The following is a 571,815-nucleotide window of genomic DNA, read 5'->3' as shown; positions in this document are numbered from 1 at the left end:
GGAGAAGCGCCTGATATGGTAGCCCCTGCCTCCTTTAGTAATAGCTTTATTCATTTGGCTCACTTATACATATGTCATAGGTTTGTCAACCTTAGCTGCCAGTGGAGTAGGCATGGTGGAAGCCTCCAGAAACTTCAGTAAGAGAACTCACTGTGAATATCAGCATACTGATAGCATTTCCCTTTTCCCACTAAACTCATTTTACCTTCCAAAGCTTTCATCAGAAATTAATGCAAATATGGATTTTGAGAGTGACCAGTATGAGCCCTGCTTCTTTGCATATGATATTGGCAAAATAGAAACTCATTTCTTGAATGTTAAGACACACCAGGCAGATTGCCACATGATTATTGCAGAATATTTGTGTACATTGTGAAGTTATGTCTTTGCCGAGGCACCTTCTGATTGAATGGCCAGTAGCTAGGTCGGAGAGGATAGGCAGAGAGAGGAAAGAAGGAGGGAGAATCTAGACGCAGGGATTTTGCCAGCAGACTTGGAGCAAGTCAGGCATGCTGCCCAGAGGAGAGGTAACGGAGTCACGTGACAGAACGTTGATCTATGAGTTAATTAAGTTCTCAGAACTAATTGAAGACGAGCCTAAGCTAAGGCCGAGCTTTCATAAGTCTCCATGTTGTTATTTGTGAACTTGTGGTCCCAAAAGAAAGTCAAACAACACCTGATCTCACAGGAGTCCTGCGCCACGGGACTGTTAGGAGTCAGACTGGCTGTGGACAGAGCAGTAGCCTTAGGAACTCAGAAGAGCAACCCTGAGTCAGAGCCGCACTCTGCGGGGTGGTAAATGTATGCAGAATGGGGAGGGGCTTCTGGGTTTTTTTTCCCCCTTTGTGTTTTTTAAAAGCTTGTTCTAATTCACCAACATCAGGCAGTGACTCCTTTGACTCAGAGTCTGAGGCTTATTACATGTTTGAAGCTAATCCTCACTTGAAATCTCTCTCTCCCTAGTTTGATGAGAAAATCCACCTCGTTCATCCGTAGGGCAGCCTTTGAGGACCTCACCCAAATCCAAGACTTGAGAGACTGCTTGCCAGCTGTCGGGATTGCGTTTCTGCACTGGGGCCACTTTGGATGGGATGACTAATCTTGATTGTCAGTTTTAGATTAAGGAATGCCTAGGGAATTAGCAATGCTCACTGCTGGGTGTGCCAGTGAGGTCATTTCTCAGACAGTAAGTAAGAAAAGAGTGTCTGCCCTGATATGGCAGCACTGTCCTATAGCCTAGGACCTCAGGTGGGGCATAGGGAAGGTAAGGGGCACCCAAGACCCCATGTGTACTCCAGGCCCTAACTACCATGACAACAGCCCTGCCCATCAGCCTATGTAATTGGAGACAGAGCCTTTCTTTTGTCCCACTGTGCCAGTCCTGAATAAACACACGGAAGCTTATATTAACTACAGAAGGTTTTGTTTGCTCTTGTTTTGTTTTTTTCTTGAAATGGAGTCTCACTGTGTCACTCTAGGTGACCTGACACTCAGTAGGTAGACCAGATTGTCCTGTCCCTTGCATGTTTCTCTCTGCATCCCTAGTGCTGGGACTAGAGACACACACCATACGTGCAAACTACATCCCTAGTTCTGGGTCTAGAGACACATACCATATGTACATACATACATCCATAGTGCTGGGACTAGAGACAATACCATACATGTAAACATACATACATGCACACATCCCTAGTTCTGGCTCTAGAGACACATACCATATGTACATACATACATCCGTAGTGCTGGGACTAGAGACAATACCATACATGTAAACATACATACATGCACACATCCCTAGTTCTGGGTCTAGAGACACATACCATATGTACATACATACATCTGTAGTGCTGGGACTAGAGACACGCATCATACATGCAAACATACATACATGAATACATCCCTAGTTCTGGGTCTAGAGACACATACCATATGTACATACATACATCTGTAGTGCTGGGACTAGAGACGCACACCATACATGCATACATACATGGCAGCTAAAGTTGGCAAGCCTGTGGCACATGTGTAAGTTAGCCAAATGAATAAAGCTATTACTAAAGGAGGCAGGGTCTACCATATCAGGCGCTTCTCCTTCAAGTGTCTTTTATAAAACAGGGTCTCAGGTATCCTGGCTGCAACTCACAACATAGCTGGGTGTGACCTTGGACTTCCTCCTGCCTCACCTAGGATAAAGGTGTGTCCTTAGCCTAATACAAAACTATATACAATAAGAACAAATATAAATTATTGTCCATGGAAAAAAGAGGCAAAAACATACATAAAAATTAGAATTACAACCAGCATGAACAACACCAAACAAGAAATATATGCTAAATGTTTCAATCGTTATCCTATCCTAAGAAGTCTAAGTCTTATATTTAAAAATGGCTTGGCTAAGTCATGACAGGAAAGTAACTATGACTTTCTAGTCTTCAACCCTATTAAAGAAATGAGAAGGGAAATTAATATTACTTGAGTAAACAGGAAATTCAATCAAGCAACTTCCAAAAGGTACAAGAAATGACAGACAACCGGCTACCTGGGTAATTACCCAAAGTCTCACTTGTAACATTGGGGCAATCAATTTTTCACAGCCAGCTTCATACAACTCTGGTGTGGATGTGTATGGATGGCTGGGAGATGAGGGCTTTATGATAAGGGCTGAGGGTATGGGGGTGTAGAGTTGGTTCTATGCTTCCACTATGGATTCTGGGTGATGAAGTTTGCATGGGAACCCCGAGGGTTAAGAGAATTTTAGGTTATATGAAAGTCAGTTCTCTCCATGATCCCAGACCATTAGGTGATGCAATATTTCCAGAATAACTTCGAGAGATGAAGTTTCATGTTGAAACATAACTGCTTCTCCAATAAGCAGGTCCAAAGGGCACATACTGCTGGGTTCCCTGACCTGTGCTCAGCTTCTGTTAGAAGCTGGCCTCGTTTCAAAAACCAAAGGTGTATCTATCTGATTTGTCAGGGGCGGGAGGCAAAGGCTGCCTCACCTCCTGCAGCCTGTCATACCCAACAGGGCTCTCTGTGGAGTTCTGTGCAGAGGTGTCTGTTTCCAGAAAGCAGCTGAAGGGAGAGCGTGGTGCAGAGCCATGCACATCATCCTAGATCTTCTCCTGCTGGTGGCCATCATTCTCTACTCCTACTTGGAGTCGCTGGTAAAGTTCTTTATTCCCCAGAGAAGAAAATCTGTGGCTGGACAGATTGTTCTCATCACCGGGGCTGGACACGGAATAGGCAGGCTGACGGCTCATGAATTTGCAAAGCGGAAAAGCAGATTGGTCCTGTGGGACATCAATAAGGTAACACGTGTTTTTGTCAACCTTCAAAGTCACAAAATAATAAGGCAAAATTTAATAAGAAGAAATACACAATAATAATGTATTTCTTTGGTTATTTGATTTAGCACTTCTTTTTGTTTTCCTTTTACAAAGTTTTAATAAATCCTCCGGAGCCTTGCATGTTCTCTGTGACAGGTTGACTGGATGGAGAGAAGAAGCTGGAGGACTAAGCCATGAGGTTTTTTGTTTTGTTTTGTTTTGTTTGTTTGTTTCTATCACTGTACCCAATGTGATACCAAAGCTGCAGGAGCCGGGAAGCTCCCAAGCTGCTGGAACTAAGCAAGCCACATCACTTACCTCAACTTCATTTTTTTTTTAAATCTCTACAATTGGGATGAAACTTCAGAGGGCAAAACTGGAAGTGATAAATGTCAGGTGAAACAAGCCAGGCTAACAGAGGGAAGGATCTGCCAGGCATGGTCGCTCTGCTGTGGCCCCAGCACTGGAGGAGCCAAGCAAGAGCATTGCTGAGAGCTGGAAGCCAGTCTTGGCTACAGATAGAATGATAACCAAAGCCAAAGAGGGAGGCTGCCGGAGACTAGGGGAGAACAGCAATCATGGGGGCTGCTAAACATCACATGTGTGAGCGTGGAAATGCCATCCCGAAGCATACTATTTTGTACACTACTAAAGAAAGAACACTGAGGTTAGCAAAGCGCAGGACACAGGGGAGTTGACCCTACCGCAGGTCTTCCATGAGCAAAACTGACAAAGAGTTACATTCTGCCAGGTTCCAAATCAATGCTAAGAATGGAGGGCTTTCGTAAGCTCTTATGAGCAAATCTTGTCATATGTGATCATGGGTTTCATCATAAAAAACGTTTATTTTGATCATAGTCAGTCCTCAGCCCCATTTTTATTTCTTGCCCCCTCACACTTGCTGACCCCCATTTTAACAGCCCCCCACTTCCATGTCTTCTGTATGTGTGCGAGCTCTCGAGTTTAATTAGAATTGCTTCCACGAGCTGCGCGGATGAGCCTTCACTGCAGGAGCAGGGATAGCTTGCCAACGGCTGTGCTGCTGAAGCAGGCGACAGTGGTGAATCCTTCTTCTTCAGTCAAAGCACCTGCTTGAAGCTCTGGTTGCTGCTACTCTCTCCAGACCTCAGATCTAGACAAAATGGAGTGTGTGTGTGTGTGTGGGGGGGGGGGGGGTTGGAGGCAGCTGGGCCTTCGGGAAGTAAGCAGGCTTCCAGCAGAAGCCAAAGTCAGTGGAAATTCTCCTACCCAGACTGCTGCTCTATGCTGCCGCCCACCCCAAGGCTATCTGAAGGGACAGTTGGTTTTGTAGTGACATTCTAATCCTTGTTAAAGTGTGAGGGTTTTTGTTTGTTTGTTTGTTTGTTTTTTGTTTTGTTTTGTTTTTTTTGAGACTTCAGTTACTGCTCTGTGCACAGTTTAGCCCAAGATGGGGAAATGCAAAGGGGACCCAAGGGAGGCCGTCAGCCTATGCCAAACCCACCCATCCACTGAGGGATGCCTCACGAGATGGTGACACTACTTCCGTCCCGGTGTGCACAGGAAAGGGTTTCCGGGCATCCCCACTCTCCACCACAGAGAAGTGGGGACAGCCAGGAGAGGGAAATGTATAATTTTTAAAAATTACTTTAAGCTGGGCAGCCGTGGCACATGTCTTTAATCCCAGCACTCGGGAAGCAGAGACAGGTGGATCTCTGTGAGTTCGAGGCCAGCCTGGTCTACAAAGTGAGTCCCAGGACAGCCAGAGCTGTTACACAAAGAGACCCTGTCTCGAAAAACAAATTAAAACAAACAATTATTTTAAACCTCATAATATTCCCTATGAAATCATCAGATGCCAAAACTTGGAAAGAATTCATATTTCCTCGAAATGGAGGTCAAAAATTAAAATTAAAGCCTCCTGGGGTGTTGACTCAGCAGGATGAGGCAGAGACACTGGCTGGAGCTGGAGACCCTCTTGGGGTACACACAGTAAACAAGGGGTAGAGAGTGACAACTGGTCTAAAACAACAGGAGAGAAAACACACACACATGCACACATGTGCACACAGCACACACACACACACGTATACACACACACACGTATACACACACACACACACACACACACACACACGGCATTAGGACAATTCATCTCAAGTAAGAGAGAGGCCTCTGAATTTAGGCTAAAAATAAGCTGTCTCCACTTCCGGGACTCGTGGGCAATTTCAACCATTGGCTCTTGGCCTTGATCCACTCAAAGCACCAGAAAAATAAATGCCCGATAGGTCATCTGGTGTAGTAACCAGTTTTCCATGGAAGCTTCCCTCAGATAAGAATCTCCTCTCGCACCAGGGGAATGAGTCTGAGTTGTCGAGGCCAGTCAGTAGAAACGTACCTAGTCTAGAATCACTGCTAGTTAGACGCTGCTCAGCCCTTTCCTGCCAGCTTTGGCCCTCCATGCTCAGACATCTTCCCTGGCATTGAGAGGAGCATAAGGTACCTTCTAGCACATCAAGGATGCCCTTTGCACTATGACGGCATCTCTCTACTCTACGTGCAAGCCCCAGTCAGGATGAAAAGCTGCAAAAGCCCTAAATGCAACGACTGTTTCTCTTCCTTGCTGGTGCTGGTTCGCGGGTAAACTCAGTGTAGTTAGTTCACGGAACTCCCTTACACTTAAGAAGAGACAAGGATTTTAGAGTCTTTCTTCTCTGTTGCTTATTTTTCCTTGAATTTGCCTCCCACCCCCGCCCCAACACACAGCGCGGTGTTGAAGAAACTGCAGCCGAATGCCGGAAACTGGGGGCCACTGTGCACGTGTTTGTGGTGGACTGCAGCAACCGGATGGAGATTTACAACTCTGTGGATCAGGTGAGAACCAGGGTGCATCAGCTGAGAAGGGGAAAGTTTCTCTGGGGCTGCCCAGACACCAGCCGCTAAGTGAAGATGCTGTGTGACCAAAGGAAAGCATAAACAGAACTTTATTGGTATTAAAATCCTCAGCTCTGGCCTCTGCGAATGTTTCATATTCTCAATCAAATTTGCTCTGTTCAGAAATTTGAGCAATGGCCCATAGGAAATAAATGACAGATTCATGATTCATTCTCTCTCTCTCTCTCTCTCTCTCTCTCTCTCTCTCTTTCTCTCTGTTTTGTTGATTCTTCGAGACAGGCTTTCTCTGTTTAACAGTCCTGGCTGGCCTGGAGCTTTCTCAGTACACCATGCTGGCCTCCAACTCACAGAGATCCACCTGCCTCTGTCTCCCGAGTGCTGGGATTGAAGGTGTGCGCCACCACTACCCAGCTATGATGGAAAATTTATCTGCAGAATATTTTCCTAACTATTTTCTGAGTTACATTTGTTCTACTAGTTTACTACTAGTTACTTATTTCTTTTCTGAGATTTATTGGTTTGTGTACAATGTAGCCTTTTATGGAAAACATACAGTTAATGACAGTTAAACATTTTATTTATTTAGTGTGTATGTGTGCATTGTGTGCCTGAGTGTACGTTGTGTGTGCATACATGCACACACACGCGTGTGCATGTGGGGGTGTATGTGAATTCAGAGGACAACTTTTGGGAGCAGGTTCTCTCCTTCCATAGTGTGGGTCCTGGGCTTGTCCAGTCTGGAAAAAATTGTCTTTCCCTGCTAAGCCCTCTCACAGCCTCTCTAGCCAGATTTTAGAAAAAGCACACATGGAGTGCTTTCAGTGAACCAAGCCATCTGATTCTGATGAGCCGCCACCTTCCTAAGTCAGTTTTCAAATGCCATCAGCTTCTCTATAGATGAGTAAACAAATGCTCGGAAGGTTTGGCCCAGACAAAGGCCATGAGGCCAGTGGGTAGTGGAACCAAGATTAATTACTTAACACTCCAGAAATATTTCATCAGAACTTAAGTATTAGTTTACCAGTACAAAGATTAATTCTTGTTTATTTAAATTCTTAAATTCCTAAGCCTTCACACGACCCGTGCCACACTGAGCACAAAATTAAAGGTTCTCACCAATAGTTGAGCCTCCCTAGTGACAGACAGGTTCCTTTTGTGCTGCCAGAGCAGCCAGTTCTTTCCTGTCTGAACTCTGAGAGACCTTAGCAGTGGAATTGAAAAAAAAATCCCCGGATGGCTTTGTGACCCAGCTAGCTATCCCGAAGCCAGTGAGCACGGAAGGAATTGCATCTTAAATCTGTTCTTTACTCACAGAACCGGCCACCTGAGAAGATGGCAGGTTGCTATCCTACCTATCAGCCTTCCCTGTCGTCCCCAGCCGGCGAATTACACAGGCTGTGGACAACGGCACTGTCTCTGACACTCAGTCTTGCCTCTCGATGGTCAACCACGGTTTTGTGACTTGGGATGTCTGTGTGTCTCTCATTATCATCCCTGTAGTGTGTTATTGGGCTCAGGTGTTTCTTAAAATGTCAAATCGACTTAGTTTCTGCTGGTATCAACCTGGTACTCCTTCGGAGGCTTCTGGGCTAGGGGTAGGGAGTGGAGCGGTTAGCACAGAACACAGAGCCCATTAGCAGCATGTAAACTGCCATGCTGCGGATAATATGTGTGTTCTGGTTCCTTTTCACAAAGCAGTGTGTATGTCCTTATAATATAGAACATGAAAATACCTCTGCCCATCCGACCCCTATCAACATCAACCCCACGACCTCGCGAGAGTAACCCGTCCTGTGTTCATTTTCGCGTCTTTAAGGTGAAGAAAGAAGTGGGTGACGTAGAAATCGTGATAAATAACGCAGGGGCGATATATCCAGCTGACCTTCTTAGCACCAAGGACGAGGAGATCACCAAAACTTTTGAGGTCAACATCCTAGGACATTTTTGGGTGAGTGGGTTGGAAATATTTCTGGCTGGTGTATGTCTGGTATCTCCTTGGTTCTGAGAACTCATTGAGTTCACAATATTTTGGGGTGGGAAAATGTGAAGTTTTATTTAACTTGGGAATCGTGTGCTGTGTTTGAGTAGAAAAGCCACGTTGTCTCTGGCCGCAGGAATCAGAGCTCAAGCGGACACAGCTCCCCCAAATGAAAGCCGTCTGGTTTGTTTTGTCAAACGGAACGTACCATAGAGCCTGGCATGTGCTGGGTCCACAAGAGCTTCTGTGGACGTCAGCTCACAGCTGTCTCTGTGCGTCTTTCCAGCGTTTTAGAGGAAATGCATCTGTTTGTAGCCTCCTTTCATAGACGTTAGGAGCTGAAAGGACATAGAAGTCACTAAACAGGTGTGTGCAGGAGCTGGGGACACTTTGAGTGAAGTTCTGAGATAAGTTGACATTTGGATATAACATTTTCATCTATAAAGTTCATGGCTGAGGAGTTCACAGTCGAGTTACCAAGAAGAAAAAAAATCTCAAAATGGTCCAACAAGTTCACAGCTTTGTGCTGGTCTGCGTTCAGAGCTGATCTAAGCCATATGCAGCCTGTGGGCTCCGGGTGGAACAGCCTGTTAGGTCCACGGAATGTTGGCACGTAGAAAGACAGGTCAGGAGGTTTCTTACTATCGGTTGTTTGCGAGAAGCTGAAGTGTGACTCTCGGCCCTTTAGAGAGAGCGTGGGGCCTCCATATTGGTGTAGCCCTTGGAGCTAATGTGGATCCAAAGATCATCCGTGCTCAGCCCTGAGTCTATAAAATCTCATAAAATGTTATTGATATTTTTCACTATACAGTGAGGACTCTTTTGGAAACAAAAAAAAAAATCTTTGTTTCCCATCACACGGTGTATAATATATACTGTTACTAGAAAGAGATTTGGGTCTGCTCACACTCTGCATGGTGGCTGTGGACCAGAAGAGAACTCAGTGTATGTTTTTCAATTGCCTTTATACAAGTAGATTCCCAACCTTCTCATTGAAACCAAAAACTTGTAAAAAGCCAAATTACCCTTCAGGTCTGACATTTGAGGATTTATCCTTTGACAATATTGCTCAGAGCTCAGCAATACCCTGGTTGTCTAGCACGCACAGAGCCCTCTGGTTAATCCCTAGCCCTATAGAGAAATGACAATCATGTTGCTTAGATGGCATATCCGGGAAGGAGCTGCTTAATTCCTTCTGAAGGGAAAAGGGACACATAATACAGGTTCTCGGCATATGAGCTAAAGGACACAGCTCTTGGAGCTGCCCCAAACCATCATGTTTACACTCCCTTTCTATCATTGGTACAGAGGGACCACAGAGTCTTGCATGTATTTTATTTCTAATGCCTCCACCTTGGCAGAAGTGAAATGTCCTGATTTGGGATCTGCCTAATGCCTTTGGTATTATTTCTTTTCTTTCTACGTGGACCTTAAGATCATCAAAGCACTTCTCCCGTCGATGCTAAGAAGAAACTCTGGCCACATTGTCACAGTGGCTTCAGTGTGTGGCCACGGAGTGATCCCCTACCTCATCCCCTACTGGTAAGTACTGCGCAATGTCATTAGTGCGAGGCGCTTTTGGATTTCTGAGGGATTATTAGTCTTCAGGCCCACAGCTTGGGAATTTGGATGTAGGGAGTTTACATGGGAGGTTGGGCTATCTTTTTAATGACTATAAAATAAAAAAAACTGGTTCTAATTTTATTTTAAAAATTTTAGAGCCGGGCGGTGGTGGCGCACGCCTTTAATCCCAGCACTCGGGAGGCAGAGGCAGGCAGATCTCTGTAAGTTCGAGACCAGCCTGGTCTACAAGAGATAGTTCCAGGACAGGCTCCAAAAACCACAGAGAAACCCTGTCTCGAAAAACCAAAAAAAAAAAAAAAATTTAGACTTCTGAAAGCTCCCCCATTGTATTTCCATTGTGTTTCCATTGTATCCTGCAATGTGTGGGTGTTGAGACAAGAAACACAACAGACTAGGAAACAGAACATCAGAAGCTACTGTGACCTAGGTGCATGCGTGTGTGAGAGAAAGAATATGGAACGGCTCTACCTCCCAAGGAGATGCAGACACGGCACATCAAGTCCTAGGGACACACTGTCTGCAGCGTGTCCCCTGTGAACTTTGTGGCATAATAATCCCAGAAACGAATTTGTCAAGGTAGTTGAATGCAGTGGATGCAAATGTTGTTCAATTTGTTATATCTTTATATGCACATTGATACTGATTTTTCATCACCTGGGTCAAAACAGAAATTACCACTTGTATAGCTCCTTGTGCTTAATAAGTTACTATTTCTATCCTATTTTATTGAATCCCCAAAACAGTCTTATATTTCATTATCAACATTTTATAATCAGAGAAACAAAGGAACATAGAATCTGGTGTTAAAGATTGCAAATACGAATCACCCACACCATCTGGAGTCCTTCAACTCCAAATACTCAGTGAAATTAAGAAGCCAATAAGACCACCGATGTCAAGAGAGAAGCTATCAGCCCACTAATCAAGAAAGGAGAAGTGTTCGAAGTCTCACAGTAGTTTGTCCGTATTGGTCTCCCCCACTAATCAAGAAAGGAGAAATTGTTCAGAGTCCCACAAAAGTTTGTCAGTATTGGTTCCAGAGTGTTTTCAATGTCTTTTCCCAATTCATATTTTTAAAGACAAAGACAGAAATAAAACCAGATTAAGAAGCATTTGTGAGGCTGACTGGACCATAGAAAAGATCACATGTAGAATGGAAAACATTAAGCCTGTCTGTAAAGTGGTTATTTTGTTATCTTTGCTAGTTAGAAATCAGGAACATGGCCCTGGGGTGTAGCAATGGTTGAATACATGCTTAGCGTGGACAGACCCCTTCGTTCAATCCTCAGCACCCCAAAAGGAAAAAGGTACTGGGCATGTTCAGAACTCTGCTTAATCACACAAGATAATAAAAACAAATGGTCATTTACCCTCTCAGCAGAGCTGGAGGTAGCAGGCCGGGGTCTTCTTGGCCTAAACAAATCAATCTATCTTCTCACAGGTGGCTGAGAATGTCCCCCAACTTTGCTAATGGCTGCCTTTCTCTCATAGCTCCAGCAAGTTTGCTGCTGTTGGCTTCCACAGAGCACTGACTGCAGAACTGGAAACCTTGGGGAAAACTGGTATCAGAACCTCATGCCTGTGCCCTGTGTTCGTGAATACTGGCTTCACCAAAAACCCAAGTACAAGGTGAGGTGGTACTCGGCCGTGCTGACCTTTAAGCTGGAGCCCTCCCAGACAATGGCATCTTGAGTAGCTCATAGGTACTTAACAAGTATGTGACCTTTATTTAAGTAAATCCCGTGGCACCACCTCAACCCCTAGTGGCTAACTAACGTGGTAGAGTGGGTCCCCTAAAAATCCTGGCAAGGGCTGATCTTAGAGTCTGATATGCTTTGCCGGGAGTTCCCTGCCACTCTAGGGGAGGATGCAATAGGGAAGAAAAGTAAGAACTCTGTTAGATTGGTTGTAGTCCTGGAGCAGCCCTAACTGCAGACACAGCAAGGCCCAGGACAAGGGAATGTTCTCACTCAGGCTAAACCCTGATTTTTTCCCACTGAGGCTACATTAAGGTGCTTGTGTCAAACAGGATTCTGAGTCTGGGTTGAAGACTCTATTGCAAAATTAGGGAAGAGACAGAGCACCAATAATCTAAAAAGTATTGATTTCTGTTTCCATATGATGGTTTGTTAGTCTGCAACTGGAATCCCAATCACACACGAGTTTTCAGAAACCACAGACTGTCTCAAAGAATTAAGTTCTAACATTCATTGTAGACGCAAGTTTCTGTCCTGTCCAGTCCTGTAGCCATTCAGTCCCAAAGAAACACACAGAGGCTTATATTACTTATAAACTGTTTGGCCTATTAGCTCAGGCTTATTAATAAGTAGCTCTTACAACTTAAATTAACCTATAATTCTTGTCTGTGTTTAGCCGTGGCTTGGTACCTTTTCTCAATAAGGCCTTCTCATCTTGCTTCTTCTCTCAGCCGCCCCTACTCTTGCTAACCTTGGTGTGACATATTAAACCCATGTTCATGCTTTGATTTTTCTCTCATCATCTTCACTAATGGCACAGATTCCGAGCATTTCTCAATGATACATGTGCACAACCTTTGGATCAAGGAAGGCCATGCCACCAGATGTGGCACATACATATATATCTATGTGGCACCACCTACACAAAAAAGCTACGACATATACAAATATTCAGTTTCCATAAAACTGCAGGAGAAGCAAATCTTAAGCACTAAATGCCTTGAAACATTACAGCTCTATGAAACAGCCATACACAGCGGGGGTGGACTCAGCTGTAGAATATTCTCTTTACATTGAACAGGCCTGGAAACACCACGTGACTCACCCTATGCACCTTCTGTTCCCATTCCCCCCTCCTGTTGCTTCCCATCTTGTACCTTGTCGTGATTTACTTATTTTGATCTGGTGCTCTAACACACATACACACTGGACCCGAAAGTCTAAGAATGTGCTACAAGATACCAGAATGGGATGTGCAGAGGTGACATTCATGTCTAACACACATACACACTGGACCCGAAAGTCTAAGAATGTGCTACAAGATACCAGAATGGGATATGGGGGAGGTGACATTCATGCAGGGAATCCTGAGACATTTTAAATCCTAATTCTAAATTTGGTGAGGAGATGGGTTCATTTGCTTCATTCATTAACTAAAAACAATAAATATGGAGGGACTGGGGTTCTCTCTCAGTGGTAGAGTGCAGTCTCGGTATGTGTGAAGTTCTGGGTCCAATCACAGCACCCAAATGAAGAAATACAGTATAAATGGACATCAACTCTTTGCCCCACTTTCCACCAGGTTGTGGCCTGTATTGGAGACCAGTGAAGTCGCAAGAAGTCTGCTGGATGGAATACTGACCAACAAGAAGATGATCTTCGTCCCATCCTATATCGGCATTTCTCTAGTCCTGGAAAAGTAAGTATAGAATAGAACCCTGAAATACTAAACCACAAACAGAAATGTTATAGACAGATGTTCAGATGGGAAGATCGCTATGGAAACTCTCCGCGTCTGGAGTGAAAATTTAGTTTCCCATATTACTGCCTTACTCATTCCAGAGGGAGGAAAATAAGTCCTGGATTCCCTGATCCCCTTCGTCTAATACATCTACTGTCTCTGCCCAGACGTTGCTCACGACTATTCAAACTGAAGGAAAGGCAGTTTAAGAAGGACAGGTTATGGGACATCTATTGTAAAGGCTCTGTGTGTGTATTCATGTGTTTGTGTGTGATGCGTGTGGGGGCAGGTGAAGCAGGATTTCTCTCTCCATCCCTCCCTCACCCTGTCCCCCTCCCTCCATCCCTACCTCCCCAGGGTCTTTCACTGAGACCTATACTCACCAATCCAATCGGGCTAGGGTCGATGTCACTGGGTTTACATGCACACCACTGTGCCCAGCTTTTTATGTAGTTTCTTGTGACTAAACTCAGGCTCCCGCATTTGTGTGATCATCTCTCAGGCCCTCAGGTGTTCAGATTTTGCAGTTCTTTGTGAGAGTGTACATCCTAAATGTCTCACAACCCACCTGCACGGGATTTCATACCACTTCATTTTCAATCCAAGGACCTTAGCGTGGAGTCATTTCTTTGCTTCCCAGGCTCATGAGCTCTAAAGACTGCAAAATCCCATGAAGCAAGTTTTCTCAGCACAGCCCCAAATAGATCTCATTAGAGTAGGAAAATCCCCAAATCAGACCAGACATGTATATGACCATGATATAAATATGATTGGTTGTTCTGCCTGGGGTGTGAGCAGCGACCCTGCCCCTGCGTAGGGAGGCATCTCAAAGCCTTTGCCTCATTGTGGAGTTTTCCATGTGATTTGTTTCTCTGGCAACGGGTTTTTTGTTGTTCTTTGCATTTAACTCCTTTTGTGACCAGAGGCAATCGCTAGTCGTTGGGTGGGCTAGCTGGGCCAGGAAGGCCTGCAGAAGCCCTCTTCTTACCCTTGACCTCACAGACCCTTCGTTTCTTCCCCTATCTTCCCCTCCTCTACCCAGGGGCTGACAGGGAAGTAAATCTTAGCAAACAATCCCAGTGTGATTTGAAATATGACTTTCTTTGTAGAGGGTGCTCTTTCTGCCTCCTCCAGTTCGCTTATGCTCGTCCGTCAGCTGTCAGCTCAGGTTGACTAACTAACCCTCCGACGAGCTTAAATATTCAGCCCGCGTGAATCCTGGACATTTTATTATAGACATCTGATGGCTTCCAGCTGGCTGTGTTAGCTGCTTGGCACAGCGCTATGCTCAAAGGCATTGGCTTTTTAAAAAGGCTCCTTAGCCTTTCTTTTTACAGAGTAATAGTTATCCTGAACATAGGAGGAGGGGAAGGGTGTGTCCCATGGATTCTGAGTCCTTGACACCAGAATTCACCGGCTCAGCCGTGAGCTTCAGTTTTAGATCATTGTTGGTATAAGATCTCATACAATTTTACTATTGTGAAAGAGCAATGCTATACTATAGATCGGTGCAGATGGGGGTGGAGGGTGGGAGAGACTAAGGAAGAAACAGAGAATAGAGGAAAACTTAGTGTGGTTCAGGTAACACAGCAAAAATAAAATAAGATAGCAAAAAAGCCACTAGTATTAAAACTTAAAATTGAAGTTTCTTATCGTTTTTTCTTAATGTAGGTTTCTTCCTGAACGTGCCTTAAAAGCTCTACGTCATATGCAGGATATTCAATTCGAAGCAATTGTGGGCCACAAAATCAAAATGAAGTAATGTATGCCGAGATGTGTATACACCAATGACAAGAACCTAAGCTCAGAGTCGGCGTGGTAAAGCTTCCTTTCGTGTGTTGAAAGAGCTGCTGATGTTTAGAATGTAATCTTGGCACTAGCCGTCTAATGAACAAGACTGATTAGCAGCCCTTCTAGCCTGCTTGTAGATATCTCAACTTACAGTATTTGGTTATGGCAATGGGAATATAGTAAGATAATATTTGTTCAACAAAGGAACATTAAGATAATCAGTGTGGTTTTTATAGATAACTAAATATCAAAATGTAGGCCAAGTGGTAAGATAATAAAGTCTTGAACGAATGCTGGCAAGTTGTAGTGATCTCCGTTTCGATGGGCGGTTGGTAGTGTCTGCAATCTGCTCTTGGTGACAAGAAGAACACTTCCTTCTTTCCTTGCCTCGTGAGTTAGAAAGGAGTGTTCTTGTTTTGCTTGGTTTCACAACTCTTCTTAGTGTGCAGATTTCCTTACACCACGTGAATGAACAGTGAAGCAGTTTTATTTGCCTAACTTGGTGAAGCAAATATTTATCTAGATTTGCAACTGTGAAGCCTCAACACCTTGTTCTTTACTTTAGAAAGACCTTGAACACATTTGTTTCTCTTTTAACTCTATTAGGCAACCACTAAAAAAAGTAGTCAACTGTTTATGTAAAAACAGCAGCACAATCCCCCCCTCCAAAAAAACTCCCATTATGAAGTGCAAACCCTTCCTGGATTGTTTATATAGATTTATATATTGATTGGTTGGTTGGTTGGTTGGTTGATTGGTTGGTTGGTTGGTTGGTTGGTTGGTTGGTTGGTTCGTCTTTTGTTTTTACTGCAGGAGACTGAACCTACAGCCTTGCATGGGTTAAGGTACTCTGCTCTGACTTCCTAGCCATGAACTTCCACCATTATTTCCACATTTTGTTTTAATCCTTCTGAACTGAAGCTCAGCAGATGCCTGGGGCCACAGTAATGAGATCTCCTGCCCACTTCCACACATTTTCAGTGTAGATATCTTCCTTACAAATACCAGGTGCAGTTCTAAATACTTTTATACTATATATTTTTTATTTTATTTTTTAAAACAACTTTTTATTTTGCATACCAATCCCATCTCCCTCTCCCTCCCCTTCTTCTGCTCCCTTTACCCCATCCCCTATCTACTCCTCAGAGAGGGTGAGGTCTCCCATGGGGAGTCAGCAAAGTCTAGCACATCACATTGAAGCAGGACCAAACCCCTCCCCACTGTATCTAGGCTGAGGAAGGTCTCCCTCCATAGGGAATGGTCTCTAAAAAGTCAGTCACGCACTAGGGACACATACTGGTCCCACTGCCAGTGGCCCCACAAACTGCCCAAGCCACACAACTGTCACCCACATTTGTGGGGTCTAGTTCGGTTCTATGCACGTTTCCCAGCTGTCAGTCTGGAGTCAGTGAGCTCCCACTAGCTCAGGTCAGCTGATTCTGTGGGTTTCTCCATCATGATCTTAACCCCTTTGTTCATATAATCCCTCTACCCTTTCTTCAACTGGACTCCAGGAGCTTGGCCCAGGGCTTAGCTGTGGATCTCTGCATCTACTTCCATCAGTTACTAGATGAAGGTTCTATCATGAGTCTAAATGTTTTTCTATGACAACCTTTGCATTCATAATTCTCACTCTTGCCAACTTTGCAGCTCCTTGGGCTACCACCAGGGTGCACAGATCCCCACATAAGACTCCATCCATATAAACCTTTTACTTAGAGATATGTCATAGAATTCTTAGGTCCCTGTCATGGTTCATTGAGGAGTATATAGGATTTGTATGACTGTTTATTGTCCACTCAGTTCATATGAACATTTTTTTGGTAACCAGGGAGCATCTCCTCCTACTTGGTCCTGCATCATTAGTTCCTTCATGATCCAATCTCATACCTTTTGCCACATGAAATGGAAGCCATTTGTTCCAGCAGTGTGGTTCTTTGAGATTTGTGTTGAATCTCCTCTGTTTGCAGTTCCTTACTTAATAATGCTTTCATTTGTACTTTGGAAATTGAATCATACATTATTCTTTGTGTGTTTGGGGGTTTCCCCTCTCTCAAGGATTATTACTAATTTTATTTCTTTGATGATAAGCACAGATTAATCACTTATCCAGAGTGCATCATGAATGATGAATTTGATTGAGGTCATATTAAATTATTATTGAGAATTTTATAGCACAACATAGAATCATTATCTTCCCATTGTCTTATCTTGAACTCTTTGGGCTTTAACCATTGTGTTCCTAGAATAATTGGTCTCTGTTTTCTGTCTGTCTGTCTGTCTCGGTGTGTGTGTATGTAGTGTGTGTGTGTGTGTGTGTGTGTGTGTGTGTGTGTGTGTTTCTTTCTTTTGTGATGAGATCTCAAGTAGCCCAGACTGGCCCTGAACTCTCTTGTACCCAATGATGACCTTAAACTTCTGATCATACAGCCTCTACTTCCTTAGTGCTGCGGTTACAGATATGTGCCACTATACTGGGAGCCACTATATCTGCTCTCTTTCATGTTAACTGCTTCCTGCCTCCCGCATACCATCTCCAGAGACGGGGTTCATAGGTAGAACAAAATGGACAGTTCTGTTTGTGGAGGAGACAAATGTCACCTCCTCTCTCACCTTAACATAGTCTACTAGAGCAATCGAATGATCTGTTGTTATAGAGAAACAATTTATCTTGAAAACTTTCAGAGGAGATGGGTAGAGCCATACCCAGGGAACTATGACATTATTCTTAACGGTATTTTGGTGATGACCCTGGGTACCAGTAGTAGGGTGCCTGTTAACGTCTGACGCCACTTCTGCAACTCTTGGATGCTACAGATCAAAAATGGCATCGTGTTCAGAACACAACTAGTGGGAGTGGGTGCGTGGATACACACATGTGGATTGAACCTTAGTGGGAGTGGGTGTGTGGATGCACACATGTGGCTTGAACCTTACTGGGAGTGGGTGTGTGTATACACACATGTGGCTTGAACCTTAGTGGGAGTGGGTGTATGGATACACACATGTGGATTGAACCTTAGTGGGAGTGGGTGTATGGATACACACATGTGGATTGAACCTTAGTGGGAGTGGGTGTGTGGATACACACATGTGGCTTGAACCTTAGTGGGAGTGGGTGTATGGATACACACATGTGGCTTGACCCATAGTGGGAGTGGGTGTGTGGATGCACACATGCTGCTTGAACCTTAGTGGGAGTGGATGTATGGATGCACACTTGTGGATTGAACCTTAGTGGGAGTGGGTGTGTGGATATACACATGTGGCTTGAACCTTAGTGAGAGTGGGTGTGCGGATACACACATGTGGCTTGAACCATGCATCTTCAGTAATCCAGAGCCAAAAGAGAATCAGGGGCCCAACAACAACACTCTCCAGACTGCTGACACGTTGGTTTCCTCCCTGCAATGCTGAGCAAGTCCTGGTGTCTGCACTTACTCTAGAAAACCATTTAAGCTAGGGGGCTGGAGAGAAGGCTCGGCAGTTAAAAAGCATGTCTTGATCTTCCAGAGGACCTGAATTCAGTTCTCAGCACCCACATAGCAGCTCACAAAGGTCTGTAACTCCAATTCCAGGGCATTTGACAGGCTCTTTTGGCCTTCTCAGACACCAGGAACTCATGGGTACCCATACATTATGCAGGCAAACACCCATATTTTTAAATGAGCTAATAGTACTGAGGTTTTACGCCAACAAGTATGTGATATTTTAACAGCAATAGAATATTTGTATATAACATCATCATGATAACACGCCTTACTCTGAATAAACACCAAATGAATTTCACTTCATCTCCTTCTTCCCAAAGTATACAATACTTAAGAAAAAATAATGGCATCTTGAAATTTGCAGGCAAATTGATGGATCTAGAAAACATCATATTGAGTGGGGTAACACAGATGCAGAAAGACAAATATCATATGTACTCACTCATAAGTGACTTTTAGACATAAAGCAAAGAAAAACCAGCCTACAATTCACAACCCCTGAGAACTTAGACAACAAAGAGAACCCTAAGAGAGACATACATGGATCTAATCTACATGGGAAGTAGAAAAAGAAAAGAGCTCCTGAGTAAATTGGGTTGTGGGGATCATGGGAGAAGGTAGAAGGGGAGGGAGGAGGAAGGAAGGGGAGTGGAGACAAATATATAGCTCAATAAAAACAATAAAAAATGAAAACTGAAAAGCATATTTTTATTTTTTAAGCATAAAGCATATGAGACAGTTGTATCCTTTCAGATAAAAAATGTTTTGTCTGGCTTGTGAGTTGGCTCAGTGAGCAGACACTTGCTACTGAGCCTGACAACGCAAGGGCAACCTCCAGAACCCACATAATGGAAGGAGAGATGGAACTCAGGCAAAATGTTCTCTGGTCATCAAACCCATGACTTGGCACATGAGCACGTTACATTTCCCTTAACACATTTCTCACTCTTCTGTCTGTCTTTTGGAGTAAATGCATGTGCAAACTAGTCTCACGTCAAAACAAGCAAGACTTACCTGAGGGGAGGAAACCTCAATTGAGAAGATGTCTCTATGAGAGCCAGCTGGGGGGCATTTTCTAATTAGTGATGCGGGGAAGGGCCCGGCCCATGGTGGGTAATGCCATTCCTGGACTGGTGGTTCTGGACTCTATAGGAAGGCAGAGTGAGCAAGTCAGTAAGCAGCACCCTTCCATGACATCTGCATCAGCGCCTTCCTCCAAGTTCCTGCCCTCCTTTAATTCCTGTCCTGCTTCTTTTGATGAACAGTGTAAGACAAATAAACCCTTTCCTCCCCTCCAACTTGCTTTTTAGGCATGGTGTTCATCCCAGCAATTGAAATCCCAATGAAGACCCTGAACTCATACAGAAATCAATGATACCTAAAACCGATGCATCAAAGGAGTCATGCTCCCCCCCCCCCCAGTTCTCTCTCTCTCTTCTCCCGCTTATGCCTCTTGCTTAAAATGTCTATGGAAGAACCAGACCACAAGAAGAGAGGTGAGCGTGGTACAGGGGCCCCACTCCTCCTGTAGTTTTTAATACTACCTCATTTTTTTGTTGTTGTTTTGTTTTTGTTTTTCTGTTTTTGAGACAGGGTTTCTCTGTAGCTTTTGGAGCCTGTCCTGGGACTCTGTCTTGTAGACCAGACTGGCCTCAGAGATCCACCTGCCTCTGCCTCCAGAGTACTGGGATTAAAGGCGTGTGCCACCACCGTCCAGCATAGATAACTATGTTAAAGTAAATTGTTTAAATGGAAAATCGACACCTTAGACAGCGGCTGCTTTAAATAATTCGAGGAAAACTGGTGGTTGTCTAAATATGAGCATCTGTGTTTCTGGCAGACCTAGAGAATACACCTTTCTCTTTGTGCAACAAGCCAACTCATAGACCTTCTTGCATACAGCGCCCCCCAGAGGGGGTGAAAGATTCTGTCACCTAAACTTTACCAACAAAGCTTTTGGCTGCTTTGTGTTAGTATTTATAGATGAATAATTGTAGTAATGTTATTTGCTCCCCTCTCTTCTCATCACAAGTACACAAGCCCTTACCTTGCTTGGAAGATTTTTGCAAATGTTTTTAAATGATCTAAATCATATATAGTGTCTCTGGTATTGTTTAAGAGAACCCAGGGCATTTGCAGCAAATGTTTTGTCTGCTGCTGAAGGAGCAGAACAAACTCCATTTTGAGAAAGAACTCTATTTTATACAGGACCTAACTAGGGGGGTGAATGCAGCCCAGCAAAGTCATAAACATTCTCAGGAAACTGTGCCAGCCCTGGTCAGAGTGACCTTCCAGGGTGTCCAAACACCTGCTTGCTTCAGACTGATTAGCTGCTGTTTTGACTGTTTTGAAATTCCCCTATTCCCAACCAGTGAATTCAAAAGTTGTATACTTTTGCCCAATCCTGAAATGCCAAGGCTTGTGCCACCCTGCTTGCAGTTTTTCCCTGTAAAAACCCATTACCCTGAGAGTTCAGGGCCGTTCTCCCTCACCCGCTGTGGTGATGTGTTGGATTATGGTCCGAGTTAGCTAACTCGTAATCATAAACACAGTGTGTTTGCATTGGATACTGGCTCTGTGGCAGTCTTGTTTTGGGGTCCCATGATGTGGCACATTGCTGCAACAGTTTTTGAGATGTATTTGATCGTCGAATGGAAACTGGGCCTTCTATCTACTTGTAATAGTTGAGGCATATTTTCCATGATGTGTATAAATCCTTGTAAAGATGGTATCCAGTCCTAAGTCCTTTAAATGGCTCCCTAAAGTACAGTGAGCAATTCTTGCTAAATTGAAAGATTAAAATGTACACATATCACGGTATTCTCTCACAAATGACAGCTGCTTAGAAGTTAAGTACTGGGATAAAAACTGAAAGACTTCAGCAGAGAACAGAATAGAGCAAGCAGATGTTTGCACAGGATGTAAGTTAGCTGCATAAACAGTTCCCCAGTGCCAAGAGGCCATTCCTGAAATCAGCTGCACAGACGCAAAACTAAATGGCAAAGCAGGCGTGTGTGTGTGTGTATGGTATGTGTCTGTGTGTGTATGTAGAGTGTGTGTGTCTGTGTGTCTGTATCTCTGTGTGTGTATGTAGAGTGTGTGTGTCTGTGTGTCTGTATCTCTGTGTGTGTGTGTGTGTGTGTATGGTATGTGTCTGTGTGTATGTATGTGTGGTGAGTGTGTGTCAGTGTGTGGTGTGTGTGTATGTGTGCATGGTATGTATCTGTGTGTGTATGTAGAGTGTGTGTGTCTGTGTGTCTGTATCTGTGTGTGTGTGTGTGTATGGTATGTGTCTGTGTGTATGTGTGTGTGTGTCTGTATCTCTGTGTGTGTGTGTGTGTGTATGGTATGTGTCTGTGTGTGTATGTGTGTGTGTCTGTGTGTCTGTATCTCTGTGTGTGTCTATGTGTGTGGTGTGTGTGTCTGTGTGTATGTGTCTGTGTGTGGCATGTGTGTGTGTCTGTGTGTATGTATGTGTGGTGTGTGTGTGTCAGTGTGTGGTGTGTGTGTCTATGTCTGTGTGTATATGTCTGTGTCTGTATGTATCTGTGTCTGTGTGTGTATGTGTGTGTGTCTGTATGTATCTGTGTCTGTGTGTTTGTGTGGTGTGTAATAATAACAAGTAAAGAAAAAGAGTCCATGAATTTAAAAGCCAGACATGGGAGGGGTTGGAGGGTGGGAAATTATGTATTTATATTTTAGTTGTCTCCTCCCATTTTCCTGAGAGCTTTTGGGGTCAAACCCGGGTCATAGGGCTTGAGCTGTTTCCGGGTTTAGTTGATGACCCCTTGTGTTCTCTCATTTGGGGATTTTAGTTGCTTGGTTTGGTTTCTTTGTTGTTTTGTTTATTTGAAATTTTTGGTTTGGTTTTATTTGAAGACAAGATCTTTCTATGTAGACCAGGCTAGCCTCAACCCTGCAGTTCTCCTGTCTTCTCAGTAGGAGGATTCAAGCGTTCTTACCCTTTGGGTCCCAGTGGTTCTAACCAGCTGACCTGGCTTTATGAGGGAATATGATTGCCTGATAAGTTTTATCTCGGCCACCTCCAATGGAACCAAAAAAGGCAAGTATGTTTTTAAAATTTTAGATTTATTCTTATTCTGGAAGAACTTATTTGGTTATGATCTTTTCACAATAACTTTACCTCTTTATTGAGAATGTATATAACATTTTGTTGAAGATTATTATTTTAAGGTGTGTTACTTCTGTTTATGCTCTGCAGCATTTGTGTAATGATGCAAAGATGTGTTTGATGAAATAAAATTCACCTGCAGTCAGGAGGCTGAGTCAGCATCTAGCTGGCAGGAAGTTGTAGGGAGGAGCCAGATGGAGAAGGGTTCATAAGGAGAGGTCGGAGAAGCAGCGGGGCTTCTGGGGAGGCTTGTGGAGTCTGGGTGAGTTACTTGCTCTTCAGCCTCTCTGAGGAGCACGATTCCACCTCAGCCTTTGAATCTTGAGTTCTCTAGAGAGGCAGAGATTTAAATAAGTTCCCTTATAGCTTTGAAAGAGTCGGTGCCTGAACAGAATTCCCTCGGGTTACAGCTCTTGCGACCTAACAACGTGGAGTTGCAGTTGCTGATTCAGACAGCCGTGGCTTAAAAGGCAGCAATGATTAAAGAAGAGGACAACACATTGAAATTTTTTTTTATTTTATGTGCATATGTATTTGGTCTGCATATGTGTCTGTGTACCGTGAGCGTGTCTGGTACCACAGAGGTCAGCAGATGCCATCAGATCCCCTGAGACTAGAGTTACAGACAGTAAGCTACCATGCAAGTGCTGAGAATTGAACGTGGGTACACTGGAGCGGTAGAACGCTCTTAACCACTGAGCCATCTCTGCATCCATAACAAAACATTTTTTAAGAGCTTACTTACTTTATTTATTTATTTTGATTTTTGAGACAGGGTTTCTCCGTAGCTTTTTGGTTCCTGTCCTGGAACTAGCTCTTCTAGACCAGGCTGGCCTCGAACTCACAGAGATCCACCTGCCTCTGCCTCCCGAGTGCTGGGATTAAAGGCGTGCACCACCACCGCCTGGCTTTTATTTTTAATTATGTGTCCATGTGCTTGGGCAGGGGGTGGTATGGGCAATTGAGCACAGGCGCCCTTGGCACTGACAAGAGCGTGTTGGTTCTCCCAGAGCTGGAGTTACAGGCAATTGTGAACCCCATGACCTGAGTGCAGGGAACCAAACTAGAGTCCTCTGCCAAAGCAGTACTGCCCTCTCCCACTAAGTTATCTTGCTGGTCCCTTTGCTAAAAAAAAAAAATGATAGGAACCTGCTCCCCAGTGGATGGTTTGGCTGTACCACGACGCTAACCCTAAAGCTTTTATTCATCCATTCTTCTCAGTCCTCCTTAATTCTCTAAGTTTTCCTCAGCGCCCTTCCAGCCCCCCCCCCCCATGCTTAGGATTATTTTTTAACACTAAGAAATGGGCTTTTTAAAGTCCCGGAGCATGCCTTTACTTTTGTAAGCGCTGGGCTGGGAAATAAAAGAGCTGCTTACATGAATTTCTTCAAGACCATGGTCTTGCTGCCCTGGAAATAGAAAGCAGTGAGGTTTATACTGGGTACTAGGGTACAGCTCAGTGGTGGAGTCGGGGAGGGGCGCTAGCATTTGGGAAGCCCCATATTCTGTCTCTAGCACAGTAAGAAGAGAGAGAAAGAGAGACAGAGAAAGATGGAGACAGAGGCCCAGAGAGACACAGAGAGAAAGAGCGAATATGAGTTTGGGGAGGAAGCATTAGGTTAGAACAGGCTGGATTTTATGAACCAAGATAGTACTGATTAGACAAGAGATGAAAGGGCCATCTTTGTTCTTGGTAGAGTTAAGAAACTAAAAGTTAATTCAGGGAACAGGAGAAAACCTTGTTGCTTACATGGGTAGGACCTTCTCAGTGCTCCGCCTGCAGTCTCAAGCCACACCTCAGACACCCTCCGACCAATGCTCCTTCATCTTGCATGGCAGCTTGAATCGCCAGCTCTGCCCTCTCCGAGCAGGATGTTTGTCCGTGCCATAAAACAATAGTCGCAGCCCACCACAGGCCAGCGGTAAACAAAACCAAGGTACGTTTCGCCCTCATCTGCACAGGCACCATCTGTCTTCTGCGTGACTCTCTAAACACGCAGCGTTACTGGGGCTCCAGCTCATGCCAGGTTCAAGTGTTTAATGGGTGACAAAATTAAACAAAAACAAAAGAGCAGTCCACAAGCTGCAAATTGAGGCAACCGTGAACCCCCTGCTTGTTTAAAAGTCCTGGGCCGCTTTGCCAAGACGCTAATTCATATAATAAAAAGCACAGAGCGAGATCTTGCTGGAAATTAATGGTGCGGACTGCCCACGGCTTGCTGCCCACTCCCTGAAGCCAGCATCTGCGGAGACTGTGACCAATTGTCTCCTTGGGTGGCTAAAGGAAGGGAACAAAAGTGCTTTGGCACAGAGACCAACAGCTAATGATGCCGCTTTGAAAAACAGAAATTTTGTTCTGTTTCTGACGCCAGCGTCAAGTGTATGAGTCTCAGCCGAAAGCAGGACAGAGCCGGAGCAAATGAGGGTGCATGCCGCTGCTCACACCAACAAAAGGACCAGAGAAAACCAGTGCTGCCATGTCGTAGCCTTAGCTGGCTTTCACTGCTCTCTGTCCTACAACAGGGCTTGTCGCATACTAGGTACTTGATAAATATTGTTTAATGATGCTGGTCCAAAGCTCCCACGCATGGGCTGGGATGCTGTTCAGAGGTACAGGACTTGCCTTGCAAGAATAAGACACTGGATTAGAGCCCCAGCTCCCCAGAAGAAAACACCACAGACTCACTGGCCTTTCGCTGGTGGTGTGGGTGTTAGAGAGAGCCCATGTTAGTTATTTATGTTGGTTTTAAGTCACCCAGGTTGATATATACCACCATGCCTAGCTCAATGTTAGGTTGGGGAGGTGGGGGCAGGGTCTGACGAATTGAAGCCTCTCCCTCAACTCTCTACACTACCAGGGATGACCTTGAACTTCTGATCCTCCCGCCTCTACCTCCTGGGCAGTAGGATTACCAGTGTGCACCAGCCATAACCAGTTCACACAGTGCTGGAGACTGAACCCAGGGCTTTGGGCAGGCACTCCACGAAATGAATCCATCCACAGGCCTTCCGCATTAGGCCTTGAGGACTAAACCCTGAGGTCAGTTATCTTTTGCTGGTTTAGGTTTAATAAGCAACATTTAAAAAAAGATTTTTCTCATGGTGAGGGGGCAGCAAGTGAATGCAGGTACCAGCAGTGGCCAGAAGGGGGCGTCAGATCCTCTGGAACTGGAGTTGCAGGCAGTCGTTAGATGCCTGATGTGGGTTCTGGGAGCTGGACTGGGGGGGTCTCTGCAAGAGCGCAAGCACTCCTGACCACCAGCCCATCTCTCAAGTCCTAGTAAACAACATTGTTTGCCATGTGCTTTATAGTTTGGTCTACCAGAAAAGATTCAGAGATATAAGAAGAAAGAAAGAAAGAAAGAAAGAAAGAAAGAAAGAAAGAAAGAAAGAGGGAGGGAGGGAGGGAGGGAGGGAGGGGAAGAAACTGGAAGACTAGGGACAGGAATCATTGGTTTTTATGGTCATTCATCAGATGCATAACTTATTTGCAGGTAAAGCTTTGTGGGTTTCTTTTTAATTTGCTAACGGACACATTCTGTCTGCTCCTTTCGAGGCTCCGATGTTATAATGGGATCCGTGCACACGTGTGTAATTATCAGGTTGGGGCAGGTAGCATTTCTAGCTCATCAGTCATCATTTCTATGTGTTGAGAGCCTTCAATCCCTTCCCAAGTAGTTTGAAATGTCTAATTGATTGTTCTTAGACTATCGTCAGCCTGCTGTGCACTTAAATGTTAAATATTAAAACTGCCTCCATTCTCCAACTATCTTGATCTTTTCTCTGTGCCTCCTCTAGTGAATCATTCTAGTGACCTACTTCACTAATTACTTCTGTGTAATTAAATTTTTTTGCTCCACAATGAGCAAGAATATGTTTTTTTTACCTTGAGCAAGAATATTTTTTTTTACCTTCCTGGGCCTGGCCTGTATTATTTGACATAACATCTTCCAATTTCATTCATATTTCTACAGATGACAGATTTTTTTCCCTCCTTATTAGAGTTCAGTAATATTCCACTGTACATATATAACAAGCATTTTTATCATGTTTCTAGATAAACAATGAAAGACACTATGTATTAAGTAAGCATGCTGTGTGGTTGATATTGTAGGGCATTAATAAACAAAGCTTCCCTTACTGACACCTTTGAATATTAGCTTTTTTTTTTTTGGTTTTTCGAGACAGGATTTCTCTGTGGTTTTAGCCGGGTGGTGGTGGCGCATGCCTTTAATCCCAGCACTCGGGAGGCAGAGGCAGGTGAATATTAGCTTTTATAAACCCTAGTTTTCCAGAAGAGAAAACTCAGAGAATTTGCCCAAGAAGAGGTTATGTCAGGGTCCAGTGCTAGCACCAACATAAATTATTTTTCCCTCTCTGGACCAGCGTGGAAGCACGGGAATAAAGACACAACTCACATGGCTTTATCTGGAGGGAGATTCTCCATGATCCCTCATGAAATCCTGGGTTCATATGCTGAAGAATTCCTCTTGCTTTATTCTCCAAACAGTCTTATATATCAAAGCATAAACTGAGGGGGAAATTCATTAGCATTCTGTTTCCTAGGTAACCAGGTGAATGGCTTTAGTCACATCCACATCTACCTATATCTCCTCTGTCTTCCTGGTCTGTATGCTACCTCAGTCACGTAGGCTTGAATTAGCATCTCTATTCAGGCATCCTCCAAATTACAGAGAAGGAGCAAAACAACATCCTGACCCTTTGTTAGGTATCAACAGCCTGTCTGGAAGGGTATGTGACCACTTCAGGTGTGGCCAATGGCTTTAGAGCCTGCTGCCATACCATGTAGAAATATGGGCCTACAAGGTTAGAATGTTAGAAGTCTGACTTCAAAGGCTATGCTCTTTAAGGTGTTAGAAACAGGGCCAGGTGTGGTGCACATCTTTGATTCCTGCACTTGGGAAGTAGAGAAAAGTTGATCTCTGTGAGTATGAGGCCAGCCTGGTCTACATCCTGAGTTCCAGGGTAGCCGGCACTGCATAGTGAAATCCTGTCTCGATGATGATGATGATGATGATAGTGGTGGTGGTGGTGATAGAAACAGTATCTGTAACTTTGGAGATCCCTAATGCATGCTTTTGCCCTGTCTCACAGCAATACAAATGGTTATGATTTGCATATGGTTGGTTCCTCTGAAGTTGATCTCCAGAGTCATCTGGCAATTATATGAAGAGGGCAGCAGCTTCAACCAGCTGTGGTGTTGAGAGACTTGACCTCCGGAAAATGACTGGTAGTCAGGGTGGAGGCCCTGTGGTTGGGAACAGCAGGCTTCCTTGGACTGCAGCTCCCAAACCATGACATGGAGACTTGGTATTAACTATGAATGCTCGACTTTAGCTTAGGCTTGTTTCCAACTAGGTTTTTTTAAACTTAAGCCATTTCTACTAATTTTCGTGCTTCCCCAAGCCACATGCTCCCCTGCCTCCTCCCTGTCTGGCCGACTGACGCCCAGCTGGATGGCCACTGGCAGGCTAGTCGGCTCCCCTTTCCTCTCTGCCCACCAGCCCTCCTATCCCTCTTCTGCCTAGCTATTGACAGTTTATTAGACCAGTTAAACAAATGCAGCATAAACAAAAACAACACATCTTTTCACAAACAATTATTCAATCCCACAACAGTTGGGTGAAGGTGGCTTCATAAGAAGAGAGAAAAAGTCACCTGAAGATGTGTGCCTTCCCCGTTGCTCACTCTGTGATGCCCTGCCCTACCTGCCTTGCCCTGCCCTGCCCAGCCCTGCCCTAGGACTTGCCTTGGGAGAGAACTATTGCCAGGTGAGGATCTTGGTCCTTCACTTCCAAATAAACCTGTCTCCTCTAGCAAGCAACTTGCACTAGATAAAGCGTTAGAGTAACAAAAGTAGAACCATGGCAGAGATGTTTGGGGGATGGAGCTTAGATCCTGAAATTTTGCAATTGCTTGGACAATTGGCACCTGAAGTAGCAAGGAGAGAGAGAGAGAGAGAGAGAGAGAGAGAGAGAGAGAGAGAGAGAACCTGAATCGCAGGAGGCTTCTAAACTCACAGTCCATCTCCACTGACATAGTTCTTCCAACAAGGCCATGCCCCCAATCCTCCTCAAGCAGTGCCGCCAATGGAGGCCAAGAATGCAAACCTTGGGGCCTGTGGGGGCCATTCCCCTTCTAACAACCACAATTTCATGTTTGAAGCAATCCATTTATGTATTTTCCCACCTTTCTATTTTTTAAACATTTATTTATTACTTTGTGTTTTGTGTTTGTGAGCATGGTATGTACACGTGGGTATATCCAGTGAACAAGTGTTTAAATCTATAATTTTCTTCTGTGGGATGCTATGGATGCTTGTGTTAGCTGAAATATTATTACTGAGTTGATAAGTCATCATAACCTACCATTAGCAAGTTCTGACTGCATCACTCCCAGAGACTTCACTGTCTTTGCCCTATGAACCTGTGGGCAGTTGGTTTTACTTTCAGACTTTCAGCTAATTCTCATGGACTTCTCTACTTTACTGAAAACCTTGCTAGATTTTCAACCAACATTGGCAAAGAAAACAAACGAATACTTTTAAAACACAAAATACAATTGAGGGCTTGGAGCTAGTGTTCAGAGCCAAGGACAGGACGCTTATCTCAACCACAACTAGCCTAGGAAACTCTATGATTGTAGTATCTGGGGCTCTTCATGAGACTTGTAGAAATAACTAACTTGGATAGAAGGCTCAGCTGGGCTAACAGCTAGTGAGGCGAGATGCTTGTTTTCATTTCTTTCGGCTTCTCTATGGCTCTCTTTTGCCTCTGTCCGCACAGTAGAGGGCTAAGCACTCCTGTGCACCTCCGTTACCGTCTGCTCACACATTGCTGACTTATGTCGAAGACAGGAAAACACTCTACGAAGTCGTAGCTGAAGGGCAGAAGATTTAAGGACGTGCTGGGATGGTGGTGGTGACCTTGACTCCACCTGACGGCCTGTTCGTGCTTCACCAGGATCTGTTTTGATACTGTGGAGAAGGGGAAGGAGGTCGGGAAATAGAGAGGACACGATAGTGTGGCTTCCCATTGCACACCAAATACAAATCCCTGAAGATGGTATGAGTCTCCGGGGGACCCGACCCCCGTGTATACGGCTGATGGACTCTGCAGCTTCTCTTCTAGCAAAAACTGCCATCTGTGTCTCCACACGCTCTCTACTTCCTCCAGCAGGGCCACGCGTGTCCTGGTAGTGCCACTCCCTGGGAGATTATGGGGCCAATTACATCCAAACCACCACGTTATGCTTAGCGGAAGAAGTCAGAAACAAAGTGCCCAACGTTCCATTATTCCATTTGAGTTGCTGTGATGTCCAGAACAGGTAGACCCAGAGAAACTGAGACGGGAACAACTGGGAGCGGCCACCGATGCCTGCATGGCTTTTCTGTTTTTCACAGTGCTGACACCGTCGTGAGTTAAAATACTGGTGAATAGCTGCACAACCCTGTGAATATTCCCTGCTATGGTTTGATTTGAAATGGCGCACTCATGCCTTGTTGGCTTAGTTGCCAATGGGGAGCTTTTGGGAGTGACGGTGTCCTATGGGCTCTGACCTGTTAAATGATTTGATCCCTGGATGGAGTCATAACATGATAACATTATAGGCAGAGAGTGTGAAGGTGGGGCCCAGTTGGAGGGAGGAGGTCCCTGGGGCACGCCCTGGAGAGTTGTGTCTTGTTCCCTTCCTTTTCTCTGTCTGTGCTCCTGGCTGCCATGAAGTAGCAACTTCTGCCGCATTTGTCTGCTGCCAGAAAGCAATGTCAGATTTTCAGTCATCCAGGCCTTCGGACAAGCCCAGGACATAGCCGTAATCCCACCGGCAGTGTTTAGAAGATGAATTCAAAGTTGCAGAAATAAGAAGGGGGAAGAGTAGGCACTAACACAAAGGGTCTGATGGGAAGCCTGTCAATCACGATAGTATTTTGCTTGTCATCATGACTGCAATGAAGGCCAGTAGAAAGGCAACAGAAAATAACCTTTCTGGAAGTATTCGGGACATTGTAAGTTATTGTACTAAAATGCCCATCTTCTTAAACAGAACAGAAACAATTTATTATTGCTAACTACCTCTGTTTACGGGAGGTCCCTTGCTGGCTTTTACATTTACGAAACCTCAAACCTCCCATACTATTTTCCTTGGAAAAGTGTGTCTTATTAAATCTTTGCGTCCTATTTTCAGTGCTTGGTAGTATCAGAAATTTCCACTTTATTTTGAAGGAAGCTGGAAACACGGGATGGAGAACTTGGCTCTCCATGCTGCCAACCCAAGCGAGCCCAGTGAGGCTTGCGCTATACACAGTGGGGTTCAGTTCACACTGCCTGCCAGCCAGGCCAGAGTCGACTTTGTCTCCTCTCCGAGGGGGGCACTTGAGACCAGGGGCCTCTGCCACGCTGAGATCAGTCTGCCAGAGGCTTGCTCATGTCCCTCTCTGGACTACTGAAAGAAAGGAAGGCCATTTGTTCACCCGGCAGAGAGCCGCTTGGCAGCAAGCGTGTGAGCTCCCACTGCGGAGAAGGATCCTCTTCAGCCTGAAAAACGGTGCCCTGAAGTCTTGTCTGAGCAGCGCAAGGTTAAGGCCAGTGGTCAATGTGCTGGGAGCAGAACAGCTGCCAGTTTCCACTCTATGCCAGTGGAATCACAGTGATACTAGGTGTCATGGTGGGCCCCGTGGCCAAAGAAGCTGAGGCAGGAGGACAGCTCAAACTCACCAATTTGAGGTCAGCCTGATTTTCAAAATAGAACTGGCAGTGTTGCTCAGTGGTAGCATCTGCCTAACAGGCACAAGTCCATGGGTTCTAATCTCAGCACTCATGGAACAAGGGCGGACGACAGAATGGATAAAAGGCAAATCATAATCAAATCAAATAATTTGGATTGCGTCCTATGAGTGACTGGAAATCCTTAAATATTTTAAACAGTGGAAGAGTCAAATCTGTGTGTAAGAAAGTTCCTTCTAGCTTCACCATGGGACATAAAAGACAAATATACCTAAATATTATAGGATTCTTGGTATAGATAGAAGATTGAATTACAGTGAACATCAAGGGCTGGGGATTGGAGTTCACCAGGAGAGCTCTTGCCCAGCACACACAAACTCTGGGGTTCAATCACAGCACTGTAAATAAAGAAAATGAGACAAACAACGTTTTAAATGGTATGTTTGCGGGGCGGGGGTTGGCCTGGAGGGGTGGCTCAGCAGTTAAGGGTGCTTGCTGCTCTTCCAGAGGACCAGGGTTCCTAGCACCCACATGGGTCTCACAAGCACCTGTCACTCCAGTCCCAGGGATCTGATACTCTCTTCTGGCCTCTGTGGCATTGATGAAGGTTGTGCACAGACATACATGCAGGCAAAACATTCACACACGCAAAATTAATTTAATTTAATTTTAAAAAATAGTATGTGGTTAAAGAATGTCTCATGGGATGGATTAGACCTGCTCTTGAGGTTGGGGTTCAGTAGTTGGGGTACAGTAGTAGGGAAAATGGGGATATATCTCAGCATCGCTCCCACAAAGGGCATGTTTTGTGATTGGAAACAAGCATTACAAAAAGTTGCTTCATAAGAAATCTCTGAAAGTGAAAAATAGGCATGGAAGGGAAGCACAAGAGCCAAGGTTCAAGCCCCATTTACACACACCAGACACGCACACCACACACACTTGCACACACACACCACACACACACACCACACACACTTGCACACACACACCACACACACACACCACACACTCCACACACACACACATACACACACACACCACACACACACCACACACACACCACACACCACACCACACACACACACACCACACACATCCAGACACACACACTCCACACACCACACCACACACACACGCACACCACACGCACACATGCAAACCCCCCCCCACATGCACACCACGCCAACCCCTCCATCCCCCTACCCACCCCCACACAGCAGGGCAAGAATAGGGGTGATTTCAGTTGTCTTACATCTTGTTTATGTTTGTGCTGGGGCAACACAGAAGCCTCTCACATCCTAAGCAAACATCATCCTACTGACACCACCCTCACTGGGGCCTCATGGTGGCTCTGACTCAGACCTGGGCTCACCTGGGAACATGGGATTCTGGGATGTTTAGGAAGAAGGACAGTTGTTTCGTGTCATATCTTACCAAAGAGCTTAAGGCTGGAGGTGGGGGTGGGTGTGTGGACCAGAGATCAACCTTGAACACTTGTGGTTTTGATTGTTTGTTCGTTTAAGACTTTTTTTTATGTGTATGAGTGTTTCATCTCCACATATGTTTGTGCACGGTGTGAATACCTGGTGTCTGTGGAGGCTAGAGGACACGGATCCCCTGGAACTCGAGTCATAGATGGTTGTGAATTGCCAAATGGTTGCTGGGGACTGAGCTGGGTCCTCTAAAAGAACAGCAAATGCTCTTAATCCCTGAGCCATCTCTCTAGTCCTTGCCACGTTTTTGGAGACAGGATTTCACTGAGACCTGGGGCTTGCTAGTTAGTCATGGGAGCGGGCCAGCAAGCCATGGGCATCTGCCTGTCTCCCCACCCACATCGGCCTGTCTCCTCCTGGGGGTCGGGTGGGGGCGGGGGAAAGGGAGTTGCAAGAACGCACCACGTGACTGGCTGGGGCTCAGGCTCAGGTCCTCACGCCAGTGTGGCAAGCACTCTGATTTAGCGGTCTTCCTGACATAGTTGTTGTTGGTTTTATTTAAAACGAAGCACCATACAGAGAAGTAAACAACACTGTAAAAGTTACACAATAAACTCCGGGATGTAAATTCATTGTTCAGCAGTCAGCATTCTGAGGTGAGGTTATGGCTTTCACTGAAGCTACCCCTGTTAATGTGCAGGCTCAGAAATCAAAATATTATCTTTTCCTACTACAAGTCAAATATTCCAGTAAAGCTGGAGGGGAAGTGATAGAAATTACGTAAGGCCTTAAAGCCTACTTACTGCTCTTTTAAACTTTCCTTCTGAGCCAGATTCAGCCTCGCTTCATTGGGTATGGCTCCCTTACCAACATATTCCAGCAGAGGGCGCTCCAAGCGTTTTACAATTATTTCTGCGGCGCCCTCATCTTTTGCCCACTACCTAATTCCTTCCAACGGTAAATTTGGACTCAGTTCTTCTTGGGGTGGTTATTCAGCTGGTTTTGTTTCCCCCAAGAATACATTAGGAGCTGGGAGGCTCTGAGCAACTTGGGCAGAGTTCACTTTCCAGAGTCTGTCTTTGTGTAAGTAGGTCATATTTAAATATACATTATGAAATATTGCCTCTCTTTCCCCCCTTCTTCTCCACCCACACTTTCTCCCTTCCTCCCGTCACCGTATCCCAGGTATTCAGGGTGATGTGATTTTCACGCTTGGTTTGCTCTAGAGCCCACACTGGGTGATAATCTTTTGATAATGATGAGTCTCCCAAATGTAGCTTTTCCAGTTCATCTCAAATGATAGCCTAGGATATTTTTATACCTTCATCTGGCGGTCTAAATACATCACAGTGTTTCTATATCTACAGTGCAGACCCTCAAGACAGAGATGGACTGCTGACTGTGGCGAGTAGCTGGGTTGCCTGGGTTTTTGCAGCTTATGTGACATCCAAACCATGATGAAGACATCTTGGGGACCCTTGAAAAGAAGCAATTATCATGAAATCATATTTAAAATGTTCATTTAAAATAATAAATAAGCAATGGTCAGCAAGACAGCTCAGAGGGTAAAGGCACTTTCCAACAAGACTGACGAGCTGGGTTCTAGCTCAGGAACCCATGTGATAGAGGGAAAGAACTGACCGCACAAGTTGTCCTCCGACCGCAATGATCACATGCATGTACCCTACCTCTTGCAACACGGAAAAATGCAATTTTAAAATTTAAACTAAAAACAGTAATAAATCGGGGCTGGCGAGCTAGCTCAGCAGGGAAAAGCCCTTGCTATTCTTGCAGAAACTTGGGTTGAGTTCCTAATACCCACAGCTAATTCCACGGGTCTAATGCCCTCTTCTGGTCTCTTCAGGTACTGCATGCATATGATAAGCATGCAAACTCTCAGAAACACATATATAAATAAATCTTAAAAAGTAATAACTAAAACAAAAAGGGACCGGAATGTGGTTTAGTAGTGGAGTTCCCTGCCTAACAGGTACAAGGCCTTAGTTCAGGTCCCCTGGCACCACAAAAGGAAGAAAAGAAGTTGAAAAATGTTGACTTTCTCCTAAGACAAAGGCATAGATGATAACACAATAAAAATTTATATATTAAGGTCTATTTTAGAAAAAATACACTTAAATATAAGCTATGTAAAAGTAGAAACTTTAAAAAATATTCTCATGTCCCACAGACAGGATTCTGTTTCTCCTTTTATTGGGACAAAAGATCTCACTGTGGTGCCCAAGTTGATCTCAACCTTCCGAGTTCAGATTAGCCAACCAAGTAGTTGATTACAAGCACATACCACCCTGATAGGTTAGGGTTGTTTTTTTCTTTTTCTTTCCTTTTGAGACAGGATCTTACTATGCAGCCCTGGTTGGCCTGGAACATGCACAGTGTAGACCAAAGTGGTCTTGAACTCACAGAGATCTGCCTGTTTTTGCCTCCCAAGTGTTGGCATTAAAGGTCTCTGCCACCCCGCCCACCCCCACCCCCACTTAGAACCTCTTAAAGAAGATAGAAAAAGTTCAGCCTACTAAGTAAAGATTGATCAGTTCCATTATTGCCCATTCAAAAGACACCACTAGAAAGCAGGAATGTTCAAGATAACTTTTAACAGGCTACCACCAATGTGGCTGCTCCCCAGAGCTAGGTGGTGAAACCATATTGCTGAAGACGCTGTGTGCTCCAAATGCAGGACATAGAAGATTCAAGCGAGACCTCCCTGCTTCTGCACAGCCTTTGTAGGGAAATAAGTGGGCATCGTGCTATGAAGAATAAGGCAGGCTAAGAAAGGTGAATCCAAGCCAGGTATAATGGTGCATGCCTTTAATCTCAGCCCTTGGGAGGCAGAGACAGACAGATCTCTGTGAGTTCAGGGCCAGCCTGGTCTACAGAGTGAATTGCAGGACAGGCTTCAAAGCTACACAGAGAAACCCTGACTTGAAGAAAAAAAGAGAAAAAAAGAAAATGTCATAATGAAATCCATCACCTTGTGCTAACTTTAAGACTGAATTTGTAATTATGTAACATGAGGAGCTGATTGCTGTCACACAGCCACATTAGACATGCCGGAACTCACCTTCTAGTTGAATCTAGATGATCACAGATAATAAATAAAACACCCAACATTTTAGAACATGCTTAATGTGATGGCTAATCTTGGTTGTCATCTGAAATCAACTAAAACCCAACAACCGGGCACACCTGTGAGAGATGTAATCTGGGCCACACCGTCTGGTGGCAGCCTTTAGAAAGGGACATGGCAGAAGGGATCTTACTTACTCTTTGCCTGCTTGCCCTCACTCTCGCTGCTGAGTCCATCTATGCTACAGCTCAGGCATTCCTTCACTGGTGTAGGAATCCACTTCTTCAGGATTCCAATATGGATTGAAAACGGGCAGCTCTCTAGGACTTCCGCAGGACCTCAGCACCAGATTAGGGCTGCTGAGACACCCAGCCTTGCAGGCTAAACACCTACTGGATCCTTAACCCTCCTGGCAGGAGACTGCTATTGATGGGCTACTCAGACCACAGCCAGTAAGTCACTCTATCAAAGCCCATATCTACCATATCTATCTATCTATCTATCTATCTATCTATCTATCTATCTATCACCTATCATCTATCTATCTATCTATCTGGCTATCATCTATCTATCTACCTATCATCTATCTACCTATCATCTATCTACCTATCATCTATCTATCATCTATCTACCTATCATCTATCTGTCTACCATCTATCTAATCCATCTACCTATCATCTATCTTTCTAATCTATTATCTATCTACCTACCTATCTATCATCGATCTCTCTAATCTATTTAATTATCATTTATCTCTCTATCATCCATCTAATCTATCTATCATCTATCTATCATCTATTTCTCTAATCTATTTATCTATCATCTCTCTCTAATATATCTATCATCTATCTATCTAATCAATCTATTATCTATCTATCATCTATCTCTCCTATCCTATTTGTCCTTTAGAGAACCCTGATTAATACAAACATATAAACATACACATATTTCATTTTCTTTTCTCTTTTTCCAGTTAAGAAGCACTGGTGAAGGAAAGGAGCCAAGCAAGGAACTAAGTGTGAATAATGATTGCTTGGTCATTCGAGGTCTGTTCAGGACTGGGTTTAGCTCCCGACATACTCTGGAAAAGAGTCTAGAAAGTACCTTGACGTCACACACACACACCCCACCCAGTAAGTGAGGAGACAGTGACTCAAGTCACCAGCATCCTCTGCCCCCTGGTTGAAAGAGTCTTTGGGCAAAGGAGAGCAGAGATGTCCCAGCATTCCTCGCCCCCTTGCTGCTATGCCAGTTTGCAGATGGGAAATGCCTTGGGTAGAGTTGCCATGCCTGCTGGGTGGGTGTTTAGTTTCCACTGGAGTGTTCTGCCCCACCCCACACTGCAGCCATGCCTGTAGAGCTACAAACAAATCCTAACCCACCCGCTTGTTCTTTCTAGTACCCCCAGAAGCTGATTGCCCCATAGTATTCTAAACGTCTATTCAGAGCAGGTAGGGAGTGGGGTAAAGAGGGCAGGGTGGGAATCTAAACAATCACAGTTGAGTTTAACCGGTTTGACCCAAGTTAATGTGTGGAGGTAGAAACTATGCCTAACTCTGAAATTGTGGCCCCTGGATATTAAACATAAATGGACTACTTTGCCCAACTGAAAGTCTAGAGAACAAGAGATCTCTTAGATAAATGGGTTTATTGAGGCGTTAGAGACACTGACCAGAAAGAAAAAGAACTGGTCCTGTAGCAGGGCCCAAAGCCCAGTGACCAGGAGAGGGGCATTTGGAAAACTCTGAATACCTCAAAATGAGATGTTTTATAAAGCAACTGTGGGCAGGCCACCTCTCTGGAGGGAGGAGAGCTAGCACAAGGAGACAATCGCTGCCTTTAGATTGGGGCGGCAAGCTGTGTGGTGGCATGTATAAGATCAGATAGGATTTTAATTAGGGGTTAACATACATTAAAGAACAATTCTTAGTTGTGTTCTCTTTCCGCCCTGCCCCCAGCCTGTAGCTTGCTCCTGATTACCTGTTTCACATATTCCTGGTCCTCCGTGGTTACAGTCAGGACATCTCAGCAAGAGATGAATTCCTAAAGACATGTGCATGCAGAAACATTTGAATAGCAGTAAAGACATAGTCTGTAATCGAGGATCCCACATCTAGATTCAATTGCGAATAAAAACAATTCAGAAAAATGGGCTGGAACGATGGTTTACATGGTAAAGAGCGTGGCACCCGAGCATGAGGGCCTCAGGTCCACCCAACACCCACGTTAAAAAGCTGGGTGCAGTCTACTAGGCCTGTACCCTCAGAGCTGGGAGGCCGGGACAGGGTGTAGTAGGAATGCTCTTTGGGCATGGAGCTCATTATTATTATTAATTATGAATGCTTAGCTTAGGCTTGTTCCACAGCTCTTTTAACATAACCTGTTTCTAGTCCTCTACGTTTTGTCTCAGGGCTTTTACCTTCCTCTCTTCCCACATGTCCTACCTCCTCTGTCTGGCCCCTGGCATCTCCCTGTTGTCTCGTTTTCTGTCTTTTCTGAGTCCAAATTCCTCCTCCAGTTTAATCTCCTTGCCCAGAAGTCCCACCTATACCTCCTCCCTCACTATTGGCCATCAGCATTTTCCTAGATCAATCAGGTGTCTTAGGCAGGCGAGGTAAAACAGCAGCACATTTTACAAAATTAAACAAATGCAGCACATCTTCGCATGGTTGAACAAATATTCTGCAACATCAGGAGGGTCCTGGGGGTTCACTGGCAGGAACCCCAGAACCCTCCTGTTGTTGCGGACCCAAATCCGCGAGCTCCACGCTCATTCTCAAAGATGAAGGTGGACGCGGTAAGGTAGGCCACCCAATGCCAATTTCTGACCTCTGACCTCCATCTAGAACTCTTTTCCTCGCCCCTGCATGCAGACCCTCAGAAAAACTTCCGAGAAGTTCTGAAGCCCCAAGCCTACTCTCACTGCGCGCTAGACACCACACTGAAACCACCAGAAGAATGTATGTAGATACAATCGGCCGTAGCTTCCCGCCTGTCGCAAATCCTCAGGGCCGCTGAACAGGACTCTCCTGATCTTTATCGCCGAAGCCAGGCAACAACACCCAGACTACTGTTCGCATGTCATCTAGACTGTATTAGATGTTAGAGAAATGTCGGAACAATTGAGAGTGGACAGATGCATACTTGGGTTTATGCAAATTTATAGCATTTCACCCTGAGCCTTTGGCATTGGTTGGGTTTGGTATTCGAGATCTTTTGGAAACAAACCCTGTGCAGCCAGGCAAGGCTGGGTGCCCATGTGGTACAGCATCAGGGAAAGTGAGACAGAAAACTCTAACGGAAGTGCTAACCGGGGAGCCGCTGGTCCTTGTTTTAAAGTAGGTCATCGGCTGACTCCTGGGCCAGCCCAGAGGATTATGTGACAGTTGGAAATGAAGGTGCTCTAAATGATCATCCGACCTTTGAGAAAAATGTAAAACAGCTGCCGAGCTACATTCCTCCAGGCAGACCGTTGCAAACCTTTCTCCAGCCTGCTCAGTGTGGGAAGATTCCCACACCTCCTCTGAGCTGGGGGCGCTCCCTGAGGGCGGTGTGTCTCCTGAGGATGTTGTGCACCTGAGAGTCAGGAGGCTCTCTGCAGTGTTTTCTCCCGCCTCGGGTTCCGGTGCGCTCCTGCCACATCAGCTCTTTCTTTCCAACTTCCCCTAGACCCCACCTGCATCTTTACTAATATGTCTGATACCACCGGAGTGTGAAAGCAGCTTCCTAGCAACTCCCAGGTAGCGTGAGCACAGGCAATGAGAGAACCCAACCCTAGGTAGCTGCAGCTCCTTGGGGAAAGGATCAGGTTGCAAAAGAGGGCAGATGTGTGTGTTTGGGGGAGGGGTGTGCCAAATGGACACTTATTTACAATCCAGGGTTGTTGTTTTTTTTTTTTTTCCTAATGAAAAACAGCATTTTGAGCTGGGCGTAGAGGTGTAAACCTGTAATCCCAAACTTTAGGAAGTGGATGTAGGAGGGTCAGGAGCTTGAGATTTGAGGCCAGCCTGGGCTACGTGAGACCCTAGATCAGGAACTTGAAGTTTGAAGCCAACGAGGCTACATGAGATCCTGGGATCAGGAGCTTGAGGTATGAGACCAACCTGGACTGTTTTAGAAGAAATAGAAAAAAGAAAGAAGAAAACGAGTATTTCATATTAGAGGAAACTGTTGTGGGTAGTTTTCAAAAGTCATTCCTGGAGTGGACTGAGGATCATAGCTCGTTCGAGCATTTACTCCCTCGTACAGGACCCTGGGTTCGATCCCTTCATCCCCACCACACACACGCACGCACAACTACACACACCTACACCACACAGCCCTAATTTCCTCAGTGTGTAAATGGCTGCTTGCAGTAGGCTTGCAGCAAGGGTGATTACCTATCTTCTGCCCTGAGCTCCCTGAGCCTTATTCCTTCCTGGTCTGACAGTTGTGTGGGGCTCCTCTAGCTGGGCACACATCCAGTCACCCTCTGTGCTTGTATAACTCAAGCCTCTGCTGGTGGCTAAGGGAGCAACTGAACCCTTTCAAACAGGCTGAACAACAGGCTGTTTTCTTCTAGGAGGCTGCCTTTGCCTCTGAGGAAACGAGCTGAAATATTTCCTCCTGGCTCTGCTTCCTTGAAAAAAAGAAATATAAAATTATAGCCTTTTTTCCTTTTTCAATACTGGTGTCTAAGTCTGCACAGGGAATTCCTCAGAGGATGTGAGTACTTTCTCTATCCCTGTGAGCAAGGATTATGGTGGTGTGGCTTTAGTGTGTCTTCAAACCGCTCCAAACTTGATTAAAGGGAAACAATCACCTCATCTACAAAGATGGCAACGTGACAACCCTGGAGTGCTCACGTGCAGAATGATGGAACACATGGACTTGATACATATTGCTATGAAAACATATTGCCAGTTTCAACCAAAAGTATGAATAAGCTGGGCATGGTGGTGCCTGCCTCTAATGCTAGTACCTGGAAGGCAGAGGCAGGTGGATTTCTGAGTTCAAGGTCAGCCTGGTCTACGTGTGAGTTCCAGGTCAACCAAAGCTAAATAATGAGACCCTGTCTCAAAAAAAGTATAAATGAAATTTTGTTTTGAAGCATGTTACAAACATTTTAAAAATAAGTTTTTCTTTGTGTGTACCTGTATTCGTGTGTGTGTGTGTATGTATGTATGTACTGATAAACAAACCTGGGGCTTCGCACATACTAAGAAAATGTTCTACCACTGAATTACACCCCTTGTTCAAGTCCCAGTTGTTCATTTTTGATGTTGCTGTTTTGAATGGGGGCAAATTTCTCTTATCCTCACATTTCAGGAATTGCTCCAAAAAGATTTCCACTTCCCTGTACGTGGAACCTGAGAAGTCAGATGGTAGGCAGGGTCAAGGCAAGTGGAAAGTCAGTTGACCTGGGCATGGCGGAGTAGCAAAACTGAAACTCTAAAATTGAAACAAAATAATGATGGAAGCAGTGGCAAATTAGTAACAAGCTAAGCAGCCTTCCCAACAGTGGGAACACATTAGTAACAAGCTAAACAGCCTTCCCAACAGTGGGAACAGCAAGGAAGGCAACTCAAGTCCCAGTGGCCATCTCAGGATGCCTCCATCAACAAACCCATCCCCAAATACATCGTCCGTGGAAATAAGAACAGGGAGCCTCTGGGGTGAATACAGCCCCCTCATTCAGAGCTGAACCCTTACACCTTTCATGCAAACTTTTGCCTCACTCAGATATTTGAGCCATGGTGAGAGCTACCCACGGTCATTTAGAAAGCAGGGTTGAGGAGCTGGGACAGAGTTTACAGGGACAAAACTTTACTGGAATTACTACCTGGCCCTTGCTGGGGATACGTATGTACAAACCCGTTTATTACACAAAGTTGGCATTCATCCCCTTATTATTTATTAAAACATACTCTACATCAAGTATGATATGCTTTTCTGTCTTGGAAAATTTTTAAACAAATGAAAAAGACAGATAACCTATTAAGAGGCTTGCAGGTTAGTAGTTAGTGCTACTGTGAGGATAAAAATAAGTCTCTGTGTGTAGAGGGACTGTGGGGTGGGAGAAGTCTTCCTGGTTAAAAAGCTAAGTGAGCCAGACAGTGGTGGTGCACGTCTTTAATCCCAGCATTCAGGAGGCAGAGGCAGGCAGATCTCCGTGAGTTAGAGGCCAGCCCAGTCTATAGTTCGGGACAGGCCCCAAAGCTACAGAGAAACCCTGTCTTGAAAAACAAAAACAAAAAATCTAAAACTCTGAGTGATGTTGGATAGTTGTCAGAGTTATGCAGCAAAGTGGTAAAAGAGGAAGTTTATCAGGCTCTTTCTCTGGGACACCAGCTCACAGATAATGATGTGGAGACTTATTAATTATGAAAGCTCAGCCTTAGCTTAGGCTTGTTCCTAATTAGATTTTATAACTTAAATTAACCCTTGTTTTTAAACCTACATTCTTTGCTGTGGCTCGGTTACTCTGTGCTGCCCATCCTGTCTCTTCTGGCTGCCTTTCCTCTTTTCTGGGCTCTCTGTTCAGAAGACCTGCCTTTACCTCCTGCCTAGCTATTGGCCGTTTAGCTTTTTATTAAACCAACTGCAGGGACATATCTCTGCACAGCATAATCAAATATCTTGTAACAAAGCAGAAATGATAAAAAGCTCAACCAGAAATGAGGGAACTTCAAATATTTCAGAGATAAGTGAAAGATTACCAGAGATTTATTGATTTGGAGATTTTATTTTTATTCTACACGTATGGGTGTTTTATCTGTATATCCCTCTGGGCACTGTGTGTTGGCTCCTGCAGAACTGAGTTCCATACAGCTTTATTAGCCACCATGGTGGTCTGGGAACAGAACCAGGGTCCTCTGGATGAGCACCCAGTGCCCTTAAGCATTGAGCCATCTCTCCAGTTTGATCCCCAGAGGTTTAAAGATATCTTTATTAGATTTGTTTCATGGGCACTGGACGCAAAACCTACCATTAACTTATTAGCGTAAAATGAGCCAGTGAGCCACAGCCAGGAAGGGAGTCACCAGCATGTCTGGGATGTTGAACATAGGAAGTAATTGCTTTGTTTCCAGTTTTGGCTTTTTGAGACAAGCTTTCATACTGTAGCCCAGGTTAGCCTAAGGCTATCATTGCGTAGCCCAAGCTGGTCTGGAACTCTTGCTCTGCCTCCTGGATGCTGGGATTCCATAACTCCTGGTTACAGTAGCAATTATTCAGGGAAGCTTAAGCATGCTGGTAAGGACTGGCATGGAGAAGGGTGATGGTAGGAGTTGGTGGGTGGCAGGAAGGGACATGAGCCATGGCTGTGGCCACGGTAGGGAGGTGATGGTCTTCGTGGTCAGAACTTGCCCGCTGCCTACAAGCTTTATCTCCACTGCATGCGAAGATAAAATTGCCTTGTGATTAAGCGTTCCAGATCCATTTGCAGACCTCATCAGAAAGGCCTGTGGAGGGTTAAAAGCCGTTTATTCCAGGGTCAGAGGTAAGGACTTAAATATGATGTGCAAATGCTGGCTGGGGTTTAACTGATGATAAACCACTTATTCCCACTAAGTACAGTCAGAAAATTACCCAGAAGGCATGATGCCATCCATTTTTCCGAGTTTTAGTGTTTAGAGCTAGGGGGAGGGGGGAGCCTGAGATCCTTCTCATAGACCAAATGTGGAGGAAGGGAGAAAGGGAGGGAGGGAGGAAAGTGAATGGAGTGAGTGGAAAAGAAGCTGAGAAAATACTCCAGATTTAGAAAACTACGCGATTCATTTCGTTTCAGTTTATCTTGTTTTATAAAACCTAGACGTTTAAAATAATTAGGTGAAGTCATTGTTTTGGATATATCACTTTTTAGGGGACAGCCTTTTCCAGGTTAAGCCTTCCCCTCTTTACTGACATTTGGTATAAATATTTTACTAATATATATATATATATTATATAATATATATATATATTTGACTGACCCTACTATGCCAACTGGAATTCCTCTCTATGCCCAGAGTTGTAGCACTTTCTTCTCCCTGGGGACTTGAGTTCCTCGTGGAAGAGGCTCGAAGGCAGCAGTTCCCACCTGGGGGTGATGTTTGAGCGAGCCTTGCTTGCATAAGTAGACCAGTGAGATCCGGCCCTTGACTACACTTATCTCCCTTTCAGGTTCAGCTTGAGTCTCTCCAGCTCACCTGGGCTGGATCCAATTTGTACCTCCGTGCTCCGCCTCGCTAACAGCTGAGCTAACCTTTCTACAAGAAGACTGCCACCCAGTCTATGGCTCCATTTCTTCTAAGTTTTGAAGATTCTGAAACTTTGGGATGCATTAGATAAAAAGAGCTCAGGGGAATATCTTAAAATGTTCCCTTGTTCTCTTTTTCTACGTTTCCAAGACTTTATTGAGAATTTGGCTTATCTCACCATTTTTTACTATGTTTTACTGATGTTTATGTAGCACGCGGTACTTGGTCAATTACTTCTTTAGTTTGCAGACACAAGCTGTTTTGTGCACATTTTGCATACAGAGCGAAACTGATTAAGAATAGATAGAAAATCCGGGTTATGGATGGACACTGCTCAAGGGAAGCGGAGCAGGGCAGGAGCGCGTGCCCGCGGGCGCGCTCCCCTAGGAGGAGCTCGAAAAACTACATTTCCCAGAGTGCCGCGCCACGCCGCCCCCGCGGCTCTCCGGCGCGCTCCGGCGGGCCGGGCACGAGCGGGCGAGCGCGCGCATCCGCGGGGTGTCCGAGCGAGCGGGGCTGGCGCTGCGCCGGCGCCGAGCGGGTGTGGCGGCTCGGCCTGCGAGGCGAGCGCGGACACCGAGGTAATCCCCGCGTCGTCATCCCACCCGCGCTCGCGTCGGCGAAGGGCGGTCTCGTGGCGCCGTCCCCCAGGGCAGCGAGAGGACCCGGACGGGCCTCGCGGGCCGCGCTGTCCCAGGTGCTCGGGGTCCCGGGCGGGCGGGCGGCCTGCGGGGCGTCCCCGCGGCGGGGCTCCCGGGGCTCCAACTGTCACCGCACCCGCCGAGGAGGCGAGCGCTCCGGGCTGAGCTCGCAGCTTGCTCCAGGGAGGGCGCCCGATGTGCGGACTCACTTTGGGGTTCCTAGCTGGCTCTCGGGTTTGCACGGTCCTTCCTGACGAAGAGGTTCACAGTGGGAAGCTTGTCACATTCCTTTTCCTGCTGGCTGTGTTGACTCTCATGCTCTTTCGTGGAAATCTTCGCAGTTTTGAATAGTCCTGTTAACCTGCTGCGATTGCCTACCTTGGTTTATTTTGCTGCTCCTTACTTTAAGCTATTGTTAGCGTGGGCGGATACTTGGGGAAAAGGTCTCACTTAGAACCTTGAGTTGCCACAAGTAATTAACCTGCTAGGTGCACGTGAGGGTTTTTTTTTTTTTTAAATACTGGTTTTCTCTTACATAAGTTAATTGTTTTCACTCCTGTTTCTGCATGTCCGGAGAGCCCTGGCCGGCTTAAGGGGCGGGTGGTATACTCTTGGCTAAGCAGACGCCTTCTGCTGATGGTGCCCGAGACTGTAAATGCATGCAGGTAGCTTTGCCATTAGTAGTTGCTTTTCTGCCGGCTTCCTCCTGGCACCTTCGTCAGTCAAACTGACTGACCTACTTAAAACTTTAGTCGTGTTGCCTTTAAAATACCAACCAGTGGAGACACAGATATAGAAAAGAAATCACAAGATGCTGTATTGAGCTGTATGCACTTGGTTTCATATTTATTCTTCTTGGTTCTCCCCCTCACACTCACCCCGTGCGCCCTCTGGACCTTGTGCATGCTCGCAAGTTCACTACCACTGAGTACGTCCCAGTCTGCATTTTTACACTTCAAGCTGCGATTTCAGCATTTGATGCCGCCAGTGTTAATGATTTGTAACGTCCTGTCTTCCGTAATAATTCCAAATCCTAACTTAAAATCACAGTGAACAGTTAAGCAGAGAGTATCGTTTTCCTGTCGCTACAGAAACTCAACCTCCCAGCTGTCAAATCACATGCAGGGTCAGAACCTACAGAGACATTCCTCTTTCACTCAAAAATCCGTCCTTTCCTTAAGGGTCAGATGGCGTTAGGAGTGGAGGCAGTAACTCAGTTGATGGTCTGCACAAACTGGGCTTGGTGGTGCGAGCCTCCACCCTCGGCAGCACTTGGGAGAGCCAGCAGTTCAAGGTCATCCTCGGCAACACTGAGTTTGAGCCAGCCTGGGCCACATGAGATCCAGTCTCAAAACAACAGCAGCAAAATCTAAACAGAAAACCAAAAGTAAATACGTTTTCCATTCCTTATATTTGAATCCTCAACAAAGAGTTTATTTTTGTATATGAGGAACTAAAGACACGAGCAAGAACAGATGTTTCATAAAACAACAAAATGCCATGGTTTTCAGCTGTAGGGTCTTTGGTGTTAGCCATTTCTTTTTCTGAAAAAAGTTTTAAGTAGTGAAGCAAGAGGAAATTGGTATTTAAAATTTTTAAATTTTTTTGCAGTGCTGGAGATCAAACTCAGTTGACTATTTAAAATAGACTAATTATTGTTTACTGCTTCCCCGCCGACATTTTCCGTGTGGTCTGTTGGTCTGTTTTCTGTTCTGAGGAGGATATAATAGCGGGCTGAGCTCACTTCTGCAATTAGTTCTGGGTTAAAATCCCTGCTCTCTCTCTACCCATTGGCTGTTTCATCCTGGCAAGTTGTTATCTGAACCTCCGTTTCCTTCGCTGTGGAAGAGGGATAAAAATACTGTCTGCCTCTGCAGTCTTCCTGGAATCGTAAGGATTAGTGGGTTTTATATGCGGGGCATTTTATACTCCATAATCTTCAATCATAGCTCCAGTCACATGCTGTGTTTTAAAATGCTGCCAGTACGGCTTGCTCTCTGGTGACCAGAGTATTGGAAACACCTTTGTTTCGTCTTAGAAGGGTTGCTTATACGAGTGTTATTGTTTGATTGCTTCTCTGCTTTGTTATTTGTTTATGATTTGTTTTGTTGGTTCCTGTAAATCAGGTAGAATTACGAAGGATTGGAGACATCTTGGAAACTTTATTCCTGTCTCTGTGATTCTTTGTCAGAATCTGTGGCATGCCTACAGATAGTCTTCCAGGAGCGTAAGAATTCCGTGTGTATTTGTGCTTCCTGGACCGTAGACCAGATTTAACAGATGCTCAAAGGGGTTCAGGGCCCTTTTCCCGAACTCAACCATTCTTTTCTTTCTTTTTTTTTCTTTTTTCTTTGTTTATTTTCTTTGTTTATTTTTTAAGACAACATTTTGCCATGTAGCTTGGACTGACTCTGAACTTCATATCCTTCTGTCTCAATTTCCCAAGTCCCTGGGGTTGCAGGTATTCACAACCACACTTCATACGGGACTGGGGGAGGACATTGAATGTTGAATTTGAGGCTTTTCGAATCATAGGCAAGGGTTCTTACTGCCAAGCTACACACACACACAATTCCAAGAACCATTGGCTTCAACTGTCTCCAAGTTTTCTAGAAAACTTGCAGTTTTTTTGAAATGGGAGGGGGGTGGTAGGACGGAGCCCTCACTTTTGCTCCAAAAGTGGAAGATGATGTTTCTAGCACAGCCTTCCTTCTTCAGGAGGCAAGGCCAGCCATTGACTGTTATCACTAGTAGACACTGTCAGCGTGGACGGGCATTAGAGTTGGTGATTCAGTACTGTTACAGCCCAGCATGTTTGAATATTATTTTAAATGCTAAATGATAACCTGATTTATTCTGAAATTTAGACAGTCCTATTCCCAGTAGAATACCAAATGATAAGAAAAATTATTTTACCTTTCAAAGTAGATATTTATACTTGTAATTATATATTTTTGTATATAGAAAAGTAAAGTTAAATCCTAACTGGTGATTATTTTGGCAGTCAGTATTGTTTGTTTAGAAGGAATGTATTAGGTATAATTTACAGAAAATTTTAACTGTCTTACGTAGATCTATTACTAGATTGTAATTTATGGTTTTAATTTGTTACACCTTAAATTAATCTTGAGGAGTTCAACATCGAGTCTATTTCTAAGTTTGAATTCACTCTTAGAATAGAATTTGGAAGCACCTACATGTCAACACACCATTTTCCCTGTGCAGCGATAGACTGCTGGGCTACAGAAGGCTTTCCAGTGTGAAGCCAGCTCCTGTTTCTCACTCCTGGCAGCACCCACAGTGCCTCAGCATTGTGGAGGGAGTGGATGAGGGGATCCGCGGTGCTAGACAAACCCTCCGCTGAGCAACATCCTTTCCCTTGGACACTGGGCAGAAATTTTGTTTGAAATGCGGAGGCTTTACAAAGTTAAAGGTTTATAATCTCTTAAATACTTGGGGATTTGTGGAATATTGAGCACAGCTGTGGCTGTCCACAGCTGCTTTGTGTAACTATCATCCCAGCACAAAAGTCACATGAGAGGATGCTGCTGGTGTTTGTGGGGAGAATGTGTTCTATATAACGCCACTGCTCCATATTTACTTCAGGTGTGAGTTTGTGTTAACTGAATAAAAAGCAAATGGTAATTTAAAAAAAACAAACACATAGATGGGAATACTGCTTTTTTAAGATCAGTGATTTTTATGGTAGTCTACTTTAGAACTCTAAGAAGGTGGAAAATAACGTGTGTGGAAAGAAGATTATTTTAGTGCTCACTCAGACACCACACACACACAGAGCTAGGACCGAGGCCGTGTTTGGACTGATGGTGAGGTTTGGGCTCACCAGAGTTGACTCCTCAGTGCCCTGCTTTACACCTGTGTGATGTTGGGTGGGCTCTCACCATCTCTGAGCCCCTCTCCACTACAGTTAAAAGCAGTTCGTCTTTGGGTAGGATTGAGATGAATACATATAAATTTTTTAAGTCATCTTAAGTATATGCATGCACACACACACTGTGTGTGTGTGTGTGTGTGTGTGTGTAAGTGTAAGAAAAGGACACTGGTGATCTAGGTCTTTGCTAATGAGAATTCTCAGCATTTCCAACCTAATGTCAGTCATTATAAAGCACATTTTACTTCTTTGCTGTAAAAAACCATTCATATGTTCCTCGACAAAAACGTCTGAGTTAATACCTTATCAAGGTAAGAACATTCATTTATTAGATGCCTACTGTATACTAGATTCAGAGCCAAGTGCTTTATATCATGTTTCTTCGTTTGAATTTCACAACCACCTTAAAGGAAAGCCAAAGTTCAGAGTAATTTGTGTGATTCGCCCAGTCCTTCACAGCCTGAGAATACCAGACTGTCTGAAGCCCTAGTCTCTGCTATGAGCCATTACTCTATATGCCTGTGTTAGACATAGCTAACTTATTTCTCCAAAGGATAGAATGCAGCAGCTTTCTGTTACGCTGCAGTAGTTTAGAACTCGAAGCAAACTGACTTCAACCCAGGGTCAAACCGTTGGCTGTAGACCAAAGCCCGCTCGCTGCCTGCTTCTGTGACCGTGGATGTCTTAGACACATGTCCTCCCTCGTGTCTGGATTGTCCACGGCGAATGGTTTTCACAGAGGCTGCATTGCCCACGGAGGCTAGTTTCCTGTCTAGCTGTTACACCCTAAGGATTGCTGGCTCCCGAGCTAGACCAGTCCTGTTCCCTTTATAAACGAATGACCCACGAGAGGATGTAACATCTCAGGGATAAACTTCACCACTGTCAGTTTTTACTATTCCGTCACACTTCCTTGAAGGACTGTAAAATTAAGAGAGGTGATCCTTCTACACGGGATTTTGAAATATAACAGGATATGATAAGGAAATATAACAGGGTATCTTAAGCCATTTAAAATCCCAGCTGTAATAATAATATTAGGTCATTCTCCCTTAAAATTAATTTGAAGTGCTTTGGGAAGATTGTTCCTGTGACCCATGCCTAAAGATCTTTGGCCCGGTTTGAAGTTCCCCTACCTAGTTCTCTGTAGTCAACAGCTTTTGGAATCAGTTCATTGTGTGAGTCCAAAAGAGTGAATGTATAAAGCAGCCACAAGTAGAGCGTATATAGTTTGCATGCAGGTTCTCAAGCAGTGACTTGGTGCTGAGGGATTTAGTGTAGGAGTGATAGTAGTAAGGAGGACGGATGTGTGAGGGGAGCCTTTGTTAAGGGATATCTGATGGGCGTTAGCCAGAGAAGCGAGACCAACAGAGGAGAATGTAGGAAGTTGGACGTCAAAGACTTGGCTGTGCCTGGGTAGAATGGGAGCTTTGAGGATGCGTGGGCTGAGATACCACAGTTAGCAGCCTTACTTGCCATCCAGGCTACAGTTGCTGCTCTTGCGCCAGCCTGCACGTCGCTGTCGTTGCCTTGACCACATAGTTCTTGCTGCTGTCCGTCTGTGCCCCTCTCTGCATGATCAAGCTTCGCAATAGCAGGGTTATTACCATTTGGGGGCTTTTCTTAGTTTTTAAGTAAGATTACTTTGTACATGTTGGGGGGGTGATTTTGAAGCAAGGTGTCTCTATGTAACAGCTTTGGTAGTCCTGGAATTATCTTTGTAGATCAAGTGTTCTCGAACTCACAGAGATACGCCTGCCTCTGCTTCCTGAATGTTGAGATTAAAGGCGTGTGCTACCATGCCTGACTTGTGCATACATTTTCTAAAAGGAAAATATGAGATAAGGTAGTTGAATATGATTAAGATGGTTGAAAATTTTCCTCACAATTAGAATCTGACTTTCTTTTTTGAGTCAGGGTCTCTCTGTGTAGCCCAGATCTGGAATTTTCTGTATAGCAAAGGCTGACCTTGAACTGGTGATTCTCCTATTGTAGCCTCCCAAGTGCTAGAATATAAGCCTGAATATAATATAGAATACATGCTACTATGCCTGACTTTGACTCTTCTGAAGCAGGTTTTGTGTGTGTGTGTTATTTGTTTTCCTGTGTATTGGAACTTCTGAGTCTGTCTAGAGACTCCGTGGTACAGACGTTCCTAAGTGAGCTTTATCATTGAGTGATATGCTTGTGGGATTGGATGGTTGGCAGATGCTGCTCTGGGCATGTCTGAGAGGTCAAGTGGAACAGTGTCCGTCATGGCGTCTTCCTTTCTGGCGCACCACGGATTGGAGCTTCTCAAATTCTTTGTGGTCAAAGACTAGTTTATGGAACAGTATTTTCACAAAAGACTGAAAATGAAATGAAAAGGGAATAAAGTTTATAATTGATGATTCAGGAGAAGGGAAACTGCTCTTTTGAGTATCGCTATGCTTTGTGGATTTGTTGAGGCTCCATTTTTTCAGCTTCATCACTTATGTCATGACCAGGTGCAGACTCCGTCTTCTATATCCGTTCTTGCCTCCTCAGAATCTGCAGTAGAGCCTGTGACAGCTTCTGCCATGAAGTGTGTGGTTATAAACCTGTACGACTACTTTTGAGCACCATATGTTTTGTGTGTGTGTGTGTGTGTGTGTACATGTGTGTACTGTAAAAATTAGAATGCTTTCAGACTCCTAGGAAAATCCTGATTCTTTGTTGGCCACATGTTCCTCAGCTTTCTACCTCAGCTTTCTGTCTATTATGAAGATAGACAGTTATAGAAAGAAAAGATTAATTTAGGCTCACAATTTTGGAGGTTCTAGTTCATGATTAATTTCATGACTCATTGCTTTCGGCCTGTGGTAAGACCAAAGACCATGGCAGAGGGTGTGTGTCCTGGAGCAAAACAAACAAGAAGTGCAGCATGGCATAGCCTCTCTAAGAGCATTGTCTCTGGTAAAACAGAGGGTCTCAACCTGTGGGTCACGACCCCTGTCGTCTGAAGTTTTGTCCTGCCCAGTTCTGCAGTCGTTAAGTCCCAAAGAAAACACACAGAGGTCTACATTAACTATAAACTTATTGGCCCATTAACTCAGGCTTCTTATTAACTCTTATAACTTATATTAGTCCATTATTCTTGTCTCTGCTAGCCATGTGGCTCAGTACCTTATTCAGCGGGGCAGTCACATCTTGCTTCTTCTGTGGTCGGGTCAGGACTGCAGAGGAATGGGCTTCCTTCTTCCCAGAATTCTGCTGTTCTCATTGACCCACCTGTAGTTCCTGTCTGGTTGTCCTGCCTATACTTCCTGGCTGGCTACTGGCCAATCAGTGTTTATTTAAAATATAATTGACAGAATACAGACCATTCTCCCACACCAGACCCCTCTGGGGTTGAATGACCCTTTCACAAGGGTCGCCTAAAACCATTGGAAAACACAGATATTTACACTACAATTCATGTCAGTAGCAAAATCATAGTTATTAAATAGCAACAAAAATAATTTTATTGTTGTGAGGTCACCACCACATGAGGAACTATATTGAAAGGTTGCAGCTTTAGGAAGGTTGAGAACCACTGCTCTAAGACTTCCTACTCATCCCTACCCCTTAAAGTTGCTACCACCTCCCAACAGTGCCTCCTGAGGGAAGGAACAGGCCTTCAAGATCCGAGCTTCAGTCACTAGCAAACCTGCTTACTCTAAATGGCAGCTCATGCAGATTGATTTTAAACCAATGCAGTTTGGGGTTTTGTTTTGTTTTTTCTTTCTTTTACATGATCAGCTTATTCTTTGATACTTGGCCACAAATGATGATACATTTATTTTTGCTTGACTTTATGTTCAAATAATAATCATTTGCTATCCTCCCAGCTTTACGGCATTCTCAAAAGCAATGAGCAATGGAGGTTTCCTCTGAAAACCATATAATGCACATATTTAGGTAAAACGCATGCCCTGTTGGTTCTGTGTACTAGACTTTCAGAGCATCATGACTAGAATGCCCCAGGGATTCAGTTCAAGCAATGAAATGATTTGAATGCCTTCTTAATAAACTAGTCCGAGTTGAACTATCATATAAGCATTTGTTACTATAGTAATATTACCATCATTATTAAGATGATAACAGTATTAGTATCCAATATATATCCTCATGCTGTGCTGTTCTGTAGAAGTTCATGGAACCAATAAATCATGGGCTATAGCCTCTGAACTATTAGCCAATATACATAACCCTTTTCTGCTTACGTTATTATGGCAGGTTATTGCCACCGCTCCTAGAGAAGCATCTCATCCAGTTACTGCGGATACGTAAATGTGGCTGGAAAGCTGTGTATAACATGACCTACTTTATGATGAATGTAATGAAATAAGATTACACTACTTGCAGTCCACAGCCCCAGAGAGGCTAGTTATCAAGGAGGGCCCACAGAGGGATGCATGGATTTCCCTAGGAAGGGGTTAAATGGGATCAGGGGATGGAGGCAGGTTGGAGCTAGGATGGAGGGGGATAGTAACAAAAGAGACATCTTGGTGGGGAGCCCATTTAGGGCTTAGGGAGAAACCTAGTGCCAGGGAAACCCCCAGGAATCCCAACTCAGACTCCTAGCAATAGTGGAGAGGGTGACCATTTACTGTAAGCAGATTGGTGACTTCCCTACTTGCCACCAGAGATTCTCTATCCAGTAACTGATGGAAGCAGAGACAGAGATCCACAGACAAGCACCATGCTGAGCTTCGAGAGTCTTGAGGAAGAAAGGGAGGAGAGATTGTACACGCCTTAGTACTTAGTACATCTCACTTGTAAGAGCTGCAATGACATGTCTTAGAAGTATACATCACGCTGTCACATGCCTTAGTAGTTAGTACATCACACTATGTAAGAGCCGCATGCGATGTCACACACATTAGTAATATACATCATGTTATGTAAACACGTATGTGATGTCGCATGCCTTAGTAGTTAGTACATCACGCTATGTAAGAGCTGCAGGTGATGTCACACACATTAGTAATATACATCATGTTATGTAAACACGTATGTGATGTCACATGCCTTAGTAGTTAGTCAGCACACTATGTAAGAGCCGCATGCGATGTCACACACATTAGTAATATACATCATGTTATGTAAACACGTATGTGATGTCACATGCCTTAGTAGTTAGTCAGCACACTATGTAAGAGCCGCATGCGATGTCACACACATTAGTAATATACATCATGTTATGTAAACACGTATGTGATGTCGCATGCCTTAGCAGTTAGTACATCACACTATGTAAGAGCTGCAGGTGATGTCACACACATTAGTAATATACATCATGTTATGTAAACATGTATGTGATGTCGCATGCCTTAGTAGTTAGTACATCACGCTATGTAAGAGCTGCAGGTGATGTCACACACATTAGTAATTTACATCATGTTATGTAAACACGTATGTGATGTCGCATGCCTTAGTAGTTAGTACATCACGCTATGTAAGAGCCGCAGGTGATGTCACACACATTAGTAATATACATCATGTTATGTAAACACGTATGTGATGTCGCATGCCTTAGTAGTTAGTACATCACGCTATGTAAGCATGCATGCGATGTCACACACCTTAGTAGTATACATCACGCTATGTCACATGCCTTAGTAGTTAGTACAACATGTTATGTAAGAGTTGAATGTGAGAGGGCTGGAGAGATGGCTCAGCGGTTAAGAGCATTGCCTGCTCTTCCAAAGGTCCTGAGTTCAATTCCCAGCAACCACATGGTGGCTCACAACCATCTGAAATGAGATCTGGTGCCCTCTTCTGGCCTGCAGGCAGACACACAGACAGAACATTGTATACATAATAAATAAATAAATATTTAAAAAAAGAGTTGAATGTGATGTCACACACATTAGTATACATCATATTATGTAAGCACACATGCATTGTCACATGCATTGGTGGTTAGTACATCACACTATGTAAGCACGCATGTGATGTCACACACCTTAGTGGTTAGTACATCACACTATGTAAGCACGCATGTGATGTCACACACCTTAGTGGTTAGCACATCACACTGTGTAAGCACCCACACCCTAGTAGCATCACACTATGTAAGCACGCATGCGATGTCACACACCTTAGTGGTTAGTACATCACACTGTGTAAGCACCCACACCCTAGTAGCATCACGCTATGTCCCAAAGTGCCGCTGGGATGTCACATGCTGGAAGGAGACAGTAAAGGGAGTTAGAACAAGCTAGATTGTTCTAGTGTTGTGATCTCTGCCTTGTTGTTGGTCTTGTTTTCTGTACTTCTTTATACATCTTATTTGCATGTTAAAAACATAAATTTGGAAGGGTGGAGAGACGGCTCAGTGGTTAAGAGCACTGACTGCTCTTCCAGAGGACCTGGGTTCAATTCCCAGCACCCACAGGACAGACAACTCAGAGCTGTCTGTAACTCCAATTACAGGGGATTTTATACCTTTACATAAACACACACAAAAAATAAGAATTATTTTTAAAAAATCAGTTTGTTACACAGTGTCTACATCAAGTCGTTGGAACCTGTGGCCTCTGTGGAGTACATTTTGTTCAGCCCTGCATGTTTTGTTGGTCGATATTGGCATACAGGGGAGTGGAGGGTCCAGTCATGTTTCCTTATCTTAGTGTTTCAGAGCATCTTGGGATGGACTCACAGGATCGTTTCAAGCAGCTTCTTCCTTTTAAATCAGTTCAGTGTACTCTGAGAAATGGGAGTTGTTCTAACTCACTCCTTATGGGGCAAGAATCTTAGATGTGGTTGAAAAACAATCCTGCTGTCTCTTAAGTTTTGGAGCGTAGGTTTAATTGCATTGTTACTGAATATGAACACACAATCCTGTGTGTTGCACAGGCGTCTGTGTGTGAAGATGCATGTACATGTACATACGTGTGCTTGTGGGGGACAGGTCTTCCTCAGGTGCTGATGCACCTTGTTTGTTTAAGACAGAATTTCTCACTAAGCCCTGGAGCTAGGGACTCAGCTAGGCTGGCCATCCAGAACCTCAGGGTTCCCTTCTTCCTGCTTCATCTCATTTCCAGCTTTTATGAGTGTTGGGGAACCAGCTTAGGGCCCCATGGTCAGGCACTTTCCTACTGGGCTATCTCCGCAGCCCTTAGTACACAGTCTTTATAAGTTCCGTATTACATTGTATTTAAGAGAATGTTATTTTCCTACCTTTGCCTTCCTGAGACAAACCAAGAAACCCATTTTTTCTAGAGAGCAGGACGGGGTGGGGCATTGTTAAAGCTCAACTGAATATGGTTAAAGTTAGTGTTGGTTGTCATAGGTTCTTGCTGTACACAACCCCTCCGTTGACTGTTAGACATGTTTATGGGAGAGTGAATTACATGTGTATGTGTCCATGTTTATGGGGAGAGTGAATTACATGTGTATGTGTCCATGTTTATGGGGAGAGTGAATTACATGTGTATGTATCCATGTTTATGGGGAGAGTGAATTACATGTGTATGTGTCCATGTTTATGGGGAGAGTGAATTACATGTGTATGTGTCCATGTTTATGGGGAGAGTGAATTACATGTGTATGTGTCCATGGAAGCCAAAAGTCCTTCCATGGGAGTCTTCCTCATCTGTCTCTGACATGGGGTGTCTCACTGGTGCCTGTGGTTGGCAGGTAAGCTCCAGGGATCCACATCTGTGCTCCCAGCACTGCGATTACACATCTGCACCGTCAGAATCAGCTATGTGGGTGTTGTATACACACGTGTCCCTGTGTGTGAAAGCCAGAGTCAATGTTGGCTTCCTCAATTATGGTCCACCTTATTTTCTTCTGGAACTGTCTCACCTTGAATCTGGAGCTTGCCAATTTGAGTTGACTGGCGGCAGAGCTGATTTTTTATATGGAGATTAAGCTTGCTCCTCTTGTACAGCAAGCAGTTTACAGATTGGCTTGCTTCTCCACTCTTATGTAGGCATGTTTGAGTTCTTGGGTCTGGCCCAAATCTAACTTCAAATTTAAAAATAATATTAGAATAATGAATATTCTAAGACTAGAGGGGGGCAGTGCATGAATTTATACATAAAGATGGGGTGGTGATCCCTACTATCCTAATATTCAGATTCTAAGCAATATCTATATTTATCTATCTCTCTGCAATTGATATCATCTATCTGTATCTATATATCTCTATTATCCACCTATATCTGTCATCTGTATATCTCTGTCCATCATCTGTACCATCCTTCCTATCTATTTATCATTTATCTATGATTTTGCTGATCTAATCATTTTATGAGTTTAAGAGTTGGCCGAGATTTTATGTGGTAACCCAGCCCACAAAAGTCAATGTTAGTTAATCATTCATGACCCAGCATAAATGTTGTTAAAATATAATCTTTTGGGGCTGAGTATATAGCATAGTAGGTACATACAAGCACAAGACCTTGGATTAAATCCTCACCTTTACCCCTGAAAAAATATACCACGTTGTCTTTAAGAATGTTAATGTGTACCAGGTGATGGTGGCGCACACCTTTAATCCCTGCACTCTGGAGGCAGAGGCAGGTTCAAGACCAGCCTGGTCTAAAGAGCGAGTTCCAGGACAGCCAGGGCTAAACAGAGAAACTTGTCTTGAAAAACAAGGGGAAAAAAGGTTAATGTGCATTATTTAAGATTATTCAGGTAAACCTAAAACACAAATAAAAGAACAAGTCAGAGATGTGCTGTCTCAGAGTGAAGCGATCAGACAGCCCTGGGAGAATTAGAGAAGGGTTCTTAAGAGGCACATTAGTTAAGCCGGGCCTTGACATTGGTCCCTCATAACAAATGGCTCAAGCCAGCAATCAGCAGGATTCCTCTGACTCCCACCTTTTTCTAGAAGGATGACCTCAGGCAGGGCAGGGGTGTGGACCAGGAGGCCCGTAGTGATTTAGCCAGGGCTCTTTGTGTCTTTTGTTTCCTCCCACTTTATGTTAAGAACTGATGGAAGAAAAAAGAGAGATTAGAGGAGGGGCAAGGAAGGTAATTATAAACTGAGCTGCACACACGAGGCAGTTAGGAAATGACAGCGCTAGATAAATATGGCAGCATTGCCCTTAGATGCTGGGTGGGTAGGAGGGCCATGGTGAGGTAGTCCAGGTAAGATATGATGTGGATTAGACTAGCGTACTGATCAGTGAAGTAGGAGAAAAGTGTAAGAAATTTTCAGTCAGGGCCGGGCGGTGGTGGCGCACGCCTTTAATCCCAGCACTCGGGAGGCAGAGGCAGGCGGATCTCTGTGAGTTCGAGACCAGCCTGGTCTACAAGAGCTAGTTCCAGGACAGGCTCCAAAACCACAGAGAAACCCTGTCTCGAAAAAAAAAAAAAATTTCAGTCAGAATCCAGAGAAGTTGAAACTTATATATTGCAAAAATTGGAAATCAAACCTAGCTCAGCTTTTGAATTGGAACTGGGAAACTGGTGCTGCCCCTGGGAAGCCGAGGAGCAGAAAGTGACGGGCTTTGGAAGGGAAGGTGGGGTCTTATGGTTTGCTCTGCTGTTCCCTTCCTTGCAGTGGTCAGAACCGGAGTGTGGTGGTAAACGGTGCAGTCCGCAGAGCTCTGCTGCATGATCCGAGTCCTGTCTCCACCATGGAGCTGGGTTCTCCTGTGTCCTCTCTTCATCTGTAAAAAGGGCAAAAGCTCCCTCATAGCAGAGCGCTTGTGATGTGCACGGGTGATGTGTATGTGTATTGTCCCCTGAACTGTATGATAAATATGTCAGACTGCTACTGTCTGGCTTCTGGTTTAGTTTTTATCCTATAGTCAAGCTGACGTTTTTGGTGTGTAAATCTATACATTTGTAACAGGCTACATGACAGTCTGTCTTTAAAACCACCTTGTGACCCTTGACCCTTTAGTCCCCCTCTACGTACCTCTAATTTTAGCAGCTCCTCAGCTGGTGGTGGCCACTGGCTGTGTTCTTTTAAGGATATACAAGTGAGCTGATAGAGTCTTTTATTCCCTCTTATTGCAGACTAGTGTTCCATCGTGTAGGGTGTCACCATAACTTCATCCGCTCAGCTGGGATCATTTAGCTTGTTTCTGGGTTTTTAGATGTTCGTAGAGCAGCTATCAAATTTTATAGAAAGTTCTTAAATAAATGCGAATTTTCCTTCCTTATGGATAGGCTGTCAAGAGTCAGATTGTTCATATAGAAAAACTTGTTATGTATGTGTATAGAAAAACTTGTTAAAATGTATTTTAGGATATCTTACCTGTCTTGTATTCCCAGCAGTAATATTTAAAAGGTTCAGGCATTTCTTTATCAGAACTTGCTAATTCTTAAAATAGTTTTTGCTAACATAGATAAGTGGATTTCATCATGACATTTCATGCATCTGTACCATCATACAGTTCTTATTCACAGCCCTGCCCTCTCCTCTCCCCCTCACTTCTCCGTTTCTCCCTCAAATAGTCTTCCTTCATGACACATACAGACGACATACAGTCCACATACAGTCCGCTGCCTCTTCCTCCTTCCCTCCCTTCTCCCTGCAGACCTCATTGTCTGCTCCCAGGAACCCTTTCCACTGCCACCCCCACCACACACACAGAGGCATGTGCTCATGCACACATTTAAATCTAGATCTCTCGTCTGAGAGAAAGCATACTTATCTTCCCGAGTCTGTCTTATTTCACATAATGACTTCCAGCTCACCCATATTGTTAGTGTGACAGCTTCACTCCTCTTTGCAGCTGAACAGAACTCTGTTGTGTGTGAGTACCGTATTTCATTAGCCTTGCATTTGTTGACCGGTCTGTAGGTGGCTCCGTGTCTTGGCTACTGTGAAACAATGTAGCCATGAACCTGCAAGTGCAAATATCTCTGGGAGGCGGATTCAGAGTCCTCGTGTTACCGGGGTGGCATAGCTGGATGATGCAGTAGCTCTGGCTTAGAGTTGACACTCCACCCATGTCCCACTAAAGGTTTCTTTGCCCGCATCCTCACCTGCACAGGTTGCCTGATGTTTTCATACTAATGGTCCTTCTGAGAGGTGAGATGGCTCTCAAGGCACTTTTACCTTTGGTTTCCTGGTGGTCAAGAAGGACTTGAAGATGTGTCAAGTGTGTATTGACCATGTGTACTTTTTCCTTTGGGAACTGTTCATTCAGCTTGTCGACCCCTTTATCGATTGAATTACTAGGGGTTTTGGTATTTAGAGTTCTTTATAGATTCTAGATAATAATCATTTACCAGGTTATAGTTGGCAGATTTTCTCCAATTCTTCTTTTTTTTTTTTTTTTTTTTTTTTTTGGTTTTTCGAGACAGGGTTTCTCTGTGGTTTTGGAGCCTGTCCTGGAACTAGCTCTTGTAGACCAGGCTGGTCTCGAACTTTCTCCAATTCTTAACGCTGCCTCTTCATTCCGACATTTCCTTTGCGTTGCAGAAGCTGTTTAATTTTGTGCCACCTCAGTTGCTGGTTCCTGGGATTGTTTTCTGATTTTTTGGAATGTTCTTAACTATGTTAATATTTTTATCTTAGCAATTCTGATAGGTGTGTGATGGCATTTTTCTCATGGCTTAAATCTATTCCTCTAATAGAAGTGATGCTGAATATCTTTTCCTGAGGTGTTTGCCATCTTCACTGGTGATATTTTCTGAGTCCATGTTTTAATTTGAGGTTTTTGGGTTTTTTTTATTGAACTTGCAAATTCTTTACGTATCTGGAACATGTGTTTCTGAAGTGATTCACAGATGTTTTTCATGCTTAAGTGTGTCTTAAGTTTTCTTACTGTTTTGCTTTCATAGCGCAAGGTTTATGATTGTTGTTGCCATGCCCCAAACACGAATGTCTCCAGGGCCTTCTACATGTAGGAAAGCACTTGACCCCTGAGCCACACTCCTGATCTACAGGTTCTCTCTAACTTTTAATAGATCACCTCAGCAATTTTTCTTTTGTATATCTAAGAAATTTCTTTTTAATCTCAGAACTGTAACTTGAGGTTATATAGTCATGAAGCTTTTCTCCTAGGTTTTCTTCTGAAAGTTTGATAAATTTAATTGTAATTACATTTATGTAGTATATAAGATAGCTCATGACTTTTTAAAGCTATATATTTATGTGGTATATAATGTGCAGTGGTTTGTTTAGTTTCATAATAATCTTTGACCCATTGTTAATGTTTATATTAAGATGAGCTTTAGTCAAGATTTATTTAGTTTTTGTTTGTATGATTATATTGTTTTATCATCATTTATTGGAAAGATTTCTTTCTCTATCGAACTGTTCTTGTGCTTCTTTGACATTCACTTGGCTGTGTTTGTGTAAGTCAGTTTCTGAGTCTCGTGTGGTGTTGATGTCTCTGCATTTGCTTTTACCATCTTGTCATTTCTGGTTTAGGGTGGTTTGAGAACTACAGTAACATTATTAAGGTATTGGAAGTGCCATAGACCCCTTAGGCAATCTCTTCTGTTACTGATATGTTAGTTTGATCTGATTGCTTCAATTAATCAATACACCTTATTATTGCATATTTATTAACTAAGGTTGTCCTAGTTCGGTTTTTTGTTGCTGTTGTTGCTATGGTAACACGATGACCAAAAGCACACTGGGAAGACGAAGGTTTTCACGTCTTAGAGATGTAGTCCATCATGTAGGGCAGCTGAGGCAGGAGGCTGAAGAGAAACCGTGAGGAATGCTGCTTTCTGTATACTTCCTCTGGCTTGTTACACGACTTCTCACACAGCCCAGGCTCACCCTCCTGTATCAATTGGCAATTAAGGCAGTGCCCCATATTAATATGATGGTGGCAGTTTCTCAGTTGAGGGTCTGTATCCCCAGGTGACTGAGTAAGAAACCTAACCAGCACAAAGGCCAACACTCTGCTCCAATTGCCTGCTCTTTATGCTTCTTTCCCATTCCAGGACCCCATTCAGGATGCTGCAGTAAATTCAGTATCTGTGTCTCCTTGGTCTCCTGCTGCCATGGTAACCAGATTTCCCTTGTTTCTGCCAACTTTGATGAGTATTGGTCAGATGTCTTGTGGAGTGTCTCATTTGGTGTCTGTCTGATGCTTGTCTCATGGGCATACTGAGGTTGTGGGCTCTGAGAAGCAGACAACGGACGTGAGTGTGTCCCCACGGCAGCATGTTGAGATCCACAGTCACTGCTCCCCTTGATCGCCTGGCTGAAGTGAAGCCACTTCGCCATTGTGAGCTTCGTCTCTGCTTTCGCCTGTTTCATGCTGTGCTCGTTAGAGTGAGGTCACTGTGCTGCTACACACACACCACACCTCAGCAGTAAGGCATCTGAAGGCTGGGCAGGTGGTTCAGTCTAGGAAAGCATTTGCCTCAAAAGCATGAGAACCTAGCTCACAGTCCCAGCACTCACATAAAAACCCGGTGTGGAGACATGTACACAATTCCAACAGTGATGGTGAGCTCAGGGATAGAGGTAGGCAGGTTCCTGAAACCACTGGCCAGTTAGCCCAGCCCACTTGGCAAAGTTCCAGCGCAATGAGAGATCTGTCTCAAAAGGTAGAAGGCACCTGAAGACTCACACCCAGACTTCCTTTGACCACCACACGCATGCCATGCACACACGTGTGTGTGCACACGTTGGGGAAGACTGCTTGTTTTTTTCCTGGCTGCCCAAACTCCCAAAATAATCACATAGAAACTATATTATTTGAATCATTGCTTGACCAATCACTTAAGCGTATTGCTAGCTAGCTCTTATATCTTTGGTTAACCTATTTCTATTATTTTATATTTTACCATGAGACTCATGGCCTACCGGCAAGGTTCCAACATATCTGTCTCCTGTGGCTACTGTACATTGCTTCTCCCTGACCTTGTCTACTTTCTCCCAGCATTCCGTTTAGTTTTCCTGCCTAGCTCTATTCTGTTAAGTCATTGGCTGAAAGCAGCTTCTTTATTAACCAATGGCAATAAAACATATTCACATCCTACAGAGGGGAATCCCACATCACCTCTCCTTTTCTGTTTAAATAAAAAGGAAGATTTTAACTTTAAAAGTAAAATTGCATATAACAGGTATTAAGCAAGAATTAGTTACAATATTTATATCTACTTTATCTTTTATCATAACTAAGGAAAACTATAATAATAACTATCTATTCATCAACTCCATCAAAGACTCCAGAAGGATATATTACCTAAGTAAACAGGAAGTGCATTGTAATCAGCTTCTAAAACTCTAGAATTGACAGAGACATCTCGCTGCCTGAACAGTCACCCAAAATTCTTCTGTAACATTGGAGCATCCATCTTCAGCCTACAGGCTGAAGTATCTGAAAGTATCTGGCAGACTTTCCTATGAAGCAGGAAATCTCAAAGACATTTCCGCCTATATTGGCAGTTTGTCAGTCACTTTCTTCTGGGTCCTACAGAATGTCTGGCAGTCTCTTTCATAAAGTAGGAACCTTGAAGGACTGTCTCACCTTTAGGCAAGTTCAGCAGTCATTTTTCTGTGGGTGCTGCAAGTCAAACAGTTTAGGCAAGAGCAGTTTCTTGATGCTCCATGAGGAGCCTCTTTGATGCCCATCATCCACTGGAAGTAATTGGTACTGCCAGGAGTAGATATGTCTCATTGTCATGAAAAGTCCTAAGCTCTAGAAACATTTTAAATGACATATTCTGTAGTCTCTGAAAGATTTGAAAAATTCCTATCTAACTGAAATATATCTCTGTGTATCTTGAAAACCTAACGTGACTACAGCTTTACTATTATAGATGATTATTTATTAACCTATATTTCTTAATTATATATTACATTTATAAGTAAGCTTCACAAATACAATACCTTAATCAAGAGCAGAAATATACATACAACAAAATTGACCTTAAATTTGTATCAATAAACCAAGATCCATATCAATGCAAATCTCTATAACATATTCCCCTTTAAATGTAAATAAACATTTATAAACAATATTTGGTAATTTGGGGATAGTTCTCTTCAAAATGATTCCTGCTTTTTGTTGGGTGAAGTAATTTTCAGGAGTGTTCTTGGCGACCTTTCAGGGGGGATCTTGGTCCATCAAACCTCATTAGTCTGGAAGGATTCCACAGGTTCCTTGTCCTCTGTGGAAACAAAAGAAGAACTTTTCCAAAGCAACAAATCCTTAGCCCCAAATTGTGAAGTCAAGATACCTTTGAGCTGGGCAGTGGTGGATCATGCCTTTAATTCTTGCACTTAGGAGGCAGAGGCAGGCGGATCTCTGTGAGTTCGAGACCAGCCTGGTCTACAAAGCTAGTTGTAGGACAGGCTCCAAAGCTACAGAGAAACCTGTCTCGAAAAAACAAAAACAAAACAAAACAAAACAAAAAAACAAGATACCTTTGAAATATGTATGCTGGTTTAGCTTAGCAGCCCATACAGTGAAATATTTCTCTGTACTTAACTCCTTCATAGTCAAAAAATTTAAAGAAAACACAATAATACACATAATCGAGACTCTCTGTGAATTTTCCATCTTTTATGGCTTGTTTTTACTTTTTCTACAAGTTTAATATTTATTTTATAATCTTTACTCCTTTAATTTATGACTGTACTCTTTTATATTACATTTACTGTCTCTTTACTCTTTTTCTTCTCTCTCAAGACTATGTACATTTTTAAAACACACTGTGTCTCATTTAGAGGCCTTTTATGTATGAATTTGTGTATCTGAAATCCTTTTCTGTCCAGGAACACTTCTTGAAATGCTAAGCAGTCTTCCTAGGACTAAGGCTGCTTTTCCTTTTGGCTACACCCAATCCAACATGGCAGAGTCATATTCACTGCCTCTGCAAGCTGGGCACACTGCCCCAGTTCCAGGTATGCAGCAGGTCTATGTCACACCATTAAGCAGAATGTAACACGGTGTTCACAAACTTCATTCAAGTTCTCAGCCTCCTGAAAGAGCCAGAGCTCGTGCCGGCAGTACGGCCCAGAAAGCCACTGTTTTGAAAGCGCATGTATATTTTTTCTGCTACTGCTGAATCAGGAAGACTCCTCTTAAAGGAATCCTACCTCTGCTTCCTTCTAGCAAACAGAGCCAACCAGAGAAAATGCTGCTACCAAAAGGTCATGCTTAACTCTGTTCTTTTGTGTCTAGGATTCCTTTTTAAGCTTTCTTGGGTTTTACATGGATATAGTTGACCACGTTGGGAGAGGTTACTGCTTCATTTCCCACTGTTCAGCCCTGACATAATCATACAGAAACCATATTATTTGCAATACTGTTTGGCCAATAGCTTAAGCGTATTTCTAGCTTGCTCTTATATCCTAAATTAACCCATCTCCATTAATCTGTGAATCACCATGTGGTGGCAGCTACATGGCATCTCTCTGACTCCGCCCACTCTCTGTATCTCTCTTTCAGCCTGGCTTTACTCTGCCCTGCCATTGGCCAAAAACAGCTTCTTTATTAACCAATGGCAATAAAACATATTTTCATAATACAGAGGGGAATCCCACATCACTCGCACATGGGCGCGCATGCGCGCACACACACACACACACGCACACACACGCACACACACACACACACACACACTCTCACGCATATGTGAGAGAAAAGTCTCCATAATTTATCTGGAAATTTTCTATCTCCACACTTACCCCCGTCCTCTTTCTGGATTGAACCAAAGGCCTGCTTACATTAGGCTCATGGTAGGCTTATGGTAGACTCACAGTAGGCTGTCATTGTCCCCCGAACCTATCCTTCTGCAGCTTGAAATCATCGTTCCTGTTTGTGTGTTCTACTCCATCTATTTACTGATTCTGTGGTTTGTAAACCAGCAAGGCATGGACTGGAGTTATTTCTCTTATGCTTGGGGTTATGCAACCTACACTACTACTGAAGGCATGCAATATTGTTTTACATTGAATATGGTGGTTCCTCAAACCTTATTTCAAAATGCTTATGTATTCTGGTTCCTTCACCTTCCCATTAGAAAATTTAGACTCAGTTTGTCATATTCTTTATTATAAAAACTTCTTATTGACTTGATTGGAATTGATTGAAATTGGAACCAGTCATGTTTACTAAGTTGAGTCTTCTAGCCTAGAAACGGTGGGATCTCTCCATTGCTTTAGGTTTTCTTGAAGTATTTCAGTGTATAAGTTCTATATGTTTTACTGGTCCTATACCTGAGCATCTCCCTTTCCTGGAAGCAATAAACATTTCAAATTTCTGTTTCCCTTGTGCATTGCTAATACATAAAAATAGAGCTGACCTTTGTGTATTTACCTTGTATTTTGTGACCTTGTAAACTTAGTTGTGTTAGGTGTTTCTGCTCCTTAAAAATGTTTTACATTGGAAATGTCTGCTAATGGACTATAAAGGGACCTCCCTGGGGACAAAGGGCATGTGCAGATCTCAAGCCTCGTCCCAGAACCCTAGCCATTGAAGTGGGATGTGTTCTCTCTCCTATCCTATTCCACCTTTTGAGTTTATCAATCAGCCTTAATATCAGATGTGCCATAAAACCTAGGCTATCTCCACCACAATGTGTCTACTGTTAAAATAGGGAGGGACGGAGGGACTGAGGGACTGACTAATGAAGATCCTGAAGATCCTACAGGGAACAAACTCTGGCATTGTCTCTTCTTAAATGCAAATGTATATGCTTTTGTCACTCTTTTCTATGTATTGACCACAACGGTGCAATGGTAGCCCATTGTTATCACACAGCAGATTGTCTATACGGTGTAAGATGCCCGCAGGAAGAACACAGCAGCTCCTGCATAAGCTCACTGATTTCTTCCTCAAGGCCACGAGAACATAGAGAACATGTCTTCTGATACATGCCCATCATAGTGAAAGACACACAGTCTCCTCCTGTAAACCCTGCAGGAGAATAAGAACACTGAGCTTCCTGTCTACTGGTCCAACCTGATTTTTTGCAGCCAGAGTTGTTCCTGTCTCCCTTTCCTTCCCTTCAGTAAAATTTGCACACATTTTAAGGCTCTGGTTCAGTGTGGTTTGGTATTTGAGCCAGGAGATTGCACATATTCAGTTACACTAATATCAGCCGTTCTGTCTCCTTTCAAGTTGTGCTTTTTTGTTTCCCCTTTATTGTGTCAGAGAGAACTTACGTTTCTTACATGTTTTTCTGTACCAGGCCTTTTCTTTCAGGCCACCAAACAGCTCCCATATCATGACACAGAGATGTATTAGTTTTGAATCAGTCTAGCTTAGGCACATTTTTGCTAGCTCTTTTAACTTAACCTGTTTCTCTTTATCTATCTTTGCCTTGGGGCTTTTACTTTTCTTTCCTTCTGTATGTGTTACTTTCGCTGCTTCTCTTGTCTGTCTGCCTGACTTCTGGCCCCCAGGCATGTCTCCCCTCCTATTTATTCTCTCTGCTCAGTAACCCCACCTATCCCTCTCCTGCCTCGCTGCTGACCATTCAGCTTCTTAAGCAGGCAAGGTGAAACAGATGCAACACATCTTTACATAGTTAAACACATACTCTTACATCGTTAAACAAATACAGCATAAACAGATGTAGCACACCTTCACACAGTTAAAGCAATATTCCACAGCATAAACAAATGTAACACACCTTCACACAGTTAAAGCAATATTCCACAGCATAAACAGATGTAACACACCTTCACACAGTTAAAGCAATATTCCACAGCATAAATAGATGTAACACACCTTCACACAGTTAAAGCAATATTCCACAGATAAATAAATGTTGCACACCTTCACACAGTTAAAGCAATATTATATAGCATAAACAGATGCATCTTTGCCCAGTTAAAGTAACATTCCCCAGCATTTTTCCTTCTCCTCTGCACTGCTCCCTTCCTCTTCCAAGTTCTAGGATCACAGCATGCCCCATCCCTAGTAGTCTACCATGACAGGGCTTATATTCAGACCCTTACTCCACTTTTAATTAATGGTTGTCAGTAGCAGAAGGTAAAGGACCAGCTTCATTCTTTTGCATTTGATATCCAGGCTTTTTGTTTATTTGGTTGGTAGTTACTTTGTTGTTGCTTTTTTTTTTCTTGTGGGGACTGAACACGTGCTAGGCAAGTGCCCTGCTACTAGCCAGTGGCCCTTGTTTTTATTATGATCAGGTCTTGCTATGTAGTGCAGGCTGGTTTTAAACTTGCAGTGAAGCCAAGGCTGTTCTCAAATTCATAATGCTTCTGCCTACACTCCTGGGTCTTGGGTTCATATGTTACCACTATACCCTGCTGGTGTCCTCTCTGCACCATCTCCTTTTGTGTTAATAATCTAGCTGTTTCCATGCGTTTTACTTATTTTTTTATATTGTTAGTCTGGTTAGATCTTATTTGTGTTTGTTGTATTTGCGTCTTGAGACTTAAATGTTTTTTTCTCTTGTATGCATCTTGTACTTGGAGTCTGCGTTTCCATGCAGTCTAGAAATGTGTGTGCAATTTGAAGGCACTGTGTAAGATACTCGCAGACTTGTAAGTCCCATGTACTCGTTTCCCACAGTGGGGACATCGCGTGTGGCTTGAGCACGAGGGGTTTACAATGATGAGCACATTTCACCTGTCTTTTGCACTAGCTAGTGTGTATGTTATCATGTGCAGGTTCGTGTGAGGGCGCCCTACACACAGTTCCATCAGTACCTTTGGATCTCCTCTGTTCCTTATTTAAAGCCATAGCCCCCCTCTCTTGCCCTCCCTTTCCTTCAGAACCCCCATCTCTGTAGTCCTGTCATCTGAGACTTTCACAGACAGTGGTGCTCTGGGTAATGTCTCAGGACTTCCAGTAGAAACCTGAGACTATAGATTGCACACCTCCAGACAGTTTTACATGCACACAGATATTTGGAAAGACAAGTTGTCCTCTACTCTCTACATGTGTGTCATAACACATGTGCCCCCACTCCTGTACCATACACACCATCATCATCCATGAAATTTAACTTGTAACTTAAGCTCAGTAATAAATTAGTAGCATTTAATGAGACAGAATAATTATGTGAACATACTATAATAAAAGTGCATGAATGCAATCCCCTCCTTTCTCTCAAAATGTCTTACTATACCATACTCCTCTCGTGTTGACAATACTACAGTATGTAGACAGTGAGATGAAGGATGGTGGTTCTGGATGCAGCATTAGGCTACTATGTATGGGTTACCTGAGATATACACACTGCAATACTGTTGGAGAAGGGGCCGCTTGTTGGTTCCCAGCCACCCGGCTAGCTTAGACCCAAAATAATCACACAGAAACTGTATTAATTAAATTGCTGCTTGGCCCATTAGCTCTAGCGTTTTATTGGCTAACTCTTACATATTAATTTAACCTGTTTCTATTAATCTCTGTATCACCACGTGGCTGTGGCTTACCAGCAGAGTTTCAGCATGTCTGACTCTGGTGCCAGCTCCATGGCGTCTCTCTCTCCACCTTTTTTCTTCCACCATTCAGTCCCGTTTCCCCGCCTACCTAAGTTCTGCCCTATCAACAGTCCAAGGCAATTTCTTTATTCAGTAATCAATAAAAACAACACATAAACAGAAGGACTTCCCACACCATTTCCTCTCTTCTGTTTAAGTAAAAAGGAAGGCTTTAACATAGTAAAATCACATATAACAAAATAGTTATCAAGCAAGAATTACAGTTATAATGTTTAAATTTACTTTTATCTTTTATTATAACTAAGGAAAACTATATCTTTCTTCAACTCCATCAAAGACTTCAGAAGGATATAATATTATCTAAGTAAACAGGAAGTGCATTCCAAGCAACTTCTAAAATTCCAGAATTGACAGAGATATCTAGAATTGTCAGAGACCGACCTGGACAGTCACCCAAAGTTCTTCTGTAACATTAGGGGATCCATCTTCAGCCTACAAGCCCATAGTATCCCACAGACTTTTCCACAAAGCAGGAAATTTCAAAGATAGTTCCACCTATATTGGCAGTTTGTCAGTCACTTTCTTCTGTATCCTGCAGAAAGTCTCGCAGATTCTTTCATGAAGCAGAAACCCAGAAGGATCACAATACCAACCACAGCAGCTACTAAGTACTAATGGGTGGATTACGTCTACAGATTGGAGATACTAAGCAAGCACATCATTTGCCTCCTGAGCAGGGTGGACAGGACTGGACAAGAACTTGCCTGCCCCAGGGCGGGAGAGATGGCTCAGAGGTTAAGAACAGTGGCTGCTCTACCAGAGGACCTGGGTTCTTTCCTAACACCCACATATCAGCTCATGACTATCTATAAATCCAGTTCCAGGGGACCTGGCACCCTCACGCAGACATGCATGTAGGCAAAACACCAATGCACATAAAATAAAAATAAATAAAAAAGGAGTTAGCCTGTTTTTTTTTTTTTAAAAAAAAAAAAAGGAGCTTACCTGCTCCCTAGAATCACCAGTTTCTGTTCAGAACCTTTCAATTATTTGTTTCTACTGAGTTTCTTTTAATTTTTTTAGACCAGGGTTGATTGCATTTAAATTAAAGATGGTTATGCAAAGTCTCTACAGACTATGCCTCACCCTGATTGTACCCACCAGTTCAAAAGCTTTGAGACTTCTGGGAACACAGCTGTGCCCCTGCATATTCTCACTGGGGCCACTCTTACTACCGAGGAAGAGCTGAGCTGTTGTGATGGGGTACAAATGACCCTCAGAGCCAAAGTTACTTACTTGTTGACTCTGAGAAAATGGTTTTGATTGTACTACTTGCTTTCTATTGGCTCTGATTTGGTTTCTGCTTCTTATGACGGGGCTTCACAGTGTCGCTTGAGCTCAGGATGGTCTCCCAAGCGCTAGGATCATAGGTGTGCACTACCACGCCTGGCTCTAAAGTAGGGCTGTGAGCTTCAAAGAGCTGCTGTGGGGGCTGGGAGCTGGGGAGCTGGGTTGGTAACATGTTGTACAAGCATGAGGGCCCAAGCTCTCTTCCTCAGCCCCCTCTTCCTCAGCCCTCATGTAAAGGCCAGGTGCTGTGGTGCCAAGGACGGAGACAGCCTAGTTAACCCTGTGGACTTGAGGTTCTTTGAGAATCCTGCCTCGGCAATGAAGTGGCAGACATTGATGTACCTGATGTAGACCTCCAGTCTCCACACACAGTGCTACTTCTTCATACGCATACACAAGACGTTGTCATGGTGTTGGTAGCTACCAGAATACTTACAGATGCTTCCCTCAGGTGAAATTCTAAGCCTGACAAAGTTTCTATGGTAACTTTTGGTGTGAACAAACCCCCCGAGACAATCATCTTTCAGGAGGAAATATGAATTTTGGTTTATGGTTTCAGAGATTTCAGTCCACACTTGTTCTGTCCGAGCACCTTTGGGTCTGTGATGAGGTCAGTGTACCATGGTGGATGTGTGTATAGAGGAAACTGCGCACCTTACAGTGGTCAGGAAACGGGAGGGAAGTGAGCGGGGTTCTGGTAACCCAGCATCACATTCTGGGGCATGCCCTCCCTAATCTGATCCCCCTACCAGGCCCTACCTCTTTTAAAAGGCTTCATCACCTCCCAATAGTGTCGCAAGTCTGGCAGCAAGACCATTTGGCACATGGACTGCTGCGGGCCTTGGGGATCCAAACTCTAGATGTGCCTGTTGTATATAACGAATTATAGAAACTCTAGTGACTTAAAATAGCATACTTCTCATCTCAGTTTGTGTGGAGCAGAAGTCTGTCCTTGGCTGTATTAAAAGCGGTCAGGCTCCATTCTCACATGTCTCTGCCATGGAAAATTCTTGCTTCTATGGTTTATTTCTTCTCAGTGTATGGCTGAGGGTCCTAGGTTTTTACTGTCAGGTAGAGGCCTCCCTCAAGTCCCAGGGGTTGCTTTACATGGCGACTCCATGGACTGCAGAGAGCCTTTCTCTTCAGTCTCCTTATACGGCTCTGTGTAGTCTAACGTAATCAAGAGTGTGGCACCCCACCCTCTTCCCACATTCTGTAGCTTACAGGTTGGTTGTAGACAGATGTGACCTGTTAGGGACCACCATCATGCATCTGCCACGGAAACTTCAAGAACGTATTAGTAACTACAGTCCCTAAGTTTGCAGCACACATTTTGCTTCCTGACGAAAGCTGAGAGGTGATGTAAAGAACCCCTAGACCTAACTTTCTGGCTAAGGCATTTGTAATTCTCAAAAACTGCATACCATTGCAAGCCTCCATCCTAACACAGACATCTGCAGCAATGTTCACAGTTCTCTAAGTGCCCTGGTGTCAACTGCACATCTGGGACCCTCAGGATAGCCCTGTTTATAGAGAAAACCTCCAAGAAAGATCACAGTCAGTATGTGGTAGCAGATGGTTAAACTTAAAACCCTTCGTTTCTATCAGGTAGGCAGAATTGTAGCATATATCTGTTAATGATAAGAATATTCATCAGATATGCGTATTAATGATGTAAGTGTGATTTTGTATGTATAAGTTGTATATGGAAATGCAGATACAGTGAGGTTTGTACACTACCGATCAGCTCTCCCTGTTTCTGGTTGTATATATTTAACTCTTGAAATATTCCTGTGAGTGATGAACCCATTTCCCAGAAGAGATAACTAAGGTGGAGGCAGTGTCTAACTGGTGGAATCAGTCTGACATAGAATCTAAGAAGAACCTAATTCAATACAAATAACCTTTGAACTTTGCTTTGTATCCTCAAACAACGCTTCTGAACTTAAGCTTTTGAGTTCACAGCTTCTGCTTTTGAAGCAGTGCAGCCGTGTTTATGTCCTTTAATTATTCTTGTATTGAATCTTAAAGATGTTCTTCTGCTGATGTAGTTAGCTGAAGTGAGTCATGTGACATTCAGTGTCAAGTTGCAGGGCGTTCAGCATGACCAATGTGGTTGCATGTATCATATTGATAAATTATAATCATAATGCCTTTTAGTTTATCTTTGTGTTTCATTGTTTTTTAACGTTTCAGAAAACTATGACAATTGAAGGAACTTTGAAAGATGTCTGAAGTTTAGTGGCTACCTCTGCCTTCTGTCTTCTCACCCCTAAAAGGGAAAAAGGAATAAATGGGATGTTTCATAACAGAGCTACATAAAAAGAGCTTTGCAAATGGCTTCAGAATCTACCAATGGGAAGCCAGCTAGGAGTCACGTGACAAAGGGGAGGCGCCAGCACCAGCCAGCGAGAAACAGGTCCTCTGTCAGCGAGTGCGACAGCGATGACTCCTTCACCTTTGAAGCCAACGAGGCGTGGAAAGACTTCCATAGCTCTCTCCTCCGGTTCTACGAGAATGGGGAGCTCTGTGACGTCACTCTAAAGGTGAGGTCTTTCCTTTCCCCAGCTTCTTTGGTACAGCACGGAAAATGAGAGTTCTGTTCTTACAAAAATTAGGTGTCATACGGTTCCGTCATTACCTTAGTCTCAGTTCTTTGTGAATCAGTGTCTCCTGGGTAGCTCACGATAGCCTCGAACTGACGATCTTTCTGAGTGTGGGATTACAGGTGTGTGCTACACTGTGCCTGCAAATAGGCACGCTTTTATGCTAATTCATTTTATTGGAATTTTTCATATAATATATTCTGCTCACACTTTCCCCTCCCTCACTTCCGCCATATCTCCCTACAATCCACGCACCCAGCTACACACACACACACACACACACAAGCACATGCACGCACGTGCATGCTTTATAAAATAAACAAACAAAAATACAAACAACCTAAGGAGGGAGACAAGAAACACACACACACAAAATCCACAAAATCAGAAACTAAAATACTCAAGCAAAAGACGAGTAAGACAAAAAACTGCCCCAATAAAGCACATGAGACAAAAGTCTCCACAGTACCACTGAGGTCATTTGTCCTGGGCATGGAGCCTGCCCTTAAGTGTGATTCCATTGGGGAAAACTAACGTTTCCTTTTTAAGTGGTTATCAAATGGAGACAGCTCCTTGGATGGGAGCAAGCCCACTTCCCCCTCATCACTGGGACCCCGTCTGGCTTGGATCTGTACAGGCCCTGTGCGTGCTGCCACAGGCTCTGTGAGGTCATGTGTGTCAGTCCTGCTGTGTCTGCAGAGCCCTCTGGCTTCCTGCAGGCCTTCTGCCTCCTCTGCACGGCTCCCTGAGCCCGGAGGGGAGGAGTTTGGTGAAGACGCCTCGTTTAGGGCTGAGTGCTCCAGAGTGTCTCTCTCTCTCTCTGCACACTGTCCAGTTGTGGGTCTCTGCAGGAGAAAAGTGTCTCTGATGGCTGAGTGAGGCACCCATCTGTGGACGTAGTAGAACATCATTAGGAGTCATTTTATCGCTGCTTCTTCAGCAGCACCATGGTATTTGGTACCACCTGAGCAATGCCAGTATGGGTTCCGTCTCCTGGAGAGGCCTTAATTCCAATCAGAGGCTGATTGGCTGCCCCCATAGTGTTTGTGCCAGTGTTTCACCAGCATGTCTTACAGACCGGTCAATGTCATCGATCACCAGGTTTGTAGCTGAGCTGGTGGTTACCTTTCTTCCCTGGTAGCATGCAGTGTCCCTCCCAGTGCCATGAACACTAGCCAGTAGCGGTGAAGACTCGTTAGCAGCAGCTCAGCTTCTCCGTCATCAGTGAGATCTCTTTAACAATTGGGCCTTTCCCTCAATTTGTGGAGAATAAGCAATTTTTTTTGGCAATAGCCTGAGATGTTTGGAAGTTCCTAGAAGGCCTTTGGGCCAACAACTCTGCTGACATCAATTCCTGACCCTGGAGGTTTCACTTGGTTTTGAGAGATGTCTAGTTGGAACATCGTCTCTATGGTTGTTGGTGCCTCCATTTAGATTTCTTTCATATATGTATTATATATTTAGGATGCTTCTATAGTAATAGGCTTTAGGACCCCATAAATGGCCCTCAGTGTTAGTTGTCCCTCTCCATATTTCTCCTCTTGCTTTTCTCATCCCATCCCTCTTTCCATTTAATCAGCCCACCCCAGTTCTCCCAACCACCCCAATTTCTCCATAGCTGTCTATTCTAGTTCCCCTTCTTAGGAGTCCCGTACTGGGTACCTAGCCTTGGTGTAGCAAGCACATCAAAGGCTTCAAGGCTGACATCCACATGTATGAGAAAACATACAATATTTGCCTTTTGGGGGCTGGGTTACCTCAGGATGATTTTTTTCTAGCTCCTTCTATTTACCTGCAGATTTCATAATTTCGTCTTTTTAACATGAATAATATTCCGTCGTGGAACTGCACCACGCTGTTATTACCCATCCATCAGTTAATGGGTATCTAGGCTGCTTCCAGTTCCTAACTATTGTGGATAGGCACAATGATGATGACTTGGTATCCCTACAGTAGGAGGCAGAGTTCATCGGGTGTAATTTGAGGTAGATATACTCCCAGGTTCCTGAGGGACCGCCATGCTGATTTTCATAGTGACTGCACAAGTTTGCACTCCCACCAGCAACGGATGAGTGTCCCACTCTCCCCACATTTCACCTGCTTGAGCTATCAGTTGTTTTATTGCTCTTGGCTATTCTGACTGGTGTAAGATGAAATCTCAAAGTAGTTTTGCATTTCCATGATGACTAACGATGTTGAATATTTAAGTGCTTCTCAGCCATTGGTTTTTCATCTTTTGAGAACTCCCTGCTTAGTTCTGTTAAATAGGGGTATTTGTTTTCTTGATGTCCAGTTCTTTATAAATTTTAGATAATAACCCTTTATCATAAGTGTAATTGCAAAAGAACTGTTCTCATTCTGTGGCCAGTCTCTTTGCTCAAATAGAAGCTTTTCAGTTTGATGAGGTCCCATTTATTAATTGTTGGTCTTAGTGTCTCTGCTAATGGTGTTCTGTTCAGAAAGTCTTTTCCTGTGTAAGTGACTTCAAGACTATTTTAACTTTCTCTTCTATCAGCCTCAGTGAATCAGGTCTTATGTTGAAGTCCTTGATCAGGTGGGAGTTTAATTTTGTGCAGGGTAAAGGTATGGATCTGTTTACATTCTCCTACTGAAGCTATCTGGGTTCACCAGTACCATTTGTTGAAGATGCTCTTTGTTTTCCCGTGTGTAATTCTGACTTCTTTGTCAGAAATCAGGTATCCAAAGGTGTGTGTGCTTATGTCCGACTCTTTGGGTTCCATTAATCAACATATCTGTTATTATCCCGGTACCATGCTGTTTTATTACTGTAGCTCTGTACTGCAACTTGAGATTGGTGGTGGCAACACCTCCAGCAGCTCTTTTATTATTCAGGATAGTTTTCATTATCCTGGGGTTTTGATGTGTGTGTGTGTGTGTGTGTGTGTGTGTGTGTGTGTGTGTGTGTGTTTGTGTGCGTGTGTGTGTGATGGAACTGGGAAGAGAAGAAGGAGGGGAAACTGTATTCAGATTATATTGTTTGAGAAAAGAATCTATGTTTAATGAAAGGAGAGGAAAACCCCACTCAAGTGGAAATTTAAAAATTAATTTAAAATAAAAAATTTCTGTGAAGAATTGTGTTGGAATTTTGGTGGAGATTTCACTGAGTCCGTAGATTGATTTTGTCAGGATGGCCATTTTCACTATATTAATCCTACAGATCCAGGAGCATAGGAGTGCTTTCCATTTTCTTATATTTCTTCAATTTCATTTTTTCGATGTCTTAAAGTTTTTATTATACAAATATTTCACTTCCTTGGTTAGAGTTACTCCAAGATATTTTTTGAAGTTATTGTAAAGGGTACAATTTCTTTCTGAGTCCATTTGTCATTTATAAGAAGGCTATTGATGGCCTCGGGAGGCAGAGGCAGGCGGATCTCTGTGAGTTTGAGGCCAGCTTGGTCTGCAAGAGCTAGTTCCAGGACAGGCTCCAAAGCTACAGAGAAACCCTGTCTCAAAAAACAGAAAAAAAAAAAAAAGAAAAAGTTATTGTTTCACAAAATGATCCTTAAATATGAGATAATATAGAAAACATTAGTTTAGTGTGGCAGATTTGGGAGATGAAAATTATGTTCTTTAAGCAACTGGCCTAGATTGAAGCTAAGGATTGCATTATTCAAATAAGTCCTCTAGTCTAAGCTGCCTAGAATGTGGTCCTTGTCCACAGTGTGTGTCCTCTGCTGCCCTGAGGGAGTGTGCTAGAACTGCCTTCTCCCCGTGTGTGGTTTTGAGCAGGTTGGCTCGAAGCTGATCTCCTGTCACAAACTGGTGCTGGCTTGCGTCATTCCCTACTTCAGAGCCATGTTCCTTTCTGAAATGGCTGAAGCCAAGCAGGCGCTGATCGAGATTCGGGACTTCGACGGCGATGCGGTGGAAGACCTGGTGAAGTTCGTGTACTCCTCCCGGCTCACTCTGACTGTGGACAATGTCCAGCCACTCCTGTATGCGGCGTGCATCCTGCAGGTTGAACTGGTGGCCAGGGCTTGCTGCGAATACATGAAGCTGCATTTTCACCCCTCCAACTGCCTGGCAGTACGAGCCTTCGCCGAGAGCCACAACCGGATCGACCTCATGGACATGGCGGACCAATACGCCTGCGAGCACTTCACTGAAGTGGTGGGATGTGAAGACTTCGTGAGCGTGTCACCCCAGCACCTCCACAAGCTGCTGTCCTCCAGCGATCTCAACATCGACAGCGAAAAGCAGGTCTACAGTGCGGCCATCAAGTGGCTCCTAGCCAATCCCCAGCACCATTCCAAGTGGCTGGACGAGACCCTCGCACAGGTAGGGCTGCAGAGGGCTGTGTGCAGGTGAGGCTGCGTGGAAGCGGATCTGCGCTGTGCCGTTTCTGTGTGCTGTCATTTACAGAGTGTAGTGCTCTGGAGTTAACTCTTCATGGCCTGTGCAGTTTCTACACTATGGCAATCTGCACTTGTTGTTCTTGAATGATTCCTAGTTCAAGTATTTAAAATATCGATATGAAATAGTCATGGATACAGTGTTAGGACACAGTTCTACCCATAACATACCTTACTTTATAATGAAGTTTCTAAGTTTTAATGACTCATTTTCCTAATGAAAGTGTAGTTATTCCTAATGATTGTAGATGTATTCTGGAAAAAACCCACATATTATCACTTTGGGTGCTAAAGTTTCAAACCTCAGAAATGTGTTTGCTATGATTGTTGATGTTTTTGACTGTACTGTGGGTGCCTTGATAAGGAACTAACAATAAGCCTTCCAGGGTCTGTACTCCATGTTCCCCTTTCCTTCCCTGTTATCTTCTTTTGCTCTCCCTCCACCTCTCCCTCCTTTTGTTTATTTTGTTTACTGAGAAGTGAAACAAGACTACTTAGAAGAGAAATGGTTTCCTTTACTTACCCTTTTCTGAAATTAATGCTTTGTTACAACTTTGGAATTGATAAACATGCTGATCGATTAGGGAGGAAACTCAGTGGACAGCTTGCTTGCCTACCGCGAATAAAGCCCTGGGTTTGATCCTCCGCACGGCACAAGTCAGGCATGATAGTGCATGCCTGGAACCACAGTACAGAGGAGATAAAGGCCGGAGGATAAGAGTCAGAAAGCATCCTTGGCTCACATTTGAGACCAGCTTGGGCTGCCTTCAAATCTGTCTGAAAATGAAACAAAACGACAAAACAAAACCAACTAAAAACACCGGGTACTTGATTCAATTTATTGTTTCTTGGAGACAGAGACAATGTAGCCCAGACTAGCCTGGTACTCTCACTGAGAGGCCCCAAGTTCAGGCTCCTCCTCTCTTGGCCTCCCATACTCTGGGAGTACAGATATGATTAACCATGCTCAGTGATACTTGGATTTAATAAAACATTTTAATGTTGTTATCAAAATCTTAGCATATTAAGAACAAATTTATATTTTTACTCAGAAGAAGAAAACATATCAAAGTGTGATTATAGTTGTTTTTTAAAAGCATGTCTAACAATTATTTTCAACTTTTACTTCACATGTAACTTGTCAATGATTTTAGGTTCGTCTGCCGTTGCTGCCGGTTGATTTTCTTATGGGTGTGGTGGCAAAAGAGCAGATTGTCAAGCAGAACCTAAAGTGTAGAGATCTGCTGGATGAAGCAAGAAACTACCACCTTCATTTGAGCAGCAAACCCGTCCCTGACTTTGAGTACACGGTCCGCACTACCCCAAGGAAGCATACAGCCGGTCAGTGAATTATTCCTCGTCTCAGCAGCTTGCCAGAAAGGGTTTGACGTAGTTGAGGGCTATTGGTTATGTGTGCCTACACTTGATAGCCAGATAATTCGGGTCTGAGTGTCTTAAGGGAGTAATTAGTCAGTAGGGGTGTGTGTGTGGGTGTGTGTGTGTGTGTGTGTGTATGTGTATTCATGATTCTTAATGTACATCATTTAGAATACTAACATGGCAGTTTTTTGGTTTTGAGTTTGGTTTTATTAGACAAAATCTCATTGTAGCCCAGGCTGTCCTCAGACCCACAGCCCTGCCTCTGACTCCTGAATACTTGATCGCTGTCATGCACTACTGGGCCTGCCTACAATAAGCCAATTTTTATAAAAGACTGTAAATCCTACAAAATCTGAGGCAAAGGCTTTTCCTCTGAGGTCTTCCCTGGTTCTTTGGGCAGATTAGACACTACTGGGGCCTTTAGAAAACTTTGTTGGAACTTGTTTGACTGTGTTGTATTGTAATTTGTTTATTGACATGTCTCGAGACTGACCTATTCTTCAGAAGTGGCTGAAGATCTTTAAGGCTTGTATCGATAGTGCCAGACGTTGAGCTTGGCACACGTCACATATTTCAGTACTTGTCATTGTATTTTACAGAGTCCAAAGAAAAGCATAAAAACATACCTAACGGGGCTGGAGAGATGGCTCAGAGGTTAAGAGCATTGCCTGCTCTTCCAAATGTCCTGAGTTCAAGTCCCAGCAACCACATGGTGGCTCACAGGCATCTGTAATGGGGTCTGGTGCCCTCTTCTGGCCTGCAGGCATACACATAGACAGACTATTGTATACATAATAAATAAATAAATATTAAAAAACATACCTAATGTTTGTGTGAAAGGCTGTGTTAAACCCTTAGAATTTAAAACTCCTATACTTTAAGAAGCACATACTTTCCTATTAGTTATACTATTTTCCACTTTATATTTCCCCAAGAAAAGTGTGTGTGTGTGTGTGTGTGTGTGTGTGTGTGTGTTGTTTTGAGATGGGGTTTTATACATCCCAGGCCAACCTGAAAGTCCACACATAAACCAGGCTGAGATTCAAGGTATGTATCACCATGTCCTGATCACTTTTATTTCATATTTGGGGGATGAGAGAATACAAGTGAAGTGCAGGAGCTCAGCCAACAGAATCCTGTACATCAGTTCCCTCGCATTGTTACCAGATAGCGATGTGGGGAGAGGCCCTGACAGCCGTAGAGTCAGCCTGAGTACGAGTTACCTGCTTCTGAGGATGTTCTTCCAGATAATTAGTAGTGTGAGAAAGACTGTTATTTCTTCTTCTTTAATGTCAGTAAATAGAGTTAAAGTTTCTATTTCAGTTATGCCTTTAATCCCAGCACTTTTGAGGGAGAGGCAGGTAGACTTTTATCTTGTGACTTTTATCTAGTCTAGACAGTGACTATGTAGACTTCCAGGCCAACCCTGTTTCCCCATCACAGAACTCTGTTTTTGTGAATCCTGTCTCATATAGTTAAAATGTTTAATTAAATTCTCTAAGTTCACCATTTTCTCTGCTTGTTTGCTGTGGGGATGAAGCCTGGGGCTTTGTACGTGCTTGGCAAGTGTTCTGCAAACCAGATTTGAATTCAGCCTTGGCTCATGCCAGAATATACCAGACTTTCGTGTGTGTGGTCTCACATGTCAGAAGATTGTTACAGAACAGGGTTTCACAGAGGACCCAGCCTTCGGTCAGAGAGATGGTGGTCCTCCATTCAGGGACGTGGTCTTCCATTTAGGGATGGTGGTTCTCCATTTAGAGAAGAGACAACTAAGAATTAGGCTGAAGTTTTCCAAACTCTACAGAAACAACATTTGTATTCTGATAGCTTTGCCTCCTTTTTATTTCTGTTTGTTTGTTTCATAACATGTTCAAAGATCACCTATGTAGTTTAGAGAAAATGTCATCTAAGAATAAGTTTACATTCTGGGATTATAGTCCCGCCACTGCCGTTATATTGGACCAATTCCTTAATCTTCCAAGACCTTGGTCTATTATAAGATTGACTGCATGATCTTTCTGATCTCCTCTTACTTGGGTTTCTCCGACTCAGAGTGTGAATTCGTGGAAAGGGGAGCGCGAATGGGTAAACGCATTCATCTTCGTAATGACTCATTAAATAACATTAAATGCCTGTTCTTGCAGGCTCTGGGCTGTCTGTACGTGCAGACAGACAGCCTGTGTTGGGGAATTTGGTCTGGTGCAGGGAAAAGACAATTGAACAGATAAATTCAGTAGAGCATTGCAGGTGCTGTGGCCACCCAGTGAGGTGACCACCCAGTGTGATGACCACCCAGTGTGGTGACCACCCAACGTGGGGTGCAGAGGATGATGGAAGCTGCTTTGTAAGGGACAGGAAAAGTTTCCAAGAGAGAATAAAGCTCAGCCTTTTCTTCAAAAATCTTCAGGATGCCTTTTAGGAGGAAAATGGCTCCCTTTATCTCCCCAGAGTGCTGAGGACATGCCAGACACTGTCTGCTTAGTGTGTGATGCTCACTCCCACAGTTGTCCTCTAGTTATGACAGTCACCACAAGCGCTATAGGAGTCCCACAGTGGGTGCTGGATGCGCTGGATACGTGCGCTGGAGCTTGGCTACTGCTGGGGCTGACTGGAGGGCATGTATGCTGTGCTGAAGGTGTAATGTTTTCTTGCAGATCTGGGGACGAACCCTGGCCTTCAGTCAAGCGTTCTAACCCTGAGCACACACATCTCTAGCCCCAAGACTTTACCATGACAGCACTCAGTGTTTCTCAGAGTGTGGTGACAATGGCCACCCCAGGAGCCTGTTAGAAATTCAGTCCTTAAACCTTTCCCCAGTGACTGAGTCAGAGAATCTAAGGATCAGCCCCCAGATCTGTGCTCTACACCTTAGATGGTTCTGAGTCACACTGAAGTCTCTGTCTTCCAATTGTGGTGAGTAGATATGGAATATGGCACCTTAACCATCTTTACAATCCAGGGCATTTGCTGAAGCTTTTTGGATAGAGGTTATGGGAGCCCATTGAAACAGCTTTTTATTAGATTGTCCTTGTCTTAGTTAGGGTTTTATTGCTGTGAAGAAATGCCATGACCATGGCAACTCTTATAAAGGAAAACATTTTGTTGGGGCTGACCTACAGTTCAGAGGTTTAGTCCATTATTGTCACATCAGAAAGCATGACAGGCAGCGCACAGGCAGACATGGTGCTGGAGGAGTAGCTGAGATCCACAGGCAGCAGGAAGAATGGCATGCTGGGCCTGGCTTGAGTGTTTGAAACTTTAAACCCCACCCCCAGGGACACACTTCCTCCAACAAGGCCACACCTCCTGGTAGTGCTGCTCCCTGTGGGCTGTGGGGCCGTTGTCATTTAATCAGCCCAGTTCTGTTGGCTGACTGGAAGGGCTGGGATCTTGTAACTGAGTCATAGCCGGTGATATCTGCACCCACATAGTGGCAGCTTGATAGGGACAGGTGGGACATGTCGGGAAAGGAAGGAAGACAATGCTCTGGACACAGGCTGTCTGGGCTCTGTAGGCCTCTAGTGGCTGTGTGGCTCGGCGTGTTCACTGAAGATGCTGAGATACAGGCAGTGTAACACAAAGATGAACCTTTCCTCAGAGCATAGAAAGTGGAGAGTGGCCAGTGGGCGGAGCATGGAAACAGGATGGAGACCTAGAAGGAGGCTTCCAGACAGGTAGAGTGTGTTTAACTCTGTCTTGTGTTGAGAGGGAAACATGGGATGTTGATTGAAGCAGATAGCTGTGCAGAGGTTCTCTTTGCAGTATAGGAATACATTTGTCCTTTTTCCTAAATAAAATCAGTTCCATTATGACTTTAGCAAGGACACTTGTAATGAGTGAGGATATAAGAAAGGATAGATAACCGATGAATCATAGTCTTTGAAAAGTTCAAGGAAAGGGGGGAAAATTAGATTTTATAACTCATCCTTTAAAAAAAAACATTACTCAGAATTTGGCAATTGTTTTCCAACAGATAAAAAAATAAAGTTTTCAAAGCCATGATATTGACCTGTGTCTTGTGCTCTGCCTCTAGGTGTGCTGTTCTGTGTGGGTGGCCGAGGAGGCTCTGGTGACCCCTTCCGTAGTATTGAATGCTATTCTATCAGCAAGAACAGCTGGTTCTTTGGACCAGAAATGAATAGCCGGAGGCGACACGTGGGTGTGATCTCTGTGGAAGGTGAGCCCGCTGTTGCTGAAGTGACATCATTAAACTATGGTGCTCTTCTTCATTACATGAGCTTTGAGATTTTCTCTTTATAAGGAAAAATATTAATTGTAATATATTGATGAAATGTTTGAGTGGTGGTCATTTGCCTGCCTCTGTCCACAGATGTTTGGCATGTTGGTGTGATTAGCATATTGGCATATAAATTAGCACATTGCTATGTAAATTAGCAGGTTGGTGTATAAATTTGCATGTTGGTATATAAATTATCATGTTGGTGTATACCTTTAAAACTGAGCAACTGGGAAAGCAAAATTCTTGTGACTGGGTAGCACATACTTATAATCCCAGCATTTGGAGACTGAGGCAGGAGGATTTTAATTCCAGGCCAGCCTGAGCTACATGGCAAGACCCTGTTTCAAATTGCCAAAGGCTGAGAATGTGTCTCAAAAGTAGAACACTTGGCTTACATATAAAATGTCCTAAGATCAATTATAGTAAATCTTTTGGTTCTAAATCAGTTTTAGTTTTTATTAAATTTTTTTCAAGAGAAGGTCCCTTGTGTTTTGGAACTCGCTGTGTACCTGAGACTGACCTTGACCTTCTGATCCTCCTGCTTCTTCCCTCTCAGGCTGGGATCACAGGTGTGCACCCCACATCTAGTTTACAGTGTTGGGAACTGACCTGAAGCTTCCTGTGTGATAGGCAAGAACTCTGCCTCCTGAGCTACATTCCCAACTCCTAACTTATTTTTTATGTATTTCAAGAGGATTTTTGTTTTGTTTTGTTTTTTTGAGAAACGGTTTCTGTGTGTCATAGTCTTAGCTGTTCTGGGACTAGCTCTCGTAGACCAGGTTGTCCTTGAACTTACAGAGATCCACCTGCCTCTGCCTCCCAAGTGCTGGGATTAAAAGCATGTGCCACCACTGTCTGGCTGAATTTTTTTATTATTTATTCTATTGTTTATTTACTCAGTTTCGGTTTTCCGAGACAGGGTTTCTCTGTGTAGCCCTTATTGTCCTGGAACCTGTCCTATAGACCAGGCTGGCCTTGAAGTCAGATCTTCCTGCCTGTGCCTCCCAAGTGTTGAGATTAAAGCTACTTTCGTTTTGTGTTTGACTATGTGTCTGCCTGTGTGTACCTGGTGCAAGAAGAGGCCAGCAGAGGGCATCAGATCGCCCTGGAACTGGAGCTCCAGACAGTTCAGAGCCTCAGTGTGCTGCTAGTGGATCATGTGCAAGAGCACCCAGCACGTCCCACTGCTGAGCTGTCTCCCAGCCTGTGTTTTCAGGAACGTTTGTCCTCTTGTAACATGAGGAAGAGGTGGTTCTTAAAAGCTTCCTAACAATTTTCTATGGTTCTTCAGTTAATTAATTTTTAGTAATGATTTCACATGTGATTTCTGTAAGTGTACAGTGCAGGAAACTGCTGGGGTGGCTGAGGCTATAGCTCGGTCCTAGACCACAGTCTTCTCGCTTTCTTCAAGAGAGGATGATCGCTTTATATTAACAGTTTTACATTTTCCTTATAACTTGTTATTAGCCTTTTTTTATTTATTGACCTGCTTTAAAAGCAGAATTAATGATTTCACTTGCTATTTAATAAAAAGTGATGAAACCCAAGAATGGCGTTTGAAGGCTTACAGCTTTACACACGTTTAGTGAAAGCTTACACTGATTGTCACTTTCTCCTGATGACATCAATTCCATGTTGAACAGAAAAAAAGTTAAAAGTTAATTTATTATGACATTCTGCTTATGTATTGCTTGCATGTAAATAACATTAATATCACTTGGGACTCAAATGAAAATACTTGTTTTGACAGGTAAAGTGTATGCAGTGGGTGGCCATGATGGGAATGAACACTTAGGTAGCATGGAGATGTTTGATCCTCTCACTAATAAATGGATGATGAAGGCATCAATGAATACCAAGAGGTAGGTACCATGCAGCTCCCTTTTGAACTAATAGTATAAAGTCAAAAGGACAAATATGGAAGTCTTATCTTGGAGGTTTTTTTCCTACCTTTAGAACCTTATCCTCTCAAGCCCATTTTGTCAACGCACCCAAAGCAATGCTTTGTCACAACTTTTATATTTAAGAATAGAATTGTAGGGAGCTAGAGAGATGGCTCAGTGGTTAAGAGCACTGGCTGCTCTTCCAGAGGACCCAGGTTCAACTCCCGGCACCCACGCGGCAGCTCACGACTGTCTGTAACTCTGGTTCAAGAGGATTCAACACCCTCACACAGACATAACACACAAGCAAAACACCAATGCACATATAAATAAATCTTAAAAAAAAAAAAGAATGGAATCGAAAGGGTATGGAGAGATGGCTCAGCAGTTAGATTCTGCTGCTCCTCCAGAGGACCCCAGTTCTGTTACCAGCACCCACAGTGAGCAGCTCACAACCACCTGTAACTCCAGCTTCGGGGGGTCTGACACTTCTTGTGAACTCCAGCACCTGTACACACTTGTGCATGTATACGTGCGCGCATGCACACACACACACACACACACACACACACACACACACACACATTCAAGCTTGTTTGAATGGATTTGCCTCTTAGTTCCCATCATGATAGCCAGAGTCTTCTGTAGGAAGCCTTGTTGATCTTTTTGAAACTTTTTGTTTGAAATGACTTTAGATTTTTTTTTTCAGAAAAGTTGCAAATACGGTAGCATTCCTTTTTTTTGTTCATTTTGTTTAATTTTATTTAAAATTCTCTTTGCGCTCATTTATTTATTTTGGTGGAGAAGGGATGTGCGTGCCTGCAGCAGGAGTGCAATGTGAGGTCAGGGAGAGCTCACAGGAATCAGTTCTCTCCTTCCATCCTGGGTCCTGGGGGCCAAACGCAGGTCCCCAAGCTCAGTGGCGAGTGCTTTTACCTGCAGCCACCTCCACGACCCGTGGTGCTTTGCTTTGTTTCTTTTTCTGTTGTGTCGAGACAGGATCTCCTATCATGCAGGCGGGCCTCACACTTGCTGTTCAAGGGAATGTAGAGTTACAGGTATCAGGTCTTCTCAGCTGAAGATCATCTTATCTCCTCCTCAGCCAGACAGTACCTGCTAGTAGTATCTCCTAGGACGCGGTCAGGGATGCTGCTAAAAAGCCTCCGATGCTGGAGGGCAGCCAGCCCTCTAGAGCAAAGAGTCACCTGGCTTGCAGCTGAGACACGCTAGGTATATCCGTTTATCTTTTGACCCGGCTTCTGTTCTTAACATCTCACAGCTATATCACAGCTTCAGAAATAATCATCGACGCAGCACTGTCCACTCTTGCCGGTTTCCCAGTACATTTTCCTTTACAGATGTGTGTGTGTGTGTGTGTGTGTGTGTGTGCGCGTGCGTGCGTGCGTGCGTGCGTGTGTGTGCGCGTGCACGCGCGCGCGCGCGTGCCCACTGAGGCCAGAGAGGGCGTCAAATCCCCTGGAGTTAGAGTCAGAGTTGTCAGAAACAGCAAGTGCTCTTGGCCACTGAGACATCCCTCAGCCCCTCCTCATACACTCTTAGGTTTCTAATTTCTTTTGCATACTGCCTTTATTGACTGACAAGTTATTACCATATGAATAGAAATTGAAATAGGTATTTTTTTTCTTGTTCCTGACCTTAAGGAAAATGTATGCAGTGTTTCTCTTAAATATGATAGTAACTAGGAGTAAAGCTTATTGTTAAGAAAATATTTTCTTGTTAAGAAAATAGCTCTATTGATTTGTTTACTGATTTTAAGATATATTAAATTCTCATCTATAATAAGTTGAACTATATTTTGATTATTAGAGCTTGTCTAAAGGGGAGATTGCTAATTACATAATTCAGTAATTTAGCTGCTTATAAATTTTTATTAATTATTTGAATAGTAACTTCCAACATCCTGAGATAAAAGAGCAACTAAAATCATGTCACCAAAGCAGGATTTGGACAGGCAGTAGGCTTGGGGCTACAGCTCTGCAGCACAGGGTTTACCTAGAATGCTTCAGGTCCCCAGCACCACAAAGTAACAGCCAGCAGCAGCAGCCCCCAAAACAAGCAGACCAGATATTCTAGAGACAGACCCTCTAACAGGTGTCAAACAAGGGTATGTACTAAAGCCTAAGGCATCAGTTAGAACAGGACTACATGGTGGGAGATGGGGTGTGCAGGTGTTTGGTGCAGAGTAAAGTAGTTGTCTTGTGCAAGTGTGAAATATAGTCCTTAAAGGAAAGGGATAGCGTGTTCACGGTACAGTCGTCTACATAGAGGAGAGGGCTAGTGTGTTCACAGTACAGTCGTCTACATATGGGAAAGAGATAGCGTGTTCAATGTCTACACAGTACAGTCGTCTACATAGAGAGAGGGCTAGCGTGTTCACAGTACAGTCTACATAGAGGAGAGGGCTAGCGTGTTCACAGTACAGTCTACATAGAGGAGAGGGCTAGTGTGTTCACAGTACAGTCGTCTACATAGAGGAGAGAGTTTACAGTCGTCTGCATTCAAAGAGTGAAGAGCTCTCAGGGAGATTATAATCACAGTGCTCCTATGTTGTGCTCTCTGTAGGATGATCGTTGTGCGGTTTTATGCTTTAAATCTTTGGTTCAGGTGCATCTTTTGCAATTCATGTAATCTGTTTATACAGAATTTTTTGTTTATAATTTGAAAATGAGGTGTATGCAGGGATGCACAAAGAGTTGAATGATGTAAACACAGGGATAATAGCCTAGGCTACATTAAGAAGAGACAGCCAGGTTAGGAATACACCTGGTACCGTGCTGTGTGACAGCAGTTGAGTGTTGCGTACCCCCTGGGACTAGAGCACTCCGTGCCTTTCACCAAGAAGCTTAAGGAAGGGGCAAAGCTGGTGTTCACTTCTCTAATGTTACCAGGGACCATTTATCCTCAAGGCCTCTATGTCTACTGCAGCGGTTTAGAATAGCTCAACTTTTGGTGGCTATAATTTGTCCTTTTTTATTGTCCTTATAACAGTGAGTTAACTTTCAGTAGGGGCTGAGTCATCCTTTCAAAAAAATTAATAAATTCTTTTCAGAAATAAAGCAGTGTCTACACAGCATGTGATAGAAACATGAATGTTCTTTTTTGTGTGGTGTTTTAGTGAAACCCTGCAACTAAACAAACCTATTGGTTCAGAACTGGTTTGCTTTTTGAATCCATAGAAGACTGTTCTCTTATCAGCCCAATTAGCTCCTCAGTTATGTAACTGTCTGCTTGGTAATTGAACACTTTGGATTTCTTTATTCTGTTTTGTTGGGTTTTGCATCATTAGTTCTGATTTAGGGTTAGAATGTAGCTCAGAGGTAAAATGCATTTCTGATAGATGCAAGGTCCTGGACTCAACCCCCAGAAAAAATAAAGAAAAAAGAACCAGAGCTTGACCCAAGTTTCCCGTAGCCTGTGCAGGCCATGCACCATACAGGCCAAAGGACCCCGCACCTACTCAGAAACAATACATTTTAAAACACTGGAAGAGAACCACACAGTCTGATGAGCATCCTCAGAAGTGGTTTGCATAGGTAAAAATGTCTTCTTTTTTCCTGAAACAGGCTTTACTGTTTTTTTGCAGGCGAGGAATTGCTTTGGCCTCCTTGGGGGGCCCGATATATGCAATTGGAGGGTTAGATGACAATACTTGCTTCAGTGATGTGGAGAGATATGACATCGAATCTGACCAGTGGAGCGCAGTGGCACCAATGAACACTCCCCGTGGAGGCGTTGGCTCTGTGGCTTTAGTAGTAAGTTACACAGCCACTTCCCATGGGGACATACCAGCCACATCCATGGCCACACCCGACGTGATCTAATTCACGCCAGCAGCTACAGGGCTGACTCCATTCTGCTCGCCTGTTAGGACTGTGGGTAAATTCATTTATCCAGTGCCTGTTTCCTTCCTCTAGAACCATGTTTATGCAGTGGGCGGCAATGATGGAGTGGCCTCCTTGTCCAGTGTGGAAAGGTACCACCCTCACCTGGATAAGTGGATAGAAGTCAAAGAGATGGGCCAGCGGAGAGCCGGCAATGGCGTTAGTGAACTCCACGGTTGTTTATATGTTGTTGGTGAGTACATGTCATCTCTCTAATATATCATGGCATATGATGACGAGAGCCATAAAATAACACAGTAACACACCATCAGATTTAATCTTTAAGAACCAGCCTGGAGGTGTGCTTTTGAATTCTTAAAGTTGACATTAGTGCTTCTTGATTAAAATCTTCATACTTAAAACTTCTGCCAGGTGTGGTACAGCACACTTTTGATCCCAGCGCTCAGGTGGGTCTCTGTGAGTTTGAGATCAGCCTGCTCTACATAGGGAGGTCCAGGACAGCCAGGGCTGCATAGCAAGACCCTGTCTCAAACAAACAAACAAAAATGCAAACAGCAAAACTTAGATTACATCTAAAGTAGGGGTTGCATTTGATGAAATATATATTTGCAAACATAGAAACAGAATGTGCTTTGTTCAAACCAGTCCTCCAAAGCCTGGAGACCTGCTTTCCTTCCGCTTCATTTCAAAGCAAAAGTACAGTTTCCAGAACCTCAATGGCTTTTCCGTGTGAAGCCTGTGTGAGTATTTCTGTTGCTTTTTGACCTTTTGAAGTGCTGACCTAGAAGGACGTGTACAGCCCTGCTTTCTCTGATTCTTACATGTGGGGAACAGTCTGCCCTGGATGAAGAGGAGACAGAGTCTGCATCGTTTTGCTCCTAAAGACGGGCTGCAGTGCTGCCTCCAAGGGGCCTTTCATGACTGTGAGCGGGCTGGGAATGCCCTGTCAGAACTGTCCTGGGAGTCAGAGACAGTGCACATCTGCAGCTGTGCTCAGCACAGACACTTTTGTAGTTAGTAACCCTCCTTACAAAGAAGGAGCTCTGCTCAGAAAGGCTGGCTAGCACGTTACATCCTGCTATACACCAAAGTGTGCTGTTAGGGTTATGCCATTTATAGTTCTTAGGAGAAGAGTGGGTTGTTGTTTTTAGTTTAACATTTGCAAGTCAAAGAAAGCAATGCTGAGTCTGTGCCCTTGCTGGAGAAGCAAGGACAACGGCACAGTTGACCTCAGCCTCCTTTGCAGAGACCGCCGCGCGCCTGCACAAGTGATAGAGAAGAGATTGAGTTTGAGTGTGTAGAGACTGAAGTTCTTACAGCGTATGGTTGCAGCCTTTCACACGTCCAGACAAACCATGGACAGGTCACCACCATGTGTCACATGGCCACAGGAGTGTCTTGTCTTTGAACAGATGTTCAAACTTAGATTGAACATTAAAGCAACCACTTTGGGATCTGGGACAGCACAGTGGCAAAGTTCTCAACTAGATGCAGGAGGCGCTGGCTTCAACTCTGAGCACTGAGAACTACAGAAAACAACCTCTGGACCTCAGATCTGACCTGAAATGGGTTCAGCCATCTGAATAACAGCAGTGTGAGGTGCAGGCAGGAGTAACAGCCTGACTGCACCTGCATCCTCTCTGCCTTGGCCTTGATGCTTCCTTCCCTGTAGGGATTGAACCCAGCTCCTTGTGTGCTAGGCAAGGACTTTACTGTTGAGCTAAGTCCCTAGCGCTGATTCTTTCCTATTATCTAGGGAGATTACATGGAGCCAGTGAAAAAGACGGCTATAGAAAATGTCACTCCAAAGCCCTGGTCTTCCACATGGACATGAGCAGTAGTGAGGCTGATTACAAGGAAAAGAGTTACAGTTGTGATGAGACTGGAATGCCAAAAATCCATCTGGTTATACACATTGTATTTATTTCATTTCAATTGATATAATAAAATTAACCCATTAGAAGAGATTTATTCAGCTGGGCTGGGGTGGTGCATGCCTTTAATCCCAGCACTCAGGAGGAAGAGGTAGGCAGATCTCTTGAGTTTGAGATCAGCCTGGTTAGCAGAGCAGGTTCCAGGACAGCCAGGACTGTTACACCGAGAAACCCTATCTCAGAAAACAAAAAAAAAAAAACAAAAAAAACAAAAAAAACAAAAAAACAAAAAAAACAAACAAAGAACCCAAAAATATTAAAAAGAAAATTTAGAAAATAGCTTGAGGGTTGGTTTTGTTTTGTTTTGTTTTGTTTGAGACAAGGCCTTGGCTGTCCTGGAACTTGCTATGTAGACCAGGCTGGGCTCAAACTCAGGGATCTGCAGAGCCTGCCTCTGCCTCTCAAGTGCTGGGATTAAAGGCGTGTACCACCAGGCCCAGGAAAAGCTTGAGTTCTGTGAGATGTTGAGTTGAGATTTAGTTGTAAGTTATTATGAACTGCAATTCTGTTTTTAAATGTTTCTCTCGTAGGTGGTTTTGATGATAACTCGCCCTTGAGTTCAGTTGAGCGTTATGACCCTCGAAGCAACAAGTGGGATTACGTGGCGGCACTTACAACTCCCAGGGGTGGAGTAGGGATCGCCACGGTGATGGGCAAAATCTTCGCCGTTGGCGGCCACAATGGCAATGCGTACCTCAACACAGTGGAAGCCTTCGATCCCGTGCTGAATAAGTAAGTAACGTACCGTCTCTTTAGTGGAGTGTGATCACTCCACGGTATTAAGGCTCAGCTCTCTGATTATCCTCTGGGGCCACCCTCCCTCGGTGGGTGCCTGAGACACAGGTAGACTCAAACTCTACAAGTATAGCTCTGCTTCCCCTGTCCATACGTGCCTAAGATAAATCAGTGCATAAATTAGGCTTGGTTAAAGGCTGACAGTTGCTCACCAAATGGAGCGTGTTCAGCAGTGTGCTGAGATAAACTTGCCAAAAGAACTTACTACCTTGATGGTTGGTCCAGCTCCTCAGTGACCAATGAGCAGATAGCATCTATAGAAATGACACACCAAATCAGGGGCTATCCTAGGCAAGGCAGAACAGCTCAGCATTTAAAGCGTATAGCATTGCTGATTTCCAAAATTTTCCACTTACTGTGGTGTATTGTAGATAACGGAAGCTGTGGGAAGCAGGCCTGAGATGGTGGAGGAATGCTTGTTACTAATGTAACCTTTGGAAATACCTTTCCCTCTGGAAACTTGCTGTCATTTAACACAGTCCCCCAGTTGGGACCCCTGTGCTCTTGGTGTCAGTCCCGTCTTGTCTTTCCAGGTGGGAGCTGGTTGGACCTGTGTCTCACTGCAGAGCTGGTGCCGGTGTAGCCGTGTGTGACTGCTTAACTAGCCAGATCCGAGACATCGGCCATGGGTCCACTAACGTGGTTGACTGTATGTGACTTAGGTCCCAGCAGCAGCAGCAATGCAATCACAGCGGATGAATGGGACTACAGCCAGCATTTTCTGTGGCCCCCTTTGTGACTGCAGCTACTCTCCTGTTGAATGCCAGCTGTTGTGAGTACTCTCACCTTGTGGCCCTAGCGCTGGAGAACTGTACGTCACCAGGTTAAGTGTGGTATTTCCTGCTCTAGCAAATAGCAAAGGAGGCAGGAAGCAGTCTATCTCTGAACCCGTACTTGTTCTGAGAAGTGTTTCATGTAGTGCCAAACCTTAAAATAGCTCTTTATTTTGATGAATAAAATGTAATTTATTGAGTTGTATCTGTTCTTTCTCCTGAAGATACTAACTGCAAGCAGTAGATTTTTCGCAGAGGAGAATTAAGTCTGCTCACAAACATAAGGACTTGAGGCCTGCTCCCTTGAGGGTCATTCTACATGGTGCTGATGAATTTATGTTTTGCTTTTTGTCTGTAGGTGGTGATGTTCAGTTCTTGGGTATTTACAAAGTAGGGAAATGTGTGTTTCTGAGGCACTCTTGAACCCGTCCTAGTGTCTGTAAGAAGCCTTTTGTTTCTGTTTGGAGTTTTAGAACTACAGGTGCCCATGCTGGCTCCTCACCCTCCAAGAACACTGCTCCTGGTTAGGGCTATTGTGTTTATTTTTCCCATCTCATGCAAAATGTGCAACTGGGAATGTCTTAGTGACGGCTCTGGATTGGCTCAGTCCATTGCCCAGGGCAGAGATGTGGAGAGGAACTGTTTGCAGCACGTGACCCTAGGAAGGAAAACCAAGGTTCCTTTAGCTTTGTTCCTTGGTTTAGTCATTGGATTTGGGACCCAGGATCCATTTTCTTATTTTGTTATTTGTCACTGTCTTGGTTTTGATAATTGTACAAAACTGAATTTATTTATTATCAGGAAATGAATGCATTTTTCAAAAGCCCTTTGTGCAGTATAGTTTGATGATTAGTTCAAGTTTGTCATTAATAAATAAAATATATTGTTGGTAAAAACAGAGAAAATGAAAACTACCAGTTCCTTTTCATTATTTAATGTCCTGCAGTGTATTTATTGGAACCTAACTGAATATTTCTGCAAATAATCTGAAGCCCAGCATATTGATAATCCCACTGTGATATAACAGCCCTTTATTGTTTGTATGTATGTATGTGTGGTACACTGTGCACGTGTGCTCACATTCATGTGTGGGTACAGGATTAACATCAAAGACTAAGACTTTCTAGATTGCTGTCATCTTACTCACTGGGGTAGACTCTCTCAGTTGAACTCAGAGTTCATTTATACATCTAGCTTGTCCCAGGCATCCCCTTCCCTATTTCCAGAGTGCAGCTCACTTCACCTACCTGGCATTCATGTGGATTCCAGCCATCTGACCTCTGGCCCAGTGCCTCCCAAACAGATCACACAAAAAAACAGCCCAAGTGCTCAAATCAGCATCATCTTTCAACAGAAAATATTTTTATTAAATATTCTCATTTATTTTACATACCAGCCAGTTTCCCCTCTGTCCTCTCCTCCCTATCCCCCTCCCCACCATCCACCCCTCCTCTGTCTCTGTTCAAGCTCCTCCCCCTGCATCAAGGCTAGGTGAGGCATCTCAACATGGGGAATGGGTTCCCAAAAACCAGCTCAAGCACTGGGGACAGGTCCTGATCCCATTGCTAGGAGCCCCACAAACAGACAAAGCTACAAAAACCGTGGCCCACATGCAGGAGGCCGAGGTCAGTCCCATGCAGGCTCCCCGACTGTTAGTCCAGAGTTTGTGAGTTCCCACAAGCCCAGGTCAGCTATCTCTGCGGGTTCCCTTGACCCAGGACTCCCGGCTCTTGGCCCAGTGCTTGGCTGTAGATCTCTGCATCTGTTTCCATCAGTTACTGGATGAAGGCTCTCTTTAGCCAACAAATTTTAAAGTCCCCATATTGGGCTATTTTTTTCTGGTGTCAGATTTTTTTTTTGTATGGAGAATGATCCATGGTAGCCGTGAGTTCTGTTTCAGATGAGGGAGTTTAAATGTACAGCAAGTGGGAATCAAAGGCTAAACAGCAAGCAGCAGAAAGACAGGAGAACATCACAGCAGTCTCTCACCACCCAGCAGAAACCCCGGACAGCCATAAGGTAGGTCCCAGGCCTTCTCCTCGGTTGTTCCCACCACAGGCATTTTAGATCACAGATAAGCAGTAGCTGAGGCTCATTCATTAGGACGATGTCTGACATGAGGTTACTCCCCATTCAGGACAGCACAGCATCTGCACTCACGGCCTGTTCTGCTGTCCTCCCTTTCCCAGGGGGTCAAGGAGCACGGGGGCAGCCTGTCCCTGAACAAGGGGTCTTGGAGGGCTCTGAGTATGAGGGAATGGCAGCCCAAGTTCCAGAGCCAGATTCTCAGGGAGTGGGGTTAAGCAGCGCATACCGGCTTGCTAGTGTAATGTGTGTGATGTAAGCCTCGGAGCTGGTTCTGCTGGGTCAGTGTGCTCTGGTGTAGCTGGCTGTACTCCAGCCAACCCTGCAAGCACTTAACCCCAACACTTGGCAGACCAGCTGCATCTAGCTGAGCGAGGATGACCTGAAACGTGGCTGCTGTCAGCTTCTCGTCTCATAGGTGGCTGGACACCTGTGGTTACTGCCATGCCTGTTGTTTTTATTGTCCAAGCTAAGGATCTTAATATCTCATTTGTTTATTTAAAATAATTTTCTGTTGGGTGTACTCCATTTCTGATTTTTACTAGACAGTGGTCAGCTAACATGCTAAGCCTGTGCCCTTGTACCTGTGAATGTTGGTGGGCCTGACAACAGCAGAAGGGAATAAATAGAGGAGTAAGTGGTCTCTTTACAGGTTAAACAAAGACAGCTTTGAGGTATGACTGCGGGCAGAGGAAGAGTGTGCTCAGATGGTGAGTGCACAGAACGAGGCGTGAAGCATCCAGAGGGGCCTCCCAGGGCTCCTCACGTTCACACCAGGATGTGCTGTAAACAACTGAAATTATGAGTGGAAAATACATTTTTTCAAGACAGGCTTCTCTATGACTGTCCTGGAACTCACTCTGTAAACCAGGCTGGCCTCAGACTCCCAGAGATCTGCCTGCCTCTGCCTCCCGAGTGCTGGGATTAAAGGTGCGCCCCACCGTTACCTGGCTAAAATTTTTAAAATGAGGTCTCTCTCTATGTCACGTAGGCTGACATTGAAAACCAGGGCTCAGGGGATGCACTTGCCACCACTTGCCATCAAGCTGGGACTGTCACTGCACTGGGACTGTCACTGCACTGGGACTGTCACTGCACTGGGACTATCACTGCACTGAACTCAGCCTCTTGTGCATTAATTCAAGACACATTTTGGGGCTCCTTGTGTGGTTCCCCCATTTAGTGATTTAAAGTCATACTTTACTATACTGACACTCGGACTTTCTAAACAAATTGCCATTGTCTTTCACTGTTTTGTGCAATTAATTGCTTTTTTGATGTTTGAGTAAATGTTTTACTCCTATAGAGTATAACTCATTTCCTTGATCCCCAAGTGAACTATGACCTTACAGTGCTGTTAAATGTCTATGTAAGAGACTGTTGCAGCCGCACAAAATGCTTTTATAAGTGATAAAATTGAGAATTTTCTTTGTTGCTTTTGTTTCTCTATGACTGATTTAAAAAAGTATTTAGTATCTAATTCATGCTGTATTGGTAAGGGATGTTTCAGGGGTTTCCTACCAGGCTTGGGGGGATAGGCGATTACAGGCCATCTGTTTAAGCTGGGGAGGGGCACACAGAGATGGAAGACATTGGAGTGAGGGAAAGCCAGCCCAGTGGAAGGGTGTGTGAAGAGCCTGTGCAAGCCTACCATCTCAAAGTCCAATTGCAAACTCTAAGTGGAGGGATAGTAGACTACAGGAAATACGAAAGAGAGAAGTGTACTGGAGGCTAATAGACTAAGTGGAGATTGGAGAGCATGGGGAGGGGAGGAGGGGGCAGGAGTAGTGGGTGAATGATGGGGAGGGGAGGAGGCAGGAGCAGTGAGTGGGTGAATGATGGGGAGGGGAGAAGGCAGGAGCAGGGGGTGAATGATGGGGAGGGGAGGAGGGGGTAGGAGCAGTGGGTGAATGATGGGGAGGAGGGGGCAGGAGCAGTGGGTGAATGATGGGGAGGAGGGGGCAGGAGCAGTGGGTGAATGATGGGGAGGAGAGGAGGGGGCAGGAGCAGTGGGTGAATGATGGGGAGGGGAGGAGGGGGCAGGAGCAGTGGGTGAATGATGGGAAGGGGAGGAGGGGGCAGGAGCAGTGGGTGAATGATGGGAAGGGGAGGAGGGGGCAGGAGCAGTGGGTGAATGATGGGGAGGGGAGGAGGGGGCAGGAGCAGTGGGTGAATGATGGGGAGGAGGGGGCAGGAGCAGTGGGTGAATGATGGGGAGGAGGGGGCAGGAGTGAATTAAGCCAAACTAAAGCTGTATGAAAAGGCCTTATAGAAACGCACTACGCAGCTAATTTTAAAATATAACTTAAAATGTTTGAGTGGAATTACCCTGCATAGGTGGACGATTCAGCTCCAAAAAGAAAACCACAGTGCAAGGCACAAGATACTCCCACTGAGTCACTGTCAGGGCATTGGAGGCTCCCAAACAGAGCAGGTAGTGGCCATGCCCTCTGGCTACCCACCGTTTGCTTTTCCTTTACTTAGCCTGTGCACATGCATGTGTTGCTTGGTGGGGCATTTACCATAGTAACGGGAAACAAAACAAACTTAATTTGTTGACACCAGTTTTACATATAAAATATTTTTCCTTGGTCTCTGAGTTTAAAATGTGTGTGTGTGTGTATTTCTGGAGAGTCTAATGTTTCATGTAATTTTTTGTATAGCAAACTAGGGACTTATTCTCTTTGGCTGTTTGAAATTTCATATTCCTTTTCCGTGTGTATGTATGTTGTATATATATACACTGAAGTTTGACTGTTGTCCATTTGAAGCAGTATATTTTGAAATGCCTGCCTGCTATAGCAGTTCTGTTGCCTGGGACTTTGTTGAGCTGGGTTTTGTCTATTTGCAATTCTGGGAATCAGACCTAGGACCCTGCTTCCTCTCCTAGTGAGCCTCATCTTCACCCTTGGGTTCTGAGACAAGAACTCTGTACTGCAGGCTGACCTGGACTGTGGGATGCCACCTCAGCCTCTCGGGAGCTGAGTTGGTGTTCACACCATGCCCAGCTCGGAACGGTCTTGGGCTCCACAGATTTGTAGCTGTTTCAGATACTGCCTTAGTTCCCTCGTTCTCCCCTGCTGTTGAAGTAGGCAGAACTGTACCAGTTGTAGCTGGTTCCTCAGGGAGCACCTAGGACTCTAGTTCCCCTTCCTGCTGAGTCAGCCGACTATGTACATTGAACGGGTTTTATGCCTTGGTTGCTTGGGCAGTGTGGGGGAGGGTACTGATGGAATTCAGAAATGTTACCAGTATTATCTCCCAGAACCTTCTGTTTTAGTTTTTTGGCTTTTGAGACGGCAAAAATTTCTCTCAGGTTAGTCTTGAGTTTATTACATAGCTCAGGGCAGCCTTGAACCTGCCACAGTCCTGCCTCCGCATTCCCAGGACTTAGAGGTGGGTACCATCACATAGAACTGTTAATAGCCCTGACCTGTAAGGTGGTCTCAGCAGTGTGGCTATCCCCCCCGGAATCCAGAATGAAAAGCACTCTTGCCTTGAGTGAAGACTCACCGTTCTCGCGCTCAGCACCACATTCTCGTGAGGTCTGCTGACTGTCCTAGAATGAGCATCTTCAGATGCAGGCTCTCACTGTAGCCCTGGCTGGTCTGGAACGCACTCTTCAGACCAAGCAATCCTCGAACTCACCTGTATGCCTCCCGAGGCCTGAGATTTAAGTTGTGTGCCATCACCCCCACCTTGAGTGAACTTTGGTCAAATACTTATCACCCTTACAGTTTCTTGAGTGAATTTGATGATTAAAAAAAAAAAAAAATTAGACCCAGTCTGGTGACTTGGTGCAGATAACCTGTCACTGCACGAGGTTTTCTTTCCCTTGAATGTGTCCTTTGTAAAATGTTACATTGCACCTTAGGGTTAGGAAGCTAACAGTATTCATTTTAAGTAGCAGCGGGTGCACTGAGGTGCAGTGAGTCATCAGAAGTGCCTCTGGCAGACCAGGAAGGAATTCTGACTGGAACTTTATAACTGTTTCAGAATGAGTGGTACTAATAACAAACAGCAAAGCCTTTCCCCTGGAGCCCTCTCTCCCCACCCGGCTGCTCGGCTGCTGGCCACCAGCAGTGGAACCAGAGGCAGGACCGACGGGGTCACTTGGGTCCTAGCAACAGCACCGTTTGTCTCCTCTCGTTTCCTAGTCCCTGGTCTAGTGCAGGGCTTTGAGGTCAGCTCTCCCACACTTTCGTAACTGTGTGCTGACTTGGTGACACTACAGAATTGAGCCAGTTCTTCCTAATTCAGACTTGAAACACTTCATCACCTCCCCGAGTTACCCCAAGCCTTCCCTTTTCTGGGCAGTGGCCACAGATCTGTTGGTCATCTATAAATATGTCACATTAATGCAGTATGGTCTTGACTCATGTTTATGAGGTCTGCCTCATGCACAGTCACAACGTGTTCCAAACGGTCTTCCATTACATGCACACAGCACATCTCACTGGCACCATGGCGGCTCTCTGAGCAGTGCCATTGTGTGGGTGAATGCCGTGATGAACTGTGTTTTCTTACCTGTGCTTCTACAAGTAGAATTGCTGGGGTTTGAGTAACTTGTTTTTAACTTTTTAAAACCCTGATACACTGCTGTGTCAAGTGGTTATGCCATATTCCACCAGAAAAAAAATTCTCAGTTCTCTTATCTCCCCCCCCCCCCCCCCCCCCCCCGCGTTGTTACTTTTGATTATTTCATTCTACAAGCTGTGAAATGTCATTGTGGTTAAAGCCAAAGGAAACATTTGCCATCTAGTGGCCAATTCTGCACATTACATCTGGGAAACTGGCCCTAGTGAGAAGCCTAACTTCAGAACGGGCTTGTTAAAATTTGTATTTATTTTGTGGTTTTCTTTCTGTTAGCATACTAAGAACAACCTGAGCCCTTGTTTAAAATGGTCCCTTCTTTTCCACTATTGACAACTCAGATGATAGACTGGTAGCTTTTTATGTAAAATTAAACTCATAATTGGTTCTTCTTAGGGGCAGCCCAGGAACAGGGAAGGGGGTTTAAAGCGTTTATCCAGAGGAGCCACGTGGCCTTTACAGCTAAACTAGAACTGTCTGGGAATGTGTTTCCAGGCCCACACTCCCGTCTGTCAGAAGGGCAAAGGCCTCCATTATGAGAGCCTTGGTGTCTCTCCTGAGTCTCAGCTTCAGCAAAGTGTGGTCTGCCGGGAAACCACACCTGCTCAGAGCCCTGCTCCTAAAACCAAACAGCTGGAACATAGACCTCCAATGAACCTGAGCACTGAAATCGCTCTGGTGGGCCCTAGACAGAGGTCTCTGCAGGTAACGCAAACTCCCACAGCATCTAAATGCTCACCAAGACAGCGCCAAGGGTGGTGTAGTGCCAGAGCATTGCCTGGGCCATGCCCCTCACCGTACTCGGACACAACGGCCACAGAAAATGCACAGTATGGTTGCAGCCATGCTTAAAAACCTACTCACGCCCTGGAGGGCAGCGGGGGACTTCTGCAGTGGCGCCGTGGTTGCACTGCAGGTGCAACTCTGAGATGTGTGCCGCTTACCTACACTTGCACGCAGAATGGTCAGTATGGGGGACACTGCACTGTTTGTTCTGTTTCCTGTATGGACCGGGGACGGACACATCTTTGCACTCCGTAATCCACTTCGAGAATTTACCCAACAAGTAGTCTGACGTTTCCTCATGTGCTTTGTTGCAGGGCTATTCACGGACGTTTCCTTTATACCAGTCGTTCTCAGCCTTCCTGATGCTGTCTCTCTCTCTCTCACACACACACACCCCGGCCACAAAGTCCTTTTCATTGCTACTTCATAACTATAATTTTGCTACTGTCATGGATCGTAATACAAATACTTCGAGAGATACAGGTTTGGCAAAGGGTCACTACCCACAGGTTGAGAGTCATTGCTTTGTGAGTCTCGGCACCTAACAGACGGCTGGTGAAAGTACAGCCACTGCCGACATCTAAGGTCGTACAAGTCTCTGTGATATAAATATCACACGGAGGACTGTCTTTGATGGCTCATCTCTCAAGGCCCGCTTCAGCTGAGATCACCACTTCCCACACCAACGCTACTCACCTTGCTTGCTCCATGGGTCTGTGTCATCAAGACGAAGAGGAGGAAAATTGAAAATGGGTTTAAACCAATCTCCATGGCCTTCTTAGTCTGATGGAGTAGAAAGCACATGAACGACAACACCAGAGAGGTTAAGTCACACATCCAAAGCCACAGAGCTAGAGAGCTGAGGTTCAAATCCAAGAAGTCAGAGCCGGAGTCTTGGTGCGGTGTTACCTTAGGGCCAGACGGCCTCCAGTCCTTCAGCGCTGGCTGAGGACTCCACAAGCTTGTCTGTTACAACAGCAAACTGAAGCATGTGACATGGCATTCTTTCCTCCTTTCCTCATATCAACAATCTGAACGCACCGTGGATGCAGCGGAAGTCGTGGGAGCGTGAGAGACAACGCTGACTGGAGCTGGCAGATTTGCAGGCTGCCTGGTGTGGCCATTTGTGGCAGCAGTGGGAAGGCAAGGCAGGAGGACCTGTGAGCCCGAGCTTGGCCTTGGTGTCAGACAGGCCCTGGCCCAAGAAACAAACAAGCATCACCATATTTGAGCAAAATAAAAACCACAGTTTCAACTCCAATGATTTCTCTAAATTTTTATTAAATATTTTTTCTACAGTTTGATCTTGTGGAAAGACTGTGAAGATGAACAAGTCAATTACATTTAAAATAGCATTTAATCCTCAATACAGAGAAGAACAAAAGATCTGTGGCACATTATCTTTGGAAAGATCTTTTGCAGATTTTCTTTTAAAAAAATTCTCACAGATCATGTCTGCCTCTTTCAAAGGATTCTACAAGGCAGCTAAATTTTATTCACAAAAGCCCCAAGTTTGCAGTCTCATTGCTGAAGCTGATAAAAATGTGGTGTTTCCCATTGTTGCTCTCCATCTTCACTGGGAGCAGAGGCTCCCCAGCCTGCACAGACCCATCGTGTCGGTGACGGCTGGCACAGTATTCCATGGCAATCAAAGGAAAACAAACCAGTGATTTGCAGTATCACCTGGGCAACCTATTCCTTTTTAAAGCAATTTTAATAATACCAAGATTTGACTTTCCTCTAACATTATAAGAAAGAAAATATATAATATATAATATAATATATAATGGTAATAAATAAAAAAGGCAACCCTGCTCAGGTATCATCCAAAACATGATCACATTCAGAAAAAATTAAAACAAGATTCGGAACAGACATGCACATACCCCAGCATGAGATTGTGAGGGTGTGCAGTATTAGCAATACACATCGTGGCCTGAACAAAAGGCAAACTTAATACTGCCTGTATTGAGTACTGCTAAAACACCTAGGCAAAGCGAGTTCATCTTCCTCAGGTCAACCACGGTGCGGCCCAGCAATGCAGCGTGGCCTGCGTGTCAGTGGCCTTATTCCAGTGTCCGTCCTATGGACAGATGTAGGGAGTTCGAGGCTTCCTTCCCGTCCTCTGGCTCCCTCTTAGGTAGGGAAAGAGGCACTTCGGTCATCACAGTGACTGCAATGTGGGACGCACAGTGGAGCAGAATATAGTGTGTCATTCACCCCTAGGAAACTCACAGCCGCCTGAAGAAATGTGCTTGTCAATCATCATTAGAAGGGCATGGCCACAGGTGACTGTTCTCAGTGGGAAGCCAGCATGACTGGACTGCACACTGGAGGACCACCTGGCAGAAATACCACTTACAGAATTTGAAGGAAAACCCCAACATCATGCCCTTCTGCCCTTTAACATCCCTTAAGGCACAGGAAACATCCTCACACCCATTATTTCCAAATAGACCAAAACCAACAGAAGGAGGCAGGGAGAAGTAGGCATCCAAATGGAACCTACCCTCCCCACAGCTGCAGAGCAGTTGGCTCATTCTCAGAAAAACCTACACTTCTGTGTCTCTAAAGGAGCCTGGAATATTCTCAGGAGATTTAAATACTTCTAAGCAGCGGGAAAGAATGAACAACGAAGTGGTGCATTGGTAGTGTTGGGAAAGGTAGATCACCAAGAGGAGGGATTTGCAGGGGGCATGGAAAGAGTTTAGATATTTTTGTAAAGCCCAACTCATTTACCTTAAGATGCACAGACCTCAGACTTGACAAAGCAGCAAAGTAAACATCAGCCCTTGAAGCCGTGGCAAAATAAAGAGCATCACTTGAGAAGCTGTTTGGTCAACAAAGGCACAAATACGTCTAGACAAATCTCATCCTCTGCATCGGGACCGTAGCTGTGCAGCACACAGCACTTTCTAAGCAGGAATACTAAGGTTGAGGTCCTGTCCCTAACATGAATACATAAGGTGTCAGTTAAGGCACATTTTCAATCAAGACGGGGAAGAGCCCACTCTAAACGTCCTAAGACCTAGAATTAGAGTGCACAGAGGGGTGGGTGGGGTCCTTTCTGTCCAGAGGATACACTTGCCGTGCAATCCTTGCTCCCTTTTCCTTGAAGGAAAGCGACAGGATTTTTTATGATCTAGAAGGGCTTCTACATGTATGGCCATCCACACCCATTGTAAGGCAAAGGCAAGACTGCCCTTCACTCTCCAACACGCTGCTTCCCTCACCAGCAAGTATATACTCTTCTATGGTTATAGCATCACACATTCAAGGGGTTCATTTTATAGTCCTTCCGGATGAATCGCCTTGGGAAAGTGCTGCCCTGGGGAATTGTAAGCATATAGTGAAATGTGCGAATTGTTTACATGATCTTCAGGTTTCTACAGTGAGCAGCAGCAGCACTCATCGGCCACTGTGTTCCCTCTCTTTCTCATCTACACACCAAATTGCTACAAACAGGTCTGTCCAAATTCATTAGTTTTCAAGGTACAAATGAAACTGGAGTATAGAGAATTGAGAAAACACATCCAGTACAAAGGACGAGGTGGCCCGTTCTTCCTGCACTGGCTAAGCGTGTTCAGTCAAGGGGCACAGTGGGCCACTGGCAGGACACACATGCTTTGGCAAAATCTGTCTAGACTAGAACCGGTCACAACTGACGGGCAGCTCGTTTCCACGGTACAGCAAGGGATACAGACCGCCATGGGAGAAGGGAAAAGAGCCGTATGAGACTACACAAGCCAGACTCTGCTCGAGAGGTGACGGGGACAACTGACCACGTGCTCAGTGAACAAGAACTTTACAGGAAACATTAATAAAAAACTGCTCCATTGGTCTCAGCCTGTGCTCAGAGACGCACAAGGTAGCCATTTCTCTGGCTCCATCCAAAGCTGAGAAGCCGAGGAGTGTCGCACCAACACCTGGCACCATACCCACCTGCAGCCCCTGTGTGGATTTACCAAGGTAAGAAAGTTGTCCCCCACCCCAGGGACCTTAGGCACCCTCACTAAGATGGGTCTTCCATCTCCACTCATCTCTAGATACAAACACACAGCAAGGCTGGTAGCAAGTGGAGATGGGTGGGAAGGGAGAGAGGGAGGGGAAAAACAGTCATAACACGTGCAAATTCTACTTTCTGCAGGGATAGAGAATTGGCTTTTAGCATTCCAGTACTCACTTGTGACTCTCAGTGAAAGGCCTGTGCTTATGGGCAGGTGTGAAGTCCGTGTGTGCTCTCACTCTGTGGACGTGGACTTGATTAATGGGGGTGGGTATGGCTGGGGAAGGTCACAGGTCTTCAGTATCCAATCACCGTACCTGAGAAGTCTGGACTGAGGGTGTGTGGTAGTGGATTCCCAAACCCCAAATCTCCATATCCTTTTGGGGAGGCAGTATCCCCTGGATAATCAAAGGGCTTTGGAAGGTTGAGTTTTGCTATAAATATAAAATAATTTGTAGCAGAAAAATACAGCTTCTGTAGGAAGACCTCACTTTCGTTGACTGAGGACGAGTTGCCACGGCACTGTCAGCACCGGGAACTCTGACAGATGAGGAAGTCCGTCCGCCTCCCACCCAAGGCAAACAACAGTGGCTCCCTTTGCCCACATGCACCACGGGTGCTGCTTAGCCAGTCACTTTCCAGGAGTGTGGTGGCGGGAGGCAGGGAGTGCAGGACTACCTGGGATGTGGGGAAGACCATAAGATGGATCCTGGATCTAGACGCTGCCACTCCTCTAGGACAGACCCGAGGAAGCCAGAGCTAGACAGTGCAGGACTCTAGGCACTGGGGACGGGGGGGCGGCGGGGGAGGGCGGCCCCTTCAGTTCTCTAAATGATGACAGTCACCAGAACCACTGTTCACTGCAGGAAGTAGCACAGTGGAGCTTCACGACTTCTGCTTTACAGGTGGCCATCACAATTTATTAAACAATATTTTCTTTAAAACTTGAAAAGAAAAAATATATCCATAAAACCCTTCACCAAAAATTATTATTTGAAAAAAAATTCCTTCTGGAAGTGAACTTATGTGGCCACTGAGATGACAGGAATCTGCCGTGGACCAGAAACTGCTTCTCGTCCTTTCCTCTGCAAATTGTATCCTATTGTTCAAACAAACAGAAAAACAAACAAACAAACAAACAGAAATGTTGCTAGACCATCCATGTGCCAGCTAGGCTCCATTGCACTTCTGTCCTTCCGTTAGGAAAGGCAGATCATTTCCCACCGTCCGCTCTGCTAACCAGCGTCCAACCGATGGCCACACAGCTCTTGTGAGTTTGAGCGGGCAAGCATTCTGGCCATCTCATGGTGTTTCACTTCTTGAGTGTGCCATCCCAGTCGGACAGCTGTCTACACTGATCAAGGCTTCCAATTGTGCAAAGACATTCCAAGGCATCGAGTAATCCCAGCCTGTACTAGGGAGTTTTGGGAGCTTGTCTCAGCCGCTGCAGACCTTGTCTTGTGTAGTGCACCAGGTCCACCAGGCTGCTGTTGAGGGCCAAGATACGCACCTTTGTGCTGAGCTGAGCAAAGAAGTCTGCAATCAAATCCAAATCCAACATGAGTAAATACTTGTACAGATCAAATTACAATAAAAACAAAGTCTGGAGGTCATATACCCACAGCATCCTGTGGCTTGCCTAGCATGAATCTGTGAGTGGCTAATTCTTGACAGCCCTCCCTTCTGAGTAAAACCCGGAACTCACTCCTAAAACAGTGGTTCATGTGTCCGACTGGTGAGCCGTGAGCAACGGGTGCATGAGAGGAGAGGGGACAGTTTGCCAAGAAGGCAAAGAGGCTGTGGGGAAATCGAGAGCTCCGGCGCCGGCCATCTTCTTCCACTGGGCACTTGTATATTCACTTTCCCTGACTCAAGCCTGGATGGAGTTCCTGGCCCTTCCCAATTAGGTCTCAGTGATGTTTGCTATGCTGTATGTCTTCGATTGTAGCTAGCCATCTTAATGAATGCTGGAAACACACAAACTCAGCCCTGGGGCCGTGCCGCTCCATCCCAAGTGTGCTGAGACATGGGACAGCCGGAGCACAGCTCGCTCCGCTCTGCTCTTTCGCTAACATTTCAGTTCAGGCTGAAACAACGATGCCAACATCCGTGAGGAGGCAGAGTGCTAAAGGCAGAGATCTAGCCTCAGGAATCTAGCTCACACCACAGACCTCAAGGAAGATCTGGAACTTGGTTATGAAGCAGAGCAGAGGGACTAGGAAAAGAGACTGCCCGTCTCTTTTGCTTCGTGAGAGAGAATGTAAAGCTGGGCCGAAACATCTCCCACCCGCATGCCATACTGGCTGCCGCCACAGAGCCCCTTACCTTTATTCTTCTTTGTAAGGGCCTCTGCCTGATCCCACAGATCAAAGGCCTTAAGGACGTGGGCTGTGAAGTTGACATAGGCGGAGGTCATGTTCTGGATGGTGACTGGGGTACTGATGGTGGCCGTCACCCCACTGCTCCCCATGCTGCCAACACTTGACTGGGACCCCACAGAGCTGGCAGGAGAAGGCATTGGGGAGAGGGGAGACGGAACGCCTGTGCTCCTGCAAGGATGGAGAGAGAGAGACTTGGTTAATTGCACAAACGTGCAGATCACAGACTCTAGACTGCAGTCTAAATTTCAGGGTGTGTGCCCCAAAACAGTAATCACTGCTAAAGTCACTCCTACAAGATCAAAGGCACATCTGGAAGACTGACCTGGGTTGCCACCATGCTCTTGTGGATTCAGACTTCATCTTCCGTGACTCCCTCCCTCATCCCTCTGCCGAGCTAGACACTAAATCGAGGCCTCACACATGGTAGGCAGGAGCCTCTGAGCTCAGACCTGACTCTCAGACCTGTGGAGCCACACAGAGCCACCGCCTGAATCACTTACTATACCTTTCTCTTTCTTCCCTGGGTCACAGCACCATAAAGGTGAAGTGCATGCCTGGTTCCTAAAACAACTCCTGGGTCAGTAACACAGATCAAACAGACCAGCAGCAGGCTGGGCACAGTGACTGGGGTTCAGGAGCCCCACGACCTCTCCTCCTGGTCCTACAAGTTTACATGCTTCAGTTGGGTCAGAGGACGGAAAAGCTCCATCACGTAAGCATGACAAAAGATGGAAAGACGGGTCAGGCAGACGCTGCCATGCGGTCAGAGCTGCCCAGAGCGGCGGTCACTGCTGCATCCTGGCAGTGCGAGGGTTATTATGAAGCCACCCTAGCTAATGACTGACAGCATATGCCCTTGGTCTAGGCTCCGTTACGATTTTTTTTAATGGAACATTTCACAAACGTGTGTGCCATCCTCGCAAAGGGGCTGTGCTAATCTTCTCTGTATTGTTCCGACTTTAGTATATGTGCTGCCCAAAAGAGCAAAGGACATTCTGTAAGAGGCCGTTTGAAGACCCTCCCTTTCTGATTGCTACAAATGGGTCTGTATTATATTTAATGCTCTCTAAAAGCAAGGCCCAGAAGAAACAGGACTCCGTGACGGACAAGAAACCAAACACGGATACAGTGCTATATGCACTTGGGCGGTGGGACAGAAAGAGCACAAATTTGGGGGCCAGCCTGGGTTATAGAGTGAGTTCCTGTCTTAGACAACAAATTGCACTGGGCAGGACCATGAGAGACACATTCCAACACTCACCTGACAGCACAAGCGAGCGGTTTCTGTTCACAGAGTATGTGCTGGCAGCAGTAGGGAAATCTTGCGTAGAAAAAAACACGTGTGGGGGATCCTCAGAAGGCCAGTACTGGCTGTAATTTTAGGCAACCCACTGGGAATCTTGGGACTTACTCTGTACCGTGTATGTTATCACTTTAGCCTAAACGGCTTCGGTTTAGGGAGCCAGTGCACATGAGGGCCAACTACATGATTTCTGAAGAACCCGAAGTCACATGGACATAAAGCGTCACATAAGCAAGAGGTGAATGACACGGCTGGGCATTGTTTAGCCATACTTAACACTTGCCTTGCCATGCACGGAGAAGGTGCCTGGGCCACTTTGGAAGAACTCTTGAAGTGGTCACTAAGCGTGCGAGAATACTTCATTACTACATCCTTTTTACAGCGAAACATCGCCATGTTCACCAGGGACTGGCAACGCAAACTGCGAACAAAACCAGAGGTTACTCTGAACTGCGGTGACCTCAAGGCCAGAGCTCCTGCCTTGAGAGACTCTGCCAAGCGGCGCTTGTGAGCACACTGGGTTCTCCCCTCGGGCACAACACTGCACATTGCCACGCTGGCAACAAGAGCACAAACATCGCTTGAGTCCTGAGACCAGAGCAGCCCCCCAGGGGGCAGAAGAGCACGGCAGACACCATTTCCTGATGACCATGGTCACGTTCACCTGCCTCCTTAAAATTTCATTTTAAGAAAATAAATTTAGAGCCAGTTGTGGTGGCATACCTTTAATCCCAGCACTGGCAAGGCAGAGGCAGGTGGATCTCAAACTCAAGGGTTCCAGGACAGTCAGAGTTATATAGAGACCTTGTCTCAAAAAAAATTTTTATATAAAGTTTAATCAAAGGAAAGTGCTATTTATATAACGAATCAAATTTTACACACCATAAAACAGCAAATATCTTTTCTTGTGCTGGCGCCGTGGTATCTGAGAAGGGTTTTAGTGACATTGTGAACCTGCAGGGAGACAAAAGTGTCTGAGATTAAACAGATCGGGTACAGGAGCCTAGGTGTGCTGACCATCCTAGCTCCCTCTCCGGTTTCCAGAGGAAATGAAGATGTGTTATGTGCGGCACAGAAGCGCAGGGGTTAAGAGCAACCACAAGCCGCTCAGAAGACCTGGCCTGCTCTCTCCTGCAACCAAGCTTGACCACATCCTCACTAAACCTCCATGACATGCAGGGAGCATGGACTGGAGGAGACATCTGATAGGAAACCTAAGCTGGGAAAAGCACCCTCCTGAGACTCGGTGTTCTCTTCAGAGCACTCGCCAAAATGGCCTTGTTGCACCCAGTTATGCTGTGTTCCCTGGTCTACAACACACTTTAATTCGGAAAAAAGTAACAGAGCCTGGGTCGCAACAGGCAGGTACTGTCCTCACACCCAGCAAGGAGAGAGGCAGGCCTGGAGGACGCTCAACACCCCAGTACTTACCTAATGAGGTCTATGGTTTCTGAGTAGACAGCGTACGCCGCCTTTGCTGAGCTTTCTGACTCCGTAGCCATCCCACACTCAATAAAAGACAGGACGGCTTCCAAATACTTGAAGGCCTTTCCAGTCTTGTCCGCCTGTGGGGGAAGACACAGGCTCTGTGAGACCACAGGGAGTGCCCGCTCAGTTTCTTACCCACACATTCTGCCCTGGAACTTCTTTATGTACTCCTGATTAGAGAGACATGAGAAAGAACAAACAGAGCAGATGAATAGCCATAGTGGTCAGCTCTGACCTATGGAAAGAGTCTTCTAGCAAAAATTCACAAGGAAAAAGAAAGAAATCCTATATTAATATGACTCTTGGAACTTCACCAAACAAAAGGGCACAGCCCCATTAGTGGCTGTGATCCAGTCACTCACAGGCTACCTTCGAGAAGCAGGCGAGCCAACATCCAGAGCAGACATGGGTTTCCTTGTGGAGGTTGAGGCTTATCATCTTGTATAAAATATCTCACTGATCACTTGATGACTTGGAGCCCGACAGACTATTAATATCCTTTGGCATGTTGGTGTTTTTGTACAAGGACATGCCCTGGGCCAACAAGGACAAACTCTCGAAACCCCCTCAAGGAAATGTGTGAATATGAACACACTTGATACTGGTGGTCTGCCACCATCCTGAAGACACAGTGGGTCACTTGATCTTGCTGAGTGGCGTGGCCAGTTCAGCTGAGCGGTAACGTGGCAAACGGTCCATTTCCCTGCACGTGGCATAAGTAACACACACTGAGCGCATCTGGCTAACCTGGGTCAGCTTGTAGGTGTTGCTAATGCTCCCATCTGCTGTGTTCCAAAGGGGAGAAAACAGCAAAGATGCACGTGGCAAACAGGCTGATCCCTCTGAGGCTGCTCTGCCGCTGTGTGCCAGGGGCAGGGAAACGGCTCTCCCCTGCTACTGCGATCCACATCTTACCACCACTAGAGGAATAAACTGGCGTGTCACACGCACATCCGTGCACATACACAAGCATGTGCCTGCATTTCAGACACTTCAAAGCTCTTCTGAATACCCACGCAGTCCAAAGCTAATGGTGTCTAAGGTCAGGTAATCTTTTGGTATCTGCCTATGGTGCACAGTAGTCGCCCCCAACGGAAAGAGTTGTGCAGCTCCTGCAGCAGCCTGGCACTGGAAAAGAGGCAGCAGAGAACACAGCGCTGCTTGGCACGGGATGAGCTGTCACACAGCCCACGTATGGGGTAGCGGCAGTGCTAGGGCCAAAAGGGGATTGCGGAGATCCCTCACAGCACAAGGACCATTTTATCAGGGAACCCACAACCTGGGGTAGAAAGGCATAGGCCAAAGTTACAATGGGCAAAAGGGGACAAAGTCACAAAAAGTCAACAGGTTTGCACATGGCTCCAGAGGCAGTCTGTCCAGAGAACCTTCCAGGAGGCTAATGACATGGCCCAGTGGGCAAAAATGCTTGCTCCCAAGCCTGACGACATGGTCTGACCCCTGAGACCCCCACGGTGGACAGAGAGAACTGACTTCAGAGAGCTGTTGCTGACTGTGGCACAACCCTCACCCCAATAAATGTAAGACTCAGGGCACATGTGACCCCACTAAATTGCTGCACAGACATAAGACCACACTTGATGTCTGATGGAGGAAGGTCATTGGCTAATAAAGGAACTGCCCTGGCCCATTTTATTGGTTAGAAGATAGGTGGGAGGAGTAAAAACAGAACAGAATGCTGGGAGGAACAGGAAGTGAGGTCAGAGTCTCGACAGCTCTGCTCTTGGGAGCAGACGCCTGAGAGAGACGCCATGCCCTGCTCCCGGGATGAAGCTCCGACCCAGGATGGACATAGGCTAGAATCTTCCCGGTAAGCGCACCTTGGGGTGCTACACACAGATGATTAGAAATGGGCTAAATTAATATGTGAGAATTAGCCTAGAAGAGAATGGGCCAAGCAGTGATTAAAAGGATACAAGGTCCGTGCAATTATTTTGGGGCATAAGCTAGCCGGGCAGGCGGCTGGGGTGTTGGGGACGCAGCCCCGACACCGCCCTTATTACTTCAGATGTCTACAGTTAACAGCAAACCATCCCCCTTGCAGAAGTTCAGAGGCTCACAGGTTAGGAGAGTTGCTGCAAGTGAGGACATGTTTATAGCCTGCACTGGCCACTGCCTTCCCATGGCCAACTATCATGCAAAAGATCACCGTGGGGTGCAAACAGGCTTCCTCACCTTGTACAGTGCTGAGGGTGGAGACAGACTGATTTAATAATAATTCATTTTGTGCATCTCAAGGATGAATGTAGTGAATTGGGGGAAAAAGCATGAAACCAACATCCCATAGACCAACTTCCATTCAGTTTGTAAGTCTGTATACAGTCAGACTGCACACTGTCCCCCTAAACGACCTGGGGGACAGTCATGAAGACCCTGATTATCCTGCTCACATTACACTGTGGCTAACAGCAGCCATACCCCACCCCAGAACCCACTGTCACATGGTCCTCCCACCTGCTGCCCCATCCATATACGCCATGGTGGGGAACATGGCAGAACGGAGGCCCCAGTTTAACCAAGGACATAAAACCAAGACTGACCATTGCCTCTGCTTTGGACTTCAATTTTTTAGCCTCCTTCATATGAAAATCAGCTTGATGTCTGCAAAAATAAGGAAGAAAGGCAGGTGTGAGTCATACAAACCGAAAATGTCTACCTGGGGCAAGAAAAGATGAAAAAGGAGAAAGGGGGGGCAGGGAGAAACAAAGCGGGGAGGGGAAATAAAGGGAGTGAAGCAGGAGAAAAGGGGGTGGGGTGAAATAAAGGCAGTAGTGTTGGACTGGGGAAGAAGGGGTGGGGGAAGCAGTAAAGGAAATAGGGGAGGAGGAAAGGGGGCGCTTACCTGTCAGGCTTCGTTTGTGGCTTCCCTGGTTTACAGTTACCATTTGGCAAAGAAGGCACTGGGAACGGGTTTGCGAGTTCTCCAGAAGACCCCTTGAAAACACATGCACATCACCCCTCAGCAGAGAGGATCACTGCCCCAGCAGCAATCACAGTGTGCCCAGTAAGTCAGACGGTGGTTGAGCTAGGGATTTAACTGGAGCTACAGGGGAAGAGCAGGGAACACCCAGCGAAGCAGTCTCCCAGCCCCCAGCACGCCCCAGGCTAACTGGAAGCCAGGTCTCCTGACTTATTTCCCATTACGATCAATAACTGAAGTATCCAAGAAGAACTGAACTAACCCATTTCTCAAGCCAAGCATCTGAACCTGCGGTAGAAATGCATTATGAAGGCGAGTCTGATTTTTCCTATGGTTTGCTTTAATAAAGGGCCCCTACCCCATTTGCTCTTTAAACCCAGCTCGAGGTTGTCAAACTAAAACAGACCAATGTCCTGGCCACCCTTGTTCTGCCTCGCCCATCGCTGCTGCTTACTTTGTGCTCCGAGCCCCTGGCCTGCACTTTTCTGTGCTTGGGAACGGAGGAGTCCTTATTGCCCTTGGTACTGCTGGCACTTTTGGGAGGATCCTGACCACAGGCTTCTGCATCCGGCTTTGACCTCTTGTGTGCAGTTTTGGTTGACTTCTGGGAGGAGGAAGACGACGAGGAGGAGGAAGAGGATGACACAGGTGGAGGAGGAAGCATTTCCTTTCTTGAGGACTCCGAGGGGGGCCTGGGAGTCCTGGGGAGCAAGGGCAGTCAAAGCAGAACACACATCACATTCTGTCCTTTGATTGCGCTGCAGAAGGGTCAGGTTTGAGGGTTGCTGCCCTGTAAGGTCTCACAACCTGGAGTTTTCACTAAGCTGGAAGTCTCTGGCCACCCCATCTCTCATCTATCTGCGCTTTACCCTGACAAACAGGCAGGCTGGGCTACTGATGCCACCCCCGTCACGCTCCTGCGTCTGCTGCTATGCTTCCCCTGCCCACCCCCACCCCCGAAAATGCCCTTGAGTTTGCCAAGTCTCTTGTGAGGAAATTTCTTGAATAAGCCTGAGAGAGAAAGTTTAAGTTACTGTTTATGGTCACACCGCCTTGACACCACTCTGACATCTGCCATGTCTCTTGCACTCACGCACAAAAGCCGCGTAGCTCTTGTCTCTAAGGCAGGCACTGAGCCTGAGCTACCCCAAGTCCAAGCAACACCCAGTAGGAGGAACCCAGGGCTTTGAGCAGATTTTCCCCATTTTCTATCCTGCTAAAATAGCAATAGTGTTTTCTTCTCTGTCCCTATGCCTACACAGTAGTAGGGATTAAATCAGTCTAGGACCTCATTGCCTACTATAAGTGCTCCTCCACTGGCAAGAGAAATCTAGCAAGAGACAGCTGGGAGGCAGAGCACCGTGCTTAGCTAGTCCCTGAGCTCACCCTCAATGCCACTATAAAGAGTAATCCTCGGAAATGCTCCTTAGTGGAAATGTTTTCGCTAAATCTAGGTTTGCTGATAGGAGTGCCAGTTCTCACGAGGCCTCTGTGGACGAGACCTACACGAATGAACTCACAAGTCAGCAGTGCCAGGGCAGGTTCTGGTGCAGGAGAAAGCTCTCTGTCCTGTCACCCCCAAGGCCAATGAGCTGCCCCGGTTGATCCCACCTGCCTTACTCACTTCGTCTTGGAAGACTCAGTGTGGGAAGACGAAGACGAAGCACAGTGTGAGGGGACATCCTTCTGCAATCTGATTTTCTTGCTGTCACGGTCTGTTTCTGGGTCGCCCTGTTATTGTAAGGGAATAAGTACAGTTGCCTGTTAGAAGCCACCATACAAAGGGAGAAGAAGTACAGAAGTGGCCACAGTGACCTAAAGTGACTATGGGGACATCTGTGCAGACGGTGCCCTCACCCACACTTGTGAGGCGGTGGAGAAAGCAATCTAACAAAGTAATGGGCTTGGGTGTGATGCGGTCAATGTGCACATAATACTTTGATCAGTACCTTCTCCTGGCCGCCCTTGATGCTTGTGGGTTCCTTTTCTACTCTATGACCATATGGATCCATAGAGATGATCAGATAGACCCCATCATGTGTGTATATATTTATCTCCTGCTTTGTAATTCATGTGTGTGTCCGTGTGTGTCCCCTCTTGTTGTAATAGGAGCGGCGGGGCTGTGTCCCCAGTACCCCGGCCGCCTGCTAGCTTAATGTACATGCATGAGGACAACAGTTCAAATCTCTAGAGCCCGCATAAAAAGCTGGCATGATTGTTGCACATGCCCCATGGAACCCCAGTGTTCTAGGGAAGGGGAGGAGGGGGAGGAGGCAGGAGGATTTCTGGGGCTGGGTGGCTGCCAGAACTGATTCCAGTGAGAGACCTCGTCTAGGGACTAGGCGGTGGCGGGGAAGAAACAGAAATCTTTAATAAATAAATAAATAAATAACAAAAAAAAAAGAAAGTAATACAACAGGATATTCAACGTCCTCTTCTGGCCTCTGTACAGATGTATACATCTCTATATAAATGTGTGCACAACATACACACACCATTCCCACCTACACACACATACACAGAATTTTAACCATTGTTATGGAAGACTGCAAAACGCATCGTGATAGACCTAATAACAAAATCTGGTGTATGAGGTAAGAAAGGCCTAAAGCCATGACTACAATGCTTTAAGTTCCTTACCACTGTGAGCATAAGCCAGCAGCAGACTCTTACAGTGAGACCTAGAAGTGAGGGGTGCTGGTGTGCACAAGAGACTTCAGCGTCATTGTGACAGGGCTGGTTCTCTGCTCAGAACGAGGGTAGCACCCAACACATCTTTTGGTTGAGAGGCAGACATTTATGAATGAGAAACTAGAACAGACTTCCTGCCACAGGTACACTAAACCCTTAAGGAACCTACCTACTTGTTCCTAAACAACCTGCTGCCTTGCTGTGGGAACTCCTTCAGCCAATTGCCTTTAAGATACCGGCCCACTTTGGGCGTGGTTTCATGTACTATAAATGCAGATGAAAAGCATTGCAAGGACCTCTTGAATGGTGGATTAAGTTCCAGTTTCCAGCACTCTAGATTGCTACTCTTTCTGTGAGTTATCCCCAAATAAATAAACATTTGTTACACTCCATTCCAGGCTACTGTGGAACTCCTTTGTATGTCAAAAACCACCTGAAGGCTGATACCATAACAAGCTGCACAGACACCTGTCTGGAAAGGCCCAGCTTCCTTCTCCAGAGCAGCAGTGGTGTCTGTCAACTGGGATGTAAACTAAGAATGGCAGCCAAGCGATGCAGCAGCCATCCTGGGAACAGAAACGAGAGGCTAGTCAGAAAGAGGGTCACCAAAGTGATGACACAGAGCAGTAGGTGTTGGGAGTAAAGAGGGTCACCAAAGTGATGACACAGAGCAGTAGGTGTTGGGAGTAAAGAGGGTCACCAAAGTGATGACACAGAGCAGTAGGTGTTGGGAGTTCTACGAGCAAGACCTACTAAGTTATAGTGTGTGTGTGTGTGTGTGTGTGTGAGAGAGAGAGAGAGAGAGAGAGAGAGAGAGAGAGAGAGAGAGAATGGAGTATTTAGCTTTTTCTGGGTTACACTATTCTTTAAGAAGAAAGAAGTACATCTCTCTGTTGGGAGTTCTACAAGCAAGACCTACTAAGTTATAGTGTGTGTGTGTGTGTGTGTGTGTGTGTGTGTGTGTGTGTGAGAGAGAGAGAGAGAGAGAGAGAGAGAGAGAGAGAGAGAGAGAATGGCGTATTTAGCTTTTTCTGGGTTACACTATTCTTTAAGAAGAAGTACTTCTCTCTGCCAGTCACACCACTTTAAGGAATGAGGTCAAAGGTCTAGAATTTCTCTTCTAGGAGGACAAGCTTTCAGTGGTGCCTGTGCCCTCCAAAGGGGCCTACAGCTGCCTGTCAAACTCAGTGTGCTGCTGGCTTCTCTCAGCCTGTGGGTGATAAGCCAACTGCTGCTCCACCTACAGAGTGGGACCAAAGGGCAAGAAGACCATCAAAGGAAGAGCTGGGCTGTGCAAGGAGGGCCTGCCTCCAGGGTGGGCACTTGCTTTGCACCGGCTTGCCATGCCGGTGTAGTCACTTAGGGCCACAGGTTCTGACACATGGAGAGATACTGGGATCTTGGCAATGATTGTGAAGCAAGGGGGTCTGGGGACCCAAGACCTGGAGAAGGGGTGTGCATGGACATTGGGGTGGCAGCATCGGGCAGTGGAGGCGTGAAGCCAGAAGAACATTGCCCTAGTGAGTCAGAATATTGAACTGGGATCCTGTGCCTCTTTTGAGGATCTTACCAGGTGTACACAGAAGAATGAGCAAGGGAGAGGACAGACCAGGAAACTGGGAGGAGTGAGCACACATCTACCAAGCAGCCCATGAGACTCTGAGCCCATCAGGATCTCGAGAAGCACTACAGGAGAGGAAAATGAACTGCTGTGGGAAAATCCTTCTGTATGCTGTGAATGAGTATTGCTCTCGCTGGTTAATAATAAAGCTGACTGGGCGTATAGCAAGGCAGAATAAGGCTAGCTAGGTAGGAAAACCAAACTTAGGAAGAAGGGAGAGCTCAAGAGAGAGATGCGAGCCAGCCAGCAGAAAAGCAAGATCCTAGCAGACAGGTAAAGTGGCTAGCCATGTGGCAAATAGAGATGAATAAAAATGGGTTATGCTGTAAGAGCTAGTTAGTAATAAGCCCAAGCTATAGGCTATACATTTTGCAATTAATATTAAGCTTCTGTGTGATTGTTTGGGACCTGGCAGTCAGGACAAAAGAAAAGCTGCCTCCATTTACAGTGGATGGGGCTTTACTTCTCCCTGGCTAGGCAGACACGGGCAATGACGTGATGACTTCAGACAGCCTTTACTGCCACATGGCTGCCACCCTCTCCAACCAACAACATGGCAGCAAGAAAGGAAACCTAGAAGACGCTAATAAATTCTATGGAATCAGACTTTACCCTTAATTTGTAAGGACAAAATCTGGGGTTACTAACCTGGGGAAGGCGAGGGCAAGAAAGGACAAATGGACTTTGGGTAGAAGCCAAAGGCAGAAGTAACCATCCCAAGCACAAGAAACACACCTTTTCCTGTCATACGCCATGACTTCCCTTTCTCTGTGGCCATAAAGGAGGATATACATACACTGATCCCCTCACCAGAGGTGATGGTGTCCTGCTTTCAGTCATGTTAGAGCAAGGCTACAGTGAACTCCTTCATTTCGTTATTCGTTGAAATGACCAGTAAGAAAGTCTGCCTGCTTATCTAAGCATACAACTGCAATCCCAACACGTGGGAGGCTGTAGCAGAAGGATCTTGGCTTCTGGGCCAGCCTGGGCCAGCCTGGGCCAGCCTGGGCCAGCCTGGGCTATATGGTGAGAACACCACAATGACAGATCAACAGAGCCCCCACGTATGTGGATGGATGGAATAAACCATCATCTGCACAAGAGACAAGCACATAGTGGGACTCCATGAGGAGCTCGGTGTCTGCTAGGGTGCTTTTGAAATGCTTCTAACTTCAGGTTTCTTTCAAATCAGAGAGGCATACTCCTAGCTTAAGAAAAGAAAGTGGATATTAGTACTTTAATGTCTAAACTGCAGCCAATAGCTTGGTGAGTACTCTCAGTTCAAGATGGCGAACAATGAGGGCTGATGAGAAGCCAAGGACAATGGCACGGGGTTTTGATCCTACTTAATGTTCTGGCTTTGTGGGAGCCTAGCCAGTTTGGATGTTCACCTTCCTAGATATGGACGGAGGGGGGAGGACCTAGGACTTTCCACAGAGCAGAGAACCCTGACTGCTCTTTGGACTGGAGAGGGAGGGGGAGAGGAGTGGGGGGAGGGGGAGAAGGGTGGGAGGAGGGGGAGGGAAATGGGAGGCTGGGAGGAGGCGGAAACTTGTTTTTTTTTTCTTTTCTCAATAAAAAAAAATGCTAAGCAGATCGTAAAAAAAAAAAAAAGAGTATTTACCCAGTTTCTCTGTCGTGCCTCGTGAGCTGTTCCTAACCTAGTCCCCTCGGGGGCCACATCTGATGGCTGCATCACAGCCGTTAGCACCACGGCCCTTTCCTGTTGCCTGGCTTTTAGTTTGTGTGGCTAGGGATTGAATCCAGAGCCTTAATAAATACTAGGGAAGTCATCAAACCCTGAACCCCAGTCCTGCCCTGCCATGTGTTCTCAGACACTCTCATGAGTACTAAGTCTAAAAACACGTGTGAGTCATTTGAGAATTTTTGCTAAATCTCATAAGAGGAGAGGGATAAGTTCTGTTAAACAAACTGCATGAGTGTGAGGACTTGGAACGCTCTCCAGTGTCCCCGACTGCATCTCCAGAACCCTTTCTAACAGTCACACTGAAAATGAGGTCTTCACAATCTAAATTTGGGAAGAAGAAGTCCCAAGTTAAAAAGAAGTCAGTATGACCTCTGCCCCCAGAGTCAGGGTCCCAGGTTTGCATAACAAGTGACCCACTGGAGCCAGGGAGGCTTGAAGGGTAGTCACTGTGCGGTGCTGATGCACAGAATGACTGACTTACGCAATTCCTCCCCCATGGTGTCCAGGAAGTAACACACCTAAGGACAAACGACTCTGGGGGGTAAACACACAACAGCTGGCTTTTTATTCACACCAGTCTGAAGGCTTCTCAGGCAAGCTGCTAATTAATGACATACTTCAGGCAAGGATTCCTGGCTGCCTTATCCATGCTAGCCACACTCGGGGCACACCTCAACAGTTCCTCTACCCAGGCACCAGTTTTCCTGAGCAGAGCCCATGTAAGGCTGTGCTCCACTGCTCCCAATCCTGGGAGCATCACCATTGTCTAGGAATTTCAAAGCACCAGAGTTCGGGAGGGCTACCTACTGTCACCTGGGGAGGGGGGGGGGACAACTATAATGTAGTCAGGCTTGGGAGGTCGTTATTACAGCCAGGATTGAAACCAGTGGGTCCCATCTGGACCTTTCTCAGACAGTCAGACCCCCAAGCCATATCTCTGGGTGCTTACCAGAGCTTTGTGTATAGCGTGAGGACATGACATCTCCAAAGGAGCTGAAGGGAAGGTGTCTATTGCAGATACGGAGAGAACAGCTAGAGGCACTGGAAGAGTCCAGAGCAGGGAAAGAAAGCAGGAGACTGAACCAGACCGTGGGAGGGCAGAGAGTGAGAGGAAGGGAAGCCACAGAGAGCAAAAAGGAAAGGGAGCTAAGAGGAGGGGACCAAGGGCCTAAGAGTGCATGGCCCAAATGGCAGGGTTCTATAGGAATCAGAAGCTGGGGACAGAGTAGTAGACAGGAGAGAGCTGCGAGGAACCAGGATGTCCTGACGCTGAGCGCCTGGTGGCCAGCATACTAACGGACGCAACAGTTAGCGTTTGTTCTGCGTTTCTTTTGGATCAGGCACTTTGAAAAACTCAATTAAGTGAACCTAATTGAGCTCAGTTAAAATGAAGAAATCATAACTTCTCCATTTGCTGAACAAAATGATTCCCTGGGCCTGACCTAAAAAAGCTTCCCTTGAGCCACGTCTGGAGGCTCGCCTTCCAAAGGGCAGGAACTGTTCTCAGAGATGAGGAGAGGAGCTAGCCTAGACCCCACTGAAGTCTGGGTCTCTAACAAGGTAGCACAGGGAGAATACTCCCCTCTGCTCCAGGGAATAGCAAAAGAAAGGCAGATGGTTACTGCCCGAGACCAGGGAAGCTAAGAGGGGGAGATGATGGGAGGCTTGCCGGCAGGAGGGGGTACATTAGTACATCCTTGACACCCACTCTAAGATGCAGGGTCACGTTTTCCTAAACAGGCCCACCACAAGTTCCCCGAGAACATTTTGTCCCAGACAGACAGACAGACAGACAGACATGCACGCACGCACGCAAGCATGCAAACAGAGACAGACATAGACACGACCTACAGTACGTCTCATTCTGAAAGCTCTAAAATCTTTCTGGCTAGGTGGTTCCGGTCTTTAATTGGTAGGCAGGAAGAGGCTGGTGATTTCTGTGAGTCTGAGGTCAGCCTGCTCTACATGGTATGTTCCCGGACAGGCAGGGGCTACACTATCTCTCACCGCCCCCCCCCCCAAAAAAAAAGACTTTCTGGCATGCAAATCCACCCTCTTCTGGCTCAAACAGCATCTCCGGCAAGCACCTGAGTCACCCCAAAGATGCGGTGGTCACATGCACTCTCACGTCACCCTTTTCAGTTTGCTAGAGCCCTGCCGTGTCTCCAGGGGACAGCAAGCTCCATGGCCCTTCCTGTGCTCATGTTCCACAGGTGAGCGAGACATGTTGCCTATGCTCGAGAGGGCTAAATCCTACCCTCATCAGCGAGACAGTTTCATATGCTCGAGAGGGCTAAATCCTGCCCCTCAACAGCGAGACATGTTTCCTATGCTCGAGAGGGCTAAATCCTGCCCCTCATCAGCGAGACAGTTTCATATGCTCTAGAGGGCTAAATCCTGCCCCTCATCAGCGAGACAGTTGGCCCCTTTTGTGCCTTTGTGCCAGATCTAGGCAGACAGTCAGAGAGCCCCCGGGGAAACGCTCCCCAGTCTTCCCTCATCACAAAAAAGCAAAAGAAGAGAGCCAAGCTCAACAATTAGAATAAGGCAGGTGCTGTCCAAACTGGCAGCATGTCTAATACAAAGTCTCAAATAAGGCGAGTTTTCCGTGAAAATCCGTACTAAACACAGACGTCCAGTGGTCTGCAGCTCAACCCTACCAGTTCCCTCTACTCAAGACCTCCTGCCCACGTGTCAATAAACAGTTCCAGTAACACACCACGCGTCATGAGTGAGAGCAATTCTTTCAAACATTCACAATACTAATTCTCATTCCAGTTCATGGAAGACCTTAATTTCCCAGGACAAAACATCATGTCAGAGAATATCTCTGCATACACAAAAATGTGCCCTTGGAGAGCTGCAGGGTGCGGAGAAAGCGAGCTCGGGGTCCCTGCCACAAACAAGAACCGGCAGAGTGGGAAGTGGGTGCAGGCCAGCAGAACCCTGGCCCTGGCACACACCGCCAGGCGCGTCTCTGTACTCACCTTTCTCTTCTTGGTTACTCTGCTGGAGCCGTCGCTGGTTCTCTTCTCAGAGTCCTGCTTCTTTGCCGCCAGCAGCTGCTTGTCTTCCGCTTTCCTGGGGTGACCGCCCTTCCCCAGGGGCTGGGGAATCCGAGTGAGAAGGTCTAGGGTTATCTTCACCACCAAGCTTGTTGGTGGTTGAGTGTCCTTGAGCGGTGAGAGCAATTTGGTGTCTCTCAAGGGTACCAGGAGTCTGTCTTTTTGGCCGTCCTCCTGGACAATCACCGCCTGTCGGCAGCGGCTAGTCCTGATGCCGCTGACACCACTGCAGCCCCTGCCACTGTGGGGTGGACCCTGGCTCTCAGTCAAGGAGACAAGAGCAAAGTGCTCAGAGTTCCTGTTCCCAGCATTGTCCTTTGGAGGCTGAGGGCCTGAGGGGGCCTTGGAGGGGGCCGGGGAACCCTTGTGCTTCCTCCTCTCATTAGGGGTGGGCACAGCTGCCTGTGGCTTGGGCACAGTTGCCTGTGGTTTAGGCATGGGCCCTTCAGGCTTAGGCTCCCTGCTGCCCACAGAGCGTGGCCTGCCTTTCGTCTTTACCTTGGGTTTGTCTTTGGAAGTCTGTTCTTTTGAGCCATAGGGAAGGGGCCCTGGGTCACTTTCGGCAGGCCCGCTGCCCTGGGGCTCTGCCTGGCCAGAGCCCTTGGCAGGTTTTCTGGGTTGTTTGGTTCCGACAGTTTGCCGAGGTGGGGGCTCCTGCTGGGCAGGGGATTTCTGGCAGCTCCTCTTCCCAGGCTGGGGCCCCTCAGTGGGACCTCGGAGGGTTTTGCTGGAGCTCTTAGGGGGAGGGTCTTTGGACTCAGGGTGCGGCTGCTCAGTGCTGCGGTCTCCATCCTTACTCTCCTGGCGCCAGCGTGGAGACTCAGTGCTTGCGCGACCCTCGAGGGGCACTGGGGGCTGGCTGACCTTGGTCAACCAGTTGTCCAGCTGCCACCTGTTGGTTGTCGGAGGCTCGGGCTAGAAACCGAGACGGAGAAAAGTGTTATTAACTCTTCTTCTGTGTTAGCAGTCCCGTCATACAGGACTGTCCCCAGGAGAACTGCTCATTCTGAGCCTAGGAATTTACCTTCTACTCATCCCCTTCAAATTATAAATCACAGTCTTTAATGGTTTAGAATAATCTTAAGCAATTTTGCAATTTGAGAACTTTGGTCAGTAGGTATTAATTAATAAGCTATTGGCAACTTCTGAGATGTCTTTGTAGTATGTCTTTCGTCCTGATGTCACAACTTGAACAGAATGAATGAACATGTATTGACCTGTAATGCAGGGGACAAGGAATAAAAACCCCTTTTTCAATTGATAAAGATCCTTGCCTAACACTTGATTTCTCTTAGTTACTTAAAAACAGTAATATATATGTGATGGGATCACCACTAATATAACAGATCTGATTTCCGAACTACAGAGAGCTATGGTGAAGGCACGTCAGCAGGACACAGCATCTTTCACTACAGGCAGCCAGGTCTGAAGCTGCACTTGCTGCCAAGCACAAAGACAAGATCCGCAGCAGACAGACAGACAGCAGTACCCATTTTTACCCAAACAATTGATAGGGCAGATGGACAGAAGTTCTTAAAACATCCTGTGATTAAAACTGTTGCTGCTAAATTAACTATGGATGCATGCCATGCCAGGAGATATTTGGTCATTTTTTTGCGTGTATATATATATGCATATGTATATATATATGCATATGTGTATATGTGTGTATATGTGTATGTATATATATATATATATATATGGTGACTTACTTTCATATATTTTTAATATTTTATTTTGTAATTTTTTCATTTAAAATGTTTTTATTCTGATACATTTATAGCATGTATATTAATTATATTAATGGGGGTGGGTAATACTGAATACAGATGGCCAGAAGAGGGTGTAAGATTCCCTCACAGTGGGAGCTGCGAACAGCCTGCTACTAACTGCTGAAAACCCAAGTCTGGTCCTCGACAAGACCATCTCTATCACTACATGAATTACAGAACATATGGGAAATGCCAGTGTTGACAGAGTGATAATTATATCTTAGAAGGCACCATATATCACTCACTTGCTCTGTTTCCCCTTCCCCGAGATCCACTCTTATTGAAGTGAACAGTTAAACCACATACAGGCCACCAGCGCTAACTGAAAGGTCTGACACATGAGACTTAACTGATTAGATCACGGATAAGAGCCATCCAGCCGGTTGAACCAAATATAATCTTCTTAATTTTGTTTAACTTGCTGGGGAACAAACGGAAAGCCTGTGCCTGGCAGGCTGGTGCTCTATCACTGACCTTTACCCTCAGCCTCAGAGTGGAAGTTTTTCAAAGGGAAGATGGCTTGACAGTATACCAGATAATCCAACTCTCCAAAAACATGCTGTATGGATGCCATTTTGGTCAGGATGGGCCAGAAGTAAGATGGTGTAGCTTCTTGTGCTCACAGTGGGATAACACCACCAACAAGAAGCCAGCAGAGAAGCCAGGAGGGTTCCCGTAGGCAGAAAGGGGCTGGGCTCTTTTCTGTTTACACTATACTGCTCCTAGGGCAACAGATCTCTTGTCCAGCCTCCAACTTACACCAGCTCACCCAGGTGTTCATTTAAATTTCAGCAAGAGGGGAAAATGACTTCTATAATGTACAGAGCATGCTATCACATGGAAACACAGTGTTATTCTAACGCAACAAGGTGGTTAAGCGTGTGCAGAGAAGAGAGCAGCAGAGTGGCTGCTTGCCACGATTTCCTACTTAGACTCATGGCTTTTGGTAGCACAGTGGCTCAGTGAGCTGATAAAGCTGTGTGGCAGAGTGCCCTGAAACCAAATCCTTCCCACCACTCCTTAGGAAAGGCTGGGACAGGACAATACCTCCTGTTACAGCTGCAGCCCTACCAATTACTGACGGGCTGCTCCGAATGTATTCACGTGTGGACGCAAAGGAAGAGTTGTTCCTGCAACCCCACCCCTAAGAGAGTCCCTGAAGGGGTGTCCTGGTTACAGAAATAGCATACATTGACTTCCACTGTGGTCTTGAAGGTCCAGAAGGGAGTCCTATGGCCCACTTTTTTACACAGTAAGCCCGAGTGGTATGCCCAACTAGGAGAAAAACTAGAAGCTCTTCCTCCAGACACTAATGGATTTGCAAACGTGGCTGCTAAAGGGGCTAGGAATTATTTAGGTTGAGATGTTTGGATAAAAGATTTGGCTAAAGCAGACTATAACTTTCTAACAGATAAAATCAAAGTTTGGCTTTTCATTTTTCTCTTCCTCATGTACCCTCTCAAAGGTGGTCAACCTAAATGATGAGAATGCTTCACGAATAAAAGGTACCAAGCTACGTGGCTGACACAGGCAAAAATTATGGGTTAATGCAAGATATAAGGGTTAATAAGAAGCCTGAGCTAATAGGCCAACCAGTTTATAATTAATGTAGACCTCTGTGTGTTTCTTTGGGACTGAATGGCTGCCCAACCAGGTAGGACAGAAACCTCTGGCAACAAATGGTACCAACATGGACAACTAAATCCACTTAAAACCTGAGAGAGCGCTTGAGAAGTAATTCTAAGACACATACACACACACACAAAAAGTTTAGCGAGTTTAAGAGAGGTCTTCCTGACTCAGCAAAAATCACATGGCTCCTTTAAGAAGGTTTCCTGGTTTGTGTTAGTTGCGCAAACAGCTCTGGCTCTTTCAGGAGACCAAGCATTTAAATGGTGTTTCTAAGAAGTGTGTTACAAACTGCTTAATCGTGTGACATAGACCTGTTGTATACTTGGAACTCAGGTGATGTGCACAGCTCGCAGAGGTCGTGAACAAGTCTCTACCATGTTAGACTGGGTGGAGCCAAAAGGCAAAGCACCTTAGTCCTAGCCACACCCCCTTAGCATTTAAAATAACTGGCCAGAAAATAATTACAGATACACAATAACGACAGATTCAGATAAAAAGACCTCTAAATGGGTCACAGTGTTGGATAAATGTATCTAGACATGAGAGAGAAGAAAAAGTGTATAGACAGTTATAAAAAAGAAAGTTCTAAAAAATAAAGTCTTTAAAGAGACAGTCACAGACTTAAGGAGAAAAGATAATAAAATAAATATTAAAAAGAGAGTAAAAACAAATAAGCCATGTAAAAATGAAATATACACAGAGAGTCTAAATTATGTATATTTTTGTGTTTTCTTTGATTTTTTTTTTTACTGTGAAGAAGCTAAGTACAGAGAGACATTTCATTGTATGGGCTGCTAAGTTAAACCAACATACATATTTAAAATATATCTTGACTTCAAAATTTGGGTTTAGGATATATTGCTTTGGAAAAGAGGTTTTGCTTTTGTTTCCACAGAAGATGAGAATCTGTGGACTGCTTCCAGACTAATGTGGTCTAAAGGTAAGAGAAGGCACGGCGTGCAGTCTGAGCACGTCTAAACACCCTCTTGGTTCTCCTAACCTCTAAAAGTAACGGATGTGTGTGTGTTTTAGAATGAATTATGGTTCAAAACAAAGTTCTGAGGTATACATAACAAATAAATACTTAAATTGTACTAACCTGATAACCTGATGCCTGGGACCCAGGCAAAGGTTTCAGAGACATGAGCTTCTGAGAGGAGTCCTCTGTTCACCCCCAAGGTGCCTCACACAAGTGTGCCCACACAAACACAGATTAAATAAAGAAATTTATACATGGTGGTGTATGCCTTTAACCCTAGCATTTAAGAGGCAAAGGCAGGCAGATCCCTTCCAAGCTAGTCTATGGAATGAGTTCCTGGCCACCTAGCGCTACTTAGTGAGACATTGTCTCAAAGCTAATTAGTAATTAAAAATACAAGTGGGTGAGAGAGTGTATACAGTTGATTATGTAATCCATGTTCCCCTCAACCAAAAGGGAAAACTTCGTAGATATTCACTTCAAAGGGGATAAAAAGCAATTAAATAGCTAAGGGAAAGTGAAAGTAATTCAAGACAAGATATTCCCCAAAGAGAGCCTCAGCACAGAGCCCAGAGCACAGACCCCACACGCAGAGACGCAGCCTGCTCACTGAAGCGAGTTTAAGAGGCAGTGAGGCAGGAACATTATTCTGCACCTAGGAAGTTCCAATCTGCCTTGCTGGACTTGTGGGAGCTAGGGCATACTATGTAACCCAGGCTGCCCCCGAGCCTCAGGATCCTCAGTTTGAAGTTTATAGGTGATCCTACCACAGCAAGCTTTATTTCAGTTATTTTGTGATGACTGAGCCAAGATTAAATCATTTTCTAGTGTTCTTTTTACTCTTGGAGGCACTAGGGATGACCCAAGGGCCCCAGTGCTACAACACCAGCAAGGAATGTTTTGTTTTGGTTTTTGGAGACAGGGTTTCTGTGTAGCCCTGGCTGTCCTGCTGACCATGAACTCAGAGATCCTTTGGCTTCTGCCTCCCAAGTGCTGGAGGTTAAAGGTGTGCACCATCACCACCCAGCCAAACTTCATTGTTTTATTGAACATTTTCTATTAATAATGTAATAAGCACGCACATTTTTCTTACTGAAGATGAAGCACAGTGCTAAGAATTCAGCTCAGTGGCAGAATGCATGCTAAGTATGCTCTACACTCATGTTCTGGCACCTAAAACAACAAAGCACCTCACACAAAGCTCTTGTAGGGACCAGCACAGAACATGTTTGTCACCCCTCCCTCCCAAAATCCATGTGAATCACTTCATATAGTCAGTGCCACATGAGGAACAGGGGGACCCATGAGCTGCTTTAAACTCTAAAAGGCACTTCAAATGCATTTAACACTGACCCACGCCCATGCACTGTAAAAACCTCAAAAAACTAAAACAAGGACAGCTCTTGGCATTGTTGTATGCCAGGCAGAGCCCCGCCTACCAGCATAGGACTCACTTCCTCAATCTCAGATGCCCTCATCCAGCCCCTGAGCTCACAGTCCGCTCTCCAGCCGAGTTCAGCTGCTGTTCTAGATGACCTAACATCTGTGGAGATGCATACAGAAAACTAATGTTGTCTTATCAAAAAAGCCTCATGTCTTGGCATTCTAATCTTAAATACAGAAGCAGTGTTCTCCATAAGGGCTGGTCTCATCTCATAAAACAGAAAGAAGCCTTCCTTTTTCATGAGCTCAGTTTTTATGCTGCTGCCTGGGTTCTAAGGCCATGCAGGCAACCTTGTTAGCTATTACAGACGGGTTCTAGTGGGTGACCCACCAGGACATGGTGTGAATTCTCTAGGGAAACATAGTTCTCGTGACTTCCAGGCTTACTGTTTGTCCATCGTTACAGTACTTCCAAAGTGGGCATCAACACACTCAGTTGTCCTTATGCTACCTGGGACAGGAAGGAGCAAGAACCAGATTCCTGGCAAATCACTCTGCCATCAGTTTTACTGCATGGCATTTAGTGATTCAAACACAGAATGATGACCTGCTCCTAGCTCACATCTCTTTCCTTTTCTTTCAGTCGCCGATTCTTGAATTCCTCAAAGACCCTTCCACTGACACTAATGCAGTAGCCTACTTAGGACAAGTTTCCTTTCTAAAAGAGGACGGAGCGCAACCACTCTTGGGAAGCAGCACTAAGCTGCTGCAGAGGAAGCTGTCGTGCCCGTGTGTCCACTGCCAAGCACTAGCCAAGCAGCACAAGGTTCCGGACCTTGGGAATGGTCGCCCACCCCAAAGCCAGCATGCTGTCATCTTGGATTGCCTTTGAAGGGGCCGTGCTACCTCGGGAGCCGGGGTTTCGAGGGGCTCGTTCTCCTCGGTGTCACTGGAGCTGCTCTCAGTCTCGGAGTCCGAGGAGCTGTCAGACGCGCTGCTCTCTGACTCTGCACTACTGGAATGTGCTGACACCACTGGTTCGGAAAGCGGCTGTGGGGCGCTGCAAAGCAAGCAGAGGTGCAATCAGAGGCTCCCCCTTGCCTCTGCCCATCCACCTGCTCCTAGAAAGCAAAAGCACCAACGCTGGCTTAGCATCCGGTGGTCGCAAACTGTGTTAAGAGGAGTGGCATCAAGCCGGCCTATCATCTGCTGGATGATAGAAACAATACCTATGCATACAACAGGGGCCAAGTCTGGTAAACCAGAACCTGGACAGCTGAAGACGTTTTCTAAATAAAGTTTTATTAGAGCGCGCCATCTACTGCGGTCTCCGAGGCCATCTGTGCTGGCTTTTGTGCTGTGACAGCACAGTTAAGCAATTACAAACAGAGTTACATGTCCCACAGAGGCTAAAATATTCACTATGTGGCTCATACTACATACAGCTCAAAAGAAGTAAAGGAAAGGCTAATGTGTAAGCCGCCCTGTTTTCTCTACACAGGACCAGACACCGCTGAACACAGAGAGTTCCTGGGCAGGGTGAGCTCAGAAGCGGCCCAGGCACTTCCTGGTGGAGTTAGACAATGGGCCATTCTTTATGGCTAGCTGGGCAAGAACAACTCCAAGTCGTACGAGTTGGCCATTAACTGTAGGTCCATGAGAAAACATACAGATCAGGGCTAGGCATAGAGTTTCAAACCCTATGCAGTCTTAGCTGCCCTAAATGGCAGTAGCTAAAGCAGACATCTTTAACGTTTTGAAACCTCCCGACAATATTCTCAAAACAAACCCTTATTAAATAATAAATAGTGTAATAAAAATCCACGGGCTGGGCTTGTCACAGGGACTCCATCAGTGCTGAGTCAGCGGGAGGGGGGGAGTGGGGTGCACCAGTGACAGCGGAAGGCACCCCTGGGAGGGAGCTCCTGCTCCGGCCTTTCCGGCATCTGGGTTCACTGCTGCCTTTTCCTTGGCTTTTATAATAAATAGACCAGTTTGTCATGTTTTCTGAGTCAACATGAGCTACTCGAGATGTTAACAAGATTGGATATAAATAAATGGGCCGGGTTACGAACCGTGAGCTGTATGGTGAATGCTTCCTTTACTATTACATCACTGCTACTGACACCAGGTCCTTTCTGGTGACCTTCTCTCTAGGTGGCTGGGCGCCCTGCAATTCTGTGAGGGACAGGTCGTTTTCACCTTACATCATCTTATTTAGTACCAGGGGGGAAATACGACAAAACTAGTTCAAAAAAATAGCTTCCAATTCCCAAACACAGAACATTACTTTTCTAAACAGGGCCTGCTCATTTGAAGGTGAAATTAATGAGGCTCCCCTCACATTAAATGTCCTGGGAGTCACATTTTAAAGCAGCCAGATGAAGAAAAGAGAAACCCCGGGAACAATTCTCTTTGTCAATCAATTTCCAGTTTTGAGACACTCACAGATGAGGCCGCTGGGACGGCAGCTCCAGGGACTCTGTTTCCACACCCCAGCACCCGGACCATGCAGCCACACCTGACTCTCAGGCGGGGGCTGAGTCAAGAGCTTGTGCTTGGAAGGCAAAGACTTTACCAACTCTTGACGCCTTCCACGTTCCCAAGGTTAATGACCTCCCCCTCCAGTTCTCAGCAGCTGACTTGGGTTTTGGCTACAGAGGAAATGAGTCCGCCTTTACTCTCATTTGGTTTAGGTGTGTGGCAGGGGAGCAGCAGTTCTGGGGTCGGCAGGGAGGGCCGTGCACACAGTACCTTGGAGGTGCAGATGGGGACGGAGGTTTCTCTGCAGCCTGGACATTAAGAACAGAAACACTGGTTAGGACAAGCAGCCAGGGTGCATTCGGTGGACTCAGAAGAGTTCTTGGTCTCTGAGTTCAACACTCACTTGTTCCGTATCGCTGTCTTCACTGTCGCTGAGCTGCAGGTCATCCTCAAGCATGCTGGGAAAAACAGATAGAGGAAAATTGAGAGAACCCCTAATAACTTGGGGGGGCATTTAAATAGTACATGTGCTTAAAGACACTGAAGAGGGACAGGGCAGGGATAAACTGGAGGCTTGCTTTGCTTGCTTATTCAGATCAATTTTCTAAAACTCAAGCTATACCATTTTAACACTGAAAGCAGATCAGCCAAACTACAGAACTTCTGGCAGCCATGTCTAATCCACCCTGAGACTGTGCCCTCAACTCCTTCAGTGAGAGCATCCACACAAACAGAAAAGACAGAGAAGATACATGAAGACACACACACAAACAGCTTTCTCCCGTGGCCGCTAAGAAAGTTATTAATAATAAATGATTATCATAACATGCTGATGCTGAACTAATGGAGAGTATTTATTTTTTATTCATTTTTTTTTGAGATAGGATTTCTCTGTAGCTTTGGAGTCTATCCTGGCTCTAGCTCTGTAGACCAGGCTGGTCTCAAACTCACAGAGATCCACCTGCCTCTGCCTCCCAAGTGTAGTAATTAAAGGCGTGCGCCACCACTGCCCAGTTGAATGTAAGTATTTAAACAATGTTAAGCACACAAAGCCCCAAGACGACCAAATGATTCTTTTCATTTTTGTCCAGAGGGCACTGTTAATACTGAGCACTGTTTTTCACAGGCAAAAAAAAAAAAAAAAAAAAAAAAAAAAAATCATTCTCTTTTGTCTACTTGGATACAAACCCATATCAATGTTCTGTTAATTTAATTAGTAACATAAATGGCCCTGTTGCTGGTAAGATACTTTAATCTTACAGCTACTGATTCTGGCAGGGAAAATAAAGTCAGCTCATTCCCTGACACTTCTCTGCTGCACACTGCTAGGCACACTTTCTCCAGGGGACCTCAAATATCGAAGGCAACAATCACTCACTGTTCTCCACAGCTCTCTCCAAGTTTATAGGCGAAACCATTTTTTTAAAGGAGGGAGAAAAATTGGGGGGGGAGGGGGAATCTGGCATTTTTAGTGTCCCAGAAAACAAATTAAAAATCCTTTGATAGCTCTCAAAACACCTCTTCAGTAACCTGGGCTTAAGTTCCTACTGCAGCACCAGGAAGGAGGAAGGCATGGCTCCTTCAGGAAGCCCTGGTAAAACGCACTACATTTTCTAATGGGAGAAATGACAGAACTTCATGAATGACCACATGCATGTGACTTGCTAATTCCACCAAGGAACTGTTTCAGCAGCGAATGCGCTAAAGCTGTCTGTGTACGATTTCTATAAGGAGAACTGAGGCTGGGTGCACTGTGCAGGCTCACGCGTCTACCCAAGCACTCGGGAGGCAGAGGCAGACCCATCTCTGAGTTCAAGCAAGGCCAATCTGGTCTACAGTGTCAGAACAGGTAGTAGGGCTACACAAAGAATACCTGTCAAAAAAAAGAGGAGGAGGAGAACGAGGAGGAAAGAGAGAAAAGAAAAATTTTAGGTACTTATAAGTTGAAGATCTCACTCAATGTTTATCAAATAGAAACTGAATTCTTATTTTACCACGGCTAGAAAACACGTCCTTCAGTCATGGGACTTGGCAGTTGGCCATCAGAAGGGTATAACAAATAAAGTTATGTAACAGGTTTGCCACTAAGCTGGCTGGGCTAGGGGACACAGCAAAAGGTATTATATTTGCAGGAAAAAACTCACAAGGTATAACACAACAGGGAGGGGGAATCCTGGCCAAGTTGGCCATGTGTCGTCAGGATTAACCACAAACAACAGACCTACAGGAAGAAACCATGCCCCTTAGCTACTGGGTTTCTTTTGTACGAAACTAGAAACTAATCTTTCTTAATTTTCGGTACCACAAAAGATCCTGTAACCCTACCGCACTCCCATCCACAGCAGAGAATTAAAAAGTTCATTTATGTTTCCCCCTTGCTACGGAATAACACCTAACTTCTGTGCATATAGTCTCCTTAAGTCAGTAAAGGTGCACGCAGGGAGTTCGAGCTCATCTAGAAACACCAGGCACCACGGGAGTTCTCCTTCCAGAAGTTCTAGAGGATGACAACATGTCCGCTGGTATAAAATCTATTCAAGTCTCAAAAAGTGGGCCAGGTCTCGGGGAAAGAAGACTGACTGCATAAACACGGACCTTAAGTAATCATTTTAATCACTTATGTAAGCTATTAGTGCAATATATACTCTCAGTGTTTCCTATGGCCTAAATCTGTGAGTATAATTTATTTAATAAAGAACTGAAAAAGCTGGCTAGAGCTGGGGTGGTGGTGCACACCTTTAATCCCAGTGCTCAGGAGGCAGAAGCAGGATCTGAGTTCAAGGCCAACTACAAAAGGTGTACACAAACAAAATATCAGTGAAATGGTTCAGAGGGGAGAGGTAGCTGCTTGCCAAGCAGGTTGACTGGAGTTGGACCCCGCCCCCTGTCCCACGTGGTAGAAAAGGGGACCCATGTCCGGACTCCACACTATCACCACTCTGTGCACAGTGGGTAAGTAGGCGGGCAGACAGAAAAATGTTTTGAAGAAGAAGAGGAGGAGCAGGGAGAGGAGAAGGGGAAGATGAAGAGGAGGAGGAGGAGGAGGAGGAGGCATGTGCCGTTAGGTGGGAAGGTCGGGGCAGGAGGCAGAAATTGAAGCTCAACTTCAGAGAAGAGCAAGTTCAAATTCCAGGCCAATCTGGACTACATGAAAGTTCTCAAAAAAACAAAAACAAAGACCTAATGTAGCTCATATGATAATCAGCAGACAGAAGCACACCATCAGAGTCTGCTGATCCAGCCGTAAGGAACCACAACCCTTCCGGAACACAGTTTAGGACAGATGTGGGTGACTCAGCACACGTCAGGATGCTGCCAGGAGGCAGGCAGTGGGGAGTCGTTTCAAACTTTTAATAAGAAACGTGTATAAACACCCAGTTTGCTTAAAAATCATAATAAAACCTTGCTTAATAGGGGAAATTCATGAGTGCCATTATGATTTTCCAGAAGGAGAATCTCTACAGTTGCAGAAAATGGAGCTTGGGCACAAGAGAGGAGTCAGCTGCTCTGTCTCCTGGTTGTTTCATCAGCAACTGGGTTTGTGTGCTATCTGTGAGGGAACTGGTCCCTGAACACGTAGGGTGAGACAAAGCACACCTGGGTAAGGACCTCTAAATGAGAACTGAGATCTCCCTGAGCCAGTCCTGCTCCTGTGCCTAAAACCTAGGTCAAGAGAGCAGCAGCCCCCAGGGATGGGCCCCTCCTTATCCATCATGAACCCCAGGGATGGGCCCCCCTCCTCTTGTCCATCATGAACCCCAGGGATGAGCCCCTCTCCTCAACCATCATGAACCCCAGGAATGGTTCCCCCTCTCCATGTCTATCGTGAACCCCAAAGATGGGCCCCTCTCCTCGACTATCATGAACCCCAGGAATGGTCCTCCCTCCTCATCCATCATGAACCTCAGGAATGAGCCCCCTCTCCTTGTTTATCATGAACCTCAGGATGTGCCCCCTCTCTTTTTCGGTCATGAACCCCAGGGATGGGCTCCCTCTCCTCATCAGTCACGAACCCCAGGGATGGGCTCCCTCTCCTTGACCACTGTGAATTCTTCTGAGGCAAAGTCGAAGACATTTCCACCTTCATGTTCCTGAACCGAGAACACGGCACCCTAGAGTGCCGGCCCAAGGGCTACTGCTGTAGTTTGGTGAGAGAACTCTTACTTAGCGTTCATGAGGCTTTCCCTGGGCTCAATCCCCGGAAAAGACGGACAAGAGGTGAGAGTCTGGGAAGATGGGGAGAGGAGAGGAAAAGGCAGGAATAAAGAGGTAGCCGTATCACAGAGTTATGCCCACAGACCGTGTGGTGGTTGAGAGGCAGAAATGGCCACTCTACAACCCGGACCTGAGATGAGAGAGGGTCCATCCCATGGCCTGAGATTCCCTTCGCTCTGGCCAATCTATTTGACATGACAATCAGAGGACCTGAGATCTATGGGAAATGAAAAAAGACCTCAATTTAGCATAAATCAGTAACTACTAGGGTGAGTGTGCTGGTCCCCCAGAAAATAGAGTAATTTAACCCTTCAGCACTGATCCGATGCTGCCTCCAAGCTCCCAGGTAAAGCACTCAGCACCAAATGTCCCACACCCATGCTACTCAGAAGGAGCCCAAATGCTGCAGAAAAGCATCTCTGGACCAGAACCTACGGTAGGCACATTGATAGGACAGGTGAGGTGACCTGGGATGTCAAAGGGTCAGACACCCCTGGAGCCTCTGTGCAGATGCCTTCTGCATTCCCGTCCTCCAGCAGAATGCATGGCTGCGGGCAGGCTCTGGCAGGCATGCTTCCGTGAGTCAGCCCAATGTTACTGTGCAAAGACTCAGAGACAAGCCTTGCTTTCTTGTCCATTTCCTATAACTGGGCTTCTCCAAGGCTTACTCTGCAAATAGCCAACACCAAAGAACCCCAAACTATTTAAATAAACTCAATTTCTGGCTTAGCTTTTAGTACCATTTTACTTGAGAAAGAGCAAGCTAAGAGCAGCAATCTGTAACCGGTAAGTCCTGATGGTGACAGTGGCTATGTTAAAATGGTAGGGACAGAAGTGACAGCCAGTGAACATGTGAGGATATGTGTCATTACTCAGCTCCCAAACGACCTGGGGACAGTGGAGGCGGAACTCCAAGACACCTGAAGTTCCACAAGTTGACAATTTACTCTGACTTCTGTTCCCTTGTTTGTTTTTCAGACAGGTTCTCACTATGTAGCCTGGGCTGGCACAGAACCCACTGGCATTTGCTTTTACCTTTTGGAGACAGGTTCTCACAATATAGAACGAACTATCATCAACCCCCTAATGCTCCTCACCTCAGCCTTCCGGGTACTAGGATTACAGAACCACCAACTCTGACTTCTGGTTCCTTTTTGAAATAGGCCAGAAATATGGGCAATAATCGCCTTATGGGAAGAGTGGGAAGTTGCAGATTCTCAAGAAGAGGGTAGCACATATCATAAAAACAACAACAACAACAAAATAGGATCTTAAGCCATTATAACAAATGCTGGAAGAAGGAAAAGAAATGAGGGAGGGGAAATGGAGGGAGAGAAGGAAAGAGAAATGGAGGGGGGAGGGAGAAGTGGAAGAGAGGAGGGAGATGGGAGGAGAATAAAGGAGAGGAAGGAGAAGTGGAGGAGAGGAGGGAGAAGGGAGGAGAATAAAGGAGAGGAAGGAGAAGTGGAGGAGAGGAGGGAGAAGGGAGGAGAAATGGAGGGGAGGAGGGAGAAGGGAGGAGAATAAAGGAGAGGAAGGAGAAGTGGAGGAGAGGAGGGAGAAGTGGAGGAGAGGAGGGAGAAGGGAGGAGAAATGGAGGGGAGGAGGGAGAAGGGAGGAGAATAAAGGAGAGGAAGGAGAAGTGGAGGAGAGGAGGGAGAAGGGAGGAGAATAAAGGAGAGGAAGGAGAAGTGGAGGAGAGGAGGGAGAAGGGAGGAGAAATGGAGGGGAAGCGGCAGCAGGAGGAGAAATGCTAGGATCCTTACTGCCCTTCAGTGTAAAGCTCTGGTTTCCTCCTGGAACACGTAAGATGCTCCCTTCTATATGCAAGTTAACAGTCACTGTGAACACCATAACCCTAGGTTCTCAATCACTTGACCCAGTGTCCCAGGAGCCAGGTGCAGAGTGCTCAGCAGTGATGGCAGCTGCAAAAGTCGACCTGCAAACCTACAAACGAGAGCACAGGTGTGTGCACCTGTGGTCCTGAAGCAGAGGGGCAACACCTCAACAACAGTAACATAAACTCCCACCTGACATAGTTTCCACAGTTTGTTTTTGATGATAATTGTCCACCAACAACACATTCAGTTAGAGCTGCCAGTGAGAATCCAGGTAAAACATCTCCAACAGTATGTGCTAACTTTTTATGAAATGGGAAGAGAAAATTTATTGTCTCACGTCGATCTGATTTAAGTTAACCGGGACAAACAAACTGTGTCGTCAGACCTCATTATAAAGGACACATTTGGGGACTGGGTGTAAGTGTCCAGACGTTTGGACAAGGCCCACAATTCAATCTCCTGTACGACAGTAAAACAACACACAAGAAACAAGGAAAGGCAGGAAGGCTGGAAGGCCTAGAGCCCTTCGGCCGACAGAAGTCCCACTCTGGGGGTTAGAATACACACACACACAGCACACAGTACTCCCGTTTGGACCAACATAATAAAAAACTAGCACTACTGAGATAACCTGAATACTCAAGTTTATCTACGAGAATGTCTGCCTTTCCCTGGCTATCACTAATGCCGCCGCCTCCTCCTCCTCCTGAATCCCAGGTTTCCCTCTCCTGAACATAAATTTCCAGGGAAGTCAAGCTTCAAATGGGAGACTGACTTCTGTCCTTTATTCCTTTATCCAAAGTAGGGGTTGAGTTCAGAGCCAATAAATAAATAAGTGAGGGAAAAAAACTCTCAGTTGGGGGGGGGGGGGGACAGGACGCCACAGCACCACAGTAACAGTGAGCGAAGGTATGGGCACAGCAGCACCCCACGGGCCTGCCAACTGCCCTGGACTCCAGAAAGGAACCGTACAAAGGACACGATAACCTCGGGAAGAGGAAACACTCGGTGTGCTGTCCTGCAGCTGCTTCACATCTTGGAAAGGAAGTGGACTGCAAAGCCGGCACCAATGAGTACACAAACCCTCCCTGAACGTGGAGGCAGACAACAGGACTGATACCTTACGGGATACCGCCGGGGCTCTGCTGAGAAAGGGTCCCTGAAGAGAGTAACTAAAGCTCAAGACGGGCGCACACAGAGCAGTGTTCAAACACACACTCCGTGTGGGCAGACGTTCTAGTAGGGTGCACCTGCACTCTCAGCTGGGCAGACGCGAGAGTTACCACCTTGCTTTCATTCTCTGTTTTTATGTCCGCTCTTCTTTTAACGAGCTGCTTCTAGATCTAGCAGGATGAAAACTGATTTTTTAAAGTCACAGTATGAACAACCCTGTAATTATCAATTCTGATGTGCAAGGGACAGCAGACTATTACAACACTCCACCTGCCACCCCAGCAGCCCGAACACCCAAGTGAGCCTGGATGCTGTCACGGGGTCAAATTCGTCACTAGCTTGACTAAATTGTGGCATAAATTAATTCTCTTCTGAGAATGCCTCAAGTACTTGTTTCAAATATCAATTAGCACTTTCTATTTAGAAAATTCCGTCACAGGATTATAAGTTCATTTGCAATGGACTTTCGAGCTTCTCTTGAGTTCCGTGGTTGCTAGGCAGTTACTAGGACACTAGGCTGAGTGTGATGGGCTGGGAGGAAGTGACTTCCGCCTACTGCCAGGCAGCTTCTAGGGTGCAGCACCCAGTCAGCTTTGATGCTTCACCCACAGACCAGGAAGAGTTACTTCCTGCCCTCGGTGCCACTGCTCTGCCCATTCTGCCCCCTGCGGAAGGGAACGCCGGGTGAATCCTGAGTTTCAGTTTTCCCTCCTGGATGCCCCAAAGACAATGGCCAGGCCCTTCTCTGGTGACCAGGGCTGAATGCCCAGCATCCAACCATCACAAACAGAGCGGAGTCTGATGGCCTAGGACATCTCAGAGACACTCATAGCACTGATCCTTGGCCCAGGCTCCTCCTCCTTTCTTGCCATAGTCTAAGGCGGTGATTCAAAACTGCCAGCAAAATTCCCCAAAGTGAAAAAACAAAACAGAAAGGGGAAACACGAGGGACATGGGTCTGTTTGCGGTCGAGGACTCTCAGAAGCAGAAGCGCCTCATGCACCAGACCATAATAAAATCTGTTCTGACCAAGACCCCATCCTTCAGACAATGACATTTTATCTATCAAAACTCTTACGTTACTGTTCATTTTTCTATGTTGAAATGAAAAATCACTCCACCAAGGAGCTGGTCTTTGGTTACAATAACTTAGCCTTGTCTTCTCATTCAGTCACAGCGACATGCAATAATCTCTTCCACTCTATTCGGATCTTAGCAATGCCTATCCTCCAAAACACGGAACAAAAAGAGAAGAAACGGGCTGCAGAGATGGCTCGGCTGTTTTTCCCTGAGGACCACAGTTCAATTCCCAACACCCACATGGTTCACAACCATCTACAGCTTCAGTTCCAGGGTATCTGACGCCCTCTCCTGGCCTCCTCGGGCACCAGGCATGAAGACGATGACTCTGGACTCTGAACTGAGAGCACCTGACAAGCCAGTGGCAACTGAGACACGGAGGGAGGGAGGGAAGCCTGAGCAGGTCACCTCACTGGGTTCCAAGCAATGACTTCTGGGGGAGAGGGGGGCGGGGTAAAGAAATAGTAATTTGATACTTTGAAAAAATAAATTGGGTCAAAACGTTGAATTAAACATCTACAACGTGAGATTAAAGTGTTCCAAAAACCCAGAATACATTTAGATGTGCCTGGCCTGGATAAGAACATCTGGGTGGCAGAACAAGCTCCTGCTATTAAATAGGCCAGAAAATAGCAGAAAACCTCATTCCACACATCCCCCAAATCCAATTCCCAAAGCTAAAACTACTTAAGTCTGAATTTTTAAAAGCCAAAGCCTTCTGAGTTCCACAGTCAATGCATAAATAATAGCTCAAAACGTTTCTTTCCAGAAAACCCCTGGGCACATTCTCCTGTAGTACATAAACCTTGATCCAGATGCAAGCATGGGTCGTTTCCTCCCTCGACAATGCAGCCGTATTTTATGGGCGCCATTAACTGAAAACGGGAGGGGGCATCTATATAATGGACATACACAGGAAGTTTCAATGTCATATTATCAAATTTTAATAAATGAAGTTGGTTTTCCCTTTTTTACTTACGATGTTCCTTGCTGGGAACTGGGATGGGTTTTGCACGGTGAGTCATATTGTTCTGTGGGGAGAAGACACAGTCAGAGCGGCACAAACAAATTTATAAAGCCATGAACTGGTGGTTCCCTCTTCTCTGCTTCCTCCCTCTACCCAGACACAGTACAAACTCTGTACTGGCCGCTGCAATGGGCACGGTCCCCTAAGACAGCATTTATGGCCCTGTGATGGAGAAAGCTTGTTCAGAAACAACATGTTAGCAGCAATTCTTACTAGGCCAGAGCTACCGTGAAGACAGGGCTTGAGGGCCACCCCAACTGCTGGTAACTTTTGAACGGTGGCGGACAGTTTTTGTTCTTGATGACAGTTGACTGGGCTCTGTGACAATGCTGTTTTCACCTCTCCCTCCTGCAGTCAATGTCCCATAGCCTAACGTGTTCACTCAGCACCTAGTATAGACTGCCTCGTAGAAACCAATGTGTAAAAACATCTGGCTCAGTCTTCAAATGTGCTTAAATAAGTTGCCCGAGGGACACGAACCAGGTCCACAAATACCCAGTGTGCCGTAAGTACACATGGCAATCATGTCAATTTAATGACCAGATTCATTAGTAATGACCAAAGATGGTAAATTCTACATGTGTGAGATGGCTGAATCACGTAGAATTCGTGGGATTCTGCCAGTGTGGCTGCAAGAAGACCTTCAGGAGGAAGGAGAGCTGCTGTGGAGAAGTGGAGGAGTCAAGCCTAGGTCTGTCCCAGGTGAGGATGGGTGTGGAGTGCAGTGACCAGCAGGAGCAGGGGTCAGAGAGAGCCAGGTTCACGGAACTCTGGATCCAGGACAGAAAGTTTCACAGCACAGGGGTGCCTCAGAAGGATTGGTCCCTAAGTCATACCCTGGTGAACCCTAAGGTCGTGTGTCAGATAGGCAGCATCAGGGGAGTCAGAAAAAACTCTCCCACCCTTGCGTACTTGCAGTTCCCACTCTCTCCTCATGGTGGCACCAGCCCTCATATTTTAAACTCAGGCCTAGCCAGCTAGAGCTCTGTAGGAGAGCCATTCTCAAGGACTCCCTAAAGAGGTCATCCAGGGCTGTAAACTGGAAAACCTTAGGAACCATGTTGTGTGAGCTCAGACATAAACAGCAGCAAGCTTGTGGGAAAGTCCTGCACTTCTCTCTAGACTTCAAAACCTAAGTACCAGCACCCATAAACCCAGTGTTTTAAAAAAAGGAGGGGGGGGGGTAATAATTCCAAGGCCAGTCTGGAATATATGGTATATAGAGTGAGTTCCAGAACAGCTAGGGCTACATAGAGAAACCCTGTCATCAAAAACAAAGCAAAACAAAAACAAAAAAACGCAAGCAAACAAACAAATAGTGGCATTCTTTGACTAATGTCTGTCGTCATTAGTGTTTCTGTGGCTGAGATAAAACATCAGGACCAAAAGCAGCTTCGACAGGAAAGGATTTGTTTGATCTTAGCTGTTGTATCCATGACCCAGGGAAACCAGGGTAGAAGTTCACAGCAGGCACTGGAGGTAAGAACCGCAGCAGAGACCATGGAGGAAGGCGGCTGCTTGGGCTTGCTCTCCTCATGGCTTGCTCTTACACTCAGGACCCCAGCCCGCAGGTGACAGCCCACAGTGAAATGGGGCTTCCCACGTCAATTAGCAATCATGAAGACGCACCACACACAGGCTTGCCCACAGGCCAACCTGGCAGGGGCCTCTTCACAATGGAGGCTCCCTCTTCCAAAGTGACTCTAGCTTGTATTGAGTTAACCTAAAACTAGCTAGTACAATACATTATTCAATGGACGCCGCTTTTATCTCTACCTCTCTCCTTCCCCGGCTAACAATCAGGTAGGTCTCTCTTTCAGGCCACATTCTCATTAGCATAAAATTCTCCAAATACCGAGAGGGAAAGCGAGAGCCCTTGGGATGACCTGAAGTAAGCATCCATTGAAGCAGGAGAACCAGAATCTGGCAGCCCAAAGCTGCATGGGGCAAGGGGTGCTTCATCTTCCATCAGCTCAACGGTGGGCTGGACAGGGTAAGGGTTGTCCTTCTACAGCTAGAAAGAGCAGCCACACAGCCATGGCCCACGGGCAGAACAACAGCAGACAGGCAGAGAGAGCAGGAAAGGAAGAGGCATACACAATCCCCATCCCTAGCTGGGCTGGCACTCGGCTCTCAAGGCTACCACTGAACGGGTCCTGTAGCCTCGGATTGGCTGCGCAAGTGTTGGCTCCAGACAGAGTCACCCATCTTAGTCCGTTAATTTTGCAACTTACACAACACTGTGGCCACATAATCAGGGCATGGTGTGGAGAGGCCGTGTGGTTCTGACTTCTCTTTTCGTTTTTCGTGACAGGGTTTCTCTGTGCAGCCCTGACTGTCTTGGAACTCACTCTGCAGACCAGGCTGACCTCGAACTCAGAGATCCGCCCACCTCTGCCTCCCAAGTGCTGGGATCAAAGGCGTGCGCCATCATTGCCCAGTGGTTCTGACTTCTTTATAAGACGGCATTCCATGCGTTGTTATTTAGCTTCTCTAGGAACATGAATTATAAGCTCAATGTCCTCTCAAGAACAATCGCAGTGGGTTTTTGATCCTACTGCACGTACTGGCTTTGGTGGAGCCTAGGCAGTTTGGATGCTCACCTTACGAGACCTGGATAGAGGTGGGCGGCCCTTGGACTTCCCACAGGTCAGGGAACCCTGATTGCTCTTCGAGCAGATGAGGGAGGGGGACTTGATCGGGAGAGGGTGAGGGAAATGGGAAGCGGTTGCGGGGAGGAGGCAGAAATCCTTAATAAATAAATAAAAAAAAAAAGACAGCATTCCATCTTTCTGACAGAGAACAGCATCAGACAGCAAAGGGGGTCAAGTTTCATGTGTGTGCTTGGAAAAAGGAAAAGGCTGAGGCTCTGGCCCAGTCAAAGTTGTCTGACAGAAAGAGTACCAGAAAAGGCATGATCTCAGACTGCAACCCATTCAACACCTCGTCTAGAGGGCGCTACTCGGCTTCTGGCTCTTCTCATCTCTTCCCTAGCTTCAAATCTTAGAAATTCAAGCAAGAAAAAAAAAGGAGGAAAAGAGGAAGTAGGGGGTGATTTAATGCACACACCTCTGTGGGCATTTATTAAACTCCCCTCCCCGAAGCCTCACGCACACAGCACAGACCCTGCTGTGGAGGTCTTCTATCGCAGACTAATACTTCATTCATTAGCCATCATTCACTGCCTGGCATCGTCACTTGGGTCACTGTCTCTTCCCCTTAACTTGTCCTGACGAACTGAATGATTACAAATATCCCCGAGGCCCTGGGAAGGCTTGGCATGCAAATAAAACATCAGGACGGGGGGACACCTCACTGCGAGTGGTTACTGCTGAAGAAGGCTGGATCCCGACAGTTTCCAAGGCTGTACAGAATTTACAGCCCTTGAGAAAGGGACCAAGAATCCCTCAGATGCAGACAGAGGAACACTGAGCTGCACTCAACGTAACATGTCAGCAGATGTAGTGGCACACACCTTTAATCCAGCAGAGACAGGCAGATCTCTGAGTCCAGGCCAGCCTGGTCTAGAGCTAGCTCCAGGACAGCCAGGGCTACACAGAGAAACCTGGCTCAAAAAGCAAAGCAACAACAACAGAACTATGGGTCATGCCATACTAACTTGTATCTGTTTAGAATTTCATGAAAACCGCTTACATCAAATGGTACCTACAGAAAAGAAATGACCTGCGCTTGCTTTCTTTCCTATTCTCTTGTGGGCATTTGTTACAAAAGTTTCATCATTAAATCTGTTAACATTTACTTTAAAAAAAAAAAGCATGCTTTGTTTTATAGCATAATACTCAACTCCAGATATTCACTTACTTTGGCTTTGGGCTGCAGAACTGATGTGCAGAGGATCCTAGAAAGAGAAGTTAAATGAAGTTCATCGTTAGACATGTGGGGCCTATACAGGGCAAACCATTCAGGTTTACACAAACGACAGCTTCATGAAACTCAGATATGGAGAGATGAAGTGATGGTGGACGGCATTCACCTCCTACACTTCACTGAAGACTCAGAGCACCAAACAGACAAGATGGAAAGATCTGACTTCTGCATGCAATCGCTTTCCTCACTTTCTACGAATTCACTTTTCCTTCGGTGTTAAGCAACTGTATCTGCATAGTGTAAGGCTTTAGTTTAAAACCATTACTAATGGACCTTCTGCTTACAACAGTATAGTCATAAACTGGGAAGAATGACAACAGTAAATTTGGGCTTTGGCAGGTATAACTTCTGAAAACAGTATCCTGGAAGGATTGCCTATAAATATGAATGTATGTTATGGGACCAGACAGAATGCAGTGTTTGGGATACACCTGAAGGTTATTTAAAAGTATACGCTGATGACAGAGAGATAGCTGAGGGGTCAGGAGCACTTCCTGCTCTTCCAGAGACCAAACACCAACAATCTAAAACACCAGTGCCAGGAGACATAGCCCTCTTCTGGCCTCTGTGGACACTGCAAACATGGGGTGCACAGTCATACATGCAAGCAAAATAGCAATATACTTGAAATTAAATTACATTTCTTAAAGTAAAAGAAAGAAAATAATGGCTGTGTCAAGACACCGCTTAAAAATAGGTCAGTGTCTCCTTCATTTGTTATGGCAACCAGGATTGGTGTCAGTGTAAAGGAAGTTTAGGAACTATGAGACATGAGAGCTTTGCTCGTGTATATTCACACAGATAGTTTAGGAACTCGGAGACCTGAGAGCCTTGCTCGTGTATATTCACACAGATAACTGAGCCTGGAAACCCAAACTAGCAGTAGCCAATCAACCTCAGTTCATTTCCCTCTCCCGGTTTTTCCATCTCTACAAGAAAAATTCTCAAGTGAGACACTGGATTGAGAAGTTCTGAATGCTGTAAGATCTAAAAAAGCTTTGTACAATCCTAAGACCTTCTTACCAACATGAGATGGAGAACTAGAGTTCTAGAGTTCTGAACTAGCCTACTAGAGTTCTGTAAAGGCTAAATTGTGACCTTTAGCCCAGTCTCCAAAGATTCCAGTTAACAAGACTCTCACAGCAGCGTCTCGGACTTCTCACTCGTGTGGACACGGGTCTGTCCTACACCCCGACCTCCACATCTGGGGATGCTGGATCTGTCCCACACCCCGACTTCCACATCTGGGGATGCTGGGTCTGTCCCACACCCCGACTTCCACATCTGGGGATGCTGGGTCTGTCCCACACCCCGACCTCCACATCTGGGGATGCTGGGTCTGTCCTACACCCCGACCTCCACATCTGGGGATGCTGGGTCTGTCCCACACCCCAACCTCTCATTGCTGGGGATGCTGTGTCTGTCCTACACCTCGACCTCTCAGTGCTGGGGATGCTGTGTCTGTCCTACACCCCGACCTCTCAGTGCTGGGGATGCTGTGTCTGTCCTACACCCCGACCTCTCAGTGCTGGGGATGCTGTGTCTGTCCTACACCCCGACCTCTCAGTGCTGGGGATGCTGTGTCTGTCCTACACCCCGACCTCTCAGTGCTGGGGACAATGTGTCTGTCCCACACCCCGACCTCCCAATGCTGGGCACACTGTGCCTGTTGTGATTGATGGAATTCATTACCTTTGTAGGGAAAGGAAATCTGGAGGGCTCGGCGGTACTGGGTGTGTGTATGGCTGTCAGAGGAGGTGGCCACGAATGGGTCATTTCCTAGAAAAAAATTTGGGAAAAGAAAAGGCAAGCGTAAGTGGACATCCATCGCCAGTTGGTTCAGAACTTCAAATGCGGACGGGTGGGTGATCCACAGACAGTGCAGTCTCATGGGACAGCTCATCCCGTGTAGAACAACACCTGCACCGAGCTACAGTGAACACTGAACAGACAAAACTGACAAAAGGCAGATCAAGGACTGAATGGGCCCAGCACTGAACATCGCGGTACACGAGAGCATCAGTAGGTGCTGCCACGCATGGGCAGCCCTGAGCCCTGGCAGCGGCTGGTGGAGCAGGGCAGGTGGGGCTGGGAAAGGCCACGGGGCTCAGCACATTCTTCCACCCAGCGTCTTCACTGCACTTCCGGGAATTATTGAGGTTCAAAGGAAGACCTTTCCTGCCTGACTTAAACAAACAAGTCATACAGGCCCCTGGCTTCACTGGGAGGGTTCTAATAGATTTGACACTTCCCTGGCACAGCTAGCAGATTGCCAGAAGCAGGGAGCTTTACTTTCTCAGAGCAAAATTTTCATCCTTAGTCCCTATTTTCTCGGTTAAAAGCAAGATTTCTAGGACTTAACAAATGAATAAACTTGTCAGCACCATTGTATTTATGTTGCTTTGCTCAAAAACTCAAGGGGTCAGGGAGGTGGCGGTGCACGCCTTTGATCCCAGCACTCAGGAGGCAAAGAGAGGCAGGTGGATCTGTGAGCTCAAGGCCAGGCTGGTATACAGAGGACAGTCAGGCTACACAGAGAACCACACACACACACACACACACAACAAAAAAACAAACAAAAAACACTTTAAGGGGAAAGAGTTAAGGCAGACTATACCTCTTTATAATCATGAACATACATCTGTGTGCGCACACATGCATGTGCGCGTGCACACACTCTCCTTGAGAGGGCTAAATGGTGTTAGACAAGTGTTTCAAAATGAAGAAACTCATGTTTTGTCTTGTTTTTTTCAAATATAAAAAAATAAACTGACCTAAATGACCCAACCAAAGTATAGAGGGACCAAAGATGGAGAGGTAACAGGCTCCTCTGACTCCCTAGATTTCATGTGTTCACACCTGCCTACAAAGGGCCCGGTCCCAGGTTCACACTTGGCTACAAAGGGGGACTTAACAACTCTCCCCCAGAGGCAGGTGCCAGTCACAATGCACCACACTCCATCCTGTTTGAGTGACATCATCCTGCTTCTTAACAAATGAAGGTCGCGTGTGAACAGGCACGCGTGGTATCTCCCTGGCCCTTCCCTACTGCCCCTGTGAATGTCACAGCAACCGGGGAGAATGAGAGACCCTGTGTGTTGTAAGCAATATTACTGATGCGAGATTTGTTTGTTTGTTTCCTTGCTTGCTTGCTTACTATGTATTTCTGGGAAGGCATTCTGCTCTTAACCACTAAGCCATCTCTCTAGCCCATGGTGCAGGCTTTGATTATCAGTTACAGGCTGTCTGCTTTGCCCTAACTTGATCTATGTCAGCAAGCAAGAGGGGCCTGAATTCCAGGCATCAGTTTTCACTAAAAAATAAGCTCTGGCCACTTATTTTGTGAGGGCAATTTAAGTAAGTGCTTGGGGACTGGGGACGTGGAGTCAAAACAAACAAACAAACAAACAAACAAACAAAAAAACAGTAAGTAGAAACAGCCCAACTTTGAGGAGGGACTCTCTGTGTAGAGACCTCCTGCCTCAGCCTCCTGGGTGCTGAGATTAGCGTGTGCACCCCACATCAGCTGCTGCCCTGCATTTAACTCAAATGAACAGCTTTCCAAGGTTTCAATCCTGCACCCAGTCAGCTCTTTGCTCAATTGCTCAGCCAGCACACTCTAGGTGTGGAGGTCACTGAAGAGCGGAAAGGCTTCCAAACAGCCTCCTAACTTTTCCAGCAACTTACAGGCCTTGTGATGACACCTGTGACCTTTGACTAACAATTACTAACAGCCTAAGGCAGCACCCGGAGCAATCAGGCAACGGTCAGGCACAGAAACTCAGGCCGACCCTAAGCTCCCAGTCTAAAAGAATTTCCACACTTCCTTAAACGCCTTAGGCATTAGGCAAATTGAGGCCATTCCAAAGAGAAAGTTGCACAGGTCACCTAGAGGCTCAGACTTCACTCCACACCAGCCCTTAGCCCTGCCGGCCCCACAGCTGCAGTCCTGTCTCTCCTCCTTGCTCATTTGAGTCCAGATCCACCTGTTTCTCTAAAACGCACACTTGTCTAACCTTAAGACTTCCCACCCCACTATTAACCCCACCCACTTCCTGCAAGTCTGTCCTTGCCCCCATCACTGCATTGTAACTTCACCTTTCCTACCTTGATCCCCATGGAAGCAATGATATCTAAAAACCCGTCTGCATAGCAAATAAATGAAGAAGAAGCAGGGGATGATGCTGCTCCATCGGAAACCAACACCAGAAGGCTGAGGTGATGCCTAGGCATTCTCTTCCATGGGCCCCAGAACTATACCACTAACCGGCTGACTCTGGCTGCAGATCCCAGGGAGTGCCCTGCGTACCCTGCTTCCCCTTCATCAGAAAGAACACTTGCAGCCTAAAACATGGCTCTACAGAACCAGTGAGAACTGACACCAGACAACACCATCATCTACGGTTGGTTTTCACTCTTAGGGAACTGTCCGTGGATTCCTGGCCATCTGGATAGATTGCTGAACTTTGAGCAGGACATTGGATCACAACTGGGGTCCCCTGCTAGCTCAGAACCCTCCTTCGACCATAAGGAAGCCAACCTCAGAAAGGATAGAGCTGTGTTTTTTTTTTTCTCTGTGAAAAGGCCCATGCCTCTTCAGCTGTGGGCATTCTTTAGATTACCACTTTTGACTTCCAAATGGGAAAAATGCTTGCATGTTTTGCTCAAGCATCCCCAGTATATCTAAGTGTATTACAGTAGCACTGTGGGGAGAAGGAAGGGAGGGTGGATGTTTTCATTAGTGCCCAATACTATCCTCCCTAAAGAGAGGATATGTTTGTCTTATACTAACAAATATCAAAACCTACAAGAAAGCTGGGTGGTAGTGGTGCATGTCTTTAATCCCAGCACTAGGGAGGCAGAGACACATGACTGTGCTTTGGAGGCCAGCTTTCCCTGGTCTACAGAGTGAGTTCTGGGACAGTTATGGCTACACAGAGAAATCCTGTCTTGAAAAACTAAAACAAAAACCTACAAGAAGCACTGCCCATAGAGGGTCACCGTCCCAGCCCGTCAACGTTGGTTGGGTGAATACAGAACAAAGCTCAGAGAGAAACTGAGGCTCAACCTGAAGACACAAAAAGCAAAGCAGCCAGCCAATGACTCTCACCTTGACCTCAGTCTGAAATGGCAATCCTGCCTCCAGGAATCTCAGAATCAGGCTGTGCGTGAGAGCTGTCTCCTCCCGTTTTATAATCCTCTCTAGGACTGAGGTTAAAGGTGTGTGCTGCCTGGTTTCTATAGCAACTAGTGTGGCTATGAAGATTAAAGGTACGTGTATGGTGGATACTAGGATTAAATGTGTGTTACCATTACCTGGTCTGTACGTAAGGCTGACCCGGTGGAGCTGCTTTACTCTCAGATCGTCAGGAAAGCTTTATTTATTAAATTACAATTAAAAAGCCACTACACATTGCTTCAGAGAAAATGCTAAATGGTAATCTATAACTAAGACACTATTTTTTTGAGTTTATATATGGAGTATTTTAGCACCCAGAAAAGTAAAAGGTGACACAAAAACCTGAGCGAGGTAATTAGCTAAATATTCACTGTCATTGCTCGTTGGCAAGAACATCAGCCTTTAGCATTGCAAAGTGCGGCTCAGCAGAAGGACCGAAAAGCCCCAGCTACAGAAGGAATGCTGAGTGCACACAGAAATGATGCAAGCACCGTTCACATAGCCGCCCAAATACTTTCTGCAAAGATAGATAAATAAATAAATAAAAATTTACCAAAAAAGAAAGAATGAACAAACGAACCAATGACCTTATTTACTGGCTGCAAACAACAGCATTGCTTAGTATTTTCACAATGAAGAGGGTAAAAGTAAATTTAGGGGTAAATATGTATTTTAGAGGCAAAAATAAACAGTAGAAAATAAAGTCCATAGACTTAGAACTTCAAAATAAATCAAACCTTATAATAAAAGACACAAGAATATTAAGACCAACAGAAGCAAATTAGAAGAGTAAGAAAGAAACACACAGGCCCCCAGTAGCCACAATTACTATATACAAGCAATAAAATAAGTTCTGAATTCCTAGGAATTCGAGCAAAGGTAAGTCACATGATAGTTTACACAGTTCTCTGACTTGACAAAAGAAAGTTTGTAGTTCAAAAGAATATACTAAGATTTTTGTTTTTAAGGAATACATCATTCTAGTGCAAGAAAACCAGAGCGAGTGTGCAGTGTATACAGGAGAGCGCATTAACAAGAGAGGTTATACATACAGCGATACACTACAGGACTCACAGGAAGCAAGGAAAAACCAAGTAACAAAAAGATATGGCCATTCATCTCCCTCTCTCCTTCTCTTCTCTCCCCCAAACCCCCACCAAACCGTGTTCGCACGCACGCGCGCGCGCACACACACACATGACAGAAACACACAGGATCTCACCAGGGAACCTTGAAATTTACAGAGATCACCTGTCTTCTCTGCCGTGGAGTGCTAGGAATAAAAGCACACACTGCCATACTTGGCTCCAGTTTTTCAAGTTTCGAGATCTCATTAAAGAGGCCATGAACACCAGGTTTCACTGTATAAAAACCCAGAATCAGGATATGGGGTTTAAACCTGGTGTCTCCTATGCTACACCCACATAAGTTTTTTCTTCTGTGGGACATGAGCACCAATCCTCGGTCGCTATGGGCAAATAGAAAACTTGAGAGACTTGTACAACTCTGCTCCAAATTCTTGCCGTTGTAAACGTCATCTTAGCAAGTAGAATCTGGTAGAGGTGGGATCGTGCTCCATGTCGGAACGGCACTGCTCACGAAAGAGCGCTCACATGAGCGCCTGTCTGCTTGCTTCAGGGTGTCGGCAAATGATGCGCGGGAATTATGGACTTACCTTCAGAATCTCTTCAACGCAGTGAGCTTCATTGGAGAACGTCTGCTGCAAAGGAAATGAAGGAAAAGCTCAATGTAAAAGGCTCAACAGGGAAGTGATGACAATGGTGGGTGCAGGTGTGGATTCGCGCAGGTAGGCTCACTTCAGGACCTGCCCTTCACAATGGAGCACTAGTAACTGCACTGTACAAGACAGAGTCAAACCACTTCATCAGAGGAAGAGTGAGCAGGAAGTTGGAGGCACACCCACACCCACACCAAACTAAATGTGACCGTTAGGTTGAGGCTAACTGTGGACAATGTGTCTAAACAGAGTGAGAGCTGGGGACACTTGCCCTGCTAAAGAAGGAAGGAGGGGAGGGGAAAAAAGAGGAGGAGAGGGGTGATGGAAGGGTTGATGAGAGGGAAGAGAGAGGAACATGTTAGTGAATCTAAGTGGGCAACAGGTGTAACAGAAATGGAGACAACAGATGAAATCAGCTAGCACAGCTGACTAACTTACAACAACATCCAAGGATAAGCTAAGAACATAGACACGGAGGTCGTCTGAGCACAACTGGAACCACTGTAGTGCCAGTCACTCATAGCTCTTCAGTGTAGTTTTCTAAAACTCATCTTATGTTTAAAGATGTGTATGTGTGTGTGTGTGTGTGTGAGAGAGAGAGAGAGAGAGAGAGAGAGAGACAGACAGACAGACAGACAGACATGTGAGTAATCCCCAAAAGCCAGGAGGATGTCAGAACCCCTAGAGCTTGAGTTATACAAGGTTGTAAGCTGCATGTCACAGGCACTGGGAATTGAACGCGGGTCCTCTGGAAGACACCTATAAACTCATAACTGCTCAGCAATCTCTCCAGCCCCTAAAAAACTCATTTTCAATAAAAATTGAGTCTTATCTCACTTCCATCAGAAGGTTACTCTGCAGACACATGCTCACACACATTTGTACACAGAGGACAACACAGGGGTGAGGACATAACTGACTGGGAACCGAGACCGGCTACGCATGCTTGCACTTCATCTCTCGCTAAACAGAAACAAGGACCGCCATCACAGGCAGTGCTGGAGAAACCTTAAGTACAAAGAAAACAAAAAAGGTGACGTCTAAAGCAATTTTTCTACATTAGAAACATGGTACACAGCCCACAAATCTGCAGTTTTCAGTGGCTGAGCCATCGTGCACACAGCACCGCCACAATGTCCCACGCCCTCCGTGTCTCTGCCACCCCCACGTCACACAGGTGATGCTCCAGTTAGTTTACCACCTCACAGAAACAGACAGATGCAAAGCAGTCTTCCCTTGGACTCAGCAACGATTTAAAGGTGTATTATACTATAATACTGGTTGCTAATTCACAATTGAGGTTTATTAATCCAGCATTTGGTCTTGGCCTAATTTAGGAAAAATTAAAAAAAAAAAAGTACAAACTTTTGCACCAGGCTGTAATTGAGTCTAACCGTCATGCCAAAATTCAAATGCAATGTGATCTGCCTTGGTCCATGTTCAAAACAAGTAAATACCCCGATGGTGATTCTGTGTGCATTTTTGAAGCTTGTTATTTCTGAGGCATGGCCAGGAAGTTCACAGATATGCAGATATGACCACAGAAAGTTAAGGAAACCCTACCCCATCCAACTACCAGACATTCCACCCGTCAAAAGTAACACAGTTTCCAAAAACCATCAAAAGATGTTAAAAATCTGGACCAAAAATGATAGTGCCACATTCTAGCATAAATGTCACATAAAAAAAAAAAACCCACAGTGTTTTTACCTGGGCACACACACTATGACTATATGCTGATTTCAATGATTGACAGCCACTATTAGAAAGAGTCAACTGTCTCCTCCCCCAGCCTGGGGCAGGGATGAAAGTGGGAATTTGTGGCTGGCAATTAGTTAAATGGAAAAGCACGCTATGATGAGGAACAGCAAAAGGGCTTGCCCATTTGTTCCGGAACCAGAAAGAGGTGGGAAGCACTTTCCGCTGAGATAATTTCATGCCTGGGGGCTGCAGAGATGGCTCAGCAGTTAAGAGCACTGCCTGCTCTTCCAAAGGTCCTGAGTTCAGTTCCCAACAACCACATGGTGGCTCACAACCATCTGTAATAAAATCTCTTGAGGAAGAGACCTGGTCAGTTGTCCTCAACTTGGAGAATAAAACCCAATATGGACAGTTCAACAGAACCTCCATATACAAGCTGCCCATGCATGTACTGCCAGGGCATAAATTTCATTTCATTTCATTTTTCTATTTCATGACTACAAAGTACTTAAATCGCTAAAAGAAGCCCCCTCCCCAATCTCTTATTCTGCTTTCCCAGGGATAGCATTTGATTCCCGTTGTTCTCTCCCCATCCCCCGCCCCCACACACTATGAACTGCTGCAGGGACAGTCAGTGCGTGCGCCCTTTCTCCCTCGCACTCCCCCATGCACCACACTAGCTCAGAACCAATATTTACGAGAAAGGGCTGATGAGATGGCTCAGCGGGCAAAGGTACAAGTCTGATGATCTGACTTCAATGCCCACAAGCCACATGGTAGAGAGAACCAGTCCCGCCCGTTTTCTTCCGACCTCCACATGTGTGCCATGCCATATGCACACATGCACACAATGCACACACGTCTAAATAATAAATAATTATGTGAATAAAAGAAGCTACAAGAGAGTCAGTGTAGCTCAAGTCTCTCTGGCTCCTCTCTCCCTCCAAATAAGAACCGAGTCAGAGAACTGGACAGGCTGCCCCGTGTAATAAAGTACAGCTTGGCACCTCAAAGTCTGCCACCGAAAGGAAACTTCCCAAAAAGGGAGGGGATTCTGAGCACACCGGTGTGCTAATCAGGCTCTTAAAATCCACATTCCCCCCGCCAGGCTCAGGCTCTGCACTGTCATTCCTGCTGAGCAGAACCAGGCTCTCCTGGTAGCTCTTGCCAAAGAATGAACTGTCAGTCCTGGCTAGGCGAATGAGGCTCAATGGCAGATTCAAAAAAAAAAAAAAAATTCTTATGGAACACAAGATAATAATAAACCAATGATTGCTGATCAGGAACTCCCAACTCTCACGCTGTCTCCGCACTCTGTGTCTATGCTCCCTAGAGCAGGTCAACAACCACCCTGCACCTCTGCTGTCACTTCCCTCGTGGATTCTACACAGAGACCAACGTTCAGGCAGCCTTCCTTCCCTACTGGGGCACAGCCTTAACCCAACAATAGCCCCGTCCATTAAGCAGAGAATAGAGCAGCTACTTACTGAAGGCATATTATACTCTGGCACTGTATTACACTCTTAAACATACTATAATTTCCTCAAATTGATGCCACTGATTATAAAATTGATCACTAGGCTTGGCATGGAGAAATCAGTCCAGTAGATGTGTCCATCAGTCAAGATACACATCCCTATTTCAAAAAAACTTAAGATCAATTAAAGTGTCTCAGGGAATGGTGTACACTATCCAATTTCATTCTCCTATCAACCACTGTGGTAGGCGGTTTCTACAACAGGCAGACGAAAACTGGCTGACACACGAGTCTGCACAAAAGCTCTGGAAGCGGCTGAGCCAAGAAGCTTCAAGATCCTGTCAAACTGGCTTTCCAAAGGCTGCCTGTGCCTGAGACAACACACCGGGAGACCATTGGATAAGGTGCAGTGTTTCTTCATTTCCTTCTAAAGCAGCAAAACGATTTTGGGGGTTCACATTTCACTCTCACTGCTACCCCATGCAAGTGCTTCAGACCAAAAAGAAAGAAAGAAAAGCAGAATTCTGGCCGCGTTCTGATCTCTCGCCTCCGAGAACAACACTCGGTATTGACATCAAAAAGAAGAGCATTTCCAAAGGTCTTCTGAACTTTGCTTCACTAAGCTAAAAGGAAATGAACAGAAGAAACCCCTGCCACCGAGACCAGAGGCTCCTTTCTGCAGTGCTCCGTTCAGTATCAAGTTTCGGCAGGACAGCAATTTTTATAATGGCGCTGTTTTCATAAAGGCTTACCAGGAAGTGGGGGTCACAGAGGCTGGACACTGAAGAGGGGAGCCAAAAGATCCCAGCTTCTCTAGGGTGGTTTTGCTCAGGACCTGCTCAGTAATCTTGGAGAGAATTCAACCTCTTAGGACTATTTCCTTCTTGTGATAAAGGAGACTATTACCACATCTAGCCACTTCACAGGGGCAGTATGAAGTCAAGTGCACCGTCAGGGAACTTTAAAAGCTGACAGGAAGAACCAACACAGGGGATGCCCAGCGCCAACATGAATTAGCAAAGTGTTCCTTAATAATGTGCAAGCTTTTCTTCCAGCATACTGCTCCTTGGGTTGCTATCTGCTGCTTTCCTGCCCTGCTGGCTCCCTGAGGTGCGTGTCCCTGTGTCCCTGACTGGAATCCTCTCCCCTTCCCCATCACCTGTTCAACCAACCCTCAGGGGATAGGGAAGGCAGGCCCTGCTGTTCCCTTCACCAAGTTGCAAAGGTGTTCCTCGGGCCACTCCGAGAGGCATACTCTGCTGCAGACTGTCTCCCCCAAAGCTGCCTACCGTGTGTGTCACACTGAGTCTCCCAGACTTTAATCTATACTCCACTGACCTACTAGTCACTACCTCTGCTTCTTCTAGGCTACAAGTTCTGTGACGGCAGGGGCCAGCCAACTTAGCCCCACCCCTGACTTGACCACACCCCACATTTGCTGGTGTGTTTCCATTCTTCACACTTAGAATCCTGACTTCTGGGGCTAGAGACGTGGCACAAGCTGCTTTCCCAGAGGACCTCGGCGGGACCCCAGCACCCACATCTATAGCTTCAGTGCTCTCTTCCAGCCTCCGTGGCCACCAGGCATCCATGTGATACACAAACACACATGCAGGCAAAACACCATCCACATAAAGGAATTTCAAATATGAGGGCTTTGATAACAGTAGGTGCCGTAGGCTGTTGGAACTAGAAATCCACACCTGTGCTACCTGTGTAGAAACAATACCATACAGCGAGGACAGCGAACCCTCTGTCCCTGTTTCTCCTTGGCTTGCAAAAACAGAAATAACTCACAAACATTAGATTGAAATAGAAAGGTTAAGACTCTTGTCTTCAGCTCCTAGGCCCCACCCGCCTCCTCTGAGGAACGGCCCTCGGCAGGGCCCATCGGTTCCCACTCATGGTGCACAGTACAGCACTGAGCAGCTGCCTACAGATTGGCAGCCAGTGTGGACACGATGCAGAAGGAACAGGGCCCAGGCATGCTCTCATTCCCCAAACAAAACGAGAATATCTTTGAGAGAAAGGCAGTTTTGGCTCTCTTTCTAGCAATTAAACTTAAGTACTGAACAAGGGACCGAGGAGTTTGCTTCTTGTGTGAGGAACTCAGCTGGGCTTTCCAGAACCCACCGTAAGGGTGTGCACAGCAACACACATCTGTAACCTCACTCAGGGCTCCTGAGGCAAGACAGGAAGCAGAAACAGGAGGATCTGTAGACATGAGGGTCAGTGACCCTGGTACACACAGGTAAAAATGAAGAGACCATGTTAGAGTAAAGGCTGTCCTCTGGCGTGTCCACTGTGGCACAAGCTTGCTCGCTTTCATACACATGCAAACATTTCTACAAGTACGTACACACAATGTTGGTTTACACATGCATATCACACACACTAAAACACATGGGCAAGTAATAAGTACTGAATGTACAAACGTGGAACACGCAAAGCCTGGGAAGAGTTCTACAGGGAAGAAATAAGACAGTGCATGTCAAAATCTCAGCCATACAAATAAATAGATGCAATTATATGAAGATGCCATAATCATCACATCTAAGAAAGATTAGAGACGGAAACCAAAAGACCTGACTGAACAAGGCTTGACATAATGTTAATTGTACTCTGAATATGCAGTAAATCACCTACAATGCTAGGTTGGCTCCAAGGACAGGATCACACTGCTGGGTGTGCCCACTTCAGCCGCAAAACACATAAAGGAGCAAGCATTATAGTATCATAGCCCGTGGGAAGCAATATACACCAAACTTTAGGATAAGAGTTTTTGAGGCTCCTAGATGCATACATGGGCACACTTACAGACGAATTAAAAGCAATAACCACAATACGTGCACACACACACACAGAAACCCAGGGGTGTTTTGGGGCTATTAATCAAAGAGAATCACTAAATAAGGCATCCTAAACAGTTTTCTTTAACTGAAAGTATGCTATGCAAGTTGCATTTAACTGATACAATCTTCTTTGAATGATTATTAATTGGGTTGGAAAGATGGATGAGCAGTTTATAAGACACGGCTCACTGAACAGCCCACACGCCTCCCTTCTGGCCTCCATCGGCAATGCTCAGGTGCAGAAACAACACACATATATCATTTTAAAAACATATTTTTATTGAAGGCTGTTAAACATGTTTCATCTCTCTAAAAAGTGTTTCCAAAAAGTAGACCGGCTTTTTTAATATATTTATTTAGGTCCATGTGTACGCATGTAGCTGTGTGCATACATCCCCAAGTGTGTCCGGGTGAGTCAGAGGACACTGTAGACACTGGCCCTCTCCTCCACAGTCCAGGTCCCCGGGACTGAACTCGGGTCATCGGGGTTGGTGGCAGGTGTCTTTGCTCATTCAGCCATTGCACTGGCCCCTAAATAGTGTGAAGTTTCTTTGAACTTTTCTTTGAATTTTTCTGGAATGCTAAGCACACATCAACCACTGAGCTACATTCACAGGAGCCCTGGACCACTGATAAGAAGTGAAAAAGAGCAGTCACACACAAAATCACTCGTGTCCCGAAACACCTCTTCGGAGCATCCAACTGCAGCCAGACATAGGGGTTAGCAGACATCTAATTAGACAGTGTTTGCAGAAGTCTCCATGGTTCTCCAAACAACTTTTTAGGAGGAAGGTGCATAAAAGTTTATAAGGACTTCCCCGCAAGACCTTCTCCTGGAGGGTGATGCTGCTGCGGACTCCCCTGGTGGGAGAATCTGGAAGAGATGAGGCTACTGCAGTCTTTCTTCACCTCAGTCCTTACAGTAATGACCCTACGGATTGTCTGTCCCCTCCAGGCGGGGGCATGCTGGGCTGGGCTAAAGGCAGGGGGTGCGTCCCACAGCCACACAGCGCAGAGAAGGCCCCCAGTCTGTCTGCACTGGCAGGAAATGAGAGCCTGCAGTCCTACTTGTCCAAGGTACACTTTCAGGGAAACTGCTCTGGTAGCCACAAACTATGGCATCCTTCTGACTTACAAACCAAAGCAAAAGTGCACTGAAAATGGGGGAAGGGTAAAAACAAAACAAACAAAAAACCTTACAGGAAGTAGTCCTTAAAGACCAATAATAGTAATTAAACAATTTTGTGTTCCTTCCAAGGCAAGCCAGTCATCTGACCACACGACTGAAGCTTTGTTTTAATCAGAGTCATAAAGAGGGTTCATTTTCTAAACACACATGGAAACGCAGTAAAATCTCAGTCTGAATTGACTGAACTTTTCCATCCTCGAAATCCTGTTTACAACTTTATTAAGAGAAAGTAACATTGGTAATTATGAAACCTGGGGTTTGGATTCTTGAGATCTGCATTCAAGGAACAAAAGCAAATTAAGTAGTGAATAGCTGTCCTCTTCATAGGGGATCGCAAACGTTAACTTGACGCAAATGCTAACAAAAGGGAGGTGCCGCCGGGTCTGGTTTCTAACACTATTTCTGCTCACAAGATTCTGAGTTCCTAGATTTTTGGTAGCATTTGCAAGGTTCACTGAAGACAAATGGAACAGTACCTACTAGTGCTGACGCACCTATACCAGCCAGTGAACTAACACCTTAGCATAAAGTCAGGAATTCGTGTTGAGAGTCACTTAGAAGTGGTACCTGGATGGACAGATGGTCAAGCAACAGCAGCTTCACCACGCCACTAATGGGGACCACACCAAACCTCACTTTTCAGCTTCCTACCTGTGGATGATCACCATTCACCATGCAGTGTTGGGAACTGAAATCCCAATGGGGTAAGCCTCTAAAACACTGGGCCCTTGATGAAAGATCACAGCTGTGAAGACCATTGTGGGTTTAGCAACCATGAATGATTTGGTGAGAATGGCTAGTAGGCACTAAAAGGCGAAAAAAAAACCCACAGAGAGCAGGTCTAGACAACTAATGGCAGTGGTTTTAAAAAAGAAAGAAAAAGACAAGTCCTTGCAAATGGCCTAACCCATACGATCTATTTCTCCTTCTGAAACCCAGTTCTGCTTACTAAAATGTGTGCTTGAGAGATTGTTGAGTGTGGACATCAATTGAGGAAATATGAGCACCTCTTCATGTAGGGTGTGAGCCCACAGTTGGATGTGCTGTCATTGTGCACTCTGCGCGACCTCTGTGCCGCTCGCAAGCGTGTGTGCGCACGCGCACATGCACATTCTGTCTCTCTTGCTGTTCCTGTCTCCCACAAATCATATTAACATACGGTTCGCGTCTAAGTCAACAGTGCCAATTACTTTGTCAATCATGAGATGTTTACAGACACTTAAACCCGCTCTTCCTTTAAGTGTCCGTGTCTGTCACATTTAAGTGGCATGCGGTGTTTGGAAGTGATGTTTAACTCTGAGTTTCATGGCATGCTTGGACCTTTTCTTTTTCTAGCTAAGTATAAGCTGAGGCTACAGAGGCATCTGAAGGAAGGGACTGGGCGCGACTTGCAGCCAGTTTCTGGAGGAGGCTGAAAGCAGCTGAAGTCATAGGAATGAGATAAACCGTTTAATCCGTGCCTTGTCCAGACGAAGGCAATGGTTTTATCCCAGGCTTACCAATGGCAGTAATCACAACGTCTCCTCCAGGCTAGGTGTTGCTTGTCTGTCTCCTGGCATCGATTATTTTCAAAAACAAAAACCAGAATCCAGCAAGGATGGGGGAGAGAAGGGGAAGAAAATTACAACAGTGGTACAAACAGCTTCAAACTCCCCTGGGGATTAAGGATACTGTAACAAACACAGGAGGAGGAAGGAAGAGTCTGTCTACGCTTCCACACATTTAAAAGAAACAACTAAATTGGTACAGTGTAAGAAAATCTTACTGTGCACTTGACGAGCATGCACGAGGCATTAGGTTCAATCCCAAATCCACAAAAAGAAAAGGAAAAAAAGGCTTTAAGAATGTACTGTCAGAATATTATAGCAGTTATAAACCATTGATTTAGGGGTACCAACAAACACCTAAATTTTGCTTTCGTACAGCCCGTTTAAAACCAAATTCAAGTAGCATGTAAGCCTGTGTCTACTGGTTTAACTGGAGACTAAGACCATAGTTTGTGAACTCCAGACTGACCCTCTCTCAAAGGAAGAGGACAGATGGAGGAAACGAGAGGAGAGAAGAAACTTAATCGTCACACGGAATCCCAAAGCAGACTTCATCTGTTCCTGGCTTATCTTTGTATATCAATTGTCCTGGAAGGACAGAGAAACTGCCTAGGACTTCAGCAAAGGTCCCTGGCTAGTCATTGCTAACCAATCAAAAACAAAAATATACTTAATAGCAAAGTTCTGAATAAACACTTAACATTCCTCAATAGTACTTAATACAGGAGGAGCAAGGTGTGGAACTGCCTACAGGGGGACGGGAGAAAGGAGAAACTACTTGAAAAGTACTATAATATTTTCTGATTCTAAGCTATTCACTATAATTTTCTTATTTTTTTCTTTTTCTTTTCTGGGTTTTTTTTTTTTTTTTTTTTTTTTTGGTTTGGTTTTTCAAGATAGTTTTCCAGTGTAGCTTTGGAGCCTGTCAGTTTGCAGAGCGGGCCAGCCTTGAACTCACAGAGATCCATCTGCCTCTGCCTCCCGAGGGCTGGGTAAGTGCCACCAGGTCTGGCTTGTTCACAACAATTTTAAAAAGTAAGACAACAGCATCAGTCACCGGATCCTTTCAAACCCTTCGTCTCTCACATGCCAGTTTCTGTCTGTTGTCCATGGGGTGCACACACAGGGCCCGTGGTCCTCACACTCCTATCTCCAGGGCACACACAAACAGCCGCATTCACCTCAATTCCAGATATTCTTACACTCACCGCCTCTCATGTCTCTAACCACAACACAGAGAAGAGAGACCATGGGAAACAAGAGCCGATGATGCTAACAGTCGCAACAAAATAACCGTCTCTAGAAGCCAAACTGCAGCTCAGATATACGTGATCCAGCAGGGTTCTCCTGACACTTCCGACACCTGGCACACGGCCCGTGGGAAAACGGTAGTGGAGCGCACCACTTCCTTCCTGACATGGTAATGGGGGACAAAGTGAAGCCTTTAACTGACCTTAAGTGTCGTCTCCGTGTCCAGCAGTTGGTTTTGTAATGACAGACGTTTGTAGATAAAGTGAAACAGCTGGAAAACTGCTTAAAAACAAGGAGAGTGCCAGGCGGTGGTGCTCGCCTTGATCCCAGCACTCAGGAGGCAGAGGCAGGAGGATCTCTGAGTTCCAGGCCAGTCTGGTGTAGATCAAGTTCCAGGACAGCCAAGGCGACACGGAGAAGCCCTGTCTTAAAAATCCAAAGGAACAAACCGGTAATTTGATTTTTTTTTTTTTTTGAGACAGGGTTTCTCTGTGGTTTTGGAGCCTGTCCTGGAACTAGCTCTTGTAGACCAGGCTGGTCTCGAACTCACAGAGATCCGCCTGCCTCTGCCTCCCGAGTGCTGGGATTAAAGGCGTGCGCCACCACCGCCCGGCCAAACCGATAATTTGAAAGCGTTCTCTCCTTTAAACTATTTGATGGTCAATTCCAAGGTAGCTTTTTGGGTTTTTTTGTTTTTGTTTTTGTTTTTACTCACTCTGTAGACAAGGCTGGCCTCAAACTCAGAGTGATCTGCCTGCCTCTGCCTCCAAGTGCTGGGATTAAAGGCAGGCACCGCCTGGCAATATGGCTTAAAGTGAGAACATTCTATATTCTGAGAGGAAAGATGGAGACATTGGCATCTTTTCTTATTAGAGTTTTTCATCAGATAAATCAATACTCCAGACACATACAGATGACGGGACCACAGACAATGCTAAAAAGCCAAAACAAAACCAAATACAGTGAGAAGTTCAAAGATAAAGGAACAAGTAGTTTATCTATACAACAGCATGCACTATTGTAAGCATGTACTGAAACACCTCTGGCCTCTGAAAGGCCTTGCTACTGCGACACCTTGGAACTTGTGGAAGAAGCTGGAAAGATGGCTCAGTGGTTAAGAATGCACATTACCTCCAGGCTGCAGTGGCACAGGCCTTTAATTAGAGGAAGAAGGATCTCTGTGAGTTCAAGACCAGCCTGGTTTACAAAGCAAATTCCAGAACAGAAACTCTGCCTGGAAGGGGTGGAAAAAAGATGCCTACCGTTCTTGCAGGACCATAGTATGAGCAGCATCCACATCAAGAGGCTCACAAATACCTGGGACTCTTATACCAGAAGGACGTAACACCTCTGGCTTCTAAGGGCACCTGTACTCACATGTACCAGTGTGAGCATGCATGCATGTGCCCCCATCTTCTAAACTAGACTTAGAATTCAACATATCTGAAGAAAAAATAAACAAAGGCACAAGATCTTAAAAGAATAATACATGTGCACAATTCAATGACCAGTATCTTTTTTTAAAAAGATGTATTTATTTATTATGTATACAGTATTCTCAGTACTGTCTGCATGTATGCCTGCAGGCCAGAAGAGGCCAGATCTCATTACAGATGGTTGTGGGCCTCCATATGGTTGCTGGGAATTGAACTTGGGACCTTTGGAAGAACAGACAATGCACTTAACCTCTGAGCCATCTCTCCAGCCCAGTGACCAGTATCTTCAACTTTTAAATGACAAGTATCTTTAACCTATTGCTTTGCAGCATTTGTCAATTCGAGACCAGTGTTTGAACAATACAAGAAATAAGTATTAGTTATAAGAATCACTGACCATTTATGCTTTTAATTGCCATAAATATATTAGCAAGATACACGTAGTCAGGCACGGTGGTATAATCCTGTAATCATAACACTCAGAGACAGAGGCAACAGAATGGCCTGGCCTACCTAAGCTACATGGTGAGACAATGTTTCTAAACACACAACAATAAAACCGGGTTGCATCTGCTACAAATTTAAAACTATGTATACCTTCTCTTTCTCTACTTTCACTACTACTATTTTATAGGATGGCAGGCTCCAGAGTCCAAACAAACAGTCATGCAAACCTCAAGAGGTAGCCCAAGTCTCTGATGACTGCCAAAAAAAAAAAAAAAAAAAAAAAATCCACAAGAAGCTTGGCTTACCTATCAGGAGTTCACCGGCGGGTGGACCAGGGAGGAGCAGAATGCCTGTGGCTACAAAGCCTATTTACCTTATTTATGGTTGTGCACACAAAAGACTAAACCAAGGTGCACCCATTGTTACAGAGAAAAGAAGAAAGAGACCTAGCCATCTCCTGCCTCATTCCATACCCTCGATCTCCTTTCTGGGGCTCCCCTTCCTGAACCTCTGGCTGGACACCTGCTGTGGGGCACTTACCTCCCTGAACATGTCTTAATGCCTTTCTACATGGCCAAAAAGCTTTCCTGCCTTACTAGGTCACTGCCGTTGGTGCTGGTGGCAGCAATGGCGGCCCTGACAAGGAAGAAGTTTGCATGTCTTCCTGGTACAGAGCCATAAGAAGCAGGCGTGCTCCCAGGCACAACTCCCCTGGCTCTGCTCCTAAAAACACTCTCTCAAGTACAGCGTTGCTTAGCAATGTTTGCCTTCCCCCTGTACATCTGAAATTGGCAACATCTGTCCCTTTGGCAATTTTGACTCCTGCGAAGCACCCTGTGCAAAGTTTAAAAACATACAGCTTCATTCGTCAAAGGGCAGGCTGTCCCTCCTCCTCCCTTGCTCCCACAGAACCAAGACTCCAAAACGGCTTACTCTTTGTGCTGCTTTCAAGGACAGGAGGAAGATCAGTGGGGTTTACAGCAGCTGATGGCACATAAGCAAAATATTTAAGCCACCAGTGGGAGCTCCTATTAAACTACACCTAATAAGTACCGTGCCTGCATGATTACACCTGAGGATGTGTCTGAAATAAAAACCTCATTTGATTAACAATTTCCTTTAGAACAGTTCTATCCCCTGGCATTACATGCACGCAGGCAGGAGTCGTCAGTTAGATAAAAAGGCAGACCCGAGAGCAAAGGTAGCCATGTCCTTCTACCGTCCTGCCCTTCTCCCTTTTCTCTTCTTCCCGAAGGCCCTCTGCACGTTAAGCAAGTGCTTTGCCACTACTGGGCTTACACACCTCAAGCACACTGAATGGTGATTTTCATGTTCACACTATACACGAACACGAAGAACTAGAAAATTAATCTAATAGAAATTTCAAGACAACTCTGTTATCTAATATTCTTAGCAGTTTGCTGAGGTTATCACTAACTCAAACGTTCCTCACAGTGTTGTGACCACATGCATAATACAAAATCCATCTAAACGTAAAATAAAGGTGAAATGCCCTAGTTCATATAATTTTATCTAACACACTGGTGGACAATTGAAAACATGAGTGATAAAACTATAAAGTCGGCCACAATTGAGCTCTGTGCATTCAACTCTAGTATAAGAATATTAAAGAAATCGGGCTACAATTTCCTTTACCTTTTAAGCCAACCCATCTTTGACATTAGGAGCAACTGTTTCCAAAACCATTCTGCTGGAACCAAGTTCTGGCTACAGAGGGTGGGCTACACCAGTGCTCCAGTCTACCTGCCACAGAGAAAGAAAAACCTCCAAAGCCAGGTGTTGGTGGCGCGCGCCTTTAATCCCAGCACTTGGAAGGCAGAGGCGGGGGGATCTCTGTGAGTTCAAGGCCAGCCTGGTCTACAAAGTGAGTTCCAGGACAGCCAGGATTGTTACACAGAGACATTTTGTCTTAGAAGACCAAATTGGGAGTTCAGGAAATCTCAGATTTCCAAGGTTCTCTGCATAAATTCCACCTACACACAGTGCGCTGACTAGCAGGATTCCTGCAGGGTCAAGCCTCCAGCACTGGCTCTACCATGGTCGGGTGCTAATTAAGGCAGCGTGAGCATGGTGTCCGAGTACATCCCCGAGTCTCACTATGCATGGACAGCGTGAGCATGGTGTTCGAGCACATCCCCGAGTCTCTCTATGCATGGACAGCGTGAGCATGGTGTTCGAGTACATCCCCGAGTCTCTCTATGCATGGACAGCGTGAGCATGGTGTCCCGAGTACATCCCCGATACTTACTATGCAGCCTGAGCTGGCCAGAATTCCTTGTTGGTCTATAGTGGCCTTGACCTCTTAACCGCCTCCGCCTCCCAAACTAGGGGGATCATCACGATGCCCTGTGGCATTACCACTAACACCCCACTACCCCACACAGTGCGCTAATGCCAGCAGCCACTACATCTGTAGCTCTGATGATGCCGTGGTGTCACTGATACGCTCCTGATATATTCTGGATTGACTTGTGTGGAGTAAGAAACTTGTGATTGTGGAGGGTGGGATCCTGTGCTCTGGAGCGTAGGGAGGAAGGAGCAGGGGCTGGGTGCTGTCCACCAGCCAGGTGCTGATAATCCCACCAAATTGGGCTGGGAATAACTGCAAAGCATCCTTCAAGAAAAGTACAAGGGAAGGCTCAGGCTGGGATGGGAGCAGGGTTACACACAGAAAGGCCCTTTTTCTTTCTGACTGTCGAGACCAGTTAGGACTCTGTAGCACATGGTGGCCACAAACTCACAGCAGCCTCCCACCTCAGCCTCCAGAGTGCTGAGATTGTAGTGTGCACTGCCATGTCAAGCAGTGCTATGTGTCATGTGACCTACATGGCAATGACACTGGAAGGCAGGCACTGGGGTATTAGTGACATTTTCTCTATTCTGGGGTTTTTGCCTGACTCCTACTCCTTAGGACATGGTTCTCAACATCCCCAATGCTGCAGCCCTTTAATGCAGGTCATGTTGTAGTGACCCTGAACCATAGACTTGTTTCTGTTGCTACTTCAGAACTGTAATTCCGCTACTGTTATGAATTGTAATGTAAATACCTGTGTTTTCCGATAGTCTTAGGCACCCCTGTACCAGGGTAGTTCGACCCCCACAGGGGTCACGAGCCACACATTGAGAACTGCTACTTTAAAAATCCATGAGCAGTGCCAACTAATAAGAGAAGAACTAATTTTCTAAGCATGGGAGGTAAAGCATAGGCTATCATATCCTGTTAGGTAAGTCACCTCTTCCCTTGATCTGCTGTGACTGATGGCCTACCTTTCTGTGGTACCCTGGAGGAGAGCTTTAAGACCCTGGATTGCATCATCTCTGAGTATGCTGACACTCCCTATTGCCCCAATCTCCTCTGAGTCCTGTGGAACCAACATCCTTCAGTCAAAGCTGCTGAAATGCATTTCCAACACTTATCACAAGAGGATCCGTTCACTTGGTACCAATACAGGGCCACAGTGGTCTGTCACCTTGTAGGAAGGATGGAAACCTTGTCCAAGGTGATAGCCCCTTAGATGGCAGCTCCTATGTCTTTGGATAACTTAACACCAAGACCATCACCATAGCAGTCCCCAAAAGTGACAAAAAAAAAAAATTGAACCTGGTCCAGTAGCCAGAACGAGTCTGCTTTTGCACTGGCATGATCTTTAGGGATGCCCCCAGAGAAGCCAATAATCTCGAGTTCCTCAGTGGGCAGGGAGAGTGGGCAGATCTCCTCCAGGGAAGTAATCCTCATGTGTCGGCCGGGTGGCCCAGTCTGGTGACAAGGATCCACCTGTCGCACCAGCCACCCCCCACCCTGCCAGCCTCCACCACAACCCTCCTTGGTCTCCAGGTCCTCGAGGCCTGGTTACTGCACCTGTGCCAATGGGGGTATCCAGAAGAAGATAGGGTCAATTACTGTTTGGTTGGAAACTCAATATGCTTCCAGTTCTTTGTGAAAACACCAAAATCAAGAGTTCAATGTGGAGAACACAGGTGTTTAGATGTTAAGCACACTGTTTCAGGGAGGTTGCTCCTTGGTAGGGTGCCATCTCCAACAGCTGGCTTTAGTCCCTCTCTCTCACAGTGGGGCAATGTGCAAAACAGAGACTGCAAGACCTAAGTACTCACGTTGAAGATTCTCTTACTAACTAACTACAGACCCAGTGTTTCTCATTTTGTTCAAAGAGGTTCTGAAAGACCCTTTGTCAGGAAGACAAAGCATGGGGGGAAATTCCTGCCCTGCGTGGGGATTACACACATGTAGCATACACGCTTACTCTAGATCCCCTGCCCTGTAAAGGTATGCACACTAACGTGAGATGCCTCGCTCCATTGTTACTCTTATCTTCTCCATGGTCTGTACAACTTTGGTAGACTGGCACATACTGCCCAAGGTCAGTAGAAGCATGAAGCACGTATGCAAAGCAGACCACGTGCTGTGTGATAATGCCCTTGTACACTGTAGAGATTTGTCACTCGGACTGGTTTAATAGAACACCTCAGGGCTGTGCGGGCACTGCACATATGTAGTGTAATACAAAATAAAACCTAGGACAAAACACTCATGTGTACAAAACTTAAAAACCAATAAATCTTTTGTTTGTTTGTTTTTTGTTTTCCAAGAGAGGGCTTCTCTGTGTATCCCTGACCATCCTGGAACTAGCCGTGTAGACTAAGCCGATCTCGGACTCAGAGATCCACCTGCCTCTGCCTCACGAATGTGTGGCACTCGTGCATGCAGCCACTGCTGGGCTAAATCCTTTTTTAAAACTCATTTTTAAAATGATTTTAGTTCAGGTCCTCAGACAAATGTCCTAAACAGAATTTCACCCCATACCATGATCCTCAACCCACCCCTACTGGCAGTGAGTCAAACATGAACTAGGGATCATGATTCAGATCAAGTTAGGTTTGGAAATCTTCGTGCTGAGCACAAAACAGCAAACACTCAGTTTTCAGCCAGTCCCCACTAGTGCTTGAACACAAAAGAAACACACTGCTACCTGGCCTCACATGCTCACCACCTGGAGGATGGCCCAGAGCACACAGCAGGTGAAGCTCAGAGGCCACACAGAAGCCCAGAGGCCAGGGGACCACAGAACTTCAGCAGCACCGCTGAGGATCAGGAAAAGCTCTGAAGAAAGCAAATGAGAGCCAGGTCTGTTTGCCTGCCCTCTCGGCTCTGGGGGTGGGAGTTTATAAAGACAGAACCACCACTATCAAACACAAAGAAGGCTAATGGTGAAGATAGGAGCAGTGGCAGACACCTGCAGTCCCAGCTACCAGGGAGGCTGAGGCAGGATTGCCTGGGTGCTAAAGGCCAGACTGGGCACAATAGTAAGACCAACTAGAAGAAAAAGAAGGCAGTGAAAAGTACTGAAAGATGTTAGATTTAATAAAATCCCCTTCTCGTGTACTGACGTCATAGTTTAAGGAGGACAGAAGCAGCCAGCAGGCTCAGGGACCATGGAAGAGATCTCAGGTGAAGACAAGACAGTAACAGAGAGAGAAATGGGGGGGGGGGGGGGAGGTCCTGCGACTGCTCGTAAAGTAACATCCACAGGACTGAGGTGCAAAATGCTAAAGCTGCTTGCAGAAAGAAAGCAATCCTGGGGCCAGGAAGAAAGCAGGAGACGATTGCCAGTGCCCGAGGCAGGACAAGGAAAGGGAGACACAGTGGAATGAAGCCCAGCAGATAAATGTGAGACAGCCCACAAAGCTCTGGAGGGGGCGCAGATGAAAGGGCCAGGAGCTTGACGTTCTGAGGCTAGACAGTGTCATTCTGTGATACTTCCAATTGCAGCAGCTGATGTCTGGGTAAACACCGCCAGAGAGAGGTGAAGACAGAACCCTGGGGAGAAGACAAGAACAGGTACTGCCAACAGAGATGAAGGCCTGTCTACAGAGGGAAGTGAAAGCTAGCCGCAGAAGGTACATGGTGTGTCTCACGTTCAGAGACAGCAAACATTACATGACCTGGCGAGCTTTCCTGGGTCATCTGGTGGCACAGCCCAAACGGCAGAGGCCCAAGAGGCGGGGAGAAGACACAGGCAGAGTGTCTGCCATGGAGGGAACAAGGAAGCAGTGATGGCAGCAGACAAAAGAATGGTTCACTCTGCTCGGAAGCTGGAGCCGGTGCTGCGGAATGCAGTGCTTCGAAATAGCAAAATGGAGAAGGCCCTGGAGTGCAGGCCGAAGGGCCAGAGGAAGAATGGCCCCCTGCTGTGAGACCACAGGCAGTAAAGCAAAGGATGGAAGCAGGTCTGAGTAACTAGGAGCGAGCAGAGGAATCCTATCCAGATGCTTCCAATTCTGAAGGTGAGAGGCAAAGCTAAGGCCTGCTTATAAAATCCTCAGGACCTCAACTGCATCTCAGCCACCCTCTCCTGTGCAGCACCCCAACAGTCCTCATAGCATTTCATCAGTGGTCAGCACAGGAAATCAGGGAGCCTAAGTCACACAAGTCCTTAGCACTCCACGGACAGGCTTTGGGCCAGGGCACCAGCACTGGGAACTAACCAGCGGGCTGGGAGCCCTTAAACTCCTTAGGGACCCAGCTCCACATCATGCAAAATGTGATTCGTGCCAACACATGTCACAGTGTTCTTTAACAATGGAGAGAGAAAATGAGCAAGTTCTTCAGAAATCAAAAATCAAAGAAAAACATTTCTGATTGCCTGTTTTTATAAAGTGTGATATTTACTCCAGAAACTGTCAAGCCAAGTGGATGTGATTGAGCACAAGTCTGCACTGCCTAGAGATATCAGGCGGTGGAAGGAGGGGAACACAGAGACCATGACACTGGCAAACAGGTAATCTTGGTTTGTTTACTTGTATGGGTCGGAACTGGTTTCTAACTCGAAGTCCCCCTGCCCTGTGCCCTGTGCTGGGATTACACACATGTTGCGTACACTCTAACTCGAGATCCCCCTGCCCTGTGCGGGCATTACATATGTAACACACACTTCACTGCAAACTAGTTCTTAAAACACTGGCGATGCTAAAGCAAGTGGTCTCTTTTCCTGAGCTTTAATTATTTTCGATCCTTTAAAAATCAAATGTGGAGGGGGCTGGAGAGTTGGCTGGAGAGGACGTTTACAAACATCCAGAATTCCAGCTGCAGGACACCTCTTCTGGCCTGTGAAGACACCAAGCACACAAATGATGCAGACACGCATGCAGGCAAACACACACCCCCCCCCCCCACACACACACACAGAGATTCAAACAGGGGCAGGGATACAGCCTAGCATGCATGAGGCCCCTAGGTTCAATGGTAAGCACTGAAATTTGCGTTAAATAAGTAAAATTTGGAAGGCGGCCTATCCAGCTGGATATCCTGACCTGGACTCACTGTCCCTTTGATCTGCTCTCAGTCAAGTTTCTTAGTCTATTTCAGAGACACTAAGATGGCCGGCCTTTCTGCCACTCAGAATTACAAATTCCTCTCCTTAAAACCACGCCAAATTCTATGTTCTTTTACCTCTATTCTCACATTTGTTTACCAGAGGGCTGCAGGTAGAAGGTAACTTGAGGAATCAGTTCTCTCCTTCCACCGTGTGGATCTCCTGAGGGTGGGAGCGGGGGTTTTCCCCACATTTTGAAGTCTTTGCCACTTAATGTGTATTTGAGACACAGGACTCTGGGCCAGACGGTCCCGGCGTATTTCCTGAGATCCGGTGAACGGAGAGGGCTTCCTGGCACAGAAGTACCTGTTACGGACAACGAACTAAACGTAAACTTGTCTTTGGGACCAGTGTCGCTGTGATGTGACAGTTTCCTCTGATCCCAGACAGAGTCCTTGTGCCAATGGCAAGCTGCCATGCCAACTGCCTGCAGCTCTGTGGCTGTGCCACTGAATGGGATGATGGAGGGCGCAGGGTGATTGAGACACGTGGACAGAATGAGGAGTCAGGAGGAGATTACGGGTGTTGGATAAAGACTGAACAAAAAATGAGTGTCCTAGACCTCTCTGGAGCCTGGCCAGGTCCTGGACCTGCAAACCTAAATATAGAAACTTAAAAATAGTGACAAGTGACCTACAGACATTTTGAGCAAGAGCTGCTCACAGACAGACCAGGGATACAAGCTGCTTTGTTTTTGCCAGTGTGTTTTCTGGGGTTTTGTGTTTCAAGCCAGTACTTACAAGCCAGAGAGTTCAAGATCAGGTATAAAATGAGACTTTCTGTCCCCTGGAAGTGTCCTGTTTTAGTGCAAAGCAGTCTCCCCCTGCAATGCAGTCAGGCAAGATTCTGAAAACCATGTTAAGCTCTGACAAAAGTATTGCAGAAAAAACAAAAACTTGAAAAGCTCTAATTGCTGGAAGAAAGTTAGTGCAAAGGATAGAACTGGTTGAGAGAGTGACAAGACAAAATTGTTAGCAGCCCGGGGTGGGGGGTGGGGGTGCAGAGCTGAAACTGGAAGCTCTGTCGGGGTGGTATCAGCTGGAACTGTTTTTTTTTCACTTTTTGTTCCTTCTCAAAATTGCCAGAAGTACATTTGGTACCAGGAAGAGAAATTCCTGTTCGTCCTTGCTGTTCTCACACTTGAGACATTTGTGAGGGATATGAGACTCCCCCGGGGCCCTGGAAAAGTGACGTTGCCAGCCGGGAGTCTCCTGCCTGGCACCGTGCTCTCCAGCTCGCTGAATCATTTAACTCTTTCCTGTGCTGGTACTCCCATGTGTGCGGCATTTAGAATACAAGGACAGAAAACCAGGTTAAGATGGCCGGAGGGATGCTTTTGGTTTGGGCCATCCGGGTGTGATGAGCAGAACTCAGATATCTATGCAGAACTCTTCCTAGGCAAGGGCCTGGATGGCAGAGCAAATTTACTTTTTGGCTTTGCATTTCTCCTTCCCAGTAGCCAAGAGCTACAACTTTGGGGGGGGGGGGGGGGAATCATTATTTTCCAAGTTTAAATTTGCTGCTTGTTCATATTTCTCCAGGAACTCCATAATCAGCTATTTTTACACTGATTTTGTTATTTTTAGCTGTTAAAATCATTAGATTGACAAAGCACAGCCCTCCCCTCCCCCACAGCGGTCCAGGCTCCAAACAAACCAGGCCTTTTCTCTTGAACTTCATCTTCTGTTTATGCATGGCCTACTTTCGGCCTGCACATCCCCCTTTAGCCCATGGTAATTTGTCAAGCTCCAGCTAATCACCTTAATCCACTGGACTGAAGGATTTAAGTTTAATGTTTTAATCTAGGGGCCTTAGTATTTAAGTAATTAGAAGTCATATTCCTAGCTCTCTCCTTTAGACAAATTACCTCAGTTTGCTCTTTAATTCTAATTTATAAATAACAGTTCTAAGAGTTCACAGTGGGCATAGTTTGGAGTTTAGGATTGAAAGTATGAATTAAGAAAAGAAGAATTCTGTGATACCTATGCTTCTTGCACTCATTCTTAAGAGTCTCAAACCTGTGGGCTTTCCTTAGAGTTCACTTTTATTTTTTATTACCGTAATTATCCATATGTATAGGATGCAGTGTGGTAGTTCAGAACCGGCGGTATCAGTATTAGCCCTTCCATTTCCTTAAATATTTAAAAAGCTGGTTAACGTGTAGCAGCTGCATATCTGTGAACAGCTGACACTTCAATACACGTTTACAATGCGCACTAGTCAAAATGGTACTTCATTTATTATTTCGTATTGGGAGGTTGTGATTAGAATCAGCATCATTTAACATACTACCTAAAACAGACACTTGCTGTTGTATTTTAGAAGAATTTTGTCTGCTGTTTTCCAGAATCCTGTTGTATACTTAGAATTCCATAAGTCATTTCCAACATTTTTTCATGCCTGAGAACTTGTGAGCTTTGGAAAGAATTATTTTCCTATCAGTTAATCTGGACATTCTTAACAAAATGTTTCTAACGTCTTTCATGTCTGGCGGGTCATCGAGTCGCTGAGGGACTTTTACCATCCGCATCTCAGATTCTCAGTTGGCAACACCGAAAACCCAAACGGGGAAAGTGAACGGATGACAGCCTGGGTACAGAATCCAGACCCGTGTGCGGTCTCTTCTGGAATCCCCATCACTAGGTCAGAAAGCTTACAGTTCCTCCCGGGAAAGGCGAGCACCATCAGACCAGGCCCTGCACCCTTCTCTGCCTCCCGGGAAAGGCGAGCACCATCAGACCAGGCCCTGCACGCTGTATTTCTAAGCTGAATATTGAAGCACTTTAGGTATTAGTGAAAGTAATTTTGGGGCTAGAGGTTTTAGGAGAAAAAAAAATTAAAGGTAAGAAGGAGTGAGAAGTGGGGTGGTGGCTAGCCTTAGCTCCTGGAGACTGGAGAAAAGTCCAGCAGTGCGGAGCAGCCTGGGAGACGAGCATGCAGAGCCAAACCCCACGGCTGAAATTCATTATTCACTTACTGAGGAATTCACAAAAGGACATATTCACTAATAAAATAGGCTTGTACTGGATAATGTCTTGAATTTCTGTGAAAGCCTGAACAAGACTTTAACCATACTGTGCCAGTTTACTCAAGAAGTTCTTGTGAGCTTTTTGTACATGCAGACGCTGCATCCACATGATGGGGAGGGGGAAGACTGGCTAGGCTGAGAGCGGAACTCAGCCTTAAGAGAAAGGTAGGGGCTGGAGAGATGGCTCAGTGGTTGAGAGCACTGACTGCTCTTCCAGAGGTCGTGAGTTCAATTCCCAGCAACCATATGATGGCTCACAACCATCTGTAATGAGATCTGGTGCCCTTTTCTGGTGTGTGGGTATACATGGAAGCAAAATGTTGTATACATAATAAATAAATAAATCTTTTTAAAAAAAAGAGAAAGGTAGGGGGCTGATGACACGGCTCGGTGGGCAGAGGTGCCTGCTGCCAAGAGGGACAGCCGATCCCAGATACATGTGGTGGAGAGAACCAACTCTGGCAAGTCACCACCCTGCACTTGTCACCAAACCCAAATGCTCAGTCCCCAAAACCTACACGGTGGAGGCAAGGGTCCAACTATCACAAGTGTGCAGGCAAACACACTCACAAACGCAACACACTCACCATAGTAACACACTCACACACTCACACTTAACACACTCACACACTCAATAAATAAAGGTAGTTAATTTTTAAAAACATGAAGCTTTTTTTAAAAACCTTCACCATCTGACTACTTTGATTTTACTTGCCTTAGCAAACACTGGGAGGGCCCAAGAAGTTTTAATACGTGCACTTTTGTTTGCGTTTTCTTTCAAACTGGTAAGGACCCAACAGGACAAAAGGGACAGTTTCAAACTATCTGGAATCAGAAATGTCACGCATCTGGGTCGTGGGACACACGGGTACCCTCTAATCCGACTCATGGGCTCCATGCTTTACCATGTGACTCAGGCTGAACAGGGGTCCTGCTGAAGCCCTGAGGGAGGAGCTGAGGTAGGAGGTTCTCAGGTCCTTCAAAACAAGAAAGTTTGAATTCCGGTATCTACTACCAATTGTGTGAGATTTGAGTTCTTTGTGGACTGATAAACTCCAAAGCCAAAAGAATGCCCCATGTACCCCACCCAAGAGCCTCCAAAGACCTGAACCTCAAGACGCCTCTGACTGGAAACATTCCAAGGAATGGCACTCACCTCTGACTGTGAAGGCATCCTCAGTCTGGTGAGCCTGGCCTTGGCAGGCACCTTTGCATCCGGCTTTTCAAAGCTCCGCTGTCCATAGTCTTCCAGCGGTGGCTTCAGCTCCGGTGACTCACTAGGAGCCTGATCCTGACCATCCATGGGCCGGACATATGCCGTGGGCTTCTGCTGCATCACAACACTTTTGGAGGGGAGGGGAGGGGGTGGAAACATCTGAGAAGGGGCTACCCCGAGGCTGGTAACTGCCACCAAACTGTCAAGAGGAGTCTCGTTATCCTGACCCTTCACCAGCAGGTCCTTGGAAGACACAGCTGCACAGTAGCTTTTACTGCTAGTGCCACTGCTGCTGGGAACCTTGCTGGGTCCTTGCAGTCTGGAATGTACAGGTGACAAAGGGGGCACAGGGGATGGCAATGAGGAGATTAAGGGTGAGAGCTTCATCTCCGGAGCTGAGTCACCATCAGCTCTGCGGTCATACTTTCTGTGGCTGGAACAGTGCCCTTCCTGACTGAGGCGATCTTGAGTCAGACGCTGGCTGTCGGGCGGGCCATAGCTTTTGGCGTGGAGACTTGGCACTGGTTCCATCCTTGGCGGTGCCATCTTTGGACTGTGGCTAATGTTACCGACAGAAAGTGATCCAGGGGCAGAAGTAGAAATAGGCTGGTGGTAGACATGTGTGCGGAAGGAGTGGGAGGCAAGGCTGTTGCCCCTGTCATGAAGTGAAGGGTATCTCGGCTTCCCTGGCCTGTCTTCCGCGCCCTCCAGCAGCTGAGGGCACGACTTGGCGCTCAGAAACTCCTTCATCTCCTCGTAGTCGCCTAGCATGTTCTGTATGCGACTCGACAACTCATCGCCTTTAGCCGTCTACAAACAGAAAGACAGCGGGCTCAGACTGCGGAAACAAATCCACGCGGAGCAACCACTTAATAAACTATTCTGCAATCGCAGTAAGAAGAAACCCCCTCGACTTAACATGTAACGCCCTGTTAACGATGTCCCCCGCGGAGCAGCCTGCCACGGACACACATTACTAATTACAGGAGACTAACATTACAAAAGAAAACCACACACTTTGGTAATTCTGACTAACCATGTTCAAAGAGTTCAGATTTTGTTTTCAAAAACAACCTCTGGGATAAGTTATTTTCTTAGTTATGACCCCCGATTGAACTCAGTGGTGCTGAATAGCTTTATCTTCGAGCTTTATGTTATGATAGGCCAGCCTTTCTCCCTCTCACACCCAGTGAATACCTTGTAGGGCTCTCCAAACAGCGGCGTCTTCTCAGTAAACACCTCTTTCTCTTGGTGAGCTTCTTGATTGCGTCTCTCCTTCTCTCGAATCCGAAGCAGGTTTCTATCTTCATTGTACAAGCTTTTCCAAATGCCACAAAAGAACAACAATAACAAAAACTATCAGTATCTGAGTCTCGTTGAGCACACATGGGTGTGGCAGGAGGAAGAACAATAGGCCCACAAAGATGTGGTAGCAGGGGGGTCACTAAAGAAGGCACACCTGGGATTGCAAAGATGACCTGGCAGTTAGGAGTGCACACTGCTCTTGCACAGGACCCGAGTTCCGTTCCTGGGACCTACGTCTAGCGGCTCAGACATAGCTCACAGCTGCCCGTGAGTCCATCTCCAACACCTCTTCTGGGCTCTGTGAACACCTATGGGTGCGCACACAGCTCTCGCACTCCACGAACAGCTGGCACACACTTCAAAATAAAAAAGGGGACTGGAGAGATGGCTCCAAGGTTAAGAGCACTGGCTGCTCTTGTAGAGGTCCCGAGTTCAATTCCCAGCAACTACGTGGTGGCTCACAGTCATCTATAATGAGATCTGGTGCCCCCTCCTGTCTGGCAGGCATACATACAGGCAGAACACTGTATACATAATAAATAAATCTTCTTAAAATTAAAAATAAATACAAGGAGGGAGAGGAAAGGGATGTGGGAGGGGACGAACACAAGTCCGAAGGGATCACACCAGTAATCCCACTACTGAGGAGGCCATCCTTGTCTATAGAGAAAATTCAATAAAAGATTTTTGATCTACTCTGGGGGCATCTTAGCATTTAAACTCAGAAAGATGATTTGTGCTCATTTCAAATGGCAGGATGAAGAATCCAGCTATAGACGTCAGTTCTCTATACTAAGGATGTCATACAGTCCAATTCATACCACATAAAAATATATCCTGCAGCTTCGGATGTGTTATCAACCTGGTTAAAATGAACTCACTGACAGGCAAATCGGAGACGGATTCATTCTGAAAGCTCCATATGACCCAAACTGCCTGCCTTCTCCAGACCTCCCTTTGTGATCTACATTGAATAATGGGTAATAAGAGAAATTATAAAAAGACTTTGTCTTCTTGACCTGCTTCAGGGGTTCTGCTAAGACTTTCCTATCTGAACTATCTGAGCAAAAGAAAACACTTGATTGCCTTGGCTGTGTCTATCTGCCTTCCCCGATGCTAGCTGACGTCAAATGCCCTCTCCAATGCTCTCCCATGCTTCCAATCTTGTGATGAGAGCCGCCTGGTCTCCATGTCTCCCCATCTTAATCTTCTAAGTCAGCCTTCCTTTATTGACTGGGTTTACAGTCCTGATTCTTATGTAACTCTCCATATCTAAAATGACAATCATTGATGGCTCCTTAGACTACAGAGTGGCCACCAAATCTTTGCTTTGGCATTAGAATTCCCTGACAATGCCCCGCAGGTCTGTTGCAAGCACTTGGCCATTCCCCACTGCCCAAGAACACCTTCTGCTAACCTGCACTCAGACCCCCTCTACCGAAAGGAAATCATTCCTCCAGGACTGGCCTTCGTGCTGCCCTACTGGGCCACCCTACAAATCACCCCAAACTGTCACACCAGGCCACGGCCTAGGAGTGGATCTGCTTCCTTGCCAGCCACAAACCTCTGCCCTCTCTCCCTCTACCTCCTCTGCACCCCCCGACCTTAACCACATACCTGCACCCTAACTTTCAATTTTCAACAGATTCAGATGAATTCAAATGTCACCCACTATAAAGACGTCCCTCAAGTCCACTAACTATGTGCCTGCCCAACGTGTCAGCTGGCCATTGCTTCTAGAACAGGGTTCCATTAGAGCAGAACATCACTGTCACTCTCTCCTGGTACTTAAATGTGTACTGCAAATATTTTATATTAAAACACAGCCATTAATACAAGCAATAGTATGTATGTATTCAGGTTTTTCAGGACAGGGTTTCTCTGTGTAGCCCAGGTTGTCCCAGAACTAATTCTGCAGCCAGTCTGGCCTCGAACTCAGAGTTATGTCTGCCTCTGCCTCCTCTGACACTAACACCCAGACCAGTATTTTCTCTTTTTTTACTTCTTTGGCAAAATTTTTCTTATATTTAACACTAAAAAAATATATACAAAAACAATTTGAGAAAATAAGTTAATCTAAACTACAGTGTCCCCACCTCTGCTTCCCTGGGGCTGAGACTTAAGGCACAAGCATGGCTAGAACCATGCATTATAAAGCAACACCAAAGATTGTTAATTTAACTCGCTGCCACTGTTCAGCTGAAAATCTCGATGTAGTGAGTAGAAGGCAGTCATGACTGTCTGCTGGGTGGGCCTGAGTCCAGACTGGGAGACTCACCCATACTGTCTGTGGTCTCTTTCACCAAGGCAGAGGGCAAAAGAACCAGTTCACAGAGGGAAGGTCGGTGACCCGTTCCAGGCTGGCTTTTTTCTTTATGCAGCTAACAGCATTGCGAGCTTCTGGTTCACTTCGGAATTAACTTGTTACACATCTGCAGTAGCTCAAGGGTTGTTTCTGGAAGGGTCCTGGACAATCTATTTTATCCAGAAATATTTTTTCCGTAGTCCCTCTGACATTAAGGGCAAGGCAAATTTCAAAAGTAAGCAGTGCCATCATCCAGACCACGAGTGGAACCTTTGCAGACTATTTCAAACTAAGTACAGGGCAAGGCAGGGGAAACGGAAGAATTGCTGTGTGTGCATACATACGTGTACAGTGTATGGGCCAGACACATTTCAGTTTCCAGGAATTAAACAAACTTGAGCTTTTGCTGGCAGTACAGCCATTGGGCACTATCCTTTGTTACTGTTACTACATCACTGGCATGTCTGTGTTCATGCACACATACATGATGTGGCTGTCACATACTGACTAATGGCTTTACTCTCGCCTTCCATTTTTATGGACTTCAACTCTGGGTTCCAGACTTACACACAATTCACTTCACCTGCTGAGCCATCTCACCGGTCTGGGGGAGAGAGAGAGAGAGAGAGAGAGAGAGAGAGAGAGAACACATGTGTGTAGCCCTGGCTGTCCTGGACCTAGTTCTATAGATCAGCTGGCCTTGAACTCACAGAGAACCACCTGTTCTTGTCTCCTGAGTGTTGGGATTAAAGACCTGGGCCACTGCTGTCCAACACAGCCTGGCAGCATCTTTAAGTGAGGGGATTTTTTTGAGGCAGCAGTGAAGGTCTTCGTGATTCTCACTCTGTAATTATCTTTGAATAATTACAAGTTAACTATGGCTTTAATTAAAGGCAACCACCTCCCCCAGGAGAAGCAACACGGTTTTCACTCTCTTGCGTACTCAGGGAACATCAAACTGATACCCAAACACCGTAACTCAAGAGACCCTTGCGGATGGCCGCAGCACTCAGCATTAACTCATCCTCCCGAGTGAGCGTCAGGAGGTAAAGGCTTTTACAGGAGCATAATGCAGAGGCCCGCGATTTCCAGTCTCCAGGTTAGCACAAAGAAGAGTCTGGAAGCTGTTCAGGGAGAAGAGTGATCCTGAGGGGTGCTGAGACCAGCAGTGCTCAGGACGAGAGCCCCGATGGGGACCACCCCCCCCACACACACACACACACTGGGCCTCAGCATTGTCCTGGTCCAAGAGGTAAAAAATAAGGCTTAAAGACTGACTTTGTTATGACGCTCTGGAAATCCAAAATCCTGGCCAAAGCTTATGTTCTCAGTCACAGATCTGCCAGCAAACCTGCCTGACTGTGTTGAGTGGGTTGGTGACGACTAGGAAGGTGTGCTAACTTATAATCACCTTAATTCCTTAGTTTCAAGGAGGTGCACGTCAGACCAGGCATTATCCCTGCCAAGAGAACAGCCTCAAAACCGCAAAATAAATGGCCAGTTCAACCAAGCGCACAAAGACCTTACAGGAAGTGTCAGGGACGGACAGGGTATAGGTGCTCTTCAACTTCTAGAAACTGAGCTACAATTCTTCTTTAGATCCTTTGGTTTAATTTCACAAACTCAAGGTCACTGATCCCATAATAACCTAGGAACCTCTGGACTTATGCTTCTCATATACTAAGAGACTCACGTGGATCTACTTCATGGGCAGGCAATATAAATAACTGTGCACCTAAGTTCCCATAATGTGCCCAACAGGGAGTTTCCACAACTCCTCTGGCTGGTCAGTCAAGTAATGTTCATAGGGCACTCACTCCAACCCAGTAATCCTCATCTAGAGAGAAAAAACTTGAAGCCTGACTGCAGATAAAACAAGCCATGTTGTCTACAACTCCACCTGCAAATTCTGTTCACCCCACAAACCCGGGAGTTCTGCAGAAGAAAGCATCCTTGGACAGGGACAATAAGATACTCTCTGCAGCATGGAGGTTCAACAGGACACAGCAGAAAGACTTCTGCAAGAATTCAGCAAGCCGCCTCCTCCAGGCTGCAGGCCTCGGGTTGCTGGTACTCTGGGAGAGAGCTCACGTGTGAAGAATTTCCACTGCCGAGGTCTCAAGCCGGTTGAGGTGCACTGCAACTCACATGTTCTTGCTGACAGAACTCCCCACTCCGAATAAAGATTCAGAAACCTAAGCCGTGCCAGGGTGTGCTCACTTTGAGAGAGGTGTTAAAACCATCTCGGCCTCCGGTACAGCGGTTAAGTCAACCCCAAGCTGTGCTTGTCATGGCACATTTACTCAGAGGCTTCTCTTTGGGGGATGGACTGTGTGGCAGAGGTGTTAAAGTACTGAGAGAAAATGAAAGTCCTTCCAACTCTGTAAAGCATCAAGGGGGGAGGGGACCTCTCTTCCCTTTCCTTAGCACTAAAAAGGGAAATAGCAAATGGAGAGTCACACAAAGGCTCTAGCTGGGCTGTGGCCATGGGCGGCATGCTGGCTCTGGTATCAGCTGGCTAAAGCTCCTTCTCCCAGGCTGGAGCCCACAAGCCCTGCCACGAAACTAGGTTAGTTAGTCAAGCAGGACTGCTGAATGTCTTTCCTGCTCCCATAGCAACCCAGGGCCCACAGGGCTGCCTGTGAACAGCTGACTGTCCATTTATCACCCTGACTGCTCTCACTCTGCCTGTGACTTTCTCTCAACAATGTCACCAGCTCCCTCTAGAACTTTTGATTCTTATTTGAGCAGTAGAGGATAGTACAATCTTCCTCATGTTTCTCCTTACAGACTGGGAAGGAAAACTAAATCACCAACTGGAATTATTCTGTCTTAGAAACTCTACGCCATTCTGCCTTAAACATAAAATGGAAACAATCTGTAAGACTCACAACTTCCAGCTGCCTTGGCTCACAAAGCAGGGACAGACGGACGTGTATTTGTGTCACAGGTGGATAGAGGTGAAGGCCCAGGGTTTGGAGGTTCTGCCCAGTGGCATTAGAACACTGGAACAATTCTGCTTTATCTTGTGCCCTTTGTTTCCATTCTGGCCACACAGTATCTTGGAAACTTTTTTGACACGTTACTATTATGAAAGATGTCAACACATTTTAAAAGTACAGCGTTGGTTCACCATTCAACTACATTTCTCCAAATGTCGTTTAAAACAGGACAGCTCCATGCTTGAAGACAAACTGAAACACGGAGACTGTTTCCTTCCTGATTTCATCGTGTGTGAAAAGAGTGTGCAACAGGCTTTCTCATAACAGAAATCACTCTTAACACCTCTCTCATTACCTAAAACACACGGCAAACAGGGGGCAGCGGGGTCCTGAACCAGGAGGACTCGATCCGCAAACACAAACTCTTACAGCCAAAGTGGCACTTATAAGCCAGTGACAATGACAAACTGGCTGTTCTCTCAGCTGTTTTCCTGGAGCAGAACCCAGGGATCGTGTGTTAGGGCTCCCAGCTACCCACTGCTGCTCGCCACAGCAGGCGTGGCGTCATAGTGGTTTATTTTAATACTGAAGAACTTCTTAGGTGACCCCGTAGGTGACAGCCTTGAAAACACTACCACACAACCTGTTTGTTGTCCACACACAGGAAACTGAGGGAAATGCACGATAGGGAAAGTTAAACTCGTTCTACATGATAGAGCCTCTCTTCTGCCTCACAGGTTTGCACACCTGAAATGCCTGGTACAAGCTTTAAACTGATAAAGTTGTACAAAAGTTGGATTCTGATGAGAGGAGACGGCAAGGCACGTTAATTTACCTTCCCAACAGCCCTGCCTAAGGCTAGAAGGCACATTCTGTTTAAGTTCAGTTTTGTGCCTGGCGTGGTGGTGCACACCTTTAACACCATCCCTGGGGAGGCAGAGGCAGACTAATCTCTGTGAGGCCAGGTCAGCCTGGGCTGCAACAAGTTCCAGAACAACCAGGACTCCGTACGGAGACCCAGTCACAAAGTTTGGTTGCAATATTCTTTTCACAAAGAGATACATTCACAGAGTATTTCAGTAGATTCTCATTCTCTCTCTCTGTCTCTCTGTCTCTCTCTCTCACACACACACACGCACACAGAGAGAGAGAGAAATAACGCGACCACGCTGCAGAGCTCTGAGCACTAGACTTGGCCCCCTGGATTGTCACCATGGAACTTCATACCCTGGGTATGAAGAAGCAAAGCTGAGCCCGCAGTAAACTGGAGACCATGGTCCAAGGTCCAGGTGCCAGGGCTGGTGTTTTACAACCACTTGCTTCTCCTCGGAACACGTGTGGATATATTTCAAGGGGTGAGTTTTTAGTCTACAGGTAGAAAACCACCTGCCTTTTTATAAACCGGCTCTCCATGTGGGTCAAAGAAACTGCAGGTGCACAACCCAGCGCTAAAGAAACAAGAATGAGAGGAAAAGCTAGGTTTCCCCACGCACGTGAGGTCAATCAATAAAAGTGAAAAACAAAACAAACAAAAACAGGGCTAGAGCAATGACTGAGCAGTCAGAAGCACTGGCTTAACCAGCTATAACTCTAGTTCCAAGGATCTGACACTTCGGCCTTCCTACACACTGGGAACACACACGGTGCACAGATATACAATGCAGGCAAAACACCTACACACATAAAAAATTAAGTAAAAAACAAATATTGAGGCCAGAGAGATGGCTCAGCAGTGGAGAACACCCAGTTAGTTCCCAGAAACCACATGGTGGTTCATAACCATCTGTAACTCCAGTTCTGGGGAACCCAATGCCATCTGACCTCTGTGGGCACCTGACTGTGGTGCACATGGCTACACACAGGCAAGACACTCATACACAGAGTAAAATAAATAAACCTCTGTGTGTGTGTGTGTGTGTGTGTGTGTGTGTGTGTGTGTATACTCACACATACATACATACACACATACATAAGCAATAACTCCTTGTCCCCAAGTTTTGGCCATCTGGAGCTAGAGGGTCATGAAATGTTTTTAATGTTGTATGCAATGTGAACAGATTAATGTCACTAAGAAGCTACAGAAAACTGTCTCTGCAAAAGATCCCCTCATGACAAACTTTTTTTGCTGCAAACTGAAGAGACATACAGAAAACACTCCCTCACTTGAGACAGACTCTGTGGCACAATCTTTAATCCCAGCACTTGGGAGGCAGAGGCGGGTGGATCTCTGTGAGTTCCGAGGCCAGCCTGGTACACACAGTGAGTTGCAGGCCAGGGCTACATAGCAAGACTGTCTTTTAAAATAAATCTGTCACTTGGCTGGATGGCCCTGCCCTCTCCATCCCCACCCACCCACTTGGGCCGACGCTGCTGTTGGCTCTTCCCAGAAACAACCAGAGCGCCGGTGGCCTCGTGTGGCCTCATGTGAATGTGGCGTTCTCCTCACTATTTGGTGGCCCATGAAATGAAGCGCAGTATCACACACCTAAGAGACAAAGGGGCTGGCTCATTGAAGCTGATCTCATTACAGCCACGAACTGAACTGTGGCCACAGCTAGGAAAGAATGTGGCAGGCGACCTTTGAGTCCTATTATTTTTAAACACTTTGCTGCACTTACTTTCGTGAAGCAAGCTAATGATGCTTGGACACAGAATCTGATATTCAAGCGCGGTACTGTGTGTACTTCAGCACTTGGATGTGGAGTTAACCAGCTGCTAGCTCTCCTGGGCTAGCTACCTCCACAGAGCTGCCTCCCGGATCTATTAAACTCCTAAATCTGATATTGTTCATTGCCGCCTCCTCCTCTCCGCCAGCCCCCTCCCAGGCCCTGGCCTCCTAAAAAGGCTCCAGCTTCAAAGGGAGGGTGGCAGCAAACATGACCTCCTGCAGGGAACTCAGCACCCATTCTCAGGTCTCTTCGGGTCACCTCTCCAAGCAAGCAGGGCCAGAGGACGGGAGGACGGAGAAGAGCCCAGCTGTTCCCAGGTGCCACTAGCAGACTGCATTTGCTGTCCCTATAGCTAGACAGACTCTAGGTGGACCTGGGGGCTGCCCTATTGTCCTGGGAGCTTCCCAAGGACGCAGACCCGCCCCCAGGGTGTCATATGCAGCAGAGCTTACACACTGCCACTCGACCCACATCTGAGTGGAATAATCATGTTCAGACATCAAACAACTCAGAATTCCGCAGAATCCCGTCACTCTGTACGATGACAAACTGTGAATCATTGTCTGGCACCTAAAATGGATCTTGCCAGCAGATCCTTCTGCCCACGAAATGACTCAAGGACGTTGACATCGCCCCTTCCCAGGTGCAGCAGGGGAGCAGCTGAGTGACACCCTGTGCTCAGGGGCTGCTGGGAGGAAGTTGTCAGCTTCCCACACTTGCTAATTAATCACAAACAAAACTGCACTCTACAGAGGGGGAGGAAGGGGAGTACGTTCGGGAAACAGTTATAGCAAACACACACTTATATCTAAGCCAACAGACTCAGGATCGTTGTTCTATGTTACTTTAGGGATGGAGATGGCTCTGCCCGGACAGGGACTTGCTTGTCAAACTTGAAACCCAAGTTGGATCTCCAGAAACTCACATGCTGGAAGAACATGGCCCTGTGAATTTTCCTCACACCTGCATGTGGTGCTGTGGCATGCATGCATCCACAAACATACGTACTAAATAAATAGACAGACAGAGAATTCCACAGTTATGTCTAGGACTAAGACGTCAACAATAAAAATTCCACCTGAAAGTCAAGTACAGGTAAGAGCACAGGACGGAGCAGAACGGTTCCCTCAGGGCCAAGAACCAGCCCTCTGCAGACTTCACCTGTGCTGGAGGGGGCAGGAAGCTACAAACTACAAGTCTAAAGCACAGGGTTACAGGGAGATGGACACAGTGTGAGCCTCCATCCTGTGGGGACATTATGTCCAATGTACCGCACTGTCCCTGCTGCCCACTGCAGATGTCACTCAACATCAAAGCCAGGAGCCTGCAGGTGAAGCCCCATGCCCACCCAGCACATTCACCTCTTAGATCCAGGCTTCTCCCAAACAGCCACACTGGCCTTTTCCAGCCCCCAAACAAGTCCAGCCGTGCCCTGTCTGGACACTCTGTGTCTGGTGCAGTCCGTCTCTCGTCGCTGGTATCTCATGTCCTAGATCTACACATGGCTCGCCTCACAGCAGAGGCTCGCTAGCCCTCTTCTTTGCTTCATCTCTCTCGATCTAAAATTAACTTGTCCACTAGCTAATGCGTTCAGTGATCCCGTAGCTCCCGACCCAGTGCTAACGCCCTAGGCGACAGGGGACACTGGGACAGTGGGAACCGACTGCCCCACACCCACCCTGAACGCCGAAGAAAATGAGCTCATTTTCAATAAAAGCATTTTGAAAGGATGCTTCTTCAAAAGATAACTCTTAAAAGATAATAACTTTCATAAAACAGGCAGTTATAGACACCATTCTCTAGATGTTTAATAATCAACAAATACCCAAGTGCCAAACAGGAAAGAGAAAAACTAAGACATCCCCAAACTCGTGGTGTGTGCCATTAGACTGCTAAACTGCAGCAACTGGGGGACACGTGAACGTTTCTCACGAGAAATCATTCAGAAGCAAGTTCATGTTTCTGCTGTTTTAAAACCAGCTCTACCGCCCTTAAAAAAATGCTCAACATGGGGTGGGGTTGAGACACAATTTCTCCACGTAATCCTGAAACTCCTTGCCTTGAACTCAGAGACTGGATGTCTCTGCCTTTGGAGCGCTGGGATTAAAGGTGTGTAACACTATGCCCCACCTTAAAAAGAAAGAAAATTTGTAAAGGTATTTCTCACTTAATAGTTAGCACCAGACAATTACACCAGACTGAAGGCTGTCCCTCCTGTAAAACGCATGGAACACACAAGAGTGTCAGGTCCAAAAGGAAGAGACCCTCCCAAGGAGTGAACTTCCAACACACATTCCAGAAAACCAACGGCACCACATCCAAAACGGAGAAGTGTTTGAAACCAAGCCAGTGGGCCAGCACGGCTTCAGCCAGGACAAAGGCTCAGCACTTAGCCTTGCTACCCAGCAGCAGGAAGCCACAGGAAAGGTTTCCACTTGGAAAATGAAAGGAAAAGCAATGCCTGTGTATTGATAACAGCGAGGAACAATGGTGACAAGGAAGCCGGCATGGGCCAGTTTGTTTCTTTACAGACTCGGAATAAAATACAGTCAGTGTTCAGAGACCCAGCAACACAGTTTCAGTCTCTGAACAAACAACACTAACTAAAATGAGAGGATTCCAACTCTGTTCACAAAACCCTATCGAGGAAGGATAGGGAACTGGAGGGTCCTTCGTCCCCCAGTGACACACTCTTCTCGTGGAAACCAGGGTCAACTGTGTTCAACAGAGTTAAACAGACTGCTGTAGGCACAACACTAAAGAGAAACTTGCTATGCTTTTATATCAGGCTCCAGCACTTAATCTTATTTTCATATTATCCAAAGTGAAAAACAGAAGATGTTTACGGGAATCATGGGCATTTCTTCTCCCCACCCTGGCTTGTGTTTACCTCGCCCTCTGGTGAGTTTAATTACACACGCCACTCTTGTTCTCACAGAAAGTGGACCGTCGTAAAAACTAGAGGCCGTGGCTATTTCATCTCATTCCAGCCATCGCAAGTGGGAGGAACAGGGGGACTGTTATAGGAGAAGGCTGGCAGCGAGCACCAGGGCTTCGTATGGCAACAGCAACAATTACATGTTTCTAAATATTCTCATTTTCATCATAGCCCAGATCACCCCCCACCACCCACTGTAATTGGCATCTCCTTAAATGGTACATTACTGCTCTTCTGGGGCAGTCCCCGTCATTTAACCTCTGCCGAGCCATGCTGTGTATTCTACAGAGCTTAGCAGGATTCCTTGGCTGGGTTTTGGTCCAGGCATCAACATTTAGACGACAGTCTGGTCACTTGCATAAAACAAGGGGTGTTTAATAATCTCAACGAAGCATCCTGCCTTTGTGACTGAGAAACTAAAGCCAGAGGAATCTTAAGCGATTGTGCCCTTGGTAGTGCCTTAAAATGTCCACGTTTGCTCTATCTCCGAAAAGCAGAGGCTCCTATCCACTGTAAGCAAGCAAAAGAAAACATTTGAGGTTATCACATACCTGTGCCATGACAAAGATTAGTGTTTGATTATAAAATACTTGTCTTGGAATACAATGCATCTTCTCAAACCTTTTCATGCACATAAACGTCTAGTTTCCTGTACTCTAACACTGACATCTCAGAGTAACAACAGAAACCCACTTATTTCCAGGAAATACTGACTACACCCTGCAGAGATACACAAAGGAAGCAAAGGTTGCTGACAGTGCTGAGGAGCCTGGGGGATGTGGAGCGGTGTGCAGACATCTGAACTGGGTCCTAAAGATGAGCACAAGTCTCCAGAAGGGCAGGGACCCCATGACCCCTGGAGCAAGCGTTGTGAAGAGCCATCATTCACCAGGGGCTGTTTGTACCCATCTCACCCCAACCCCCAAGTCAAATTCCTCGCGGACTGAAAGAAGCCCTGGTAATTTGTGGGGATGATCGCCTGCCCCCCCCCTCTCTCTCTCTCACACACACACACACACACACACACACACACACACACACACACACACTGCTGCTGGGCCACCCTGTTTCCCAGAGCAGCTATCCACCACCACGACCTGCCGGCTTCTTCAGACACACACAAGGACCACAGATTACCGACACATACAACACTGTCCTAGGGAAAGAACAGAGCGTGGACAGGCAGGTGTCAGAAGTAAAAAGAAAATGAAATTAACTAGGACCTTGGAGAATGTTGTCACGAAACCAGTCAGTGCTATCAAGTCCCTTCCCTTCCTCCCCCAGTGCTAAGCAGGCATCTCTGGGCTACAAGAAAGGCACACTGGGACAGAAGTGCAGCGTCACCAGAGCCTTACTGTGAAACTCTGGCGCCATTTCCTACTTCAAATGACTTTATGCCTTTAAAAAAAAAAAAAAGATTTAATTACTTGGTGTATGGTAATGTATGTCTGTACGCTGTATGCACGCAGTGCCCGCACAGGCCAGAGGAGGGAGTCAGATCCCCAGGAACCAGAGATCATTGGCAGCCATCACGTGTGCTGGGAATCAAAACCAGGTCCTGCGGAAGAATAGCTTGCATTCATAAAATGCTGAGCCATCTCTCCAGCTCAGGATGGTTTTTATGTTCACCTCTAAGACTTTTCATTTTAAAAAGTAGATACTGCTTTGGTAATAATTTTTTGTTTGTCTGGTTGAGTCCCATCCATCCCCCAGGACAGGGTTTCTCTGTGTAGCCCTGGCTGTCCTGGAACTTGCTTTGTAGACCAGGCTGACCTCTACCTCAGATCTGCTCGTCTCTGCCTCCCTAGGGCTGGAACTAAATGCATGTGTCAACACTACCCAAATAGGCGTAAATAATTTCATCTGGAATATTCTGTCTTTTCAGTAGCATTAGATTTCAGTTATCCACTTTCCTGACTTGAAGGAAAAGGCTATAAATCTCCCAGCTTATTGCTATCTCATCTAAATGTCTTCCCTGGGCCCCTCATCCTCAAAGATAACAAGGCAGGGCTGTGTGCTGGGAAGTGAGCCAGGCTGGCCTGGGCCCCAGTGCCGCTTTCCCGCCAGCAGCTTCTCCTGTGCTTATCACAGCTCTAGAGTGGGGAGGTGTGTGTCAGAGGAAATGAGAAGGCACGTCAGGTCTAAAACCATCCGCAGCGTTGGCTCCTGCTGAACCTGACCATGCAATAGTTCTTTAGGATGGGATAGGGTAAAGGGAAGGGACAGGAGAGGGGGTGTGGCGGAGTGTAAAAGAGCAGACCGGTGACTGGAACTGGCAAGGCCCAGGGAGTCCCCACAAAAGGAGTGGCTTTGGAAAATATGAAGAATCAAGACAACAGCCTACGGCTAAAGGTCAGAATTCATGCTCCAAAAACGCCTGGAGAAGTCGGTACCCTAGATCAGAGGAACTTTAAAGGGCCTGTGTCCTGAGTGGGTAACACTCAAAATTCAAGCTCATCCTTCAAACTCCTAGAGTGAGCTTCCAACCTTAAAACCACCTTCCCTCCCCCATCGTCAAAGTCGGCCACCCTCAAATGCCACTGGGGAGACCCCGCTTCCCTTACAAGCCAGCAGAGTCAGAAATTCAACTGCTCCCTGACAGTAAAGCCGCTGAGAAACCGCCGGTCGGAGCGTCTGTGTGCATTCGGCTCAGAGCGGAGAGCAGCAGACAGGTACAACATCAGATAAGCTGGCTGACAAATCACAACTCACCCAGCTTCAGCTGGGGGCCAGGTTATCGAGAGATCCGCTCCCAGATTGCCTGGAAACGCATCTCGCTATTCCCACATTTATCTCATCATGGCCCAAAGGGAAGGCTCTGAGAGCGAGCCTTGAGCTCAGAAATCAAAGGCTCAATCCATGCAGAATGACAACATCAACTGATCCCCTCTCCTTCCCTGGGGCCCCGGCCTGCCTGCCCACAGTTTGAGTAACACAGCCCTGGCAATAATAAACCCTACCACACGGTTAATAAATTCTTGTTTGTTTGGGGGTTTTGTTTGTTTTTCGAGACAGGTTTCTCCATGTAGCCTTGAATGTCCTGGAATTCACTCTGTAGCCCAGGACCATAAACTCACAGGGATCAACCTGCCTCTGCCTCCTGAGTGCTGGGATTACAGGCCATGCCATGCTCGTTGTACTGTTTTTAAGAACAGAAATAACACCAAGGGAAAAAAATAGGTAATATGTAGTTTTAGTCATGTCTTAATCACCTGAACTAAAATAGTTCTGTGCCTTCTCAACATCCCAGTCGGCTTTAAGGTTTGTACCTCTTTGAATGTTTTATGAGGAGGAAAAAACTATGCCGCTGAATATGTATATATATTGGTTTTTCGAGACAGGGTTTCTCTGTAGCTTTGGAGCCTGTCTTGGAACTAGCTCCTGTAGACCAGGCTGGCCTCGAACTCAGAGATCCGCCTGCCTCTGCCTCCCGAGTGCTGGGATTAAAGGCATACGCCACCTCCGCCCGGCTTTTACCCCTGAATTTTAATGATATATATTCTAAAATATTTAGGAAATATATACTGACATACATAATTTTAAACAGTATGAAAAATAAGTATAGTGATGGTAGGCTCCAGTGACCAGGACATGAATTCACTGTAAGAATGTTGTCATAATCTGTAATAGGACTTTCTCTTGTGAATTCATTCAACTTTTCTGAATGGAAGTTTTACATCAACCCACTGAGATAAAATGAGGCTGGCTGACGCAGGCTGCCACAGGTGAGTGCCTCCACCTCTCCCTCTGACGCTGCCCTCTAGACCCAGCTTACAGTTCATCGAGCTTCATCAGAACGGGAAAGGCGTGGAAGCCAACGTACATCTACCAGATTTATAGTGAATATAAACAAGCAAAGAAAAGCGGCCGCCCAGAACTGTAAAATAAGTGCTGGCCAAACAGGAACGCGTGAATCCGTGTGTTCTCGGTGTCTGTGATCATCGTGCAAACTGGTCCTGACCTAAAGCCCTCGAAGGTTTGCTCTGGCTTGGTTTGGGGAAAGGTGTCTTTCTGTTTGCTTTTGACAAGAGTCTTACTGCGGACCCCAGGCTGGCCTTAATCTCTAGGCCCTACCTAAGCCTCCCGAGTGTGGGAATCACCATGCTTGGCGCTGCCTCTGGGTGTAGCTCCCCAGGGAAACAAATGATCCAGAACAGAGCCTGGCTTCATATTCCCTGGTAGCCCTACCACACGATCTTGCTTTTACTTGGGAATCAGGTGTTTGTGAGACTTCAGCAAATTAACCCTCTCTGGGCTCATGCCCTGTTTCTTCAGCTTCTGGTTTCTGCCTCTAAAGAACAAGCCCCACCCCCAGCGCACACAAACACACACACTGAGCTTGGACTTGAGAAAGGGGTGGAGTCTACAGCTCTATTTACCTAGTTTGTCATATCTGCAATCTAGCCAACAAGTCCCTATTTTTAAAAATCAGTTCATACAGGTCCTGCATTTCAAAGTGCAAAGTTCACCATTACAAATTACCCTTAAATAATTTTTCCCCAGGCTGGAGAAATAGCTCAGTAAGTAAGAACACAGGATCTGAGTTCAAATCCCCAGCACCCATGTAAAATGCCAGGTGGGAGGGCAAACGGGGGAGACAGGTTGTTTCTGAGAGCTTGCTGGCAGCAGCCTACTTGAAAATGACAAGTCATTCTGTGGGATACCTGGTCAAGGGGAAAAAAGACAAGACTTTTACTGGAGTAAAATGGGTGCTACTCATAACCACATTTAAAGTGCTCTTCTGCCTGAAGTCATATTTAAATTGATCAGACTGTAACAGAGTTTCCTTAACTGATGGCATTCATTTTAAAAAAATTAAAAATATACAACAAAAGGTCCAGGACTAAACACATTCACTTGAAAGTAGCTGTAGGGTGAGGGAGCAGGGAGATGAGGCGATACTGAGTGTGGGCCTGGCAGCGGTCTCGTGACCACAGAACCCTGAGAAAAAGCTACTGGACAACACGCACCTGCTTTTCTGCGACAGTCTCCGACACAGGCAAAGCTTAAGTGATATAAAAAAATTACCTAAACCTCAAAAAGATCTTTTGAGAGGTGAAGGCTCTCCTTCAGCCTACTCCCATGAGCAGCTCTCTACAGGGGCAGGAGGTTAGCTCTAAGCTTTGGTACTTAGTGGCCAGGCTAAGTGACCTGGCTATCTAACCCCGCGGTTCTCGCCCTGTGGGCCATGACCCCTTTGAGGATTTGCCATTTCACAGGGGTCGCCTAAGACCTAATTTTGGGCAGCAGCGCTGGCCACAGTTTGCATGTTTTATTTGCTCTTTCGTTGGCTCATATCTGACCTCAGAGGGAAGAAGGGCTGCCCACCTTAGTCAATTTAGTGCCCTGCACACAGGTAAAGGAAAAGCATGGTAAGGCCAGGGTTAGAGAGAGACCATGTCTTTAAGGGAGGGAGGAGGGAAGAAGGCACGCAGGCAAGCTCTACATCAGGGAGCTGTTGTCTTAAACCACATAAATTAAAAATAATTCATTTTCTAACAATCAAATACAAAATTGGTCACAACTTATAGTCATTCCTTTCACAGCCCTCACAACTATAAAGATGGCAAATAACTTCCAAACAGTTAACTAAAATTAGATCTGCTAAATTTAGGCTAGAATGAACAAATAATTAGAATACCAACTTGGCAATTTCCTGGGAAAAAAATTAACCATGGGTTGTAAGATGGTTTACAGGATGAAGATAAGATGCTGAGCAAGCCTAGCACCCTAAGTTCAATCTCTAGAATCCATACGGAGGCTAAAGATCCAGCTCCCTAAGCTCCCCTCACACCATAGTGTGCGCACACACATGCGCGTGCACACAGTAAAATCTAAAAATAAGCATGAAGCGATCACAGAGCCCATAAACTCCACCTCTAAGTACACAACAAAGAAAAAGAAAAACATGCTCACAAAAACTTGCAAGGAAATTTTATAATAGTGCAAAAAACTGCAAATAACCTGTTCACCCCAACCCACACCGCAACTATCCAATAGTGCATGCAACAGAACGACACAGACGGGACCATGAAAGAACCTCAAAAATTATAGGAGTGAAAAAAACTGGACCCAAGAAACCACAACATTCCGTTTACGAATCCATGTATGTTAAAATGCCCAGAAAAGGTAATTTTACCAAGACAGAAAGGAGGATAATAGCTGCTGGGTCTGGAAACTAGGATTATCTGTGATTGACATGGAGATCTCGCTTGGGGAATGGGGTAGGGTGGGTGATCTTCAAAAACCCATTTTCTCCTCCAGAGAGCGAGATGCTGAAGAAAGAAAAAACAGTCAAGGGAAGAAGGTGGCAGTGGCCCTGGCCCCAGCCCCTGCTATAAAGAAACAGGAAGCCAAAAAACTGGTGAGTCTTTCTTTGAGAATTTTGGTATCGGACGAGACATCCAGCCCAAAGAGACCTGGCAGGCTTCATCAAATGGCTCCGCTACATCCAGCTGCCATGGCAAAGGGAGACCTTCTAGATGTAGATGTATAAGTACCTCCCACCATTAGCCAGTTCACCCAGGTCCCAGCATCAAACAGCGCCCACTGGAGCAGGCAGCAGAGAGCAGCAAAGGCTGCTGGCCGGGCTGATAGGAAAACTGCTGGCAAAGGGGGTCCTACTAAGAGAGAAGAAGGCTCAGCTTGTGGTGATCTAAGCTGATGATCTTCCAGCCGCCCTGTCTCACAAGATGGAGGGAGTCATCATCAATGGGAAGGCCAGGCTGGCCCACAGGAAGATGTGCACCACCATTGCCTTCACGACTGTTAACTGAGAAGACAAGTGGCCAAAGACAAAGGTGGTGGAAGCCATCAGGGCCAGTTCAAAGGGTAGATCAGATCTGTGACCATCATGGGAGCCAATATCCTGGCTCCAAAATCTGGCTCACTTGCCAAACTGGAAAAATCAAAGGTCAAAGAACTCAGCACTAAAGTAAGCTAAATATACAATGCTTAGTTTTCTGTATATAAATATAACTTTAAAACTTGCCCTTTGTGGGGCTGTGGTGGCAACTGCCTTTAATCCCAGCACTCAGAAGACAGAAGAAGTCAGATCTCTGAGAGTTCGAGGCCAGCCTGGTTTACAGAGCGAGTTATGAATGAGTTCCAGGACAGTCAGAGCTACATAAAGAAACCCTTTCTTGAAAAAAAAAAAAAAAACAAGAAACAAAAAACAAACAACATAAAACTTGCCCTTCACTAAACAAACAAACAAACAAATAAGCCTTTAATCCTCAGGAGACAGAGGTAGACAGACCCCTCTGAGCTCAAGGCCAGCCTGAGCAGTGAGTTTCAGGACAATCAGAGCTGTTTTGAAACAGAGAAACCCTGTCTCAAAAAAAAAATAATAATATAAATAAATAAAATCTTCAGAAACCTACTTACGGCCAATGTTATATCACTTAGTAAGGTAATTAAAATACAAAAATCAATGAAGGATAGAGAGATGACTGGGCGGTTAAAAACCCTAGCTGCTACTCTAAAGACATACATGGCGGCTCACAACCATCTGTAACTTCAATCCCAGGGGGTCCGATGCCCTCTCTCTGACCTCTGTAGGCACTACACACATGGAGTGCAAAGATACACATGCAGGCCAAACCCCAGACACACAAGATCAAAGCTGGATGAGAGGGGATATAAATTAATTGTGCTGTATAACTGAGGGATGTCACAGATGAAGCCATGTTGTTCACCAGGATAGAACAATCACAGGCTGGGGTGTAACACAGGAAACAGAAGAGGGGCAATGGCGCTCACAGCCAAGAGCGCTGCTGACCGGTCACCACCCAGAGCACGCTTTAAGAGCGTGCAGGGCAGAACAGTCTGGTGGTGAAGCTTTGCTAGCACGCCGGAGGAGGCTGAGCAGGGAAAGCCACCATTTCAGCCACATCAGGGAGTACGGGCAGCCTCAGAAGAAATCAAGCTTTACACGGGACATGGAAAGTTCCAGAAATTTAAGAACTACAGATTAAACTCAAAGACATGAGCCTGAAGAGTCTCACTTCATCCTGAGGCCAGCATGCTGGCTACAATGAGAATATGGAAGGCATTTCTAGAAATGTGTAGTCTTTATGTTTTCTTAGGTTTTCCAGACAGGTTTCTCCACGTAGCCCTGACCATCCTGGAATTTGCTTTGTAAACCAGGCTGGCCTTGAACTCACAGAGATCCACCTGTGTCTGCCTCCAGAAGTTTGGGCACATAGTTTTTTGATGGAGTTAATGAGGACGAGGCCCACGTCTCAACGGAGACTGAAGGGATGGAAGACACGGGCAGTGAAAGACGAAAGGAAAACAATCCCTGAGTAATGGTGACTCCGAGTTACTGGAGGACAATATGCAGTATTACAGCTTGAGTTAACTCTAAGTCTACATGTATTGTTTTATAAGCCAACTTTAAAACTATCTAAAATCCAGCATATTGTCTCAGTGAGATGAATTTCTCATTTCGGGGGGAAAAAATTAAAAAACTTAATTAGAATACTGTGGACTCTCCTTAATCAATGGTTTGATAACTCCAAAACTAAGAATGGGCTTGCTACTTAGAAATACCTTAGTCGGTGAAAGGACTAAAAATAAATATTCTCTACAAGCTGTCGATTTCCCTTGCTCTATGAGAACTGGCTGGCTAATGTTACAGCATTTTGCCATACATTTACCTCCACGACGAATCAGATACACCTGCATTTTTAAGTGACCACGAGGGGGGTAAGGGGAAGGTGTAGCTTTAACAAACAACCCAGACACACTACTCAGGATGGATGTCACGTGGTGACTGTGGTCTGTCGAGGCCGCAAAAACACATGCAGCAAATCAAACTTCAATGACGCCGCACGGCACCCTCGAGTGTGCTCCATATTTCACCGACCTCTGCGTCTGACAGAGGAGCCCCTGAAGGAGGGCTCCGCGGACTGAGAAGTGGCAGTGCCGCCTCCAGAGCTTCCTGAATGCTGCCACAGGAAGTGACATGTGCTGTAGAACACTGACTTCCCAGTCGTGGTCCCACTATCGGAGCTGACACCAGGACACCAAGACAATGCTTTTGCTCAACAAACACAAGAGGCTTTCACCTCCGTGTCAGTGCCTACTCACTCACCAGCAAGTTCCAGCTGTGTGACTTCTTCACCAGGGCACCAGTGTGCAGGGAGTGGATGAGAGAGTGGCTAAGTGGTATAAGTGATACAGGAAGAAGGCCAACAGGGGCAACTGAACGAGTTCCTTGGGAAGCGGCAGACCTTGTCAGGTGCCCCATGGTCAACCACTGTCCCTGCCGGCACCTTTCCTTCACATGTAGAGCGTAAAAAGCCATCCATCAACCCTTAGCATCTCAGCGACTGAGTACAATATGAACATGGAAGGAGGGAGTTCGCCTACACTTTCTGCTGTTCCGTTCTGTGTTAGCAGGAGAGAAAGTGAATACCTGAGTTGTGCCTTAAATAAAAATTTAACCACATTGCACTTGCATGACTTCTTCCTGTCTCGCTAAGCAGTTCACAGAGATGATGTGTGGGCCCCTGGCCTCGGGGCCAGCAAGGCTGCACCCTGGCTCCACCCAGGACTTGACCAATCAGCAGCTCTGGGGGAAGGGAAGCCACACTGGTCTAAGTACCTTGGTGATTCTTGTGTTCAGCCAAGGATGAGTACTCACAGATTCCCTAAAACATTCCTTGACTTCAGGTGTTCAGGCGCCAATTCAGAAGCAAGCAATACTGAAAGACAAGATCCTCGGGACAGAATAAGCAGCAGCGAGTGTCTGAAGAACGGCAACCAGTCACTGCTCCGCAGGCTCCTCTGAAAGGACCCCACAGCCATCAGCGCGCCACACACCACTTCTGTGAGTCACAAAGTGGAGAGACTGTTCTTGGTAGTTTTCAGTTGTGACCAAACTGTGGGTGTCCTTTAAAAAGATAAGGTCTAATTCTAAAGTAAACACCGTTTAAGTGTCAAAAAAATATTTCTCCCTTTGTTTACTTCTGCTCCTTTGTACAAGATAATGTCACTACCAAGGCTTCCCTGCTAATGCTTTAAATCTAACATCAAATTTCAGCCCTGAGACTCCTACAGGCATTTAAGCCAGTTAAATTAAAAGCAAAGCTAATAAATCAACACAAGAAAAGAGACTTTTAGTGGAGACGGAGGCTTTCGGGGTCCCGTGTCCACCAGCTAAGCCATTGGGTTAAGCTTTAACTCTCAGAGATAGGAGAGGAAAGTGCACCCGGGAAGGAGCCTCCACACTCTCTGTTGACACCCAGAAGTCAGCACTCAGGACTAAAGAAAGCTAATCTTCACGTAAACCCAGCTGAGCACTGAAGCTCTTCGGCCAGAGAGCGGCACCTGCACCTGCAGAGAAATTCTACTCCAGCTTAGGCAGTCATGGGGCTGGACCAGCAAATGCCACTTCCTAGGGGCACAAACTGTATTTCCAAGACATCTCACGTTCTCAATTGAAATGCACCTATTTGTGAGTCCTGCAAAACAAATGGAGAATTTGAGACGCCTAAAAACCGAAAAAAAAAAAAAGATTTATATGTAAAGGCAGTTGAGTTATACAAAACTTCAGAGCTAAACTACAGCTTTTCGTGCCACATCAGCTGGAATAAGACAGAGAAATGATGTCCTGTCACCTCGCATCCATGATGGAGACTGTTCCCCCCTCACTCCCGAACGTGCTCGATTTTAACAACTGTTGAACAGCATTCACGAATCTCATTCTCATGAGCCAGGTCCATCCAGCAATGCAACAGCTCATCCTAAGCCGTAGAACCACCCAGAGCTCTGAAGAGATCATTTCCATTCATTCTGTCAAACAACATCCCCACAAAGCCAGCTGACTTTAAGAAAGAATGACTCATGGCTCTTGCAGTCTTCATCTGGGAAAGAACTAGACAGTGAGTCAGGAAGCTCGCTGAACTAGAAAGTAACCCCTGAAGACCTGTGTGTGTCTCCTCTGTCACAGGCACTGTGTGAAAAGGTACCATAGGGTACGGTGGGGGGCCAGCCAAGGGTCAAGGACTGGCACACATCCTCCCCTCCAAATCTCTTCCTCTCTCAAAAATTATTCTGTTTAGTCGTGGCTACTTTGCATTCTGGGTTTTCTTCCTTCCAGGCAATCAGTAGCTCCCCAGTGGGTGGTGGAGGCACAGGGTGGGGCCAAACCGGTTCTGTACCAGTTTGAAGGCAGTACTTCCCACAACAGAACAGTTTCTCCTCCTAGAATCAGAGAGAACCACTAAAAAACAGCTTGGTGTTGAGCTTGGGAAAAACCTGATTTTACATTGTTATAGACTTTGGGGGCTTCCTCAGCACTGACAGGTCAACGTTCCAAAGGAAAACTGTAAGATAGAGTGGCTAGCCCTAGTCTCCTTTTGCAGTGCCCAGAGGCTTTTAACACCAGAAGCAATTCTCACAAATAAGTTCAACTCCCCCATGCCAACCAGACACCCTTCACCATTGTAGGCGTGGGCCAGGGTGACTGTCACGGCACAAAGGACTGTCCTGGCTGGTCCTGAACTTGCAGCTGTCATTGCCTCTAGTTCCCAGGTGCTGGGATTATAGTCTATGATCAAGCCCAGTACAAGAAGGATTTTACACCTGATGATAGAAGATATGTATGTATTTCATTCTAGAATCCATGGACTATTTCAATGAAGAATGGGGTGGGGAGGTTGCTGGAGATTCTGACACATACCTTTTCATTCTAGCAATCAACATTGTTCCTCAGCATGAAGCAAGCACCCTACATAGGATAAGGGCCAATGCTGTCGAGTTTACTAATTTCTATAATTCCATAAAGAACAGTCTCCACACAGAAGAGACTCTATAACCGTTTGATACGAAAGAAATCAAGCTTCTACCAGTTCTCTCAAGGAAGTAGGTTCAGGGTGTGTTATGTTTACAAGTTCCAGAGACAGCCCACACTGGCCTGGGACATACCATATGCCCTGCTCTGACTAACTCCCAAATTTTCTTTTTCAAGTAGTAGTTAACAAATGTCTTTCATCCCTAAGAAATCTACTACCACCAAACACAGAGGCGCCTGCCTTTGAACCCGAGACAAGGAGTGGATCATGAGTTCAAGGCCAGCTTGTTCACCAAAGTGAGTTCCAGGACAGTCAGAACACAGCTGAAGAGAGGGAAGGAGGGAGGGAACGGGAACTAGCTACCACCAAAGCCAAACAAAAATTAATACCCTACTTTCAGGACTTCGTAGGAAGAAAAGTATATAATCTTGGTTTTAGAGCTGCTTGTGAGCCCAGAAATAACTAGCCATCATTCACAACTGAAACAGGAACCCCGAAAGAGACAGTAGCGCCCTCCCTGCCTTGAGGAGCCACGGAGAAGGGATGCACAGCCCCACACAGCCCCGTTCACACTGGTCAGGAGTGGCTGGTTCCTACAGCCATTTTCACTGCCCACAACCATGTCTATGTGCAATGAAACTGCCTGTGGCAGATTTGTTGGGATTTTAGATTTTTGACTGTGTGTGAGTGTTTGTGCCTATATGTATGTGTGTGTGCTAAGTGACTGCCTGATGCCCAAGGAGGCCAGAAGGGGCGCTGGATCTGGAACTGGAGTTATAGACAGTTGTGAGATGTCCTGGGTGTTGGGAACAGCTTGGGTTCCCTGCAAGAGCAAGCGTTCTTAACCACCATAGTTGAACAGTGAGCTGTGTATCTCTAAGCCTGACAGGCCACATTAACTGTCACTCAGGCAAAAAAGTAAAGCATCTATGTGGCATGTGCTCATGACCTTACGTCACAGAGAGTGCTTCCATTCCCCTTAGCACTCCCACAGAAACTTGATGGAATCCAAAAATCATGAATCCCTGTCATGTATCCTCTTTGAGTCTCAAAGATTATCTACTCTATCACACAGACTACATTCATGGTGTAACTGAAGAGATATTTACAATATGGCATCCACTCTCGGCGTGCAGGCTAAGAAAACAACAGACAATGGCCCCTTGTCATTTTTTGTCTCTGATTCCAGAGCATGTGGCCAGGCCAGGTATGGACCAGAAGTAATATAAGGACCTCCTATTTCATTTGCTAATGTGCTGAGCAGCAACACTGACAGCTTAGATTATCTTGCAGCAGAGCAATCTTAGCAGAAGTAAAATTACCCACTCTTCAAGCGAGGTACAGCTAAGGAAGCAACAGCCAGCCAGGAAGTGCTACACTGTAGCTAGCAGCTACTCAGGCCAACTCGGGTCAGGCATGTTCCACCTGTGTGAACTTGGGCAACAAACACCCTGATTGGGCCTCAGTTTCCTTAACTACCAAGTGTAGATAATAAACTTATCTATTTAGGTGACCAGAGAGGTAATCCAATTACAGCAGCTCAATGCTGAGCCTGATACACACACAGTATCCAATTTATCTTTTATCTCATTTTATGTCTGACGTTAGTCTAAGGGCTCAGGCATTGGAACAATGGAACCTGGGTTCAAAGCCCCTTGCTCTGCCAGTGCTAACTATTTGATAGCAGTACCTTCACCTCAGGTTTTGTGCCATGGGCTCTTAAGGCAGTCTGAAGAATAATGGCACTTAGGATAGCTTTTTACTACACGATGGGTTACATAAGAACACAAAGGAAACAAATTATGTAGGAGAGTATTTGTCAAAACGTATCCTACAAAGTAATGGAGTAATAGCAAAGAAGATAAACAATTCTTAGTTTCTTTCCTGTTGTTTTTGGAGACAAGATTTTTCTGTGTTGCCCCAGCTGTCCTGGAACTCGCTTTGTAGATCAGGCTGGCTAACTCACAGAGATCCGCCTGCTTCTGCCTCCTGAGTGCTGGGATTAAAGGCGTGCGCCGCCACTGCCCAGTTCTTAATTTCAAACGAGCGGTAACTGTGAGAGGCTTGACGCCGTTGTGGAAATCCATGCTTTCTGTTTGTGCCATGAGCTCAGTCAGGGCTGGGAATGCAGGGGCTTGGGGACATATTCCACGCAAACAAACATTTTTAACTTAGCATTTAGCAGAAGGTTTTCATAGCTGAGACTTCTGTCCCTACCCCTTTGCCCAGCTAGGAACCTTTTCCTTCGAACATGCAATAAAATGGAGGTAGAGGTAAGCTGAGTGGCGAAGATTACATTTGTTTTTAAAGTAGGCACCACTCAGGGGGTTTTCTATTTAGAGTTCGTCCCCTCCTAGAAAGTTTTTTATCTCTTAGGAAAATTCAAGTCATATCTACCCGATCTCTGACGTTTTACGCATCTACTGCTCTCCATGATCTGAGACCTAAAAATTAGTTCAGCTCAGCTTCCATGTCCACCTTCAGGTCACCATCCTTCATCAAGTATGACACTAAAGACTGAGCCTCTGAACTGTAAACCTCTGCAGCCACACTGCTTTCTGGAAAAAGTTTTAAAATGGTACACCCCCCACCCCCCCACCCCTCTTCCCTGACCACCAATTGCCGTCACGACGGAAATGCAATTGCATTCAACAGTTTGAATCTTAGGCAATCACGGGTGCGCGGTCACGTTTTGAAAGGCTCCTTTCGAGACCTGAAAACCCTGGGAAAGGCAGGGCTCTGGGTCCTTGCGGTGCACAGTTCTCCTCTGACAGCGACTGCGGATCATTAGCCACGCTCCCCTTCACCAACCGAGCGCATTCCGGCCTCTGCCTACTCAGCAGATCCACTCAGGCACTGCCGTTTTATGTGGAATCCTACATTCTAGCAGGAAAATCTTCATTACTCACCAGGCAAATCCTCCCCCACCCTCTCCGGGGCGAATTCTATTTTCCATTAAGTGTAATTCCAAGTTTCCTTTGAAGACATCAATGGAGCAACGAGGAAAGAGCCAAAGAGTGCACAGGTGAAAACCCAATCTCCCGCGACTGAAACCAACTTCACTTGCCGAAAAATAACAGCACTTTAGGGCAGAAGCCGGAGCTTTAACTTTAACCTTAACTTTTCGGGCGGTCCCTCTGCACCCGGTGCAGGCGCTGTTTTCTGCCTGACACTCGGGGAATGAGACAGCAGTGAGCCAGCGGCTTCCTGCGGTCCCCGCACCGGCACCCCCACCGGCGTCGCCCCAGCTCTGGCCCCCCGAGGCCGCTCACCGGCCCGGGAAGGAAGCCCCCCGCGCCAGCCTCACCTGGAGCGGGCTGCCATGGCTCGGCTCACACAGTCCGGCGTCCCGTGTCCATCAGAGCCCTCGCGCGGGCCCCTCCGCCCGCGCCGCGCTCTCCATCGACCGCAGTCCTCCGCGACACTGCTCAGCGGACGCCCGAGGCGCGCGGACGCTCAGCTCCCGGCCGCTGCGTCCTCAGCTCCGCGACTTCAGCGCCGCCTCCGCCCCCCGGAGCCACGGCTCGCGCCGAGCCTGACGGACATCCGGGCACCGGGGGCCGCCGGGCGAACCGCACCTCGCTCGAGCCCTGGGACCGGCGCTGCCCACCGCCCCGGGGCACTCTCGGGGCACTTCTAGACCACCGGGCGCGTCCCCGCCGCCCGCCGCGGGCTCCCCGCTCTCAGTTGGCTCGCACTACGAGGGCAAAGCGCACGGCCCTCGGCTACCCTCGAGGTGCCCGAGCTCGCCGGGACCCCCCTCCCGCAGGCGCGGCGGTGGTACGGCCCGCCTCCTTTTAAGGGCAGCGCGCTGGGCCCGCTCAGCCTTCAGTCCCGCCGTGCAAGCGCGCGCTCCGGAGGCCCCTGCGCTCCGGCTGGGACCTCGGCGTCCAGGAGCCGCGGGGTTGTGCGGGGAGCCGGCAGCCCAACTCCGCCCTCTCTGGTTCTGGCCGCTGACACTGCAGAACTTGCCGTCGGAAACATCAGAGATCCGCAAGCAATACTGCTTTAACTTTGCTTTCAGTTTTAAGTTTGGTACTCAGAGACAAGTGTTTACACAGCGACTTCCCTCTTGGGGCAGCATGCGGATTACCCAGAAAACAACCATTCGGGGAAGTCCCCTAGTAAATTAAAAAGAATTGCTTCCCTCCCAAAACAAAAACCATGATGCAAAACGAGTCAATAAACGCTCGAAAGTACAATCGAAATTGCGTCCAACTCTGACATCAGAAAAGGCACCAAGCCTTGCCTGGGAAGCGGCTAAGAACTATGATGGGCTGCGCCCAGGACTAGCTAGCTGAAGGCGCGGGAAACCCTTAGAGCGATACTGAACGGTCCTTCCTACCCGGTGCACTCCGGGTTCTTCGGATATATTGCTCAGGTCACTGACTGTCCAGTTCCTAAAGACTAAAAGGCCCGGCACCAAGATTACTATGCAAGATCTCTCTGGACTCCCTGGAGTCCCCGCTCAGAGGTCAGAACCACTTTCGGAACAACACAAGACTACGCAGGCAGAGTGCAGAGCTAAGTCACTAGAGGCCTGGGAGTGGTGGCACGCGCCTTGAATCTCCGGGACGCCAGAGGCGTTGATCTGTTAGTTCAAGGCCACCCTGGGCAGCGTGAGGTCGACTCTGGGAGAAACAGCTCACACGAAGGTGATCCCAGCACGTGGGCTCACAAGCCTTTAATCCCAGCACTAGGGAGTTGGAGACGGACGTGATTGGCAGGGAGGAGAGAGGACTATAAGACAGAGCCAGGAGCTCAGGTCTGAGGAGGCAGTCTGAAGCAGTGAGTCAGGGTTCTCTTTTTTGTGACAAATGGAAAGTACGCACACAAGAAGCACTATTCTGAGCTGGGGGGGGACAGAGTAGATGAACTTGTCCACGTGAGCTAGCTGCACCCTGAACACCGACTGCCGTGTTTCCTTGAAAGAACAATTCAGACTTCTGAGTGGCACCCAGCAAGTTTGTCTCTGAGGGAAACAACTGCAGGTGTTCATTGCAAAAGATAAAGTTTACACTTCCAAGCACTTGGGGAAACTTTATAAATGCCACCATATAAATAAAAATAAAAAATAAATAAAATAAATAAATGCCACCATAAGCAAGACAGTTTCCCATACTCAGAAGGTGTTGCTGACACATCATGGCTCAGCGAATGATTCAAGAGACCTGCATGACTTAGAAAGCCATAGGCCCCAAATGGCGATGCATGATGGTACGAGATCATGCATGAGGGGCTGGAGAGATGGCTCGGCTGCTCTTCCAGAGAACCCATGTTCAGTTTCCAGCATCGCATCCCAGTTCTTAACTGTAAGTCCAGTCCCAAGGGATCCGAAGCTCTCTTCTGGTCTCTGCAGGCATCACACACACGCTACACAGACATAGATGCAGGCAAAAACTCCCTTACACATAAAAAAATAAATAAATAAAAGAGAGCAATCATACATGAGCAGGTGAGCCATCCTCTTGAAAGCCTGAGAAAGATGTTAGGAAATAACTTCCTCAGAATGCAGTGGTTCACACCAAGAAGCTCGGCTACTTTGGAGGCTGAGACAGGAGGATCAAAATTTCAAGACTCACTTGGACTACGCAGAGACAGCTCATGAAATAAAGATCCAGACAGACATATCCTTGTCTGTGTAAATCAGGGAATGTGCATACGTTATATGCAAGTGCTAAATCATTTTATAAGGGACTTATATGCCAACTGTGGTCACTTATTCTGTAAACAAAATAATCTCAGGCATAAAACTAAAACTATCATTTATTCAAAAATCCCCATTTGGAACAGGCTATAAATGTCATTAGTATTAAAATTAAAAACAAGGTCTGCCTGCTGAAAACCAGCATTTAAATACCTTCCCATCTACAAGGGATCAGTGCTCCTGTTGTATCTTTTATGGGTTTGTTCTAAAAGAAAAGGAGTAAAAATGTAGCAAGATGTGGGAGGGACAGTCTAGGCTGGACCAGAGGCACGCACTTTTAATCCAGTACTCGGCAGGCAGAGGCAGCCAGAGCAGCATGTTCCCGGCCAGCCACGGTTACACAGTGAGACTCCATTAAAACAAATTTCTTTTCAGGTTGGGTATGCGTCTTAGCAGAACTTTTCCCAACGTGCAAAAATGACCCTGTGTTTGATCCCCACACCACAAAATAAACAAGTGACTGCACTCTTCTCAAGTGAGACAGCTTAACTATGGCAACAAAAAAATTACAGCAAATATTTCCCCAGAGAAGAGGAAATAGGATATAAGGTAGACCTGATAGTCTCTGGCTTCTGAGTGGTTCATAATGAAAATTAGAATCATCTAAAGTGGAAGTGGGTCTCACCAGTGGTAAGAGATTCAAATGAGCTAGAAGTCCAGAAGTCTTCCCAGCGCATGAAGGGTGTGTGCACGATATTGTCCACTGCTTTAAAAACCACCCTTGGGTGGGACCCAGGGTCTAACTGGGAAATCAAAGTGTGAACAAAACCCACTCGTGAGGCTTTGAGAATTCTTCGGTTTTCTGATAAAGTTAGACCCAAGACTACAACCTCTGGCACGCCTTGAGGCGGCTCACAGTTTCTCTGGGATTCATCTTGGAAACACCTGAGAAAAACCAAGACTGCTGAAGTCCAGCTGGCATGAATGGAGCTCATCTCTAGTTCCAGCACTCGGAGGCAGAGGCAGGCGGATCACTTAGAGACCAGCCTGGTTTATGTAGCAAGTTCCAAGCCAGCCACAACTCTGTATAAGATTCTGCCCCAATTAATAATTGACTCATTAAAAATTTAAAATGTAGAGATGTCTTATTATCCAGTAGAGTTTCTCTTAAATGATAGAAAGCTACTTTGGGGCAGCAAAGTGCATCACCCGCCCAACAAAGGAACAACTTTCTATTTCTGCATTTCCTGAATCCATTACTCCCACGGGGCCCAGGGTGCTCAAGTTAGCAAAGAGGGCAAACTTTACAAGGTGAGTGGGGCAATCACTGTGCCTCCTGAGTGCCAGGAGGACCTTTTCATTAGCTCTTTAAATTAATGAGCTTTGAAAATAACTCTTTCACGAGTGTAATGCTAACTGCACACCATAGATGCAATCCGTCATCAAGGCCAGGGCTTGTAGGTGTCAGGCAAGCCATCTAGCTGTAGCCCCAGCCGTTGTATCTTAAATATAATCAACAACTCAACTGAATTAGTCCAAAAATGAAAAGCAGGTAAGCCATCGCTCACTGAAACAGAAGGATACTGAACAATGCACCCACACAGAGAGTCCTAGACCACAGGAGACCTTGTCCCACAAAGCTAGAACAGGTAGAGGAAAACAAGGGAAGAGAGGAGAGGTAAGAGGAAGGATGGGAGGGGAGGAAGGGGAGGAGAGGGAATTCAGAGCCACTGAAATACTCCACTGTCTATTGATAAAGCACACAAATAGGGTCTTTTAGATGCATATTTAAAACATCCCAAAGTACTTGCTATGTAGACCAGGCTGGCCTGGAACTTACGATCTCCTTGCCTCTGTCTCCACAGTATTGGGACTCTGGGACTGTACCACTACACCCAGCATGTATGTATGCATATGTATGTGTATATATATATATATATATATATATTTCTAAAGCAAGTTGCCTTATCCATCTCTCTAAAATACTTCAATGTATACATTTACAGCACAACAGTCATGTGAGTGTTATAAGCCCAGATATCAGCCAACTCTCCTCAAGACATGCCACTTCTTCGGTGTGTTGTAGTTGAAGAGGATGTGGTCAAAAATCACTGTGCCAAAAGAAGTGTTCCAGTTTCTAAAAAAAAAAAAAAAAAAGAAAGAAAGAAAGAAAGAAAGAGAAAATCAAAACAGACAGAGGAAAAGGGAGGAGAGGCAAATGGAGGGGGTTAAAGATGCCTTGCCTGCGGACCTGAGACACAGGGGAAACAGCCCTGGCTCCATGCACCTCTCAGCTCTTTCACTAGACCTGCAAACTGGCATGACTTGGGGAGTACTTGTGTGACGACAAAGTAGGGTTTAAAGAAATCTATTTCCAGGTCTCTAATTTCCCAATGCCCCTCCTCCTAACCCCAAATGCCTTCTCTGTTACAAGTTCTTCTTGCTCACTCTCCTTCCGGCTTGCCTTCTCCGGTGGATGGAGAAAAGCAAGCCTCTAATCCATCCCGAATCGATCTTCAACGGTGCTTGCTCCAGGATTAAGAACAGTACCACTTCCAAGGAACCGATCTCTGCAGAGGGCGGCTGAGTCTCAGTCCAGGAACGCAACAAGTATTCCTGCAGGGCTCCTGATCAGAAACTTCCAGGTAGCAGGCCTTTGGCAGCCCTCCCGCCTTGCCTCCCAGGCATTCTGGAGGAGGGGAAAGGAGGGACAACCAGCTGCACTGGCTTCTCGTTGACTGGCGAGAAGGAGAGCCTGGAAATGCACACCATTCTAGAAGTGGAACTCAAACCAAAACTTCCTTTCTTCAGCTCTGCCTTTCGCCTCACTCGTCCTTGTCTCCCTTACTGCGTTCAGAAAGCCTACAAACATAGCTCCTCTTTACGATTTACTTATTTGTTGGTGGTTTTTTGTTTGTCTGGTTGGTTGGTTTGGTTTTAGACAGGGTCTCTCTTTTATGTAGCTCTGGAATACACCGGAATGCATTATGTAGACCAGGCTGACCTCCCAGAGTGCTGGGACTAAAGGCCTGTGCCACCATGCCCTGCCTACACAGTTTTTAAAGAAGTTCTCCCTATGTGGTCCAGGGTGACTTTGACCTCAACAACTTCATAGATAACAGACTGTGCCACCATAAACATGCCTTTCTCTCTCTCTTTCTTTTCTTTCTTTCTTTCTTTCTTTCTTTCTTTCTTTCTTCTTCCTGTTTTTGGTGCTGGTGGTGTTGGTGGTGTTGGTGGTAGTGGTTTTTCTATAGCTTTGGAGCTTGTCCTGGAACTAGCTCTTGTACACCAGGCTGGCTTCAGACTCACAGAGATCCACCTGCCCCTGCCTCCTGAGTGCTGGGATTAAAGGCATGAGACACCAAAACCTACTTGGGAGCATACCCTTTAATCCCCCCCCCCCCCACCGCCTGCTCTGGAGACAAAGGCAGGCAGATCTCTGTGAGTCCAAGTCCTAAATTAATGCAATAAAACTATTTCTGTATAAAAGGGTTACAAAGGACTTCCCACATAAGCCCTCGTCAGCTAATGCTTTTAAACTGAGTAATCAGCATTGGTGCACTCCGACGAGGTAAACTCCAATTGATTCATTGATTCTTCCACTCAGGTATCATGTTCACACTGCAATGGAGTTTCTCAGGCCTTCTTTATGATTGACAGTACAGGGGAACCTATCAACCACCCTATGTCTATCAGTCTGTCCATTCCTTAAAGAGAGGTAAGACACCCTGTCTCAAAGGTGGTAGTGTCACAGGCCCCAGACCTTAGCACAGTCAACTCCATGGTGAACGTACCATTCAGGCTGTAAGACTCAGCATGCAGACAGCAGGCAGCACCACTCATAGAAAAGGAAACAAAAACCATATTTCTGGGAAAATCTCTAACCTTCCTTTTTAGCCTCTGTAGTTCTGTTTCTGGCTAACTCTTCTTGTTAACTGAAGTATGTCAACCCAGGAGATAGCTTTTGTGCTTAAAAGCTCACCCTGAGAAAGGTCCCATGCTACACTGGGACCCCGAACACCCAGTGTACTCAAAACTGCCCTAATTCAGCCCACGTCTGAGTAGTCTTCTCCGGTGAATACTTCACAATAGTGGCAGTAGATAATAACCACCTGGAATCTTCTGTAAATTCTTCTGGAGACAGTTCGAAGAGTAAAGGGCAAAGAGCCTTTGCTCTGGCACTGTTGAGTCCAACTGCCTGAATAAGGAAAGGGTAAGAGAGAGAGCTCCACAGTGCAGCCTCCGCGGAGCACTGCGGCACACCAAGACAACAGTAACAGTCACATAAATGAACTACAGTGATAGCAAACTGAAAAGACTCCTTTCTCTGGAGTCTGAGTCTGGATCCTGGGTGTGCGGGAAGAAAGGATTGTAAAGTCACAGACGTATCATGAAAGTCCCCATGACAGATGCGCAGACCACACTACCGTAGCTGTGCCTTGGGTTTCCAAAGAGCAGCTTCCCCACAGAAGAAACCCACACGTTCTCAACCGGAAAGATGAGGAAAGAAGGAGTGGATGTCAATTCATCACTTCCACTCTGAACAACTCTGTAGGGGGCAGAGAAATCAGGGGGTGTTTCCCACTAGCGGATCATGGAGACACTGAAAACCAAAAAACTAAACATTGCCAGGTCCTGTGTTTTTCTTAACAGTCACCACTAAAAGAAGTTTGGGCTTCCTGTGTTTTCACATAAGTAAGACAAGTACACAAGAGCAAGTAGGCAGAATGCAGGAGAAAAAACCTTTACAGAGACAGATGAAGATGAGGGGGAGAGAAGAGCCAGCAGAGAAATCAGCCAAAGCTGGGAAGAGCCCTAAGCACTTCGGGTTCAACCGGGCAACCAGGCAAGGGTTAGTTGGAATGGCCCACAACACAAGGACTTCCTTTCCTCTTTGTCCCTTCCCTTTGTCCCTTACTGCTCCAACAGACATTGATCAACCACCAGATACCTTTTAGGACAAGGAAAGCAGAGGCCTGGGGTTAAGAGGTCAATGATGGTCAATTTGACAGGATCTGGAGTCGCCTGGGAAAGGGCCTCTGGGAGTGCCTGGACCCAGCTGAGGTAGGAAGACCACACACTGTGGATGGCGCATTTCCTGACCGGGATCCTGGACTGGGCATGAGAAAGGGAACTGTGGTGTGACCAGCTGCTTCCAGCTCATGCTGCCGTGATTCACACTGTGGTGAATGCACCCTTCAACCATGAGCCGGAAGGAGCCCGTTCTCTCCAGGGCTGCAAGATGTGGTGCTTAAGAACACTGGCTGCTCTGCCAAGGGACCAGAGCTCAATACCCAGCACCCACATGGGGGCTAACAACTGTCTGGAACTGTCAGAAGTCGCCTGACACCCTCTTCTGGCCCCTGAGGGTATAAGGGATGAAGGTGGTGCAGACAAACAGGCAGGCAAAATACCTATGCATGAGAAATAAAAATAAATCTTAAAAAAAGAAGCCCCTTTCTCCCTGAAATTGTTCTCATCAGAATATTTTATCAACAGGAACGGTGGAGATTAAACAGATGTGGGGAGTGTGTTTCTTTCCTTGTTTGCTTGGGGCTGAATCCAATGACAGCCCTGGCTGTTCTGGAAATCACTCAATTCACCAGGCTGTCCTTGAACTCAGAGATGCCCTGCTCGGGCTTCAGTGCTGGAACTAAAGGCGTGCACCACCACCACCCGGCTGCAGTATTCTTTTTGAGGGCATTCTCACTCACCTCTTCTACAGATGTAGGCCCCACAACCATCACACAAAATCCATTAAACTAGTTCTTCTAAGAAGGCAGCTGAGAGTCCTGCTCCATGCCCCTCCACCTAACACAAGCTCCCAGCCCACACAGACGTCAGCTCACAAGGGGATGGGATAAAGAGAAAGTCTGCTCCCTGGGGTAGAAAGACTAATGATAATCTGGAGATTAGATAATGGGGTAAACTCTGGAGTGGTTGCGCAGCTGGACGTCCCTGTACCCTGGGGAGCTTCAGGAGAGGCCAGTCTCCAGGACAACACAACCTGATGTTTATACACCTTAAGACTGGGCTGATAAAGGACGCTAGCAAGGGCTGGGGAGCTCTCCCCAACTTCAAAGAGAATCCGTCCACGTACCTGCCGGGAAAGCTGGGAAGAACTGCTTTGGACTCCTTTGGAGCTGATGCTCATAGGTGCTATCATTGCCTGGCAGGCAAGTGTGGCTGGCAGTGCCATGGAGCTTAGTGGAGAGCAAGAAAACAGTACTGTTTCAATACAAGACAATGCTTAGGAAAGAAATGTCTTCAAAACCTGGGTCCAATGGAGAAGGGAAAATAAAGCAATACTAAAAAGACACAATGCCTCTCTGATTTATTCGTGTGTGTGTGTGTGTGTGTGTGTGTGTGCCCTAAAGTTTGCATGCATGAGTTCAGTGCCCTTGGAGGCCAACAGATGGTAACAGATCCCCTGAAGCCAAAGTTACAAGTGGTTGTGAGCTGACTAACACAGATGCCAAGAACAAAACAGAGGTATTCTGCAAGAGGCAATACGTGCCCTTAGCCACTGAACCATATTTCTCCAGCTCTCATATCCTCATTTTGAAGGCAGGTACTTCCTGACAGGACAGAGGTTCACAGCTGGCTGCAGGTGAGAGTTTCTGCAGTCCTGACCATCCAGCCACACCCTGGTCAATGACTGAGAGTGGGAGCTATGAGTCAGGTTTTTTTTTTTTTTTTCTATGTCCTCAGGTGACTTAATCTACCTCCATCCAAGCTTGAGAATCTCCATTCTGAGAGCTGGTCATGGAAAGAAATCTGCTGCCCTGTTGACACCCCTGACCCCTTTACAGCTGGCTGCTGGTTTGACAGGTAGTCTTCAGTTCCCTCTGAAGTCTGCAGAGTCAGACAATGCATTCTGACAAAATTCTCGGGTAATTCAAACGGCCTTTGAGATCTGAGAAGTGTCCTGTTATACAGCACACAGCGTTCTGTAAACTCTCAAAGGTAAGTGACCGCGGGCCACTCAGGAGGCTGTCGCAGGGAGAGAGAGTTGAAAGTAGGTCAGCTTGGGGTATGCCAGGAGATCATGTCTCAGAGAAAGAGAGAGAAATGCAAATCAAAGCAACCCATATTGCTCCAGTCAGCCAAGAGTCACCGGGTCCTTAGCAGCTTTTTCCTAGTCTCAAACTACCCCAAAATTTCCCTGAAGACACAAGAAAATAAGGGGGAGGATTCAAGGATTGGAAAATAGGATTATTTCCAAGTCTCTTGGGGATGTTTTTGCCTTGAGGGAGGGGGAGAAATTACACATACAATTGTCGGCACTCAAGGCTTCTGAGCTATGCTAAGACCTGACCTCCCACACACATCAACTACTGGCATGTTCTATGATTTTCTTAATTGGGGGTGGTGGTCAACCGGCGTCAAGTATCACAGGCTGGCCTCCAGCTCTCTGTGTAACAGGGGAGATTAGAATTGTTTCCTCCTCAGTCGTACTGGAAGATTATCGGGAATTCCACCTTCTAGCTAAATTCCAAACGTCTTGAAAGTAGGATGTCTATAAGGGACAGAAAGTTAAATAATAGCCAGTTATTATTAAAGATTTTCAAGATGAGTAGTCGGCCCAGGTAAGGGTGTCTGCTGCTCTTGCAAAAGCCCTGAGTTCCATTTCCCTAATTCTCATAGAATGACTCAGAACCACCTGTCTAGCTAACTCCAGGATCTGACACCTTCTTCTAGGCTCTTTGGGCATCCATACACACAGACACACAAAAATAATTTAATAGCATCTTTCTTAAAAAAAAAAAACTATAGTTTACTGAGCTAAAATTACTTCAAAGCCTATGTTCAAAGATCTATTTAAGAAAAAAAAACAAAAAGAAAAAAAAAAGATCTATTTAAGGAAGTTCCAGGGCTGGGAGTGGGGACAGGGCAGGGGAGGTTGGTGGTTTGGGGGTACTCATTTCCCAGACACATAACAAGGAAGGGGGAAAGGAGAGAGGAAGCTCCAGCAATAGAGACTGAGGTTCTCATGGTCAAACTAGATTTTGAGGTCCCCTGCTAATCCAACTAGAACTCTGTCAAGATGAACTCACAGCTGGAGCTTCTCCCTGTTGACAAGCTTGTTGGTGTCTTCATAAAGCAGGAACACCCCAAAACTTGGGCTAGCATCTTACTGGAAATGCTGGAGAATACTTAATTTAAGGGGTTGCCCCCTTAAAATTCACCTAAAGTTCCCTTCCTTCTAGGCCTGAGGATGAGAGCCCCTGGGGTCTTTAGACCAGAGTCCAAGGTCAACAGCAAGTGTTGGGAATGATTTATAGTAAGAAATCTAAGCTTATTGAGCAGCCCTGTTTCTGTGTTTCAGTAGGACTAAGTTAATTCCTGCCACAGGCCTCAGCCACAGTGTCACCACCCTTGCTGAACACAGATAAGGAAAACGAACCTCCTGAGATGGCCAGCTTTTACAGAGTCATGCCTCTGGTAAGGTTCGGGACAGAGATAAAAGCCCTGGCACCACAGAGTCAAGCCTCAGACTCCACAGTGCACCACAGTCTGTCATCAGGGTCCCGCCTCAGAACGGCAGTGCTCCACAAGTCTCTCTAAGGAGGCTATTGCTGAGCTAGCTCAATGGGCGAAGGTGCTTGCTGTCAAGTCTGACCACCAGGAACCCACACAGTAGAGAGAACGGACTCTAATCTCAACTCACACCTATACACACATCATATATATGCATGATGCTAATCACAAAAATGTTAATAATGCTATTGTTAGCTGAGCAGTGAGGTGAGCACTATGGAAACTGGAGATTTTCATGATCAAGGTGGCCCTGGCCTGTTTGAAGCCAGCCTGGGCTACATGAGACTGAAAAAATGAACACAGAGACAAACACACGGACAGACATACACACGACGGACAAGTACAGTCACAGTAACATACATACACGAAAGGAAGCTCATTGCATTGAGGAAATAGTCCCTGATCTTTAGAAAAACAGCTTTCCTGCTATCTGGAACTACATCTGCGTGAAATTACTTTTGAGCTGGTTTGGTTTTCTCTAGAAATATTTGGGGTTTAAAAGAAATTCAGTGCCAGGCTGAAGAGATGGCTCAGAGGTTGAGAGCACTGGTTGCTCTTCCAGAGGTCCTGAGTTCAATTCCCAGCAACCTCATGGTGACTCACAACTATCTATAGTGGGATCTGATGCCCTCCCTCTTCTAGTATAAGGTATACAATCAGATAAAACTATATATATGTGATATATATATATCATTTTTTATATATATGATCTTTTTTATATATAAGATCATATATATATATATATATATATATATATATATATATATATATATGATCTTAAAAAAGAAAAAAGAACCAAGTGGTGGTGGTGCATGCCTTTAATCCCAGCACTCAAGGAGGCAGAGGCAGGAGGAGCTCTGTGAGTTGGAGGCCAGCCTGGTCTACAGAGTGAGTTCCAGGACAGCCAGTAATACACAGAGAACCCCTGTCATGAGAAATAAAAAAAGGAGGAAAGGAAAGAAGGAAAGAAGGAAGGAAGGAAAGAAAGAAAGAAAGAAAGAAAGAAAGCAAGCTCAACCTGTGGCTATTGACCCCTTTGGGGGTCACCTAAGACCATTGGAAAACACAGACATTTACATTATGATTCATAACAGAAGCAAAATTACAGTCATAAATTAGCAAAAAAATACCTCTATGGTTGGGGGTCACCACATCATGAGGAACTATTACAGGGTCTCAGCATTAGGAAGGTTGAGAACCCCTGGCTAAGGCAGTGTCCACTAACAGCACCCTACACGCACCGCTAAGCACATGCACAGCTGCAGAGAGCCAGGGTGCAGTACCAATGTTCGACACGCACACCGAAGTTAGCACAGGGGGAAACACGTTGGGCTTGTAGAGCACCTGGAAGCCCAGCATTTGGGCAGCAGAGGCTTGAGAACCAACTCCAAGTCAGCCTCAGCCACACCAGGAGTTTTAGATTAGTCTGGGGTTTATGGGACCCTGTCTCAAACAAACAATATGAAAACAAACAAAATAGGTCAGTGGGAACCTCTCCAATTCTGTAACTCATGCCTTTATTTTGAGAGTTTTACCAAGTTTCTGGGGACACACCCTGTTGTACAGCCTCACCTTGCTCACCCACAAGACTTAAGCCCCAGCTGTTTCAGATAAACATGGATTGATGACAGCAAGGACATGTTACCTAAGACACGACTGGCAAGAGATCCCTTTTCTTTACCCTCTCACTCAGCCTCAGAGCCCAAGGCTGCAATCAGAGTCTGCTTTTGGAAGACCTCAGGGGTCTGAGAGATCCAGTAGTTCCCCTGTAGTGTGCAGCTTTGGAGCGAGCGATGACTCCCTGGCCCTGACTGTTCTTAAGTCTTCTGTCTAACGCAGCTTGCTAAAGGACGACCTTTGGTTAGATCCTCCTGCAGGTATCTGACTGCCTCAAACAAGCTCTGAGGCTTCAGGCCGGGCTATGCCAGCACCTACTGAAGAACTGGGGCTTCCACACAAGGGGCCGACAAATTCTCAGCCCTAAATCCTTGACTGTTAAGTGCAGGGCAGACCCCAGTGACTCAAGGTCCTACTTCTGAGCCAGGAAATGGCCGGGAACAGAGCCAGCGTTCCTGCCCCACAAGCACATGGGGCACCCATCTGCAAGTGGCCCGGGCACCTGCACACTGCAGACTCTAGGGAGAAAAGAGGGGTTGCCCGTGAAATAGCTGCAACCAGGTAGAGGGAACTAGCAGGGGCTGAGCCTCTTCCACGTTTCATAGGCGGGAATTCAAGGACTATCATTTTCCAGGTTTAAATAGATCAAGGTAGATGCTTCAAATGACATAAGCAAAGTACTATCACCTCATTCAAAAATGTCTTAATACCGATTAACAATGATAAGCTATTACTTAATAGGTTTCTATTCACAGCATGAACTGCCTGGTTTTTAAATTAACTGGTGGGTTTGGAACCCTTTTATTACAGGGTTAGTAGGTCTCAGACTTCCTTATAACCCATATCTTATTACTTGCGATTTATTTGCGTAGGTGAGGCTGAATTTAACCCGCCCTTGGTATTTGAGTGACTGCCTCTATCAGCCAACATAACACAGGACAATGTATTGATCACTCTGAAGACAACAAGGATTTTAGGAGTTGGTGCCCAGAAACAGGACAAAGACCAGATGTGTAGGACGATTCTGCATCCCACCAGATACAGCACTTATCCCTCCGGTCTTAGCAACAATACATGTTGTCAAACTCCTGGTGTTCGCCAGTCTAGCGGATAAGGTAAGGGAGGTTTCCATGCCCGTCTGGACCCTTCCACATTTAACTGACACTTCAGTTACTCTGGCAGGATATTTTAAAAGTTCCCAAATAAAAATTTCACAAAGAACTCTTAACTATCCTCCTTAGAAAGGGGCAGTAAAACTCCCTTCCATCCCACACATTCATGCTTACCGGCTCCTCTAATCCACACATATTTATTTACCCAGGGCTTTGGTGGACCAGTCCTTGCCCATGTGCTCACAGTGGCAGGGGCAAAGCACCGGACTCCAGGGTGGAAGAATTTAGCAGCCCCCGAGGAGTCTTAAGACCAATAGAATTGGAAGGCCTGAGGCCAGGAGAACACTCCTTGGCTAAAACAGGGCAAAATTTTCCTGGTTTATAGGACTCATCTGAGCAACTTTATAGGCAAACAGAGCAAGCTGGCCTTTTCTAGCTAAAGGGGGAGGGTAGGGGTGTTCGAAGGTGCCAGGAAATTATAGGGAGAAACGCAAAGACGAGCCAGCCAGGAGATTCAAAACACAGCTATAATAGAGCTGCGCAGCTAGGCGCCTCTAATCAACGGTAACACCCTACACCGACTATGAAGAAAATCCCAGGAAAATTTGCTAGAACTCATGGAAATATTTTAGCTAAGGCCAAGGGGCATACCCCAACACCTCGCACAGATGGAGTCGTATTTACTACTCGGGATTAAAATCCAACAGACACGTTCCGCATGGATGTCAGCCCTGTGCGACTGACCAGACAGATTCCATCACAGTATAAAAATGAAACCTGAGCAATGAGACTTGGTGGGAAAAAAAACAACTCCAAGATTCCTTGATCAAAGGAGTCACACTTCCAAACAGAGCCTCAGATGCGAGGAAACCACAGTGCGTTTCTCATTATGCCTATCAGCAACCACTTACTGCTTCCAGTATACCCATAATTAAGACGATCAGAGTCAACACAACCCAGGGCAGAGTGCGAGTCTGAATCATCGCGGTATCCCCCACAACGCCATGTGCAGTAGGCACCATAAATACTTGTGGCATGAAGGAGTGAAAACACCCTCCCCTAGCAACAGGCCCAGACTTCTCCCTCAGGAGGACCTTTCTCCTGAATTATAAGTTAGGGCAACTCCCTGGCAAACCTTCCAAATAAATTCAACAAACATTTATCAAGAGCCCAGAATGTGCCAGCACTAGAGGCATTCTCCCGGCCCTGGGATGTGCCGATGACTAACCACACAGTCCTGAACACCCCGAGGGACTTGGTCTTCAACAAAAAGCACACACCGTAAAACACAGTGGGAAAATACCGCCACAGAGTTGGAATGCTGTGGGAAAACAGGCAAGAGAACAGGTAATTAGGCAGGAGGCAAGGAAAAAGGGTGAGGCCAGAGATCACACAGAAACCAGCTTCCAGCCCTCAGCACCCTAACATGTGTACACACTGCCCCTTAAAACTGAGAAGGCCAAGGCTCCTTCATACCTCCATGACAGCCAGTGCCATGGTTCTGCAGGAGGCCCAGGTTCATTTCAATGCCATGTGAAGAGACAGGCACCCTGAGCCACTGTACTCTTGGGGACATCTGTGTGCCAGACCCTGTTCCAAGAATGTCAGCGGGATCCACTTCTTCGGTCCTGGGGGTGACCGGACAACAGTGCTCTCACAATTCCTTGTTTACAGATGAGAAGACAAAGCCCAGGAGACTGGGAAAAGAAAGCAAAACAAAACCCTTGCCTCATCCACTGAGCAGGCAAGAGCATGCCACGGGCTGTGACATCCATCACCGATAGCTTCACTTGCTTCTCAGCTGTACACCGACTGTAACACACACCGAACTCTCAGGTCCTGGGAACACAATTCAAACACCATGCTTCTGTGTGCAGAGCCCTTCAAATGCTCAGCACAAAACCCCTTCCTCTTCCCGCAGTCATAGAAAGCAAATCTACCTACCTACCTATCATCTATCTATCTATCTATCTATCTATCTATCTATCTATCTATCTATCATTATCTACCTATTATCTATCATTATCTAATTATCTATATCTATTATCTGTCTACCTACCTATCGATATCTATCTATTTATCATTATCTACCTATTATCTATCATTATCTACTTATTTATCTGTCATCTGTCTACCTATCATCTACCTAGCATCTATCTACCTACTTACCTATTTATCATCTATCTATCATCTATCTATCTATCTATCTATCTATCTATCTCCAGTATTACATTCACTTTGTGTAGTGTAGACACGGCAGGCTGTGCTCTGAGCTGCAATGCCAGACAGTGCAGTGTAGACACTCTGTAGGCTTCTTAAGTGGATTCTATCTACCTGTCTGTCTATCTACCTGTCTATTTATCTATCTGCCATCTATCTATTGTTTATTTATCTATCTGCCTATCTACTTACCTATCATCTATCTCTGTTTTCTCTCTCTCTCTCTCTCTCATCATCTATGCCTCTGTTTTCTCTCTCTCTCTCTCTCTCTCTCTCTCTCTCTCTTCTATCATCTATGCCTCTGTTGGCCCCTCCTTGTCACACAACACTGAGCTCCAAACTGTATGGCACTTCCTCCGGGGCTCCTCCACTCATCCTGTGATAATTACCTAGAAAGTATCATTACGTGTCACCTCCTTTATATCCACACTTGACTTTCCTACCCTTCCAGTTTACTCTGGATTTTTCTGGTGGAGTTAGAGACAAACTAATCCTCAATCTAAATCCCAACCCCTCGTTAGGTCAATTTCAAGTTTTGGTTTCTGTCTCTCCCACTAAAGTATGCCCGTCAGAGGAGCAGGACGACCATGTGTCTGTTTTATTCATTTATTTTTTAACACCTAATCCTGCATAGAAGGCATTAATAAATACCTGTATCTGTTCCCTCACACCACTAGTTCTTTATAAGGGGAAGGGGCTAGAAAGATGGCTCAAGCTAAGTAAGAGCTGGCTGCTTCTCCAGGAGCCTTGTTCTATTCCCAGCACTTTCAACTCCCAGTCACTCCAACTGTAGAGAATCTGCTGCCCCCTTTAGACTTTGTGGGCATTGCACATATTTGGTACACATGCCTATATACAGACAAAACACCATACACATAGAATAAAATTTTAAATAAAAAAAAATTCATTTCAAGACCTAACAGAGGGAAGCAAAGTTGTTTGTTGAAAAATAGTTTTATTACTACTGCCAAGACTGAGTCTCAGTATATGACTCTGGCTACATAAAGGAACTCAATATATAGAGCAACTCTGTAGCAGGGTCTCAGGATACAGTTCTGCTGGCTAGGAACTCAATATATAGACCAAGTGGTGGTTGTGGCTCATGCCTTAGTCCCAGCACTCAGAGGCAGAGGCAGATGTATCTATAAATTCAAAGTCAACCAGTATAGAGAGAGAATTCCAATCTCAAAAAGCAAACTATAAACCAGACAGTGGCGGTGCACGCCTTTAATCCCAGCACCAGAGAGGCAGAAGCAGGAGAATCTCTGTGAGTTCAAAGGCATCCTAACCTACAAAGTAAGTTCCAGGACAGGGCTACACAGAGAAACCCTGTCTTGAAAGAAAACAAACAGAAGAAAAAGAGAAAAAGAAACATGGGTGTGTGCACATACACACATGTGTAGCGTATGAATTATGTACGTATGTATGCTTGACAGCTCAAAAGTTCCATTATCCAATCCTGGAACTAACGACACGTGACACCACGCCCTGCCTAGTTTACAGCATTTCTACTAAGGACGTTTTTTTGCCCTTTGCTTCCTTTGGTAAACGGGACTCTAGGATGTTTTCTGAGGTGCTCTAGATAAGACAACAAGTTGAGAAAATAAAACTTTTGAGTCACGAAGATGGAAGGAATCCTTACAATACCAGGTTAAAGGGAGTCAAGACAGGTTTTGACTATAAACAATGTCCACAGACTTGTGGAGAGAGAAGCCTGGCGGTGGTGGCACACGCCTTTAATCCCAGCACTTGGGAGGCAGAGGCAGGTGGATCTCTGGGAGTTTCAAGGCCAGCCTGGTCTACACGAGCTAGTTCTGGGACAGGCACCAAACCTACAGAGAAACCCTGTCTCGAAAAAAAAAAAAAAAATTCTCAGAGAGAGCCAGGCGGTAGTGACGCACTTGGTTGGCAGAGGTAGGTGGATCTCTGTGAGGTTGAGGCCACCCTGGTCTACAGAGATGCAAGTTCCAGGACAGGCTCCAAAGCTACATAGGCCAATAAGTAGTGATCCTCCTTGGCTTCTCTCTCTCTCTCTCTCTCTCTCTCTCTCTCTCACACACACACACACACACACCACAGGGTGAAAGATGTATTTCTATAGACATATTGGCCTCCAGCTTGCTCGGTGGCAGAGGCTGGCCCCAAATTTTCAGTTCTTTTGCCTTTGTCTCCTGAGTACTGGGATTCAATCCTGTACCACCATACCTGATTTAATACAACCCTGATTCCCTTACAAAGCAGGACGCCCTCCCTCCACTGAATTACATTCAGCCTCGGGTCATCCTGATCCTCTGTGAGAGTCAGGTTTTCTTTTAAAAGCTCTTCCTGGCTAAGGATTTGATCAATGGATGGATGAGAAAAACATCAGTCCTCTAAATCAAAGGGTCCCAAAGAAACCATCCAAGCTAGTGCATTTCTTAGGTGCTCCTCCTCTTGCTGCAAACCAATCTGCATCCAGAGATAAGTAAAAGATGGTACATGGAAAGCTTTGACCAGCGGACTTTCTGCACCCTTTTACTCCCTAATAAAGAAGGAGCAGCGGGGGTGAGGGGGGGTAGTTTTGGGGGGGCGGAGATCAATGTGAAAATCAACATCGACTATCAAGCCATCTGCCGGTTCTTCCCACAGCCCAGCACCTGGAAGCCACACTTTCCACAACCCTCCCAGCAGAGTAAGAGCAGCCGGGTGTGCTGAGCACTGAACCTGACCAGACCGGTCTCTGCTTACAGCCTCACCAGGGCTAATCCACTCCCCCCAAAAAGCCGCCGAGTTAGTTCCTGCTAGGAGGACTCAAGACCTCTGGCTTCAAAGCCTTTGAACACTTCCACAGGGAGACAAGACCAAGGTCAAAATCGGAGCCTCTGACCTCCTCCCCCACACCCTCTCCACCAGAGCAAAATCCTGAATCTCCCAGCCCAGGTGTTCTTATCTCTCTTTCTGCTACAATCCTTCACCTCTTTTATTTCCCTTTTTTCCAGGGACTAGCCCTGGCTAGCTTGGCTAGGACCAAGAGATATAATCTAATTTAAATTTAAATTTGCAAGCTAGGCACAGTGATAAATGCTTGCAATTCCAGCCTCAGCTTCTTAGCAAATCCAAATCCATCCACCGGCAAGTTAATGCTGGGTTATGCTGTCTAGTGACCAAATTCAAAAGAAGCAGTACTGCTGGGTGTGGGGTGCACTTTTAATCCCAGTATTAGGGAGGCAGAGGCAGGCAGATCTCTGAGTCTGAACACGTGAGATTCTATCTCAAAAACAAACAAACAAAAACGGTACCTTTTTTTAAATTTTGATACAGGGTCTCATATAGTCAGCTAGCTTCAAATTTACTATGTACTCAAGGAGGTCTTCAATTTTTGATCCTCCTGCCTCCAACCCCAGAGTGTGGGGATGACAAGCCTTAAAGACACAGACTCTAGACAGAGCTGGGACCCAACATGGGGCTTCAGCCCCAAACCCTCCATCTTCAGTCAAAGTGTCTTGATGTTTATTGTAGTTAGTTATGGAAGAAACAGTTTTATTCACCACCCCCCATCCCCCAGATTAATTCTTTGACATCTATGTGAATTTGTCCTCACGGGACATTATGCTTCTAACTCCCTGGTCCCAGGGTGGGCCACGTCTCCCACTGAACCCACTGCCTCCTTTCTCTTTTCTCGGGAGACTTTTGGGCTGCAAAAAACAGCTCACATAACAGAAGAACGTGCTCTAGGTGCCTCTTCCGAAACATCCATCTGACTCTCTCCGTTAGGCATGAAACCCGCTCTCTCCCAGTCCAGGTGATCGATCACAGGCTCTCTCCAGATCCCCAGGACCCCCTCTGTGCTTCCAACATAGTTTGCGAAGGGTTTAACACTGCTCAATACTGTAAACTCCTTCTGTTCGTCGACAGCTGAGAACACAGCAAAGGGCTTTACACCTCCAGAGAGAAAGTGAAATCAGCCTCATAATAGGCGATGGTGGGGCTTGGTTAATCCAGGCTGTCAGCCCAGGGCTGGGGGTGTGAGTTCATCCTCACTTAGTCACGGAAAGGGAGACACTAACTCAACTGATGGGCTTGGAAATATCACATCCAGTGAAGAAGGAGACTGGGCCAGAAGGCGCAGACATTCTGAGTGTCAAGGCACTAGTCAGAGTAACTCAGCAGAGACCCGTGGAAAGTAACATGCTATGGATGAGTTGGGAGTCGTGACACAGGCCTGTCTGTAACTAGGGAGGAGGCAGCAGGCCCATCACAAGCTTGAGGCCAGCCTGGTCTATATAGTAAGACTGTCAAAAACAAAACAAAAGTAATACACTAGCAAACGTAAATCCCCAGACTAGATTCCTTCCTGTGAGTAACAGCCACAGAAGTGAGTACCAGGAATCTGGCTCCTACATCACTGAGCTTCTGTTTTCTCTGTAAGAAGAGAGAAAAGGATGACTCCCACCCAGGGGTTTCCCAATGCCGACTGCAACACAAACACCAGGGAGCTTCCTCTGGCAGCTGTCATCTCCGTTAACAAAGCTCCTACAGATCATCCTAACCAAACCTACTTCAGGCCCAGTTACCTCCACACACCTTCAACACAGCACTCAGGAGGCAGAAGCAGACTGGTCTCTGAGTTCAAGGCCAGCCAGGGCTACACAGGGAGTTCCAGGACAGCCAGGGCTACACAGAGAAACTGTCTCAAATAAATGAAAACTTATCTTCAACCTTGGTTCCAGCCCTCTGTCCCACCCCATTAGGTCTTTGCTCAAATAGTTTCTTAAGGAGGCTTCCTGGGCGATGTGCTGAAAGGGCATGGGCTTCCTTCCTCTTCCACCTGAGTCTCCACCCCAGCCTTGCTCTCTGAGCCTGCTACATCCCTGCTCTTTAAACACCTAATATTTGATACCAGAAAGATCTTTCATCTTTAGCGGCCAGGTCGTCACCGAATAGAACAGTGCCTGGAATACAACTGGTGCTCACATACCCGCTGTCTGGGAAAACGAAAGTTGCAATTTGGATCTAGATTGTCCCCCAAAGTCCCTCGGAGTAAAAGTTTAGATTGGCTCCTGCAGACCACTGAGAAGTGCAGGCACTTTTAGAAGATGGGGGACCTAGAGGAAGGAAGTTCCCTGGGTGTGCCCTTAAAAGAGATAGTGGGGCTCCAGTCTCAATGCGTCTCTCTCTCTCTCTCTCTCTCTCTCTCTCTCTCTCTCTCTCTTTCTCTCTCTCCCCCTCCCTGTTCACTCTCTAGCCAACATGGGTTAGCAAGTTCCCTACGGGTACTTTCACCATGACACACTGTGCTGTCACAGGGACCAAGCCACCCTGTAGTGAAACCTCTGAAATCAAGAGACAAAACAAACTTCTCCCTTGGGTTTTATCACATTGATAATACAGTAGCTGACTAACACAGCAGAATGAAGGCGTAGTCTCTGAACGTGTATGTGTAGAGTACTTGTGGTGGAAGCCAGTATAAAAACATTTTAGTACAAAGCATAGTAAATTTACCTATACAACAAATCTTTATTCATAGTTTAAAGACATATAATCATTAACTTTAAATATATAAATGGGGTGGTGTGAGTCTATTAAACAACTTGAATTATTCTCTCTCAAACCTGTTATATGTGCACTTATCTAGATTAATACATCTTTGTTTCTCAAGATAGGACTTCTCTGTGTAGCCCTGGCTATCCTGAAATTTATTTTGTAGACCAGGCTAGTCTCAAACTCAGAGATTCCCCTGCCTCTGCCTCCCTCCCGAGTTCTGGGACTACAGGTGAGCATCATCCAGTCTGGCAGATGAAATAATCACATCAAAAAAAAAAACCCAAAAACCAGGTATCTTTCATTGTACTATGCAGTCTGTAGACTTCCAAACACAGGCATAGGCAGGAGGTATCCCAGACAGAGCCGCAGGTATCCCAGGCGCAAGCCTAAGTCTAGCTGAGAATGTCCTTTAGCTCCACGCCCAGTTTATATAATGCTAGGAATGGAATTCAAGGCTTTGTGCACTGATGGAGGAAGGTCATTGGTTAAGTAATAAAGAAACTGCTTGGCCTAGGTTAAAACATAGGTGGGAGGAGTAAACAGAACAGAATGCTGGGAGGAAGAGGAAGTGAGCTCAGAGGCCATGCTCCCCTCTCCTGGGCAGACGCCATGAAGCAAGCTGCCAGGTCAGACATGCTGAATCTTTCCTGGTAAAACTGATGCTACACAGATTATTAGAGATGGGTTGATCGGGATATGAGAATTAGCCTGTAAGGGCTAGAGTTATGGGCCAAGCAGTGTTTAAAAGAATACAGTTTGTGTGTTGTTATTTCGGGTAAAGCTAGCTGGTGGAGGGAGCTGGGTGGCGGAATGCAACCCGCAGCTCCCCACTACAGACAAGACAAGCACTTTGCCAATTCAGCTACATTCTAATCTTATCCTTTTTTAAGAAGAAAAAAATGGTGTGTGTGTGTGTGTGTGTGTGTGTGTGTGTGTGTGTACCTATAGCTAAATGAGTGAATGAGTGTAGTGTCTGGAGACCTGAGCCCTTGGATCCTTTGGAACTGGAATTGCAGGCAGTTAAGAGCTGATGAGGAGGAACTGGGAACTGAACTCTTGGTTCTGATAGAGCAGTAGGTGTCTTCCACTGCTGAGCCATCTTTCCAGCCCTCATCTTAGACTCCATTCTGCCACTGGATTTGTCCTTCACTGAGGAAAGGGAGAGTTGGTTAGGTGAATGCTTCTCCTTTGGTCAGGACGTTAGGTTTCCCTTGCACACCCTGCGTTGAGTCAGAACAGCTACAAACTGTGAGAGGAACAAGCAGGTGACCCATGGAGGGATGAGCTTAACCTAAGACTCAGGAAAATCCACACAATCTCCCACTCCCTCCCCCAAATGGCTCCCCTCTCTTCTTCTTCACAATTCAGGAAGCAATTGAAGACCATAGGACTCTAGGCCACTGTACCAAGTCTCTCTGTTTTTGCTCTGATGCTTTCCCTTTAGGGAAGTGGACCCACCTAACTCAGCCCTGTGTGGACGCAAGAACAGGACCCACAGAATCTCCTCAACCATGTGTTACGGGGAACATAGTAAAGAGTCATCCTTAGACCCTCCAGTGGCCAACACGGTTTCCGGAGCTGCCTTCCTGATTTATACAGCAGTTGCTCCCCCTCTTCCGTCCCCAGCAATGATTCCAGAACAGGATGTTGCTCATAAATCTCTCCTCATAGCTTACCACCACCCACTGGCCAGCTTATTTTAACAAGAGTCATTAGTTCCATCCCCCCTCAGTATAAACCCTCCTGAAAGGTCACCAAAAGTTCTGCTCCTGAGATCTTTGCCCATCATAGGAACCAAGAGCAATGACAACACCATACCTCGGCCACCATGACTACAAAATATTCTACAATGTACTATGAAGGAATGCCAAAATATATCTTAAAACATTCTAAAGCCAAAGATTTATAAAAAAGGAAAAAAGAAAAAGGAGTTGACTAGGTAGACCTGTAATCTGAGTGCTTGGGAGAAGGAAGCAAAAGGAACAGGAATTCAAGGTCATCTTCGGCAAAGTTTGGGGCCAGCCTGGGCTACAGGAGATCCTGCTCATATATAATAAACAACAACAAAAATAACTATTTCTAAGGGCAGAACCAACTCTCACTCATTTTTAAATTCTCTATTCCTTTAATCAGTATCTAGGCAGACTGCCAGCCCTCCGAGGCACAAAGGTGTCCTAACCACTGCTTTTGCTATTAGGGAAAGCCCTCTGGGCTGAGCCACACCCCAGGCTTTGCAAGTCTTGATACTAAATCGCCACTGGGTTGTTACTGTTTTCTCTTTCTGGGCATCCCCACTTCTCCTTGGCTTTGGAAACCTCAGCACAGTTGCTTTTTCTTCACAACAAATGTACACCTTGAGCAAGGGCCTGCAATGAACTCCAGACTTAGACAACAAATAGTTCGACTCTAGGTGAGAGGTGTGTCCAACTGTGGCTACTTAGAAGTGGACCTGGTCAGTGACAGCTTGCTGTTTCTAGGCACCTGGGGCAAGTCTAAGAAGCTGAGTCTAATCCCTGGATCCCACCAACTAGAAGGGAAGATACAACCAACTATGCAGAGTAGTCCTCCAAACTTTCATTCCTCAGTGTTCAGAGGGGGCGGGTACCTGACCAGTCCTGTGGTCCTTGTCCTAAGGACACAGAATCTCCATGCAGAGCCAAAGGATTCAAAATTGGTTGCTCTGGACATCTGTTTTTTCACACCCAATTAATTCATCAACAAATCCTTTTCCATTCTCTTGAAAACCATGCGGAACCCACTGGGTTGTGTCCAGCCCTCCTGTGGACCTTAATCATCCCCTTATATGTCAGGCTCAACTCCAGCCTTCATTTAAAACCCCATCAAACCACTGAGCACGGTGCCCCAGGCCTCTAATCCGCCAGCACTTGGGAGGCAGAGGCAGGTAGATCTCTGAGTCAGAAGCCAGCCTGATCTACAGAGTTCCAGGACACCCATGACTACACAGAGAAACCCTATCTCAACCCCCCACCCTCAAAAAGTAAAATGCTATTAAATCCTATCAAACCACTAACCCACTTGTTTCTCATGGGCTTGTCATTCTGCTAGACACAAAGTCATAGGCCATGCGCCGCTCACCAGGCTTGGGCTACCACGAGTTTCTCTCCTAGAAGAGTCCTTACAGTCTAGCAGATCTTTATGAGGTGGGGAGGGAGTGCTGTTGCCCCTTCTCATCTTCCTTTTTTTTTTTCCATAAAGTACTTTATGGAATACAAATAGTTCCTTTTATGTAGATCACCGTCACTGCCACGGCCACTCCCATCTACCACACTTTTTCTTTTCTTTTCTTTTTGACTCCTAAGTAATACCGGGTTTTTCATTTGTTGTTTTTGCTTTTTTTTTTTTTTTTAAGATGTCTGTGTGTTGCCAGGCCTTTAACCCAGAACTTAAGAAGCAGAGGCAGATCGATCTGTGAGTTTGAGGTCAGTCTGGTTGACATAGCCATACTATAGAGGGAAAACCCTTCTCACAATATTATATTTATACATGGAGGTGAGTATGTGCATAGCCATACTGGTGCCCATGGAAGCCAGAGGCAATGGCTCTCCCCAGAGCTGGTGTTTCTGTGGCGGGAAATGAATTATCTACTTCTCCTCAAGAGTCGTACACACTCTTAACCATTGAGCAGCAATTCTCTGCCTCCAAGAAGCCTTCCCTGAATGTTGGAATCATGAGCAAAGAGGGTCAGTCCTACACATCCTAAAAGCCCCACACTCTCCTCATAGTGACTACAGATAAAGTAGCAGACAGGCTGAGCAGGGATGAAAGAGACAGATCAGCTTCAAGGACCTGGTGAGTTCAAGGTTAGTATAGAACACGTGAGACTCTATCTATATAAGGAAAAAATGTTATATACAATCAACCACTCTCTAGTTTTCTGATTTGGGCCTTAATGGATCTCACTTCCATATACTTGTTAAACATAAAAGGGGCTTTTCAGTGGCGAAGAATATGAAGACCCAAGCAATAATGAAGAAATGTTAGGTAAGCATTGATTGACGGGGAAGAAGGCATACTGAGAACCCCTGAGCTTTGGACAGGAAATCCCACCAGGTCAGCAAACATACTGTACCAAATAACCGAAGACACCAATACTGTCCATCAGCTTAATAACGATACTATCAGTTTTAACTGTCTAGAAGCCATCCCAGAACGCATCTCTCCCAAACATAGATGGTGGTCTTGAGATTAGGACTACATTGTTCCTAGATACAGGCTCAAAATTCTATGACGGGGGGAAAAAATGTCCCTCATAGGCAGCAACTACTCACACATCTGAACATTAGTCCAAGGTAAGCACCCTGACTACAACAGACAAGATGCCGATCATGAGGTGCCTCTGACACATTTGCCTGTAGAGTGAAGTACCGGTCATGTTCAGGTATGGCTAGCCAGGAAGTTTGCCTGTGCTGTGTGTTTTAAAGCAACTTGGTTTTTTTGTTTGTTTGTTTTTTTGGTTTTTTTTGAGACAGGGTTTCTCTGTGGTTTTGGAGCCTGTCCTGGAACTAGCTCTGTAGACCAGGCTGGTCTCGAACTCACAGAGATCCGCCTGCCTCTGCCTCCCGAGTGCTGGGATTAAAGGCAGTGCGCCACCACCGCCCCGCCAAGCAACTTGGTTTTAAAAGGCCAATTAAGTCGCCACTCACACAATTCTGCAGGTTTTATGCCCAGGCCTTAAAATACAGTCTTCAACAGTTGGGTCAACAAGATGTAACTATCTCCATAGTAACAGGCTTTGACACAAACAACAAACAAGCTGACCAATTAGTATCAGAACAAAATCTTTGGATTGTTTTTGCAAGAAAGGTCAAATAAATAGTCATTAGGAGCCACATACATAAATCCACATCAGCCTCATTCCTCTCCGTGACCGAGGCATGTGATTGCGGATGGGCACACACACACACATGCACACACACACACATGCACACACACACACATGCACACACACACACATGCACACACACATACATAATTAAAAATAACTCCTTGAAAATCTGAGCCATAGCATGTCAAATGTCTGACAGCATTCTCTTCCTGGCCCCTGGGATGCCAGCTCTGCCAGGTTACCCCAAAGTGGCTGGGGCAACCACCTCAGACTTGAGCCTCTCTACCTCTCAGGGGTTCCTAAGTCGCATATTCCAATTGGCCCCTTTGACGCTGGAGCAGCTACACAGACCCCGATGCATGCATAATTTAATTTTGTTATTACTTTGAGAAAAAAGAACCACCATGTAGAACCTGAGGGGAAAACATCGCTTCTACCTGCTTAAAATAAAAGGGGAAAAATTACCAACACCTACTTTCTCTAGATAGTTATCTACATTAATCCATATCAATGACCTTTCAATGGGAATTATGACATATTTTGTTGATAAATTAGTTCATAAATTTACCTGCTATTTTTGACTTATTTGTTTAGAGACAGGGTTTCTCTGTATAACCCTGGCTGTCCTGGAACTCAGACCTCAGATCAGAGAGCCGCCTGCCTCTGCCTTCTAAGTGCCAGGATCAAAGGTGTGCACTGCCACCACCACCTGGCTTTTCTACCATTTTCGATTATGCAGACTTAGAGAAGGGGTAGCTAGGGTTTGAGGGTACAGCTCAGGGCTAGAGCAATGCCTAGCATGCTGAAGAGCCTGGGCTTCATCCCCACAGGATGAGCAAAAAACAAATAAATTACAGCAAGTGGAAGTCAGTCTGAAAAATCTACCGAGGCCCAGCCAGCAGGACCACACAATGGAACAGCTTTCCCATACTGCTGGTTCTATAAGCAGATTCTCAGAACCTTCGATTGTGAATACTAGCTGCTCAAAGGGCCAGGTATTATGGCATTCACCATCTGGAAGCTTTGAGTTCCAACCCAGCAGGGTCTACATAAAGCAGTAACCCTGTCTCAAAAACGAAACAAGAGCAGTGTTGGCTCTGGCAGAGGATCTAGGTTTGATCCCCGGTATCCACGACAGCCCACAACCACCTGTAACTCCAGTCCCGGCTCAGGGGTCTAATGCCCTCTCCTTGCCTCTGTCAGCTCCAGGCTTGCATGTGGAATACAGACACGCATGCAGGCAAAACACCCAGAACCATAAAATTATTTTTAAGGGTAATTAAAGACTGGGAGTAGTGGTGCATGCCTTTAATTCCAGCACTTGGGAGGCAGAGGCAGGTGGATTTCCATGAGTTCCTAGGCTAGCCTGGTCTGTATAGTAAGCTCCAGACCAGTGAAGGATACATGAGACTGCCTCTGATATCAATTTTTAATTATTATTAACAGTTGTTATTTAAAGGCATGCACTACCACAATTAGCATCTGCTGGAATAAAAAAGACAATAAACGCTTAATCTTGTTTTAATGTACAGAAAAAGAGCAGACTGCAGAAGGGATAATCCTCCCAGATTTATACATCTAAGCAGTGGGGGCCACTAGAATACAAACCCAAGTCTGACTGATTTGGGGTTCCTTAGAGCAGTTTTCTGAAAGAGGCAGCAGAGGGTGCAGGAAGAATGTAAGAAGCAATTCAATGGCTGCTAATGGTTGCTGCTAATGGTTGCTTGGTCAGGGACCCAAAGGGAGGAACCTCAAAGCCGAGGCCGCTCCAAATACCCCTGAGACACCAGTCTGTCAGCCAGCTTTGTTTCTCTGTGTGACCCTGGCTATCCTGGAACTCACTCCTAGTCCAGGCTCAACTCAAACTCAGAGATCCACCTGCTGGGATTAAAGGTCTGCAGGACTGGTTTTTATGCATTTTTTTTCACTGTTCTGCAGCCTCACCCTTGAAACACTAGGTCCCACTTGGAAGACCCTTAGATTTAGAAAATTTCCTACTTCAGGCACCAAGAGGCCACTGGGGGAAGTCAGTCTCTGCCGGATGTTGACAGACGGTCTGAAAGAGGAACAGCTGTGCGGTGGTGTAACCGTTGGGAGGTTGATTGATCTGCAAGGCCACCACCTGGCACCTGTGTGGGGCTGCGCCAACCACAAGCACTCTTGGAGTACACCATCTCATGAGTGTGAAACTGTGTGTGTGCGTGCGTGCGCGTGCGTATGTGTGTGTAAACAGCTCTGATACAGTCCAGACAGGACAGCCAACTCCTCCCCTTACAGTTTGTAATCTTTTCCCTGCCACCTGGCACATTAGCCAAGTCAGTCCTAATCAGCTTTGTGCCTTCACTGGGGCGGGTGCTCCCGACTGTGGCAACCTTGCCGAAGGGATCCCCTCGGATCAACCTGTTATTTAGTACTCATTAACAGTATCAGCAATGACAGTCGGCTCCAGAAGGATTGATCCAGCACAAATCTCCAGGCAAGCCAGAACCTGCAGCATTCCCCTGCCTCCCGGCCTAAGCAGAATACAGCTGGGGCTGAGTGGATGTCTTAGGGGTCCAGTAAGAGTAGGACCTAAACCAGTAAGTGGTGGCTCGTGCCTGTAATCCCAACACTTGGGAGACTGAGGCAGGAGGATTACCGATGAGTTCTAGGCTACCCTGGGCTATTATTGAGTGAGACCCGTTACAAAATCTATCCATAAAAGTAGGAATCTGGTTTAACTGCCACAGATTCATCAACTAACTTGTTCTTTTATCATCTACAAAACAAAATTGTATTAGAAGTTGTAAGATTGAATGAAAATATATCTACCCAGGGTCAGTCAGGATTAGAGTGAAACCCTCTCTTTTATAGAGAGTAAGGAAGAAACAGGGAAAGGAGAGAGGGAGGGAGTCTACGAAATACTTAGCAGAGGGAGCTGGAGAGATGGCTCGGTGGTTGAGAGCATTTCCAGAGGACCTGAACGCAATTCCCAGCAATCACATGGTGGCTCACAAGCATCCACCGTGGGATCTGGCATCAAGATGGACGTGTAGATAGATTACTCACTCATATACATAAAAGGTGTAGAAAACACTTAAGCATGGTTGGCTGTGCCCATTAAATAGCAGGGGCTGTCAGACTCAAGACCATGTTCACTGGTGCAGTGGCTGCCTAGGATGCCCTGAGTTTTAGCTCAAACCCCAGTAAAAAGAAAAGTTGTTTTAGTTGGCTTATCCCTGTATACTCAAAACATGAAGACTGGGTGCGTATCGCTAGTAGTGATAACTACTAGGGTCCCCCACCCTTCCTCTCGAGGTGGATAAGGAGGCCTCGAATATGGCACATCTCAGCTAGACCATGTTTGCCCTGCCGCCTTTCCAGGAACTCCAAGCTCTTTGCCAGCTGATACCGCTGCTCCTTCCTCCAATCTTCCACCTAGCATGGGACACAGGGTGAGGGCGGTTACCAAACAGTTACAAAATCAAGAAAGCTTTCGAACTTTGGGATACCCAGTGCTGGGCTAGGCTGCTCAGTTTTGCTCAGGTCCAGCTTAGAATCTTGCAGGGTAGACAGAGGAACCAAGCGAAGAATAGTGGGGTTTTATAAGGGTGTAACCTTGAATGCACCCTCAGTCTGGACAGGAGCTCCGGAGCCTTAGTTCCCCAGAAAATATGACCTTGGTGTTGCTTTCAACACCACAAAGCGATCCAAATACTACTCATAGAGTGACGAACTAAAACAGGGCGGTGGTGGCACACACCTTTAATTCCAGCACTAGGGAGGCAGAGACAGGTAAATCTCTGTGAGTTCGAGGCCAGCCTGGTCAACAGAGCGAGTTCCAGGACAGGCTCCAAAGCTACAGAGAAATCACGTCTCGAAAAACAAAACAAATAAACAAACAAACAAAAGCTACGAGCTAAAGGTTTTGACCACAGGCAAAGTTCTGTTGTTAACTACTTAAAAGAAACCCCATATCAATCACGAAGTGAAAACTTTATGGTGACTTTTGAACCACTGCCAGCTTTCTTAAGACTCAGCTTTCCACCCTGGCATCCAACTTAAGAGTTTCTTTGGATGTCGAGGGTAGAGAAGAGATTGATCTGAGTTCCCAACCTTCCCGGGACCACAGGGCTCAGAAATCCCGTTGAGTCTAGCCTTACTGTAGCGACAAAAGGAATCCCTGCAGGCCCACCCTGGGCAGGAGCTTTTTCCAAGGCAGGCCCTGGGTAACTGCGTGACTAGCACCCAACCTTAACAAAGAACCCCTCCAGGAAGAACAAACTTCAGGAGCAGCCCGCACTCACCACTAGGAAACCCTGTTTTCTTTTAATTAAAAAAAAATCTAGAGGTCACCCCTCAGCTTTGTTTACAAGGAAAGAGTCCAGCAGCCCCCATTCATCACCCCTGGGGGTTCTTTTACACTTTGGTGTGAAAAGAGTCAGGGCCTTTTGTGATTCCAGCCACTCCAACTGCTGCCCTTTCACGGGCAAACGAAGCCCCAGCCCCCAGTAAGAAGCAACTGTCAGAAAAAAAATTCATTGCCTCTCCTTCCAATTATTTATCAGAGACCGGGGAGAAATTACTTTAAGATCTCTCTCAAGGAAAGTCCCCGGCGCAGCCCTGTGCACTCCGGTGCAGGTCTGCCTTGAATAGCCCTTTCCCCAACCCCACCAGGAGAGGAAACCTTCTGCTACACACATTCCATCTGGAACAACTTTCTCTAGCTTTTTTTGCTTTCCTAGAAAGCTCAAGGGGGTCTAACCTTCCAAATCCGTCAAAAGTTCCTCCTCCCTTAGGGCCAGGCGGAGATGTGTAAGGACTGCGTCGGCTACACGCGCCTGTTGCAGACCTAAGGACCTCAACCCCAGCACCCGCTTTACCTACGGAAAATTCTTTTAAAGAATTTTAAATGTTTAAAGAATTCTAAAGTAGCTAAGAAGTCTGAAGGGGTAGACAAGAGCAGGGCGACCTGCTGGGAGACTTTGTTTTTTGTTTGTTTGTTTGTTTGTTTTTGAGAGAGGGTCTCTGAGTCCTCCAAGCTGGTCCTTAGACTAGGCTGGCCTCAAACTCAAAGATCCTCCCACCCTCTGTCTCCCAAGAGTACTGGAATTGAAGGCTTGCGCCACTATGCCCAGTTGACTTGTTTTGTTTTTGTTTTTAAGTAAATATTTTAAATTAAAGCATACCATTTTTAAAATCTGGGCTCGGCAGGGCAGCAAGCACCTTTAATTCCATTACTCTGGGAGTACAGATGGGAAGATCTTTTGTGAGTTCAAGGACAGCCCGACCTAGTAAAAGCTCCAGGTTCTCTGGGGTTACACAGTGAAACCCAGTCTCAAAAAGCAGAAAAAAATAAATTACAGTTCTTAGCCAGAAGAGAAGGGCATGATGGAGAACTTAATGCCAGCCTAGGCTACACAGCAGGAGCATGGCTCAAAATGCATTGTAACATGACAATTAAATATACTCCTTACAATTTGTTTACTGGGCTGGAGAGGTGGCTCAGTGGTTTAAGAGCAATGACTGTTCTACCAGGACTGGTGATTTCTCAGCACCCACATGGCAGCTAACTATTGTCTCTAACTCCAAACTGACACCCTCACACAGATACACAAGCAAGCAAAATACCCATGCAAATGAAATAAAAGTAAATTTTAAAAATGTGTTTACTTTTATTTATGTATTGTGTGTGCATGCTTGTATACAACATCATACACACGAGGATGCCAGAGGACAGCTTTATGAGAGTTCTGGCAAACAAGGCCGGATTAGCAGGCAGCAGGCCCCTTTAGCCACTGAACCATCCCATGGACACAATACATACTATTGAAAGGACACCTGGTCAAGGGTGGCACAGGGAACACTCAAGACCCTGGATCGTTTCAGCATCACTGAGACATCCAGAACACTCCGGGACAACTGGACAACTGCAAGCAACTACCCTCATCTTGACTCTCACCAGCTTTTGAGTTAGCTTCCATTTATCAGGAAACTGGCAATAAAATCGTGGGGCTTCTCGCCGGCTTCTGGGCACTGACAGAGCTAGCAGCAAGCTGGGACAATCCCATGTGCTTGCAAGGAACTTGCTCCCCAAGTTCCTAGACTAACCAGTTCTAGACAATGCCAAACCAAACCCTAGAGTGGTGAGCAAAACTTCCCCCTACCCAGTAACCCCAACCTCTGTACAGAAACACAGTCAAGGCCCCCACAGGAAGCTAACAGATACTACACGACTTGGAACATACCTCCTTCCATAAGCATCCTCGAGCAGACAGCACCCTCATCGCACAAAAAGCAGAATGCATGTTCCAAAACAGGACCTGACATGAGAGACCTATGGCAGTGTGTGAGCTTCAGCAGCTTTTGTCAGGAGACAAGCGATTTCACTATGTTTAAAAAGCTTCTAAGGGCAGGGTGCAATAGACCACGCCTTTAATTCCAGCATATGGAAGTCAGGCTGGTCTCTGAGTTCTGGGCCAGCCTGGTCTATGTAGATAGTTTCAGGCCAGCCAAGACTACAAAGTGAAAACCCTGTCTCTGAAAAATAAACAAAAGAGAAATGATGTATCTCAATAATTCCTCTGTTAGTCCGGCAGTGGTGGCACAGGCCTTTAATCCCAGCACTGGGAGGCAGAGGCAGGTGGATTTCTGTGAGTTTGAGGCCAGCCTGGTCTACAAAGCAAGTTCCAGGACAGCTAGGACTGCACAGAGACCAAAGCAAGTGCCAAGACAGCTAGGGCTGCACAGAGACCAACCTGTCTCAAAAACATAATAATAATAATAATTCCTCTTTCGGTTGCTTTAATAAGGCATGTTTGCTTTACTATAACAATCTATTAACACCTTGACTAAATAAATACATGCTGTCTATCGTGTACCAATTTCTTTATTCTTTATTCGTTTTGAGACAGTCTTATTATGTGACTCTGGCTGGCCTGGAACTTCCCTATATATACCAGCACACTGGCCTCAAATGCACAGAGATCTGCTGTCTCTGCCCCTGAGTGCTGGATCAAAGGCATGTGCACCACGTCTTGCCAGACGTTTATTTGTGTGTCTGCTAGGAAGAGCACCCAAGGCCATTGAATCTTTTAAAGGGTTTGTTATTACATTTCTCCGTTTGTTGTCTACCCACCCTGTGGAAGTCAGGGCGTGAGGACGTTGCGAGTCTGTTCTCTCCTTCTACCACAAGGGTACTGGGGGTGAAATCAGGTTGCCAGGCTTGGCCGCAGCACCTTCACTCACTGAGCCTCTTGCCGGCCTCCTTTAAATCTTTCTGTTGTTGTTGTTGTTGTTTTGTTTTGTTTTTCAAGACAGAGTCTCTCTGTGTAGCCCTCACTGACCGGAACTCACGGAGATCCGCCTGCCTCTGCCTCTAGAGTGCTGAGATTAAAGGCATGTCTTAAATCATTTTTAAGATAGAAAAGAGCAGTATCCTTCTCCACTGCTGGCTGGAAAGGCTTCTTGAGGAGAAGGAGTTAGGGCCATTTGGTCAAAGTGGAAATGAAAGTACACAGGGCCTTAGGGCAATGTTTTTACTGCAGCTCAAAATGTTCCGGAGCCCACGACACTAGTGGCCCAGCATCCCGTGGCCTTAGCCACATACTCACTGTGCCTTTACTGTTTCCAGGGCTACAAGGACAGAAAACAAAAGTTGAGATTCGAAATTACATCCCCCAAACTTGTGAAAATCAGGGGGAAGCGGGATTGCAATTCTAACTCTGGTCTCTGAATTCTGAAGGAAGCTCCCAACCAGTTTAACAGGCTAGGACTCAGCACAGCTGATGCTGTTCAGAAAGAAAAGAATTCTTCCTGCCTTAGCATCCAGCAGGAGTCCAAAAACATTCACACCTAAGCAGATAGGGAGGCCTGGACAGGGTGCATTACACAGACAGCAAGGAATAGATTAAGTCATCGGCTTCTGCTTGTCAGCGTTTGTACAGCTGGGGCTGAAGGCAGAGAGGCAAGCCACATGCAAATGACCCTGAAACCACCTCCTGGCTCTAAGACTGAGTGCTTAGAATAATCTGTAGGTGCCTCTGGACGCCTCAGCCTCACAAGCACACAATCCCTGCCTGAACGCCCACCCTCCACCCACACGGAACACATGTGCATTATTCATAGTAGAAGACAGTGCAGCCTAAATAGTGAACAGCAAGAAAAAGACAACTACCTAGACAGCGGCATAGTGCAATAAAAAGGAATGAAATAAATACATGCTACAATACACATGTACATACGTATAAACCGCGCAGAGCAGATGAATATCATTACATAGGTGAGGATGGAGGTACAAAACAATAACTTCACCTATTAGTGATGAAGGATGCTGTAAAAGCAGACTGTCCCGGAGTTGGGGAGATGGCTCAGCAGTTGAGAGCCCTATTTACTCTGGCAAGAACCCAGGTTCAGTTCCCAGCCCCAGCGTGGTGTCCAATGCCCTCTTCTGGTCTTCATGGGTACCAGGCATGCAAATAGTACATATACAGACAAGCAGGCAAAATATCCATACACATAAAATTAAACAAATATTAAAGAATAAAGGTGGGCTAAAGTGTTAGCCTCTGTTTTTTAAAGGTGAACAAGTTATGCCTGAACTGATTGTTACAGAAGAGGAAATATTTTATGACACAATATTTTTTATGATTAGTTCTTTGTGTGATTTGGGGCAACCCCACAGGCACTTTTTATTTGTTTGTGTTTTTTTTTTTTTTTTTCAAGACAGAATTTCTCTGTGTAGCCCTGGCTGTCCTGGAACTTGCTTTGTAGACTAGGCTAGCTTCACACTCACAGAGGCTTACCTCTGCCTCCCAGAGCTGGAATATAAAGTATGTGCCGCCACCGCTGGACTCCCCCTGCCCACACACACACACACATAGCCATTATTAAAGATGAAATAGATCACAGTGAACACATACATTGGGCTACCACCTGTTGTGTGCCTCGCTTGTGTGCTTGGGAAGAATAATTTACAGAGGTACCGAGCAAGTGGCAGTGGCTGTAACTGGTCTGCGACCTGTGTCTCCATGTCAAAGTCTCTCAATGTCCGTCCCACTGAGCTGTTCCTGGAGAAGTTCCTTTTCTTTTCTAGGCTCTGGGTGCTAATCCAACCCTGCCTGTTAAAGGAGAATGAAGGTCGATGCAAGACTCCACAACACTTGGCGGAGTGGACAACTGGTCTCCGACTGTGGGTGGAAGATGGTCCAGGCACATGGATAAGCGCTTTATATGCATGATGTCCTGAGCCGGCTTTAACACGGCTCTAGAATCCAATCAATCAATCCGCCTTGCTATCCACATCACAGAAGAGGCCCCCACAGCAGCTGGCCTCGGACCCTGGACCCCTGATTGTGAGCGGGATGTGACCCTCGTGACTGAGCTGAGGATACATGACCTTACCGGGCAATCCGTCACTGCTTCTACTTCTACAATTTAATCTCCCACCACCAAATTAACTGACCCTTCAGAAAGTAATTATAAAAATGACTCTCCCTCGTCTGGGGCAGACCCCAAACTAAACTTTCCTAAGGCCATCAATCTGGACTGACTCATTTAAAGCTGCAGGGGACGATGACATGAACCTGCCAATTAGCACCATGTTTCTTTAACACCGGAAGGCCATGTCCTGTGCCAGCAGCAGCAAGCAGCAGCATGAAGCTTTGTAAGTTAGGTTGAAGCTCGAAAACCTCAGGGACCTTCTTCACACTCCCGGTTCATGTTTCCAGGTGTGGACTCTTTACAGTGCCCAAGCCAATCGCCATTTCAGAGGGAAAAAACACAAAAACACGGTCAAGGACCATTAATCTCTTCAGTAAGCATGTAGGACTTAGTCCCTAGTTTACTCAGCCTGGGAAAGTCTGTCTGAATAATAGGCGCTAATCTGCTTTATCACCTTGTAGTGTCCTCAGTAATTGGGCACTCTTCTCAATTAGGAGAGTCACTTGTGCTGGAGGCTTTCTGCAGGAGAGAGGCACTGGCCAGAGCAGGGATCATAGAATGCAATCCCCCAGGGTTTCACGAACACTGACAAACTCATCCGATTCTCTGGCAAGTACCCCTTCATGGAGACAATTAAATCATACCCAAAAATCGAGTAGGAGACTGTGAAAGAAAAATCTATTTTCCTCAGCTATGAAACAAACATATCCTGACTATCACTCAGCTTATTCTGGTTCCACTGCCATACCTGAGCCCAATCCCAGAAGAGAATTTCGTGCGTGTATGAAAAACTTAAATTTACCTTTAAGATTCAAAGAATAAAATGAGAAGTTGTGGCGATTGATTTAAAACGGGTAAAAAAAAATTGAACTCATGAGTGAAATAAAGCCAAAAGAAAAAAAAGCTTCTGCTTCAGGAAAGGGGGAAAAAAAACCAATCAGAAACTCCAGTCAAAGCAATTCAAAGGTAAGGGGATTGAGAATGTGGCTTGAATTTAAACTAGCTGCTCACACGACCGTTTGTCCTCATCAATATGAGTCTTTTCCTCTAAACTTAGCCTCAGTGGTGCTTGCAGACCCTGCGAGGTGGCTCAGTGGGTAAGGAAAGTCATGAAGCCTGACAAGCAAGTTCCATCTCTGGAACCCACACAGTGGAAAGAAGGAATCAACTCCTGGGCACTGCAAAGGGTCCTCTACACAGATCTGTGCTGTGCACCTGCCCAAGTACAAAGAAAAATTTAAAGGAAAGGATGTTTAAAATATAGCTCTGCCTAAAGAAATTTCTTTTTTTGTTTTTTTCAAGGCAGAATTTCTATGTGTAGCCCTTGCTATCCAGGAACCATTTTATAGCCCAAGCTTGTGTAGAACCCAGAGATCCGCCTGCCTCTGCCTTCCAAGTGCTGGGATTAAAGGTGTGTGCCACTTCCACACAGTCATTTTTAATCTTCTTTTAAAAAAAGAAAAAACTTATTAGCCGAGCACAGTGCTGGTGCATGCTTTTAACCTTAGAGAGACCCTGCTTCAAAACAAGAAAAACATTTATGAGACAAGGTTTCTCTGTATTAGCCCTGGCTGTCCTGGAACTCACTCTGTAGACCAGGCTGACCTCGAACTCACAGAAATCCTCCTGCCTCTGCCTGCCAGGTGTTAGCATTAAAGATGTGTGCTCCTGTGCCTGATTATTTGAAATTATGTATACACACATCTGTGTGAAGGTCCCAGAAGTGACATCGGATCCCTGCAGCAGGACTTAGCATCAGTTTTAAGTCACCCAAAGTAAGTAAGCACGGGGATCCAAACTTGGGTCCTCTGCAAGAGCAACAGAACAAGTTTCTGAGCCATCTCCATGGTCCCATTTTATTTATTTATTTTTTTATTTTTTTTGGTTTTTCAAGACAGGGTTTCTCTGTGGCTTTGGAGCCTGTCCTGGAGCTAGCTCGGTAGACCAGGCTGGTCTCGAACTCACAGAGATCCGCCTGCCTCTGCCTCCCGAGTGCTGGGATTAAAGGCGTGCGCCACCATCACCCGGCTTATGGTCCCATTTTAATTTCTGTTTGTTTCTTTGTATGTTTTGTTTGAAACATGGCATCTCATGTAGACCAGGGCAGCCTCAAACCTACTGTGTGACTAAAGCTGTTCTCTAAGTCTGCATCTTCTAGTCTTTGCCTATGAAGTACTGGAATTACAAGCATGCACCTTAAATTTTCTTTTCTTTTTGTTTTTTTGAGACAGTGTCTCCCTCTGTAGTATTATTGGCAAGCCTGGAATACATTCTACAGACCAGGTTCATCTGGGACTCACAGAAGATCAGGTGGCTTCTGCCTCCCCAGTACTGAGGTTAAAGGTGTGCACCACCACTCCCGGATAATTTTCTTGTTGATACAAACATTTATAATGTGTACTTAGTCGGGTGTGGTATCACATGCCTTTAGTCCTGATAGTGAGGAGGTGGCAGAAGCAAGAACTCTGAATTCAAGGCCAGTCTTGTCTACAAATCAAGATCCTGGACAGTCAGGGCAACAGAGAAACCCTGTCTTAAAACAAAACAAAATATCCAGTATAGTTGGGCAGTGGAGGCTCATGCCCTTAATCCTGGTACTTGGGAGGCAGAGGAAGGTGGATCTCTGTGAATTTGAGACCAGCCTGGTCTACAGAGTCAGTTTTAGGACAGTCAGGGCTACACACAGAGAAACTCTGTCTTAAAATTTTTTTTTTAAAAAGCAAAAACAAAAACTCAATAAAAATAATAACAAGAACATTTACTTAGGCTGTACTTACAGATGGATCAAAACAGTAAAAGGTCAACAATACTGAATGGGTTGCATGTTAGGGTACCCAGGTTGACCAGATGGATGTATCTGGGCATCAATTACACAAACTGGAAAGCTTGAAGGCTTTCCCTTGAGCCAAGAGACAAAGTAGATTGGCAGGGAAAACTGTTGTTGACCTGTAGACTAAAAGGATCATCATCTTGACATTCTAGGAAAGAAATGATGGAAGTCACTTGAAGGCGCAGACGAGAGAAGTGACATCTTATCTTATAGAGCTGTGACTGATCAAACCCACAAGGAGGTACAAGCCCATATATTACCAGGAGGTGAAGGCAGGAAGGTCCAGAGGGCCAGGCTGGGCTACATGAGACTCTTGCAAACAGGTTGGGATTGAAGAAATTGCTTAGTGGTTAAGGGCACAAGCTGCCCTTGCAGAAGAAGTGAGTTCTGTTCCCAGAACACACACACATTGAGCAATTCACAACTGCCTGTAACTATAGCTCTAGGAGATCCAATACTTCTGACAACACACATACATGATTACACACACACACATAGTATGTAATAAATCTTTTGGAGAGAGAATGTGTATGCTGAACCACATATATTCGTCCTATGTTAGTATGGCTATGTAGTATATGAGTCCAGGGTTCCTAAAACTTAAAAATCAAGAAAAAATGGGGACCTAGACTGTTAGATAAAAGTATCTGCAGATAGTATTTCTCTCAGAATGCTAAGAAGGGACAACTGTTATACTGAGACCACAGGATCCCCCCCCAAAACCACCATGGGGTCTGCACTTGTATGCAAAAACAAAGAGCCTTTATTAAAGTTCGACCTTGGACCCTCAATCCATCCAACATAGCAGTGAGGTTGGAGAGCCATGAGCCCAGTTGGGATAGGGCTTTTACCACAGCAGAGGTTGGGGTGAGGGGACTTTGAAGGTTCAGGACCCCTGATTGGCTGATATTTGTCTAGGGGTGTCTTGGTGACAGGGAATGGGTGAGTGCTAGGCAAAGGGACATCAGGTGATTGTGTCTATAATGGCTGGAATGTTAGGTATTTCCCCTTGGATAGTCTGTTCCTGGGTGGTGCCTGGGTGGTTTCTATTGAGTCCTCATAGCTGGGCCCTACACTAACGAAAGCCCACGTGTTGACCAGATTCATCCCACAGACCACCAGCTTACAAATTCTCATTTAAGTGAAAAAGACAGAAAGCACTTAAATGTCAGCTAAGAATACAGAATACATTACTTTCCACAGACGTGGAGTAGGAAAGACCTTTGGAAGTGCTGTCAAAACCAATCTATAAATGACAAGACATTTATGCAAAGATTCAAGACTTATGTGTAGCCAAAATTATGATCAAACCAAAGACAAATGAGGGCACTTTCCACTGAGGCCTTTGAAGGTCCCATGCTGTCCCTGTAGGAGGGAAGAGAATGTGTATTTCACAGCTGAGTCATCTGACACTGAATCCACAAAGGATTCTCAAGGGCAAGAACAGAGACGTCCTGAGTTTCCAGGCTCCAACCCTCTCACTCAAGAAATATTTATTGAGTAGTTTGAGTCAGTTCCTTCCTTCTTTTCTTTCTTTCTTTCTTTCTTTCTTTCTTTCAAGTGTGTTTTTAATAGCTAATTTAAATAGCTTATTCATATTATTGAAAATTCTTTCTTGATGCCCACTGAATTATTCTTCAAGACTACATCAAAAAGTTGGCTAGGCCGGGCGGTGGTGGCGCACGCCTTTAATCCCAGCACTCGGGAGGCAGAGGCAGGCGGATCTCTGTGAGTTCGAGGCCAGCCTGGTCTACAAAGGGAGTTCCAGGACAGGCTCCAAAGCTACAGAGAAACCCTGTCTCGAAAAAAAAAAAAAAAAAGTTGGCTAGTACAAACACACATCATGAAGGTAGAAAATACATACTACACAAGAAACACCTGCCCCTTAGTACAAAAAAGGAGACCCAAGCAAAGCATGCTGGGTAGAAGAGATGAGGGGAGTACAAGACAAGGACTAGAGAATTCCATCCACTGAGGCACACATAAAGACATTTGTTTCAGCATAGCCTCAGTGAGTGTTCCCTGGAACCAGTGACGCCCGAGCCAGTATTCTGAACACAGAATTGGTGATCTAAATAACAGCCTCACTTCCTCACCAGTGTGTGTACTTGACAGTCCCTGAACTTCTGATAATCCCTCACCTTTACCTCTCTAGCCCTTAAATGACAAGTGTGTGCTGTCACACTCCCCAAACACCCAGAGATCTGCCTCTGCCTCCCAAGTGTTGGGATTAAGGGAATGCACCACCATGCCTGGTGTACTGAATTGGTTTGTCAAGTTTACTTGCTTGACTTTTTGAGACCTGGTCTCTTGGCAGAACCCCGGCTGACCTACAACTCTCTGTGTGGTGCAGACTCCCTGCTTACCTGCTGCTGCTGCTGTCCTTGAATGCCATCGTTGTTGGTCAGTGGAAGGTGCTCATCTGGAAGAGAAATAGCAGCTGTAAGCAGAGCTCACAAGTAGACACATGAGTACACCCAACTAGCAACTATCCTGAAGACAATGGCTCTCAGAAATACACGTGGGTGAGAAATATTGTTTTTAAAAATGTTCTTAGCTATCAGGAAAAAGAAAACTTTTTTGAGATGCCATGTTAACTCAGTCAGAATGCCTGAGATTGAGGCAACAAAGAACAACAAACGTTGGGAATCAGGGAACCCTCATGCACTGCTGGGGTACATATTGGCACAGCCACTATGGAAATCAATGTGACACTTTCTCGGGAAACCAGAAATAGATCCACTTTGTAACCCTACTACACCACTCCTGGGCATATACCCAAAGAACTCTATTTCCGACTACAGAGACACAGGCTCATCCCATCAACTAAGGAATGGATAATGAGAATGTCGTAAACGTTTATCATGGAATTCTGCTCAGCTCTAAAGAAAAATGAAATTTGTAGTGGAATGGTTGAGATAACCCAGACCCAGAAGACAAACACCACGTTCTCACTTATATGCAGATCTTAACATCAAATCTTAAGATTTGTGTGTTAAGTTAGGACAACACTCAGTGCACAGGAAATAAGAAAGGGACTATTGGTGGGATGGAAAAGGAAGATCCTTTTTTGTTTGTTTGTTTCAAGACAGGGTTTCTCTGTGTAGTCACAGGTCTCCTGGAACCCCGTAGACCAGGCTGGCCTCAAACTCAGAGATCTGCCTGCCTCTGCCTCCCAAGTGCTGAGATTAAAGGTGTGCCACCTCCCCCACAACCCCTCTCCAACTCCCCCATACCCTGGACCTTAAGGGAGTGAGAAGAGAACACGGGTGCCATGAGGGGAACGGGAAATAGTGGCAAGGGAGAGAGATGGGGGCAGAGCAGAGCAGGGTATTGGGTAGGGATAACTAATAAGGACTTTGAAAAAGACGTAGAAACCTTCTTTATACAAACTTCCAGATATTTATATGGAATTTAATTGGACCCAGTGCCAGGTATGGGATACATTTCACTAAGTTGTTGGCTAGTGGTGTCCATGAGACTCTCCCCCCTCCCAAACAATACAGCCTATAGCCATTGCTCTTGGTTGACCACCAGAACTTCATGGTAAGACCCTACTGCTGAAGACACTACACAGTTGTCATGGGTACTGACCAGGAAGCTTCCTCCCTACCACCCAGCTTTCATAGTAATAGGAGGCACTGTGCAGCAGGCTGCTGGGAGGTAAAGAAAACACCAGTGGCTTCCTCAGCTGTGAATTGAGTGAATTGCAATAATGTCTAGAACGGAAATGTGTGCTCAGACACAGCAGTAGATGCTCAGACACAGCAGTAGACAAATGGATTCTGCTTGCACTGAAGGCCACTATACAATGGCGAACACATGCCTGGTACTGTAAATCTGGCCAAGAATCCTTGGTTGGGGACTCCCAGGTCACATGGGTGAATCCACTACTGTGTATATTCGAAACAGGGTCACACTGTGTAGACAGCCTGGAACTCACTATGCAGATCAGGCTGGTCTAGAACTCACAGAGATTAGCCTGTCTCTGCCTCTTAAGTGCTGAGATTATAAATATATACCACCACATCCAGCAAACCGACTATCATTCTCTTACATGGACATAGTATCAAACTGTCTTCTAAATTTGTCGCTCTCTACCCATAGACAACAGAGCTCTCAGATCTCATCGGTGACCTAAGCGTAAGTTTCTTTACATGGATGGCTGTTAACCCAGAAATTTAAAACTGGTCACAGTACAGAGAAGGAGGGTTAGTGGAAGGCTTACACCAAGTGGACCGTCTATATCATCACAACACCTCCCCAAGACTCAAGACTATCTCAAAATAAGGAACAAAAAAAAAATGGTAAGAGCGGGCTGGAGAGATGGCTCAGCGCTTAAGAGCATTGCCTGCTCTTCCAAAGGTCCTGAGTTCAATTCCCAGCAACCACATGGTGGCTCACAACCATCTGTAATGAGGTCTGGTGCCCTCTTCTGGCCTGCAGGCACACACAGATAGAACATTGTAGAACATAATAAATAAATGTATATATTAAAAAAAATGGTAAGAGCCAAAGGTCAGGACTGAAGCACAACAGTGTCTTCTGGACACGATGGAACCACGACACGCAGCAGCCATGGTTGTCTACACAGACCTGCTGGACGTGACAGGACCATGGTACTCAGGGACTACTCAGCAGCCATGGTTGTCTGTATCGATCTGCGGGACATGACGGGAATATGACACTAAGGGACTCAGCAGCTGTGGTTGTCTGCACAGACCTGCTGGACATGACAGGACCATGGCACTCAGGGACTACTCTGCAGCTATGGTTGTCAGCACAGACCTGGGCAGGATCTCTGTCAACACTGGATCATGGAGTGGAAAAGGGTATGTTAGCCTTCACCCCTAACCAAGGCTCTCTGTGCAGTCAGTTTTCAAGAAGGGAGAGTCAGTTTTCAAGGGTGGGGTTCCTGGCAGATAGACCATCTTCCAATGGATGGGTCCCACACACAGTAGTAGAGGGCAGCACAAATTGAAGTTCATGGGATATCATCAACAAAAAGGGGAACATAGAGTTGGGGGTAGGGAGATGCGGATGGATCTGGGCGGAGTTGGGGTACTCAAAATGTATGATTTGACATTCTCAAAGAGTAAAAATATTTTAGAAGCTGGCAGTAGTGGTGCATGCCTTTAGTCCCAGCACTCGGGAAGCAGAGGCTGGAGGATCTTAGTGAGTTCAAGGTCAGCCTGGTCTACAAGAGCTAGTTCCAGGACAGCCAGGACTATTACACAGAGAAACCCTGTCTCAAAAAGACAAATAAATAAAATAAAATAATTTTTTTAGAAAGAAAGGAAATGGTTCTTCACTAACTTCCAAAGTACATGAACAAAATAGCTAGCATATTTCAGAAGCCAAACATTACTATGAATTTTGAGGCTGCTACTCAAAGTAATTTCAGGAAGAAAAAATATGCATAGGTTTATGATGGGAAAAGAGGGAAGGAAATACCATAATTTTTCTAGTGTCAACTTTGAGCCAAGCATTATATTAAGCCCTTTGAAAGATAATGTTTCATATAAACAGTGTGATAAGCTTTCAAAGTAAACACTAATATCTTATTTTGCAGATGAGAGACTGGGTTTAATGCTATCAACTCCAGGTCACAGATTGTGTTAGCATCCTCAACAGAACTAAGAGAAAGGGAGAAAAGGTATTGAGTATGAAAACAAACAAAACCAGCTGATCTCCATGTAATAATACAATGTTTTAAAAAAGGAATGTATGGGCCATAAGCCCCAACCACTGTGACATGCATGCTGCTGCCTCAGCAGGGCAAAGGGGGACACAGTGCCTGTATTTATTAAATATGAATTTATTTTTTTAAAAGTGTAGGTTGGCTAGTCATAAAGGCACATGCCTATAATTTGGTGAGGGTTGCAGTTTGGGCTAAGCAAATAGCCAAAACCCTGTCTCAAACACTCCAACAAATAAATCCAAATGGCAATCTTAACCTGCTCCTCTTTCTCCCTTTTCTTCTTCAATTTTAAACAGAGTCTCAAAATCACTATACAATAGAGGTTGCCTGATTCTCCTGCCTCTACTTCCTATGAGTTACAATTACAGGCATGTGCCACATGCTGACTTAAAATAAAATTCTTGGTGCATTCTCTGAAAATGAGCCTGGATTTTAGGAAAAGACATTTGTTCCACAATCTGGGCCGGCGGCCTTGGTGCTATCTGTGTGTCTAGGAATAGCTTTCTGAGTAAATACCAGCAGCTGTTTCCCTTCCCTGCCTATCTGTAAATTGGCTGGACTAAGCTAACTTGCTTCAGTGGTTTGTTTTGTTTTGTTTTGTTTCTCCAAGCATTTGTAAAGACAAAGGTGGGTTGCCAAATGACCTTAATGACCCATCACGATTTGACGCGACTGGCAACACTACACGAAATCTGTAACCATTTTCGATCGCCTGCTTTGACTTCTCAACTGTTACAGTTTCTTCTCGGGCTGAACCCCTGTGTAGAAATCCTACACAGTTCTACCAGAGGTACTGATAAGTAAGGCCTTTGATGTCCCTCTCCATGAAACGTTAAACTGCTAACTACAATGTTTCCATCCTAGTAGATATTATTTGTTACTATTGGCTCTTCTCCCAAAAGGCTACAAGGCAGCAGATGCTACATTGCCTTTCTCTCTTCCCAGTGGAGCTCTAAGGTTTTCAGGGTCAGACTTCTTTTGGAGTCTCACCTCCAGGCAGGCACAGAGCCTTGGGTAAAACCCCTACAATCTCCAACTCCACACCCCTTTTCATCCTGCCCCCGGCCCCTGACTTTGCCTCCCTTTTCTCTCTTTATCCCACTTTCCTCCCTCCCTCTCCGCTCTCACTCACTTTCTTGAACACAGAAAATGATCAATAAAAACTAATAAATCAATATCCTTGATAATACTTATGTAGAGGCATCTGAAGAATCTACAATGGCATTACCACATGTGCTTCTGTTTATGTGGAGCCCGAACTGTACAACAAGCGTGTCTACCCATCAAGGGCTCTATGTCATTAACGGGACACAAACTAGAATCCCACGGCTAGGGAATCTCAGTGAGGGGCTGTCTAGATCAGGCTGTGGTCCTGTCAGTGAGAATTTTGTTTTAACTGAAGTGGGAAGAGCTGCCCACTGTGAGTTGCTCCATTCCCTAGGCAAAGGATGCTGAACTGCATGAGAGGAGAAAGTGAGTCAACTGTGCTCATGTATGAAGCCACTGCTCTTTGCTCTTGATTATGGAGGTCATGTGACCAGCTGCTTCACCCTGCCATCTCGACTTTCCCACGATGAAGAACTGAAACCAGGAATTATGAATCACCAAATAAATCCTTTCTCTCTTAAGTTGCTTTTCTTTCTTTCTTCCTTTTTTGAAAAGGTTTCTCTGTGTAAAAATTCTGACTGTCCTGGAATTTGCTTTGTAGATCAGGCTGACCTCAAATGTGCAGAGATCGGCCTGCTGGGATTAAAGGCATGTACCGCCACTGCCTGAGCTTAAGTTGCTTTTGTTATAGTGTCTGTCACAACAACAGAACAACCAAAACTGAAACAGACTCCTAGCTCCTACACCAGGCAACACGCAGCAGACACCACTGCCATGTCTAGTGTCATCGATGCACGTATGATGGGGGCACAAACTGTTAAGCAAAACAGATATTCTGCCCTAAAAGCTGCTACAGAGAAGAACAAAACTGGGGTGGAGAAGGCCAGAGAGGAAATGAGGGAGGCCGTAGAAATTTCATAGAGAGGCTGATTAGAGAATGGAACTGCAGTTAGCAGTCATCAAAGGACGGAGGAGCAAGCCCTGACCACCAATTCAAGATGGTCATAGAGGCTGAAAGGAGGAAGGCTGCAGGGGTGCTAACAGCTACCTAGGTGCATAAGAAGGGAAGCGAGCACAGCCTGTGAGAATCACATCCCCTACTTAGCTGAGAGGCAGAAGCTTTCCAAAACCACAGAGGTAGGAGCTAGATGACTGCGCCACTAGAACGCGGGGCTTAATCTCACAGGAAAGACTGATCTGTCTACGAGATCTGTCTGCTATGGTCACGTGTGGTTTGCATAGCTAGTACATACCCACTAAATCAGATGTGCCGTGAGGTGAGAAGATAGGCCCAGGATAACCAGGATATCATCCTAAAGATCGCAGAAAGAAACCGTGCACGTAGTTTAGGTTAGCAGTTCTCTTTTCAAATTTTCTTAATTGTTTGTTTGTTTTGTTGAGACAGGGCCTCACTATATAGTTCTGGCTATCCTGAAACTCACTATGTAGACCAGGCTGGCCCTGAAATTATAGAGATTTATCTGTCTGCTTCTACCTCCTGAGTACTGGAATTAAAAAAGAGTTCACCATAAGTCTAGCAACTAGATTTATTTATTTTTATTTTATGTCTATGTATGGGTGTTTTGCCTGTATGTATATCTGTGTGTCTGGTGCCTACGGTGGCCGGAATATGAAATTTGATCCCTTGGAACTGGAGTTACAGACACTTCTGAGCTACAATGTGGTTGCTGGGAATTGAACCCAGGTCCTCTAGAAGAGCAGTCAGTGTTCCTAACCACTGAGTCGTCTGCCCAGCATCCAGGTTAGCATCTCTTATCACATGATGCTGAATGTGGTGGCCCAGGCTGAGGGAGGAAGAGTTCAAAGTCAGTGAGTCTGAGACCAGCCAGGGCTAGTAGAACCATCCCACCCCATCAAAAAAAAAAAAACCTGTGTGTATTTGTGTGCACACTCATGTATGCACACATGTGTATAATCACATGAGGGCTGAGATACAATAGTACTTGCCTAATATATACAAGGCCCTGCCTGGGTCGGATTCCCAGCAACCACATGGTGGCTCACAACCCTCTATAATAGGATCTAATGCTCTCTTCTGGCATGGAGGTATACATGCAGAGCACTCACACATAAAATATAAATAAATCTAAATATTTAAAAGAAAGAAAAGGTCCTTCTGAGCCAAATGGTGGTGGTGCATGCCTTTAATGTCAGCGTTCAGAAGGCAAAGGCAAGCAGATCTCTGAGTTGGTCTAGAGAGCAAGTTGCAGGAGAGTCAGGGCTATACAGAGAATCTTGTCTCAAAAAGAAAGAAAGGAAGAAAGAAAGAAAGAAAGAAAGAAAAAAGGAAGGAAGAAAGAAAAAGAAAAACAAAGTCTTCCTGAAGTTTGTAAACATTTTTATATTAACTTTATTACATGATCATCATCATAAAAACAAGAAGAGTTCTAGTACAATGACTAGCTCATATGGAGCCCTTCCTAAGCAGTACAGTTGGTCGGGATTGGTCAGGTTGATCTGGGCCTTGCTAAAAGATTCCACCTTTGAATTGACAAAGTGAACTAATCCGGTCTTAGATCCCATCACCACGACCTAGTTTCCGTAGGGTCTAGAGAAACTAGAGGGCTCCTGGACTAGTCATTCCTGGCCATCCCCTCTACCCTCCACCTCTTCTCCTTTCCAGGAATAACCATCTCTCGGTAAAAGGCAATGTGCTGGGGTGACTCATGAGTCACGCTTTTTTTTCTCTCCCATTTTACAGAATTCCACCCCACTCCAGACTGGAGCACTTAAACTCCTCTATCTCTTCAAGGCCACTTGGACCCACAAGCTGGGAAGCCAGCAATGGAACACAGTTTTTCCAGCCAACTCCCAGGCAGAGGCTTTGCTTCCAGATCCCAGATCCCAGCATACACACATGTTCAGCTTGCTCCCCTCAGCCCTGACTCCCTTCCAGGATAACTGCAAAAATTAACAATGCACTTGGTAACAAGGTTAGAAACCATTTGACTTAAGTCTATGTGTCTTCTACAGCTAGTCCAGGAGGCTGGCTCTGGGCAGGAGACCTTCAGCTACTCAGTTAGGGCATCAGGAACACACTCCTCTCTTGGGAGCACTTGGGAGGCAGAGGCAGGCAGATCTCTGTAAGTTTGAGGCTAGCCTGGTCTACAGAGCAAATTCCAGGACAGTCAGGGCTGTAAAAGAGAGGACCCCTGTCTTGAAAAAAAGAAAGAAAGAAAATCCCCTCAATGAAATGCAAACTCTAGTTCCAATTTTACATTTTTATTCCCCGAGGTTATGATTTGTGTATTAATGGCTATGGTAGACAGACTTTAACAGAGCATAGTCCAATAAGAAGAGTCTACCAGCAGGAATGAGCAACCTGTTGACATGGTGACAGGATAGTGTCATTACAAAGTCCATGTCAATAACAGTTCAATCTATTTATTGGGTGGGGGGGGTGCCAAAATGTTCTAATTAGGTCTATGCTTTTTGTTTTGGGCCACATTCATAGCTGTTCTGGGTCAGGGGTTGCACGTGCCTGGTTGAATATGCTACACCGGCAAATTTGTCTCCCAATCTCAGAGGCTTAGCCAAATAGATGCTTAGTTCATATTTTGGGTCTGCTCCATATTTATATGCTATACTGAGGAGGGAGGGGCAGGAAATTTGATACACATTGAGAAACTCCAGCTACTGAGAAGTGTACTTTCTGTTTTTTCATTTTTGGTAGTTCTTTGAGAATTTTGTACAATGGATTCTGATAGAACTGCCCCTTCCCTATCTACCCAACTTTGTGTCTCTTCTTTTTCTTCTTCTCTTCTTTTTCTTCTCTTCTTCTTCTTTCTTCTTCTTCTTCTTCTTCTTCTTCTTCTTCTTCTTCTTCTTCTTCTAATTTTAAATCATTTAGTCCAGTTTGTGATGCTCATATATTTCTGGATGTGTAGTCTTTCACAGAAACAGTCACGTACCGGGAGTAACTCCCTCTCCTGGCAGCTATCAATAACCAACATCTCCTCAGTTATGGGTGGGACTTTGTGTCCACTTCCACTCTCTGCGCTGAGATTTCTGTCTGAGCTGAGCTGACACAGCACTAGGGCATGCTGTCACAAACTGAAATCATGTGTACAACCAGCTTGCTGTGCCCAGAAAACAGTTCCCTTATGGTTATCCACCACCTTTGGATCTACAATCTTTCGGCCCCTTCTCCAAAGATCCCTGAGCCATAGGAAGAGGGGAGAGGGGTGATACAGAGGTCCCATTTAGGGCTGAATTCAGCAGTCTCCTCTGCACCATGCCCAGTTGTGGGCCAGTGTATTAATCGCCATTAGTTGCAAATGGAAAAGTCTCATATGAGGACCGAGAGATGCGCTAACTTATGGGCATAACGTTAAGTCAAGGTTTTTAGGAGTCAGTTTAATACTATGCACTTTTAATAGGAAAGTTGTATACATTTTCCCCTAGATTTATGACCTGTCTCACAACAGGTTTGTGGCAGGACAGGAATAGCAGTACTGGGAATGGACTTCATCTTACACATGGGGCCTTAAATTCAATCAGAAAGTTGGCTACTCCTGTGACGTTCCTGCCACTATTACATCAGTGGACATTCAGAAGAAGGCTGCAAGTTTGAGATCACTGTTATGTAGATATCTCAGGCCAGCCAGGCAGCCAGGGCTGGAGGGTTTTGTTTTGTTTGTTTGTTTTCTTTAAAAAATGCAAAGCTGGAGTCTGCAGAAAGGGTAGAAGTGAAATGTTCAATTTTGTAACCATGGCTCAAGAGGGAGATAATAGTGATTATTACAATTTGGCCAAGGAGCAAAAGCAGTCTAGGCCAAAAATTCACCAGACAACCAGACATACACATCCGGGTCTTACAAGTAATGTTCAGTGGAACCTGGAGGAAACACCGTGAAGTGGCCACGTTCGATCGCAGATCACACTGTCCTTAGAAGTAGAAGCTTAAGGAAGGGAAAGTACTTAAGTACTCCATCAAAGAAATTTGCAATTACAGTCAATTGGACGGGGAGAAGAAATTTCACACCTCATAACACCCCCAGGGAACGAGTCAGAACAGCATCAAACACAACAATTTAGGTGCGATGGCCAATCTTCTCAACTGGACTAATCGGTAATTAAACCCAAGCAGCGCGAGGGCAACTGCGTGGTTTTCTCTTGGTTGGATTATTTGAAGTGGAAGACCCACGCTAAATCCAGATCACTTTGGGTTAGAAGACCCACCCCAAACCTGGGCCACACCTTCTGGTGGCAGCCCCCATGAAAGGACACTGTTAGAACCCACTGCAGAGACATTCAGCCCAAGGGTTCAAGGACTGACTATTCTACCAGCTCTGTCTTTTCGGAGTTCCCCAATACAGCATACCTACAATGAAGAGAAATAAGTTTTTTGTGATCATGGGGTTTCACACACAAACAATTACAAGGAAGAAAATGGACAGAATAGAACAATTTAATTTGCCAGGTGGTGGTGGTGCACGCCTTTAATCCCAGCACTCCAGAGGCAGGTGGATCTCTGAGTTCAAGGCCAGCCTGGTCTACAATAGCTAGTTCCAGGACAGGCTCCATAGCTACAGAGAAACCCTGCCTTAAAAAACGAAATAAAACAAACAAACAAAAAAAAAAGCTTAACTTAAAAGTGTGACTTTCAGAGATGGAAATCAAGAGCACAGCCTTGGTTTGTGATCCCCAGATAATGAATCTTTCTATTCCTGGAGGATAATTTGGGTGTTCTCCTTAATTAATCCCCTGTGTCCCACCCCCTCCCCAGCCTAGTCCTGGAAGAAATTAATCATAGGTGTAAGCAGCAGTTGAGACTGAATCCAATTTGAAAGAATAATATGAGCTAGGTGTGGTAATGCACGCCTATATTCCCAGCATTCCAGATCCTGAGTTCAAGGCTAGTCATAGCAAAATCCTATCTCAGAGACAGTGGAGCTGGGAATATATACACATATATTTTAAATATTTTATCTATTTTTCCCCCAGACAAGGTTTCTCTGAGTAGCCCTGAACACCCTAGAACTCGCTCCATCCATCTGACCTTGAACTCAGAAATCCATCACCTGGCTCTCCATCCTGAGCGGTGGGATTAAAGGCATGTGCCATCATGCTCAGCACTAAAGTATTTTATTTATTTTTATGTATTAGTACTTTTCATTTGTTGTGATAAAACACCATGATCAAGGCAACTTACAGGGGGGAAAGGGGGACTTCTTTGGCCTTAAAAATTCCAGAGAAACAAGAGTCCACCATAGCAGGGAAGTGTTGATAAGCAGCCGGTATGGCAGCAGCAACAGTTGAGAGCTCACAGCTCTAACCTGGAGCAGGAAGCAGAGAGAGGGGGGTGAAACGCCACGTGAAAGCCTGCCACAGTTGTGAACTGCCATGTAGCTCGGAGAATGGAAATGGGTCCTCTGGAGGAGCAGGAAAGGCTCTCAACTGACAAGTCATTGCTCTCATCCCTATACTTATTTATTTACTGTTCAAAAGGAAAGAGGACTGGGCAGTGGTGGTGCACGCCTTTAATCCCAGCACTCAGGAGGCAGAGGCAGGTGGCTATCTATGAGTTCTAGGCCAGCCTGGTCTACAGAGTGAATTCCAGGACAGCCAGAGCTACAGAGAAACGCTGTATCTATTAACAAGACAAAACAAAGGGAAAGGAAAGATGGCCAGAGAGATGGCTCAGTGGGTAAAATACAATTGCTACCAAGCCTGGCAACCTGAGTTTGATCCCTAAGACCCACAAGTTGGAAGGAGAGAACCAACATCCACAAGCTGCCCTCTGACCTCCATATATATCCGCACATACATACACATACATAATAAGAGAATAAAAATGGGATAGAACCAACACAACATTCCCCTTGGGGGTAAAAATGCCACACACATGTTAAAATTAGCGTTTATAATGTTTATAATGCTCCAAGTACTCACACATTTAGTGCCCTAACCTACTCAGCTACCTAGCAGGGCAGTACTACTGTGTCACTCCCTTATTTTAGAGACCCTTCTCAGGTCTGTGGCATGTCATACCAGCAGAGATACAAAGTGCCTACGATACAGGTTGTCCTCAAGAATGTATGTGTGGAAGACAGCTTGGAGAAGACAGCTAGTGTCTATTTCTACAGTAAAGGGGAGCATGTTTATCACATGGTGTAATCAACACACTAACTCCCCCGGAGTACAGAGCAGTTGTACTGCCAATTACACACAATGGGATTCCCTGCGCTCTGGATTCTGTCCTGAAACACAGCTCTCTGAGTCTGCAGGCCAGCCCTGTGTAAACTGGAGCTTAGAAAAAGAAAATAAATTACTGGCGCAGCAGCTACCGTCATGAATGACACCCTGAAGTCCTGGAGACTGTGGCAGGTTAATCTGCTGGCTTGTGAGCAGGACAACACCGCACCTTCACATTCTTTGACCGGAAGTTAACTGCTCTGCCTAAGATCTGACAAGTGGCAGGAGGTACATTAAAGACCGTAAGTCTGCACATCCAGCTCAGAGCCATGCTGGTTCCAGAAATAGAAGCAGCAACAGCTCCCGGTTACACAAGCAAATTCTGCACCCGCGTCCCAGACACACCCGAATCAAGCACTCTGGCACTAACAGGATCATTGGTGGCTACAAAGCCAGCCACGAGACTCCGATGATCACCGCAACAACATACACATTCAACACGTCCACAAGGCTAAAGAAAACCGTGCAGGGATGAGAGATTTACTCAGACGTGTATTCTTGAAAGCCAAAACAGAGCTTTCATAAACTCAAGAATAGCTTTTCTGAACTGAAGGAGCCAGTTTGTAAGGTGCACATGGACAGAGGCTACAGGGCTACATGGATGATGGTTCTGGAAACCTTGTTTTTGAGACTAGGTCTCTTGACGAGTAGGCTGTCTATCCCTCGTGTCGTACCAGGAAAGACTCCTATTCAACCACAGTGCTATACACCCAGCCCTTTCTGATTGATTTGTCATTGGTACCTGTTTTGTAAGACAGAATCTCAGGACCCATAGACTGAACTGGCCTTGAGCTCACAGAGATCAGCCTGCCTCTGTCTTCCAAACGCTGGGATTAAAAGTCTGAGCCATGCCTAGCAGTATTTTTAGAATGGGTCTCCCCCCCCCCCAAAAAAAAGAATGGGTCTTAATAAGTAAGTTATTCAGGCTACCATTGAGTTTGTCATTTTTTGAGGTTTTATTTATTTTATGCATATGAAGGTCTGCTTTGCATGCCTGAGTCTGTGCATACATGTGCCATGTACACACATTGTCCACGGAGGCCAGGAAAGGGTTTCTGATTGCCTGAGACTGGATAGTGACAGGGCATTAGGAGTTGCCATGTGGGTACTGAGAATCAAATCGGGGTCATCTGGAAGAGCAGCCAGTGCTCATAACCACTGAACCATCTCTCTAGTTCCTCCCCTTGAACTTGTGATTCTCCTGTCTCTGCCTTCTGAACAGCTGGGGTTACAGACTTGTACAACAGGCCCAGCTAAGCTAAGATCCTCAGTGCAGAGATACAATTTGTCTGTCAAATAGGTCTGCATAGCATTCTCCTTTGGGGGCACAAATTATATATATATCTGGAATGCTGGATGAAAATGCTTACTTCTTCACTCCCATAGTGATGAGAAAGAATTACTTAGCCAAGGGGAAAGACTATTTATACTATAGAGTCAAGCTGTAATTCTTGAAAAACAGGAAACCACATATCAACACAGCCAATAGCGTCTACCACGCTAGAAAGTACAGCCGGGCTTCAACTCACAGAGTCAAGTCATTCAGCTGCAGCTTGGTTTCCTGATTTTAAAAGGGAAAATGAACTCCGGCTTCAGAGTCACAAAGAGGTGTGCATCGTATGACATGGAAATCAACCCAGAAGGGCTCTCTGGGAATGTACCTGATCGCTCTTCTGCAGACCACGGCTCACCAGTGTCACGCTTAGATTGCTGTCTAGCACACTGAAGAAGGATCAGGAATAAACAAGATATTTCATAGCATTATTTCCTCCAGGCTCCACTCGACACAAAACTCTTTCAGTAGGAAAAAGTCATTCTAACAAGGAGCACTTAGTCATGTTTAAAATGGGCCAGATAATTTGAGACCGTCAGCTGACTGTCTTCCCCTGGAGAATACTACTAAAGGAGTGCTGTCCCCAGGCAGGAAAGAGGAACTCATTAGCAGCAGGGACAGCCTTGTCACACAGTATCAACTCTGCTATAACAAGTTGCAAACACCAGAAATTAAGTATCAGAGGGGCGGGGGCTGCAGGCATAGCTCAGTTAGTGGGTAGAGTGCTTGCCTAGCCCGCACCAAGTCCATGGTTCAGTTCTCAGGTATATACACAGTTTGTGGCCAGCTACAGAAAACCCTATCTCAAAAATAAAAAAATAAAATAAAGGTTAGAGACGCGGCTTAGCGGGTAAGGTGGCTGTGGGCAAGCATGAGGACCTGCCTTCAAAGCTCTAGGGATCATGTGAAAAGCTGGGGTGCCAGCCAAACTCCAGACTCAGTGTTTGACTCTATTCTTAAAGGAATAAGGTGGAAGCCGTAACACAGGACAGCTGACATCCTCTTCTGGACTGTATATGAACACACACAGATGCTCACACAAACACACCTACATGCATATATGCCACACAAGAGAGAAAGACAGAGAGAATTCATCATTAATAAAATACATATACCTATTAAGGATCACATATTTCACATTTACATCCATGCTGTGGTATTGATTTTTAATACAATCCAAGACTGAAGCCCCTTGTCCCCTTTAATCCCAGGACTTGTAGGTAGAGGATAGGTGGGCCTCTGAGATCTCTGAGTTCCGGGCCAGCCTGGTCTACAAAGATAGTTTCAAGACAGACAGAGCTGTTACATGAAGAAACCCTGTCTCAAAAAATGAATATATATATATGAGGGGGAGGCATGGAAGGGTGTCAGAGACCTTGGAGCTAGAGTTATGTGCCTACTGGGAACTACACCCAGGTCCTCTGGAAGAACAGCAAGAACCAGTGCTCTCTAACTACTGAGCCATCTCTGCAGCCCAGTTTTGACTTTTAAAAAGTGAAAATATAGGGCTATTTCAGGACTTAGATTTTAACATTCAACTAACTCCATGAGAGATTATGCAGATTTGATGAGAGCTGAGCATGGAACTCTTTCCACTTGTTTTTCAAAAGTAATAAAAACACGTTTCTTTTCAAAAGCTTGATTTTAAGCTGCCTGTGTGGTGGGGTACACCAACAATCCTAGCACTTCAAAAGCTGAGGCAGGAGGTTCCTGAGTCCCAGGCGAGTTTCGGCTACATAGTAAGAATCTGTTTGGATGGGGCTGGAGAAATGACTCAATGGTTAAGATCCCTTGCTGCTCTTACAGGACCCAGGTTCGGTTCCCAGCACCTATATGGCTGTAAGCCCCCCTCCCCTAGTAGGGGCCCACAGAAGCCAGAAGACAGTTTCAGGGGCTCTGCCACCACCTCCTGGCTTCTGCAGGCACCACATGCGCATGGGTACACTAACATACTTGCAGACAAGCACTCATACACATAAAATAAAGATACACGCTACAGCTCGAATTCTAACTAGTATTAACAAAAGCCCGTAGTCAGATATTAGGGGGTGAAAACCAAAGGATCAGAGAAGCAGTGCGGCCAGCCACTAGAGAAACTGTTTGCCCTACTGAATCCTCAGACTGAAGGGGCAACCATGTCTCTGGGCCTGTCTCCATGAAACCTCAGACTGAATGCAATGAGCACCTGTCTCCCCCACCTCCCGTATTCCTCTCTCCACCCAGTTATGTCACTCCTGTCTCCACCTCCCTAGTGCTGGGATTAAAGGTGTGTGCCACCATTGTCTGGTCTCTCTATGGCTAACTAGTCTGAGAGTGTGGATTACCCTAGAACTAGAGTAACTAGCTCCACACTCTGATCTTCAGACAAGCTTTATTTGTTACAGCGCAAACAAAATATCTAAAGACTTACCTGCAAACAGCAAAGGAGGCAGACATCATAGCTCATGTCTATAATCCCAGCTCATGGGAAGTCAAGGCAATACAGTGTTAAATTTAAGACCACTCTGGGCTATGTAGCAAATTCTAGTTCAGCCTGGACTACAGACCAAGACCCTGTCTCAAAACCAACAAAACACAAGGGAAGAAAAGACAATTTTCTACCTTTTTTTTTTCAACACCAAAGGCAGTAATTAACTGAACAACTTTATGGATAAATATGTATTGGTGTATGTCGAGTGTGTGGTGCAGGCCTTTGATCCCAGCACCTAGGCAGAAGCAGGAGGATCTCTGTGAGTTTCTTGGATAGTCCACAGAGTGAAATTAAGGATGGCCAGGACTATACAGAGTTTCTGAAAAACAAAACAAACAAACAAAAAACAAACAAACAAAAAATAGGTGTCTAACAAAACTACAATTTGTATGTGTGTTTACTTTTTTTATTTTATATGCATTGGTGTTTTGCTTGCATGCTTGTGTTAGGGTGTTGATTACCATTGAATTGGAGTTACAGACAGTTGTGAGCTGCCATGTGAGTGCTGGGAATTGAACCGGCGTCCTCTGGAAGAGCAGCCAGTGCTCTCAACTATTGAGTCCTCTCTCCAGCCCCAAATATATGTATATCTTAACTGAATGTCTAGGAGTGCTAATTGGGTGTAGAGGCTGAGGCAAGAGGATCACAAAGGCTACCTGAGATACATAGTGAGAATCTTTGAAAAATCAAAAACAAAACAAAAACCAAAAGAATGAAAAGGAGGCAGAGAGAGGATAAAGAACAGGAGGAACATCACCGCCACCACCACCTGTTAGCTCAACCAGCGCTTTACAAAATTCAGTTAAACCAAGTAGGAAGCCAGAGAAACAGTGGGTTCTGATACTGTCTGATTACCCCATAACGGAACACTGACTTCTGGGGCAGGGCGGAGGGCGGGGGGGGGGGGGCAACTTGTCCTGCATACAGTGAGAAAAACAGTATTTAAAATAGTCTGGCCGGGCAGTGGTGGCTCATGCCTTTAATCCCAGCACTCGGGAGGCAGAGGCAGGCGGATCTCTGTGAGTTCTAGGCCAGCCTGGTCTACAAGAGCTAGTGCCAGGACAGGCTCCAAAGCTACAGAGAAACCCTGTCTCAAAAAACTAAAAAAATAAAATAAATAGTCTGGACTTTTATTTTGCTATATTGTACAATCTTTGGGTGATTTTTGTATCCTCACCGAAGACAACATGATTCATCAAAACTGTCTTTTTGCAAGGTCAAAGAGTTCCACAAATGACCAAAGCCAAGGGCCCTATAGAAATGCACTTTCTGCACTGAATAATTAAGATATATTAACGCCAATGTGTAACAGCCCAGCTTCCTTCTGCAGAAGGCAAAAGATATTCCCAGGATGGAACCGGCTAGTCCCACATCCCTGGAGTCAGTAAACTTGGAATATTTCAAAACTAGAAACAATCACCGCTGTCTAAAATTCGGTCTCCTAAGTCTCTCTCACTTTGACCCTTCTCATCTCAAAGCTTTTCCATCCTAAGTTCTTGCTCTTCTCGGACACGCTGGATTCTAATACATTCCCCCAGTTTTAATTAGAATTTACCTTTTCTCCTATTCTCCCCGGGATTGTTAGCTTTCCATTCTCCCCTTTCCTTTCAGGCATGTTTATCTTCCCCACAGTCAAGAAATCACCTTTAAGTGGAGCAAGCAAGCCATGGAGAATTTTCAATCACTTGTGAATCTATTTCTAGAATACCCACTCACGGAATTCTTCCCACTAAAGATGAAAGGCAAGCTAAGGAAATACATTAGACAGAGGAAGCAAACACTCAAGCAGGGCCATAGCTAGGTGTTTGTAAGCCGCAGGGAAGAAGCTGAGTCTTTCCACTTTGCGGGCCCCCCATCTAAGACCACCAGCCTCACACCGCCCAGGTCTGTGAACGGGCTGCTGCCCACCCCCACCTTCCTGCATTCCGCATGACCTTGTCCTGAGTCCTGCGCAGAACCCACTCCTAGGACTACTCAGTGACTCCACTGCAGAGCTCGGAATTCTCACTTTGCAACTGTCCCAGGCAGCACTGCGTCTGCAGCGCGGTTCCTGGTTCCGCACTGAAGGTTTTCAATGTGCCAAGTTCCTCAGCGGCGGGTCATACCCCCCATGGAGCACCAACAGGATTAAAATTATCCCACCCTACCCTTCAAAAGAGTACAATGCAAGGCAAATGGAAGCGCCGGCAGTCAGGGCTTTCCGCCAGCTCTGTCTGGTTCTCGGAAGATTCGGACACAGCCACAACCTCCAAAGCCAAGGGTCTTAGGACGATTTGCATAACAGTATTGGTGGAGAAAACCCAAACCGCAAAACGCTGGAAGGTCCCTCAGGGCTCCGTTCCTGGAAGTAGGGTTCCACACAGGAAGCGTGTGATTCGTACTCCCCCTCGAACCGTGCCCCTCTAACTCACTAACCGAGGGTTAGAGACTCAATCACCAAGGACCCGACACTGGAGAGAACAGTGGGGGTTGGGGTACCGTCCAAAGAAACTAGCCAATCCTTATTCTTAAAACGCCGTCTCCTTCCGTCCGGCACAGCAGTTCTCAGAAGTGCCTCCAACTTTTTCTGCCTGGAGGATGCTGACCACCGCCCCACACCTCCTCTCTATCACAATTAGAGGGGATCAGTAGGTACCACTAATCTCCTGCCAGATGCTGGGGTAGTAGAGTCGGAAGCGGAGGAGGGAAGAACCTGGCTGTACTCAAGAAACTTCTCGGACTCCGGGTTACGCAACTCAGGGACCAGCCTCCAACAACGGGACATTTTCCCGCAGGACACGAGGCTCAAGGGGGCGAGGGTGAACGAGCGACCTCTCAGGTCCTCGTCCCCGTGGGTTTCTGGAAGCTACCTGCAGCGGAACCGCAGACAGAGGAGGTGCGCGCCTATCTTCTGCTCCATTCTGCCGAAAGGTTACCACCCGGAAAGTGGCAAGGCCGGCCTTGAGTTAGAGTGCGGGGCAGCCTGGCTGCCGAAAAGTTTGCGACTGCGGCGCCTGGGACCAGGAGGACCCCAGATCCCCAACCCCAGACACGCAGAGCTCGGCTTACCTTCTAGCTCCTTTGGTCCTCCAGTCCCGGCTGGGGCGTCCTCGCCACCTCCCTTGACCTGTTGAGATGCAGGGACGCGAGTCCGGCCCTAGAGCCGCGGGGACCCGAGGGTGCAGCTCGCACCACGGCGTGTGCAGGCTGCGGGCCGAGTGCACCCGGCTCTGCCCGCTACCCGTTCGCCAGCTTCGGGCATCGGCCGCCCGGAACGCCCTGAGACACAGGCCACGCCCTCCGTGCCAAGCCACGCCCCTCTTTGCCCCACCCCCACCCGGCCCAGCTCCGCCCTAGCCCACACCCTCCTGCCCTCGCCACCCCAAAGGCGAGGAACATTGCGGTCCTGCTACGGAGACGCGGGTGGGAGGATCGTGGGGAAACTGCGGTTCCGGAGAGAACGCGGCAGTAACCGCGCCGACCGCGTGGGTGACCCTGCCCCAGGATGCTGCGGGGACACCACAACCTTCGGCTTGACAACCAGATTAAGCTCCGGGTCAAGTTGCGACCGAAAGTGTCAAGGAGGCTTTTTTGCAAGCTCCTGTACAATTGGAACGGATTCCATCTCCTTTAATGGCGATAATAACTAACATCTGGGGGAGCTGAAAAAGACTCTTCACTCACAGGCCCAATTCATCTTCTTAGAAACCTTCTTAAACAGATACCTTGTTCCGGTTTCCCAAGTAACGAAACCGAAACTCTGGAAAATACAGTGCTCAAAAGTGACTTTAGGAAAGCTGGGCTTGGCAATTAAGCCTCGGGCTTTTTGCGCTGCCATCGCTCAACCCCTGGGAATCCTAATGGATGTTGGGGACCTTGTAGTAGAGAGCCACAGGAAGAAGGGTTCAGTTCCTTAAGAGTCCTAATCCGAGCAAGCTAACCAGCATCAGCTGCCCCCAATCCGGAACTTCACCTTTATTTCCCTGAAAGAGCCAGGAAGATTGTTGTATGAAATGTCCCAGGCACGCCCACAAGTGTTTTCTTTTTGAGACAAAGTCCCACTAGGTATCTCTGGATGCCCTAAAATGCGCCACTATGCCTGGTTACATGTCTTTTAACTATGAAAGTCAGTTTACTTAGCTGTAATCTAGTGTCAATGTAAATAAATACAACGTAAGAAAACTAAGCCCTCCTATGTGTTGCGTTCTCCCCACCCCCTCCCCGCTTTTTTTTCAATTAAGTACTGTTTTGTCCCTCATGAGACCTTCACTGTTCACAAAATTGAAAATCAGATCGATAAATATTTGCATTTCCAAATTAAACACTTTATTGACTACTGGGCTTTATTTCCCATGGATTGTTCTCCAAAATATAGGGACACAGTTCAACAATACAGAACTTGCCTCTCCGCTGTGCCTCCACGGAGACACTGTGTTCATTTACTTTACTGTGAAAATAATTTTGATGTCCCTGATTAAATGGGGATTTTTGTTGCTGCCCCTAAGTGTTTGAAACACATTCTCATGTAGCTCAGGCTGGTCTTCGACTCACGCTGTCGCCAAGGCAGACCTTGAGCTGGGTTCTGGTCCTGCCGCCTCCACCTCCAGAGTGATAGATTACAGGTGTATAGCACTGTGCTCCGACTGTGCAGTGCTGAGCGAAGAAGCCAGGTTCCCCCCTAAGCCTTTGCGTGCTATGTGAACACCCCTAGCTTGCAATACTTGGGACTGAACCAAGGGCACGCTCTCTCATAGAGCTACGCAAGGATAGTGGGTGTCTTCAGAAGAAATGCTAGAACAGTCTGATTGGAGTGGACAGGAATCACCTCTGGACATTCTTACAAATTTCTAATAGAAACTGGTATCTGGGAGATGGTGGCGCAGGCCTTTAATCCCAGCATTTGGGAGGCAGAGGCAGGCAGATCTCTGTGAGTTCAAGGCCAGCCTGAACTACAAAGAGTTTTAGGACAGGCTCCAAAGCTACACAGAGAAACCCTGTCTCAAAAAAAAACAACAACAAAAAGAAAAAAAGAAAAAAAAAAGAATCTGATATCTGTTCTCAGCAATAAGTATGTTTTTAAAACTTTTCTTGCTATATACCTCGTATATATTTTTTCCTAATATGTAAAAGACAGGAGGAGTCTGATGTTGACACTGGAAAATAGCTTTTTATTCGAAACTGAGAGCGATGATGCTCTTGTGTGATCTCCTGAAGGCTCTGTGACAAGAGTGGGCACACAATGACAAAGACAAAGCCCAGCTCACCGCAGATGCCAGCGAGGTGGCAGACACGAGTGAGTTAGTGAGCAGGTTTTCAGCACACCGTGCAGCTGGTTGGTTTCCTCACTGATAGCAGGAAGTTTAGAAGTGCTTAAATCAGGGCTGGAGAAGTGTCTGAGCAGCTGAGGCAGCTTTTTGTTCTTGCAGAGGACCAGAGGACCACAGCTTGATCCCCAACACCTACACTGGGCGGCTCACAACCGCCTGTGACTTCAGTTCCAGGGACTCGACAGCACCCGCTCCACACAGCAGCACAGCTTGCTGGGGGGTGGGATAGCCAGACCAGGGCTCAATAGTGGAAATGGGTCTAAAAATAAATAGCTGGGTATGGTGGCACATACTTTTAATCTCAGCACTTAAGGAGTGGAGCCAGGTGATCTCTGTGAGTTCAAGCCCAGTCTGGTTTGCAAAGTAAATCTGAAGCTAGCCAGAGAGAGCTACATAGTCAGACCCTCCCTCAAAACAGAAACAAAATAAGCAAGCCCCCTTTTTTTTGTTTTTTTGAGACAGGATCTCTCTACACAGTCCTGGCTATCCTATAACACACCGTGTAGACCAGGCTGACATCAAACTCACAGAGAGCCTGGAGCACACAGGCTACAGCAGGTACAAAAGGGACCCTGCTTCAAGAAGCTGGAAGACCTGAAAGCTGTCCCGTGACCTCCACACTTGCAAGTTCACATCCATACATACACAAACACACACAAATAAAAACACATGAGTAAATATTATTGTTCTCTTTATTTTCCAAGTCATGTTCTACATGTCTAAGATGTAGGCGGTTTTATTTGCTTATTTAAAAAAATTATGTGTGACATTCTGGGGCACAAATCTAGAGCAGAGTATATGTTAGGTAAGTTCCCTACTACTGAGCTACATTCTGGTTCAGCTTCTTTTCCAATTTATGCCATAATCTAAAGGAATTAAATAGCCTGGTGGTGGTGGTGCACGCCTTTAATCCCAATACTTGGGAGGCAGAAGCAGGTGAATCTCTATGAGTTCAAAGCTAGCATGGTCTACAGAGTGAGTTCCAGGCCAGCTAGGGCTGTTACACAGAGAAAAAAACAAAAAACAAAACAAAACAACAACAACAAAAGAAAGAAATTAAACAAAGCCAGGCTCAGTATTGAATGCTTGCAATCCTAGCACTTGACAGTCTGAGGCAGGAGAATTGAGAGTTTGAGGTCTGGCCAGCTGGGTCAGTGAGTTAAGGTGCTTGCCACCAAGTGTGATGATGTGTGTTCCATCCCTGGGACCCAAATGGTGGAAGGAGCAAACCAAGACACCCCAGATTGTCCTCTGACCGCCACAGGCACCAAGACACCCCAGATTGTCCTCTGACCGCCACCTCTCCTTCCAACAAATAATAAATAAATATAAAAGAACGAAAATGAGCAAGCTAAAACAACAACAAGTAAAGCCAGGCGTGATGTCAGGCTTGGTGGCACATATCTTTAATTTCAGCCCTCAGGAGGCAGAGGTGGGAAGATCTCAGTTTGAGGCCACCCCAGTCTACAGACTGAGTTCTAGGACAGCCAGGGCTACACAGAGAAGCCCTGCCTCGAGGGTAGGTGAAATGGATACTAACACAAAGCCAAACAAGCACACAACTGTAATAAAGCTGTAGGCATTTAGCTTCCCTGACAACATTTCCTCTATGTTCTCCCTCATGTCTGCTTTGTGTTCGTGATAAGGTCTTATCTTACGATATAGCCCTTGCTACCCTGGAACTCATTGAGTAGCCTAGGTTGGCCTCAAATTTGCAGCTATCCATTTGCCTCTGCCTCCCAGGTGCTGGGGTTACAGGCATGTGCTAACACCCAGTCCAGCACCTCCTTCGTCACAGACATTCTTCTATGCTTTTTCAGTAGACACAGTGGAAATTCTAGAGCTTTTTTGTTTTTGTTTGTTTGTTTGTTTTTGAGACAGGGCCTCACTGTAATGCCCAGGCTGGTTTTGAAGGCCTGGGCTCAAGCAGTCCTGCCTTAGCCTCCCAAGTAGCTGAGATCGGAGGCGTGTACATCATGCCAGGCCTGACTTTCTTAATGATGTCAACATAATCATACACATTCCTGCTTGTATTTCTTCTAAGATAAAGCCAGTCTCTAAAATCAGTGATCTAAGAAACAAACAAGCAAAAACTACCACAAACTAATTGGTGGTGGTGGTGGGGACTTTTGTTACAATGATGGTTCCTTTTAGCCTGTTCCTCCTACGAATCTCCTGAGGTGTTTTATGATAATTTTCTCCTACGATTTGACTTAAAAACAAACAAGAGAATCCCCGGGGACTCAAAGATGCTCATGAGGCTTATATCCCCCAAACACCTGAATAGTCCAAAGGGAAGAGAAACGACATTGAGACAAAGCCAGATGTGGATGGTCCCTGACATCACAACCTGGACATGCTTGTCAACTAAAGTCTTCTAGGCTCTGTGGTGAGCAATATCCAAGCACCTTAAGCCAGCACTATGGACGGTTTGTGCCAGATTGCTCTATGGACAAGCCAAAGGGCACGAGCTTCTTTCCATCAAGTGGTAAACAGGTACTAACCAGCTAGGGAGCCAAGCACAGGCCTGTGACAGGAGAACTAGCCCTGAGAGGGTGAGCCTGGCAGATTGCATGCTTGCGGTGGTGCAAAGCCTGGAATCTGAGGACAGGGGATCTCCAAGCCTGGTTTACAGTATGGAATTCAGGCCAAACAAGGCTACAAACGAGACCCTGTTTCCAAAGAAAGACATGGGGCTAGAGAGACATCTCAGTGGTTAAGAGTAACTGTCCTTCTGGCAGAGGACCCAAATGGAAAGGAAAGAAATGAACCCAGACTTGGGGGATGCTGAAGGTAAGACAAGGAAAATGTTGGCGTTGAGGCAGGAGGGCCAGATTAGTCCAAGCCTGGTAGAGAGAATGGTAGGAAAGCAACTCCCTCACCCCCACTCTGACTTCTGGTTATTTATTTTTTTTTAAAAACTTTTTTTCCAAATATTTTATTATTTATTATGTATACAATATTCTCTTTGTGTGTATGCCTGCAAGCCAGAAGACTCCATTACAGATGGTTGTGAGCCACCATGTGGTTGCCGGGAATTGAACTCAGGACCTTTGGAAGAGCAGGCAACGCTCTTAACCTCTGAGCCATCTCTCCAGCCCGACTTCTGGTTATTTTATTGGGACAATAATAAAGAGTCACGGACTGAGAATAAGAACTTGCCTTCAGGGCTGGAGAGATGGCTCAGTGGTTAAGAGCATTGCCTGCTCTTCCAAAGGTCCTGAGTTCAATTCCCAGCAACCACATGGTGGCTCACAACCATCTGTAAAGAGGTCTGGCGCCCTCTTCTGGCCTTCAGGCATACACACAGACAGAATATTGTATACATAATAAATAAATAAATATTAAAAAAAAAAAGAACTGGCCCTCAAAGCAAAGATTATCAGAGACAGTGGTAAGAAGCAAGAAGGGCCCCGAGATGGTTGGAACTCAGTGGTAGAATCCTGCATCGCATAGGCAAGGTTTAGGGTGCCATCCTTATCCACCACTAGTTAAAAACCAAAGCTAGGCCAAGCCGCCAGACTGATGGCAAAGAGCCCTCCATGCCAACCAAAGGCATTTCCCATTCATCGATATACTGAGCTGTGAGGAGATGGCCCTTTTCTTTTAATTATTTGATTTTATGTGTGTGTTTTGCTTGCATGTATGTTGTATGTGCACTGCATGTGTGCCTGGTGTCCACAGAGGTTGGAAGAGGACATCCAACACCCTGGAACTGGAGGGCGTGGTGAATGCAGCCCTCTGTAAGAAATGCCTTGTACACTACTAACCTCTGGGCCAGCTCTCTAGCCCCAGGGGGTTGCTCTGACAGCACTACACTGTAGAAAGATTACTCTGATTGTTGTATGAAAAAGAACTGGAGCCAATGACGCTGTGGTCCTAATCCCTATGGCCATGTAGGAAAATACAGAAAGCCAGGTAGAGCTGGTAGGTAGGTGGAGAAATTCTGGACACCCTGGAAGGCAGGTAAGCAAACAAGACCTACACACACCTGCTTACCATGAAAAGAACCGTCTTGATTTCACTGTGCATGCGTTGCTCGACACCCAGCTCCTGTGGCCTGACATCACTTTTGCCAACAAGTATGAGTTTTGCACTGAGAGTGTGGGCTCCTGCTGCCTGCTGCTCTGCTGCCCACCCTGCTGTCTCCCATCTCCCCTCCCTGACCTGTCTTCCACAGAGCGGCCAAAGGAGGAGCCCTCTTAAGTAGGTCATTGGAAGCTCAACACTTCCCAGCCTCTTTCCCTTAAACTATGTGGTTCAGGTTTGATTTTCCTAAAGCCAGATCACACACTCTGCATGCAGCGACGGTGTTAAACTAATAAGGTGATTTCTTTTTCTTTTATTTTTTTTGGTGTGTTGTGGGAAAGGGACTGGTTTGGTTTTGGTTGTTTGAGGCAGGGTCTCTCTATGCAGTCCTGGTTCTCACTACATAGAATTCAGAGCTCTGCCTGCCCTTGCCTCCTGAGTGCTAGGACCAGAGAAGTGGGCCACCAACGCCCCATTTGTGTGTTTGTTTCTTTGTGGGGAAAGGGGTTGACACTATTTCTTAAACTGTTCTTTTAGTCTTTGCCTTAAGAAAAAAGTCATTTGCCAGGCAGTGGTGGGCCACGCCTTTAATCCAGCACTTGGGGGGCAGACTCAGACGGATTTCTGTGAGTTTGAGGCCAGCCTACAGAATGAGTTCCAGGACAGCCAGGGTTATTTTACAGAGAAACGCTGTCTCAAAAAACCAAAAACCAACCAAAAGAGAAAAAATAAAATAAAAGAAACAGTTATTCATTTGTGATAATTAATAATAAAAATTACAAGATAAAATAAATAGTACATTTTTATGAAAACACTTATTTTTCCCAACTCTAAACGAAGTTAATGAAATGGCCAAGATTGCATCATGAGCCTGCACAGCTTCAGGGCCTTCCTTAGTGGAAGCCGGCTGAAGACGCCTGTCTAGTTCTCCACAGTCTCGTCTGAAGTACAGAGAGAATATCTGGCCTCACGTAGGTAAACATCAGCTTCCTTCTGTAACTCATTCTGTTTTGCTAGAACAGCTCCCTCAAGCCTCTTAGCCACGTCGTGGACTGTTTCTAGTCCCTTATGCTGGAACACTGTGGCCCTTCAGGACAATATTGCTCACTTTCCCTTCTGAAATACTATCAGTCGGGTTGTAGATTTAGTTCAGTGGTAGAAGGCTTGTGTAGAGAGTTTAGAGTTCTGGGTTTGGTCTCTAGCCTAGCATGGTGTGTGTGTGTGTGTGTGTGATGTGTGGTGTGTGTGGTGTGTGTGGTATGTGTATGTATGTGTGTGGTGTGTGTGATGTGTGTGTGGTGTGTGTGTGGTGTGTGTGTGGTGTGGTGTATGTGGTGTGTGTATGTATGGTGTGTGTGTGTGTATGTGGTGTGTGTGGTTGTGTGTGTGTGGTGTGTGTGGTGTGTGTATGTATGGTGTGTGTGGTGTGTGTGTGGTGTGGTGTGTGTGGTGTGTGTATGTATGGTGTGTGTGGTGTGTGTGTGGTGTGTGTGTGGTGTGTGTGTGGTGTGTGTATGTATGGTGTGTGTGGTGTGTGTGTGGTGTGTGTATGTATGGTGTGTGTGGTGTGTGTGTGGTGTGTGTGGTGTGTGTATGTATGGTGTGTGTGGTGTATGTGGTGTGTATGGTGTGTGGTGTGGTGTATGTGGTGTGTGTATGGTGTGTGTGTGGTGTGGTGTATGTGGTGTGTGTGTATGGTGTGTGTGGTGTGTGTGTGTAGTGTGTGTGGTTGTGTGTGTGGTGTGTGTGGTTGTGTGTGTGTGGTGTGTGTATGTATGGCATGTGTGTGTGATAGTATCTGTGTTTCAGAACATATTTATTTATTTGTTCATTTATTCATTCAGCAACCCTGGGCAAGGCACACTGTAGGTCCATTGCTAGAAAGAGAAACAGGGTTCACTCCTCCTCTGGAATAGAGGTTTTCAAACTTTTTTCTTTAAAACAAAATTTTAAAACTGGGTATGGTGGCACATGCCTTTAATTCCAGCATTCAAGAGGCAGAGGCAGGTTCATTTTATTTGAAACAGAGTCTCACTGGGCAGCTTTTACAGGCCTGAAACTCACTGTGTAGATCAGGCTAGCCTCAAACTCAGAGATAATACCTGCCTCTGTTTCTTGAATGCTGGAATTAAAGGTACATGCCACCAATGCCTGTTTTTGTTTGTTTTGTTTTTTGTTTTTCTTTCCTTTTGGGAGGGGGCTCTTACGTAGCTCAAACTGGCTTTGAACTCTCTATGCACCTGAGCAGTGTGGCCTTGAATTCCTCCTGATCTTGCTGCTTCTCTAGTTTCTATCTCCTGTGTCTTAGATGACAGGCATGTACCACTATGCCTGGTTTTGTGAGGTGCTGGGGATCAAACCCAGGGCTTTTGGCAGCTAGGCAAGCTCTCTACCAACTGAGCTAGTGTTTCATTCTGTAAACGGTCAGTTAGTACAGCCGCAAGCTCCGTCACCCACACTCTAGCTGAGCATGTACTTAGCCATTGTAACATCAAAGCAGCAACAGGGTGTACCCGAGGGTTGAGCACTCACAGCACAGCCAGAATGGGGATGGTTACCCCTGTAAGATGCTGTTTGCTGATTCTGGCTCTAAAATCACCTTGAGAAACTGTCGCAAATGTTAATGACTAAATACAGCAAGAAAACATGTGGGGGACAGAGAAGCAAACACAAGAGTTTATGGGAGACAAGTCAGAAGGAGAAGCTAAAGGGAACGAGGCTGCGCTACCCTGCCCTGTGCAGCCTGCTCTGCCCTGCCCTGTGCAGCCTGCTCTACCCTGCCCTGTGCAGCCTGCTCTACCCTGCCCTGGGCAGCCTGCTCTGGGATCTGTGTTCTTTCAAGTTAGGGAAGGAAGAGGGCACTCGGAATAAATAATAGAGTCAAGTTTCAGGTTGAAAGGATTCATAAAGCAAGGAAGGGAAGAGATAAGAAAAGTCCACAGGAGACACATTATGGAGGAATTTAAGAGCATTAAAGATAAAGAAGACAGTCTCTTCTAGAAACAGAGAAGCCATGAGATTAGTTTTCTCAAAGGTGCACTGACCGCAAGATGGTAGTGTTTGTTAAACGCTAAAAGACAAAACAGAAACCCTTTGAGTCTAGAATTTTATACTTAAAATTCTAAATAAATAGTCATCTAGAGTCCAGGGGTCAGATCGGGCCATGGTGCTCACTTCAGGAAACACAGCACTGGAGACTGAGGCAGAATTCTGAGATGGAAGTCAAGTGGGGCTATAAGATTGCATCTCAAAGGCAGAAGAAGAGGAGAGCTGGACGTGGTGGCATAAGCCTTTAATCCTAGAACTTGGAAGGTGAGCACGAAGACCTGGAGTTCAAGGTCATCCCTGGTCAAGTTGCGGAGTAAGGTGTTCCAGGCCGTACTGGGTTACGTAATGAGTTAGAGGCTTAGCCTGAGCTCTGCAAAATGCTGTCTCAAGAAAATAAAATAGAAGACCACATACATACCCATACACAAGCACACACACGCACACACGCACGCACTCACGTATGCACATACACACTGTTTTTGAGAAAGTGCTGAAATGAAGAAAGACGAAAAATTCCTTAAAAAGGAAAAAAGAAACTAGGTTCAAAGAAAAGTGAAATGGAAAAAGATCAGTTACAACCCAGAATTGAAATCTAAGAAACTGTAAAATGTTAATACCATGGACACTTCGGGAGGAAGGAATTGAAGTGGACACAGAACAGGCTAATTTATTTGTTTATTATTTACTTATGTATGTTTTGGTGCTGGGGATTGACTTTGATTAAGTTAGGCAACCAATCTATGCCTGAAATAAGAACTAACAGAGAGAGCCCCAGGTTAGTCGGGGGTCCATAGGGAGCAGAGGAGGAAGAGGAGAAGAAAGAAAGAAACAGGGAGAGATTTGATAATTTTGGCGGTAAAGGAAAGCATACTGAACATTGACCAGGAGAGCTGGCGATGGACTGCGGTTCAGACTGCTGCCCAGGGCATGGCAGGCTGGGTGAGCCGGAAGTCTTCGTCTGGGTCGGAGGTGGATCCCTGCTCTGAGGTTGTGCAACTCGACACAGGAAGCGCCACTGGAACCAGCGGGGTAGGGAGGGACCGCAGTGCCTGGCAGTGTCTCTCTAGTGCCCTCTATGGAGGAGGCCTAACATTGCTCGAGCTGGCAAAGGAGAAAGGTTCATCAGCAAGAGAAAGGAAAATGGAGCTGAAAGGCGACAGCGACACCTGTGCTGCCCGTCCCCCGCATCCGCCCGTGCTGTATGTCTGGTGACCGGAGAGCCTGTCTTGAGCACACTTCTTGGCTCTTTGCTTTGCTTTTGAGACAGGAAACTATTTAACAGCTTCTAAATTTGTAGAAAAGTACTAATAATGGCAAATTATTTTAACCCATAAAAATAAAATCTAACGTTCCTAGTGAAAAATGTAGCTTATTTCTCTCTGGCTAGATGATTTTTGTACATTTCATCTTTTACTTTTTTGACTTTTAAATTTTGTTTAGATTTATTTTATTGTTTTGAGTTGATATTTATTTTTTATCTTTATACATTTTTAATTGATATTTACTGAGCTCTACATTTTTCTCTGCTCCCCTCCCTGCCTCTCCCCTTCCCCCTTTCAATCCTCCCCAAGGTTCCCATGCTCCCAATTTACTCAGGAGATCTTGTCTTTTTCTACTTTCTACTTCCCATGTAGATTAGATCTATGTAAGTCTCTCTTGGTGTCCTCATTGTTGTCTAAATTCTCTGGGATTGTGGTTTGTAGGCTGGCTTTCTTTGCTTTATGTTTAAAAACCACCTATGAGTGAGTACACGTGATAATTGTCTTTCTGGGTCTGGGTTACCTCACTCAAAATAATGTTTTCTAGCTCCATCCATTTTCTTGCAAAATTCAAGCTGTCGTTATTTTTTTCTGCTGTCTTTATTATGTAAATGTACCATATTTTCCTTATCCATTCTTCGGTCAAGGGGCATTTAGGTTGTTTCCAGGTTCTGGCTATGACAAACAAAGCTGCTATGAACATTGTTGAGCACATGTCCTTGTGGCACGATTGAGCATCCTTTGGATATATACCCAAAAGTGGTATTACTGGGTCTTGAGGAAGGTTGTTTCCTAATTTTCTGAGAAATCACCACACCGACATCCAGAGGGGCTGTATCAGCTTGCATTCCCACCAGCAAAGCAGGAGTGTTCCTTTTTCCCCACAACCTCTCCAGCATAAGTTGTCATCAGTATTTTTGATCTTGGCCATTCTTACAGGTGTAAGATGGAATCTCTGAGGTTTATGATTTTTAATTCTATAAAATCACACCAATTAATGATTATAAATGATTAGTGATTGTGACTGGAAAGATGGCCCCGTGGTTAATGGCAGTGACTCGTCTGGCAGAGAACTTGAACTTGGTTTCCAGCACCCACATATAGCACCACACAGCAACCTCTAACTCCATCTGCAAAGGCTCTGGTGCCCCCTTCTGGACTCTATGGGTATCTGCAATCGTGGGTACAAATTCACACACACACACACACACACGCATTTATATATACATAATGCAAAATAAAATAAACATTGTATGTGTGTGTATGTGCACGCTTGCACATGCATGTGGTTTTTTGGGAAAGGGTTTCTCTTTATAGCTTTGGCTGTACTGGAACTCTGGCTGTTTTGGAACTAGTTCTGTAGATCAGGCTGGCCTCAAACTCAGAGATTCATCTGCCTCTGCCTCCCCAATGATAGGATTAAAAGCATGTACCACCATGTCAGGCAAAATAAATCTTTTTTTTTTTTAAATCCAGTTCCATAGGATCTTAGAATATGGCTCAGTGGTAGATCATATGGTCTAGCATGCAGAGCTCTGGATTCAGTCCCCCAAACTCCTCACCTACTCCCCAAATCCGTTTACAAGAAGATAGTGTTATATGATTCCACGGACATGAGATAGCCAAACAGTCTTGGAGAAAAAATGTCATGGCCCAACAGAAGCCGATTGCTTAACACACACAGAATTTCCGTTAGTGGAGACAGAGAAGCTGGTGGAGTCGGGTAGTTGCATAGTGATTGTTACACAAAATATGATTGTACTTCATGATAAGTAAAAGTGGTTAAAATTGTGTTGAAATTGTTGTTCCATGGTAGGGCATATCCACAAAGGTTAAAATGATAAACTCTGAGCTTATGCATTTTACTATAAGTTCCAAAAGCAAAATGGCAAATTACTTGAACACCGACTACTTTTAAAATTGCATCTATTGCCAGGCAGTGGTGGCATACACCTTGAATCCCTGCACTCTGGAGGCAGAGGCAGGCAGAGCTCTGTGAGTTTGAAGCCAGCCTGGTCAACAGAGTGAGTTCTAGGACAGTCAGAGTTACAGAGAGAAACTGTCTCAAAAACAAACAAACAGCAGGGCGGTGGTGGCGCACACCTTTAATTTCAGCACTTGGGAGGCAGAGGCAGGCGGATCTCTGTGAGTTCGAGACCAGCCTGGTCTACAAGGGCTAGTTCCAGGACAGGCTCCAAAACCACAGAGAAACCCTGTCTCGAAAAACCAAAAAAAAAAAAAAAAAAAAAAAAAAAAAAAAAAACCCAAACAATTATTGATTTTGTGTATCTGGCTGCTTGTGGTTGCTGTGATACCATGACCAAGGCAAAAGCAGGAACGGTTTATGGTTCCAGAGGGGTAAGAGTCAGGGGGAGCAGCTTGGCATCCAGCAGCAGACAAATGGGAGCAGGAACTGAGGGTTCACATCTTTGTGTGTGTGTACAGGGCGGGGGGTTCTAAGACAGGGTTTCTCTGCCTGTGTAGCCCTGGCAATCCTGGAACTTTGTAGACCAGGCTGGGCTCACACCCACAGAGATCCTCCTCCTCTGCCTACCGAGTGCTGGGATTAGGGTGTGCATCACCAGCCACACCCACTGAAAGGCAGGTTGGCAGTCACCGCCTGCCCCAGGGATACACCTTCTCCAGCAAGACCACTCCTCCTGGGTCTTCCCAAAGAGTCACCCCAATAGGGACCACGTATCAAATGCCCCAGAGTGTTACGGACGTCGCATTCAAACCATGGCACGTGGCACATGCGTGGAAGCCAGAGGATGATTTATAGGAGTCGGTTCTATCCTCCTACCATGTGGGTCCTAAGAACTGAACTCAGGCTTTGCAACAAGTGCCTTTGCATACTGAGTCATGTCATTGGCCCTGTATTTTTTTTTAATTTTAATTTTTTTAAATTTTGAACAGGGTTTCCTATTGCTCTGTTATTATGGGACATATTTGTATATATCTCTCCTAGTGCTCAGCTAGTCTTGAACTCCGGATCCTCCTGCCTCCACCTTGAAAGTGTTGAGAGTAGAGACAGGCCCCGCATATCCAGTTACTGATAGTTTTTTAATTTCAGTCATGGTCCTACTACATATTCTGTAAAACCAACTTCCGATGGCCTGGATATGAAATTATAATGGACATAAAAGAAAATAATGAGTAATACTTATGAATCAATGCACACATAATGAACACAAGTGCAGCGCTACCACAACCCTGGTTTTGTCGCCGTTCCTGAGGCCGGGAGCCGCAGAGCTGATGGTTCCTCTTTCCACTACTTAGTCCCCGTTTCCTCTGCCCGCAGAAGCTCAGCTGGTCTGCTGGCCTGCTCAGTGACGTAAACGTTAAGACATGGTTACTGCATTTTCAATTCCTTTATAATTTTTTGTTACAGCTTTCTGTTAGTATGCACTATTGGGGGAAGGCTGTCCCCGGAAATGCCTGTGTTCCAGACATATCCCTGCTCTGGTCATGCAGTGGCATCCCAAGATGGCTGGTTTTTTTTTTTTTTTTTTTTTTGTTCCCTGAGTACAGACACTTTCCCTGGCCACTGGTTTGTGACATGAGTTTGAAACGGTCAAGTGGTAGCACCGTCTTCTGAATTGAAGACTGCGAGGCCATCTGGTGGGGAACTGTTCCTTTTGGGGGGAATAAGTTACATCAGCAAACCTCAGAGTTGCCAAGACAAGAAGAAACTGTTTCTGAGAGGACCACTCACTCGTGAATAACTCTTTTGAATAACTGATAGCAGTTTTTTTCTCCCCCTTAGAAACTAGCTTTAGGAAAGTAATCTAATTGATGGCGAATCTTGGTTTCTGGACCTGTATACGCTCAATAGTCCCCTTCTTAGAGCAAATAGTGAATGAAGCTCGCAAGACAGAATACCATCTTTAAAGGTTTCATCACTGCTGCAGTCCCTCTGTAAATTCCTAGTTTGAAAGTCCCACCCCTGGACTGGAGAGATGGTGCAGTGGTTAAGAGCACTGGCTAGACTTCCAGAGGTCCTGAGTTCGAATCTAGCAATGGCTCACAGCCATCTGTAATGAGATGTGGTGCTCTCTGCTGGCCTTAAGATGGAGCACACTATTATACAGATGGTATAGATATCTCAGGGGCAGAGTGGGAAAGACCTCATTGCACACCACACTGATGGCATTTTGGACATCTAACCTCCAGAACTGAGCTAAGTAAGTTTCTACTGTCCATAAGGCACTCACTGAGCCGACTTGGACAGTTGCTGCAAGTGTCGTAGGTATCATAGGTAATTCCACCTTTAGTTAGCACAGCTGCATCTAGCTTACAGGCTCATCCCTTGTGATCTGAAGCCATGCTGTAGGGAATGCCATGAAGGCAAACAAGGCATTCTGCAGAGGCCTTGGCAGAATCATGACGGGTTGAAAAATCATCTACCCACAGAGTACACATGTGTGCCACTGTCATCCTCCCGTGCCAGGCAGCTGTTGATCATTCTGGACAATGGTATCCTAGCTGACTGCTTGTCCCGGTGTCTCCCAATGGCAGATAAGGCTCCAGCAATGGTGTTAACCTGGTCAATCTTGTGGAGCACACGCCCACCCTCCATTCTTGCCATTGTGGCCACTTCGTGTATGAGTCCACACAGTCAGAACAAAAAGATTGTTTAGTATCCGCAGAGGATGCTGTATTGTTTTGTTGGATACTAAGAGCATCTTCTCAGCAAGTCTCCTTTGGTGAGCTCCCACAAAGACAGAAATACTTTACAGATAGTGTCTGCACCAAAAGCCCATTGACACACCTCCTTCCTGTACTGGCCAGATTGTTTCCATCCATACAGGAACCGATGGAAAGACATACTCTGCCTTCTTATTGAAAACAAAATATACATCTTATGCTCCTAGGGCTGTGACAACAAACGGCAGCGTGATATAGACACACAGAGCATCAAAAGTGCATTGCCTTCAGTTCTCAAGGTGAGGCATCTTAAGATTAGCAGGGCCATGTTCTTTCTGAAGGGTCTTGGAGAGGCGTCTTTTTTGCTTGTGTTCAGTTTCTGGTAACTTCTGGTGATCTTGGAGTATGGTGACTTGGAGACAGATTACTTTAGTTTCTGCTTCCACCAGCACATGGAATTTTCCTTATGACTATGTCCGAATTTCCCTCAATTCTAAGGACATCTGCGATGTGGGATTTCCCTTTGTATGCTGTGATATTATTTTATTTTATTATTTTATTTTATTTTTACCATTTGTTAATAAAGAAGCAAGAAGCTGCTTTATTCTGTGGCAGGGGAGAATATAGCCAGGTGGGAAATCCAAACAGAGATAGATAGATAGATAGATAGATAGATAGATAGATAGATAGATACATACATACATACATACATACATACATACATACATACGAAGAGAGAGAGAGAGAAAGTGGAGTCAAAGAGACGCCATGTAGCTGCTGAAGGAGAAAGATGCCTGAACATTACCAGTAAACCACAGCCTTGTGCTGATACACAGATAGAAATGTGTTAATTTCTGGTAATTAAGAGCTAGCTAGGAATATACCTGAGCCATTGGCCAGACATTGTTGTAATTAACATAGTTTCTGTGTGGTTATTCAGGTCTGGGCGGCTGGGAAACAAAAGCACAGTCTCTGTCGACATATCTGTCTTTAGATTGGAACCCACCCTGTTCAGTCTGACTCCACTTTAACTCACAGGCATCTGTAGCAATGAGGTCAGCGACAGATAGACATGTCTTGGGGGATCAGGGAACACAACTTAACCATGTGTCATCCGCAATTACACCAGCAGACTTTCTTTCAACAACATCCAGGTCATTACTGGGTAGGGCTTTGGTTAAGCACATTACAAAATGGTTGAAGTTTAACTAGAAAAAGATGGAGTTTCACATCGTAAAATTTGCTATCTATTTTTTATGACATTCACTTATTTATTATACTTTAGTGTATATATGTGTCTGTGTGTGTAACAAGGTATGCAGGTGGAGGTCACAGGACAACACGCCTTACTCAGTTCCTCCTTCCACCACACAGGTGGTATCTGGAAACTGACCTTGGAAGCATGCATCTTTAGCTGCTGAGCCAACTTGTTGACCCCTTGAAATTTTTGTTTGTTTAGGGTTTTGTTTTGTTTTGTTTTGTTTGAGACAGGGTCTGTCTATGTAGCCCTGATTGTCCTGGAATCAGTATCTAAACCAGGATGTCCTGGAACCCCCTGAGATCTGTCTGCCTCTGCCTCCTGAGTGTTGGAATTAAGGCTCGCACCACTCCACCTGGCTTTGCTTGTTTGCTTTTAAATACAGAATCTTTTGTGGCTGGGCAGTGGTGGTACTCACCTTCAATCCCAGCACTTGGAGGAAGAGGCAGGTGAATCTCTGTGAGTTCAAGGCCATCCTGGTCTACAAGAGTGAGTTCCAGGACAGGCTCCAAAGCTACAGAGAAACCATGTCTTGAAAAACCAAAATACAAAAAAAAAAAAAAAAAAAAAAAAAGACAAAAAAAGAATCTTTTGTGAACCAGTCTGTTCTCAAACTTCAACATTTTCTTTCCTCAGCCTCCCAAGTGTTAGTTACACTTTAAAAATGACGTGTGTGGCCGGGCGATGGTGGCACACGCCTTTAATCCCAGCACTCGGGAGGCAGAGGCAGGCGGATCTCTGTGAGTTCAAGACCAGCCTGGTCTACAAGAGCTAGTTCCAGGACAGGCTCCAAAGCTACAGAGAAATCCTGTCTCGAAAAACCAAAAAAAAAAAAAATTACGTGTGTGCATCGGTGGGATTGTGTGTACACCTGCTATTCCCTTTGAAGTAATCTATCCCTTAATTGGGGCTCATGTTTTCTTGGTAGGTTGGAATCCAGCGACTCTGTTTCCACCCTTTCCACCCTTCTTGGAGCTGGAGTTACAGGCATGAGCTAGACACCTGGCTTGTTACAAGGGTGCCAGATCTGAACTTGCAGGCTCAAGATTGTTGAGTAAGTACATATTTATTTAATGTGTATAAGTTGTTCTGCCTGCATGTATGTATGTTCACCGTGTGTATGACTGATGTCTGCAGAAGTCAGAGGAAGGCATTAGATCCCTTGGAATTGGAGTTCCAGAGAATTCTGAGCCACCGCGTGGTGCTGAGAAACAAACCCTGGTTCCCTAAAAGAGCTACAAGTTCCCTTAACTACAGGACCATGCCTTCATCCCAACAGTTGTGGGGGCCCCACAGATGTGAGCCTGTTCCACCTTGACTAAAGGTCAGACAGTTTGAGCTTATTTTTGCTCTTTCAAAGTTGTTGACAACTGGTGTGGCTACAAGCAAGAGATCCTGACCTGGGGTGTGGTTAATTAGTATTTTGGGTATAGAGGTGGACTTGCTCCACCTAAACCAAAGTTTGGAGAATTCGAGTCTATTCCTTATATCATGTCAATGAAGTCTGTTGCCTCCCCCCTCCCCTTTTGCAGTGAAGTATATAAGCATGTGGAAAATAAATGTGGGAGGTTCAGTATTCATCGATTTTCCCTCCCAATGCTGTTCTGTGTTTCTGTCTTTATTTCTTTCCTATCTCTGTTCCTTTTACTTAATAATTCCAATCCTCAGGCTCCCACCCTGGAACGTGTGAATTTCATTGAGACTGGACCTCGACAGATGTCGCCCTAACGTGTGGCTTACAACAAACAGTGGTACTTCACGGAGAAAAATTTAAAACTGTCGTAAATATCTCTGTGAGTTCAAGGCTGACCTAGTCTACATAGTGAGTTCCAAGACAACCAGGCCCATGCAAGGAGAGCCTGTCTCAAAATCAAATCAAAAATAAAATACAAATTTAAGGAAGTTGAAGGGCTGGAGAGATGGCTCAGTGCTTAAGAGCACTGGCTGCTCTTCCAGAGGTCCCGAGTTCAATTCCCAGCAACCACATGGTGGCTCTCAACCATCTGTAATGAGATCTGGTGCCCTCTTCTGTGATGCAGGCAGAATACTGCATACATAATAAACAAATAAATCTTTAAAAAAAATTTAAGGAAGTTGATAAAACTTCACAGAATGGGAGGAGAGAAGTTCCTAAATAGCTAAATCAATGTTGGAAACATGAAGTAAAACAGTAGTTTACATTGCAAATAAGTAATTATCGAATGTAGCTGGCACAGGAATAGACAGATGAATGGGAAACTGGCAGCCATAAGGAAATAGTACGATGGGATCTTTTTCTAACATCAAGGGTAAAGTTAGATGACGTAAGGGTGTGAATGAGAACAACAGGGATCAAAACAGTTACACCTCAGTTTCCTGAAACAACAGTGGATACTGAACTCGTCAATGAAATGGTCTAGCATCTGCATGCAGCCTATACACGTCGCCCTATGTATTGAGGTCCTCTGTAGACTACTGTAATACTAATACACTGAAGAGCTATGGAAATGATCTGGATGCTCTTTGGTTAGGCAGCAACCGCAAGAGCACATCTGAGTGTGTTCAGTACAAATGGGAATCACTCCTACTGCAGGGTGACTGAGCTTTGTTGTTTTGGGGCTGGACATCATGTAAAGTGGGGTTCCTACCACTGATCTACATCTGGGATCTGCACCCCAGATCTTTTTCAAGTATTTTTGTCCTTATTTATTTATTTGGCTTTTTTTTTTTAAACAAAAAAACATGGTTTCTCTGTGGAGCCCTGGCTGTCCTGACACTTGTTCTGTAGACCAGTCTGTCCTTGAACTCACGAGATCCACTTGCCTCTGCCTCCCAAGTGCTGGGATTAAAAGCGTGCACCTCCACTGCCCTGCAAAGTTGAATATCTTGTTCTTTTATTTATTTTTCTTTCTTCTTTTTATTTTGTTTTGTTTTGGAGATGGTTCTCTGTATAACTCTGACTGTCCTGGAACTCACTCTATAGACCAGGCTGGCCTCAAACTCAGAGATTCACTTGTCTCTGCTTCCCAAGTGCTGGAATTAAAGGCATGCATGCACTTGGCTAACTTTTTTTTTCAAGAACTGAGCCTAAAGCTTGCTGATTGCTTACACTGGCTGCCCAGCAAGCTCCAGGGATGTTTGTGGCTCTATTCCTCCCACTGAAGCTCTAGCCTTGGGTCACAGATTTGTTCTGTTATTCCTGGATTTTATATGTGAGTCAGGGGGATCCAAATTTGGGTCCTTGCCCTTACCTTGAATTTCTGATCCTTCCTGCCTCCACCTGCACTGCGAATACAAATGTGTGTCATTGCACCTGGCTCCAGATCTTAACTTGTAAATCCTTGTTGAGATCAGGTAACAAGGCAGACCTTTAGGTGAAGGCAGGGACTGGCCGCTGAGTCCTGCTGTCTGAGGAAGGCATGGGTTGCGTCATGTGAGCACACCAGGGTTCCCAGTGGCCCAGTGATGAGCCTTTGGTTTTGATCCTCTTTAGATTTTCTAGCTAAGAGATATGCAGTCAACAGCTTCCTTAACGTTTCTGACACCCAGCTTCTCCCTGAACTGAGACAGTAGGACAAAAAACAACAGTGAGAAAAAAATGCCTGATGGTTTACGAGCATTGGGTGTGCTCCCTGGAATCCCTGGGGGTGCGCAGTGCGGCAGTGAGCATTGGGTGTGCTCCCTGGAATCCCTGGGGGTGCGCAGTGCGGCAGTGAGCATTGGGTGTGCTCCCTGGAATCCCTGGGGATGTGCACTGAGGCAGTGAGCATTGGGTGTGCTCCCTGGAATCCCTGGGGGTGTGCAGTGCGGCAGTGAGCATTGGGTGTGCTTCCTGGAATCCTTGGGGGTGTGCACTGAGGCAGCAGAATCACTCCAAAAGAGAAACAAAGCCAGCCGGGCAGGGGTGGTGCACGCCTTTAATCCCAGCACTTGGGAGGCAGAGGCAGGCGGATCTCTGTGAGTTCGAGACCAGCCTGGTCTACAAGAGCTAGTTCCAGGACAGGCTCCAAAACCACAGAGAAACCCTGTCTCAAAAAACCAAAAAAAAAAAAGAAAGAAACAAAGCCAAAAATCCCTGAGAAAACTTTACAAAATCTTTGTGTCAACCCAGAAAGCAAACGACTTGGTGCAGTTCCAGGGGCTTTCCATCCCACTCCAGCTGGGAGATGAATGTGCAGCGTATTTATACTAATCGTCTGTGGATGAGGCTTAGCCTGAGCTGAGCGATGTGTGCTGGATACTCCCAAGCACGGCCTGAAGGATGGGGTGAGAAGACAGCAATTATGCTAGTCTGATTTTATTTCTCGGAGCTAACAAAACGGGAAACTCCCCTGAAAAGGCACCGCCCCCATGAGTCTCCTCCTAAGATGCCCCTTCGCCCATCTGAGCTTCCATGCTCAGTCTCCTCGGTTTCCCCAAGCCGCTCTGCTTTGATGCACCTCTGCCATGATTCCTGTTCATTCTGACTTGACTGTTTCTCGCGAAGCTTTTTCTGTTGGCTTTTTGAGAGAGTCCTATGGATCTAAGCTGGCCTCAAGCTTGGTGTGGTTTTTGTCCTTGACTAAGGCCTGGGCCACCTCGATATCCCACCCCCCCCCCCCCCTTTAGTTTATGTCTTTGTCGCCATCCTCTCACCCACACCGAATGACCTCCATTTTTCCATCACGAATCTCTTTATATAATCCTGCACTTCTGTTTCTCCTGCCTGCCTCCACCTTTCTGCTGACGCCAGGGTTCTTATCTACTTTGTCCAGCCAGCAGAAGCCACGTGCTCCTTCTTTTGGCCCCTGAGACAGCTCACTGTTCGGCCTGTGTTTCCACAGCAGTGTAGATCAGACCCAGCGTTTCTGGCACCCTGAGCAAGCCTTTGGCTGAGGAACAGGGGCTTCCCTCCCCATGCTTTAGGTGGTGTTTTCCCATTCTGACCTAAGACGCTTCCCGCACTTCCTTTTCTCCCTGACAGTGGTTATTCACTTATTTATGTATTATTCACTTATTTATGTATTATACATATATTTATTTTACATTCTGGTGGCAATTTCCCCTGCCTCTCCCAGTCCCTTCCCCCAGTCTGCTCTGTTTCCATCCTGGTTGTTTCTTTAAATCTTGTCAGTAACTGTTTTTCATCACAAGTTGAAGACTTTTTACACTCAGAGAAAACAAAGAGTTCCCAGAGATAGAGAAAGTCGTCCATGTACCTTACTCAGCCCAATTTTCCTTTCCTTACAAACCACAATTTTCTTTCTATAAGAGTTTATTTATTTTTTATTTTTATCTATCTATCTATCTATCTATTTTTGAGACAGGGTTTTTCTGTGTATAGCCCTGGCTGTCCTGGAACTTTTACCATAACACTTGGCCTCGAACTCACAGAGATCCGCCTGTCCCTGGTCCCCCCCACCCCGCAGTGCTGAGATTAAAAGTGTGCGCCACCTCCGCCTGACTCTTCAATATTTTATTATTTTTTCCAGGCATGGTGGTGTATACCTTTAATCCCAGCACTGGGAGTGTGAGCCACCACAAAGGGCTCTTCCTGTCCCTTTTCTTGATGTAATTCTCACACTTACAATATGGCCACAGCAGCTGGGCGGTGGTGGCACACACCTTTAATCCCAGCACTCGGGAGGCTGAGGCAGGCGGATCTCTGTGAGTTCGAGGCCAGCCTGGTCTACAAGAGCTAGTTCCAGGACAGGCACCAAAAACTACAGAGAAACCCTGTCTCGAAAAAAAAAAAAACAAAAAAAACAAAGAAAAAAAACAATATGGCCACAGCAGCTCCAGCTGTATCTACTCTCCAGGCAGAGATGACAGAGAGGAAGGAGATAGAATGGCTACATCTGTATATTCTTCAGGCCCTTCAAAAGTCACAGGTGATTTTATATCGCATCTCACTGGACAGAACAGGCCATCATTCACGGCCTAACACGGGGGGGGGGTGTGGGGAGGGGGGACAAAGAGGATGCTAGACTAGTCACAGTTCTTCCCAGGGGCCGGGGGGGGGGGGGGGGGGGGGGCGGGGGAGACAAAGAGGATTCTAGACTAGTCACGTTCTTCCCAGGGCGGAGGAAGTGGCTGTACCCACACAGTATGGAGGAGCAGATACCTGAATACAGATGTGACCCTGAGGAAGGAGGAGGAGCCTCTCAGGAAGGCAATTAACAATGTTTACTACCTTCCAGGAAGGACTTTGTTTAGTTATTGATCCTGACTTAATGACCGCTCCCAAAGTGCCCATGAGATGAGGCCCCTGACTTTTCATTGACTTCCTATTAGCCTCCATAGGAAGCTGTGGAGAAGGTTTGATTTTGTTGGCGTCTTCCTGGGAAAGCCTGTATCTCCAATTGGCTTTAGGTGGGTGCTGTGTCTTCGGTCAGTAAAGAAAGCCAGTGTGGTGGTGTCTCAGGACTCACAGTCTGTAATCCCCGTCTCCCTCTCTACAGCTGGGTTCTCTGGTCCTCCAGGGCAGGGCTCCTGGCTTCAGGCTGTGGTGCAGCTTTCCCGCTCACCCTCCATCTTCAGACCAAGGCTGACTGGTTCAGGGAAGAAATGCTGACCCCAAGGTTCAGCAGTCAGAGTCTTCCTTTACGTTATTGGCACAGAAAGTCAGTTTTTACGTCCTTCACACCAACTTCAGAACAGCAACCACACTCCTTCCATCCTGTGCTCTGACGAACAGAGAAATCCACTTGGTGAGGGAAGGAACAAGTGTCTAGGGGTGAAGGCAGAGGAACCACGAGAAATGGAGGAGGGAGTGGCTGCTTTCTCTGGATTTCAGTGTTTACCTGAGAGCTGGTTGCATTTCCGTGGGATAAACTAGTACATCCATCATAAACACTTTGGTGTAATCTACTTCTCTGGAAGTTATGGTATTTTTTTTTAAATCAAGTTGTCTTAATTTTAAAGAGTTATGATTAATTTTCTAGACTAAAATTATAAAACTTCAAAAAAATAAAGTTTGTGACTTTATTCTATGGCTTCAGTGTTATCTTTCTTTCTCTTATTGCAAGGTTTTATTTCTTCCAGACCTCATGGGAAATCTGGAAGCTGTTTTGGAAGTAGGGATCTGAGGCCATAGAAGTAAGGTATGGCGGAAAGGTGTGCACTCATTTCACACAGGGTGGCCATGTCCATGCGGATGGATAGGCAGTCCCACACCTCAGAATTCTGCCGCTGGTGAAAAACAGAGGTGGTGGCATACACCTCTGATCCCAGCACTCTGGAACAGAGGCAGATGGATCTCTGAGTTTGAGGTCAGCTTGGTCTTCATCTAATTTCAGGCCAGCCAGTTACATGGTGAGATCCCGCATCAAAAGAAAGAGAAACTGAGGGTTGGAGTGATGGCTCAGCAGTGGCTGCTCTTCCAGAGGTCCTAAATTTAATTCCCAGCATTTGCATGGTGACTCACAACCATCTGTAATGAGATCTGGTGCCCTCTTCTGGCCTACAGGCATACATGCAGGTAGAACACTATATATAATGAAGAAAAGAAAGAGGAAGGAAGGAAGAAAGGAAGGAAGGAAGGAAGGAAGGAAGGAAAGGAGAAAAAGAAATTGAAGTAATTAGTAATTGCTAAGTTACATAAAGGTATGAAAACCCACTGACTACCCTTAACTCCTGCCCCTACTGTCACTATCGGGTGTCAGCTGTATGTTTACTTACTAGGTGACATCTTTCTCATGTAGTCAGTTTCTCATAGGTAGGAAATCGTAGTACAGACACAAGAGATGCTCAGGAGTTGCTATCAGGTTGGGCCCAGACAAAGCTGCTGTCTCAGACTCTGCTTCGATAATCTGCCATGTTGCCTCTTGGGAACGTTCATGTTTTCTTTTCTTTCTTTTTCTTTTCTTTTCACTTTAACTTTTTTTTTCAAGACCTGGCTTCCTGGACCTTGCTCTATAGACCAGGTTGGGCTTAAACTCAAAGATCTGCTTCCCTGTGCCTCCAGAGTGCTAGGATTAAAGGCGTGCAACACCGTGCCTGGCTGGCTGATCATTTATTTATTTAGAGGTAAGTCCTCTCTATGTAGTTCTGGATGTCCTTGAGCTTGCTACACACATCAGCTTGACCTCAAACTTACAGAGATCCTCTTGCCTCTGCCTCCTTTGTGCTAAAATCAAAGGCATGCACCCCCCATGCCCAGCTTCTCGCAATTTCTTGACTCAGCTCCTCATATATATGAAGTTAACTTGGCCACGCTGGGACTCCAGTCCGAAGGATGTCTTTCAGCCCGTGAGATTTGACAGGAGATCCTAACTGGGAGGCAGAGGTGAGGCTAGTGCATCCTGGCTCTTTGCCATTTTGAGACAGATGAAGGTAATGCCGGCCTCCACCTACCCTTGTTCTCTCCACACCCTGCTGCGCTCAGTTCTTCCTCCCATGTACAGGCCCTGCTGACCAAGAGTGACCTCAGATTCCTGATTCTACCCTGACTGCTGGAAGCTGTACCCCTGCATCCCTGATTTCGATGGGCTACTAATGACTCATGTGAAGAAGTCTTAAGGTCCGCCTTTAGATTCTGGGGTGCCTCCTTCTCCAACAGCAAATACATAGCCCAAAATGAATCCTCAGTCAAAGTTTATAAAATAGTGACCCCTAATTTTTTAGAATTTACTTTTATTTTATGTGCATTGGTATTTTGCCTGCATGCGTGTCTGTGGGAAGGTGTCAGAAGCCCTGGAACTGGAGTCACAGACAGGTGTGAGCTGCCATGTGGGTGCTGGGAATTGAACTTGTCCTCTGGAAGAACAGCCAGTGGTTTCATCTGCTGAGCTATCTCTCCAGCCCATGAGTTCTAATTTTTTTTTTTAAACGAGAGACAGGGCTAAGAAAGGGAAGAAAGAAACATAATAACAAAAGTAGATCATCCTGGCTCACACTTGTAACTTGGAAGTCTGAGACAGTAGGATTGCACTGAAATTGAGGCAAGTTTGGGCTACACTGTGAGTTCCAGTTTGACCAGGGCTGAAGAATGAGGCCACACTTTAAAGAAGCAGTCAGATGGAGCTGGAGAGATGGCTCAGTGGTTGAGAGCACTGACTGCTTTTCCAGAGGACCAAGGTTCAGTTCCCAGCACCCACATGGCAGCTCACAACTGTCTGTAATTCCAATTCCAGGGCACCTGACACCCACGGCAAAGCATCGATGCACACAAAAACAAACAAACAAATAACAGAAAGTGTTCAGGCATGGTGGCCCAAGTCTTTGATCCCATCTCTTGGGAGGTGAAGGCAGGAAGATGGGAAGCTTTTAGTCATCCTCAGCCATGAATGTGGCTCTGCTTTTCTGTTTGTTTGTTTGGTTGGTTGGTTGGTTGATTGGTTGGTTGGTTTGATTTTGGTTTTTTTTTTTCTTTGAGACAGGGTTTCTCTGTGCAGCTTTGGAGCCTGTCCTGGAACTCCCTTTGTAGAACAGGCTGGCCTCGAACTCACAGAGATCCGCCTGCCTCTGCCTCCTGAGTGCTGGGATTAAAGGCTTGTGCTACCATTGCCCTGTGTGACTCTATCGTAAAAAGAAAGAAAAAGAAAAAGAGGGAGAAAGAGGAGGAGGAGGAAGGGGAGGAGGAGGAGGAGAAGGAGGAGGAAGGGGAGGAGGAGAATGAGGAGGAGGAGGAGGAAGGGGAGGAGGAGAATGAGGAGGAGGAGGAGGAGGAGGAGGAGGAGGAGGAGGAGGAGAAGAAGAAGAAGAAGAAGAAGAAGAAGAAGAAGAAGAAGAAGGTGCACGAAAGTAATTTGCTTAATTTCCTGGGACATGAAAGGAAGGAAGTTAAAACAAAATTAAGGTTTTAAATTGTGTTTATAACTAAGCACTCCTCAACTCCTTTTGCTCATCCAAACATCTTTGCACCCCCACAAGTATCTAGTCTGCCTCCACCCTTCCATGTTCAGACACTGCTACCAACCTGTGTGCCCATGTGAATGCAAGTGTTGTGTGTACATGTATGAGTCATATGCATGTGTGAATGCATATATTGTGTATACGTGTAAATGCATGAGTTATGTTTATGTGTGAATGTATGTGTCATGTATACGTGTGAATGCATGAATTGTGTGTACATGTGAATGCATGAGTAGTATGTACGTGTGAACGCTTGAGTTTTGTGTACGTGTGAATGCATCAGTTGTGTGTACATGTTGTTGAAATACGGAGCGGCGGGCTGTGTCCCGCCACCTGGCTAGCTTTACCCGAAATAATTACACAGAAACTGTATTCTTTTAAACACTGCCTGACCCATTAGTTTCAGTTTCTTATTGGCTAGCTTTTACATATTGATCTAACCCATTTCTATTAATCTGTGTAGCCCACGAGCTGGCTTACCAGGAATGATCTTAACCTGCGTCTGTCTGGAGTGGGAGAATCATGGCGACTCCCTGATTCAGCTTCTTTCTCCCAGCATTCCATTCTGTTTACTCCGCCTACCTAAGGGTTGGCCTATCAAATGGGTCTAGGCAGTTTCTTTATTAATAAGAAATCACTCCCACATCATTTCCCCTTTTTCTGTTTAAACAAAAAAGAAAGGCTTTAACTTTAACATAGTAAAATTATATATAGCAAAACAGTTATCAAGCAAGAATTACAGTTACAATATTTATATCTATTTTATCTTTTATAGGAAAACTATAACTATCTATTCATTCTTCAACTCCATCAAAGACTCCAGAAGGATATAATACTACCTAAGTAAACAAGAAATAAGAAAACTCTAGAAATGACAGAGACATCTCGCTGCCTGGACAGTCGCCCAAAGTTCTTTTGTATGGTTGGGGCATCCATCTTCAGCCTTCAGGCCCATAGTATCCAGCAGACATTTCCATGAAGCAGGAAATTTCAAAGACAGTTCAGTCACTATCTGCTGTGTCCTGCAGAATGTCTCGCAGACTCTTTCATGAGTCATGAACCCCAAAAGACCGTCTCACCTTTAGGCAAGTTCAGCAGTCCTCTCTCTGCGGGTTCTCTTTGTCCAGTTTATGCAACAGTCCAGGCAAGAACAGTTTCTTGCCCAAATGGCTATCAAACTCCATAAGGAGCCTCTTCAATGCCCATCTTCCTCTTGAAGTAGATTGGTGCTGCCAGGAGCAGATATGTCTCATTGTCATGAAAAGTCCTAAGTTATTAAAACATTAAATGCCATATTCTGCAGTCTTTGAAAGATATGAAGAATATCTATCTAACTGAAATGTATCTCTATATATCTAGAAAATCTAACTAACATGACTACAAGCTTGACTATTACTGATGATTATCCATAACCTATATTTCTTAATTATACATTACATTTTTTTTAAATATTTATTTATTATGGATACAATATTCTGTTTGCATATATGCCTGCCAGAAGAGGACACCAGACCTCACCACAGATGGTTGTGAGCCACCACGTGGTTGCTGGGAATCGAACTCGGGTCCTTTGGAAGAGCACGCAATGCTCTTAACCGCTGAGCCATCTCTCCAGCCCTACATTACATTTTTAAATGAACTACACAATCACAATACCTTAATCAAGATCAGAAATACATATACATATAACAAAATTGCCTGTAAAATCCACACCAATGCAAATTACTCATACCTATATCATTTCCCCCTTTAAATGTAAAAGAACATTTATAAACAATATTTTGGGAACATGGGCACAGTTTTTTCTCTCCAAACTGCTTCCTGCTGAATGGGGGCGCTGTTAATCAGATCATTTAGGGTGTAACCTGTGTGCCAGGTTTATCTCAGTTGGCAGTTGAGTGAAGTAATTTTTTGAGGGTGTTCACAGGAACTTTTCGGGAGGTCGTGGTCTATCATACCATATCGGGATAGATGCAATCCATAGGGTCTGGTCCTCTGTGAAAACAAAAGAAGACCCTTTCCAAAGCATCATATCCTTAGACCCAAATTCTGAAGTCATACCCTCATGATATCCGTTTTGGTTCCAGTTGGCAGCCCATAGAATGAAATGTCTCTTTGTACTTAGCTCCTTCATAGTCAAAAATTTTAAAGAAAACACAATGTACATAATCCAGACTCTCTGTGAATTTTCCATTTTTACATGGCTTATTTTTCTTTATTTCTTTTAATCTCTTAACTATCTGTATTCTGTCTCTTTAAAGACTTTACCTTTTTTTTTAAACCATTAACTTTATTCTCTATTTTTTTTTTCTCTCTGAAGCCTACATACATTCATCCAACAGTGTGACTCATTTAGTGGTCTGAATCTGTCCTATTGTGAATCTGTAACATTTTTTTTTACTATCCAGGAGCATTTCTTAAAATGTTAAGCAGTTATTAAAAACTTAAGTTGTGTCATGTACAGGTAATACGGTACCGTCTGTGTCCTGCCCAGTTGAAACCTTAACTGCGCTGTTTTTATGGTAATTACGGTAGTTCCTGTCTGAGACCAGCACAGTTCAGCATGGCAGAGCTGAGCCAAGCCGCTCCTGCCTCAGAGCCATTTGGTGCCCCTGAGCCACACACAGTTCCAGGCACACAGCAGTCCACATTGCCATCAAGCAAGCCGTAGAGCTTTACTCCAAATGCTCCATTCAAAAGCTCTCTCTCCCTCAGGAGCCAGACAGAGATCGCAGTGGCGGCACAGCCCAGAAAGCCGGCATTTTAAAACAGCCAGTTTTTTCCTGCTGCTGAGTCAGGACAATTTCTTTGCGGCACGCAACCCACAAACAGCAAAAAGCTGTCTTAAATTCTCTCTCTCTCCTTTTTAAGCCCTCTCAGGTTTTACGTGGAGTTCATTAGCACGTTGGGTGCCACTCTGTTGCAATACGGAGCGGCGGGCTGTGTCCCGCCACCTGGCTAGCTTTACCCGAAATAATTACACAGAAACTGTATTCTTTTAAACACTGCCTGACCCATTAGTTTCAGTTTCTTATTGGCTAGCTTTTACATATTGATCTAACCCATTTCTATTAATCTGTGTAGCCCACGAGCTGGCTTACCAGGAATGATCTTAACCTGCGTCTGTCTGGAGTGGGAGAATCATGGCGACTCCCTGATTCAGCTTCTTTCTCCCAGCATTCCATTCTGTTTACTCCGCCTACCTAAGGGTTGGCCTATCAAATGGGTCTAGACAGTTTCTTTATTAATAAGAAATCACTCCCACATCAACATGTGATTGCTTGAGTTTTGTGTACATGTGAATTCATGAGTAGTGTGTACGTTGAATGCATGAGTTGTGTGTATGTGTGAATGCTTGAGTTTTGTGTTCATGTGAATGCTTGAGTTGTGTATACGTGTGAATGCACATGTCATGTGTACGTGTGAATGCATGAGGCGTTGTGTATTCTGCCTCCACCCTTCCGTGTTCAGACAGCGCTACCAACATATGAATGCATGTGTCGTGTGCATGTATGTGTACTCAGGTTGAAAGTCTTGAGCTGCTTGGAACCTCTAGACCAGCCAGGGCTGTATCATGAGGTCCTGTCTCATCCACCCCCAACCACCAAAGAGTGAAAGATCGTGAAGTCCAAAGAACTTGTATTTCTGCAGTCCTCCAGGGTGGTGGCCAGTCCCTGCCAGTTGTCTCTGGAGTACTTTTGGTTAAGTGACCATCCCACATCATCTGAAAGAAGAGGGGCACTTATTTATAAAAACTTGCTTCTTGAACTGCCTCAGATTGGCTGAATCCTGAGGCAGAGCCTGGGATTGCATTTCGCATTCATCCCCCGCTTGACAGCCAGGACGTGCAGGTGCAGAAATTGTCTTTTGAGACGCACCACCGATCTTCTGCGCTGTGCCACAGCCACAAAGGCTCCCTGGAGCGACAACTCAACAGTGCCGGTCTTTCCCACTAATAAATATTGATCTGAAAGCTGTCCCTTCCTGGCCCTCAGAATCCACACTCAGCTGCTTGCTGAGCTGAATAGTTCCTGCGAAATGTCTTTGTTCTCAAGGTCCTGCACAGCCTCTGAGTTGTCTGGTGCTGATGAGGGCCTATGTGAGCTGTTCCTCTGAACGTTTATTGTGGAGCCCATCAAATGGAAATGCATGGGGCTGGAAAGATGGTTCAGGGGTTAAGAGTACTTACTGTGGACCCGGGTTCAGTTCTCAGGATCCACATCAAGAGGTTCTCAACAGCCTGTGGTTCCAGTTCTGGGAGATACAGTGCCTATTTCTGTGTCTGTAACACCTGCACACAAAAGTGAACACACACACTTGGGTACACACACACACACACACACACACTTACACAGAAAATAAACAAATTGTGAAGATTTTTTTAAAAATGGCCCTAAGAGGCCGGGCAGTGGTGGCGCACGCCTTTAATCCCAGCACTCGGGAGGCAGAGGCAGGCGGATCTCTGTGAGTTCGAGACCAGCCTGGTCTACAAGAGCTAGTTCCAGGACAGGCTCCAAAACCACAGAGAAACCCTGTCTCGAAAAACCAAAAAAAAAAAAAAAAAAAAAAAAATGGCCCTAAGAAGAGTTTCAAAACAAAAAACGCAATCCAAACTTCAGAAGCCCAAGTGGTGTGGGCAGCTGTCTTCTTGGGTAAGGACTCTGATCCTTCTGGGACCAATCTCAGATCACAAGGCCACTTCTCCTCCAATCCCAAAGCCTTGCTTGATGCTTCACACCGGTAGCCACTATTGTGAATAACTGTCATTCAGACGCTATGAGGGGATTGCTGTGGCTGTGTGGGATGGAACAGGAGCCTGATATAGAGACAAACGTGAAGCGGGGCCTCATGCCTGATAAGGCTCGGGTTTGGACGAACACCTGCACTCAGAGGTTAAGTGATGGAGGAAGATCATTGGTTAAATAAAAAGAAACTGCTTGGCCCTCATTGGTTAGAAGATAGGTGGCAGGAGTAAACAGAACAGAATGCTGGGAGGAAGAGGAAGTGAGCTCAGAGTCCACAGCTCTTCTCTCGGGAGCAGATACCTCAGAGAGACGCCATGCTCCGCTCTCCCGGGCAGATGCACGCAATGAAGCAAGCCTCCAGGTTAGACATGCTGAACCTTTCCCGGTAAGACCGGTGCTCACAGATTATTAGAGATGGGTTAATCGGGATGTGAGAATTAGCCTGTAAGGGTTAGAGCTAAAGGGCAAAGCAGTGTTTAAATGAATACAGTCTGTGTGTTGTTATTTCGGACCATAAACTAGCCAGGATGCCGGGGTGCTGGGGATGCAGCCCCGCCGCTCATATTTCAACAGATGGCGCCCAGACGTGTGGACAACTGAATCCACTGAAAGCCCGAGAAAGCTTGGGAAAGAGAAGAGCATGTTTTCTTGGTAGCTGCAATTTAATAGAGGCTTCCTGACTCAGCTTTAGCTGCAAAACCCTGCAGCTCATTAAGAGGTCCTGCCACGAAACACTTAAATGGTGTTGACGAAAAGCTGAACGCATTCTTTTCGGTTTTCAGCCGTAGCAGGAAAAAAGCCACGCCGTTCAAAAATGCCAGCTTTCTGGGCTGTCCTGCCAGGGCAAACTCTGACTCTTCTACGCAGGCGGTTTGTGCGGTTTGCAAGCACAGGCTGCTGAAGCTCGCTTGCTGGCAGGGACCTTAAAATGCCATAGAGTTGTGGCAGTAAACATGGCTACAGCCAGTACCTCAGCCATGAGGCTGGAAAGCTAAGGAATGGGCTGGATCCGGCCAGCAAAGCCACGCCTTTAATCCTACTGATATTGCTTGGTAAATTAAAGACTTATGTGGTCAGAAAAAGAGAGATATACAGTAAAGAGAGATTCAAAGACAAAGAAAATTTTTAAATGGTTTACAGTGTGTTAAAAATATATGCAGACTAAAAGTTGAAGTTCTTAAAGTAAAAAACAAAAAAAAAGGAAGAGAGTTGTTGTGTGTGGTAGTACACACCTTTAATCCCAACACTTGGAAGGCAGAGGGAGATTGACCTCTGTGATTTCAAGGTGTGGTAGCACACGCCTTTAATCCCAGTGCCTAGAAGGCAGAGGCAAACAGATCTCTGTGAGTTCAAGGTGTAGTAGTGTACACCTTTAATCCCTCCCGAATGCCTGGGAGGCAGAGACAGGCGGATCTCTGAGAGTTCAAAGACAGCCTGGTCTACAGAGTTACTTCAGGTCAAAGATACAGAGAACCTGTCTCAAAAAGCAAAGAGTTAAAAGTAAAAATAAACAAAATAGAGGTTAAAACAAAGCTGCACAAACATGGAAAATACACAGAGAATTTTGATACTGTATGCTATTATGCTCTCTTTAAATTATTTAAATGCTGAGGAAGGAGCAACAGATGCTAAAAGATATTTATTTATAAATGCTGCTGAACTAATCCAACATAGATATTTTGATGCCTTGACTTTGAAATTTGGATCTAAGGACATGATGCTTTGGAAAGGAGTTTCTTATTTTGTTTTCACAGAGGATGAGACTCTGTTCATTTCTTTTATTCCGATTTGGTATGATGGACCACGCCCTCCTGAAGAGTTGGTGTGAACATCTTCAGATAATTGCTTTGCTCAACTGCCAACTGAGATGAAACTAGCACACAGGTTATACCATGAAAGACCTAATTAACAACGCCCCCATTCAGCAGGAAGCAGTTTGGAGAGAAAAAAACTGTGCCCATGTTCCCAAATATGGTTTATAAACGTTCTTTAACATTTAAAGGGGGATATGATATAGATATGAATAATTTGCATTAGTATAGATTTTGTTTTATTGATAGAGATTTAAGGTCAATTTTGTTATATGTGTAAGTGTTTCTGATTTTGATTAAGGTATTGTGATTGTGTAGTTCATTTAAATATGTACTGTATAATTAAGAAATATAGGTTGTTAATGGATAATCATCGATAATAGTAAAGCTTGCAGTCATGTTAGTTAGATTTTCTAGATATATAGAGATATATTTTAGATAGACATTCTTCATGTCTTTCAAAGATTACAGAATAGGACATTTAATGTTTTAATAACTGAGGACTTTTCATGACAATGAGACACTCTGCTCCTGGCAGCACCAATCTACTTCAAGAGGAAGATGGGCATCGAAGAGGCTCGTTATGGAGTTTGATAGCCATTTGGGCAAGAAACTGCTCTTGCCTGGACTATTGCATAAACTGGACACAGAGAACCCACAGAGAGAGGACTACTGAACTTGCATAAGGTGAGATGATCTTTCGGGGTTCCTGATTCATGAAAGAGTCTGCGAGACATTCTGCAGGACACAACAGATAGTGACTGAACTGACTTTGAATTTTCCTGCTTTATGGAAATGTCTGCTGGATACCATGGGCCTGAAGGCTGAAGATGGATGCCCCAACGGTAGGTACAGAGGAACCTTTGGTGACTGTCCAGGCAGCAAGATGTCTCTGTCATTTCTAGAGTTTTAAAAGTTGCTTTTTTCTTGTTTGCTTAGGTAGTATTGTATCTTTCTGGAGTCTTTGATGGAGTTAAGAATAGTTAGTTATAGTTATAGTTTTCCTTAGTTATGATAAAGATTATTGTAATTTTTACCTGATAACTGTTTGTTATATGTAATTTTGCTATGTTAAAGTTAAAGCCTTCCTTTTTTTTTTTTTTTTTTTTGTTTAAACCGAAAAAGGGGAAATGATGGAGGAAGGTCATTGGTTAAATAAAAAGAAACTGCTTGGCCCTCATTGGTTAGAAGATAGGTGGCAGGAGTAAACAGAACAGAACGCTGGGAGGAAGAGGAAGTGAGCTCAGAGTCCACAGCTCTTTTCTCGGGAGCAGATGCCTCAGAGAGACGCCATGCTCCGCTCTCCCGGGCAGATGCACGCGATGAAGCAAGCCTCCAGGTTAGACATGCTGAACCTTTCCCGGTAAGACTGGTGCTCACAGATTATTAGAGATGGATTAATCGGGATGTGAGAATTAGCCTGTAAGGGCTAAAGCTAAAGGGCCAAGCAGTGTTTAAATGAATACAGTTTGTGTGTTGTTATTTCGGAGCATAAGCTAGCCAGGCTGCCGGGGTGCTGGGGATGCAGCCCCGCCGCTCATATTACTACAGTTAAGTCCAGTGTGGTGACATTGCAGTGGGGCCCTGTGTGAGGCCGGGGAGGTCTGAAGAGGTCTCTCAACCCGGACTGCTTCCTTTTCAATGCCACACTGTGTTTTAATCCCACCCTACTCTAACCGGATACCCTGACTGCCAGCAAAGTTGGCAAGGCCTTCTTCAGTGCTCCGGTTTCCCATGTGTGCCGTTAGAGCATTCTTTGTCTCCCTGGTGTCTCTCAGAACCAGGACCAAGCCCTCTGTCACTTGTAAAACCTGTTAGACTGAGCTGGAACACTTGCCGAGTGTCCTGCAGAAGGCTTAGGCCTGTGTCTTTCCTGCTTGGACATGTACAGCCATCCGTTGCCAGTGTGGTGCCATCTGGTCTCTCAGTGACCCTGCAGTGTGGACTTTATTGTGGGGAAGAAGCTGGTTCTCCCAGATGTGGCTTCCCCTCCAGCCATTAGGACCTCAGTCTGAAATGTTACATTAGAAAAATGGTTTAAAGTGGCCAACTCCAGAGATACATATTTTTAATTTTAAGTAAAAATTAAAAAGTGACAGAACTAAGCAGGAACACGCTGGGATCCCATCTTTGGAAAGGCCCAAACCACCTGAACCATAGAGAGACTCTCTCAACAGACAAGGCCCGGGCTGTCTGGAGCTGAGGTGGCAGACGGGAGGGTCGATTCCTAGAGAACCACAAGAGAAAACAGTGACAAAACTGATCAATGCATTTGCTTTCCTTTTTTTGTCTTGTTTTTTAAAATGGGGCTAACTATGTAGCTCTGACTGTCCTGTAACTGACTATATAGACCAGGCTGGCCTTGAACTCATAGAGATTCACCTGCCTCTGGGTGCTGGGACTAATGGTGTAGTCTTCTTAAGACTTTCATCTTTCTCCTACTCTTCTCTTCTCTTCTCTTCTCTTCTCTTCTCTTCTCTTCTCTTCTCTTCCCTTCCCTTCCCTTCCCTTCCCTTCCCTTCTCTTCCCTTCCCTTCTCTCCTCTCCTCTCCTTTCCTCTCCTCTCTATTCCTCTCCTCTCCTCTCCTCTCCTGTCCTCTCCTCTCTTCTCCTCTCCTCTCCTTTCCTCTTTACTACTGCGTTCCCTTCTGGTTCTTCAATTTCTCTGTTTTTTTTCTTTTTCTTTTTTTTCTTTTTGGTTTATTGATACAGGATTCCTTTGTGTAGCTTTGGTGCCTGTCCTGGAACTCACTCTATAGTCCAGGCTGGTCTTGAACTCACAGAGACCCATCTGTCTCTGCCTCCCAAGTGCTAGGATTAAAGGTGTGCACCACCAACCACCACCTAGCTTCCTTCCTTCTTTCCGTTTTTCTTTTCTTTTTGAAAGGCTCCTATAAGGCTCAGACTGGCATTGAATTTGTGGCTGAGGTTAATTTAATATGTAAAAGCTTGCTAGGAATATGCTATAGTGATTGACCAAGCAGTGAATCTATGTGGTTATTTCGGGAGTCTGGGCAGCTGGGAAATGAACAAATGGCCTCTTAAAACACACTTGGTTTTTGAGACAGTACCAAGCAGGCTAGGCTGGCTGCAGTCTAGGTTGGCTGGCCAGCGAAGTCCTAGGGACCCTACTGAGTCTTCCTCAGCAGTGGACTTGGAGGTGCATTACCTGGCTCACCTAGCCTTTTTTTTTTTTTTCCATTTGTGTTTTCGTCTCCAAAATGCCATCGCAAGGGGCTTGGCAGTTCAGAACACTTAATGCTCTTACAAAGGATGGAGTTCCCAGCTCAACGTTAAATCCAACCCAAGGAGCCCTGATAACTCAGGTACCTGAACTTACATGAACACACACACACACACACACACACACACACACACAGTTAAAAATACAAATAAATATTAAAACACCATCAAATGATGAATGCCACCAATCGTGTGGTAATTAAATGAGTCAGTACGGGCACTATATTGAACACCATCTAAAACACGGTAAGTGCTCTCCCAGTTACTGAGTTCCTTCTATTTGGGCACTCAAATCTCTTCCGCAGTCCCCTTTGTAACTCCATTTTAACACTAGGTGGCAGCAGCTCTCACTTAAACAATTATAAGGCGGAATGCTAACTGGAAGATAAAGGAGAGGTACCAGCAAGATGGGGAGAGACTGAGACAGAGATGGAGGGGAAGATGGGCATAACAAGAGGCACAGAAAGAGGAGGGGAGAGAGGGGAAAAAGGAGAGGTAGAATTTGGTAATTTATTTTTATTAGCGTACAACATAGCGGTGTCATCCCAGGATCTTCATAAGTATCCTTGCACTTGGTTCTAGCTCATTATCTTTTCTCTCCACTCCTGTGTCCCTTCTTGCTAGAACTTGGTATTTCCTTTCCTTATTCTTTTATTTTTTTTAAATATTTATTTATTTATTATGTATACAATATTCTATCTGTGGTGCAGGCCAGAGGAGGGCACCAGACCTCATTACAGATGGTTGTGAGCCACCATGTGGTTGCTGGGAATTGAACTCAGGACATTTGGAAGAGCAGGCAATGTTCTTAACCTCTGAGCCATCTCTCCAGCCCCTTCCTTCTTCTTTTAAAAACATTTTTTTACATGTATAGTTTCCCCCCCTTGCAAGTATGTAGTGTCTGGAGGGGCATCATCTCTTGGAACTGCAGTTACATAGGGCTGTGAGTGGCCATGTGGGTGCTGGGAATTGGAATCTGTGTCCTTTGGGAAAGCAGCCAGAGCTCTTAACTACTGAGCCATATTTGCAGCCCTTAAGATTTATTTTTACTTTGTATGTTAGGGCATTTTTCTGCGTGTATGCCAGCTCACCATGTATGCGCAATGCTCTCAGTGGCCAGAGAGGATGTCAGATGCTCTGGACCGGGAGTTTCAGATGGTTGTTAGTGCCATGTGGGTGCTGGAACCCGAGTCTGGGTCTTCTGAAGAGCAGCAGGTGCTCTTCTTCACCAGTGAGATATTTCTCTAGCCCTAATTTGGTATTTCTAAAGAAAATTCAGAAAATAGTCTTTGTTTGAGAATCTTTATTGGACAGCCTTCTTCCACCTTCTTGGATGTTTAGTTTATTTCTCCTGTGTCAGTGGAGTTGTGGGGGTGTTTATGCTCTTCGTTGATAATATTTAAGCATTGTTAAGTGGCTCTAGATGAGAGTTTCCTAGATTGCAGGGCACATGTCTGTAAAAATGTACTTTCAGTACACTGTTAATTTAGATTTTCTCCTTCTCCTCCTCCCATTACCAGAAATTATGCAGTAGAGTTTCTCACATTTGGGGAACTTGCAGGGGTCAGCATGTCCAGGGTGCTCACCCTGGGAAAACCACCTTCGGGATGATCTCCCCTGCCAGCTAAGTATTTGGTATTAGTCTTAATTATAAAAATAGGCTGGACTGGCAAGACAGCTAAGGGATAAAGGTTTGCTGTCAAGTCTGATGCTCTGCGAGTTTGAAGCCAGCCTGGGTTGCCTAGTGGTTCTAGACCATTCTGAACTTCTCAACAAAACAAAGCAGGAAAGAAGTGTGGCAGGTAAAGAGATTAGTGTGTTTGACCTTAAAAGCTGGCCCTGGAACTCGCTAAGTACTGAAGGCCCATTCCCCTCTCAATCGGAACATTTTGTCTCTTTCATAGAGTCGTCACTGAACTCACACTGATATAATCTGGTCCTTCTGTGCTTCAGAGACTCGCAAGCATTAGCTTTAATCCGTACTACCCACGAAATCTACACATACAATATTCTCTTTGACTTAGAAAGTCATTTAGGCTCGGAGGAGGGACACTGGAAAGGTCCTGGCCTTAGCAAGGAACAGCTCTAGCAAAACCCTCCCGCATAGTGACACCATTTGCCTGGGACTCTAAGAAGTCATGGATCCTCATGGTCACTGTTGTGTGACTATACCCACAATTTCATCTGCTTTTTGTAGAAACTGACGCCAGAACCTCACAGTGAGGGGTTGAGTCTGAGCGCCCAGTGGGCGCGCGCACACAAAGCCCTTTGTTGAGGCAGCTGGTGACGCAGGGCGGGCACGGGGCAAGCAGGGGCGCAAGAGCAAGCAAGCAGGCGCACTCACGAGCAAGCGGGCGCACGAGCAAGCAGGAAGGCGCGTTCCGCGGCGGGGCGGCTGCGAGTGCGCGGCCATGTACGCCTAGCGCTTGCTGCCCTGGGTGGCGCGGCTGAGGCCCACGGACCTTCAGCCGGGTACAGAGGGGCGGGAAGTGGCTCGGGCGTGGGAGGGCGAGGAGGGCGCTCGCTGCCCCGCTCCAGTCGGTTCTGGCTGGAACTGCACCCTGGAAAGGGCCGCGGCAACCAGTGCAAGCCTGGTGATGCCGGGAGTAGAGCTGCAGGGTCCTTGTCCTTGTCACAGCCATAAGGGCACGCAGCTGTGAGACTCTGCATCCCGGCACAGGCGCCTATGGTGCCAGGGCGCAAGGCTGCCTGCCAACTGCAACCTTTTAGTTGCCTGATAGAGCGACTTCCTGGAAACAAACAGAACTAGCTTTTTTTATTTTATTTACTTATTTATTTTTATGTCCAGGGTCCAGATCCAGCTAATGTTTACGAATGTGCTTCCTGACATCCCTCCATGTTTTGTCATGACCTTTTGGTTATTTGGCTATAAAAATATTCAAACGAGAGCTGTTGCTGTTCTTCCAGGCCAAGAGCACCGGAGACAGTACATCAGGCTCCTATGTAAGAGAAAGACCGTGACCATTCACCATGGCGTATGGCTTGCCAAGAAAGAACACAGTGCAAACCATTTTGAAGGGCAGTTGTTACAAAATGTAAGTACACACACACACACACACACACACCATACACACACATACCTCTACACAAATTACAATAGTGTGGTTGGGGTTTGTGACTGGCTGGGCACGCTTCGCAGCAAGTTGATGGAGTATAAGAAAGCATTTTAAAGTGTCTGAATTTTGTTTCTAAAAGACTACTTGAAAAATTATTTTTATGTTGTACGTGCCTCTTCGTGTGTGCATTATGTTTAAGGAAGTGTCTATGGGGGTCAGAAGACCTCCCCTGGAACTGGAGTTACAGATGCTTCTTGTGAGCTGCCCCAGGCAGACGCTGGGAACCAAACCTGGGTCCTTTGAAAAAGCAGTTTATGCTCTAAGTAGATGATCCATCTTTCCAGCTTCCCAAATACTACTTTTTATAAAAATATACAAATGGGTGTAGAGAGGTGTCTCATGGGTTAAGAGCACCCGCTGCTTTCCCGAGGATTGGGGCTTAGCTCCTGGCACCCACATGGCGGCTCACACGGTCTCTAACTCCAGTGCCAGGGGATCTGTCACCCTCTTCTGGACTCAGTGGGCATAAAGCACGCTTGAAGACACGTGTATATATGCAAACAAAACACCTCCACAAAATAAAATAATCTGAAAAATCAGAATATGCATACAGGGGAGGGAAGGAGGTATCTGGCCTTGTTTCTGGGCACGTTCACATCAGTTCATCACTGAGGGAGCCTTGGAGGAATACAGCTTGCTGTCTGGCTCACAGGCTTGTGCTTAACTCGGCTTATACACCCCAGACCACCTGCCCCCAACCCCGGAGTGGTGCAGCCCACTGTGAGATGGGCCCTCCTATGCAGTTAACAGGGAAAACAAGTCCCCACAGATGAGGCCTTGTGATCTGGGAAATCCCTCAACTGAGACTCCCTTCTTAGGTCGTTCTAAGCGGCCTCAAGTGGCCAGTTAAACTGAGACACAATTCTATTTAGTCTTCACACCAAAGACAGACTGTGAAATGAGAAAACAGAGGTCTAGGTTGATCAAACCCACAGCCGTGTGCTTATGATATTCCGCGGGAGGCTGTGTCACCTTATTTAAAAACATTTTTTTTTCAAGAGCAGTTTCTCTGTGTAACAGTCCTAGCTGTCCTGGAACTAGCTCTTGTACACCAGGCTGGCCTTGAACTCACAGGGATTCGCCTGCCTCTGCCACCCGAGTGCTAGGATTAAAGGTGTGCGCCCAGCTTTTTAAAAAAACATTTTAAAAGTGATTTTTAGGTTAACATGGGTTTCTATGTATGTGTCTTTATTTGTAGGTCTGGGTTTTTTCTTTGGTTTCAGTCATTCAAAAACACCTGTACTGCTCCCATCCTAAAACACACCTTTAGCGGATACAAATAACACCTGTGTAAGAGCGCTGATCAGTTTAGCTTTCCAGCCTCTCTGGCAGGCAGCGTGTGGCAACATGGACTTTTTAGCCTGCAGTCCTGCGCTCCAAGCCGGGCTCCCTCTGCACACAGCGTCTTAGCCTTATCTCCCACATCTGTAACGCAATGCTCACTTATCTATTGTGGTGGGGCTGGCAAATGAGCCAGTGCCTGTGTGAGACCTGCTGGTTGCCTGGGATACAGAGAACACATCAGGAACACGCATTGCCAGCACCACACAGTAGTCTCACTCTGTGATTTTGAGCTATTGCCTTAGAGAACTGGATTTGTTTCACAAGGTTTTTTGAGCCGGCCTTACTAGGTGACCTTAGCTGGTCTGAACGAGCTATTTGGCTGTGCAGATCAGGCCAACGTCAGCTTCTGCATCTGTTTTCCAAGCGCCTTGATTCAAAGGAATGCACAACCAATGCTTGGCTTTTATGTTTTAACCTCTCTGCTTTGGTTTATGACATTTACCATTATGTGTGAGTCAAGCAAGGTTTTCTTTTTAGAATAGCGTTCTGCGATGTCAGTGTGGTTCCTCACAGGGTGGCAGAGCTAGAGCGGCAGGGGATTGCCATTCGTTACCTCCAGCTTACTTCTGTCGGTTGTGTGTGTTTAGACCTTGGGTTACATAAAGCACCATTCAAGTAAATATTATTACAAGTGCAATTTTAGCTAAGTCAGGGGGCATGGGCCTGTAATTCCAGCCACTTGAGTAACTGAGGCAGGAGGATTATAAATTAAAGACCTGCCTGAGCAATTTAGGGAAACAACAACAAAGAAAAAAATAATTACAACACAAAACACATCAAATCCACAAAAAAACCAACCAAGCAATCAGATAATCCACACACATGGGGAGCCATAGGACAGCTTGTGGGAGCTGGTTCTCTCCAGGGACCAATCTGGGTCACCCACCTTGTTGGCAAGCACTCTTCCCCGCCAAACCATCTCAGAGTCTGCACTTTAAAGCAGGGTGAGCATTTTTATAAATACATCCGGGTGATTTTGCAACTGTTTCTATGATTTTTACCCTGTTAATTCACTTCCTAACATTGTATGCTGAAGTATCAACGAAACTGGAGGAGAAAAATCGAAGGGCAGCAGGTGTCACGAACCATTTCCCACCTTTAAACGAGGTGGAAGGAATGTGAACCGCAGATGAGAACCGCGTAGCTGACACTTGTCCTTCAGAATTAAGCAAACCTTAGTTGGTAGTCTCATTTGTTTCTCCAGGTTGGATATGAAAAGCCTTGGTATATGCTACATACCCACTCTTTATGTGCGGCTCTTTATGTACGACCTTTAGCTTTATGTTTTGCATGAGTATTTTCCTAGTATGTCTCTCTGTGCACCTTGTGCATGAGGTGCCCTCAGAGGTCAGAAGAGGGTGCTAGATTCCCCGGAACTGACTTTACTGATGGTTGAGAGCCACCCTGTGGGTTCTAGGAACGGAACCCTGGTCCTCTTAACTGCTGAGTCATCTCTCCAGCCCCATTCCTTTGTTGCTCTTTAAAACAGGGTCCTACCATGTGCACCAGGCCGCTCTGGCACTTATAATACATTCTAGGCTGCCCTCAACCTCACCATCCTCCTGCCTCTGCCTCCTAAGGACTAAGATTATAGTTGTGTACACCGCTCTCAGGATTGCTGGATATGCCCTGCCATATCCAGCTCATGTTATTTGATCCACAAAAGACACTGTAGATAGGCGTGGTGGTGCACACATGTAAACCCAGCACTTGGGAGGCAGAAGCAGGCAGATCTCTGTGAGTTTGAGGCTAGCCTGGTCTACATAGTAGTCAAGGCTAGCCAGGGTGTGACAGTGAGACCCTGTGTCAAAATAAAAATAAAAAGAGACATTTAGCTTACGGTTCCCGTGTATAATCTCTTCAGTGGATTGGCTGGAACTGTAGGGTGCTGCACTGTGAGCAAACCCTGTCTTCGTTTCGGGTCTTTTATCAAGATCTCTGCCAATTAGCAGGCTTTTATTGCTAGTTAGGGTGGTAACTGTGGAAAATCCTCCAGAAACCAAACTTGAGGGAAAGGTAGCAAGATGTCTGTATTTCACAGAGCATGCCCAGTAAAAACTGATCGAATAAGTTCATGAAATTTCGCCTCAGACAGGAACCATGGGACCTTGCAAAGCTCACAAAGACCTGGTACACAAACTTAGTGAACATCAGGTTGCCGTTCTTGGGAGAAATTGCTTTTGGTAGTCCTGTGAAGCTCACGCCATGCAAAACCGTCAAGGATGGCCTGCTCCCTTCAGCACAATGTAAGCTAGCTTTCTTTCTTTTCTTTCTTTTCCTTCCTTCCTTCCTTCCTTCCTTTCCTTCTTCCTTCCCTCCCTCTCTTTCTTTCAAGAGCTACTTTAATAAATTAGTGATCACAGAACTTTTAAGTTTATCATCCACACACACCCATGCTTCCTTTCTGTCTGTCCTTAGTCAAGTTGTTCTTCTACAGTGTCCACCTGCTCTGTGCTTTGAGATGGTGAAAACGCCACTCAGATTTGCTGCATTTGCTTTATCTTTCAGCCATCAAACTCGAAAATGAGTATGAAAAAAAGCGCCTAGCAAAGCTGAAGTGTCAGGAGAACGCGCACAAGGAAATGCAGGGTTTACTAAGGCAGCAGAGAGTCGGCTTGCGGAGACCTCTTCAACCCAAGTGAGCCGGTGTGCTGTTGATCTGAACCTGCTTCCGGCGTCCACGGGGATGGCCTCTGATTCTCTCATGGTATCGGGCAGACACGGTGGTGCCTGTGGGTGACATAGCGTGGTGGGTTCCTGCTACACTCTTGTTCCCTGTGCGCATACGGCAGCCCTCCCTGTAAGTAGATGAAAGACCACCTGGGGTTGAGTCATTCTGTGTCGGTCATTTCGTGCTTGTAAGATGGCGTGGGGAAGATGACGGTCCTTGTGAGAGGCTGCATGCTGAAGAAACGTCTGGACATGCATCCTTGAGATCCCAGGGAGAGTTCTCAGAAAGACGGTGAGAGAGAAGCTCCTCTCTTCACAGCGAGAATCCGCACACTTTCATCTGGTTAAGAAGCAGCTAGGTTTCATTTCAGTGCCTCTGTGATTATTGATTTCTGGTAAAGTATCACTTATTCTTCTAATGTGGCACTTTATTTTTTAACTTCTTATTATGTAGTACTTTAAAGAAAGACTTATTCTATTCTTGTTCTCCTGAAAAAAAAATTGTCAAGCCACTTTCCTTCTCACTAATGTTCTTTCCATGATGAACCTGGAGCAGGTGCAGCTATGTGGCAGAAAGGGAAGTGAAGGGACAAAGATGGCCTTGTTGTGAGGAAATCTCGTATTCGCAGAGTGGCTGGGGAATGAGGAATTAACTGGAAAGAACTGCCTTTGTATGAACCAAGTTTTCTAGAATTTGCATACAATAAAGCATATTTGGATACTAATGGCATATTTAAGCCCTGTTTTTTAAAAGGTGGTTCAACAGAGATGCTAGGACCATCTCATCTCCCAGCTTCAGAGAAGATCCTGTGGGGCAGCGGTGTTTAAACTCTCAGCCTCAAGCTGGTGTGTGTCACAGCTGTGCAGAGTATGAGAGGCTTGTGTCTCCAGCACGGAGAAACAGAAAAAGAACACAGACTCTACACTTGCTTTTCTCTAATTACTTATAGTAGTGTGATGTGGGTGGGGTGACCTCTTCTCCAAGTCTGTGTGCAAAGCGGCACATAAAAATCTGTGTGAAACAATGGCAACTTGTTCATAGTGCTGTCGTGGTTTGTGAAAACCAGAACTATTGAATTTTTCAGAAAATCTGTTTTGAAATCAGGTGTGGTATGTACATATGCTGTTCCAACATGCAGGAGGCTAGAGGATGAGGCAAGGGGATTGTGAATTTGAGGCCAGCCTGGGGTACAGAGTAAGATCTTGTGAGTTCTGTGTGTGTTAGGCCATGCAACCTGATTATTTGTTTATTTTATTTTATTTATTTATTTTTTTGAGACAAGGTTTCTGTGTGTAGCTTTGGAGCCTGTTCTGGAACTACCTGATTTTTTATATTCAAAGCATGGTACGAGACCAGCGAGGGGGGTCAGTTGGTAAAGGTTCCTGCTGCCAAGCCTGATGGCCTTCATCCGTTCCCTGGGACTCGCATGAGGACAGATGAGAATTGATTCTTGCAAGCTGTCCTTTGACCTCCATACATTTATCATGGCACGCACATGCCCATACACACACACACACACACACACACACACACACACACACACACACTAATGTGTGACAAAACTTTTTTTTTTGGTTTTTCAAGATAGGGCTCCTCTGTGTATCTTTGGCTGTCCTGGAACTCGCTCTGTAGACCAGGCTGGTCTTGAATTCACAGAGATCCACCTGCCTTTGCCTCCCGAGTGCTGGGATTAAAGGTGTGCACCACTGCCCATCAGACAAATTTTTTGCGAGGGCGACTCAACACACGTCTACTCACCACACATGGGGAGCCCACAGCACACCAAAGTACAGAACCAATCAAGTCCAACTTGGTGATCCATGAGTTTTATTGGGTTAGTTACAGGAATATGGGTGAAGGAGCAGAAATGACTGACAGACAGCTGCATTACCAAAACCCACCCCTTCATGGGTGACAGCTTACAAAAGCTGTGAACCTGGTGCACACTGCACAGCCTGCAAGCAGCTCAACAGTTTGGAGAGTGTTCTTCCCATGTGACTCAGCTGGTCTAAACCTCTTCCAGGCAGCTTGTCTGGTCTTCGCCTTCTTTGCCTCTTGACTTGTTTACTCCGGTAGGGAGAAACCTAGTGAATCTAGTCAGTTTCAGGGACTTCTTGAAGCTGTTTTATTTTCCTTCCTACTTAAGGAGCTTCCTACAGGATAAGATCTTTTAATGCACACATGGGGTGGGGGGTGGAGAGACAGACAGACAGACACACATGACTATGTCCCGAGTGAATGCACATGAATGATGTGAGCGTCACCATGACAAGGACCAAGGCCACAGACCCAAGGGAAATTGGCAAATCCTTCTTCTTCCTCTGGCCCAAGTACACGTGCTTGTGGACTATTGATCAGTGTGTACAAGTGTTAAATTAACTGCACTTTCCTCCGCGCATTTGTTTTCTGCTCAAGGTTGCTGCCTTCAGAGACCTGCTTCTGCGACCAGCTAAACGGCCCACCCCTGCACACGGTAAACACATGGAGGTTCCCGGTTGCTTGTGTGCGGCTCTCAGGACCTTCTAGGGACTGTTAGAGCGGTCTCATCTTCCCTCAGACATAGGTTCTGTTAGGTTTCTATTCTTTGGTGCCGCTGTGAAAGTTAATGAACAGGCAACTTTTTATTTGCTTTTTACCAAATGCTTTCTGGCACAGAGCATATAATGCTGTCTTGAGAAAAGGCAGGATTTGAAGATAGTGCAGTTCCTCACTAGTTTGAGGGAAAAGTGCCTTCTGCTGCTGGAAGAGTCTTCTGATTACACAATATCTTCAGGCACGTGTTTTGACTCTCTTAAAACTGCTTGTAGGAAAATAAAGACAGCGCTGCAAAGTAACCCGAGTGAAGGTTCTAGTTTATAAATGTGTGTGTGTGTGTGTGTGTGTGTGTGTTTTACCTGCATGTGTGTGTGTGCGGCACTTGTGTACCTGGAGCCTCAGGAAGACAGAAGAGGGCATCATATCCTCTGCGAGTGAAATTATAGACAGCATGTGGGTGCTGGGAATTGAACCCTTGTCTTCTGCTAGAGTAACCCATGCTCCCTGACTCCTGATTCAACTCTCCAGCTCATGAGCAAAGGTTTAAAGCCATATTTTAAGATTTATTCTTTGATAAATTTATATGTGCATACAATGTAGTTAGATCATATACAACAATATTCACTGCTCCGACTCCTTGCAGGCTGCCCCCCCCCCTTTCTGCCAGAAATCAACCAAACAACAACAGAAGCCCACTGAGTCTCAGAGCCACCCAGACACTCATGGATGTATTCCTGGAGCATGGGGCAATGACTCCGGGCTACTGAAGAAAACACTCTCCTGCCTGGAGCAGTCAGCCCTTAAGGGCGTTATCTCCTCGGTGCAGGGGGCGGAGTCCTGATTGGCTTGATCCTGTGCAGACCTTGTGTCAGCAATGGCAGCAGCTGCTGAGTTCATGGGTACAGTCATGGTACAGTCACAGCAGCTTGGCTCCGCTTCTTGTAGTCTTCCTGCCCCTCCTCTTGGATGTTCCTTGAGCCTTGAGGGACATCATTCTCCCCTCTCTCCTTTCTCTTTCCCCTTTCCTCCCTCCCTCTTGTCTCCCTCCCTCTCTCCCCTTTCTCTCTCTCTCTCTCTCTCTCTCTCTCTCTTTCTTCATCTTTCTTCTTCTTCCCGCCTTCCTGCCTTCCTTCCTTTCTTTTGACAAGGTTTCTCTGTATTTCCCTGCCTGTTCTGGAACTCATTCTGTAGACCAGGTCGGCCTTGAACTCTGTCTACCTCTAGAGTGCTAGATTAAAGGTGTGTGCTACCATGCCTGACCATTTACTTACGTATTTATGTTTTTATTTGGATAGGGTTTCTTGTATTCCGGGCTGGCCTTGCATTCATGACATTTCTGAGAATGATCTTGGATTCTTGATCATCTTTCCTCTGCCTCCTGAGTGGTCGGATTATGAGTACATACCACCAAGCCCAGTCTGTGCGAGGAACCCAGGGCTCTGTGCACACTGTACCACCATGACCAGTCTGTGTGATGCCGGGGATGGAACCCAGGGCTCCATGCACACTGTACCGCCATGCTCAGTCTGTGTGATGCTGGGGATGGAACCCAGGGCTCTGTGCACACTGTACCGCCATGCTCAGTCTGTGTGATGCTGGGGATGGAACCCAGGGCTCCATGCACACTGTACCGCCATGCTCAGTCTGTGTGATGCCGGGGATGGAACCCAGGGCTCCGTGCACACTGTACCGCCATGCTCAGTCTGTGTGATGCCGGGGATGGAACCCAGGGCTCCGTGCACACTGTACCACCATGCTCAGTCTGTGTGATGCCGGGGATGGAACCCAGAGCTGCACACCGAATAGACAAGGATTTTATCAACTGAGCTACATCCTCAGATCCTAGTTTCTGAATTTTATCTTGATTATTCGTGCTCCTTTTAACTCACTAAACACCACCACAGTGATTGATAGGTCTGCTATACTTTAGACTTAATTTCAGGAGTTTACTATTTTCTTTTGATTGGACCATATTTTCTTTACTCTTTGCATGCCTTATAACTTTCTTTTGAAATGCAGCCATTTGTAAAATGAGCCAGTCCCTGCTGCGGGAATGAATTGTTCTGTTTACTTGTTTTCTCGGTAGCCTCTAGCCTTGCATCCAAACTATCACTCCTTTGAGACTCAAACCTAAGTGCTAGAGAGAGGGCTCAGGAGGTAAGAGCCCTTGCTGCTCTTGCACATGAGCCAGGTTTGATTTCCAGCACACACATGGCTCTGGCTGTTCTTGAATCCACTGTGTAGGCCCGCCTGTAATTCATAAAGATCCACCTGCTTCAATCTCCACAGTGCTGGGATTAAAGGCATGTATATACTGCCAACAGGCCGGGCATTTTGTTTTTGTTTTGAACAATGCTTGATGTATTGACATCCACTCTAGGATATTAAGATAATGTGTAAGATATGCATTATGGACCTACTCATCCTGGTATCAAGTAAGATGGGCATTATGATCCACTCATCCCGGCTAGCAAATAAGACAGGCATTTATGAACCTCTTCATTCTAGTATCAGCTAAGACAGGCATTTATGAACCTGCTCATTCCAGTATCAGCTAAGACAGGCATTTATGAACCTACTCATCTTGGTATCTAAAAAAAACAGGCATTATGAATCTGTTCATCCCGGTATCAGCTAAGACAGACATTACGAATCTGCTCATCCCAGTTATCAACTAAGACAGGCATTACGAACCTGCTCATCCTGGTATTTAGTAAGATGATCATTGTGAGTCCAAGCCCAGTTATTAAGTAGCATCAGTGATAAAAACAAACCAGTGAACATAAAAAGATGTTGTACAAAGACAAGAGTTACAGACACGATTCTTGCCGCAGGGCAGCAGCTTCTCAGCCCCACCCTATTGATGCCATGCCCCAGTGACACCAGGGAAGAATTTCCAATTGTTTTCTCCAAGGGGAAAATCTTCTATGTTTTCAGGGGAAGCTGTAAACAAAGGGGAAACATTTGGGAAGGTGCCCACATTTCTCTGAATAAGCCCTCATTAATGTTCCTGCAAGGAAATAGTGAAACGTATCAGGACACACACTTTCGCGCGCGCGCGCGCGCACACACACACACACACAAATAAAATCTCAATGCCTTTAAGATGCGTGAAGTCGTTTTGTGCTGTGATGACATGAATGTCACCTGCTAATTCTGTAGCTCAGCCTGGTTGTGGAGTGTATGGGCGCCCTTTCGGTCCATGAGTCCCACAGTTAGTGCCTCTAGTAGTTTCCTTGGAAACAATGTTGCCAAACTCTACAAATCTACTGAGCAATATAACTGGCATGATTGTTAGCTTTCATACCTTGAAAACCAGACTTAAGTAAGACAGCAATAAAGATGTCTTGGCTTTTAGTTTATGTATCTGGCTTCTAGTCGCTCCTTCCAATTAGTTGTGCTTTCTTGAAAAAAAAATCTGAATTTAACAGAAATCAATATATATTTTTTTTCCTGCAAAACAACCAGTTATACATGTATTTTAAGTCCAAACTATAATGGCTCATGTCAATGATGTCCTGTTGACATTCCCTACTCTGTAGGTTAGCCTAAAATTTAAGATCAAACATAAATTTAAAGGGTCAAGGAGAAATTTATTTCTAAAGAACAGCAGCTCCCTCTCCCCTTCTGGTTCTCAGCCTGGAGACGGATACAAATCTTTTGCTATGTGTTGTCATGTGACCAACAACACAATGATATTGCTGCCATGTTGATGTTTTTCTTTGGGGGGGGGGGATCAATATATTGACTTATTAGTAGAAAAAAATAAGTAGTTTCTTTTTGCCCCAGCCTCAGCTCAAAAGCGACCTTTCTATCTCCCTCGAAATCTCGTTAGACTGTATTATGATCTCTGTTGCGTCAACACTACTGCTTTATTTGGGCTGCTGTGATAAAAATCTCATAAACTGGCGTAGAAACGATTTTTTCTCAGATAAAGATGATTCAGCCTCGTGTGAGGGCCTCTTCCTCCTTCACAGACACTACCTCCTCTTACTGTGCTGTCATATGTGGAAGGCACTAGTGAGTTCTGGGATTTCTCTTAAAAAAAGACCCACTTATTACTGTATGCATATTTATGTGTATTTATGATGTAATCTGTGTTCAAGTATGTGTCATGGCCCACATATTGAGACCAGAGGACAGCTTGCAGGAGTTGGCTCTTTTTACCATTTTGGTCGTAGGGATTGCACTCAGACTGTAGGACATCTCAGCGAGCCCTGTATCTGCCGAGGTGGGTCATTGGCCCACGGTGAGCATGGTTTCTTTTTAGTGTCTACTACTCACTTACGCTTGTCCTTGGCTCATGATCTTTTGAGGAGTGCGCATGCCTCGGGGCATGAGGCAGAGGACAACATTTAGCATGTGGTTGACAAGCCCTCACCCAGACTAACCAAGATAAAGAGAAGACCCACATTAATAACATTAGAGATAAAAAGGAGGACATTTCAGCAGGTACCAATGAAATCCAGAAAATCAGGGGTCACATACTGATTTACATGGCTCTAAGCTGGAAAATCTGAACAAATATGACCTGCCACAGTTAACACAGTTGAAATAACACAAAAGATCTAGGAACGCAAGAGGGAAGCCATAATTTAAAGTCTCCCAGCTGAAATAGTGCTCAGGTTCAGATGGATGCAACAAGGATTTTACGAGGCATGCAAGACTCCCCAAGTTATGCCACACAATAGAAAAGGAAGGATATACTTCCAAATTCTCCATAAAAATAATATCACGCTGATTCTGAAACTAGACAAAAACAAAACAAAAATTATAGACCAGTCTCCCCAATGAACATAAAATTCTCAATAAGATACTTGCTGCAAACTAAATTCAACACATCCAAAAATTCTTTCACCATGGTCAAGTTAGTGTTATTTCAGGCACACAGTGGTGATTCAACATAAGTACTCAATAGATATAACTGTCATGTAAACAAAAATCCATCTGAATGACAGATCACATGAGTGTCTCAATAAATACAGAAAACACTATAACAAAATCTAATATCCCTTCATGATAAAATCCCCAAGAAACTAGAAATGGAAGGAACACCTCCCATCCTAATAAAGGCTGCTTACGACAAACCTGTAGTCAAGATTATTCTACATGGAGAAACACTCTGTTAACATTAGCATCTCCACTAATACTAGGGACACGACATGGGTGCTCACTGCCATCACTCCTATCCAATACAGAGCCAGAAGCCATGCCTAGAGCAGTAAGATAAAAGAAATCAACGAGAGAGATACAAACATGGAAGGAAGAAGCCAACGTAGCCTTATTTGTAGATGACGTGATTATATATCTAAGGTAAACACTGGGAAACTCCCAGACCTGAAGGACAAGTTGGGCAAAGTGGCAGGTTACAAAATTAACTTCTAAAACCCAGTCATCTTTTTATATACCAATGGCAAACATACCGAGAAAGTAATCAAGGAAACAACCCATTCACAACAGCCTAAAAGATATGCCTTTGAAATTAACCCTAGGAAAAGATCCCCACAACAAAAGCCTGAACAAAAATCACCAGGGAAAGAAGTTGGAAAAGACCTGGGAGACGGACAGGCCTCCTATGCTCATGGACAGGTAGCAATGCTGCAAAAATGTCCATCCTACAAAGAGCAATCTACGAGTTCAACGCAATCCCAATCTCAGTTCTTTACAGTAATCAAACAAATCTGAAAATGCACATAGAAGCACAAAAGCTTCATTATCCTGTGAATAATAACTGCTGGAAGTATCAAAACATCTGATTGAGTTCTATCACAGAACTACAGCGATAAGAACAATATGATACCAGCACACAGACACACAGGTCTGTGGAACGGACTAGAGGACCCGGACAGGAGTTCACACAATTAGAGCCACCTGATTTGATAAAGCAGTATCACTGAAGAAAAGATAGCATCTTCAGACAGTGGTGCTGGGGAAACTGGCTATCTACATGTAGAAGAATGGACCAGATCCTCATCTATTCTGCACACAAATAAATTCCAAATAGATCAAAGATCTATGTGTTAGAACTGAGCTTCTGAAGCCACTAGAGGACAAAGGAGGGATTCTTTTTGGTTTTTTGAGACAGGGTTTTTCTGTTTAAGAGTTCTGTTGAAAAAAAAAAAAAGAGTTCTGTTGCTGTTTTGGAACTCACTCTTTAAACCAGGCTGGCCTTGAACTCATAGAGATTCGCCTGTATCTGCCTTCTGAGCACTGGGATTAAAGTCTTGCTGGAAGGACAGCACAGGACATAGGGCTAATGGTGGACAAGTGTGAGCCATAGTCAGAACGCTGCTCGGGAAAATAAATAGCTAACGGAGTGAGGAGGTGGCCTATGGACGGAGAAGAGCCTCCCCAAACACATCTGACTACCGGAAGAGCTGAAAAGCTCAGCAACCTGTTCTGTCTGTGGAACTTGAATTCTCAAGAGAAAACACAGATGGTTAATAAAATATAGGTAGAAAAGGCTGATCAGGGAGGAGTGGCGAGGATACAGAAGAGGAGAGGAGGGTAATAAAATTTATAGATTTATGAAAACATACGGAAGTCTATTTTATAAGCTTACTGAAAATACAATAACCCATTTTAAGTGGGCTAGATAATGCTCCGAGGGTAATAAAATTTACAGATTTATGAAAACACATACGGAAGTCTATTTTATAAGCTTACTGAAAATACAGTAAAAACCCATTTTAAATGGCGATATTTTCCATGGGCTAGATAATGCTCCTCCCAGAAGCCATGGTTATCAAAGAAATTTCAACGTCAGGTGTGGGACACTTCCCTGTAACTTGTTGGCCAAGGAGACCCCAACATTTCTACAAACAATACTGGCTATTTCCATTGCTCCTGGTTGCTCAGGAGAACTTGATGGTAAGACCAGATTCCTGAATGCTCAGGAGAACTTGATGGTAAGACCAGATTCCTGAAAACAACCCATTCTAGTCACAGGGCATAGAGAAATCCATCTGGAGCTGAGCTGGAAGCTTCCTTCCTATCAGCCAGCCTTCATAGTGTCTGAAGGGGCTTCGTGGTATGCTGAGAAGAAAAGTGAACAGCGAGCTTACCCAACTGTGAAGTGTTGAAGCAACAGCAATGACCTATCAGGCAGGATGTGCTGTCTAGTGCAGTAGTGTTGACTACTCAGAAGCTGACCATGTCTTAGTCAGGGTTTCTATTGCTGCGATGAAACACCATGACCAAAGCAACTTGGGGAGGAAAGGCTTTACTTGGTTTACACTTCCACATCACAGTTCACCACTGAAGGAAGTCAGGGCAGGAACCTGGAGGCAGGATCTGACGCAGAGGCCATTGAGGGTCTGCTTCCTGACTTGCCCTACTCCTACCTATCCCCCACCATGGTTTGCTATCTTGCTCCCTTACAGAACCCAGGACCACGAGCCCAGGAATGCACCGCCCACAATGGGCTCGGCCCCTCCTATTCGTCACTAATTAAGAAAATGCTCTACAGATTTGCCTGCAGCCCGACTTTATGGAAGCAGTTTCTCAATGGGTGTTCCCTCCTTTCAGATGACTCTAGCCCGTGTCAGTATGACACAACTGACCTTGTCAATGGGACACATAATACTTTCTAAGACATACTCTTTCCTTTTTCGGTTCATCCCCAAGATCTTAGATTAATAAATACCACAAATATAAAACATATTACAAACTTAAAGTCCCACAGTCTTCAATTCAAACCCTTTAGAAGTTCAGTTTCGGGCTGGACTGACTGCTCTTCCAGAGGTCCTGAGTTCAATTCCTACCAACTACATGCTGGCTCACAACCATCTATAATGAGATCTGGTGCCCTCTTATAGTGTGCAGGCAGAACACTGTATACATAATAAATAAATCTTAAACCTAAAATAAAAATAATAATAAATAAATAAATCTTAAAACAAAACAAAAAAAAATAATGAAAAAAGTTCAGTCTCTGTAAAAATCCAAAGTCTCCTAAAATCTAAAATTTCTCTTAAAAATTCAAAGTCAACTGTGGGCTCCAATAAAATTAAAATAAGCTAAATACTGTCTTACTTCAAGAGGGAATAATGTGGGCACAGACACAGCAAGACAAAACCAAACTCCAACGGTATAAATAATTCAATGTTCACTATCTGGAATTCACTCACGATCTTCTGGGCTCCTCCAAAGGGCTTGGGTCACTTCTCCACTCTGCCACACACAGCTTGTCCTCTAGGCTGGGGCAGGCTCTATCCTCTGCTGCTGCTCTTCTTGGTCGACACCGAAATCTGTAACTGGGCTGCACTTTCGCCAACAGCCTCTCCTCATTGTGCCAGGCCTCAACTTCTCTGCAGGACCGGTTCAATGTTGGGGCTTCACCTGCTACTAAAGCTGCATCTTCCCCAGTAGCCTCTCCTGGCTTCTCCCAGTGCCAAGCCTCGGGTGTTCTCCAGGACCATTTCATGTCTTCCAAACCAGTACCACCTGGGTGATGCTTACACTGCCAAGGTCAGCCGCTAACAGGAGGTACAACTTTGGCCACTTCTGGAACCCAGCTCTGTGTGCTGACCCTGAGGAAACACATCCCAGGAGACTTCTTCACCTCAGTTAGCCTAGAAGAGGCTAGATAGAAATGGGCCAAGCAGTGTTTAAATGAATACCGTTTGTGTGTTGTTATTTTGGGGCATAAGCTAGCCGTGCAGGCGGCCGGGGTGCTGGGGACACAGCCCCACCGCCCTTATTACTACAAGTGATGCTGGTCTCTTCATAACCCCAGCTGACCAGAACCACAGATTCGTCACACAAATAGCCCAGCAGAGTCTTTGCTTCCCTCTGATACGTCACAGGCCAGGCCTCCTTCATCTGCCCTGCTCTCTTTCTCATCTTCCAAGCTCCTACCGGAAGTTCACCATGCACTCAACACTAATGTCTTTTCTAGCCCAAATGTTCAATAGTCCTCCCGCATTCCTTCCCAAATGAGCATGCTTAGTTCTATCACAGCAACACCCCACAATCCTGGGACCAAGCCGTGTCAGTCAGGGTCACTATTGCCGCGATGAAACACCGTGACCGAAAGCAGGCTGGGAACAAAGGGTTTACCTGACTTCTGCTTTCACATCACTGTTCCGTACTGACGGAAGTCAGGACAGGAACTCAGAGACGGAGCTGATGCAGAAGCCACGGAGGGGCGCTGCTTACCAGCTTGCTCTCCTTAGCTTGCTCAGTCTGCTTTCTTATAGAACCCAGGACCATCAGCCCAGAGCTGGCACCGCCCACAATGGGCTGAGCCCTTCCACATCAATCACTAATTAAGAAAATGCTCTACAGACTTGCTTACAACCCTATGTTATGGAGACATTTTCTCCGCTGAGATTCCCTCCTCTCGGATGACTCTAGCCTGTGTCAAGATGATCTAAAATTAGGCAGCACAGTAACCAACTGTTTTCTGATTGGATCTGAAGTCTGCTCCACATGAGGGAACTCATGCCTGATCCTGTAATCCTGGCTGTGGAGGCCTCAGGCCCCAGGGGAAGCCTACTCTCATTGCTCTGCTAAAAAGCGGCATTGTCAAACTGCCTTTAATACTACTGTTTCAGCTGGGTGGTAGAGGAGGCACTCCTTGTCTCCGTCACATATTGCTCGCTTTAGAAGCAGTTCGATTGTACTTCCTGCCTGCTCAAGTAATATTATCTCCCTTCTCAGGCCTTTGATGGGGTTGAAGATTAGATAGTCATAGTTACTGTCCTCTTACGATCTAGCCAAAACATTTCCTATACAAGACTTAGACTCCATAGGATAAAATGTTTATTAAAACATTTAGCATATGTTCCTTGCTTAATATTGTTTATGCTGGTTGTAATTCTAATTATACTTGATCTCTGTTCCTAGTGTATATAATTTTGTATTGGGTTTGAAACCCTCTTATTTAAACAAAAGGAGGAGGTGCTGTGGGAGCACACTCTGCTCCTTCAGCCAATAGTCTTTAAGATAACAGCCCATTTGGGTGTGGTTTCTGGTACTGTAAAAAAACAGCTGTAAAGTCTGTGCCCACTCCTGCTTCCGGCTGCTGCACTCTATTCCTGTTTGCTCAGAAGACTGTTGTCTAGGACAGTGATCTGTAAGTTTTCCCCTTGAATAAATAACCCTTTTATTATCCATAATTCTGAACTGGTGTGCGATTGTTTTGTGACTTACACCTTTATCTGGCACCCAATATGGAAGGCAGAGGCAGGCAGAAGCCTGAGTTCAAGGCCAATCTGGTTTGCAGAGTATGTTTCCAGACAGCCAGGGCTACACAGATCATGTCTAAAAAACAAAACAACAACAACCACAACAAAACTAAAAAAGCAAGCAAGCAAAAACCCCTCATGTTTCTACCCATACCTGAATGTTGTGCCCAGTGCAGTGCAGTGGGTGGCAGTTAGGCTGAAGTTCATTACTAACAAAAGTGTGAAGAGGAAGTGGTGGGGGCAGCTGGTCCTTGGTGAGCCAGACGCATCACCCCCTTCAAGAATAAGTGACGGGGGCAGCTTGGTCCTCGGTGGGTCAGCCACATCAGCGCTCAGGGAACATCACAGAAGCTGGGAGGGCAGAAGAAATAGTGTACTAACTGAGGTTGGGGTTGCGCCAGAAATGACATAAGCAGTGTACTCATGAATTCAGTGAAGCTATGGCTATCTGCACAAGACTGGGCCCCTCAACATTCCTCATGGATGGAGGAGGGACCGGCGCGGCCCCACTCCTTTCACTTTAGCAGTGAATAGCTTTGGCACAGAGAGTGCCATTTTCATCAGTGGTGTTTGCTCTACTAAGGAACCTCCTCCTTAGGCTCAAGCTAGTGATTCTTTCCCCTTAAAAACAGAGGTCTTTACATTCTTTTCAGTCCACACAAAAGTGTCTCAGATTCAGGGGCCTGGGCAATGTCACACTCGGCACTTGCCGGGCCAGCATGGACCCAGGACAATTAATCAAGCCGGTGCAGGAAGAGCTAGGAAGTTCAAACCCCAGAGAAGCCAGGTGTGGGTGTGTCTGCCTTTGCTTCTCAGTTCCATCGCCCCATTCCAGCCTCAGTTTCCTTCACTGGGCTGCTGTGAGGGTCAGCTCTGAGGGTTTAAGAGAAACAGATGCAGTCTCTTAAAATGCCTCAGTATTTTAAGGTCTTAGGCCCACCGCTTGGCACCCATTCCCTACACTGGTCCCTTTCCCCAGCAAGGGCAGGGAAGACCAAAACACACACACACACACACACACACACACACACACACACACACACCCTGGGAAGCAGGGCATGATGGGGGAAGAGGGAAAGCCAGTCACAAACGGTGCTGACCTGTCATGGCACCCTCGGGAAGCTGAAGCGTGAGGGCTGTGGTGATGTCTAGGGCAGAGAGGGCTATAGAGCGAGGTTCAACTTCAAACAACAAAACAAAAACCATAGCAAAAGCACAGAAAGCCCCCGTGGATGAATCCCCATTGGCTTCCTGGTCCTGTGGTCAGGAAGTTATGCGCTGTCTCCCAGAGCAAACACCGAGCTTCTCTGGCTCGCACCCTCTGTGTGGCCCATCTGCAAGGGCATGGAAGAGGCATTGAGCTTATTGGGACCCAACTTAGTATCACAGATGTGTCCTTAGATCCTTGGAGCCGCCATGCCTACCTGGCTGGCACACTTGGTGCCCACAGGGAAGCTGATGGAGCAGCGAATTCCAGGGTGTGATTCTTGGGGTCACAAAGACGCCATCTGGTACCACAGGCAGTCATAGCAGATTGGCTGGAACATTTGCTGGTGTCTATCTGTAGCCCAGTGACACACTTACTGGCCCTCATGGTGCCATCATGGAATTTCCGTTGACGTTTGACCTTGATCCATACCACTCTGCAGCCCCTGGGTTTTGGCTTTCCCTGCAGTAAAAGGAGAGGCTTGCGCCTGTGTCTTGTCCTTGTTGGACAGGTAACTCTTTTTTTTTTTTTCGAGACAGGGTTTCTCTGTAGCTTTGGAGCCTGTCCTGGCACTAGCTCTTGTAGACCAGGCTGGCCTCGAACTCACAGAGATCCGCCTGCCTCTGCCTCCCAAGTGCTGGGATTAAAGGCATGCGCCACCACCGCCCGGCGGACAGGTAACTCTTAAGAAACTCAGGGGGTCACACACAAATAGAACATGGGACTGTGAGGGGGGCTTGGTGAGAAGGGCTTCATCAGGAGGAGGACAGGATGAAAGAGGGAAATAGTGGAGAAAATAGTTAAAGTTCATTATTTAAATATATGAAACAGTCAAACAAAATACAAAAGAAGCACCTATAAAACAAGCCAATCTCTTCATTGTTATGTTGAACTCATTAAAAAGAATGAAGTGTAGAAGGCCAGGATGAACCTTCCTTTGTTGTTCAGTCTGCCGCTGGATCTGTCTCCCCTTGCCTATTGTGCTTCTATAGTTTTGCCTGTTCGTATGTTTTTAGACAGGGTGCTGTTTTGTAGTCTAGCATGGCCTGGAGCTCATGACAATCCTCCTGCCTCAGCCTCCCAAGTGCAGGAATTAAGGTGTCAGCGAGCATGCCCAGATTGCTTATGTATCTTAGCAAGGCTACTGTAAAGCAGTGTAGAACCCATAATACATACTAGGAAACAGTCTTTGTGCTTAGGATCATGAGTGTTTGAACCAAGTAACTGCTTCACAAAGAGAACAAGTTAGGGCGCTGCCCTTTCCAGCATACTCTTCTTGTGTCCACTTGTTATTTACTGCACACCTGCATTTAGTACTTGTATATACAAGAGTCAAAGGTTAATAGTGATGGGGTGTGGCATCTAATTTGAGTATCAGTAACAATGGGATATACAACAAAACTTCATGCTTTTGTCTTTTATTTTATGTTTTTGGTTTTTTATTTTTTGAGACAGAGTTTCTCTATATAACAGCCCTGGCTGTCCTGGAACTCACTCTGTAGACCAGGCTGGCCTCAAACCACCTGCTTCTGCCTCAGAAGTGTTAGGACAAAAGGTATGGGCTAGCATGCTCCATGTGTGTCCAGTTATTTCATAGTGTAGACTTTCAAGTGGCTTCCACATCTTGCTTCATTCACCGTCTCAGCCAGGCAGGCTGTTTAGTCTCCTCGATGGCCATTTCCCTCACGGTCAACGAGAGTCCCGATGTGGTCTACTGGGCAGGTTGCTGGGAGGACCGAGTGACAGATGTTCAGAGCCCACGACAGGGCCCAGCGCACTGGAACACTAACGTGTCTGTTTCCATGGACCATCTGTGTTAGAATTTGTTCTCCTGCTGACAAACCTGATTCCTTTCTTTTATTACAAGTTGTGATAAATTTGCCCCCTCACATAACTCCAGCATTTAAACAACGGTTGGGAATTTATAGTTACAATCTAAATAACATATGATCTGGTACACTGAGGCCAGAAAAGACATCTAGGAAGAGGATAGAAGCTCTATTCTGCACAGACGCAGGTGCAGGGCGGGCACTTGGCTCATCAGAGCTTACTTTCTGCTCCTGGCTGTTTCTGCCCAGGAAGGTGGATCCTGGGCTGTTCAGGGGAAGCATGTAGCAATTCTGCTCTCCTCCCTCTGCTGACTGTGACCTGGCAGGTCACCTTTCCTCCATATTTGGCTGACCTTCCGTTTCTGCAGTGTCCCTTACCTGCAAGCCTTTGGTATCTGTTACTCCCCATCCCTGCAAAGCTAAGAACCCATATGGGAACTGCAACAGGGCGACAGTCTCTTTCCTCATGACCACATGTCATCAGGTCATTCTCTAGGGAAGGACTGCAGTTAACCACAGCTTCTTCAACTTCCTTTCTTCAGCCTCCCAATTTTCTGCTTCTGGAAACAGTGACCAACTGTCCTTTTAGAGATGGCAAATGGAGTAAAAAATACAGGGGAATAAAAATCAGTCTCCTTTAGCTAGAAGTCATCACCTTGACCTTTCTTCCTGTTTATTTAAAAACAGTGATAACAATTGTGGTGTGTGTGTGTGTGTGTGTAGGAATCGAACCCAGGGCCTTGAACAGGCTAACCTTGTCCCCTACCACTGAGCTATACCTCCTCCAATAATAAACACTTCTGTTGATTATTTTAAGATAGCTGGGAACATTCTATTCATACCATTTTATCTTGATTTTTCCACTTGTTTAACTATCTTAACACTTTTCCTTGTGAAAATGTTTATCTCTTAAGCAGCCCATAATATCTCACTGCTAGCTGTGCTGTAAAGTCCTTAGTCTCTGTTTGGACATTTGATTTTAGGTTTCTGCCTTATGAATACAATGTTATTATAATTAAGAATATGTGTCTAAGTAACAGGACTTCCATGGGTAAGAATGTCTGGCCCCAAAGAAGAACAAGTTAGCCTTTGTTAATATTTAAACTTATTTACTAGGGAACTTCTTAGGTCCATAGTAACTACAAGTCTATTTCTATGTATGTTTCCCTTCCAGAAATATTGGATGACCTTTCAGCCTGATGTGTGACCTACAGGAGAATGTCTTGCTTCCCTCAGTTCCTACAAGCAGGTGGTTTCAGTTTGGAAAAGGAAGCTAGGACTTGTGAGATTAGGGGAGCTCCATGACACTGAGCTAGACCCTCGGGCCTGGCAGGCTAGGGAGACCTGTGTCACTGAGCTAGCTCCTCAGGCCTGGTTCTGGTAAATTTTCTTTTCCAGGATTTTGTCTCTTTTCTGTGAGGTATCAAATTCTGAACTTTAGCTTTTGAAAAGATCTTGAGTTAGCCCTTTTATACCAGGTCATGTCTATGCAGCCTGTCTTTTCTGTGATTGCCAATTTCAAGATTTCCCTCCCACAGGTTTACCTCTGCTTTTTGTGGGGGGGGGGGGGTAGAAAGGGGGAACAGGATCTCTCTACATATACCTACCTGTTCTGGAACTTACTAATAGACCAGGCTGGCCTTGAACTCACAAGGAGCTGCCTGCCTCTGCCTTCCCCATGCTGAGAATTCCAGAGCTACTGTTAGGATGTCACCTGCACTCCACCAGCGCACACAATGCAGCCAGCAGCCCCTGAGCGGTTTGTCATGGGTTTGCTAGCCTAAGCCCGCAGTGGGCAATGAGCATCTCTCTTAAGGCAGGGGAGGGGTTGACAAAGTGTGCCTTGTTCCCACTCTGCGCACTGGAAAAAAAAAAAAAAAAAAAAAAAAAAAAACTCTGCTGCCAGTGAGAAAAGGGTGGCAGCTGACAGTTAGGAATTTTGTTTCTCTGAGTCCTATTGTCCTTGTCTGATGTCCCCTCGGACCTGGCTAGAACGCACAGAGGGCCACTGTACCACCTCAAGAGTGTTTTTAGGCGATGTGCGTCATGCCAGGCATTTCCAAGGCTCCCAGACTTCATCAGGTGGCCCAAGGGTGTGTGTCTCAGAGTAGACTCGAGTCTCCCAAAGAAAATGACAGCTCTCTTGAATAATGCCGGGAGAGACGAGTCTCCGCAGGCTCTACGGGATGCAGCCAAGTGCCTAATACCATTTCGTTCTTGCAGGTGTTTAATTATTGGCTTTAGACACAAGTCCTCAGAGAGAAAAAGAAGAAGAAAAAGAAAAGGGTAGTATAAAATCTCTCGAAATTATCCTCAGCCTCCTTGACATTTTCCAGACTGGCCTTATTTCTCTTGTCTCTCTGAAATGCCTGTGAGTGCCGTGAGGCGTGGCTTTGGCACAGCTGTCTTTGTTTTTTCCTGACTTAGTCGTTCAGGCCACAGAACGCTGCACTCTGGCTGTTTGAAATCCCTACTGAATTTGGAGAAATTGTGTCTTGGCATCTGGCCTATTTCCCTAGAACATGATGTGATGTTGTCAACAGGGGCCAGTCTTTCCACTTTGTCTGTCTCCTTCCCAGCACTTGAACATTCCGTGGTCAGGGAGACTAGAATGGAAAGGCACGCTTGCCATCCTTGCTGCGTTTCCTGCCTGACTACATGACTTTTATAATGTCACTCGTGAATAACTTGATCAGATTAGGCCGAATCACGGGGTTGGCCAATAGCAATCGGAAGGACTCTCCAGCGTCACTTGTTGCATGATTAGGAAATGCATCCGGATAGACCTGCCCCGTGCATGCTCAGGGCTGACGTTCCTCTTTGTCTCTGCTGTCTAATTCACGAGACGAGATGAGCATGGACTGTTCGAGCAATGCTAGCTGCCCTGCCCACAGCATGGAGGACGAGCTGCCGGTGCAGATGGAGGGCCACGGGACCCTGAAGCTTGTTTTCACAGTGGTGTCAGCCCTGATGGTGGGCCTGGTCATGTTCTCCTTTGGATGCTCGGTGGAGATTCGGAAGCTGTGGTCACACTTCAGAAGACCCTGGGGCATTGCGGTGGGGCTGATTTGCCAGTTTGGGCTCATGCCTCTGACTGCGTATCTGCTAGCCCTCAGCTTCTCTCTGAAACCCTCCCAAGCTATTGCTGTCCTCATCATGGGGTGCTGCCCTGGGGGCACCATCTCGAATGTTCTGACCTTCTGGGTTGATGGAGATATGGATCTCAGGTAAGACACAGCAGGGAAGCTGGGCAGGGTGCCCCTGTCTATGCCTGCCAGTCAGGGACACCTTTGAGATGTCTGGGTGGTTCTAAGTGGGAAGAGACTTGGGCAGCCCTTCTCGGTTCCGAGCTTGTCCTGCTGCAATCAGTTTCTGCTTTCTTGGCAGCCTTTTCTATCCTGAGTCACGCAAGGGACTTGGTTCATATGCAGCAACGATATTTCCCAAGCATGTTCTCCTTCTATGCCCATTGGCATTCCCTGGACATCACCAATAACACCATATAGCTGATGATAGTGCTGGTGATGCTAGCAAGATAAACCGTCAGGGTGAAGCCCACGTGGTTCTGGTCTTTTCATTTTGTCTCTTTTGGCCACATTGCTCTCAGCAGTGTTTCCAGAAAACCCTTCTTGTGAAGCCACATTTTAAACGAGTGCAGAGGACTCTGGGCGGTTGACAGACTGATTTAGGGAGCGGCGTGGAGCTCTGAGGATGACAACTCTCTTGTTTCCTTTCCTCCTTTGGGTTTAAGCCAGAGTTCCTGTCTACATATGGGGCAGATAAACACTCCAGGGGAAATGAAGCTTTATCAATTATCCACACTGTAACGATGGTGAGCGAATCACACAATCTTGGAGTCAAACGTTTTGACGAGAAGTAGAAGAACATTTGAAGAAAGAATTGATGACTCAGTATTGGGGAAAACAGAGATAAAAACAATAGTCTTTCTGGATTTTTTTTTTTGCTTATATACACACATTTACATCCTGCCTAGGGAAAATGACCCATACAAATTTAAATCTTTGCATGTGTATGCCACTTAATTGAGGGTGACTCTATGATGAATGAATGAATGAATGAATGAGTGAATGAATGAATGAGTGAGTCAGAATTGACGGCTGAACTGGGAGCTGAGCTTAGTGAGTCGGCTTCAGGTCTCGTTTCAAATTCTCTTGCATATACTGAATATTTAGTGTATTGAACAGATGTCACCTCTACATATTAATTACAGACAAGAAATTAACTTTATGGCAATGCCTATTCAGTTACCCACTTATGAGAGAGAGACTTAAAAATTCCTGATAGTTTAGTATCTCCACTCAGATGCCATGACTTGAAGCTCAGTGAAGCTGTCCATTAGTGCTCACACGTCAGCGAAGAAGTCTGGGTCCCAGGGTTTCTGGAAAGAAAGGAAGCTGGTGTTTGTAGGGACCGGGAAGCCTGGGCTTCGTCTTATCTCCCAGCTTCTCAGAGTCACCTCGGCAGTGACCTTTTATTATTCTGGAAAAACGTTCAAGTTGAAGAAGTAGCTCAACAATAGGAGTGGAGCAGAGTTCACGCTGGAGCAGAGCTCACATCTGGTTCACATCAGTTTGTAACTTAGGCAGTTTTTTTCCATGACATTTGGCAACACAACCACATCGTCTGTTTGGAGTCTGAGCCTAAGTCTTTAGCAGGGTTTTGAAACACTTCTGTTCTGGGAAAGGGAATATTTATTGCCAACATCCTTGGCTCATCGGCATTGTCATAGTAACACCAGAGGACAGAATGTGTGTGGAAGACAGAGTGTGTTTTGTTTCTTGTTACCAACCCTATCTTATTTATTTATTATTTATTTATTGTTTTATAGAGACCAGGTCTCACATAGCCCAGGGTGGCTTTGAGTTCCTGATCCTTTCTGCCTTCAGTTCCCTAGAGCTAGGATTACGGGCATACGCCAGCGTGTCTGGCACCAACTCTGTCCTCAGTCAGCTTTGTTGTTATTATTGTTGTTGCTTCTGTGTAGCCCTGGCGGTGCAGGAACTTCCTTTGTAGGCCAGGCTGGTCTTGAACTCAGAGATGTGCCTGCCTCTGTCTCCCAAATGCTGGGATTAAAGGCACACGCCATCACTTCTGGATTAATCAACTTTTAAATTAAACTGTAAAAAGGGATTTATTTATTTTAATGTGTGTGAGTGTTTTGCTTGCATGTGTGTTTATGTATCACACCATGTGCATGTCTGGGGCCAGATGAGGCCAGAAGAGGGCACTGGATCCCTTGGAACTGGAGTGATAGATGGCGGTGAGCTGCCATGTGAGTGCTGGGAATCAAACCCGGGTCCTCTGGAAGAACAGCCAGTGCTTTAACCACTGAGCCATCTCCCAGCCCTAGTGTTTACATGCTGATTGTAGCAACTTGTCTGAGAACACACGCACATACATGTGAGACAGAGCCGGGTACACAGTAGGTGCGCAGTAAATGTTACATGAGCCAGGTACACAGTAGGCGTGCAGTAAATGTTAGCTGTTTTCCTCCTTTCTTCCTTAGCAAGCATTTCACCACTGACTGCCCCACCCTGTGCTTTTCCTGTTTCTGAAGTTCAATTTTGAGCTTCACAGACACAAACAATACAGAATAAATTATAAAAATGAAATAATAGTTACTTGCTTTTGTATTTTTGAGACAGGGTCTTGCTGTGTTGCTCAGGCTGACCTCAATTTCAATGTGTAACCCAGGCTGGCTTCAAACTCAATCTGTAGCCAAGGCTGATTCTCCCAGAGTAGGAATTTTAAAGTGGGCACTAAAAATTAGATTTCAGAAGCTTATGGATCTAGCACTAATAAATGCTTAAATCTCAAGAAACAGAATATTCTGTGTTGATGAGCGGAATAATGTCCGTGTTTGGCACATTGCTTCACAACTGATTACCAACATAAAATCACATGGAGGAAAACTCAGCGGCCAGGCAGTGATGGTCATTCTGGAGGAAATCGAAGTGTGCTTCATCCCACATCTTTATTTCACAGATGGGGAAACCGAGGCAAAGCTCTTAGAGATGATCCCAAGTACAGTTCTGTTGCTTTCACCCCGCTTCACTCAGCCCGCGTGTGGTTTTCCACCCGCACACCTTGACCGGGTGTTTCGGACTTGAGCGGGTGTCCACACACTGGGTATGACAAGGCCAGGTACCGGGCACGGAGTCAAGTACACAGCAGGCCCGGGGCCCACTGTGCTTCTTCCCAGGGCCCTGGGCTTCTCGCCTTAGTTTTCTGCTCCTCTCGCTTGGTCCTCTCTTCCCTCTACCAGGCCCACCCTTTAGCTGAGCTGTTCACAACTCTGGCTCCCTGCCATCCTCCACTTCTGCTTCCTGGGGTCAGGCCCTAGTGAACTCTTCCGTGGCCAACAGCTACACCTCTACAGTGTTCTCTCCACACTCAGGCTCTCTGTTATTGTTTCGTTGTTGTCAACTGTGAGCCTCCTTCTGTTCCTCTCTTTTGTACAGTGAACTTTGTTGATGGTATTCAATACTTGAGAAAGTAGAGTTCCCTAAGCCACTCCCCTTCTTTTGAGGGTCTGGGATGGAAACCAGGAGGGGAGATGCTCAATGTACTGGGGACTGAATGGGACAGGGACTCCCCCACAGCTGAGGGCCTTTCTCTTCCTCTCATGTTCTTGCTGGAGTTGGGTTGCTCAGGGATTCTTACTGCTTGGAGGCCGTGAGGACTATGAGGGGTTCCACCCAGTCGCTGTTGCCAACGTCATTGTCATACCAGGAAGTTAGTCTGATATCACGCTAGGAGACGAGTTTGACAAAAGTGGCTGTTGAGGACGATGCCCAAGTTGTCATGGAAGACTTTGGCCAGGGGGCCTGCTGACACCCAGCACGAACATGGGGGCGTCATCTCAAGGGACAAGGATGATGAGTCTGGCTCTACCTTTCAAGGGGGACCCAGTCTTCTCCACAGTGGTAAAGACACTCATGGATTCCACAACATACTGGGCACCAGAATTACTCCATTTGATATTGGAAGGCTTCACTCCTGAAAGATGGAGATGGCCTTCTCATTGACAACAAGGTTTGTTTTCTTAGACTTGACTGTGTTGAGGACCTTACTGTGTGTGGAATCATACTAAAATACGTAGACCCTGTAGTTGAAGTCAAGAGAAGGGTCACTGATGGTAACAATATCCTCTTCCCCTTGGTGAAGGTAGGTCTGGTGTCCAGGAGCCCGATACGGTCAAATCACTTCCCTCTGACCTTTACCATGTGTCTCGGTTGGGACTAGCACTACACGGGATGTGGCTCTCCCTGGAAAGAGAAGGCAGAGCACCCGGCCTCCATTCTTGGAACTGGGAACGATAACACTTCCATCATGGCATCATGCCGTGTGTTCGCAGTGCTTACTGAACTGGCCAGGTTACCAGTTCTCCAGGTGTATTCCCAGGAACACCTTAGATGCAAGTGGCCTCCAGTCCCGATGAAACTGCTCATTGTTCACTAAACACACTCTGGTTTGCCCATCTCCACCCGCCCATGTTCTTCAGATACCCTCTGGGTTAGTTGGCCTGATCTCTCTGCTCCAGTCATAGTATGAGTCTCCCTAATTGGTCTAGAAAGAAACTGCAACAGAGCACTGTGTCTGCTCAAGGTGCCGAGCACCACGGGGCCATTGATCTCACTGCCCCTCGGCTTCCATATTTGTTTGGATTTGTTATAAGATAGGGTCACATAGCCCAGGCTGACCTCAAATTCCATTCATAGCTAAAGATGTCTTTAAATTCCTAATCCTCCCACTTCTGCCTGCCAGTTGCTAGAATCACAGCCTTGGGCCTCTGAGCCTGGCTCTCAATTCTTATATTGGTAGAGGATTCTCTGAGGTTCTCTTTTATCTTTAGATCATTATACAATACACACAATATAATGTAGCATTTGAGCAATATTAAAGTGACATTAGGAACATTCACGTTGCACACCCATTCCCTTTATGTCACGTTTGACTCCCCGGATGTCTTCTATACGTGACTCACAGATGTGTCTTCTGGATCTGGCTACTTAGCCGGGCTGAATACCCTCTGGGGTCATCCTCCCCAGAGCATTTGGTTACAATTCCTTTTTGTTTGCTGCTGAACGCTCTCCACTGTGCACATCTTGCTTTGCCTGCTCGCTCCTCAGGAGGCATTGAGTTGGTTCTTCCTTTCATTTCCTGTTTGTGACAAGGTCTCACTCTGTAGTCCTGGATCACCTGGAACTCAGTGTGGCAATCAGATTGCCCTGGATCCTCCTTCCTCTGCCATCCTGAGTGTTGGCATTACCTGTGTGTACCACCTTTTGACTATTGTAAATGACGTGACGTGACACGGGTGTCCAACGGCACACCATTTGTGCCCTTGCTTTCAGCTTTCCAGCGTGGATGTGTAGTGGAGTAGATCAAAGTTTAAGACCCATAGGAAAGGGACGAGGAAGGGACGATAAACCCAAGCCTCTTCTACCCCCCACTTCCTTTTTCTTTATGAGATGGTCTGACTATGTAGCTCTGACTGCCCTAAGCTCACTGTGTAGAGCAGTCTGGCCTTGAGTTCATAAATACCCGCTTGCTTGCCTCTGCCTCCTGAGTGCCCTATCCAACTATCTGATGGCGCTACCTGTCCATTGTCCCCATTCTGCCAAATATGTAACTTTTTAGTCACCCGTTGGAAGGTCTTATCACTGTGCAACTTGCTAGCCATACCTGCCAGGTCTCTCAGTTCCTTGTATGCCCAGTGTCAGCCTGGTGGTGGCACGGCCTTGATAAATGGGAGTAAGAGACACGGTGGCAGTGTCTTTTGCCAGTGTTACAATAACTCCGCCCCCAACGAACACTGTTTATTAATGTGATTCAGGACAGCTCACACAACCTCTAGATATCTATGGAAGATGTATGTGTCTATCCTTAGTTACAGAGAGGATTCTGAACTTGAGTGGTGGTGTGTGTATAGCACGGTGGCCAACTTTGATCCATGAAGTTCTCTTGAGCTTCTTCCCATTTTATTTTTTTATTTATATTTACTTTTATATTTATTTATTTTGAGACAAGTCTCATATAGCCCAGGCTGGCTTCAAACTTGAAACACGGCCAAGGATGACCTTGAACTTCCATGCCCGCCTCTTCTCGCTCTTCGCCCTCTGAGTTCTGTGATGACAGGCATGCCTTCAGTTTGGAGAATTGGAGTGCTTGATTTTTGGGGCTTAGAATTGAAATAACATTTGAATAACTTAAGTCCCAATTGCAGAATGGTATTGACTGCTGCCTTCTAGTGGAATGTGTGGCTCTGCCATTTCCTTGCTGTAAGGGAGGTTCAGGATTTACCTGTTTGTCCAGTCTTGCTGGACCTGTCTCATTCTCTGCAATAGTTGCGGATGGCTCCATTCTTCCTGGTGCGAGTGGAATCTTGTTCTGTGGAGGTCAGATAATGTTAGCGATTTTTCCACCATGTGAACAGTGGAGAGATTCAGCAAGCCACATCCTCTGTTGATGCCCCAATGGAATTTCTTGGCAGGAACTGGAAGGCGTGGCTTCCCACTATGCATGCTGCAGTTTCTGTGCTTCTCCAGCATGGTCAGTATTTACAAGGAAACGGGAGGGCACCAGAACTTCTCTCGTCCCTCTGGAGCCACCATCAAATGTATCACAGATCAAATTATTCTATGGAGGTCGGGCACAAGGTTCCATAGCTTTTTACAGCGAGGAATCTCAGCCTTTCGTTGCTGGAGCTAAAACCATATGGGAGTGGCATGGAGCATTCCAGACTCCGCAGTTCAAGATTGAAGTGATGCAAGGTAGGGTTCTTTCCAGGAGTTGGTAAGCGGAGAGCCAAGGCACACAGCATAGGTCAAGTATTTGGAAAACTTCCCTAGCTACCATCTCCATGGAAACAGGGTACCAACTCCATGGAAACAGGCTTGAGAGTTGTGTCAAAATGCTGAACTTCCTCTAGCTTAGCAGAAGACACCTTTGTTTTGTTTGGGGTGTTTGGGATTAGCCTCAGAGACTACTCTGAACAGAATAAAATTTTTTAGGCTTTATGTAGAGTGCAAACTATGCAGGATTTTTTTTAGAAGAAAAAATTTGAAAAGGAAAATTTACATGGAAATACTGACCCTGTATATTTCTTTTTCAAGACAAAGTTTCATAGTATATCCCTGGCTAATCTGGAACTCACTCTATAGACCAGGTTGGCTTCAAACTCACAGAGATCCACCTGCCTCTCCCTCCCAAGTGCTAGTATTAAAGTCATGTGCCACTATTGCCCAACAACCCTATATTTTATGGAAACAATATAGTCAAGAAAGTCTGGAATTTGTTTAGGAAAAAACAAAATTACTTACCAGTGGGCTAGATTAGAGTCTCCGAGACATTTGTGAATAGACTTGGGCATTTAATCAGCACATGCTGAAGAAGGCACTTCGGCTTAGTGAGCAAAGTGTAGGCACACACTTGCTCTCAAGACAAAACAGCTTCATATCTTAGAAAAGAGAAACTTAAAATGAGTTAAATAGATAAACACAGACTGTCAGGCACAAAGAAGAAAATGTAGGGGTGATGTCTGAAGGCCCCAGGAATGGAGGACATCTTTACAAGGATGAGAACTTAGAGACTGTCTGTCGTTTTGTTTGTTTTCTGAGACAAGGTCTCACAATGTAGTATTGACTGGCCTGGAACTCACTCTGTAGATCAGGCTGGCCTCAAACGCCCAAAGATCCACCTGCCTCTGCCTCCTGAGTGCTGGGATTAATGGGGTGTGCCACCACACCTGGCAAAAATACACAACAGCTTTAGCTATATAAATATTCATTATGATGAATATCATGAGCAAAGCCAAAAATGAAGAGTAAATTTATCGAAAAGGTTTGAATCATACATAATCTTGTGTACCCTGATTGTCAAAGAGCTCCCTCTAGGTAAGAGGAAAAGGCAGACTGTGCAGGGAGGAGGGTGAGAAGAGGCTGGAAGTCTGAAAGAGGGTGGGCCTTGTTGAAGTAAGTGTAATAATAAGCTTACAGTGAGATCTGCCCGCTCTCAGGAGATGTCAAAGGGCCTGGCCACATCTCGAGCAGTCTGCTCTGCCAATGCAGGCTTTCTATCTAACAAATAGAACATTCACTTTGGAGGTGCCCCACTACAGAAGAAGGAGTCATTTCACGTCAGTTCCTGTTTCTAGTCGGAAGGAGAATTTGTATCCAGTCCACAATCTCTCACGGAATCTTTGTCTCAGATTCCGTACCTTGCTTCATGCTTTCCAGTGTTCCCCATCAGGAGCTAGAGACCACAGGCTCTTCTGTGGGGAATCTCACACAAGTCTTTTGACGGCTTCTTAATGTTTAATAGTACTCGGCACCAAATAGGTGTTTAGTTACCTCTTTGGTATTTTAACTTATCCTATTCAAGTCCCAAAGGGGGTTAAGAAAAAAATTCTGGTTTGCTTCCTTTAGACCCGAGAGCAGTGAGCTCTGAGTAGTCACCCACAATCCCATGTAATTATTAGGAAAGTGGGTCTTGTAGCTGCTTTGAAAAAGTGGGTTCTAGGTATGGTTTTTGGTAAAGATTACATTTTTAATTAAATTTTTTGAGATGGGGGGGTCTCACATTGTAGACCAGACTGGCCTTGAACTCAGAGATCCACCGGCTTCTTTCTATCCATTCCTGGGATTAACGGCATGAACCACCACATCGGGCCCAACACCGCATACTAACGTAAGTAAGGACCACCTCTCAGCTTCTGGCTCTCCCTCCTAACCATCTTCATTCTGCTTGTAGCATCAGCATGACGACCTGCTCCACAGTGGCCGCCCTGGGGATGATGCCCCTCTGCCTCTACCTCTACACCTGGTCCTGGGACCTAAAGCAGAATCTCACCATTCCATACCAGAGCATAGGTCTGTATGGGGTTTGTGTGATGGTTAGAAAGAGCAATGGCGATCATACGGGTAGCAGATAATTACAATTCCCTCTGTGTGGCTTAGCATCGTCTAAACCAATCCTATTACGTTCAGGGTTAGTGAGGTTCGTTCGGGAACTTGATGAAGATCATGCAGCCTGGAACTGAGATCCTAACTCAGGACTCAGTGGGCTCGTGTTTGGTGGTGGGGTGAGATACCCGAGGGAGAACGTTTGTGGGGAAGAGAGGTTTACTGAGCTCACAATATGTCTCACAGTGGCTAGGTGTCCACACACCACGGTCCATGTTCTTATGAGCCCTGCTCTGTGACTGGGAATTAAAGAGACTTAAAGGGGCCACTCTCATTTCAAACATTATACTTCTGTTGTCTCAGAAATCCCCGTGGTTGGTTGTGAGGATTACGGTGGCCCAGGTGTGATGGAATTTATTAGTAGCACACACTCTTCACAAATTGTCTTTCAAAGCTGTGAACTAATTGAAATAGAAATTGCTGGGAAAGTGTGGGGGCATTAGGGTGAGAAGGGACACTGTCTGATAGATTTTCTTTCTTTTTAGGAATTACCCTCGGGTCTCTGATTGTTCCAGTGGCTTTCGGCGTCTTTGTGAATTATAGGTGGCCAAAGCAAGCGAAAGTCATTCTTAAGGTCAGCATCCCCCGCCCCCCCTACACACAGCCCACCACCAGACACAGAGATGAAAGGCTGAACCAATGAGCTGTCCCAGTACAGTTGTTTCCCGCCCTTTGACGGGGAGCCTTGCCGCGTCACTCCCATTGGCCCACACACATTTGTGACACCATGGAAAACATGATGCTCTTAGTGACAGAAACACACAGGCCTGAGACAGCCAGGACCCTGTCCCTTTCCTGGGCTTCCCACAGGCACCAGCAAGGTGAAGCTCCTCCCTGTGCTGTACACAATGGAGCCTCAGTGTGTGGGAACATGGAGGACTTCTTAGGACAGGCTGAAGGGCTGTCTTGCCGAAGCACTCCCAGGCACACACCACTGGAGTTGTAACTGGTATACAGAAGCAAAGGCTACTGACCTCATCAGGTACCCGGTGTGAGCGACATCATCCCGAAAGTGCTGAGGGGTGGCCAAGGAATGGTGGGAACCTAGAGATCCTTCCTTCCCTTGCTGTGCAGTGCTGCCATTTGTCTTTTGACAAATCACCCAGAAGACACAAGTTCACGCTTCTTCAAAACTGAAATAGAATCTCAGCTGTATTTTAGATTTACAAAGATATGAGTGTTTGGGGGATAATTAGAAGTTCGGCAAAAAATGTCTGTTTATTTCAGCTTGGAGTTTCTGGTTTGGTTCAGTCCACACTCACTCTGCCTGCAGGGGCTGCTTTCCCAGGAGGACAGTGCACATTGTCCTCCAGTGAGAGCAAGAGAGGACAGGTGCGGGAGGCCTGTGCGAGCATGGAGCCCTGGGCTGTACTCACGGGATAAGGCCCCTTCCTTCCTATGCTCCTCACTGTCCCTTTAAAAGGAGAGCATTCCCAGTGGGAAATGTTTACAGAACAAGAGGACAGTGTAATCATGGAAACTTTCTTTTCAAGTACTTTGTCATTAATTATTTTTCCCAAAGGGGCATTAAGTGGCAGCAACAATTGAAAATACCCCAGTTTAGCCTTTCTGTGCGCTTGTGGTCTTGGAGTCAGGCATGGTGGCACATGCTTGCAATCCCAACACCTGGGGCGTGGAGGCAGGAGGATGGGAAGTTCAAAGTCATCTGTGCTACATAACAAGCAGAAGCCCAGCCTGGGCCACGTGAGACTCTATTGTCCTCTCCCCGCTAAACAAACCTTTTCAGCAATTGTATGGGATTTATGTTAAAATATGTCAAATAATATGCATAAACTAGAGCCCACAGTTCAATCATTATTTTAGTCTTTTTAAGATTTTGAAGCAGCATTTCCTTGAGTAGCACAGGCTGGCCTACGGTCATAGTTCTGCTGCCTCAGCTTCACAAAGAGGAGATGATACATTGTGTCAGGCCTATTGGCACAGCCTTTGAACTTGAGGCAGAACATCACTGAGGCACTAGTGTGTGATGGAGGAGAGCTGGTCACTTCCTAGAACAAAGAGGACACTGGTAAGGGCCTAGAACAAAACAATCCCAGGGACCTGCCCCTCCCCCAGGCACCTGCCCAGAAGGAACCTGTTCCCCAGGGATCTATTTATCTAATTCTCTTTCCTTAAGTTTTCAGGACCTTTCAAAATAGTGCGAATAGGCTTTAATACATTGTCTTAGCTAGGGTTTCTATTGCTGTGAAGAGACACCATAACCATGGCAACTCTATTAAAGGAAGAAGAACATTTAATTTTAGAGGTTAATCCATTATCGTCATGACAGGAAGCATGGTCGTGTGTAGGCAGACATGGAGCTGAAGTTAGTTCTACATCTTGGTGGCAGGCAGCAGGAGACTGTGTAGCACACTGGGCACAGCTTGAGTAAAAGAGACCTCAAAGCCCACCCCCACAGTGACCCACTTCCTCCAACAAGGCCACACCTCCTAATATGCCTCTATGGGCCAAACATTCAAACACACGAGTCTCTGGGGGCCGTTCTGACTCAAACCACCACACATGAGAACATGCAGGGGGCATTTCCTGTTCAAACCATAATAATTAGTTTCTGTTTTCGTTAGTACTCCAGGGGCTCCTTCAGTTCTGAATCATTTCAAGTCAAGATTGACAGGATTTTAACTAAGTCCTCTTCTACAGAGTCTGCTATCCCATGAAACTGCTAAGATCCAAATCGCTCTCAGTCTCCTGGGAATTAAACTCACATGTTAGAAAGTTTTGGATTTATTGCCTTTTTCTTTCTTTCTTTTTTTTGAAAGAGAGGACACAGTGTGGTGGAATATTAATTTAAGATGTGTTACATTCATTAATGCTGTGGGATATTTGTTTAATGATGCAAAGACGTGTTACATTTGTTTGATTAAATAAAATTAACCCAGAGTCAGGAGGCTGAGTCAGCAACTAGCTGACAGGAAGTGGTAGGGAGGAGCCATGTGTAGCTAGGGTTCTTTATCTGGCACCTCAACCGGTAAAGGTTGTGATGGTGTGATGTCTAAAGACATCTAAGAAACCATTATCACAGCCACCCGTGCAGCAAAGCCCTTCCTAGACCAGAAGATCCGCAAACAGTCGTTATCCTTAGCATCTACTTAGCTTTAATTGTCAGTTTAACACAGCTCTCTGTTATCTGAGAAGAAAGCCTCAATTGAGAAATTTCCTGGACCAGATTGGCTCTAGGGCATGTCTGAAGAGTTTATCTTATTAATTGATGTAGGAGGACCCAGACCACTGTGGGCAGCACCATCCCTAGGCAGATAGTCCTGGGCTCTGTGAGAAAGGGAGCTGAGAGAGGGAGCTTCAGGGATTCAGCCCCCAGAGGCTACGAATGCTCCCGCAGATGGCCTGCCCCCTACCTGCACACTGGCATCTGTGGACGGCCTTCCTGCCCCCTACCTGCACTGGTACCTGCGAATGGCCTTCCTTCTCCCTACCTGCACACTGGCATCTGCGACTGAACCTTGTGGGTTAAGAAGAGAACACGTGGAAGTGGGAGGGAGTGGTGGTAGTGAGGAGGAGGAAATATGGGTGGATTGATTAAAGTCCATTGTATGCATGTATGAAATTCCCCAAAATAAAAATATGATTAGTTTAAATGTATTTTAAAGTCTTCAACATGTACCCATGAAAGAGTATATATTTATACAATAAATAAATAATGTATATATAATATCATTTAAAAATATTTCTAAAAAAGAAAGAAAGCTAACTAAACATTAGGCTGAGAATGCAGCGTTTCTCTGTGATTCCTGCCTTGAGTTCTTGCCCTGAATTTGTCAGTATTGGACTGAGACCTGAAGACATAAGGCAAATAACTGTTTTCTCCTCTTAGTTGGTTTTGGTCAGAATGTTTGATCCCAGTAAGAGAGAGGAAACTAGGAGGCACCAACGTGAGCTAACCTGAGCTCCTTACATTATTTCTGTTATCTATTTAGTATTTACATGTACTATGCCTGAGTATCTTCTGTACCATTACACACTGTTTCTGATCAGAGACAAGCCATCAGAAATCTTACTCTCAGTTGGACATCTCCTTCATCATAGCTGCGCCCGGGAAGAGAAAGCATCTGCCTGTGTCTTATATGGGCTCCAGCATTCACCCCTGTTCACTGGGCACTGGGGATCACACCCATGCTTAAGGGAAGGAAGGTGACTTTAACAGAAAATTGGATGTGACAGCCTCCGAGGTCTTCTAAAACTTCTAAAGCTTAAACTTTTACACTGGGCATGGCTTAGCAGAATAGAGCCTCAGGTGTGACTACCAAGCACTCACCTGTTGCTTTGTTGCAGGTCGGGGCCATTGCGAGTGGCATCCTCCTTCTGGTGGTGGCAGTCATTGGCGTGGTCCTGGCCAAGGGATGGAATATGGACGTCACTCTTCTGCTCATCAGCTTCATTTTTCCTTTGGTCGGCCACGTCACGGGCTTCCTGCTGGCATTCCTCACCCACCAGTCTTGGCAAAGGTATAGTTACCTATCCTATAAGGTGTTTGTGTGTGTGTGTGTGTGACTCAGAATGCCAGACCTGTGAGACCAGGCACAACGTTACCTCTTTGATTCATGCCAGGCTCTGTAAGCTTTTCTGAAGCAGGTGCATCAAACATACACCATGGCAGGATTTGCTGGTTGTGCCAGGGAACAGGAAAAGTTTCGCTTTGTTTGTGGTCAGGAAGCTCATAATTCTTTTTTTTATATATTTATTTATTTATTATGGATACAGTATTCTGTTTGCATATATGCCTGCTAAAAGAGGACACTGGACCTCATTACAGATGGTTGTGAGCCACCATGTGGTTGCTGGGAATCGAACTCGGGTCCTTTAGAAGAGCACGCAATGCTCTTAACCGCTGAGCCATCTCTCCAGCCCCTTTTTTTTAGTTTTGTTTTGTTTTTAACTCTTTGGGGACCCGCCACCCAGCTCCCTCATAATTCTTTATGTAGACAAAAGCCACAAGGATGGGGTTTGTCTGGTCAGGGTTACTATTGTACCAATGAAACACCTTTACCAAAAGCCACCCAGGGAGGAAAGAGTTTATTCAGCTTACACTTGTACATTGTAGTCTCACTGAAAGAAGTCAGAGCAGGACAGGGACCTGGAGGCAGGAGCTGGGGCCGAGGCCAGCAAATGGAGCTGCTTACTGGCTTGCTTCCCATGGCTTGTTCAGCCTGCTTGCTAACAGAACCCAGAACCACTTGCTCAGATGATCTCTCCAGAGGGAGCCGAGCCCTCCCTCATCAATCACTAATTAAGAAACTGCCCTACAGCCAGATCTTCTGGAGGCATTTTCTCAATCAAGGTTCCCGCCCTCAGACAGCTCTAACATGTGTCAAGTTGACGTAGACTAGTCAGCACAGGTTCTAGTTTGTAAACTTCAGATTAGGGCTTTAGTATAGCTTGCTGATGTCTGAACAGTTCAAGTCCAGCCAGGACTGCATCGAAAGACCCTGTCTCAATTACGAACCGAACAGGGTGATGTGTGAATCCCATGGATCAGAAGCAGGGGTGAACTTGTTTCGTTCAACACAGAGATCATAGCAGGGCATGAGTAAATATTAAGAGATTAAATCATTGTTCATCATACCAGATTTTAAAAGAATTACTAGTTATGAATAGTATGTTTAGGAATTTGTCTGAAATATTATCATTTGGATTGGAGTATACATTTATAAATATTGTAAAAATTTTTTAAATGATCATACTCCATGTTGGCACGCATGTCATGGATGAATGCGGTGATTTAATAATGAAGGAGAATGGTGACAGAAAGTGGCATAGGCTTTCTGTACACAGGTTTCTGTCTGCACGTATGCCTGCAGGCCAGGAGAGGGTGTCAGATCTCACTAAAGATGGTTGTGAGCCACCATGTGGTTGCTGGGAATTGAACTCAGGACCTCTGGAAGAACAACCAGTGTTCATAACCTCTGAGCCACCTCCAGGGGCCTAAGCTTTCTGAAAGGCAACCGCTGCACTAGCAGCCTCATGTATGCTTATGGATATTAACCCAATACTTTTACTCTGGTTGAGAATAGGGTCTTGCTATGTAGACCTGGCTGATCTTGAACTCTGTGTTTTCTGGTCTCAGCGTCGTGAGTGATGAGATTAAAGGTGTGCATCACCACAATCAGCGGGAATCTGTTCTAGAGTTAGCTCTATCAGATATACACATGAATATTGATATAATAAGATGTTAATTGCTGTACCCTTTATATAGGTAAAAATGGAAGCAATTTAAGTATCTAACAATAGGGTCATATTTATTTATGCAGTGTGCATGTGCTAGGCATCAATTGCAATGCTCCAGGGTTAAACCTAAGTTTAGAATTTTGATTTCTGGGGCTGGTGAGATGGCTCAGTGGCTAAGAGCACTGACTGCTCTTCCGGAGGACCTGGGTTCAATTCCCAGCAACCACATGGCAGCTCGCAGCTGTCTGTAACCCCTGTTCCAGAGAATCTGACATCGTTATATCAATGTGCATGAAATAAGGTTAAATAAAGTTTTTTTTTAAAAAAAAGAATTTTGATTTCTACTTTGTGGGAAAAAGGCAAAAAGAATATGGAAAAATACTGGAAGAAAAGGCAGTTTAGAGCAGGAAAGTTAAGGGTGATTTCAGTTCTCCTGGGAATATTTCCTCTTTTTCAGTAAGTGGATTCATTTTTAAGTCAGGAGAGCAATTACAGGAAAGTGGCTGGATTCGAGCGGCTGGGTGGGGGAGGCTCAGGTGGGTCTTAAGCTGCTCCCACTCTACCAGGGAACACTGCTGAGCCCTGCACACGCACTGGGTGAGGCCCCACCTCGTCAAACCCCGCTTTCTTCTTGTTGCAACCTGACAGCAGGGAGCTATGATTATCCCACTGATGAGCAAGCTCTTCAGAGAAGATTAGGAATGTAATCGAGTTCCTATAGCCAGAAAGTACAGTTGGGATTCGAACCTGGGTTTGCTTCCAAGGTCAATAGTTAGGAGCATAGACTACTGAGGGAAGGAGACTGACAGCTGAATCTGAGGACAGATGAAGAACTCTTATGGCCATGTGCTGTCAGCTATCTAGTCTTTCTTGTCTCCCCTGGCCTGACAAAGATGAGGCCAGAGATAACTGCATTTGCACTGTGAACAGTCTGGTCCCGGTGAGTTGCAGCTTTTGAGTTTTATGACGTCCAGCTAGGAAGTTTGAGGGAAGTGCGCTTTGCATGAAGGTGGGAGCAATACAGTGTGTCACAGAACTCGCCACTAAAAAATATTCCTGCCCCATGTCACACCCTTGCTTCGTCTACCTGGAGTCCTGGCTCCACCGAAGTACTCTTAACCTTCCCCTCATATACGAAGGCTGCAAGCTCCTCGCAAGCTGGAGACAAAAGTAACGGCTCAATCCACCCTCCAAGTTTGCTTCCTGCCATTGCTTCCTTTTTCTCTCACTTTTCAAGTAAGGCTTATCCCATTTTCTGTGATCAGAAAACCAACAAATGTAAAAAGGTAGGAAACGAGAGAACGTTATCATTGCATCTTTCACCGAAAGCAACCTTTCCCAACACTCATTTTTCATCTAGAGCTTTGGCATGCTTTTTAATTTGTTTAGTTTCACACCTCTGACTCAGTTTCCCATTTTCGTCTCCTCCAGTCCTCCTCTGCATGCTGACTGGCTTGTGGTACATGGGGCTTCCTGAAGAAGCCATGCTCACACCTGGGTCTGCGGCTTTCCTTGCTGCCACTCCCGATACTCATCACCTCTTCAGGTTCTGTGGCTTCACCACTTTAAAGCTTTCTGGAGCCACTGCTGCTACTTTGCTGAGTTCTACAGCATCTCCTGGTCATTGTTCCCTGAGTTTCTACAGCATCTCCTGGTCATTGTTCCCTGAGTTTCTACAGCATCTCCTGGTCATTGTTCCCTGAGTTTCTACAGCATCTCCTGGTCATTGTTCCCTGAGTTTCTACAGCATCTCCTGGTCATTGTTCCCTGAGTTTCTACAGCATCTCTTGGTCATTGTTCCCTGAGTTTCTACAGCATCCCCTAGCCCTGGTCATTGTTCCCTGAGTTTCTACAGCATCTCCTGGTCATTGTTCCCTGAGTTTCTACAGCATCTCCTGGTCATTGTTCCCTGAGTTCTACAGCATCTCCTGGCCCTGGTCATTGTTCCCTGCGTTTCTACAGCATCTCCTGGTCATTGTTCCCTGAGTTTCTACAGAATCTCCTGGCCCTGGTCATTGTTGCAAATTGTTCATGCATAATTTCTGGTGTCTATCTTGTACTTCTACTCTGATTCCTGGGCCAGGGTTTTTGAGGTTCTACTCCACTGGACATCCTTGCCATATACAGAAGAGGATCCCAGTAATAACTGTCCATGAATATATTCTTTTAGTTGCCTGAGTCCATAGCTTATACTTGTCATTGCTCAAAGGGAAAAGGGCAGGTTTTTTTGTTTTGTTTTTTTTGAGACAGGGTTTCTCTGTGTAACAGCCCTGGCTGTGGTTCTTTTTGTGGGTTCACAGCTCTTGAATCTGTTCACTGACAGGTGCAGGACGATTTCCATAGAGACCGGAGCACAGAACATCCAGCTGTGCATCGCCATGCTGCAGCTGTCCTTCGCTGCCGAGCACCTGGCCCAGCTGTTTAACTTTGCCTTGGCCTACGGACTCTTCCAAGTGCTGCTGGGGCTCCTCATTGTTGCAGGTGGATGATTTCCCTCCACACATCGGCCGCCAACTTATTCACATCCTCAAAGCCAGCTCTGCATGTCTTGCTCTTGTGATCTAATTTTAGCCTGACACTTTTGGGGACTAGGAAGTATAAAGCCAGGCTACTTTGATGCAGTGGGTGTTTCCCAGGAAATACTTAAGAAGTCATTTGAGTGAGATCTTATAACGGCGTTGTATAAAACCAGCCCCCTAGCTTTTATGTTCTGTCTCCCTTTTTCCAAATGCTCAGCTACTTCTGGGCTCAGTGGCTCGAAGGACTTTTCAGATATGAACTACACACGTATGCCAGTGTAGACACAGTGGGATTTTATGCACACATGTACCTACACAGGCTATTTATTCTCCGACCTGCTCAGCCAAATACGCATTACATTGGGGGTAACTCTTTATGCACTGAAGGTAAACTGCAAGGTGTGAGTACACATATGTACACATACATGTCTTTATTTTGCTCCTGGTCCCTGGAATAGGCTCTAGTAAGGTTAGTGGTTACTGAGAAAATCGACTGCACACTCGCTGTTGCTCTGATGAATTGCCTCCCCACAAACAGATTATAAAAGAGAGATCTCAGGTTGGCTTACAGTGACGTGGCTGAAGGTGTGGGGGAGAGGGAGTGTCTGCATAACAATAACAGCAGGGAGGCAGGGCAGCAGGAGGCTGGCCAGTCAGGAAGCAGAAAGAGCACAGAAAGCAGAGCCAAGCTCTAAGGACCCTCAAGCTCTGTCCCCAGTGGGGCGAACTCCAGACTGGGGACCAAGCATTGAAATCCATGAGCCTTTGGGGCATGTTCTTATGCTAACCAGTACACATACTGGTTATTATATGCTATTGGCATGATAACATTGATGTAAGGAACACTTGGGGATCAGGAGGTTCCCATGGAAGACGGAAATGCTTCTATTAGAACAAACTGCTGGTTCTGAAACCCAGAATTTTCGAGAAGCATGTTGAGCTTCTGTCTAGCTCTATCCTAGCACTTGGGCATAGGGCCTGATGCTCTGCCAGCAGCCCTAAGGGTTTGTTGGTTGACTGAGTGAATGAGCTCTGAGAGACCTGACAAATGAACCCCAATTCTGGAGAGAAAGAACCATTCTGATCCCCAACCCTTCGGTTCCACAGCGTTCCTTTCTCACCCCTTCCCCCTTGTTTCCACACATGCATCATGCTGACCAAGCAACTCTCCCAAAGTACCTTTGAGTATGCAGGCCCCCCCTCCCAACTAGGCTCTTTGCTAAAGGCGTTTTTAATACTCTGATACTCTGTTTCTCCACCCAGCATATCAGGCATACAAAAGGAGGCAGAAGAGCAAGCTCAGGAGGCACCACCCTGGTTGCCCAGAGGTCAGCTACGAGAAGCCCAGAGAGACCAGTGTTTTCTTGGAGGAAGGTGATGAAGTCACTGTAACTCTGGGGCCACTGGGACCAGAGCAGCAGCATAGGGCTGTTGAGTAATCAGCCACATTCCTTCAGGGGAATAGGGCCAGCTTGGCCCTCCTTCTTCCTTCATGACCAGTAAAGACCATGTGATGTGTGAACGTCGCTGGAGGGACTGTGAGAACAAACAGCAAACGATTGACTTCTTAGGTTCTTCCATCCCTGTCTGTCTCCTGTGGGACAGCGAGTGGTGGCTGGCAGTCAGCAGGCATCTCCTGGCGAAGCTGGCCTCCGCTGTGGATTTTAACGGAAGAGAGAGAACACCGGTGTAGCAGAGACTCACACTGCAGGACGGAGCCAGTCCAGATCCACCGATTTCTTGGCTGTGAGCAGGTGCTCTGGAGTGCTTAGGGAAGAGACACTCAGAGAAAATAAGCTTCAAGGACATGGTTTTAGGGATCAAGCATCTTGTAATTTTGATACGTGTGTGATACAAGCTTAGAGACACTCTAAAGGAAACATGGGAAGAATCTAAAAAGTGAATATCTGGGTTAGTTCTTTCTCCAAAGAGGAACAGACATGTGCCTGGAACCTCCAAAACAGACACGTGGCACTTGCCCTGAATCTCCAAAACAACAGAGATTCGTGCGCAAACATTGGGTATCCTGTGTGCAAAGTGGCCTAAAATGTCCAGTTTGTACTCTGTGTTCTGACATCGGCTGGCAATTATCTCAGAACATCTGTATACATCTGTCTGTGTTACCTACCTCATTCTTTAAAAAAGTGCTACGTCATCCGGGCGGTGGTGGCGCACACCTTTAATCCCAGCACTTGGGAGGCAGAGGCAGGCGGATCTCTGTGAGTTCGAGACGAGTCTGGTCTACAAAAGCTAGTTCCAGGACAGGCTCCAAAACCACAGAGAAACCCTGTCTCGAACAAAAAAAAAAGTGCTACGTCCAAGTGTTGTGTCATATAGGACGGTAATTTATTTAGCTCTTCTGGATTAGCGGGTATTCAGATGCCTCCCAGTGTGGAGTGGCTGTGAGCCCCTGGCCCTTATGCCCATGTCCTTGTAGGACCCTTCCTGCAGTCTGGGGGGCAGGACCACTGCTCCTCAAATGGTTCGATTGCTCTGTCTTGGAAGGGCTCTGTTGTTCGGTCTCATGAGTTTAAGAAATGATTTTCCATTGCTTTGATTTGTGAAAACATCTCATTAAATAATGACATTAAAACATGAACTAGGACATTTTTATACTCATTTCCTTCCTGCGTGTTTGACCAGCTTTTATCCCCGTGATATTTTTCTTTTGCCTTTTTTTGAAGACAGAACTTCATATGGTGTCTGCCCATGGAAGTGTTCAGCTTCCAAAAACCCTCCTGCCTCAGCCTCTTGAGTGCTCGAAATTGCAGTGTGAGCCTCCGTGCCTGCTACTCTAGTCCTACCAAAGGACAGGCGGCTGTGCATTTGGCCTGTGTGTGGCCAAGGGCTTAGCTTTTGTTTCCTTATGATGTCTGTTGTTGCAGAGACTTACATTTTAGCTTTATCAGTTTTTTAAAATTGCTGTAGAGGCCAGAAGTTGGAATGTTAGCCTTTTATGTAGATGATGAGCTATCATATGTCCCCCCGTGGAGAATGCATGTGGTGCCATTCAGTTGTTTATCTGCTCTCTGCAGAGGGCATTTGCTCACACAGTAGGTGTGCCTGGCCACGAGTAAAGTCCACACCTCCCTACCCTGACATTATTGAAAATATTTTCCAATACGCTTTTCTATTGCCTCTGTGGGTGTAATACTTGCCTATCCCTTATTCTCAGTTCAGGGTGTTAAAATTCTGTTTTAAAATATGTCCCTATTTACTTTTGTTTTGTGCATGTATGTGAGGGGCAACGCATGGCCCGGCATGCCACATGGGGGTCAGAGGACAGCTTCAGGCGTTGGTCCTTGTCTTCTGCCTGGTAGGAGATGAGGTTCGTGCTAGTCACTACGTGCCCGACTAGCTGTCTGGTGTGCTTCTGGGGACTCTGTCTCTACCCATCTCACCCAGGAGCCTGAGATTATAGATGTACTCACTCCGGCATCTAGTTTGTATGTGGGTTCTGCACACACATTCAGGCTAGCGAGGAAAATGCTTTACTCACTGAGCCATTGGTCCAGCCCAAGAATTTTATTTAAATAGTTGTTTTTAGATTTTATTTACCTTATAAGCATGAGTGTTTTGCCTTGTATGAATATATGTGCCCCATATGTATGTCTGTGCTTGCAGAGGTCAGAAGAGGGTGTGGAATTCTCTGGAACTGAAGCTGTGGATCACTGTAAACCTCCAGATGAGTGCTGGGAATCAAACCCAGGTCCCTTGCAAGAGCAGCAAGTCAAACACTCCTAACCACTGAGCCATCTCTACAGTCCTGATTCTATTTTTTTTTTAATTTGGGGTCCACTGGAAGAGCAACAAATGCTCTAACCACTGAGCCCTCCATCTCCACAATATTATATTGTAAGGGTCTGAGAAATGCTGAGGAAGGCCCCAAACATGAAGAGTGTGCAAAAACAAGCAGGCAGCAGTTATATCAGTGCAGTTTTGATAGGCTAAGGTTTTGGTTTCTTTGGACGGCTTCTCCACTTGATAAAGGGAAGCTAGTTTACACCACACTTGGCCTCATAGGACAAGCAAATCAGAGTGGAAAGGATTCTTTCCCTTGGGAGTTGATAGTCTAGAGAAAGTAGACAGACCACTGAGGGGGACATGAGTGGGAGAACTGTGAGTTAAGATCCAAAAGGAGCATCACTGAGAGGTTTGGAAGAAGGACGAGAAAGATGTTTCTGGATGTTTCTCTATGTGAGCACGGATGGAAAAAGTAGAACTCAGCACTCCGCTCTGAGTTAGCAATAGGGTCAGAATTAGCCCCTTAGGGCATTCCCAGGAAGGGGACATGTAGTCAAAGGCTGTTTTGTAAGGACAGAAACACTGTCACTGCTGCTGACTCTGAGCCACAGCAGCCTGCTTGCAGGGACGGTCATGGTTCCTAGAACAGAGCGTAAAGTCTAGTGAACTGCTCAGCTTTGACTTTCCAACTTGAAATAAGAGTCCTCTGGGAAAAGGAAAGAACCGCTGAGAAAATTACTTCCTTAGACTGGCTAGCAGGCAAGTCTGTATGTAGGGCGGTGTTTTCTTGATTCAGTGATTGATATGGGAGGGCCTAGCTGACTCTGGGGCTGTGCCAGAGTTGTATTGAAGCAAACTGCGTAGACAACGGGGATCAGGTAGTAAGCAGTGTTCCTCCATGGTCTCTGCTTCAGTTCCTGCCCCGGCTTTCCTCAGTGATGGAGTGTGACCTGGTTACATGTAAGCCAAATCAGCCCTTTCCCCAAGTAGCTTTTGGTCATGGTCTTTTTCACAGCAACAGAAAACAAATAACCCTTCAAAAGTATGACTAAGTCAGGCGGTGGTGGCTCACACCTTTAATCCCAGCATTTGTGAGGCAGAGGCAGGAGAATCTCTGTGAGTTCAAAGCCAGTCTTGTCTACAAAGTAAGTTCCAGGACAGTCAGGATTATTACACACAAAAAAAATCTGTCTCAAAACAAACAAACAAATAAAAAGACAAAAGAAAAAAAAAGCTTAACTAAATGCATTGCATTATAGGTGATGCAATGAATTGCAAGCTATTAAAAGCTGGCCCTCACACAACTCTCTTCAGAAGTGGGGCCGGTGGGCTAATGCTGCACGGTGTGGATGCGGCACTGCATGGTCCAGATAGCGGGTGGGAAGAACATGGCTTGCCCAGCCGTGGTGGTTTCCCATGCAGATGGAGGATACTGTGAGCCGGGATTTCCAGACCATGAAAGCGGCTATGGTAATTATGAAGCTGCTGGTATTCCCGAGCTATAGAGACAATCCTAGAGAGGCCTACGAGAGCCTGTTGGAGATTCTCATCTCCCCATACATGCTTGACCTCTATCAGTGAGGTCGTTCTCTTTGACCAACCAAGCAGACAGCTTCCAAAGGGACATAGATGGAGCAGCAAGGGAGGAAGGGGACATGTGTCTAGTCAGCTAAATCAGCCAAATGCGCCCCCATGGCTCATGGGTGACATGTCACAGATCACCTGTAGAGTGCAGTTTTCCTGTCCTGACCACTTGCTTCCCATCCTGGAAGCTGCTTCCAAATGACCACACAGAGACTAAATATTATTTATTAATGCTTGGTCAATAGCTCAGGCTTATTATTAGCTAGTTCTGACACTTAAATTAACCCATATTTATATTTATGCTTTGCCATGTGACTCATGACTTGTTACCTCATTTTCTGCACATTCTGCTTCCTCAGTGACTATCTGGCATCTCCTCTGACCCTGCTCTTCTTCCCATCATTCTCCTAGTTTGGTTGTCCTGCCTGTCTATTGGCCAGCTTTTTATTGAGTCAATCCAATGGAAAAATCTTCACAGTGTACAAAAGGATTATTGCATAGCAATCACCTTCACATTTGAACTTGTTTTCTGACGGGAAGAAAACAGATGTCCCAGATGGGCCAGCACAGTCAGGTGCTTTTTCATTACCTGCATTCAAATACAAGCTGAAACTGGTACATTAAAACAAGTAGTTTGTCAAAAATATCTCAATCATAAGAAGGTACCTTGAAGCTGGTCAGTGGTAGCTCATGCTTTTAATCCCAGCACTTGGGAGGCAGAGGGAGGCGGATCTCTGAGTTTGAGGCCAGCCTAGTCTACAAAGTGAGTTTCAGGATAGCCATGGTCACACAAGAGAAACCATTTCTCAAAAAACAAGATCTTGTTGGCTGAGGTTTCTGTCCTGTTCAGTCCCGCAGCCGTTTAGTCCCAAAGAAATATCCAGAGGTTTACGCTAATTATAAACTGACTGGCCTATTAGCTCAGGCTTCTTATTAACTAATTCTTACATCTTTAATTAGCCCATAATTTTTGTCTGTGTTAGCTATGGGCTTGGTATTTTTTATCAGCCAGGCATTCTCATCTTGATTCCTCTGTGTCTGGGTGATGACTGCAGACTGAGTCTTTCCTTTTCCCAGAATTCTCCTGTTCTCATTGCCTCGCCTCCACTTCCTGCCTGGTCACCCCACCTATACTTCCTGCCTGGCTACTAGCCAATCAGTGTTTTATTAAAACAATATAAGACCATTGTCCTATAGCAATTCCCCCCACCTTTTCTTCAAAGCAAGAACTCGGAATTTAATGTGCTTTGTTTAGCTTTTTTTCCCAAACCATTATCTATAACAACTTGTAACCAACATCTAAACAAAGATAAATATTCATAATACATTTTTTTTTTTGGAATGTGGGCATAGTTTTCCTGGCTACTTCCTGCTGATTGGGGCACTGATAATTTTATGGGGACCTACAGCAAGATCTAAACAGAATTTGCAACAGAGAAATCTCAAAACAAACAAATCTAAATAGAATTCTTAAGAGAGGAATATAAAATGTTCATCCTTAGCCATCAGGGAAATACAATCAAAACAACTCTGAGATTCCATCTTATACCTGCCAGAATCGTTAAGATCAAAAACACAAGTGACAGCCCACACTGCAGTGGATGTGAAGCAAAGGGAACACTCCTACATTGCTGCTGGGAATGCAAACTTGTAGCCACTTTGGAAATCAATGTGGTGGTTTCTTATAAATTTGAGAATCGATCTACCATAAGACCCAGCTATACCACTCCTAGGTATATACCTAAAGGACATTCCACCGTAGAGCCAGGACACTTGTTCAATGAGTTCATAGCAGCTTTATCTGTAATAGCCAGGACCTGGAAACTGTTATGGGATAATATTTAGTGCACTGTGAAGATGTGTCTTTGCCAAGGCACCTTCTTATTGGTTTAATAAGAGCGGATTGGCCAGTAGCTGGTCAGAAAGAGACTGGGCGGGAGAGCCAGAGTAGGAGGACTCTGAGAAGGAAAAGGGCAAAGTCTGAGGAGTCCGAGGCAAGGCCATGAGATGCAGACTGAGCAGGATGGGAAATACAGACATGAGCATTGGGACAGCACAGATGAATAAAAACGGGTTAATTTAAGTTATAAGGTAGCTAATATCAAGCCTAAGCTACATTTGAGCATTTATAATTAATAAGAAGTCTCCATGTGGTTATTTGGAAGCTGGCCAAACTCTGCCAACAGGAAAAAAACCTAGAAATCTGTAGGAAGACAGGCCTACCTTGACTTGAGCAGCTAGGCCGCCGATTCCAGCGATTCCATCCACGTCTAGAGGTCTTTAGTTTAGACGAAAGGCAGTTTTGCCCAATGGTCAGCTCTCGGCAGTCGAAGTGAACTGCAGAAGAATGTTGTTCTGTGTGTCAATTTGTCTTCTGTCTTCTTCGGAGGAAGTAAGAGTCTGCTGCTAGGAGCCAACCTGTCTCTTTTGTTATAAAAAGTTTTTTAATAATTAAATGTTTAAATATCACATTCCCCAGATCTCTGAGCAGTTGAGGGCTGTCTATTAGGTATAACTGCAGTATAGAATCTGCTTGGGAGAGCTGGGTCTGAGCTTGACCGCACTGGCTCTCAACAGGTAAGATTTACGCTTGTAAAAAGGCAGAAAGAAGAAAAAAACTGTTCCTATTCCCCAGGGGGTTCCCCAAGCAGCTAGCTCCATGGAGTGGTGGCAAGTCCCCAGCGGATTTCCAGCGGGTACCCATCACGGGCGGTGGGCTGGTCCTGCCACGCGGCCGGGAGAGCCAAGCGGGTGGGTGTGGACAGGCGGTGGGTAAAAGACAGACACAGAAAATAGGCATAAAGCTAAACATTTATTAAAGGAGAGAGGGAGAGAGAGAGAGAGAAAGAAGGAGACAGAGATAGACAAAGACACACGCCAGAGGGGACAGTAAGGAAGCCAAGATGGCAACGGAAGGTCAGAGGTTGCCGGGAGTGGGCGTGGCTTGTTCCTTAAAGGCACAAGCAACCAAAGAATAACAATGGCCACGCTATTTCTACTCCTCCCACTGGAGTACATGTCTTTTTTCTCCGTGAGTTCCATCCTCTTTAGCATTTATCTTCAAACATAATCTAGTCCAGTTTAGTAGAAACTTTCATTATCACGGGGCTCCCCTCTATAGCAGACTTGTGTCAGGGAGCAGGCTGCCTCGCATGGAAGCTCTCCTCTGTCCTGTTCTTACTGACGGACCACGTGGCAGTGACGTGAGGCATGGCCCACGCATGACTGAGCGCCTTTATCGACTACACACGTGGCCATCAGTACTCTTCTGTTTCTGAGGACGACCTGGAGTGGCCACAGTGCAGCCATCATCCTGAGTTCTTAGAAGAGGGAATACAGAGAGGGACAGGGAGACAGAGACTGCTGGGCTGGTGGCCTCCCAGAACTGTTAGTAAAGGAGAATCAACCATTGTTTGAGCTCCCAGCACACAGCATATACAGGTCTGTCTTTAGTCACAGATTTGACATCTGGGATCCCCAACATGTCCGCTGGCACTGCGGCCTTCTTTACCCGGCCCTTCCACCACAGTGGCTCTGTCATTTCATGGGTGGAACTGAGACCCGGATGAGGGCAGACACAGTTACAACCATCTTCCACTCAGACACCAGAAGCCTCAACCACTTTCCAGTTTCCCTTTCTCAGCTACAGTCTTTCCAGAAACTCTCCTCCAATGCTGTCCTCACCCAGCTATGCTGGCTTCAGACTGCAGCCAATGACCCCCAGCTATGCTGGCTTCAGACGGCAGCCAGTGACTCCCCCCCCCCCCCCCCAGCTGGGCTGGCTCCTAGCCCTGTGGCCTGGCACTCTGTGGTAACAATAGAACTCCCTTTCTTCTCTCCTTCCTCCAACCATAACATCAGTGTTTGTTATAACTTAACCTGTGAACACGCTTCTGATTAGGGCGGGAAAGTTGAGGTGGAGAGGGAGGGGCCTGCCAATGCGGAGGCAGGATGCATATACAAACCTGTTACCCGGAAGGAAGTCAGAGGTGCCACCATGGGCCCTGTGAGCCTCCTCAACTTAGGTGGGCATCGCAGCAACTGCTGTACTTAGCAAAGATCAGAAAGCTCAGAAGTGGAGCATGCTGGGAGAAGTGGGGAGACCTGCGTGCTAGAATGGGGGAGACAGTCAGGATTTGGTGAAATAATCAGGATGCTACGCAGAGAAGCCCTGGGCACCTTCTTGGAGCATGAGCCTAGTCCTTCCTGCTAGGCAAAAACCAAGCACGAGCCCCGCCCCCCAAGGGAGCTGTTGGTATTATTTTCAGGTGTGTGACTTTTGTCTCTGCTGCAGTCGTTCAACTTTGCGAAGCTGTTACTGTGTCTGTCTAAAACACCTGATGGTTCTAATTAAGAGACGAATGGCCAATAGCGAGGCAGGAGCAAGGATGGGTGAGGCTGGCAGGCAGAGAGAATATAAATAGAAGGAGAGCTGAGGAAGAGGAAGAACAAAAGAACAAGGGGAGGAAGACATCTGGGGCCAGCTACCCAGCTATACAGCAAGCTGGGAAGAAGGAAGTTTGCAGAAATAGAAAAGATAAAAGTCCAGAGGTAAAATGTAGCTGGGTTAATTTAGGTTAAGAAAAATTGACAAAGCCTACAAGTCACAATCCCAGAGAACCAAGACAACAACGAAGACCCTAAGAGACATACATGGATCTAATCTACATGGGAAGCAGGAAAAGACAATTGGGAGCATGGGGACCATGAGAGGGTAGAAGGGTTATGTGGGAGTCCCCTCTGTATGCTGTGAATACCACTGGTTAATAAAGAACTGTTTAGGGCCTGCACAGGGCAGAATAGAGGTAGGCACGGGGCGTGGGGCGCGGGGAGGAGGGGGAACTAAACTAAATGCTGAAAGAAGGCAGAGTCAGGAGAAGCCATGTAGCCCCGCTGGAACTTTACGGTAGGACACAGCCTTGTGGTGATACACAGATTAATAGAGATGGGTTAGTTTAGGATATGAGTTTGCCAGAAATACGCTTAAGCTATTGGCCAAACAGTATTGCAGATATTATGGTTTCTGTGTGATTATTTCGGTTCTGGACAGCTGAGAACAAACAAGTGGCCCTCCCACAACAGAAGGGGAGGGGAGAGGAGAAGGAAAGAGAAGTGGAGAAAAATATACAGTCCAATAAAAATAATTTTTAAAAAAGCTGTTAAGAAACAAGCCAAGCTAAGGCCAGGAATTCATAACGAAGAATAAGCCTCCATGTGTAATTTATTTGGGATAAATCTAGGGTGGGAGGTCCCTCAAAAACAAAGAGTCACAGAACAGGGAGCTGATTGCTCCTCTCACTACACCTTGTTCGGCTGTGTATTCTGAACATTACTGCAGTGGAGACTTTATAGCTTCCGTCTTAGTGCTCAGAGAGGCAGAGAGGCTGGGAGTGTGGTGTGGTGTCACTCAAAGCCAGGGAAGAGCAAGCAAAATCATGGTCCTTATGCCAGCAGAGCTTTTGACATGCCTCATGCCTGGTATGACCAGACCCACTGGGAAAAGGCTGAGTTAGGGTGCAGATGTCCCCAGAAACCAGAGGCCTGCATATTGTTAAGAACACGGAAGATGCCTGAATTGGTTGTCCAAGTTTAAGGTGTAGTTTTATTTACAAAGTGAGAGGACACATTAGGAACAAATGACAGAGGGACAAATGGGTATCCGAGAACCCCATCTTCATGAAAAGTATATAAATATATTACAGGACACTGTATATAGTAAACATTAGAAATTGATACAGTAAACATTGCTAGTTTCTTCTCTATGCCAATATTACTGTCATTAAAAGCTTAAATACTGGCTTCAAGTATCCTCTATAAAATAAATCTACTTTATTAAAATACTGGAAAAATTTCCTATAAACAAGATTTGATACATTAAAAATAAACTCATTGTCTTTGTAACAAAGTCCACTATGATCAAATGCTGCCTCCAGCCAGAAGAGCTGCCGTGTTAAATGAGTTTTGATAACCATCAGAGGTTAAAGTGGCTGTAAAACACCACATCCCGGTGGGTTTCTGGCAGGAGCGCCCTCCTCTAAGGGTGAGGACTGTGATTGCTTGGCCTGGCTGCTCTGGTCTGAGTGGAGCAGGAGTCAGCTGGAGGCGAGGAGGGAGGGAGGCTGCTCTTGGTCACTGTGGGAGCCATGGCTGTGCCTTCTGCTCTTCAGCCTGAAGATGAGTCAGGACGTGGAGGATGACTTGATAGCAGAAAATGTACTGACCCTGTAGGGGAAAGGGTGGGAAAGGCGGAGATGGAGAGGCTTCATTTGCACAAGTTTATACACACTAAGGTTTGAGAAGGTTGGAAACAGGAACTTTGTTTAAACGCGGAGTGCAAGAGTCAGGGCACAGAACTGTATAGTACTTCATAAAGATTGCAAACAACAAGCAAACTGATAAAAAGGAGAAGGGAGGGGAGCCAACGGGCTATGTGCAGGATGACCCTGCATCGCTAACTATCCTAAAAAGTCCTGCTCTCTGTGATTTTGTCTTATTGCTTGGTGCTGGGGACCAAAGCCAGGGCTGGGCTCGCTAGGCAAGTGCTCCTCTATTGAGCTATCTCCCCAATCTCTCAAACCTAGATTTTCTAGTCTACTGAACTCATGTTCTTGCTTTAAATGCCAATAATTAGTATCCAAGACTCTATTAAAACAAACTTCTTTAAATATTTTAGAGCAAAAACATAGAAATAAAATTTGTTTTGTTTTTTTGAGACATGGTTTTCTCTGTGTAGCCCTGATCAGGTTGGCCTCAAACTCACAGAGCTCTGCCTCCCAAGTGCTGGAGTTAAAGGTGTGCGCCACCACTACTTAGTTTAATTTTTAGAATATAGTATAATTTTAATATATAATACAACAAATAATAAGTAATAAATATAAATTATTTTTTCTTTCAATATTTTTGGTCAAAAGAGTAAAGAAATCGATGAGCTTTGATAAATGAGTCCTTTTGGTGAAATTAATGTCTGAGCTGATGATACTGTTATCTGGCAAAGAATTAATGACTGAAACTAAATGGAAAGGAATCACAATGGACTGGAGAGATAGCCAGCAATTCAGAGCACTTGCTGCTCTGCAGGAGTCTGGTTCCCCACAACCCTGGATGGCTCACAGCTGCCCGCAACTACAGCCCTAGCAGAGCTGAAGATAGTCTTAGCAAATAAAACGAAGCCCACGGCATATTAAATGGAGAGCAATAAAACAAAGACCACAGCGGGAGCTCAGCTGTAACTTGCACACATGAGAACAAGAATTCTACGTAGACCTGAGACATCAGAACTTAGAAGAGGAAGCGTTAGCCATCTTCAGCCTTCTGATCTTCACCTGCGTTCTAGCTTCTGTGCGCTCCCATGCTCACTGCTACTCCTCTCATTACCCCTCATCAAGGCCATCCCCGAGTCCCTGTCACACGAGTCTTTCTGGCCACAGAATACTTTGTAGCCAATCATCTTGCTCACCTTATAACTGATTCTCTAGCCCTGTCCCTGCCCAGCATAGCTCATGTTCTAACACATGGCCAGAGTGCAGTCAATCACTCCAGGCGACAGGCCTGTGGCAGCTTGCCTCTCATGCAAAAGACACCCTATCCGGTTGGACAGGCACCTTCATGAACACACAGACCCATTCCCTCCACGCAGGACACTCTGCCTGAGAACTCACCAGCTCTTGGCTTAAATGTTACTTTTTTTAAAAATAACTTTATTAGGTTTTTTTTTCATAATTTCAACGTGCATATAACACATTCTAATTCTTCTTTCTCTCTGGAATAACACCACCCCCTCTTATTCATTCTCTACCGTGGTTACTCCCCTCCTCGCTACAGGTCCCTCCTTCCTCATTCATCTCTGTTTTTTAATTTGTGATCAGGGTCATCTATACGAACATGGGCTTGGGGCTGTCTATTGACTTTCAACTTTATATGATCACAAGTTTGGGGTGTTTATCCACTGGAACCCACAGAGCTCATGTAGGCAAACAACCGAAGGAGGGGTTACTTTTTAAAATGTTGGACAGGGTCTCACCATGCAGTTCTGGTTGGTCTGGAATTCACTATATAGCAAGCTGGTCTCAAAGTCAGGGGCATGGGGCACCAAGTTTGGCAGGTGATACTTTCTTAATGGTGTCACTCTGTTTAAAATTGTGTCCCCAGACAGCAATGGCTGGCTTCCTTTTCCCAGTCGTGGCTAAAGTGCTTGTCACTTTCAGAGCTATGTGATGGCCCGCCACACTCACCACCCGTGTCTGACTCAATGGTGTGCTCTAGGCTTTGGGAGATGCTGCTGGTGCACAGATAAAAACACTGCTCATGCCAATCAATGTGTTCTCCTTAGCCCCCGACAGCAGGGCTGGAAATCAGCTGTTGGGTTTCAATCTGAGTCCAAACTGTCCACAACTAGAAAGGCGGGCAAGCTACAGATAGCAGTGCTCATGTTTTTAAGAGGCAGACAAATGGGACTCTGTGGACATGTAAAAACCATTTCTGTGTTTTAAATCTACCACACAGTCTCCATATAGAAGAAAGGGAGGGTGGAGGGACCCAGCAATGTTAGGCTCAAGGTTAGAATAGTGTACTCTCTGTACTGGGGGGGATCAGCTGGGAGTCACTGCGTGATTCCATCCACGGTCAGTTTCAGGTAAGAAAAATCAATACAACACTAACAGCCTGAGGGAGCCGCCTGGCCAGCACCCTGCAGAGCCATCTTCACAGTGCTGCTGTGGCAGCTCTGCCTGTCCACTCCCTCCGTGGGTTCCAGCAGTGAGGGCAGCGGCTCTGCCTGTCCACTCCCTCCGTGGGCTCCAGCAGTGAGGGGAGCGGCTCTGCCTGTCCACTCCCTCCGTGGGCTCCAGCAGTGAGGGCGGCTCTGCCTGTCCACTCCCTCCGTGGGATCCAGCAGAGGGCAGCAGCTCTGCTTGTCCACTCCCTCCGTGGGTTCCAGCAGAGGGCAGCTCTGCCTGTCCACACCCTCCATGGGCTCCAGCAGAGGGCAGCTCTGCCTGTCCACTCCCTCCGTGGGCTCCAGCAGAGGGCAGCAGCCTTTGTCTTTTAAAGGCTGGGGGTGGGAAGGACGCCCTCAATAAGCCTCCAGCACATCCACTCTCTGTGACCACTGCTTTTCTTCTTCCTCCCTCTCCTTCCTTCCTTCCTCTCTTGCCTGCACGTGTGTGTGTGTGTGTGTGTGTGTGTGTGTGTGTGTGTGTGTGTGCTGTGTGTGCACATGTGTGAGGCCAGAGCTCACAGATCTAGCCAACCTGACTGCCTTTTGAACCCCAGGAAATGTGTCTGACTCCACCTTCCCAGATGTTTTGTGGTTTTTGAGGATCAAACCCAGGACCTCACACTTCACTGAAGGGGCTATTGCCCCTGCTCCCTTTCTCCATTTTTTTAAATTAAAAATAGTATCTAAAAAGATAATCTAAAATACTTAATTATTTTCTGAATTAATACTCATGCTGAAAGAAAAAGCTCTTTATGACAAGAGATGTTCGTTTACACTGCAATATGGAAGGAAAGCTTAATAAGATCACTGGGCAAAGCGGCAGACCTTTCCTGGATCTTCCAGCTGCCTGAGAAGCTGTGGCAGGAAGAGTGAGCCCTACAGTTCCAGGTCAGCCTGGACAACACAGCAAGACCATCCCCCAAAGAAAACTATAACAGAGAACAAACGTTTAAGAGCACTTTTAAAAATGGGTCCTCATTAGCATATGGGGACTCACCTCTGTCTGCACCATGCCATGTCTCTGTAGTCTCATGCAGCGCACCAAGTCAGAGATGTCGAACTGTGGGGACACAGAGCAGTGCATCAGACACAGACCCTGAAGATGCTCAGCTGACCCACTATAGAATTCATTTTTTTAAAAATAAATCACCCCAGCAACTGTTTCCCCTTCCTTCTCTCCTTCCAGTCCCTCCCCCCACAATCCTCCCCCGCTTTTGGTTTAGGAAAGGACAGGTCTCCCATGATTATCAGCAAAGCAAGGCACATCAAGTTGCAGTAAGACTAAGGACCTCCTCATGTATTAAGGCCGGGCAAGGTGACCCAGTATGAGGAGCAGGGTTCCAAAAGCCAGTCAAGGAGTCAGAGACAGCCCCTGCTCCCACTGTTAGGAGTCTCCCAAGAGGAACAAGCTACACAACTGTCACACAAGAAGACCAAGCTATGCAACTGTCACATATGTCCAGAGAGCCGAGGTCAGTCCCATGCAGGCTCCCTGGTTGTCGGCTCAGTCTCCGTGAGCCCCTATGAGCCAGACAGGTGATTCTGTGTATTTTCTTGTGGTGTCCTTGACCCCTCTGGCTCCTACAATCCTTTCTCCCCCTCTTCCACAGGATTCCTCAAGCTCAGTGTTATGTTTGGCTGTGGTTCTGCATCTGTTCCCATCAGTTGCTGGATAAAGCCTCTCTGTTAACAACTGGGCTAGGAACCAATCTGGTGCCCTCCTTACCACTGTCTGAACTCTCCTGCATGTAATGACCTAATGAACTGACTTCTTATGGTATCATTTATGGTGTTTCAAGAATCAGAGTTCACTCTGTTTGAAAACCTTCAACAAAAGTTCTCTTCCTCTGAAATTTAGTTCATTTCTTAAACTATAAGTGCTGGGCAGTAGCGGTGCATGACTTTAATCCCAGAACTTGGAAGGCAAAGGCAGGTGGATCTCTTGTGAGTTTGAAGCTGGCCTGTTTTACAGAGCGAGTTCCAGGACAGACTCCAGAGATACACAGAGAAACCCTGTCTCAAAAAAACAAACAAACAAAAACAAAAAACAAAAAAAAAAAACAGAACAAAAATATAAGCAATATTTCTCACATACCGCTGTTTTGAGTAAAATTCCAAATCTTTTAAATTCAGCTGACACTGAGCAGTCTGAAGCAAGGGCAGATGGACTACTGGGTTTGCCTCAACTTCAGTTATCATAGTTTATTATGGTGTCAAGCACAAAACAGAACAGCTCCATCCAGAATCCTTTAGGAGACAGTGTTTTAATCAGAGTATATATATATATAGTTAAATACAAGGTAGATTTTGACAAGTAGGTTTTATACTAATTTATGACCCAAAAGTAAGATCATATTGTTATTTGCTATAAAATGTGTGTGTACATTTGGTGTTTGGAGACAAGGTTTCTCTGTGTTGCTCCGGCTGTCCTGGAACATGCTCTGTAGCCCAGCCTGGCCTCAAAGTCAGAGATCCGCCTACCTCTGCCACCCAAGTGCTGGGATTAAAGGCGTACATCGCCACTGCCTGGCTTGTACTTTTTTAAAATTAGGAATAACTACTTAGAGCAATAGATTAGCATTAATTTTCAGACAAAAACATTCCTTTCTTATCTACAGGTAACAACAATAACAAAACCCAGTATTTTCCTCTTCAAAGTGGACTGTCTTTTGGACTTGGGTATTTCCTGTAAGCATGGCAACACTGACGTTATCTCACAGAGAAACTGAAGGACTGCAAGGGGTAAGGAAGGACAGCACCTACGGACCTTTATACACTTTTAAATAGCCACAGTATTAAATGGTAGATTCAACAATATCTTTACTCACTTCAAGATCTTGGCTGATTAGTCCAAGGACCACGTCTATGCATATGAGGGTCCCTGAGCGTCCAATGCCAGCGCTGCAGTGTGTGATGACTGGGCCTGACCTGTGGATGTATCTCATGTAGGAGATGAAAGTGAGCAGGTCGTCTGGCTGGGACGGTGTGTCGTGGTCGGGCCAGGCAGTGAAATTCAGATGAGAAATATGGCGCACCTCTCCTGTCTGAAAGTGTGAATAGAGTGAGCTGGTTAGGATGTTACACCGTTCCTGAGTCAGTACCTCACTGTTACAATGTCACACCGTTCCTAAGCCAGTGCCTCACTGTTACAATGTCACACCGTTCCTAAGCCAGTGCCTCACTGTTACAATGTCACACCGTTCCTAAGCCAGTGCCTCACTGTTACAATGTCACACCGTTCCTAAGCCAGTGCCTCACTGTTACAATGTCACACCGTTCCTAAGCCAGTGCCTCACTGTTACAATGTCACACCGTTCCTAAGCCAGTGCCTCACTGTTACAATGTCACACCATTCCTAAGCCAGTGCCCCACTATATTGCTCTTTCAAACCTGAAGAGTATATTGATCAGAGTGAAAGGAAAACTGGAAGGAATAAAAAGGCTTCATAAATACACAAAGCTGGGCATGATAAAATATACCTAATTTCCAGGGTTCAGACTAAGAGAGAAGGGCCACATAGCAAGACATCACTATGACTCAAAACAGAACCGACTGAAAGGAAATGCACAGAAAACCTTATCAAAGGGTTTCTAGTTTTACACCACCACATAGTCCTAGAGGCTGGGATGTTATTCAGGCTCTTGTATAGACTAGGCAAAAGCCATACCTAGTTATTGTGGGCTCATTTAAATTAAATACACTGATACTGTTCAACATGAGAACCATTGTTTTCCTCCATGTTTGTATGAGGGACAGTCACTTAGCTAACCTGCACTAAATTCATCCTCTGTGTTTGTATGAGGAATAGTCACTTAGCTAACCTGCACTAAATTCATCTTCCATGTTTGACAACTGTAGCTGGAAGCATCTAAATGACAGTCATTATGGCACAACTGTCCACAAACTAAATACGGTGGCTGCCTTCACAAGGCATGATTGATAATCAGAGTTTTAAAAAGTTTGGATTAGTCTACTTAGATGCTAGACCTTAGGGGGAGAAAAAAGCAAGTTTCTATGTATCTTACAGCTTCTAAACCAATACGCACTATTTATTCCTAAGCACAGAATTCACTGAATGCACATTCCTGTTACCCCAGCAGCCAGGAGGTAGAAGCTGGAGGATCAGGACTTCCAGGCTGTCTGTAGCTCTACAGTAATTTTGAGGTCAGCCTAGGTTACGTGAGATTGTCTCAAAAACAAAATTACAGCAGATGACCTGCTTCCATGGCAACAATCCCAGTAAACGTGCAGGGATTAGGAAAAGCAAAGATGACTCACCTGAATATCCTCCAGGGTTATCACCCTGACAACGAACCCCTTCAGCTGCTGCATCCTCAGGAGGGCCAGGCGCAGCCTCTCGTTGGCCATGGTGGTCGTGCCGAGGATGCTCGGCCAGTAGCGCTGGCATTTGACCTTTTCTCCTTCCACCTCTTGGGTCATCATTGCTATCACGGTGGAATTCTGCTCCCAAACCATCTGCCAGAAATCCCCCACGGTAGTGGGCAAAGGCCCCTGGCAGGCGATGTAGACGAACTCCTGTGTCCCCACTGGGATCCTGATGAAACTGGCGTTGATGTAGCCACCTTCATCTCCAAGAGGCACTCTTGTGGTGTCATCTGTGAATGTCCACAGTGAAAGGTCCATGTCATGATCACTCTGGCACCGTGAGTTTCACAAATAAGCAGTCCAAGGCCACGATAGCCCCTGGAGCCCTCGAGGGACTCGCCGCCACATGAGAACACAGAGCAGCGGTCCACGTTACATTTATGTTTTGTTTCATGTATCTAAGATGTTAGCTTGGTGGCGTTCTATGAACCCTGGGATTTGCTAACATACATTTTATATTATATATAAGAGTAAAAATGTATACTTAATGTGATAACATATGCAACTGAAATTAAACTTAACACATACAAGTAGAACGTCATAGTAAGCAATCAGAGAAGCAAACACAAACATCTTTGTTACTTCCCTGTCAATATCTCCATACCAATAATCACAGACTCATATGATGGGACACTCTCACAGAATAAAGTTAGCATAGAAGTGATACTATCCAAGTGTGACTGACATATCTGACTCCCACACAGACCTGAGACACACTTTTCATTGTGTCATTTTGTATTGTATGTATGTGTGTGTGTGCGTGTTGGGGGGAAGCACAGCACAGCACATGTGTGGAGGTCAGAGGACAACATGACAAGGTTATCTCTTTCCTTTCACCATGTGGTCACCAGGGTTGGTATCCTTGCCTGTTGCGCTAGCCTCATTTTTATTTTAAATATTTATAAATTTAACAAGTAATTTTGGTGGCAATCAAGGTAAAAACCTCTAAAATTAGGTTTTAAAATTTATTGATTGACTTTTATCTCTTAGTTCATAATTTATTTCCTAACAATAAATTGATTACTTTTGTACTTTTTTTGGTCACATTCTGACTTCAAAATACAAATCTGAATGTATGTATCTTTGTCTCATATAGTGACAGCAACCGTTATGTACCTAATGCTCCACTTCTTCAACTCTCTTAGAGTCTTTAAAGACAGGGCCTCTCTGTGTAGCCCTGGCTGTACAGGAACTCACTATGCAGATCACCTTGAATCTAGAGATGAACCTGCCGCAGCCTCTTGGGTGCCAGGATTAAAGGCATGCGCCACCATGCCAGGCCAGTCTCAGTTTTTACAGAGAGCCTTCAGAATCAATTTTATGTTTTCCATCTTGACTAAAAAACTCAGTTGCATATTATATATGACAAGATTGCCATTTCTGGGCTGCAGAATGACAGGATCGGTGTCACACGCTACAATACAAAGTGCTAATATAGAAGAAGATGTCAAGTTAAAATCTGGGGACACACACACACATACACACACACACACACACACTGAAAAGAAAATCACATCCTTGGCTAAAACAATGGGTTGAAATCATTCCTTTTATTTTCTTCTAGACTCCGAAACAAATGAGAGGCTCACACAGCACGGCAGTTCATCAGACACAAGCGTGCACATGGCTGCTCTTTACATGCCTGTCAAATTAAAGTAGAATAAGCTAATGGTGTGGATACATATAGATTCAAGGACGGTCATCAGGAAGCAACTAACATGTATATAAATATGAATAATATACACACTTTGTGTGTAAGAATGGGTACACATGTGTTCACATGCACATGTGTGTGCAGAGTCAACCTCAGGTGTCATTCCTCGGGAGCCTTTACCATCTTCCTGAGACAGGGTGGCTGCTGGGACCGAGTCCTGCTGATTAGGTCCAGCAGGCTGGAGAGCAAGCTTCAAGGAGCTGTTCGTCTCCACTTCTAAACACTCTACCAACTGAGCTCTCTCACGCTTGCCAATTAACTTTGGAATTACTGATTAGGCATCACCAACTGACTTCTAATTAAGAATTGGTTTTGAAAACGTCAGGAGTACCGCAACAAATGTCCAAGATGGCCACGCCGAGCTCCAGAATCTCAGAACACGGGAAAGGGCGTTTGCTCTGTAATCTACAGACCTGTTACCAGTGAGATGCTCTGCCTCTGTGTGCACGCATGGACTTATGTGTGAGGTACAACAGGCCAGGCTGGCAGGCTAACAGTTCACACTGCACATACTCAATAAGAGTCACACAGGAACTCACAGTGAACACACACTCAATGAGAGTCACACAGGAACTCACAGTGAACACACACTCAGAATCACACAGGAACTCACAGGGAACACATACTCAGAATCACACAGGAACTCACAGGGAACACACACTCAAAGTCACACAGGAACTCACTGTGAACACACACTCAGAATCACACAGGAACTCAATAGCAAACACACACTCAGAGTCACACAGGAACTCACTGTGAACACACACTCAGAGTCACATAGGAACTCACAGTGAACACACACTCAGAGTCACACAGGAACTCACTGTGAACACACACTCAGAGTCACACAGGAACTCACAGTGAACACACACTCAGAGTCACACAGGAACTCACAGTGAACACACACTCAAGGGTCACACCGGAACTCACAGGGAAGGATATTTTTGTATCTGTTCTTCCTTCGGTTTTCCTTGGTCTGTCCAATCAGGCATTGATCCAATGGTTTTAATTCTTGAAGATTCTACAAGTAACAAAATGGACATAAGGTTAAATTTGCTGACTGACTTTTGTCTGTCACACTGATCAGGGCTAACTGTGAGTGCCAGAGACTTCAGGATGGATTTGGGGAGCTGCTGCTGAGCCTATCAACTGCAGCGCCTTGACTGGACACATCATATTCAGCTCACTTAACGGACAGCATTTCTTATGCTAAGTTTTCACTTCAGTTTAAAAATGGCTGTATATACATTTTTAAAAAACCTACAGAAGCACATTTCTCTTAAGCCAATATCTGGAATATCATCTGTCACAGGGTCATAGGACATGGTGCGTAGTATTGCTGTGGACAGTGTGATCTGTAGGGTCACAGGCCAAAGTGTGTGGTATTGGTGCAGACAGTGTGATCTGTAGGGTTATAGGTCACAGGCCAATGTGTGTGGTATTGCTGTAGACAGTGTGATCTGTAGGGTCACTGGCCACAGTGTGTGGTATTGCTGTAGACAGAGTAATCTGTAGGGTCACTGGCCACGGTGTGTGGTATTGCTGTAGACAGTGTGATCTGTAGGATCAGGTCACAGTGTGTGGTATTGCTGTAGACAGTGTGATCTGTAGGGTCACTGGCCACAGTGTGTGGTATTGCTGTAGACAGAGTAATCTGTAGGGTCACTGGCCACGGTGTGTGGTATTGCTGTAGACAGTGTGATCTGTAGGGTCACTGGCCACGGTGTGTGGTATTGCTGTAGACAGTGTGATCTGTAGGGTCACTGGCCACAGCGTATGGTATTGCTGTAGACAGTGTGATCTGTAGGGTCACTGGCCACAGTGTATGGTATTGCTGTAAACAGAATAATCTACTGTAGGGTCACTGGCCACAGCGTATGGTATTGCTGTAGACAGTGTGATCTGTAGGGTCACTGGCCACGGTGTGTGGTATTGCTATTGTCAGACAGTGTGATCTGTAGGGTCACTGGCCACGGTCAGTTCTTTCTCATTTTCATCATCTTCTCACTCAAAGAAGACATGCTGACTGCCTCTTCTGTAGACATGCAAGGCACTGTGACAAGTAAAGCGACAGCTATAGCCCTCAGGGAACTTACAGCTCCCAAGAGCAAAATGGAAATAATAAGTATGGCGACATGCCTTTTAGAAGTTAGCAAGGTGCTGGGGAGGGGAACAAAGCTCTACGTTAGAGAGGACGTGCTGGAGCTTCTGTGATAGTGTTCAACCCCAAACCTTAAAGAAGACAATCTCGTCTCTACAAGATGAGATTTAGAGAGAAGGAGCATACACCCTTGCTCCCGAGGGGTCCAGGGGGGTACACCCTAGCTCCCGAGTGGTCCAGGGGGGTACACCCTAGCTCCCGAGTGGTCCAGGGGGGTACACCCTAGCTCCCGAGTGGTCCAGGGGGGTACACCCTAGCTCCCGAGTGGTCCAGGGGGGTACACCCTAGCTCCCGAGGGGTCCAGGGGGGTACACCCTAGCTCCCGAGGGGTCCAGGGGGGTACACCCTAGCTCCCGAGGGGTCCAGGGGGGTACACCCTAGCTCCCGAGTGGTCCCAGGGAACCTTAAGAGAGCAGGCACATACACAGCAGCAGCTCTCGGTCTGGTGCCTCCTTTCAGGGACAAGAAAGAGTGAGCAATGAAGCCAATGGTTTGAGGGACAGGGACAAGGTTACCACAAACCACAGTGGGGTTGCATTTCTCCTGCTATAAGACTGCAGGAGCAAGGGCTGCAAACTGGCATGCATACCCCAGAAGGGCCATGTCTAGTTGCAGCAACTCCTTGTACCAACACACCCCCTGCAGAAGCCATGATGACTTTGAACTCCTGAACCTCCTCCTGTCTTCAACTAGCAAGAGCTGGGAATATAGGCATATGTTATCATAACCAGATTACTTTTATTAAAAAGACTTTATGTATGAGGAATGGAGGATATCATTAGAAAAATCTATCTAGTTAATATGGTCCTGCTTAGTCATAATTAAATATGAAAAGGCGGTGTGTCTAGAGGCAGAAGTCAGTCAGCTGCACAGGGTAGTGCTGCAAAGCGATCAGTATTTCCAAAGACATGGAAGTTTTTCCAACCCTTGGGCTAGCAAGGACACATTCTCCATCAAATAAATGCGCATGTCACTTACCTGTAGCTCCTGAGCAGGGATCCCTTGATCAAGCAAGCCTTGAAGTGTGCGGATGGTGGCCTGCAACTGAGTGCCGGTGTACTTGCCGGACGGAGGGACTCTAACCACTGGCAGGACAGCCAGCTCCTCATTTGTCAGAAAGGGGCGATCTATCAGAGAGGACCAGAGGACGCTTCAGTTCTCCCCAGAGCGGGCTCAAGGAATAGGAGAGCTCCCTGCGCCTGTTCTCATTCGCCATCGTCCCACACAAAGGGCGTCTCTGTAAAGCAGCGTGGTTGACTGGCTGACGACCACAGTCCACTCGGGCTCTGTGACCACACAGCTGCTTTACCCAGCGCTGAAGAGCTACAGCACCACTGCTCCCAAGTCTGCAAGGCTTGTGACTCCCAGCTATTCATATTTTTGGAAGGAGCACATGTTCTTTTCTGCTGGACTTCAATGGCACTATTTATATTAGGGAAACTGTCAGGATCATTTATCATGAGCTATTGTGGGAACATGACGCAATTACAGCTCATAGCAACTGATAATGCGGATGTCAACCCACTTGAGAAATTATTCTCAGATGGAGGAACCCTGCCCGGCAAAGCCAGCAGTACCACTGACTCTAAAAACCGTTGCTTTCATCTGTAATTTCGCTTGTGCAACAACAGCTATGGTATCTCCCCATTACTGTGTATTTTCATGTAATATGAACATGTAATCTCATGATTACATCTCAGTCTTATGGGCACACATACTGTGGATGGTCAAAAGGATGACTTTCTCTCTATACTATGTTCTCCACATTAGGGTGAGAAACTTAGAAGCCTGTTCTCTATCCTTAGCCTGACTGACGGAGCAAGTGATCCAGACATGCATCCTTCTGGACGGATCACAAATAGAATTTTCATGGATTTTACTTATGAAATTGCAGGTGTCTGGCCTTGTAGGATCTAAGCCCTTCAGAAGATTTATGATAAATTAGGATGGTGTTGCAGGTGTCTGTCCTTGTTCTATCTTAGCCCTTCAAGAGATTAATAGCACTTAGCTGACTAATCATGTCCAGATATTATTAATCACACTTAAGAAATGTAAAATAATGCATGTATTCTTTGTCTTTTCCTTAGATCTCTATGGTTTAGTTTTTTCCCTGTAATCTGTAGTGGCACTCTTGAAAGTTGGCTGGGAGTCTCCCCCGCACCCCCCCCCCAGATGCAGCTGTGGTTGGCTACAAACTAGCAGTAAGTATTGCTATGTATCTTCAAAGAATGCCTATGTCCCGGAGAATTTTCTTTGTAGTTTTTTTTTTTATTACTAACAAGTTGCTAATGAATAGATGTATTTATGCTTAGGAATTTTTTTTTTTTTATTTTTCGAGACAGGGTTTCTCAGTGGCTTTTGGTTCTTGTCCTGGAACTAGCTCTTGTAGACCAGGCTGGCCTTGAACTCACAGAGATCCGCCTGCCTCTGCCTCCCGAGTGCTGGGATTAAAGGCGTGTGCCACCACCGCCCGGCTGCTTAGGAATTTTTAACAGCAGAAGTAGAATAAGAATGTAGAGACAGAAATAAGAATGTAGAAGAAATAGGATGAGAAGAAGTAATACGGAGAAGTAGAAGAAAAAGAAAAAATGTAAAATAATTAGAACAAGAATGAACTGGAACAGAGTATTTTAACAGAGAACTGGAATTAGAATTGAGACAGAGAATTCTCTGTCTTTGCTCTAATTAGAGCAACGAAATTAGAGACAATTAGGACAGAAAAAATAGGGTAGAGGCAGCAGAATAAAGAGAGAAAAACAAAGAGCACAAGAATAGAAACAAGGTGTGAGAGAAGATTTTTTTTCCTACAGATACCAGACTTTTTAGTTCCTACGCTTATCTGGCTTCTCTTTTTGAACCCTGAGTAAAAATCTTTAATTAAGGCAGGCCCTTGAAGGTTTCCGATAGAAACCCCACCCAGTTCCCTGTTACTTCTCATTAGAATCTAGGCTGGGGAAGAAGGAGACGCAGACATCAGGCTCCACACATCAGGAGACTGCTCAGAATACAGGCTTCCTTCTCAGCCCACTCTCGGCATTCCGGGCTGAAGTCCTGGCCTGTGACGCTGTTCTCCCTGCAGAAGAGTACTTTTCTTGGGCTATTCAGGAGTTGAATTAAACAAGGACCTGGCAGAGCCCGGCCTGAGTGAGTGTCTGCTGTATGGACTATTCATAACAGCAGTCAAACTACCAACCCAGGCAGAGGAAGACTCCACAACTCACTGACTGGTCAGGACGCAGACATGGTGCAGCTACCGTGCAGGTGGCGGGGGTGCTGAGCACCACGGGGAACACAGGCTGGGCAAGACCCCAAAGCTCAGCGTCTGGCTGGGGCATGGTTAGCGGTGATGTACTCTTTATAACAGGGTGAAGGCAACTGGGGCGGAGCAGCTCGGTGAACGAGCACGGGTGGCCGGAGCCCGTGGGAGCACTGTGCACAACAGTCTACCTAAGCAGAAAAAGGGTTCAAGCCACGAATTCCTTCTAAAACATTAAGAAGTCATTTAATCCAGCATGCAGGAAGCAAAGGCAAGCTGATCTCTGTGAGTTCAAGGTCAGCTTGGTTAATGTTACAAATTCCGGGTTAGCCAGGGAAACTAGTGAGACTGTTTCAAAAATCAAAAGCAAACCAAAACAAATAAACAAAAATACCAGGACTCTGTGCTTGGTGTTTGTTGTTGTTTGTCTTTTTCAACTTGACACAAGTTATTTAGGAAGAGGGAAATTCAACTGAGAAAATGCCTCCATCAGATTGACATGAAGGCAAGTCTGCGTGTGTGTAGAGTATTTTTTTGATTGACACATGAGGGCTCAGCTTACTGTGGGCAGTGCTGCTGCCAGGCAGGTGCTCCTGGGTTCTCTAGGAAAACAGGGTGAGGAAGCCTTGGGGAGAAGCCTGTAAGCAGTTCTTCTGTGGCCTCTGCTTGGGATCCTTCCTGGAATTCCTGCACTGACCCCAAGTGATGGACCATGACCAGAATGTCTAAGGTGGATAAACCATTCTCAAGTTGCTTTTGGTCAAGGTATTTTATCACAGTAATAGAAACTCTAAGTAGAATAGACTTCAAATAATCAAACTCCACCCTTCATGACAGCGAGAAGACAGGAGTGAAGCCCAAGTGTCTCTCCACTGCCCCGAGAGGCTGGCCACCAAGGGTAACTGGAGTTCCTGCACGTCACATACTCCACCAGTTTTACTGTAAATAAGACGAGCCCTTGGGTTTCTCAATATACTCTGTGACTTACCTACGCCACTGAAGCTTTAGGATCCAACCACAAACAACTTGGTTCTGATAACCACAGTCGATGTCTATGTGATTTAGCTTCATGCATAAAACCAAAGAGCACACACATGACCAAATAACGTTCGTACATCGTGGAAAACATCTTTTACTAAGTTTCCCTACCTACTGTTTTTAATGAAAAAAAAAAAAGATAATAAAATTCCTGCCTTTGCTGGAGTCTCCATGGTCTGCTGTCTCTGTTGGGAATTCTCTGATTCCTTGTGCTACTCCGTCTTCAGCACACGTCCCTTCCTCTGATGCCTCAGGTACGCTGTGCCAACAAACACAAGACAGTTTTAAATATCACGATTCAAGTCACTGATCTTCTTTCTAACAACTACAATATTGCGGCACTTGCTGAGCTCGTGAGACGGCTCAGTGGGCCGTCAAGCCTGCTGACCCAGGTTCACCCCTGGGACCCACATGGAAGGACGGGAGCTGCCTCAGTTGCTCTGACAGCTACACCTGTGATGTGGGATGTGTGCAGCACATAAGCACACACACAATAAACAGATACACGTAAAAATGAAAATAAACTTTCTGATTTAAAAAAAAATCCAGACTGGGTATGGTAGTACTCTCTGTGCCGTCAGCTCCTCTGGAGGCTGAGGCAGGAGGATCACTTGAACCTTGTAGTTAGAGACCAGCCTGAACAACAAAGCAAGACCTTGTCTAAAATACCAACAAAAATTAAACATGAGAACCTCTAAACTAAATGAGGTCCCCAAGGCACAACTTTTGAGATGTAGATAGGAACTGAAGTGCACTGTAGTTTTAGTTGCAGACAGACTCCAGGTCTCTGACTCTGAGACCAAGGAGTCCCTTCGGGGATGGTTTCGTGTCAACATGGATGGCATTATTTTTGTCAACATGTGACTCCTCTTTCATACGTGTGCATATATGTGCGAGGGTAAGCATGTACTATGTGTGTAGGAGCAGAGGTCTACCTTGGGCATTGCTTCTCAGGTGTAATACACCTGGCAGGATATTTCAAGTGCTTGAACCTTGCCAGCCAGCCAGCCCTAGATCTGCTTGTTCCTACTTCCTCCGGGCTTTACTACAGCAGACAGCACCACTCAGTGAGGTCTAGGGCTCCAACTCAGGCTCTCCAACAAAGCACCTTACTGAATGGGTCATCTCTCCAGCCCTCCCTCTCACAACTGCACCATGTGGGTGTGTCTGAGGTTATTTAAAGGATCCCTGTGAAGGAAACATGATCTTTAGCTGTGGCTATGGGTGAAGACGGTCTTGGGTTCACTCAATGTATTGAAACTCAGCACAAGTTCTCATTATTCTGGGGGTACAAGACAATGTTGTCTTCTATGATTCCCATGGGCGAAAGACTTGGTTCACAGCTAACAGTACATGGGGAGCCATTCGGCCTTCACGAGACAGCAGGACCTATGTGAGGTTTCTGGAATGTGCTCCTGAAGGGGCTCTGGGGTAGCTGCTCCTGTCTCTTCCCGCCACCATCAGGTTATCTTTGCTTCCCCACACACCGTGCCATGGTATTCTACCTGGTCACAAATCCAGAGCAACAGGGGCAAGCAGTATCAACTGAACCCTATGAAAGGGAGGCTCCAGGGAACCTTTCTTCCTGCAGTGTGATTTACTCCAGGTGTTCTGTTACAGCCATGGAAAGCTGGCTCCCAGATCATCCTTGGTGAGGTGATCAGAGAAAGGAAACCAGGCAGAATGTTAGTGTTTAGGTGTACGTAGGGTAAAATCTCAGGGTTTTCATTTTCTGATCGTCAGGAGAACTAAGTGGGGTTCTCTGTCTGAGAATACCAGTACACATCATTAAAGCAGGGCACAGACAAAATCTCCCAAAAGATCAAATGGAAGCAGCAATTATCCTGTTGGGGTTTTTTTTTTTCTGATTTATTTATGTGTATGAGTGTGTTGTCTGTGTTTGGATGTGCAACAGGCATGTGCCTGCTGCTCTTGGAAGTCAGAGGACGGCAGCAGGTAATGCAGAAAGGGAGTCACTGGAGGTTGTGAGCTGATGTGGGTGCCAGGAGCCAGACTCCAGTCTACAGCTGCACCAAGATTCTAATATTTTTTGTTTCTGCTCCAACTCATTGTGGGCTGCAGTTCACACTTATTTGCGAGTTCTGCACCCATGAGGTTAATGTATTTTCTTGTCTCTCATGTGTCTGTCCACCCTGGAGCTGGAGTTACAGGCAGTTGTCAGGCGCCCCATGCTGGTGCTGTGAACTGAACCTGGGACTTCTGGAAGAACAGTATACAGTCTTAACGCTGAGCCCCCACTCCAGCACCCATGAGGGCCTACACCTTGTTTACAAGGACATAGTTAAGTCAGCTCCACACAAGGCATTTCTTTCTTTTCTTATTCTTTTGACCACCTGTGAGGAATTACAGTACCCCCCCCCCCCAGTTTATCATTTTTAAATGGTGTTTTCTACATAAACAATGTCACCATTATTTGTCATCATGAGAAGATTCTCTTATAGAAGTTGGAATAAATTCTTTAAAATCAAATTGCTAGCTTATAGTGTACTATATTTCTTCGTGGGTTCAGTGACATAAAATAACAAAAAGCACATTTAAGAATCAGTAATGTGAAAAAAAACTATATTTTAATGGTATTTGTAATTATCTTCCCATGAGAACAAACTAATTTGCTATCCTTTCTTCCTTGTTGTCCGATAAAGAGTACTCTATTTTTTGGATGTCTGCTGAAGATTAGGTACAAAGCTGTTTCATTATTTCTTCTGAAGACTGTGTGTGTCCTAGGCGGCAAGAAGAGAGGGTTACTCCCCGAAGCTGGAGTTACAGCAGCTGAGTGCTGACAGATGTGGTTGCTCAGAATCAAGTTCAGGCTCTCAGGGAAAGTCCAAGTGCTCTTAACTGCTGAGCTGTCTCTCTAACCCTCATGACTTTATCAGTAAGTATCTTCCTTCTTTACCAGCTTAGTCATCCTGCCTTTCTAGAAAAATGCACATACATCATTGCCTGATTACTGTCAAATAAAAACGGAATTTGTTTAATCATTGTTATTAGATTACATGCATACACACCTATAAAATATTTCTTTTTGAAAAAATATTTCTTAGACATACGATATCACAAAAATTTATTTATGTTAGAAACTATTTTCAAAGAGAGAATTCAATGTACTAGAATGTCTTAGATCCAGGGTAGTGGTGAGTGCCTTTCATCCTAACACTTGGGGAACAGAGAAAAGCAGAACTCCATGAGTTTAAGTCCAGTCTGGTCTACACAGCTGGAACAGGCCAGCTGGTGCAACACAGTTACACTCTTCTCTCAAGAATAAGACAAAATAATAAAAAAGAATTACCTAACATTCTTGGTTTCACATTATTTGAAATATTTTTATTATATTTTATTTAATATTGGTGTGTGTTTACACACATGCCACCGTGCACAGTGGGGGTGATCTTCGGGAGCTGGCTCCAGGGATTGAAGTCAGGTCACCAGCCTTGTAGCAAGCACCTCTAGCTGCTGAGCCAGCTTGCTAACCCTGGTTTAATTTTCTCATTAATAAAACTTAAAAATTTGAAAGTACAAAAATTAACAAAGTAAAAATCACCCATAATCTTAGCAGGAGTCAACATTTCTGGCATATTTTCTTTTGAACCCCCCCCTTTTTTAAAAAACAAAACACCATGGTTACGAGTATTTTTCTTTTTTGAGCAATAGGTAGACATTTTCTTAAATCAAGAGAATCTACTTGTAACAAATCTTGAAGAGCAATATTCATGCTGGATGTGGTGGTGCCCGTCTTTAATTCCAGCACTCAGGTGGATCTCTGTGGGTATGAGGCCAGCCTGGTCTACAGAGTTCCAGGATAATCAGAACTGTGTTAAAATCTTGTCTCAAAAAAAAAAAAGAGACATATCTATGTTTAAAAACGGCTCCATAATTTAATCAATAATTTTATTGGAAAACAAAAAATTCATTTCACTGAAATAAAAGAACAAAGAGCTGCACACACTGAAAACATTACCTTTCACTGCTTGGGTTTCCTTTGCGCTCTTCACAGCCATTCAGCAACTACAGTGGAGAGAGATAAAAGTCATCTTATTCCCTGCAATAAAACCAATCTCATAATGCTTGCTGTGGGACACTGGTCTGTATCTTGTCAATTATATCTTAAATAAACGCGGATAGCCAGGCAGGAAGTATAGGCAGGACAACCAGACAGGAAGTAGAGGCAGGTCAATGAGAACAGGAGAATTCCGGGAAGAAGGAAGCCCATTCCTCTGCAGTCCTGGCCCAGCCACAGAGCAAGCAAGATGTGACTGCCTCGCTGAAAAAGGTACTGAGCCATGTGGCTAACACAGACAAGAATAATGGACTAATATAAGTTATAAAAGTTAATAAGAAGCCTGAGCTAATGGGCCAATCAGTTTATAGTTAATGTAGACCTCTGTGTGATTTCTTTGAGACTAACGACTGTGAGAACTGGGCAGGACAGAAACCTCAGTCAACAAACGCTTAATAATTTTTCTTTAGATTGATTCACTTTATGCTACATGTGAGTGTTTTGCTTGTGTGTGTATGCCTGATGCCTTTGAGGTTAGAGAAGAGCACCATATCCCCTGGATCTGGAGTTACAGATGGTCGTGAGCCTCCCAGCTTGTGGGTGCTGGGAATCGAACTGAGCCATCTCTCAGTGGTTAACTTTTTTCTGTGAATTACTTTTTATGTTGTTAGTGTTATTCTTCTCCTATCACAAAGACACACACGACACTCGGGTAACACACTCTCAGAAGCGGCTGAGACACTGCCAGTGCCCATGAAGTTCTGTTGGTTAAAGTGATTACTTTCTTTGCTCAAGAATTCTTTTTAAGACAAGATTTACTTTAATTATGTGTGTGTGCATGCTGAACGCAGGTACTCCCGGGGGCCAGAAGATGTGAGAATCCCTGAAACTAGAGTTTCAGAGGCTGTGAGTTTCCCCAAATAGGTTCTGAGGACGGAGTTTGGGTCTTAACCTCTGAGCCATCTTGTAGCTTAGGCTGAAAATCATTCCAAAGTATACTTACATGGGAAGTGCTAATTTATTACTACAGACAGTCTGGACCCACGTATCTGGTTTTAAGCATTATGTATTTGTGTGTGTGTATTGCATCTAGGTGCTTGTGTGGGTGTGTGAATGTGTGCAAGTCTGTGGATTGTATGTGGGTATATGTAAGTGGGTGGATGTGTACTGTACATAGGTGTTTGTATGCATGTGTGCACATGTGTACATTGTGTGGCGGTGTATGTGTGCGTGGTTGAATGTGCATTTTATGTAGGTGTTTGTATGAATGTGTGCACCTGGGTGCACACACGTGGGTATATGTGTGAGTGGGTGAAGGTGCACTGTGTGTAGGTGTGTGTGTGTGTGTGTGTGAGCATGCATGTGGAAGCTAGAGGCTCATGCCCAGTGTCTTCCATGGTTGCTTTCCACTTTATATTTTGAGACAGGGGCTCACTGAATCTGGAGTTCATAAACTCAGCTATGCTGGCAGTCCACTGAGCTCCAGGGATATGGTGATGAACTTCCCTTCCTTCTGTGTCTGGGCTCTCTCTGTCCCCAGCACTGGGCTGCAGATGTGTGCTGTACACTCTGGTGTTTATGGAGGTACTGGGGGTCTGAATGCAGGCTCTTGCACATGCTTTATAGACACTACATGAACATCTCCCCAGCCCTGAGCATCCTTCTCAGAGTAGAACTTCCAGGATTCACTGGCACTTTGGGAAAATGAATTACAAAACATTTTTGTGATAATTAGTAGAAATATTCTTTTCCTATGAATGTGAATTTTTTGACTCATCTTTGATTATTTCACATGTCCACTTCCTGGATCATTATAATCATTTTTACCAGATACCTTGTCCCCCATTAAAAACAGTTAAATTATTTTACAGATCCATACTTAATTTATGGATGATTCTGGAGAGAATTTTAATTTTAGAGTTTGCTATTAAAGAACGAGAAATAAACTTTCCATGCCCTTTGTGTAGTTTCAGTTTATGTAATATAGGTCCTGGACTTGTCTGCCTAGACACCCACCTGGCTCAATCTGCAGGTGGTGCCTTAAAGAGGTAATTAATTATAGTAGGGTCACAGGTGTGGTAAGGTCACAGGTGTAAGGCCACAGGTGTGGTAAGGCCACAGGCGTGATAAGGTCACAGGTGTGGTAAGGTCACAGGTATGGTAAGGTCACAGGCGTGAGCCTGCAGATCAATAAACTGGTATTTTACAAGAGGAAGAACAGCTGCTAGGCAGGAGCTGAAACAGAGGGAAGGGTGCTGCTAAGAATGTTCATTTGCAAGTCAAAGGGAGGCTGAGTGAGAATCCCTGGTACACTGGCCTTCAGACTGTTGTATAATTCTGTTGTATAACCCACTCCAGAGACACAGACAGGCTGCAACCCAAGCACCTGCGCCTGGGAAATGCTTAGGTAGCGAGGACACAAGGAAAATTGTGGGACTTGGGATGTGGCCACACCAGATGAACAATCTGAATTTTAAAAATTGTCTTAGCCGAGCAGTGGTGGCACATGCCCTTAATTCAAGCATCTGGGAGGCAGAGGCAGGTGGATCTCTGTGAGTTCAAGACCAGCCTGGTCTACAAGAGCTAGTTCCAGGATAGGCTCCAAAGCTACCGAGAAACCCTGTCTTGATTTAAAAAAAAAAAAAAGACATTGCCTTATGAGAGTTATGATTTCATAGTACAGACTTGGTTAACTTGGAAACTTGGTTAACACTGTTATTCAGTAAACACAACTTCCAGGAAGATAGCTGATTTAATCCATATACTAGAACATAGAATATTAGAAAGAATGAGGCAAATGTGTGTGCACTCATGAGGAAAGAGGGCGTCAACAACTGTTAGATGAAAATGTGATTTCTGACAATGTGAAGGGACGTGCAGTAATAAGATGACGGATGGGCCCTTTCCAGCCATCATGCAATCAGTTCTGCTGATCCTGGACTTCATAGTGGTGGAAGGGTATGTAGAAATTCAAGTTTTATTAATAACTGGTAGTTCAAATGAGATGTCCCCACAATCTTGTACTTTTAGATACCTGGTAACCAGTTGGGGTGCTGTTTGGGGAGACGTAGGAGGTGTGGCCTTGCTGGAGGAAGTGTGTCACTGGAGGTGGCTTTCACAGTTTAAAGATTGTCATTTTGTTCTGCTTTCAGCTTGAGGCTTAAGATGGGCGCCCTCAAGCTTCGCGCTCTTCCATGACTGACCCCTAGCCCAGAGGATTCTCCTCCTCACTGACCCCTAGCCCAGAGGATTCTCCTCCTCACTGACCCCTAGTCCAGAGGATTCTCCTCCTCACTGACTCCGAGCCCAGAGGATTCTCCTCCACACTGACCCCAGCCCAGAGGATTCTCCTCCACACTGACTCCGAGCCCAGAGGATTCTCCTCCATCTGACTCCGAGCCCAGAGGATTCTCCTCCACACTGACTCCGAGCCCAGAGGATTCTCCTCCACACTGACTCCGAGCCCAGAGGATTCTCCTCCACACTGACCCCAGCCCAGAGGATTCTCCTCCACACTGACTCCGAACCCAGAGGATTCTCCTCCACACTGACTCCGAGCCCAGAGGATTCTCCTCCACACTGACCCCAGCCCAGAGGATTCTCCTCCTCACTGACCCCTAGCCCAGAGGATTCTCCTCCTCACTGACCCCCTAGCCCAGAGGATTCTCCTCCTCACTGACCCCTAGCCCAGAGGATTCTCCTCCACACTGACCCCAGCCCAAAGGATTCTCCTCCATCTGACTCCGAGCCCAGAGGATTCTCCTCCACACTGACCCCTAGCCCAGAGGATTCTCCTCCACACTGACCCCAGCCCAGAGGATTCTCCTCCACACTGACCCCAGCCCAGAGGATTCTCCTCCACACTGACTCCGAGCCCAGAAGATTGTCCTCCACACTGACCCCTAGCCCAGAGGATTCTCCTCCACACTGACTCCGAGCCCAGAGGATTCTCCTCCACACTGACTCCGAGCCCAGAGGATTCTCCTCCACACTGACCCCAGCCCAGAGGATTCTCCTCCACACTGACCCTGAGCCCAGAGGATTCTCCTCCACACTGACTCTGAGCCCAGAGGATTCTCCTCCTCACTGACCCCCAGCCCAGAGGATTCTCCTCCACACTGACTCCGAGCCCAGAGGATTCTCCTCCTCACTGACCCCCAGCCCAGAGGATTCTCCTCCACACTGACTCCGAGCCCTCCAGCACCGAAAGCCCACATAAACCCTCTGTAAGTTGCCTTGGCCATGGTGCTCTTTTCACAGCAGTGGAAAAGTTGAACATGGAGAGGAGATTAAGAAGGAGTTTTACACTAATGAACTCTCACATTTAAAGTAATTTTTACAATTAAAATATATCCTAAAAATCCATATAATAAAGTTTTCTAACATAAATATTTGTTATTATAGGTCATTATAATGAAGAATATAAATACTATGCTTTTTCTCCTTTTTAAGAGAAAAGATATTTTAGATTACAACTTTAAATGGCAGGAAAAACTTTTTATTTATTCTTATGTAAAAGAGAAGTCAGTTTTAAAATATTGTAGTAGAAATTTAATTACATTGTTACGACTTATAAAAGTCATGAAACCTTTCAAAGAGCCTATGGTATAACTTTATATAATATTATGATAGTATAAAAGACCAACTTAAACCCTCTAGAGAATAGAATATTGAGACAGTCAATGTTTCTATGATTTTTATGCATTAAGAAATACTCAGAAGCCACAAGCATCTTGGTATCCATACAGATTTGTAAGCAAATGGTGAATATACCCTTGTGTGTCTGAGTGCTGTGTAAGCATAGAGATGGGTGGTTGACAGCTCTTAGAGGCTAAGCCAGCACAGTTCTGATTCCCTCTTCTCCCCTTTCCTATTCATTCCTTCTTCCAATGGAGAAAAGATCCCGAGTTTGCTGGGTACAGATGACACGGAGATGTAGTAAAATAATGCTACCTTCCTCCACCTCCAAGCAATAACCTGTCAGTAACAGAAGTAACACTGCCATCGTTTGTCGTCTGGGCGAAAACAGAATTCTAGTGAAGTGCAGTACCCTCAGCTATTCCTGCAGGTACAGCTCTCACCTCAGGGCCGTACTCAGGTAACGGAGAACCATCACAGTCTGTATCTGTGCCTCCTTCTGGTGCCTCCCCATTTGTCCTCAATGGATCTGGAGGAGAAACATTCAGACCAAGAAAAACTAAGAGATGCACTCAGGCAGCACCCAAGAAAGAAGGCAGTAAGCAGACCACACCAATGCCCCAACAGGGAAAGCTAAGAGTAAGGGATATGATACACAGTGTAGAATATTGGTGAAGTTTATCTATGAAACGGCCATGCTTTACACTGGCTTACTGACAACTGGAGGGGAAATGTGTAGACTAATATGTTTATAAATAGAAGCTATGACACACATGATACTTTCTCTTTTTAGATAGAGTCCCGTGTATCCAGGCTGGCCTTGAACTTGCCACGTAGCTGAAGGTGATAATGAACTTCCAATGCCCCTGCCTCCACACCCCAAGTGCTGGGACTGTAGTGTGCATCACGTGCATAGTTTATATGATGCTGGGCACGGAACCTGGGCTTCATACATGCTGGGCAAGCACTCTACCCACAGCTACACGGACTACTGCTAACGATGAATTCTAATTCTCATTAGTGACTAACTCACCCACAAACCAACATGGGAAAGACAATACATTTTATTTTATTTCTAAAAACGATGTCTAAAAAAATGATTACGATATTGCTAATATATTTCAGTTTTACTGACTAACTTTCTCGTACTCATGTGCTTGAATTCCTGGGTTCACTGACCTGGAGAATAGGCCCTTCTGGTGGCCTTAGTCTGGTTTAAGAGGTTCTGGGCTTCTTCATCCACAACATCGAGCAAGGACTGGATAACCTCAGCTTCTTGTGGATCATCATAGATGTCGCCATCCTGCGAGTCAGAGTCTTGAAAAACAGCGATTTATTTTTAAACTACTGGGAAAGGGACAGTTTCAGTGCTAAGATGCCAGATGCTCTGCAGTTTTAAAGTGTTTCCTGTGAAGGACAGATGTGGTGACCTAGTCCTGCCAGCCTACCTGTGCTGGCTGCTGTCACCAACAAGCACACAAATGCAGCATAGAAACAAATAATGAAAATCAATATTGGATATACCTTTTCATGAAATATTAACAATCCGATGCTTACTTCATAAAATTATTGTCAAATTATTCACTAACAAAAGAAATAAAGATGTTATCTTCTGAAACTTAAGGATATAATAGGCCAAATAAAATATCCTCAATACAAAATCTGGAGCTATAAGGCACCTGGTAGTCTATGCAGGCTGCTTTACAGCACGCAGGAAACATCAAAGGCAAGAATTGTCTTCTGAGGCTCCTAAGTCACGTTAGCCTAGAGATGAGAGAGGATACTGGACATCTGCACAACAAACTTTCCTTTGGAAGCTGTGCTAGCATGGGAGGTAACAGGAGGGCTAATTTGAAAATTACCTTTGGTTTCAGTCTGGTCTGTTGACTCCATCACCTGAGAAGATGAGCATTTTCCTCCAGGGTACACAGCTTCAACTACTTCTTCCCCATTAACCTGAAGTACAAGACCACAGCACACACCAGGTTACTATTTAGACCACAGCACACACCAGGTTACTATTTAGTGAACTTCTGGGATTGGAGAAGGTCCAGGCGTGGCTCCTCCCCTCTTCCTGCTCTGTACAGACTCATTTACAGCTTTGCCCTGTGTATCTGTGTTAGCAGGAAACATCACTGGAGGGAGAGAGCAAAGCGCATGGGGTTCCTGTCACCGAACACATCAGGAACCGTGCTACTTCCTAAATTCGTTAGATCATACAAGGCTCTTACCTGAGACATATTTTATGAGATTTGTCCTCTAAAGAACATTTTAGAAAAGTTAGATAGGGTTACAATGGCCTAGAAGTTGAGAGAAAGGAATAAGATCCTTTTTGGTCCCTCCCTTCCTCTCTTCCTTTCTTCTTCCCTCCCTCCCTCCCTCCCTCCTTCCCTTCCTTCCACCCTCTTTTCCTCCCTCTCACCCTCCTCTACCTAGGGTCTTCCTATACAGCACAGGAAAGCCAAAAACTCATGCTCCTATTGCTTAAGCCTTTTTAATGCTGGATTATATGTATGCACCACTATTTGCAGACAAAAGACAATCAACATTTTAATGACTTATGAGTGAGTTACATGGATGCATGCTCCAATTTAGTGGCTTGATCATTGGTTAGGTGCAAAGACTTCCCAGTGTAGTTTAACTGTCTTGTGAGTTTAAGGCCTTAACAATGGGTTGTATATGTATCTACTGAAATCATGCATCTACCACTCCAGTGCGGCTGACTAGAAGCACAGCCTGGCAGGACAATGTAGCAGTCATGTAGTTCAGTACTGGAGCACTTTTGCATATTTGGGTTCAATCCCCAGCACAATTTAAAAAGAAAAAAAAAAAGACATCCCTTCTGGGCTAGGGATGGGGCATGTGTTCACTTCTCTCATGCCGGAACCATGTCTGGCACAGACCAGTGTGTACATGACCACAGTCTCTGTGAGTTTATGTGTGTCAGTCCTGCTGTGGTGTAGAGGACTTGTTTTCTTAGTGACATCCCCCTGGCTCTTAAAATCTTTCTGCCTCCTCTTCCCGGAATCCCCTGAGCCCTGAGGGGAAGGATTTGATAGAGACACTATGCTTAGGACTAAGTGTTCTCATTTTCCTCACACTGTCCAGCTGTGGGTCTCTGTTCTCATCTGCTGCAGGAGAAGGCTTCTCTGAGGATCTAGGAGTACTATAGAATGCTGCCAGGAGTTACTGCATGGTGATGTTCCTGTAGCAGAATAATGTGGTTGTCCCCTAAGCCCCTGGCCTATCTGGGGTTCATTTCGACAGCTTCTCACTCAAGGCCAGGCTCAATGCCTGACAGTAGAGGCCAACACAAAATAAAATCAATGGCATTGCTGGAAAATATATGTATCATAAAGTTGGGACAGGGCTTTTTAAATCTTTTTTTTTTTTAGTCTTACAGGTCCTTTATGTAAACATTATGGCCTTTAGCTTTGTGTTTGTAAAGGATTCCCGTGTGTGTGAACATGTTTCTCCGCATGTTGTGTTTGTAAAGGATTCCCGTGTGTGTGAACGTTTCTCCGCATGTTGTGTTTGTAAAGGATTCCCGTGTGTGTGAACATGTTTCTCCGCATGTTGTGTTTGTAAAGGATTCCTGTGTGTGTGAACATGTTTCTCCGTGTGCTGTGTTTGTAAAGGATTCCCATGTGTGTGAACGTTTCTCCGCATGCTGTGTTTGTAAAGGATTCCCGTGTGTGTAAACATTTTTCTCCGCGTGCTGTTTGTAAAGGATTCCCGTGTGTGTAAACATGTTTCTCCGCATGCTGTGTTTGTAAAGGATTCCCGTGTGTGTGAACATGTTTCTCCGCATGCTGTGTTTGTAAAGGATTCCCGTGTGTGTAAACATGTTTCTCCGCATGCTGTGTTTGTAAAGGATTCCCATGTGTGTGAACATGTTTCTCCGTGTGCTGTGTTTGTAAAGGATTCCCGTGTGTGTGAACATGTTTCTTCGTGTGCTGTGTTTGTAAAGGATTCCCATGTGTGTGAACATGTTTCTCCACATGTTGTGCATTTTATGCTTTTTCTCTGGCTCCATCTTCGGTTTGCTTGTTTTGTCCTAGTTTGGCTTGTTTTTGCTTTATATTATTTTATTATTATTATTCGTTAGATGTCTGTTTGTTTTCCAGTGAGAGACAGGGTTAGATTCTGATAGGAGAGAAGGTGGCATTAATCTCTGGAGTTGGGAGAGGGGAACTATGATCAGAATATATTGTACAGAAAATAATCTCTGTTCAATAAAAGGAAGAAAAAAATAAAAATTAAAAGACAGAAAAGAAAAAAAGGTATATTTGGATAAACTCTTAAAATTAACTGACTAAATCACAGTGTGCGCTGTGGCTCACTCTAGAGGCCTAACTTTTCTTGCAAGGGTTAGACACCTCAGAACTACATCTCATAAGCTGGTCATGTAGCGCCCTCAACATCACAAGCTGCGAAATCCCATTTTCCATGAGAAATCATGGTCTGTCTGGGCATTAATGCCACATCATAGAACGTTGTCAAGGAGATTTCTGGACAATTTGAATTCTGACAGAAATGTTGGCTCCCACAATAATAAAAGCCCTGAGTTTCTAGAATTTGATGTTAATTCAAGAGAATTGCTATACCTCTTTCTTTCAACACACCGATACTTGAAAGAAAGCAAACACTACCCATCATGAGTAGCAGTAGAAACTCGAGAAAATTCAGCTGCTTCAGCTTTGTGAGTTGAAGATCGGGACCAGCAGGAAAGCAAGCTCTGCTACAGGGCAAGGCATGCAAAGCACAGACACAGACTACGCCACTTCTGTGTTACAGTCGTTTCTGCCTTGCGTGGATCCTGCGTGGCTCAGCGCTCACTATGAAAACGGTGCATGACGTGATGATGTGGTATCGAAAGGCACAGAACGGGCTTCTCTTCATTATGACATTTTCTTCTCTAACCCAGATCTTGTCCAGAATTACACTGAGATGGCATTTTTTTTTTCAGATTACTAAAGAGAAAAGTGTTTTAAATGGCAAGACATGTCTTTTCTACTACACAGCAGACACTAAATAGTGAGGTGTGACTAGACTCATGGGGTGTGAGTGTGGTTTTAAAGAGTTCAGTCCAGCAGAATAGAAACTCAGCTATGAGCCTTTCAGAAATCACCTAACATGGACCGAAGGACTGTTGTAAGAAAAAATGTTACCCAAACTAACGCATATACAAGTGCACTCACAGTGAGAGCATGAAGTGGAGCTCACACAGCGTTTAAAGCACTGCCAAATGACTCCAGTTTCTCTGGGTTGATCTTAAGGGCTTTAAGTTCTCATTTTATGATCTGGAAAACACTGCTCAAGCCCTGTAAAAGAAGCAGTCTACTTCTTTGGCTAATACTGTTGCTCCTTACCAGGGCAACCGCTACTGGCGGCCAATAATACGGAAAGAACAGGCAAGTCTGCTGTTAATGACACTTCTCTTCCTATAATCCAAGAGACAATGGAAGGACTGTGCACTTTATTCACACATCCTGATGCTAATAGTTACAGAGTTAAACCATAGCCATGAAAGCCCATGTACCACAGGGCACAGGTTTGAAGGCACTGTGTTGTGTGTAGTTCATCACAACACATGCTTACTGTTAGCATATTAAGAACATTTAATTACAAAATCAATTTGCTATGAAACATAAGCACATTGGTTATTAAAAGTAAATACGACATGAAAAAAGTCTTGCCTTGGAGAATGAGTTCTTAGGTGTGAGGGCAGGCTGACCACAAGGCTCCGTGCTGGTGTGGCCTGGAAGAAACATGCACAGAGTAGTAAGTGAGACAACTGAAATTACAAGAGAGACATGGACACTGTTCAAGACACATAAAGGATGGAACTCAATTAAAAATACTGGCGCAGGAGTCAGGGAGATGGACCAAAGGGTTAAGTGCTTGTCACCAAGAATGATAACATCTGGGCTGATGAGATCCGACCCCGTTCATGTGCTGGGGCATGGGAGGGTGTGTGCGCAAACACTACACACAATAAATAATTGTGAAAAAACTTAAGAAATCTCATCTGTTTTAAATTAAAGAAACCCCATATTTCAAAAGATGTTATTTTTAACTGTATATGGAAAGAGGTCAGAATATAAATGATATAAAGCAAGTAAGTAGAATAAAAGATAGAATGATTTAACTTAAAATAAAATCAAACAAACAAAACCCACATTCTTTTTATGTTTTGACACAGAGCCTCACATGGCACAGGCTGGCCTCCAACTTGGCACATACTGGATTGCCCCTGAGTTCTTCATTCTCTTGGCTCCATCTCCCAAGTGCCGGACTTACAGGTGTATATACCACACCAAGGGTAGGGAAACCAAACCCTTAAGAGAAAATAGTTTATATAAAAACTGACTTGGGAGGCAGGTATATTGCTTACGTCTGCAATTCTAGTGCTTGGGAAGCAGAGGCAGGAGGATTGCTATAAATTTGAAACCAGTCTGGGCTTCAGAGGGAGACTCTGCGCCAACTCCCACAAAACGAAACAAGCTGTTTGGGGCTAAGGATTCAAGTAGAAGACACCGAATGGAAATTATCCCACTGGAGCGGGAGCAACGTCGTGGCATCAGTGTGGAGAGGACACTCGCTTGGTTCATGTTACAAAACGCTTTAGCACAGGCACCACGTGTGGATAATGTAAAGTACTTACGTATATTTCTATGGCTTCTATCTAAGAATGACCTACAGACAGTGCTGGTGGGAGGATGAAGGCTGAGGTGGGATTTTTGTGAATATACTTCTGTAACTTTGTAATTGGTGTTATGCAGGCCCCAGGAATGGTCTCTTCTTTTTTGAAAGCAACATTTTAGAACTCCAGGAAAAGTCATTTTAGAGGCCTATCAATAACAAGGTGCTAGATCTAAAAGTCCTGCGGGTATACCCTAAAACATCCTAGGTTAAGCCATTTACAGCCTCCCTCTTGTTTTCTAAGTGCTTCCTCTCTTGGCACCACAGAAGTAAGTTCCACAAGAGTCAAGCCAGACAGCAGACAGAGGTGGTTTCCACAGGGTACAGGCCTGGTCAGACAGAGAGGCCCTGGATAGACAAACAGGCCTGGACAGACAGGCAGGCAGGAAGTGTTTTCTGAGCTTGTCTGCTTGAAATAAATTGATGGAGAGCAGGGAACGAACCTTTGACTCTAGGAGACAAATTACAATGTCATGGTTTCAAGTAGCTGCCATTGGCATTCAGACGTTACTCTCTTCAAACATGAAAGGCTCTGTACAAAGTACACACAGTTCATAGCACTCTAGTTCACTCCCATTCCTCTGTGCCTACTAACTCTCTTAGCATTAGCAATCAAAGCTACATTTGTAGGTTCTGATTATGTAACCAAGTGGTGATGTGGATTCCCCTCTGTATGCTATGAATACCATTGGTTAATAACGAAGCTGCTTTGGGCCTATTGCAGTGCAGAATAGGGCAAGGCAGGAATCCCAAGCAGAGAGAGGAGGAAAGAAAGCAGAATTAGGAGAAGCCATGTAGCCACTGGAGGAGACAGATGTGTTGTAGAACCTTGTCAGTAGGCCATGACCTCATGATGATGCACAGATTAATAGAGATAAGATGTAAGAGCTAGCTAGAAATATGCATGAGCTAATAAAGGCCAAGCAGTGTTTTAATTAATATAGTCTGTGTGATTATTTCGGGTCTGGGTGGCTGGGAATGAACAAGCAGTCTCCCTCAACAAAGTGGGAGTCAGATTTTCTGGGTTTAAATTTTGAACTTAGTTTTCATTAACTTTGTGTGTGTGGTGGTTTGAAAGAAAATGGCTCTCAAAGGGAGTGGCACTATTAGGAGGTGTGGCTTTGCTGGAGGAAGTGTGTCATTGTGGAGGTGGGTTTTGAGGTCTCATATATGCTCAAGATACCACCCAATGTCTCAGACCACTTCCTGTTGCCTGCAGATGTAAGGACTCTCCGCTACTGTTCCAGCACCATGTCTGTTTGCACACTGTCATGTTCCACCATGGTGACAATGGACTGAACCTCTGAAATGTAAGCAAGCCACCCCAACCAAATGTTTTCCTTTGTAACAGTTGCTATGGTCATGGTGTCTCTTCAGAGCAGTAGAAACCCTAAGACAGTGGGCTTGGGCAAAGTTATAAAGCTTCTCAGTGCCTCAGTTTCTCTTTCACTGTGTACTGCTATGAAGGAATGCTTAGTCCAAATGAGCATTAAAGACAAGTGCTGCTACAGCTCTCCTCGTGTTTCTGTCATTATGCTAACATGTGAGATAGATACTTGCTTGCACACGGATAAACTCGCAATGCCCTACAGGTACCTAACCCAGGAGACTCTCTGTTGATATCTGCATAAGTCATCCAGTGGTTTACACGCCTCATTAGAACCTCAGTAGGCCGACACTAGTAACGCTTTACTGACAGGAAAGGGAGGCTTATAGAAGCATCAGGGGGCTTTCTGAGGACACACAGGCTTACACCTTCAAGTCCACTGGATATATATTTCTGCTCTGCTATTTTCTAATACAGACTGAGTTTCAGAGATGTTGTAACTTAAATAGAGTATTTTCACTTAGAAAGACAAAGTTTAGTGACAGTTTCCAACTTGCTGTCCAGGGACAAAGCCCCCTCTTTGTGAACTCTGTCAACGTAAATGTGTCATACCATTGGTTTTGGAGACTTTGGATGCTGAGATAGCACATCTTGTTGAACTAGGCACTACCGGACAACCATCTCTGTAGAACACACAAAGAAAGAACAATTACAAAGGTTTTGAACAGCCACAGTTAGTCATTTCAGAAGCTTCACTTTAGGGGCTTAGTCCAGGCACCCCCAAAATGTGGACAGGATTTAATGGAATTCTTCAAGTGAGTCTGTAACTCCAGTGTTCCCACAGTGGGATAGAAGGCAGATGAAGGACAATCCAACCATCCTGGAAACTCGCAGGCCAGCCGAAAGCATGAAATAATGAACAAGAAGCCCTCTTTCAAACAAAGTGAAAAGTGAGATCTACACCATGTGTCTTAGGGTTTCTATTGCTGTGAAGACCCCATGACCATGACAACTCTCATAAGGGAAAACATTTAATTGGGGCTGGCCGACAGTTTCAGAGGCTCAGTCCATTATCATCACAGTGGTACAGGGGAGTGTGGTACTGAAGAGGTACCTGAGAGTTCTACATCTTGCAGGCAACAGGAAATAGCCTGTCTCACTGCGAGTTTCTTGAGCATAGGAAACCTCAAAGCCCACCCCCACAGTGAGGCACTTCCTGCAACAAGACCACACTTTTTAATAGTGGCACTCCCTTTGGGGGCCATTTACCTTCAAACCACCACACCATGTACCCACACCTCCCTCACCCTGTCCTCCCAAAGGTTAAAGGGGGAGGGGGGAAATGAAGGATGGCCTTTTTTTTTTTTTCTTTTCCCTTCTCCATTTTCTTCTCACTTAGTCCAGGCTGCCCTCGAGCTGCTCTACAGTGAGGGTGTGTGAACTATAGCTCGTCTTGCTTCTGGTTCCCAAGTTCAGGATCATAGGCATGGGAACAGTACCATGCTCAGCAAGTACTGCTGTCCTCATTTTACTTCTGTTAGTGACAGAACTGAATAATAAGTGCTGCTGTCATTATTATTACTATTGTTACTGACTAGAGACTGAACTGAAAGCCTCAACCACTGAACTGTATCTCCACTGAGAATTAACTTTTGTGCATAATCTTTCTGCATGTTTTAGTTCAGCCATTCATCCGTGTGCTCATCCCTCTTAGGAACAGAGATGACCGGACTCTCTGTGCTCATCCCTCTTAGGAACAGAGATGACCGGACTCTGTGTGCTCATCGCTCTTAGGAACATGGTAGCAGAGATGACTGGACTCCATCCGCGTGCTCATCCCTCTTAGGAACATGGTAACAGAGATGACTGGACTCCATCCGTGTGCTCATCCCTCTTAGGAACATGGTAACAGATGACTGGACTCTATCAGCGTACTCATCCCTCTTAGGAACATGGTAGCAGAGATGACCGTACTCTGTGTGCTCATCCCTCTTAGGAACATGGTAGCAGATGACTGGACTCCATCCGTGTGCTCATCCCTCTTAGGAACATGGTAACAGAGATGACTGGACTCCATCCACATGCTCATCCCTCTTAGGAACATGGTAACAGAGATGACTGGACTCCATCCGTGTGCTCATCCCTCTTAGGAACATGGTAACAGAGATGACTGGACAACTTAACTCAGAGGTGCTTGCTGTGCCATAGCAATAAAAGTCCTTTTATTTCTTGAAATACATCTTTTTCCAAAATCCATGAAGTAGTATCAGTCTAGGGTTACTAGCTTGCAGCTAACTGGGATAAATTCTACCCCCGGTATAGCTCCCGACATAATACCGTGTCCTTTCATTGCTGCTTCTGTTATTTATCGTGGACTATAAAGAAGGCGAGAATGGAGAGAATTGACGGAAAAAAATGGAGGACATGTCTGTAGAGACAGCAGCTAAGACAGGTGGAGGGGACAGAATGTCACTCCAGGACTGAATGAAGAGTCCACTTCGGATTTTGAGGTAAAAGTTTCAGCCTATACCTAAGCTTGACAGTGATGTGAAATTCCGTAAAATGTTTTCTTTTTCCCATTAATTCCCTTCCACCAAGGAAAACAACTGTATATCAATCCAACATTTAGACACACAGAGAGTCAGGTCAGGGATGAGGGAAACGACCACAGTCTAAAAAGAACAAAAAGTCTACCGATGGGTTTCTGTTACACTTGTATTTTGGAAGAAATTGCTCATAAACACAACTGTCAGTTTTCCCTTCCCATAGCTTGGCTTAGTCTACAACCTAGAAAGCCAGACTCACGGGCACTGTGGGTGTCTGTACTCTTATGACTATACCATGGTAGACATAACTATAGCAGACACAGTCATCCGACCACCACAGAGAAAACTGATAGAAACGGGATAATAGGAAAGAACAAAAGGGAGCCCGATGACGACCTTATTACTTTGGAAATTAAGCAAAACAGTAAATTCCCTTTCTTGGTCAAACAGAATTAAGCTATATTTCTGTTACTTGCAACTGAAGACATTCTGATATGTGCTAATTGCCTATTAGCTGGAATCATGCTGCTACACTGATATGCTTGGTTTTTTTAGACTCTATCAGGAACTCTGTTCTAATGTTACTCTTTAGATGGCTGTGAATTAGGAATTCTGGAAGGCCCAGTACCTTGTTGCTTTTAGCACCACAGAAGGAAGGGACAGGTCCAGTGCTCTGTTGGCTTCTTCCAAGGTCATCCCTTGTGTGCTGACTCCGTTCACATAGTGGATGATATCCAATGGCTGCAGACCTCCTTCAGCAGCTGCAACCGACTGAGGGTTGATGTCACTGATATATACCACTTCATGGGTACTGCCATGACCTCCAGACAGAGAAAATCCTTCAGAGAACAGAAAACCATTGTTTCTCAGTCACAGGATGCCAAGAAAACCATACCGACCAAAGCCTGCGCTCTTATTACCTAACTCCTCTCCATGGCATGTTATTGTAATGTCAGGCAGCAGATGGGGAAACACTGGCATCCTGGGTAACTCCAGAATCCGCCCAAGGACTAATCTGACTGTCTTGGGTGCAGCTCGCAGCAGATTCACGGCATCGGTGTGGGTCATGTTTGTGACGTCTGTATCATTAACCTACAAACGAGACAGAGGCAAACCAGTGCTGATTTTCAGAACGGGAAATCTGATGAAAACCTGTACCAGCCAGTAACAGATGTAAGGCGACATAGTCTCTACTCTATCGAATCCTCTTCCCTGCAGAAATCCAAGGGACAAAGATCAAGCTATTATAAACAACATAAATTCGCTAACGAATGAATGCACACCTTACTGTTTTGTTAATATAGGAATCTTATCCTCTAGAATTTAAGAAACTTGCTGTCTCATGGACTTGAGAGACCTGAAGAGACGAAAAGGACTTGCAGTTGAAGCAATTCCCAAACAGCTATGCATAAAGGTGTCACGAAGAATGATCTTCCTATTTTCCTGCCTGCACATCCTAAGGGCTAGGATTACAGGTTTGTGCCACCGAGCTGGGTTTAGGTAGTGCTGGGGCTTGAACTCAGGGCTTCATGCAAGCTACACACACACGCTACCAACTGGGCTACATTCCTTATGTCTGTGCCCCTCCGACTTTTTTGGAGACAGGGTCTCATGTTAACCTCATTATGCAGTCAAGAGTGACCTTGAATTATTTCCTGGTCCTAATGCTTTTTCTTCCCATGAGCTGGGATTACAGGCGTGCGGCATTCTGCCTTGTGGAAGCCTCTCACGTTTAAAGCGGTGGGCAATGAAAACATAAACCAGAGAAACTATCATATTAACTCAACTTCCTTCTCCAGTGCTGATTTACTTTTGGTCACTGATAGGGTCTGTATGTGGCTCAGATTTGTTCTCAAAAGAATTCACATTAGTTAGGACACTGGTCTTCAGTGGTGGGACCTGTCATTGGTGAAGTCAGGTCAGAAAGTGTGCCTGTAGAAAGTGGTGAGAACCCAGACACTCAGGCATCCTCTTGATATGTGGTCTCTTTTCTCAACACAGGTAATTGGCTCCCAAAAGCTCATGGGGGGAGGGGGCGCTACTATTAGAAGGTGTGACCTTGTTGGAGAAAGCATGTCACGGTAGGGTCGGGCTTTGAGGTCTCTTTTGCTCAAGCTATGCACATCCTGTTGCCTTCAGATCAAAATGTAGAATTCTCAGCTCCTTTTCCACCACCATTTTTGCCTGCATGCCACCATGTCACCTACATGGCGATAATGGACTCAACTTTTAAACTGGAAAAGTTTTTCTTTCTAAGAGTTGCACAACTCTGGTCATGGTGGTGTCTCTTCCCAGCAATAGAAACTTTAAATAAAGCAGGTCTGATGCCTTCACTGGGGCTGAGAGGCTGGTGCCATGTCCTTAAAGTTCCCACAGTGTGAGCTAACTAAACTTCTTTCCTTTTAAAAGTGTGCTTGTGTAAGGAATTTCACAGTAGTAACAGAAGCTGGATTAGGACACCTGTATTTGTACCCATTTACTTTAAATGTCTCATTTAAAAGTGTATTTTATTTTATGCATGAGTGTTTTGCTTCCATCTATGTCTGCACCACTTGTGTGCCTGACGCCTGCAGAGGCCACGAGAGGGCACTGAGGTTCCTGGAACTGGAATTACAGAAAGCTGTCAACCCACATGCTGGTGTGGGCAATCAAACCCAGGTCTTCTAGAAGAGCACCCTGTGCTCCTACCCCACCGAGCGGTACCTCCACACTCAATGTCTCACCTTTATAAGGCGGTCTCCAGGCTTTAGCCTGCCATCACCCTTGGCTGGATCCTGTATGACGTCATGGACATAACAACCAATACTCTGGTTGCCTTTGGTTACTGTAAAACCCAGACTTCCTTTTTCTGATTTAATTAGGGTGATGGGAAGCTCGACTTCCTAGAGAAAGAACAGATTGATTTAAGGGGTCTACTTTGTCCTACAGACAAACACACATGAATACTGTTGTCCTTGGTTAAGAGAGGAGAAACCCAAATCTTAAGTTTACTTAACTTGGCTAAAAGAAGTCTTCTCAATTCTAGACAGAATGTTCCTCTTTCCAAGCATGTAACATTTTTAAGTATGAAGCTGTGTGTTTGTCTCAAGACTCTTTCCCTCCCTCCTTCCTATTCCTCTTCAGCTTTTATTTTTTTTTTTTCTATCTCGAAGAGCTAGGATCAAATCCAGAGCCTTACACATGCCGGGCAAGGCCTTCCCCAGAGCTGCACCTCAGCCCTGCCTTTGTTCTTCCATGTACAAGATACACAAGGAGCCAAAGCGAAAGTACTGGTAATCAAGACTACATTTTAGAGAGGATGGTTTCAAAAAATCCTCCACATTTTTAAACAACCAAGACAGAAGGCAAGAGACACAAAAGGAAGCTGTTGTTTGCTGATGTTTTTGTAAAAATATGAAGTGTCTGGATGATCGTGTGCCGTAGCCGCTTTTAATTAAGATGCACAGCAAACAGCTGGGAGGGGAGGATGCTTATATGGCCAATGACAGACTTTATTACTAAGAATGAAACCGAAATATTGATGTACATCCACCCATCCTCCCTGTGACACACAGATACACATACACACCTTACCACACGATTATATGAAAATGAAAATTATGGAAAGACTATTTTGATTTAAAATCTTTATGGTGCCGGGCGGTGGTGGCGCACGCCTTTAATCCCAGCACTCGGGAGGCAGAGGCAGGCGGATCTCTGTGAGTTCGAGGCCAGCCTGGTCTACAAGAGCTAGTTCCAGGACAGGAACCAAAAGCTACGGAGAAACCCTGTCTCGAAAAATAAAAAAAAAAAAAAAAAAAAATCTTTATGGTTTGGGGATGGTGAGATTATAGGTACCTTTCCTCTTCTTTTTACTTATGTCATGATGTTTTTACATAAACATCTATTTCTGGATTAATAGTGGGAAAAGTCTGACTTTAAATTCATGTGAAAGAATTATCATTCTTGGAAATTTTTCCTAATCTTGATTTGCAGGCTTAGAAACTCATGCTTTAAGTAGGGGGCGGGAGTAAGAACTGGGGAAAGGGATGGGGGTGAGGCTGCAGAGGGTTAACCAACACTGAGAATGCTGAAAAAGCCGAATGGAAATCTACGGTTTTATAAAGTTCCTATGTCCATGCTATGCTTTTCCTAAGAAAGTTTAGATGGAATTTCTGAGGATAATATCTCTTCCAGAAGTCATAAGCTGTCAAATAAAAAGCTCAGTGCCAAGTGTGGGGTACCTTCCTACAAGCTGTTTGCAGGTTACAGACACACCTAAAACAACGTAAGCTATTGCCATGCTCTTGTTATTCAGCAGAAACTGATGGTAAGATCCAGCTGTTGAAGACACCACACACCTTAGTCCCGGACACGGAAGCCTCCTGCCTGATGGCTAGCTGGGGCTGGAAGGTGCTGTGCCAGCTCCAGGGTGGAAAGTTACCAACAGTCTTACTAGCAGGGAATGTGTAAGTTTCATAACTATTATTGGTGACAAGCAAGGCAAGATAAGCCATGGTACAACAGTGGTAAAAGCGGGGTAATCAAATGCTCTCTGACTGGATTTAATGGGAGATACATACACACTGTGGGATTCAAAAGAAAATGGCCCCCAAAGGGAGTGGCACTATTAGGAGGTGTGGCCTTGTTGGGGAAAGTGTGTCACCATGGGGGTGGGCTTTGGGGTCTCCTTTGTTCAAGGTTCCCTCAGTGTGACAGTAAGTCAACTTCCTGTTGCTTGCAAGATATAATAGTCTCAGCTCCAGCACCACATCTGCCTGCATGCTACCATGCTCCCTGCCATGATGAAAACGGACTGAACCTCTGAACTGCAAGCCAGCCCCCTGAATGAAATGTTTTCCTTGTGAGAGTTGTCCAGATCGTCGTCTTTTCACAGTAACAGAAACCCTAACAAAGGCACACACTCAGTAGTGCAAATCACGGCAAGAACACGTGGTTGGAGTGTTTACAGGCTCCACGTACCAATACTACCATTATTTTGGTGAACAGACAATCTCCCTCTAAATCTGTCAACTCTATACCTAAATATCTGTGCATCTCACACCTTATCAGGAAGTTTCTTTGTACAGTGAAAAAATGAATGCAGCTACAACTGGCCAAAGCTCAGGGACTATGTGTATGGAACGTTCACACATAAATGGCTCACCGATGCTATATCCCCTTCCCTAGGTTCAGGAACACTGTGGAAGAATGCGGTGGGAGGACTTTAAGAGCCAGAGGTCAGGAAGGACTGGAGGGAAGCTGTTTTCTGGATGTGACGGGACCATGGTACTCATGAACTCATTGCAGCTGTGGCTGCCCACGACCTGCCAAGACTAAGCCAGTCAGCTCACAGCAGCATAGAAGAGAGAGGGACCCATGAGTCCCCACCCCCAGCTGAGGAGCCACTGACAAGTTGATGGGCTAGGGAGAGACTGTTTTCTTTAAGAGTGTAGCCATTGGTAGGTCAGCCGTGCTCCAGCCCATGGCCCCACATCTGGGAGGACATGGGCAGCACAAACTGGACTTGGTGGGTTATTTGAAAAACCTGAGCTTGAGTGGAGATGACGGATGGGACTGGATCTAAAAGGAGTGCGTGGGAAAGAATGTGGGGCAGTAAATGTCATCAACACACATTTTATCCATGTATGAAAATCTCAAAGTGAATCCATATCTATCTCTCTCTCTCTAGGTAAAGTTTTAAGGCTACACTACAGTGTAAAGACTCCACTCATACACACAAAAATTTAAAGATAAATTATATTCAAGCACTGGAATCTCCCTAACTCACGAAGCAGAGTTTAGTCAGTAAAGTGCTGGCTATATAGCATGAGGGCCTGAGCTGGATTCCACACAAAAGCTGGCTGTGGTGGCAAGCACCAGTAGTCTCAGTGCTGAGGGGCCCTCTGGTCTTCACATGCACGTGTGTCTACATGCGGACCCTCCGTACATGATCGTGTGTGTGTGCATGTAAGGCACATGCGTGTGTACGCACATGTGTACACACACTCAGCAGGTATAAGCCAGGTATGATGGTGTATGCTTATAATTCCAGCCTTGAAGAAGCAGTGACAAGCAGATCCCTGGAGCTCTCTGGCCAACTAGCTTAGCCCATTTGCTGAGTTCCAGACAGATGGGAGACTTGGTCTCACAAAAACCAAAATGATGGCTCCAGAGAAACAGTATCTGAGGTTGCTCTCTGGTCTCCACATGCATGAGCACACGCATTCACCCATGTGAATACACATCCACATGCATGTGTACACACACACACACACACACACACACACACACACACACACTCAGTAGGTAATTCAGAGATTCAGGAAAAAAAGCAGTGATGAGCACCTGTCCGTAGCAGGGTCTGAATGCAGTGCTACGAGTCTTACATGCATTGCTTCATTCCGTCGTTTCCAGCCCTCTGAAGTCAGAAGACTGCAGAACCAAAGCTGCTGGACTCTGAAGAGTTAGGGGACTTGTCTGCAGGTGTCTGCTAAGATGGCAACAAGGCCATGAGAAAGCCAGGGACAAATATACAGCATTTTTCATCCTCCCCTAATTTCTCACCAGGAAAATGTCAGAAAGGGCTGTTTTTGTATTTGTAAATGTAATATGGGCTACTTTACAACAGTTTTTTCTCCAGCTAACAGAAAATGCATGCATCTATACCTGCATTGAGAAAAATGACAATTGCTTTATTGCTTGTAACAGAGAACACTGCTCACCAGCTCAGAGTCCTCAAGGTGGTTTCCCAAGTCATTTTTCCAAGTTGTCAAGTTTTCTGGTTTCTTCAGCTCAGAAGCGAGATGTGTATAGTATTTCCCAACAGAGTCAGAAGCAGAAAATTCTGACTGGGGCTGGCAGGTCTGTCCAGGACTGACATCCAGCGGTGGAGGAGGAAGAGGAGGATGGCTGCGGAGATAAAGGAAGCAGTGTTATCTGTGGGCACAATTCAGAGCCAACAGTCAGTTGGATGTTTCTGCCCGGATTTGAGGGAGAGCCTCACGAGTTTTCAGACTATGGGTTTATTCAATGTCTACTATATGTTGGTATTACCATTTACTGATTCTCCATGCAGGTTCAACTTCGAATAAGCTCTTTAAGCTGCAAAATGACAGTAAGACAAGCTAGATATAAGTATATCTTCTATTCCTCGTTGTTATTCAAGATGGAAGCTAATGTTATCAGGGGTCTAATTTGGATTTCAACTCAATAAGAAAAAGAGAAATAAGAAATCTTACTCTTCTGGTCATTTATCCATTTCCTGAAGTATTTATTTTCCTAAAGCAGGGATTCAGCTTAGGGTTTTATTCATGCTAAATAAGCATTCTGTTCTTATCTCCTGCCCTTTATAATCTTTTTTTTTTTAATTTGAAGAGGGTCTTACAGGTTGACCGTGCTGGCCTTTAAATCTTTCCTCCCCTAGTCTTCCAAGTAACTGGGATGATACACCTAGTTCCCATGGTCACTTTGGATGAAAGAACAGGAACAAAGGAAGTAGGGACAAGACGGGAGGGAGGAGGGGAGGGGGGAGGGGGAGATGTAGGCAAGTGTGGCTGGACATAAACACACAGACACCAACAGCCAAGGCAGCTGCATGTCTGTGCTGCAGTTTCCTATGCTTTCAAACACGTCCTTTCCCCGTCTCCGGATCTTATCATCCGCAAATCCTCCTTGCTTCCCCTTGTAATTCTAACCTCCCTGAGTACCACTCGCTAAATACATCTCTTTTCTTTCTGGTTAAATTGTATTGGGAAACCACTTTCTTAATTACTAACAAATATGCTCAAGAGGGAAGCAAGCGTCACACCGCGTGTCTGGAGAACTTACATCTGCTAGCTCTTGAGAGCTAACTAAAACTGTTAGACACATCATCAAGACCTCCAATGAGCCACTGCTTGCTAACCATGCTGAATCCACAGGCATTCCATCCGTTAAAAAACCTGTGTTTCTCATGTGTACGTATGTGCATGGCAATGAGGCTGCCCTATCCCCTGGAGCTGGAATTCTGTGAGGCTATGAGCTGCCTGGTATGGGTGCTGGGAACTAAGCCACGTCTCCACCACCACATGTCACGTTCTTGGAACAATTCGTATGGCTGCTGCCGTTGCTACACCACCAGGTGCTCTGGACACCATGCACCCTGGCAATACCTGTTCTCAAATTCCGGTTTGCTCGGTGTTTTCCGAGGGAGGTAAAACATGGCACATGCGGGTTCTTCCTGCTGACTGTGTGCCTGGGACAGCACGTCATTCAGAGCTTGAGTCAACGCTGAAGGCCAGGAGACATGTGGTTTCTGGGCTGGAGCGCTCGCAGAGTCGTCCTCTCCACCCAGGCTGCTGTCACTAGAGCTCTCTCTCCTGGAGGGACACTTGCGCTGCTCCTTGTTTCTGCCAGACAGCTCGTTCTCATCCGAGCTGGTGCCTGGTTCCACGGAGAAGGGCGACGGCTGAGAAGCCTCTTTACTATTGTTTAGAAACACTTGTGCTGGAGAGTGGAGCGGAGTCTGAGAGGGACACACGGAAGGACATCAGATCGTGACAACATACATTAACTTCAGACACGGTCAATAGCTGAAGGAACTGCTAAGTAGCAGTCCTTTCTACAAAATGCAAATATTCTGATAGTGAGCGCAATTCATGCTCGTTAAAGACGAGCACTCTAAGATGACAAATGCTGACGCTGTACGAGCAACACTGTTCTGCTGGCACATCAACTCATTCTGCGTACAACTGTGCAGTGTGGAGATGCCACAGTGCAGAGAACAGTGGGGATCGGTTCTCTCTTTCCACCAAGAGAGGTTCTAAAGTCCTTGGGCTTACCAGCAGGTGCCCTTTCCTGCTGAGCCATCTCACCAGCCTGATTTATATTTTATTTTCAAAATTTAGTTATTTCCTTTGTGTGTGGGGGGTATGTGTGTGTGCCTGCGTGGGCGTCATGGCAAGTGTCTATGTGTGTGTACGTGTGCGCCCACACTACGGCATGTGTCCTTGTGCATGTGTATATGTGTGTGACCATGCCATGGTGTGTGTGTGCATGTGTATATGTGTGTGACCATGCCATGGTATGTGTGCATGTGTATATGTGTGTGACCATGCCATGGTGTGTGTGTGTGCATGTGTGTTTGTGTCATGGTATTTGTATGTGTGCATGTGTCCGCCTGTGCCACGGCATGTGTGTGGAGCCGAGAGGACAGTTCTGTAAAGTCAGGTCTCTTTCTACCTTCACATGAAATCCAGGGATCCCACTGATAACAGGCTAATACAACAAGTACCTTTCCTCTCTGAGCCATCTTGCCAACCCTGACTTACATTTTAAAATTAGAATTAGAATTATATGTTGTACTTTGTATCCCATTTTCAAAATTTAGGATTCTATTATGAATATTTTCTTTGCTTTCCCTTTTCTTTCTTTCTTTCTTTTTTTTTTTTTTATTTTTCGAGACAGGGTTTCTCTGTAGCTTTTGGTTCCTGTCTTGGAACTAGCTCTGTAGACCAGGCTGGCCTCGAACTCCCAGAGATCCGCCTGCCTCTGCTTCCCGAGTGCTGGGATTAAAGGCGTGCGCCACCGCCGCCTGGCTTCATGAATATTTTCTAAGTTAAAAAAAAGTTGGGAGAGGCGCAGCAGCTGCGGCGCCAGACGCACAGAGGCGCAGCGGCGGCGGCGCCAGACGCACAGAGGCGCAGCGGCGGGCGGCGCCAGACGCGGCGCAGCGGCGGCGGCAGCACGGCGGCGGCGCCAGACGCAGCTGAGCGGTGGCCAGACCCAAGCAGCTGGGACAGGCTGCAATAAGGAGAGCAGATCGCCCTACTACAATTGAATCAAAGAGGTAGGCCTTTGGTTGGCCAGGTCACTGGCACAAGGGGAGCCTGGTCCTGTCCTGAAGATCCTTCGGAGGGGTGAGAGGGTTCTTGGCCTGCAGCAGGAACCACAAAAGAGAGTGAGGGCATTTTGTAAGCGGAGCCCTTGGCCAGCAGGGAAACCTGATCCGGTTTCTAAAGGATCCATTGGATAGGATCAATAGGAGGAGATGGGCAGGCGCCAAGGCAAGAACTCACCCAATAATCCGAAAAACAACATGAAAACATCAGAACCCAATGATCTTACAACAGAAGTATTTGAACAACCTAACACAGAAGAAGTGGAAAAAATCGACTTTATGAAGATAATAGAGTCCCTTAAACAACATGTAAAAAATGCCCTTATAGAAATGGATGAGAAGTACAACAAAAAGTTTGAAGAAATGAGTAAATACGTACATGATACCATGGGAAACCAAGAAAAAACCATCAAACAGGTAATGGAAACAGTTCAAGAATTGAAAACTGAAATGAAGGCAAAGAAGAAAATACAAACTGAGGACCAGCTGGATATGGAAAATCTAGGCCAACGAGCTGAGTCTACAGAAACAAGCATAATCAATAGAATCCAAGAGCTAGAAGAAAGACTCTCAGATGCTGAGGACACCATAGAGAAAATAAACGAACAGATCAAAGAAAACAGCAAAGCCAACAAATTCTCAACACAAAACATTCAGGAACTATGGGACACAATAAAAAAACCAAACCTAAGAATAATAGGAATAGAAGAAGGAGAAGAGTCACAGCTCAAAGGCTCAGAAAATATTTTCAACAAAATTATGGAAGAAAACTTTCCCAACTTAAAGAAAGATATTCATTTAAATATTCAAGAAGCATACAGAACACCAAACAGACTGGATCAAAGAAAAACATCTCCTCGCCATATAATAATCAAAACACAAAATATACAGGTTAAAGAAAGAATATTAAGAGCTGCAAAAGAAAAAGGGCAAGTAACTTATAAAGGTAAACCGATCAGACTTACACCTGACTTCTCGATGGAAACTATGAAAGCCAGAAGGTCCTGGATAGAGGTTCTGCAGAAGCTAAGAGACCATGGATGCAAACCCAAACTACTATACCCAGCCAAGCTATCGTTCACTATCAACGGAGAAAACAAGACATTCCAGGATAAGAACAAATTTAAACAATACGTAGCCACAAATCCAGCCCTACAGAAAGTAATAGAAGGAAAATCGCAACCCAAGGAATCCACCACTGCCAACACTGCCTACAATAACCCAGGCATCTAATGGCCCTTCACGAGCACATCTCAAAGAAAGGAGACACACAATCTCTACTACCAAAAGCAATAAGAATAACCGGAGTAAACAACCACTGGTCATTAATATCACTTAATATTAATGGGCTCAATTCACCTATAAAAAGGCACAGGCTAAAAGATTGGATACGAAAACAGGATCCAACATTCTGCTGTTTGCAAGAAACACATCTCAACCACAAAGACAGGCACCTACTCAGAGTAAAGGGTTGGGAAAAGGTGTTTCAAGCAAATGGTCCTAAGAAAAAAGCAGGTGTGGCCATACTAATTTCTAACAAAACTGACTTCAAACTAAAATCAATCAGAAGAGACCGAGACGGTCACTTTATACTCATAACAGGAACAATTCATCAGGAGGACGTCTCAATCCTGAATATATACGCCCCCAATATAAAAGCACCTACTTATGTAAAAGAAATATTACTAGAACTCAAGGCAGACATCAAACCACACACACTAGTAGTAGGAGACTTCAACACACCTCTCTCTCCAAGGGACAGGTCAATCAGACAGAAACCTAATAGAGAATTAAGAGAATTATTGGAGGTAATGAAGCAAATGGACTTAACAGACATCTATAGAACATTCCACCCAAATAGGAAAGAATATACCTTCTTCTCTGCAGCTCATGGAACCTTCTCAAAAATTGACCACATACTCGGAAACAAAGGAAACCTCCACAGATACAAAAAAATCTCAGTGTCCACCTGTGTCTTATCAGATCATCACGGATTAAAGTTAGAAGGCAACAACCACGCTGCCCCCAAAAAACCGACAAACTCATGGAAACTGAACAGTCAACTACTGAACCACGCCTGGGTCAAGGAAGAAATCAAGAAAGAAATTAAAGTCTTCCTTGAATTTAATGAAAATAAAGGGACAACATACTCAAACCTATGGGACACAATGAAAGCAGTGCTAAGAGGAAAGTTCATAGCACTAAGTGCCCACTTAAAGAAAACGGAGAATGCATACATTGGGGACTTAAAAACACACCTGAAAGCTCTAGAAAAAAAAGAAGCAGACGCGCCCAGGAGAAGTAGAAGACTGGAAATAATAAAACTGAGGGCTGAAATCAACAAAATAGAAACACAGAAAACAGTCCAAAGAATCAATGAAACAAAAAGCTGGTTCTTGGAGAAAATCAACAAGATCGACAAACCCCTATCCAAACTAATTAAACGACAGAGAGAGAACACGCAAATAAATAAGATCAGAAATGAAAAGGGGGACATAACCACAGACACAGAGGAAATTCAGAGAATCATTAGATCTTACTACAAAAGCCTGTATGCCACAAAACTGGAAAATACAAAAGAAATGGACATTTTTTTAAATAAGTATCATATACCAAAGCTAAACCAAGACCAGGTGAATGATCTAAATAGACCGGTTTCTCGCGAAGAATTAGAAATGGTTATCAAAAATCTCCCTTCGAAAAAAAGCCCAGGACCAGATGGTTTCAATGCAGAATTCTACCAGAACTTCCAAGAAGAATTAATACCTATACTCCTTAAGGTATTTCACAATATAGAATCAGAAGAGTCATTGCCAAATTCCTTTTATGAAGCTACAGTTACCCTGATACCAAAACCACAAAAAGACCCAACCAAGAAAGAGAATTACAGACCGATCTCACTCATGAACATCGACGCAAAAATCTTCAATAAAATAATGGCAAACCGAATCCAAGAACACATAAGAAAAATTATCCATTATGATCAAGTAGGCTTCATCCCAGAGATGCAGGGCTGGTTCAACATACGCAAATCTATCAATGTAATCCACCATATAAATAAACTGAAAGAAAAAAACCATATGATCATTTCACTAGATGCGGAAAAAGCATTCGACAAAATTCAACACCCCTTTATGATAAAGGTCTTGGAGAGAATAGGGATACAAGGGTCCTACCTAAATATAATAAAAGCTATTTACAGCAAGCCAACAGCTAACATTAAATTGAACGGAGAAAAACTCAAAGCCATCCCACTAAAATCAGGAACACGACAAGGATGTCCACTCTCGCCATACCTCTTCAATATAGTGCTTGAAATTCTAGCAATAGCAATAAGACAACATAAGGAGATCAAGGGGATTCGTATTGGAAAGGAAGAAGTTAAGCTTTCGTTATTTGCAGATGATATGATAGTGTACATAAGCGACCCCAAAAATTCTACCAAAGAACTCCTACAGCTGATAAACAGCTTTAGTAACGTGGCAGGATACAAGATCAACTCCAAAAAATCAGTTGCCTTCCTATACACCAAGGATAAGGAAGCAGAGAGGGAAATCAGAGAAGCATCACCTTTCACGATAGCCACAAATAGCATAAAATACCTTGGGGTAACCCTGACCAAGGAAGTGAAAGATCTACTTGACAAGAACTATAAGTCTTTGAAGAAAGAAATTGAAGAAGACACCAGAAAATGGAAAGACCTCCCTTGCTCTTGGATTGGGAGGACCAACATAGTAAAAATGGCAATTCTACCAAAAGCAATCTATAGATTCAATGCAATCCCCATCAAAATCCCATCAAAATTCTTCACAGATCTGGAGAAGACAATAATCAACTTTATATGGAAAAACAAAAAACCCAGGATAGCCAAAACAATCTTATACAATAAAGGATTGTCTGGAGGCATTACCATCCCTGACTTCAAACTCTATTACAGAGCTACAGTATTGAAAACAGCTTGGTATTGGCATAAAAACAGAGAAGTCGACCAATGGAATCGAATAGAAGACCCTGACATTAACCCACAAACCTATGAACACCTGATCTTCGATAAAGGAGCTAAAAGTATACAATGGAAAAAAGAGAGCATCTTCAACAAATGGTGCTGGCAAAACTGGATGTCAATCTGTAGAAGAATGAAAATAGATCCATATCTATCACCATGCACAAAACTCAAATCCAAATGGATTAAAGACCTCAATATCAGTCCGAACACACTGAACCTGATAGAAGAGAAAGTGGGAAGTACTCTACAGCACATGGGCACAGGAGACCACTTCCTATGTATAACCCCAGCAGCACAGACACTAAGGGCATCATTGAATAAATGGGACTTCCTGAGGCTGAGAAGCTTCTGTAAAGCAAAGGACACTGTCACTAAGACAAAAAGACAACCCACTGACTGGGAGAAGATCTTCACCAACCCTGCAACTGACAAAGGTTTGATCTCCAAAATATATAAAGAACTCAAGAAACTAGACCGTAAAAGGCTAATCAACCCAATTATAAAATGGGGCACTGATCTGAACAGAGAATTCTCAACAGAAGAACTTCAAATGGCCAAAAGACACTTAAGGTCATGCTCAACTTCCTTAGCGATCAGGGAAATGCAAATCAAGACAACTTTAAGATACCACCTTACACCTGTCAGAATGGCTAAAATCAAAAACACCAATGATAGCCTTTGCTGGAGAGGTTGTGGAGAAAGGGGTACACTCACCCATTGCTGGTGGGAATGCAAACTTGTGCAACCACTCTGGAAAGCAGTGTTTCGGTTTCTCAGGAAATTCGGGATCAACCTACCCCTGGACCCAGCAATACCACTCTTGGGAATATACCCAAGAGAGGCCCTATCATACAACAAAAGTATATGCTCAACTATGTTCATGGCAGCATTGTAATAGCCAGAACCTGGAAACAACCTAGATGCCCTTCAACGGAAGAATGGATGAAGAAAGTATGGAATATATACATATTAGAGTATTACTCAGCAGTAAAAAACAAGGACTTCTTGAATTTTGCATACAAATGGATGGAAATAGAAAACACTATCCTGAGTGAGGTAAGCCAGACCCAAAAAGAGGAACATGGGATGTACTCACTCATATTTGGTTTCTAGCCATAAATAAAGGACATTGAGCCTATAATTCATGTTCCTAGAGAAGCTAAATAAGGTGAATCCAAAGACAAACACATAGGCATCCTCAGGAATATTAACCTTCATCAGGCGATGAAAGGAGACAGAGACAGAGACCCACACGGGAGCACCGGACAGAAATCTCAAGGTCCAAATCAGGAGCAGAAGGAGACGGAGCACGAGCAAGGAACTCAGGACCACGAGGGGTGCACCCACACACTAAGACAATGGGGATGTTCTATTGGGATCTCACCAAGGCCAGCTGGCCTAGGTCTGAAAAAGCATGGGATAAATCCAGACTAGCTGAACATAGCGGACAATGAGGAATACTGAGAACTCAAGAACAATTGCAGTGGGTTTTTGATCCTACTGCACGTACTGGCTTTGTGGGAGCCTAGGCAGTTTGAATGCTCACCTTAGGAGACCTGGATAGAGGTGGGCAGTCCTTGGGCTTCCCACAGGTCAGGGAACCCTGATTGCTCTTCGAGCAGATGAGGGGGGGGGGACTTGATCGGGGGAGGGGGAGGGAAATGGGAAGCGGTTGTGGGGACGAGGCAGAAATTCTTAATAAATAAATAAATTAAAATAAAAAATAAAAAAAAAGATTAAAAAAAAAAAAGTTGGTATGTTTTTTTAAGCTTTAGGATTTTATATGTGCCTGAGTGCATGCACTGTGCATGCACCACATGCATGCAGGTCCCACAAAGGCCAGAAGATGGCAAAGGGTCCTCTGGAAGTGGGGTTACCAGAAGTTGTGAGCTGCATGATGTGGGTACTAGGAGTTAAACCTGGGTCTTGGGATCTGAACTGGCGTCCTCTGGACAAACAGCGAACGTTTTTAACTACTAAGCCTTCTCTCCTGCCCTGTTCTGAAGTTTTAAAATGTGCTTTGGAAACACATTGAGCTTATCATAGTTTTATGGAGGGCTGCCTTTATTTCAGCCTCCATTCCTGGATACACAGTTGTTGGCACGAACAGAAATCTAGGCAAGCCTCTATGCACGCATGCATGAAAACTTCCCTGTAACTTGCTTTTCTCTGCAACTGTCGAGGCTGTTGTGCATAGGATGTTTTCAAAGGCCTTTTAAAATATTTCTAAATTGGTTTCTAGAAATACTTGATCAATTGATGTACTCAAGAGTGCTACATTCAACCCATCCTATCTGATGCTTCAAATCAATGTAGTCTTTGTTGAGCGTCTAAGTGTGTGTGTGTGCGTGTGCACATGTGTGCACCTGTCTGGGGAGGACAGAAGACGGCATGAGGTTCCCTGGTATTGGGAGTTTCAGGCAGTTGGCGGTGGACTCTGCAAGAGTGGTCTGCGCCCTTTCCAGTCCCTTCAATGTGGTTCCTTCAAATGCTACTTCCAATGAAAGCTTCAGAAACACTGTGCTGTTATGTCCTCTTCGCAGGCTCATCCCGCTGCCCCCGTATGAGGGTGAGAGTGCCTGGCTCAGTCTCCTCTTCCTCCAGAGCCAGAAGGCACCACTGGGAGCAGAGCCCCCTTTAAGCTGACAGATCAAAGGCAGATTTTCTTGTAAAATGCCATCAAAACACATTTTTAGATTTTTAAATTACTCTGTGACATAGAAGAAATAAATATAGCCCTTTTTTCTAGATTCTGATTCTTTTTAAGGGACAAATATTCTCAATGACTTCTTTAATGAGCTTTTCTCAGTTCCATCCGATTCCCATCTCTGACACCTCCTCCCCTGCTCGAACCTTCTTCACAAGTCTTCTTTTTAGTGTGGCGCCATCTTTGTGTGTGTGTCACCCATGGAGTTTAGTTCGTTTCTTGCCCAAGTACAAGTGGGCAGTCACTCACTGGGGCACAGACGACATTTCTGGGGCCGGCTACACCACTGAAGAAACGACACCCACCAAACAACCAGTCCCTCAGGGAGGGCTGGAACCTCTTAAGTCCCTCCATATGATTGACTGTTGGCTGGTCCAGTCTTGTGCACCGTTTCCCAGCCATGGCTTCCCCACTGTTTCCTGAGCTGCAGAGGTGATATAGAGATGGCCGTTCAGTGCCAAGTCCTCTACCACTACTTGGTCTACAATGTGATAAGCCACAGCTTCTGCAATAGGGGAGGCTCATAGCAGCAAGGTTCCTGAGAAACCTGGGCAGGGCACTAACCTCAGGTACTGCTCAACTCTCATTTTTACCCACATGCAAATGAGAAGGGCTGTTCTCTGTTTAGCTCAGTGAACAGACGGACATGACACTTTTGTAATTTATTGTCTGGTCAAGTCTGATACACTTAGAAAGCAAATCCCTGAAAGTCTAGCTCTCTAGAAGTTCAGAATTGAGAGAGTGGAGAGAGAGAGGAAGACACGGCAAAGATGGAGTGTGCAGGAGAGTCTGACACACGCGGTGGCAGTTCCTTGTTCAGTATCGAGGTGTGAAACCCAGTGCACCAACCCACGAGGAAACAACGCAGCAGCCAGTGGATCTGCTCAGCACACCACTTGACCCATAATGTACAACGGAAGTTAGTATCCCACAGCCTTACCGAAAACGCAGTATCGATTTCTGGTAGCACGCCGGGCGGGGGTCTGCAGAGGAGCAAGGACACTTCAGGAGCCGTTCCCCTCAGAGCAGATATGACCTCCTGGAGGGTGTGAGGAAAGATGACAAAGGAAGGCGGAGATAAACTGGCAGGAAGCAGACAGCTCACCCACTGGCCCATCCTCAGAGCACTGAAATACTGCTCCTGTCCAAGATCACGGCTCACCTGCTGAGACAGTCCCTTCAGCGGGGCTCCATTCACTTTCAATATAACATCTCCAACATCAATTTTTCCACTTTCTGCAGCTGGCTGTCCAGGGAAGAGCTTTTTAACTCTCACTATGCTGGCGTTGATTTGTTCTGGTATAAGATTATCTTCTCGAGAAAAACTGAATCCTAGGCCCGAGCTGTTTTTCAATAGTTTGACCTCAAATGTATTATCTAGGGAAGAAAGTTTAAAGTTAAATATTAATAAGTGTGTGTACATATAGACAGAAAAACGTGTATTTCTGCTTTCATCGGAACTTTCTGCACTGTCACACACTCTTCCTATCACTAGGAAACCCTTTTTATTTGTTGGTATGTGTGCAATGTGTGCATGTGTATGCAGTGTGGGCATGAATGGATGCATGTGTGTGATCTGTGTGTGATGCGTGCATCTGTGTGTGATGCATGCATGTGTGTGATGTGGTGTGGTGTGCACGCTTGTGGAGTGTGGGTGTGAATGCATGCATGTGTGTGATCTGTGTGTGATGCGTGCATGTGTGTGATGTGGTGTGATGTGTGCATGCATGTGTGTGATTTCGTGTGATGTGTGCATGTGTGTGGAGTGTGGTTGTAAATGTATGCATGTGTATGACTCATGCATGTGTGTGAGCTCTGTGTGTGTGATATGTGCATGTGTGTGGAGTGTGGGTGCAAATGCATGCATGTGTGACATCTGATGTGTGTGATCTCGTGTGATGTGTGCACACGTGTGGAGTGTGGGTGTGAACGCATGCACGTGTGTGATCTGTGTGTGATGCATGCATGTGTGTGATGTGGTGTGATGTGTGCATGCATGTGTGTGATCTCGTGTGGTGTGTGCACACGTGTGGAGTGTGGGTGTGAACGCATGCACGTGTGTGATCTGTGTGTGATGCATGCATGTGTGTGATGTGGTGTGATGTGTGCATGCATGTGTGTGATCTCGTGTGAGGTGTGCACACGTGTGGAGTGTGGGTGTGAACGCATATACGAAAGCAAGAGGTGGGCGCCAAGTGCTCTTCTCTGCTGCTCTCTACCTGTTGTTTTATTTCTTGAGACAGGGTCTTTCACTGACCCTGGAGTTCATGGATATGGTACTGGTGCCAGTTATTATTACAGACATATCCACCATGCCCAGTTTTCATATGTGGTGCTGGTGTGGTTTGTGATCTAACAAATAAAGTTTGCCTGAATATCAGAGTGTGGAACGAGGCACTAGTTAGCCATAGAACCAGGCAGTGGCGGTGCACACCTTTAATCCCAGAACTTGGGAGGCAGAGGCAGACAGATCTCTGTGAGTTCAAGGCTACTCTGGGCTAAGTGAAATTGATCCAGCCTAAAAGAGAAACAGAGCCAGGCGGTGGTGGCTCACACCTTTCATGCCTGTATTTGGGATCCTATGCCTTTAATCCCAACACTAGGGAGGTGGAGACAGGAAGGAATATGGTTGGGTGGAGAGAGGAATATAAGGTGGGAAAGACAGGAGCTCAAGCATTGCGTCTGAGCATTCATGGAGCCAGGACCTTGCCTTACCCCCTTCCGTAAAAGGATACAGTAGAGGTAAGAAGTCTCTCTAACAGCTGGCTCCTTTACTTCTCTGATCTTCACCCCAATATCTGACTCCGAGTTTTTATTATAAAGACCAATTAGAATTCATGCTACAAACTCAGAATTTCATGCTTTCTTTGTAGACAATGACAGACTGAGCAGTTTCCCCAACCCCATTCATAAAACTCAAAATAACTGTTTGAATGGGAAGCATTTGTAAAAGCAAGATTCTCTAAGTGGAGTGGTGTTTCAATGTCATGTGTTTCAAGAGGGTACACTAAGTTAAAAATGGGGAGGGGAGGATCACAAGTAATTCAGGTATGAAGAGAGACATTAAGAATACTAAAACAGTTGGGAATGGTGGTGCATGCCTTTAATCCCAGGACTTGGGAGGCAGGGGCAGGTGGATCTCTGTGAATGCGAGGCCAGCCTGGTCCACAGAGTGAGTTCCAGGACAGCCAAAATACACGGAGAAACCCCATCTTAAAAAACAAAAAATAACAACAACAACAACAACAACATCAAAAAAACACCGGAACAAATGCCAGCTTGGGGTGAGGAGAGTCAGCTGACGCCACCATGTTTTCACGGAGCCTGTTTTAATACGGATACGTTATGATGACATTCCAGAAAACCCTCACATGTAAGATACATGAACAGAGTTCAAAGCAAAAGAAAACGACCCAAAGAGGGAGTCAAAGAGTGTGGTGAAGCGGGGACAGCACCTCCAGCTCAGGGTCAGCCAGATCTGGGTGCCCTAAGCTTCACACTCATCCAGGGAATAAGAGAAGACATTCTTGACCATGACCATCGCTTAAAGGATTTCGGAGCAGAGGGCGCACCAGCCTCACGAGAACTCATACGGCATCAGCCTTCTTTATCTTGGCATGTTACCAATTATTATTATGGCTAAAAAGGCCATTGTTAAGAAGAACAGCAATTGGAAAATCTAAATTTAGAGGTAGGTGTGGTGGCCTACGCCTGTAACCCTAGCACTTGGGAAACTGAGGCTGGCACGGGTTATCCAGGAACAAGGCCAACTTGAGTTATGAAGTGAGATTCTCTTTCAAAGTCAAAACCCAAAACAAATAAACAAACAAAACCTTAAGGTGCAGTTGGGTTTGAAGCCATTTTCAACAATTTTTAATACTTAATTTTTCCTTACTGAATTTCATTTAAAATTTGACAACTATATTCTGTAGCTGCTGTATACCCTGCTCTCTGCAGTGGGAGGGCTGCTCTTTTATGAATGAGACACAAATCATGCCTCAACAAACCAGATGAACATTTCAGGATAAATTACTGCTGTGTGTAGAAATACTGACAGCTATATAAGGTGTTACTAATGACCACATTCAGGCATGATTTCAAGTGTGTTTTTGTCAGGCTAGTGCTGCCTGAGTTTTACAAGTTTGACAAGAACAGAGACACTGAATTATGAACTGGAGTAGACTGAGAACTGTAGTCACATGACCTGAATGGCGAGGCCTGACCTTCAGTCATGAAGCTGTAGTCTTTGCCATGAGCTGTTTTCTGCACTGTCTTTTCTGGGCATTGGCCTGGAGCATCCTGGTCTGGAGAGACGCACTGTGGGTTTGTAGGATCGTGTTCTTTGGATATCGATGTCTGCCCCTTTTCTAACAATAGATGGACCACCTGAGAAAATGGAACAGGGCACTGTTACCTGAGAAGACCAGTAAGCTAGATTAAGTTCTAGGACTTCGTGTAGTTGGAGGTACACCAACTGTACACCAAAATATAGGCATAGAGACAAAAAAAGCACAGTAACAGAAAAAAGGAACTGAAAGTCTCAAAAATAAAGATTTTATTATTTTCTGCATGAGAATAAAAGGAAAAGCAATTATAAAACATGTCAAATACATACATGTTATATACACATATATAATATAATACCCAAATATATGTGTGTGTATTACAGATAATTTGGGTGCTAGGGCAAAGACACTCGGCAGTAATTATAAATACCATTATAAATAATTTTCTCAACTCCGATAGAAAATATACTGAACAATGAAATCAGTTTTTAGGTTGAAAGGTGATTAGACGCTTGCAGATGTTTATGAAACATCTGAAAATACAGTCAGTCTCCACGCCTCCCCACCAGCTATTGGCTAAAGCAGCGCCAAGCACTGCCCAGAATCGGCTCCCTAGTGGAGATGCTCATCGGAATCTGTGCTTCCGACTAGAAAGACAACAGCAAGAGCAACACGGTGCCCAGTGGCTGTGCTGCCTGCCTCGGCTTCCTGACGAGGTCTCCACACTGCTGTGGGCTAAGCTCTTTTAGCAGGTAGCTACAATGATCTCTTACCTGCCCTGTGTTTCGTAGTGTTTCCACAGCCTGCTTGTGGGTAGCTCCTTCTAGACTGACTCCATTAACGGCAAGCACACGATCACCTATAAGTTAGGAAGTTGTTTCAAAAGAAGTGAATTGTTAAAAAAAAAATCTATAGGGTTTTTAACATCCAATGTTTTTCCATATTTATTTGGGGAGAGATGTAGTAGCATTTCAATTGTGTTTTAATAAAGCTTGCCTGAAGATCTGAGAGTAAAACAGTCCCACTGGTCAGCCTTAAAGACTAGGTAATGGTAGCACACACCTTTAATCCCAGTAGCCACACTAGTTTATGTCATAGAAACCGGGCAGTGCATGCCTTTAATCCCAGCCCTAAAGAGGATTAGGGAAAGGGAGGAACAGCTCTCACACACAGTCTCATTCTGAGATTCCTGGAGGCAGGACCACCATTTCAGACTGAGGTCGAGGTAAGAGCCAGCGGCTGGTTGTTTTGCTTTCTGGATCTTTAGATTGAACCCCAATTTCTGTCTCTGAGTTTACACGCTTCAGAGAGACTCAGACAAATGTGGAGAGAACTGAACATTGTTGAAGTACTCCTGATAATTGGAAAGAACGCGGGAAGGAACCACTAATAACCTCAGCGGTTGTGACAGTGCAGCCTGCCCTGCCCAGGCCAGTCACATTGTGTGACGACCCCTGCCGCAGCTTCCCAAGTGCAGGATTGTAGGTATGCATCACTGCCTGGCTAGAATAATACGGATTTATAGCAGTGCCCTTAAGTCATGAAGAATGAGAAGCGGAAGTGTAAACGCACAGACTAGAAGCGCGTTTCCAGTCACATACACGCCACACTTGCTGTCGGCCGTCCTCTGCCCGGCACTGTGCTGCTGGCGGGAAAGAAGTCACTTGCTGCGGCTGAGGAACAGGCTGGAAGATGACCTGCTGCTGCGGCACCAGGGCGCTTTCTAAAATGTTTGTACATGACCCCAAAGTTCTGATCACTGTAATGTCATCTTCCTTCCTGGCTGTTTTGGAGACAGGGTCCCTCTATGCAGCCCTGGATGACCTGAAGTTCACTATGCAGAGGGCTGAAAACTCAGAGATCTGCCTGCTCCTGCTTCCCAAGTGCTAGGATTAAAAGTGTGCAGGACCACAATTGGCCTTAATTTCTATTTATTGGAATATTTGTGCTGCAATTCCTGTTTCCATATAAACAACATACCTTTGTGAATTCTGCCATCTGACTCTGCTGCTCCTTTGGGAATAATGGCTTTCACGTAAATACCACCGTGGCGGACACTGGTATTCACACCTCCCTACACAGAAAAGACAAAAGAGCACCTGTTAACATGAAAATGTGTGCATGCTTTCACAGGCGAGCCCTAGGTAGGGTTCAAGTCATCAGAGAAAGCTGTGACATTTTATCACTATGTTCTGTTATTCAAATACCCAGCAACACTGTTAGCTAAGTGCGCCAACAGCAAAGTCTGTTTGTTCCTTTGTTCTTTCTCCTCCCCAATCCCCAACTCTTTTCTGAATTCAGAAAGTGTCAATATGCTACATATTGACTAGATAAGGATCCGTCCCTCCTTTCTAAGTCATGCATTATGAGCAAGCAAAAAAGCTTTAAGACAGTCAATTCTTCAATTTTGGAAACATTTGACAAATGTCCCATCTGAAGCAAAATAATTCACCTAGCAAGTTGGGCTACAATAGACTTCTGGAAGTGAAGAAGAGAAAATGTGAAAACCTTGGCAAACAGTACCGTGACACTTATTCCCAAGCTGTTATCATTTTTAGCCAGTTCAACCTCAAAGACTTCTCCAGGCTTAGGAGGCAATGCAGAACAGGTTTTAAAGCTCATTTTGTTGGATGTATTCATGGAGGAGGTAGGTTCCTTAACAAAGAAACACAAAGAAAAGAAGATTTCTAATTAGAGCCAAAATGAACTCTAAGTGGAAACAAATATTTTCGGGGGAAAATTTTCTTTTAAAGCAAAGCATTAAGGAATACAATGTATCACACATAGAGCCCAGGAGCCTTTCTGGACACTATCAGCTCAGGGCACTCTTATTTTACTCTTTAGAGAACTCACACCCGAAAGTGAAGCTAGACAAGGCAGAGAGACACTTAGAACCACACAGCCTGTGCGCCTGGCCTCTTCTGTTCCTGAGTTTGTGAAGCACACTCACACTCCTTAAAGTTGGTACTGACCAGTGGACTAAACCGACCTTACTTTGTTATGTGTGCAGATTCAGTCCAAACAAGGGAGCAATGGCTAAGCTTCATTTCTGAGGCCAGGAGGCTCTTGTGAGGGATACTGTATTTCAATGAAACAAAGCTGACTTCCCCTCTGAGCCTTCCTGTAATGTGAGTTTATATTTCTATCATTTCTAGAACGATCTGTTTTCTCTGCTGTTACTGTTACCTTAGAACTTCAGAGGAATTTAGTCTCCATGGCAACCCCACCTGCCCATCCCATGAACTAGTCACAAGCAGTTCCCTTATTGACATGTGTTAAATATGTAAGCGATGACTAATGTATAGGAGCTGAATCCTAATCTGAGCAGAGCTCTTTAAGGGTTAGTGTTCAAATCCTCTGCTTCTCTGCAGGTTAGCATCAAGGCTCACACTGGCAGAAATCCACTCATGCAGATGAAGCCACACGGTTTTAACACCCATTGTAAACTGCTCCTCCTTTCCAGAGCCACTCAAACATTTAGTAGGTTATATGACTCTCTAATACATTTACCACTTTTCTGCACTGTTACATGAAAAAGGCGACCCCACCCAGCACTAACGTCAAACCATGCCTTTTTCGGTGTTTGATGATCCTGGTTGCTGGAGTAAGTGGCATCGTCTATGTCAGAATCACCATGGTCAGAGAGCTCAGTTGTGTCAGAAAGGCCTGGCCTTTTAGCTTTGCTCCGACTACTGTCGGAGAAAATCTCTGCGACCTTAGACAGGGATGGGCTGCCGTGCTGGGACTCCTGCCACCCTCGGTCACCTAAATGGCTAGCAAAGAAGCCATTGACGTGGCTCTGGGACAAGCTGGCACTTTCGGTCCTGGAGTCCTGGGAGCTGAGGCTTCCTTCCCGCAGGCCCCCGGAGAGCCCGAAAGGACTCTCTGTGATGTGCCTGAGGGTGCCACGTGGCCAGGGCTGGTCCTCTGCAGGGTCTGCAGCACTGTCCAGAACGTAGGAAGGTTTCTTCATGTAGTTTTTCATCCCATTGGCAAAATGCACAGGAGTAGAAGGCACTAAAGGTTAAGATCCAACAATGAGAAGACACAATAACTCAAGTGACACAATGCTCATACACAAACACACAAGCACACAAATTCACACATATACATACATGCACATACACACATGGCTTATGGGCATACACACATGCATTCACACACACACACACACACACACACACACACACACAAATTTCTTTGAGATAGTGTCTCACTATGTTTACCAGGCTTGGTATTTGCTATGTTGGCCAGGCTGGCGCCAAACTCAATAGATTTTTCCTGCTTCTGCCTACTGAGTGTTGAAATTAAAGGCATAGGCCCCAATGCCCAGAAAATAAAATGAATATTTCTTAAAATATAAAATATAATGTCACATTTGAAGATGGATACATTCATGAAGTTCAAAATTGATAAGTTTTCTGCAAGGTAAATCAGTAACACCTGTCAAAACCTGAATGCATGTACCAATATGCAAGAGACAGAATCATAGACTAGCGTTAGAACACTGTTTCCAGCGAGAATGCTGTTGTGCATCTTCTACATTTATCAGACACATATGAACCACAAGACTGCCAACAGCAGAGAAGACAGCATATACATCAGACAGTCTCCTTTAGGAAATGGAGCAGAGTTTTAGTAAGTATTTTGTGTTTTACGTAAGTTAAGCTCAGTTTAGCATGTCACTGTAAAGAACTTGGCAAACAGACAGAGAACTGCAATAACACAAACGTGCCCGTGAGGTGCACATGGTTTACATTAATTAAGCTCATAGTAATAGGATCACTTTAGAGAACCTGGCAGAGAGGGAGAGAGGACCACCATAACACGGATGTGCGCTTGCGTGCATGTGCTGGAGACTGGGGTGATAAGACCATGCGGCTCCACCCCCACGAGTGGTTGCTGTCAGTGTGAGCATGTCTTCACTGCAACTCCAACATCTCTGTGCGCAAGCTCTACCATGAGATCGCTTAGCAAGACGTCCCGCCCCCATGCAGGGCCTTGGCCTTCAGTTTCCAGTGTCCACAGACGTTGGAAACAGATACGTGCCCAGCATGGTGGGACATGCCTTTAATGCCAGAATCTAGGGGTGAGGGCAGGATGGTGCTGTTTCAGGACAGCCTGTTACGTACTGAATTCCAGGCAAACCTGAGCTACAGAGTAAGACTGTCTTACAAAAACTATCCCACAGAAATAACTGGGCGAGGGTATGTAGTTATGGCAGCAGCAAATGGACCAAGACAAAAACCTCTCTCTTTGATGACATAATTGAGACAGAAAGCCTGGAGGACATACTGGTAAAACAACTAGCTTGTTTAAGGTTTAGCTTTTTGTAGGTGACACTAGTGGTGCTGTGGAACAGTAATACATCAGGATAAAATTAATGTAGCTACCTAAAGAAAAAGGTTACATAGTCACACTTCAATCTAGATAAACCAAAACAAACAAACAAACAAACAAAACAGAAAAGCCTTCTTTGGTTTCCATACTAGGTAAGGCTCTCCCATCAAGTGCTGTTTTATCAACCTGACTTCCCACAGCACAGACATACTTAAACATCTGTCTAGCTGGGTACTCATCAGCCTGATAAAAGTTTAATTTTCACGAAGGCTGGGGTTTGTACCTTGGACGCTCTACACACTCAATAAATATCTGAACAAACAAACACCTTTTCTAAAAAGCATCTGTTATAAGTAAATTAAACTCCTGTGGAGGTGGAGTTAGGGGAGTGAATGTACTGAGTTCACACATTCCCTCTGTCTAAAGCGATGGAGAAAGACGGGACTCAACGCTCTGCTTTGGAAAGATTCGTGGCTGCTTTCGCTATCAGTTTCCAGGTGCAGCTGCTCCTTCATGTAAAATAAGGTGGCTTAGGAGTAGAAGGTTCTTGCTTATGCTGGAGTGTGCAGTGTTTATAGTATACAAATGCTTATATGATATTTACAAATGTGCATGACATATATCCACACATATGTAACAGTTACTGAATACAACAGAAACCGCAGTCTGAGCTACACTTTTACGCCATGGCTCAGCACATGGTAATTTTGTTTTCCATTTTTTAGCCCAGCATCTAAATTATACCTAGCATTTACCTCAACTATTTTCAGTTCTTTTTTAATTTCTTTCTAGTTTGCTGGGATAGAATCTTGCAATGTAGCCTAAGCGGGCCTCAAACCTGTGGCAATCCTTCTGCCTCAGCTTCACAAGTGCTGCGTTCACAGGCACGTGCCACAATACCAGGCTAATTTTAAATTCTTTAACATATTTTTAAGGTATCTCAAGGATGAAAGTAAGTTATTAATACCCAGCATTTTGCTATTTTTGAAACAGCCAAAACAGACATTTATGTTCTTAATATGTACCTGAAATGTATTAATTTTCACTATTTGCTCTCTGTTCAGGGCATTTGGTCAAAGGGGAAATCTGGACAGTAGAGATTGTGGACTGGCTGGCTATTGCTCATGGCACTGTTTACCACACACAGGCTGAGAGCTTCAAGATGCGCCGTCCTCACAAGCCTCTTAGCAATTCTGTGTGATGAAGGGAGCATGAGGGGGGCAGGTAGGACAAGGGGAGCAGGATCAGGGACACTACTGTCTATTCTTTAAGCAGCAACAAGAATATGTTTTGTTTTTACTAAATGTCTGCTTTATCATTTTCCTTTTCATACAAGTTGACGTTTGCACAGGACTTTATAGGAAACTATTAGGTAGCTACAACAATCACGTAATGACAGCAAGGCTCATTCTCATGGGACTAAGAAGAGAGGAACACACCAAGATACGGGAATGTTAAGTGACATCAATTTTACAAGATTGAATTCAGTTTTGTTCATATTACTGAAGATGAGTGATACAGAAAAAAAATCCAAAATGAAAAAATGCTACGGGTGCATGCATCATAACAATTAGACAAGCATGTGTCAAACTGCCAGGAGGGAAATAAGCAGCTTAGATCCAGCTAACTGGGCCAAGGCATGGAGGGACTTAGAACGGACTGCCACGGCATTACCTTTGGTTGGCTTTTCTTTCGGCTGGGAGATGACGAGGGTCACATCTTCAGGTGCATTCTGCAGAATGTCAACTGCAGCATGGTGACTGACGCCTTCCAGGCTCACACTGTTCACAGATATCAAGCGGTCCCCTGGAAAATGCACAGTCAAGTATGTTCAACAACGCAAGACTCATAGCAAACCTTAGAAATTCCATCCTTTCTTATCCTTTTGGTTTTGCCTAAATTTACTTTTACCCTCTGTCCAAATTCATGTATTAGAAAGAGCACAGGAAATATCAAAATATGAAGTACCAGGCTTTAAGCATCCATCCAAGTCAGCTGGTCCTCCGGGGATAACTGAACTGATGAACACACCTAGGTCCAACCTTCCCATCTTTTCCCCTCCAATAATTTGAAATCCTGTAAAACAGAACATTAAGAAAAGGTGTTTTCGTACTGGCTTTGGGGGAGCCTAGACAGTTTGGATGCTCACCTTACTAAACCTGGATGGAGGTGGGCCGTCCTTGGACTTCCCACAGGTCAGGGAACCCTGATTGCTCTTCAAGCTGATGAGGGAGAGGGACTTGATCGGGGGAGGGGGAGGGGGAGGGAAATGGGAGGCGGTGGCGGGGAGGAGGCAGAAATCCTCAATTAATAAAAATTAAAAAAAACATTAAATAAAGAACTCAAGAAACTAGACTGTAAAAGGCTAACCAACCCAATTATAAAATGGGGCATTGAGCTGAACAGAGAATTCTCAACAGAAGAACTTCAAATGGCCAAAAGACACTTAAGGTCATGCTCAACTTCCTTAGCGATCAGGGAAATGCAAATCAAGACAACTTTAAGATACCATCTTACACCTGTCAGAATGGCGAAAATCAAAAACACCAATGATAGCCTTTGTTGGAGAGGTTGTGGAGAAAGAGGTACACTCATCCATTGCTGGTGGGAATGCAAACTTGTGCAACCACTTTGGAAAGCAGTGTGGCGGTTTCTCAGGAAATTCGGGATCAACTTACCCCTGGACCCCGCAATACCACTCTTGGGAATATACCCAAGAGAGGCCTTATCATACAACAAAAGTATATGCTCTACTATGTTCATAGCAGCATTGTTTGTGATAGCCAGAACCTGGAAACAACCTAGATGCCCTTCAATGGAAGAATGGATGAAGAAAGTATGGAATATATACATATTAGAGTATTATTCAGCAGTAAGAAACAAGGACTTCTTGAATTTTGCATACAAATGGATGGAAATAGAAAACACTATCCTGAGTGAGGTAAGCCAGACACAAAAAGAGGAACATGGGATGTACTCACTCATATTTGGTTTCTAGCCATAAACCAAGGACATTGAGCCTATAATTAGTGATCCTAGAGAAGCTAAATAAGGAGAACCCAAAGAAAAACATATAGGCATCCTCCTGAATATTAACCTTCAGCAAGCGATGAAAGGAGACAGAGACAGAGACCCACATTGGAGCACAGGACTGAATTCTCAAGGTCCAAATCAGGAGCAGAAGGAGAGAGAGCACGAGCAAGGAACTCAGGACCATGAGGGGTGCACCCACACACTGAGACAATGGGGATGTTCTACTGGGAACTCACCAAGGCCAGCTGGCCTGGGTCTGGAAAAGCCTGGGATAAAACCGGACTCTCTGAACATAACGGACAATGAGGACTACTGAGAACTCAAGAACAATGGCACTGGGTTTCTGATCCTACTGCACGTACTGGCTTTGTGGGAGCCTAGGCAGTTTGGATGCTCAACTTACTAGACCTGGATGGAGGTGGCGGGTTCCTTGGACTTCCCACAGGACAGGGAACCCTGATTGCTTTTCGGGCTGAGGGGGGGGGACTTAATTAGGGGAGGGGGAGGGAAATGGGAGGCGGTGGCTGGGAAGAGACAGAAATCTTTAATAAATAAATAAATTAAAAAAAAATAAAGGTGTAAACCACCAAAAAAAAACATTAAAAAATGAAAAGGTGTTTTTATGATATTGGTTCTTTTAATGACTCATTATCTGTCCATCTGAAATAAATGTAGACACTTAGATAAAGCGATAAAGTGAAGTCCTTGCTGCACATTGTCTTTGCCATTTGACGACCGGGGGTGGAGGATGGTGGATGGAAGTGGGCAGGCAGCATCTTGGTGATGCCCAGGAGACAGAGAGAGAGTCTTTGTGTATGTGTGTGTCTCTGTAGGTTAAGGGCAGGGAAGAGGCAAGGAAGAACACATTATAATTATAATGGTCCATGTTTGAAAACATCACAAGGAAACCCACTTGTTTGTGTGCTAACCAGGAAGTAGTAAACAAAAACAAGACAAGGTGCCAGAGCTGCTCCCTTCTCTCCCTGGACGCTCATGGTGACTCACCTAAGCCATGCTTTGAATCTTTCTTCAGGTTCACCAGTGTGATCTCCCGTTCTGGTGAAGACACGACACTCCATCTTTTGTGCAGTGTATCTATTGTGGGTTTGCAGTTTAAAAAGAAGATAAACACAATAAACGTAGGCTTTAAGATCATAGGCTTGTTCTAATTTAAACACCCTGGTCACTTAAAAATAAAACTTCCGGTCATTGTAGTCACTAGCATTTCCTAGTGATTCATCACTTGTAAGCACATTGCATACATCTATTACTTCTACACCGTTCCTCTTTAAACAGTAGGTCCCAGCTACAAGCGAGTCTGTGACTATCAGGGGAGAAAGGCTTTGAGGAGAGCTAACAGTCAGCCACCGCTTCAGAGGCACAGAACCAGTAAAGTTGGGTTTTCTGAGTTGTCTTTCTCCTACACCACAACTGTTTAACAATTATCAAATATACAATTGTTTGACAATTATCAAATTAAAATTTTCTCTCAGGGCTTGAAGAGTTGGAACAGCAGAAAGCAAGTGTTGTTCCTCCCGAGGACCCTGGTTTGTCTCCTCCCACCCACGTGGGAGCTGTTGGGGGCACTGCATACATGTGCTGTACTGACATGCATGCAGGTGAAATACTCATATGAATAAAAGGAAAAGGAAATCTGTAAAAAATAAAAAAATCAGGAGGCAGAGGCAGGCCAATTAGGCTCTGTGAGTTCGAGGCCAACCTGGTCTACAGAGTAAGTTCTAGGACAGCCAGGGCTACAGAGAGAAACCCTGTCTCAAAAACAAACAAACAAAAAAAACAAACAACAAAAAAAATCCCTCCAATATGCTGACATATTATTTATAAATTAATGAACTACTATTAGTGAGCAGCGGAATAAAACAGTAATAAAAAGGAACTGGATCTAGTTTTAAAAACCCACTTCCTGTCGGGGTTCTATATAAAATAACAACTGGTCGGTCATATCTACACATCTTCCAACACCGTTCGCAGATCAGGGATAAATAGCAAACTTTAGCTTCCAGCTGTGTCACCACCCAGAATAATGGAAATCTCTATCATCTACATGAATTTCAACATCGGAACTGCAATTTGCCTTTTCTAATTTCTTCTTACTTTTTTCTTATCATTTGCAAACATCTTAATTAAATCAGTAAATACAACACTTTAATTGCCATATTAGCCAAGTATATTAAAAAATTCAAGCACACAGACAAACACACACACAAGCATGCACACAAACGAGCTGTTAATACGGACTGCAGAGTGGACTGGTCTGTCTACGGAGGTGGTCATGGTGGTAGGTGTTAACACTGACAAAGATTGTTTTATAAGTTGAATTTTCAAATTTAAGTCTATAATATTCTTAAGCATACTGACGCTTTTTTATAAAAACCAAAACCAAAACACAGAGATTATGTCTCCACTGAGAGATAAACGAGAGATTCCTTACAGCTCTACAGACATTTTCCTAATGACTGAAACCACTCACAGTGTGAATCTTCTTTGCTGTATGCTCCAACATTTAAGACCAGGAATGGATTTAAATTAGTGTTAATATTATAGGAATTAACATGCAATAGGTATTGATGCCTAAGTAATAAAAAGCGGCACTTCAAAGTCAAGAAATAAATCCTTTACTCCGAGAGAACCCGAACCATCATTTCCTGTCAGCAGGGACTTTAGCCTCGTGTCTTAAGGACCACCTTAACCCATCTGATCTGTCTACAGCTCACACGTCCCTTTAGAACGAGAACCTATTGGTGATGAGTAATCATGGCAGCAGTGCGGTATTTCTGGTGACTTTCTGATGGAATTACACAGAACACCCCTGGATGCTACTGCAGGGAGCCATCTCCACCAGAGGGTGCTGAGAAAAGTGTACCCGCGGTCTCTCAAGTAGCTCCTAACACCCTCTCACCGGCTCAGCTCTCTTTTCCTGAAGTAGGCAACGAGCTTTAGTTCTCGGTTGTAACACACATAAAACGATATAGAGCAAGACCCAAAACACAAAACAAAGCAAACAAGAGTAAGGCCACAGTGATAACTGAAATAAAAAGTACTTAATTGAAGTATTAAGAAAAGAAGAACTCAGACATAATCAAAGTATACTGCAAAGCAACTAGTCGGTAACAGTTGCTTTGAATTTTGCACCTCCCTCTCCACGCCCCCCATCCAATTTTCAGATTTAAACTCTTGGTGCATAGGAATTTGGGTATTTAGAAACTGGTGAATTAATTATTCTATGGTACTTGGTAAGTTCAAATGCATGTACTTAGTAGAAAAGCAAACTCCCTGGCAGGTATAGACAGGATAAAATAAAGACTAGGCTAGGGAGAAACAACGGCTTCCAGGTTACTCTCCTGCTGTAGCTTCAGGATAGAAAGGCACGTGGCCCTGCTCGGTTGTGAAGAAAATCCACCTGGCTTACACAGAGGATCCCTGCCTCGTGTCAGCTGCATGATGGGTGAAGGGTGAGTCTGTGAGCATCACTAAGTGCTCTTTCAAAGAGGGGCAGTTTCCTCACTTCCACCTCTAACAGGTCGTTACAGGATTAGTTATTCAGAATGCTCATCTGTTTAATAGTATGTATGTGTGTGTACATGACTACACACGTGTGTGAGCATGTCTGTGTTTGCGTGTGTGTGCGTGCATGCACATGTGCATGCCTAATTACAAGCAACAGAGCTTGCTTATTCCAAGATTCTTGACTGTGACTTCAGCACGTATTCATTTATTTTGGTTATTCTACTATCCTTCAAATGTTTCCTGAGAAACTTTCCTGTCAGTATCTATCTCTGGGCATCTTGGGGACATAAAGCAAGGGTATGAAACCTGCGAGTCACAACAGCAAGTGTGATGAGGCCAAGCTTGAGCTTCAGCACGAAACAGACTGCTATTAGTATTGTCAGAAAAAAACCCACATTTAAAATAAAAGGGAAAATAATGCCAATCAAATGGCTGCATTTCAGAAGCAGGGGTCAGGCCTACAGAGTGGTCCTGGGAAGCCCTGCAGCAGTGACAGCCTTGACAGCTCCTCTCTGCTGGGTATAAAGGAGGCGACTTCATGGAAGCAGGGTAGGATGTTCCTGAGTAGCATCCACATGACATCTGCCCAAAGTCAGAGGTTCACAGAGTCAGGGATCAGAGTTCAGACTGGTGCACCAGGAGTCAAAGGAACACCTGAATAGAAACCCTCCCCCTTCGCAGACTCTCTGCTCAGCCATGTGGTGTCTCCAGGGACAGATCAGTAGGACAGCAGGATCACCTGTGCAGGTGAGGACACTTCAGCTGAGTGTGGTTTCCTTTGGTTCTCTGTGCACAGAAGATGCTGACAATACCTTTTCATATTGCTTCTCTTTATCCGGGAGGAGGTCCTGAGGTGTCTACACAAGCAAAGCTATTTGCCTACAGCTCTATGTAAGAACAGGGCTAGAGTCTCTAGGAGGAAGCGTTGTGGGTTTTAACTATATGAAAACAAGCGTGAATGAATGCATGAATATAAGGAGGACCTATTAAGGCCTCAAAATAATTCTCTTTTCCTACTAACATGTATTACAAATACAGCATTTTTCAACTACTTGAAAGTAAAGAATTCTAACTTGAAATTTCTCGTTCTTTAAGTGTAACATGCCTGTGCTCTCCCCAGTGATGTCTTCCTGGGAAACAGTGACGGGACTGTGTGTGAGCCCTTGCACTAAGGCCTGCGCATCTCTCAGTTCCTGGGAACCTACCTAGTCTTCAGTTAGAACAGCACAGCCACGAGCTCGGGTTTTCGTTTTTTTTTTTTTTTTTTTAAATGTGTTTCAACTACATTTTAAGCAGGGAAAAAAGTGTCTCTGAGTTACAGAGTACGCCCTGCCCACATCAGGCGGCCTCAGGCTGACTGATGGAAGTGTCAAGGAGAAGATGCTTTGGGTAATACCTCTCCAGGGAAGAGACCTATTTCAAATTGTGGGGCTAATGGGCCAGAGGCACCATATTGGTATAAAAACAGGTTCTTTTCATTGTGCTGTTTGTGTTTGTTTTGAGACAGGGTCTTATTATGTAGCCCTGGTTGCACTGGAACTAGATCCGCCTGCTTCTGCCCCCCAAATACTGGGCTTGGTGCGTACCACTACTGCTCAGCTGAAAACTTAACTCTTAACACAATTCCAGTCCCATTTAGTTGGGCATGTTCAAAAGGAATCCTTAAAAAAACAAAACCAAAGACTGACTGGGTCCCCCTGCAGGCAGGCGATGGGCCCTTCTGCTCAGGCTAGCTGGTGAGATGAGGCTTCTGAAAATTTAAAGAGAAAAAAAAATTTCTTAATCTGTATATGCTCATGGATAGTTGGTAGATTCATATTCTTGTCTATCAGAATTTAAATCAAAACATGTGTGTGCTATCATCACAGAGCAATTGTTAGCCATCACCTTCCTGAAGCTTAGCAGGGAGGTGCCTATCACCAACAGGCAGTGTCGTGCCAAGAGAAGTCTGCAGAGTGGATTGGACCTTGGTCCCTGGAAACAAACCTTCTGCATTCAGATCAGGACTCACTGTTCTCCAGCTCTGCAGAGCTCATCTCTGGCTTCTCATTTGTGGAAAGAAGGCTACATTAGCACCCGCCAGATAGGGAGGGGTTACTGCGGGGACTAAATGAGAGGTGATATAGGTCTTAGTAACTGCTAATGCACATTATTACCATCACAGACATGTTAATAGCACAGTATGTAAGCTATGCAGGTCCACGTAAGAAGTCTGTGCCCTGACCCTGGCGACGGAGGCCTGTGTACATGGCTACTCAGTTTGACTCCTATGTCATCCTTTCGGCTTTTCTGAGAATTTCTAATGGAGATGGAAAAAAAAAATCCCTCACCCTTTCTTCATTTCCCGTGAGTATTTAGGACAGCATCTAGATTTATAATTTTGAAACAATTTTACCACCAACACAAACTCATTCCTTTGAATAACTGGAACGCCTATTTCTATTAGAGACTGAGACGTGAGCATGTTGGCGCATGAAGCACCAATTCTATAGGCTTCGACTTTATTTCATAGTTCCCTTTTTTGTCGTTACTATCAGGAAAATTAGAACTTAACTTAGAGGCATCAAATTTAGCTGCTTCATTGTTTATTATTTGAAGTTATGTGCATGTGTTGCCTATCTGCCTGTGGTATTTGTGTGGGAGTGTAGTTGCCCAAGGAGACCAGAAGAGGGCTCCTGGAGTTGGAGCTCCAGGCCTTTGTGAGCCACCATGTGGGTGCTGGGCACCAATTCCAGGTCCTCTGCAAGACCAAGTCTAACGGATGAGCTGTCTCTCCAGCTCACCGACATCATTAACTTTCACTTCAAACATGCTTGTTTCTCACAGTTTTTGATAATTCAGCTTTCAGGATTTAAGGGTAAGAGTTGGTGCCAATACATATATACATGCATACATACACATATATAGTAGATAATAATGGAATATTGTTTCCTATGCATAAACCTGTTAGAAATATCAAATAAAATAAGCATTTTCACTGCAAATTATAAAAAGTTTGAATACAGACTTGAGTCACTGCCCACATTGGTCATACTCCTCCAGCTTTCTTAGTGGCTAAGCCAGGAGGGTTCACATTTAAAGTCTTCAGTTCTGCTTCTAATATTCAGGAAGAGACTCAGAACTGGTCCCACTGTGTGCTCCAACTTCATGCTGACCTCACATGTTTCTTTACCAACACCCCTGTTATTATTTTTGAATGTTTCCATGCCTCTAATCAGACTGTGCCCTTGATCTTATATCCACTCCTGTGAGGTCTTGAGAACAGTCCAGCCCCTCAATATTTAAAAAATAACGACAGAACGACTGAGCTCAAGCATCCCCTTCAAGTCACCTCAAAATGATCTCTGCCCTGGGCCACGGTCTTGGCCTCCCAAGCAGTGACCTTTCCTAGTGTCCTTCCCCTCATTCCTTCCCTTTACCGCAACAGCCTAAACCACAGGTCCCACCACTGCCCTGAAGCTGGGAGCACCACCCTTCTTTAACTATGACAAAGCGCTAAATTCTTGGCATGGAATAAGGAGTCTCCACACTTGTGCCCAGATCATGATGTAAGGTACAAGAAAGAAAAAGAATACAATAAAATTAGGGAAAACATTTGCAAACCTACCATTGTCTTTAAAGAGTACTTGGGATGAAGAGTTTCCAGAACTAGGCAAAGTCATTCCTGTGGTATAAATTAAATTATTAGACATCTTATAAAATGGCCAGAACCTGTAGAAGTAAATTTTTTTCCTGAAAATTTCACACACACACACACACACACACACACACAAAAAAAAAAATCAATGTAACATTAAGGCAGCAATGTTTTCTGTGATTTTGACTGAGAGAAATGTCTTATCCACAAAGGGCATACTTACTATTTCTAAATAATAATTAAGTATATTTACTTGTTTGGGGCCACATATTTAACTCAAATGTGTTGTTTCTGACAATGATAGTTAGATATATCAAATGTGAAATATTTATAATGAAATGAGTTTAAAAACACTTGTCCAAATGTTAAACGAAAATGTAATATTCAATGAAAATGGATAAAATAAGAAATTCAGAAAACAAATAGATCTTAATAGGTTTGTTTTCTTCCTGACCCTGTATCGCCTATGTGAGCCCTATACTTGCTACATGGGTGGAGGTGGCCTTAAACTCTAAACCCTCTGGCTCTGCCTTACAGGTGCTGGGTCTGTGTGCCGCACCCTAGAGCAGCCTAGCCAGGCTTGAAGGTGGGCAGCTATGGCTTTCTTGATATTGGGGATGAACTTAGAGCTCGTGAGATCTCATCATATGTAAACATACTTTATATGTCATTTCCTAAGGTGCTCACTCGGTCTCTCTTCCCTACGTTACTCCAGGTTCACCCTATGGGATGACATCCTGCCTTTCACCTGCTCCAGTCTTTCCACTGGCTCAGGTTCAATTGATGGTGGCATGACCTCTCAAGGACGTGATGCCTCCACACACAGTCATGCTGCTTGCCAGGAATATCAATCAACTACAACGTAGAGTTCTCCGGTGACTTCATCTATTTTACATATCTCCAATCCAATTACAAAATGTCAGGTGATTAGGAATAAACTCAGGGTCCAAGAGAGAAATAAGCAGACTCTGAGGGCTGGCAGAAGGGGATCCTTCACTTGCTCTCCAGTCGCTCACATTGTGAGCAGCAGCCTCGCTTTCTGTGCTCCAACAGCTGCTCTTCTTCACTGGATTTCCCATGTAAGATGCACAAGGCAAAGAACTCTTGAACATACAGTGATGTTCAGGTATACACACACACACACGTTCAGGTGCACACACACATATGCATGCAGGTACACTTTCATGTGCCCCTTTAATGGGGACTGGGTCCTGCTATGTTGGGTTCTCAGTCTCTTCCACCTGGGATACAGGCGTACACCACGACACCCAGAGCCACTCAATTTCAAGACCTAGGTAATTAACAGAACCTAAGTAACAAGCTGGTAAAACTTGAAAAAAAAATTAACCAATAATTGCCATCTACCAAGCATAGTGGTCTTCATAAAGTTATCTAAGGCTCTGGAGGCTATTCTAATCCCTTTTCAACTAAAAGAAACCTATGTTGATCCTTCAAAAAAAAAAGCACAGCACTGAGAGCCAGCTAGCACAGGCTTGCAAGAAGAAGGCACAGAGGCAACGCAGAGCTGTGTGCCAGGCCCAGGTGCTCTCTAGGACGCCCAAGGCCGTGTGACCAAGAGGGAGATAAGCAGTACTAGCGTGAAGCAGTCCCAGGTTCGATCAGGGACTGACTTTTACTTGAGGCATTTTAATCTTCGCAGTATGAGAACTAGAATCCACAGCAACAGGCTGGCAATGAGCAAGGTTCTGTTCACTTCCCTACGGGAGAAAGCAGGAGAACTTGTAGTGCTGACCTATGACATACGCTTGGCCAGGGTCTTCACTGGATGATTCTGATTCCTGTTTCCTCCTCTGGGGGCTTCTATTTAAACTGGCAACAGACTTTGAACTAAAGAGGGAAGAGGAAGGCAGGAAGGGAAGTGTCAGTGTGAAAAGAATACGGTGAAAATGACAAAAGTCTAAACAAAAACAAAGGCACAAACGTGGGACTCCCAGTCTCTGCTGTGGGTTAGTCAAGCATGCTCTTACTTATTAAGCTTTGTGACTCCTGCCAGGGACTCTGGGTCAGGTCTCGCCATCGGGTACAGTGGTTTTCCCACCAGCTCCGCAAAGGCTGGCGGTAGGGACTCCACATTAACGGCCTGTTTCCGATGAGGATAGAGAGAGGCCTGACTGAGGTCATGGTAGGATTTACTCATCCCTCTAGGCTTCTCCTCCCATGAAGCTCTGCCATTCTTCTCTTTGGAACTGTTCTGCAGTGGCTGGTAAAGCGACAGCTCCGAGCAGGAGAGCCTCTTCAGAATCTCAGCTTGAACTGACAGGGGTCGGACGGCGAGCTTGCTGAGGGTGCTGCTGGCCAGACTGCCAGTGCTGACTGCGCGGCACATATTAAATCCTCTAACAGACTCTGCTTGCAGGCTCAGGCTCCTAAACGAAGCTCTCTCTACAAGGAAATAGGATTGCTTTACACGATGGAAACACTGCAGTCAGTACCTTTACGAGAAGAGTCGATTTAACAGGCAACATAGGGCGTGCACGTTTTAATCATCTCGACTGCCCGCACTAGCTGGGCGCTTTCAAAGTTGGAAACTGAGGGTTTTAAAAAGGAGTTAGAGGGTCCTGGCGTCCATACAACACTCCATCCTTTTTGCTTTCACCAGTCTTGGACTAAGCATTTCTTATCTCACCTACCAACTGTTTTTCATCCTGCGATGTTCGTGACTTAGGTCGGCACACCCCAGACTCCTTGTGGCTTTCCACGCTGACAACAAAATTTCTAAGCCTCTTAGAGTTTCGGCTGAAATACCAGCAAACTAAGAATGGGGAGAAGGGCTGATGGAGCAGAATGGGTTATGAGTCTGACAAAGCAGCTTTGCAGAGAGCTTTGCCTAGAGAAGGAATCCTTGATTATAATTTCATTTTTACGAAGCTGACTGCAGATGGAGAAGATGGCATTCCACTCTGGATACACAAAACCCAGTGAGATGAACACACCACAACTGTATGCTACATACGCTGTAGCTCAGCAATGCTGTTATAAGCCAAACACCCTCAGGGCAGGTTTTCATGCTATTACACCACTGTGCCAACCCCTCCTTCCCATCTCCACTTCACGATGAAGGAGGCACTGGAGCCAGGGACAGTCAACAGCCCCGGTCTTCTCCCCTCTGTGTCTACAAGCAAGGGACTGTCTAGGCTGAGATTTTGTCTTCTAATAAAGGAAGGCCAAAAGCCTTCTTTTAGAAGCTAAATTTAGAAACACTTCAGGCCAAGCCCTTGGTTATTCTACATCACTTCCGTGTTCTGACATTTGAAGCTATTAGCAAAGCCACTGCTTTACATGCGGATAAGGCCTAGGAACAGAGCTTTAAATGATGTTGTTGTTTGTGAGTTAGGCAAACCGTATCTCAAACCACGCTCTGGGTCCCACTCTAACTGGCATATCAGGGTATACTCTATCTGTATTAAAGTGTGACAAACATGTCAAATACCTGGGAAAATGTTGTGTTTCACTTATTTCAATTTCCAAGGTAATATTCATGCATCAGAATGAACCTTGAATTAACATGCCTCATTATCACCAGGGGAACAGGGGTTGCTTTCTATGATGAAAGTGGAATTCAAGATCTTTGTGTGTACTGAAGAATTCCAAGAATCATCTTAATCTCTGGATGGATAACAGTATTTCTATCTTTCATCTAAAAAGGAGACACTAACTCAACGGTAGCAAACACCTCCATACCCAAAACTGGCACAATAATGGCGATCCGTTCCACAGGTTCTGTCTGCTGAGCATGTCACGGACTGGTCCTTTCAAATCCACCCACAGCTCACTGCCTCACAGAGCCATGGGCCATGAGTATAACCATGGCTGACCTCATCGGTCCCACTGCCTTTATTGGAACACACTCCTGCATGCACCAACAGCGACAGAAAGGCAGCAGGAGCTGTAGTGTAACACGACCGCCGTGTTTCTGATGGAAGCTTACAGCCTTGCTGGCTTCACACACAGCCTGCGGCAGCGCCTTCTAATCTGCTCCTGCTCCTACTCCTCAGCATCCTTTACTACCTCATGCTGTTGACTTTCCTGTAGGCTCTTTGGGAGATAGACGCCATATACTGCTATTCATTAGTACTTACGGTTTAATGTAAGAGCTAAGTACATGATTTATTTCTTCGCTCTATGAAAGAAAGCTGTATGTAAACTCTTGCTGGGGTGAGGAGACCGATACTGCACCCCACAATGGGTTCTCACCATCATCTAATGAGGAAAGACACTTTATACTCTCCACCTATTTCCTTCTTTGGAAAACCGGGACTTAATGACCTCTAGGGATCTCTATAGAACCAGCATTCTCTAGTACGAATGCCCACAAATCTCCTGTGGATTATGCCAGGAATTTCCACTTGTTTAGTCCAGACAGGTAAATAAGAACATGGCTAATTTTAACACAACTCAAAGTGGGACATAATTCCTCTGAAGGTTTTATAAGATATGGGAAGGCATATAGACAATACCACCCTGGAGTGTTTTCTCCATGAGTAAAGGATATTTTGCTATTTGAAATCTGGAACTGAGTCTGTGAAATATTCAGAGTGCTCGTTCTTATGGAGAAAGAAAACGAGACTCTGAAAACTCAGTTCTTTCCTAAGGTCATTCACACACGACCATTCTACTGCTGCATGGTGCATGGTATGTGGTCCAGAAGCACACAGCAGAGCAGCGGTGTAGCGCCTGCTGCTGCTGATACTGCCAGTCTCACTATAAGGACCAGCGGCATCACCATTGCTGAGTAGTGGGAGAGAGAACTGACAGGGCAGTGGTGAGGACTGAACCCAGGCCTCGTGTATGCTAGGCAAGCACATTCCCACTCAACTCCATGTCCTCAACCCTGTCTTTCCGGACACCTTAATCCATACAGGTATGGACTCATCTGTACTTTGCAATGACCTTTTGATACATAGATTATCGCTGTGACAGTAACATTACAGATGGAAGAACTGAGCCAGCTTTTGTAGTGTGCCTGAGCCTTCCGAGTCTGTAGCAGTCTGGTTTGAGCATAAGCTGTTTTACTCGAGGTGAGAATCATGCATGACTAAGGCTCAACCATTCCCTTAATGTGAAAATCCAAAATCCAAAATGCTCTAAGAGCTGAGACTGCATGTTCACAGACATTTCAGTGATGTAGGAGGGACTTCTGTTTTGTGTTGATTTCATTGGTTAAATAAAGAAACTGCCTTGGCCTTTTGATAGGACAGAAAATTAGGTAGGCAGAGTAGACAGAACAGGATGCTGGGTAGGTGGTGGTGAGGCAGAAGCCATGGCTCTCCTGCCCGAGGCTAGAATCTTGCCGGTAAGCCACAGTCATGTGGTGATACCAGATTTATTAGAAATGGGTTAATCAAGATGTAAGAGTTAGCCAGTAAGAGGCTAGAGATAATGGGCCAGGCAGTGTTTAAATGAAAACAGTTTCTGTGTTATTATTTCCGGGGCTAAGCTAGCCATGCGGGAGCCAGGCGGGATGAAAAGCAGGCCTGCTTGCCTTATCACTACATTTCAGGAAGAGATTCAGTGCTCGGCTTCATCTGACGTCTCAGTCAGAACACTGAGAATAAACTCACCTGAGGGTCCATGAGTATGAAAACAAGACATAACAGACCCTGTTTTAAGTTAGGTGCCATCCCTCACATGCATCTCCTTATGTGTTTGCAGATATTCCAAACTCTTAAAAAAACTTCAAAATTAGAAACGTTTCTGGTGCCCAAGAAGTTTAAATGTTGGATACCCAAGCTGCATTTCATATGAGACACCGAGGAAAGGACCAGCTTCACACTCTCGTCTTGATTCCCCCTGCTCTGTCACATATAAAAAGATATGCTCGCTCACTGTTCAATTCCAGTTTGTATTGAACATTGACCTAAGTAGCAATGCTGATACCTTTAATCAGTGGTACTTTGTTGTACTTTAAAAAAAATATAAAAGCATAGACAAGTTTTAGGGAAGAAAAGTAGAAAATAAAAGGTAATGTGATAATAGCCATGGCTGTTCTATTTTAAAACTTATATATGAGGAAATTAAATGAAAATGCAGGTTCAAGTGATCCAACTTCTAAAGTCTGTGATTCTGCAGGTTCACATCAGCTCCTAGAACCTTATGTTAGGGGAACACATGATCTCCCCTGTGAGAAACATCTACTTAAGAGTTGGCATCCCACTCAATGCTATAGGAAACTTTTATAAGATTTCAGAATAAAAGCTCCAGAAGAATTCAGAAACATGAGTTACCAGTGTGTGCTATTAACCCTTCACTCAGATGCTTCACAGTGACCCACTTAAGCCTGTAGGGGTTTAGCAGAAAGAAGTGATTTCAAATCACCTTAACTTCAACATGTTGTTATGCAGGGTTAGCGTTCAGTATTTCAGCTCTGATAGATTTCTGTATAGAGCTGGATTGTGTTTGCAGCTGAAAACCCATTGTCCTGGTTGCTGTGGTTACTTATCAAAGCCACCAGATAGGGATGATCTCAAATATGACTAGCAGGTGCTAGATCTGCTGTTCAAATGCCCGACTGCACTGCAGGGCGGCCACTTCACCTGCCTGTATCCTGCCCTTGTTCTTTCCCACACGGATCTCCAAACCCAAGTCAGCTATCACCCATCGCTCCAGAGCTCAGAGCTGAGACCTTCCTCTTGTAGATGTGTACTCTAGAGCCCACATGGTATACACTGTTAAGATCTTAGCGATGGCTCAGCAGTTAGGAGCATTAGCTGTCCTTCCATGAGACCCAGGTTTGATTCCCAGCACACAGTATGGTTTAAAACCATCTGTAACTACAGTTCCAGAGAACCCGATACCCTCTTTGGGCTTCTGTGGGCCCTGAACACAGGAGGTATACAGATATACATTCAGGAAAAACACATACATATGAAGTCAAAAAACTCGTGAATAATCATTTCATAGTTATAAACTAAGACATGTTTACATCTTTTATACACTTTTTAAAGAGTCTATGCTCATCTGCAGCGCTGTCTTCCAAGTGAACAGAGAGCTGATTTGACAACAGCTTAATTTAGACATTTAACCAAGAGGTACCCTTACATTTTCACACTAAACAGTTTGTGAGTTTCTTTTAGAACTTGTGGCAAAAATCATGCCTGTATCCTGAAGTCACATGATGCAGCCCACTCTACTTACCAATGTCTTGGGCATCTTGGTTGCTCTGCCGTGCCCGCATCTGCAGCTGGAACTTGTGCTGGGAAGAGCAGAGGTGCAGCAGGTACTGGCAAGCCTTACTGCTGTCCGTCTGAAATGCATGCTTGATTCCGTCTGATGTGTTCTGAAGGGTGATTTTCTTCTTCTGTAAGATTAATCAGAGGTCTCTGTAACTAGGAAGCTTTCCTGGGACTTTACATGACCAAATATTCTAACCTACAAACAGTAAGTAGAGACATCTATATTTTCAATTATTATGTGTGAGTGTGCTTTAACTGATACCACATACAAATATAAATATAGGAACTATAATTCTATATCCAAACAAATTTAGTAACCATCACTTTCAGCAATTGTAGCTTCTATGTGTCCCATTCATCATCAAAGGAAATTTAAAAAATTACCTATGGTGGGAGCTGGAGAGAAGGCTCAAGGGAGAAGGCTGCTCTCCCAGAGGACCAGGTCTTACCACCTAGTACTTAGCTATAACCCCACTTTAGAGGATCTGATGCCCTCCTCTGGCCTCCAGGCACTGCACACAGATAGCAGTCATTCATGCAGGGTAACACTCATACACACATAATAGAAATGAACACATCTTTTCTTTTAAAAAAGTATCTAGGGTTACATAAGATGGTGTTCAGGGAAGTCTATATTTGAACATGTTCCTCCCAGATTGAAATAACTTTTAAAGATAACAATGTTTATCTCTGACTTGATAGGAATGTTTACAAATGCCAATAAAAACGGTAAGAGCTATGCATCCTCCTACATAAAGGAGGGAATAAGACGTTTTCAAATGAACAGTAATGGTGAGAGCTACGACTCAGTTAAGGAGAATCTGGGTGACATGAAGGCCAGGATGGTGGATATGGGAAGTTAAGGAAAATGGGCAGGGGTGGTACGCCCCTGTATGCCCAAGTACAGGGTGTGATGCGGCAAGAGATGACCTGAGTCTAGGAACTCAAGACCAGTCTTGGCAGTGTCACCACACGGTATTTCAGACAAAGAGACAGAAGGGGATTTAAAAAAAAAAAAAAGCAAATATGTGAAAAGAGAGAGAAAGATGACAGAACCCGAGACACCGAGTTCTTTAGCACTTAGAGATGCTAATTTTCAAAAGTCAAGAAAAGTAGGAAAAGCCGGGCAGTGGTGGTGCACGCCTTTAATCCCAGCACTCGGGAGGCAGGGACAGGCGGATCTCTGTGAGTTCGAGACCAGCCTGGTCTACAAGAGCTAGTTCCAGGACAGGCTCCAAAGCCACAGAGAAACCCTGTCTTGAAAAACCAAAAAAAAAAAAAAAAAAAAAAAAAAAAAAAAAAATTAAAAAAGAAAAGTAGGAAAATAAAAAAAATCAATTTTATCTGTTTGCTGTTCATTGAAAAATATATCTTACAGAAGAGGGCTTCCCAGAACCCATGGCCTGTGCTGAGGCTTGCAGACGATCCCTGGGCATCATCAGGCCAGGAGTCATGGCAAATGATAGGTCTTACTTATATGCCATTAGATTGCACTCTATTACCCATTATGCAAATTAGCCTCTTTTAGCTTTTCTTCAAAACGTAGAAATAGGCACAGAAAAGTCAAACTTAATAAATAGGAGCCCAAAGTTATGAGTGTCATCTTTCCTACATAGATTTATATTAAAGAGCTTTATAATGAAAAACCAATGTATAAACACTGGAAATAGAATGCCAAAATAGAAATAAATTAGAATAAATGCAATAAAACAGAGAAACCTTCTTAAATTTGAGGTAGAAACAGCTGCTAATGAGCCTCTGGGACTGAAGCCGATTTCACTCTGTTAAAAAGGAAACCCATCAAGTTTTAGAATGGGCTGAAAGAACAGTCCCATCAAGCCAGAATCTTGACTATGGGCACGCTGAAGAACTGTTCGGGGAGGTGGGTGCTTTTCTCCTAACAAACGCACCTCGCAACCTGTCCAGTAGTTCTGAAAGACACTAAGTGCACAGCCGCCAATCTGCTGCAGGACCAACAGCCAAAGGCAAAGAGGAGAGAGGACACAGAAGCCTGCTCAAGGTGAGGTATAGGTCCAGAGAGATTAGGAAAAGGGATATTATAGACAGTGTGCTGGCTTGAGAAATCCTGTCTTGAAAAACAACAACAACAAAAACAGAGAAAAAATTACTTTTCTGATTTCATCACCATGGAGTAGACATTAAAATCTAAAGCTGCAGGAAGCCATGGGCCGAGCTCGTAAAATTCAGAGGTGCCTGAATGTCTGCAACTCGTGTAAGAGGAACGATGAGAGATCACTCTTGAGTGTGGCATGGCTTATTAGAAGGAAGATCATTAACCTAGAAACATTAGGGGGATGGCTCCAGGTTAGGGATGTGGCTGTAGAGTGAGTTTTCATGAGCAGAAAGTTCACCTTGGTTGTACTTTAACTCAAGTTAACTGAGCATATAACTAGTTAGGAATGCATCCTATGCTTTGGAAAAAAAAAACAAATAAAATCTCAGGAAGATCATCTATAACTAAAAAGGAAAAAGAGCTTTAAGTCATACTAAGGTTTACTAAGAAAAATTAATAACTATGTCATAATTGAAATTGACTACACCAATTGAAAATATAACAGAGGAAGTTAAAATGGACATACTGAAAAGGAAATCTTCTTTGTTTCTCTCCATGGGAAGCGCAGAACCAAGGTACGCACTCCGTTGTGGACTTCAAACACGAGCACGCCTTTGGAACAGACTCCAAGCAGGATTCCTGTCTGTGACTTCTTCTCAGGGTGCACTCTGTGGAGATGAACTCCATACTCTATCAGCCTTTGGCAGACCTGTTGGAACACACAGACAGTATGTCCATACACAGTGCTGTATGGGAGGAGATGGGCGGGGTCAGTTGCTCAGCAGGGCAGTCAGGCTTCTCAGCAGGACCCACATTCCAAAAGAATATTCGCAATACTCACTTTCTATGGGGCGTGAAAACAAACCCACAAGGCAGCACTGGCTAAATACAGGGGTGCAGTGCCTAACACCTGAAGAGCTTTGTGAGCTTAGGTCACGCCAAGGGTACTTAGATGGGCCATGAGAAACATCAAAAGAACCAGCAAGCAACAGTAAGTCATGGCAGGAACAACTGAAAACATGGTCACGACAATGACAAGGTGGAAAGACAAACCCAACTGAGAAGTAAGTATATGTAAGGTATATGTATTCAAGGACTGGTACCTGTAAAACATATTTTGTTGACAGTCAGGTGTGAACGAGGTTGAAAAAGATTTATGAATACACAACAAAAAAGTTATATGAATGGAAAATAAAACATGAAAAAATGATAAGTAAAAATATAATTAGGAAAGAAAAATTAAAATTACAATGCTGGGCTGGAAAGATGTCAGTGGTTAAGACCACACACTGTCTTGCAAAAGAATGGAGTTTGGTCCCCAGCACCCATGGGCGACTCATGATGGCCTTAACTCCAGCTCCAGAGGCTCTGACATCTGCTGTTTCTATGGACAACTGCATTCACACAAGCATGCACACACATGCATGAGTGTACACACAAATAATAGTAAAAATAAACAGTCTAAAACCATCTTTAAAGAGCCCAGTGCTGCATCATTTTCACCTATCCTAAGGGCTAAGGAGAAAAAGGCAGAAAAGAACAAGTCACGAGGTGGAACAGGATGTGTGCTGCCTGCAGGGAGGTGGAAAAGCTACATCTATCTTCCTTTACAGATGCATGCTGCTAGTTATATTTAGCTCTTCTAAGTACTGAACACAATATTGGGCTACAAAAAATTGAGTTCACAGCTTGACTTTAAATGTGACTCAAACAAAACAACCCGTTCTGGCCTTCTTACCATACATCTGTGTTAAGGATGCTATAAATCAGTGGATCAAGTTTCTTCCTGGGTCTCTGTGGAGCTGAGGCATGCTGTTCTCTGCACCACGGACCAGCAAACAGGTGCATTCTTCCTGGGCTGCTGCACTGGAGCATGTTCTCAAAGCTTCTTTCAATAGAGATGTTTCCTACTCTGGAACTTAGCTCTATCTTTTCTATCACAAATCTCTTAACATGCAGGCTCGCAAGGAGCTAATGACAATCTCAAACTGAGAGCCAAGTTTTCTGCACCTCTGTGCCTATATGAACGAGCTGTCATCTAGAACAAGAACTAATTCACACCTTAAAATCAAGAGCAAGGAGTTCCAGAATAAGTGTGAACTCAATCTCACAACTACTCAGTAACCAAACTCATTCTTCCTTCTTTATGATTCTTGAGAGTGTGGACTAGGATAAAGACATGGAATTAACAGCCAGATAAATACGGATTCAGGTAAGAGTTCTGTCCCTCACATTGCTACTAACCTTGGAACAGCATGTTTTCTTTGAGCCCCATTTTCTCCCTCACAAAGGAGGATGACACTGCCGCAGCTTTAGGCAGGAATCAGCCAGAGGCTGCAAAGGGTCAGATATTGCACCCTAACTTTTAGATGTGTCCTCCAACTCTTGCTCATTTTGACCATGTGGTGATGTGGGATTCCCCTCTGTATGCTGTGAATTGTTTTACTCCTATTGGTTAATAAAGGAGCTCCTTCGGCCTACGGTAGGGCAGAATAGAGCTAGGCGATGGAAACTAAACTGAATGCTGGGAGAAAGAAGATAGAGTCAAAGAGACACGATGTAGCTGTCAAGGGAGAAGGACGCTGGACCCTTGGCAGCAGGCCACAGCCTCATGGAGATACACAAATTAATAAAAATGGGTTGTTTTAATACATAAAAGTTAGCTAGAAATATGCCTGACATCGGCCAAACACTGTCGTAATTGATAAGGTTTCTGTGTGATTATTCGGGTCTGGCTGGCCAAGAATGAAAGCACAGTCTCCGTTTACAATGTGGCACTGCTTAGAACTGCTCACCTCGCATACTTACCTTTAAGAACTCTAGCTCTGTCTCCTTCTCGGAGGCTCCTGCATAGGTGTTATGCAGTTTGGGCAACTCTTCTTTGATGTAGGATACATCAAGCTTCTCCATCACTCGGGCAGGCAAATAGTGCTCCAGGCGAAAGTAGGACATGCCGTGGACCTGGGAAGAAAAACGCCATGGTGAGCAGCTCCATTTGCCTATCTTAGTCAAGATTCTTCTACTTCTCCCTGCAGACCGCATCCCTCTCTTCCTCGGCGAGGCAGAACAGCTGCACTGATCAGCAAGTTTGAGGAGACAGTCGAGGGTATGCTAAGGTGGCCGTCTCTCATTTCCTGATTTTCTCTTAGGTCTCTTTCATTTAAGAACATGAAGCTTTGAATAGAGTTTCTCATAGTGACCTCTGCTAGGTTCCCAGTCTGTCATTATGTGGATCTGTGTGGTAGGCGGAGTCCTCCAGCCTGTTTGGTCAATATATCCTCTACTAAGTCTCTTTCTTTATTGCCAAGAACACAGGAGGCAAAGGGCTTGAAGCTAGACAGCCCTAAACTCCAACACAAGACAATTTTAAACATAAAAATAAACCTCACACTATGTGATTACACTGAGTCAACGAATGTGATGGGTGTGTGTAGTGAGCCAGGGCACTTTGAGGAACAAAATGACTTTTAAAAAAAATCATGACATCAACCATGATTTGGCAAAAAATAAGAAGAAAACAAAAGCTGCAGATGCAACTTGGTGGGAAATGCTTGTCTAGTATGCTCTGGCTTTGATTCCTAACAACAAATCAAAACAAAACAAAAGATAAAGAGGAAAGAAACCAATCTACCAACACGACATCTATCTCAGAAGAGAAAACCACTCCCACCTCTGGCTGGTAATCTCCATACTCCGCCTGCAGCGCCAGGGAGGCAAGCAGCAGGGCCGCCTCGTCGTCACAGTGCACCCTCTCCTCCAGGAGGTCTCTCCGCAGCTGCAGGTAATACTGATGGCAGGTGAGGTTGTGTCTGCGGAAACACGGGTGCACAGAGACACCTTGTCATGTTGAACCCTGGGATGATCTTGATTACAGACACAGTTTCCAACGGTTCTAATTAATATTGTCATGAAGCTTTTCTAAGGCATTCAAGGAACTATGAGATGGACCTGTGCCTTGCTTGTCTATCATCGGAGAAGCTTCTTCTCAGAGTAGATGGGAACTAACATGGAGACCCACAGATGGACAACCTGCAGGGAGTGAAAGACTCTGGAGCACTCAGTCCTACCTAAATGGGATGTTTTCAGCAAACCCTCCCCTCAGGGCTCAGGGAGCTATGTGGAAAGGGGGTGGAAAGATCCTAAGATGGATGATTCCAAGGAAAGAGTGTCAAACATACACAATAGGACGTGTGTACTTATAAGCCCACAGACACTGGAGCATGTACTAGGCCTATACATATACAACATGATGTGTGTACATATGAACCCAGACACTGGAGCATGTACTAGGCCTATACATATACAACAGGACGTGTGTACATATGAACCTAGACACTGGAGCATGTACTAGGCCTATACATATACAATACGATGTGTGTACATATGAACCCAGACACTGGAGCATGTACTAGGCCTATACATACACAACAGGTCAAGTGTACACATGAATCCACAGATACTGGCAGCATGTACTAGGTCTATACACACCCAACAGGTCAAGTGTACACATGAACCCACAGACACTGGAGCATGTACTAGGTCTATACACACCCAACAGGACAGGTGTACATATGAACCCACAGACACTGGAGCATGTACTAGGCCTATACATATGAACCCACAGACACTGGAGCATGTACTAGGTCTATACACACCCAACAGGACAGGTGTACATATGAACCCACAGACACTGGAGCATGTACTAGGCCTATACATATGAACTCACAGACACTGGAGCATGTACTAGGTCTATACACACCCAACAGGACAGGTGTACATATGAACCCACAGACATTGGAGCATGTACTAGGCCTATACATATGAACCCACAGACACTGGAGCATGTACAAAACCTGCACAGGTTCAAACCAGGCAGCATCCAAGAGCTGAGAGCGGGGAGGTCCCACCACGACCTAAGGAGCTGTCTGCAATTGATCCCAGCCTGCACAGGATAAACTGGCTTCTCCAATGGAGTCTCTCTGGGTACAGCAAGCATACTGCAGAGTAGGCCCTGCCCCAGAGAAGATGGCCAACACAAAACCAACTCAATGGTGTTTTTGTAGATTTTTATTCTCATTCTGCTTCGTTTGGGATTTTTTTCTTACTGATCATTTGCTTGTATACTTTGTTTCATGTTTTCATGGATCTGGTGTTTCTTCCTTTTGTTTGCTTCCATTTTTAAAGAGAGAAAGGGTGTGGAGTTGAGTTGCTAGGGAGGATCTGGGGTGAGCTAGGGGAGGGGAACAGTGTGATTGGAATTTATCATTATTTGTTTTTAATAAAAAATAGAAAAGAAAGAAATAATTTAAGGACAATAATGGCATCGCCTTTCATTTGTAGAGAATACATTCCATAAGCTGTATGGAGGTTGGAAGTCATGAAAAGTACCAGACCCCATACACTGTATTTTCCTAAGTATACATACATACAGGATAAAGGCTAACTTACAATTAGATGCAGTAAGAGATTATTAAGCACAGATGACAGAGAATTTAACAGTATGTTTTGTTTCCTTATAGGTCAAGAACTTTTACCTGCTCACTTAAAAGAAGCACTATACAGCTCCCTTGGTCTGCCAGGACAGCCAGTTCCCACTCCTGAGCCCCTTGGCCTGCCAGGGCTGCAGTTCCCACTCCTGAGCCCCTTGGCCTGCCAGGGCTGCAGTCCCCACTCCTGAGCCCCTTGGTCTGCCAGGGCTGCAGTCCCCACTCCTGAGCCCCTTGGTCTGCCAGGGCTGCAGTCCCCACTCTTATGCTTTGAAACCAACAGTAAGTAGTGGTTACATGAATACAAGCAAGGCTATTCCACCGCAGCTGATCTGGTAACACGGTGCCGTTGACCAACTAATAGGCAGAAGGTGGATACGGCATGGGTACACAGGACAACGGGACAACTCGTGCCCTAGGCAGGTGTAAAGGGTGACTGAAGATTTCATCACAACACTCAAAACTGCACATAACATATAATGAATGGAAACTGATGAAAGTTTCCACAGAGTGTTTTCTGATCATGAAGGAACACTAGTAACTGAAACAGTGGCAGCAAAATCATGGATAAAGAGGGGCCAGTGTGTTTCTTTTCAAAGAAGAAGAAACTGTTGTGATCCATATCAAGCGGTTCAATGCCAGCAGGTCAAAGAGGTCAACAGGGCAGGGGCAGAAAGAATAAAGAAAAGCTTGTGCACTCACTGTATCAAACTAACATCATCCAGGAAAAATTTAATTCGGAAAAACAAAGTAAAATCAACAGCGGCTTTGCCCTTTTTCTTTGGTTCTTCTTTCCATCCCTCCGGGGCCACTTTGGTTAATTTTAAGTCAGGATCAACAAAGAAATATTCATTCTCTGAAACAAAATGAGAAAGGCATTCAGAAAGCATCAAGTTTTCTGTCCTTTGATGTCTACTTTTCTGTTTAATTTTCTGTCAGAAGTACAGTGGGGCTCTGAGTAATACGTATGGCTGGATTCAGTGAGCATCGGTCTTTTCAAAACCAGGGCTACATCAGACAGACCTGGACTCCACTCCTGGCCACATCAGTTACTGCCTGTGTGATTAAATCCCTTTGCCACCTAGACATCATTTTCCCTGTGTGAAATGGTGGGTCCTGCACTATAGGCCTGTGGTAAAAATCCAATGACAAAATGGATCTGAAACAGACAGGACGGCAAGAATTAAAGCCCACTGTGTCTATAAATATTAGCTATGGTTTACTAATAGAACGGTTATTCCACAGATCTGATTTGTACAGAATGTTTAAGAAATAAATAGAAATTCTGTCTCAAAAATATCTTTTGGTAGACAATATTACCTGGGTAGTTCAGCAGGAGGGCAAGCAAGTCCCAGGGCTTGGGGCAGCTCTTTCCACCCGCTGGGCCACCCTGCTCAATTATGAGCCAGGATCAAAAAGGACTCATGGGTGACTCTACAGAATGAGTTGTTTTGTTTATTTGTTTGTTTGCTTATTTATTTAGGCTTTTCAAGATAGGGATTCTCTGTGTAACAGTCCTGGTTGTCCTGGAAGAACTGTTCATTTTTAAATAACAAGTATTTAAAAAAAAAAATCTCCAGAGACACAGGAGTAGCCTCACAAACACAATGAAGGAACTGAGGGACGTCCCTAACCCCCTTCTGCTTCTCAGCACTGACCTGCCCATTTAATTACTCTCTCCCCAAATGATGCCCAGCACAATACGGTGCAGGAGGTCATCCCGATGCCAGCTTTCCATTCTGAACTCTGAATTAGACCGGCAGTTACCTTTGACGGTAGCCAGAGCAAACAAATGATGCTCTACTAAGCCAATGTGAGCCACCACCATGTCAAAGACATCTTTGCATATGGTCTTGGTGTCACAGGTGAGCTCGAGTCTCTGCCCACTCAGGAGCATTATGTTCACTTTCCTCCGGTGGTCCTCATTCTTCCCCTTCTTGTTCTACCATTGGGAAAAAGACGGTATTTTTTAAAAAGAAGTACTGTAACGTTTATACTTGCTTTTAGAGAACCAGTCAACTTATTTTCTAAGAGGGAAAGAAGTGGCTTAATACTTACGAGGATAGACCGTGGCAAATCCAAAGAAATAAATGGCTCAATTGTCATCTTCACAAACTCAGGACCAAAGAAATTCTGCAAGTCACATAAATAGAACGAATTATTTTTACTATTTCTCCTAGGTCTTATTTTAAGAGGAAAATAGTACAAAGATAAAGAAAATCGTACATCAGAACGAGGCGCTGCACGAAAATGCAGAAACGTTCAGTGAAGCACAACGGAAACGGAGCACGCCTTACACAACGTTTTTCTGTGCACAGCGGTGTGTGTACGTACTCATGTGGGTGTGCTAGACTATAAAGAGAACCACAGGAGGGCTGGAGAGACGGGCCAGCAGTCGGGAGTTCAGGCTGCTCTGAGAGGACTACACTCGGCTCCCTGCACCCACACAGCAGCTCATGGCCTCTGGAACTCCAGTTCCAGGGATTCAGTGTGTTATTTTTGTCCTCTACTGGCACCTAGCTGATGTAGTGAATAGACACACAGGCAAGCAAAACACCCATATATAAGATGATGATAATAATGATAACAGAATTTTACGAGAGAGAGAGAGAGAGAGAGAGAGAGAGAGAGAGAGAGAGAATCAGTGCCAGCAGTCTGAGAATGACTGTGCAGAGAGATGGAATGTACTCAGAAACATTCCTGCACTTGTGAACTAACCTTGAACTCTGTAACTCATCTCTTAATTTATGGGCTAATGAACTTCTTACTATTAAAAAGTAACTACCCATTATATTGAATAAGTCAGTTATTCTCAAGGATCATGCATATGTTATTCATGTTTTTGTTTTTAAAAATATTTCTCCTGAGATGGGTTTGCTATGCTGCCCAGACTGGATTTGAACTGCTAGACAATGATCTTCCTTCAACCTCCTAAGTAGCTGAGACTATAAGGACACTATACCATGCCTGGCAATACATGTACATTTTATATGATCATGTTATGTAGACCAGGTTGACCATAGAATTGCTATGTCATTCAAGCAAACCTCAAAGTCATGATCCTTCTGCCTCAGTCTCTTCAGTGTAGAGATTACAGGCATGTACCACCATGTGTAGGTATACATATAAGCCATAAAAGTACAGTTAAGATGCTCTAAATCTACTGATGAAATAATGTAGGCAGCTAAATATTGATTCTAATATTAAACAAGATGCTTGATCCCAATGAGAACTAGTGTGGAATCTCAATTTCATCTACAGATATCCTTAGGATATCTATCACAACTTTCTATTAGCATATACTAATTATAAACAACAATGGGTTTCATCATGACATCTTCATATATGCATATAATGTAGTTTGGCCCAAAAGCCTTATTACCCTCTTTTGTCCCCCTTCTCCAAACCCTTTCTTCTTCCCAACTAGTGTTCTTTCCACTTTCAGATCTTTTTTAAAAACTGTTCTTTGTGACCTACTGAGTCTAGCTAGTGTTTCACACAGGGGCACCCACTGAGTCTGGCTAGGATTGTACACAGGAGCACCACTGAGTCTAGCTAGGACTGTACACAGGAGCACCACTGAGTCTAGCTAGGACTGTACACAGGAGCACCACTGAGTCTAGCTAGGACTGTACACAGGAGCACCACTGAGTCTAGCTAGGATTGTAAAGAGGAGCACTACTGAGTCTAGCTAGGACTATACACAGGAGCACCACTGAGTCTAGCTAGGGTTGTAAAGAGGAGCATCACTGAGTCTAGCTATGGTTTTGCACAGGAGCACCACTGAGTCTAGCTATGGTTTTGCACAGGAGCACCACTGAGTCTAGCTATGGTTTTGCACAGGAGCACCACTGAGTCTAGCTATGGTTTTGCACAGGAGCACCACTGAGTCTAGCTAGGACTGTACACAGGAGCACCACTGAGTCTAGCTAGGACTGTACACAGGAGCACCACTGAGTCTAGCTATGGTTTTGCACAGGAGCACCACTGAGTCTAGCTATGGTTTTGCACAGGAGCACCACTGAGTCTAGCTATGGTGTTGCACAGGAGCACACGTGAGAGGTTATTAAGTCACAGACACCTTACCTGCAGCTATACCACTGAGGAAAACCTACTGCCTGTTATCAAGGTGTTCTGGTTAACAGTCCACAAAGAGCAAGTCTGAACACTGGCCCGAGAACAGCCTTACCCTCAGTTTTCTCTGGCTCATGGCTGTCTCCAGGGCAATTTCTCTTAGTGGATCTCTGGAGATGTCAAGCATGGAAGCTTTGATTGTGTCCCCTGGATACAGGCTCAACCGAGACTGCCGGAGAGCCATCCTGGCTTGCAGCTGCATCATTTCTTCTTCTTGCCGCTTCAGCATCATCTCTTGATTGATTAAGCTGCCTTCAAGGGATGCTTCGTACTGTCTGATACAGAGAAAAGAGATGGGCAGTACAGGCTGTCAGTAAATCGTGGTTCAAGGCTGATATGGGAAACTTCCTATCAAGTAAGGTATCAATAATGTAAACATTTACTTATTCTTAAAGACTTATTGTTAATTAATGTATATATTTGTGTGCCTGTGTGAGTTTATGTACACCACATGTGTGCAAACACCTGCGGGGACCAAGAGTTCTATCTGTCCTGGAACTGTAATTACAGGTACTTATGAACTACCGTGTGTGTGTGTGTGTGTGTGTGTGTGTGTGTGTGTGCGTGCGCGCGCATCCAGTTCCTGATAAAATTATTATAATTTTTCTAATTTCCTAAAAGAGTGATCAGATAATCTTTGTTCTAATGTTTGGTCTTTGAATGTGCTTCCTGTTACATCTCCTTAAAAAGAAAACAAAACAAGTAAGCACTTAAGATTTCTGGGCTAAGTCTCTTGCTCCTGACATAGCACTCTTAAATTCCTTGGTATCTTCTGGAAAACACAGTACTCTACTGTAGCAAAGAAAGATTGGTGGTTTCTTGGGGAGGTAGTATCTAGTGGGGGTAGTTCTAGCGGAGGCTGACCCAGAAAGATAAGCCCATCCTACAGCGTTCACCCCACACTTGACTGGAGACAGTTAGTAATCAGTCACGCTCATGAAACGACGCTTCCATTGAAGCCCTAATCCACTGTAACACACTGCTCAACAATGTTCATAGCAGCATTGTTTGTCATAGCCAGAACCACCTAAATGCCCCTCAACCAAAGAATGGATAAGGAAAATGTGGCACATTTACACAATGGAGTACTACACAGCAGAAAAAATGACATCATGAAATTTACAGGCAAATGGATGATCTAGAAAACATCATATTGACAGGTGAGGTAACCCAGAAACAGAAAGACAATTATCAGATGTACTCACTCATAAATGGCTTTTAGACATACAGCAAAGAAAACCACCTTAATGCACAACCATAGAGAACCTAGACAACCAAGAGAGACATGCATAGATCTAATCTACATGGAAAGTAGAAAAAGACAAGATCTCTTGAGTAAATTGCGAGCATAGGGACTATGGGAGAGGGTTGAAGGGGAGGAGAGAGTACGAGAGGGGAGCAGAAGAAAATATATAGTTCAATAAAAACAATTTTAAAAAATACTGGCATCCTAGTCTACATCCTGTTCTGTTGTATTTTCATGTACTGCTCTCATGCTGTCCCACAGGGTGGACCAGTACTTGACCATTCTTGGGACATTCCAGCATCCTCTGATGTTCTGCTTTCCCTGTGGTTCCCTCAGTCGGGGGCTGTGTTATTCCTATGGACCTATACCTTGAAGGTCAATGGAATTCTGCGTAGTTCTTATGTGAGTACATGTGAAGACCGAAGGTCAACCTCGGGTATGGTTCCTTAGATGCTGCCTATTGGTGGGGATAAAGCTGGCCTGAAGACCAGAGTGCAGAGCTAACCACTAGTTAGCCATAGAGTCAGGCAGTGGTGACACACACCTTTAATCCCAGCACTAGGGAGGTGGAGACAGGAAGAGATAGGCTGGGCGGAGAGAGGAATCTAAGGCAGGAGACAGGAGCTCAACACATTCAGTCTGAGGATTTGTAGAGACAAGATACCCCATTCGGCCTGAGGATTTCATAGACAGAAGAACTAATGGCTGGCTGCTCTGTTCTCTGATCTTTCAACCTTCTCCCCCTAACATCTAACTTGGGGTTTTTATGCTTAAGACCAATTAGATTCGTGCTACACCTATCTTGTTTTTTGAGACAAGGTCTCTCAACAGGACCTAGGCTTGGCTGATCTATCAAGGCTGGCTAACCAGTGAGTCCTATGGGTCCACCTATATCTGCCTCCCCAGAGCTGAGAGCCAACTATGTACCGCACCAGGCTTTAGTCAGAGGTTCTTGGCATCAAACTTAGGCCCCCGTGTTTGCACCGCGGATGCCTTGCTCACTGATTCATCGCCTGAACCACTCTGCTTAATTCAGCTTCAGCTTCCAGACCTACTGACTCCTTGGCAAACCCCAGCTCCCTTTCAGTAGAGGCCACGGAGGAACGCCTGCTAGTGTGTTTTGTTGCAGGCGAGTACTGTTCTGTGGGCTGCTCCCCTCCATCAAAGACATAAGCGTCTCACTCGGCTTTACCTCGTTTCTTCTTGGAACTGTTCTCGTCACTGTTCATGTTTATGGTCCGTGGACCTGGGAGTCTTCTGATACTCTGAGCCCTCTATTCGCTAGAAGGTGGCCATGAAGCCGCCAGAACTCACTGCCTCTTTTCTCCTCTATTTATCTAACCTGATTCTGCTGACCGTGCTCTCATCTCCTTGGTCAGTCAACCCACTGACTCCATTACCGGCTCCAGCCCTGTCATTTCTGTCATTCTGTCCTCTTACCCTGCCAGGCTTAGAATCTGAGGTCCATCCATCAGTGTGATTACTCCTTTGCATATGACCTCATCACCCATGAGACTGCAGGGCCAGGCTGCCTGGCCCACTGCTGTGGGGACCCTCCTTCCGCACTGCCTCTCTTGTCTCTCCTCCTCCTCTCCACGGAGGACTTCCCCTTACTTCTGTCACTGACACAGAAAACAACCCAAGTGCCCTCCCTGGATGTTAATCACACCTTTACCTTGGCGTTCTAAACCAAAGCCATTTTACTTCCTTCCGTGTCTGATCTTGAACCGCTTGTTCAGAAGACAGCCTAGGAGTTGGTCTTATTTCTTCTTCCTTACAAACTGTGAATCTAATCACACATCAAGTGCTGAAGGCACCTGTGAGACAGTCACATCCGACTTTCCTCCCACACTAGCCTTCAAGCCTGCACGGTCTGCATCATCTACTTTCTCAACAGGTCATTGCTATGTTAGGTTCATCTTGGCCTTTTATGCTTTTAGTCATACATGGCTTCCCTTACAGCTAAAGTCCTTACCTTAGCATCTGTGACCTCACCCAGTTGGGGCCCTGATTACTTGGTCACCACTCCTAGTGCACAACATCCTTCACTCATTCTGTTGTGGCCATACTGCTTTTTACTATTACAGTAAAGGTGACAATGTCTCCCTGTCACAGTTAGGCTTAGGACTGCTGTGCTGACCCCATGACCAAAGGCAAACCAGGGAACAAGGGTCTGTTTGACTGACACTTTTACATCATAGTCCATCGTTGAAGAAGTCAGGACGGGAAGTCACACAGGGCAGGAACCTGGAGCTAATGCATGCAGGGGTACTGGCTTGGCTTGCTCACTCTTTGTTACAGAACCAGGAACACAGGCCCAGTGAGGCATCACCCACAATGGGCTGGGCCCTTCCCTATCAATCACTGATTAAGAAAATGCCTTGCAGGCTTGACTGCAGCCCAATCTTAAGAAGGCATTTTTCTTTCCTTTTTCCTTTCCTGAAACAGGTTTTCTCTGTATAACACAGCCGTGGTTGTCCTGGAACTTATTTTGCAGACTAGACTGGTCTTGAACTCACAGAGATCCACCTGCATCTACTTCCTGAGCACCGGGATTAAAGGTATGCACCACCAATCCCCAGCTGGAGGCTTGAGGTTTCCGCCTCTCAGATGACTTTGGCTTGTGCTCAGATCACTCTGCCCACAAGAGGCAGGACTGAGAAACCACATTCTGACCCGCCTGCTGTAGAGTGCTTCAGAGCACAACTACCTAGCAGTGTGTTGTTTCCCTTCTTTCTTGGTCTACTGGCTAGCTCTCGTCTCTAGGTAATCTCTGTGTGTGCTCACCTAGTTAGCTCTCATCTCTAGGTAATCTGTGTGTGCGCTCATCTAGTTAGCTCTCGTCTCTAGGTAATCTCTGTGTGTGCTCATCTAGTTAGCTCTCGTCTCTAGGTAATCTCTGTGTGTGCTCATCTAGTTAGCTCTCGTCTCTAGGTAATCTGTGTGTGTTCTCACAGTACCAGAAAGGATCTAGTGTGTGGTGAGTGCCCAGCAGGCACTGAGCGAGTAGGATCCTATGGTTTACCTTCACCTGGAGTCTAAAGTAGTAAGGACTTGGGTCTATGCACTTCAACTCCACAGTGCAGTCTCACTGACTAGAACTAATCTTAGCAGCAAAGAGACATCAGCTTATCTCTTTCAATACAGATGTAAAACATTTCACCAAGAACTGAAGCATATCAGATGTAAAAAGAACAGAGAGGCTCCAAATCTAGAAAAACCCTGTGTTGCTGGAGAGGAGCATATGCACTGCCCGCGAATGTACTCAGGGGAAACTGTCACAGATGCAGAAAGAGGCCTGCCAGAGCAGAGAGGCCCAGAAGCAGTGTGCAGGCACTGTGTGCATCGTCACTTCAAAAGGCAGTGCATGAAAAGGCTAGGGAGTCTCTTTGGCACAGCTCTGAACGTCTTTTTCAGTCATTAAAAGGCACTTTGATACCCAGAATCCAGAAATTGCTCATTCTGCTACGGCTGACCCACTGTTTCCTATCAGTGTCTCCCCACCCCGAGCAGAAACCAACAGCGCTCTGGGTCTGTTTATCCACTTCATTCTCGCTGAAGGGAATGGAAACCTTCTTGTGAGGAACATGCAACATGCATAAATGCAGTGCTGCCTTAGAACAGAGCAGGCGCTCCCGGTCTCGGGCAAACACAGGGAGGGTGTCGGCAGAAACTCCGGCGCACACCCAGGAAGCCTGTGCATCAGAGGAATTCTGACAGGGTTTTAGTCAGTGTGTGCTCCTGTGGGCAGGAAATGATGGCAAGAAGTGGAAAGGAAGTTAGAGAAGTGAAGTTCAGCAGTTTCCATGTGACAACACGCACGCACACTGGGCAATCCATGTGCCCTGCACTTGGCTCGCCCACTCTTCTATCAAACTCAGTCGCTGTGAACTCTACAGAGCACTTGTGCCCTGCACTTGGCTTGCCCAGTCTTCTATCAAACTCAGTCGCTGTGAACGCTATAGAGCACTTGTGCTCCAAAAGCCACTTTACCCTTGAAGCACCGACTGGCAGGTTCAGGTGGTCTTAATGCTAACCTTTCCTTACTGAACCTAGAGGGTCAGAATTAAGTCTCTTCTAACTCATGCTTTGGAGATTCCTTATTAAGAAAACTGATAAAGTTCCCAAGATGCCTTAGTTCTTTTGAAGAAATGCATCCTTAAGTAACAGACAGAAATCGCTGTTAACAGATAACCCCAATGGTTTTCTAGTTATCTCTATTTCTTCTTTCACTGAGGCTAAAAAGGGATATTAACCATTCATAATTTGTCTCACTCAGACACACAGAGGAAACCCTAAAATAAAAATTCTCCCTCAATTCAACACTGATTTCTTACTGTTCAACCCCAAAGTTTTGCCTTCTACTTGTTTCAAAATAATCAAACAGCTTTCATCATAAGAAAGTAGTAATTAAAATGTCATTATGTAAGTAGAAAATTATTTTTATAAAGAAAAAATAAGAAGTGAAAGAAAAAAAACTCGGGTCATTAATTAAGGAGTAATTTCTTAGTACATGAGTTTAATTACCTGAAGTCTAAACCATGAATAACTTTTAATCACACGGCTAGAATTACATGGTCTATTAATAGTTTACAGGTGAGCACGCTGTCGGCATATCCACTAGCTAAGTGCAAATGTCTGAAATTTTCCAGATGACCCTCTCAGCACCATCTGAAGTGAGCAATGAGTCTGTGGAGTCTTCATGCTTTGGAAATATGCTTTCAATGCAACCTTGACCCTCAAGTGCCATGTTACAGCCTTGAAGTCAGCACTCTGTGTCCATGCAAGGCAAGTGTGTACATACGATAGTGATACACACCAACACACTAACTACTTGTCTGAAGAGTCTTTCAGTTTAATCAAAGCAAAAAGTATACACAACTATAACACAATTACCCCAGACCGGACAAACATAAACACTAACAACACATAACAAATTTGCCAAGTATTTCAGTATGAAGCTGACACCACACAGCCTCAAACTGGCATTAGAAATATGCCAGGGAACCTCTTTAAGCCAACCACTGAGTGAATAATTAACTTTTTAAATAATAGCTTACATAGCGGTAATCTAATTACCCATTCAACCAATTCACACTCAATACCTGAGCTGCCCCAGTCTTTCAGAGTGCAGATAACTGCTATTTGCATTTTACAAATAAAGGTTCATTATGCTTTCAGACTTTTAATGCCATGCCTTAACCTTCGTGATTGTTGTATATACTTGTACTGGCAATTTAAAAGTCAGGTGCCAACGGTAATTAAAGAGAACCAAACCAAACCAAACCAAAACCATCCACCTGTGACTGGAAATGAGTGCTTCCCAGTGCCATACCGTGGTCTCTGTGACGAGCACTGACCAGCTTCTTCTACTCCAGGAAGACCGCCGCTAGATTCAAACTTCTTTGAAGCTTCACTTCTTCTCACTACTCGTAAATAAAAGAGAATGGTGGACATGATAAAAATAGGAAAGCAATCTTGTCTAAAAGGCAAGCACTTAGCAGAAATAAGGTAATGTGTGTGACTCACGATCATGCAATCAGGGACAGGCAATAAATTCTGCTGAGGTTAAGTCATGTCAGTCTTGTTGTCACTGCTCATTTTCCTGTTTCTTTCTGAGACAGGGTTTCTCTGTGTAACATCCCTGGCTGTCCTGGAACTTGCTCTGTTGATCAGACTGGCCTTGAACTCACAGAGAAACGCCTGCCTCTGCCTCCCAAGTGTTGAGATTAAAGGTGTATGTCACCATGCCTGGCTAAGTTTTAAAGACCATGACTTCTGATGTGAAATTCCCCTCTGTATGCTGTGAATGGCAGGAAGAATATAGGTAGGTAAGAAAACTAAACTGAATGCAAAGAGAAAGAAGGCCGAGTAAGAGAGATGCCATGTAGCTGCCAAAGGAGAAAAATGCCAGAACCTTACTGGTAGGCCATAGCCTGTGGTGATACACAGATTGATAGAAATGGGTTAATTTAAGATGTAAGAGCTAGCTAGGAATACACCTGAGCTGTTGGCCAAGCAGTGTTGTAACTGATCTAGTTTCTGTGTGATTATTCGGGTCTCGTGGCCAGGAAATGTAAGCACAGTCTCTGGTTACAGACTTCCCTCCTTTTTGATGAAATGATTATGTCACTGCTTTGTGAAACTGCTACTATCTGATAAACAATTTTAAAAGTAAACATTTTACAATCTTAACCTTTTGACAAGTTTTGTTTAAAAAATATTAAAAATAGTGACAATTGCTTCTTAAAAAAGATACTTTGCTTGCTTTAGGTGACACTTACCTTGTCTGAAATCTGACTCAGAGGAGATAATAGACGGGCTTTCACTGGAGGTACTAAAGAGATCACTGTGGTAAGGCTTGTATCTTCGAACTGGTTCTAAAAGAATTTTTAAAATTTAGAAAGTTTATAGCAATGCCACACAAATTAAAAAAAAACACTCAATCTTGATTAGAAAATTTTATATATTACTTTAAAATTGAAAAATTAGGCTCTAATGTAGGGATACTTTGCACACAGGCTGAAAGTGTGGATTCTGGAAACAGACTGCTTGGATTTTACTACTGTTGTTGTTTGCCAAAAAAGGGGTTATAGTAACTGCATATCTCATAAGGTTGCTGATAGAAACAAAAGAACAAACACCCAAAGCTCTTAGGACAGTATGGATATTATAGGAACAACACTCATATCAGTTTTAGGATGCTATGTGTAGTTTTCTGTCAGGTACTTACTGCAAGGGATCAAACCCCCAAGAGCACAATCCAAGAGACTTCACAATATGGAAGGTAAGTACACAAACACACAATGCAAGAGAGGACATTCAGTTCTACCAGAATGGGAAGGGAGGAGTCAGGAAGGTCTCCTGTAGAGATCTGTTTGGACAGTGCCTCCTGCAAGGGGCTAAGGCAGGGGCAAGCATGGACTAAAACAAAAATCCCATACAAAAAATATTTGTATCTTTTAAAGTTTATTTTATGTGTTGGAGGCACTGCCCATCCATGTTCTGACCGACCCCCTTCTCCATCCCCACTGTCCCTGGGGGGGACACTGTCCATCCATGTCCTGACCCCCCTCACTCTTCTCCATCCTCACAGTCCCTGTGGAGGGGCACTGTCCATCCATATTCTGACCCCCCTCACTCTTCTCCATCCTCACTGTCCCTATGGGGGGGGCACTGTCCATCCATGCCCTGACCCCTCCCCTCTTCTCCATCCTCACTGTCCCTGTGGGGGGGGGCACTGTCCATCCATGCCCTGACCCCTCCCCTCTTCTCCATCCTCACTGTCCCTGTGGGGGGGCACTGTCCATCCATGTCCTGACCCCTCCCCTCTTCTCCATCCTCACTGTCCCTGTGGGGGGGGGCACTGTCCATCCATGTTCTGACACCCCCATCTCCATCACTGTCCCTGTGGGGGGCACCGTCCATCCATGTCCTGACCCCTCCCCTCTTCTCCATCCTCACTGTCCCTGTGGGGCACTGTCCATCCATATCTGGATTCTCTATTCCCTCTAGCTTCCTTTCTATAGTCTTGCTCTCCATATAACCCAGCATACAGAAAGTGGGCTTGCCAGATTGGAAATCTGGGCACAGCACTGTAGTTCTCAAACGCTTTCAAACTAGAGTCCTTCGGAGGACAATTTATAAACTCCTTAGGTTGCTATTCAAGGGCTGTCATCCTCAGGTCCACACTAAGATTTGTAACATATTTTGAAAGCTGCAGATTTTCGGTGGTGAGAATCTGCTCGACAGCACAAAACTTCGCTCACAGTCCAAGTTTATCATACAAATATTTAAATCAAAATTTAAAAACTAAATCCATGTAGAAGTCTCATCACTATGTTTTTCCTCAAGCAAATTCTTCCCTTGCATCAGCACCCCGCTGGTGACCAGCACAGCAGCTCTCAGTTACCCTGGAAACGCGTGCTGAGTACCGCCATGGTTTCTCTCATCTGAACTCTGTAAGCTAAGCACTGAACTAGACATCTCTTCTCATACTTCCCATTCCTTATGCTTCAGTAGCTGCTGCCTCTCCATCCCGACCTGCCTCTCTCACTAAATGATGAGGTCTTTCACAGAAAGATGAGCCGCTTCTTACATCCGGCACATGCCCAGTATACAGCAAGCACACGTTTCCTGTGTCAGTGAATGAAAACAAGCGTTACACTAAGGGGACCTTCAGGTGACCTTGTAGAGAATCACTTTCACAGAAACAGCAGAACAGAAGGGTCAAAGGAGGGCAGGTGGGAAGAACTGGGGAGATGCGCACACGCTGTTGTTTGTTTCCATAAGCTGGAACTTTGGGGAGAGCTATTGGCCCGGGGACGAACGGCTCGTGTTTTCTGGTGGTTGACAAAAAGCCTGTTTTTGAAGTTGCAAATGATAGTCGGAAAAACTGATGGAAAATGTGCTGACGGAAATGGAGATGGAAAAACACAAGGGAGGTTTCACAAAGAGGAGAAACAGCAGGCAAGGAAGAAGGTAAAAACAAAGATTTGAAATCTCAACATAGCAACATCAGAAGGTCATTTGGCAATAAAGGCTGAGGCACGGTGAGGGAGCCCTGTGGCTAGAACCCAGGAGACACCAGGAGAGACAGCACCCTGGGAAACTATGAGGAGAGTCAGCGAAAGCCACAGGAATCCATCATGTGGGCCTTGGGGTAAGGATGCATGAATTTTAGTGACTTATCCAAACTGTTTTGTGGCTTTTTGTGGATTTTAGAGAGAGCAGCCCATGGGAAATGCCCTGAAGTGAAGCGAGATGGAGATGCCAGATGGCAGGTCACTGGAAGAAGTGAAGAATATCTCTTTTCCCGAATAGTCTGCAGATTCAAGGCTAGGAACATCACACAATGAAGTGTTCGTGCTAGGTTTCAACAGAGATTGCACAAGAGGACGAAGCTAACGAATAATGAAGAGGTTAGTTAAACAGCATCACGAGAGCCAGGTCGGTGCAGCCAGGAACAGTGTGCTGGGAGAATCCCGGCAGAGCAGGAGTCTTGCTGAGAAAGAGACTTTAAAAAAAACACGAGCCAAGTAAATGCCTGGCCATGAACTCATGGGAAGGAAGTTTCTATGATAACGTTCATCTGAAGAACAAGGCATACTGTTGCTGATGAACAGACCGCGCAGCCTGTGTGCAGTGAACACAAGTATACTCTCATCAATGAAAAAGGTTTCAGGATTGAAAAGCATTTTCTAGTCCTCTGTGAATGACCGCATTCTACTACAGAGAAATGGTAAAATAAGGTTTCAAATCCACTGGGTGAATATGAATGTGATTGAAAGGGCCATGGAAGATGAAGAACAACAAAAACAAACAAACCCCACTAGTGTCAATGAAAACAGTAATGTTACCGAATACTACTTTATTGCTAAACACATTAGAGAGTTACTTAAGAAGAACTGTTTCATTTGAAGGCACCAAAGCACTTTGGTTTTCTTGTTGCCAACCTCTCCTGCAAATACCATGTGGGATTTTCCAGGGAACCAGCACCAAATCACAAATCCAGAACTGCAAGTTTCAGGACGGCTAGACCAGCAAGGCCCGGGAGAGGACCTGGCCGTAGACACAACACGCTCTGCTGTTTCACAAAGCTAAGAAGGAAGACACAGCAAACCTGTTTGATACACCAACCAGAGAGGTTTCCTGCACTCGAATGTTGGGCCTCAGAACTCCAGCTTCGAGCTACATAAAGCAGCACATGAATCTACTGTTTCTGAACTATTTCTGTGAACTGAATCTCATCTGCTAGGTCTCATTTTGTGTCTATGTTTCCTATGCTAGCTTATAGTCTGTGCTTTGCCTTTTCTCTTTAGCCAGGGTTCCATCTGGAAGACAAAAGCAACTGTGTTCAACCCCCTAAAGCTTCTTGAGAATGCACCCTCCTCCCTGAAAAGTCCACTGTCTCCAGAGGCTGTTTTCAGGGCTACGCCCAGGTTGGGGCACACCACCATGTTATGAACTAGCACTCTCCAAACACACTAGATGACTAGCTCTGGTCTTTAAAGCGTAGGAAGACATTTTCCTTCTTTACAGTGGGGGAAGGGCCATTTAAACGGAAGGGACTGATGTTGCGGGCCTCTTGTAGTCCAGTGTCATTAAAGTGCTGTCAGCCACGCTCTTTCCATGCAGTAACGTGACAGATAGAACTAGATCAGAAGTCCCAGACAGTATTTTCTACTTAGTTATAATTTTAAAAAGGTTTATAATCACATTAAATTATCAGCTAGTCATGCTTGCAGCAATAAAAAGCTTTCACCTTTGTAAGTGTGAGCTCCCCTGCCCCTCTCTGGTTTTTCAAGACAAGAGTTTCTCTGTATAACCCTGGCTGTCCTGGAACTCGCTCTGTAGACCAGGCTGGCCTCAAACTCAGAGATCCACCTGCCTCTGCCTGGGTGCTCAAGTTAAAGGTGAGGACCATCACTACCCCATCCATTTCTAAATTAGACAGCAACACCAGCCATTTCAGAAATGTACAACTGCATGTCCTACGTCAAGGCCATCGACGCTGGTTTGGAGAAGCCCATGCACCACGCCACAGACCACTTGGGTCACAACATTTCTTGGCTCTGTGATGATCTACATGCCTAGGTCTCAGGAGGCACTGACCAGAAAGAGGTTTTCTACCTCAGCTCTGGTGTGTAGCAGGCGGACAGAACCTACGTTTCTGTGAAGTGCCCTGGCATTATCAAACACCTTGCTCTTACAAGACTCAGATGAGAGTGATATTTATCTTTGTTTCTTTTTTGGATTTCTGAGACAGGTATGTAGCCCTGGATGTCTCTGGACTTGCGGTGCAGAACAGACTGGCCTCAAACTCACAGAGGTCCACCTGCCTTTGCGTCCTGTACCACCACAGCTGGCAGTGTTTTCTGTCCACATCTCAAGCCACAATTCTAGTGCTCTGGATTTGGTCCAGATCCCAGGACTGTAGTACTAATTGTGTAATTAAGAAAAAAGTTTGATACTTAAGACAGTGTTCAAATATACATAAAAACAAATAATATAGATGTCATATACAACACATCTCTTGGGACTAAGTAGAATTTTAAATGGTATCACACAATATTGTGGTTGTGTATGTGTACACATGTCTCTGTGTGTGTGTGTGTGTGTGTGTGTGCAACATGCGCCGATGGAGGCGAAAGGACAACCTTGGCTGTCATTCCTGAGGTTTCGTCTATTGTTTCTTGAGACAGAGTCTCTCTTTGGTTGGAGCTTTCTGATCTGGCTAGGCTGGGTGGCACTGGGCCTACAGATCTGCCTGTTCCCACTTCCCCAGCAGTGGGGTCGTTGTGCACCACCATGTCCTGCTTCTCTTTGGGATCTACGGATTGAACTCAAATTTCCATTTAACGACTGCAAGACAAGATGCTTCTAAAGAACCTATTTACGGAATATTACAAAGTTTTCTGAATACTAAAAATTATGATCATATGAAATAGACTGAACTGGGCTCCCCTCTGTATGCTGTGAAGACCATTAATTAAAAAAAAAAAAAACACTGTCTTAGGCCTGTGCAGGGCAGAATAGAGGTGTGGGGGGGTACTAAACTGAATGCTGGAGGAAAGAGGGTGGAGTCAGGGAGATGCCATGTAGCCACCAGAGGGGAAAGACGCTGGCTGCCAGTTGGAACCTTGCCGGTAGGGCCACAAACCTCAGAGTAAAATATAAAATAATAGATATGGGTTAATTTAATATGTAAGAGCTTGCTAGGAATATGCTATAGTGATTGGCCAGACAGTGATTTAACTGATACAGTTTCTGTGTGGTTATTTCGGGGCTGAGCAGCCGGGAACAAACAAACAAGCAGCCTCCTACAACACACATATCTGAATATACACTTTATAAAATGCATTTGTGGCCTCTACCTTCAGTATGATGCCAGTACTAGGGAAACTGGGCTCTCATCAGTATGATGGAAGAATTATGTTCACCTTTGCTGGGCTAAACTACTCTCTATTTGCCAGTTTATAATTTTTTATCATCTATTAAATGTGTAGATAAGACCTACAACAAAGAAACTGGTAAACATGGGTCCATTTATGCTAGGTCATGTCTCATTCGACTGAGAATTTCCTTTACTAAAACCTGCTAGGAGTGTGTGACTTCAGACACAGAAGGAATTCTGGAAATATCAGGGTAAAGAACAGCAAGACTGAAAAACACTAGGGAGATCACATCAGTGAAACCAAAGTCCACCAGACTGCACTTATGACACACACATACACACAAACACCACACACACACACCATACACACAGAGATACACATCACACACACACAACATACATACATACATATACACACCACACACTAGCACCACAAACATACATAGCACACATACAAAACATACACACAACATATACACACCACAAAGATACATACACAGCACATGTACACCACATACACAGACACATACATATACACCACACACACACACACATACACCATACACATATATAAGTACCCTCTCCGAAATCACCTGACCAATGGTAAAGACTAGAACGAATAAGACTAAAGAGGCATGACTGAGAATTTAGCTATATTCTGTAATATTACATATACCACTGTCTCAAAAAGAAGAGGACACAGTGGGAGTATTTTTTATCCTTTACATACAGCTTCCTCCAGGGAACAGATGTGACGCCAACTCTCCAACCACACTGATTCCACTGATAACAATTAATAAGCAGTGTCTCAGAGGTTATAATTTTCCAGAAGTTCTTTACAACCAAGAACCACACTTCTTACCAATGCAATACACATTAGTGACCTAGCTGCATGAACTCACGGTGTGTGATCACGGATTACAAGCTGAGGCATCTCTCCCAGTATTTGCATACAATTCTGGGCTCGCACAAAGCTCACTCAACCATTTTCACGTTAAATTAATCTAAGCCAGCACAAACTACGACCTAAAGGCAGCATTACAGTGACACACAGCCAAGCTCAGGCTACTAATGTACAGACGGTGACACTCAGCCACCTCCAGTGCCACCTCCAGTGCCACCTCCAGTGCCAAGACTCCATGTTTAGCTTGGTATTTCTGTGCCTTCACTACACGACTCAGATTACAGTGTTCAGGTTGTATTAACAAGCACGTGTTTAGTACCTTTTATATCAGGGACACAGCTAGGAAATACACACAGGCTTACAGGAAGAGAAACAAAACCCTTAAAAATTAGTAATTTTAAATGAACAAATATAGATCACCACCCTGAGCCACGCAATGCCTGAAACATTCGACAGTCTCGAGGATGGATGGCCACAAAAATGGAGGCAGGAAAATGTAAAGCAGCCTTGTATGAGTTAGATGGCAGGTAGGTGGGTAGGAATTTCTTGTATTGTATTTACAAATCTATGTAGAAATACACTGGATATTCTTTATCCATCTTTTATTTACATATAAATGTGCAAGCACATATACATGTATTTCCCTCTATACATACACAGAGATGTGGAAGGGGGTATGGAAAGAGGAAGGAAAAGAAAAGAAGTGGAGACAGTGAGAGCGACAGTCAAGCCTCAACGACGAGGCAGTGATCGGGACAACCAGGAGCCAGGAACTCCAGCCTGTGCGCACGACAGAATGCTACTGAAGGGCGGATGTAGGAAGTGTCTTCAGGTTTGTATAACTGACAACTGCAGAGACAGAAGGGACTGGGAAGAAATGAGATAGTTTGTAAGAATGAAACAGTCAGGTCTCAGAAAACAGAACAAGGCTAACCAAACAACCAAACACATTGCTGGGTTTTAATACCGTGATGAAACTTGTTGCTAGTAAGACTCATTTGTATTATATATTTTAAAGATTTATCTGTCAGTCTGCATGTACTTCCTCAGGAGGTTATATCAAAGTCAAACTAAGTTTCTAAGTGGCTAGACTTAATTTAGATCCTTACTTCATACATTTTTTGTGGATCCAAAATTAACATTTTGTTTTAGAAATATAGCTACAATAAAGTTTGAATTACATAGGTCTAATGATGTATTGCTGTTTTGGCCTGCACTGACTCCTACCGTGGCCACCGCCAAAGGCGCTGGTGTCAGTGAAACAGACGAGGCATACAGAAGTTGCGGACTCGCCCCAAGTGGCTCTCAAAAATAGGGTGTGCAGCCACAGCATCTCATTAAACAGGCTCTACTGCACAATGCCAGCCCTGGAGACACTGCAGACCCTGGGTTCTTTCGAACCCACATGTTGATCTGTCCACAACAGTGCACGTCAAATATACAAAACTCATTGTAACCTCAGGAACATAATAATCAAGTCACTAGTGTCTAAAGGGCTCTTGACTAAGAGTGGGACATTCCTTCTTACTGGTATTTATTTCTGTGGAACTGATATCAGTGCAACAGCAGCTTAAAATATTATTTTAGCTTATGGGATGATTTAACCTTGCCATGTTTTTACTTTTCTTTCTTTTTCTACTTGTAAGTAAGGTAGAGAAACAAACTGGCACCGCTCATAACTAGCATTTGATCTAGCAAGAACATGCTAGGCAAACAATCTCTCTCTTCCTGAGGACTACAACGTTATGAATGTTAAAATCCGAAAACTGAGCCCTCTCAAATGAAATGGTATACCTTTATAACTAAAAATAAGATGCTATGTGTAAGTGTTCATGTATTCCAGCGACTTTCAACCCTATCCACACGGTTATCAAGGACAACAAAACTGGGCCGGGATCAGAGATCACAATACTTGAAAGAAGGAAGCAATATATCGTTTTGAGGTGAAGTAGATTGATAGCATAGCTCACTAAATAAATGATACTTAACTGTTGGCTTTGTAGAAAATACTGTATCTGTAAGTTGCAGAATGGCTTGGACTGCTGGAAGAACATGCTAGAACCCCAGGCAGGTGTGGAGTCCCACCCACGCAGCTCACGGAGTGCTGCTCCCACGTCACTCTGTCACAGAGAAGAATCCACTGTGAACCACTGAGAAGGCATGGGGTACGTGGCCATTACAACACCAGGGACGTTGGTTAGAGACTCCTAGTGAGAACTAGACTCCACTGGCTGTGGGACGCGGGTCAGAGGTAGAAATGAGAGCTACCAACCCTCAGGAAGAAAGAAGAACCAATGAGGAGCGGTCTTATGCTGGTGAAACATGGGACTGAGGGCTGGAGAGACTGCTCAGCAGTGTGGAGCACAGCTCTGGCAGAGACAACGCGTGCAGCTCACAGCCACCTGCAACCTCAGGCCTCCTGGCCTCAGCAGGCACGGCACACACATGGTACACACACATAATGCTGGGAAACACTCAAACATGAAATAAAGATTAATAAATCTTTTAAAAGGTGCTTTATTTCTGTTTTATATGTTCTACCTGCACGTGTGTCTGTGCACCATGTGCGTTCATATCCACTAAGTCTACAAGACAAAGTTGGATCCCCTGGAACTGGAGGTGCATTTGTATGTCACCATGTGGGTGTCTGGAATTGAACCTCAGTCAATTCCAGACAAGTGCTTGTAACTACTAAGCCATATCTATAGCCACCCCCCCCCCCTTTTTAAAAAGAAAAATTAAGAGTAAAGAAAAGAGACATCAAATTTTAAAACTGGTTTTTTAACATAGAGAACTCTTGTGCCTTCTGCCCGGCTTTCTATAAAGAATTATCTGAACACTAAATTGTCAACTACAACAGTATAGTAATACTTTAGAATTTTTAAGCTTTGTTGATCCTAACTTTCTCATTCTGTTCCCAGGGAGGTTGGAATACTCACTGCCACGGCTGTGATAGGCCTCTTCTTCATTTCTAGCTGCAGGACAAGCCCCAGTGGCCCCCAGTGGTGGCGTCTCGTTGGAATAACATCCCAGTAAAGCTGCTGTCTTAGCCTGGCACAGTCTCTCCCAATGCTATCCTGCCTCATTAGATCAAAATTATGTAACTTTGGTAAGGAGAAACTGGGGCTTGTTAGGTGGTGAGCTCAATGTCCAAGTTCCCAGGCAGTAACAGCTAACAGTGTTATCTGGTCTCTTCTGAAATCTGGATGGCCAACAGAACAACCATATGACAGAGTTCAAAGCACAGGCTGTTTGGGAAAAATGGATCACGGACCTCTTTTGACAAATCAGTCTACTTTTCTGAGCCTTGGGCAAAGAGCTGAGAGTCGAATAGACCCAGATTCTTTCCAAGCAAACTCCGTGACCTTCAGGTCTGTTTTCCATTGGGCTGGTTGGGTGGCTGGTGTCAGCTGAGGTGAGATGGAGGTGACTAGAAAAAGGTTCCTTTCAAGAGGAGAGGTCTGTTCCAGAGAAACGCTGCGTCTGAAGGAGACTACTGTGTTCACTATCAGTGCAACGACCCTCTTTGCACATCCAAAGAAACAAATGAAATGTGGCGATTTCATTTTTTAGTTGTTTTAAATACTGAAACAAATTATTTTTCTTTATGGGGTGCTGGGGATCAAACTTAAGGTTGGTGTGGTATGACACTGAGCTATATCCCAGCCCTGAACATTTTTTAAAAGTAAAGTAACAACAGGAACGCTCCAGCCGGAACTGTGAAAATCCATGATGGGAATGGAATAACTATGCTCTGACTGACAGGAACTCAGTCATCAACCGGTTCAGGGATAGTGAGCATGCTACTAAAGTCAAGGCAGGGATTGGATAAAGATGTACTCAAAGACGTCATCTAATCCTAAAATTACCGAAACCCATTAGCAGTTGTCAGGATCAAGATCACAAAAGACGGTAGAGTATTTCAAAGTATAAATAATTGGGAAAAATACATAAATATGAATGGTGTGTGCATTGTGGGTGAACTGTACTGCTTGGTTTATAGCACATAAAGACCTCGATTTCCATGAGAATTTAAAAAGATAAATAGCATTTATTTTCTATTCTCACCTTTCTCTGTGTACAAGTTAAGACCTTTGCTGCACTTGTTTGCACAGCTCGTGTAAATTACATGTGCAAAGATACAACACAGTTGAAAACCAGTCTGCCCCAAACTAAAAATCACAGTAGGATTGATGTTTCTGAATTCCATACCTCAACTGTGCTATGTAATGATGCTAGTAGGCAAGCCTAAGTTAGGGCTACTGGAAAATATAATAATGGAGGCTTAGTTAAGGTGGTCTAAGTATTTGCACAATAAATCTGTATTTTCAGGTTTTGTCTATTAGGTTTTAAAACACCTGAAAAAATACAGACAGGTTTTACTGATAGCAAATGCTTTTGAAATCATCACAGTAAAGAGATTCAGAACAGAAAATGTCTAGTTATTAAATAGTTCAAAGCACACTGTATTTTTTAAAAGCTTTTCGTTAGTGTATATATCCTTTAACAAATATAAAATTTTAAAATCTGGAAATATTACGTTATCATAACTACTTAAGTGAACAAATAAACTTGGGACTATTATGTGTTATCTTTACAGAGAAACTTGTGTGGACTCACACTGGGTAGTGAACACACCGACTGCCTCGTGAGATACACGGACTACATGCTAATGTATTTTGTTACAGGCAGTCCAATGAAAAGTTACTTATTTAAACAAAATACATTAAACTGACAATCATAGAACAATTTTAAAATTTTCATTCCACTAATATCTGATCTCAGTAATGCAAACCTAGCTAGGCTCCACTATAAAAATTCAGTTTTACTAAGCCATACTAATAACTTTAAAAACACTAAGGCAAAGAGTCTTTTGCAGCCAATACATTGGAATGCCAGAAAATACTAATTTCCTTTTCTTCTGTGTGTGTAGTGTGAGCAGAGCATGCACGGATGTATGCGAGTGTGTGCCTGCGTGTGCACATGTGAGTCAGAAGACAACAGGTACTCCGGCTGGTGATCTCCACCTGACCACACAAGGAACTCGCTGCCCAGCATGCTCCCGGGACCTGCAGGATTCTGCACTCCCACAGTGAGGTTACAGGCACACAAGTCCACGCCCAGATCGGAAAAGTGCTCGAGTTCTTATGAGATCTGGTCATTATGTCCACAGAGTAAAGGGTCTTACACAACGAGCCATCTCTTCAGCTCCATGGTTTTATTATTAGTATCATCATCTTTGATAGAGTCTCACTAGGTAGCTCTGGCTGGCCTGGAACTTACTAAGTAGACCAGGCTGGCCTCAAACTCACAGAGATCTGCCTGCCTCTGCCTCCCGAGTGCTGGGATTGGAAATGTGAGTCATCATGACCAGTTCCATGGTTTTATTCACGTGAATCAAAAAAAGATATGGTTCATTCTAAATGTCAGAAATATTCATCTCGTTTATACACATCTCCATTATTCAAAGAACTATGTTTTTTTCTATTAGATCACAGACATTATTCAGAGGTTAACTATAACAGTTTTTTCTATTTGATCCATGGACAGTTAACTATAATAGTTTTTTTCTATTTGATCCATGGACATTATTCAGAGGTTAACTATAACAGTTTTTTCTATTTAATCCACAGATATTATTCGGAGGTTAACTACAACAGTTTTTCCCATTTGATCCATGGACAGCTGTCTTTTCCCACAATGGAAATATTTCGTTATGTGTATCTTCAAGAGCACACAGTCTTAGGTGCAGATAAACTACAGTTTACACGTAAGCTGCCGCTGGCTAACACTGAGGGCGTCCTGACTTCACAAGTGGAGTCCTTCCTCTTCAGCTACAGGAAGGGCCTGCTGCTGCCATCACAAAGGCTAAGACTGATACAGAGAATAAACTTGTAATTTTATTTCCCATCTTGCAAAGATTCAAAACCATTTTATTTCAAGAATACATAGTAACAGGGCTGGAGAGATGGCCCGGCAGGAAAGAGGACCAGGGTTCAGTTCCAAGTAACACTGTATGATGGTTCACAACTATCAGTAACTCCAGTTCCAGGGGATCCATACCCTCTTCTGGCCTTCACAAACACTAGCTACATACACAGTGCACAAACATACATGAAGCACTCACACAAACATGTAAAGAATATATTGAATTACTTTTATTCCAAAAATCCCCGTGTTCCTAAATCCCCGGGGCGGGAAATGCTGGCGAGTCCGGAGAGACTGTAGGCAGGCAGCGAGCTCGGCAGAGACAGTTGTGGGTCCCCAAGATTTCCGGGCGGTTTACGGTTTACAAGCGGTGGCCCATCCCGGGTGGGTGTAAACAGGCAGCGGGTAAAAGGCACGTAGACACATCAAATAGGCATAAAGCTAAACATTTATTAAGAGAGAAAGAGAAAGAGAGAGAGACAGAGACACATGCGTGCACATCATCAGGGACAGTAAGAGAGTTTCAAGATGGCGGGGCGGGGTTGGGGGGGGGTCACTGTGAGTGGGCGTGGCTTGTCCCTTAAAGGAACCAGAGACCAAAGAATAACAATTATTTCAAACGTCACTAATACTTTATAAGATGTATATCAGATACAAACCCACAATATCAATTAAATATCCATTATTTCCTCCATAATTCTCGATTCTTTAATAATTTGTAATCCCTGAGTTGAAGGAAACACTGCAGTATGTCTTTTACTAGGACAGCGCATGCTTCAACTTAAGCAAAAGACAAACAGGCCTTTAGCAGAAGGAAAAAATCTATATACAGACTAAACAACCACCTAAGATGGTTATGGGCTTAGGGCTGGGGGTATGTGAGCAGTTCTTTGCTGTGTGCACGGGGGGGGGGGGGGGGGGGGGGGGGACCTGATTTTGATCTAGCCCACATAAAAGCCAGGCTTCGTGAGGAGACTTGTAATTGTAGCTCTGTGGTGATTGGGGTTGGGGGAGGGGCAGTGGTGTAAGGTGAGGTGGGGATAAGCAGATTCCTGGGGCTTGCTCTTTAGTTAGAAAGTTTTGGGTTCAATAGAAGCCCTGTCTCAGAAAACAAGGTGGTGGTTGGAGAGATGCCTCAGCAGCTAAGGGCACATACTTCTTACAGGTTAGGTTCTGAGCCACTAACTCTAGGGGATCTGACGTCTTTGTCTGGCATCTAAGAGTACTATATTCAAATTCACAACATCATACTCCTCATCGATACACACAGTTAAAAATAAAAATAAATCTTAAAAAAAAAAAGGTGGATGCTCCTGAGGAACAACACCCAAGATTGATCTCTGGCTCCAGACTCACAGAGACGCGTATGTCTGCACACACAAGAACAAGCACCCCCTGCGCACACATGAAAGCCAATCTCTGGCCTCCAGCTAAACACAAAGGCACATGCGTCTTTGTACACATGAACAAGCATTCTCTGCACACACAAAGACAGCATTTCCTCAATTCTTTTACTCTTTACTCTAAATAGAAAGCATTATAAAGTCCTTTTCAAATAGCTATAACAAAGGACAATACAATTATAACAAAGAAATGGTAAATTATAAAGCTTTCACCCTAAAATATCCTAAAATAGTTCAGGATTTGGCTAGTTTAGTCTGCACGTAAGTTCTGAGGAAGCTGCGTCCATGTCCATATGTGTGTTTAGTTGAAAATCCATTTTTTCTCTTGCATGCACTTATGCTAAAATAGTTACTATCCTTATGTTGCAAACATAACTTTATTCAATTTCAATGTTTTGATTTTTTTTTCTGTGCGTGACTCAGATATTTTGGAGTCAGCTTGAACACAGAGTAAGAATTTACCACGTGCTGGGTATAGAGCACACCTTTAATGCCAGCACTGGTGAGGTAGTCCAAGACTAGCCAATACAACACAGTAAGAGCATGCTGTATGTAACATAGAAAGTTGATTTTATGCTTTTCAAATTAAAAAATGTAATAAATGCTTGTTTAATCATTTCATACTCATCTGATTCATCTATTTTTGCTAGGTCCATTTTATAGACAGCATAACTCAGACTAGGAACAATGCCTCAACTCCATAGACACGGAATGGTGACTTTAAATCTGTACACCTACACACCATGCTTTAGAAATGCAGATCTCAAACTATTTCAAACCAACGATGCCTGTCATGTACTCTGAAACCTGTTTTGGAAGCTGGTGGTCTAAGTTCACCTGGTACCAAGCAAGGTCACCTCCCTGAGCTTGGTGTGACCCACTACTTCTGAGACCCACGAGCCAGCCATTCCCTGAGGCCTCCAATGAGACAACACACATCACAAAACACTGCCTGACCCTGAGGGTTAGAGTTAATACATGCACTGTGGAGTGCTTGTGTAGGAGGATGTGGGCATCTGTAGGGAGGACTTGAGCGTGCTGTAGGGAAGAGGATTGGGCATGCTGTAGGGAGGACTTAGGTGTGCTTTAAGGAGGACTTAGATGTGCTGCAGGGAGGACTTGGGCATGCTATAGGGAGGACATAGGCATGTTGTAAGGAGGACTTAGGCTTGCTGCAGGGAGGACATAGCCATGCTGTAGAGAGGACTTTACAGCACACTCTGATTGGAGTTTTGATAGAAGACTGAACAGAAACTGACAGAGGAGCTAATGTGGCCTAGATGCAAACGCTTGGCAGTGGAAATCAGACTTGTAGAATGGTTTAATAGCCCTTCTTTATTTTAAGATACAACCTTAAGTATTTTAATTCATTTATTCTCTCAGACACACACAGATTTACTAACCTTCCACATTCATGGCTTCTCTCAGAACCTGAAGCTTCTTTTGTCTCTCTCGAATTCGGTCCAAGGCACTTGATACTGCAGAGGAGGTTGGTGTGTCTCGAGTGTGATATACTGGCTCCGCTCTCTGAGGCCCAAAGACATCCAAGGCAATGCTTCCATCAGAGTACCTGGCCTCCTTCTTTCTAGGAGTGCTTGAAGTCCGTCCTGTTACCGCCTCAGGGTCACAGTGCTGGGACCTGCCAGTCTCTCCAGAAACGTCCCTGTCAGCCGTACAAAGCAAGTCCATGGATGAAGCCCAGACCTTTTTCTTAGAGAATGTGTCGACTCCAGGGAAAGCCCTTTTTTGCGGACTGCTAGTTTTGAACTGGTAAGGGGAACAAACAGTCTCAGAATCTTCATGCCTGGAATTATTATCAGATGGGATATCCTTGAAATAATCTTCCTCATCTTGTGTGTCTCTGATGGACAGAAATCCCATAGATTTACTAAGCCCTTTGTTAAGAAAAGTCTGATGAGAGAATGGAGCCTTGTGTATGTCTAGTACATCAGAAGTGGAGCTTCTTCCTGGAATGATAAGAATCTATCATGTATGCGCAGAATTTTTAGAAAGTCAGCAAGAATGTAACCCACCACGGATAAAGCACAGCAGTTCCCTAAATTATCCACGTGTAGGATCAGAGACGAAATGACGACGGTAATCGTGAGTGTGGAACACGTGGAAACAGAGCATATAAATCATTGAGGCCAATGTCTCTTTGCTCTGCTTTGGCATGATGGGGCCCTTGTGCATGCAAGAACTGAACCACTGAGGGATGCCTGCCTCACAAGGCCTCTCAGGGAACAAGGACTGCAGCACTGGGGGATGCCTGCCTCACAAGGCCTCTCAGGGAACAAGGACTGCAGCACTGGGGGATGCCTGCCTCACAAGGCCTCTCAGGGAACAAGGTCTGCACCACTGAGCTGCCTGCCTCACAAGGCCTCCCAGGGAACAACATAAATAGCATATTGAACCTGCGCTTCCGAGTAGTACTATTTCCATCAGCAGAAGTAAACTATTTGGTTTTCAAACAAAGACAAAAGCTGTTAATAACATCTACTTTTGTAGAATGGTAACTGTCCATGAAATTATGGGGATAATATAACGCATAACATACTCTTTTAACTTGTAAAAATATAACTTAAAGTATGTTTCAAGTAAAAAGTCCTGGTATTTCTGATCCTTTAAATAAATGTTTGATTTAAGAATATAGAATTCTTTCTATTCTGCATAGGAAGAAAACTGCAATACATGGAATTACCAAGTTCGAGAAAACTTTACCGTATCTGAAACTGAGATAACTTCCATCTAAATTGTTAAAGAAATTGTCATGCCGGACTAGAGACTGAAGTTCCTTCCTTAGAATGGAATGCACACCGTTTTCTAGCTGCAGCAGCAATGCTAGCTTTGTCTCAAGAGGTCAGTAGAGTTAAAACCAGGTATGTATCCTGTGGGTTGTAAAGGTCAATGGGGACACACCAGAAATGTCCATTCAGCTACATCAATTCTATGAATCAACAGACTCAACAACCAAAATGGTCTTTGTTCAGTACTGAAAAAAAAGTTGGAAATATTTTGAGGTTACTACCTCAATAGCCCTAAATATTGACAACTTTCTCTGACATATTATGTGATTTCTCCTTGAAAATAAACATGCTGTAAAATATGACTAGATCCTTCTTAGTAACAAGGAATGGCTTTCGAATTCACTTCAAAGCAATAACTATAAGCTTTAATTCCTTGATAACAAATGTACCTTAAAAATATGAGGAAAAGTATATTTAAATCAGTTGATGCAATAAATAACAATACAAATGCTAAGTGGTTTGTATTTCATACCCCTGTAAACATGGATCTAATTCAGCATAACTACAGACAGCTTCCATACATGAGGTACTGGATCTACTGGGCACTAGGAAACATACTCTCCCGCACCCAGGCAGATCATTACAAAATTTACCTTCTACCTGAAGGCATGGCTGTGTCACAGTCCTTCAGGGGTAAGTAACATTGTTACACAAACTACATTTTGAAGCTAGCAAATTTAAAACTGTATAGACTTCAAGACAAATATATTCTAGTAAGCTGACAGAATACATAAGCTAAAAAGTAAAGAACTGAGGATCCGAGGATCACGAGCCACATGCAAATGCAGCCATCCTCAGTGGCCGGAGCTGGAAAACTCAAGCAGGGTATGCTGACACACCACAAGTCATGCACAGCCACTCTGTTCCTTGATATGGTGTCCACTCCCGCATCTCCTCGGTTTCCAAATCCCCCACCTTCACTGGCATCCAGCTGACCCCGCCTCTTTCCCACCACGGAGGAGCGCCTTCTCACCTTCCCTGGCTCATGCCACCCACCCCAGGGTCTCTGCTATGGGCCCTTACAGTGCCAGGGTTTCTCCCTTTGCATTGAGCTGTTCCCATTAGGACACAAATGCCATCTTTCTCAAAAGACAGACAAAACCAAGACAAACTCCTCCCATTCCCTCACCCCTTTACAGCTGCTGTCTCTCCAGTTCCTCACTCTTTATTCACTATGTCCTCTACTGGCTCCAGCTACTCCACATCCGGGTGGCCCATCACACACCACTAGCGGCTCCACATTGCCTAGCTCAGCGACTCTGCTCCAGGTGAAGGCCTTTCTCTTTCAAGCCTGGCTCCCCTGCTGAGGCTGCTTGTCCCTCTCCAAATCCTTTAATGTGTGTTCAAATGTTGGGTTTCCTCATGTATCAGGTTCAGAACTCCTTTTTAGTCTTTTCCTTATAAAATTTTATTAATATTAATAAAAATAAAAAATATGGCCTGGATTTGAAAAACTCCCATGTTTTCTTTCTTAATACCTATCTTTTTGGGGAAGCTCCAGTCTTATGCAACTGGAGATCCTGCTACCATGCCTGAGGAGCACCTCAAACTGTCCAAGGTTCCAACTCGTCTTGTTTTCTGCTCCCAGTCTTTCCTAATACTGGTTACTCAAAGCGGAAACATGGGCACGCTCCTTACATGACTCATCCTCCTTAGCTTCCTCAGCAATTCTGTTCAGAATTCTCAAAGACTCCTCACTTCGTGTGTTAATTTCCAATTCCATCACATCAAACCCAATTAATGACGCTGGGCGGCAAGTTCACTGTTGTGCCCTCAGATTAGCTGCTTCGATGAACTCCATCTTTTTCCAATGTCAATTCCACCACGTCACTGACCTGCTCAACTAATCAGACAGCCTATCATTCATGAAATGGAAACCTCCCAGCCTGCACTTGGTACCTCTTTTCTCACTTTATCCAAGCTGCAGGCTCTCTGTTGACCTCTTATAAATAAAATATACTTTCCTGCCTTTTCTATTCCAGATCTTTCTCATGTCCAGTTTCTTTGCATTCAATTTTTAAAATCTTTTCAAAAAAACTGATTAACTTACTTATCTTTATGTGTATGGGTGCTTTGCCTGTATGTATTTAAGTGTATGACATGTGTGCAGTGCCTCCAGAGGCAAGAAGAGGGTGTTGGATCACCTGGGACTTGAGTTACAACAAGTTGTAAGCCACTTTGGGATGCTAGGAATTTAACTTAGGTCCTATGGAAGAAGCCAGTACTTGTAACTGCTGAGCCATCTCTCCAGGTCCCCCACAGTTTTATTTTACATGGGACTTCCTAAAAGTAACCAACCCTAATGTCACTGTAATGTAAACAAAACACTTACCAAATAGATTGCAAGTCTCTTCGACTTGTAAGAGCTAAGTACATGTCTGTGTTAGACTGTTAGTGGTTACTAACAATACATTAGTTGGTCATGGTAGCTCCAGGAAGCATGTCTTCTCCCTGGCCACACAGGCCTAAAGGAAATGCGACTACACACCTTTCAGGAGTTGCCGATTTACAGACAGGGTCCTATGGTTGTGATGAAAATAAATTAGATACAGAAATATTTCAGTATATATCTAGTTAAAGTCCAAAAGGCTAAGGCCAACATAGGTTACATATTAAAACCCTATCTCAAAGAAATCAAAAGTGGGGCTGGGGAGATGGCTTAGTGGTTAAGAGCACTTGCTGCTCTTACGGAGGAACTGGGTTCCGTTTGCAGTTACTACATGGTGGCTCACACTGTCACTCAGTTCCTGGAACCCTCTTCTGGCCTCTGCAGGCGAACATAGCGGACATTGAGGACTACTGAGAACTCAAGAACAATGGCAATGGGTTTCTGATCCTACTGCACGCACTGGCTTTGTGGGAGCCTAGGCAGTTTGGATGCTCAACTTACTAGACCTGGATGGAGGTGGGGGTTCCTTGGACTTCCCACAGGACAGGGAACCCTGATTGCTTTTCGGGCTGGGGGGGGGAGGGGGACTTAATTGGGGAAGGGGGAGGGAAATGGGAGGCGGTGGCGGGGAAGAGACAGAAATCTTTAATAAATAAATGAATTAAAAAAATAAACATGTGGTATACATATAAGCAAACATTCACACACAAAAGAGGAGGACAGCAGAAGAAAGGAGCTATAAGGGCGGCAACGAGAAGGTGGCATTGGCTGGGGATGGAGGGGATGACTGACAGGAAAGAGGGAAGGAAAGATAAAAAATATTATGAAGATTTAAAAAAACACAAAGAACATACTGTATAAACTTACTTAAAATATGTGCATGCATACATTTGTGTATACACATGCACACACATACATACATACATTTTTAATCGAGTTATGTCACATGGTGCCCCCAAGAGCTATGTAAATCTAACAAAAATTCCAGCATCAGGCATGGGAACCCCCATACCTCCTGAATTGCTGTTTGAGGGAATACCTGAGTCTCCCAAAACAATACAGGCTATTGACACTGCTCAATGTTACCTTCCCCAGAAACTGAAAAGTAAGACCCTCCTACTGCGGACACCACACACTTCAGACACAGGACTGTGAGGAATAAAGCTGAAACTGACCCAGGAAGTCACTCTGACGATTGGCTTTTTCAGCACAGGAAGGTGCTATGAAGCTTGCCTAGTATGAGGAGCAAAACCTACAAACAAAAGGCTAGTGTGAACTCTATGAGCCACAGTGACTGGCCTGGCAATTATCTCCAAAGGTGCAACAGTGGTTATTTCACTGGGGGCAGCCAACAGGGAGGGAATCATGCTCGGTGCTATAGACACAGCCAACCACAGGTGACTGGAGAGCTCATAAACCCCAGAGGAAAGCTTGCTCCTGCCACCTCCCTAAGCGTATGTAATTGCAAACTGCAGCCTACACACTTATTCTCATGTTCAGAGATAAGCGTAGTAGCCCTCATCCCTCACCAGGGGAGCTTCTTTTTTATCACAAACTGAGACCACTACAGGGATCCCCAGCTGGTCAAAATGCAGAGATTAAGTGTGTCTTCGAGGTACCTAACCCTAAGAGGGCTGTTGGCAATGCACTCCTTCCGCTGTACCACTCACCCTGACACACTTACCCCTTCTGCTGTACCACTCATCCTGACACACTTACCCCTTCTGCTGAACTAGCACTGCACACCGGACTGACTGATCTACTGTAAAATTAATACATGACTTTATTATTTTGTCACTTCCATTGGCTTTCTATACCCTTTCCCCAAGCAGAACAGTAAGAGACTCGGTCTCCTTTGGTTTACAGCTATGATATCTTACAACACAGCTTCCAAGAGAATGAGGGTTGAGTGACTTGATTATAAAACTTTTAAAAACCAGTTTAGGTGGCATCATTTAGCAGAAAGACTCCTATCGAGAGACTGTGGTTTTAATGTTTTCTTCCTAATCAACCCATATGCTTGTGCAAGCCGGTCAATCTGCATGTTTCTCATTTCCTCCAGCTATAACATGTGGGGTGATTTAATGTTCCCTCTTTTTTTGAGACGACAGGAGAGGAGAGATAACTCACCTTAACTATTCTGAGTTCTTTGGAACGAAGGCATAGGTACCAAATTTTGTCTCTTTTCTATCTAAATTGTTTTCCTGGGCACATAATTATCTACCAAGAGGGGATTTAAGAGTTCTTTTGAGAGAAAATAATGAACCCAGAGATCAGAAGGTTTCCACAGAAATCTTAGATCTGCTGTTGAATAGAGTATGACATGTTCCACAAAGGATAAACATCTTCAGGAGGACCTAAGCTCAATTTACAGACACAGATTACCACCAATTATAAGCATCCAACTTTAAAATGAAGCCATAAACAATCTCCTGGAGAGTGTACATTTTGCTAAAATTCAAATAGGGAGCAATAAATAGAGCGAACAGCTACAAATAGAAGATTTAAGAAAATCGGGACAAAGTGGCACACACATTTAATCCAGCACCTGACAGCCACAGGCAGGTGGAGCTCTGTTTTTGGAACCAGCCTGGCCTACAGAATGACTTCCAGGGCAGATAGGGCTATACAGAGAAAACTTGTCTTGGAAAAGAAACAAACAAAAATAGATTTAAGACCATAAAAAGTCTTCATGGAGTATATTCCCAACTGTTTCAATTCAACTTATATCCTATCATTCCCCTCTTCCCTCTCACACACAGACTCAAAACGTCAGTGGGGGCTGCTGAGTTCCCCACTGTCCTTAAAAATGAACTGAAATTCACAGAAAACAGAAGCCGAATTGTCTACATACTCCTGGGGTTCTGAAGCCATCACCACTTATATGACAGTGGCGTGGGTTTCCGCTAACACTTGGCAGGAAATGCTTGTGTTTTGGGTGTGTGGCTAGTGAAGCCATGCTATCAGGACCGGCAGTGTGAAGTAACAAAGGAGGGGCAGACAGCCCACAAGTTCAGGACTTGACTTTGCCACAGATTTCAGAAGCAAGATTCAAGGTCATTCACTGACACACAAAGTAGTAAGTGGTATTAAATTAGCAATCAAACAACAGATACAGATTATCCATGAACTGACTTGCTTCTTTCAACCCAATTCTGTATCTCACTGCCCAGCCTACTGCTTTCTTTATGGAACTTTGATCAGGATCCCAGTGCACTGAAGCTACGGTCCATGGACATTTCTAACTGGTGAATAATGAGGAGACTCTTCACTAGCAACGTAGGCTCACAGGGTACGTGGCTACCGGTGGCCAGGAACTGAACAAGCGTATCCAGAGAACATCAGCATCCTAGAAGAGGATCTGTTCTTTGACAGCTAATTATTTTCCCAGTTTTAAACCTCTGAAATTAATATATGCTAACGACACCTGACTGCTAATCGCCTCTGACTTGTGGGCATGTAGTCAGCACCCTTTCATTGCTTCAGTTCTGTTGAGGTGCTGAAGACTGAAAAGGGAACTTCAAATGGCTCCGGTACAATATTCTCACTACTGTGTAAATGCTGGCCGAGAACACCAGAGGTTCCTCCTCCACTATCTTCCACCAAAACATGGCTGCAATTTCTACTCCAAATGCAATTGAGAGAAAAGCTTGATTCTTATTTTTACACTCCAAAATGGAAGTAGAAAAACATCTGGTTTACCCTGAGTGACGAACTGTAAATCTTTACAAACTCTCTCCAGTTTGGACAGAGGAGGGATTTGACCCTACTCTCACAGAATATAATCAATATTAATGATTTCTGTTAGTCTGTAAAAATTAGCTGCGCGGAAACAGCCCATGAATCAGAATCCTAAAGATCTAGTAAACAACACCACTGAGCAATTTTTAGTATAAAATCAGAGTCATAAATAAAACAGATTAAAACTTATTTTCAAACTTGTAATGCTTTATTACAATAAGAAAATGGTCAAATAATACAAGCCAAGATGGTGAGATGCTTTCTTTTTTGAACTATCGCTCACCCAAGGTATGAGACCAGTGAAATAAGAGAAGTCTAACATATTTCCTTATGAAAACACTAAAAAGTCAAACTATGAAAACAGGAAACTACATTTCACTGTCTAACATTTTAATAAAATTCTTTCTCATGCTTGAACAATCAACACATACTCATTGAACATTTACAAAATAAACTCAACAAAATATATCAGCAGGTTTTTTCTTTATGTTCTAGAAGCTAAACTCACATAATTTCTTACTTAAAAGCAATAAATAAACCACTAGTTAGGCTATGCTACAGAGTAGATACAAATTCAATTAAGCCTCTGACGTGGGACTCCTCTCCATATACTGTGAATATGTTTTATTCTCCGTATACTGTGAATATGTTTTATTACCAGTGGTTAATGAATAAAGCTGTTTCAGTCAATGGCTTAGCAGAACCAAGCTGGGTGGGGAAATCCAAACAGTGATACAGAGAGAGTAGGCAGAGTCAAGGAAATGCCATGCAGCTATCTAAGGAGAAAGACGCCAGCCAGAAACTTACCTGGTAAGCCACAGCCTCGTGACAATATACAGGTTAATAGAAATGGGTTAATTCAAGATGTAAGAGCTAGCTAGAAATATACCTGAGTCATTGGCCAAACAGTGCTGTAATTAATATAGTTTCTGTGTGATTATAAGGGTCTGAGTGGCTGGAAAATGAATGAGCAATCTCCGCCTACAAGTCTCTAGTTGCTACCCCTGAAATACCATATGACAATTAGTCTCTGGAACATTAAACTGTGAAACACAGATGGTAATAAAACGTGCTGTGTTAACATTTCACAGCCTTTAAAATTTCCTAAGCTAAGCACGGCAGGACAATTTTCCCCTAGTAGAACCTTGATGGACATGGAACAGACAAAAAGCTATCATACCATTTTTGGGAGGTCTTGAAAGAACATAAAACATCTAAAAGAATTAATCATAAATATATAAAATAATACTTATTAAATCAGCAGGTAACATAAACGTTAACTGCACAACACAGCCATTTAATTGGCACCAGGAGCGGACAGAGGGAAACTCCAGGAAGACTGGAGACTGAACAGGAAAGAAAAGGGCAGGGGTATAGAAGGTAGGAGGCGGGGGAGGAGGGGCACAGATGGAAGAAATTCAGGGCGGAAAGGGGGAAAGAAAGGAAGTGGGGAGACAGAGCGAAAGGCAAACCTTGCTAGTCTAATATCTCACTTACATGCTCAGGATGAGTCCTTAAAAAAAGACTGTTGTAGCTTGCTACTGACACTCAAAATAATTATCATTATTCTGCTCTAAAGAGGAGAGTGACTAAAACCGATGAGTCTTTGCACTAACGTCCACCTTGTATTTTAGTTTAAATCCTAGTACAACAAACAGCCTCTTTCCCATACAGCATGTGTCCACACAGCCGAGGGAATGAGGACAGTAAAGGAAACCCTAACAAAAAGGACTAAAAATACCTAAACTGCTATCAGACAAAACTCACTTTGTACTTTTTATCCACACATAAATAATATTAGAAAAGAATCTTGATCTAACTAAAAATGAATTTACCATCATGAAACAAAAGTTAAGATACTTCAGAAACAGTAACAACCCTCACTTACCACAAAGGAACAGTAACAACCCTCACTGACAAAGGAACAGTAACAACCCTCACTCACTGACAAAGGAAACACTCTTTGTGCGCTAACCAACTGGAGCCCCACCCAGAACCCCTCAGACACACATGGACTGCTCCTCTTGACTTCAGGAGAAGCAGAGCCCTGGTTTAGAGTACACTCTTTATGCTTAAAAGGTTTCTGGACTCTGCAAAGAGTCCAGATAATCAAGGGTCTATACCTTAATTTTACAAGAAAGCTTTCTCACAAGGTTGTCTTATTTTCTTTGTTTTTTAAATAAGCTGGTTTTTAAATATGCTGGTTGTCTGGTTAAAGTAAAAACCAGGAATGCAAATTTTCTAACTTATTTTATTAAAGTGTAGACATTAAAACATGTTTTATTTGAATATACTTGTTATCTTTACTTTTTTCTTTGAACAAAATTCTTGCTAATATTTATGTTACCATGACTTTCAACAATTTTTCATGAGGAGTAAAAAGAAAGTAACAAAATTAATCTACAAAATCAAAATTTATCTTTAAAAGAGCCAAGCCTGGGGGCTGGAGAGATGGCTCAGCGGTTAAGAGCATTGTCTGCTCTTCCAAAGGTCCTGAGTTCAATTCCCAGCAACCACATGATGGCTCACAACCATCTGTAATGAGGTCTGGTGCCCTCTTCTGGCCTGCAGGCATATACACAGACAGAATATTGTATACATAATAGATAAATAAATATTTTTTTTAAAAAAAGTTTTTTTTTTAAAAAGCCAAGCCTGGTTCTTAGCACTTAAAAAAAAAAATCCTATTTTTGCCAGGAGGTGGTGGTGCATGTCTTTAATCCCAGCACGCAAGGCTACACAGAGAAACTTGAAAAAAAAATAAAAAAGAAAAGGAATTTTAAAATCCTATTTTTATATCTACTTTTTATCTCAAATATTTAGAATATCCATGCATTTTTTAAAATCTTATTACATAATCATTATAGATCCATTATATATAAGTTACCACCAAATAACCAACCACTGTTCATTTTTATTCAGCAGGCATCCTATAACCGATGGCAGTGTTTGACAAGTGCAAGCTACGACATACTTACTTGCGAAATAACTTTAGTGACTGGCCCTGAGAGAGAACTAGAAGAAACGACTCTGGCTTCAGGGGTGTCACTGTTCGTTCCTAAACACACGCCTGTGCTTGGGTCATGCTTTATGGCCTAACTTTAATATTAAATACCTTGATAATGTATGTAGATGATGGTACTGATGGAAAAACACCGGGAAGGGAAAGATATGTGCGGCAGTTCTGAGCACTAATCTTTTTACGTAACTGTAATGTTTATTTAGTATTGTGCCTGGTGTTTGTCTCTGTTCCCTGGCTTCTACTCTGCATCCTTATATTCATATGGGCCACAGGCACAACTTACTGGATTTCTAAGCCAGAAAGCACATTTTCACAGACAAGAGAGTAGCATTAAGGTCTAGAAAGTTCCTATTACCACACTCTTACCTGTGGGTAATCCTTTTCCTCTCAGTCGGTCTCGAATAGCCTGGCTTCGATCAGGCTTTTGTTCACTGCTACGGGAAAGCTGATCCGTCTGTACACAGGTAATCAAAAATCAAGTTTGATAAAAATAATCTCCCCTCCTGTCAGTGACTGTCACAGCACAGCATGCTAGCCAATCTGGAGGGTTCAGCGCCAAGCACAGAGACTCCACAGCTGACTGTAATTCCCTGCTCTGCTAAGACCTGTATGCACTGGGACTGGCCAGTCCATCTCTGAAGAGAAGCAACAAACAGAATGCTCCACACCTGGGGACTTGGGCTCAAACTGGCTAGTTCTGAAGGCAGGATCTTGAGGTATTCTGTTTTTCTCTTCCTAATAACTATTCTCATCTCTCAAATAAGATTTATAGTTTTAAAGCTACATTAATTTTGTATTAGAGAACTTCTTCTGGTTGCACTTATACATTGAGAACAGCATTTAAATTATTTCAGAAGTAATTTCCTTGATACTGTCTGTCAGAACTGCATAGCTTGCTAAATTTTTTAACTGGATGTGCTGACCACTGACATTTAAACTGATGTTCCATGAAATCTTCTCTGTAACAAAATACTTTGGCACTCTGAAATTTCAATGGCAGTATTCATAGATACTTATGTAAAATAAGCACAAATTGAATCAAACTCTATGTTATATAGAATAAAAAGTTAGAGAATATCGGTTTATTTAGATAATCAAAAGCAGGACAAATATAGATTCAAACTGAAAACAGAATAGTGATGCTATGTTAAATGTCGTGTCCACGCTTGGATCTATGCACACACATTTTATTATTTCTCCATAACAGAAGTTAGTGTGTGGATCACAACTCCGTCTCAGGTAGCACGGTCATGATTCAAAGCAGTTTAGTTCCTATCTAAAAGAAGATTTAGATGGAAGTATTTGTGAAATGATGCAGTCCTTGAATTACATAAATGGTATCAGTGCAGACCACCCCGACTGTTGGGGGACAGGAAAATGGTGACTATTATACATAGCTGTGATTGCCTGCTTTGAGGGAGTTACTAACAGCAACTGTTGTTAATGAACAGTGTATGCCCGGCATGGCTCAGTACACTACACGTTATACCTGATCTTCATAACAATTACAGATGCTCCGAAAGATCAACTCCACAGTCAGAAGTGCCGGAGCAGCTGGGCTACCTTCACAACTGTCTCAGGTAACAGGGATGGTAATCATATTTTATAGTTAGTCAAAATTAAGGTAAATATATTGTTTTTTTGGGGGGAGGTTTTTCAACAACCATCTTTTATTTATGACGAAAAGGTTTTCCAATGGGATCTATGCAAAGTCTGATACTGACATTTTTCACATTGTTTTAACAGTTGACAAAAATAAAGGAGACATCAAAAGAAATGTTTGCATGGATTCTGTTGAGCTGGGGAGGGTAGACGGACATCTCTCTAGAAAAATAACAATAGCCTGAAAGTAAATATATTTTAATACTAGAAGAACCAAGGCACTGGAGTGCTACCACAATAGCCACTTGTGGAAGGGAACGGCAAGATCTTGGGGTCAGAGCCACGCAGCTTCCATCCGTGTCTCTATCATGTATCACCCATGTTTTAGCAGCTTTAGTTGTGTTTTTTAGATGAGCATACAGAACTGAAACAAACTAAATAGAATGGGAGCAGCCATAGCAAGAGAACTGCACCCATCAGCCCTTCCCAGCACAGACTCTAAGGTTCAGGGGGGACAGCTCACATCTGTTTAGGAGAGCCGAGTTCATTTCTCAGCAACTGGCAAAATGTGTGGAATATGTATATATTCCGTTCACCTGACAGTATCCTGGTTAAGATGGAGAAACTAAACCTCCTGAGAACGAGGAATTAAGAGGAAGCCAAATCCGGGGCCCGGCCAGCGAAGGGAGGAGGACCGATGGACACCAGAGAGCAAGAATGTGTAAGGACATGCACCAGCCAGAAAGCCAGACACCAGTGACAGGAGGAGCACTGATGGACACCAGAGAGCAAGAGCAGGTAAGGACATACGCCAGTCGGAAAGCCAGACACCAGTGACAGCCCCGACAGAGAGAACAGGACAGAACAGCCTAAGGGAAGAAGAGCAGAGATGCGATTATTATACACGGATTTTACTCTTTAGTTCTTTACATCTTGGATGAGAGAAAAGGGAGGCACCCAAGACTCAAGCAGCAAGAGAACCAGACTCCTTCCCACCCGAGAATGGGGAGAAGTTAGAGAATTAGAGGGATCCTGACAGTGAGGGGGAAGAAATAGGTCTAGAAATAGAAAGCACAATAAGAATTCTGACACTCATTTTGTGTATCAATGCGTTTCCTCAAGGCAATCGATTACAATGATCTGCTAAGAGCTCTGCAGAAGAGACCAGAGGGGGAAACTAGGGGAGGGCAGAGGACTCCCAGGGTGACAACTCCGTAGTTGTTCTGGCAAAGTTCTTTAAAAATGGATGGCTTTCATAAAATGTGGGAAACTGCATAGAATTCTAAATTTTAAAGTACTATTTGGAGTAAACAATGAATATTAAAACTATTATAACTTCCTTTTTCATCCTTAATTTTGAAAAGCTATAATAAAAAAAACTTGTGTGTTATTGAATTTCAAAATATGACTGTGTTTTCAACTGTAGCTTACCCCAGAAATATTTCCCAGAACCAGCTTTACCAACTGTTTCACGTAGGAAAACGAAGGCGCACAGTTGCTGTTCCTAATGTGGGCGCTGCAGGCATCCAGGACAGTCCGCACGGACACTCGAGCATAGATGACGTCCTCACACATGCCTAGCAGGATGCTGTTGAGATGGTCTCCCAGCCTGATGGGCTGAAAGGAAAAGCCATTATAGGAATCTCAGGAATCACGCATTATGTTTGGAGGAAATGAATTAATTCTTTTCTATTGGCAATTATGTCTGGCTGACCCATGTGACCCCAAAACCTTTAATATTAATAGAAGGAAGTTAACATGGCTTCCTAAATAAAAGTGTAATTTTTAAAAAAACGTTAATTTTGTAATAAAGAAATGGTAGATTCTATTTTTGTTTTTATTTGACAGGGTCTCATTGCACAGCCCTGGCTGACCTGGAACTAACTGTCTCTATATACCAGGCTGATCTAGAACTCACAGAGACTCCTGCCTTATCTTCCAAATACTGGGATTAAAGGTGTGCTCCACTATGCCTGGCAGAAGTGAACTTCTTTGATTAGTTAAATATATTGAGAAATAGAGACAGTGCTTCAATATTCAGTATTCATAAGATATATTTTTCTATATAATTTGATATTTGTATAAGATGGAAGAGTCTAGATATTAAAATGACTCAAGAGCAGCTAAATGAAATGGGGTTCTCATTTGTCTGATGAAACAGAAACCAGAATGTGAAATTATGTTTGTTAATTAACTTTTAAGTTACTACATCCAAATGGCCAATAAGCACATAAAAAGATGGTTAGCATCACTATTCACCAAGAAGTAAAAAGAGAAAATATAAAAGCATACTGCTGGGCTGGGGGTGTAGCTCACTATAAAACACCTGCCTGGAAGGTCTGAGGTCCTAGGTTTAATCTCCAGTACCTCCAAAAATGTATTTAACAGACTAAAAGTCTAATAACAGTACACACTGGACAGCCACTGCTGTCCATGTCTAAACTTTAGCAAAGGCTTCTGGGTAACTGGCAACTCATCCACTCAAGTATGACTTTATCCCTCACGTCGCAGCTTAGATGCAATTTCCTTTAAAAACCAATTCTCACTCTGGGATCTAACGTGAAGACCCAGCCTTTTTCTACTAATGGAGCATTCATTTTGTTATGTTCTAATTATCTGTTTAGCTGTCTGTACCTTCCAGTAAATTCCACAGCTATGGCCAAGAGCAAGCCTCAATTCTAGTGTTTTCTCTGATGATACAAGATATACACATTAAATACTTGCATTTCTAAAATGGTAATAATTTTGATAATTTCTATATCGTGATATATATATAAAGTATGACTATATTATTTTGTATCACTTATATTGACTTTATTTCCAGTTGTTAGAAAATAACACAAAATGCTAACTCTAGACGACTACATTTTATATGACAGTTATATTACATGACAAATGACATCAGTATCTCCAGTAACAACTTTCTCATATGTATTTACAGAATTGAAACTAAAGAGAGAAAGAAAATAAACAAAAATTTCCAAAGAGGAAAATTAGATAGAGCAAAGTTGAATTAAGCTTGGGATTCTGGACAATCAACAACAACCAAAAAAATCTGCTTTTGTATTTCTAAATGACTAAATAAAGCCAGCTTTTTCTTCCTCTTCTTTGTCCCCTTCTTTTTCCTTTTACTTGGTATGTGCGTGCATGTGTGTGCGCAGCTATGTGTGTGTGCTCTTTGTGCTATGTGAGTGCTCTCACAGGTATGTGTGTGCGTGTGTATATTAGGGGTCTTGTACTATCCACTTCCACAGTGTCATTTGAGGAAGGCTCTCCCACTAAGATTGTAGCCACCCATCAGTCCCATGGCTGACCACTGAGCGTCAGGAATCTGCCTATTCCTATCCCCCAGGAACAAGGGCTACAAATATGCTTGGCCGTTCTGCTTTCATGCATGTGACAGAGATCCAAACACAGGCTGCCATGCGTGTGAGGCAAGCAATTTCCTGTCTGAGCCTTCTCCCTAGCCCTAAATGAAATTTTAATTAGAGATTTTAGGAATAAGAAAAAAATACTAAAACTGGCCCAATGATCTGAATCCAAGACCCGAGAGTTAACCTCACAGTGTGTTTCTGCTACAGTCGAAGCCATGAAGTGGAATTCTGACATGCCAACAGCCCAAAACTAACAAAAGCTCCCCACTACCTCAAAGGGATGAAATGGATAGAGCCCCTGCCTTCCCTACCACAGGCTGACTGGGCCAGAGGCGCCATCTCTGCTACCACAGGCGACAGGGACAGATCTGCAGATCTGTTACGGTCAGTGCAAGACTGACTTCACCAGACATTTACACCCTGATCCTCAACCAGCGGCTGGTAAGAAATGAGGGATTCGCCTAGTCACTGAGCTTTCTGGGGAGAGTCCGGCTCCATCACTCAATCTTGGCAGTGAATGCTACAATCCTTAGAATATCTTCAGTGAGTTCATCAGCTCTCACTGTGAGCCCATTCTGACACTCTCACTGTGCACACGTGAACAACACACAGTATAAAACACCTGTGTGCCTGGCAGCATGCTGGAGAACACACACAACCACACAAAAGGGCTCTGTAAAAAGTGTAAATATGTATCAATATGAAAATACCACAAATGTGAAGCTTCACTTACTTGACTTTGAGGTACTTCATGATCAGCCCCCCAATACAACGTCATTCCAAGAGAATAAATATGGATCTAGGAATACAATTTTTTTACAAAAATTACCTTATGGTCAAATGAAAAATTTAACAAGTAGTATACTTCCTTTGCTCCCAAGAAAGCTTAACACATAATTTGAGAAAAATCATTTTACATCTTACATAAAAGCATAGGAATTTTAAAATAAAAAAAAAGAGTAAACACACAATCCCTGTTGCCATTCAGAGTCCACTTTCAGTAAGTCATCATTTTGTAGGCTTTCACTGAGTCTCTTCATGCAAACTTAAGCAAATGTGAGTAGACATGCTTAATCCTCTTTACATAACATTTAAAATGTACTTTACAAACCTTGCTTCCCCCCACCCCCACAACCACCCCACTCCCACCCGAGACAGGGTTTCTCTGTGTAGCCCTGACTGTCCTGGAACTCGGCCTCCCTAGCCCTGGGATTACAGGTGTGCACCACCTTGCCAGGCAGCTTCGCCTTTGAATTTACCACAGAGATGTGTCTGTCAACTGTTGGAGAGTCTGTCCTTTCACTGCTACAGGGTTTTGTTGCTTATTGCAGTACTAGTTACTAAGGCTTTTCCAAACTTTGAGACATGTTCCAGGAAACATTGTTTTTTAAATGCAGACATTTCTCTTGAATTGGTTTTACAATTATGTGAAAACTATCCTGTATACAACCCCCAGCATGCACAAGCGTTCGTGTGCATGCGCGCGCGCACACACACACACACACACACACACACACACACAGTGAGAGAATCATATATCTATATAGAAAAATTTTATCATTTTCTTTTTTCCATATTCTTTTTTTTATTAATTTATTTATTTATTAAAGATTTCTGCCTCCTCCCGCCACCGCCTCTCATTTCCCTCCCCCTCCCCCGATCAAGTAAGAACTTGGAAGTTTATCATTTTCATTCAACTAGTAACACAGAGGAGTTTCCACAGAAGATTTGGCTATTTGCCAATCTGAAGAGTAAGGGAGGAATCTAACTGGAGTTTTGATTAGCATATCTGTGGGTTTGGGAGAGGACGAGCCGGAGGAGCAGGAGGAGGAGGATCAAAGGACTTTTCTCTCATTTGCTAGACAATAACCTACTGTGGTGCGGACGGGTTGCTTCTAGGAAGACTGGAGAGAGAGGGCTGATAGGCAGGAGATGGGCGTGTGCGGTCAGCAGGAGGCGGAGACCAGAGGTTCACACTAGTAAAGGATCCTAGAAAAGGCTGCCTGCACATTCTGCAGCTGCTGCCCTTGCTGCCACCAGACTCTGTCAGTGGTTCTCACCCCTCCTAATGCTGCGACCCTTTAACACAGTTCCTCATGCTGTAGTGACCTCAACCGTAAGTTTATTTCTGTTGCTATTTCGAAACTGTAATTTTGCAACAGTTATGAGTCATGTTGTAAATATCTGATATACAGAAGATCTGCTGAGAACCCCAAAGGGGTTCAAATCCACAGGTTGAGAAACACTGCTCAAGATGCTTCCAACATACACTACATACCACTGATGTCCAGGAAGTTTCCAGGCTTTAACCCTGGACTGAGGACACTGAGGCAACCAGATCTGCGACTGAGCAACCACGAGGTTCTGGGTATCTCCAGTGTGCAGATGCCCCTTGCTGATTTCCCAGCCCCTACTGCATCTAAACCACTCTGTAAGTAAGTCCCCTTCCTGATAAGTACACAGCCTACAGGTTCTGCTCTCCAGAGAGCCCTCCCTAACATCATGAGAGGGTTTTTATTTCTACAGGGGAGTGGGGGTGGAGGGGACCTTACTTCAGGTTTTTCTTATTTTACTGTCTGCATTTTAGGCGGTTCCTATTTTCTAAACTTTGTTTTTAAATTCTGTAACCTGTTTCCAGTTCTCTTTTTAGAAAATGGTAGAAAAAAAACCTATGTGCAAATAAAATACTGACACTATTCTTACAATGTGACAGTACTTTAATCTAGTTCTTACACTGCCACCTAAATTTGTTCCCAGTTTATGGATTACAAAAACTGTTCCACTTTCAAATATTTTCAGTACTTCCAATTTTTCTTTATTCTAAATTCTTCCTAATGACTTTTACGTTCATCCTGACTCACCTCCCCCTCAATTCTACAGTCAGACTCCTAGGTCTCCTGTCTGCAGGGATGATGTCCACTACAACTAACATTTCAGCACCTGGCCTAGCCTTTTCTCTTTTTCTCTCTTTTCCGTGTGTGTGTGTGTGTGTGTGTGTGTAACCAAAATTTTCTTAAGCATTATTCATTTTAGCAAGAATGTGTTATCTTTTTCAATAAAAATGCCCACTAGCGCTAAGCCAGAGATGATTTTTAAATGGCATACATCATATGAATAATGACATACATCATATAAACTCTTTTACACAGGATGACACAGTCTTTCTTAGATGATACAGGTAATTTAATGTGTATCTCCAGTGAAGCAGTTAGTTAATACCTCCTGGTCCACAGAGAGCCTGTCTTACAAGTCCGACTGTATGTCTCAGCAAGTAGCAGAAGGGATTTACTGTATGTCTGCTGAGTTCAGGGTAATGGGGCTAAGACTCACACAGCATCAGGCGGCCTAATCACACAGCATCTCTTAAGCCGCATTTCAGCTGCATTTCAAGAGGCTATGCACAAGGAGCTTTTCAAAAGCTTCACATAAAATATTTGTTCATAGATTCGGTATAAAAGATTAATTGTAAACTCATTGTTTTCTCTGTATAGCCCTGGCTGTCCTGAAACTCCCTTTGTAGACCAAGTTGGCCTCGAACTCACGGATCTGCCTGCCTCTGCCTTCCAAGTGCTAGGATTAAAGTATGTGCCATCGCTGGCTGGCTATACTTCTTAAATATGTCAAATGACTTGTTTTCTTTTTCATAGTTTTTAATTTTTTTTTTAATTTTTGAGGTTATAATTCCATTTCTCCCTCCCCTTTTGTCCCCTCCAAAGTCTCTCTCTCATGTGTTCCTCCTCCGTTTCCTTCACATCCACGGCCTCTGTTGTCACAGTTGATTATTACATACATATTCCTCAACAGAGCCTGCTCGTGCTATAGAATGTTACTCTTCTTAGGGATGACCAGCTGGCACTGGACAGTCAGCTGGTGTGCTCGTCCCCGGGACGGCCACCTCTCCCTCTCCCAGCTCTCCTCGATTGCCTGCAGTTCTTTGTGTAGGGTTGAGGCCTATTCCATCCACTTTAGCCTGAGTAAGGCAAAAATGCTCAGGCTGGCCTGAAACCCACCAGGTAGCCTAGGCTGGCCTCAAACTTAGAGCAATTCTCCTGCCTCTGCCTTCTTAATGCTAAGAGTACAGGTGACAATTTCACTAGCAGCAAATTCCCAGGTGGTGGTGATGTGTGTGTCACGGGTGAGGGATCGCTGGGACAGAACACAGGGACTCAGTATCAAATTGGACAAACAGGCTTTTCGTAAATATTCACTAAGAAAACAAGGCCCATGAAGCAAGTGCATGAGGGTGCACAGCAGATGCTGTGTAAGAAGGGCTTGGGGTGCAGGGATCAGTAATGCCCGCTGGACGGCAGCAGAGATGGCCTGCATGGAAGGCCTCACTGGCTGATGAAGGCAATGAGCAGAGGGGGGCACCACGGTGCGGAGAGTCTCTCTACCCCTGCGTGCTTCCTACAGAGAACAGACCACAGGGGAAAGAAAAAGCGATGTTGTCCTTGGAAGTTCTCATTCACCTCAGACATTTTCAACATGCTGTGTGCAGTTAATTTGGTGTTTTATATCTGTCTGCTTTTGCTGGTTTTCACCATGTCTGCTTCCGGTCAGCACATCAGTCTTTAACGTTCCTCGTCTTCAGCCTTGTTCCTGGCCAACCCATTCCCTAACCTTTAGTTGGCATTTTGAAAATGTGTATGATCTTGTCCCTTCCCTGTTTAAAGTCATGTGGCCCCATTTTCCTTGCATGAACTACAGACCCTCACATAGCCTTTGGGGACTCACATGTCCACCTTATCTCTGGGCAGTCTACCTCACAGTGCACACTTTAGCCATCAGAATTTATTTATGATTCACCTTTTAAAACATTTTTCCCAAGTCAAAATCTTTTCCTGAATAATATATATACATTTGAGTTGTGTATCTCTCTCTCTCTCTCTCTTACACACACACACACACACACACACACACACACACACACGCATACGATTATTTGAAATTCAAAGGATTTTTCCATGGACGAGTGAGGGGAGTCCATTGCTTTGACCTGCCCTACTTCTATCAAAATAACAACAACACAATAAATGAAGAGTTGATATTTACCTTTTCGACATCTGAGAGGGAAGTTAGCGAATGGTTCTGAAGCACTTCTGGAGCAGTGAACGCTCGCAGGTCCTGGTTGGAGATGTTTTCATCTGTAAAGGACACACTGCCAGAGGGCAGCAGCAGCAGCGACCACGGGGAGATGATGAAGCCAAGGGCGGCAGGGTCAGCAATGCTCACTGGTTGGTGTAAGCCCCAAATGAAAAGAGGAGAAATGACAACTGTTTAAAATCAGAATTAGAAGACACTGTAGCCACCTCACAGATGTCCCAGTTTAACTGCACAGACATTACTGTGCAGTTTTATCACGAAATGAATATGGTATGAGAGCAGGTGTCTCCTAGACACAGCTACTATCACTGTTCACAGTAAAGCCTTTAATCTGGCTTCATCACTTACATCTTGAAGGCAGGTCGTAGAGACTCGTCATAAAAGTTAAACCCGGTTATACTGATACACAGAAAAGGAGAAGGGTCAGTACTTCTCCATTTTCTGATTAGGATTCTTTTGAGTGCTCAGTGAAAACTATAATTTCAAGACACTGTCTATAAGCATAAAACCTTGTGAATAAATTCTAGAGTTCACTGGCCTTCCCATGGCTTATTTGCAGATGTTGTATCAGAAAGTTAAGAACACGTGATTCAGAAAAGGGCTTAGGGTGTGCGAGGAGAGGAGGACACACTGCCCTTCAGCATCTTCCTCTATGGCTCTCTCGGAACTTTGGGTTGACTGATGGGCTATATGACAGCTGGCCAGGACTGCCCAGAAACCTCCTGCCTCTGCCAACCAACGCTGGGCTGACTGACCGGCTATGATGGCTGGCCAGCACTGCCCAGGAACCTCCTGCCTCTGCCGACCAGTGCTGGGGTTATAGGTGCATGCTACCAGACTTGTTTTATTTTGTATTTTTTACATGAGTACTGGGAATCAAAACTCATGTTCTTATGCTTCCGGGTTTCAAAATGCCATCACGAAAGGGAAATTCCGCATTGTAAATTCATAAACATTTACACATAAATAAATAAAAATGTAGGCCAGTTAGATGGCTCGGTGAGTAAAGGCACGTGCTGCCAAGCCTGACACACTGAGGTCAATCCCTGTGTTCCACGTGGTGGGAGGAGAGAAGCAACTACTGCCAACTGGCCTCTGACCTCCGCACATGGGCGGTGGCACACGGAAACCCTACACGTATATAGAAACGCACAAATAAATAAGACATGACTTAAAAATAAAAAAATAAATTCCAGCCAACGTACATATTGTTTTTCTACTAAAACTTAGGCAGAGGTATCACTCAGAATCTTAAGATGTTGAGACACAATAAAAGAGTGTGAAAGGAATTCTTTTCAGATTGCCCACTCAGGAAAAAACACTAGTTGACTGAAGCCAATGCATTCCTATCTGTAAGGAGTCAGAGCCGAGCAGCCAGGCTGCAGCAGCAGGTCAGTGATAACAGAACTTCCTGGAAGATTAGACAGGATGAGAGGAGGAGCAAAATCCAGATGGTGTGACGGTTTGATTTAAGTAACTGAAAAATGATGTCACATCAGCCTCAACACAGGAAACTACGGATAGCAGGCTGGACATGGGAGCTGGAAGGCGCTGGCAGAAATGAGAACTCTTCTTTGGGACTTACAGAGACCTTTGAAAATATTCTAAGGGCGATTTCAAGTAAGCAGTTGGATTTGGAGTGTGGGGTAATGTCACGGCTGGATTACATTGTGGGGAATTGCTGATGGATGGAATGGATGCTGAAAGTCATGAGATTTGAAGACCAAGGACTGAGTCTTGGGGTATTCCCACCATGGGGACTGAATGTTTCTTCCAGCAATCCCTGAAAGCAGGGTCTCACCTCCTCTCTAATATCATCAACACTGCGAGTCTTCACACTGCTATCAGTTCTTCATGGCCTTTGGCCAGCTCCACACTACCAAGGTCTGAACTTGAATTGGGCATCTGGAACTCTAAATGTCAATTCTTTTAGAAATAGTATTCTTATTTACGCATTGATGTTTTCATACATGCATCTGCTGTATTTTTTGATCTTATCTATGCTTTCCCCTCACCACCTCCCTTCACCTACCTCTCTCTAGCACCTACCCACCCGTCTCCTTCCTGACTTCCTAAATTCTTTACCATTATTACTATTGTGGTCATTATTCTTATATTATTATCCTTAGGTTCAGTTAGAGCTGACCATATGTAAGCAGGTGTAGACTATCCACTGGGGTATGGGTAATCTACCAGTAACACAGGGCCAGTTCTTAACAGCCTTTAGTTTAGAGACAGTCCTTATAGTTTCTGAAAATCTGCCTCCATTCTGAATGGAGACTGTTAAAAATCAGCGCAAACACAGAGGCATGAACACTACCGAGAAGTCGAAATGCTCAGAAGAGGGCTGGCTGGTCTCATCCTCTGCCCACAGACTGCTCTACCCTGTCTTCAGCACGGTAGACTAAACTAGAAAGTCCCGAGGATGAAATGACCCACTGCCAGTCTGGGGTGGGCATGGGGCATAAGGCTAAACCTAAAAATTACTGAGCAGGTGAGACGCTCAGCAGGTAGAGGTGCTTGGTGCCAAGCCTGAGGGCTGGGCTCAATTTCAGATGCATGGTGGAGGGAGAGCTCTGACTCCTGAAAGTTACCCTCTGACCTCACACCTGTGCCTCCGCATCATTAAAGGAATACATAATGTAGTCGTTTTTATTGAAATGAAGAAATGTATTCATTCACCAACACAACCAACGTTACTCACACCTACTATTATAGGAAAAATATGTATTTAACTTTCACCTTATACAACTGCTGTTTGTGCATGTTTATAAAATATCTAATGTTTATTAATAACCTTAGCAACTACATGTTTTAACATAATATGATCAGTACTGTAGGTCATTTACTATGAGACCCCCCCCCCCCGATGACTACTGAGGAGACAGAGCATATATAAATAAGCAGAAGACAAATGCATAAAACATCTGACAAACAGATAATAATACAAAAGGTGGTTTGTGGACAAAAAACATTACCTCAACCACAACGCAGACAAAATTCCTTTCTTTCTTCTTTAACCCTATGTGGCCTTTAAAATGAGAGTGAGCACAGGAGTACCACTGAGGGTGGGCTCCAGAGAGAAAGTCAGCTCAGAGACAGTCAGGAAATTGAGTCTAGAGAGGGAAGAGCGGCAATTTTGGCAGAAGAATGGTAGCAAACATGGAGAAACTGAATTATAAAGTGGAGGGGGTGGCATGATCTTGCTCTTTTAAAAACATACAGAAAAGCCACAAATGTTTCCAAAGTGATTTTACAAGGCCATGTGATAAACCCGGGGCAGGAGGACCACAGAACACATCGCTGTCGGTTTCTACAACATCTATGTGACATTTAAGTGCTAGATTCCTAGGTAATGTAATCAAACCACAAACTGTATTCTTTGTTTAGTTTTTTATGATTTATTTACCTTTATTTTATGTGCATTGGTGTGAAGATCCCCTGGAACGGGATCTTCAGACAGTTGTGAGCTGCCACGTGGGTGTTGGGAATTGAACCCAGGTCCTCTGGAAGAGCAGTCAGTGCTCTTAACCACTGAGCCATTTCTCCAGCCCCACAAACTGTATTCTTAAATAATTATAAAAGCTTCTGTAAACCTACATGTGAGGGAGTGTAGGAGCTGTGGCTGGGACCACTCTTTAATTCCTACTTCCGGACAACTAAAAGGAAAGAATCTAAAACAAATGTTTTCAAGATCCTTCAAAGAATGTTTGCAAAGTAATATTTAAAAAGTAGATTCCAGAAGCTTACAGTGTTATGTCCTGCATTTTAGCCATGTGCTGACTGTACTCCAAGAATGCTATTATTATGAAAAAGTAAATCTGATAAACATTCCCAGCAGCCAGTGTGGTTCTACTTGGAGACTTTCACTGACATTCCACAGGAGGAGTTGCTGGGGCAGAGTTTCAAGCAGCCGTAGGTGAAGTTAGAAAAACACAGAAATTTGATATATAAAGAAACAATTTAGAGAATATTTCAGTGTTCTGTTTGAAAAAAAAAAACATACACACACCACTCAACAGTCATGCTTTCTTCTTGGGTGCTTGCATTTCCTTTAGATTTCCACCTTAAACTGCGCCTATAATCCTGGCACTCCGGAGGCTGAGGCTGGAGGCAGGGAGGTTGGAGTCTGAGAGAACAGCCTTTAGTAGTTTAAGGACATCTTGGGGTCATAGCAAGAGTCTTGTCTCAAAAAGAAAACCAGGCAAATTATTATAATTAGGTTATAAACATGGTATAAGGGAAAAAGGCAAAAGCAGCAGGGACTAATTTTAAGATCAGAATAGACACTTCATGTATGAGCTCCTGTCTGAGCTCTAGTGGTTCAAGTGGAGAATTTACAGAACCCCTGTCCTGTGTCCTGGCAGGGTCACTAGCACAACTCTATGCAGAGGTAACTGTCCAAAACGCTGAAGGATTTGATAGAGTTACTCTATGATACAGCATTCTCTAAAAATTCAGTTCTTTTCTTAGAATTAATGCATTGTTAAATCAATCACCTGATATAAATTAGGATTAAACAAAAATTGCTTAAAACAGTTACTCTTCATTTTGGCCTTTCCACATCATCATCGTCCTCCTTCTCCACTGCCTCTCTGCCTCTCCCCTCCGCCTGCATTTTTTTTAACAGAGACTGTCAGACTTACAAGTGTCTTTATCTGCTGAGCCACGTCACTGACTCGCCACTTTCTCATAGTAGCATTTTGTGGTAGACTATGATCTACTGAAATTACAGTATCTACAATAGAATGGTTAATTATAAAATGAGAAAATTTATTTATTCCTAAGTTTTGTTACCATTATTAAATGTCACTTACTCCACTATGAAACAGGACAGAACAACAATCACTTTCTGAAAATAAAATGTCCTCATGCTTTTGAGTGTCCCTGTAACAGGCACACTCAAAATAAACTCAAAGGCATTTGATGTCATTGATGTTTTCTGATACAGCCAGCTGCTGAAAAGCATTTCATATAAGCTATCACAAGCCTGTGAGTCTCCAGCACTTAGATTATGCTGTATTGAGTCTCAGATCAGATATCATCCAAAGCCACAAGCTTACGCACGCACGAGTTTAGAGAGTGTCAGAGAATGTTCACTTCACGCAGTTAGACAAGAGTAGAAAACAGTTAAGAGTCAGACCAAAGCAGAAGACACCCAAGTCCAAGCCCTCGGCTTGATGTTCAGAACTCAGAACTGTGATCTTAAGAACAACTTAGTCCCTGCCCTCACCTCCCACATCTGTAAGGCAACTCTGAGCCCACAAAGCTGCTGTGAGGACTGGGGGGAAATCATGTAGAACAGCCTCATCAGTACCAAGTTATAAAACTTCTCAAAGACAGTGCGCACATCACTCCCAGAGGACGCCAGCGAGCACACCACAGACAAGTCCAGAGTTTCCAAAGCTGGATCTCACGGCTGTGTTCTCCATGTCTCAGAAGAGGTCTGAGTTTCTTTCTTTTATCTTTGTATCTTTTACCTACAAATCATATTAGAAATATAAAACATTTGAGGAACAAAGTATTGTGAGACGTGAATTAAATTCCTCAGAGAATGTCCCTTCCCTCAGTAGTCTATTAAAGGTACAGCACACATAGTTAGCAAAGACCTCAAGTTTAAATACTTGGTTTAAAAGTTGACAATCCAGTTAATTAGTACAAGAGTAGCTAATTATACAACTTGCCAAATTGATGTTTTACTGAAGCTAAAATTACCTTGAATGACAACATGATTTCATTAATGAAAATATTTATTTAAATATAAATCACCACAGTATCAGCATTAGAATTTGTCTTATTTATAATAGAAGTAGAAAAAGTCTGGTAACAAAAATTACAGAAAACTGTCAACCGATCTAATCAATCCACCTTATGAGCTTTTTAAAATTTCACTAGACTAGAATAAAATATCTTATTTCTTAACAATGACAGTCATACAAATGTCTCTCTCCCTTCTCCCCTCCTTTTCCTTTGTTCCCATCACTCAGAGTCAAGCTGTATGCCTAAGCACCTACTACTGAGATCTCGGCATAGCTTTTGATAATTATTCATTTCGTAGTTCAAGTATTTACAAGATTCTTTAGAACCTAGAATCATGCAACTTGGTAATATAGAACTATTAAGATCTTAGTTAACTGTCTGGTCATGGGAAGAGGAAGCTGGTCCTAACATTTACTTTCTTCCTCCACAGACTCATTTGGTCACCTAACTCAAACATCTTAAGAAGAAAGCTCCATTTCCTTCTTCCTTTCCCATCACATCCCAGGACTACTTCAGTTTTTTTTTTTTTTTTTTTTAACATAGTAAGACATAAGACACAGTCCTATCTAATTTTTCTTTAGCTTCTCGTGTCTTCTGGTTATCCTGGTCAGTTTTTTGTTTTGTTTTTCAACTTGACATCAGCTACAGTCATCTGAGAAGAGGGAAGCACAACTGAAAAAAATGTCTCCATAAGATTAGATTGTAGGTAAGCCTGGGAGTATCTCTTGATTGATGTGGGCCATCCTAGGCAGGTGATCTCCATTATATAACAAAGCAGGCTGAGCAAGTGTTAGAGAAAAGCCTGTAGGCAGAGTTCCTCCATAGTGGTGTCTGCTTCAGTGCCTGTCTCCAGGTTGCTGCCCTGCCTGAGTTCCCGCCTCCAGGTTCCTGTCCTGCCTGAGTTCCTGTCTCTTGGTTCCTGCTCTGCTTCAATTCTTTTCTCTAGGTTCCTGCCCTGACAGTTCAGTGATAGACTGCTACCTGAAAGTATAAGATGAAATAAATGCCTTTCATCCCCAGGTTACTTTTGATCATGGTGTTTTATCAGCAACAGAAATCAAACTAAGGCAACAATCTTCACTACCAATAAAATTAAACCTCTAAAAATTATGACAAATTGCTGTGGGACAAAGGTCTTGTACCCTGTAAAGATTTGTCACTTGTATTGGTTTAATAAAACACTGATTGGCCAGTAGCCTGGCAGGAAGCACAGATGGGGAAACCAGAATGGGAAAATTCTGGTAAAAGGAAAGGCTCAGTCTGCAGGAAGCACAATGAGAATGCCTCACTGACAAAAGGTACCAAGCCGCCAGCCTGGTCTACAAGAGCTAGTTCAGGGACAGACACCAAAGCTACAGAGAAACCCTGTCTCGAAAGACCAAAAAAATAAATAAATAAAGGTACCACACCACATGGCTAACACAGACAAGAATTAAGGGTTAATGTACGATGTAAGATTTAGTTAATAAGAAAGCATCAGCTAATAGGCCCACCAGTTTATAATTAATGTAGACCTCTGTGTATTTCTTTGAGACTGCCTTGGGACTAGGCAGGACAGAAATATCTGTCATCAACAAATTAGGGATACAATGTTTTATACTGCTATTCCACACATTTCTCCTACAATTATATGGTTAAGGATAGAAACTATGAATTCTCTAAAGAGCAGATACGATGTCGTTATATATAATAATGTTGTCTATCTGTATCCCTGGGTGACTGGTTAGAGAACCCTCCATGTACACCAAAACCTGGAGATACTCAAAGGCTATACATAAAATGGTATGCCATTTACACAGAAGCTATGCTATTTTCCTGTATAATTACTTATACTGCCCAATGCTATGTCAACAGTTGCTGTAGTGCACTGCTCAGGGAGTAATGACAAGATAAAACCCTGCCTGTGTTCAGTACAGACACAGACGCATTTTCAATCCACGGCTGAACTCATGGGATAAAATTCACACATATGGAGAGCTGACTGCACTTAAAAGAAATAAATCTGCCTACAATTTTGGTTTGTTCCATGGGCCCATAGCTTTTAAATGTGCCCTGCAACCCTGTTCTACTGTGACTGTAACTCCTCAATTTGAAGATTTCAGGTCACAAAAGGGCTGCTTTTGAATTTTATTATAAGAAATACTTCTTTGAATTTCTCAGCAACAAAACACTCAATTATTCAGGTAGAGAATTGAGCCTGACCCTGAAATTCTGTGTGGCTAGATGTTCAACTATGACCAAATATACTTATAAAATGTCTGACTCTAGAGTTTGAAGTCATTAAGAAACAATATAGGCCTGTGTTTCTGAGCCACACAGCACTTCTGTGCAATTCTCAAGAAAGGGCATGGGATGCTACCCAGTATTTCATATGTCCACATCAACTCACTGTTCAACACAAGTGGGAACCACTGCTCCATCTGTGCAGGAATCAGTGTTACAGGATGGTACCAGGCTCTCCTAACACAAGTGGGAACCACTGCTCCATCTGTGCAGGGATCAGTGTTACAGGACGGTACCAGGCTCTCCTAACATGCTGCTTGTTCTTATCCTTATTTCAGTGTTGTGCCAATTGACAAGTCCATCACAGAATGGGGGTATATATGACTTAATACACTTCCGTAACACTCTGTGTGTTCTTGGTTGCATCTTATAAAGCTGCAAGGGAAACAAACACAAGAGCAACAGCAAAGCCAGAAAGTGTAACCAGTTAACTATTTTACCCAAATTATATTTAAGTTATTGTATAAGAAATAATTTTAGGTGAGAAATGAGACCTAAATTGTTCTCCTTTAGGTAGTACAATCAAGAACAATACAATTTACTGTACATATTATACCAACATTTTAAAAAAATCTTCTAAGTGTAAAAATGAAAACCACCCAGTAGGTAAAGTTACATTTCACCAAGGATGGGACTTCTAAGAGAATAGATGCTATGGCAATCTCCCCTCTAAGCTCTTTAAGAGATATTAAACTGCCTAACGTAGAAGGCATAAATTTAAAAAAAAAGTCAATGCCAGCAGTGTACTACCAGTGTGTTATCAGAGTAGGGGTTGTTCTCTACAGATACTTCATACACTTGGCAGACAACCTACACCGTTCATTTTAAGAATGCCAAATGTTAATTTTATGTTTTATAGTTTGTTTCCATGGAACAAATAGGACCATTTCATCTAGTTCAAACACATTTAACTTGAAGGACCTGTTACTTCTGGCCTTACAAATATAAACAAGACGCGGCGTGTCAAAGACAACTGATGCACCCTCTTGATCAACTCAGCTATGACAGCAGATAAACGGGAATGCAGTGAAGAGTGACAGGCAGGCCCTAGTCTTTTAAAGGGTGAACATGCTAGAGATTTACCTGAAAATTTTCAGTCATAAAAACTTTCTTGTATTTTGCTATAAAAGCACTAAAAAGTCCCAGGAAGCCAAGTTGCAGTTCATTATCAATGAAGATTTATTTTTGGACTCTATTATGTTTAATAACAGTTTGTGTATTTTGGTTACTATAACTTCAGAGTAAATCTTGAAATTAAGCAGTGTGAGTCTTCAGCATTTGCTTTTTTCTTTTCAAAGATGTTTTGGCGACTTTTAGTTCCAATAAACTTCTGTTAAATCTTAGGAGGCGCTCTCACTTTGGGCAGAGTGACAGCCCATGGGGACTACATTCTGTCGTTATAGAGAAGACTGCTGCCCTTTAGTGAGAAGCCTTCTCACCAGGAACAAACAGAGCTCTCCATTTATTTTGGTCTCCAATTTCATTATATAGGTCTTCACTTATTTTTCCTCAGATTTATTTTCCTCCTATTTATTAATAACTTTTTCATTTTTAATTTTCGTATTTTAATTTTCACATTTTGACAAAATGGTTAACTGAAATTTTAATTTCCAATTGCTGCTATATAGATATACTATTGTTTTTTGCATATCTGTGTGCAGGAGATATAGATGGAATTCTGATTTTTTTTTTAAAAAAATTTATATAATCCTCTGCTCATATAGTTCTACTTCCCAATAACTGAACAAGATCAAATAAGACACCAGGTATGGTGGTACAGTCCTTTAATCCCAACACTCAGGGAGCAGAGGCAGGTGGATCTCAATGAGGCCAGAGTATTCTACAAAGAGTTCCAGGGCAGCCAAGGTAACACAGAGAAACCTTGTCTCAACCCCCCCACCCCCCCTCGCCACAAACAAAACAAAAAAACCCAAAAAGTCAAATGTTTTCAAAATCCTATTTTCATATCTACTTTTATCTCAAATATTTAGAATATCCATGCATTTTTAAAAGTCCATTACATACAAACAATACAATAATAACAATAAAGACAGACCAAGAAGCATATAATGAGGAAGATAAAATTTGTTGAGACCCCAGATGCAATTCCTCCAGAAATTTCATTTCAATTATCACATTCAAGTTAAAGAATAATAACTACTCATCCTGGCAAAAATGTAAAACTATGTCTCCTGCTACTTATTAATATATATATGTATGTATGTATGTATGTATGTATGCCCCCACACACCCACACCAAAGTTACAGCATGAGCAGGTGAAGACAGAGGAGGAAACACTGCAGCAACCACAAAGCAAGGGTCACAGGGCTGCAATGGTCAGGGCAGATTAGGGAGGACAGGCGGCAATGGTCAGGGCGGATTAGGGAGGACTGGCGGCAATGGTCAGGGCCGATTAGGGAGGACAGGCGGCAATGGTGAGGATGGATTAGGGAGGACAGGTGGCAATGATGAGGGCAGATTAGGGAGGACGGGCAGCAATGGTCAGGGCAGATTAGGGAGGACTGAGTGCAGAGTAGTTAAGAGGAAAGCTCCAGGCCATCAACAGCATCCACTCTCCCTAAAAATTATTACAGTTCTCCTACTCAAAATAAAAGGATTACAAACCACCTCTAAATCAATCATTAACAGACCTGAGTTACAGCCTCGAGACTGAGCCTTCATGTTCTTTTCAAGTCACTACAGACTTTGTAGTTCTACAAAGCCAGACCACATGTGCAACCACAGGTAATCCTCAACTGTGATCAGCAATCTTGGGGGCGGGTATACTCAGGACGCAGCAAAGGAGAACTACCACCATCGTCACTGCCACACTAGTAACTGTCAGGGTTCCTAGTCTCCTTTCTCCCGAGGAGGAGAAAACTACTTCAAAGGCCAAGGAAGTACCTTCCAATGAGGCCATGTTTCCACATCATTATCCTATGAATAACAGGAATCAAGATCTCAGTTTTAAAAACTGCTACAAGCTTTAAATTGCTAGAAAGCTGGAAAGGAAGCACTGGGCTATTTTCTTGCCCAGCAATCTCCCAGGAGTGTGGCTTCCACCTCCAATCACAGGAATTTTAGCTCTACGCACGTACATTGACAGGACACAGGGCAACAGAAGGCTCAAGACGACAGTGGGAAAGCCACGAACAAGAACAGAGAAAGGTTTATACAAACGACACAGAAAGATGAAGATGGCCAAGATGGGAATACACATTTCAGAAAAATACAATAAGCTATGCATTCTATCTGCTTTCCCCCAACGTCCCAGGGTTACTCATGAACGTATCTAAAGCATCAAAACAACCACAGTCTGTCCCTGACTAATCAACTAGTAACCATTTCATCTGCTGTATCAGAGTCAGGAGGAAAACTCACAGGAAAACGGCAATGCATTATCAAATGTAAAGATTTCCTGTAAAACAAACAAACCCTTGCTGATGGAGGAAGGTCATTGGTTAATAAAGAAACTGCCTTGGCCGATTTGATAGGCCAGCCCTTAGGTGGGTGTAGTAGACAGAACAGAATGCTGGGAGGAAGAGGGAAGTGAGACAATCGCCATGTCTCTCCTCTCTGCGTCAGACGCGATGAAGCTCCAGCCCAAAATGGACGTACACTAGAATCTTCTTGGTAAGCCACACCCTCGCGGTGCTACACAGATTTTTAGATACGGGTTAGTCAAGATGTGAGAGTTAGCCAAGAAGAGGTTAGATATAATGGGCCAAGCAGTGTTTAAAAGAATACAATTTGGGTGTTGTTATTTTGGGGCAAGCTAGCCAGGCGACCTGGAGCTGGGTGGCAGGAATGCAGCCCGCCGTTCCTTCTAACCTTGCTTTTTCCTAACAAATGGAAATGGCCAATTGGCAATCATAATGTCTGGTGATTTCCCAACTATCAAAGGAGCCAAATTTAATTTGCTCTTATTACTGATATTATTCTGTTAGCTACTTAGACTGAGGGCCATCCAGCAAGCAATTCCCACTGAACAGTGTATGAGACACACACAGCTGCCTCACAGTGAATTTTACAATACAGCTCATGAGTCTTTATTGTAAAGTGCCAATGCATTAGGCAACAACCGCTGCTCAATGATGAGGGCCATAAATACAGCTTGCAGTCTCTAGCAGCATTATGAGATGTAAAGAGGGAAAAGCCCTCAGGGTACTGAGAGAGGTGAAATGCTTCCCATGCCTTGAGTCACGGCAGTTGGTGCAACAAAGCTGCTCTCACTCCCTTGCTGCATATCTGCAGTGCGTGCTATCTCTGTCATCCTTCCGGCACACTCTGATCCGAATCAATGCCCAAAGGGCAACACCTTCCATCCATTGGCCCCTCCACAGCACCTCACAAGGAGATGTTTCTAACATAACTGAATATTGTTAACGGCCAATTGAGAATGACACCTTTGAAGCACGGCAATACGATCTATACTTTGGCTATATACTGCCACACTTTGGACTGCCTGTAAGTGAATTTTCTGAGAAAGTTGAGTGCTTATTTAAAATAAACAAGATTTGGTAAATGATTTTAGGTGAAAATTATTCTGTTACCTAGACTAGTCCCAGCTATAAACTGAGGTCTTCATGTATCTCAGTAACAGTCTTTCAAGTCCAGGTAACAAGCGATCCCCCATGGTAATAAGCAGTTCCCTGGGTAACAAGAAGATGCCCCTGGGAAACAAGAGGTCCCCCTGGGTAATGAGCAGCAGCCCATGGGTAACAAGCAGTCCCCTGGGTAACAAGCGGTCGCCTGGGTAACAAGTGGTCCCCTGGGTAACAAGCGGTCGCCTGGGTAACAAGCGGTCCCCTGGGTAACAAGCGGTCCCCTGGGTAACGAGCAGTCGTTCTCAGTACAGCAGTATCAACGACCAAGCTCCAGCCAACTCCAGAGCCCTGGTCTCCCCTTCTTTCCATTTGCTCTAGACGTCGTCCTCCTGTGCTCTTCTAACCCTCCTCTGAGGGTTCTCGTGCACATGGCGGTTGGCAATTCTGTCCTAAGACATTTCTCAAACTGCAGTGTGCATCATAACGTCCTCGAGGACAAGCTCCTAAGATCCCGAGTGGCTCTACCTTCGGGGCTCTGTGGTGTGGGCATGATCATGTGCATTCTGACAAGGTCTCGGTGAGGCTCTGCCATTGGTCCAGAGCCCACACTGGGAAGACTACTTATTTGCTTTTTTCTTTCTTTTCTTTTCTTTTCTTTTTTTTTAAGACAGGGTTTCTCTGTGTAACGGCCCTGGCTGTCCTGGAACGCACTCTGTAGACCAGGCTGAATTTGAACTCACAGAGATCCGCCTGCCTCTGCTTCCTGAGTGCTGAGATTAAAGGCATGCGCTACCACACCTAGACACCCAACCAAAGTTTTAAAGACTGGTTCTTCCATTAGATAAAGCCTTTGTCCACACAGGTGGTATCCACGTTGACATGAACCACACCACAGCAAATAGTTTTGAACAACCAAAGTCCTATTAACTTCCAGCTCCCAGATGCAAGTCAACCTTCTGGATCAAGCAACCACTCACAAGAGAGATACCAGACTCCTTATTCAGTCCGCAATGCCTGGGTGCGGCAGCAGGAAAGCAGCCCCTGCTCGCTCGGCCAGGAGTGTTTTCTCACTCCTTCCTCTAAGACCACCTCCCACTTTTCTTTGAGGAGTGAGCTCTGGAGCCCCTCTTCTCTTCCTTTCTCCCCAGGCAAATCTTCCTCCTGGGTGATCTTACAAAGCCACTCAAGGCCCTGGCTTCGTGACCCTTGTCACAGTTATTAATAGTTACATTCGACACTGGAACATGAGCTCCCAGCAAACAGGAAGTGCTTTCGAGAATCACTCTGTTTCCAGTGGCTGTTGCTGTGGCCAGCATACGCAGTGTGTTCAAATTAATACAAGCAAACTGGACTTTTCCAGTCCTGAGATGCCTAAGATGAAGTATTTCTTTCTTTTTACACTCAACCAAAACTAGGATTACTGAAACAGAAACTAATTCACTACTGGCTACATGTGTTTCAACTATTCAACCTGTAAAATACAATGTTTAAGACATGACTTACCTCTTCTGAATAGTTCTTGGAGACTTTCAGCACTTTGGTTTAATACAGCCCATATCTCCTCCTCCTGCAGTGGTCCACCCCGAACCTCCAGGGCCTCTGCTAGTGACACATGCATATTACCTAGGAAACAGATGAGAAAGCGTCTTCGTGAGCAACGTAAGTGCCCTTCCATCAGTGAAAGCCCTGTACCAGAGGCAAGGTATACACTCCCATCCACCTAAGCTTCCAGTGTGGTCTTCGATCTAAATATACCTTACAGATTGAAACCTGGGAAAAGTGAAGAGACCAAAAGAAAGACCCTCAAAACAGCTGCTTGGTCTGCCTAACAGTGCTAATGGCAAGGCTCCTGAGAAGAGTGGGGTTGACTACCTCATGAGAGAAGACAGAAAGCACAGGGGACTAAGTAGTCCCCAAACTACAGATGACGAAGCAAGTAGTTCAAGGCTTTTTGGTGTTCAGCTCCAAGCTTCATCTCAAACATAAAAAGGAATAGAGAGAAGGCCCCTCAGTCATCACAAGAGGACATTGGGAGCATGAGGAAATGCATCCCTGTGCTCAGTACAGACTTCTGTATTCTTTGATGTATATGTTATTATGAAAACTTTACACTGAAGGAATGAACTATTCCTAAACTCAGCGAGGCTGCTAATTCCCCACTTGCTCTAGAAAAGGCATTTCCCCTAGCACCTGTTTCCCTCAGCACCTTGGGAACAATAATAATGGTGAAGCCACTTTGGATATCTGTGAGGAGGAAGGAGGTTAAGCTTGCAACAATGTTTTATAATTTAACACCACACAGTAATGGAATTAACAAAAGACCAGAAAAGTTTCTCTCAGGCAATATTTATAACATGTTCAGTAAGTGATAAGCTGATCTGATTTGAGATTTTCTATTGGGCTCAATAATTCTCCTTTACTTTGGGAAGGGGAAGATGCAGGCAGCTTCGTACAAGCCTCCCATGTGCTTTTCCTGAGCTGATCTATCTCAGAGAAACAGATCCTTACACAGACTTCTCAGACTTGTGGTTCCCCAAACCTGCTTAACCAAGATGCTAAGGCAGATGAGCAGTGGCTGGAAGACAGAGGCCGGCAGGGTCAGAAGCAGACTAGACAAACTGCATGAAATAAGCTCTGTAGTTATCTTCTAACTACACTCATTATGTTTGCAAAAATTGGCCCTTGTTTTAGTTGTTGGTCAGGGTTGTCCAAGAGATTTCCCAAACACAGGCTATTGCTGTTGTTATTGGTTTTCTAGCAGGGGTGGAAGGCAAGTTTCTGTTGTTGAAGATACTGTGCACTTTGAACACAAGGCCCAGAAATCCTGAGATGGATTCGACATGAATGCCTCCTCCCTGGTAACTAATGTTCACCCAGAAGGTGCCATGCAAGCTTCCTGAGGAGGGAAGCAACCCACAGTCCTACCCAGCTATGGTGCCTATGATCCACACAAAGGCTGGCACAGCAGATAACCTACGGGTGCAGTGGTGACACACACACCTCATAGACAACCAGCAGCTCTCTGTTTGAACGTAAGGCCCATTTAACAAGAGGGCAGCCATGCTGGGACTGGAAACCTGGCCAACTACTACTAGGAAACTTGTCTTTTCAACAAAGAGAAATCATTACATAAAACCACAACTGATAAAAATGCAGACTTGTGGAGCCCACTCCCAACTGATGCATGCACAATACAGCTCCTGCCTCAAAGGAGATGAGAGGGCATTGTGGAAGAGGGGTGATAGGATTGTAAGAGACAGAGAGAAATGGAGTTTGCTGTGGAACTGTCTCTTATAAATGTCTAGAAGAAACACCCGGAAAGACTCACCAACATAGCTGCTAAAACAGGAGCTGAACAAGGCAACGCTCACAAACGTGCTAACATGGAAGAGGAAGGCTCAAGGGGCCTCAGGCCTAGACAAAGAACTACAGCAATGAAGGATCAGGAGAAAAAGTCTTCTCCAGAAAAAAGCACACCCTTTGGTTATCCAATACAAACTGGTCAGCCCAGAACAGACACATATAAGTAACATACAGATTGAGCAGTTTCATCTTATATCTTTAGGAATACACACACACACACACACAGAGAGAGAGAGAGAGAGAGAGAGAGAGAGAGAGAGAGAGAGAGAGAGAGGGGAGGGGGGGGCAGTTCCAGCAACAAGTGAGGCCAGCCTTATCTTTTAACCTGCTTGTCCTTATATATAGTGAAAAAACATGAAACCATTTCATTTGAGAAAGCAGAGTTTCAATTCAGCTTCTATAAGAAATGAGGTTATTCACTCACACCTCTGCCCACACCAAAAGTTTCTAAGTTTCCATGTGCTTCATCATAACAACAGCGTATCATTATAATAGGAGATGAGCTGCTAAGAGATACGTGGGTTATTATCTTCCTCATGAACTGCTTTAATAGACTCAAGTTTCAACAGAGGCATCAAGATACTACAACAATCAGATACTAGCAGGGCCTGTGAGAAGGAGAACCCCATAGCGAGTTTCCAGAGTCTGAGAACCGGTTAGATGGCTCCTCAGCCTACACACCCCGCAGATAGAAATTGCACAAGCAGGACTTCTTTGAAGAGATGTGCTGGTTCTCATGTCTCCCCTAAAGCTGAAGGGGTGTGGGAAGGGGCCTTGCTCTCACCTCAAGGGAGTGAGAGAGGCTGTATTGGGACCACGTGACATGCTTGATGCGTTCTCTGGCATTAGACCAGTATCTGTTACCACTCTACGGTCCCACAAGAGTGAGGGGGCACATGGTATCAAAGGAAGCCATGGTTTCATGGGTGGGAAAGGACAGAAGGCAGGCTCTGCAGTGGAAACCCTCCTGTAGGACAAGAAAGTTCCAAAATGTAGGCAGTAATGCCGCTGTGCAACACTGTGCGGACGCTAATGCCCCGGCAGTAATGTGTTTCAAACAGGCGACTAGCAGGTGAAAATCTGTTTAAAACAGGTTCCTCCTCACCAGAAGAGCATGGGCCCGCTAACCAGCTACAGGGCTGCTGGGAGCTTGCAGATACTAAGGGGAAGCTCTAGGGGAGAGGGAAGGTAGAAGGGAACTGGGAGCAGTGAAACGAGGGGAAGCTAGGGTCAAGATGAGAGAAGAATAAGTTAAAAGTTATAATGAAAACAAAACAAGAAACAGATTCCTCACCAGCACTAGGGGGTGGGGTGGCTAGATCTGAGTGAGGGGTGAGGGGGCTAACCCAAAGTAGTAAGGTAAGTGCACAAAGAACCACCAAACATCTAACAGGAGAAGCAAGAAGAAGAAAGGAGGGGAGAGAGGAGGAAGAGCAAGGTCTACAATTACTGCTTTACTCTAGAGTAGCCTCAGAGAACAGCAGGCTGAGACCCCGATGTTGCGCTGGCTGGCTGGGGGAATACCTTTTCCGGGCTGTCACAGGAAGTGTGGTTCCAATGAAGACCCTTAAGAGCCAAGGGGAAACAGTCATGCTTAACCATACACTCGGTTCAAGTAGGGGGGAGACTGCCCAGCTCTCTACTCTCTCTTTGTTCTCAGTTTTAAGTGTGATGTGGACAGATAGTGCAACTTGACAGGGCGGGCACAGACACCCCTCTCCCCCAGACACTACATCCCTCCACTGGCAGCTAACTAGAGAGAGAGATGCTAAAGATTCAGGCTGAAAAGAGGGCCTGTGATACGCAGGGAAGGCGCTTTAATTACGCGCTCCATGGGTGGTTTTTTTTAGCTTAAGTGGCTGCAATTATTTCTGCTATCAAAGGGTAATAAGAGGCCTGGGCATGGTGGCGCACTCCTTTAATCCCGGGATTTGGGAGGCAGAGGCAAGCGGATCTCTGAGTTTAAGGTCAGCCTGGTCGATCTACAAATCCCAGGTCATCCAGGAAAACTCGAAAGAGAGAGGAGGGAGGGAAAAAAAGTAATGAAAGAAAGATGGAGAAACCGCCTTTGAGAAATAAAGACAAAGACAAGTGACATCATGGAAAGTAACTTGTTTATGATTATGCCTTAAGTACATCATTGCAGCAGCAACGTATTTGTGATGCATATGTATATGCACATGCATTCCACTAAAATTAAAATTTTTAAGTTTTTGTTTATGCTTTTAAATAAGCTGGTTTTTAAAACATAATTATTCCTTATATAAGAAGGAGTTTAAAACCCAAAATAATTTTTTATGCAACAAAACTTTTCCACTGCTTGCCTTTTCTACCCACAATGACACTTTTGATGCTGATGCACTGAATTACAATATATTTTTAATTTGAAGTATTATTATTGTGGAGTATTATACAGTGTGTGAAGATGTACTGCTGTGACTGGTGTACTAAAAAGTTGAATGGCCAATAGCTAGGCAGGAGAATATAGGTGGGACTTCCAGGCAGAGAGGACTGTGGGGGAAAAAAGGCAGAGAAACCAGTGAGACATGGAGCAAGTTAAACACATACTAAGGAAAGGTAAGAAAGTCACATGGCAAAACGGAGATTAACAGAAACAGGGTAATTTAGGTTATAAGAGCAGGCTGGAAAAAAGCCTAAGCTAAGGCCAAGCTTTCACAATTAATAGCAAATGTCCGTGCAGTGATTTGTGAGCTAATGGTCCAAAGGAAAGTCTGACCACATGTGTCACCGAAACGTCCACTGTAAATTCACATAGGGCCCGAGAAAGCCAACAACAACAACAGTCAGACTAGGCTTCCTGGTGACCACAGTCTCTCAGGTGGATCCACTGCCTGCAGCACACAAAGGCACAGCTCTTTAAGAGGCTGCTGTACAGCCAAGCACTACTCAGCATTAGGTACAAATGCCTGCCTAGCATGGACACAGCAACTTCCCAGAGCTGGGATGGGGAGGCACTGCTGGGACGGTTAGACGCAGCTTCTGCACCTGCCTGTGAACCCAAAGGGGACAGAACTGGCCACCAGGGCACCATGTGCTAAGTTAACTGCACAGCAGCTGGCGTGACAATTTAAGATTTGGCTCATGTGGTCGGAGGAGGGTGTGGGCACATAGAGGGCCCAGTCCAGGCCAAAAACCCTCTAAATAGGTAGAGTATGTTTTAAATGTGCTTAAGTGTGAAGAAAAGAAAGTGAGTACAGTCATAAAAATATAGGTAAAAAATGAAGTCTTAAAGAAAGGGTTAAGTAATTAAAACAGTGGGGCACATAAACTTGGGAAATGCACATGGTATCTAGATCCTATATGATGCTTTGTTGACTTTGAATTTTTAAATGCTTAAGAACAAGAAACAATAGCGCTGAGAGACCCTGGATTATGGAAACTGCTAAATTAAACCAACCTATATATTTTAAGGATGTCTTAACTTCAGAATGGAAGTTAGAAAATGTGTCATGTTGTGGAAAAGGATGTGCTTGTTTCCACAGGAAATGAAAAGCTATGGATTCATTTAAAATTAATAAAGACCAGATTTGTTTGGAGGAGACCTCCTGAAAACCATGGTTACCGACATGAAGAAAGAAACCAAGACAACAGGACAGCTGATGTATAGGTTAATCCCTATACTATGAGAAAAATTCTGAGACTGAATGAGACATGAAAAATCTTGTTACCTACTGAGTCCTCATGACTTATTATTACATGGCATCCTTTCATATGAAATGAGTAGAGGTTTGGTAATACTGTCCAAACAGACTTATAAAGTTAAAAGATGCCTTTTGCCTGCTCAAACAAAAAACTAAAAATATTTTTAGCTGACTTATGCACACTGCACATTCCATACTTGTGTTAATGCACATGTACATGTTAACTTTAAAAGTCTGTGTGTGTGTGTGTGTGTGTGGTTTAAAAAGGACCAATGAAGATAAGCAACCCAGGTGATCCAGGTTTTCAGAAAGCCTCTGTTGCAGTTTCCTCAAAATTCTGCATCCAGAACAACTTCAAGGCTGATAGCTGAGATGGTCCAAGCTCACAGACGATTACAGCCAAGACTTCAGGTAAGCTCTACACCATCCAATCACAAACACTGATGACAACTTGTGCTGGAGAAGTTGTGGGGTAAAGAGAACACTTCTGCATTGCTGCTGGGAATGCCAACTGGTACAATCCCTTTGGATGTCAGTGTGGCGATTTCTCAGAAAATTGGGAAACAACCTTCCTCAAGACCCAGTAACACCACTTTTGGGTATATATCCAATGGATGCTCAATTGTGCCACAAGGACATGTGCTCAACTATGTTCATAGCTTTGTTTGTCACAGCCAGAACCTGGAAACAACCTAAATGTCCCTCAAGTGAAGAATGGATAGGGAAAATGTGGTAATTTACACAATGGAGTACACAGCAGAAAAAAATGACGACATCTTGAATTTTGCAGGAAAATGGATGGAGCTAGAAAACATTATTTTGAGTGAGGTAACCCAGACCCAGAAAGACAATTATCACATGTACTCATTCATAGGTGTTTTTTAAACATAAAGCAAGAATTTAGACAACAATGAGGACCCTAAGAAAGACTTACATGGATCTAATCTACATGGGAAGTAGAAAAAGACAAGATCTCCTGAGTAAATTGGGAGTAGAGGGACCTGGGGAGAGGGGTAAAGGGGGGAGGGGAGAGGAAGGGAGGGGAGCAGAGAAAAATCTAGAGTTCAATAAAAAAAAAAAGAAGAAAAAAGAAAGACTATTTACCAAGAAAACCCTCATGAAAACTTTGAAGTCTAGTCTAACTCAACAACTGCAGACACCAATACCAGAATCACAAAATACATAAATAATCAAGGCAACAGGACTTCTCCAAAAGTCCTAAATTGTTAAAACCTGAATACAAAGACAAAGCAATGGTGGAAATTCCAAAGAATCCAAATCTGTCTAGTCTTAAAATTACCAATGACCTCACAGTGGCTCTGTGAAGATCTGTGAGGTCATTCCAAGAATAAACAAACAAATTAATGAATAAATAAATAAATGTGATTCAAAACAATAAGGTATTTTTTCTTGAAGATGCTGACAAAAAAATGAACAAAGAGAGATTTGACAATAACAAAATATCTACAAAAATCTGAAAACAAAAAGTTCAACAAACCAACATAGTGAAAAGCGCTCACCAATAGACTGGAGGAGGATGACAGGCGGATCCCAGGAAGGAAGACAAAGCTGGAGGACATTAAGATAACAACACGAGCCTGACCTCAAGACCCCCCGATGGAGCTAGCAGTGTAGCTCAGTTCCTAGAATGCTTTTCTGATATATGTAAAGTCCTGAATTTGATCTGCTTATCACATAAAAGCCAGACCTACTGGCAAATGCCTGTAATCCTGCATTTGGAACACAAAAACAGAAACATCAGAAATTCAAGTTCACCCTCAGTCACAAATTGAAGCAAAAATTGATACTAGAAACCTTGTCTCAAAAAAAAAATTAAGAAACGGAGGGCACTAAGATACAGACTAAAGGCACAGGAAACCTGTTCACAGAAACTGCAGCAGCAAAGTCTCCAAATCTAGAAAAAGAAATGGGTCTAAGTACATTAAGCATTTAGCATATCCAGAAAATCCATGCGATACTATAGATGAAATGTCAAGAGTAAGAAAGTAAATGAAAACTACAGAAGGCAGGAGAGCACCACCATGGGACTGGCCTATCAGGAGAGCCCCACCATGCACTGGCCCCTCAGAGGAACAGCAGAAGCATCAAGTCCAGGAGAACCCAGACTTATATATTTCAAGCCCTGAAACAAAATAAGGTTTAATCTTATAACTAAGATCATTATAGGCCAACAAAATTATTGTTTAAAATTAAAGGAGAAGCAGAGATCTCCGATGACAAGCATAACTAAAGCAATGCGTGGCCATTGGCTGAGGACAGCAAGAACAGAGGAAAAACTACAGACAGGCTGAAGAAAGATGCGGGATCACAAGTTCATGAAGAGCAAATCTCACTAAAAGAAACAAATGAAAAGCATTAAGAAGGAACTAGACAGATTAACTCAATACAGCAAAATGAAGAAGAAAGAAATTAGTACAGGCCTTCCAGTAACTAAGTGTAAGTAGTCTTTAACTTTCCAGTTAAGATAGAAACGGAACAGATTAAAGCACAAGATCCAACCATTTGCTATTTGCGAGAAGCTTACCTCCTGGTGAGTGCTCATACCTGAAAATGAAAGGATGGAAAATTGTGTGTGTGTGTGTGTGTGTGTGTGTGTGTGTTTGCTGTTTTGTTTTTTGAGATGGGCCTTCTCTGTGTAGCCCTGGAACTCACTCTGTAGACCAGGCTGACCTCAAACTCACAGAGATCCACCTACCTCGCCTCTTGAGTGCTGGGGTTAAATGCACAAGAAAATTACATTCTAAATAAATGGAATTTTAAAGCAAGGAAGAGCAAAAATACTCACACTGGCAAATCAAACTTTAAATCAAAATTAAAGTGATGAAGCTTGCTGCATTATGATGAAGGAAACAGGCAAATAACATAAAATAATGGTGAGTATCTAAGTTTCATATATTGGTATTTACGCAACAAGCATTACTGGAGAGAGAGGTCCAGATATAGTTGTAACAGGAAACTACAACAGCCCATTCTCATTACGGCTGAACTCTAGACCTTAAAGAACTACTATCAACACTCCTCAAACAACCCTATGTAAGAAAAGGCAGAAATGGTTCAAATTCATTCTCAAGTATACATTACTTTGATTCCCAAACAAGATAAGGATACAATAAACTATAGATCAATGAATACAAACATAAAATCCCCCAACAAAATACAATAAACTGGGTCTAGAAGGACGGCTCAGCAGTTAGGAGCCTTTGTTGAAAGGCTTTCTGAAAAAATATTCATACACATAAAATAAAAATAATTTTAATTAAATAAAACAGCAACAAAAATATATTGTTTTCAAGACAAACACACAAACAAACAAAAAAATCAACTCTAGATCATCATGTTGAGGGCAATAAGTCAGACTCAAAGGACAAATCTCTCACACTTGTTTTTAGTTATAGAAACTCTATTCAAAAAATCAAAGTAAAGGGGGCAATTTGGGAAGAGAAAGTGATGAGGAGGAGGGAGAGGAAATAGATGACTATAATTGTGAAACGTCTGCACATGTATGAAAATGTCTTCACAAAAACCCACTATTTTGGACAATTAAGGTAGGCTAATAAAATACTTTTAAAAATATGCTTGATAAGATAAGGAAAAAGAAAATAGAAGCAGCCTAATATATCTTACATATAATCTCATCCCACCACTTGAGAGAGTCTCTGGACCTTCTGTGCTTCACTCCTGACAGTTTCTCAGGTTACTGAAACAGAACAGTGTTCATACTGTGGACGCTGCAACAAACCCTCCAAACATTAGCAATTCTAAAAGAAATCTAGGATTGTTCACATTAAGTGGGAAAAATGATTCCCTCCTATCAGATCTTATTACCAAATAGAAAAAAAATTCAAGTATTTTAAGAGGGGCTCAAGTGAGTGACAAACTGCTCTTACTTCTTAAAGTCATCATAAACACATATTTTGTTGAAGAGGCGCATTGCCTTGCAGGAAACCCTGTTGTCTTTGAAGGCAAAAAGCAACGACTTGAGGCTAGAACCAAACTCAAATAAAATTTATGTGGTAAAGGCAGATGACACTGAAAAGCTGTTTTGAGAAAGGAGTCACAATTTTGAATTAAGCATTCAATTTCCTATAGTGAACACAAGAGGTTTCGACCCAGAACTGTTGACATGACTACTTCCCCACAACTTCTGCTCCACCCCCAGCCAGCCATGCAACCCAGCCTACACTCTGCTTCCTGAATGCACAGGATTCAATAAGCCAGAGAGAAACTAGAGGGACACATCCAGGTAGAGGGATCACAAACACAACAGACTGTTATGTTTTGTGGAGAAATAAGGAGGTTTCACAAGAAACACCCAAGTCTTAAAAATAGACAAGAAAAGTATCTTTACCCAGGATCAATTAGTTGTAAACGGGGTACTTAAAAGAACCGCAGCTGAGGCCATAGAATGGTAATTGTTATTTGACATTTATTTCTGAGATAATCTCCACTACAGTGACTTTATTTAGGGATATCTCAGACACCTGAAGGTTCTAGATTGTGAAAATAAGACTTAACTATAGGAATTTTACTAATGAGCACTAAGAGATGTAATTCAGTATAAATAAACTTTCCCAGAAATGACACTATGGTCTAAGCAACAAAACCAAGAGCCTGCAGCACCCTAAGAAACACCTCTCTGTATTCACATCAGCGAAGGACTTCAGTTACCCAGATGTGCGAAACGTTGGGTCACATATTAGCTTTCAGTTTGGAAAACCATGCTAAAGCAGGAGATAATTCCACCACAGGGTTCAAAGGATGTTGATGTCCTTTCAACAATCTCTATTTCCAAATGTTCCACTTAAAACTGAGCTTTAAGAAGGTGAGGCCTGATGCCTGAGACTGTCTTCTAACTTCCACACATATGCTATGGCACAGGGTGCTTGCATTAATAAACAACAATATATATTTATTTATACACATGCATGCACACATCCATACATACACATACACACATGACTTAAAAAGAAGAAACTGGGCTTTGGCTAATCTTACTTTGTCAATTGGCTTACCTAGGATCATGTACAGAATTACGAAGATTGTTTTTTGAAAATACATAATGATGTTAACTGTTAAGTCTGGAGCATAGTCCTCGGCCCCTGGCATCCATCCCAGCTTCTTTGGCCTGGGAGTTGCATTGCTCTGGACTCCAAATCCCAGCATGCCAGGTTCTGACCCCTCCCCGGGGGAGAGTCAGGACCACTCCCACAGGGTATTTAAGTGGGCTCCCAGAGGAGAAACACATGGTTCCAGGTTTGCATGTGCTCCCCGCTTTTCTGTCTCCCTGCACGCAATAGGAAGCTGAGATACTGGGCAGTCTTGTTGGAGGAAGTGTGTTACTGTGGAGGCAGACTTTGAAATATCATATGTACACATGCCACACCCAATGAGGCAGACCACTTCCTGTTATCTGCGCAAGATGCAGAATTCTCAGCTACCTCTTCAGCACCATGTCTGCCTGCATGCTACCTTGCTTTCTACCCTGACAATAACAGACTAAACCCCTGAAAATGTAAGCCACCACAATTGTTTTCCTTTGTAAGAATTGCTGTGATCATGGCGTCTCTTCATAGCAATAGAAATTCTAAGACAGAAAAAGGTACCAGGAACTGTGATAGTGTGATAGGCCTGATCATGTTGTTTTCTTTTGTTTTTTGAGGAATTTGGACCTTGCTACTTTGGTTAGGAAAGAAGTAGAATGTATTAAGCATAGCGTAATTGGCCTTACTAGTAGGAGATTGGAAGACACTGGTGCTAACAGTGATTTGAAGGGTAGGGGGCAGGCTCAAGAATTTTCAGAGGAAAATAATTTTAGTGTGTTGCCTAGAGATTGTTCTTGTGATATTTTGGTGAAGAATTTGGCTGATTTTTGCCCTTGTCTAAAAAGTTTGTCTGAGGCTTAAGTGAAGAGTTTTGGATTAATTCCCTTGGCAGAGAAAATCTCAAAACAACCTAGTATAGACTACTGTGTGGTTATAGTGTTAATGAAGATTTATAATGAAAAGAGCAAACTGAGCAAGGAAAAACATTTGAGGAGAAAAGGGGCACAGGAAGTGGAATGGAGCTAAGTCCTGTGATTAAGGAGACAAACAGATTAAGAAATGGAATAAAGGAGCTGGGAGAGATGGCTCCCAGGTTAAGAACATTGGCAGCTCTTCCAGAGGTTCTGAGTTCAATTCCCAGAAACCACATGATGGCTCACAACCATCTATAATGAGATCTGATACTTTCCTCTTCTGACATATAGGCTCATGTATAGATAAAGCACCATATACATTAAGCAAGTCTTCAAAAAGACAAAAATAAAGAAATGGAGTGGTGATCCCAGGGTAAGATCCCACCCAGTTATGTTTCCATCTTGTGAAAAGGAAAGCTTAGAGCTGGGTGTGATGGTGCACAACTCTAATCTTAGCACTCAGAAGGCGTAGGCTCATAGATCACTGAGTTTAAGGCCAGTCTGGTCTAAAGAACAAGTTCTAGAAGAGCCAAGCTCAAGCAGTAAAGGAAACCATCGAAAACAGAAAGCTAGTGAAGATGTAACTTCAAGCACCAGAACTTGGCCGCTATGGCCATATGGTTCTGGTTTCAGAGTCAAAGATTGAAGAAAGGCATTTTAGAATCTCCCTCTGTGATTAAAGAAAGTCCCTAAGGGAAGGCATGTGTCAGAGGTGTCCCTGACTGGAGGCTTAGAAAGGCCATTGCATGAAGCCGTGATGTTGACGCCTGGATTGCCTTGGAGATCCCAAGATGCTGGAGATGCCAGAGCCGTGGGATACATGAAGAAGAAAGCTGAAAACAGGGAATAGAACCAGCCCAAAAGAAAGAAGTGTGTTGCAGTCAACAAAACTGAATGGAGTTGAAGGTCTGAAGAGGGTTTTAGCATCAAGCATGGCGAATGAAGAGTTTGGAGTTTGCCCAGCTGGTTTTTGGTCTTGCTCTGGTCCAGTATTTCCTCACTATGATCCCTTCCCTACATTTTGGAATAGTAATATATATCCTACGTCACAGTATGTTGAAAGTATGTCATCTGCTTTTTGTGTGTGTGTGTGTATTTACAGAGTGTTACAGTTAAGATATTGCATGAATCTCAGAAGAGAGACTTTGGACTTTGGTCTATTAAGTAAGTTTGAGACTGTTATAAAGACTATGGGACTATGGGTACTTTTGAAGTTGGACTGACTGTATTTTTACATTATGATATGGCTACAATTCTTTGGAGGCCAGGGAGTGGAATGTAGTGGCTTGGAAGAAAATGGCCCTCAAAGAAAGCACTACTATTAGGAGGTGTGGCCTTGTTGGAGTAGATGTGGTCTTGGAGGAAGTGTGTCACTGTAGAGGTGGGCTTTGAAGACTCATGTATTTTCAAGTCATGCCCACACCTGCAAGAGATGTAGAACTCTCAGCTCCTTCTCTAGCACCATGTCTACCTGCACACTGCCATGTCCCACCATGATGATGATGAACTGAACCACTGAACTGTAAGCCAGCCATCAATTGATTGTTTCCTTTATAAGAGTTTCTGTGGTCATGGTGTCTCTTCACAGCAGCAAAAACTCTAAGACACATTCTTATCACCATGCTACATTTCTCTAGCGTGTATGATTATCACCTTTGGCTTAAACCACAGCTTTTCTGAGAGTGATGCTAATGATAAGAGATATTATTTCTCAAACTAAATCCCAGAAAAGTTTGCCAACAACAAGCAAACCACTCTTAATTTGGTCCCCAGGTCTTCTGATTGGGCAATGGAGGAACTCCCCGTTTGTAGCTGTTGCTGCTAATCTCCCCTTTGGACAAATAGAAACACGTCCCAGATTGGAGCGTGGCTGCACAGGCAGGCCACCCGCCCACTGCTCGCATCCAACTACAGAACTGTATTTTCATGGACCATACTGTTAGTGACGTTGTAATTACCTTCCATTTATAGAACATTTTACTTTTTCCCATTCAAGGTAATAATATAAAATCTATGACTTCTTTTTATTGAAATAATTTCAAATGTATAAATGACTCATTTCAAAAATACTGAGTAAATGTTATTTGTACATGAAATTTAGCTTAAGAAAGCCCTGTTCTTAAAACAAAGGCTGTGACAGGATGGCTCGTTGATAGAGCGCATATGCTCATGTAGAGGAATATAGTGAAAACCCAAAACCCTTTTTCCAAGGATCCTGACTCAGACCTAAACAGCCAACACTGCTGACATAATGAACACACACCCCGTACCGCAGCTCCCGCTGGACATCCAGCTCCTTCACAATGTCTGCCGTATTCCTGCATGTTTCCTACTCCTTATTTAACAAAACATAGTATACTCAGATGTGTTTGTCTCTAAGTCCATGCTCAAGTCTCCCTACTTTCTAAAGGTCCTAAGAGGTTAAATTTTAGGCTATCCCACCTTATCACTGGGAATTACAAAAAGAATAGAAGAAAAAAGATATGATGGATTATAATAAATTTATCATATGGCATATAAAAGGTAATTCCTAAAGAAGTAGAAGAGGAAAATCTTGGAAATGACTTTGATATTTAAATTTCATTACAATTCCCTCTACCATAATTCTCTCCAACTTTGTGTTCTAGTTTGGTTTTCTCTCGCTGTGCTAAACACTGTGGTCGAAAACCCCTTGGGGAGGAGAGGGTTTCCTTGGCTTACACTTTATCTGCTCACAGTCAGTCACTGAGGAAAGCCAGGGCAGTGACTCACAACAGAACCTGGAGGCTGGAAACAAAGCAGAGGCCATGGTGGAGGGCTGCTGACCAGTTGATCCCCGTAGCTTGTGCAATCTCTGCTTTCTTAGATCTTACAGGACCCCTGCCCATGGTGGCACCACCCCACTCAATCACTCATCAAGAAAATGACCCCAAACACAACCACAGGACAATCTTACTAAAGCAGTTCTTCAGTTGAGATGCCCTCTTCCCAGACACATGAAGGTTTGGGTCAAGCTGACAAAACTAAGCAACACACACTGGGTCTCAGTGTGTGACTCTGGCTGGTCTGAGCCTCCCCTCCAGGCACCAGGCTGGCCTCGGCCTCAACAGCTGTCCTCCAGCTGGCACACCTCCAAAGCTGGATTACAGGCATTATTGCCGTGCCAGGCTCATATAAGTCTGTCAGTAAACTCTCACCCTCATTTCCAATAACATTACCCCTCCACCACCCTCTCATTCCTTATGCATTAAGAATCTCACTCAATGCATTTTCTTCACTTGATTTCCTCCACTTTGCTTCTAGTGTTCCCTATGCCCACTTGGAAGCTTTTGAAATTTCTAGGTATAGCAGAGTTACTTTACTTTTTATTTATGGGTTTCTATACGATCATGTAGTTGGACTCAGGCAAATGGGTTCACATACCTGCCCAACCTTAAGTCAGAAGTCTAGGGACTTTTCTGATATATTTACAGAATAGTTGTATCCTCAGTGATAGGGAAAATCTGTAATATATAGACCTGGCATGTTATAGCACGATGATTAATGCAAAACTCGTTATAGGAAAAGTTTTCTAGCACTAAATTCCATGTAGCTAAACCTAATGATAGGCATGCGATAATCAATCTAAGAAATGTCATCTATCAAACCCAAATTGAGTTCTTAGGGTTAGAAACTTAACTCAGTGCAAAGCATCTGCCTCATATGCAAAAGTCCCTAGGGTCGTTCTCTTGCATCACAAAAAAACAAAACTAAACAAAACTCAATCTAGTCCCAACTACTAACCTTCTCCTCCACTTTTAATAGAATTTAAGTCATTTATTTTGTGTCCATCAACTGTTAATTTCCCTTGCATTCCATAAGCATTCTGTCAGAAATTTCTTTTGGTCCTACTTTCAAATTATGTCTTAAATATGGCTATTAGCTCAATGCTTCTATTGCTACCTACAAAGTAAGTTGTTCTCAACTGGCTAGCACAGTGCTACCTGACATGTACCTCACAGAGTCACAGCGTCACGGAGCACGTGAGGCTCCCTGCACTGTCACGGAGTCACGGGGCACGTGAGGCTCCCTGCACTGTCACGAAGTCACGGAGCACGTGAGGCTCCCTGCACTGCTCACGGAGTCACGGAGCACGTGAGGCTCCCTGCACTGCTCACGGAGTCACGGAACACGTGAGGCTCCCTGCACTGTCACGGAGTCACGGAGCACGTGAGGCTCCCTGCACTGTCACGGAGTCACGGAATACGTGAGGCTCCTGCACTGTTCACGGAGTCACGGAACACGTGAGGTTCCCTGCACTGCTCACGGAGTCACGGAACACGTGAGGCTCCTGCACTGTTCACGGAGTCACGGAACACGTGAGGCTCCTGCACTGTCACGGAGTCACGGAACACGTGAGGCTCCCTGCACTGTTCACGGAGTCACGGAGCACGTGAGGCTCCCTGCACTGTTCATGGAGTCACGGAGCTACGGAGCACATGAGGCTCAGGAGCTTTTGAAATATGACTATGGCGACTAATGAGCTTCAATAATTTTATTAAATTTTAACTACTGTACATGTCAATAACACGTACGCGTTGAGTAACATACATACAGAGGTCTAGATGTTATGGGACAAGACGCCACCGCTGCTCTCACTACCTGGAGTCTATCCCACTGCAGGGATCCTTTCTCAGTGTTGGCCTACCATATTCCTTCTCAGCCTCACGACACACTTACCACACTTAATAAAAGTCTAAGGTCACTTCAGTTCACAGCTCCCTGCACGGTTCTGTGCCAGGCTTCTCTCCACTTCAACTACTGACTCTCCATTTCGGTCCTTACAGGCTCAGCTCCAGCCACGGAGACTGGCCGGGGCTCGCTGCTTCGTTCAGTGATGGGATCAACTGCTAGTTCACAAAGAGGCTTTTCAGTCTAAAGCAGCAGCACCATCCAGTCCCTGACCTGGGTCTCGCTCACATCGTTATCCAATCACATGGTGCTTCGCAGCATCTTCAAGACCTGACAGTGTGCACAGAACCTTCGCTGAAGGCTTCTCCCATCAAGACGGGGAGCACACTGACTACAGTTTGTCTCATCAACTGGTGACCCCATGTGCCTAGGACAGTTTGGTACAGATTTTCAGTAAGTATACATTAAATGGTAATAAACTCAAATATCAGGAATTGCCTACTCTCCCATTCACACAACACACATTTAGTCGGGGCTAATGATCTACAAGTGCCCGACTTCGACAACGTGTGGGGCTCAAGCTGAAAGCAGCGTAGATCGCATAAAGCAGATCTGCAGTGGAATCAGCCTGAAAGCTCTTTAAGGCCACGAATTCAGCTGAAAACAAAATAGTAGCCTTAATAATTGCCACACTGATCCATAAGACCAGGCTAGTCTCTTGCTTCAGCCTCTGGAGTTTTATGATCATGGGTGTGAGGCACCGTGGTAAAGCACCCGCCATTTGGAAAGCGTTTTCCCTGGTAACCCTGACAGACAGACTGCAGAACAGAGCTGAGCTGGTTGTTCTCAGCTCAGTACATCTTCGCATGATAAAGGACAGACAGGCATGATGTCCTGTAGAGAATCTGAGAAGGGAGGGAAAGATATGTAGGGACTGGCAGAGTTCTTCCTGTCTTTCTGGGAGCCTACCACCGTTTTTAAGGCAAGGCTACACTGTCTATAAAATGGTCATTTTCTGGCCAGTTGTTTCCAACGTGCTCTAACTAGGAATCCTTAAGACTGTCAGAAAAAGATGGAAATAGGAATCCAAACAGTTAAACGATAAACACAGGCTGTATCTGTGCTTGTAGAAACGTCCATAGAAAACAGATTGATCCCAGGAAACTGCCAATACCTGCCTATATTCATGGTTCAATTTAAAAATGAACTGGGGCTTAATATAGTACAGCACTTGTCTTCCTTTCTCTGCACTGTTAGAGTCAGTCACTCCTAAGTATTTGGCTAAATGAGGTAATATCAAATCAGCAATAAGCCTTCAACAGTTTCACTTGGACCTGAACAACATGGTGAGTGCTTACTCAACCCTAAGAGTCACTCTTAAATTCTCCAGGAGGTCAATTACACGACATCTGGACATATGAGCTAACGTGTACTAAAATCCACAGCAGTACCAGACATGTAGTTCAGCGGCCTGTTCACACCTACCAGGTAACAATCAGAGTCCAGGGTGACCGCTAACTCCAAGTCGTCCTGTGTACACAGCACATGCAGTTGTACTCCTGCCAGTTCTGCTTGGTTTTTAATTCAAATGTCAAACATATCCAGCTTGAGCGTGACTCTGGCCTTGTTCCCAGGGTTGATGGGAGTGAGCACAAATCTTTTTTGTGCTGTTAACGAGAAGTGTTTCATCTGTGCTGTCTACACGTTTACAGCCAGTATCACAGGTGTCTGCTAACATCACTATGTCTTACAAGGACTGGCAGTGTTTCTTCAGTCCTGACAATTCTGCACTTCTTACAGAACTGTTCTGCTCCAACCCATGTTCAAATGGATTCTGATCACTTCCATTTCACTGTAAATACCCATTTTACATGTACCTGACAATCACACCCAGTTTTTAGCTTAATTTAAACTGACTACTTGTTTAATTGACCACAACAAAAGTATCATGTCCCAGAACAGAAAATTCATGAAAGTTGAAACAAGAAATAATAAATTGGCAACTATGAAGGTCTACATGTTACAAAAGGTAATCACCTTAAAAACAGCACAAAGCCCTCTACATGGAAAATTACAGCACTGTGGCTTTAATAAAAGCGAAGTCTTTAAGGAATCGACTACAAGCAATTTTGAGTGTGGTTCTTGGCTTGGTTTGTAAGTGGGACTTTGATTTCCTGTTTGGTTTATTGGTAGAGAGTTTGTCTGCAGTGGACTGGAACTAAGCTCAGCTGGTAGAATGCTTGCCTGGCACACACCAGGCCTGAGGCTCAATCCCCAGCACTGCCATAGGAGGCACAGAAGTGTGTTGCTTGTGTTGGTTAATGAATAAAGAAACTGTCTTGGCCTGATGGGCCAGAACTTAGGTAGGCAGAGAAGACAGAAATGAATTCTGGGAGGAAGAAAGCAGAATCAGAGATAAGCCATGGATCCTCTGCCTGAGAAGGTCACTGGTTAGAATCTTTCCCAGTAAGCCACTGCCACATGGCAATATAGAGATTAATAGAAATGGGTTAAATCAAGATGTGAGAGTTAGCCAGTAAGAGGCTAGAGATAACGGGCCAAGCAATAATTTAATTTAATACAATTTCTGTGTGATTATTTTGGGGCTAAGCTAGCCTGGTGGCCGGGACAAACAAGCGGGTTCCTCCTTACAACACAGCACCACGTAACCAGGTGTGCCTGCTCAAGCACACACCAGCAACATCAATGTAGTGCAGCCAAGTAGACCAGTAGTTCAAGGGCATTCTCAGCTATGTCCTCCTCTTGCTGGTCATGTTTATCTTCAGTGAGTCAGTCCCAGAGGGAGGTGCTGAACAGATAACAGTCACTTACTGCTCCTCCACAGGGCCTGACTTCAGGTCAGGACCCTTGGGAACCCTCTGGCCTCATCTGGCACCTCTACTCACATGCATATATCCACAGACACACACACACACACACACACACACACACACACACTCAGTTCACACCCACATACAAACTAAAAATAATAAAAATAAGCCTGGAACACATGTTTAATCCCAACATTCAGGAGACAGAGGCAGGTGGACCTCTTAGTTTGAGGGCAGCATGGTTACAGAGTGAGTTCCAGGACAGCCAAGACTACAGTAGAGACACCCTCTTTTGAAAAAACAAAAACTAACCAACCAACCAAATAAATCAAAAGAATAAAAATAAATCTAAAAGGGGGGTCAAGACCAACATTCTTGGAACCCCTGCAGTTAGAATGCAAGCAACCTATATCCATTACCTCTAGCTGACAATAGGGAGACAGACTCTAGAAACGGAAAACCTTTCTACCAGTCCGACACGGGAGAGGAAAAGACACTATGCAGAAAGAGATAAAGCAGCAAGCCAGCTTCAGGGTTGACTTCTGGCTAACATCTGGGAACCCACGCTGCAGGAAGGTTCCCACCACTTCCAGAATGTAATGCCAGATTGCTTCTGAGTGGTTCACTGTGTCTAAATGGTTTGTGCGAACACGGAGGTTTATGATGAATACCTGCATTCCTTCTGGGAAGCTGGAACAAAAACATGTATAGCCCAAGTGCACCCACACAGCCACTACCAGTAAAAACCTCAGGTTCTGGATCTGTAAAGCTTTCCAGAAGAGCACATTTCACAGGCACTGTGTCCCAACTCACTGCTGAGACTCCAGTGGGAGGGGACTTTTGGAGGACTGTGACTGTCTTCTCTAGACTTTGCCCACCTCTTCTCTTTGTGATTGCACTGTGTGGTTTGTCATTTAAACATCTGTACTGAATCCTCTTAGCAAACCATGGAACAACACAAGCTTAACCTTGGGATCCTTTAAGGTTAGCTACAATGATGTTTACAGGCAACAACTGATAAGTGGCTGCTATATTTATTGCAACTACCAGATGATAAAACTTAACAAATTCAGGATAAATATTTCAGAGCAACAGTAGGGATAGGGAAATAAGCAATATTAGATTTATAATTGTTTTTTACTTTTAAAATGTCATATGTTTCTCCCCTTCTCTTTTTGTTGATTAAGTATGAGTGTGTGTGTGTGTGTGTGTGTGTGTGTGTGTGTGTAAGTAAGTAATCAATGGAGTCATCTCCAGTTCGTTTTGTTGTGTAGATCCATTTGGTTTCATTCTTACCCTTCTAGCTCAACAATTTGCTCGTGGTCAATTCTTTGCATGGCTGCACTGTCGTCACCCTTCCCAGGTCCTCTAGAAACCAGCCTGTCTCTTCCCTTGGGTGACTTCTTTTTATCATAGACTTAGGACACTGCATTTAAGGCTATACCTCAGTGATATGTTCTCTTTTATATGTTTGAGGTTTATTAAGTGTGATGGCTGTCTTGCTTGTCAATTTAACTACATTTGGGATTAACTAAAACCCAAATGACTAGGCACACCTGTGAGGGTTTTTAAATTACATCATTTGGAGTGGAAAGGTCCACTCCTAATCCAGACCTTTTGAGGTAGGAAAATCCACCTTCAATCTGAGCCACTCCTTCTGCTGGCAGACGATTACATAAACGACAAGGAAGAAGGGAGGTTTTACTCTTTGCCTGCTTGCTCTCACTGTGCGAGCAAGTGCATTCTGTCACTAGTATTAAAGCCTGCTTCTTCAGGATTCCAGAGTATACTAAAGACCAGCTGAGACACTCAGCCTCATAGACTGAACAACTACTGGATTTTTGTGGACTTCCGGTTGGTAGACAACCATTGTTCATTGTTGGACTAGCTGAACCATAGTCTGTAAGCCATTCCAATAAACCCCTTTCTCTCTCTCTCTCTCTCTCTCTCTATATATATATATATATGTGTGTGTGTGTGTGTGTGTGTGTGTGTGTGTGTGTATGTCCATTCTATAGTCTCTCCCTCTCCCTCTCTCTCGCTCCAACACACACACACACACACTCATTCTGTAAGTTCTGTTCCCTTAGAGACATTAATACATGAGATTCTAAATCTATAGGTTAACATCTTTTAATAATACTTAGAAAACTTTAGCCAGTATTGTTTCAAATTTTTATTTTATGCCTCTGTTGTCTTCGAGAATTCAAATTTCACATGAATTACTAGGTCACAACTGACTGATGATGCTCTGTGCATTTCAACCTCAGTAAGTTTATTGCTGCATTAATTTTTTTTGTTGCTATGACAAAAATACCAAAGAAAAATCAGTTTAGAGGAGAAAATGATGAAGTGTGGCTCATGATTTCAGCCTATGGCCATATGGTTCCACTAACGGTGAACTATGGTCAAGAGCACCATTCCTGCAGAGAGCCAATACTGGGGCAAAGCTACCCATCTCAGAGCAGGTGGGAAGGGAAGATGGAGAGGGGAAGGGAAGACAGAGAGGGGAAGGGAGACAAGGGAAGGGAGACAAAGAGGGGAAGGGAGACAAAGAAGGGAAGGGAGACGGAGAGGGGAAGGGAAGACAGAGAGGGGAAGGGAGATGGAGAGGGGAAGGGAAGACAGAGAGGGGAAGGGAAGACAGAGAGGGGAAGGGAGACGGAGAGGGGAAGGGAAGACAGAGAGGGGAAGGGAGACAGAGAGGGGAAGGGAAGACAGAGAGGGGAAGGGAGACAGAGAGGGGAAGGGAGACAAAGAGGGGAAGGGAGACAAAGAGGGGAAGGGAGATGGAGAGGGGAAGGAAGATGGAGAGGGTCAGGGGAGATGGAGAGGGGAAGGAAGATGGAGAGGGGAAGGAAGATAGAAGAGGGTCAGGGGAGATGGAGAGGGGAAGGGGAGAGAAAGGGCAGGGGGTGAATGTGAGAGGGAAGGGGGACTAGGAATGGGGAAGGAAGATGGGCAGAGGGAGAAGGGAGAAGTCCATCTATGCTCCCATTTTCCCCAACTAGGCCACACCTTCTAATAGCTCATTCAGCTAAGAATTTTTCCCGGAATTAACTCATCACTGAAGTTAATGTCCTCAAAATCTACTCACCTCATCAGCTGGGGAACCAAGAATTCAGTTGGGGACATTTTATGATTAAACCTTAATTTCCCTAACAGAGGGATCTCTAAACTTTCAAACATAGCTAGTATACAATATAAAAATTATTTTAATGTATCTATCAATTTTAACTTCTAGGTGATTTAGGAGTCTGTCTTGGTTACTGATTTATCTCCTCATTATTTCTCTGCTTATTTACATACCCAGACATTTTTTTATTAGATGCAACATATGCTCAATTTTATGTTGCTGAAATCATCAATTGTTCAAAGTCAGTGAACTTATTTGAGGAATTGAAGTTTGTTTATCTCAGGTCTTGTTTTAAGGATGTCTTAGGCTTATCCAGGCCAATGCTCAGTCTGGGCTAACAGCTGCTTCCCACTAGGCAACTTGCTACTTCTTAGAAACAGGAGTTAGCCTCGGTCTAAGTACGGGTAGCAAAAGTTTCTTCTAGCCGGGCGGTGGTGGCGCACGCCTTTAATCCCAGCACTCGGGAGGCAGAGGCAGGCGGATCTCTGTGAGTTCGTGACCAGCCTGGTCTACAAGAGCTAGTTCCAGGACAGGCTCCAAAGCCACAGAGAAACCCTGTCTCGAAAAACCAAAAAAAAAAAAAAAAAAAAAAGTTTCTTCTAGTTCTTTTTTCCGGCTCCTTTTTGACCTTAGGCAGTTTCCTCACACATAAGTGATTCTGGAAACTCAACAACTCAGCACCTTCAGTGGTCTCCATAACTCTCATCACCCATCTGCACACAGCTGAACAGTCATTTCTCTACCAGCCTCCCCTGTCCAGAGCCACCGCCTGGAAACAGCTGGGAAATCACACAGCCCAAGCCATGCCCACCTGACGTTTGGTGCACTGAACACTCTTCCAGTTAGTTTGTCTGTATTCCAGTTGATGCAGGATGCGAAGTGAATTTCATTCCTGGTCCATCTTTGCTAGAAGCAGAACTCTCACTAGATGTTTCTCTACACTAAGCCACAGCAAATAGCAGCTCAGCCCCATCTCCCTGACCGACTGGGGTCAGACCTCACATGGTTAAGAGGTTGGCCCTCCAGATTATTTCTGTGGGTCTTTTCATCAACAGTCTTAAAGCCGGCCATTCTTCTGTTTAAGAAGCACGTTTGAAAGGAAATGTATTAAGGCAAAGGAATTTTAATGCTGCGAGGAAGAATGTCTGGAAGTTCGTACAGCAAAAGTCAGATAAAACGAGACGTTCCTTCAGAGTTTCTCTAGAAGGATTTTTCTTTTACAGTTCTTGCCAATGAAAAGAACATTTATAAAAACAGCACAGAGATACTAAATGTGAAGGCAGGAAAAGAATGGCTGATCCGGAGAAAGACCGACAGTAAAATGTTCCTAAGGAGAACCATGGAGACCAACTACCTAAGACATCAGAACAGCTTCCTGTCCTATGTACATCAGGACAACATGTACACAGGGATAGCATGTACACAGGGATAGCATGTACACAGGGATAGCATGTACACAGGGATAGCATGTACACAGGGATAGCATGTACATAGGGATAGCATGTACACAGGGATAGCATGTACACAGGGATAGCATGTACACAGGGATAGCATGTACACAGGGATAGCATGTACACAGGGACAGCATGTACACAGGGACAGCATGTACACAGGGACAGCATGTACACAGGGATAGCATGTACACAGGGATAGCATGTACACAGGGATAGCATGTACACAGGGACAGCATGTACACCGGGACAGCATGTTCACAGGGACAGCATGTACACAGGGACAGCATGTACACAGGGATAGCACGTACACAGGGATAGCACGTACACAGGGACAGCACGTACACAGGGACAGCACGTACACAGGGACAGCACGTACACAGGGACAGCACGTACACAGGGATAGCACGTACATAGGGATAGCACGTACACAGGGATAGCATGTACACAGGGATAGCACGTACACAGGGACAGCATGTACACAGGTATAGCATGTACACAGGGATAGCATGTACATAGGGACAGCATGTACACAGGGATAGCATGTACATAGGGACAGCATGTACATAGGGACAGCATGTACACAGGGATAGCATGTACACAGGGATAGCATGTACATAGGGATAGCATGTACACCGGGACAGCATGTACATAGGGATAGCATGTACATAGGAACAGCATGTAAACAGGGATAGCATGTACACAGGGATAGCATGTACACAGGGATAGCATGTACATAGGGATAGCATGTACACAGGGATAGCATGTACATAGGGATAGCATGTACATAGGGATAGCATGTACATAGGGATAGCATGTACATAGGGATAGCATGTACATAGGGATAGCATGTACACAGGGATAGCATGTACACAGGGACAACATGTACACAGGGACAGCATGTACACAGGGACAGCATGTACACAGGGACATCACGTACATAGGGATAGCACGTACAGAGGGATAGCATGTACACCGGAGAGCACGTACATAGGGATAGCATGTACATAGGGACAGCATGTACATAGGGACAGCATGTACACAGGGATAGCATGTACACAGGGATAGCATGTACATAGGGATAGCATGTACACAGGGACAGCATGTACATAGGGATAGCATGTACATAGGGACAGCATGTACATAGGGACAGCATGTACACAGGGATAGCATGTACACAGGGATAGCATGTACATAGGGATAGCATGTACACCGGGACAGCATGTACATAGGGATAGCATGTACATAGGGACAGCATGTACATAGGGACAGCATGTACACAGGGATAGCATGTACACAGGGATAGCATGTACATAGGGATAGCATGTACACAGGGATAGCATGTACACAGGGACAGCATGTACACAGGGACAGCACGTACATAGGGATAGCATGTACACAGGGATAGCATGTACACCGGACAGCACGTACATAGGGACAGCATGTACACAGGGATAGCATGTACACAGGGATAGCATGTACACAGGGACAGCACGTACATAGGGATAGCAGGTACACAGGGATAGCATGTACACAGGGATAGCATGTACACAGGGATAGCATGTACACCAGGATAGCATGTACACAGGGATAGCATGTACACAGGGACAGCACGTACATAGGGATAGCATGTACATAGGGATAGCATGTACACAGGGATAGCATGTACACAGGGACAGCATGTACATAGGGATAGCATGTACACAGGGATAGCATGTACATAGGGATAGCATGTAGACCGGGACAGCACGTACATAGGGATAGCACGTACACAGGGACAGCACGTACATAGGGATAGCATGTATACAGGGATAGCACGTACATAGGGATAGCATGTACATAGGGATAGCATGTACATAGGGGCAGCACGTACATAGGGATAGCATGTACACCGCGACAGCACGTACATAGGGATAGCATGTACATAGGGATAGCATGTACACAGGGACAGCACGTACATAGGGACAGCACGTACACAGGGATAGCATGTACATAGGGATAGCATGTACACAGGGACAGCATGTACATAGGGATAGCATGTACACAGGGATAGCATGTACATAGGGATAGCATGTACACCGGGACAGCACGTACATAGGGATAGCATGTACACAGGGACAGCATGTACACAGGGACAGCATGTACACAGGGACAGCACGTACATAGGGATAGCATGTACACAGGGACAGCACGTACATAGGGATAGCATGTACATAGGGATAGCATGTACACAGGGACAGCACGTACATAGGGACAGCACGTACATAGGGATAGCACGTACATAGGGATAGCACGTACACAGGGACAGCACGTACATAGGGATAGCATGTACATAGGGATAGCATGTACACAGGGATAGCATGTACACAAGGATAGCATGTACATAGGGATAGCACGTACATAGGGATAGCACGTACATAGGGATAGCATGTACATAGGGATAGCATGTACACAGGGATAGCATGTACACAGGGACAGCACGTACATAGGGATAGCATGTACACAGGGATAGCATGTACACAGGGATAGCATGTACATAGGGACAGCATGTACACAGGAGCAGAACACTTAGTCCCCAGTATTTTTGTTCGTGCTTAAACCAACAAAAGTAGCAAAACAAACATGGTTTTAGAAATTGCAGGGCTGGTGTGATGGTTCAACCTGTGAACGTGTGTGCTGTGCGAGCTTCATGGCTTGATAGTCAGCCCCAGAATACACTGCGGAAGGGGAGAATCAACTTCCCTGGGATGTCTTCTGACTTCAACATGCACACACACATTTCATATACACATATTCTAAATAGATTTTTAATTTTTAATTAAAAAACGTAAAGGATGGGGGTGGAATATACGCCTTAATCCCAGCACACCAGCAGAGACGTGTAGATCTCTGTAAATTTGGGCCAGTCTGGTCTACACAGCGAGACACTGTCTTATAAATCGTCTACATAGTGAGACATTGTCTTATAAATCAACAACTGAGAATTGCTGAGACGTGCCTTCATCCTCCAAGGAAACTGAAATGCTTGGAAGTTCCTCCTCCAACCGTAAAATGACACAGCTGCAGTTTGCCCAGTACTTAGCAACTCCATTAAAAGGAAATTTCCAACTTAAATGTTATTACTGGGGATGGTGGTAATAGTTCAAAAAGTGTCTGAAATTTTGACAAATTAGGTAACGTAAGAAAAAAGAAAAATATGTGATACTGTATTGGGGAAAAAAGGAAGGCTTCTATGCAGAAATTCTTCTCAGCAGCCACGTATTATGCTGGACTAGGGCAGTCTGTGCACCTTCACGTTAAGGAAGGCGTGCAGATCAGGGTGGCATCAGCAAGGCTTCCTCCTGGCTTTGGACAACGAGCAAAAGGAAGGATACAGTCAATCACTCAGGAAGGGGACTGGATCTAAAGGAGGAAGGTGACAGATTCTATCTCTCAGGGTGGTACAGTATACAAGGTTTATCTATTCTAAAGATACCCACAGGTTAGTGCAGAAGAAATATCTGTCACAGTTACTAAAGTCCGCACAGCTCCTGTCTTTCTGTGGACAGCAGAATCATTTGCTTTACAAAAGAGCATGGTAGTGGGAACTTCCTGCCTGTGGTAGGAGAAGGTAATTCCCAGGAATAAAAAAGAAAAGGTGTGAACAGAGTGGAGGGAAGTGGCTAATGCAGATTTAAATTCCTGTCTACAAGAACTCTAGGGTGCAAACCCTACCCCTCAATGAAGATCAAAGAAAGAATCTGCGGTCCGTGGAAGAACTGACTTAGAGGAAAACTAAGTAGTAGTTTTGAGTTCTATAAAGAACAGCCATCAAACAAACCATGCAACAATTTTACAGCAGGGAGCGCACAGCATGGAGCTGGTAGAAGCTGTCTCCCCCAGCATACCGGAGTTAAGTCCATGGCTCCCTGTCTCTCATGGGCAAGTCGCAGTTAAGTTCATTACTCCCAGTCCCAGCCAAAAGTGAGAAATAGTTCTCACTTGAAATATTTAGTGTTACAGTAACTGTGCAGGCTTGGAACCAGACTGCATAGATGCAAAATGTGGACTTTTCCACTTATTATCTTTGCATAAATTAATTTATCTGGTGTCATCTCAATCTCCATACTTGTAAGAAGAAAGACAAGAGAATGTACCATAAATTGCTTTGAGGGGTCAGATTTTTACATTCAACTAGTATATTTTGAAGCTGATAATATTTTATCTAAACATCTTTGTAAAGCAGCCACCCAGCATCAAGCACTGCTTGTTTCTGTAACAAAACACTAAATTATACGATGCATGGGAATCAATTAGCCACTCCACATTTAAAAAGAATCTTCAGGCAGGTCAGATATCATAATTCTCAATTCAATAGATTCATCACAATCTAACGCACTACTCCGCAAACAAGCTGATTTCCTCTTACGTATTACCATTTGGGGCATCTTACTGCTTTCTAACTTTTATGTGAATTTTTCAATTCAAAAAACAAAACAAAAACAGGGACTCTGGTAGTTTAAATGTAATTGGCTCAGAGGGCATGGCACTATTAGGAGGTATGGCTTTGTTGGAGTGGGTATGCCCTTGTTGGAGGAAGTGTGTCAATGGGTAGGTGGGCTTTGAGGTCTCATATATGCTGAAGCTACACCCAGTGAGACAGACCACCTCCTGTTGCCTAGATAAGATGCATTTCTCTCAGCTACCTCTCCAGCACCATGTCGGCCTACAAACTGACATGTCCTGCCATGCTGATAATGGACTGAACCTCTGAACTGCAAGCCAGCCAATTAAATGTTTTCTTTGTAAGAGCTACTCTTCACAGCAACAGGGACTATGCTTATAATCATGGCTTATTTACTAAGTTTTATCTCCCTCTTTGGACATTATATCTCTGTTTTACAAAAAGTTCCTTATTACTAATTCTTGCTGATCACAAAATTCACATTAGCTTTAGAGAATCGCCCATCATTCCTTTTCTGTAAGCACACTATGTTGTTCCTAATTTTATACCACTATGGTCATAAAAAATGCTGTGATAATTGCCTAGATAGCTACAAATCTCTTCAGTGTCTTCTCTAGCTTACTAGGCACTCAATGTTGAGACCATACATGAAGTATTAGTGGGTCAAGACCTTGACACAGACACAGAAAGCTGAAGCATGAGGAACATTCTTGAGCTGTTTAAAGGCTGGTGGACCATTTTATCAACTTGGGTTCCAAGTTGGAGAACCCAAATTCCCTCCATGTTTACATAATTTTTTTTTTTTTTTGAGACAGGGTTTCTCTGTAGCTTTGGAGCCTGTCCTGGAACTAGCTCTTGTAGACCAGGCTGGCCTCGAACTCACAGAGATCCGCCAGCCTCTTCCTCCCGAGTGCTGGGATTAACATGTCTACACAATTTTGAGACCTTTTCCTTACCCTATCTTATCACACTACTCTACTCAAGACACTAATTACATGAGAAGTTATAGTAAAGACACTTGGCTATAGAATCAGAGACCTGGGTTCAAATCCTTATCATGAGCAAAGTGACCTCTGGGGCCAAGTAAGTATTTCTGAGACTCTGTTCTCATCTATAAAATAGGATTAATGGTAGTATCCTGGTTTGTTTTCTATTGCTGTGATAAAATGTCATGACCAAAGCAACTTGGTTGGGGGGAGGAGGGACAGTTTGTAGAATACAGAAGAAGCCAAGTGAGGAACTCTGGGAAGAAACCTAGAAGCAGGAACTGAGACAGAGCCAAAGGGGGACCATCCTATGGCTTTCTCTCCGTGGCTTACTCAGCCTTTCTTATACAACCAAGGACCACCTGCTCAGGGGTGGCACCCCCCACAGGCTGTGCCCTGCCACATTGATCATTACTCAAGAAAATGTCCAACAGACTTGCTTATAGGCAATCCAACAAAGACATTTTCTAAATTGAGATCTCTATTCCTAGATTACTGTAACTTGTGTCAAGACTGACAAAAGAAGAAAAAAAAACCTAACCAGGTCAAAGGTTCACTTCACAAGATGGGGATGAAGCCTGTGCTTTTGGTTTTCTGTTTTTTTTTTTTTTTAAACAAGGTATATAGCCTAGACTGTCCTCAAAACCCCATGTAACCCAGGTGGGAGATGGCTTCAAAGCTGCTGCAATTCTGTCTTTGCTTCTCAAGTGCTGGGATTACAGTCCTGGGCCAGCCTGCTTACTAGCTCAGAGTCTCAGTGACTACCCAAAGTGGCCATAACTTTACTGTAACCTTTTCTGTATCCATTTCAACAGCAGTAATTTGAAAGGCAATGAACATACATACATACGTACACATATTCATACAGGTTTAATATACGTATTATGATACCAAATGGTATTTAGAGACTGCTGAATCTTGAGGACAGTTTTAAAGATGGTAAAATAACAACATGCTCGCTGGGGACATCATTTAAAGGGGCAGCTTACAGATGAGGACTAGCTCAAGCATTATATATGTCTATGCTTCACTAGCATGCGTAAGGCCCAGTCTTCTATTCCTAGCACTGCAAACACCTTAAAATAGTAAACAAATCATATAGATAGGTTTTATTCCTCCTAACACATAGCGTGGCAATTTTTTTTTCTTGCGACAGATTAAGAAATCTTGGTTATTTACTCTGAGATGTAAATGCAGCTGCCACACAGGCCAGGTAACTTGAGTGGATCCCCGGAACCCACAAAAAAGTGAAGGCTCAAACTCTACAAAGTTACCTTTTGCCCCTACACACGAGTAGTGGCATAAAAGCCCCCCTCCCCAGTAATAATAAGTGAAACTTTTTCTCAAATATATTCTTGGTCGAATCTTTCTTACAAAGTCAAAGTAAACCAGGAGTTGATTTATGTGGTAGACTAACATTATCCCCTCTGGGGACTTTCTTAAAAAGACTTTCTTTCTGAAAAATTTCTTGAGTTGGAAAGATGGTTCAGATGGTAGAGGTATGTGCCACCATGCCTGATGACCTGCATTCAATACCTGGGTCCCACGCAAGACCAGACAGACCCAGCTTCCACAAATGTTAATGGTCTTTGACTTTCACATAAAGAGGAAGCGCAGGGTGCGTGAGCACGCATGCACACACTAAATCAATAAATGTAATGTTTTTAAGTCTTAGAAAAGGAGCAGCAAAGGAACGCACACTAGAACTCTTGGGTACATTGTACTAACCAAGACAACGTATATGTGGCTTCATGACCTGGCTGGTTAGGGTGACCTTTCAGAATCTTGTACCACATCTTAGAAGTTACAAGAGTGAGTCAACCAGGTGACTATAACAAATCAATAACTATTTGTAGATAATGAAGAAATTTAGTGTGGGATTTTTTTTTTTTTGGAAATGGAAAGTGTACATCAGGGGCCTCTGAGGGGACTCAACACAACAGAGCTCAATTCCCAGAACTTGGATACAGGTGAGGTAAAGAATCAATCCCATAAAGTTGTCCTGACTTCCACACATGTGCTATGTCACACACACATATACACACACTCATGCACACTCACACTCATACACACACACATTCACATACACAAACAACTTAAGAACTTTTAAAGGTTAACATCAAGTGGTCAAATCCTTGCTATGTCTGTTGAGCTGAATCACATTTGATGGTACACCAGATAAAACACTGACCTGGACTGAGATCGAAAGTTAAGATTCATTTCAAAACTTGTATGTAGTCAACACATGCCAAGTTCTACATTAATCTCCAAGAGGACGGAAAGTTCTTCTGTAGTCAAAATAATTTTCAGAAAGCATTACCAATTATTTTAAAGATTTGAATCCTAGCGCTTACCACCATCAATAAATAAGTATAAAGGCTGACAGTAAAATTGCCCTAATGGCAAATGAAACCCAGCTACAACAGCAGAGCGCTGGACAACAGAAAGGATTTGCGTTCATTTAAACCTTCTGAATTTACAGCTTGTCTGGCTCATCTTAAACACAAGCTCCAGGCCTAGATTAAGTGATTAAGCAGCCAATTTCTGACAAGGCATCTTCAATGAAACAAATACCTCACACATTTTATCAAGAGCCAAGATCCTCTGCTCTAAGGACAGGAAGATAAAGAACACAGTAAATAAATTTAATTCAGCCAAAAGCTGGCTTCTCTGTAAGTTCACAAAAAGCTGGCTAAAGCTTTTTCCACTTTGCTCAAAACACCCACGCAACCGTCCCTTCGTTTTACAGAGGAAAGCTTCTTTGATTATAAGAGCACCTCTACCTAAATCTCACTTCTTTCCTTCCAGACAGAGCCTCCCAAAGAGACAGAAGTCTTTCTTAATTTTCCTGCCCATGGACTCTCTCAGAATCTGTTCCAGAACCTCCAGCACTAAGAAGGAATGCCATTCTGATGCTCTGAAACTTCCCTGACCCTCCAGCTCTCCTCTGTATCAAGGCACACTCAGTTTTAATTGTCTTCCTCCCTCTTCCTGCATCAGCACAGGGACAGACTCCCCTGCTGCCCCTTCGGCAGCTGGCTGTTCTCTGTGCCCCTCTGACCCTCCTACTGGTTGCCCAGGCTTGGCATCACTGTGCCCTGACTGCCATGCACTGGATTACACTTCCCTGGGTCATGACTCCACCGTCTGCCCTTCTCTGTCCTCTCCCTTTCCCCGTTTTTCCGGGCAGTCTGTAGCACTCTGACCGGACACTTCCTTTCTCCGCATTCACTTGTTCCGCGCTAGGACACCACGCTCGTTCCTAGGCAGCTAATATTTTCAAGTTCAGCTCAACAAGCTCTGCTTCTCAAGTGAGTCCTCACTTTTCATCACTCCACACTTTCTTGGTGAAAACTTTTATTGTGCTTGTGCTTCTACAGTCATTTCCTCTTTTTCTTATGCTTAAAAAAAAAAAAAAAACTATAGAATTTGAATTTGGAAATAGAAACCAGGCTCCCGCTTCCCCCAGTATTTCTCCAAGCAAAGCAATCCTGAGGACAATGTGGCTAGAGAAGACTTCAGTGTCTAAACTGTTTACAGCGGGAACACAACCATTTGCAGAAACATTTACAACTGTTGCTGTCTTAGCCACAGTCAACCATTTACAACTGTTGCTGCTGTCTTAGCCATAGTCAAATAGTACGGTGAACATTCTCCCTATGTCACATTCTCAAAGGCACAAGACTGGTTTCCCCATCTTGTTTCCTGTTTAATCCTCAAGTAGCTCAGCCACAGCATTGCTGCATTTAGAACCCTCACATGAAAAGACCAATCTGGTAACCAAAGAACAGGCCTCCTTCAAACAGTGTGAGCCACCGGGGAGCTAAACTCTGAGTGATAAGGGGACAGATAACTCAGGCTGCAGGCTCAGCACTACCACAGCACTTCTTAGGCGTCTATTTCCTCGAACAGATAGCAGAGTGATAAACTCAAATTGTTCATATATTTACCATTCAAAATAAAGCTTACAAAACCCTTATCAAGCAGATATTATTTTTCCCATTTTACAAAACAAACTCAGAAAAAAATTATCCAAAATCACTCTGTTAAGTAAAACTTACACTGAGGACTAGCTAAACTCAAAACTCCGAACTCTGTCTGCTGTGTTGTGCGTCCTAACTACCTCCCGAATGCGAGTAAACAAAGCATGTCACTCTGGATTCTGTTTTCACAAAACTAAACATTTATGAATGGCTATGAACAGACACTGATCTGCTTTGTTGAAATGCTAGGCTAGCATTAACTCATCTGAGTGGGTCAACAGTAGACCAAGTGCTGACTGACCGACTACCAAGAATGAAGTACCAAATAATGACAACAATAAAGGTACCAAATGGCCACACTGCCTTAAGCCAGCCTCTCCAAGGAACATGTGCACTGTTCAAGGTCCCCACTGGAAGCCCTATGTGGTCACACTGGTGTAATCCTAGTTGTGGGGAGAGTGAGAATGGAGAGCCAAAAGTTCAAGGCCAGCCTGAGCTACACAGCAGGACGCTGTCTCAAAATCAAAACACAGACACACACTCACAGATACACAGACACACACACGTGAGCACACACACACACATACACACACACACACAACACACACTATGTTGAATTCAGAGAGAATAATAATTAGATCCCCAATATCTATTATAATTTGTTTTAGGACAACCAAATATCCACCAAAATATTACAACTTTCAGCTTTTCTAAAGAGTTGGGATTGCCAAAAGAAATGGAAGCCGTTGGTGAGAAAAGGCATACAATGTAAAATTTCCCACTTCATTTATAACATATCTGCCTGCAAGAATAACATTTCAAATAGAATGCTGGCAGCCATTTTGCAATCATAAAGCCATTTTGAGGATGAAAACTATGCAATACAGAAATGGAGAAGGAAAACAGATGTCTAGGGGATTAATGACATAGTCAGAAGCTGCCGAACGAACTCCAAAGGAGATTCTGTGATATAGGAAAGAAAACTCCAGCTTCCACAGCCCATGATTACATTAGGTTTCTTTCATTAGCTACCCACTGCAACTTCTCATCACTACTGAGGGAGCACAAGCAGTTCACTGAAAACAGTATAGAAAAAAGTGAACACAGTCAGGTGGTTCTTTAATGGTGAATCTCTGCGAGTTCAAGGCCAGCTTGGTCTACAAAGCAAGTTCCAGGACAGTCACCAAAGCTACAGAGAAACCCTGTCTCGGAAAAAACAAAGAGAGAGGGGGGAAGGGAGGAAGGGAGGGAGGGAGGGAGGAAGGGAGGGAGGGAGGGACGGACACAGTGAGAACCTGGAGAAGTAAATCCATCCTCCATCCTTGTGTATCTCCAGTGACTAGCAGGAACAACAGTTCATGAACAAGGGGCCATTTAAAAGCTAAGCAGTGTGAGAATGCTGCCATGGTTTATTTAGCCCACGTCCAGTTTAAGCAACATCAGGACCGCTCATCACAGTGAGATTATCTAGCACCCAACTGGGCAGGAGAACAGTATTCCCTCTCTAATGTAGTCTTCATGAATTACATTTGAACTGTATCATACATCCTAGAATCCCCTTGAAGTAAAAGGCTTGGTGTGCTAAAGTAAACAGCAAGAAAGATTTAGAGGAAATGCTATTTAAAATAGCTCCATTTGGTTCTCAGGTGTGCACTGAGTGTGAAACATTATGGAACAACATTAAAATACTTTGTCTAAAAGTTTAAGTAGCTGGGTGTGGTGGACACACACCTTTGATCCCAGCACTCTGGAGACAGAGTAGGATGATCTCAGTGAGTTCAAGACCAGCCTGGTCTTCCTATCTAGTTCCAGGATAGCCAGGTCTATAAAGAGACCCAGTTGATCGATCGATCGACCAACCGACAGACAGACTCCTATTTATATCTTAACATTGGAGAATGTATCCTAAATCCCTAGATAGATACTCACTGTGATTCTAAGAATTCAGTGCTATAAACATGAACACAGGAGAACACGCTGGCCTGAGTTATAGCCAGCATTACTGGGAACCAGGCAGTAACACCTGTCACCTTACATGCAGAGCACAACACTGCAGGGCTCCAGTGCAGTTTGTTTCACATACATCTGTGTAGTAATATGGGCGACGGGGCTGCGTCCCCAGCACCCTGGCTGCCTGCTCGCCTAGCTTATGCCCCGAAATAACAACACACAAACTGTATTCATTTAATCACTGCTTGGCCCATTTCTATCTAGCCTCTTCTAGGCTAATTCTCACATATTAATTTAGCCCATTTCTAATCATCTGTGTTGCGCCCCTAGGTGCGCTTACCGGGAAGATTCTAGCCTATGTCCATCCTGGGTCAGAGCTTCATAGCGTGCGTCTGCCCAGGAGCCAGGAGCATGGCGTCTCTCTGAGGCGTCTGCTCCCGAGAGGAGAGCTGTGGAGTCTGAGCTCACTTCCTCTTCCTCCCAGCGTTCTGTTCTGTTTACTCCTCCCACCTATCTTCTAACCAATAAAATGGGCCAAGGAAGTTCCTTTATTAGCCAATGACCTTCCTCCATCATATCTGAATTCCTGCACTAAAGCTTCCACTGCCATCTATTGAATTGTTTTCTTTTTCTTTTTTTTTAGATTTAGGCTACAATTCCATCATTTTAGATGAGTTACAACTAATGGGCTATTTTAAAGGCTTTGATAAATTTTTATACAGTCTAATAACAGATTTATTACATATGGATCCTTGCCATAAGTTCTTTTCTTAAGCTGGACATAGAAAACAGCATAAAATGGAACAGCCTGTGCAAGAAATGAGTTTAATCACTACTATGCTCAAGTGATTGCATAAAATTACAATCAGCTCACATGAGAAACAGGAAAGGCACTGAGAGGAACCTCATGGATTACTCAAAGCTGAAATTCCTCTTGTAATATACTGATTATTCTCTTCCTTTAAAAGTTGAATGACATTAGATTTTTCAGGTGAATATTTTAAATGCCAAGTATTTACTTCAGTTGGGTATACTGAAATGTTCACAAATTGTACTTTTCTTGACAAGAAAATGACAAGGGAAATTAAGTTTCTTAAGAGGATTCTTACTTTAAATGATTCTCAGAGCATCTTTCTTCAAAACGCAAAGCAAAATGCAACTTTTAAGTTGCCTTTGTTATCATCCCACAGGCACAACTGTTCTAACCTAGGTATTCTCAGAAGGATTCTGTTTGATTCCAGGAACCATACTCCATGTGGTGGGACACACAGTAATCTATCACTGAGACAGGTGGATCTGGAGTTCAAGGTCAACGCAGGCTATATACTGAATTTGTAGCCATCATGGGCTATGCTATAAACAATAAAGCTACCCTTAGGACACAGTAGTCTGTGTGCAACACTGTATCATCTGAGCAGGGAAAGACTATATGAAAGAACCTGGTAGTGGTGGGGAGACCTTTAATCCCAGGCAGAAGCAGGTGGATGTTTGTGAGTTGAAGGCCAGCCTGATCTACAAGAGCTAGTTCCAGGACAGGCGCCAAAGCTACAGAAAACTCCCTTGGAAAACAAACAAAAACCAAAGAAAGAATTGGCTACCAAGAAAGCAGAGTCTTAATTGAAATTAACATTTCTTTTCATAAGAGCACAATAAAACCTCGACAACAGCCGTCCTCTTAGGTGTTCTTCACAGGTGTGGGTGAGTAGGAGGGTGACTGACACACTTTCTTTCAAGATGACATCAGCAGGGGACCTGTGGCAGTCACCCGGAAACTCAATGGTTCAAGGTCAGCTTCCAATTTTCTAAAATTCTTTGGGATTTTTTTCTCTACAGGGAAGTCTTTCACCCTGGGAAAAAACAAAGTCACTGTCTGTGCTCAGTTTAACACCAGATAAAAGGTTCCTTTTGAAAATGTGATCATGTCATTTGATAACTAGGAGTCTTCCTAGGCAGAAGAATAAAAATGATATTCCTTCAAAAGTAAAAGCTCTCATGTGTTCCCAACACTGGAGGCAGAATGACGACTGCTTCTATTTTTAGTGTTTGGGACATGACATTTCCACATGTGAGGCTAGGCACAGGAGAGGAATTAAGTTGGACTTAGAGGACTCTGAAAACAAAAGTTAGACAGGGTACAACACAAAGAGATAACTCAGGCTTCCATCACACCTGCAGTGAAGAGTTGCCTTCAGGTAAGATGAGGGGTGTGGGGAAATGCTGGAGGCAGAAAGGGTCAAAAGGAGGGACTGGGATGGAGGACACTGGAGGGTGATGATTGGGAGGGTTAATCAAAACAAAAGGGTATGAAAAGCCATTCAGTAACCTGCTGTCTGGAATTCAATTAAAAAAAAAAAACATAAAAGAGTTTGAAGGCAGAGACCCAGAAAGGACAGTCACCACTGGTCCCGAGTCACTAAAATTACCCCTGTGCCAGATGTGAGTGGGATACCTCAATAGGTCCCAAAGATTCCCAAAGCTATACAGGGTCTTGCCGTTCCTCTTGATTAGCATGCTGGCTAAATTCTTGTCAACTTAACAGAAGTTGGAGTCACCTGGAAAGAGAGTATCTCTAAGGAGGATCTGACCTGTGGACATGCCTGTGGAGGCATTTCTTCATTAATGACTTCTGCAGGAGGACACACTGTAGGTGGCACACCCCTGCAGGAGGACCCACTGTAGGTGGCACACACCTGCAGGAGGACCCACTGTAGGTGGCACACACCTGCAGGACACACTGTAGGTGGCACACCCCTGCAGGAGGACCCACTGTAGGTGGCACACCCCTGCAGGAGGACCCACTGTAGGTGGCACACCCCTGCAGGAGGACCCACTGTAGGTGGCACACCCCTGCAGGAGGACACACTGTAGGTGGCACACACCTGCAGGACACACTGTAGGTGGCAGACCCCTGCAGGACACACTGTAGGTGGCACACCTCTGGGCAAGTAGCCCTGAGTTGTATAAGAAGGTTGCTAAACAAGCAGATAAGCTGCATTCCTCTGTGTTTCTGCTTTGGTCCTGCTTCAACTTTCCTCATGAGCTATGGAGGTATAAGTTAAAGAGGCCCTTTCCTCCCAAGTGGCTTTTGGTCAGTGTGTTATACCACAGCTAAATGCTAAGTAGGAAGTTACTCTCCTGAACTAGTTCATAAGAACGTATTGCTGCAAAGACCACACACCTTGGATCCAAGATACAGACAAAGCAAGCTGGAACTGAGCAGCAGCTTCCTCCCTGTAGCTGGTTCTCATGGTCTGCATAGTGCTTGAGGCTACCAGCAGTAAGAACACCAATGACCTCATCCAGTAGGAACCTTAGGTAGCACAACACCAACCTTCCAAGCAAGATGTACTCGTTTCTGCCATAGTGGCACAGCTGTTACGGGCAACCAACTGCTTGGTGACTACACTTGAGGCCTGCTACACAAAGAAGGGGTCCAGGCTTAGCACTTTAAACCCAGTCCAAAACCAGTGATGGAGGAGGGCTTAGGCTCTAGGTGGGAACCTAATACTGCTTCTTGGATAAATTAAAACCATCAAATCACATTCTCAATATTAATGTTATACCTACAAACAAGGGCTACTTAGTTTTAATCAGAGAAGCTGCTTGTATTAATGACTTGTCTATTGATGGAGAAAAACACTACGACCACAGCAACTTAAGAAAGTTTATTTTGGCTTAAGGTTTCAAGAGGAGGGGAGTTCCTCACACCAAGGAGGCAGTCAGGAGCCAGGGTGGCTGATGCAGCAAGCTGAGGACTCACATCTTGAACCATAAGCAGGAAGCACAGAGAAAGAAATGGAAATGGCACATGGCTTTGAAGCCTCAAAGCCCACCCAGTGACATACTTCCTCTAGCAAGTCCACATCTTCCAAACCTACCCAAACAGCACCCCCAAACAGATGCATGTATTCAAGCATCTGGGCACCTGGGTATATTCTGATTCAAATGTCCACACATCTTGTAATGAGAAGAGGGGAATGCAGACACTTCATGGCTGCACATGATGCTTATAATAAAGGACACTGGAGGACTCAGCCTAAACGGTTATACCGCCTTTTAAGGTTCAATGAACACTGCGTAAGAGAGGACGGAAAGAATATAAGGGCCACTGGATAAGGAGAAGGGCTACACAATGTGATTTCTAAGCATGACATGGTAGCTATCTGCTGGCACCAGGCCTATACAAACTGCATCTACCAACAGTCGGTTGCGGATGAGGATGGGGTAACACGGCCCCATCATTGTGAAACTATTGGCAACTGTATTAGTCAGGATTCTCTAGAGGACCAGAACTTACAGAACATATACACCTATATTTAGGGGATTTATTAGAATGCTTACATTCTAGTGGTCCAACTGTCTACCAAAATAGGTCTAAAATCCTATAACTATTCAGTTCATGAGGCTGGATGTCTCAGTTGATCTTTTTTGTATGTCAGAATCCACAGAAGTAGGCTCTATGCCAGTGAAGGCGTAGACTTGACAGTGAGAGCAGGCAGGCAGGAGCAAAAGCTTCCTTATTCCATGTTCCATGCCAGCAGGAGGTGTGGCCCAAATTAAAGGTAAATCTTCCCACTTCAAATATCTGGATTAGGAGTGGGTCTTCCCATTTCAAATGATTTAATTAAGAAACAAAGCAAACACCTCACAGGTGTACCCAACTATTTGGGTTTTCGTTAATTCCAGATGTAGTCACTCCGACAGCCTAGAGCAACCAGTGCAGCAACATCTGGGGATATGGGAAGGCAGAGTATCTAGTTGCATCCCACTGGTGAGCACGCCAGGCTCTAATGGGTAGTTTAAAATCTGTGGTCACACAGGCAACCCTGGTTAAACTCTGTGAGAACAAAACAAAGAGTCATGAATATGGGAAGGAGGTTTGTAAGGAGAGGGGGACCAGCACAGCTGGGAGGGAAACAGGAGAGGACCAGGGAAGCATAACTGGGGAGCACTATCATCACGAATGGAAGTGTCAAAGAACAGAATTTATTACTAAAACAATAACAACAAAAAAAAAACTAAAAAAAAATATATGGCATTTTTTTTCTTAAAAGATCAATTTTGGAGGGCTGGAGAGATGGTTCAGCAGTTACAGCACTTGGTGCTCTCGCAGAGGATCCAGGTTCAGTTCCCAGAACCCACAAGTGTCTGGAATTCCAGTTCCAGGGTATTCAATGCCTTCTTCTGGACTCCTTGGACCAGACACAAACACGGTGCACATATACACATGCAGGCAAAACACTCATAAACACAAATAAATCTTAGAATACAGCAACTTCAAGGTTGGGAATGGAGTTGGTGGACATAAGCAAGCCTCCAAGTTGAACCCCAACGCCTGAGAAGACAAATAGACAACACACAGTTTAAATTACAAGCTTGAAGAAAATGACTCAGGAGATTCACGCACGTGGGTGGGCAAATGCTCCCGTGTACATGCATATATACACGCAGAAAATACAATGACATTAAAGTATTTTCTATACCATGTGAGTCCAGAGCATTGCTTCCCAAGGTACTTCTACAGTGTAATCTCTTGAGTAGCTTCTAGAACTTCGTATGCCTGGATCTGAAAGTAAGGACTATTTCATGAGCTGATGTCTGAGCATACGAAGTATTTAAATCTAGCTAAGGTACAATGTGACTGGGTACCACTGAGCTAGAAAGAACATTAGAAATGAAGCACGGATGCTAAATGAGGTAGACATTTCTTTTCTGGCCTTTTGACAACCCAAGTTCAAGCAAAAAACAGCCAAACAAAAGAACTCTAAGGCTAAAAGTGAGCTCCACAGTCTAGACCAGTGGTTCTCAGCTTGTGGGCTGCAACCACAAAAGGGGTAACTCAAATATCCTGCAGATCAGATATTTATATTGTGATTCAGAACAGTGCAAAATTACAGTTATGAGGTAGCATAGACAAATAAATGGTTGGGGGTCACCACAGCAGGAGGGGAGTATTAAAGGGTCAGAGCATTAGAAAGGTTGGGAACCACCAGTCTAGACATTCAGACATGACCTGAGGATACAGTCACAGGCTTCTATAGTTAAGAATGCTACTTCATTCTGTAAAAGGTTAGCAAGGAGGGCGAACAGGCTAAACAAGACTATGTGAACTTGCACTTAACCATGTCTGCACACACTTAATCTCGTCTCAAACTAAACTGGATGAGATACTGTTGAATTATTTACAAAGGACACATGGACTTCAGCAGGTCTCTAGGATTTGGAGACCTCTGCCAGACAGTTGGGCCCTTGGAACTCTCCAGCTCAGGTTCTGCCCCAGGCAGTTCCTTTGAAAACATTTTCACACTTTTCCTTTGTTGAAATAAACAATAGAAAAGCAAGTTTCTCTGGTCAAACATGAGGTAATCAAACACTTAAGCAAGTATCAGACCAGCCCCTGCTCCAAGTTCCTAGCATTGCACAGCAAACTAGGCAGGACAGGAACACAGTAAGTTTAAGGTCCTAGCTGCACCAGCCTCTATGCGATCTTAGGAGTTACTGCTTTGTTTTGTTGATCTTTGTAAACAAACAATTGGTTTCCTACCACTTTACAAGCTATTAATAATGGCCACACTTTTGGGAGTGCAGTTTGGATAGTTCCTCATGACACCAGAAGGATTTAGAGCACGTTTTTAATCCTAGCACTCAGGAGGAAGGGCAGGCAGAGCTCTGTGAATTCCAGGCCAGCCTGGTCTACTTAGTTAATTCCACAACAGCCAGGGCTCTGTAGCGACCCTGTCTCAGAACAAAATAGAAGTATGTTTTTAAAATGTTTCCACTTTTCCCTAGACCTCCTCTCTCAATGCAGCTAGCATGCCAGTTCTGATATGACACCAAATTTGTAACTTTAACTCAACTCATTAAAAGTCATACATTAATTCACTGATGAAAAGATATCTTTATAGCTCCTGTAAGCTGGACCTGCTTTAATTTTTAAATGGAGTAAAACTTTCAGAAAGGGTCTGGAGGGTTAGGGAGAATCCAGAGTTGTAAATGCCCCATCTTTCCCATCACAGAAGACTTTTCTATCCTGAGCTGCAGTATCTTTTCTCCTGCCAAAGTGATGGGAACTCAAAGGGTCAGCCGGCTCCATAGAGGCCTGATAACAATACTTTAAACACCCTATTCCAACTTCCCCAAACACATCCAATCAGAACAAGCTGACAAAGAAATGTACTGGCTTGGAGGTGGCTGTGTTTCATTTCCATTTTAAACAGCACAAATTATAATTTGATTACACTATAAAAGTGATTCTCATTTTATTTTTTTTTTAAGGGGGAGAAAAGGAGGAAAAATAAGCTTCAGTTTTCCCAGATACTCTTTTTCTACAATAAATTTGGGACTGGGCAAGAAGATGAACTAGAAAAGCAGTCAGCTGTTAATGGTCCCAATCTGTTAATTGCGAAACACGGCTAGACTCCTGTCTCTTAAATAAAAGATAAGCTCCGTAAGATAAAGGCCTTGGTGTGGGTAAGCAGCTCAGTCGTGGAGCACCCACCTAGGCTGTGCAAGGGTCTGGGCGCTACCCCCACCCCACCCACCCACATCTCAAGAGTGAACACCTAATATCTACCCTAAAACAAAAGGCTAGCCAATTCTGCTGAAATCCTGCATTTAAGGGGCATCTTAAAAACAAACAAAAAGATAAAACAAGTTTTACAACTTTTGACACCCTATTGTGGTATTCAAATCTGTCCTTTAAACTGAACCTGTGTGTGTGTGTGTGTGTGTGTGTGTGTGTGTGTCTGTGTCTGTGTCTCTGTGTGTACTCACCACATGAAAACTCAAAACATATTTTTGGATGTTGATAATCATCCTCAAAAAGAAGACTTGGCACAGGAAAGTGTTGAGACAATGTAAATTCAAAGATAAATCTATTTGATGGTAAAGGAGGTCACAGTTCCCTGATGTTGAAAGTGAAAGACGCTATAGAACCCATTCCTTTTTCCTAACTAATCTTGAATGGTTTCTATTTTAAATTCTAATAGCCTCTCCTTTCTTGCCACAGGTTCTCCCTGGAAACCTGGAGAACACCGAATTTAGAACACAATGCTATGAAAAAACACTGTGAAGCACAGGTAGGACTGGATGACATGGTACTTTATCTGTATGAATTTATGAATTTATTGAGTCATTATCTTCATGAACATGGTAAAAAAACACTTCAAGTGAAGAAATAATTTGTACCTCTTCATCACTACTAGCAGACAATGAGAATGAAGCTGGTTTTCACCCCGACCCTGCTAACCCAGTTCAAGAATTTGGGAAAATACCAATGCCTGTTTCCTAACACAGGTACTTTTTACCCCCTTCCCATCCTTTAATAAACTCTCTAGATAGGCCTTTTTAAATCTTCCTAATTAGTTAGCAGCGTCCTTCAACCCACAGATCAGATGTCCCACATTTTGTGTAGGACCCGCCTTGAAAACAAACCCGATTGCCCCATTTTCGGAGAGGTAAACTCAGCTCCAGGCAGCTCCCTATGAAGTCACCGCGTTTGTTATTTCAAAGATGCAATTAAGCGAAAATAACAGAAGGTTGTCGAAAAGATTAGTCGCAAATGTGGGGAGGTGTCGGTCTTAACTCCAGTAAGGCCAAAGAAACCTGCACTGTCGTAACACGTTCCTGTGTCTCCCGGTCCTCCCTCCTCTAACACACACAGAAGGAAATTAAATTTCCAAAGTTCCGTGACTTTGGCTTAACTTTTAACTCTGCAGCCCTCCGCGCTCACGTGAAGAGCCAAAAGAAAAACTGGAAGACTGACCTGGAGCAAAGAGGAGCAAACTCATAAAAGGGCTGGGTCAGGGCAGCGTCTCCCGGTCGCCCCCCCTCCCGTCCCTACTCCCTTCTCCGATCCCTTACACAGACACATTCTTCTGGGCGGCCTCTCACCACACCATCTCCACAATCATTTACAGAAATTAGAAACAGACTCCGGGAGCCCTTTCCTCCGCGCAGGGCTGTCGGCACCAGCTCCACGGGGCCGTGTCACTAGCTGTGACCCACTCAGGCAGCCCGTAGCGCCCACTCGGGGAGGGTGAGACTGGGTGAGACTGCAGGCCATTGCTTCCCACCTCAGTGCACCAGGCACCCCAGCACCCGAACCGACCGGTCCGAGAGGACCCGAGGGGACGTCCCGCCGACCCGGCCTGGCCGCGCGGGCTTCTTACCGGCGCGTGGGGATTCGCGGTGCGGCCACCGAAGCGCAGCGCGCGGGCACCGAGAGCCGCCGCCTCTTCTTCCCGGAGCTGCTTCGGGCGTGCGCGGAGAGGGACGGCGACGGGAGAAGCAGCAGCATCGCCGGGAGGCGACCCCCGCCGAGCTCCCGCCGGCCCGCGGCGACTTCGCAGCGCCTCAACGACGGCCGCCCGCCCACGGCGCTGCCCAGGCGGCTGAGGAGCACGGAAGAGCCGGGGAGTGCAGCGCGGTGGCGGCGGCAGCGCGGAGACCTCCGGGGACTGGGACCATGGTGTGTCACCCTCGCCGCGGCGAGTTCCTCGCGCCGCGCAGCTCCTCCTCGGCCCGAAGCGCCGGCCCCGCCCCCGGGCTGTCACTCAACCCCGCCCGCGCCCGGACAGGCCCGCGGGACTCAGACCCTGCGCTACGCTTCTCCTCATTGGTCTGCCTGGAAAGCCCCGCCCCCCGCCCCGTCTCTAAGGACTGAATCGCTGGGGGAGGAGACCGGCGCCCCTGTTGCCATGACAACCGGTGCCTTGGGCCTGGGCGCCGGGCTCATCTTTTAACTGTGCCCCGCGCTCAGGTTGCCCGTAGCCAAGTTCTGCTGCTGCGGCTGCACGCGCTCCTGCGTTGCCCGGACCGAGGAGAAATCCTCACAGTTGCTCCTCCAACTTCAGAAACTATGTCCGAGGCGCGCGGTGGGGAAAGTGACCAACGCGCAGCGGCCAACTCCTTGCCCGAGCGATCTAGGTGACCCCTCCCCCTCCGTGCAGCCTGGTTTCCAGATCCTCTCGGCGCGACCCCGGGCTTTGAAAGGCCGGCCGAGGAGAAAGCGGAGAGAGCCAGCGTCGCCGTGCCAGCTCCCCCAGCTACGCAGCAACCCAGACTTGGGGTGAGCTAGCGATGGAAACAGCTCCGCAAGGTTCCCACAGCTGCGGGGAGACTTCAATGGGTGCGCTGTGGCAAACACAGTCCCCAAATCCACCCCCCTCTCCCCCCCGGGAAAACTCAGTCGCTCTTGTTGCCGTCAAAACCAAGGCAACCCTTGTCCTGTTATTTTGTGAAGTTGGTAATCCCAACGTTTAAATTTCCCCAGGAAAAGAACGTGATTAATAAACTATTTTCTAGACACACTGCAGCGTGGCGAAGGCGTATCCTTATAGTGGTTTCTTTCCTGCAAACTAAAGCATTTTAAATTTTCAGCTATTGGCGAGGAAGTCATGAACAGAAGAGCAACCTTGTGGTCTGGGTTTTCAAAGTTTTTGTTGTTATTCTGGAAAGTACTGCATAACATTCTATTACACTAACGCATGCGCGGTTAATTTTGTCTAAGACCCCCCCCCCACACACACACAGACACGGGTCTTTATTTACTTCATGGATCTTCTCAAAATGGAGACATGAGGCTCATGTGGCTTCTCCAGGCGAGCTGCAATCCCAGGTTCCCTAGCCCTGAGGGTTTGGTACAAGTGTGATGAATGTGGGAATTAATTAATGATTTACCTTTGGCTACTATTTGAGTTTTCATTATCTCATTTAGCAAATGAATAACTGTGATGGATGTCTTCAAATATGCTTTGCAAGCATGCACTGAATATGATCCCGCTAACTCCATGGACCGCCTGCCTCTAAGGTCTCTGTCCTCAAGGAGCTAAACATGAAACCCAAGGGAGAAAGCTAGCACCCTAGAAACAATGTGAAAACTAGAGCCAAAAAGTTTAGCCAGCCCCGAGTAAGGCAGCAAAAGAAACGTTATGAAGGAAGGAATTTAATCTGGGTCCTGAAGGCTAAGTACCGGGATGAAGGCAGCTCAGGAAAACCACATAAACTAGGGAGCAGCGGGAGGAAAGAGTCTGGTCAGTAAATAACAGAGAGCAAGGCCAGCCTGCGGGAGTGGAGCCCTTCCCCCAGTTTTGAATGTTTCATTTATCAGGGAGGTAAGATAGGGAGAGGCTGGTTTGGAGGAACAAAAACACACTTGCGTATGTTTGCCATTGAAAGAAGATTGATACATTTATTGGAAAGAAAAGAACCATCCATAAAGCCCAAGATAGCTTGTGACCTGTCAGAAAGAAGGGTCAACAGAACAGAGAAAATAGTGGCTGTAAACTTCCACAAAAATGGACAGACATCAGTGTTGTGAGCATTTTTTTCCCCTTTTGCATGAAGCCATTTCAGGTGTCTGCCCTTAAGGCGTCTTACTACAGTAATCCCCTCTGTTTGGGAGAAACTGAAAGGCTGGTTTAAAAATAAAACCAGAAACACAAAAGGGAAAGCTACAGGTTTAATCTTTCTGAATACATTATGCTTTTATTTAAAAAAAAAAGAAAAAGGCAGAAAATACTAAAACAAATAAGACCTAGTGCTATCTAATTTAAGGGGAATTATTTCAAGAATATAGGAAGGGTCCAGCAATAGAAAAATAGGTATGCAGTGGACTGTGTTTCTAGAGCAAAGGGAAAAAAACAGTATGCTGCTTCAAGTGATGCTGATTATTTTTGTAAATCCAGCAGCACCAATAATGAAATATTTAACTTGGAAAATAAATTTTAAAATAGATGTTTTACAGCAAAGTCAACCATATGCATTATAATGAAACACGGAATTTATTCCCATTGAGGTCAGGAACAAGGCAAGAACGCTTTCAGTCAGACCAAGCCACAAGGAACTGATAGGCAGTAACTAAGAAATTAAACGTGAGTGCAAGTTAGTCAGAATGACTTCAATTTCTTTAGTGAGCATCTTTGTGTGCTTACAAACTATTTTATTTCCTATTACCGAAAATAGCCTCCCAAGTTCTCTAGAACTTCTGTGGGTTTATCGTACTTTATATTTTGCCATTTAAAAGCTTTTATTTGACTTCGTTGGTCATCACGTGTGCATATATAATGTGCACGTGTGCACAGGCACGTGGAAGTCAAAGGACAGCTTTGTGGCGTGAGTTATGTTTCCACCATTCACATACTTGGAATGTATGTTGGAGTCTGCTGTAGGGTGGCCTTACCATGCCACACACACTATTCTGAACTTCCTGTGTCCCGAGGATGGTTTCTGCGTGATCAACAACCCAAGGCCCATAGAACACTTTGCACCTAGTTAAATTTCGTTTCTGAGGAAATCAGCTCTGTATTCCAACAAAGCCCCAAAGGATGGCACAGTCTCTCTACAATGTTAAGATTGCATGGTTTAAATATCAGCCACTTTAAAAACACTCCTTTTTCCTTACAGGCTGGAATTTATTCTGAGTCCATCCACATATGTAAACAGCACTGTTTTCCCAGCTGCTTTCTGAGTCTCTTCTCAGTGTGAAACATGCATACCCTGGCTTAGACAGGCCATGTTAGTGTTTTTCTCCTTGTTAAGCCCTGAAACATATTGTTCCTTCTTGCTAAAGAGACTGAGAGCTGTGCTGGGAACTCTGCCCAGGTGAGAAGCAGGAGCACGATAAGGAACCCACCCAAACGTGAGCAGGTAATTGGAGCACCAGCTCCAGAGCTCCAGAAAGACTTTGTGAGGCGTGGGCACTCACACTTCCAAGGGAATGAAGAATTGCCTTGGGGGAGGGGGTTTAGCGATTCAAATCAGATAGGAATACAGTTACCCTCAGGGCCACCGAATACAGGGGTTATTTTCTTTTGTGGGGGGGGAGTAACTGAAGTCTTTAAAACACAAGAATCCCTCTAGGACATAGCTACGTGACAACAAGGGCACAGATAAGTCTAAATGTTGAGAGCAGAGGCTTGCCCTGCACCCAAACACCTAAATTCCTTGGCTGGAAATTCTCACTGCAGATTTCTAATGAGTTAAGCGGTAAAGATGGTGTCTTTAGAAGATCATGGTTAAAATTTGCTTTACCTTCTCGCTTTCTCTCTACACGTGAATGTGGGTTTTCTGTCCACGCATGAATGTGGATGGCATTATCAGATTAGGCAGTTGTCAACTTTAAATCCAGAGGGAGACAGAAACCGCAGCAGTAGAAGTTAATTAGTGAGGAGGCAAAGGGGTAGTGAGTTTCAGTGAGGTGACGGGGAGAGGCCCTTGGTATGCTGGTGACCCCTCGGGGCTAGTGATACCAAGGGAGGAGATCAGGAAGCCGTGTGCAGCACCGTAGGTGTGGCATTGAAGCCAAACTGCCTAATTCACCATCTTTCCTGGGGTTGCTCCCATCTTGACTCATTCTCCTACTTGTCCTGGCAAGTTATGCAACCGCCTATTCGACTTGGTGGAAGGAAGCATGGCGAATGAGCACAGTTTTCAACACGGCCAGGCTGGAACAGACACCAAGCAGCATGAATGTGAACATACTGTCATCGATGTGTGACCCCTAGAGCAAAGCCGTACGGCTCACGGCTGCTAATCTTGAATGTAGGTGTTCCCTCAAGTGGAGACCCAGGCAAAGGGAAGCTTTTCTAGTTTCTGATCTATTTTAAAGCAGACACTATGATGGGAGTGAGGCCTGGGTAAGAGTTGACCATTAAAGGCTTTGTTCGATGAAGTTGAATAAACCAAGGCATCTCTTTGTTAAAAAATAAAATAAAAAGTTGATTGCCTTGGTTTTTATATTTCCCCTATAATAACGTCTTATGGAAAACTCAGAATGAAACTTGTCTCGTACAGAGATGAGCTCTCATTTCAGGGCCAAACCGAACCTTATGATAGTCACCTAAGAGGAGAAAATGATCTGAGTTCTAGGCCAGTCTGGTCTGCAGACCGAGTGCCAGAGCCGTCAGGACGACACAGAGAAACCCTGGAGTGTGGGGGATATGAATGTTTGTTGTGTGACAAAACGCTCCTGGGGAGAGGCCACACATGCCTCCTCACCCCAGACAGGAAGCCCAAGACAAACCTAACCCTTACTCAACCTTGCATGCCAGCTGGGAAACTCTAAGTTTTGGGGGGTTACTTACAAGAATATGGGTCAAGGTTACTAAAATTCAGAGAAATGACTCAAAAACAACTGAATGACCAAGGCTCACCCCAGCATTGATGACAGCTCATAAAAGCTGGGCAACCTGGAACACACACGGCCCAACCTGCAGGCAGCTCAACAGGCAGCAGACTGTCCTCTCCGGGCGACCCTAATCTAAACCTATTCCAGGCAGCTGCTCTGACCTCAGAGTCTTTCCTGTTTGGTTTCATCTAGAGTCTTCTTTGCATCCTGGCTTCTCTGAGTCTCTCAGCTTTTATTGCTTACACTAGCAGGGAGAACTGAGAAAATCTGATCAGTTTCAAGAACTTCCTGAAGATACTTTGAGTTGTTTACCATCCTTTCTAAGGAGTTTGCCTGGAGGATGGAATGTTTCAATCTCCGAGGAAACTATTACACAAAAATGTTGCTTATTTGAAAAACAACAGGGAGAGAGGGAATTTGCCTAAAAGAACTGAAATCGTTACAGAGAGTGGTCTTCCGGAGAGACATGGAAGTAGAGAACAAGAAAACTATCAATTCATAGCTTCAGCATTTTATTTTTGTTAAAAAACCTCGCATTACATTTGTTAGCTAACCTTTTGATGCTAGGCCAAGGCTCTATGACTATGGCCCTGTGCTGAGATATCCAAGTTGACCTTTTTCCCACTGTACAGTATCTACTATGTTCTGTTTTGGTTTTGTTAAAGGGACTGGAGACCCTTGAGGCATCTGTGAGTTAGAATGCTTCTAGCCTTGTGGATACATCCCACTTTTCTTGTCCACGGTAACTGATGGCAGCCTTTCCGCAGTGGTCAACTTCAGGGAAATATGCAGAATATAAACTTATTATTTAATCATTTTTAGATATTGATTTCATTTAAAATAAGGAAGCTATCTTTCCCATCAATGTTTACTGAAGTACATTGTAGTGGATTGAATAGGTATGGGCCCCATAGACTGGTGTGTTTGAATGCTTGGTCCATAGGGAATCTGCAGCACACCACGCCCATCTGTGCTCTAGCGCCACCATATAGTTCCTGAACCGGGCAAGGGGCTGGAGATTGAAACACACAAAGACACACAGAGAGAGACACAGGTTATCCTTGATGCCAAAATGCCCCAAGAATGCCCCCCTTTATTGTGGTCAGGGCCAGCTTATATAGGGATAGCCACGTCCCAGCCAAACGTACCAGAAACCATTCCCCTGACATCTGGAACTCCTGAGGGTCTGGAGCAGCTGTAGGCACTCAGATCAGGGGAAAACAAGTTGTTTACAAGAAATTCAAGATCTGGGGGTTCACAGCTCCCAACAGGAATCTATTAAGAGGTTTGTTAGGCTTATTAGGAGAAAAGGCCCTGTTGGAGTAGGTATAGCCTACTAAAGGAAGTGTGTCACTGTGGGAGTGGATTTTGAGCTTTCATATGCTCAAGATGTGCCCAGTGTGGGACACAGTTCACTTCCTGTTGCTTGCTGATGGAGATGTAGAACTCTCAGCTACCTCCCCAGTGCCATGTCTGCCTGCCTGTTGCTTTGCTTCCTGCCATGATATTAATGGATCAAACTTTTGAACTGTAAGCCAGTTCCAATTATTAAATTAAATTGTCTCCTTTTGTAAGAGTTGCCATGGTCATGGTTACTCTTCATAGCAATAGAAACCCTAACTAAGACATACATACAATTGAAATTACCTGGTTGCATTAGCAAGAAACTTTTATTTTGACTACTGAAAACCAGAGAAAAAGTGGGGTGGGAAGGTTTACGGATAAGTAGTAATAAGGATGTTTGAAAATCCATATATATGGAAAGCTACTGTTTTACAAACTTACCCACATACCTTTACGTGGGGTTAATATATGTAGAGTAATTTTGTAGAAGCTACAGACTGTCAAACCAGCTCAGTGTCAGATGTGAGTTGAGCCGTCAGTCATGGGAGTTGGCTTCAGAGAGCTCTCCACAAAACAGAGCAGGGCACTGCTGCTGCTCCCTTCTGTCTGCCAGAACCTGGCAGAAGACCCCATTGCTTTTTGTTCAAAGGACAGGTATTAAGGGACCTCAAGACCAAGTTGTCAGCATAAAGGAGATTTATTTGCCACAGGGGAACAAAGGAATAAGAGACAAAGACAGAAGGAGCTAGAGGTTCCAGAGAGGAGGGGAAGGGAACAAGGGAGAGGGGAAGGAGTATTTGTTGCTGGCGGACAAAGGACTGCATCTGGATAGAGAGGAGACAGACATGGCCCACAGACAAATGGCAGTTTGTAAAAGTAAAAGGAGAAATCCAGTATTAGGATGTGTCTGTTTGTTTTGGTTGGACATATTAATTAAGACAGTCAAAGGGGGGCTTTTGATTGTATGACTTCAATACGTTGATAGCTGGACTTTAGTAATCAGCCTTGGGGGGAAGAAGTGGTCAAATAAGAAAAAACACCTTGGCAGCTAGCTTTAGAAATATAAACTAATGGTTTTTAGGAAGAGGAAATGGAGGAGAAGGCCAAGACCTGCAAGGGTCACTGCCATGCTCGGGCTGGCGAGAACCCCTACAGACATCACATACTTTGGTCACAAAATTTGGAGCAATCAAACTGGCACTGACCTGGAAGCTTCCTCCCTGCTCGCTAATGTAAATGGAACATCCATGTTATCCTCCTCCCAACAAGGCTCAGGCAACAACAGGGTGGAAAGACTGTAGGAGCAAGAGACTGAGGAAGACTGAGATGAAACGGTGCCATCTGGACATCCAGGACCATTGTACTCAGGAGCTGGTGGCAGCTGTGATTACCTGTACAAGATCAAGTCAGTTGACATTCTGCCATGGATGAGGGAGGGGTGGATGAGTCAGTTTTCCTCAGGAGTGTAGTTCTGGTGGACGACCCCCCCCCCCCGTGAATATATGGGCACCTGTAATTGGACCCAGTAGGGTATTTTTAAAAAGAAGGAATGAAATTGGGGGGGGGGGGGGCGTCAGTAGAATCAGAATATATTGTATGAATGTATGAAGTTGTCAAAGAAAAAATATAAAATATTATATTAGAAAAGTGTATGGAGGTGGGAGAGATGGCTCAAGAACACTTGCTGCTCTTGGACAGGACACAGGTTCGGTTCCCAGCACTCGCATGTAGCTTACAACCTTCTGTGACTTCAGTTCCAGGGGGTCCTGAACCCTCTCTGACCTCTACAGGCAACAGACACACATACAGTGCTATTACATACACGCAGGCACAACACACAAAACACATACACATAAAATAAAACAACAAAAGTAAATCTTAAAGAAAAACAGAAATAGGCATGGTGGTGCACACCTTTAACCCAGCACTTGGGAGGCAGAGGAAGTGATTTAGAGGTCAGCCTGGTCTACAAAGCAAGTTCCAGGACAGCCAGGGTTGTTACACAGAGCAACCCTGTCTGAAAAACAAACAAACCAAACAACAACAATAAAAGCAAACCCAGAATGTGAGAAACTTTGGCCAGTAAGATGCTTCAACAGATACAGACACTTGACACCAAGACTGCCAAGCTGAATTTAATACAAGACCCAAACCATTGACCAAGAGAATTGTCCTGAAACTTGTCCTCTAACCTACACACACACACACACACACACACACACACACTCACACATACACACACACACACACACACACACACACACACACACACTACTGGGGGGCATGTTAAAGAATAAAATGTAATTTAAGACTTTTTTATAAGAATGTGTGAAACTTGCTGATTTTTATGCAAGCTTAGTAAGGACAGGGATTCTGTCTTTTCATTGGTTGTTGTATACCCAACTCCCAGGAAGGAGCTTATGGTGGGCACTGAACATTACTAAGGAAATAAATGAAGGGCCTTTGGCAGCGATGACTGAACTGGAGGGTGCATGATGTGCACTGTCCTTCAAGATGGTGATTTGCCGACATTCCCAGGCCGTAGCAATAGTCTGGATACTTTTTAGAGAGAAGGGGTGCATGGTCTCAGCTAATCGATTGAGAAGACATCTTTTAGCAGAGCTTTCTTTTTGTCTTGGGAAAACTCTGCCTCTACCACTTGGCACATGTAAAGACACGGGACACTGAATACTTCGCTGAGTCTATACACTGATGTGGAAGTCATCCAAGATATGAAAACAGAATTCAGTAAAGAGAATTACTGAAGAAAGGCCAAATTGAAATAATACCAGATATAAAGGACTCAATAAACCAAATAAAAACCCCAGTGTTACCTCATCAACAGGAACAATCATGAGAAAAACAGAGTTGGGGACAACTCTAGGACAAAGGTTAATGAGAAAGTTATTTTAAACATATAAAGAAAATGCCATCTTTGGGATACCATATGTATAAGAATAGCACAGTGAAAGGGCAGAGTATCTTCAACAAATTCGTAGAAGAAAATGTCCCAAACCTGGCGTCTTAGTTCCTGTGGTCATGCTAAACACCATGACCAAAAGCAACAGGGGAAGGAAAGGGTTCATTTTAGGCTACAGTCGATCATGAAGGGAAGTCAGGACAGGAATTTGAGGCAGGAGCTGAAGCAGAGATTATGGAAGAAGTGGCTTACTTCCCATGACTTTCTTAGTTGACTTTCTCATACCACCCACAACCACCTGCGCAGGGGTGGCACCGCCCACAGTGGGTTGGTCCTTTCCACATCAATTAAGAAAGAAAGAAAGAAATGTTGGCTTGCACTTGTTTCTGATGATGCCACAACTCAGCTCGTCAGAACCAGGACCTCTGCAGTCCTTGACTCTCACGATCGTGAGGAATACCATGGTTCCGAAGAGCAGAAAATGTGCAGCCAGCATCAGATCTGTCTTTTGAATACAGAGAACTTTATTCCTGGACTTTTCTCTAGAATGCTCAGCTATATGTTGTCAGCATTGTGTCCTGTGGCCACCTCTGTCTGTAAGGAAATCAAAGAAGGAAGCGCTTAACCCTTCCCCAAAGCCGCCGATGAAGACAGGCATGGGGGTGGGGCCTGGAATAGACACTGGCCACCTTAGCATGTGGTACTTCATGTTGAGGTAGCTTTATAGGGGTGAGAAAAGCATGAACAGTTTAGGCCATTTAGACAATAAGCTTTCCCATCAGTATCTAAATAAACAAGTAAGTAAGTCTTCTGTGTGACTTCAATTTACAACAGAACAGGAACTATTTGATTCTTTAGTAATACAATAATATTTTCACAAGATAATTGCTAATTTTTATCATGTCACCTCAGTTATATATTCCCATTGTAACCCCAGTAATAATGTAAAATACAAATGTAGTTTAAAGTGCAAAAATTTTATTAAATTATTAAATTTTGTGTAAGGTATTTGTTTCCTAATATCTGTAGAAAGTTTCCCATCTTATCAAATTACTAATCTCTCAGGGTCTCAAGTTTGGTCTCACTGTTGATTGGTCACCAATGACAGATCCTGGAGTCTTCTTACCATGGCGTCTCCTGATGAGAGCGGGGATTTGATCTTATTTTTAAAGATGGCACAGATGACTATTTTCTTTTTCTTTTAGCTATACAATAAGCTAAGTAAGGCATAATTGTTCTAAGACATAGGTGGCCTGTTTGGGAAATGAAAATAGAGTCCCCGCAAAGGTAGCCACGTGGTAGTCATGGCTGAAGTTAAGGTTGTTTTGGCAAAACCAAAATCTAGATTTTTTTAAATCTGCATGCCATGTACAAAACCCCTTACCTTGTTTCATGCTGCTGGTATCATCGTTCGGTGAGATGTGTGTGTTGAAACGGGCAGTGTCTACCCAGTCCTTGAAGACGGTATTATGCTGTGCTTCAGAGAAAGCAGACACAAGGCATGAGCTAATTTGGCTTAAACTTTACACTACTGCTTCTCCAAAGGGACTTTTGCTATTAAAGTACCTAGATGCTATTTTGACTTAACTTTTCTTTCTTAAGTGGATTATATAATTTTTATTGCTTTCATTTTTATAGATAATGAAATATTACATTTTGAAAAGATACTTAAATTTATTTTTTGACAATTAAGTTATTCATTGAAATACGGGCAACTTAGAGAAAATGACTCTTTTCCAGTACCCATCCTTTGCCAAGAGCTCCTGGGGGAGAGGTGGGGCTTCGTGAGACCTTGCCTAATCCGTGGTGGAATGTTGAAGGCTGACTGGCCCAGTCCTGTGCAGGTAACCACAGGTGCTGCTGGTTCAAGAGTGCAGCGGCCATATTGTGTCCACTGTGTCGTGCCCCACAGCTTCCTCCCCATCCTCTGGTTCTTAAGGGTCTTCTCGGCCTCTCTTCTGCAGTATTACCTGAACCCTGGAGAGGGTGACCTAGGCGTCTCATTTAGGCTGCTCTGACCAAGGCTGGCAGCAATACTCAACTAATCTGTGAGTATCAACAAAAGTATTTAGAAAGCTTGTTAGAAACTTGTCCACCTAGCCAAATAACAGTAGGTTTCCCCCCTCCTAGGGCCCACGACATCCCCACTGATGGGCTTTTGACTAGGTTGTAGTACCTGATATGAATTATCTCCAGTGGAGAACTCAGATCCCATCAGAAAGCAGTTGGCTACTCTCATAATGGAATGCCTCTATCGCAGCATGGACACCGGTGCCTGGCGACTGGTAGTATCGCGTGCAGGGTCTTTACCTGAGTGAGGCTAATGATAAATCTTCTCCCACGGCTGCCTGCAGAGCACTTTCTGGCATCATGAAGACTAGCTGACAGGGAGGAAGCTGCCTGCTCAGCTCCTGCTCAATTTCTTGATGCCCCGCATCCAGAGTGTGTGATGTCCTTGGAAATAGCGCCTTCTTGTCTAGTTCTGTTGAACAACTGAGACCAATGACAGCAGCTGTATAGTCCCCGGGGGCTTTCCAGGCCTCCCTGGCCAACAACTCGTAGCACGGTAGCCCACGCCAGTACAGGATTTATGGATTAATAATCTCCGGTTTATGGAAGCAGCAGTACCCACCCATGCAGGATACTTACGTTCAAACTCTCTTTTAAAAGTTGTATTTCAAAATTAGCTTATGAAATAGCAGCTTTCCATATGCCCTTTTCATAATCCTTAGATCCAATGAGCTCTCCCGTACCGAGCCTTCTCTTCCCCTTGCCTCTGCCCCTTCTTAGATATTTCCATCTCCAGTACTCGTCCCCTGTGCTTTTGTCGTCTTGCTTTTCAAGATACTTGAAGTGCCAGAAAATTTCTAACACACTTGAAATGTAAATGGTGTTACTTTTTTAATTATTCTGATGTTTTGAGAGCAAGCCTCATCACACTTGCCCTGAAACTCACAGCCCAGGCTGGTTGTGGACTTGCCGCAATCCTCCTGCATCAGCCTCCCCCAGTGCTGAGTCACTGTGCCCAGCTGAATAGGTTATGTTTTAACAGCAAATTGATCCCTGCTTTGGTGTGCACGCGCGTGCATGTTTGTGTGCACATATGTGTGTGATAACTCAGTGGGAGAATGCATGTGTAGCATAGATTAAGTCAGCAGTTTGGTCCTCAACATTGCTGTGGGTGAATGACTTCAATTCTGAATACCCGTTGTCAGATCACATAATTCACATGTCCCCCGAATGCCTGATGATACATCTAAACAACTGACAGTCAGCCAGAAATTCTCAAAAATGTATTAATGCTAGCTAGCACTTTAAGGACTATGTCCCACTAATAACTTTAAAAATTTATAGTGTTGGCTGGACAGTGGTGGCGCATGCCTTTAATCCCAGCACTTGGGAGGAAGAGCCAGGCAGATCTTTGTGAGTTCGAAGCCAGCCTGGTCTACATGAGCTAGTTCCAGAACAGGCTCCAGAGCTGCAAAGAAATAACAAATGTCTTGAAATAAAACAAAAACAAAAAAATAATTACCGTGTGTTCAAAGCTGTTCAAAGCTGCCTGGTAGAGATTATATGAAGGGTTTAGAGTTCTTACATCTAACCTGCTCCAGAAAGAACATGTGCACACACATTTGCCAATGGCAGACAACTGAGAGATAACTTGGTTGTTCAGAACTGAACAAGAGCCAAGTGGTGGTGGTGCACACCTTTAATCCCAGCATTTGGGAGGCAGAGGCAGGTGGATCTCAGTGAGTTCGAGGTGAGTCTGTCTATAAAGTGAGTTTCTGGACAGCCAGAACAGTTGAACAGAGAAACCCTGTCTCAAAAAAAAAAAAAAAAAAAAAAAAAGACTTCAGACAGGGAACCCTGATTGCTTTTCGAGCTGGGGGGGGGGGGACTTAAGTGGGGGCAGGGGAGGGAAATGGGAGGCGGTGGCGGGGAAGAGACAGAAATCTTTAATAAATATTTTAATATATATTAAAAAAAAAGAAAAGAAAAGAAAAAGCCAAACCCAACAACAACAACAAAACTGAGCAAGAATGAGCACAGCAATTTGCTCTGACCAAGCATTCTGGGAAGATTTAGTGTGGCCGAAGTACCACTGAGTAAGTTCTAACAACGTACTCATCATCTTTTTGTTTGTATTTTTAAACTTGTGAACCTACATGATATTCACAAAGCAGTCTTTACTTAATGTCCTTAATTTGAGAGCTGACACTTGGCTACTTCTGATATATTTATTAAGGAGGGTATTTTGTTAATTATTATTATTGTGTATGTGTGCATGCACACAGAGAAGTCAAATTTTCGGAGCTGGTCCTCTCCTTCCACATTTATGTGAGTTCTGCACATGGAGTTCAGCTCAGCAGGCTGTGTGGCCAGGGTGCGCTTGCTCACTGAGCAACCTTGACAACCCCCTTTTAATCTTATCCCCAATAGTACATTATTATTCTCCAAGCTGTAGAGGACTAGAGGTAGCATTCTTCATCTTCCTTTGATGTTGTAATAGGAGCTGCGGGGCTGCATCCCCAGCACCCCGGCCGCTTGGCTAGCTTATACCCCGAAATAATACACGGACACTGTATTCTTTTAAACACTGCTTGGCCCATTTCTATCTAGCCTCTTCTAGGCTAACTCTCGCACCTGGACTAGCCCATCTCTAACAATCTGCTGTAGTCCACGAGGTGGCTTACCAGGGAGCTTCTAGCCTATGTCCATCCTGGGTCGGAGCTTCATCGCATGTGCCTCAGACTACCCGGGAGAGGGGAGCATGGCGTCTCTGAGCTCACTTCCTCTTCCTCCCAGCATTTTGTTCTGTTTACTCCACCCACCTATGTTTTAACCTATGAGGGCCAAGCAGTTTATTTATTACTTAACCAATGACCTTCCTCCATCACTTTGATTATAATAATTTTTTATGGATATTACTTCACATATGTGGAAACCGTTTCTCGCTGTGTCTTGCCGTGTAGATCTGGTCCTTCCATTTCTTTCTACGTTTTTCCCCCCTTTCTAGACAGTGCTGCAGCCAGTGCAGCCTGGATAGCCAAGACTGGCGCGGGTGGGGGGGGGGGGCTGGGGGCTGGGATTGAGACAGGGAGGCTTCTTTTTTTTTTCAGGTGGAAGAACAGCAACCTTTATTTTGCCCAGCAACCTTTTATACCTCTACTCCTTCTGTGGAGACCCACCGGCCAGAAAGAACACAAATATCCTTGACAATTACACACCACAAGGAAGTTCCGCTGTCAGTAAGGGGGAGTGAAGGCAGCTGGATCACAACAGACAGGAGCATGATCATAAGCTTTAAGAAATTAAAACCAGCAAGCCAGGCATGGTGGTGCATGCCTTTAATTCCAGCACTCAGAAGACAGAGGCAGGCAGATGTCTGTGAGTTTGAGACCTGCCTGAATTACAGAGTGAGTTCTAGGATAGCCAGAACTGCATAGTGAGACTCTGTCTTGAAAAAAACGAAAGATATTAAAACGGGCATAGTGCCTCTTCATCTGCTAAGTCTTCTCTCGGTGGCCCAGGAAATAAATTGAGTCTATAAGAGACAGAATAAGGGGGACATTCACGGGTCAGCTTGGTGTGTGGCTGTCACACACAGGAACTTCCTTTCTCCCCTTTCCAAATGCTCTTTTGGACTATACACAAAGAAACTGATTCCAATGCCGCTATCCATGTTGTGGGAGAAAGGAGAGGTTTAATAATCCATACAATCGCAAGCCCCACACTTCCTGTTAAAACATCAATTATAACGGTCTGGTGAGAGGACTCAGTGGATTTAATCCCCAGAGCCCATGTGGTAGAGAAAAATGAGTCCCCTCAGATTTCCCGTTGACTTCTCCACGTACCCTGTGTGCGTGGGCATCTCACCCCTGTATAAATAAATAAATATGAAATATTTTTGAAGGTTCGTAAATGAATGATAAATTCTATTTTGGATGGTTTTTGTTTTGCTATGGTTGGCTTCAAACTCCTGCTCTCTTTGTGTCTAAACCCCAAATGCTAGGATCTGAGGTATGTACTATCAATCACGCCTCTATGTGCCTAGATCCCAAATGCTAGGATTAGAGGTATGTACTATCAATCACACCTGGCTTCCCTTTCAAATATCGCTGAAATAAGCTGATTTCAATGTGATTAAGTAGATTTGCTTTATGATCTTGATAATATCGGGAGCGTGTGTGTGTCTGTGTGCATATGTGTGGAGGACAGAGGACATAGCAGGTGATGTTGCTGAGGTACCATCTACTGTTTTATTGGGATGGAATCTCCCATTAGCCCTGCCAAGTAGGTTAGGTTGGCTGTCCAGTGAGCCCCAGAGATCGGCTTGTCTCTGCCTCCCCAGTGCTAACTTCCATGCACACAGCTTTTCTTTATATGGATTTGGGGATCAAACTCGGGTCTCTCCTGCTTACAATACAAGCATTTTACTGACTGAGCCATCTGATCAGCTCCAATAACATGTTTATAATATGAAAAATTAAAATCTAGACAATTGTTAAGTTGATGTTACAATTTTAAATTTTAGGCATTTACTATTTAGAAATCAAGAAAACAATATAAAACCAAGCCAAAAAAAAAAAAGACTTCGATCTATTTTATACAAATGGTATCTTGTGGTTTTATTTTGAGTTTGTTTCCAAATGTACTAGTTGGAAAAGTGTGAATCAATTTAGCCTTGTCTTGATTAGTAACGTCTTAAAATCCTAGTATGTTTTCCATTGTTTCTCCGTGGAGAAATGCAGTCCAGACTGGATGTGAACATGCCGTGTAAGTGAGCATGACCTTGGCCCCTGACCCTCTGCCAGCTTTTATGCCCAGCAATTTGATTTTAAAAGCATTTTCTCTTGTCTTCTCTCTCTCTCTCTCTCTCTCTCTCTCTCTCTCTCTCTCTCTCTTTCTGAGACAGGGTTTCTCTGTAGCTTTGGAACCTGGCCAGGAACTAGCTCTTGTAGACCAGGCTGGCCTCGAACTCACAGAGATCCACCTGCCTCTGCCTCCCGAGTGGACTGCTGGGATTAAAGGTGTGCGCCACCACTGCCAGGCAAAAGCATTTTCTCTCAGGGCATCTAAAAAACGAAACAAAACAACAAAGACTTTTAAACTGTTAAATAAAACTACATAATTATTGTTTCAATAGAGATATAATCTCTCTGGACATAAACAAAAAGTATTTCTAAAGTGACCAGACTTCAATTAATATTAGAATTCATGCTAAAATATGTGAAAGATGTTGAATAGTTTTATCGAAAATATAAAAAAATACATATCTATATGAATACCTATTTTTCTATTTTTTGATTGTTTATGTTTTGAGACAGGGTTTCTCTGTATAGTTTTGGAGCCTGTCCTGGCACTAGTTCTATAGACCAGGCTGGCCTTGAACTCACAGAGATCCATCTGCCTCTGCCTCTTGAGTGCTGGGATTAAAGGCGTGAGTGTGCCATCACCACCCGGCTGTATTTCTATTTTTAATATAAAGAAACAGAAGAGTATTGATAGTGTTTTCCTGACCACTGGGGGTGTTGCTCCATTGCTGGGGTACCTGCTTGTCATGGGGGAGACTGATGTTGGATGCCCATCTGTAGATGTGTTGCTTTCATTGGTTGATGAATAAATCTGTTTCAGCCAATGGCTTAGCAGAGTAAAGCCAGGCAGGAAATCCAAACAGAGATATATATATATAGAGAGAGTAGATAGAGTCAGAGAGACACCATGTAGCTGCCCAAGAAGCAAGAGGTAACAAACCACAAGCCTCATGGTAAAATACAAAATAATAGAAATGGATTAATTTAAAACATGAGCTGGCTAGAAATACGCCTCAGCTGTTGGCCAAACAGTGTTGTAATTAGTAGAGATTCTGTGTGATTATTTGGGTTTGGGCAGCTGGGAAATGAAGGTGCAATCTCCGCTTACGTGAGAACCTGGGTTTGACCACCCAGAACTGCAGTGAGGGTGACAGCAAAAACTATCTGTGAGTGATAAAGAGGAAGGCAGAGAATGGGGACTGTCGCAATCACGGTTTCCTACTGATGCACCTTCAGAACCTGAAGAAAGAAAAAGAAGATACATACTGTGTCTTAAACCATAAAAAACACCCGAGGCAAAAACACTGAAGCAGGGAAGGAAATAACAGCAGCAGATTTTAGCAGCTGGCTTTGCCTTTCAGAGGGTGAGAAAGACACTGGGCTGTGGAGGCTGCAGGGAGCTGGCATCTGTCTTGCTGTTGGACGTGAAGTTTCTTGTTACATTATGGATACAATTGCAGGTAGGAAATACTGGGTTTGAATAAGAGTTTCTTAGCTTTGTGTTTCTCTGTAGACTTTTAGAGGTTATATTTTCATGGATAAAAGTAGTTATTAAGAATAAAGGTTTAGCTTGTTTGCAGGGATGTCTTTTTTTAGAAACAATGTCCCTGTCCCGGCAATGTGAGTGCTCCCAGCCCTGTAATGATAGAGCCCATAACCTGTCATTACCTCAGAGCCCAGGTTTTCTTTGCTTAGGTTTGAGCAGCTCCCCACAAGGCTGGATCTTCAGGACTTTCTGTCTGAAAAGCTTCATTACGTTTCAAGTTAAAACTTGGTGTGTAGGACGTCAGTCAAGACAGGGATTTCCTTTTGGTGTACTCTCTCGTTCATGGACATTTCCCCCTTTTCTGCATTCATCACCAATGTTTGCAGAGATAAAATGCTTATAAACTGTACTTTAGTAAGCATTCTTAAGTGTGGGAACCGATAAGCCCAAAATGGTTTGGGACCCGAATGTTCACAGTTCTATTAATGTCTTAAAGTAGCATGTTACAATTATGAGGATATTATATAATACAAATAGTTTCTAGGGTCTTTTAAGAGAATAACTGAAAACAGCAGTAAAGCCCCATAAACACAGCAACAGTGGGGCCTGGAATTTTCCTCCCCAGCCCAGGCTATCTGTCCATGGAGGTAGCCACTCTGAACTTCTCAGCTCTCTTTCCTGGTATTTTCTTCCCTGTTTCTAATGTCCTTAAATGACCACTGAAGAAGAGGAAACAAGGCTGCTGAGAGTGTTTAAGGCTTAAATGTGCTCACTCATCCACCATTTCTGTCAGTTTTACTCATTTTTAAAAATCATATTATTCAGTTTTATGAATTATGCTATGTTCCTTGCCACTGCGAGATGCTCATCTGATATCTCCTTGCTTGCAGCTATCAGTAAAGCTTTGTTTTCACCCACTTGCCCTGAAGTCCTCCCCATTCCTTTGTTCCCCCCCATCTCCTTTCTCAATCTCTGTCTTCCCTAGGTCTGAGAACTGAGCATAGACGTTCACACTCAGACCAGCAACTTTACCGATGAGCTATTCCAAACCCATACTTTATACTTTACTTTGAGCTGGGCCTCTAGCTAAGTTCCTTGGGGCTGGTGTGAACTTACTCTGGAGCCCAGGAGGACCTTGAACTTTGAGTCTTTTTACCGCCACCTCAGAGTAACTTCAGTTACAGGCCTGTACTATAGAACAGACAGACAGACTCTTTCTCTCTCTCTCTCTCTCTCTCTCTCACTCTCTCTCTCTCTCTCTGTCTCTCTCTGTCTCTCTCTGTCTCTCCCTCCCTCCCTTCTTTGCTCCTTCCCTCCCTTCCTCCTTCCTTTCTCCTTCCTTCCTCTTCACGGTTTTTATGGTATGAGGGTAGATATGAGACTCTGGTTTTTTTCAGACCAGGTCTCAAATGCAGCCTGGCTTGCCTGAAACTCTTCATGCGGATGAAGCTGGCCTCAAACTCAAAGAGGGTTGCCTGCTTCTGCCTCCCTTAAGACTTCTCTTTTAAAGCCTGGCTTGTTTCGCTCACCATGATGCTCTCCAGTTCTATCCGTTTCCCCACGAGTGGCACCTTTTTGCTGTCCTTTGTGGCTGAATACACTTATTTTGTGTGTCTGCATATCTTCTGTATCCATTCGTCTGTTGATGTCCGTGTCGGCTGATTTAATAACCCAGCTTCTGTGAACAGCACCACAGTGCATACGGGTGTGCAAGTATTTCTTTCACGGACGATTTCATTCTCTTCGTTATATTTCCAGAAGTGATACAGCCCCTATTTTAAATTACAGCAGCTCTTCAGGTTCTTTGATTGAGCCTCTGAAAATATATGTCACTCAGCTCTCCAGCATGTGATATCTGTCTCGCCTCTCTGAAGGAAACAGTAACTTTTGTCACTTTTTTTCGAGACTCTTTCCTTTGCCGTTCATCCATTCTTGTGTATCCTGACATAGCATCACAAAATAAAATAGACAAATATTTCACTGAACACCCTGCTTAGCAACAAAGCAAGAAAAAGAAATAAAAAGCATGCAGATTATAGAGGAAGAAAACAGGCTCTTATGTTCTTAGATGTCTGCCGCTTTCCTAGTCCTCCCAAATCCATAAAATACCACTAAAATTTAGTTGTAACAGGTTACAAGCTAGAATATTATTGTGTAAAATTCAATTATATCTTTATGTTTTTGTAAGAGATAATTAGAAACTAAAATTTCAAATAGAGAAGAACAAGTATCCAGAATATTAAAGGGCCAATCTAAGCCATGTGGAAGGTGTCTACCGTGAGAACTGCCAGATGCTGGTGAGAGACATGAGAAATTAAACAGAGATGTACCACACTCATGAATTGAATTCTTCTCCAGAAGATGTCAGTTTAACCCACGTTTATCTGGAGTTGGTGTAGTCCAGTCAAAGCTTAACCAGATTTGGTTGTAGCCATTAACAGCATACTTCCAGTTTTATTTGGGAAGGCGAAGAATGCTGTGGGATGCCTTTCTGTACACTGTGAATATGTGTTGCTCTCCTTGGTTGATAAATAAAGCTTCTTTAACCTATGGCAATGCAGGATAGAGCCAAGTGGGAAATTCAAGCAGAGATACAGGAGAAAGGCAGAGTTGGGGAGATGCCAACCAACCACTGAGGAAGTAAGACGTGTAGCAAATGAGGTAATGCCACGGCTACATGGTAATACATAGATTAATAGAAATGGGTTAATTAAAACGTAAGAGCTAGAGTCCTAAGATGGCAGACCTACTGGGCTCCATCCTGAGCTCCATGGAGAAGCCACCCAGCGTCAGTGACCAGGAGAGTCGGTGCAAGGCCCGAGAGCAGGCTGCCCGCCTGAAGAAACTACCAGAGCAAGACAAACAACAAAAAGTGGAGTTTCGTAAAAGGATGGAGAAAGAGGTGACTGATTTTATCGAGGACAGTGGACAGATCAAGAAGAAGTTTCAGCCTATGAACAAGATAGAGAGGAGCATACTGCATGATGTAGTAGAAGTGGCAGGCCTCACATCCTTCTCCTTTGGAGAAGACGATGACTGTGGCTATGTCATGATCTTCAAAAAGGAGTTTGCACCCTCAGATGAAGAGCTGGACTCCTACCATCATGGAGAGGAGTGGGACCCCCAGAAGGCCGAGGAGAAACAGAAGCTAAAGGAGCTGGCTCAGAAACAGGAGGAGGAGGCAGCCCAGCAGGGACCTGTGGTGGTGAGCCCTGCTAGCGACTACAAGGATAAGTATAGCCATCTTATTGGCAAAGGAGCAGTCAAAGACGCAGCCCACATGCTACAGGCCAACAAGACCTATGGTTGTGTGCCTGTGGCCAACAAGCAGGACACACACTCCATAGAAGAGGCCATGAATGAGATCCGAGCCAAGAAACGTCTGCGGCAGAGTCGGGAAGAGTTGCCACCTACCTCCTAGGCATCGCACCCAGCTCCCTTTGACCTCTAGCAAGGCAAGGGCATGGAGGAACAAGGCTGCTGCTATCAGGACCCATCCTGGAGCCCCACTTCAAACTATGAGGTTCTACCAGCTGTCACTCAGGATGGAGGAGAAGCAGGTGTTTATCACTGCTGCAACTTGGATGTATGGATCGTGCGTGCCTGCGTGTGTGTGTGCATGTGTGTGTGTGTGTGTGTGTGTGGAGTGCAAATGTGTGGGTGGGTATTTAATCTGTATTATTCTCTATTATCCTTGGAACTTTCTTCCCCATGGGGCTGGGGTTACTTTACATTGAATAAACACTGTTTGACCCAATTAAAAAAAAAACGTAAGAGCTAGCAAATAATAAGCCTGAGCCATCAGCCAAATAGTTATAATTCTTATTACACCTCAGAATGGTTATTTGGGAACCTGCAGGCAGGAGAGAAACCTCCAGTTACAGAAGGATCCGGTATCGGCAAAATCATTTTCAAATAAGAAGAAAGCAGAAGGTCCTCACAATGCCTGATTTCAAGATTCACAAAGCTGTAGAGTTTAAGGCAGTGTGATACTGGAGGAAGAAGGACATACATGTGGAGAGTAAAGAAACGGGGCCACCACATGCCTGTGTGTGTGCCTGTGCCATGTGACCGGCACCTCCTCCTCAGTCGGCGAGGTGGGACCAGAGAACGCTTCCACTGGAGTCTGCTCAGGTGTTTGCTTGTTGCTTGTGCTGAGATTTTGTCCTGTCTTGGTTCTTCATGGTTCCCTCCAGTACTGCTATCGCCCCAACACTCCTTATGGCCAGCAACAATCGCTACCGAGTACTCTCTGGTTCTAGTTTCCAGGGATAGAAGTAGTAGACCTCATTCTTGACTCAGGCTGGAAGAAGACATCCTGCCCGGGAAGTGGAGTAAGAGAATACTTTACTGAGATGGGAACATGTGCAGATGTTTTGGTAGGGAGATGGCTAACAAGGCCTCCTAGAAGCGGAAGTAGTTATGCTACATTTTCAAGAAGGATCCAGTCTAGACAAACACTTGGGAAAGGGTTTGGACTCGACTAGAAAGGTCCAGTGAAGTGGAGCTGTGTTTGCCATGGATTGGCTTTTTCACCTGTAGCAGAAATGTATGGAAAGAAGGAACTGAAGAAATGTCTGGAGCTTTGTGAGGAGCGTGATAAAGAACAGAGGAAGAACTTGACTTGGAGGCAGGAGCAATAGGCTTTCAGCTTTTCACGGAAGGTGTGATGGGAAGGGACAGGCAACAGACATCCAGGAGAGCTGAAATGTCTGTCCCCGGGCCGAAGCTCTGAGAACCTTAACCATTTCCGGCTGCATGAAACAGCCATACATTTCATTGTCATTTAGTTTCCCTACAGCTGGTTTTCAGAGAGGCACGTGCGAAGTGAGCTCTAGCAGTTCTTACAGACCCTCTTCCTACAGCTCAGCCATTTGTCTCCCCCCACCTTTTAAAGTCAGTTATCGCATGTTCTCTTAGAGAAGAATTTGTTTGAGAACATTTTCAAGCTCCACTATTGTTAGGAAACAATATCTTAGACATTTAATATTTGTATAATGTCTATACTTCTAAAATCAATACAGATGGCAGTGGTGGTACAAACCTGAGATTCCAGCATGCCTGAGGCTGAGGCAGGAGGATTATAAATTTGGAGTCTGACTTAACTATTAAGACTATTTCAAAAACAAATGACAAAACAGTAAGAATGTCAGAATTGAAAACTTCTGGTTCATTGAACAGGGATTTATTTTGACCAAAATGAGAAATGTGGGTCTGTGTGCTCTGAAAATATTTATGAAACATGTTGCTCTGTGCTATCAAAAGCAAATTCACACACAGAAGTTGGCTTCACTAACATGTCAGTGCATGAAGGTCGACCTTGTCCCCACCTCTTCATGTTGAGTGAGCACAGGGTGTCCCGTACGCGTACCAGCTGCACTCAGCAGCCACGGAGGGCGGAAAGGTTCTCAGAGAAGTGCATTCTACGTTTAGGCTTCTTCAGATCTTCTGGGTAGAATTTCAGGATGGCCACTCTGAAACCAGAGTTTCCAGTGTGGGAGACCCTTGGCCCTCCCCCATCAGCGCTGCCATGAATGAATACAGACTGTCCCACAAGCTTAGGCGAATGCTCTATTGTTTGCTCTCCAGAGAGTCGTCTGACCTTGTTCACTGCAAGAATTCTTCCCCAAGACTATCGTGCCCCGCCCACATTTTGAAGCCTCCAAACAACTTAAATAGTATTTGCTTGTAATGATGACAGAAGAGGGAAAGGGAACTCTGCATGGCTCTATCCCAGCACAGGACCAGAAAAAGGGAGTCCATTTGGTAGCATTTCACAAGGTTTTATTCGCAGGCAAGGTAAACAAATGCTTGACACAACCGCTCCTTATTCTCTGTGCTGGAGTTACATTCCTTTCATCCTCCTGCTGTAGCTTAAGGTGGAAGGGGGAGGAAGACGGCAAAGGAGACACAAAGAGCCCGTAGTCCAGGGCTCCAGGGATCCTTTTGAAGGACCAGCAGCAGCTGTCCTTGGCCTCTTCTTCCCTTGTTCTTCTCTTTGAAAACAATGGACATGCAGCGCTGTTCAGTGGACAGGAGACTGCTTGTCTCAACCCTGTGCAAATGAGAAATATGTGGGTTCGCTGTGTTAAACAATCAGGGAAGGGACCCCAGTCCTCAGATGGGCCCAGATGTTGTAATGTAAAAGACATAAACTGAATAGTTAGTTCAACACAGAGATCTGGAGGCTTAACTGTCCAGGTGCAAAATAAAACTTTTCCTTAAAAACATGTATCACACTTTTATTTATTTGTGTGCTTGTGTGTGCATGCCATGCACATTTGTTGAGATCAGAGGATAACATCTTCAATTGCTTCTCCCTTTCCACCCTGTGGGTTCTGGGGATGGAATTCAGGTTGGAAGATTTGTAGCAGGTGCCTTTGAACCAGGTTGCTGGTTCAAAAAACTCTTTAAAAAGATACATAAAGGCACAAAGATTGTTCTTTTTTATTTCTTCTGATTTTGTTTCCTCCCTAGAATTTTCACAATGTTTTACCCATTGACCTCAACATATTTTTGGGATTGCCTCATCTTATAAATGAATTAAATGTTAGTATGAGACATTGAACGCTTCCTGTAAGGAAACTATAAATCTAAATATTAGTATGAAAGGAATACAATTTCTTTTTCAACATGAAATATCAGCTCTTTCTGTTTAAGAAGCTTTTCATGTCTTCTGGTGCCACCCACAGATCCTTTCATTCTCTGTACTCTTTCTGGCTCCTGTCATTCTGTTCACTCAGCACCTCGTAAACAGCAACTGGATGCTCAGTATCTATAAAACAAATGCCAAGGGCTATGGAGTGGATGGGGCTATACATCTGTCAGAAAGAAAACCATCAACATAACAATGTAAGGTAGTATTTGGCATCCTTTGAATAACACCAGATGGAACCTAAAGCATTTAGAGGGAGCAGTTTCAGTCAAAGGAATTCTGGGTAGGCATCTGCTTCATGGAAGAAGTGATGTATGAACTTGTTCTTATAGGGTAAAATTTCAACAGAGGACAATCTAATTCAGGGAGCCGTAGACTCTACCTTAGAGTGTCTGTGTGGCTGCCGAAGCAGGTGAATTGATAAGTAGATGGACATCTGATTTTAGAATCTTTGAGGCTGAAGTTAATAATTAAAACTTTGTGTCTCCTCCAGCCCGGCAAGATGCCCAAGGGAAAGAAGGCCAAGGGGAAGAAGGTGGCCCCGGCCCCCGCCGTCGTGAAGAAGCAGGAGGCGAAGAAGGTGGTGAATCCTTTGTTTGAGAAGAGGCCTAAGAACTTCGGCATTGGGCAGGACATCCAGCCCAAGAGAGATCTCACACGCTTAGTCAAATGGCCCCGCTACATTAGGCTGCAGCGGCAGAGGGCCATCCTCTATAAGCGGCTCAAAGTTCCTCCAGCCATTAACCAGTTCACCCAAGCCCTGGACCAGCAAACAGCTACCCAGTTGCTTAAGCTTGCCCACAAGTACAGGCCAGAGACCAAGCAGGAAAAGAAGCAGAGGCTGCTGGCCCGTGCTGAGAAGAAAGCTGCCGGCAAAGGGGATGTCCCGACTAAGAGACCACCTGTCCTTCGAGCGGGCGTCAATACAGTCACCACTTTGGTAGAGAACAAGAAGGCTCAGCTGGTGGTGATTGCCCACGACGTAGACCCCATTGAGCTGGTGGTCTTCCTGCCTGCTCTGTGTCGCAAGATGGGGGTCCCCTACTGCATCATCAAGGGAAAGGCCAGGCTGGGGCGGCTGGTCCATAGGAAGACATGCACCACTGTTGCCTTCACACAGGTTAACTCGGAAGACAAGGGTGCTCTGGCCAAGCTGGTGGAAGCTATTAGGACCAATTACAACGACAGATATGATGAGATCCGCCGCCACTGGGGAGGCAACGTCCTGGGTCCTAAATCTGTGGCTCGAATTGCCAAGCTGGAAAAGGCAAAGGCCAAAGAACTCGCCACTAAACTGGGTTAAATGTACTGCTGAGTTTTCTGTACATAAATATAAAACTTCCATCTGAAAAAAAAAAAAAACTTTGTGTCAAGGGTGTTAATTGCTGAACTTTTGAAAAGGTAATTGCGACCAAGATGGAAGAGTCAATCCAGGAAAGATCACATCCAGGGGAGGGAATTTCTCACACTCTGAGACCTTACAGGCAAAGGTTGCAGCAATCCAAATATGAAGTGGTGAATGCCCAAACCAATACAGTAAAGGAGAATGGGCTGAGAAAATGAAAGATCTGGCAGAAACTGCAAAGGAAGAAACAGCTGTCATTTCTTCCAAGTAGAATTTCAGTTTTCTGAGGACAGCAGCTAAGCGCCTTCTCTTGCCAGTAGAGACCACATCGCTTGGCATAAGGAAGTGTTTTATGATACAAACATTTGCTCCTTTATTATGTATATCATCTGCCTTTGAATTGTCTGGTTTAAAATACTCTTGCCTTGCATAGACTATTAGCCACTGTAGCATCTTTTCCCATCCTCCCCACTGTCTAGGCAGCCAGCCCAGCTAGTTTTCCATGAAGAAAGCAGATCCCCATAACACCAAGGCATGTTCAGTTCACTGTAAATCAGCAAGCAAAGCAACAAATGTTAGGAGCTGCTAGTGAATAGAGAGAAGGTTTTGGTGAATTGCTCTCAGTGACAGAAATGAAAGAGCTTTTGAAGCAGAGTTCAAATGTGCCCGAAGCATACCAGAGCCTGAACTGCTAAGGCATGCTGGAACGGTCATTAGGAAGGTCACCACAACTGCTAACAGGTCTCACGGTATTCACATTGCATCATAAAAGCTCACGGCACACAGCAACCCACCCAGTTATTCAGGAACTTCACGTGAACGGACTGCAGGTGCTTTGCTCTTCTGGCAGAGGCTCAAGAAGCAGCCAGAAGGCTGCATTCCTTCCACAGCCCACTGTGTCTGCTCTGTTCTGTCCTGAGACTGAGTGCACAGGGAAGCAGGTCCTAATTGCAGAAAAGCCACTGTAGGGCTCTTCATCTTCAACTGAGACTAAACCTCTTAGGTGTCTACCTCAGAGTCAGTCAGGCTCATTCAGTTCCCCCTGGTTTTGCAACACTGTTTATAGTTTGTGAGATCAGCTAAAAGCAGGGAATGCAAATCTCTTACTGCTCAAGCTGTTCAGATTAGCTGTTAGAGAGATAAGGGTGATGAATGGTGCTTAGCCCCAAATGGTAAAACTGGCCTACTTTTAAGATTCCAGATAGAGCTGGCAGCTTTATCAACTACTCCCTTAAATAAATATTTGGGAGTATGTAACAAATGAATGTATGTAACTATGTAACAGATGAAAGCATGTAACAGAATGTAACAGATGAATGTATGGAACTATGTAACAGATGAATGCATGTAACAAAATGTAACAGATGAATGTATGTAACTATGTAACAGATGAACGCATGTAACAGATGAATATATGTAACTATGTAACAGATGAACTCATGTAACAGAATGTAACAGATGAATATATATAACTATGTAACAGATGAATGCATGTAACAGAATGTAACAGATGAATGTATGTAACTATGTAACAGATGAACGCATGTAACGGATGAATATATGTAACTATGTAACAGACGAACTCATGTAACAGAATGTAACAGATGAATATATGTAACTATGTAACAGATGAACGCATGTAACAGAATGTAACAGATGAATGTATGTAACTATGTAACAGATGAATGCATGTAACAGAATGTAACAGATGAATATATGTAACTATGTAACAGATGAACTCATGTAACAGAATGTAACAGATGAATGTATGTAACTGTGTAACAGATGAACGCATGTAACAGAATGTAACAGATGAATGTATGTAACTATGTAACAGATGAATGCATGTAACAGAATGTAACAGATGAATGTATATAACTATGTAACAGATGAATGCATGTAACAATGTAACAAATGAATGCATGTAACTAATTAAAGCATGTAATAGAATGTAACAAATGAATTATGTAACTATGTAATAGATGAAAGCATGTAACAAATTAATGTAACAGTATATAACGAATGTATGTAACACTATGTAACGAATGTATGTAACGTATGTACTAAATGAATGTAACAGTATATAGCAAATGTATGTACCAATATGTGACAGATGAATACATGTAACAATATATAACAAATTGATATATATGTATATATATACACACACATATATAAAACAGTATGTAACAAATCAATGCATGTAGCAGTATGTAAGGGATGAACACATGTAACAGAATGTAACAAATGAATGCAAGTGTTTGATCCAAATCTTCTAACAGGAATTCCATTGTATAAAGGATGAATATTGAAAGAAGATGGATCTTTCTTTTGCAAACTTTCTGGAGAAAGCAAAACTCCTTTTTATTGCCGGAGGAAAGGCTTATTTTGTGACGTGTAAGGTACACAGTGGGGGACTTTGGAAAATCTTTAAAAACTGATGCCGATTGAGATTTGATAACAGTAGGTTTCAGTTCCTCTGACTCTGAAATGTTGAGTAAGTTACATTAAAAAGTCTTGTTATGTTCGTTAAGGTATTCAATGTGCTTTTTATATGAAAGGTTTTATGCTCACCATGAATTGATTTAGCAGAATTAAAAAGCAAAATGTTTTCTCCTGAAGTCATGTATTAATGGTTTTTTATCTAAAAGTCAGATGGCTTTATGTAAGGAAGGGGAATGGGTATAAAGAATAAAAAAAAATAGCCAGGTGGTGGTGATGCACACTTTGAATACCAGCACTGAGGAGGCAGAGGCAGGCAGATCCCTGTGAGTTTGAGGTCAGCCTGGTCTACAAGAGCTAGTTCCAGGGTAGCTAGGGCTATTACAAGAAACCCTGTCTCAAAAAACAAAACAACAAAACAAACAAACAAAAAAAAAGAATGAAAAAGTATTTGACTAGTGAGGTTTCAAAACAAAAATGGTGTGTTTTCAAACTTCCCTCTCCAGTGGTTTCTCCGGGTAAACTTTGCTTTATGGTCTATATAATTCATTCAAAGTAGACCTAAGGAACAGTAGGAAGGAGGGAGGGATTTAAATATTTATTGATATCCTAATTGGATATAATTTAAATATATAGGTAAGAAAAATCAAAGAGCCAGTAAGAGGGCTCAGTGGGGAAGGGTTTTTGCTGTGTAAACCTGATGACCTAAATTTAACCTCCCCCCCAAACTCAACAAAGGGTGAGAAGGAAAGAACCAACGGCACATGCATGTGCACACTCACACATGTGCACATACATACACTGACACAATATAATATACGATGCGAGAGTGGAAAAAATAAAATTTACAACAAGAAAGTTAAGGCACATAAGGGATTTAAGCTTGATATAGACCCCCTCACAGTGATCTTTCCTAACATATCTCTAACTGGACAGGTAAAAGGAAATGGGTTTCAGTTCTGGATACAGAGCCCTGGTGCTGTATGCATTAAGTGTGCGTGGTACCACAGTACTGCCCCCTGCCCACTGTGTTTTAACTCATGTGACTTTTGATCACTTTGGAAAGATACCATTCACTGTCTTTTAAAAAGATGCTAGACATCTGGGAGATGAAGCAGTGAAGACACTGGGTCCAGTGAAGCTTAAGATGAAACTTCTGGGTATATTTCAACAACAACAAAATGGAAAAGGGGGCAGAAAAACCCGTCCCATGAGGCTGAGTGTGTAGCTCTTTCTGTGGACGTGCTTGGTGTGTGTGGTTTCAGCTGAACTAAAAAGGTAAAAAAGGAGAAGTACAAAAACAACCCCCATTTCTTCCGCTTTCCTTCAGCAGCAGACACTTCCGACTGCCCCGTAGCAGTAAAAGGGCGTGCAGGTTTGTTTTAGACTTGTTCAGTGTGAGGCAAAAGCGGGGAAACTGGTTGGAACTGGGTTTATGGCAGTTCACAGAGATCGCAGGCCTGAACAAGCCAACATGAGTCACTGCCCAAGATTGAATCATAATAATATTACCACAGGATTTCTAGGCTGTGTGGAGACTCCAGAGTAGCCCTATAAGTGATTTGAAATTACACGCCGAATCTTATAGGTTTTATTTCCATTCTTAAGAACTGTGAGTTCGAGACCAGCCTGGTCTACAGAGCTAGTTCCAGGACAGGCTCCAAAACCACAGAGAAACCTTGTCTCGAAAAAACCAAAAAAAAAAAAAAAAAATGCATATTCTAATTTTCTCTTAATGCCAACCTGTACATCTAATGTCAGAAACCCATTCTGGAGCAAAGAACAGCAAAATCTTCAAAGAGGAGATGGAAACTTTTCAGAGTGGCAAAAGCAGTTCAGGAACTAAACTATATAACTAAGTGAGACAGATTTTCTGTTGAGGACGGTAAGACGTTGAACGGAGAGAAGAACAAAGAGATCTACAGCCTGTTTTACCATGACCAGTTTGTAGCTCATACCACATTTGGTTTATGTTATGTCTTTGGGTAACATTCATGTTAAATTTCTTAAATCTATGTCTCTTCATAATACAGAG

The 571,815-nt window shown here is 44.8% G+C and overlaps 8 protein-coding genes, 1 non-coding gene and 1 pseudogene across 20 annotated transcripts; 6 read left to right on the top strand and 4 right to left on the bottom strand.

The window, feature by feature from the left end:
* The first annotated feature begins 3,006 nt into the window (after window positions 1-3,006).
* On the top strand, window positions 3,007-15,288 carry LOC121440987 (17-beta-hydroxysteroid dehydrogenase 13). The gene is made up of 7 exons (XM_041642093.1): window positions 3,007-3,314; window positions 6,078-6,185; window positions 8,023-8,154; window positions 9,620-9,726; window positions 11,260-11,397; window positions 13,048-13,164; window positions 14,878-15,288. The coding sequence occupies exons 1-7, from the start codon at window positions 3,105-3,107 to the stop codon at window positions 14,966-14,968; spliced, it is 903 nt and encodes a 300-aa protein (XP_041498027.1). The 5' UTR covers window positions 3,007-3,104; the 3' UTR covers window positions 14,969-15,288.
* Window positions 15,289-44,555: 29,267 nt separating this feature from the next.
* Window positions 44,556-93,056, top strand: Klhl8 (kelch like family member 8). Of its 3 annotated transcripts, none has more exons than XM_041642143.1 (10): window positions 44,556-44,685; window positions 72,495-72,844; window positions 76,658-77,206; window positions 78,435-78,621; window positions 82,697-82,840; window positions 84,654-84,765; window positions 88,391-88,559; window positions 88,722-88,881; window positions 91,114-91,315; window positions 91,912-93,056. In XM_041642143.1, the coding sequence occupies exons 2-10, from the start codon at window positions 72,635-72,637 to the stop codon at window positions 92,033-92,035; spliced, it is 1,857 nt and encodes a 618-aa protein (XP_041498077.1). In that variant the 5' UTR covers window positions 44,556-44,685; window positions 72,495-72,634; the 3' UTR covers window positions 92,036-93,056. The 3 variants fall into 3 exon arrangements, with proteins under 3 accessions (XP_041498077.1, XP_041498078.1, XP_041498080.1); XM_041642144.1 differs by lacking the exon at window positions 44,556-44,685 and adding an exon at window positions 44,766-44,801; XM_041642146.1 differs by lacking the exon at window positions 44,556-44,685 and having other exon boundaries at window positions 72,736-72,844; window positions 76,590-77,206.
* A 7,796-nt stretch (window positions 93,057-100,852) lies between these two features.
* On the bottom strand, window positions 100,853-259,490 carry Aff1 (AF4/FMR2 family member 1). 5 transcript variants are annotated; one of them, XM_041641966.1, is made up of 22 exons: window positions 259,360-259,490; window positions 240,849-240,904; window positions 231,184-231,186; window positions 173,961-174,081; window positions 172,704-173,573; window positions 149,145-149,189; window positions 143,983-144,069; window positions 142,225-142,261; window positions 138,355-138,406; window positions 129,470-129,524; window positions 129,337-129,374; window positions 127,489-127,642; window positions 120,739-121,731; window positions 113,356-113,462; window positions 112,186-112,432; window positions 111,654-111,745; window positions 111,352-111,412; window positions 108,737-108,870; window positions 108,188-108,259; window positions 107,589-107,726; window positions 105,947-106,170; window positions 100,853-105,157 (listed from the first exon to the last, which is right to left on the bottom strand). In XM_041641966.1, the coding sequence occupies exons 2-22, from the start codon at window positions 240,875-240,877 to the stop codon at window positions 105,036-105,038; spliced, it is 3,681 nt and encodes a 1,226-aa protein (XP_041497900.1). In that variant the 5' UTR covers window positions 240,878-240,904; window positions 259,360-259,490; the 3' UTR covers window positions 100,853-105,035. The 5 variants fall into 5 exon arrangements, with proteins under 5 accessions (XP_041497900.1, XP_041497901.1, XP_041497903.1 ...); XM_041641968.1 differs by having other exon boundaries at window positions 100,855-105,157; window positions 149,145-149,186; XM_041641967.1 differs by lacking the exon at window positions 231,184-231,186.
* On the bottom strand, window positions 106,883-106,989 carry LOC121441020. The gene has a single exon (XR_005973413.1). It is a non-coding gene; the product is annotated as a U6 spliceosomal RNA (small nuclear RNA).
* A 37,466-nt stretch (window positions 259,491-296,956) lies between the features above and the next one.
* LOC121441018 lies at window positions 296,957-297,102 on the bottom strand (annotated as a pseudogene).
* A 717-nt stretch (window positions 297,103-297,819) lies between these two features.
* Window positions 297,820-303,153, top strand: CUNH4orf36 (chromosome unknown C4orf36 homolog). Its single transcript, XM_041642147.1, has 4 exons — window positions 297,820-297,942; window positions 298,399-298,526; window positions 302,043-302,197; window positions 302,460-303,153. Exons 2-4 carry the CDS (start codon window positions 298,462-298,464, stop codon window positions 302,591-302,593), a joined length of 354 nt encoding a protein of 117 aa, XP_041498081.1. The 5' UTR covers window positions 297,820-297,942; window positions 298,399-298,461; the 3' UTR covers window positions 302,594-303,153.
* Window positions 303,154-321,001: 17,848 nt separating this feature from the next.
* Window positions 321,002-341,678, top strand: Slc10a6 (solute carrier family 10 member 6). Its single transcript, XM_041642084.1, has 6 exons — window positions 321,002-321,610; window positions 330,159-330,277; window positions 330,856-330,944; window positions 334,679-334,851; window positions 338,895-339,052; window positions 340,354-341,678. Exons 1-6 carry the CDS (start codon window positions 321,234-321,236, stop codon window positions 340,527-340,529), a joined length of 1,092 nt encoding a protein of 363 aa, XP_041498018.1. The 5' UTR covers window positions 321,002-321,233; the 3' UTR covers window positions 340,530-341,678.
* Window positions 341,679-350,005: 8,327 nt separating this feature from the next.
* On the bottom strand, window positions 350,006-542,186 carry Ptpn13 (protein tyrosine phosphatase non-receptor type 13). Of its 6 annotated transcripts, none has more exons than XM_041642029.1 (48): window positions 541,816-542,186; window positions 497,716-497,835; window positions 483,571-483,749; window positions 479,252-479,317; window positions 476,576-476,761; window positions 473,909-473,996; window positions 462,987-463,550; window positions 447,737-447,832; window positions 446,788-446,878; window positions 440,262-440,481; window positions 438,131-438,205; window positions 437,840-438,014; window positions 436,775-436,928; window positions 434,257-434,395; window positions 433,395-433,547; window positions 431,113-431,295; window positions 428,475-428,637; window positions 423,308-423,722; window positions 423,073-423,167; window positions 421,290-421,346; window positions 415,160-415,249; window positions 413,090-413,197; window positions 412,796-412,927; window positions 409,353-409,798; window positions 408,290-408,436; window positions 407,762-407,855; window positions 406,555-406,640; window positions 405,719-405,881; window positions 402,658-402,872; window positions 402,436-402,534; window positions 393,056-393,408; window positions 391,628-391,814; window positions 387,647-387,805; window positions 385,844-386,015; window positions 385,552-385,762; window positions 382,990-383,060; window positions 380,045-380,106; window positions 376,208-376,301; window positions 375,525-375,662; window positions 374,789-374,874; window positions 369,669-369,715; window positions 365,845-365,948; window positions 362,374-362,522; window positions 360,165-360,255; window positions 357,413-357,750; window positions 355,963-356,178; window positions 354,132-354,194; window positions 350,006-350,640 (listed from the first exon to the last, which is right to left on the bottom strand). In XM_041642029.1, exons 2-48 carry the CDS (start codon window positions 497,828-497,830, stop codon window positions 350,548-350,550), a joined length of 7,428 nt encoding a protein of 2,475 aa, XP_041497963.1. In that variant the 5' UTR covers window positions 497,831-497,835; window positions 541,816-542,186; the 3' UTR covers window positions 350,006-350,547. The 6 variants fall into 6 exon arrangements, with proteins under 6 accessions (XP_041497963.1, XP_041497965.1, XP_041497966.1 ...); XM_041642031.1 differs by having other exon boundaries at window positions 408,305-408,436; window positions 541,816-542,185; XM_041642032.1 differs by lacking the exon at window positions 462,987-463,550 and having other exon boundaries at window positions 541,816-542,182.
* Window positions 542,187-562,075: 19,889 nt separating this feature from the next.
* LOC121440994 (sperm-associated antigen 7-like) lies at window positions 562,076-562,934 on the top strand. The gene has a single exon (XM_041642106.1). The coding sequence runs from the start codon at window positions 562,076-562,078 to the stop codon at window positions 562,757-562,759; it is 684 nt and encodes a 227-aa protein (XP_041498040.1). The 3' UTR covers window positions 562,760-562,934.
* Window positions 562,935-566,483: 3,549 nt separating this feature from the next.
* Window positions 566,484-567,296, top strand: LOC121440990 (60S ribosomal protein L7a-like). The gene has a single exon (XM_041642102.1). It carries the CDS (start codon window positions 566,496-566,498, stop codon window positions 567,294-567,296), a length of 801 nt encoding a protein of 266 aa, XP_041498036.1. The 5' UTR covers window positions 566,484-566,495.
* Window positions 567,297-571,815: the final 4,519 nt, after the last annotated feature.

Source organism: Microtus oregoni, unplaced genomic scaffold (genome assembly GCF_018167655.1).
Source record: "Microtus oregoni isolate MIOR12 unplaced genomic scaffold, Mior012 000072F_ref0000427, whole genome shotgun sequence".
Taxonomy (NCBI): Eukaryota; Metazoa; Chordata; class Mammalia; order Rodentia; family Cricetidae; genus Microtus; species Microtus oregoni.
This window is presented reverse-complemented; position numbering and strand designations above follow the sequence as displayed.

Coding starts and splice junctions, on each gene's coding strand:
- Ptpn13 (XM_041642029.1), bottom strand. CDS start 497,830: ATGCATGTGTCACTAGCAGAGGCCCTGGAGGTTCGGGGTGGACCACTG. Junction 415,250..421,289: donor AGTACTCTTTAAAGACAATG/GTAGGTTTGCAA, acceptor AACCCACAATAG/ATACACTGCACAAAAGATGG. Junction 391,815..393,055: donor AAACCGGAATTTGAGAACAG/GTATTGCCAGGG, acceptor TTATCTCCGCAG/CCATCCTCCTCTTCCTCCTC.
- Slc10a6 (XM_041642084.1), top strand. CDS start 321,234: ATGAGCATGGACTGTTCGAGCAATGCTAGCTGCCCTGCCCACAGCATG. Junction 321,611..330,158: donor GATGGAGATATGGATCTCAG/GTAAGACACAGC, acceptor TTCTGCTTGTAG/CATCAGCATGACGACCTGCT. Junction 339,053..340,353: donor GGGGCTCCTCATTGTTGCAG/GTGGATGATTTC, acceptor TTCTCCACCCAG/CATATCAGGCATACAAAAGG.
- Klhl8 (XM_041642143.1), top strand. CDS start 72,635: ATGGCTTCAGAATCTACCAATGGGAAGCCAGCTAGGAGTCACGTGACA. Junction 72,845..76,657: donor TCTGTGACGTCACTCTAAAG/GTGAGGTCTTTC, acceptor GGTTTTGAGCAG/GTTGGCTCGAAGCTGATCTC. Junction 82,841..84,653: donor GGGTGTGATCTCTGTGGAAG/GTGAGCCCGCTG, acceptor TTGTTTTGACAG/GTAAAGTGTATGCAGTGGGT.
- LOC121440987 (XM_041642093.1), top strand. CDS start 3,105: ATGCACATCATCCTAGATCTTCTCCTGCTGGTGGCCATCATTCTCTAC. Junction 9,727..11,259: donor CCCTACCTCATCCCCTACTG/GTAAGTACTGCG, acceptor TTTCTCTCATAG/CTCCAGCAAGTTTGCTGCTG. Junction 11,398..13,047: donor ACCAAAAACCCAAGTACAAG/GTGAGGTGGTAC, acceptor ACTTTCCACCAG/GTTGTGGCCTGTATTGGAGA.
- LOC121440994 (XM_041642106.1), top strand. CDS start 562,076: ATGGCAGACCTACTGGGCTCCATCCTGAGCTCCATGGAGAAGCCACCC.
- CUNH4orf36 (XM_041642147.1), top strand. CDS start 298,462: ATGGCGTATGGCTTGCCAAGAAAGAACACAGTGCAAACCATTTTGAAG. Junction 298,527..302,042: donor AAGGGCAGTTGTTACAAAAT/GTAAGTACACAC, acceptor ATTTCGCCTCAG/ACAGGAACCATGGGACCTTG. Junction 302,198..302,459: donor CCTGCTCCCTTCAGCACAAT/GTAAGCTAGCTT, acceptor TTTATCTTTCAG/CCATCAAACTCGAAAATGAG.
- LOC121440990 (XM_041642102.1), top strand. CDS start 566,496: ATGCCCAAGGGAAAGAAGGCCAAGGGGAAGAAGGTGGCCCCGGCCCCC.
- Aff1 (XM_041641966.1), bottom strand. CDS start 240,877: ATGGCATTCAAGGACAGCAGCAGCAGCAG. Junction 149,190..172,703: donor GGATGCCTTCACAGTCAGAG/GTGAGTGCCATT, acceptor TTTCCTTTGCAG/CAGACGTTCTCCAATGAAGC. Junction 108,871..111,351: donor AGTCCAAAGCAGAGGCAATG/GTCAGTCTTGGT, acceptor CTTCCCCCACAG/GCGGACAAGACTGGAAAGGC.